Source organism: Homo sapiens, chromosome 1 (genome assembly GCF_000001405.40).
Source record: "Homo sapiens chromosome 1, GRCh38.p14 Primary Assembly".
Lineage (NCBI taxonomy): Eukaryota > Metazoa > Chordata > Mammalia > Primates > Hominidae > Homo > Homo sapiens.
In genome coordinates, this window is record NC_000001.11 from 84718917 (window position 1) to 85224216 (window position 505300).

General features: G+C 40.3%; 5 protein-coding genes, 2 long non-coding RNA genes and 1 other non-coding gene across 30 annotated transcripts, besides 25 other annotated features; 2 read left to right on the plus strand and 6 right to left on the minus strand.

The window, feature by feature from the left end:
* Positions 34729–34778: a silencer, noted in NCBI's record as "silent region_1025". NCBI's record gives its function as "represses an Ori minimal core promoter by ATAC-STARR-seq in GM12878 lymphoblastoid cells {active_cell/tissue: GM12878}" and the evidence as "EXISTENCE:reporter gene assay evidence [ECO:0000049][PMID:35858748]".
* Positions 37721–38292: an enhancer, noted in NCBI's record as "OCT4-NANOG hESC enhancer chr1:85222320-85222891 (GRCh37/hg19 assembly coordinates)". NCBI's record gives its function as "activates a minimal SCP1, AML or CMV promoter by ChIP-STARR-seq in primed H9 embryonic stem cells {active_cell/tissue: H9 hESC(primed)}" and the evidence as "EXISTENCE:reporter gene assay evidence [ECO:0000049][PMID:30033119]".
* Positions 55944–56443: an enhancer, noted in NCBI's record as "H3K4me1 hESC enhancer chr1:85240543-85241042 (GRCh37/hg19 assembly coordinates)". NCBI's record gives its function as "activates a minimal SCP1, AML or CMV promoter by ChIP-STARR-seq in primed H9 embryonic stem cells {active_cell/tissue: H9 hESC(primed)}" and the evidence as "EXISTENCE:reporter gene assay evidence [ECO:0000049][PMID:30033119]".
* LOC102724892 (uncharacterized) lies at positions 62090–78762 on the minus strand. Of its 3 annotated transcripts, XR_426717.3 has the most exons (3): positions 78315–78762; positions 77349–77597; positions 62090–63961 (listed from the first exon to the last, which is right to left on the minus strand). It is a non-coding gene; the product is annotated as an uncharacterized LOC102724892 (long non-coding RNA). The 3 variants fall into 3 exon arrangements; XR_007066198.1 differs by lacking the exon at positions 62090–63961 and having other exon boundaries at positions 76669–77597; positions 78402–78762; XR_007066197.1 differs by lacking the exon at positions 62090–63961 and having other exon boundaries at positions 76669–77597.
* Positions 63431–63520: an enhancer, noted in NCBI's record as "active region_1256". NCBI's record gives its function as "activates an Ori minimal core promoter by ATAC-STARR-seq in GM12878 lymphoblastoid cells {active_cell/tissue: GM12878}" and the evidence as "EXISTENCE:reporter gene assay evidence [ECO:0000049][PMID:35858748]".
* Positions 63561–63640: an enhancer, noted in NCBI's record as "active region_1257". NCBI's record gives its function as "activates an Ori minimal core promoter by ATAC-STARR-seq in GM12878 lymphoblastoid cells {active_cell/tissue: GM12878}" and the evidence as "EXISTENCE:reporter gene assay evidence [ECO:0000049][PMID:35858748]".
* Positions 63831–63880: an enhancer, noted in NCBI's record as "active region_1258". NCBI's record gives its function as "activates an Ori minimal core promoter by ATAC-STARR-seq in GM12878 lymphoblastoid cells {active_cell/tissue: GM12878}" and the evidence as "EXISTENCE:reporter gene assay evidence [ECO:0000049][PMID:35858748]".
* Positions 78763–92685: 13923 nt separating the features above from the next.
* On the minus strand, positions 92686–174290 carry LPAR3 (lysophosphatidic acid receptor 3). The gene is made up of 3 exons (NM_012152.3): positions 174100–174290; positions 146469–147222; positions 92686–95255 (listed from the first exon to the last, which is right to left on the minus strand). The coding sequence occupies exons 2-3, from the start codon at positions 147202–147204 to the stop codon at positions 94930–94932; spliced, it is 1062 nt and encodes a 353-aa protein (NP_036284.1). The 5' UTR covers positions 147205–147222; positions 174100–174290; the 3' UTR covers positions 92686–94929.
* Positions 135507–135756: an enhancer, noted in NCBI's record as "active region_1259". NCBI's record gives its function as "activates an Ori minimal core promoter by ATAC-STARR-seq in GM12878 lymphoblastoid cells {active_cell/tissue: GM12878}" and the evidence as "EXISTENCE:reporter gene assay evidence [ECO:0000049][PMID:35858748]".
* A 32376-nt stretch (positions 174291–206666) lies between the features above and the next one.
* Positions 206667–278197, minus strand: MCOLN2 (mucolipin TRP cation channel 2). Of its 8 annotated transcripts, NM_001330647.2 has the most exons (15): positions 277880–278197; positions 253020–253118; positions 246633–246792; positions 239613–239786; positions 237515–237668; positions 233530–233614; positions 233327–233423; positions 228117–228216; positions 221963–222075; positions 220637–220786; positions 219065–219166; positions 218839–218961; positions 212446–212652; positions 210642–210763; positions 206667–207805 (listed from the first exon to the last, which is right to left on the minus strand). In NM_001330647.2, exons 3-15 carry the CDS (start codon positions 246783–246785, stop codon positions 207769–207771), a joined length of 1617 nt encoding a protein of 538 aa, NP_001317576.1. In that variant the 5' UTR covers positions 246786–246792; positions 253020–253118; positions 277880–278197; the 3' UTR covers positions 206667–207768. The 8 variants fall into 8 exon arrangements, with proteins under 8 accessions (NP_001317576.1, XP_005270776.1, NP_694991.2 ...); XM_005270719.4 differs by lacking the exon at positions 253020–253118 and having other exon boundaries at positions 278092–278197; NM_153259.4 differs by lacking the exon at positions 253020–253118.
* Positions 226050–226344: an enhancer, noted in NCBI's record as "tiled region #13288; HepG2 Activating non-DNase unmatched - State 4:PromP". NCBI's record gives its function as "activates a minimal TATA promoter and a strong SV40 promoter by Sharpr-MPRA in HepG2 cells {active_cell/tissue: HepG2}" and the evidence as "EXISTENCE:reporter gene assay evidence [ECO:0000049][PMID:27701403]".
* Positions 229114–229163: a silencer, noted in NCBI's record as "silent region_1026". NCBI's record gives its function as "represses an Ori minimal core promoter by ATAC-STARR-seq in GM12878 lymphoblastoid cells {active_cell/tissue: GM12878}" and the evidence as "EXISTENCE:reporter gene assay evidence [ECO:0000049][PMID:35858748]".
* Positions 229234–229433: an enhancer, noted in NCBI's record as "active region_1260". NCBI's record gives its function as "activates an Ori minimal core promoter by ATAC-STARR-seq in GM12878 lymphoblastoid cells {active_cell/tissue: GM12878}" and the evidence as "EXISTENCE:reporter gene assay evidence [ECO:0000049][PMID:35858748]".
* Positions 250936–251015: an enhancer, noted in NCBI's record as "active region_1261". NCBI's record gives its function as "activates an Ori minimal core promoter by ATAC-STARR-seq in GM12878 lymphoblastoid cells {active_cell/tissue: GM12878}" and the evidence as "EXISTENCE:reporter gene assay evidence [ECO:0000049][PMID:35858748]".
* Positions 266393–266472: an enhancer, noted in NCBI's record as "active region_1262". NCBI's record gives its function as "activates an Ori minimal core promoter by ATAC-STARR-seq in GM12878 lymphoblastoid cells {active_cell/tissue: GM12878}" and the evidence as "EXISTENCE:reporter gene assay evidence [ECO:0000049][PMID:35858748]".
* Positions 272721–272800: an enhancer, noted in NCBI's record as "active region_1263". NCBI's record gives its function as "activates an Ori minimal core promoter by ATAC-STARR-seq in GM12878 lymphoblastoid cells {active_cell/tissue: GM12878}" and the evidence as "EXISTENCE:reporter gene assay evidence [ECO:0000049][PMID:35858748]".
* Positions 276680–276739: an enhancer, noted in NCBI's record as "active region_1264". NCBI's record gives its function as "activates an Ori minimal core promoter by ATAC-STARR-seq in GM12878 lymphoblastoid cells {active_cell/tissue: GM12878}" and the evidence as "EXISTENCE:reporter gene assay evidence [ECO:0000049][PMID:35858748]".
* Positions 277540–277589: a silencer, noted in NCBI's record as "silent region_1027". NCBI's record gives its function as "represses an Ori minimal core promoter by ATAC-STARR-seq in GM12878 lymphoblastoid cells {active_cell/tissue: GM12878}" and the evidence as "EXISTENCE:reporter gene assay evidence [ECO:0000049][PMID:35858748]".
* Positions 278200–278489: a silencer, noted in NCBI's record as "silent region_1028". NCBI's record gives its function as "represses an Ori minimal core promoter by ATAC-STARR-seq in GM12878 lymphoblastoid cells {active_cell/tissue: GM12878}" and the evidence as "EXISTENCE:reporter gene assay evidence [ECO:0000049][PMID:35858748]".
* Positions 279060–279931: an enhancer, noted in NCBI's record as "H3K4me1 hESC enhancer chr1:85463659-85464530 (GRCh37/hg19 assembly coordinates)". NCBI's record gives its function as "activates a minimal SCP1, AML or CMV promoter by ChIP-STARR-seq in naive and primed H9 embryonic stem cells {active_cell/tissue: H9 hESC(naive and primed)}" and the evidence as "EXISTENCE:reporter gene assay evidence [ECO:0000049][PMID:30033119]".
* MCOLN3 (mucolipin TRP cation channel 3) lies at positions 299166–329584 on the minus strand. 8 transcript variants are annotated; one of them, XM_005271003.2, is made up of 14 exons: positions 329480–329584; positions 328659–328693; positions 326217–326446; positions 322094–322261; positions 315182–315335; positions 313956–314040; positions 313780–313876; positions 310190–310289; positions 307256–307368; positions 307023–307172; positions 303383–303484; positions 303154–303276; positions 302154–302360; positions 299166–300341 (listed from the first exon to the last, which is right to left on the minus strand). In XM_005271003.2, the coding sequence occupies exons 3-14, from the start codon at positions 326442–326444 to the stop codon at positions 300207–300209; spliced, it is 1662 nt and encodes a 553-aa protein (XP_005271060.1). In that variant the 5' UTR covers positions 326445–326446; positions 328659–328693; positions 329480–329584; the 3' UTR covers positions 299166–300206. The 8 variants fall into 8 exon arrangements, with proteins under 8 accessions (XP_005271060.1, NP_060768.8, XP_011540041.3 ...); NM_018298.11 differs by lacking the exon at positions 328659–328693; XM_011541739.3 differs by lacking the exons at positions 328659–328693; positions 329480–329584 and adding an exon at positions 329272–329342.
* Positions 308683–308992: an enhancer, noted in NCBI's record as "active region_1265". NCBI's record gives its function as "activates an Ori minimal core promoter by ATAC-STARR-seq in GM12878 lymphoblastoid cells {active_cell/tissue: GM12878}" and the evidence as "EXISTENCE:reporter gene assay evidence [ECO:0000049][PMID:35858748]".
* Positions 329066–329815: a silencer, noted in NCBI's record as "silent region_1029". NCBI's record gives its function as "represses an Ori minimal core promoter by ATAC-STARR-seq in GM12878 lymphoblastoid cells {active_cell/tissue: GM12878}" and the evidence as "EXISTENCE:reporter gene assay evidence [ECO:0000049][PMID:35858748]".
* Positions 329846–329985: a silencer, noted in NCBI's record as "silent region_1030". NCBI's record gives its function as "represses an Ori minimal core promoter by ATAC-STARR-seq in GM12878 lymphoblastoid cells {active_cell/tissue: GM12878}" and the evidence as "EXISTENCE:reporter gene assay evidence [ECO:0000049][PMID:35858748]".
* Positions 343046–343546: an enhancer, noted in NCBI's record as "H3K4me1 hESC enhancer chr1:85527645-85528145 (GRCh37/hg19 assembly coordinates)". NCBI's record gives its function as "activates a minimal SCP1, AML or CMV promoter by ChIP-STARR-seq in primed H9 embryonic stem cells {active_cell/tissue: H9 hESC(primed)}" and the evidence as "EXISTENCE:reporter gene assay evidence [ECO:0000049][PMID:30033119]".
* On the plus strand, positions 343411–414222 carry DNAI3 (dynein axonemal intermediate chain 3). 3 transcript variants are annotated; one of them, NM_145172.5, is made up of 23 exons: positions 343411–343570; positions 353012–353089; positions 354138–354176; positions 362318–362499; positions 363384–363488; positions 365630–365779; positions 366915–367114; positions 371200–371316; positions 374542–374732; positions 375515–375639; positions 377015–377104; positions 378653–378739; positions 379614–379742; positions 385608–385681; positions 389117–389261; positions 391132–391219; positions 398813–398943; positions 402835–402898; positions 405205–405335; positions 407595–407799; positions 409792–409883; positions 411074–411196; positions 413939–414222. In NM_145172.5, exons 2-23 carry the CDS (start codon positions 353026–353028, stop codon positions 414080–414082), a joined length of 2676 nt encoding a protein of 891 aa, NP_660155.2. In that variant the 5' UTR covers positions 343411–343570; positions 353012–353025; the 3' UTR covers positions 414083–414222. The 3 variants fall into 3 exon arrangements, with proteins under 3 accessions (NP_660155.2, NP_001275492.1, XP_047300697.1); NM_001288563.2 differs by lacking the exon at positions 371200–371316; XM_047444741.1 differs by lacking the exons at positions 405205–405335; positions 407595–407799; positions 409792–409883; positions 411074–411196; positions 413939–414222 and adding an exon at positions 403634–403815.
* A 655-nt stretch (positions 414223–414877) lies between these two features.
* On the plus strand, positions 414878–414957 carry MIR4423 (microRNA 4423). The gene has a single exon (NR_039619.1). It is a non-coding gene; the product is annotated as a microRNA 4423 (primary transcript).
* Positions 429910–430039: an enhancer, noted in NCBI's record as "active region_1266". NCBI's record gives its function as "activates an Ori minimal core promoter by ATAC-STARR-seq in GM12878 lymphoblastoid cells {active_cell/tissue: GM12878}" and the evidence as "EXISTENCE:reporter gene assay evidence [ECO:0000049][PMID:35858748]".
* SYDE2 (synapse defective Rho GTPase homolog 2) lies at positions 433575–482100 on the minus strand. 5 transcript variants are annotated; one of them, XM_017002484.3, is made up of 8 exons: positions 481336–482100; positions 471141–471836; positions 463182–464284; positions 459230–459356; positions 450128–450309; positions 445610–445841; positions 440908–440951; positions 437973–440333 (listed from the first exon to the last, which is right to left on the minus strand). In XM_017002484.3, the coding sequence occupies exons 1-7, from the start codon at positions 482078–482080 to the stop codon at positions 440941–440943; spliced, it is 3096 nt and encodes a 1031-aa protein (XP_016857973.2). In that variant the 5' UTR covers positions 482081–482100; the 3' UTR covers positions 437973–440333; positions 440908–440940. The 5 variants fall into 5 exon arrangements, with proteins under 5 accessions (XP_016857972.2, XP_016857973.2, NP_115560.1 ...); XM_017002483.2 differs by lacking the exon at positions 440908–440951 and having other exon boundaries at positions 433575–440328; NM_032184.2 differs by lacking the exon at positions 440908–440951.
* Positions 433914–434415: an enhancer, noted in NCBI's record as "NANOG hESC enhancer chr1:85618513-85619014 (GRCh37/hg19 assembly coordinates)". NCBI's record gives its function as "activates a minimal SCP1, AML or CMV promoter by ChIP-STARR-seq in naive H9 embryonic stem cells {active_cell/tissue: H9 hESC(naive)}" and the evidence as "EXISTENCE:reporter gene assay evidence [ECO:0000049][PMID:30033119]".
* On the minus strand, positions 478720–481326 carry LOC124904207 (uncharacterized). Its single transcript, XR_007066199.1, has 2 exons — positions 481235–481326; positions 478720–481123 (listed from the first exon to the last, which is right to left on the minus strand). It is a non-coding gene; the product is annotated as an uncharacterized LOC124904207 (long non-coding RNA).
* Positions 481215–481826: an enhancer, noted in NCBI's record as "H3K27ac hESC enhancer chr1:85665814-85666425 (GRCh37/hg19 assembly coordinates)". NCBI's record gives its function as "activates a minimal SCP1, AML or CMV promoter by ChIP-STARR-seq in primed H9 embryonic stem cells {active_cell/tissue: H9 hESC(primed)}" and the evidence as "EXISTENCE:reporter gene assay evidence [ECO:0000049][PMID:30033119]".
* Positions 481839–482988: a silencer, noted in NCBI's record as "silent region_1031". NCBI's record gives its function as "represses an Ori minimal core promoter by ATAC-STARR-seq in GM12878 lymphoblastoid cells {active_cell/tissue: GM12878}" and the evidence as "EXISTENCE:reporter gene assay evidence [ECO:0000049][PMID:35858748]".

Sequence of the window (505300 nt, forward strand, 5' to 3'; positions counted from 1 at the left end):
GGACTTGGAGGTATGCGGGGAAGTCTATCTGATCCTCAAAGTCTTCTGTTCGCATTTGCCATCTGCTGAGACATCCGTTGTCCCATATGACCCACTCACCTGCGTGTTCTCCCTTTCCCCCATCTTTGGGTTGGATGGGTCTCTAATCTACTTCTAGGCCAATCTCTGGCCCTGGGGAGTCTTCTGCTCCTGTCACAGTGATGCTTCCATGAGATACTCCAGGGTCATTTCTTCTCTGCGTTTTCCCCACTCTCTGAGGCTCCATCTGGGAAACAAGACACTGATTTCTACTTCTTTTGAACCTCACAAACATAGGCTAGATTTTGCCCTTTTGTTTCCCTCCACTGCTTCCAGTCCAGGCTGAGCCCAGAGAACTGGAGCAGGGCCTCCTTTCTTTCAGACCCAACAACAATGATTTCTCACGTACCTTCCATTTCCCTTCAACACTACGTTCTCTTCCAACCTGGGAAGCCCTTGTTCTTATTCAGCTGTTTTCCCTCACCTATTTTTCTGAGCCCTTTAAAAACCCAAACACCAGGAAAAAGGTGCCTTTTTCTCTGCTTTCTCTTATTATAGCCTGTCTTCAAGGCAATGATTAGAAAAAGAGTAGCCGACTACCAGAGGAAAGGAACTGATGGGGGAATATGTCCTTAAAATATTTCAATTATTCCTTCTTCCATTCCAACAATGCATGAGTGGAAAAAAGTACACAGCTGAGTTACTTAACCTTATTCAAACTCCCATAATTAGTTTAGACAGCCTGGCTATGTTTCAGAACGTCCGGAATGAAGATCATATTGAATGTCTCCCCTCGCTTAGCCCCTGAAAGAACAGATAAAATCTCCATTGTAGGTTTACAGCTACAAAGATTTCCACTTCAAAATTTTCCAAAAACACATGAATTCGATTCCAGTAGAACTCATAAAAGCTAGCAAGCTTAGACCAAGAAAAATGTGGCCAGATAACATTCACCAGCTGCTGCACTTTGAGTTTTAGTTGAAGCGTTCAAGTTTTCAGTAAAGTCCCCCCTCCCTCCATTCGTGCCTTTTTAAAAGACGAAATAGAAGCTAGTGAAAGTAAATTTTAATGCGTTTAGTTCTGGATTGTCCCATCCTGCTGCACATTTGGATCTCATGTCATGCTAGGAGTTGCATTCATTTTTCCATTCATGCATTCACTAAATATTTAGTGAGTGTGTGTTAGGACTGTGCTGAGAACTCACAGTCACAACTAAGCATGTGGCAGTTTGCTTCTTCTTAAATATATTTTGGGCTTGTTTCCCAATCCAACTTGACCAGTCTATGGAAACAAATTTGAAAAACCATTAAACTATTAAATGCTCTGGCCAGAAACATTAATTATTACGGGCTAAGAAATGTGTCATCAGAAAACATGTGATTAAGAAAAAAAAGCATTAATAGTGGCTTTCAGCCGAACAGGCAGAGAGTGGAATGAAAAGGCCTTTTATTAATGTGTAACTGTGCGAATGAAGCACGGTGGTGAGAGTGCTTTGTGCCATCTGAGTATCAGGTTAAATGCCACTGCATTATTACTGGTCTAATGAATTTTAAAAGTATCATTCTAAAGCAAATCTAGTGAGCAACAAAGATAAGGAAATTCTGCTGCCACAGCTGAAAACATTGCCACCACCAAGGCACTTTCTAAACCAGCATATGCTCAGAATGGATTACACTTTGCACCCATTGGAAACTCCCTCCTCAAAACAAACATCTCTTTGAACTTGCAGTTCTTAACCCAAGTTAAAGACTAAGAAAAAAAGCACTAATTGTAATCTAACAGTTCAGGGACCAAAAGGCCAGGTGTTCGCCTTAGTTCACAGTGTCATGCATAGTTCACTGAAAGTTAACTATTCGATGTTACATTTTTTTCTTACATATCCTGTATTTTTTCCTCCAAAATCAAAAGCTGAAACTCTCTTTGTTAAATTTCTATTAATTAGTAATAATTATGGGGCCTACTGCCAGCTGAATCAGATCATTGGCTAAAAAGAAAGGTTCCCTTATAGAAGTTGCTGGGTTGTTTTATTATTTATAGAATAGTTAAGGGGTCAAAGCTATTTCCATATGAAATCTAAATAAAGTGGGTGTTCAGATGAGATCCCATCTGGAGATTAGTGACTTTGAAAACGCAATATATAAAAGAGAAATAAGAAGAAATATCCTTTCTCAAATACTTAACCAGCAGTTACAGTATAAGGATGAACACTTCTATTTAAATCACATTTTGTGATAAAAGCCATGTCTGTGCAAATCTACATGGGAAGTGGTAAAAATGAAGACAGAAACAGTTTCTTCAACTAAGAGCCATAAAATACCTCACTATGGTATTTGTAAGTTATCAGGAACCATGACTCAGTCTGCACCAATAGAAACCAGACTTTCTGATAGAAGAGAGGTTTGCTGACTCAGAGTCTTCTTGTCTCCCTCAAATTAGGCCCTCTGCCTCAAAGTCCCAGGGCTTCATCTACAGATCAAACTGGTAATTCTTAGGTAACACTGAACAAAGGCTTAGTAATAAAGGGTGAGCTAATTATAGCCTCAAATCCAATGCACGTTATTTGACAAAGGATATTGAAGGATAGTAGGTAGCGCAGAGGGTCAGTAGTGGAGGCTATCCTTGTAGAGTCAGAAGCAAGGCTCAAACCACATGATAGGGGCTACTCTGGAGAAGACCTCATAGCTCATACTAATAGGGATAGGACTAGATGCCAAGAACTCTGCCGTGACTGCTCTTTAAACATGGGATGTTTCCAACCCCACCTTCACCAATAGATCCTTTCTTCACTGTACCTACATTTCATTTTACTCACTTCTAAATAAGAGGTATGCACAGTGTGAACCCCAAATATCTGAGGTAGGTCTCAGTCAATTTTAGGAAGTTTATTTACCAAGGTTCAGAATGCGCCCATGACACAGCCTCAGGAGATCCTGACAACATGTGCCCAAGGTCGGGGCACAGCTTGGTTTTACACATTTTAGGGAGACATGAGACATCAATCAATATATGTAAGATGTACATTGGTTCAGACCAGAAAGGTGGGAAAATCGAAGTGGGGAGGGGGCTTCCAGGTCATAGGTAGATAAGAGACAAATGGTTGCATTCTTTTGAGTTTCTGATTAGCCTCTTCAAAGGAAGCAATCAGATATGTGTTTATCTCAGTGAGCAGAAGGGATGACTTTTGAGTTCTGTCTGTCTTTTGTCAGCAAGGAAGTTCCTTGTGAACTAATTGTGAGGGAGGTCTGTAGCTTTTTTATCTTAGTAGCTATCTTTATTAGGGTTAGAATGGGAGGCAGGTTTGCCCTAAGCAGTTCCAGCTTGACTCTTCCCTTTGGCTTAGTGATTTTGGGGTCCCAAGATTTATTTTCCTTTCATAGCAGATAGGGCTGAATCAGGGTCACATGCCTGTACCCTAGCTGCAAGGAAGAATAATTTGAGGAAGAGGAAATCAGTATGGAAATTCTACAAACAGTGAGTGAAAGGATGCTAGGTGATCACAAACCTGAATAATGCTGACTTTAGTCTACCCCTTGACTGTTCAAAGGTAATATTCAGCTCTCCTTCTATACCAGCATTTCCCAACTCTTCATTTTAAGAGCCAAGAACATGCTCCTCTTCTTTATGTCATACCCTTTTCCTAGCAAGAGTCAGGATTTGATCACAATTACTTCCCCCAATTCATACTCCATTATCCCCTCTTCTCTTGCCACCATTAAATAACCACATGGCTCTCTGTTTTTGTGGGGTTGATAATTCCTCATTGAAACAGTGGTTATTTATTGTTTTGATTGTTACTATATTAAGCTTTGGGAGGGATCGGGTGTGACGGTTAATTTTGTCAGCTTGGATAAGATATGGTGGCTAATTTTCTGGTCAAATACCAATCTAGATGTTGTTACGAAAGTATTTTTTTTAGATGTGGTTAACATTTAAACCAGTAGACTTTGAGTAAAGCAGCTTGCTCCATAATGTGGTGAGCCTCATCTAATCACTTGAAGGCTTTGAAGAGAAATGACAGAAGTCCCTCGAGGAAAAAGAAATTCTGCTTCCAGATTGCCTTCAGACTCAAGATTGCAACATCAACTCTTCCCTGGGTCTTCATCCTGCTGGCCTACAGGATGAAATCTGGCCAACATTCATGATTGTGTGAGGCAATTCCTTAAAATAAATGTCTCTCTCTTTTCAGCTCATTGGTTCTGTTTCTCTGGAGAACGCTAATACAAGGGAGAAGGGAGGTTGAAGGAGATATTAATAAGTTCCTGGCAGGGAAGTTTCAAGACATAATTTAAAAATATATATTTTTAAGTGTCCTTTTGTATTTTTTCACTTTAGCCATTCTATTGTTCAGCTTTTCTTTAAAAGTTTGGCTAAAAAGTTTGATATATCTCTTTCCCTATGCATACCCTTTGTTGGAAGGAAGGGCTGGGTTGTAATTCAAGATTGTAGCCACTGGCTTGAATCTCTCCCAAAGTTTCTTGCGCTCTAGGCTTCCTCGGGGTTCAGTGACCTACTAGAAAATTATTCTCTCTCTCAGGAAATAAATCTAACAGTCTCCACTTTTCTTCTTATGTCGAGGGTGACTCACTAGAATGTAAGAGACGACCAGATACATTATCATTCATTTATTCCTTTTGTTCCTTCATTTCTTACTGTGCAAGAAATGTAAAGAAGAAATGTAAGAAGTGTAAGGCTTGTAAACCCAGAGGTTAATACGGCTCAGTATCCTAACAGCCGCGTGTTCAAGAAGCACAGCCAGGGGGAATTCTACTGTTTTTGGAATTTCTCTAAGAACCTTAAATGGACCCTAACATACATTAACACTTCTTCAAGCCACTTCCCACTACTCCCACCCCACCATGGCTCCAGTGGCTCTCTCCTCAAACTGACCCTCAAAAGGCTTCTATCCTGTAGCACAACATTATCTCTATGCTTTTAAGCTCTTACTCCAGCACTCATCATTTATTACTATGCAAATATATGACAAGAGGTGGGGCAACTCCCAGAGAGATCTAGGCTTGGCCAAGGAATCAGCATTGAGTTCCCAGAGGATTCTGATAGGGAGGTGGGGACAGTCCATGAAGAGTGGAGGGAATTGCACTTAAGACAAGTACCAGCGAAGCACCAATAAATCAAGCTCCCTCCCCTTCTCACCTACTAGCTAATCTCTCGATTTCATCCCTCTCTTACTATTTTCCACCAAAAAAGTCCAAAGAACAAGTTCATCAACAACAGAAATCCCCTCAGTGGGTGGAGAGAGTGGAGAAAGAAAAGGCAGAAATCAAATTCACTATAGCAGGAAGAAAAGAAGTTAAGCATGCAAAAACCTGGGGTATGGGCTGGTAGATGGTGCGAAAATTCAAATAGTAAGCATTTTTGTCTGGTCTCAATTCATTCATTTGTTCATTCTTTTTGCTTTCTTGAAAAAAAAAAATTAAGATGCTGTCGTGTTCCAAGGCAGTGGCCTAAGTATTGAGAATTCAGGAATAAATTAAGAGCACAGTCCAAGCCCTCATTAACCTCCCTGTGGTTTCCCTGCCACCCACCCTGGCTGTACCTACTGCGCTTGGGGTGTTTAGCTCAGAATCGCAGAATTGCGCCCCCTGGCTGTTCCCTTTTGCAACAGCGGACGTTGGGAGCAGATGACGCTCCCAGCAGAGCTCTGTTAATGGTAGCAGGTTCCCAAATTCCCGGTCCCAGGGCCTGTTCCTGTCAGCAGTTCTCTTACGGCACCTGTTGACTCTGCACTTTGAGAAATCAATTCCTCTTTAGCGTCAGGGCTGGGCGTTTCGGCATCACCTCCTAGGACACTGCTCACAGTATGTGCTGCCAAAAGGCAACAGCAATGCACATCAGATCCTTTCCAAACGTCCTTGCTTAAAGACACTGGAACCGGTTGCTCAACTTCGGTACTGTGCAGACGCTTTTACATCCCCTACAACCCCCAGGAGCGTGCCTGCAAAATCCAAGCGAGAGATACTTTAAGTAACCCCTAAATCGATTAAAGTATGCATCAAGTGGCTATTATGGGAAAAGAGAAGTTTTATTTATATACAGTACATAAAATAATTTCCTTTTACATTACTATTAAAATGAAGATAGAAAAAAATGTGGAGAGTTCAAGGGTCCCCCAGAATGACCCTATATTGACCCTATATTCGAGGAGGTGAACCTCACTCCACTCTACAGCATTTCACTCCTAGCAATCTCCTGCTGGGCACTCCTGAAGCAAAAGGTGGAGAACTCATGCAATGATGGCTTAGAGCAAGCTTGTCCAACTCATTGCCCGTGAGCCACAGGAGGCCCAGGATGGCTTTGAATGTGGCCCAACACAAATTCGTAAACTTTCTTAAAACATTATGAGACTTTTTTGTGACTTTTTTAAAGCTAATCGGCTATTGTTAGTGTTATTTTATGTGTTCTACAAATGTAGAACAGGGAAGCCAAGAAACCGGACACCTCTGGTTTAGAGTGAACTTTCATGCCCCAAAAGAGTCCTCTCAGGACTGACGTGTGCAAAGGTAGGTAACCAGAGAATTGGCAAAAGTGGAGCTTTTCTTTTTTGCTAATTCCCTTCCCCCATCCTCAGAGGGCACAAGGACACCAGACAAATCAAGTCCGAGAAACTATCTCATCGTTCTCCAGCTTATGAGTGGCAGACACTGCTAGCAGCCTACCTAGTAGGCTCTATAGATACCTAGTAGTATCTTTTATTCATTACTAAGAGATTCTCCATTTTGTTCAAGGTAACAATGTACTCAACTACATTTCCCTTGTAGCTAAGGCTGACTATGGTACAGGGTTTTAGCCTTAGTCTAGGGTTACAAGCAGTGCTGCTGATCAGGGCTTCTGGAAAGCTCTTTAAAGGGCTTAGGTTTAGGAAGTTTTTGCCCTTCACCCTACTCCTTCTTTGGCATGTGGAGGCCATATGATATGGTTTGGATTTGTGTCCCGCCCAAATCTCATTGAATTGTAATCCCCAGTGTTGGAGGAGGGGCCTGGTGGCAGGTGATTGGATCACGGGGATGGACTTCCCCCTTGCTGTTCTTGTGACAGTGAGAGAGTTCTCATGAGATCTGGTTGTTTAAAAGTGTGTAGCACCTTCACCTTTCCCTTCTGTCTCTCTTCCTCCTTCTCCAGCCATGTAGGATGTGCCTGCTTCCCCTTCACCTTCTGCCATGATTGTAAGTTTCCTGAGGCCTCCTCAGCCATGCTTCTTGTACAATCTGCATAACTGTGAACCAATTAAACTTCTTTTCTTTATAAATTGCCCAGTCTCAGGTAGTTCTTTATAGCAATGCAAAAACTGCCTAATACACTATAGTAGAAGTGGAACTGCTGTCACTTACCAGGGTGTGGCTGTGAGCCTGAAAGCCACATGCTGAGGGTGGTAGGGCACTGAGCCCGAGTCCTTGGTACTATATGGATCCTTTGTACTGGCCCCAGTTGAAATAAGCTATTTCAACAAAACTTGCATGTTATCCTCACAGTGGTATTTCAAGTAATATTTCTGTGAGATGATTCTGAAGCATGTTGAGTTTTCCCTCCTTTGAGACTTACAAGTATTTGGGGCAAATTTGTTATTTTTCTTCTCTATCAAAATGAAAAACGGATCCATATTTCCTGTATCTTACAGTTTTGTTGACATAAAGTAGAATTGATAGTCTAATATATCTAAAGTGGATCATACTGCTTTGTTTTTGTTTATGGGTTTGGATTAGTCAGGACTCTCCAGAGAAACAGAACAAATAGAATGTGGATTTATATAGGAGATTTATTATAAAGAATTGGCTCTTGCAATTATGGAGGCTGGCAAGTCTAAACTCTACACTGTGGGCCAGCAGGGTGGAGACCCGGAAAAGCCAATGTTGCAGTTCCAGGAGCCTAGAGAATTTCCTCTTGGTTGAGGTGGCTGGTCTTTTAATTCTACTCAGGCCCTCATCTGACTGGATGAGGCCCACCCACATTATGGAGGGTGCTCTGCTTATTCAAAGTTCACTGATTTAAATGTTAATCTTATCCAAAAACACCTTCTGAGTTGATACATAAAATTAACTATCTTTGTTTATTTTTTAGGGCAGACTGACTCAGGGATAAATGGAATGTACATTTGCAGCCTTGCCAAATCCCTGGAATTATTTATTTTTCCTCTTTAAGAATGAAAACAATATCTAAAACTCATAGCTACCTCTTAGTAATAATTATATCACTCTTCGCTTTAAAGAAAGTTAACAGAGATTTCTGAAAGTGCCAGTAAAAACTGCATTTATTGAAATTCCCCACTCACCTCAAACCTTGCCAAAATTTCCCTAAATTCCAGAAAGACCAGAGTTTTAAATTGTTACAAACTAACAGTAAGAACATTCACTATGAAATACAGCAGGGTGCTCCAAGATTTAATTCTGTGCCAGAGCCTGACATTCTAACTGTGGAATTCAGTAACCCACCTCCATTTTCCTTCTCAAAATAATACCTTAAATTACCATACAGTTTTCTGCCTCTGAGCTCTCAAGTATCCTGGGGGTTTTTGTCATTAGTATATGATCTGGCTAGTCTACCCAAAGAAGCATAATCATGTATTCAAACATCTTTCAAATCCCACCTATTCTACAAAGGATTTGGGACATCTTACAAAAATATTTATGATATGAAAAAAATTTTAAATAGGACACTTTTTTTTAAACTTCTGTTTTGGTTCAGGAGTACACATGCAGATCTGTTATATAGGTAAATTGCGTGTTGCAGGGGTTTGGTGTATAGACTATTTCGTTAACCAGGTAATAAGCATGGTACCCAATAGGTAATTTTCCAGTCCTCATCCTCCTTCCACTCTCCATCCGTAAGTAAGCCCCAGTGTCTATTGTTCTCTTCTTTGTGTACATAAATACTTGATGTTTAGCTCCCACTTACAAGTAAGAACATGTGGTATTTGGTTTTCTGTTCCTGTGTTAGTTTGCTTAGGATAATAGCCTCCAGCTTCATCCATGTTGCTACAAACAACATGATCTCATTCTTTTTTTTGGCAATGAAGTATTCCATGGTGTATTTGGACCACATTTTCTTTATCCAGTCTACTGTTGATGGGCATTTAGATTGATTCCATGTCTTTGCTATTGTGAATAGTGCTGCTATGAACACATGCTTGCAAGTGTCTTTATGGTAGAATTATTTATATTCCTTTGTGTATATATTCCATAATGGGATTGCTGGGTCAAATGGTAACTCTGTTTTAAGTTCTGTCAGAAATCACCAAACTGTTTTTCACAATGGCTGAACAAATTTACATTCCCACTAGAAGTGTATAAGCTTCCCCTTTTCTCCACAGCCTTGCCAGCATCCGTTATTTTTTGGCTTTTTAATAGTAGCCATTCTGATTGGTGTGAGATGGCATCTCAGTGTGGTTTTGATTTGCATTTCTCTAATGATTAGTGATGGTGAGCATTTTTTTCATATGCTTGCTGGCTGCATGTATGTTTTCTTTTGAAAAGTGTTTGTTCATGTCCTTTGCCCACTTTTAATGGGGTCTTGTTTTTCTTGTAAATTTAAATTCCTTATAGATGCTGGATATTAGACCTTTGTCAGATAGATAGTTTGTAAACATTTTCTCCCATTCTGTAGGTTGTTTGTTTACTTTGTTGATAGTTTCTTTTACCGCGCAGAAGCTCTTATGTTTAATTAGATCCCATTTGTCAATTTTTGCTTTTGTTGCATTTGCTTTTGGCATCTTTGTCATGAAATCTTTGCCTGTTCCTATGACCAGAATGATATTGCCTGGGTTGCTTTCCAGGGTTTTTACAGTTTGGGGTTTTATATTTAAGTCTTTACTCCATCTTGAGTTAATTTTTGTATATTGTGTAAGGAAGGGGTCCAGTTTCAATCTTTTGCATATGGCTAGCCAGTTATCCCAGAACCATTTATTGAACAGGAAGTCCTTTCCTTATTGTTTGTTTTTATCAGCTTTGCTGAAGATTAGATGGTTGGAGGTGTGCAGCGTTATTTCTGTGCTCTCATGTTCAATTGGCCTATGCATCTATTTTTGTACCAGTACCACACTGTTTTGGTTACTAGCCTTGTAGTATAGTTTTAAGTCAGGTAATGTGATGCCTCCAGCTCTGTTCTTTTTGCTTAGGATTGCCCTGTCTATTCAGGCTCTTCTTTTGGTTCCACATGGAGTTTAGGATAGTTTCTTTCTAATTATGTGAAGAATGTCATTGGTATTTTGATAGGAATAGCATTGAATCTATAAGTTGCTTTGGGCAGTATTGCCATTTTAACAATGTTATTCTTATTCAGGAGCATGGAATGTTTTTTCATTTGTTTTGTATCTCTTGTTTCTTTGAGCAGTATTTTGTAATTCTCATTGTAGAGGTCTTTCACCTCCCTGGTTAGCTGTATTCCTAGGTATTTTATTCTTTTTGTGGCTATCATGAATGAGATTGCATTTTTTATTTGGCTCTCAGCTTGGATGTTGGTGTATGGGAGTGCTACTGATTTTTGTACATTGATTTTGTATCCTGAAATTTTGCTGAAGTTGTTTATCAGATCAAGGAGCTTTGGGGCAGAGACTATGGGGTTTTCTAGGTATAGAATCGTATCATCTGCAAACAGGAATAGTTTGATTTACTCTCTTCCTATTCAAATGGCTTTTATTTCTTTTTCTTGCCTGATTTCTCTGGCCAGGACTTCCAGTACTATATTGAATAGGACTGGTGAGAGAGGGCATCCTTGTCTTGTTCTGGCTTTCAAGGGGAATGCTTCCAGCTTTTGCCCATTCAATATTATGTTGACTATGGGTTTGTCATATGTAGTTATTATTTTGAGGTATGTTCCTTCAATGCCTAGTTTGTTGAGCGTTTTTAACATGAAGGGATGTTGAATTTTCTCAAAAGTCTTTTCTGCATGTATTGAGATAATCATGTAATTTTTGTTTTTAGTTCTGTATATGTGATGCTTCACATTTATTGATTTGTATATGTTGAACCAACCTTGCATTGCAGGGATAAAGCCTACTTGATTGTAGTGGATTAGCTTTTTAGTGTGCTGCTGGATTTAGTTTTCACAACCTCTGTCCCCTAGGTTCAAGCAATTCTCCTGCCTCAGCCTCCTGAGTAGCTGGGATTATACGCATCCGCCACCACGCCCAGCTAATTTTTGTATTTTTAGTAGAGACAGGGTTCACCATGTTGGCCAGGCTGGTCTCAAACTCCTGACTTCAGGTGATCCACCTGCCTCAGCCTCCCAAAGTGCTAGGATTACAGGCATGAACAACCCGCTTCCAGCCTGGATTTGGTTTTCTAGTATTTTGTTTTATTGTGTCTCTGCCAGGTTTTGGTATCAGGATGATGCTGGCCTCATATAATTAGTTAGGGAGGAGTCCTTCTTTTTCAATTTTTTGAAATAGTTTCAGTAGGATTGGTACCAGCTCCTCTTTATACATCTGGTAGTGTTTGGCTGTGAATCTGTCTGGTCCTGTGCTTTCTTTGGTTGGCAGGCTTTTTATTACTGATTCCATTTTGGAACCCATTATTGGTCTCTTCAGGGATTCAATGTCTTCCTGGTTCAGTCTTGGGAGGTTTTATGTGTCCAGGAATTTATTCATTTCTTCTAGGTTTTCTAGCTTGTGTGCAGAAGTGTTCATAGTAGTCTCTGAAGGTTTTTTGTATTTCTGTTGGGTCAGTGGTAACATCCTCTTTGTCATTTCTGTTTGTTTTTATTTGAGTCTTCTCTCCTTTTTTTCTTTATTAGTCTAGCTGGTAGTCTATATATTTTATTAAATTTTTCAAAAAAAAAAACCTCCTAGATTTGTTGATGTTCTGAATGGTTTTTCACATCTCAATTTCCTTTAGTTCAGCTTTGATTTTGGTTATTTCTTTTCTTCTTCTAGCTTTGGGGTTGGTTTGTTCTTGTTTCTCTAGTTCCTCTAGTCCTCTCTAGTTCATCTAGTGATGTTAGGCTGTTAATTTGAGATCTTTCTAACTTTTTGATGTAGGCATTTGTGCTACAAACTTCCCTCTTAACACTGCCTTGCTGTGTCCCAGAGATTCTGGTACGTTGTATCTTTGTACTCATTAGTTTCAAAGAATTTCTTGATTCCTGCCTTCATTTCATTATTTACCCAAAAGCCATTCAGGAGCAGGTTGTTTAATTTCCATGGAATATGGTTTTGAGTTATTTTCTTAGTATCAATTTCCATTTTTATTGCACGGTGGTCTGAGAGTGTGGTTGGTGTGATTTTTTTGTTTTGTTTTGTTTTTTTAATTTGCTGAGGATTGTTTTATGTCTGATTGTGTGGTCAATTTTAGAGCATATGCCATGTACAGATATGAAGAATGTATATTCTGTTGTCTTTAGGTGGAGTGTTCTGTGGATATGTATTAGATCCATTTGGTCAAGTGTTGAGTTCAGATCCTGAATATCTTTGTTAGTTTTCTGTCTTGATGATCTGTCAGTGGGGTATTGGAGTCTCCCACTATTACCATGTGGTTATCTAAGTCTCTTTGTAGATCTCTAAGAACTTGCTTTATGAATCTGGGTGCTCCTGTGTTGGATGCATATATATTTAGGACAGTTAGTTCTTGTTGAATTGAGCCTTTTACCACTATGAAATGCTCTTGTTTGTCTTTTTTTTAATCTTTGTTAGCTTAAAGTATGCTCTGTCTAAAATTAGAATAACAACCCCTACTTTTTTCTGTTTTTCATTTTCTTGGTAAATCTTTCTCCATCCCTTTACTTCAAGCCTATCTCACTGCAAGTGAGATGGGTCTCTTAAAGACAGCATAACATTGGGTCTTGCTTCTTTATCCAACTTGCCTCTCTGTGCCTTTTATTTGGAGATATTTAGCCCATTTACATGCAAGGTTGTTATTGATATGTGTGGATTTGTTCCTGTCATATGTTGTTAGCTGGTTATTATGAAGACATGTCTGTGTGGTTGCTTTATAGTATCACTGGTCTATGTACTTAAATGTGTTTTTGTAGTGGCTGGTGTTTAGCATTCCCTTCAGGACCTCTTGTAAGGCAGGTCTAGTGGTAACACAATCTTCTAGCATTTGCTTATCTGAAAATGATCTTATTTCTCTTTTATTTATGAAGCTTAGTTTAGCTGGATATGAAATCTTTGCTGGAAATTTCTTTTTTTTTTTCTTTTTTTTTTTTTGAGACAGAGTCTCACTCTGTCACCCAGGCTGGAGTGCAGTGGCACGATCTTGGCTCACTGCAAGCTCCACCTCCCAGGTTCACACTATTCTCCTGCCTCAGCCTCCCAAGTAGCTGGGACTACAGGTGCCCAACACCATGCCTGGCTAATTTTTTTTTTATATTTTTAGTAGAGACGGGGTTTTACCATGTTAGCCAGGATGGTCTTGATCTCCTGACCTTGTGATCCGCTCATCTCGGCCTCCCAAAGTGCTGGGATTACAGGCGTGAGCCACTGTGCCCAGCTGGAAATTCTTTTTTTTAAGAATGCTGAATATTTTTCCCCAATCTCTTCTGGCTTATAAGGTTTCTGCTGAAAGATCTTCTGTTAGCCTAGTGGGGTTCCCTTTGTAGGTAACTTAATCCTCCTCTCTAGCTGCCTTTAACATTTTTCTTTCATTTGAACCATGGAGAATCTGATAACTATGTGTCTTGGGGATGGTCTTTTTGTATAGTATTTCACAGGGGTTCCCTACTAAAAAATAGGACACGCTTAAGGGTAGGGGGAAAATAAAATCAGAGGGAAGATTAGCAAACAAAATGAAACTCACATCATTTTATATGTTTGCTAGAGGTGACCACAATTTTGGCTCCAATATTTCTGTTTGTTTTTTGTTTTGGCTTTGGTTCCAATACTTCTAGTGGTCAAAGGAAAGTGAGAAACCCAATCAGTCACAGGATTCAGAATTTTCCATAAGATTAAGTAAAAGGGAACGGAAATGTTCTACAGAAGAACAGTTTTACTTGATTTTGAGTTTCCTAAAGATATGAAATGTTATGGATAATATACTTCATAATGTTCCTACTGAAATATGCACATTTATGATTTTCACACCACTGCTTATGATAGGGTATCTTAAAGTGGGCCAATTCTGTAGAAAAATATTCTACAAGGGAGCAAAATATATGTCACTCTCTAACGCTTAATCTAGGGGCAAAATTTGACTCTAGAATTGTGGTTTTTTTAATTGTACATCTTGGAAACTCTTGAATTTCAGAAGATGCTTCTAGGGCTGCCCTGGTTTTGGGAGCAGGGCTGAGCCTGAGGAATCTAGGCTGTTGTTATCATCTGTTATCCCATTAATACATTTCTAGATTCAATTTGCTAATATTTTTTGTTGAGGATTTTTTCATCTATACTTATCAGGGATTTTTTTTTTTTTGATGGAGTCTCACTCTGTTGCCCAGGCTGGAGTGCAGTGGCACAATCTCAGCTCACTGCAACCTCCACCTTCTGGGTTCAAGAGATTCTCCCACCTCAGCCTCCCAAGGAGCTGGGAGTACAGGCATGTACCACTACACCCGGCTAATTTTTGTATTTTTAGTAGAGATAGGGTTTTGCCATGTTGGCCAGGCTAGTCTCAAACTGGTGGACTCAAGTGATCTGCCCACCTCGGCCTCCCAAAGTGCTTGGATTACAGTTGGGAGCCACCACACCTGGCCTTATCAGGGATATTGGTCCATAAATGTCTTTGCTTGGAATGTCTTTGCCTGGATGATGCTGACTTTATACAATGAGTTGGGAAATATTCCTTCCTCTTGCATTTTCTGGACAAGATTGTGTGAAGTGACTATTATTTCTTCCTTAAATATTTGATAGAATGCCTCATATTTCTCCCTTTTATATCCAAGTCTCACCTGGGTAGGGTTGCCAGATAAAATAAAGAATTTTCAGTTAAAATTGAATTTTAGATAAACAACAAATAGTTTAAAATATAGTTGTCCTATGCAGTAGTTTAGATGTACTTATACTAATAAGTACATCTTGTTATTAATATTATGAATGAAATATTATTCATTGTTTATCTGAAATTAAAATTTAACGTAACCACAAGAATAAAAAGCACGTGTTCACACAAAAACTTGTACATGAGTGTTCATAGTAGTGTTATTCATAATAGCCAAAAGGTGGAAACAATCCAAATGTCTGTCAACTGAGGAATGGATAAACAAAATGCGTTCTACCCATAGTATTAGTCAGGGTTTTCCAGAGAAACAGAACCAATAGACATAAAATGTATATGCATATGCAGACTTATTATGAAGAATAATTAACTCATGTAATTAAGGAGGCTGAGAGATCCCACGATCTGCCATCTACAAGCTGGAGCCCAGGAAAGCTGGGCATACAATTCAGTCCAAGTCCAAAGGCCTGAAAACTAGGGGAGCCAATAATGTATATTTTAGTCCAAGGGCAGGAGAAGATGAGATGAGATGTTCCAGCTCAAGCAATAAGGCAGAAAAAAGGAGGAAATTCCTCCTTCCTCCACCTTTTTGTTCTATTCAGGCCTCAATGGATTAGATGATGCCCACTCACATTAGGGAGGGCCATCTCCTTTACTGAGTCCACAGACCCAAATGCTAAACTCATCTGGAAATATCCCCACAGACATACCCAGCAATATCGGGCCATCCTCTAATCTAGTCACATTGACACATAAAAATTGTCCTATGATAAAATGGAATATTATCAGCCGTAGGAAACAACGAAGTACTGATTCCTACGATAACATGAGTGAACCTTGAAAACGTTATACTAAGTGAAAGAAGCCAGACGTAAAAGGTCACGTATAGAATGATTTCATTTATATGAAATGTACAGAATAGGCAAATTCATGAAGACAGAAAATAGCTTAGTGTGGTCAGGGGCTGGAGGAAGGAGAGAATGAGGTATAGAGGGTAGGGGGTATATGGTTTCTTTTTGGGGTGATAAAGTATTTTGGAATTAGATAATAGTGATGGCCGCACAACTTTGTAAGTATACTGAAAACCACTGCATGGTACACTTTAAATGGGTGAATTTTATAGTATGTGAATTATAAATCGATTAAAAATATGTATGTAATAAAATATTTTTCTTCCTATATTATTATCTAAACCTGGGTGCATCTGATTGGTGAAAGCCATTACGTATCTCCGCATTCTAGCTGCAAAGGAGTCTGGGAAATGTTGCTGCTGGACTCCCAATGTGGAAAACTTTTGAAATGTGGAGAGACTGTATAAAATGTGTTCAGCCTGTAATCTCAGCACTTTGGGAGGCTGAGGTGGATTGCTTGAAGCCAAGAGTTCAAGACTAGCCTGGGCAACAAAGTGAGACCCCATCTCTACAAAAAACAAGCAAAAATTAGCTGGATGTGGTGGTGTGTGTCTGTAGTCCTAGCTACTGGGGAGCGTGAAGCAGGAGAATCACTTGTGCCCAGGAGTTGGAGGCTGCAGTGAGCTATTGTGGTGTCACTGCACTCCAACCTGTGCCACAGAATAAGACCTTGTCTCTGAAAATAAATAAATAAATAAAATGTGTTGAACATCCTCAAATGGTGGATATTTACTCCAGATTCTGGAGTTGAATACCTAGATTTGAATGCTGTCTCCATCACTTAGCAGTTGGAGAGCTAGAGAAGGTGATTTAACCATCTGCCTCAGTTCTCTCATGTATAAAATCTGTCAGTACAGGTACTGTAATTGTTTCCTAACCCATCTCCCTGTTTCCTTCTGTCTTCTTTCCTGCATTCTTTGTTCAACAGAGAGGCCAGAGTGATCCTTTTAAGGCATAAGTTAGATTGTATCACTTCTTTGGTTAAAATTCTTCAGTGGTTTCTCAGATTACTCAGAGTAAATGGACAGGGACTCAAACTGAGGAGAAATTTTAGGGAGTGGAATCAAACAGGAGCAAGACAGGAACAATACAGATAAAGGAAAGTTAGCTACAAATAAAAGCGTGGCAGGAAACAGAGCTAAGAAATCTCAGGAAGCAAACCATCATGTTTTCTAAACTCTACATGAAAAAACAAACACACAAACAGAAGAAGCAGCTCTGTGATGTTAGAAAAGCTCTCTTAACTTATTTCAAATAAAAATGAGCAATAGAAAGGAATCAAGATCAAACACCATACAGTTATTATAAATACAAAGACAGTAAGTAACAGAATTACACCTGCAGTCAATAAAGCAGACAAGAAAGATAGTGCCTTTAAAATAAATCAAAGCTGTTATTTCAAAACAAGCTAAAATACATTAAGAAAATAATATAAAACGTGAGAGAGCAAGATAAACCAGAATTAGCAAAACACAGAAATGAGATGACAGAACTCAAGAACTCAGTACAAGGAATACAAGAAAAAATTATTTTAGATATGAAGTTTATAGGAAGGACATCAGCAAATAAACACAATAAATAATGTCTTAAAAGAAGCAGAAGGTGAGAAAGAGAAAAATGTTAAAAATCAAAAGCTATAAAGGAAAGTACAAATACTACTGATGAGAGGCAGAAACAGATCTGTACATATAATGGGAGCCAATGAAGAAGAAAACCAATGCAAGAGAAGAGAACAAATAACAAAAACTGTAATTCAAGAAAAAGTATTGAAATAAGAAATGATTTAAAAGTATATAATGAAAAAGCACACCATTTACCTGACAATATCAATCCAAGATGACCAACATGTCATGCTCCAGTAAAATTACTGGACTTTAAAGTAAAAGAAAAAAATCCTTTAGACATCCAAGCAAAAAAGAGGAAGTGCCTTATAAAGGAAAGGAAATTTGATTATTTTCAGACCTTTCAATACCAACACTTCATACCATAAGAAAATTGAGTAACATATTTAAGGTATAAAAAGAAAGAAATGTAAGCCAAGAATTTAATATTCACCAAAACAAATTTCAGTATAAAAGGCACAAGCTGTTATGAACATACAAAAATCCCAGAGAACACTGTTCCCCTGAGCTCTTACTGAGGAATTAACTCGATGTGTGTGAGACAGCCTAAATGATCTGAGAAGTATCAACATATGACCGGTGGTGAGCACTGAAGGTGTAGAATTAAGACTAAAGAAGAGCTAAGAGGGAGAGAGCATTGTATGTCATGGCTGTATTCTCTGATAGTGTAGATACAGAACAACTTTATATAATATAAAGAAAGAAAGAAGAATAGGGATAACAGATATAAAAAAAGTTTAACTGTTTTCAGTAATCATAATGAGTAGCGATAGTGTTCGTACTGTCATTCTGAGCCCGCTGTGTATGTAATGTGGAATAAAGCAAATGAGTAAGCATGGCATTTTCTAATTCTATCATCCTTGAGAACCAGAAATCTTACCAGGGAAGAAAGGAGGTTTGAAATCTGTAGTCTTGGTATTTAAATGGAAAATATCTGTATGAATACTAAAGTATTTTATTTTTAGGAAACAATGTATGTGTGTATATGTAAACACTGAAAAGTTTTGGGCACAATGAACTACCCAGATACCCACGAACACCCCTAATGCCCAGATTGAGAGCTTGAAATATTATTACCTCCTTAAAAAAAAAACCTAGGGCTTCTTGTTTTTGTAGAACTGGATGATTTCAGGAATGGGGCAGGCAATGTCCAAAATGAGCCTGAAACAACTCATGATTGCAGATGGCAAGAAAGCTGTCAAAGACTGTAGGGTCATGTCAGAAAGACTCGGAGCCAACTTGCAAAGGTTCCCACTAGTCAAAAACAAAGATAGTGTGAGATTTAGTGATGATGATAACTACAATGGGAGAAGGAGGAAGTTCTTACTATTTTTAAGTCACAGCATGTGGAGGGATTTGTAGAGCTGTTGACAAAGTTCTTTTCCCTAGATCGGGGTGGTGATTACAACGGCGTTTGGCTGAAAATACTTCACTAAGCTATATAGTTATTTTGTGTGGTCTTCTGTGTTTTTGTTTTATTTCACAATAAAAAGTTATTAAAAGTTACTGTTGATTGAATGACATGATTTAAAACTTCCGGGCTTTGTTTCTTTGCCTGGGCAATGAAGAAATAGCTTCTTATGTTCACTCTGGAACTTTACTTTATATTTCAAATAATGTTGTTCATCTAGTAGTGATTTGTCCTGGTTATGGGAAATGACTGCGTGCATTTCAGTTCTCCAGGCCAGTGCTTAAATCGTGTTTAGGGAGTGGAGGCAATAGAGAGGACTGGCTTAATTTTGACAATAATTGCCTCTATGCTTTCCTTTTCTCTTTACAACTGTCTAAGAAACACACTCTCTCACCAGGACCCCATCAAGGAAGAGGTGGAAGGTATAAGGGCGGGCTTCTCTGAGGCCGTAAAATATCCTTGCTCTACCTCTTCCTTTCTCTCAGGAGGATGTATATTTACAATCACCAATCACACTATCCTGCTTAAGCTGAAATCGTCACACAGCCAAAATCTGCTGAGAAATCTCATGGGATTCAAGGTTCAACAATACTTTCAGCCCAAATAAAGGAGAGCTGCGGCTAGTGATGATGCGTGGCAAGGTCCGGGCCCACCGATCGCGGAGCCGTTGTGGATGCGGAAAGCTCAGCAGAAGGGCCAGGGCCGCACGGGAGACTGGAGAGCCACAGTGGACTGGCTTTGCCCTGGCTGATGATAGTCTGCTGTGTCCCTAAGTCGTGGCTTAGAACGTAGACAAAAGAAATTACAAAGGGAATTATGAGGGAGCTTGAAACCACTCACCTGGTTTAGGAACATTTACATCCCTTATTTCTCTTCCTTCTTCTTTTAAATGCATATTTATTCCTCTCATATATAAAATTTTAGTCTCTTTATTATTTATTTATAATATTTTATGGCTTTCTTAACCATAATATTTTAATATATTAAAATATATTTAAATTATATTTTATTTTTAATATTTTATTTTTAATATATTAAAATATATCTTAAAATATATTATAAAACATATTTATCTTAAAATATGTTATAAAACGTATTTATCTTAAAATATATTATAAAATGTATTTATCTTAAAATATATTATAAAACGTATTTATCTTAAAATATATTATAAAACGTATTTATCTTAAAATATATTATAAAATATATTTATTTTAATATATTAAAATCTATTTTAATATGTTGTTAAAATATATTTCTTTTTAATGTGTTAAAATATATGCTTAAGATATATTCATATTTAAATATAAAAGGAGGAAAGAAATTTTAAATTTAATTTTCATTTTAATTTTTATTGCATTTTACATATGTATCAGTGACTGAAATTAAAAAAAAAAGTGTTTATCAAAGATAGTTTGAGAAGCACTGAACTAGACTACATTAAAATTAAGAGATTGTATTCATTATAAGCCTCTTAAAGAGTGAAAAAGCAAGCCACAAAATGGGAGAAAATATTTGCAACACAAAACAAAGGACTAGTATGTAAAATACTTGAATAATTCATTGAAATTAATTTTAAAATGGGCAAAAAAAGAAAACCTTGAATGGTCACTGCACATAAGAGGAAGTCCCAATGGTCAATGAGCACTTGAAAGAGTTTAATTCATCAAGGAAATAAAAATTAAAAGCACAGTGAAAAACCTCACACTCAGATCAGCAAAAATTTAAGCCTGACAATTCCAAATGTTGGTTGAGGGCACAGAAGCTCTCATATATTGCTCCTAATAGTTTTTAAATCAGTGAAAAAAATCGCTTTAGAAAACTCTCTGACATATGCATCTATGAAAGCTTAATATACCTATGCCTTATGAGCTAGCAACTCCACTCCCAGACATGCCACAGGTATTTGACATGGTAAGTCAAATGGCAGGTGCAAAAATTCTCAGAGCAGCATTATTTTTAATAGCTCCAGATTGAAACAACTCAAACGTACTATCACCTGAAGAACGAATGAATTGTAGTATATTCACAACATGGAGCACTAAACAGGAATGAAAATGAACAGCTTTGCATGACAACACAGAAACTCAGTTGTCATAGGAATTCATCATGGTTCTACCAGAGAAGCAGCAGGATGTTTCAGTGCACAGACTGGTTTATAAATTCAGATATATCTTGCTGCCGGAATGTTCTCGTTCAGAGACTCAGCTTCATCTTGGAGCTAAGGTGTTATGAAGAGGAGGTGCATGTTGAAGTCACCGATGAATTCTGGGGCTGGGGGAGATCTCAGATTCTGACTTAGAGTGTATGGCATGAAAGTCAGAGGTAAAGACCAGAACTAAAACCACCAGACCCCTCTGCTGGAGTTCTTGCACTGACACTGATAGGACTGAGAGTGGATGAGACAGAAAGTCTTCCTGCTGTTAGAACTCCCAAGGGGCTAGGCAGAGGGGAGCTGCAGGAACCTAAGGCCCTGGGACAATAGGATTGGCAGAAGCAGATCATGTGCCCAACATCACTTCCCAAAGGTGCCATCTCCTAATGTCAGTGCACTGGGGATGAGGGTGCAGCATGTGAATCTGGAGGACATAAACATTCAGTCTATAGCAATATGAGACTAATTTATAAAGTTGGGAAATTTACCCATGTTTCACCCTTCTCTGTCAGCACAAATAATGAAGAGTTAGCAAAGCTGGCTCAGAAATGAAAGCTTTTGTCATTCACACAGTTACTGCTTTCCTGCCCTCGGAATCACTACCTATTTTACTGTAAGAGGCATAGAACTCACATTCCGACAGAAAGCCTCTCCTGCTGGGCCCCACTATAGAGGAAAAAGCTTCAAATTTTGCTTAAAAACTGTATGTGGGAAAAAGGTTCTGTTTGGCAACCATATGAAACAAAATGCAAAATGTTATATTTAATTACAAAAGTGAGAATTAACTTTCAGTTGTATCCTCTGTGTTTCTCCGAGGGTTGCAGCTTGCTGCTTTTTGTAGCTCATGTCTATGTGTGATTCACTATTGAGAATAAGCATCTCTCTAACTCAGAAACAGAATGGTCTGCTGTAAATCCTGTTGGTTCACAGTTTGAAAGCTTGTTTTGTGCAGATGTTAATACTAATTTGTGGCTTTAAAAAACTTCTTCCACTACACCAATTTTCCAGTCCAATATCCCCCATGGAGGGCTTTGTCTATTATATTACTCACCCCCTTAATACCAAGCCTTACCTGACAGCAAGAAACACAGTCCACCTTTGAATATGCTAGAATGCAAGAGGAAAGCAGTCTCTCTTCTGAGTTAGAAAAAGGAAGCTACGCTTTTGAAGAGGAAAATGTATATATATCTCTATTTATAAATAATTGATTTTTACACTGTATTTTTTTTTAGACGAAGTCTCACTCTGTCACTCAGGCTGGGGTGCAATGGTGTCATAGTGACTCACTGCAGTCTCAACCTCCTGGGCTCAAGTGATCCTCCTGCCTCAGCCTCCCACGTAGCTGGGACCACAGGTGTGCACCAGCACACCCTGCTAATCTTTTGATTTTTTGTGGAGACGGGATCTTACTTTGTTGCCCAGGCTGGTCTTGAATTCCTGGTCTCAAGTGATTCTCCCCCCTCAGCCTCCCAAAGTGCTGGGATTATAGGTGTGAGCCATCATGCCTGGCCTACACTGTATCTACTAATTTTATCAATCAAAATGAATTAAGAATCTGTTTAGTACAGATACCATGCTAGGGTGTTGGAGACATGAACAAAATATGGCCCCCAACTTCAAAGTTCTAAATTGTCTGGCGAGGGTGAGTACTTGGCTACTGTGCAGTGATGCGATATAGAACTTTTTACTCATCTTTTCAAATTCCACATTTGTATCTAGACCCATCACTCATGTAAGCATCAGTCTCTTCTTTTAGATTATGAGAAAGGAAAGCATGAACTTAAATTTCCATCCTCTTGCTGCAGCCAGCTATATCCATGAAACATTTTCCTGAGGTATGTTTGTCTAAAGAAGAGCAAATGCAGAAAAGTGGCACCCATTTGGTAGTGGCCACATGTTCGTGGGCAAGTCGGCATGTGGCCATTTGACTACAAGGAAGGAAAGCATTGGGATTTACAGCCATAATCACTTTCTAAGGAGGATGGGGCTTGTTACATGAAAGGTCTTTTCAGCAGAGCTCTTTCCTGGGAGCTGAGTTTAGACACAGGAGCTGCAGTAAGCTTAATTAATTTGCATAACAGACTGAGAAGAATTAGGAATTCTCTGTGCAAAATTGTGGGGGATAAGATGAAGAGGCAAGTAGAGAGGCCAAGGAGGAAGGAGTTGGAGGATGGGGAAGAGAAGTAAAAAGGCTCAGATGCTACACAGGGTGAAATGGCCAGGAAACCACCCTCAGTGGTGGAATGGCCAAAAGGTTGCTGTCTGAGAGTCCGTTTGAAGTAGTTGTGTGGTGCAATGAAGGACCCCTCCTTCCCGAAATCTTCCCCGCCCTGCAGTAAAGTCTGCTACTCATACCCATGACTTGGGTGAATGGGTATTGGAGTGCGTGGTAGACAGAATAATAGCTCCCAAATGTGTCCTAAGCCCTGGAACCGGTGATTATGTTAGATGGCTTTGCAGGTGTGATTAAATTAAGGATCGTGAAGTGGGGAGATTACCCTGGGTTACCTGGGTGGGCCCGATGTCATCATAAGGGTCCTCGAAAGTGGAAGGGGAGGCCGAATAAAAGCATTTGAGGGAGATGTGACTTCAGAAGAAAGGCACAGAGAGATGCAACGTTGCTGGCTTTGAGGATGGAGGAAGGGTGGGGGGCAACTACAGCCCTGGGAAAAGGCAAGGAAACAGATTCTCCCATGGACCCCGCAGAAGGGAAAGCAGCCCTGTGACACTTAAATTTTAGCCCTGAGAGGCTTCCATTGGACTTTTGACCTCCAGAACTGTAAGCTAATAAATCTGTGTTTTAAAGCCACTGTTTTTATGGTAATTTGTTACAGCAGCAGTAGAAAACTAATACACAGTGTAAATCAGGGAGAAGAGCTGAGTGCAAAGACAGGAAAATCTAAGTATGATTTAGGGACAGTCATTCGGCCAGAGGGTGGCTGTGGGGAGCATAATAGAATTTAAAGTCAGGAAGGTCAGTTTGAGTCAGACTGTGGGGAGCCTTACATGAAAGATGAATGAGTTGAGTCACTATCTTTGGGCCATGGAAAGCCACTGAAAAGTTCAAGGGTGGAGTGACATAAGAAACAGAATTTCAGAAAGGAAGACCAGGGGCACTCTCTGTAAGGATGCCCATGGCTGCCTGGGGAGACAGAGTAATGTCCCCCAAAGCTGTCCTAAGCCCTGAAATCTGTGATTATGTTAGATGACTTTGCAGGCATGACTGAATTAAGGATGTTGAAGTGGGGAGATTAGCTTGGGTTACCTGAGTGGGACTGATGTCATCATAAGGGTCCTTAAAAGTGGAAGAGGGGCTCAAAAAAAGCATTTGAGGGAGATGTGACCACAGAAGAAAGGCACAGAGAGATGCAACATTCTGGCTTTGAAGATGGAGAAAGGGGGCCAACTCCAGCTCTGGAAAAGGCAAGGAAACAGATTCTCCCATGGACCCGACAGATATGGCTGAGTCACGGCAAGTAAACAGGCCCTGGGACTCTCATCCTCACTTCCCCTAGACCCCGGCCTTGTTACCTGTTTCATGTTCAGGGCTTCCACTTCAGGTTTCATTTGAATAAGGCATTTTGTATTTAAGATAAAATGAAAACAACAAATGAGCACAGCTCGGTGCACAGAGAAGTTCAGTATCTTGTTCCAGCTCACCCAGCTATACAGTGAGAGGACAGGGACTTATTCCCTAGGAATCCTGACTCCCAGTCCTAGACTATTCCGGTGGAGGGCCAGGGGGACTGGAAAGGGGAATAAATAAGGCCATCTGTTAGGTGATCCAGGTATTAATTCCTGGACTATGGAATCTTTGAGCAGGAAAGGAAGGGCCTAGATAGGAAGGACAAGTCCCATGAATCAACATGCCTGGGAGAGCCAATGGACCCAAGAGCACCAGTGCTTCATCCTGAGGCCAGCAGGTACTAGTGAGAAACACTACACTGACCCCCTCTCAAGTCCAGTAATCTATAGATGGAAGGAACTGGACACTTTAGAGCTCCAGCATGAAGGAGAATCATATTAGCAGACCCCAAAGAGGGCATACTAAAAGATGCAGGGAATGCTTTCGAGGGAGGGTCCAGTCTTGGGTTAATAAAGCAAGAAAATGAATGAAATGATAGAGCAGGAAGTGGAGACCTGGACTTGGGCTTCTGCCAATGATCCCAGAAGAAACACATACAGCCCAATCTATTAACTTCCTCATGACCTCACTTCCAGGAAACTGGGAGAACTACAAACCAATAAGCTCTGTGAGGGCTCAAAGTGAATGTTTAGGGCCTGGTGGTTCTCTAAGCACATCTTTCGATTGTCAGGGTATTACTAATTAAACAAGAACGCTATAATTACTTGTGCATTATTACAATACACAAAGTGATTTAAGCAGTAAAAAGGGCTTTGATGAATTAGTAGTTCTTTTGATTCCTGTAGTTTTGTGGCTCATGTTCAAAGACATCTTTTAAAAGTATTCAGATTCATGGGAAAGCTGCAATATCTCTTACCCAGGCTTTTTTTTCCTGACTTCAAGTCTGCATGCGTTACTGCTTTCTGGACACGCTACTCACGAGCCCCATCCCACCCTCCTACTTGACTTGTTCAAAATCGAAACTCAGCCCCTTTCATTCCCAGCTTGCTCTTCTTCCTCTATTTTGTACCTGGGTAAATTGCCTTTCCACCCATTCAGCAAAATTTGGGGAGTTATCCTCATTCTTTTCTTTCTTGTCCTGTCTCCTATACCATCATTCTTCACATCTATGTAACATCCACCACCATGACAATAAATAATAGTGGCAACACTTTTTTGAGTGCCTATTACATTCTAAGCATCTTAGATATATTATTGTGAACCCTTACAAATCCTGCAAAATTTGTACTATTATCCTCATTTTATAAGTCAAAGAGCCTGAGGTTCAGAGATATTATTTCCTCAAAGTTCATCTGCAGGTAGGTGGCAGTTGGGGTCAGGATTCAAACCCACATTTCTCTGATTCTAAAGCATATACATTTTATATCACACAGGGCTGCATCCCATAGAGCACCAACAGTTCTGCCAAATTTGCCCAAGTCTTGACTAAAATCCACCTACTTCCTTCCCTCCGTAGGCTATTTGCTACCTTAGTGTATGCTGTCATTAGTTCTCACCTGGACTGATGGCATAAGCTTTCTCACTTGTCTCTCTACCTCCAACCTTGCTGTATTCTCTAGTGGTATGTCTGTTAGCTGACTGATCATAAGCAAGTTCCTGTGTGCTCACCCTGAACCTACTAAATCACAATCCCCAAGCCTTCATGTCAGTCTTAGTAATAAGCACCTCCTGTTGATTCTTATGAGGAGCGAGTATAGCCAAAGGCAGTTCTAAAAAGAAAACTCCAGGCTCAAAGCCTTCAGTGGCTCCCGTTCACCTACATGATAAATTGAATATTCTTTAATCTGACATTTAAGGGCCTTTTATGGTCTGGGTAAAACTCGTCCTTTCTAATCATGCTGGCACAAAGAAGTCACTCAGCAAACGGACGCATAGTATGGCAGGCAGAATAATGGGCCCCCAAGATGTCTGTGTCCTAATCCCCAAAACCAGAGAATATGTTACCTTACATGGCAAAAGAGACTTTGCAGATGTGATTGAGTGATGGACCCAGAGAAAGGGAGATTATCTTGGGTTATTCAGGTGGTACCAATCTAATCACAAGTCATTAAAAGAAGAAAATCATTTCTGGTTGTGATCAGTGAGAGATAACATCATGAGAGAAGGGTTAGAGAGATAGAATGTAGAACGATTTGACCTTCATAGCTGATTTTGATAATGGAGGAAGAGGACCATGAGCCAAGGATGTGGTGGCCTCTGGAAGCTGAAAAAGGCAAAGAAATAGATTCTTCCCTATAGTTTCTAGAAAGTAGTGCAGCCCTGCCAATACCCTGATTTTAGCTCATGTTGGGCTTTTGACCTAAAGGGCTGTAAGATAATAAATTTGTATTATTTTATGGTATTAAATTTATGGTAATTTTCTATAGCAGCGATAGAAAACAAATTCACACAGTTTTTTTTATGGCGACTTGCTTATCTATACTTTCTACATGTATCATTTTCTCTGCCTGGAGTGCTCTGTTTGGTTCACTTGGAAAACTCCTATTCATCCTTCAAAACCCAGCTCAAAATGGCTGATTCAGACAGGAATTTATACATGGTCCTTCAACTCCAAGAGCACCCAATATTTATTCATGATAAATGTTAATGTTATTTTGCTTTGTATTTACTTATAAACTTACCTACATCTCTCACCTCCTTAGAGAGCTTGTCTTGCTCATTTTATATTCTTATCCTGGCATAGTGTCCATAGTGTCTAGCATATGGTTGGTGCTCAAAAAATATCTTCTGGGTAATAACTACAGAGACATTGAAGGAATTGTATTATAGAAGCACCTCATGTAAGTCAATCAATGTTGGATTATATGAATTCTTATCATTAGAATACGATGGTTTTAAATATCAAAAATAATGATTCCAAAAAAGATAATAATTCCAAAAATGAGTCTCTTTGAGATTGACAGTTAATGTTTATTACTTATACTTAATTACTTTCTTTCTTTTTTTTTTTTAGACAGAGTCTCACTCTGTCCCCCAAGATGGAGTGTAGTGGCATGATCTTGGCTCATTGCAAGGTCTGCCTCCCGGGTTCACGCCATTCTCCTGCCTCAGCCTCCCGAGTACCTGGGACTACAGGCGCCCGCCACCACACCCGGCTAATTTTTTATATTTTTTAGTAGAGACGGGGTTTCATCTCGTTACCCAGGATGGCCTTGATTTCCTGACCTTGTGATCCTCCTGCCTCGGCCTGCCAAAGTGCTGGGATTACAGGCATGAGCCACCGCACCCGGCCAATTACTTTCTTTTGAGATCAAATGATTTTTCTTTTCCTTATATGAAAACCATTTATTTCTACTTTACTCCAGGCAGGAAAGGCAGAAGAAAAAATTACGTCAATTAAAAGCAAATCCTGGGCAGGGAGAGATAGTTCACGCCTGTAATCCTAGCACTTTGGGAGGCTGAGATGGAAGGATGGCTTGAAGCCAGGAGTCAGACCAGCCGGGGCTACATATAGTGAGACCTCATCTCTACAAAAAAATTAAAAAAAAAATTAAAAAAATAGCCAGCCATGGTGGTTCATGCCTGTGGTCCCAGCTACTCTGGAGGCTGAGGTGGGAGGATTGCTTGAGCCCAGGATGTCAAGGCTGCAGCCAGCTACGATTGTGCCACAGCACTCCAGCCTAGATGACAGCACAAGACCCTGTCTCTCTCTCTCTCTCTAAAAAAAAAAAAGGTAAATTCTGTATCCCAGTGTCATTATCTAGGCTGAGTTTACACATCTTCCCGGTCATTAATGCTCACTGGTGCCCTCGCTCTACAGGCATATGAAGTTAAGAGGCTTGTCAGGTTTCCTCTATCACAGGTAAGAAAGCCCGCAGGAGCTGGGAAAGCCCTAGCCAGACTAAGTAAGAAGTGAGACACTCTTGAAAGGAATCTTATGCTTATATCCTGCAATCCCTGGTTTGGCTCCACTTAACATCCAAAGGAGCCCAGGGCCTGCCTCAGGGCACAGGAGAGGTCCTAGGACAGGACCTTAAGATGCCACACAGACTTATTCCCTAAGGGACCTGGAAAACTGTTATTAAGTTTGTTTTAATGAGTCGCTTGGTTCTCAGCCTTGGCTGCAAATTAGAATCACCTGGAGGAGAGCTATTCTGATGTGACCAAAGGAATTTTTTTTTTTTTTTTGATGGAGTCTCGCTCTTGTCACCCAGGCCAGAGTGCAATGGCGTGATCTTGGCTCACTGCAACCTCCACCTCCTGGGTTCAAGCAATTCCCCTGCCTCAGCCTTCCGAGTAGCTGGGATTACAGGTGCCCACCACCACACCCAGCTAATTTTTGTATTTTTAGTAGAGACGGGGCTTCATCATGTTGGCCAGGCTGGTTTTGAACTCGTGACCTCAGGTGATCTACCAGCCTTGGCCTCCCAAAGTGCTGGGATTACAGGCGTGAGCTACCATGCCCAGCCCTAGGAATTGGTCTGTGAGAGGTGTTTTTCAAAGTTCCCCAAATGATTTGGATGTGCACTCGGTTGCAGTTCGCACTAGGCAATGTTTTTGAAATTTCCTTTGGAATAAGAATCACTGGGGTTGAGCATTAGGCACCAGAAGGCAGGCACCCACTGGCCGCGCCCTTGAACTGCCCTTTCCCTCAGATTCCAGTCAGCAAATCTGCAGTGGAACCTGGAATCTGCTGGTCTGATGTGCAACTCTAGTGAGTCCAATTCGGGTAGGTGGTACCCCCCTCCGCCCCCTGCAGCCTGCCCTAGGGAGCACTGATACCATCAGTAGCTGCCCTCTGTAGGCACCTGGACCTATGGGGAAGGACTCTTGACTAGGGCCTCTGAAACAAAGGCTGCAGATCCTCTTTGCCTATACAGTGCTGACAATGTGAAGAGGAGAGAAAAAGATGAGAGTGTGCTCACAGCGCTTATACAGAAAACACCCCTCCTTTCACACCAGGTGGTAAAAGCTAAGCAAGCCTTTAGAAAGTGCCCTAACTACCACCAATGCCTGAAATCTCAGTGCTGCCCTGGCCCCACCCTTTCCCATAGCCAGTGGGTCCTTTGATAACATATTAACATCTTACATTCCAATGATAGATTTTAAAGGCTGAATTTCAAAGAAGAGTTGAAGTGAACACCCACACGTTAACTCCCACCACGCATTGCAAAATCCAGTTGCTTTAGATTTATCCAGCTTTTCATCAGCTTAAATTTTGTGACAAAAATGTTTGGACTTTACTGATGTAAGTATAATGGAAATTTTGTGAGTTGGTCACACTCATGGATAAGGCTGTTGTCAGGCAGGTCGGCTCTACTTGGTAATCTATGGTTTCACTCTGGAATATTTACACTGGCAATCCTACTCATTACAGACAAGCAAATCTTTACTTACATGAGGCGGGAGAATGCAGACTTCCTCACCTCTCACAATCACCTTTCCTATCCTATTGGTTCAATTCAGGATGGTGTCAGGTCGCCTTATCTTCTGGGAACAGTGGGCTTCTAATACACCCTGTGGATATGCATCTGGAATGATCCCGACAGAGACTTAAGGCAGTGATACCAGAGTGGGTCATCTCCAGTTTGGCTCTGCTCCTGAGGACTCTGGGGACAGTGAGCAGTTGGGTCAGGGACTTTTTTATGACCAAGCTCAGTGATGCCAGCATTTGCTAAGATTTCAGTGTTTAAAATAAATTGTTCTTTGAATCTTCCACAGAAAGATTCAGGGGTCTTGGAACAGAGGAAGCCTTGGTTGGTGACAGGGTCACAGTCTTCAAGATAGGTTGACACAGGCTGGCATCTATGGATCTTCCCAGCCCTCAAGCACTGGACATGACCACAATCCTCGAGGTTCACTCCCTCTAGTTACATGAGGTCACACTTTCCCCTTCTCCAGGAAAGGCTGTCAAACAAGAACTATAGCATTAGAAAATTATCACTGGTATATCTGGAATCAGCAAAATTTCTAAGAAATTGTGAAAGTCTGAAGAAGTGAGTAATTGTTAACCTGAATGCACTTACCAGCTTGTTAGTTGCCACTTCATGACAGCCGATACTGAAAGCATCAAGATGAATGTTGACTCCTTCCCTTTAGAATCTTACTGGCCGCAGGTTGCCTGCAATTTGTGTGAACAACATGAGAACTACAGGGAGAAGAGGCACTTGAAGCCATTTCTGCACACCCTTGCCTGAGCCTCACCTGCATTCCAAGTTCTCCTAACATGTTCAGACAGCATATGTGTGCTTTTGCTTAATTCTTGAGATTGGTTTGGATCTTGTGTAAAGGAGGGCAACCACTTTATAATAGCCACAGATCACTTGCACTGCTGCTGTGATACAATCATTCAAATATCTTCATTTGTTTAGAAATGGTTGAGGATCATTCTTTTTTCCCAAATGTATTATTCTCCATAATTCCATCCCCAAAAGCAAAAATGTCACAATGACTTGCTGAATGCTCAGTGTGATTTGAGCTTACTGATAGCAGAGACCATGCTTGTCTATCATTGGATCCCCAGCAGCTACCAACATTCTTTGCACTTACTGGGCGCTTGTAAATGTTCATTGAATGAAAGAATTAATCAATGAATGACAAGCTGGGCATTACTTGGTTCTATCAAATTTAATCATGCTTCCACGGTTTCACAATCTACCTTTGGAAGTGAAAATGTGCGGCATGCCTCACATTCCATCAATAATGCAAAGGCTTCTATGAGACACTAGGGAAGTAGAAAACAGTGGTTTATTGAATCAGACTAAAATCTGTTAGTGGCAGAAGTACATATTTGCAAACAACTCTAATAAAATGACCTGGAGGGACTTTAAAAGGCTCCACAGCTTTGTGAGGCTCTGGGTGACTCCCTGGCAGAAACATTCCGTGGCACTTTGACTTGTATTTTCCTGCCCGATGAGGCACATTACTCAGAGAGTTGACATAAACTTCCTTTGGCCAGCCATGGGAGGACGTGTGCACACACGCATAATGGGATGGAGAATTGAGAATGTGTTAGTGCCACTCCAAAAAAGACATCTGCTTTCAAAAATGTTTATGTTTAGCACAAAAATGTATTCCATGGAATTATGGCATGCATTTACATATTCATGGGCCTTAGAGGATATCCAAGTTTAAATTAGGAGCTTTCTCTTCAATTCTATCAAAGCTTGGAATTGCCATGGGAGTATGGCACCAATACTCTGGCAAGGAAGTTTGTCCCCTGAAGCCTCTCAGAGAAGGATCACCCAGCAGGGCTGCCACTATTCACACATAATGCTTGACCTATAAAAGCTTTCCCTTATTATGCAATGCACCTTAATTATTTCCATTCTATTCTAGTCCATTTCTTTAAAATGCTGGTCACATTCACTATATTGATTACCTGACCCACTAATGGACTGTGATCTGTAGTTGGAAAAATACTGCAGTAGAAAAATGAAGAGTGACCCCAAACTAAAGACTCTAACAGGAAGCCACAAAGACTGCTTGGAAGGTTTGGGAATGTTGTAGTCAAATCCATACCCAGAATGTGCTTATCAAGTGTGGCTTGCAGCTCGTGATCTGGGATGCCAGGCTGTCTGGATGCACTATGGCGGCAGTATCATGGGCTCACAAAATGGGGAGAAGGGATGGGAGATGGCTTTGAATTCTTTCTCCTTTAGCGTGGTGTTCAGGAACAAGCCACCTCTCTTAGCTTGGAGGGGAGGCTCATAGAGCTCTGTCATCCACAAGGAAATCTCCCATCCTTTGAGAGGAAATGCAAATGTCATCATCCCTTTCCTTGATGGGTCCTGTAAGGGTCTACTTTCCTTGACCCTTACAGTTGAAAGTCCTCTTTTTTCTTAACCCCTAGGGCACATAATTTATTTCTCACTTTGAGTACCTAACACTTTCTAAACTATGCTTTCAGCTTTTTTCCTTTATTGACTGTATGTAGCATCAGGACTATGATGATGTCCTACTCATTTTGTATCCCTGTGTCTAGTATGTGCCTTGCACATATCAGGTGCTCAATCAGCATTTAGGACATACACAAAGAGGCCAGAGAAATGCTTTGTCTTATAACATTATCCCTCTGTATCCATGGAGAATTGGTCCCAGGAACCGCCCTCCTCCCCACCACCACCCTGCAGACATCCAAATCCTCAGATGCTCAAGTCCCTTATATAAAACGGTCTAGTAAAATAATGTGTGCACATGGATACAGAGAGGGGAATATTAGATATTGAAGACTCTGAGGGGTGGGAGGGTGGGAGGACATGAAGGATGAGGATTTACTTAATGGGTACAATGTCGCTAAAAACCCAGACTTCACCACTATACAACATATTCATGTAACAAAATGGCATTTATAACCCTTAAATATATAAAAACAAAATAAAATGGTGTCATATTTGCATATAACCTATACATATCCTTCCATATACTTTAAATCATCTCTAGATTACTGTATACCAAATATAATGTAAATGCTATATAAATAGTGGATGTACTGTATTGGTTTTTTATTTGTATATTTTTTATTGTTGTATGGTTATTTTTTATTTTATTCTCAAGAATATTTTTGACCCAAAATTCATGGATGTGGAGCCCATGGATAAGAAGTGCCACCTGTTCTCAGAACTTGAGAATGATTTATCTTTGAGATGATGTCACTAGGATTCTGCAGGAGGCTCACTTATCAGCATTGGTATTCCCACATATCTTACCTTCTTACTCTTCTCCTTCTCCCTCCTTCTCCTTCTCCTTCTTGCTCCTTCTCCTTCTTTTTTAGAGAAGAGTCTATGTTGCCCAGGCTGATCTCAAATTCCTGGCCTCAAGTGACCCTCCCACCTCAGCCCCCCAAAGTGCTGGGATTACAGGCATGAGCCACCTCTTACCCTGAGCCTGCCCATTTTCCCATGCATCCATCCTCCCATCCAGCTCTTATTGAGAACCTGCTGTGTTCCTGTGCTAATCGTGGTGGTTACTAAGGTGGGTAGGGCAGTGCCTGCCTCTAGATCCCAAGTCTAGTGAGGCAGAAGAGAAGTGAGGGGGTAATGACCACAATGTGAGAAGCGCTATAAGGGGGGCAGTGGCCCACGTCTCCCAACTCATGTCACAGTGCAGTGCTCTCTCACCATATGCTTTTTGACTGCTTCTCTCAGACTTCTTTTTTTTTTCTTTTTTTTTTTAGATGGAGTCTCTCCCTGTCGCCCAGGCTGGAGTACAGTGGTGTGATCTCGGCTCACTGCAACCTCCACCTCCTGGGTTCAAGCGACTCTCTCCCTCAGCCTCCCAAGTAGCTGGAATTACAGGCGCCTACCACCACGCCTGGCTAATTTTTGTATTGTTAGTAGAGACGGGGTTTCATCATGCTGGCCAAGCTGGTCTTGAACTCCTGACCTCATGATCCACCTGTCTTGGCCTCCCAAAGTGCTGGGATTACAGGCGTGAGCCAGCGTGCCTGGCCTCTCAGATTTCTTAAACTCTGCCCCACCAGCAAAGATTTTGTTAAGCTTTATATCCCATAGTTTGTATTAGGAAAACAATAGCTGTGTTAAAAAATTAAATTGTTATAATATTGAATATGCATTTTCTAAGTGTTCACGTGTCTAAAGCAACAGGTGATACAGTGGGAACTGCAATACGGTGTGAAAAGGAAATTATTTAAACAAATAATAATAATCGAATTATCTTCAAGACATTTCCTTTGGCCAGGAATAACATCTGAACAGAAGCGTGACCCTGGCCTAAAGGTTTCTGCATGATCCGGTCCCTACCTGCTCATCCCTGGCCACAACCTCTTCCCTCATTGTGCAGCAGCCCTGGTGGGCTTCGCTGTCCCTCTTCTTCGTACACTCTTCACCTATCCCTTCCAGGTCCACGGCCCTTCTTATCCTTCAGGTCTCAGCCTAATAAGTCATCAGACAGGTCTTCTCTGACGACTTTGCAAAAAAGCTGTTGCCCACCTTAGTCTCCATCCTAGGAGTCTGATCTTTTCCTTCATAGACCTAATCACAAAGTGTAATTATTTCATTTGTTTGGTTGTCTCTCTTGCTAGACTGTGAACTCCACAAACTGTTCACCAGCCTATCCCCAGAGACTCGCATGGTTTCTGGCACATGGCAGACACTATAAATACATTTTGAATAAATGCATGTTAGGGCGGCTCACAGAAAGCATCTACTTGAAAGGGAGGACATCTCACCAGCGGGGGACAGCGCTGCAGAACCCAGCAGCGGAACAACAGCGACACCAAGTGGCCAGTCCGCATTACCCACAGCAGCTGTTCCTTGCCAGAAATCTCAGGCCTTGGAAGGCTGATGCTTGTAATTTAATGTGGATACTAATCCATTAAGCTTGTTTATTCATTTCCTTAATTTAAAAAAAATCTAGAAACTGCCCTCAAATATCTCCCACTATAGAGTAGGACACTTGAAAGCATGTGGCCACTAGCTAGACAGACTTTAGGAGTTGCTATGGTAACTTTTCCCTTTTTTGCTAACCATTTGGAAACCTTACATTTTTCAAATCTGCATGCTTTGAAAAGGCCTGCTTGATTCTACTTTGTTTTTCAAGCTTTGCTTTGATTTACTGTATTTAATTTGCTTCACCTTCTAATTTGTTAAATGACATGTTATTAAAATTCCCCAGGGGGCCAGCAGGAATCTGTGCCGCTGAGAGACAGCATGCATTCTGGAAGTCGGTGATTCACATCTGAGCACTCAGAGGAGATTTTGGAAACCCATTAGGTTAGCAGAGCCGCTCTGGGCAGAATCAGCGCTGGCAGGGACGCTGCATTTGACAACTCAAGTCTTTAGGTGATGCTGAAAAGCCTGCCCTAGCTTCTCATTTCCTCCGTCCCCCAGCGAATCGTTCTTTGCTGCTGCTGTCCTCGGTGTGAAAAGGTGACCCCCCCACTGCCCATCGCACCTGCTTGCTATCTCTCGTCGGTCACCCCCTACAAGACCGGAAAACAGGTCTAAAAAAGCCAGAGCGTTCCGCGCTCAATTACAATGACGCTAAAATGCATCCTGAGGCCTGTCCATCGCGGATTTGAGAAGAGCCGCAGCAGCAGAACACGCCATTAGGCGATAATGGCCCGGGCCCGCTTCAGTCATAGGGCCGGGAAATGAGGGTGATTTAGTGACGCTGCCAATGCCCGACACCATCGCCGCGGTAGGCAAATGGCAGCAAATGGAGGTGTTAAGTAAAGGAAGTGCAGACAAACCATGGTTGCAGAAAGGCTCCTAATATTGATAGAGCTAACCCAGGAGGAAAGCTGGGGTAAAATTTCTTTACATTGCGAGAAAAAATAGATCCCAGCGCTCTCCTAAACATTATTATTTGCTTTAGGGTCCATCTTGTCCTTCATATGAAAATGGAGACAATTTCTCTCAGCGAAGACCGAAGCCCCGGTGCCCATTTTGCTAGCGGCATGTGCTTCCACTCCACTCCGCACCCCGCTCATTTTATTTTTAAAAAATAATAAATATGTGTTCATTGTTTAATCAGATGCATGTCCCTTATGTAAGAAAAAAGGTCATATGACAGGGAACTGTGAAAGTATGAAAGTGAAAGTCGTGTGTGTGTGTGAAATACACATACACATTTATAAATATATGTGTATATATACATCTGTACACATACATGTATACAATTTAGGCGTAAAATTCCACTTAATGATGCAATTATCTCGTGCTATTTCTGGAGTGCAGTCTTGACTGTTCTTTCGACTTTGGTCCAGTTTGAGTCTCAGGCACACAACTTTTTGGTCTGTACCGCTTTGGCCTGTCCCAGAATCTGACCTCCTCCCACCCCCGCAGCACCTTCCGCTGGCCTCCCTACACCTCATCCCCTGGGCTCTGCCTGTTGGATCTGTGCATCGCGAATGGGCTGTCTGGATTTTCTTCATTCCTGCCGCCCTTTGGTTTTCTTGAAAAGCACAGCTTTGACAGTGACCACATGCTCCCAAAATCATTTCACCCGAGGAAAATCCACCCCTTCTTTTACCCCACCCACTGTCACAAAAGTCTCCAGCAGCTTCCATGATGTCTCCTTATCTTTGGGTGGGACACAAAATTCCTAGTGTGTCTTCCACCCGCAAACTCTTTTGGCCAAGCTTCTTGTCATCTTGCTGCCTTAACACTTGGGCTTGGCTCTTCCAGCCCTAGGGTTTCACAAATTTGGTTAAGTCCAGAGCACATTCATGTGTACGTATGCAATCTATCTGGTTGGCGTTTTGTGTTTATTACATGACGATGGTCATTTTCCTCGAGAATAAGGAAGAAATGGACCATCGTTGCAAAGCTTGCACAGTAGCTTCACAATGAAATTATTTTGCCATTTGCTTCTAAGTAGAATTGTAATGTTGGCTTCTAGGTGCACCTCCCACTTCCTCCTTCATTTTTACCTATAATTTCTTTAGCATCGATTGAGAAAGTGTTTATTCAGGGCATAACCCTGTGATAGGTACTGTGAGCGATATGAAAAAAGCCATGGGGCCAACTCTTTTAAAAAGGTGTTAATTGGATTTTTCCCATATAAAACCCCCCATAGCATTTTATTTCCTAACTCTGCTTCTCACCGTCAACTTCATTTGCCTATTTAATGCAATTTGCTTCTCATGATAAGATTCTATTAAGTGATTATTAAGACATTCTGAGTTACCTCAGCCAAGTACATCTATAATCATTACCTACCTCCTGGGGGTGATTTGAGGTGTAATTAGTTAAAGCTCACTGTTACCTCCCAACATCTGAACGACAAACAGAGACCACTTCTACACAGCCAGTCTGTGAGCCTGGTGCAGCCTGTTCACATTTACATAAATCCCATAGATCCAGGTTTCACGAGAGCCCATGTTGGGTCTGTAGAAATAGAGAGCATACTGAAAATTGCCTACCTCTATTTATATCAAATTGTACCCCTGAGGGTTAATTTCTTTTGGTTTCTAAGTGATATTATTTAATAGCCCTAACGTTAGTGTTAATAAAACAAACACAATAAACCTCCACTAAAAATTGAGATATGCTGGAACAAATCAGCCTAGCACGACCCTCAAACCTCTTATTCTTTCAGTCCTTCAGAACCATTTATTGAACTTCTACTGTATGTGAAGCATTGGACTAGGCTCTAAGGCTGTGAAATTCAGAAAGAAAGTCACTTGTCCTCAAGGAATTTATAGTCAGCAAATTTCACAGATGGTGATAATGACTTTTAGAAAACTTTCACATTTACTCAAAAGCCTATCTAGTATTGAGGGGGTGAGGGGGGGTGAGAGAGAGGGTGAGAGGGGGGGAGGGGGGAGAGAGAGAGAAGGGGAGAGAGAGAAGAGAGCGAGCAGGAGGCTCCAAGTGGTTTAAATACTTTATTGATGAAAGTTCTCAAGTCAAATACCAAAGGCCCCAGGGCTCCTGGGATCTTTTCTCATGGAGAGCTACTTTTAGCCCATGGAAGATTAGAGACATTTAATTAGGAGGAGGAGGTGAACTGTTTCAGTAGGCACACAGACAAGAAGAAGGAGAGACATGGATAGCATCCTTGTAATAAGTAATCAGGTAGAAAAACTGAAAGAAAAAAAGAAACAAGAATTCATGGAGCATTGCAGTGTGGAGATATTTAGTATAAAGGCAAATAGCTTTGTAAACCCCAATGGTCTTGAGGGTTTCAATTTGCATTACAGCACAGTACAATAATTTATTTTCATAATGACTGGAACACACGAAGGCAACTTTAGAACATGGCTACTAGGCAGTAGAATAGGGAATAGAGAATGATTTCCATCAAAAACTATTTCTAGAAATTTAAATCAGTCTTAAAATGATTTAAATCAGTTCTTAAAGTAATGCTTCAGTTATAAGATACAGTAGGCAAATTCTAATTCAATATAAAAAAGTGCTTTCTAGCCATTTTAGCCTCCTTTAAAGCGGATTTATTGACCTTGGGAGGTGGTGAGCTTTCTGTGGCTTAGAGGAACGTAAGCTAAGTGCAGACAGCCACCTATGAGAACGCTGCAGAGGGACTTTGAAAGTCCACCTGCTGGTCAAATCCAGACTGCCGCAAATTTTGTACAGCCTGAGAGCTAAGAATAGTCTTTACATTTTAAACTGAAATTGTAAAATTAAAAAAAGCCTTTTAGTGAGAATAGTTGTTCAATTTTGCCTCCACCCACAAAGCCTAAAATGCCAACTATCTGCTCCTTTACAGAAAAACTTTGCCAACCCCTACTCTAAGGAGTTGCTCTTTCCCAACTCTGAGGCTCCGGGAGCTGAAGCACACCTCATTTTCTCATGAAGGCTCAATGAAAATGACTCGATATTAAAACTGCTTTACTCTGGCCAGGGTAGAGCATCCTTTTAGATACTGACAGTCTCTGGAAATCGGCCTTGATCTAGTGTTAGGTAACGCTTGCTGGGATATACAAATATCAGATTTCGTACTTCTCAGTCTTACAAATTAAATTTTATACTTTCAGATTTTATTCACTGGCTAGGGAGAAAGACAACTCCATGCGCTTCACTGAGTAAATAGCAGAAACAGGGCGTATTTCAAAGCCACCCAGACCTCCCCTTATGTCAATGCCACAAACAAGGCCCAGTGAGCTCTGGGCCATTCTTAGGGGTTCCACCAGGGAAGATGGTAGAGGTGAGGTCATCGTCTCTTGATGGTAGATGCACAGGCCAGGGACCATTATATTATTTTTACCCTAAAAGAGAAATGCCCTTAGGAAACAAAAGTGTTCATAGTTTTCTCAAATTTTTTCTCCTATGTTTTTCCCTCTAAGTCTGGGAGTAAAAAACTCTTAGCTTAGAGAAATGCCATCTCCACCTATTCTGCCTTTGCTGAGAGATTAGCAACCCTTGAAAGGCTTTGGTCTCCAGGCATGCCGGGGGCAGGAAGAAAATGTCTGGTCTTGTGACTCTCCCAGGTGTGAAGTGATGGTTTCAGTAATGTCAGTGTGATTCCTGGGTCTTAGAAAGAAAAATAAAGCAGAAGAAAACCCTGGCATAACCCAGTGAATGGTAGCTTAATGTCATAAATTCCATGGCTCAAGTCAGAACAACAGTCTTTGGAGGATTTCATTCTCTCCAAGGACAAATACGTGTTTCCAGTTGGTTTTATAAATGTGTATCTATGTGTGTTTGCATCTTTCCTGTGGCAGAGTGCCTAGACACGGGCAAGTCATCTGTGGATAACAGCATGCAGCATGTGACATGAAAAATCACACATTGTATGTTTAATTGCTTCAAGGCATTACACACACACACACACACACACACACACACCCCAGCTTAGTGCTGTGTGACTTCTGCCACTGCCTCCTACCCTATTTGTCAGATTACAGGGACACAGAGCAAAGTTTACTGCACACAAAAAAGCCAAACTAATGCTACGAGCCATGCATGGATTCTCCCTGTCTTCCATTTAGAAATCCCCGAGTAAAAAAGGATTATGGTCCTATCACATTTTACTAAACATTCATTCTGTGACCCAAATAGCTCCTGAAGACACAGTTATCACCCACTGTGGGTGCTTTCTTTGTGACTATTTTCAAAGGCATCTGCGGGATAGGCTAGAAATATCAAAATATCATTTGGAGATAAACTGTGGTCAGGACCTATAAATAGCTGCTTCCCTTTAGTGTCTCCGCCCCCCTGTTCCCTGGTCCCCCCTTCGCTCCATACTGCTGCCCTTCACCTTCTTTTTTTCTCACACACAGGATCACATGCTCCTCCCGGGGAATGGACTTGGACCACGTGCATAAGAAATGGCAATCTGGACGGGCACATTTCCTCTGTCACAGAACTGTGTCTTGTATCCCAGCATCCTCCCCACCTCCTTCCCGTGGCCCTGTTTCACAATTAGAATGCAGCTCGGAGTGGAAAGAACTGGCACCCAGCAGATGGCTGCAGGCAGTACCTTCACGCAGCCCCGACGCCCACTCCTCGGCAGCAAGAACTGGGGAGCGCCATATGTCAGAGCTGCCGCCGATGCCAGCAGAAGGGAGGCTTTGTTCTTTTGATGGGTTTGTTTTGAAAGGGGAACATAAATAATACACACCCACCTCTCCTTCCCCAGCAATCTGGGCAGAGCTTGCCGGCAGTCCTTGTGGCTCAAAGTGCCCCAATTGTTCCCTGAACATGGCTGAGTATGAGGGCTGGTCTTGGCCACCAGATGGATTAAGTCTGATTAATTTTCAACCGTAAATAATGCTTTTCTCATATTTAATCAGTGAATACTTAATCAGCTTTTCCCTGGGAAAAAAAAATCATGTTTCCCTAAAAAATTAAGATATTTGTTTTCACACAATCCAAAAAGCTTCTTGCAAAGTCTATTGGAGCGATGGATGGCCCACCCCCTTGACTAATGTGTGTGTGTGCAGGCGTGGAGGGGAAGGCTGAGGCCGGAGTGTGTGCAGAAGGGAGAGGAGCGGGGTCAGAATGACCTCGTGGCTCTTGAGGAAAACAGTCCAGTGAAGGAGCGTCCAGGTCTGTCCTGCCACCAGCTGGCCAGGTTTGTTTCTCCTCCAGAAATCCTGCATGTTCTCAAAGTCACTCACTTCAAGCTGTGAAGAGCGTCCCTAAGCCCCGAGAAGGCAGCACAACCTTGCTCACCACTTATTCAGGCCGGGCAGTGCTGGGCACATCATAAATCCTCAGTAATTTCGGTTGGATAAGTGAATTGTGGTTAAATGAATGACTGCTTCTTGGGTTAAATTCTTGATAGCTTAAAATGTGTTTTGGGAACACATGGTTGTGTGTGTGTGTGTGTGTGTGTGTTTGAGTGTATATAAGTATACAAAAAGGAGCTAAAATAATCCATCTATAGAATGTACAGCACCAAGAGTGAACTGCAATGTAGACTATAGACTCTGGGTGATAATGATGTCTCAGTGTAGGTTCACTGATTGTAACACATGCACCCTTCTGAGGAGGAGGTTGATAATGGGGAAGCTGTGCATGCATCGTGCAGGAGGTATTTGGGAATTTTCTATACCTTCTGCTTTAATTTTGCTGTGAACCTAAAACTGCTCTAAAAAACAAGTTATATTAATTTAATAAAATAATCTATTCAAGGTATTAATCATGTTTAATATTATTTATTGCTAGTCTCTATTTTCTGTTTTTCATGTATTGTTTTTATTATTAGAAAAAAATTAGCTTTATTTGGAAAAGGAAGCAAACATGTAACATTTGTCTTACGAGTCTCAGGGCTGAAGAGTATGCTGGTAAGAAGGAAAAATAAACCAAAGCAATATCAATCATCATCATCACAGTAGTTGCAATTTATAAAGAAACTAGAGTGGATGCCCTGTGGAAGACACTGTTTTATTTTACATGCATGAACTCATGTAATCCTTATGACCGCACTATGAAATAGTAACTGTTATTAACGCTTTCCACAGAAAGAAAATCCATTAATGCAAACAATTTATGTTTTTAAACAGTGTGCATAGTGCAAAAATAAATGAATAAACACAAAATACAATTTTGCAACACTAGCATGTAACTGACAACCAGGCTCTGAGGTACTAGCAGCATCAGGAAGTCCACCTGAGGGACAACACCTGCCTTGTTGGTTTTGAGAGGAATAAATAACATATAGAAGTTTCAGGCACTGTCCCTGGCTTTGAGCTGGGACTTAATGAATGGTGGCTGTTTCCTAAAACCAGTGGTCCAGTCTTTCCCACAGTTTCTCTGGGATTTTTTAGGGGATGAATTGGTAACATCTTAGGCTTCAACTGCAGCATCTGGAAATACCAACAACAACAATAACAACAACAATAAAATGACCACTTTTGAGACTTAAGTGTGGGTCAACCCTGTGGTAGGTTTTATAGCTGTTACCTCAGTCATTTCTGTCTACTAACTGTGCTGGTCCAGTAGCAACCTGTATTAATTCCATGTGCCAGACACAGTGATATCAACTGGGCTTTCTGTAAACACCATGAGATTGCCAAATGCCTTCTGAAGAACCACCACTTCCTAAAATTCATGTTCCATGCCATTGCAGTGTAAAATTGATTTTCTTTGAAAAATGTTACCTCTTTCAAAGTCAGTAATCTGTACAGAGTTGTCACGTCCACTAATTCAACTATTTGCTGAAAGTTCACAGATCATGCACTCAACGAATAGAATGGGCAGCTGTGAGATTCTGTAGAGGGTAGAGAGCACTCAAGTTCAGAAGACCCAGTATTAATTCTGACTCTGCTGCTCACAAGTTGGGTAACATAGGGCTTCAGTTTTCCCTACCATCCATTTGCTTCCAGCTAGGACATTTCATGAGTCTGAGCTAACAGAGCCTTTAGGGGAAAATTAGGCAGCAAACCTTTCCTCTAAGACAGGGGCATTATGTAGGCCCAAATCCCATAGGTTCATGAAGCCTGTGCTCTGGCATGATGGCTTGGTCTGCCTGTCATCAGAAACCCTACGCTTATTAACTCAACAAACTTCTGTGGGTGCCTGCTGTGTGGCAGGCATGGGACAGTACTAGAATGACAGAAGATCTGGTCCCTGCCCTCAGGGAGCTTGCAACCTAGTGCTCAGTCTAGATTGGGCCAGGTCACTGGAGGGCTCAACATCCCCTGACTTTTGGGAAATGGAGCAGAAGAGGGATCTTACAACTCAGAAAAAGGTATCTCAGACAATTTAAAGATTACCAGCCCAGAAATGAACGGATCAAGCAGCTCTGCAATGTTGCAGGAGGAAGGGAGATGAAGGAATTACATCTTTCTTTTAAGATATTTGATTCCTTTCTCCAGGCCCCTTTGTGCAAACCCCCCTGCAAGCTCTGACAGAGTTACTGTTCTAAAACGTTGATAGCTTTGGGTTGCTCTTCAACAACAAATCATTGGCTCTCCATTCGCCATAGGAAAGTCCCAGCACAGCATTCACGGCCCCCTACACAATGACTTCAGCCTATCTTTCTAGCCTCATGCCCCTTCTCATCCTTTTGTATCCCAGAATATCTCAGAAGTGTAGCGGGGTTTTTTTTGTTTGTTTTTTGTTTGTTGTTTTCTTGAAACCAAGCCTTCCTCTGTTACCCAAGCTGGAGTGCAGTGGCACAATTGGGGTTCACTGCAACGTCTGCCTCCCGGGTTCAAGCGATTCTCGTGGCTCAACCTCTCAAGTAGCTGGGATTACAGATATGTGCCACCATGCCCAGCTAATTTTTTTTTGTATTTTTAGTAAAGACAGGGTTTTACCATGTTGGCCAGGCTGACCTCGAACTCCTGACCTCAAGTGATCCGCCCGCCTCAGACTCCCAAAGTTCTGAGATTACAGGCGAGAGTCCCAGAGGTGTACTCTCATCCTGTTGGTTGTTTCTCATTTCCTGAAGGTCTGTACTCCCTCTTCTCCTCATAGGTCCAATTCAAATATTATCTTTCTTGATAAGATTACCCCTAACTTACACACACATTTGTTCCGCTTAGCTCAACAAAACATTCACTGTGTTCCTTTTCTTCCAGTACCTAGCACATTGCCTTAGACATGCAGGCATCCTCATGAGGCAAATCCTCAGATCATGAAGTGATTTTGAATGAAATCACTAATAGATGACTCTAATTTGCAGACCAGAGTTTTATCTTGCATGCCAAACCCTGTCAATTGATAGCAGCTTGCTGGAGCACAGTGCAAAGAAGGATTTTAATGCAACATTTTGGTATACCAGGAAAAGCATGGTGATTGATTCATGATGTCTATTGCAGTCACAGGAGGGAAGGAGGGAACGACAACATGCATGCCATTTTCTATCCTTTCACTGGATACTTCCAAAGGGCACATACCTTTTTGTGGTTGTTAATATAATCTTAATCGTTTATTTTCTTTTATTTTTTAGAGACAGGGATTTTGCTCTGTCACCCAGGCTGGAGTACAGTGGTAAGATCATAGCTCACTGCAGCCTTGAACTCCTGGGCTCAAGCGATCCTCCCACTTCAGCCTCCTGAGTAGCTAGGACCACAGGTGCACACTATTGTGCCCAGCTAATTTTTTAAAAATTTTTTGTAGGGACAGGGTCTTGCTATGTTGCCAAGGTTGGTCTTGAACTCCTGGACTCAAGCAATCTTCTTGTCCCGGCCTCCCAAAACACTGGATTACAAGTGTGAACCACTGTGCCCAGCTTGTTTATGATTTTTTTTTTCTGTCAGTATAATATGCTGTTGGTTGCTACAGTTATTCTTCTGTGTGTTGTTCTCATTGACTTCATCCACATTTGGCCTATAGATGCTTGCAGGCTTGCACTTCTATAAAAGTTCCTGTCATCCATAGCTCGGGCTAAATAATAAGCAAAAATAAATCTTTTAAAAAGCAGCTGTATTAATACCTTCCATTGATATTTGGAATGATTAAGGTATAATTACTTGGAATTTTTGTTTTCAATGCTCTGAGCCTCGAATGCTGCTGATTGCATAACTAATCCTGCCTAATGCGTCTCTACACTCAATTAATAACATGTTCTGGATGCCTAACAATGAAGCACAGTCTGATTTTCATACAGCTATTTGGAGAGCAAAATGCTCTTGCAAAAGACTAAATATACCTCTTCCCATCCTTATTTGGGTGCCCACAACAGAGAAATTCATGCCTGAAGCTCAAGCCAGGGCCCCTGACTCTGTAGAGGTGATTCGCAATGAGGTTTCTTTCTAATGCAAGTCAGGTGGCCACGCAGTGTCCTGTGATCAAAGTCAACTCAAGTAAAAGAAGGAAACCTCCCGAGTTGAGGCTAAAAGCAGGTTTTATTCCCTCTGTGTTTTTTGTTTTGTTTTGTTTTGTTTGTTTTTGATTTTTTTTCCACTTTCTCCGTAGGCTCTGAAAGTGATTATCTTCCCAATCAGGGAACAACCACTGCAAAGGAATGCAATCCTTGTAAAGCCCCGGGGCACACAGGTTTCTCTAACCAGCAGCATGCTTCCCAGTGTGAGGGGCTGCCTGGGATGTCTCCACTGCCAAGGGACGAGGGAGGGAACAGAACACAGCTCGGATGCCAATGCTCCGCTGGAGGGGAGGCGGCTGCCATTTGAATTGATGCTTTTTAAAATCTCCTGCTGGGGAGAAATGGGGAAGTGCTAATGGACCTAATGAACCAAGCCTCCCAAGGAAGCGAGAGAGAGCGGTCCCATCAGCCGGATCATTTAAAACTAGAGCAAGGAAAGCACTTCGGAACAATATAGTATGGGCAGGAACACAACATAGGCAGGAACTCAGAAATTGAGGAACTGGCCATCAGCCCTTTAGCCCTGAAACAAGTTATGTAGTGTATTTCCAGCACAGAGACTGCTTGTGGGTGATTAGTTGCAAACAGGGGTCTCCACGTGCCTTGGGAAGGCAAGGAGAGTTCGCAACTCTAGCCTGCAGTACAGGGGGATGAGGGAGGGCGCAGGGCAGCTGGGGCTGTGTCCTCACCCAGACAGCCCCCTCCCTGAGTGCACGTCCCCTGACCATCTCAGCCTTGTCTGTGGGCATCAACGGGGCACCTGCCTCCCCCTTGGCCCCTTGAATTAGTTTCCTATGCTGCTGTAACAAACTTCAATACACTGAGTGGCTTAAAACAAAGCACATTTATTCTCTCACAGTTCTGGAGGTCAGAAGTCCAAAATGGGTCTCATTTGGTTAAAATCAAGGTTGTTGACAGGGTTTCGTCCATTCAGGAGACTCTAAGAGACAACTCATTACCTTGACTTTTCCAGCTCCTAGACACCACCTACATTCCTTGGCTCATGGCTCCTTCCTCCATCTTCAAAGTCAATAACGTAGCATCTTCAAACCTCTCTCTGACCTTCCTGCCTCCCTTTTGCTTTTATAAAGACCCCTGTGATTACATTGAGCCCACCTGGACAATTTCCGTATCTTAAAATCCTTAAGCGCATCAGTAAAGCCCCTTTTGTCATGTAAGGTAACATATTCGCTGAATCCAGGGTTTAGGACATGGACATCTTTGGGGGCCATGATTCTGTCCACCCCATCTCCCTACAGTCTCAGCAGCCAGGGTGTCAGAAGCACTAGGCTGTCCCAGGGTTGGAGCTCCAGAGCCACAGTGAGGGTGAGTCAGATAGGACCAGGGATGGCATGGCTAGCATTTCTTTACCAGATGGATGGTGTGGCTGGCATTTACTTGAGCTTGCCACTTCATCCACTGATCCTGTCTGGCTCAAATACTGCAACTCCTGGGACAGCCTCACACTTCTGCCACCTTCTAGATGGACAATTCACCAGGAGTGTAGACCCCCTCTGCCCATACCCATGAGTTTGGGCCCCCTCAGGCATAACTCTTCCCTGCTATGCCTCAAGTTTGCCTTCTCCCTAGGGCTTGGCAGATGTAGAGAATTAATAAACTATTTTCCCTGCCCTCTCTTCCTCATCCACTTGCTAGAAGCAGTCCTTGAATCTCTGTGACACAAGGCGTGCTTGAGTCCGGGCATACCCTGTCAGAAATTAAAATACACTTTCCAATAAAAACAGCATTAATAATCACAAAGAGAAATCACTAAAATTGTACTGTGCTCAAGGTCCATTATGTGCTAAACGGATTTGTTGGGTGGCTGAGACATGCCCTTCACCTTCACCTTCATTTCTACGGCAAAAGTGCTGCTGAGCAGCAGACATGCATCGGCTGGCCTCATCTGAATGGTGGTTTTCCAGCGACTGTGATGAACTTACTATTTCACTGCATCGCCTGGCCCACACTCATCCCTCTATTACTGCTCTGCTAAATCACTCCCTTCCTAGGGGTTTTATTATTTCAATGGTCACTTCAGTTACCTCACTATGTTGTAGAGACACGGCACGTGCCTCTTTGCCTTACAGAAAGAATTTACAACATTGGGACCTCAATCTAAGGTTAATGGAAAGAGCAGGGAAGTACAATTAATGGGCAAGCTGTTAAGCTCCATGTAGCCTTGTACAGCGGATGAGAAAAGTATCTGGTGGTGATTGAATCTGGGCTCAAGTCAGACTTTCCTGAAGGTTAATCCTAATTCTGCCATTTCCAAGTATGTGACTTGGGGAAACAGAAATAGAACCTCTCCATGTCTCAGCCTCCTTGTCTGTAAAAGGGAGATAACAATATAAATGCAGCAGAAGGCAAGTGGTTGCCTACCCAACAGCTGTGCCCAAAGCCTCTTCCTTGCCTTGAATGCAGCAGACACACACTCTTTGGTGTGTCTTCTCCCTTGCAGCTAGGGGCAGCCATGCCACTTAGTTCTAACCAAGGGGCTGAAAGTGGACATCTGCTGGGGACCCTGGGGAAATCGTTTCCTCCATAATCATAGGCATAGGAGGAGATTCCTCTTTCTCTTACTTTTCTCTCCCCCGCTTTGGAGGGTGTCAAGAGAGAATGTGATATTTGGGGCTTCCATAACCATGTCACCATGAAGACAAAGCCAAGAGAGTGTAGAGATGCCCAACTCATGTCCTGGTTGCTAAATTACCCTGGAACTGCTCACCTCTTTGTTAGGGGAGAAGATTAAATGACTCTACGATTTAGGCCACTGTCGGCTGAGTGTTCAGATTCTTGAGTCTTAATGCATTCTAACCAATATAAATTCCGATCTCAGAAGAAACAGGAACTCAGATCATGCATATCAAGTGCCTGGCACAAAGCTATTATTCCAATAAATGATAACCTATAATTCTCATTATTAATACCTGGGGAAAATTAAGATATACTGTTATTTGCTTTTTTTCTTTTGAGACAGGTCTCATTCTGTCACCCAAGTTGGAGTGCAGTGGCACAATCATAGTTCACTGAAGCCTTGACCTCCCAGGCTCATAATTGCCTATTTTATTTTATCTTTTTTTTTTTTTAAACACAGTCTCACTCTGTTGCCCAGGCTGGAGTGCAGTGGTGCCATCTCTGCTCACTGTAACCTCCCCCTCCCAGGTTCAAGCAATTCTGTGCCTCAGCCTCCCTAGTAGCTGGGATTACAGGCGCCCGCCACCACTCCCAGCTAAATTTTTTGTATTTTTAGTAGAGACGGAGTTTCAGCATCTTGGCCAGGCTGGTCTTGAACTCCTGACCTTGTGATCCACCCACCTCGACCTACCAAAGTGTTGGGATTACAGGCGTGAGCCACTGCGCCTGGCCTATTTTATTTTTTAGAGACAGGGTTTTTGCTCTGTCACCCAGGCTGGAATACAGTGGTAAGATCATGGCTTACTACAGCCTTGAACTCTTGGGCTCAAGTGATCCTCGCACCTCAGTCTCCTGAGTAGCTGGGACCACAGGCATGCATAACCACACCCAGCTAATTGTTGTATTTTTTTGTAGAGGTGGAGTCTCACTATGTTGCTCAGGCTGGTCTTGAACTCCTGGGCTCAAGTGATTCTCCTGTCTCAGCCTCCCAAATTGCTGGGATTATAGTATTATTTGCTGGTTAACTTCCCACTTTTCAACCTCACTAGCTCACCAATTTATGCTTGTGCTGAAAAATGAGTTGAAGTCTCACAGGTTCAACTGCACTTGTTGAATAGTTATATCCTTGTTTGGGTTTCCAGAACAGGAATTTCTCAAGGCCAGACACTGAGTCTTACGAATCAATGAACTCTGTGCCTCGCTCACAGAGTGCCCTCCATTGGTGTTCTTGGTGGGTGATTTGGTGAATGGATGAATGGGTGGGACAGACGGACAAGTGAACTAACTCCAGAGCCAGCTGCAGAATCCCTTCTTACCTAGTGTCACGCCTGGTACCCTCTTGTTCTCTTGTTCTATATAACACACACACGATGAAATGCAAAGTCAGACTTCTATGGGAATCTGGCACTTCTGACCTTGAAACCCTAACCAATGATGTTTTATAGTCTACCAAGGGAGATTCCTATCTGGGCAGAGAATATAATCCAGTGTTCTCCCAGCCCAGCATGAGCCAGTTGTCTATTACTTTGATGAAATGTCTAAATATGCTGTAAGGCTTTTATATAATGCGACTTTCTTTTTCCAAGAGGAAGCAGATGACTTGCACAGAGGAGTTTTAAGAAAAGTGCTTACTGCAAAGAAAAAGTGATAATGTTTTCATTATACTATCAGGGCCACACACAAAAAAATTGTTCCCAATAACCAACTTCTGTTGAGGTTTCTGCTAGATGAGATAATCCAATTTCCAAGTGACTATAGTTATTCTCTCATTTGCAAATGCTAAATTTGGGGATAGATGTTGAATCAAGGGTTGAGGATCAATGCAAATACTTATAACATGCTTTGAAGCTACTGATCAATTAGCTCAGGCAATAGCACTTGTTTTTTTCCTGTATAGCCTGATATCCCTCATCTTTGCAAATGAGCCATGGGGTGTGTGTGTGTGTGTGTGTGTGTATGTGTCTGTGTATGTGTGTGTATGCATGTATGTGTGTGTGAGTGTGTGTATATGTGTATGTGTGTATATGTATGTGTGTGTGTATTTGTGTGTGTGTGTGGGTGTGTGTATGTGTGTATTTGTGTGTGTGTGTATGTGTGTATGTGTATGTGTGTATGTTTTCAGTCCATTCTTACCTCCAAGGTTTCTTTCTTCCTTATGCATAGAAATTTTACAGTTCAAGATAAAGAGATTTACACTGGGATGATCAGCATCAGTCATCAAAATTCACTCTGTCATATCTTTCCATACTCCTGTATCAGTTAGGAATCTCTATTGGCTGCTAATAACAGACTGAAAAAAAATGTGCAATAAGTATATAGTGTGGAGGTAGATTGCATAGATTTGGCAGTTCCACAGTGTCATCAGGAACTCAAGTGCTTCGATCTCGCTCTTTTGGCATATGATTTCCATCCTCAAACCAGCCTCAGTCTCAAATATGGCTACAATAACTCCAGTCATTAAACCTGCTTTACAGATAGGGAGCAAAAAAACAGAGGGAGGGGAAAGAAGAGAAAAAGATCATATTTCAACTATTTTTCCCTCTTTCAAGAGTCTTCCTGGAAGTCCCACTCAGCAACATCCATTTATATTTCATTGGCCCAAATTTAGTCTATGGGAACTACATGCAAGGGAAGCTGGTTGTGGTGTCACCATGCATAACTGTAGCTCATTATTAAGGAAGCCTGGGAGAATAAATATTCCATCGAAACAACAGGCACGTGCCTCACCCCAGCTTTACTCTGCTTGCCCTGTTTCACCACCAAGACCCATCTAAGTTGTGACTTTAGATCTGTTTGGGTTTGAGTTCTTCCTTAAATCAGTGTTTTGTTTTTAATGTTTATTATTTATTCTCTGTATGGATTGGCCATTTGTGGCTAGTGATGCTCTTCAACCAGACAGACTGAGCAACTCCACCCAATGAGGCTGTAGTCTTAACTTAAACAGAAGTCTAATGCCTCCAGGGTCGCCTGCTGTTAATCTGCCAACACCATCAAAGATGCTAATGCAGAAAGAGGCAAACAACCTGTTAATTGAGCCTTTATTGTGCCTTGTTTAATCCTTCCAACCAACATCTCTATGAGGTTAATCCCCATTTTATAGGTGAGGAAACCAAAGATCAGAGAGATTAAGTAAGTTGTCCAAGATCACAGCTGACAGTGAAATTTAAGCCTTGATATGTTTTATTCTAGAGTTTTCCCTATTATCCTGTATTTCAGCCATCTCTGAAAAATTGGAGCCCACAAGATGTGAGCTATGCCCAGAACTCACCAGCTCTAGCCTGGTTGGAGTCACTAATTTCAGAGGCTACTCTTGGCCCTTTGCCAATCTGCAAGATGGAAGCAGGAGGGGGAGTGGATAGTTTTCTGTCGTCTGGTTCTCAACCTTGGTGCTGTTCAACTTCTTTCCCATTGTGGCATATGTTAAAAGTGATAATCTTCATGCAGCCTGGGGGTAGCGGAGGCTGGCTGATCTGGGCTCCCTCCTGCCAGAGGCTGAAGGGTCCACATCTTGGCGGACTCCATGGTCTTTTTCTCTTGCTATCCCCTCTTCCAGGAAAACTAATGTCTTTTTCTCTTGCTATCCCCTCTTCCAGGAAAACTAATGTCTTTTTCTCCCCCAAGGTCTAATCCAGGATCCCACACTGCATTTTCCTGTGATATCTCCTGTCTTCTCCAATCTGTGACATCCTCAGTCTTTCCTAGTCTTTCATGACATTGACACTTTTCTTGAAGAGTATTGCTAGGTATTTTTGTAGAATGTCTCTTACATTGGGTTTGTCTGATGTTTTCTCATGATTAGATTGAGATCATGCATTTTTGGCAGGAATGCCATGAAAGTGATGCACTCAGCTCATCGTGGCAGGCGTACATGAGGGCAATATGTCTTATTATGGTGATGTTGACCCTGAGCAGTGGGTTAAGGTGCTGCCTGCTGGTTTTCCCACTGTTAAGTCATTACTTTTTCCCTTTATAATTAGTAAGTGTCTTAGGAGAGATACTTTGAGGCTATTCAAATATTCTATTTCCCTTCAAACTTCTGCCCACTAATATTAGCATCCATCTGTGGATCTTGCTTATGGTACTCTAAAGGTGATTTTATACGATTTGCATTCCTTTTTAGTTGTAATTCTTCAGAAAGGAAGATTTGTCTTTTCTCTATTTTATTATATTGTTTATTTATACAATTATTGATTCATAGATATTAATTTTACTCTATAAATTATAATCCAATGCTATGGTTATTTATTTTGCTGCATAAATTGTTCCCATTCTGGCCACTCTTTCAGGTAAGTTCCCATGCTTGTCCAAGATGCCATCAACCTTTTTGGGGTACTTCCTTACTTTCTGGTACCACCACAGTCTCCAGGCTCGTCTTGGATATTTCCTGTCTCAGTCCTTATCCAAAAAAGCCCTGGTTTCTTCTGTTGAAGAATATATTAGAAAATAAGACCTAGGTTCTATGTGGCATTATTTATCATTATAAGGTAATTTGGAATCAAAATAAATTTCAGTTTGAGGATGAAAAGTGTGGAGATTAGTGAGGGTACCCGATTGCCCAACATTACACAGCTCAGAACTGGCAGACAAAAAGCTCAAACCAGGGCAGATTCTGTACTCTTAACCTCTCCACTAGCGTAAATGCCTCATTTATTATAAATATGAATTACTACTTGGCAGAAAACGTGCAGATGTGCCAGATAAATGTGATTTCTGGTTGATGGAGTGTCCGATAAAGTAGACTTGTCTATAAAAACAAACTTGGCATCCGATAAATATTTTTAGATAGATTTTGTTGAAAGAATCATCATTATCCTCAGACATTTCTTGGTATCTATGAAATTTCTGTAGAGTTCAGTTGTACTTAATTCCTTTATGGAACATGGTAGAACATATATAAAATAATAATGAATATAGAAATATGAAATAGAACAAAAATAACTGCAGGTTCACTTTCTGGATCCCCATGGCCTTTGGCTGGAAACTTGATGGTGGGGTTCACTCTCTCTTTGCCTGTTGCTTTAGTAAACCAAGGAACCAAGGCCTAGGGACATGAGCAACTTGCATTTGGCCAGTGGTGGGCAGAGTGGAGCTGGAATCAAGATTTCCTGGCTGGATCCCCAAACATTTTTGACCCTCATGATCTGACCAAGTAAATCTCAGGGCAGGACAACAGCATCCCCAGAGACTAAGCCCAGATGGGCAGGGCCACACACCCTGTATCATCTAAGAGGCCCCATATCATCTAAGAGGCCACCTTGTGGCCCACGCCCGTGTATCATCTAAGAGGCCCTGTCCACACTGCTGGGAAGTAGTCCTGGCAACTTCACTCCCTTTCTGTGTTTAACTCTCAACACCAAACCCAACTCCTGCATCAAATGCAGTTAAGAATCCAAGACAAATATGCCTAAAGAGGGGAAAACCTGGTGGCTGGATGGAATGAGATTGACTGGGAGGAGGAGACTGGTTTCTAGTCCTGGCTGGAGTACTAGAGTTTTGCACTTAACCAGTTGTTTATGCCAGGCAAGATCTTTCATCTCTCTGAGCTCTACTTTCCTGGCTTAAAATGATACGGTTGGATTAGATGACCTCTAAGGCCCTATTCTGCTTTGAAATTTTTGGAAGCTTCAAATTCCTTTGCAGAATTTCCCTGAGAGGTCCTTGGACCAGTCAGTCTCACCGGTAGAGCTCTTGCGCCACCTAGTGGTGGACTCAGAGGCCTTTTTCTCCCTTCTGCGTTCAGGTCCCGCCTCAACTGGAACAAGAGAACAAAGCCATTTCAGCCCTTTGCAGGACTGTGGCAAACTGCCAGACCTGGGAGGAACACATGTTTAATACATGTCCTAGAAAGATATGCTGTGTGAACACACTGCCACTCCTTATGGCAAAGGCCTTAGTGCGGTGGGCATGTGGTTACAAAGCCAGGTTCCTGATGTCAAGAACACCCAGCAAGGTGCCCTGATAAATACCACCCAGAAGAGATGTGTTTGGGGTACTCTCTCTGTATGCTGATCTGTTACACACTGATCCTTAACGCTTTCAGCTGCTCCCTGGTTAACAGTCATTAGGCAGGCATGCAGCACTGTCATCCTGGGCCTCAGCCCTGCTGTCAGAACCCTCCTCCAGATACCTGAAGCAAAAAGAGGCAGGGGACCCCTTAGGTGTACTGCTGATTTGGAGAAATCCTTCATCCGACGGAAGGTCTTTCTAGGTTCCTCCCCTGACACTCCTATCTAAATAAAAACTACTTCTGAAGCCTGCATGACCCTTAGAGTTGGAATCATCTGAGCTGTGGAGCACTTACCCAACATATCCTGGGATTTGTCAAATGTTGCCGGTGATTCCAGAATTGCAGCTGACTACCTAATAGCAGACATCATGTCACTCCGCTCATGGTGACTGCTGTTAATCTGGATCTGGAAGTTCCATGTCGTTTGCTTTTGGCTTCTATGTCCTGGCGAGGCAAGTACAGGCAGCACTGTTGGTGCCCATTGTACGGGCAAGAAAACCAAGGTTTGAAAACAGGTTCGGTGACTCCCCACATAACCAAAGGGAGTGGTGGAGTTACAATAACATGAAGGAACTCTGACTCCCTTGTCCAATCACGCAGGGTTTAGTCATTTGTTTTTATGATCTCAATGAGGGGCCTTTGGCTCATAGTTCATTAATTTTCATCACAAACACTATTGAAAACCATTAATTGCCTGTGCTTTAAATAGCAGTGTGGAGTTTTTTCCTTGCCTAGCAAGACAATGGGTGTCAGTGGGTAGAAGGAGCACTGGGCTGGGGACCAAAAATCCTGGACTCTTGTTTGACAAGGTCACCACCAAACTGAGGGGCCTGGGAAGTCACAACCACTGAGGCCTCCCTCTCCCCATCTAGGAAGCGAAGAGGGCAGGAGTAAGGTACCTTCCCTCCCAGAACTCCATATGTGAAAGAAAGGGCATTTCTGATTTAGGGTATGTTTCACTTTCTCTAACCTTGGATCTGTCCCAGTAAAATGATTAAGCGAGGATATCTGTCTTTGCCAAAGTATGACTTACCTGGTCAGTCCAGATTGTTCAGGTGGGCTTATTGCTTTCTTGATTTGTAACCTTTTGTTTTCCAGTGACCTGGACTGTTTTTGGTATAGAATTTCATTCCCAGGTGATAAATTCCTTTAGGGAAGTGATAGCAAACAGGTTTAATCTTGAGGGCCCTTCAAATCAGTGAGCAGTGGCTGTCGGGAGCTCTGTGTTAATGTCTCTGAGGCCATGCTGTAAGGCGCCATGGGAACATGATTGATTAGCCATGTCTGCTGTGGGCAGGGGCTGGGGAATGCAGAGGGGAAGGGCTGTATCTGGGATAGCACTGTGGAATTGGAGCAAGGGAAGCCATGCCGAGTGAAAAGGCACAGAGCTGCTTAGAAGCAGAGCAGGGATAGGAATCCACACCTCCTCCCTTCCAATTCAGTGGCCTCCCACACAAGACTTCCTCTTTATTTGGTGTGATGGGCAATCAGGTGCTTAGAAGATACTTTCCGATGATGAGGATGAAACTGATGGTCTGGCAGCAGCTTTCTGCCTGCTCTCTCAGCAATGTGTAAACCCACACATGTGTTTTTCCCTTTCTGAGACACAGAAAGGCTCAACCTTTGACAAGAGATTGTCCAGGAAACATCAGTAAACACACCAAATGCCTACATTCCCATTAAAACATGCCTATCTCCTTCTAGGCAGTTCCAAGCGAGACTTCTAAGAGGTCTGCCTTGCACAACTCACAGGCAGCAGCTGTGAGGAGGAGAGGTGCACCCCAGGCTGTGGGTGGGAGGACAGAGGGAATGGGGAGGCAGGAACAATGGACCAGCCTCCTTGGCCTCACAGGAGGCGTCTGAATGAACGATGATGGCTCTTGGCCTTCCAAATGGCAAAGACACATTCCCAGAGAGGCCGGCTGTGGAGGGCTCCTGCCCAGATGGACTCGCTGTACTGTGAAGGAGCATTCTGTGTTCCCTAACTGGCAGCGGCTGCCCAGCCCATCAGCTTGCCTGACTGCACACCAAGGGCCCTGACGGCTTTCTCATGGGGCACCCCGGGGCTTCTGCCCCAAGCAGATGCTGGGCTTTATGTTCCCACAGAGAAGGCTTGCCCGTGGCGGTCCATCCATCTTCCTCTCCTTCATCTGAGAGGCAGTGTGGCCTGCCCTGAGGGTCTGCAGGGAGCGCTCTCACCAGGCCTGGGAGGATGCTGCCAGGGAGGAGAGTGCCCTGGAGCCTGAATGCCTCTTTTGTTTGCAATGAAATAAAATCTGCCCTTTTAAAAAGCATCCACGCTGCCAAAATCCCAGGTAAAGGGGGTGTGGTTGACTTGCTGCTAGGGAGGAATTCCTTAAGCTCTGCAGGCTATACACCCTCCACAGGAAAGGCCTGGGCCTGGCTGTTGATGATGATGGGATTTCTCCCCCAACACATGCACCTCCCTTGGCTGGCAGGCAACTCAGGAGTGAGGAATGACCAAAGCCAATTCCCAGAGCAGCGGAGGAGCACGGTTCACCTTCCAGTCAGTGCCTCAGGGCAAGCCCTTTCCATCCTCTCCATAGCGCCACCTCTCAGCGGGAGAAATGCTTGGTTCACACACAGGGTCCACCCTGCTCCCACCTGGCTCTTTGAGCTAACGAAGTATCACCCTTTACAGGTCCTGGTTCTGATGCACCAAGATGTCTGATAATAATAAAAAAAAAAAGCCCAGTAGTTACTCACACTCCAAGGTGCCTGGGCTTTCTTCTGGGAGGTTGCTCCCTTCTTTGCGGCCATCACCACACATTCCTCTAGTAAGGAAACCCCAAGAGGCCGGATGTCTGCAGCACATGAGCTGTGTGTATTCCCACACCATGATTATTGCCAAGAGGTTAGAAACTGAACATGATTTGGGTCCTGAGGGGCCTTAAATCACTGTCAAATGGGAATTTGCTATAAACCAGCTGAGACCAGGGACTAAGTTCCTGTCTCCAAGAACTCCACGAAGGACCCTGCAAGAGAAGAGAGCACATTCCATTGTTTAGACTAAGCTGAATCCCAACTACTCAAGGCATCCTGGCCTTTGGGATTGGATAAGGTAAGTTTTGTAAGGATTCCTGACCCAAGCTGTCATGTCAAGCTTCTTTACCCATCTGGCCATATTTCATGTTCGGATCCATCACGCAGTTCTCTGCATTTTATTGACAATGCACAGGCCGTTTCCTGTGTGTAACTCCTTGCCACCCTCAGGAGGAAGGTCCTCAGACAAATATATGAATGTTCATTCATTCAACAAGCATTTATTCAGCATCTACTATATTCCTGGCCCAGTGCCAGGCTCAGCGTCTCCTGTGGATCCTCATGGGGCCTTCAGATATGAAAAGAAAAGTACAAAATGATGCAGGTGCTATGGTAGACTTAAGTATTAGGCTCCATGGGAGCACAGAGTAAGAATAAGTCATTTCCTAGATGGGCAGTGAGTTGAACTCAGGGTGAGGGGCCAGCGAATCCTCCCAACACCTAACATCTGGAGTTGTTTTGGGGGGTAAAGTACACGCAGCTCTTATGTGTACTCTTGGATCTGCATGCCAGGCATTGTGTTGTCTGCCTGCCCATCTGGTTGGACCAGCATCTGGGGGGTGGGTCAAGTCATCCAAGCTCCAAGGAGATGGGTAGGACAAGAGATTGTCAGTATCTTACTTGTCCACAATGGGAGCTATATTTGTGCATGGGAGGGTATAACTGCCTGGACAGAGGCCACTCCTTCTGGGGCACAACCCTGCCCAGGAAACCCCAAATAGAGGTTTGCTTCAATAAGAGCTATGTTTATCTAGGAAACATTCCAAGTTGTGGAGAAAAAAAGGAGAATAAAAGAAAAAGAAGAAACCTTCCATCCACAGCTAGAGACCTGAATATTGCCCAGGAAGTCTTGCTAGGTTTGTCTAGTGAGACCAGAGACATGTGATTTTATGTGGGATGTGATTTTACGTGGGATGGCTAAGGGAAAACGCTTTTACTGCACATTCACAGGCCTACCCCGCCACGTCATCATGACAATTGTGGTTCTCTCTGTGCCCAAATCCATGATTCAGGTTTTATAGCTCTTAATAATTGCATCCTTTCATAAGACTTTTCCGCAGAGTTACTGCCAGAGTTACCTTTTATATATCACATATATTAACATGGAAATGAGATGGCATTGCTGCCCAGGATTCCTACAGCATAGATACTAATTGACAGCCGAGGACCAAAGGCAGCTCAACTTGCATTGCTGATTTCACTGCTCATGGTAGATACAGAGAAACAAAATTCTAACTTGAATTACGGCAATTGCTGGGCCATGCTACAGGTCATAGAACATGTTTTCTTTCCTTTCTGCTATTTTTTATTTTATTTTATGTATTTTTATCTCTTGCTCAATTTCTCTGATCTGTGAGGGCTTTGGGAAGCCACACATGTGCCTACTGCAACCTCTGAAAGTACTTGCAATAGCCAAGTCTTCCATTTTGGAGAAACTCCATGCCCTTCAGAAGGGCCTGTAATTCCATCTCCACTGGTGGCTCTCGGGTGCTTATGGTGCAGCTCAAATCAAACTCTATATTTTCTTCACCCTTGATCTTGATCTTAATGGAGTGTGTGAGACCAGGAGCTTTGGCAGGGCAGTGCCGGGGTGTTTAGCACTCACTGGCCCTCAGTTACTCTGGCCTTCACCAGGCAGCAGCAGTAAAGAGGCAGCTGTTTGTCTGTGGAGCTGCCTTGTCTCCATCTACCAGGTGCCGTCCATGGGGCTGTGACATGTGAGCACAGGCTGGTGCAGCTCCATGATGGCAGCCAGGTAGGGTCAGGAACAAATCTCACTTTTGCTTTTTCTTATAGAAAATCATGAAATAAGCTATGTGGTGACATTAAAAAATAAGTTCCAAAGCCAGGTGCGGTGGCTCGCAACTGTAATCCCAGCACTTTGGGAGGCCAAGGCGGGTGGATCACTTGAGGTCAGGAATTTAAGACCAGCCTGGTCAACACGGTGAAACCCCATATGTACTAAAAATAAAAAAAAAAAAAAACAAATTAGCTGGGTGTGGTAGTGGGTGCCTGTAGTCCCAGCTACTTGGGAGGCTGAGGCAGGAGAATCTCCTGAACCCAGGAGGCAGAGGTTGCAGTGAGCCAAGATTGCGCCACTGCATCTAGCCTGGAAGACAGAGTAAGACTCCATCTCAAATAATAATAATAATAACAATAATAATAATTTCCAAGTTTAAAAGCTGTAAACTATCCGCTGTCACAGGTTAGTTTTAAGACCTACTTTTTGTCCTTGAGAAAGTGGCATTACCTAATAAGGAATCCTGGAGGGAGGGTGAAGAGGCAAAGTCTGGGAAGCACACAGGGTGGGGAGCGCCTGTGTGTAGTCACTTCAGGCTGTAACTTTCCTAACAAAGAAAACTGCTGAGCCATTTCAGACCCTCTCCAGCCCGATGCAGTGATTGCTTTGCCCTTCAGGGCTGTAGGGCTTATGGAGCACAGCTCAGCATCAAGTGACCAGGCCATCTTGGTCACTATGCTGGTGGCTCTGAAGCCCAAGGCTTTCCCAGATCTGCACGAGTTTCTGTAACTGATGAACAGTTTTACGCTGTGCCATTGTAAGGACTCACAATCTATACAGGAGGAAGACCATGTATTCACATGTGTTCAATAACTATTTACTTGGTACCTTCCCTAGGCCAGGCACTTGTGTTAGTCACCAAGGATTCAGTAGTGAACACAACACAGTTGCTATCATTATGGGGCTAATGTTCTAGGGCAGAGATCCCTGACCCCCGGGTCACGGACCACTGCTGGCCCATGGCCTGTTAGGAACCAGGCGGCATAGCAGGAGTGAGTGGTGGGTGAGTGAGCAAACTTCATCAGTATTTACAGCTGTTCCTCATTGCTCGTGGTACCACCTGAGCTCCACCTCCTGTCAGATCAGCTATGGCATTAGATTCTCATAGGAGCGCAAATCCTATTGTGAACTGTGCTTGCAAGTGATCTAGGTTGTGTACTCCTTATGAGAATCTAATGCCTGATGATCTGTCACTGTCTCCCAACACCCCCAGAAGGAACCATCTAGTTGCAGGAAAAAAAACTCAGGGCTCCCACTGATTCTACATTATGGTGAGTTGTATAATTATTTCACTATATATTACAATGTAATAATAATAGAACTAAAGTGCACAATAAGTGTAATTTGCTTGAATCATCCCCAAACATCCCTCCCCACCCCCACTGGGTCCATGGAAAAATTGTCTGCCACAAAACCAGTCACTGGTGCCAAAAAGAATGGACTGCTCTTCTAGGCGAAGGAGATAGACAATAAACAAATAAACACAGTAATCTACAGCACAGCTTCCCATAGTGAAAGATGCCAAGAAACACGCAGAGTGGGGTAGAAGGATGGGAGCTGCTCTGGGTCAGGTGGTCAGGGGCAGTCTCCGGAGAGCCAACCTTTGAGCAGAGAGTCCTGACTTTAGAGGGTGCAAGCCTCGGGGTTGCCTAGGGCAGAGCATCTCAGAGGGAGCCGCGGGTCCAGTGCTTAGCAGAAGGAAGAATCTGACTGGGAGCACTGTGAACTCTAAAAAGCAGCTGCTATCTATTAAGAGCTTACTATGTATCAAGCACTTTGCACGCCTCTTATGCGCCATACAAACATGGTCTCATTTAACTATTACAACAGTCCTGTGACATAGATCCAACTGTTCCCATTTTATAGCTGATGAAACAGAGGCTGAAAGATAACCTAGCCTGCCTCAGAGCAAGCTTGTCTAACCAGTGGCCCAGGACGGCTTTGAATGCAGCCCAACACAAATTCATAAACTTTAAGACATTATGAGATTTTTTTTTGCGATTTTTTTTTAGCTCATCAGCTATCATTAGTATATTTTATGTGTGGCCCTAAACAATTCTTCTTCTTCCAAAGTGGCCCAGGGAAGCCAAAACATTGGACACTCCTGTCACAGAGTTAGGAAACGGCAGAGCTGAGACTTGAGCCTGTATCTAGTCTGTGTCCAAAACCCTCTGTTCCCAACCTCCTCCAAGACCCACAGCTCCACTCTGTTGTAGTGGGAGAGCGCTCACAGGCCCACAGCACTTCGTGCGGAGGAAAGGATACTTTTGAGACCTAGTTTGCCTGGAAGAAGCTTTGCTCATCATGAAAAGCCACTTTCTTTTCTAACTGTTTTCTCTCTCTTGCTTGGAAACATTGTCCAGCCAAAGCTGCTTCTCTGGGTGGCTTCCTCTTTGTGGCTTCATTGTTTTATGTGGTGAATGCTGTTGCTACCAGGATGCCCACAGAGTACACTTGGGTCCCCAGCTTTATTTCAGGGCTTCCTGGGGCTGCCAAAAAGTTGTGCAATTCTTTCAAGGCCCTGGCACCGGGGACTCACACTTGTAAGGCTGATTCATTCTTATGTCAGCTCTGAGACCAGAAAGGACTCTCCAAGGGTAGCCACCTAGGTGCATGCTTCATCCCCAGAACCACATGGGCACAGAGTGGTGCAGAAGAAAGAACAGCAGGTTGGAATCAGTCAGTTTACACGTTTGCAGAGTCCCATAAAAAACAAAACAAAAACAAGAAGGCAAAGTAACCAAACCGCGCAATCCTGAGCAAATAAGTCAGCAGTCCTCCAAGCCTCAGGGTCCTTATTGTAACAATAGGAGCAGTCTTGCTAACCTCTGTCCGCTGTTTTCAGCGGCGATGACACCCCCATGAGAATATGCTTCTTGCAAAGGATTTCCTTCATCTCTCCCCATAAGAAAGGAGGAAACAAGATGAAATGCATGGTGCAAAGCCCAATGCCTATCTGCTGGATGTGAAATGCCTGCATGCTATAAAATCACTCTGGGGTTTACCCACGCTCTAACAGTGGTTGTGTGTGTTGACTATTCTCTGTCCTCAGCCAGCCTACCGGAGGCAAAGTATGGTGACTGGAGGACATCTCTGCAGGCAGAAGCAGCACTGAAGGCACCTGGAATGAAGATGAGTGGAAAACATCTCAGTAAACACAGCACTATTCATGATAGCCTAGATGTGGAAACAACCTAAGTGCCCATTGATGAATGAATGGATAAATAAATTGTGATATCTATATATATTACAATATCCCTACAATGGAATACTATTCAGCCTTTAAAAAGGAGATACTGCTATTTGCTACAACATGAATGAACCTGGAGTACTTTATGCTAAAAAGTAAGACAGATACAGAAAGAAAACTACTGCATGATCTCACTTGTATGTGGAATCTAACAAAAAGTCTAATACATAGAAACAGAGTAGAACAGTGGTTACCAAGGGTGGGGAGGGGAAAGAAATGGGGAGTTTGTCAGAAGGTACAAAGTTATGTGGGAAGGATAAATTTAAAAATCCAACATACAGCAGGAGGACTATAGTTAATCATACAGTCTTGTATATTGAAAAGTTGCTAAGAGACTAGATTTTAGGTGCTCTTACTGAAAACAGGGTAACTAGAGAAGGTAGGGAAGGTGATGAATACGTTAATTTGCTTACCTGCAATAATCGTTTCACTATGTATATCAAAACATCATGTTGTATACCTTAAATATATACAATAGAAAATAAATAATAAAATAAACACAGATTAAAAAATAAAAACAACTCAAGATACAAATGTACATATGGCTGGCTGTAGATGTAGTTACTGGCTAAGGCATGGATTCTGAGCCAATCCCTTTGAGTTCAGATCATGGCTCTTCCACTTTCTCACTGTATGTTCTTCAGTGATGGCATCTTTTTTAATGGCTTAGGAATTTTTTAAAGTCCTAAATTAGGTAGTTTTAGCTGGTAGATCCGTGGATATGTCTTGTTCTTCTTCTTCACTCTTTGTAAATAGGGGATAATAATACCACCTACCCCAGGGTTATTGTGAGATTTAATAAGTAAATATGTACACACAGAGAGAGGCAAAGAAAGACAGAGCAGTTGGAACAGTCCCTGACAAGCAACTTTAAAGTGTTGGCTATTATTATAAGGGAAGGGCCAGGTAAATGCTGGTGCTTGACACTTATTTACTTAAAAAAGAGAAAAGAAAAGAAAAGAAACAAGTCATACCCAACATCTACCAGCTTAAACCACCTAATTTAGGGTAAAAAAAAATTCCAGACAATGGAAAAGATGCTGTCTCTTAATTATTCAGGGAATGGCTTTTCTCTAGGAAAGGCAATCTGAAATGTGTCCTGGCAAACCAACTCTTCGGCTAAAGACACATGGTGGCTCTTGGTTGGGCGTGGATTAAAGCGCAGCTCCTCCCGCTTTCCAAACTCAGAAAGGAGGAGGAATGTTAAGTGTGGCTGCATTGTCATTAATTAATTTCTCAAGGGCTGCAGTAATCAGGAAGCTCATTAATGTGTTTTAGCCTGCCTTTCATTTAGAGAATGAGTAGGAAATGTAAATGGAGTGCACTTAGAAACCTTAAAAATCGTTCAGTGCTGTAGTGCGGGGGGAGAAACCATGGTATGTCTCTAAGGAAAAGCAAAAACCCACAAGGGCTTCTTTAATCACATGAAAGAGAAGCAATTCTAACTCAACAGCAGCAGAGGCTCCCCGTGGCGTTTCAAAATATTATCATTTGGACTTGGTTGTTCCTCTACTCTTGTGCCATGTTTAAAGACGCCACGCTCCATCCATATTTATACTTCTCCCAGCAGGGAGCATAATTGTGAAGGGCAAATTCCAGGGGCCAGAGCTCCGCGGGGCCATTCCACAGGGTGCTGCCAGGAGCTCCCCTGGGGTATTCATTAGGAAAGGCGGCGCAGAGGAAATCAGGTCTCCACGGCTCCCCCTAGCGGAGGCTCTGCTGTTGGGCCAGGTTGGGGGCGGGGCACCAGCAGCTTCTCTAATTCTTCAAGGCCAACCTAGGGCCATACATGTTCTCCTTCATTCTGCTCTTGACCGCCCCGGAGGAGGTGCCTGAAATTGAGCTCATTCCTTCTCCTCTGTGAAGTCAGCGTGTTTCAGAGGCCTCCTCTCACAGACGTGGACCAATTCTTCCCTTGCAATTCCTGTTAAATGTATACATAAAGCACTTAGAACAGGAGGCAGTGTTCTGTCATTCTCATTGTGATTGTTAGTGCTAGCTAGTGGCAGACAGTGGGCCACCCGGTTTTGGGGGGTGTTTACCCCTCCAGTTTCCACACGGGGCTTCCTGACAATGATCACTAAACAATTCGTCACACGACCAGCCATAGAATCTTGAGTTGTGACTCAAACCTCCCTCTGTCCTATGTCCACATCCTTATCTTTGGTAGATGCAGGTCTCACTTTTACTCTCCTCTCGATGTGAGAGGGAGGGGCTGGGCCTGAGTCCACATACACCCTCTCTAGTAGGACGTGCCTCTGGTGGGCATGGACATGAGCCTACAGGAAGCCAAGTTTCTTCTGACCAGAAAAGGGAAGCCAAGTAATCTATGTCTCTCCCTGGGGAGACCAGGGAACAAATAAGCCACTTAACACTTATCCTGCCCCATCTTACCCCGCCCCCACCTCTCCCAGGGGACCTTGCATACATGACCCTCTCCTATGACCCCAACCGAACTTTCCTCTTCAGTTCAGTTCAACAAACGTCTATTGAACACCATGTGCCAAGCCCTATGCCAGGTGAGGGGATCCAAAATGAATAAGACGTGTTTCCATTCTTAAGGAACAGATTAGGGAGTAAGTCAAACCCAGAGGCATTATTCCAACAAATGGGAGTACAGAGGGGGCTGGAACTCAACCTAGGCTTCCTGGAAAGGAAGGGAGCCTGAGGTTGGCCTTGGCAGACATGTGGCAGGTTCCCCGGGACTGGAGAGTGGTGGGCATAGGACAGCGTGGCAATGTGCCTCCAAGGTGAGCACGGTACTTGGCACACAGTAGGTGGTCAGCACACGCACTGAGCTGATAGATGGAGCAGGTAGCCAGCAGTCAGTGCTACTGGTGCGTGAACGCTGGCCTGTGGGGGTTGATGGCGCTGAAGAGGGTCTGAAGCCCGAACCTGAGGAGGGCCTTGAGTGCCAGGCCCTTATCTTATAAGACCTTACCCTACAAGAGTTTGAAGCAAAAGAGTGACATAGTCAGATTTACATCTTCTTTGCTCATTATTCCACTACCCTAAGGAAGCCTCCTGAGAACTTTGAAGAGTTGCCCTCTAAGATCACAGTCTCATGTGACTGGTATTGCAAGCAGCTACTCTCCAGCCATATTATAATCGTGGTGCTCCTTCAGCCAACAAATGGGCTAACTAGATAGCTAATCTTGAGATACTCGGTCGACAGTTTATAGGGTGAAATGTTCAGTCTCTACCTTAGTTCCTAATCTGTAAACAGACCTTTTGAATTCTATTGAAAAGCTTTCTCCACAAACCTTTCCTACAAACAAGAGTTTATTCCCACCTCCTGTCCTTAACTGCTACAATGCACTCTTACCATCATGAACACACCTCTGCACATCCAAGTACCCAGTCCTATTTGTACACTTACGGACCAGTATCATAATATGACATCCTGGATCAACTTCTGAAATGCAATAAGCAACGTGTCACAGCATAGGAAAGAATCAACTTCAGGCTTGGGCACAAGGTAGGCCAAGGCTGACATTCAAAAGAGGGCTGTCTATTGTAATGTCTAGTTTTAAACCTGGATCATGCCTCACTCTCTGAGATTTCTGCTACGTTTTAACGATTTTTCTGAAGATTGAATAAAATAATGAGTAAAGTGCTTAAAAATGCCCTACCTATAGTAAGCTCTCAATAATATTGTCTATGTTCATTATGATTAACAGGATAGTTCTGCCAAACGTTCAGGTCATTTATACCTCTGAGGATAGAGAGAAATTTATCTATTGTGAGAAATGAATTTGGCAGTTTTTAACGTTAATTACTTTGGTATTGTTCCTTCATGTTTTGTGTTTATATCTTGGCCCCTAATTATACTGTTAGGACTTTGAAGGCAGGGATCTTGTTAGATTTGTATTTTTATATCCTTCAAAGAATCTAGCACTATTTCTAGTATGTCATAGATATTCAATAAATAGATCTAGATTGACTCAATGTTAGAAGGGCTCTATAAGTATTAAAGTGTTAATCACCACAATACTCGGCAAGTGATAATCTGCCCCACAGTCCTTGTCTTTGCTGCCACATCAGGAAAATGGGCAGACATAGGTTCTTGAGGTGGGTAATGAGCCCAAAGGTCTGTAGACTATACTGTCTGACTGGTTCGCACACCCCAGCTAATCACTGTATCTCTGCTTGCCACTATACACTGGCTGAGGAAACCTCATGAACTTCTCTGACCTGCAGGCTCCAGGGTCCCAGATGCAGCACCGGTTCCCCAGGCATTTCTTGTGCTAAGGTGCGTATGACTCCTCCAAAGGTCAGGAGAGGCCCTGGAGAGCTGGCCCCCTTCTTGGGTATCACTTGCAACAAGTTGGGGCAGACTACTTTGGCTTCTTCCTCCTGGTCAAATAATAGGCCATTCAGTCTTGGGGAGAGAAATGAATCAGCAACCCCAGGGCCATTCCAGTGGCCCTGAAAGCTGCCAGCTGGACAGCCCATTTCAAACAACCAATTAATATGAGCACCACAAGTTGATTTGAGCAAATCCAGGCACCTCTCTCTGCAAGTACAAGACGGGCCTGCGTGTCTGCATGGAAAATGAAGTTGTTTCACCTTCCATGGCATTGTTCCACTCAAAGAAACAAGCTTTATTTATCTCAAAACTTGGCTTCTGTTGACTTGCCAGATGAAAAATGATGTGAAGTTACTGAAATCATCTGCTAAGGGAAATGAATCCAAGCACGGTGAAAGATGTTTTGCTGCTTTTTCAAAGCACATCAGTCAGCTTGTCTTACAAGCACAATATAATTTTCTACCAGGTAAAGACAGTAATTATTTCAATTAGCAATTGAATTAGATGTAGAAGATAATGAGGAATAAAGATGCTGAACTAAGTTCAATAACTCACCACATATGCTTCTCTTTCTTGTTCTAGCTAAAGTAGCAGTAAACAGAGTGAATTCAGCTGTGGGATGATAGGGGCCTTTCCCCGCAAGTGGACTGAGTCTCAATTCATCATTCACTGCCTGATGAAGAGGCAGTATAGCAGACATGAGATGCCAACAGTACTCAGCCTATGCTCAGTCCAGCACCATCCTTGGTGCACAGTGACCCTTGTGGAAAATGGGAAATTATGAAGTTCTATGGTAATTAGTGAAACAATAACTTAAAGATATTTTCAGTTCCACTGCTGAAATAAAATAAGGAAATTCCAAGGATCTAGAGTATTTTTATTCAGCATCTTCTGAGACCATTCCTTTGATTTCACTCATGTGCGTTTCTGGAACGGGAAGAAGGAAAAGAGAAGGGGAGAGAGTGCAAGAGCCAGGGCTTCCTTATTCTGGGAAGACTTTGACCAAACTAGGCTAATACGGCAGAAAGAAACTGACACAGCTGATGGTCTTTTTGCACGTTTAGCACATCTGAAGTTTCTGTTTTGATTAGCGCCTCTCCATGTTATCTGAAAAGTCTATCACTAAGCAAAAACTGACAGTACTTCAAGGAGTAATTGACAAATTTGTGATCAGAGTGGGAGCTTTAACATGTCTTTCTTAGTAACTGATAGATCAAACAGCCAAAAAATTCAGTAAAGTTATAAAGATTTGAACAAGACGATTAACAAGTTTGATATAAAAGACTTATATAGAGCACTGCATTCAACCACTGGGGAATATACATTCTTTTTAAAATCACATATTACCTTTGTAAAAACTAATTGTGAATTAGGGCAGAAAGCAAATATCAAATCTCAACAAATTCAAAGAATAAGTATCAAAAGACCACAACACAATTAAGTTAGAAAAAAGTGAAAATTATAATTAAAAATCTTCATACAATTAGAAATTTAAAACACATCACATAAAAATCCATAGAGACAGAAAGCAGATTGGTGGTTGCCAGGGGCTGGGAGGAGAGGGGAATTACTGCTTAATGAATAGAGTGTTTTCTTTTGGGGTGATGAAAGTGTGTTGTTACTGGATAGAGGTGGTAGTTACATAACATTGTGAATGTACTAAATGCCACTAAAGTGTGAATTGTATACTTTCATACGGTTAGCTTTATGCTATGTAAATTTCACCTCAACAACAAAAAAAAAGTGCTCATATCTCTGTGTTTTAATTCTTTTTTTTTTTTTTTAGATGGAGTCTCGCTCTGTCACCCAGGCTGGAGTGCAGTGGCACGATCTCGGCTCACTGAAACCTCCGCCTCCTGGGTTCAAGTGATTCTCCTGCCTCAGCCTCCCGAGTAGCTGGGATTACAGGTGTACACCACCACATCTGGCTAATTTTTGTATTTTTAGTAGGGACGGGGTTCACCATGTTGGCCAGGCTGGTCTCAAACTCCTGACTTCATGATCCACCTGCCTCGACCTCCCAAAGTGCTGGGATTACAGGCATGAGCCACCATGCCTGACCTCTGTGTTTAAATTCTAATGTGTGGATACACAGGTGTGTATAGTTTATGAAAGTTTTTCAAACCATTCACTTATAACACGTACACTTTCTGTATTAAATGTGTATATTTACATTTTCTATATTATGCTTCAAATAAAGAGTTTTAAAATGAAAAGAAAACATATTACTTAACTCATGGGTCAAAAAGAAATTGTGCAGGAAAATATAAAAAGCTAAGAACTGTATGACAACTACACTAAAAATGTGCAGTTTGCAGTGCATTTATTCAGACCAAGGGATGCAGGTGAGAAATCAGCTGTGGGAGAGGACGGCAATGGGTTCTCTTAAGTATGTATGAATACGAATTTATAGGTTTGAATGTTTATTTGGGAAAAAATGCCACTTTAAACATAAAATTAATAAGCTAAGCATCAAACATAAGAAGGTAGAAAGAAAACAAAATTCCCAAAGAAAATAAAAAGAAGGAAATGACAACCTTAAATTAGATAATAGATACAATAAGTACAATCAACGAAGCCAAAAATTAACACTTTGAAGAGACTAACTTCTGGAAAGACTGTATAAGGAAACTAAAAAAATATATAAAGAGATAAGGCACAAATAATATTAGCAGAGAAAGTAGAATACAAACGGTCAAAAAGATAATAAAAATATAAAATGAAAAACCTTATCCAATAAGTCTGGAAATGTTCATTAAATGGACAAATTCCTAGAAAAATATAATTTGCCAAAACTGACCAAAAAAGAAATAGAAAGCCTGTATAACCAGCAGTAAAAATCTTCCCACAAAATAAATCCTAGGCTTAGAGAGTTTTATTTGTGAGTTTTACAAGGCGTTTCAATTACAGCTGAAGATTTACCAGTATGTTAAAGAAGCAGGATTCATGGGATATAATCCAGAAAGTTATTAGTTTTGTCTCCTATGGCCCCTTTAAATCTTCTCAGTGAAGGCAATCCTTCCCCTGCCATTGGATGAAAACTCAGGCAAGCCCTATATAAAATAACTATAAAATATTCACTTTTATAGTTGTTCTTGAGTAATAGAAATACCTTTATTCACTTTCAGACACAAACCCAGACTCAAATTAGTAACTTGACATAAAAAGCCAGGCTTTTTTTTTTTTTAATTATGCTTTCAGTTCTGGGATACATGTGCAGAATGTATAGGTTTGTTACATAGGTATACATGTGCCATGGTGGTTTGCTGCACCCATCAACCTGTTGTCTACATTAGGTATTTCTCCTAATGCTATCCCTCCCCTAATCCCCCATCCCCAACAGGCCCCAGTGTGTGATGTTCCCCTTCCTGTGTCCATGTGTTCTCATTGTTCAACTCCTGAAAACCCAGGCTTTCAATTTAAAAGTTAAGACTTCTCTTCACTCTACCTTCTTTTCCCCCAGCTAAGGGCTATGGCAGGGAGGCCACCTGTTTGGGGGAAAGACATAAAATCCAATCTCTTCCTTTTTTCTGTCTCACCTTGTCAATCACCCTCCCCTATACTAGTCAGGGGACAGAAAACACACCAGTTATTTGAGAAATAATTTAATATAAAGAATTATTAACTAGATATAAAGCTACTAACCAGGTAACAGAAGAGAGAAGAGAATGCTAAGGCGTCATAAGCAATCATTTGAGGAAATGGCTATCATTCCCAGGGCTGAAGAAATAAAAGGAAGAGATTGGAATTCTTGAAATCTAAAAGCTGAGACAAAGGATCCTGGTGAGCTGAAACCCTGACCCTGAGGAGGGGGAGATGATTGACTGATGGTGGTGTCTCAGCTCAGAAGAGCAGCCGGGGGAGGCTGGGGCCCGGACTCTGAACAGGGGGCACTGGTCAGCACATAGTCATGTCTCAGGTTAAAGGGGTGAATGTGACAAGTCTGGTCCTGCAAGTTTGGTAGAAATAGCGAACTGGATCAGCTGCTGCTATGGAAGGAACTACCACCAATGCAGTGAAGGTGCAGTGCTGGAGTGATACTCACAAGAACTGTGAGCAGAAAGGAAGTCCAAAGCAAGCAACTGGGAGGAGCACATTCCTTCTGCTCCTCCAGCCTTTGAGTTTCCCTCTAGCACCCCAATTGGCAGAGCCCAACAGGGAATAGCTGGCAAAGCAGAAAAATGATTTCCAGGGTTCCTGTCCAAGCACCAAAAAGCAGGGAATAAAAGGGTGGAATGAGCTGAAAGACAATTAATAACTCATACATCCCCCATCCATTTACTGCTGTTTCTGATCCTCTTCAGGTCTGGGAGATGGGGAAGGAAGACAGGCAGAAAGTCCTTACTTAACTGGTATCAGCAAGGTATTTGAAGCTGATTCTTTCTCTTATGGAATGCTTTCATGTGTACTTTGGAGAACCTATTTTCTTACCCTATCACTGCTGATTTCCTTTGATCTGAATGAATGCACAGTGTTCTGGAAGTTGCTCACTTACTACCCCTTACTGCCAAGGAAAGCAGTATCCACCTCTAGCTCATGCTGTAATGAAACCTGTTCACCTCTCCAATTGACCTGACTCTGAGTTCATCTATGATGACCCAATTCCCAGCTCTTTTGTGTATACCTAGCCAAGGAAACCATCGTACTGCTTTGTCCAGGCAAACTGGGGGATTACGAGCTGATTCAAGCCCAGCAGCATCTTTCATTCAATCCACCACCAAACCACTTAGCCTATCCTTTTCTTGCCTTCTGTGTTCTAGATGGGAGCTGGACACAAGTCTGCTGACCTGCCTAGGTGGAGAGGACGCATATGGAGCTTTCCACAGGGAAAACTTGAATCCCTTCTCAGTTGGCTCAGTTCATACTAGCAATGTTTTCCAAAGAAATCCTCTTCAAATCTCCATTAAACTCCCCTTTCTAGTCATTTATTTGCTTGAGAGGGCAAGGAGTTGTTAGTGTGAAGGAATGATTCCTGGATATTTCCTTTGGAAAGGCAATCTTGGTCTAACATTTCACTTTGAAAGTTTATATTTTTTGAATCTTGGTGCTTCAATTGAAACTTAATTTAACATCCTTTTTCACCATTCTTAAATTCTTCCTTTTCATCCTGAGATCAGTATAACATTGATCCTAAAATCAAATTAAATAGTACTAGAAAGGAAAATTATTGGCCAATCTTATTCACATGCAAATTCGCCAAAATTCTAAGCAAACTATTATCGACCAAATCCAGCAGGGTATGAAAAAAAGTCCATCACACTAAGTTGGGTTTATCCCAGGAATGCAAAGCTGGGTTAACATTATAAAATTAATTAACGCAATTCCTTATATTAACAGATTAGAGAAAGAAGACAATTTTATCATTTCTTTTCCTTTTCCTTTTTTTTTGAGATAGACTCTCACTCTGTTACCCAGGCTGGAGTGCAGTCGGATGATCTCTGCTCACTGCAACCTCTGCGTCCTGGGCTCAAGCGATTCTCCTGCCTCAGCCTCCTGAGTAGCTGGGATTACAGAGGCGCACCATCACAACAAGCTAATTTTTGTATTTTTAGTAGAGACAGGGTTTCACCATGTTGGCCAGGCTGGTCTCAAATTCCTGACCTCAGGTGATCTGCCAGCCTCAGCCTCCCAAAATGCTGGGATTACAGGCGTGAACCACCGCACCCAGCTGACAATTTTATAACTTTAATATACGGCAAAAAGCATTTGAGAAAAAGCAACCTAATTTGTGGTAGAAACACTGAAAATTATAATTAAGAAGGTAACTCGTTTAACAGGATAAAGGTCAAAAACAAAAATTTATGGCAGATAATATTCTTAATAATAAAACTTACAACTATTTCCTTTAAAATCAGGAACAAGTTGAAGATGCTCAATATTATCATTCTATTCAACATTATTCTACTGATTCTCATCAGTAAAATTTTAAAAAGGAAAATAAAAAGGTACGCAAATTGGAAAGAAAGAATAAAATAATAATTATTAGCAGATAATATGATTGCCTATGAAGTATATTTTTAAAAATCTATAGTTAAATTATTAGAGTTAAAAAGAGTTTAAGTTTTGCAAGGTAGCTGGGTATACAAAAATCAATTGCACTTCCATAAAGCAGCCGTAAAAATTGTAGTAATATAATTTTTAAAAGATACCAGTACAATAGAAATAAAACTATAATAAAATAAAAGCAAGACCTTTATGGAAAAAATGCTATTGAAAAATGTTAAAGAAGACGGAAACTAATGGAGAGATATACTGTTCCTAGGTAGAGAGATCCAATTTCATAAATATGCCAATTCTCCCTAAATACAATGCAATTCCAGTCAATATCTCAATTGTTTATCATGAAACTTATTATCTGATTTCAAAACTTACATGGAAGAGTAAAAGCCTACAAATAGTCAAGATACTTTTGAGGAATAACAACAAAGTGTGTGTGTGTGTGTGTGTGAGATGGGGTAGAGGTAGGGGTTGCCCTGCAATTTGTGGTAAATCTATGTAAATCATGTAAGTCATGATAAATCTATGTAAATAAGATAATGTGGTATTGGAAGACAGATAAACAAATAGACCAGAGGAAAGAATAGTGAGCCCCAAAATGAATCCATGAATATATGAAGACTTACCTACAGGCATTGCATAGTGGCTGAGGTGTGGGGCCGGGGTAGAAGGCATGGTAGAGAATGAACTGCTCAATAAATAGTGGGGGAACAAGAGTTTATCCATATTGGAAAAAAATGATATTGGATCCCTCCCTTATACCGTTTATAAAATAAAGTCCAGGTAAAATAAAGACTTAAATGTAAAAGGAAAAACTTTAACATGTTTAAAAGTCAATATAGAACAATAGTTATGTGACTTTGGCTAAGAGAGTACTTTCTAAACAACACTCAGAGAATACAAGCCATAAAATAAAATATTGATAAATTAAAGAAATTCAAATAAAAAATTTCTAATTTTTACCTAAAGACACCATAAAGTGAAAAGACTAGCCAAAAATCTAGAGGGCATATTTTCCATGCATATAATTAATAAAAGATTAGTATTGAGAATCCATAAAGAAGTCCTAAAAATCAGTGAGAGAAAATACAAACAACCCAATAGAAAATGGCCAATAGGAATGAAAAGATTTTTCACAGCAAAGAAAACATAAATGGCAAATCAATATACAAAATGTATCTTAATTTCATAAGTACCAAGAAAAAGAAAAATGAAATCACAATGAGAGATAGTTTTATGCCCACCAGATTGGTACAAATTAAAAATCTGACAGATTTAAGTGTTGACAAGCTGTGGTACAAATTAAAAATCTGACAGATTTAAGTGTTGACAAGCTGTGGTACAACAAGGTCTCCTAAACAGTGATAATGGGTGATGCAATCACTTTGCAAAACAATTTGATGTGATGTAAGCTAGTATAGCTGAGACTGCGCATCTCCTATGACTCCTAGGCATGTGCCCTCGGAAAACTCTTGCAAATAAGAACCAGGTAACAAGTTGGAGGCAGCATTGTACTAACAACAAACTGAACACAACCCAAGTGTTCACCAACTGGAGAATGGACAAATCAATGTGATTCTTCATAAAACAGCTATAGTGATGAAAATAAATGAATCAGCAGTGAAATGGAATGTCAGATATAGAATGTTAAGAGGAAAATTCATGAAATATGATATGTTAATAAGCTTGGAAAACAAGCAAGGAAAGCAATACTTTGTTTATTGATACATATAAATGTGTAAGGCTATCAACAACAGCAATGGAATGATAAAGCCAACTTTAGGGTAATGGTTGCCTGCCATTACCTGGAGGCCCAGGTAACTTTGAATTTAAACAATGAATACATTTTTTAGTATAAGTATGTCCCAGATATTGCATGGGACATACTTACACTAAACAATTATGCATTGTTTATCTGAAATTCAAAGTTAGTTGGGCATGTTTTCTCACTGCTGTTGTTTGTTTTTGGCTAAATCTGGCAACCCTACTCAGAGAGAGCTTCAATGATATTTATAACATTTTATTTATTATGTTGGGTGGTAGGTTCATGGCTGCTCATTGCATTATTTTATTTAAAAAGAAAACATTAAAGCAAATCTCATTGTTTATAATTCCACTTGGTGGATCCAAAGCTTTTGCTAAAAAAAAAATAAGCAGTAGCTGTAGACTAGGCTAGAGTGTCAGGAGCTGATCCTCCCTGGCCATGTGGGGATATGTCAAATGGTTTGTAGCTGGGCTTTCTTCTTCTCTCTCTCTCTCTCTCTCTGTGCTGTGTTGGTGATCAGCTCACCACACTCTAATACTCAGGAGCTGCTGATGGAATATACTCGGTCAGATACCCACCATCTACCTTTCACAATGTCTGCAAGTGTGGGGTGTTATTCATTGCAGGATCCAGTTAAAGCTCGTGTTCCAAGCCATAAAAGACCTTTTAACCATAAAACTCCCTCCTATCTTCCCAGCTCACATCCCTCAGAGAAAACATCAGAAAAGAAAACATGAACACCCAGGTGAAAGAGGCGATTAGTTACAAAATCACTTGCCAGCCCAATGGGAAGGAGCTCACTGGAGGGAGAAAAGCCTTTCTCAAAATTTACTTGATGTCAAGGCTCACGACCTAAAGAATCTTCTTGAAGCAAGTACACAAGCAAAGGATAAAGACTTTGCAGAGAATATAAGGACCCAGCAACAACAGCAAGACATTCCAGCATAGCACAAACAGCTAGCAGGGAGGGTATGGGCTGCTCAGCACATGTAGAAGAGGTTCAGACCAGATCTGTCTTTAAGCAAGCCTGAGGAGAGTGAGCAGGCCTGTTGAGCTCACTGCAGTATTCCAGGGCTTAACCCAGTGACTGGCATAGGGTTGTCCTCAATAAATCTTTGTGGGTAGAATGCATGAAGCCATAGTGAATGAGAGAAAGAGCAAATGCAGCATTGAATGTTATTATCATTATCTGATCCTTCAAACGATGGAATCAAAAAGTCATATCAGGATCTGCCGATTATCGTATATATTTCATTGTCTATAGGTATGTACATTGCTTGTTGTTCTTAACACAAGGTATGGGTTTATAAAGCCCCGAATTTAAAGAACCCTGGGTGAAATCTGCATATGTTTTTCTTTTCTTTTCTTTTTTGAGATGGAGTCTTGCTGTGTTGCCCAGGCTGGAGTGCAACGGGTCGATCTCGGCTCACTGCAACCTCTGCTCTCCAGGTTCAAGTGAGCCTCCTGAGTAGTTGGGGTTACAGGCATGCGCCATCACACCAGACTCATTTTTGTATTTTGAGTAGAGACAGGGTTTCACCATGTTGGCCAGGGTGGTCGTGAACTCCTGACCTCAAGTGATCTGCCCACCTCGGCCTCCCAAAGTGCTGGGATTACAGGTGTGAGCCACTGCACTTGGCTGAAATCCGCATATCTATTATCTATTCCAGTCAAGAACCTGGTGCCCAGAGTGGGTAGAACCAAGAAGCAGCCTCTAGCAGACACCCCCTTAATGAGGCCAGCTTCTGCCTGGGTTTGCTCAATCACCTTGGGAGGTCTGTTTTCTACATGTTTGGTTCCTTCTGGCAGACCTTGAGGGATGATAACTTCAGACACTTCTTCTTTTGACATGAGGTGTTGATGTACTGGCCTTCTGCATCAATCCTTGCATTTAATCATTTATTCAATTAATATTTATAAGGTATGTGCCAGGTACTGTGCGAAGCCCTGGAGATTTAGAGGTAGCATTTAATGAGCATTTACTTACTAAATGTCAGGCACAGTGTTAAGCTCACGACTTAAAGTGTCTAATTTATAGCCCTAAGCAGTAGGCACTATTATTATCCTATTTTGCAGATGAGAAAACTCAGAGATGAATAAGACATGGTCAGTGGCTTTAAGAGGAAAGCCTTTCCTAATGAAGAGGGCTTCATTTTCACTGCTATAGCTGTTTTATGAAGAATCACAATTGATTTGTCCATTCTCCAGTTGGTGAACACTTGGGTTGTGTTCAATTTGTTGTTAATACAATGCTGCCTCCAATTTGTTACCTGGTACCATGGGCAAGAGTTTTCCTGGGGCATATTTCTAGGAGTCACAGGAGACGAACAGTCTCACCTATACTAGCTCTTGTCAAATTGTTTTGCAAAGTGATTGCATCACCCATTATCAGTGTTTAGGAGACCCCATTGTACCACAGCATTGCCATTTGCAACACATGGTTCTGAGGATTTTCCGAGGTACCTTAGGAACATAGTGTATGTTGCCAAAATATTAATATGTATTAATTAGATAATTAAGTATTAATTATCTATTGCTGTATAACAACTTAATCAGCAGCTTAAAAGAACATGCATTTATTTCCTCACAGTTTCAGTGGATTAGGAGTCCAGGTATGTTTAGCTGGGTCCTGTGTGTCAGGGTCTCACCAGCAAGCTGCAATCAAGTGCCAGCCAGGGCTGGGTTCTCATTCCTCTGCTTGCCTGGGGAAGAACATGCTTCCAAGCTCATGTGGTTGTTGACAGCATTCAGCACCTTGTGGCCTCAGATTCTTCCTGGCTGTCAGCTGTTGGCTGCTCTCAGTTCCTTGCCACCTTTCCTCTCCGTGCTCACAATATGGCAGCCTGCTTCCTCACAGCCAGCAAGGACAGGGTCTCCCAGCAAGGTGAACATTTAAGCTCTGTAAGCTTCTGTCTTGGGTAATATAATCCAGAATGGACATCCTATCACCTTTGGCATATTGTATTAGTTGAAATTAAAGTCACAGTCTGGCCACATTCAAGACAGAAAGGGCCTGACCAATTGACCAACTTGGAAGCAAATGGAGATTTTAGGACCAGCAACCACACAGAAGGAAACCAAGGATACACGCAGCAATAAATGGGAACTAAAGTACTAAAGCCAGAAATGGTTACCACTCCAAAATAATCATTCTGTGGTTTTCTCTGTAGGAACAGAGTTGGTTCCTCAATTGAACAGAAGAAACAGAAAATCAGACACTTGCCTGGATGCCACACTTACCGTACTATCTTCGGGAGGAGAGGTAGGGATGAGCAGAAGTCAAGCTTTGATGGAATTCACGTTATCTGTTCAGTCACTAGCAGCCTTTGGACCTGATGTCCTTCACATACCGAGGAACACTTTGACTCAGAACAAAGGCACTCGCCGGCAAAGTTCATGGCCTTCCACTGTTCTGACCACAGCATAGATCACTTTCACACCATCCGGACAGTGCTTCATTTCTGCTGACCACCTCCCTTGGCCCTGTTCCTGAAGAATGGAATAATTAGAAAGTTTTTTCTATGTTGTTTCTATTATGTATGAGCTTTTTTTGGTGCCCTCGAGTGGTTTTGAGGGCAGAAAAAACTATTCAGAGGTTAATGTTGCTTTTTAAAAGTTAATATTAAATTATTAAAGTTACAGATTAATAAGCCCTATTTTTCCTAAAGCTTTTATGTTCTGCATAAAATCTTATTGTTTCTTGTATATTGCATATGGTCTGTCATATTTTCAAGAACTGTGTTAAGGGCCTTTGAATAATATGTGATCCTATTTATAAGCTTAGCTAATTTAACATCCTCAAGCATTTTAAATTGAATTTATAAATCAATATATTCTATTTATCTTTTAAAATTACTTCAATTTTCTGATTAAACTAATATAATCTTTCTGAGTACTTAACACAGAATACCTATACATCAAACTCATAAATAGGGTTAACTTTAAGTTCCTTTAAATATTTCAATGACCTATATAAACTTAGTAATATTATAACTTTAAAACTAAATCAATTATTCACACATTATAAATTGGAATCTAAAATCTGTTCATTTTAATTATTAGGCCAAATTGTCTTAAACATTACATGCATGTGAGATACCAAATACGTGCTTCTATCTCACATAAAGGATTAATATACAACAGGTTAATTTCCTTAAACACATCCATACTTGAATTGAAATCAGCCTAGGGTTGGGTGATACTTACCCACTGTACTGTATTAGTTTCTCTGGGCTGCTGTAATAAATCATCATAAACCAGGTGGCTTCAAACAACAGAAATTTATTCTCTCACCATTTTGGAGGCTGGGATTCCGAAATCAAGGTGTCAGCAGGGCCATGACCCTCTGGAGTCTCTAGAGGTGAATCCCTCCCTACCTCTTCCAGCTTTTGGTGGCTGTTGGCATTCCCGGGCTTCCTTGGCTTGTGGCCACATCACTGCTATCTCTAGCTTCATGTTCACAGCACCTTTGCCTCCACGTGTCTCCACTTTTCTTATAAGGACGGTTGTCATTGGATTTAGGTCCCAGTCAGGTATTCCAGGATAATCTTATATTAAGATTCTTAACTTCATTACATCTGCAAAGATCAATTTTCCAAATAAAGTAACATGCACAAGTTCTAGGGATTTGGAGGTAAACATATCTTTTTAGGGGCCACCATTCAACCCACTGCACCCACAAAAGAGCTACCTGTCACTCCCATGAGTCATGGTAACGCCCAGAGGTGGTGTCTGGGAAGCTAACTGCCTTGCCATCAGCAATGCTGCTGGAACATGCTTCGTTCTATTTATAGCGGCACTATCAATGCCCTTCAGATGATGTGTCTCACAGTCCATGTCCCCAAGTTCACATTCTACTTTACTGAGTTTCTTTATCTCCTCACAGAAGCCTGCAGCACCCCCACCCCACTCCCCTGGACTGCATACTTCACCCAATTATGTTTTGCATATAGATAGATAGATAGATAGATAGATAGATAGATAGATAGATAGATGTATATTTGTGTATATACATATACATATATATGTGTGTATATATATATGTATTTTTTTTCTGATTCTCTCCAAAGACATTTGAACTTGATAGATAGAATCCTGCATTCTTTCAATCTGTTAGGATAATTAATTCTTAGGGCTATTAAAATGACATCCAGTTGAATTCTGGCACCTCTCTTATGGCTTTGCCTGACTAGTTGGTCACACTTCTGAGGTCTTTCCACTGTTTCAAACAGCTGGGTAAGAATTCTTTTAGGGCTTTCGGCAACTGTTGAAAAAGGAATACCAAAGAACCAATCCTGACAATAGGTCTTTGCTTAAAGGAGGTAGAATTGTGAAGTGATAAAGAAACTCAATCCCAGCACTTTGGGAGGCCAAAACAAGATGTTTGCTTAAGGCTAGAAGTTTGAGACCAGCCTGAATAACATAGTAAGACCCCCATTTCTAAAAAAAAAAAAAAAAAAGATTAGGCATGGTGGCCCATGCCTATAGTCCTACATCCTCAGGAGGCTAAGGCAGGAGGATGGCTTGAGCCCAAGAGTTCAGGGCTGCAGTGAGCTATGATCATGCCACTGCGCTCCAGCCTGGGTGACACAGTGAGACAGAAAGAGAGAGAGAGAAAGAAAGAGAGAGAGAGGAAGAAAGGAAGGAAGGAAGGAAGGAAGGAAGGAAGGAAGGAAATAGTAAGACCCCCATTTCTAAAAAAAAAGAAAAAGATTAGTCAGGCATGGTGGCCTGCATCTGTAGTCCTACCTCCTCAGGAGGCTAAGGCAGGAAGATGGCTTGAGTCCAAGAGTTTGAGGCTGCAGTGAGTTATGATCATGCCACTGCACTCCTGCCTGGGTGATACACTGAGACCCTGGAAAGAAAAGAAAAGAAAGAAGAAAGAGAAGAGAAGAGAGGGAGGGGGAGGGAGGGGGGATAGAGAAAGAAAGAAAGAAAGAGAGAGAAGGAGGGAGAGAGAGAGAAGAAAGAAAGAAAGAAAGAGAGAGAGAAAGAAAAGAAAAGAAAGAAAGAAAAAGAAAGAGAGAGAAAGAAAGAAAGAAAGAAAGAAAGAAAGAAAGAAAGAAAGAAAGAAAGAAAGAAAGAAAAAGAAAGAGAAAGAAAGAAAGAAAGAAAGAAAAAGAAATTTATATATACCTATATATGCTGTGTGGTTTGGGAAAATCACTTAACCTTTCTGATCTGGTGTACTGGTGTACTCCTGTCTATACAACGGAGGTAACATCACTCCAAGTTACTTCATTGGGTTGTGATAATTTAAAGAAATGATGCTTGCAGAATGCTTCCCACAGTGCTCAACTTATAAGCACACGATAAGTGTTAGTGATTAGAATACTTGAATTTGGCCAGCCATAGTGGCTCACGCCTGTAATCCCAGTACTCTGGGAGGCTGAGGCAGGTAGAGCACCTGAGGTCAAGAGTTCAAGACCAGCCTAGCCAACATGGTGAAACCCCGTCTCTACTAAAAATACAAAAAACACTAGCTGGGCGAGGTGGCAGGTGCCTGTAATCCAGATTCTCAGGAGGCTGAGGCAGAAGAATCTCTTGAACCTGGGAGGCAGAGGTTGCAGTGAGCCGAGATGGCACCACTGCACTCCAGCCTAGGTGACAGAGCGAGACTCCATCTCAAAACAAAACAAAACAAAACAGAATACTTGAATTTGTGTGCCTAGAGTAGTTGTTCAGAAGAGTGTTCCCATTCTCTCTTAGGGACTATATGAACACAAATTCAATGGAAAGAGACAGTACAGTATTGCACACTTTAAAATATGTTAAGAGGATAGATCTCATGTTAAGTGTTCTTACCACACACACACACACACATGCACACACACAGACAGACAAGGAACACCAGGAAATATTTGGAGGTGATGGATATGTTTAGTGATTTGATTGTGATGATGGTATTACAGGTGTATGCATATGCCCAAGCTCATCAAATGTGTACATTAAACATGTGCAATTTTTTGTATCGATTATACCTTAGTAAAGCTTAAAAAACAAATCCAGAAGATGGAAATATTCCTTAAAAGGAGGTTCCCTCCTGTATATTATACATTCATTCTTTATTATTTATATCCAAATATTTACAGAACACCTACTATCTGCCAGGCTGTTCTAAGTGCTTGGAATAGATCACTGAACATAAGAGGCAACAGTCCCTGCCTCATGGAGCTTAGGTTCTAGTAGGGGGAGCGTTTTAGAAGATGATAAGTACTATGAAAAAAATGGAGCAGAGGAAGGGGGAAGGTCAGAACCAGGAGTGGGGTGGGTTACAATTTAGATAGGATGGTTGGGGAAAGTCTCATGTAGAAGGAGGCATTTGGGTACAGATTTGAAGGAGCTGAGGAAGTAAGCCATGTGCAGATATATGGGAGAGGAACCAAGAGCACAAGGGCCCTGAGGCAGTAGCATCCCTGGCATGTTCAAGGACAAGCAAGAGGATGATGTAATGGGAATGGTGTGAGTGAGGGGGAGAGTAGAAGGAGGAGAGGTAAAGAGGTGACGGGGTAAATCGTGAAGGTCGCTGACATCACTTTAATAAGATGGGAAGCCACTGCAAAGTTCAGAGTGGGGAGTGACATGACTTGACTTGAATTGTAAAAGGCTCACTCTGGCTGGAGTGTGGAGAATAAATGTAGGAAAGAAGGGTAGGGGCTGGAAGACCAATGAGAGGGTATGCAGGAATCCAGGCAAGAGATCAAGGTAGCGCAGACCAAGAAATAGCATGGGGGGCTGTGAGAAGTGGTCAGATTCTGGTTTTACATTAAAAAGAAACAAGGCAGTTTGTTGACATATTGGACAAAAAGTGTGAGAAAAAGAGAAGTGAAAGAGGAGTCTAAGATTTTTGACCGGAGCAATCTAAAGAATCGTGTTACCATCAACTGAGATGGGAAAGACTGAGGGTAGAGTTGTTTGGGGGCAGGAAGAAATGTATGTGAGCTGTTTAAGTGAAATTTTCTACATGAGTTTGGAGTTTGAGAGGGAGAGGTCTTGGCCATAGATAGAGATTTGGGAGTTGTCCACATATAGATGTTATTTAGAGCCATATGATTGGATCAGATTATGAAAAGAGTGAGGGTAGATAGAAAAAAGAACTGGACAAGCGGCAGTGCCCTCCAGCATTTACAAGCCAGGGAGAAGAGTAAAAACCAGTAAAAGAGACTTGGAAGGGGCAACCAAGGGAATATGGTGTCCTGGAAGCCAGTGAGCTGTGTCCTCTATGGTGCTAGAGTCTGCATTTAACTCTGTGGGAATTTCCTCCATGTGATGACAATGGAGTCAACCCCTTAGCAGTCCAGGTGACACCAGTCCTAGCACTCCCAGTTACCCTTAACACGTCCTCTCTAGCTAAACATATTTTGCCTTTCTGCATTCTTCTGTAAGGGAACCAAATGGATTTTAATAATTAAAAAATAATAATGGAAACAAAAATCATGGAGTATGCTTCAGGATAGCAATAATAATTTTTAAAGGATGTCTGTAATTCATTTATATAATCTACAGAACATGTGTATCTCATACACAAATGTCCTTGAAGTCATTGGTTCTTCGGAAAATTCTAGTTGGTTCCATAGCAATAATGAGTTTTATACCATATGCTGCAAGATGTATAAAGGCAATCCAAGTGGCACTTTTTGATAGTCATAAATCTGGTGAGAGACAGCATAGGCAATCGGTGAGTATGTTGCTCCTTTCTTGCTTCACAGTATTTTTTTTTTTTTTTTTTTTTGAGATGGAGTCTCACTCTGTTACCCAGGCTGGAATGCAGTGGCACAATCTTGGCTCACTGCAACCTCTGCCTCCTGGGTTCAAGCGATTCTCCTGCCTCGGCCTCCCGAGTAGCTGGGACTACAGGCACACACCACTACGCCCGGCTAATTTTTTGTATTTTAGTAGAGACGATGTTTCACTGTGTTGCCCAGGCTGGTCGCGGACTCCTGAGCTCAGGCAATCTGCCCACCTCGGCCTCCCAAAGTGCTGGGATTACAGGCGTGAGCCACCGTGCCCGGCCTATTGCTTCACAGTATTTACTGGAAGAGCCTTAGTCATTAATGTAAGTGCTTTTTGAGCTCAGGGTCCATTTTATTTCCCTCACTATCTTTCTCGGTTCCCAGCACACTGTTCAGCCCATGGTAGATACTTTATACAAGTTTGCTCTATAAATGGTTGAATAGTGCAAGCTGCATCAATGAGTGACTTAAACTAAAAAGACTTTCTTGGGACAGAAACTGAAACTCAGACAAGCATAACAATTACACTTAGAAGTTGCCTTTTATGTTGAATTTATTGCATACTTTCTGGTTGGGTCATTTGTAGTCCTTTTCTTTCTGTAACAACAACAACAACAAAACCCAAAAGTGAATGCTTTCTACCCAAGGACAGGCAAGATACATGCCACCTTATTTGAACCACATGTATCTCCCAAAGGAATACCTAGGCAAAGAAAGGAGAAATGCAGCTTTCTAATCAGCAGCGCTGATGAGGACAGATGCTAGTTTATTTTTCATACACCCCATTTTTTTCCATGATTTTACATTGACTGTGAGCACACATATTTTATTTTTCATGCTCTAATTCAGGAATTATGATTTTCCATATTATCAAAGCAAAAAAAAAATCTCTGTGAGAAGGCAAGCAAAGCAATGTTGTCACTGAGCACATCACACAGGTGCAGATGAGAAGCTGTATCCACAGGCCAAAGGGGCATAAAATAGAGTGACTCTGCAAACCAATCAAAAGGACCATTTCCATAAGCATCCATCTTATTAAATGTATCATCAACAATCTACCTAGGGCCTCTTTCTGTGGGAGAAGTGGGGAAGATAAAGATTCATTTTGTCAGTATATTGTAGTTTTTCTTATGATTCTTAGCTGTGTCTAGAATTTTTTTTCAGCATTCAGACAGACAGCTATAAAACTGATTGGCTTGAAAGCCAAATAAAATAAAACACAGTAGCCTACTTTATCATTTAACACTAGCTATTTATTATGAGCAGTGCTGTGTTGGGATATCGACCCTGAGATTAAAGCTGGGGAAATATAGATTCTGAGATTCTGTGGACACATAAAGCTCCCAAGCCATGGTGACAAATAATAATGAGCTTATACTCAGGGGCCATCTTTTATCTCAATGGAGCCCAACAGCTATCATTTTTTAAAAATAATGAATTGTATAAACAATGCAGGGAACATTCACTTAGCTATTCTGCAATGCAACTTCCTTGGGCCCTGAGTACATGCTCAGCCGCCCAGCCAACTGGCCATTGAAGACAGACACTCTCCTAATTCATTTATTCCTTGGTTGGTTGGTTAGATCATTCATTCTTTCATTTATTTCAACCCATTTGGCCCTGGGAGGCATCCTTCTCCCTGAATATTCCCTGAATTCCTCATGTTCTTTCTTGCCTCCAGAGCTTTTTTTCCTCTAGCTAGGAAACCCTCTTACATCTCCAAAATAAAAATTCTACTGCTCCTTTAACACACAACTGAAGTCACACATCTTCCACAAAATCTTAAGCAATAATCTTAGAGTAAATTGTTTCTGGATTCAAATCCTGGCCTTACTCCTTATTAGTTGTGGACCTGTGGGCAACTCACATCCTCATTCTCAGTCTCAGCATATTTACTCTAAAGTAGAGGTTAAAATTCTTATCTCCAACAGTTGTTTCAAGACTAAGCATATACAGTGTTTAACACAATCCCTAACCCATTGTAGGTACTCAATCAATGTTGGTTCCCCCTCCTTGGCTCCTGTTCTCTGAATTACAATAGCAGTTAAATTTATAGCTTACGCTTATGTAATTAAACATACACTGAATTTTTCACAGCTGTATTTCCTGGAGCTCAGGCTCTTCACTGTACCTTCCCTTCACCCTCTTGCTTTAATCCATGGTTCCCAACCCTGGCTGCACATGACAATCACTTTGGGTGTATCTATGGTTGGGCCCAAACCCCAGAGATTTTGATTTAATTAGTGGAGCCCAGACATTGCCTGACAAAATAATTCAACTCTGTCTACAGCATAACGACATCCAGGCAGCTAGATGGGCTGGAAAGGACATATGGCCTTTCTGAATGGTAGCACCTTAAATCTGTGCCCCCCAGCCTCACTGAGGGGGACTTGGTCTAGCAGCCCTACTAAGTCTCCTGGTCCACTCACTGCCCTACTCCTCGGGAGCGTGATTTCTTACCTTCTCATCTCCTCAAACCTCCTCCTTTACCATTACCCTCTGCTAATGATCTGGGGCACTCACTGATAAGACAGGAGAGAAAAAAGTGAACATTCTCACCCTATCTTCTAACTCCCTGCATTCATACTCTATCTTCCTCTTCTTACTATGGATGGAATGTCCCTGTTCAGGTCAAAAACCAGACTCCTCCACCTATATCCTAAAGCCCATTCCTTCCAGCAATTGTCACCGCTCACCTGAGTTATCACTTATTCCACCTGTATACGTCCCACACTGGGTCATTCCCACCAAGAGCTAATATGCTGTAATAATTCCCATCTTAAACCCCTCCCTCGACCTCATATGCCCCTTTAACTATTGCCCCATATCTCTGGTCCCTTGTCAGGAAAAAACAAACGAAAACCTCAAAAATAGCCTGTCCTCACTGTCTCCAATCCTCTCCTTTCGTTCTCCCTTGAACTCCTTCCAGTTAGGCTTTCACCCCTTTCACTCTACTGAAACAGTTTTGTCAGGGTCACCAATAACCACCAATAACCTCTCAAGCCTTGACTTGCAGTATCTGACATGGTTGTTCTCTCCTGGGTCTCCACTGACTTCTAGCTCTCTTCCTATACCACTGGCTTCTCCTTCTCAATCTCCTTACCAACTCCTCATTTCTCTGAGTTCAAACATTGGCAGCCCTCAGACCTGTTGTAATCTCTATCAACACTCACTGTTTAAGCGATTTTGTCTAATCTTATGACCTCAAACAGCATCCATATACTGGTGATTGATATCTCCTGTGTGGACCTCTTCCCTGAGCTTTGTATTTACCTGGCTGCCTTCTTGACATCTCCACCTGATTGTGTCTCTGTGACATTCAATGTCATACATCTAAAATGGAATTCCTGATTCCCACCCACTCCCAAATCTGCTGCTCCTAGCATTTTCTCTATCTCAGGAAAAAGCAATTCCACTTTTGTGGTAGTTTTAACCAAAATTTTTGAAGTCATCCTTAAAACACATCTCTTGGTACCATAGCCAATCCATCAACAAATTCTACATTATACATGTTTTTCAATATTATTCACACCTATAACTTTAAATCACTATATAGAATCCATCAATAATAATAACAGCAAATACACAGTGCCCAGCACTATTCTAAGTGCTTTACATAAAACTTAATCTCCACAAAAACTCTGAGATAGGCATGATTGCTATTCCCATTTTACAATAAGAATTGAGGCACAAAGGAACTTGCCCAAAGACACAAAGCTAGCCAGTAAAAGAGCTAAGATGAAAATCTAAGCAATTTGGTTCCAGAGTCCATGTACTTGACTACAGTGCTTTATATTTATCCTGTACTTAAATATTTAGATTGTTTAGAAGTTTCCAGTTCCTATAAATCACGTCATTTTAGCCACCTTTGTGTACAAAACCTCTTCCTAATTTAGAACAATTTCTTCAACATACATTCTCGGGAGCTGAATTACTCAAAAAGCACAAACACTCTTAATCCCTAAAATAGGCTAATTCTCAGTAAACATTGGCTCTTTGAAATCTGAATTTATATCCAGTCATTCAGAAACTAGGTTTGTTTTTTTTTTTCTGAATAGAGAAGGCCTAAAGGAGAGCTTAGAGAGCAGTTTGATCCTTGATTTAATCACTATGTATTCTGCTCATTCAATCTTCCAGTCTTTATTTTCTTCATCTGCAAAATCAAGATCATCCCTAAGTCACAACTTCCCCCACGATGCACTAATGAGACTCTTATTTCTATATTAAAATGTTGGTCTTATTTCCCACAAATCCTGAAACTTTGATCTATTATTGTTCCATCCTAAGAAGGTTTTGATCCATTGCATCTTTTAAGATCATAGAACACCGAGTCTGACTTTTAAAGTGACTTTGCATATCCAAATTTTACACCTCCCTTTGCTCATTCGTTATTGTTTCAAGACCCTATTCTACTCACCATCTGGAAAGCTAAAGGAAAGATTATGTATTGATGTATTTGCCATGGTTTTATATTAACTGTGACCACACATATTTTATTTATCATGCTCTAAACTCAATTTTGATATCACAGATTTGGATATTGAATAGCTAATGATAAGTGAAGTATGATTTTTTTTTGAGGTGGAGTCTCACTCTGTTGCCAGGCTGGAGTACAGTGGCTACATCTCAGCTCACTGCAACCTCTGCCTTCCTGGTTCAAGTGATTCTCCTCCCTCAGCCTCCTGAGTAGCTGGGATTACAAGCATGCGCCACCATGCCCTGATAATTTTTGTATTTTTAGTAGAGACGAGGTTTCACCATGTTGGCCAGGATGGTCTCCATCTCCTGGCCTCGTGATCCACCCACCTCAGCCTCCCAAAGTGCTGGGATTCCAGGTGTGAGCCACCGCGCCTGGCCTGATGTTATATTCTTTTTAGGCTTTTTTCCGTTCAGCCTTTGGATGATCCCTATACTACAATGTGGAACTCCTATGTTATATGTACCAATATATTATTATTATTATTATTATCATTATTATTATTATTTATTTTTTTGAGATGGAGTCTCGCCCTGTCACCCAGGCTGGAGGGCAATGGCACAATCTCGACTCACTGCAACCTCCGCCTCCTGAGTTCAAATGATTCTCCTGCCTCAGCCTCCCGAGTAGCTGAGATTACAGGCGTCCGCCACCACGCCCAGCTAACTTTTGTATTTTTAGTAGAGATGGGGTTTCACCATGTTGGCCAGGCTGGTCTCGAACTCCTGACCTTGTGATCTGCCCGCCTCGACCTCCCAAAGTGCTGGGATTACAGGTGTGAGCCACCATGCCCGGCCCCAGCATTTTATTTTTAAGAAAATTTTCACCTTACTCTAAAACTGTTATATTATCTTCTTCCCTCAGTCATAAAAAACTAATACAATTGTTCTTAGAAAGGAGAAAGTTCCAGAAGCCAAGAAGACCCCTCTCCCCTTCATTTGTTTCCTTCTCTGTGTGCCAGCTTGTCTGCTGACAGTGAGTTTTATTGCTGTTCCTTTCTATGCTGTCCCCTGTATCTGAAAGGCTGGAAGCCTGGGAACTATATTTCCCAGAATACACACCCAGTAAATATCTCAGACAATTACTAGAGATGAGGAGGGCAGAGGGAAGCAGAACACATATTCTTCTACTAGTGGCAGATTTGAGAGTTTGGAGTGGCCTGTGGTGTCCTTCCACAACTCACAGCCTCAGGGGGCACTTTCCAGTAGTTTCTGACCTGTGTGGCAATAATTCCCTAAAAGTTAACTGCAAATCTGAGAGCTAACTATGGGCTTCCTTTGCCTTTGTTTCCTCTAGCCTTTCCAACTGTTTTATAAGCATCTGTCTGTTTTCGATACCTTCCTGCTTCAAATACCCAGAGTGGCTTCTGTTTTTCTGACTGAATACTGACTGATAAGTCCCATCTTTAAGACTTATGTAAACCTGTGGTCAGACATCCACCTAAGCAAGATAAAACAGAACAAACAAATAAGTCTAGTTTACATCATCAGTATCAGATCCCCAAATCATAAACTGTAAAATGTCTTTAACCCAAAAAGAAGCCTATTTAGCCGGATGTGGTGGCTCACACCTGTAATCCCAGCACTTTGGGAGGCTGAGGTGGGTGGGTGGATTGCTTGAGCTCAGGAGTTCACGACCAGCTTGGGCAAGATGGCAAAACTCCATCTCTACAAAAACCACAAAAATTAGCCAGGCGTGATGGCGTTCACCTGTAGTCCCAGCTACTCGGGGGGCTGAGATGGGAGGATTGCTCGAGCTTGGGAGGCGGAGGTTGAAGTGAGCTGAGATCGCGACACCAGCCTGGGTAACAGAGTGAGACTCTGTCTCAAAAAAAAGAGAAAGAAAAAAGAAAAAAAGAAGCCTGCTTATATGATTTCCTTTTATTCCTCTAGGTCTCAGATAATTATATATCAAATTACAGAGGCCCAATCTAAAAACCCCAATGCCAATAGCCAATATCACCAGTGTTCCAGTATAATGCCTTGAGGGTGGCTAAAGCAATACAAACATGTCCATCCTTCATATTTCACCTCCCTTTCACTTTAGTTCTCTTATTTGTGTACTTGTGCATATGCTTGATTTATGATTTTTGTTTTTTCTTTTAAGAGCAGGTTTTTTTGGGGGAATGGGTCTCCAGCACCTAGGAAATGTTCTAAAGATGTTGGTTAAATTAAATGTAAAATAAATGTGTGGTTTTCTATTAGGCTTGATGGAGTAAACAGCAGCTGACACATATCAAATTAAGTTCACTCAGGAAACATAAGCAAATCATCAAGCTCTTAGGTTTTCCATATGGGATGGCGGTTCCATTTTATTTTGAAAATCCTTTTTCCCCTGTATTGATGATGAATTTATGATGACATATCTCACACCTGCCTGAGGCACACAGATTTTAGGTTATCTCCCTAGGTAATTCTGATGCACACTAAAGCTTGATGCAGCAAATGAAAACAGAGCTCCTTTTCTTTGAAATCTCTATGCCAAGAGTGAAATGCACAGAATCCAAAGACTTGGGTCTCTTTTCCAGGATTCACATTTGGGAGACGAAGCACAGAAAGTGAATTTTGGAGCTGAAAAGGTCCTTATAGGTCATTTAATTTAAGCCTCTCATTTAGAAGATCAGCACTCATATCTAGAGTTTCTTTGGCATTTTAGGGCAGAACAGAATTCAGAACACAGGTATTTTGAATTTCAGTCCGATGTGTTATCTCCATGTGTCAGCTGTACTGTGGACAGGCATACGTATTAGCAGAGTTTTCTGGCTGGTAGCAGTAAAGTTTTTCCAATAGATGCAAGCATCTTGAGGAAGAGATATCATTTTTCTAATATGCACAAAGATGTAACATGGGCTTGTGGCAGGCAGCCCTCCCCCTTTTTCTTTCATATATCTTATTAATATACAGTGTGGAGGCTCTAACCTCAATAACAAAATACAATACAGATGCATTTTAAGAAAATTTGAATTATACAAAGTTGAAATTGCTGATTCAGAAAAATATTACAAAGTTTTGCTGCATAAAATTGCAACTTCCTAAACAACTGCCAAGGACTGCAAATTATAAAATGGGCTGGTGCAGTGAATTGCAAACCATGTTCATGGACTGTCATGCAGAGGCGCTGCATTGCAGTAGTAGGATGTGACCCACGCTTTTATTGACGTACACTGGAACCTGCCTGCATGTGATTCCAGTGACCGTTGTGCTATTATTTGTACAATAAACTTGTATTTAATTTAATTAATAATTAATTCATTTATTTTTGAGACAGAGTCTTACTCTGTCACCCAGGCTGGAGTGTGGCAGCACAATCTCAGCTCACTGCAACCTCCACCTCCTAGGTTCAAGCGATTCTCCTGCCTCAGCCCGACGAGTAGCTGGGATTACAGGTGTGCACCATCACACCTGGCTAATTTTTGTATTTTTAGTAGAGACAGGGTGGGTTTCTCCATGTGGCCAGGCTGGTCTTGAACTCTTGAGCTCAAGCGATCTGCCTGCCTCAGGCTCCCAAAGTGCTGGGATTACAGGCATGAGCCACCATGCTCAGCCTGCACTATAAACCTTTAACTCAGTAGTTATAGATAACATAACACTCTGAACCTCTAACAACTGCCATTAGTAGCTTACCATCTGTTAATTTAGGAGCAAGCATACACCAGAAAGCACTGAAGAGAATGGTGTAAAGATAAAATATGGCATTAGGGCCAAAAAAAGAAAATAACCCACATCAACAACATCTCCCATCGAATGTTTATTTATCTGTGAAAACTAGCCTTAAATTATGAGTATTTCAAACCATTTAATGAGTTCAGGAGGGCATCCCTCACACAAAAATTCAGCTTCCCTGACTTTAAAAACTCTTCTTTACTCCTAAGCCTGAAAGACAATGTGTAAAATTGGAAGGAGCCTAGGGGTTTCCAATTTAACACATTTCTGGTCCACAAAGGGATAAAATTCTCTGGTAAGTCTCCTAGAAGTCAGATCTGCTTTTGCCTGTTTTTAATTCCTTTTAGCATACAGTGAGATGCATCATCATGTGTTTTTACTCCAGGCTCTAACAGGGCCGGAGTTTGTCACTAAGTCACCTTCACGGCATCTTCACAGACCTCACCTTCATTAAGTCTGCTCAACCAATTAAAAAAGAGAGCCAAGTAATCTTATTGTCCCCTTCCCAGAATGATTAGAGGATTAATGAGCTAAACAAAACACTCTCAAGCTCAGGAGGAACACTGGTCTACAAACACGGAGCATGGCACGCTCTGTGGTCTCCAAGGGGTGACATCTGCAGATGAAGAGAACCGCACCCCCTGCAGCGCCTGATGCTGCTGCCGCCAACTCTGTCGGGTCCTTGGTCTTGGTCCATCCAACCGGGGCCGAGCGTGTGCTCAGTATGCTGATGAAGCTGGGACACCAGAATTTCTAAATTTTAATTAGTATGTATAAAAAGCATCAAGGGGCTGAGTGTGAGGAAAATTAGAACTTTACTGGAGGCTTACATTTATTTTAAGGTTTGGTATTGTTTTTATTTGGAATTACATGAATGGGGGCAGGGTGGTGTGATAATCATTTCCGTGCTTAGGGCTTCTCAAGGTCACAAACTGGTTCCAGGCTTACTACTCACTTGAAAAAAAATTCACCAAAAAATTCAACAATTTATTTCCACAGGATTATTTCTTTCCAAGCAAGCTGTCTTCATGAAGTACTAAATTCTTTCACCAGTACAGATTTATCAGAACATCTTGGACAGTGCTACAAATCTAAGAAGAAAATTAAATATCATTTAGCTAGGGAGTAGCCTCTGCTTTGAGTCAAGGGCTGGTCTGATGAGGTCTAGATGAAATTTTCAGGACCACCATATTGATAACTTGCAGATAAGCTTTGGATCCTAGAATCTGAGGACACACAAACACACAGAAAGGGCCAGGTCTGTCAAGGGTCCTTGGTGAGCTCTGTGACCCCTGCCACTCGTCATTTCTAAATATTCCCGACTTCCTTACTCTTGTGCCCTTGCTGAGATGTGTGTGTGCATACAAACAAAAGCTATATATTTCTACCCTGAGTTTCCACACTTTGGACCCCCTCCAGACACCATTCTGAATATGACACTCTGCTGCAGGGTACTAAAAATTGTTCTTTCCTCAAAATAAAACCTTTAAAGATCCCTTAGTAGCTATTTGGGGACTGGAATTCAATTTCAGTTCTCCACCCTTTGGCCAGCTATAGATTCAAAATGCTTACATAAAACATTGAGAGTATGTACTTCATGGCAAATTTGATTTTTCTTCTGCAATAGAAATTTATGCTGTAGTTACCACAAACTATATTTTTACTTAGAAAATACACAAAGCAATAATGCACCTCAACAAGAGAGAACAGATCTTTTAAAATTTTATTTTATAGGTAGCTTCGATAAAAGCTTCAGATAGACCCACATACTATACAGAGTTTGTGAAATCTACACTTTCAAATCATAATATTCTCTATTTTAGGCTATTATATTTAGAAGCATGACATCTCAAATCCTTTTATTACAAGTAGTTCTTGCACATAAATGTTATATCACAATAGCAAAAAAATGTAAACTTCTTTTGCAAACTACATAAATACTATAATATCTACCTTGAAGTTATTCTCATTTTAAATCAGAATACACTCTAAATGTTTTACATAGAAAACTCTCGTTGGTAGCCTGTGTGTATGAAACATCATTTTTTCTTTCTTAACTACTTGTCTTTCATGTTGCCTACTTAGGTCTCTGAAGGAGAAAAATTCAAAATAGAACCCAGATCAAAATTCAGTTCACATGTAAGCCAGGTACCAGAAGGATGCCATTAACCTTGGGAAAAATAAGAGATGGGAAATTATTCTACATGCTAAATCCAACATGCCACCAGTTGGTATGGAGGTAACTGAAGATAAGGACTGGGGTCAAGCTCATATTTCATTCTATATGGAAGGGATTCAGCCTGCTCTTCAATACAGCTTTTACTCTGATGTATAAAAACATCTGTTCTCAAATGAACACCTCTTTCTCTTTTCTTGTACAGCACAACAGATCATTGCTACAGCTCTAGTCCTAGACTGGAAAGTCTAGGTGGCCCGTGAATTGATTTCACCTTCGCTGTCCTTCGAGTTTTTAAATGCAAAGTGAAGTTGTTTAAATATACACATGTGTTCCCTGACATTCTCTAGTCTTTTTTTTTTTTTTTTTTTTTTTTTGAGACAGAGTCTTGCTCTGTCACCCAGACTAGAGTGCAGTGCTGCGATCTTGGCTCACTCTGCAACCTCCACCTCCCGGGTTCAAGTGATTCTTATGCCTCAGCTTCCCAAGTACCTGGTATTACAGGCATGTGCCACCATGCCTGGCTAGTTTTTGTATTTTTAGTAAAGATGCAATTTCACCACATTGCCCAGGCTGGTCTCATACTCCTGGCCTCAAGTGATCCACCTGCCTCAGCCTCCCAAAGTGCTGGGATTACAGGCATGAGCCAGCGTGCCTGACCTCTCTCCTTGATTCTTAACATTGTTCTTTGGTCCTCTTATTCCTCTGTCCTTTTGCTGGGTTTTCTCTACCTGCTCCTTAAACGTTGGTGTTCTCTTGGCTTCTTTTGCTCTTACTAGGCAAGATTATCAGCTGGATGTTCCATAGGCACTTCAAACTTCACATTCTCTTCTCCTTGTTTTCTGCATAAACCCTTTACTAGCTCTCCACTGTTTTTCACCATCATGAGGGAAAATGAGAACTAATGTGGACTGGCGGGAGGCAGTCTGGGGCGGTAACCCCGTATCTGAAATACTCCAGGGATCCATGTTTCTTTCAATAGTCAGATTAAGCATTCCCCAATCCAATCCCCAGATATCTTTGAACAAAATCAATAAAAATCAGTAAAAACAGGAATATATATATATATATATATATATATATATATAGACACACACACACACACACACACACATGCATATACACACACATGCATGGAGGACCATACTAAGGCCTTTTTCAGGTCAAAAAGGGTTTTCACATTGACCTTTTTTACTTTTAAGTATTTTTCCTCAGAATGTTCCTTCAGTTAAAAATCAGGTTTAATCTGGAGCTCTTACTGATTTTTCTTTGATTCCTACTGAACACCTAGCTACTGGCCATGGTTTCTTTGAGGAAAAAAACACCATTGCTGAAGCATTTCTAAACATTTTTAATGCATGCAGAAAGAACTACATAGACTCTCCAAGCAGCTATATAAGGTGGCTCAAGTAACATTATGATTTATTTTGGTCTAAGCCCTTTCATAACGTCCTTTTAAAATACAAAGAGAATGGCTACGAAATGGTGCCAGAACCCAGAAGGCCCAGCTGGACTGACAGGAGCTCTGAGCAGTTCATAGGACAAGCAGGGACCCGCCGAACCTCTCCCGTTTCTGTGCTTTCTCTAAATGCAGCAGGTCCTCTCTTTACTGCCCATGCTTTTAAACTATGAAAAAAAATTTTTTAAAGAAATCTAGCAGTGATTAATGGAGACCTCAAATAACACTGTACATGGGCTTTGTTAGAGACAGGTAATCATTCTTAACAGCTCTTTTCCCAGAGGAGGCCTGGGTGGGCCGAGAGGCATCCAGAGTTTAGGAAGTGCTTTTATTGCAGACTGCACCTTGGCTAATACTATCCTCTATGTACTGGCTGCCTGTGTCACTCCTGCTGAGGACTGTGGAGGGGATGCGAGAGGGACGCCTCTCTGGGTTCTCCTGAGAGAAGCAGCAGATCATCTTCTTCATGGTGCCATACATGTCCTCGTCCTTGTAGGAGTAGATGATGGGGTTCACGACGGAGTTGAGCAGCGCCAGCAGCAGGAACCACCTTTTCACATGCTGCACGCCACACTGCCTGCAGTTCAGGCCGTCGAGGAGCAGAACCACCAGGCCCGGGGTCCAGCATACCACAAACGCCCCTGCAAGGAGAGAAGAGGAGGCAACAGATGCTCAGACCTTAGGGGACTTATTCAGGTTTTCTTCTCTCCCAGCCTTTAGCCAGTGGCATCAAGGGGCCCTCATGATTTGTTTTGACAACTGCAAGGCAAACTTCCACCTACCATCTGAGCATTTGAGACCTACGCTTGGTACAGGCAAATAGGTGGGAACCTCCTTGACTATCAATCACATTTCATTTCACTTTCTTTTCTGCTTACCCAGGTCTTGTGATTATGAGAGACTCACATTTACATTCTGCTTAGGAGGCAGTGCACATGCATGATCTCCGTTAGTTCTCTGAACCACACTGGGAGGCTTTGTTGCACTCATTATCCACATTGGACAGATAAGAAAACCAAGGCCCAATTCTAGGGGGAGATGAGAGGAGAACTCTCTGACTCCAGGGCTCCCATACTTCACCCTACATTCTGCTGTTACAGAAATCAGATTTTCTAAATGTGCTCTTGAAAATAAGACACAATGAGTCTACGGCATTCTTCTAGTAGTTTAACCAAATCACCTGCTCATAAATTTCATTCTTCATAAATTCATGTGGATGCTTAGTAAGCACTATATTCTTTTTGACATATTCACGGGCCATCTGCATAATCATCTGCTCTACATTTAGATTTTTTGGTCAGAAATAAATCTTTCATGATGAGATAGTTAAAAATCTACTTTTCAGACTCTGCAATTGAATATGAACCGTAGTCTCTTCTGAGTCTCTAGCCACAGCATCATACTTACCTTATCTCTAAATTTCATGATATTTTTCTCCCATTAAGACATGGGTCCACTATTTCCCTACTATTATCATAACCTCAGATAGCAATAACGACTCATCTTTATACAGCACTTACTATAAGCGAGGCACTGGTGCAAACGCTTTCCTTGATTAACTCACAGGACCACACTATGACATTGGCATTATTATTATCCCCAGGAAACCGAGGCACAAGAGAAGTTAAGTAACTTGCCTATGATCAAATAACTCTTAAGAGACACGATTTTGAACAGAGGCCGTCTTTCTCCACAGGCTGTGCCCTGGGCCACTATATGACCCGCCTCTGTAGTATGATGTGGTTGCTTTCGGCGAATGTCCTTGTCATTTCTAAATGCACTTGCTTGTCCACTCATAAATATTCATCTGAAGCTAACAATGTGCCAGGAGCTGTACTAGACAGTGAGTGAGGTGAAGGCCACGCACTCAGGGAGCTAAAATACTAACAGAGAAGACGACAAACAAGCAAGTCTATAGATGATATCACCAACTACTCTACTTGTTAGAATTAGTTCTGCATAGTATTTCTCTTGTTGCTTTATCTTACTTCTAAGAGATATAATACCAAGCAGGGAAAGACAAGGATTATAAAGAGGCAGTGTAAGGCAGGGAAGAGCCACGAACTTTGGGGTCAGACATGTATGCACAGCTCAACCTATGAGTGACCCGAATTATGGGAATTACTTCACTTTTCTCAGCCTCCATTCCCTCCTTTATACAATAAAGTTAATAAACCCAACTATGTGAGGTGGTAGTTGTGAGGATCAGAGGTCATGGAAAGTGGTACCCAACACTGTGGTGGGTTCACTGAGCAGCAGTTATCATGAGGTGCTCTGTTTCCACAAAAAATATCTATATGTTTAGTAGCTAGCAGGGGGGTTGAATTCCTTATTTCATAATTACGGTTCAGCAGTGGTTCCCTTTTTTCTCCACCTTGTATTATTATTTTCGGTCTGGCTGATATATGTGAATAAAGAACTGGACTTGGAGATAAGAGATCAGAGATTTGGGTTCTAATTCTTCACTTACTGTACAACTCTGGGAGACCCATGTCATTGCGCTGGGCTCAGCTTCCTCAGCTGTAAACTGAGGACTGACTTTAGGCTAGGTCTGAGTTTTTCTAGTGGTGGGTCAGAACTTGTTAGTGGGTGTGCAATCAATGTGACAGATTCAGACTGGTTTTTTGTTTTATTCAGACTGGTTTGAAACAAGTGAAGGAACTGGATGGGCAGCCAAGTTTGCAACTACCAACTTGAGAATTCATATTAGTAAGTTTTTAGCCATACCACCCGATAATTGTGTCTGAGAAACAAACAAGTCAAATTTGTTTGAGTTTTATGGAGAGTTAAAAGCCACAGTTTCACAGAATTCGGCAGTTTCCTACTTGGAAAAGAGTTCAGAAGCCGCTTAGCCTGATCTTTCATTCATAGGAAAAAGGCCTTCCCTTTGTACATCTCAGAACAATCCAGGCAAAGGAAATGCCCTGGTCAAGGGAGGCTCTTCAACTGCTGAACAATGGTTTCTTCTCTTAAATAACTTCATTTAGGCTGGGCGTGGTGGCTCACATCTATAATTCCAGCACTTTGGGAGGCTGAGGTGGGTGGATCACCCAGGTCAGGAGTTCGAGACCAGCCTGGCCAACATGGTGAAACCCTGTCTCTACTAAAATGCAAAAAATTAGCTGGGCATGGTGGCAGGCACCTGTAGTCCCAGCTGCTTGGAAGACTGAGGCAGGAGGATTGTTTGAACCCAGGAGGCGAAGTTGCAGTGAACCGAGATTGTGCCACTGCACTCCAGCCTGGGCAATAGAGCAAGACTCCATCTCCAAAAAAGTAAAAAGCAAAAAAATATATAAATATCTTCATTTACTTGAAAAGAAGGCTTGCATCCAAACTCTGCCTGTTGTACTCTTCCATTTGTTTTGTGTGATCCTCTGCAATAGCCCAGGAAAAGTCTGTGCTTTCTCTATGTGATGCCCTTCAGGTTTTTGAAGACAGTTAACGCTTTCTGTCTTTCTTTAGCCTTTTCTCCAGGAGACACATATTGAATTTTATCTACTAGTTCCCAGATGCGTACCTCTGGACACTCATTCATATTTGTTAATGCTGAGAATTTTTTTTTTAAAGTAATCTGGGCATCACACAAACTCTTCTTTGAACCCTGCTGGTTCCCAGCAGTCATAGTCTGAGCATTGAGGCTAAATACTCAAAAGACATTCCTTTTAGTTTTTTTCTTCTGGATTTATGTAGATTGGTAGGCAACTAAGTGATAAATATTTTCCAGGATCTATCACACACACACACACACACACACACACACACCCCTCACTTTTAAGAATTAGTCCAGTTACCTGTTTGAATGTTCCTGACATCTCCACATTCTCTATGAATTCTCCAAGACTACAGAGCCTAGGGTGTGGAGGTGCGTGGGGAGGACTTATGTTTAACTGCTAACATAGAGCAAACCCCCTCAAAGTATGAACTGTTAGATAAACTGTGCATCTCTTCTGAGATGTGTTTGGAGAGAGATCTTGGCCTCCAGGTGGAGGAGGCTTGGAACAGCTGTTTCCCAGGGTCACTGCCGGGGAGCATCTGCTTAAGGCAACATCTCTGAAGTACCTGTTCTCTAGTTTAGCCACCTAGTATGTTTGTGCTGTTCTGTCGAAGAACATTTGCCTTTTGTTGTTCATTGGAAACAGCATAAAGATGAGATCAGCAGATTTTTATTTCTCTTCTGACACCACGGCCAGCCAATCAGCCAATATTTTTGTTGGATTCCTTTGGATTCCTTCCCTCCTTCCATCTCTCCCTCCCTTTCTTCCTTTCCTGGCCAAAAAAAAAAAAAAATCTTTCCTTTAACAACCAAAGAATGATGTAATTGTGATATATGTAGCTTTATGGTCAGACATGACATACTACGGAGGGGCCCTTGAAGTCCAGAGGTACCCTCCTACTCCTCCTTCACTCTCTTCAGTAGTAAGATGCTTTACGGGCCACAGCTGAGCAGCCTAGCACAAAGTCAGGAACATGGCTCTGGTGCCAGGCTGCCTGGGTTCCAATCCTGGCTCTTCCACTGATCGGCTGTGTGCCTTTGACCACATCACCTAACTTCTCTGTGCTGTAGTTACCTCAGGCTTAAAATGAGGGCAGGATTAGTACCATTCCCAAGGGTTTTTATAAAAATTAAATGGATTAATTCATATACAATGATTAAAACAGCATCTGACACAAGATCATTGCTCAATAAAAAGCTTATAAGGTTTTAATTGAATGAATTATTTTATGTAATTCAACGAAAAGGGAAACTATATAGGAATTATCGTATTATGACAAAAAGCATCAATGTGAAGACTTGTTTGGAGTGTTGGGTCACAAGATTAATTCAAAACAGAGTTTTGTGCTGGGGAGAAAACTTTCATGACAAAAAAATCACGTCATTAAAGAACAAAAAATCACATTAAAAATTCACATCTAATAATATGAGAGTGGGGCTTTAGGAAAACATTGGCAATTTATTTTTATCCTTTTTTGAGTGTGTGTGCGATGCACGCATGCCAGGGGGGTGTATTATATTATTCAAACAAAACTACAAAAAATATAGTGAACTTTAAAAAATAATGCTTAAAAGAATAAAAAAAATAAGAATACCTGTCTACTTACCACCCAACTTAAAGAACTTAAAGAAACTTCAAAGAACACTATCGTATCTTTAGAGCTTCCTGGGTGCCCACCCCAGGAGCCCTCTCTCCTGTTGAGATAAACGTATCATACATTTTGGGCTAATCATCTTCTTGCTTTTTCTCATGGTTTTCCAATATACGGATGTAATGTTAGACATCATATTGTTTAGATTGATCTGTTTTTTAACTGTACCGTGATTTGCACTGATTTTAGTTATCAATATATTGGAATTCACTTCTAGCATCTTATTTTGTTCTTTGTTTCATTTTTTTCTATGTTTCGCTTTTTTCCCCCTCTCTTTTTTCGTATTGAGATCTTTTATTTTTTCATTTCCTTTGGTTTCATTTTCCCCCTTCCACTGGTTTGGAAGTTGTAGACTCTATTAAATCTCGACTTACATGTTTAACAAAGTATAAAGTTGGCCAGTGTTTGTCCTTCCTTCCCGTCAGCATAAGGACCTTGGAACACTCCCACCTGGATTTTTTGGAATTATACAATTTCATATAGAAAGGACTCTTCACATCAAAGTTGGTAGCTATAGCTTTTGATGTCTGGCTTGTTTAGTTTTTCTCTCTTGACAACACAGTAACCCTCTCTTGAGAATAGCAGAGAGAATAAAAATGTTACTGTTATGGGAAATACAGATCACTGGAGCTGGGTGGGGCCTTAAAGATTACCAGTGTTTTTCAAACTTTTGACCAAGCCAAATGAAAATTAAAGGAACTTTTAAAATAATGCATATTCTCTGGTCCCACATCAGACCCAATAGTCAGAATCTCGGGTGGGACACAGAAATCTGCAGGACTAAAAAGTTCCCTGGGTGATCATGATGCACAGCCAGTTTTGTAACCTATTTCTCCATGCTGACCCAAAATGGTTTAATCAAGCTGACTCCATAAGCAAAATTATAGATGCCATATAGACTTAGCAAAAAGCCATGGAAAAGAGAGAGGGAGCACAGTTTTTTCAAATGAGAAAATAAGCATCTCTAGAGATGAATATCTTCAATTTGCATTTGGGAAAATGTTTGAGCACATACGCAAAAATAAATATACAAAGAGTGGCAGCAAAAGTAGTCTACAGGCAAGGCATCCACAGTCCTCCTCTGCTGCTCTTTGGCTCGCCGTGCCAGGAATGCCTTCTCACCTCCTAATCTGAGGTCTGCTTTTCTTTCTAAGCTTAGTGCATACTCTGCCTTCTCCACTGGAGCTCTCCCATCTCTTCCACCACAGTGTCCATTTCCTCCTCTCAACTCCTGTAGCACTTTCTACCTATAGCATTCACGTGGCACTGGGCACATTACCTGCTTAATTCCTCTCTAGCATTTCCTGAGAACTCTGGGTCAGGCAGTGTGCTCAGGGCTTTACATGCACTTCCCCTGTAAAACTCACAGCCTTACAAAGTTGCTACTTTTATTATTATCCTAGACTAACATACAATAAATTTGAAGTTTAGAGTAGCTCAACAGTTTGTCCTAGGTGCACAAGCCAAAAAATAGAAGTTATCATTTGAACTCAGGCCTGACTTCCCCATGCAAACTCTTGAGCATTGAGCTATACTAGAGGTAGTTTTTAATACATACGTCTTGTGTCTCAGGTGTGTTCTAAGCTCCCTAAGCAGGTATGCTGTGCCTCATGTGTTTGTATTCTTAGAACTAAGTATCTAGCCCACACTCAGTAGCACAGGAGATGAGCCAGGTGAATGTGACTGAAATTTATTAATCACTTCAGGGATTGACAGGGACAGAACCTGGACCTGACGACTCTAACTCCTGTCAATGAGGGTCTCAGTCGAAGTGACACTCAGTTGAGCTGGTGCTGAAGGGCAAGAATGACTGTGCACAGGTGAGAAATAGCGTGAAGCATCTGGGTAATTCCAAGTGGTTCAGGATGGTTTTAACCCAGGAAGATGATTGAGGAAGTAAGGTAAAGTCTGAGAGGTGAACACAGGGCTAGATTGAGAAGGGCCCTGTGTGCAATAATCAAGAGTTTGGATTTATTACAGATCAGACACTAATAAGCCTTTTTTAACCAGGAGTTCATGCAGAAAATTAAGTCTGAATGCCCTTAGGCACCCATTGTATGTAATGAACTAACTTCTCTTCTAAGCATCTAGAATGGTGTGAGTTATGTACCACCCTTGAAAAGATTAAGAAAATCTTTCTATGTTCCTTGGTTCATAAAGGAACCCCACTGAGAATTGCTAGATCAAAGTTTTTCCAGACACAGTAGCAATTCAGTGGGTTGTGAAATCAATTTAGTGAGTTGCAACCAGCGATTTTTTAAAAAAAATGAAATAGAAACAGAAAACATCAGAGTGCATCAAGTAATAGTAAGGGCATGTTCCATAAAACTTGTTTCAATTACACAGAAAAATAAGTGTGTGAACTGGGCTGTGATACAAAATGTACACTATTTCTTACTGTGGGTACTGCTTTTTTTTTTTTTTTAAAGTTTGAAATCCACTTCAATAGATCAGTGGTTTTCAAACCATTTCTTTTTTTTTTAAGTAGAGGAATACTTTTCCCAAAGGAAATATCTCGTTAAACTTCAAAATCAGAGCTGCTCTGACTAAAGAAAGAGACGGAGGAGAGGGGGTGTTAACTAAAGCCCTATGTAGCAGAATGGGCTCTCATCTTCATACTCCAAACACCCTCTCCCCATACACGTCCACACACTGAGGCCCCTCTGAGGGACTCTTGGCAACTCTACTGACCACTACTTTAAAAATACTGTTATTGAATGGTAGTTCTTCGAAGATTTTTAATCAGGGATGTGAACAAATCTTATATTTTAGAGTAAATTTTTATCTAAGTGCTCAGGACGGACTAGAGGTATTTGTGGAACTAGAAGTCAACTCCAGTCTGCATCAAAATCATCTGGGCTGCCTGCTTAATATTCTGATTTCTTAAAACCTAGTCCTGCCAAATGAGAAAGTGAGGAAGGTGTGATCTAGGCATCTCCATGTTAGCCATCTCCCTAGGGAATGCTTTTGCGTGGTAAAATTTGAGTACTGCTGGCCTGCAAAGGGAGATTCATCTGAAGACTAGCTAAAATCCAGGTGAAACTATCAGGATCTGAAAAAAGCAGTGGTTGTGGAGATGGTCAGAGAAGCTGTAAGGGGGAAGGAAATGTGAGACCTGATGAATATTTGGATCTAGGAAGTGAGGGGAGGAAAGACTCCAGGGTGAGTGGGTAGCATGTGGCTATGATAACTAAGCAGGGAGACAGGAGGGACAGGTTTAAGAGGAGACAGTGTTCAGTTTTAGGCATCAGGCACTTAGAGTGTCTGTGGCTTCTCCAGTTGGAGATGTGTAGAAGGCAGCCAGGAGCATGGGTCAGAACTCTGAGAGCTCCAAATTGAAATGCTGATTTGGGAGTCATCAGCAGTAGGTGGTAACTGAGGCAAATGTCCTTCTATTAATAAATATTTACTAAGCAATTACCTACCATGTGCTAGTGAATGCCTTTATGAGGACTCAGTTTGTATAACAAACCTATTTCCTTCTGTGGCCAAGTGACAGGTCAGTTATATTGATAAGAAGCAATTTTTTTTTATTTTAATGATGTTCTACATTCCTTCAGTACCTGTTTAAGAGACTCACTAATAGTTCAATTAGACTATAAATAAGCTTTCCTCTAGTAATTAAATAAACTAGTTTGAGAGTTGTACTCAAAAATCAATAACGTGAGTTCAATGTTAATTTTTAAAGTTAAGTGAATAGCATGCTAGAATATTCAATTACAGCACTGAGATGATATCTTAATGACTGCAATTTAAGGTAATCAGAAACATCAAATTAAGGAATGTCTAACACTTTGGAAGGTACAATTATATTGGTGACAAGCGAAGTAAAAGATCTTGCAAAGTACCTAGTCAACATTATTGTTTACATACTCGATAACAACCCCCACACCCAAATTTGGAAGTTTACAAAATACCTCAAATAGTACCTTGGTGAATACCTCATCTCCACATTATAGGAAATAAGAAGGGAGAACACCCTCCCATCTGGAGAAGCACCCTTCACTGGAACGTATTTAAGATGGTTCAGCATTCCTGGGGTTTTGGTGATGGATAAGGTCTCAGTTTACACAAGGCCTGTTCAACATTCAAACTTTTCTATTCCTTCTATTTAGACTTGCAGCCATATTTCCATCTGTTTAAAAATTCACACATGCAATTAATCAAAGAACGTTGACATATGAGTGGCACACAAATAAAACATCCATAATGATAAAAACAATCACGTAGAATACTCTCACTTTGCCACATGGACTACTAATTTCATCACAAGGGAGGATATATTTTAAATCTGTTCACTGTCTTAATCTTTGTTTTTAGTCCAGGAAAAAGCAGCAGGGCACAAGCAATAATACTAACCTAGTAAGCCGCAGGGCCATCTGATTTACTAAAATAGAAAATTATAACTCTACATAAAAGTCAGGTTTGTGGACCTCAACCTAGGGAGGCATTCTTCTTATTTGAAAAGGAATTTTTAAAGTAGAATTTCAAAGTAAGCATCTACTTTTGGTTAGAAGCATTATAATGTGTAAGTCACACATTAACAGAATATTTAAGTGAAAATGCTCTTACGACATTAAAGAATTTGTTTAACAATTTAAAAATTAACACTTTCAGATGTGGTATGCAGTCAAATTCATATTCATTTAGCATTTCAGAAGTCCAATAACTCAGAAAATAGATTGTCACCGATGTGAAAGGAATGAAAATATACACCTTTAGTAAATCTGATTTATATTTTTACTGTAGAAAAAAGGACACCAAGATGCTTCAAATAGATGATGAGCAGTTAAACATTCCATAAATGATTCATTTAACACTATCGTTACTAGTGTTGGGTATTTTGACTCTAACAACTGGTTTTAGATACTTGTTTTAAACTTGTGGCCAGCTTTCCAGCTTTGAAAAACTGAAAATCTTGATACCAAGGGCAATAAAAGATAAAATTTAAAGCAGAGGCATACCAGCTAGAACCACTGCCTAGACCTAATTCTAGTGTTTAACTACAGGCAACAGCTGGAAGTTATAAACCATGTAAGAAAACACCATCTCCACCTCCAGATTCCACTTTAAGTGTTATGTGTACTAAACAGCAATGCCTCAATACTTCACTAGCTATTATATCAAGGGCTCTGTGGCAGAGCTACAGAGAAAAGGTGTGAGATCAGCTGTGTGTACTGACAGAGTAGCAGCTATTTGCCTGGTATAATCTTAAAGAATGACAGATCCCAACTAACCTTCCCAAGGATTGGACATTCTTCCTGCTGAAGTCACTCCTTTGGATTCAGAAGTCCTCTGTTGCAACTTACCTAGAAATGCTAACATATTAGGCTGTGGGCATGTAATATTTAATCACATAAACTGTCATGAGCATAGAACAGTGCCCTGGGGGAATGTATAAGAGATGTCTCTAATGGGGTTGAAACATTTTGAAAGGACTACAGCATTGGGCATTGCACAAGAAACTTGACCTACCTAGGACACAACATTCTGGACATAACAGATGGCATAAAATATCATTCTGAGCTCAGAGGAAAGGAGTATGAATGAAGTGGCAGGCACTGGGGTAGCGGTTGAAACCATGCTGCCTTACAGAGAGATGGGCCTGGAAGAACTATAGCATGGTACAGTTCAGGAATGACATGGTCCTGACACAGGATACCACTTTCCATCCTCCACTCATGATTAAGAAACCATGACACTATTTGTTTCTGGGCTCAGATATGACCTAGAATCTCTTGCAGCACAATGCTCCAAGCAGTCTCTGGCAATCAAATAGAATCAGCCTTGAAATGAAACCTACTTATCCCCATTATAGTAAAATGAGCATAGGCTTGAAATCAAGCAGACCCTGAGTTGAAATCCTGGTTATGACTAAGGGCAAATCAGATCACCTTCCTGGGCCTCCATTTCTTAGCTATGGAAGGAGCATGATGATATGACCCAACAGGATTTTTGTGAAAATGGAATGAGATAATATGTGGAAAGTGTCCAACACAGAAAGCACTCAGAGAATATTAGTTGTGACTACCCAGATAGTGTTGGTTACTTCCTCTGCTGTCCTTCTTAGGCAACTTATAAGCAGATCTGGGAGAGTATTTCAGTTGCTGCTGTGTGCCCACACATGTGTGCGCACACAATTTCTCACACTCTGCCCTGTTTCTGTATCCATCTGGCTGTCCTGCTAGACTGACACCCTCAGGGGAGATCTCTTTTGTGCCTTATTCAACTTAGATTACCCAGTGCTTAGCCAAATGCTATACACCTAGTGGTGTTTAATAAATGTTTGCTGAATGAAGGAGCAAGGAGTCTTGATTCAAGTTCAGATCCTGGACTAGAGTGTGAGTTTTAAAAGGCCATTCTATTTCTCTGCTCCCAGTATCTCCATCTATATGTCACTGGGATTGGATGAGAATGCCCTGTAAGGGTCCTGTCTGCTGTTACATTTGATGGTTGTGGGGTTCTCTCATAGCTTCCTTTAGTCACAGCCAACATGCAGTGCTAGGAACTGAGGAGAAAGACAAACATGGATGCTCTGCATTGTGCAATGTGAGAGAATCTCGTGGTAAAATTTAAGACGCATGTCACCTGACTCCAGCAAAAACTGGGATCTTGATGGAGTACAGGAATGCTCTCAGATATTCAATATCTAACATGCAATGGGCATTTGTTAAGTGTCAGGCACTGTGGCTCATCACTGGGAATAGCAAGATAAGGAGACAGAGGAGTAAATGATTCCAGGCAAGATATACCCAAGATGATGTAAGGGCACGCTGCCTAACTGTCTTCACAAGGGCTGAATTTAATGTTCTCTGCAAGGCCACCATGTTCTGTGTTTTTAAATGGACAGGAATGTTAAGAATCTCTCTGGTTGGGCATTATAGGAGGCGATGCAAAGGGGCTCACTGAACATCCGCTCCTTCTCCAGGTCTCCAGTACTGTACTTTATCTCTCTGATCTTCTATTCTAGTCACAAATCCATGATTGCTACACTATGTTTATAAGCTCCCTCTGTTTAAAAATGCACCTCTGTTTAAAAATGTTGCCAGGTTTGATGATGACGCTGAGGTTCCTATCTCAAACAGAGAAAGGCCCAGGAGGCCGGGCCTACTATCCTGCCTTGGTCATCAGTACGGTGCGCAAACCCTGAGGATCTCAATCCCCGCTTACTGTGGGTACTCAGAAAATCTGATAATGAATAAAAGAACAAATGTATAAACAATATTCCAAAGTTACAGAGCAATCACACTAAGTAGTAATAGAACCCTTCAGGCTATTTAAGTGATGTGAAAACCAGTATAAAAACTCCATATGGACATGACTTTCCTGAGTGTAAGGTCTTGCTGGGTGTGCACTAGAGAATATAATGATAACGGTGCTTTGCGGAGTTGTGCAATGTGAAGAAACGTCACTACATCACTACTCTAGAGCTCGAGTTATTTTACATATATTTTTGAATTATGTATAATAGCAACATATAATATATACATATTATATGTATATATATACATATATAGTGCTCAACAGCTATATCTTAAAAAAAGAATAAATCTGATTTTTACAGATAGTCTGAAGAATTTCACTCATTTCATCATGCTAGTATTTGTCATTTTTGATGAAATCATATCAGAAAAATTCAACAAGAACTTTCAGCTTTTAGGTCACAAATACTCTGGGAATACTATAGGTTTTCAAGATTATTTTTCCTTTCTAGCTGACATTTTCTTTGAATGGTTGACAGAACTTATTTTTTTAATCTTAAATTTAGTAAACCATAAAATCTTTAAGTCTTTACATTTAGTAAACTCAGCTATATCTAGGAATTTTATAATGCAGCTAACACCCCTGAAAATCATGATTCATCCAAACAGTGACATACTATACAGCTATTGAAAATAATAATATTGATATGAAAGATGTTTATTATTTATTGTTTTTAACCAAAAAAAAAAACAGGTTACAAAACACTATGCATAGTATGATTCCATTCTGACTACATTAATTCACTAAATAAACTGATTGATAAATTAAGCAGGCATCTGTGCATATGTGTGCTTAAAAAAGATCCTGAAACAAATATCCCAAAATCCTAGCACATATAATCTATAGGCAACATGATTCAAATGATTTTTACCTCTTCCTTACATCTTTTATTGTTCTCTTAATTTTTTGCCATAAGCATGTCTTTCTTTTAAGTAATACATCTTCACTAAAACTACTCCTGTTGCCATTTTGGGAACAAATACCTTTGCATGCACTAGATTTCTACGGCAAGAAACACTATAAGATTGATACAAGTTAAGAAACTCTAAAGTCATGACTGACTTTCCCAATTAATCTTTTAATGGCAGTTTCACTTAATTTTATCTACAGTTTACTAAATAGAAAAATGCACCGCAATGCATTTTGTATGAGGGAGTCATTCAACGGTAAAACCACAACATAATCTTTGAAGTGGAACCAATAAAAATCAATTGTGTACAATGTGTGCCTTGTTATTGCAGTATTAATTTAAAATTTGTTCTATTAGTTGTATATTAAATCACAAAAAGCACAGGGAAACATATTGTACTATACACTGAGCCAAAAGTCACAAATGATCATTTTCCCCTTCTCTCCAAGAGCACAACTCTGGCTGGTCCCCATTGGAAAACAGGGGCTGGGGGAGATGGAAGTCACTACAGATTATGTATTATGGGGGTAGGGGTTGTTAAATTCTTTCATTTATTATCAGAGGATGAAGGTCAATGACTCCATCTTCCAGATAACCAAAGCTTAAAAACCTTTAAAATAGAAGCATACCCTCCCTTCCTTGAGAAGTGGAGCCTACTGCTCACACCTCTGTCTTTTCTTGACCAACTGTCACCACCATGAGCATGTCACCCCCAGAGTGGGCGATATGACTGGAGAGCTGCCCTTCACTTGTGCCCTCATGATGCAGCCATACCCGTGGTCCCTGTGCCCCTAACAGGCACTGCTGACCATTCAGTTTGCTAATTTACAGTTGACTTAGAAAGCAGATGACCGCATCTGGTAAGAACTGCAACTAAATAAAGTCAACAGAGCTCTGAAGAATGACATCATGAATAAAGCACATTGAAAGGCTTAGAGACAACTATTTGTGTTCAGAGGACATTTTCTACCATGGGTGTAGGTGCTAAAAGATTGTTTTATAGATTAAATAAGTCCAGGGACACCAAGAACACACAGTTCATATCCACATGGGCTAATTTTAAGAATTCATTCTTTCTCATGAAAGATGGACAATACTCCACCATTGTGACTACTGAAAATCAAACAAACAAAAAACAGCTAAACCAAAAGAAGAAGAGGGGGTGGAGGGGAGGAGGGAGAAATAATTATTTAGCAAGTATTTATAGCTCAGTTACAAAGTTTCATCTGAGATCTGGACACTACCGGGAAAACACATTCATCTCTCTCTCTCTCTCTTTTTTTTCTATTGCAGGCCCTCACTAAAAGCAGGCTAAGTGAGCGATGGACACACACACAGATGTAGAGATATGCTGCTGTGAGTGTACCCTGATAATTCTTAAATAGTCAGCTTCTCCAATACTGCATTTTGCTTTTTTATGCTTTTTGCTGCCAGGAGGGGAAAAAATTCGAATGGCAATCATTTATAGTTTTAAATTGGCAGCAGTCTGATTCAGAGCAGCATTCAAATTCTATTGAAATATCTTCCACTTGTGACTTCTGATCATATCTAACTTTTCCCTAAGCTTGTTAGAATTGGTATTTATTCTAATTTTCTTCAAAGTGATGTAATATAACACTGTCTTTGTTTTCTAAAGGCTTTTTAAAAGTTTACTTTGTAATATACAAAGCAATGTTAGTAAGAGCACAGTGCTCAATCCCAAGAATATGGCAATAATTACTTTTTACCCTTTGAACTGGCAGGTCATAAGGCCAGAGGTGCGAGCATGGACTTGTTTTCTTCCTCTCCTTGTTCCTAAGCTCCTTGGCTGTCCCATGGCCACCCCCTCCAGGCCTCTTTTCTCACATGTTCTTCTTTATACACTTTTCTTCATTTTCTCTTTTTCCTCAGGAATTCTGCTTCTTGCAGAATTTCCTCAGATATTCTGTAAATATTCTATTTGTGATAGCAACCTCTCTTAATTTAGTAACCCCTTTGAACTTCAAGAACACTCCATTGATTCCATTGTTCAGATTATGGGTACGACATTGCTGTCCAAGGACTTCATGCATAATCCAACAAGTATTTATTAAGCCCCCACCAGGAGCCAACGTTAGTGCTAATACTCAGGACACAGGTAAACAAGATGGACATGAGCTCTTCCCTAGCACCTGACTTCCTCAGCTCCTTTTCATAGTTTAGGTCTCAGCTCCAAGGGGATATCTTTGGAGAGGTTTTTCTTTGTGCCATGTAAATTAATACCCAGCCCAGCAGCCATTCCCTAAAATATTATTCTGCTTGATTTCCTTGTATCCCTCTCTGCAATTTTTTTTTTTTTTTTTTTTTTTTTTTTGCTTATTGGTTGATTGGTGGATGGATTGATTTGCTTTTTGTCATTACCCTAGTTGGAAAGTAAACTTGAAAGTGGGAACTTTGCCCATTTAATTCATCTAGAGGTAACTTCCATGTATAAGGTGCTGTCTAGTTCCCCTCTAGAGATTCTGATTCCATGAGTCTGGAATGGGGCCCAAGAATTTGAATGTCTACCAAATTCTCTGAGGGACTCCCATGCTCAGGTGAAAGTGGGAGGTGCTGGAGTTTATACAAACCCAGATCTCTAACTCATCTGCCAATCCAAAAGTTTGATGACCATATCTGCTTCCATCCCACTGTGGGATCCTTCTGCTAGGAAGGAAAAGATCTTCAACTGTGATACACTCTGGAGGCTCTTGGGAAATGTCACTTGGTAATAATGAATGGCATGGGCCTATAGGAACTTACAAAAGATCACGTCAGTCAGGCTCATGCTCAAGAAAAAAAAAATGGTAAGGCACAATTTGGTTAATAATGTACTATAATGACGAAAATATGCATCCAGAAAAAGAAAAAGAAACACTCTTTGGAAATGTTTTCTTAATTTGCACTGAGCAAACTTTCAAAGTTTGACAGAAGGAATATGAGGGAATGGGAGTAGAGTAAGGAGGAAAGCAGAAAGCGGCCAAGTAAGGCAGAGGACATAAATAGAACATGTATAAGAGACAGCAAGGGAAGGAAAGCAAGGACAGACAGGGCAAGCAGTACAGGGCGATGCCATTAAGGTATCCCATAAAAACCCGAAGAGAGAAGAAAGGCTGCTCTTTGAGTTAAGCCCTCAACCAAAGTCACCATACAGAGATATTGTAGTCCCACACCTGTAAAACCTTTACTGAAATCTGACTGAAGGCAATGACATCTCAGAAGAAAGAATGTCACCGGAGCCAGGGATGTCTAGAAGGACCCTATGCAATTCCCAGGGAGAAAAGTTCTTGGTCAAGGTCAACCTGTTCTCGTAGCTAGTTCTGCTAGTTCTCTCTCGTTCTGATTCTCTTCAAAAGGCAACCTGTTTGTAACTGGACTTGCCAAGTATTGAGTATCTGAACTCCTTGGTAATTATACTTCCTCTGTCCAAATAAACACGCCCCCATTCCAGTTAATTAGATACATAAACAGACTACCCAGAGACAGGGCAAGCCAAAGGGAGGAGGGAAAGAGGCAAATTAGCTGGGACTTCCATCCCTCATTCATATTCTTCCTCCTGCCACTGTTAATGCCTGGTGACCTCCTCCTCATTCTTTGAAAGCCAGCTCACTTGTCACCTGTGTGCGAATCTTTCCCCAGTCACTCTCCTCTAGGTTGAGTCCAACGTTTCCCATTCCACAGCACACTCTTACACACTTATTGTCAAATCAGATACCATCAGTGGATTATCCATCTGGCCAGCTAGACTGAGAGCACCTCAAGGGCAGAAACACTGCCATTTTCAGCTTGGATTTTCGACACCTGATCAGACCAGACGCTTAGTAGGTGTTCAACTTTCAGAGAGGCAGCAAAGGAAAGCTGAAATGTCAGAGAGGAAACACAGAGGTAATGGAATGGAAAATTAAATGTGCTCCCTGCCAGGATTTCATGTAGAATGGCTCACTCCATTCTACTGTTTTCAGACGGAACATTTCTCAAGCAATCAACCCTGATCACCTTTACCTTACCCCCGGGCAAATGCGAGGCTACAGCACCACAGGAGACCCACTTTATGGATTTACTCAATAGCCAATTCTGTTCCCAAGCTTTGCAAGCTGATTGTTTGGAATTCAAAAGACACTATCATGAGCACACTGATACATGTGGCTCATAGGGCACTTAGGAAAGCCTATTTCACCTATATATAGTTGATTACTTTATAGGCAATTCCAGACTTAGAACAATTTAATTTGTAGTTTAAAAAAAAATTCTTGGCCAGTTAAACCTTTTTTACCCTTGCTAATGTTTAGAAGAAGTTCCAAAAGTCTCCTCTCAAACAGTGAACCTCACCTTGTGTGAGACCCTGCCAGTTCCTGCAAGGAGTAGAACTGGTCTGTCTTTGGTTTTTTGGTTATTTCTTCAAGACCCCTCAGTCCTTCCCACCACTCCTGATATCTCTTACACCTCCGTATTTGAAAATAAGCTGGCCTGGTGCAGTGGCTCACACCGTAGTCCTAGCTACTTAGGAGGCTGAGGTGAGAGGATGGCTTGAGCCCAGGAGTTTGAAGCTGTAAGGAGCTATGATTGTGCCACTGCATTCCCATGTGGGTGACATAGCAGGACTCCATCTCTAAAAAAATAAAATAAGCCAAATTAAATCTTAAAACATATAACTACCCTCTTTACATTGCATTATATATATATCATCATATATCATATATATCATATAACAATTTACAAAATATTTATTGTTGTTTACACATTTTGACTTACTCATCTCATTTGACTACTTAAATAGTACAAGTAACTTTTTAAATAGAGGATTCTTTCAAACTATGACATAATGTGGTTTCAATATATCTGATGTATCCAAATGTGGAAACCCATGGCCTGTAAGAAGAGCCTCACACTCTTCTGTTCTAGGTTATAATAAAACGTTCAAAATTAGAGGAGAACCCCTAGCTGCCCAGCCACCTGTGATAACAGTTTCTTTGGGTAAACTGTATCATATATATATATATAATATACATATATCATACATATATGATATACATATATATATATACACACATATGCACATACACACACATACTTTAAAGATACAGGCTTGCTTTATGTTATATATAGGTAATTCAGAGTCAATAAAATAGAATATTGGTAAAAACTCCCATTAGAGAAATGTTGAACATTCCAGACTCTTGGGTGGAAACCTAGTTCCCTATTAAGACATTGCTCCTACTGAAAATTTGACCGAACTGAGTTTCTATCATTTTCTTCTGGAAAGCATGCAGCAAGCTCAAATACAAGGACCACCTGCGCTAACAGTGCTGTACTGCCGATCCACCATGATCCCCCACGAAAGGGCAGTCACAGTTACAATCTGTGTTGTCAGCCATAAACAGGCCCCCTCCCCATCTAGGAACACTGATATAAAATTCTAATGTGCATTTTCTTGTTTCTTCCTACAATCATCAACTCATTTATGAATCTCTGTAATAAGTGTCGGGAAGTCAAGATGGTTTGAAAGACAATACCTTTCCTCCAAGTGTTTGCCCTCTAGTAAGTCAAAATGGGCACACACATAGAAATAACTGTCATAGGCAATAAATGACACATATTGTATAAATGGAATAGGCGAATGAGTCAGGAACTTAGAGAAGATATCACAGGTTGAGGTAATTGAAGACGACATGATAAAGAAGATAGGGTGTAGGGGCAGGGTCATGAAGGAGTTGCAGGAATTGAACTATTAGGGAAAAGGAGTATTCTCAATTTGTCCCTCTACCCCTCTGGCCAAATATGTAACATATAAATACACCAAACACCTTCGAGATCAGGCACCATCCCTTGGTGCCGTAGTAACAACAAGCTGGGTCACCTTCCAGTGCACGTTTCACCCAAAGAAACTGTTATCACAGGTGGCTGGGCAGCTAGGGGTTCTCCTCTAATTTTGAACGTTTTATTATAACCTAGAACAGAAGAGTGTGAGGCTCTTCTTACAGGCCATGGGTTTCCACATTTGGGTACATCAGATATATTGAAACCACATTATGTCACAGTTTGAAAGAATCCTCTATTTAAAAAGTTACTTGTACTATTTTAGTAGTCAAATGAGATGAGTAAGTCAAAATGTGTAAACAAAAATAAATATTTTGTAAATTGTTAATCAGTGAAGAAACTTCTAAACCACATAAATATAAAGGCTAAGAAAGATTAACGCTTAAATGGTTCTTTCTTTGAATTAGAGATCGTCTGCTTTGGTTCAGGATACAGGAGAAATCAAACACCCTAAGTTCAGTAATGGGAACGTGGTATACCATCTCTCTTAAACTGTGGAACTAAAGATATCATGACACTCAAATAACAAAAAGCTCACATTCATGTCCTTTAGACTTTCCTGCTGCCCCCTAGGAAAAACATTAAAACTTCCTGTTTCAAAATATTCCTTTTTATTTTCCTGAAACAAATGTGTTTATTATTGTAAACAATGACTCATTTGGCATTTTTACCTAATGATATAGACAAACTGAAAGATTTACTAGTTAGGTAAACTTGGGTAATACTCCCTAAGCCTTGTTTCCTCATCTGTAAAACAGAGACAATAAATCCCCCTCCTGGGATTGGTAAGGACTGAGCGAGAGAATGGATATAAGCCCTCCAGCATTGGGTCACCGTCATGATCATTAGCTTGCTTTATTACTCCAGGAAAGGCCTCGTGGGGTCTGATATTTGAAAACCTAGAACAGCATCGGTCAGAGGGGCAAATGGCACAGTGTTTTAGCAGCGTGGCTTCTAGAGCCAGACCGCTGGATTCAAATCCCAAATCTATCACTTCCTTATAGGTAACCTTAGGCAAGGTGTATTTAACCTGTTAGCCCACCTGTACCTCATTACCTTATCTGTCACACGGGGATAATAAGAACACCCAGCTGCAGGGGTGGCTGTAAGGGCTAAATGGCTTATGATACCTAAAGTGTCCAGAACAGTGCTTGGTGCAGAGTAAGCCTCTATCTGTCAGCCATTCTTGCTGTTGACACTGCTCTCCAGCTTTAAAGATGGTCAAACTCAAACTCAAGAGTCTGGGAAGAGCTGGAAAAAATGCTTAGACACGAGAGCTAAGTGAGATGCAGAAACTAGCTATTCTTTTCTAACTAATTCTGGAGGGGTGTTGACTTTTCAAAAAATAAATTTAGTCATTTAGAACAAAGCTGTCCAGATGGAGTTAAGTGAAAAAGACCTGCGTGGTAGAAGTAGTGTGCTGAGACTGAGCCATGCAGTGTGTCTCTATTAAAGCCTAGCCATGCTGCAAATATTTTTTAAAAATTTTCATGTCCACTTTCTCAACTAGATCATATAGGTATCAGGGATTGGGACTATATATTGGTACCATTTACTTTCATACTTCCAGTATGTAGCACAGTGCCTGTCATAAGGCAGGCATTTAATCAATATTTATTAATGAGTAAATGATCAAATGAGTGCATAAATGAACAATCTGAAGATACAGGTAGCTATTTCCCCAAGTGCAAGAAGACCTTTAAATACTAATAAGAGTAGAATTTGACCCTTAGGTAACCAGGTTGGAGACGATAGCAAATGAGAAGATAGATGAGCAGAAGTGATGTTACTATACCTGGAAAATCAACTTTACTGTTCCTATGGGTCCATTTTACTGAACAGAGGTTTTATTATGAATCACCTTGTTTGCTTGGCAATTCTAGTTAGTCCAGCCAAAGCAAATGTATTTCATGGGGCCTTTGGCAAGACTGCTTTCCTTTTCTTTGTATGTGTGTACAAGATGATTCATAACACATACCCATGTAATTGAAGTATTTAATGTTTGTGCCTAGCTAAAATGAGATCAGGTCATCAGCCCATTCTTATACAAAGTCTTAGCAATAAATCTCATAAACTGTTTTTTGGTAGAATCACAGACTCTGAGACTTGCAAGAATTCTTACAGGGTGCCTATCTATCCTCCCACTCTATGAAGGAATCCCCTAAATGGCACTACACACAAGGGTCATCAACATCTACTTAACACTTCCCACAAGGACTTCACCTCACTGCACCAGGCTGCCAGGTCCACTGCAGAGGAGCTCCGATTTTTAGAAAAGTCTTTTGACAATGAGTTAAAATATTCTTTCTGTAACTTCTACTTGGTCCTAGTTTTAACTTCCAGACCTCTGAAATAAAATTCCTTTTCCAGGTAACAATTCTTAAAATGTTTTAAGAGAATTGCTATGTCATTTCTTCTCTGGTGACACTCCCCCAATTCCTTCATCTGTTCTGGATCCTTCAAAACTCCAGTTACCTTCCTACAGGTGCTTACTACACTGACTAAATTCCTCTTAAAATGTGATGGCCAGAATTGGCCTTAAGATGCACCGTGGACTGATCTGTTTCCAAAGAAAGCAAAACAATTTGTTCTCCAACTCTGGATTCTACACCTTTGATTAACGTGCCTGCAACTGCATGTCCCTTTTTGGAGAACCACGTGGGCATGATGTAATCTACCCCACAGCATTTCTGGTTCATAGAAACCCTTAAGTCTTTTGTTTTCCTTGAACATGCACTGTTATCAAGAAGGTCTTACTCATCTTTGTGGAGTTGTGATTCGCAAATGTGTGTACGTGTGTGTACGTGTGTGTACGTGTGTGTGTTTTATCTAAACAATGAGCATATCTAGTCTCTTAAAATGCTGTTCTTGCTTGTTTTGGCATAACATTTGACTCTGTTGATGGCTATTTAGATCTGGAACCTCCTACTTAACCTATTAGCTATTCTTCCCACATATTTTGCCACTTACAAGCAATTTTTAAAATATCTTCTACAAGTCCAATATTACTATTTTGCTCAAAAAATATAGACCAAGTACAAATTTCTCTGGCACTCCTTGAGATTCTTGCTAGATTGACGTCAATCTTGTCTTAATCACCAAACTTCAGGTGTAACTGTTCAGTTATTGATGAATCTCCTAACTGTTCTAGCACCCTGCCCACACTTCTTGGTCAACAGAATATTGTGTCCAATTATCAAAGGCCTTCTGGACATCCATATACTACATACTTTCTAGAGCATTTTCTTTATTTAACTAGCAACCTTATCACGAAATGTAAACTGAGTTAATTTGTTTAATTTACCTGGTGTTGTATGAATATGAATGCCCCCCCAACCCCGGCCTTTTTTTTTTTTTTTTTTTTTTTTTTTACTTAGAAACCCATTCTACATGGCTGGGTGTGGTGGCTCACACCTGTAATCCCAGCACTTTGGGAGGCCAAGGCGGGCAAACTGCTTGAGCCCAGGAGTTCAAGACCAACCTGGGCAACATGGCAAAACTCTGTCTCTACAAAAAAATATAAAAATTGGCTGGGCATGGTGGCACACGCCTGTAGTTCCAGCTACTCAGGAGGCTGAGCTGGGAGGATTGCTTGAGCCCAGGAAGTCATGGCCTCAGTGAGTCATCATCGTAACACTGCACTCCAGCCTGGGCGATACAATGAGATCCTGTCTTTAAAAAAAAAAAAAAAAAAACCCATTCTGCAATTTTGCTGAGCATCTGTCATCAATCTGTCATCAAACATTAAAATAGTTAACCAATATAAATTCATGTCTAATATAAAACCACTCATGTATAAAATATTTCCAATCTTCTGAATGTGGTTAGAAAATGAAATTTAAAGTTCTACTGTTTAAAACTGACATGTTCCTTTCTTCTCAAATATACATACACTATGTCCTGGGGAAGGATAATAACATTTCATTTTCAATCAATTAGAATAACTTATTTGGAATTTAATTTAGAAAATTAGAACAAAATCTTAAAATCATAGTTCTCTCTGAAGCTGAGATGGCCTTTCAGGAAGACCAAAACAAAACGAAATGACAGTTCTCAAATTTAACAGTTATTTCTGTCCTTTCTACTTGCCTTATTTTATAGATGAGAAGACTAAGGCTAAGTAAATATTAGCAAATAATATAATGAAAGCTACTCTTATCCTGCAAATTAAAAGCCCTATATTATTTATTTTTGTTTTAAATGGATACATTGAATTGTACACATTTACTATTTACAATTGGATGTTTTGATACATATATACATTGTATAATGATCCAATCAGTGTAGTTAGTATACCCAAAAGCCTTATATTCTTAAGAAAAAAATAATTCTATCACTAAAGGAAAAAACCTTACTTTATCAATTTTTTTTTTTTTTTTTGAGACGGAGTCTCGCTCTGTTGCCCAGGCTGAAGTGCAATGGTGCAATGGCTCACTGCAACCTCCACCTCCTGCATTCAAGTGATTCTCCTGCCTTAGCCTCCTGAGTAGCTGGGACTACAGGCACGTGCCACCACACCCAGCTAGTTTTTTGCATTTTTAGTAGAGACAGGGTTTCACCATGTTAGCCAGGGTGGTCTCGATCTCCCAACCTTGTGATCCACTCACCTCAGCCTCCCAAAGTGCTGTGATTACAGGCGTAAGCCACCGCTCCTGGCTACTTTAATTTTTAAAAACCACACTTGATATAAATATCACACTTTAACTATTTAAAGAAAGAAAATTCCCCTAGGCTAATCCCACATAGCCAGCAGGTATGCTTCCCTGCAGGTTCTGAGCCAGTCTGGCGCCAGCAAGAATTTGGAGTCTTTTCCCACTATAGAAAAAAAACAAGACAACATCACCTCTGAGAGAGTCAACAGAGGAGTGTATACACTGCCAAACTTAAGGCAGAAGTTTCTCATTATAAAACATGGAAATACAGTGCATTAGCGAAGTCTTTATTATATATGTTATTACACCTACACACAAATAATATTCGTAAGTTTGTTGACACTGAAAAGAAAGTCTGAAATGCTAATAATGGTGGTAATGAGATAAAGAAACAGAAGGGCAGTAAGGCTAGAAGAGTTTCTGCAGGTTGTAATCAAACTTCACTTTCTTTTATATACCACTTCTTTTCTGGACCACTGCAAAATCAAAGGGCATATGGTTTCCATCTCTGAAAAGAAATGTATGTTCCTATTTGCACAAAACCAGGGTATCTGTTATTTGGAGCTAGAAGAAAAATGATACAATTCAGAAATGGTATCCTTAGATTATACATAATTCATTTCTAGGACATCTACTTGTGAAACATCCTGGGGTTGTTTAACTAGATGGCTCCTATGGTTCCTACTAGTATAAGGTGATGTGATTAAAACATCTCCTTAGAACACTAGAGCTCTGCAAAACACAGTTCTAGCATGTATTGGGGCATAAAGAGCACAGGCCAGCTCCTGGAGATACAAGCTGTACTCACCTCCCACAAAAGTAGTCCTTGGGAGTTGGGGACAAGCAGGGGATCCTTGCGGCAAAAGGTATCTGACGGTGAGGATCACTGTTGCCAACAGCCCTGTGCCAATACTCTAGCCACTAGCCTCTGTGCATGAATGCTAAGAAAACTGTGCCAGCCAGCATTGACACGGGGATCCATGGTGGATTCTTTCACAGATCACCCTCTTGCATGGTATACTCCACCATCTTCTCATGGTCCCATTCTCAAAGATTACAGACTGCGCTCATATATGGGCTACATGCTTTGAGTTACAGTGAACAGTATCACTGTACACCCAGTTGTCCAGGATAGAAATTTGGGTGTCATCCTTGACTTCCCTCTCCCCATCCCAACATGTGAAAAATCAGTAAGTACCATTGACTCTGCCTCCTCAGTTATCTCCCTAATCCATCCATTTCTTTCTAACTATTCTATCCCTCTGATGGTGATTACATCAGACCACTATCATCTAGAGTCTGAATTAGTTTAATAGCCAAATGGCCTTCTTGCCTCCAGTCTCAACCTCTCTAATTCATTCTCCATAGTGTGGTCAATCGTCTTTATATTAAATATAAGGTAAGTCTGACAGGACTATCTCCTTGCTTCAAAGTCTTCCAGATAAGGGCCAAAGGACACAGCCGGACAGGCAGGTGTTCATGACTTCTCCCCGACTGACCCGCCCACCTCTCTGCTCCTCTGACTAACCTCTCTTTTAACCCCTTGTTCCTGTCTTGTCATTTGCAGTGCCCCGGACTGGCCCTGCCATCTTTCATTTCCGGGCTTTGTCCCTGCAGCTACCTTTGCCTTCAACATGCCTTACAGGTCCACAATCCAGATCCTCAGACACCACCACAGGTTTCAGTGCTCTGTTTCATGAAAATGGTAACTTACACTTATTGTGCAGGGTTCCATTCAAACCATTTTTATGCATTCTGCCATTTAACCCTCACATCAACCCTCCGAGGTAGGTATTATCATGGTCTCTTTTCATAGATTAAGAAACTGGCACCATTTAGATAGCATTTGGTGTAGAAACCAAGTGAATGATCTTCAAGTCTGGATCATATGCATCTTCTATGTGCTCCCAGAACTCCCAGTGTTTATTATAAAAGTTAGAATTATGTGTTTTCATAATGATCTGTTTTCCCAATTTTTTGCACCACAGACTGTAGGTTCTTAAGGGAAAAGACATGTCTGATTTTTTATGGTTCCCTAGATTAAGTTCAATAAGTGTTTGCTGAGTTAATAAATGTGGACTGGGTACAGTAGCTCATGGCTGTAATCCCAGCACTTTGTGAAGCCAAAGGTGGAGGATTACTTGAGGCCAGGGATTCAAGACCAGCCTGGGAAACATAATGAGACCTGTCTCTGCAAAAAGTAGAAACAATTAGTTGGGCATGGTGCACATCTGTAGTCCTAGCTACTTGAGAAGTTGAGGTGGGAGGATCACTTGAGCCCAGTAGTTCAAGGTTACAGTGAGCTAGGATCACTGCACTCCAGCCTGGATGACAGAGCAGGACCCTGTCTCTAAATAAATAAATACGTAAAATAAAATAAAATAAAATAAATGATGACAACACTGTGCAATATGATGCAAGGGTTAGGTACACATCCCAGGACCAAAGTGCACTCAAATCTTAGCTCTTCCAATTACTGTGTGACCTGGGGTAACTTATTTAACTTCTCTGCTTAGAATAGGAATGGTGATAATACATACTTCATATAAAAATTAAATAAGTAAATATCCATAGAGTGCTTATTTAAGCTCCTGGCAAATACAATTATATAAGTGCTTGCTTCTATTTTTAAACAGGGTGTCACTCTGTCGCCCAGGCTGCCCAGTGGCAAAATCACAGCTCACTGCAGCCTTGAACTCCTGGGCTCAGGCACTCCTCCCACCTCAGCCTCCCAATTAGCTGGGACCACAGGTGTGTGCCACCACACCTGGCTTATTTATTTATTTATTTGTAGAGATGGGGGTCTCACTATGTTGCCCAGCTGGTTTCAAACTCCTGGGCTCAGGCAGTTCTCCTGCCTTGGCCTCCCAAAAGTGTTGGAATTACATGTATGAGCCGCCATGCCTGACCAGTGCTTGCTTTTATTAGCATTAGTGTTAATGAAGAAACCAAAAGCACTTGTAAGACTAAATGAGTATCATTAACGCAATTTCACAGGCAAGAGGAACTGATCAAGATAAAGTGACAATTGTCAAATATGTGCTGGTCCTAGAATTAAATATCATCACCCCAAAATTTGTTACAAAGCATCAAATATCTAGCTTAAGGATTCCTTTAAAAAATCTTATAGAAGACTTTTAACAATAACAAAAACCAACAATGGCAGATGAATGAGTTGGCTCCTTGCAAACCCTGAAGAGGAAACAATCCAGAAGTATCAGTCAGAGCCCACTTACTTATACAAACAATAAACTTTTATGCATAAGGACCAAATTTATAATAAAGTTACAAGGAAATGTTTCCTCAGATTTTGAGAATGTTTAGGACCAAAGAAATGCCATTTTATGAGGAAACTTTTCTGAACAATTTAGTCATTGACATTGAAAAAAAACTGCATCCTCAGACTTTGACAGGGGATTAAGTTGTATATTCTTCAAAGTGAAGCTGATGCCTCTTTAAAACAATAATTGTGTTTAAGAAAAGATATAATCAAAGGAGCCAACATTGTGCCAGGATTTTGTAGTGTAATTAAGTATTGCATCCCTTGTCAGGGACACAGTCTTTTGCTCAAAGATTACTGGAATAGAAACCCCATTTCCTGAAAACAGTGGCCGGTTTTTACCAAAGAAGATACAGAAACACAGAAAAGTTTTATTCACTGTAGACCTTCTTCTGAGCAAGCCAAAGCCTTGATCCTCATGTCTACAACATATTGAAAGGCTCACTGGAATTTCCTTGTGAAACAGTTACCAGACCTTTTACCTCAAGTGGTAACCAGTCCTTCAGTTTTCAACAGTTATCCAGGCTTTGGCAATGAAAATAATAAGTATTCACTGAGGGATCCTTTCTTTCTAGATCACAGATCAAAAATGAATTCCCGAAACTCCATTTCCCATTTTTGTGATACATATTAAATCCTACTTAAAACACAGCATAATCATGAAAATTTGTATTTACTTAAGAGGTTTACAAGGACAACCGACGGCCCCTTATGACAATTAAGGTTTGCTTTACTCATTATTAAAAACATTTTGAAACAAAAAAACCCATTACAACTAAAAATCTGGACAGTCCCTGGATTAGGCTGTGGAGTTTGTCCTTTGGAGGAAAAGAAAAGTGAATGAAACCCCCATGAGAGTCTAGGAAATTCTCAGTGGTTCCTGTCAGTCTCCAAGCTTCTATGTCTATACTTTCAGGTCATTTAATGTTACAACTTCATGTTTTGAGATTAAAATCGACACCTTCTATTCAATGTTATACCAGAAAAACTAAAATAAATAAATAAACAAAATAGACATCTACAAGTCAAAGATTCCCTCTTCTATGGTAACTGCTTCTACCTGCACACCCCTCTCAATCAAACTCCCGTGTGTGGCTACACAAACACATATCCTCCATTCATACGGTAACACAGGTGAGGCTCCTGACAAATGTGATTTCACTCCTGACCAAAATTGTTAGCTTCAAAGCACCTGAGGCAGAGTGGTCTGCTCATAAGTCCTTCCCTGGACCCCAGCTCTGGCCAGACTTGAATGATATAAGGGTTGGCATATGATTCCAGTCTGGAGCAGCAGAGTCCATTCCCAGAAAATTTGCAAAAGAAAGAAAGAGAGACCTTGATATACACACTTAGGAGCTACTGGCTGCCATGTTCGGTACAACATAAGCAGAAGAAGCAGGACAGAAAAAAAAAAGTTTGTAGGGGAAGAATAAAATTAGCACATGGAGAGAAACTCAGATGAGAAGTGAAGAGAAAGAATTTCCTGAATAACACAGGGCTTTCCAACACCTAGTTCCAGGATGTTCCTTAGGCATGGTAATCTCCACACCCTTGGGTTGTATGAGACACTAGTGTTCCTCTCCTTTTTCACTTAAGCTGACGTGAGTTGGTTCTTGTTTTTGCAATCAGAAGTATAGTTAATACATTGAATGGACTTCTACATTTAAGTATAGGGCAAGAAATTGAAACACACAGTTCCTTCCAGATAAGTCATAACCACCACTATCGGATCAATCATTTGCTATAGTTCTAGAGTCCCAAACAAAAGAAATTCAGTCACTGGTCAAAAGCCAAAAGGTTTCCAGGGTTTGAAACAAACCTATAACGTATGGTTATGCAAGCTGAATTTTAATCATGCAAATGAATGAGCAGAAATCATTTTCCTTACATTGCCTTTAGCTCCATAAGTTATAGGTTTGAAAAGATGTTTTAAAAGAAATGCACTTAAGTAGATTAGTTTTCATTTTGATAAAATAAAAAGTATTAGTGCAAATTATAAACTTCATCAGTCTGCTTATTCATAGCACTCTTAAAAATTGTCTTCTGAAAAAATTTATCTGCTAAAGTACTTACAAGTAAGCACATTTTTTCTTTATGTAGGCAAATAAGGGTAGACTTGGGAGTTCTTTTCAGAAGTAGAAGATAATCATAACAGTCCTATGTTTGAATTTCAAGTTCAAGATCACATTTGGCATGGATTTCAAAGTCTTCCAGGGGTGCTGTTTTGTTCACAAGGAGGTTTTTCTTGTTTGAGCTCTCTTGCATAAGACTCTTGGAGGAGAGCAAAGAAGAAAAAAAAAGATTCCCTACATGTTGAGACATGGAAGAATTAGATTGCAGGAAATGAAAGCCACCCAATAAGCAGTGCTTCAGTCCCTGTAAGCATTCCGTCAAGGCAATTTCAATCCTCCCCTTAAAAGATGAGGTCTGAGAGGGGGAGGACCAAGTACTGAAGAGAAAGTGAGCTTCCGCCTTGGTCTTCATGCTGCTTAAAAGTCAATCAAGCCTGGGGTGGGGACAGGGCTGAGCCACAAGTGCAACGCCTGTGGAGGGTCTGGCCTGCAGAAAATCTAACTCCTGTCTTCACCTTCACATTTAAAACTCCATTTCTTCTTTTGTTCCTGTCCTCTTTTGCCCTCCACACAGCTATGCCTCATCTCCTGCTCTCAGGCCAATACTGGAATCCTGAGTAGGGGGTAGTAGTGTACTATTCTTAGACATCCAAGAAACTTCCCAGGCTTGGTAAGTGAAAGTTTCTCTTTGTGACCACCTTCCAACAAACCTCTTTTTTCAACTGTGATTTCTTCTCTCCAATGGTATTAAAACACATTTAATGAACTGGGTTCTTACAAGGCAAAGCAGCAGAAGAAGGACTTGCCAGTCATGAAAGTGTGTTGGTCTAGACTTTTCCAAGCTGGAGGTGCAGTGGGTCTATTCTGCACTGGTATAAGTTTCAACAAGGACAGTCTTGAGCTAGGGAGAGGGGTTGCGTGAAACGCCACACCTGCTGGGTGTTGGCAGAGACTCGCTGATGGATTTTACTGGTTAAAATACTACCCTATGCTAATAACATCACTTTTCTAAAGAGATCTAAGTGCTTCACAAGTTCATTTGCCCAAACATGGCATTCTATAAAGAAAGTAAGTAGCCCAATTATCCTCTCCGGTAAATCAAAAGTCAGTGCAGCTTTGGGGCTATTCCTGGAACCCATCAAGCTGGCTCCTTTCTCAGGCCTTTTGCATCTGCTGTTGCCAGCTCTACCTGGATGGGCTCTCCCAGGTGGCCAGTGGGCTCAGTCTACCCTGCATCTGGGTTTCTGTTTAAGAAGTCCATGACCACCCAGTCTAAAGCAGCCTCCCTACCTGCATCCTACCACCCTTATCTCTCTCCCCACTTTCTTACCAGAGGTCTTAACAATTCTTGACATTCTGTTCTAATTTATTTGTTGATGGATCACCTGCACTAGAATGTAAGCTTATGAAGCCAGGGACTTTGTCTTGCTCATCACTGTGTTCCCAGGGCCTAAACAGGGCCTGGCCCATTGCAGACCTCAGCAAATGTTATATGAATGAATGAATAAGAATGGTGGCCAAATATCTCAATTTCTAGCTTAACATGTGCTCACTGCCCTGTCAGCTTTAATTTACTCTTCTATGCTTCCTGCCCTTGGTTTGCTGACAGGCACTGACAGACAGCTAGATAGTTCTGGTCTTTTCAAATGTCTTGTGCTGCAGCAGAAATGTTTCATTTAGATGTGTGTGAATTATAAAAACCTGATGTTGATGGAAAGCATAAGGAGAAAGATTTACTGCACTGTTTGTGGGAGTGGAGATTGATGCAATCTGTTGAAGGACAATTTAGAGATAGCTTAACAAAATTTTAAACATGCATTTTCCTGACCTACTAATTCTTGAATAAATACAATTCACAAAAATAGACCCAGGAATGCTTGGAGATGTATATAAAACGACCCTCATTGCAGGGATATTTTAATGGCAAAAAATTAGAAATAGCTCATAAAATATCATCAATCAGTATGTAATACAATGTAGCCTTATATAGCCACTGAAGAGAATTAGACATATGTTTATACAGACATGAAAAAATATTCGTATGTTGTCAAGCATAAAAAGATGGGGAACTATTATGACTATTAAGAACACATTTCTGTACAAAAATCATTACTCTGTGAGTACTATACACACATACAACCCCGACCCCGCCACAGTCTTTTATTATTTGCAGGGAAAGTGTCTGCAAGCCAGCATATTAACCTGTTAACAGTGGTTCTAAAATCTCTAAAGAGAGAACTAAGGGGGACTTCCACTTTCTAAATCATATATTCTACAATGTGTACATTTTAGAAACAAGCAAATTACATCCACAATAACAAAAACAATTAAGATTTTAAACTTCATTTAAATTCTAGTGCCAAAGCACTTCAATATTTATAAAACTATTTAAATTCTGAGCTCTGGGCCCAATGTTCACATTAACAAATCTGGTAACTCCTCCAGGCTTTATTTATTCCTGATCCATAAAATGAGGCTAAAAGTGCTTTTCCTTCTACTGCTTAGGGTTATTGGATGGCTAAATAAAATCAATGGGAAGAACATTGAAAAGCATTTTTAAATCACTAAATTAATTCCAAGTGGCCATTATATACATTGTTTAAGCTTCTTGTTAGCATTCTACCTGTATTTCATTGACTCATAAGAATACACTCTAGGAGGGATTTGTGTTACGACTTTTACAGATGAGGAAACTGAGGTGTAGAGAAAACGAATTTCTTTCTTGGAAAGCAGAACTAGAATCAAACACTCAGACTTTATCCCACACTTTATTCCTCTTCCATCTCCCACACTACTCAGAGCAGGTAGGTATAAAGGCCCTGTAAACTATAAATCTGTCAAACATGAAAGGGACTAGGATTATAGTCAGGAGCAGTAATAAGCACCTTTTGAACTAGAAAAGAAAACTGCAGTGAAAAAATTGTATGTTTCTTATCCTGCACTGTGTTGGTCCATCATTACCAAAACCAATTAATCTTTTTAATTACGCTCAAACCTTTTTATGCACTCCAAATTAGAAATCAGAACAGTTTAGGAAAACCTCTCCAGAATATATATTCAAGGTTTTATAAAAAGAAAAGAAAATGCAGGCTTTGATAAACTCAACATGTATTTACTTGAGGAAAAATGAGATTTTTAGAAAAAAGTAGGGGCAAGTGAATTCACCAAGCTGTGAAAAGTATACTTTATCCACTGGGAAGTTTCTGTGAGTTTGCTTGTTACAGGAATACTAGCAATATATACAAACAAGGTACACAAACACAGCGACAGGACACGTTCCACCAATTCCACACAGCCACAATCCTAAGTCATTACTCTTAGCAAAGCCTCATATAAGAGGGCTCATTTCTAAATAAGGTGGGTAGGCTCCAATTCCCTCAGCTTCAAGTAAGCAAATTTTGGTCTGATATTACAAAATACAATCAATTTCCCGGTACCACAGGTCCAGTAAGAAAATAAATAAATTCAAGATTGTAAGTTTACTGATCATAAAATATGTCAAAAAGACTTTCCAGACAAATTCTCATGTTAAAAAAAGCCATTTTAAAGATGTTTCAGCTACATAAAGGGATAGTAGAGAACTACGAATCACATTGCTCCAATTAAGGTTAGAAATGCTCTAATTTGTGTTTCCTTGAAAGTTCCAGTCTTATTAGAGAGTCTCAAAACACAATATTGCAGAACTGCATACAATTTTTTATTTTCGTAATGCTATAGTGATAGGCTCCTGTGTCCAATTCAGATTGGTGACATGCTGCTTGAAACTAGTAAACCTTGTCATCAGGCTAATTTTACAAGTCCCTTCTCCCCTCTCATTTATAGCTACTTATATTTCTCTGCTTTTCTTTATGACTTTCCACATGAAGCATTCTCTAAAATATTTTTGGGCAAAACTTCATTCCATGCTTCCTCAAGAGTGCAGTAATATTGGAAGCACAGTTTGCAGGTCACTGTAAGAGGTCAGTGAGAAGTCTCCTGGTGTTAATAGCTTGAGTAATATTGTTTTCTCCTTTAGATCACACCATTAAATTGCTTTCATTACCCACAAAGGGGTTATTTGTGTCAGAGCAAATAAGATCTCATTCAAATTCAAACTGGATAATTTCAACCTAATAAAATAGTTTATTTCTAATAACTAGAAGAACAAGACAATGACAAAAAATTGTAAAGTCTTTTTAAGACATACAAGCAGAAGAGAAGAAATGTATTTTTTAAATAGGTCCTACAAGAGTTTTAATGTGCTATCTGGAAATTTTGGAGGGGGCTACCCTGTAGTTTATTCTCCTAGAAATGGGAGGGTATGAGGTATTTCCCAAAGGTTTTACAAGAAATTATATCTTATGTTCCCTGGGAATATCAGAGATTCCACTTTGGACTTTTCTATTTCACTGAGTTTCCTCCATTTCTGACCCACCATCTTCTTTGTTCTTTTAGTCATCCAAATTTAAAACACTGAAGCTGGATTCATCCTTTTGCTACTCCCCTCGGGCTCAATGTGTCACTACCTCCTGAAGTTTCTATCATTTTAATGTATTTTAAATCCATTCTTCCTTTTGTTTTTTCACTGCTTTCATAGTAACTCTTGCTTCTGAAATGTTTGTGCCTGGGGTAAGGGCCTTCAGAATACCTCAGTTGTTTCTTCAAAACAGGGATGTCAGGGCTGTACTAGTGGATCACTGGATTAGAAACCAGCATGTGTGTGTGGGAGTGGAGGGAGAGCTCATGCATACGCTGGGCACGTTGCCCTGGTGATGTTGACACAAAGCACCACACCACCTCCTGAAACCACATTTCTATGAAGAATTGTCTGGGCCAGCCCTGTTCTGGCAAACTTCCAAACCCAAGTGCCTGGAGCCAGTTGGAGTCCATCAACAAGCCCAGGAAGCAAGTCCAGCTCCTATCAGGGAATCTGAAGACCCCCCTGTCCTCAGCTGTGCCTGCTGATTGGGACCTGGGTGTCTGTTTTATATCCTAGCTCCACTACTTGGGGTCTCCAGGGTAGCCTGAATGGTACTCTAGCTCTGCTGATGCCAGGGTCCTCCTCAACTCCTGTCAGTCTTTCAGGGACTTACCATCACTCCAGAGGATGCATCTACCCTTCCTGATTCCCAACCTGGCCTACAGCCATGGCCAGGCCTCATTAACTGCTGCCAGGTTTCCCTGACGCTGACTTCTAACTACAGGGCCCAAAGTGGATTTAAGCACCTGATTGCTAAAGGAAGTAGCATCTGTGGTCCCCGAATCTCCTGCCTAGGTCCCACCCCTTCCTTGTTGGCTCCTGGGCACTATTCTAGGGCCCAGGTTTTTGTGGGAACTGCAGTTTTGCCCTGTCATCTAGGAGCTGCCACTTAACACTGGTCTGTCTGCAGCACTCCCTTAACACCACGTTGAACAGCAGGCATGGGCCTTTGTGAGTCTGCCCAGATCTAGCCAGTTCCTTCCCTCTACTGAACTGTCCAACAAGCCTGGCCACAGCCTGCCAGTCACCTAAGCCTTCCACCCACTGCAGAGCTCAGATAGTGGCTGTTGGAAGGGACAAGTGTTGTCCATCTGGATGTGGCCAGCCACCATCTTATATAGCTTCCTTCACCTTAAATGCAGGTCCCGCCAAGAAAGCCTTCAACTTAAGAACCCCAGAATGCCCCTGCTGGGCCCTGAGGCTGGCCACTTTCCCTCCCAAATAACAGAAGTACAGAATCCAGTGGTCGGTTCTTAGCACTGTCCCTGTGGACCACATTCACAGAGCCTCCCTGAGCCAGGAGGCCCTGTGTGATCCCTTGTCATGCAGAGGCCAGCAAAGAAGAATTGAGAAGCCAAAATATTCTCCAGGCTCACCCAAAAGCTACCCTCCCTGAGCTGCAAGTTGCCTTAGACCAGAGACACAATATTTCCTTTCCAAGTTGGAACAAATGAAGAAGGGTCCAGTTAACACCCCATAAATGAGCATTAACCTCTTGTAAGACAATCTCTATGTCCTTCTGAGAGTCCACTCCATGCAACTGAGAAGACACAGTTTTAGTTTCTAAGCTGCATGCAAACTCAGGTAGAGCCTCCAGAACAACCTGGGTCTGCTGTGTCACCTCAGCATCTTCACTAGTTCTCCCAGTCCCAGCAGAAGGCACAGAGCTCCACTGTGAGACAGCATTCGTTAAGTTTGCCACATGTCAGGAGTCACAGAGGGATGTCTAAGCAGTCACGCAGATCCTAGGAACTCTGCTACATGTTTTGCAACATATGGACCCTCAGAAGTAAACTCAGTACGTCTCTGGAGCATCTTTCAACAGAACAGTACAATGTCTAGAGATCCCTCAATAGAACATCAGGCCTAACTGTAAGATGCCCTAGAACCAAGGAGCTTGGAACATATCCTGGGGAGGAAAACACTGACCTTCCAAGGGAAGAGTTATTTAACTTGTATAAAAAGTTCTGGCTGGGCACAGTGGCTCACGCCTATAATCCTAGCACTTTGGGAGGCTGAGGCGGGCGGATCACGAGGTCAAGAGATCCAGACCATCCTGGCCAACATGGTAAAACTCCGTCTCTACTAAAAATACAAAAATTAGCCGGGCGTGGTGGTGGGCACCTGTAGTCCCAGCTACTCGGGAGGCTGAGGCAGGAGAATCGCTTGAACCTGGGAGGCAGAGGTTGCAGTAAGCCGAGATTGCGCCACTGCACTCTAGCCTGGTGACAGAGTGAGACTCATCTCAAAAAAAAAAAAAAAAAAAAAGAAAGAAAGAAAAGTCCTGAACTTTGGTCTGGGGCCTATTTATAGGATTCTGAGGCTGTAAACTGAGTCATGAGGAAGACTGTTCTGGATATAACACTTTTATCATAAGCCTTGTCATGGGCCCAGATAGGCAGACTCAGCACAGATAGAGAGCAGGAACACTGTCTCCCTGACTCATTGGTGAGTCCAGTTCTGAAAGCCCAATAATGTAGAAACTCTAAGGGGAGTCCCTGGGATCCACCAGTTGCTAAGATAACTGGAAGAAGGTCTCTGCCACGTAGCACCAGTGTCCCTCCTGCTAGTGCTCGAGCCTGGTGATAAGGAGTCTCACCCTGGGGAAAGATACCAGCCCTAGAAAAGACAAAGAGGCCTCAACGAAAATACTTCTCAAAACCAAGGAGGCTGATCAGAGGCAAGGTACACAGCTAACCCTCTAACCCTCATGATCCCAGGAGAGCTAATTTAATGACATCTAAGTCTCCTGAAGCTCCCTGGATCATAGTAGGGTTGGTCCTAGGCTAGCTAAGGCCAAGCATTCCAGGGCCGGCCTCTCGGATGGGCGGCCCTGTGTGATCACGCAGATCTGTGCTCAGAAGGGCCTGCACTTGGTTGACAGCTCTGCTGTCACGTTCTTGAAATCTTCAACAATTTTCTCTTTGAACTTGTATTTTGTAAGGGAGCCAGAGGAGCATGAGGATGAGCAGAGGAGACAGGCGGAAGAAGGGAGAGAGCTTTATATTTTAGTACCTTCAGTGGCACATCTCCCCTGCCTTTTGAACAAAAGACCCACAAATTATGTAGCAGGCTGTCAGCAGTCCTGATGGAACCCCCTCCCATGTAACCAGCCACCGCACAAAGGAGGGAGTTAAAGACTAACAATCAAGCTGGGAGCACTGGCTCACGCCTGTACCCCAGCACTTTGGGAGGCTGACGTGGGAGAATCGCTTGAGACCAGGAGACTGAGACCAGCCTGGGCAACATGGTGAAACTCTGTCTCTACAAAAAAAAAAAAAAAAAAAAAAAAGAAAAAGAAAAAGAAAAAAAATAGCTGGACATGGTGGTGTGCGCCTGTACTCCCATCTACTCAGGAGGCTGAGGTGGGAGGATCGCTTGAACCTGGTAGGGGCAAAGGTTGCAGTGAGCCGAGATTGCACTACTGCACTCCAGCCTCGGTGACAGAGCCAGATGTTGCCTTGAAAGGGAAAAAAGAAACAAAACTAACAATCACCAGGGACTCTAGAGATCCCCCAACCTCTAGTCCCAACCCTAACCAAAGAAATCTTTCATGCCTTTGGGTCACTCACAGAAGTCAATTCCAGACCCAGGCTAACTCTGTACCACAGATCCCCCCGGCTCAGGCCAAGATAACCACTGGTTAGAACCAGGACACAGGAGGCCTGCATTCCAGGAAGCAATTCATGGCTGATGCGCAGAGTTAGTAAGAGGGGTCCCAGGTGACATAGAACGAGTTCTTGTAGTTACGATCAGCACAAGGACCCAGGCTGAGCCAGTCTGGGTGGACCAGCCCAGAACCACTGTCACCCAGGCTGCCTCTCCCACCCGCTGTGGGCTGGTGAGATGGTGGCTCCCAGCACTGGGAGGAGGGTATGCCCTGGGGCAGGGGGAGCCTTTACCACAACTTGATATATGACCTGGGGCAGGTTTCCATCTCTCTGGGCCTCCATTTCCTCAGATTTAAAATAATGGCAGCATCACCTTCTAAGAGGATTAAACAGAGTATGTATAAATGCCTGGCACAAAGTGGTGGTCAATTTTTAAAAATCCCTTTTTTCTCAATAGAGTTGTTATTAGAAATGAGCTGTTATTAGAAATGAGACAATTATCCATAAAAATGCCTGACAATTCAAAGTGCTTCATAAATGTCGATTCTCTTCCACGTTCTCCTTCCCAGTCCCTCTTACCTTTGTTCTTGTGACCAGACCCTCCACTAACTGCCAGTTCCCACCCCAGGTCCCACCCAATAAGCATGTTTGTTGGCTCATTATATAAACATTTACTGAGTGCCTACTGTGTGCCAGGCACTGTACAAGTGAAAACACACACACACAGTCCTGTCCCTGAGAAGCTCACAGTCGGGTAAGAGAGGCACTTAGCAAATAAATTTTAATAGAGTGGGTTACTTTTATGAGTTAATTCTTTTAATATATAAATAGTATACTACAGAAGCACTGGATAATCAACTCTGCCTTGGGGAGTCAGAGAAAATATCATAGAGAAGGCAGACTCTTGAGTCGGATCTTGAAAGATGGACAGGAGTTTGCCATGCTACAGAAAACTTCGAGGAGCCTCAGGCAGTCACTGCACATGTGCAGGACAGTGAGAAGCTTGGCATGACAGAAGCAGGGGCTGTGTGAGGGGAGTGCATAGAAAAGGAGGCTGGGAACAGGACTGGGAAAGCAGCCTTGTAATCCCAACTAATTTGGGCTTTATCCAGTTTGGAAGAGTAGACAAGAAAAGATCAGAGCTAACTGTGCTTTTTAGGAAAATGCCTCAGCTGGTGGTGGGGGAAGGCCTGGAGCAAGAAAATGCTGGAGGAGGGAATCCAGACGGAGATGACCGTTAGCAACACACAGCAAGTCTTGGACTAAAGGCGTGTAGTAGGATCTGAGACACCACTGAAGTAGATTTGGTGACTAATTTTTTTTTTTTTTTTTTGAGTTGGAGTCTCGCTCTGTCACCAGGGTGGAATGCAGTGGTGCAATCCCAGCTCACTGCAACTTCTGCCTCCTGGGCCCAAGCGATTTTCCTGCCTCAGCCTCCCGGGCCCAAGCGATTTTCCTGCCTCAGCCTCCCGAGTAGTTGGGACTACAGGTGTGCACCACCACGCCTGGCTAATTTTTGTATTTTTAGTAGATGGGGTTTCACCATGTTGGCCAGGATGGTCTCGATCTCTTGACCTCGTGATCTGCCCTCCTCGGCCTCCCAAAGTGCTGGGATTACAGGCATGAGCCACTATACCCAGCCAATTTGGTGAATAATTTTAGATTTGGTGATTAATTGGTTATAGGTGGTGAGAGAGATGGTACTACCAAGACTTCCAGCTTGGAAGGCAAGGCAGATGAAACCCATTGCAGAGATCCTATTTAACAGGTAGAGCAGGTCTGCAGGGCAGCTGAAGCTTGTGGTGCCTCCAGGACATCCAGGTGTGCACGTGACAGCAGCTGGAAACAGAGATTGGGATCTCCTGAAAGGCTGAGGATGGAGAGGCTGCTTTGAGAGACGTTCACATGGAGGGGTTGGTTCAAGCTGCAGGAGTAAAATCACCTGGAAAGAACTTGGGGACCCAAAGGAGAAGGAACAAAGGGCATTTCAGAGATGGTCAGAAATGGGAGAGACTGGACAAGCAGCAGAGAAGGAACAGAAGGAGGAAGACACTATCAAAGGGAGCATGAAGCAAGCAGGCACATAACAGGAAGGTCAAGGTAGATCACTAAATCTGGCAACTAGGAAGACAATGGTGGCTTAATCAAACACAGTAGTATTAGAGTAGTATAGGAAGAAGCTAGCTTACTACGGTTTGAAGTATTAAGAAAAGAAAATAAACAAGAGTAAAAAAATCAGCGGGGCACACTGGCTCGTGCCTATAATCCCAGTACTTTGGGAGACTGAGGCAGAAGGATCGCTTGAGCTCAGGAGTTTGAGACCAGCCTGGGCAACATAGGGAGACCCCATCTCTAAATAAGAAAAGAAAAGAAAAAAAAAAAAAAACCAAGAACAAAAGTCTGGTAGTGAAGGGAGGGAGAGACAGAGCAGTAGTTAGAAGGGGAGTTAAGGTCAGGGCTTACATTTTTGAACGATCAAGCTCATAGGAAAGCAAGAATAAGGACAAGAGTAGGCTCGTGGATCCCCCAGCTCCTGGCTGGAAGGAATGAGCCCTAGTGAAAAGCTAGGATGGTAAGGATGTGACCTGTGCAGGTGGACTCAGATATGAAGGAAGGGAAATTAAGGGAGTTCATGCCAGATGAAGAAAGCAAAGATTGGGAGGTCAGCTGGGGAATGAGACAGGGCAAAGCTCAAAGACCTTGGGGAAAGTGGCAAGGCTTGATTAAGTGTTGCTCTTGCCTGACCCTGCCTCTGAATTTTAGTTCCCATGATGGATCCCTCTTCCTGCTTCTTCTCTCTCTGCCTCCTGCCAGATTTCCATAAGCTCACGCCCCACTGGCCTGCTTCTCTTCTCCTCCCCTGCAGCCCCGATGGGCCTTCTAGCTGCTGCTGACAAATGTGCCTTCCTACAACATCTACCATGATGGACCAGCTCTGCCTCTCTCTGGCATCTGAGCTACCTCCCATCCCCAGATCCTGGGGACTCTCCTATTGTCTCCTAAGTGATCTCTCCCTCTCCAACCCACCTCTCATCTTTCTAAAACCCTGCTTTGCATTTTGCAACTCCCACCTTCTCAACACTCAAGATCCTACATGGGCTCTTTCTTGCCAGATGAGGCAGTTCAGCTGTGGGCTGAAGACTGGCCACAGGCCTATTTAATTGGGCCTGCATGGTCTTTTAACAAAAAATGAAACTGATTGTCTTTACACAGGGCATGATCTGTCTAGTTAGCCACAGGCACCACCCCTCCCTATTTCCTTATATCCACTCCAGACCCAATTCATATACCCATGTTATCTGCCTAGTCTCTCTTAGATATCTGACAATGAAGTCCACAGGACCCTAGGATCCAAGGCCTTCCAGTCTCTGGCTCCCTTATGTCTCTCAAACCAGATTGTCATTACTATTCAAACTCCTTATTCCAGAAATCAGTCTGCCCAGTCTCCCCTTTCTACCCACGGCCCTGGCATGGCCTCCCTAGACATATGTATACCTGTCTCCCACCCTGCCTTTCCTCCTATCTGCAATGCCTTCCCCTTTCCTCTCCACCTGTTACACTGAAATCAGGCTTATATTCTACCTTCTCAAAGAGGCCTCCATGGACCATCCAAGCCCACAGCATTTTTTCAGCCTAGGCCCCCTCATTCAGCCCTTATGTATATTTCTTTGTGCCTTCAGTTATCTTTTTTGAGTACATTTCTCATTTCCTCAAATAAGCCTGGAAATAGGGTTCTCTATTAGTCACACACAGGAAAAGCCACACAGAACAGGTCTGCCTCCATGTCATCTATCTCTCATGTGACACAACCGTTGACTCATAAATCTTGGTCATTTCCTGACAACCATAAACCACTAGAGCAAGCACAGATTCACAGTGCCTTCAGGGTAGAGGCCATGTCTCATAGTTAGTACACTGCCTAAAACCTAGCAAGGTAGTCAATAAATGTTTATGATGAGAAAATATAAAATGCAGAAAAAAACATAAAGAATAAAATAGGTTCACCACTGAGCAGTAAATTCTCTGACTTGATGAAAACAACGCCTGTTGTGATTCACTGTCACTCAGGCATCCAAGGACAGGTATATTTTGCCAAGGCAAGAAGTTGGGACCCACTAGAAGAAGCAGGAACTAGAAGGTCCAGAGCTGCAGCCACAATGCTGCAGTAATTTACAAAGTGAACTTGGTCAAATCTCTCAACAGTATTGATTCTTTGAGGTAATGGGATCTTTCCGCCACATACTCTGCAGAGTTAACAACAATCTGGTGGTGAGGGAGAGCAGGTGGCTGGGCTGGAGGGACAACTGTCAGTGCAGGAGGGAAGATGACTCCTGCCAATAACTCTTGGTTCCCTTACCCCTTATCCCAGCTTCTGTGTTGATCCCTAGGTCCACGACAGGGCATAATTCCAGCAAACACCCTTTACTCCCAGTTCCCACCCAACATGTTTGCCATAGATACACAATGAACATAGTAGTCCCCAGCTGAAATTTTCGAAGTACAATGTTAACATGGAATTTGATAAAATTCTACCATTGGCCAGCACACACCATACTATTCCAGATGTTGAATTAGCCCAGTGATATGACGCCTGAGTCACAGACGATGACCACATTTCTCCTTTGGCAGAAATCAAAGCCCTAAGAGAGGGTGTTCCTGAGTTCTGGAACATGAAACCTTCCAGGAGGCTGGGTGTTGGCAGGAGGGTTGGATGTAGTTGGGTACTGGAACCTCTCCCTATACCTTCTTTTCAAAGAGGTCAAATTTGAGAAATGTTTCTCCACCTTGCACTCAGAAAATATTCAATAATTGTTTGTTTCAGCTTAAGAGGAAGGTTTCAGTTTTCTAAAAAGAAGAAAAGCCAGAAGTTCTGAAGAAGGGGGCATGAGAGGGGAATAAAAGAAGCTGAGTGCATTTGGTGTAATGGAACTGAAGGGGTCTGGACCAGAGGAAATGGAAGAAGTAAGAGGGCAGGGCAGTGGTTACATTGGAAACAAGAACACTGATTTGGGAAAAGCACTTCTAAACTGACTGCCAAGGGAGGTGTCTGAAACAGTGGCGTGGGGGGAAAAGAAAGAACCAAGAGCCAGACTTGAGGTAACAAATGGCTACATATGGCAGAGACAGAAGAAAGAAGACAGACTCCTGGAAATGTGGTGTTGGAAGAGGTGTCAAGATGGCATTTGAACAAGTGGGATGGAGTGCCATATGAGGGATTTTCTTTTTTAATTTGAAGCTGTCTTCCTTCCAGCATCAGACACTGAGGTCATCTCAGTCCCCACGTTCCCCGTCAGAACAGGAAGGGATGTGTCAAACAGCAGCGTAGGGGCAGCAACTGAGTGGCAACTGCATTTTTGCACCCACCGATTGACGGCCTGCCCTGAAAACAATGCCTCCCTCCCATAGGCCTCTGTAGCAATGCCATGAAGCACACAGGAAAATCATCTGTGACAAAGGTGCTCCTGGGACTAGCCATTTCAAGACAAAAGTACGAACACCCCCGGACTCAATGTACTGAGTACTGGTGCCTGGATGGCTTGACTCTGAAAAGAATCACCCTCCTTCTGATATGACTCTCTGCACAGCAACAAGAGAGCCCCTGTGTGCCAACAATCTGTTCATTTCACTCAGCATTTCTTAAGGCAAAGCTTTAACTGTTTTCTTTTTTTCTATTTTAACAGATATTTGATTACTAAGGCATGCAGGCAGTAAACATTGAAAGCAGGCTTCTGTGTTGCAGAAGCAACTACAAGGCCACAGAAGCTGAAAACAAATGTTTCAGAATTCCTCACGAACTTAGGCACATGTACTTTTTTTTTCTCTCTCTCTCTTTTTTAATGGAGTAAGGACAGTTCATCGATGAAGCTTATGAATAATACCAAAAGGCCTGTGTTTTGGTCCCAACTCTTTTCAGTCACAGGGCAAACTTTCCAATCCTAGCAAAGGTGATAATAGCAGCTGACGAACTAGCTACTCTCGAAGGATTTGTTAGCAAGAGGGGGACAGTTTCTTATGAGGACCATCCTATAATAGAGCTCTATACACAAGATGTTGGTGCTGTATCACAGGACTCTTGTCAAGCTAATGCTTTGTGGCCAGGGTCTCATTTATAATGTTTTATTCATAAATGTTGCAAAAGTGAAATGAATTATTAATGGAAAGATCATCTGTCAGAGACAGGAATCATTAACAGAATTTCGTAGGGGAGAGGGTGGTTTATAGGGACTAGCAATGTAAGCACAGAGCTTTTCAGTTCTGTGGTGACCATGTGTTCAGACTGTCCTGGGTCTCCAGTAACAGAGCTGGTACCATTTGCCATCTGTCAAGGCAGCCTCTGCAAAGCACACCCGGTCAGCTTCCTCTTGGCTACTTGTCCATTTTATAAAATCTGCCATCATGATGGCACCAACAGTAGGCTTCTAGTCCCTGTGTCCAGGTTACTTGGTGATAGAACTGGACATAAAAGGGCATTCTGCTTGAATACAGGGCATGGCTCTTTAGAATCAAACTAAGGTCTAAGAGTAGCTAATATTTACTTAGTACTTACTATGTACCAAACATTATGCTAGGTGCTTTATGTGTATTAACTCATTGAATCCTCAACACCTCACCATGCCAAAGATACTATTATCCCTTTCTTACAGATGAAAAAACTAAGGCACAGACAGGTGAGATGAATTGCTCAAGGTCACACAACTTGGAATTGACAAAGCTAGGATTTAAATCCAGTTCCCCCCGCCGACTCCAAAGCCCCTATTCTTACCAATGATTTTAATAAGCATAAAGTTTGAAGAGTATAGAGCTGTCATTTTCCAGGAGATGTTTTCATAGCTGTCACTAGCATGCTGCAAAACATTTGGATCAAGGGCGAGCTAAATGTTGAAAGAGCATGTGACTTTACAGAAATGAACTTTATAGAAACCAAGGGAGATACAAGTTATAAACTTCATGACTTGGGTCCAATCGTTCCAGCCCCCTCACTTCCAAGAGACTATTAACTGACTCTGAAAAGTAGAGTATGGAGCCAGTCTCCTGGGGTTGGAATCTCAGCTCTGCTACTAACCTTGAGCAAGACATTGAACCTTTTCGGGCCTCAGTTTCCTCATCTGGTAATAACAGAACTTCCCTCAAGGGTTGTCATGAATGCTAAATGAAATAAAACATATAAGTTACTCAGAACCATGTATACCCCACAATGAATATTAACTATTAATAATTTTATCAATACGGGTGTGTGGGCAAGAGGCTAAGTCCACTCGAATCTCCTTGTCTTAAAAACAGATCTGCATAGAGTTGTTATGAGGGTTAAGTGAAATAAAATCCTAAAAGCCTGGAACACGCTGACCTCATCATAAGAAGCATTCAAAAAATGCTCATTTCTTTTCTCCTTCCCAAGATAATACTATCGCTTAACCTTCAGAGACCTCGGCTTCTCATATTATAAAATTATAAGATAAAACAAGGGCCGGGCATGGTGGTTCATGCCTGCAATCCCAGCACTTTGGGAGGCCGAGATGGGCAGATCACTTGAGGCCAGGAGTTTCAGACCAGCCTGGGCAACATGGCGAAACTCTATCTCTACTAAAAACATAAGAAAAGTAGCTGGGCATGGTGCCACATGCCTATAATCCCAACTATTCAGGAGGCTGAGGCACAAGAATCACTTGAACCCAGGAGGCGGAGGTTGCAGTGAGCGGAGATCACACCACTGAAACTCCAGCCTTGGGCGACAGGGCGAGACTGTCTCAAAAAAAAAAAAAAAAAAAAACCTAAAAAACACGATTCTTACCTATTTCCCTCCCTTGTCTACCTGACAGGCATGTCTCAGCCAGAGCCCATCTAAGGCCAAGATGGAAGTGAGGAAACCTGGGTTCTGCTTTTAGCTCCAGCATTTGAAAAGCCACTTACCTTCCCCTCAGCCTCAATTTCCTCATTTATTCATTGTAGTACATCTCAACAAGTGTGTGCCAGATAGGGTGCTAGCTGAGAGTACTAGCTGTTAGATATGTAGAGACAGATAAATAAGGTACAGTCCCTGACTTCGAAGGGTGTATACTCTAGTGCAAAATAAAGGCATGTAAACAATTAAGTACGTTGATTGTTGTATGGACAAGACTGACAGGCAGCCCAAGGGAGGCAGTAATCAGATTTACTCCAGTAGGGCAAAGGAAGATTCAAAGAAGATAGACCTTTGAGTTAGGTCTTACAAGGTGAATGGGAGTTTCCCAGGCAGAACTAGGGGAAAGGTATCCCAACATCTGCAAAGGCTTAAAGAGACAAAATGGGGGAAGCGCAAATAATTCATTATAGCTTGAGTATAGGATACATCTAGGGGAGTTGCAGGAAAATCGGATAATAATACCTTAACTACTTGCTTGGCAGGATTTCCATGAGACCAAAGAGAACAGTGTATTAAAACTGAAAAAGACACAGTACTGCAGAAACATCATGTGTGATTATTATTAGTACTCTGGCAAGGCTCTTTATGGTACTTAATTTTCACCCATTTCCTCCTAGCATGAGAACTTGAGCTATCGTTTCGTTGCTTACTGCTACTTTGCCTTCTTCCTCTCTCCCCTAAGAGACAAAAGAGGATGATTTAGCATCAATCTAAGTGGAGAGGAGGGAGGAAGAAGTGAGAAGAAAAACAACCAGCTCCCTGTTTTAATTACCACAAGCCCTAAGTCCCTTAACAACGATAATGTTTCATATTTTAAAAGAGTTCAGTGCTTTCTGGCAGAAAAATAAACCTTGACCCTCAAGATCATGGTTTTTCAAACGTTCTTGACGATAACTCATGATAGGAAATACATTTTATATCACAACCCAGCACACACACAGGCACGCAAAGAAAGGTTATAAAACAATATTGATACCTGTTAAATGCAACACACTCTGACATTTTCTCTTCTTTTTATGTCATTTTAAAAAGTGTTGCTTACAATCTCATCAGTGCATCAAAACTTACAGTTTGAAAAACATCACTAAAGGACAGGAGGGTTCATGGAAGACTTCAAAAGAATGGTTTGCAAGTCCCTTCCCTCTTTCTTTTCTCTTGTATTTTAAGACACTGCAAAATAAAGCAAAGTCCAGCCCATTTTCTGGGAAATAACAAAACATTTCTGTGTGCACAGTTCACATGGTGTGTTGTTTGACAATAAATTAGACGTTTCCATGTGGGGTTTCTTGTGTGTTTGGTTGCTGTAGCTGATTAGGCTTGTTGACAAGTAAGATTTCAAAACCCTTTCTTAGGCAGGGCCTTGGTGCTCTTTGGAAAGCAGGATCGTATGTCTCCGATGTCTTTTCAATGAGAACATTCAATAAGCAACTTTTTTCACATAAAGGGCCCCATCACACATTCTAACCCAGAAGTGAGCAAGCATTTTGCCTCAGGGCTGCTGAAACGGGAACATGATGCCTTGATGCCTTTCCAATCATGCACACACAGATTGAAAACTCACATCACCATCATCACTACCACCACTACCCTCAAGGAAAGAGTCTGAATCCCCATGCTGTTAGCTTTTGTGTTCAACCAAAATCCCAAAGCTGGAAAGGAACACAAAGGTCATCTGGTCTACTCTCCTTCCAAAGAGGATAGCCAACTAAACTTTGCTGGTTCACAGGTGAGCTATTTTTCCACCGCACCACAGCAAGTATTTGTACTCTGTGGGGCCTTCCTCATGGTAATGCACAAGCTTTAAATGTTTCTATCATCACACTTCTGAGTATGCCATTTCTCCCTCTTAGAATGTGTCTTCCTCCAGCCCATGCAAATCCCACCTATCCTTCCAGATTACATCCCAGCCCATTAAGAAGCCGTCTCCACACTCAACAGCCCCTGTCCATCCTTTCCTCTTCTGAAATAAGATTAAGCTCACTGAATTCATGCAACCATGTACCTCTTAGATACTGTTTAATAGACAGTTAATATGTACTTAGAGACTGACTTTCTAATATGTAAAAGAAGAGGGTTCGTAAGAAACTTTAGGATTTAATTTTTTTTTTTTTTTTTTTTTTTTGATACGGAGTCTCACTGTCACCCAGGCTGGAGTGCGGGGGCGCCATCTTGGCTCACTGCAACCTCCACCTCCTGGGTTCAACCAATTCTCCTGCCTCAGCCTCCTGAGTAGCTGGAATTACAGGTGCCTACCATCAAACCCAGCTAATTTTTGTATTTTTAGTAGAGACGGGGTTTCACCATGTTGGCCAGGATGGTCTCAAACTCCTGACCTCAAGTGATCCGCCCGCCTCGGCCTCCCAGAGTGCTAGAATTATAGGCGTGAGCCACCACACCTGGATGGATTTAATCTTAAATGAATCTTTCCTACAAAATATGTATCAAGGAGTAAATGGAAATGTTTAGCATTTTATCATAAAGACATTTAAATCCTCCAATTATTAAAAACATGAGTATTAAGCTATTCATCTCCACATAATCAGAACCAGTGATTAGATGATGGTTAATGCCAGCACTGTTGATTTTTCTAATATACTATCATTTGGGAGATGCTTGTTTCAGGCAATTGAATTCTTACATGTAGTATGTAGGGAACTGGGGGCTTTCTCCCTAGGAAGATACTGTGGTAGGTGCTGCTGTCAAGGAAAGAGGCTCTGTGCTTGGATCCACAGAAATGTTTGGTGCTGCCCCACAAGATTCATATTCTCTCTCTCAATCTCTCTCTCCCTCTCTCTCTCTCCACTCTTCCTTTTCATTCCCACCTTTGGTTACTAACTGTCATAAAGGATAATTGAACTTTGTAACTTGTAAAGAACTTAAAGATGGTCTATGCCACCTGATGAGGGAATCTAACCAAGAAAAGATGAGCTGATGTGCTGCAGATCACCCTTGTAGAAAATGAAAGAATTGGGGGTAAAACCCAAATCTTTCTGTTATCTAGAGAAATCAGGAGCTGGAAGTCTTCAGCCTTACACCACCTAGCTCTTGAGTTTCATTTCCCTCGTCCCTGAACTTCCTGTCTTCCACCAGGTTCCTCTGTCTTACCATTAAGGAACTTCTGAGGTCCTTGACACCAAACTGTCTTTCTTCCATTAACCAATTCCCCAATGTTGTCTTATCTCAATTGCATGACTTCTCTTATCCTACTTGGAAATTTAATTGTTCATTCTGGTTTTTCTCTTAGTCAATACCACACCTGCCAAAACCTCCCAGCTCCTTTCTTTTAACCCCTTCCGTAACTGTTGCAGACAAAATTACATACAAAACTGAAGTTTGTGACCATGACTGTCTCACAAAGGGTCCTGTTCTCTCCACCTAGGATTTTGGAATCCTTGTCTCTATCATGCTGTATACTATATTATAATATGATGAGAAAAGAAAGTTTTCTTTTTAAGCAGGCGGGTAATTTCTCAAGACACATAGCCAAGCAAATGATTATGCCTACAAGTTAAGCAGGGACAGCAGCACAGTTCATTGACACTATCTGTAAATACCAAAGTTCATTCTTTATCAAAAACATCAATATCTTCTCCAGCTCGAGGGGAAATGCCGATTAATGTGAACCCTCTTTTTCTTGTTCTTGTCCATTTTCTTATCAATGTGTCAACGGTGTCAAAGCAGAAGACAGGACAAAAAGATGAGCGTAAAAAGTCCAGATAAATCACAAGTAGCCACAGAGTATGGTGGTAAATATGTGAACTCTAGAGGCCAGCTGCGCAGTGAGTCTTGGTTAACAGCTGAGTGACTGGACACACTGCTTAAACTCTCAGTTTCTCCATCTGGTAAATGGGTATAATAGTAGCACCTATCTCACAGGGTTTCCATGAGAATTAAATAAGTTAATGTTTGTAAAAACACTTAGGACAATGCTTGGCACATATTAAGCACTATATAAATATTTGTTAAATAAATCCTCAGTTTGAAATTATTTTAACAATCACACTCTGTGTCTGCTGACCCCCAAATCTTACTAGCAGTTTCAGGACCTAGAGGCATTGTGAGGGTTTCTATACCACACCACACATACTGTATCCTCCACTATGAACTGCTACCTGATAATTCATTTTATAATTCCTTCTCATAAGGAGTAGACAGAAATGTACTCCTGAATCTCTCTCAGCAACAGTCCCCATTGCTGCAGCCACACACACAGTGAGAAACGGCCTCTCTGCCTTACAAGACAAGTTCTGTGAAACCACAAAAGTTCTTGTCTGCCCACACATTACAAATTCTACCTGTAACCCAGAATTAGAACTGGGGAGGTGGGGCAATAGGCCACCTACTTCAGAGAAAATAAAACAAAGGGAAAATTCTACGAAACCACATGTCTTCTTGGTACAGGGCTCACAACCTTTCTCTCCTCCCTTTTTTTTTTTTTGGTTTTGTTTTTGTTTCTTAAGACAGGCTCTTACTCTGTTGTTCAGGCTGGAGTGCCGTGGTGTGATCACAGCTCACTCAACCTCAACCTCCCGGGTTCAAGCGGTTCTCCCACCTCAGCCACCCAAGTAGCTGGGACTACAGGTATGCACCACCATGGCCAGCTAATTTTAGTATTTTTCATAGAGATGGGGTTTCACCATGTTGCCCAGGCTCTTCCTTTCTTTCTCAATTTTACTCCAATCAGGCTCTTGGCTATACCAAATGTGATGATCTCAAGATCAGCACAAGTCCACCACTTTGGTAAGGCCAGCAACACCTGGTCTTACACCACCTCTCAGGGGTACCAACACTGCTAATGCTTCCTCTCCTCGATTGCCTTCTTCTCTTTCTTCTAGTTCCCCAGAGTCTCCTGGGTTTTCCATCCCTTCTAGGGCTCCTTTGCTGGCTGCCCCTTACCTCCTGACCTCCTTACACTGGAGGGCCTGCCCTACGGCTCCATCCTTGGTCCTCCTCTCCTTCATATCCACATTCACGTTCATGGTGAGCTCACGCAGTCCTGTGATTTAAAATACCAGTTTCCCCCCAGGACTCTCAAATGTACATCTCCAGCCCAGACCTAAATCTTGAATTCCTGAGTCAAACATCCAACTGTCCACTCAATAAAATTGCCACACCCCTTGGATGTCTAATAGGTTCCTAAATTTAGCTTGTCCAAAACCAAATCTTCCCCCAAAACCTCCTCCTCTTCAGTCTTCCTCATCTTGGTTAATGACATTCCCCACCTTCTCCTCCACCTCTCATCTTCCCCTCTACCTTACCCATCAGTAAATCCTTTAAAAAATATCTGGAATCTGGCCAGGTGCAGTGGCTCACACCTGTAATCCCAGTACTGTGGGAGGCCGAGGCAGGCGGATGGCTTCAGCTCAGGAGTTCGAGAGTAGCCTGGGCAACATGGTGAAACCCTGTCTCTAAAAAAATTACAAAAATTAGCCGGGCCTGGTGGCACAGGCCTGTAATCCCAGCTACTTGGGAGGCTGAGGTAGAAGGATCACTTGAGGCCAGGAGGTGGAGGTTGCAGTGAGCTGAGATTGCACCACTGCACTATAGCCTAGATGACAGAGCCAGGTCCTGTCTCAAAAAAAAAAAAACAAAAAACAAAAAAACAGAATCTGACCATCACCTTCAACTACCATCTGGCCATGGTGATCTCTCCCGAGTACTGAAATACTCTATTAACCCATTTATGCCAGGGGTTGCAAATTTCTTTTGTGAAAAATCAGAACTTGTCAATGACCTTGAGCAGTAGGATATAAATAACTCCCACAAGCTTAGCATTCCAATAATGGAACACTAGGCATAAATAGGTTAAACAATTTTCCTGTTTTTGCTATTGCCTCATTACAGCAGTGTCTTAAAACAGTAGCCAGAGAGATACCATTAAAATATAAGTCAGATCATGTCACTCCCCTGTTTAAAACCTTCCCATAGCTTCTCATCTCACTTGAGACTGGCCCAGCCAACATGGAGAAACCCCATCTCTACTAAAAATACAAAAATTAGCTGGGCATGGTGGTGCGCTGCCTGTAATCCCAGCAACTTGGGACGCTGAGGCAGGAGAATTGCTTGAACTCGGGAGGTGGAGGTTGCAGTGAGCTGAGACGGCACCACTGCACTCCAGCCTGGGTGACAGAGTGAGTGAGGCTCCGGCAAAAAAAGAAAAAAGAAAAAAAAATGAAAAGCTGAAGTCCTTATAACCACATGACCCTACATTATCTGAGTAGCCCATCCCCTACCCCACCAGCTCCCTGACCTCATCTTCTCCTACTCCCTCTGCTCGATCCATGCAGCCATAGTGGCTTCCTGGCTGGTCAGGGCTCCTGTGCTTACCGCTTCTCCCACCTGGAACACCCTTCCCCAGACACCAGTATGGTTCACTCCCTGACTGCCTTCACACCTCTGCTCAAAAGTCATCTTCCAGGCATCCCTCACAACACTTTTTTAAAGTGCAAACGATACCTGCTTAGCTTAGCACTCTCCAGCTCCCTTCCCTGCTTTATTTTTCCTTCCTTCCCTGATTGATTTTTCCACAGGAGACTCATCTTATTTCACTTAATTTGTTTACCCCCATTAGAATACTTATTTTATCTTTCCTTATTAGAGTGTAAGCTCCAGGTGGGTGGCGATTTATGTCCGTTCTTGTTCACTGCTGCATTCTTACTGCCTAGTAAGTGCCTGGTACACCACAGATGCTCCGTAAAGATTTGCTGAATGAATGGGAATGATGGCTTGCTTGGGTCCTCTTACCTACCTAAGACAGTCATCACCGTCTTCATTAGCTTCATGGGTGTCCTCCGGCGGCTGATGGACCCACTTGTATGCGGAGACAAGACGTTGGTTTTCCTCTTGACGTACACGTAGATCCGCAGGTACACCACAACCATGATGAGGAAGGCCATGAGGTTGGACACTGTCCAGAAAACAAGGTAACTCCTGCTGTAAATGGGGGCCAGGGAAGAGCAGGCAGAGATGTTGCAGAGGCAATTCCAGCCCAGTGTGGGGACCGCCCCCATAAAAATGGCGATGGCCCAGACAAGCAAAATGAGCAGTGTCACCCTCTTTTTGGTCAGGTTGCTATGGACCCGCATCCTCATGATTGACATGTGCCTCTCCACGGCGATAACCAGCAAGTTGGTGAGGGAAGCAGTCAAGCTACTGTCCAGAAGCCCCTGACGGAGAAACCAGCGGTTGACAGTCAAAGTTTTTGAAACTGGGCCTGTGTTAAACATCAGGAATACATAGGCAATTCCAGCGAAGAAATCGGCAGCAGCTAAATTAGCCAACAGGTAGTAGAAGGGGAAATGAAATTTTCTGTTTTTGATCACTGCCGCGATGACCAGAGAATTAGAAAAAAAAATAAACAGGCAGAAAAACGTCCCAACACACAAAACAATCACAAGCTTTGTTCCTGTCCAGTCATCGACAGTATCAGTGTTGCTCCTATTATAAAAAAAGTCCATGTGCTTGTCATAGTGACACTCATTCATTGTGGAGAAGTGAACATCCTAGAAAGAAATTTAAAGAAGAAACAAATATCATTTGTAAAATCAGTCACTAAGCCATCAATTGCTGTTTCTAAGCCCGTTCTGGCTAACTCCCATCAAGGGAGTTGAAGACCTGAAGTGTCAGGTCTCAGTGCAAATGTCCTTTGGTCCAGGACATAGCCCCTGACCTCCTACCACAGCATTTAGCGCACATTTTAATTGTTTGTTTCCCAGGCTAGGCCGCTCAGGTTAGGAGGGTGTATCTCTATTTTGTTCACCATTACAACCCTAGGATTCAGTTGCTCTGTCTGCCTCATGGTGGGTAATTATTGGTAGGTTGGCTGGCTGGCTGAATGAATGAATGAATTCTCATGGAGGCATCAACAGGGCAAATGTGCTGAGCCCTGCAATATCCACTCTGCACTGGTAACACAATGACAACACATTATGTTAATGCCTCCTCCTGGCTCCCAGTTCATTAGTTATTTATGGATATGTTCATTAATCAACGGCAGGTTGGTAATTTCAGGTACATTCTTCCCAAGATAATAGGAGTTGAATTACCATTCACATAACCAAACAGATACCCCAAGAGACCAGTTTTCTATGACTTCTGATTCCACTCCTGATCCTCCTTTTGCCATCTTTTGGTTTCAACAAACAACTCTGATATTCACATATTAGGTATATGATGCAGGGATGGAGACTTTGGTCCCAATATCTCCCTTCCTTACCTTTTGTTCACTTCTTCCTTATAGTCTCCTAACCCAAACTGTACCAATGTGAACCTGCTCACTGGATTTTCCAGCATTCCTCAACACGGCAGGTGGAGGAGGATCGGGCTTCCACAGGCAAGACTGAGATTTGGAATTGGGGCAGATCTCCAACTCAATGTGGATGTGAGAACATATCTATTAAGTGAGGGCATGTTCTTCAGACACTTGTCTGAAAGAAGACCCCAAACTGGGATATCAGGCAGACAGGGAAGACACTAATCCTCTCAGTAAAAGATCTCTTGAATCCCAAAAGCGAGGGATCTTGGCCAAGGAAGGGCTGGGCAGAAGCCCCACGGATGCCCATCTGTCTACACGTGGTGGGGAAAACCAAGTGTTCTGCCTCACAGTGGTCTGGCCACAGCCATGAACGGTCCTACGGAAGAAGATTGGGCTTAGGGTCAGGGTTCTAGCTTCTTGGAAGAATGACCATCTGCTCCCTCACTGAGAATGAGGCTGCAGCTTATTCCCTGGAGAACCAGAGATTCAGTCGGCAGAGGGACTGAGCAGCCCTCTGGGAGCTGTGACAGTAAAAGCTCAGTAAAAGCCCCCAGATTTTAAAGTTCCTGAAAATTCTGAAATCTAATACCACAACCAGAATCAAGAAGACCAGATAACTATTAAGTAGTACAAAATAGAAATGTATCTCAGTCTTTTTTTTAATTTATATTTTAATGGTATAATGATACTTTTACATGAATTAGATATTGCTTTTTGGCCATAGCAAATGGGAGGTAAATATCATTTTATATGCTTAAAAAAAACTGGGAGTAGTCTCAAGAGACAAATGGTTCCAGTATCTTTCAATTACAAGAAAGGAAGACTCAATTTTCATAATGACAAAATAAAAATTACTCTCTTTGGCAGACAGTCACCAATATTTAACTGTAAATATCAAATAAATTCATGATAATATCATATATTTACACTATATCATAATTTCCCCAAATTAAAAATACAGGTAGTATAATTTTAATAGCTTCACAATATTCTATTATATGAATAGGCCACACCTGACTTAACTAATCCTAAATACTGGACATTAGGGTTGCTTCCTGTATTTCACTTTTATAAGCAAGGCTGCATTCTTGTTCATTAATCTTTATATATCTAGCCAATTGTTTCTTTAGGAATAACCCATAGATTTCAAATTGAAGTAAAGGATATAAATCTATTTAAGGGTTTCTGATACATCTTGTGAAACTCCACTTAAGAGAGATAGCATTTTTTTTTTTCCAAGATGGAGTCTTGCTCTGTCGCCCAGGCTGGAGTGCAGTGGTGCAATCTTGGCTCACTGCAACCTCTGCCTCCTGGGTTCAAGTGATTCTCCTGTCTCAGCCTCCTGAGTAGCTGGGACCACAGGCGCATGCCAGCACGCCCGGCTAATTTTTGTGTTTTTAGTAGAGACGGGGTTTCACCATGTTGGCCAGGATGGTCTCGAACTCCTGATCTCAGGTGATCCGCCCACCTTGGCCTCCCAAAGTGCTGAGATTACAAGCATGAGCCATCACACCCAGCCTGAGAGATCATATTTTTAATTCTACCAGCAGCATATGAGAGTTAAATACAAGGTGCTAATCTAGTGATACTCAATTTAAATATTTAAAGAGAAATACAGCTTTCAACCATGTTGAAAGTATACAGAAATTCAAGACAAACAATCCGAGAATCACTTGCTATGGTCTGAATGTTTGTGTGCCTCCAAAATTCATGTTGACACCTAACCCTAACTGCAGTGATATTAATAGGTGGGGACTTTGGGAAGTGAATGGGATTAGTGCCCTTATTGAAGAGGCCTGAGAGAACTCGTGAGACCCTTTTTGCCACACTGCCATTCAAGGACACAGCATTTGCCCCCTTCTGGAAGCAGAGACCAGGCCCTCACCAGACACCAAATCTACTGATGCTTTGATCTTGGACCTCCTAGCTTCCAGAATAGTGAGCAATAAATTTCTGTTATTTATTAATTACCTAAAGTATTTTTATTATTGCAACAGGAATAGACTAAGACACCACATGGGAAAATTTAATAATACAATTATTATGTGTCTTTTCTAATTAAAAATAATGTATATATTTTACTTTGTTTCATGCTCTATACATCTAAGAGAAACATTTCTAATTTAAAAGTTATATTATCTTTGACTAATTTATTAGAAATATAAAGATGAATATGTCACAAAGACATTGGAATTAAGACACTACAAAAATACTACTCAAATTTTCCTAATTTTATTTTGAAGGATCTTAACATTTTAGTTTTATTTCTTACATGTGGTCGAATTTTTAATTATATCAAGCACTAACACCTCAATGATTTTTACTTCAAAAATCTTCAAATTCAACTGTCCCTTGTCAAAACCAAAACAGTTTAAGACATGTTTTTAGCAAAAATTGCCCTGAGACTGCAAAGCAATTTTGTCTGACAAAGTTGAGACATCACAGAAAAACTATGATTAGCCAGAACTCCCACTAAGCAGCACTGTACCCTGGTTCCAGATCCTACTTTTGAGAGAAACAGGTAATGAGAGAAAAAAAACTTCGCATAGGAAATTGGTGAAAAAGATTGCACAGGATGGAATACTATACAGTCCATGAAAAACATACTCACTATGAAGTTGCGGTAATACAAGAAAAAGCCCATGTCATTGCTTTAATATACAATACACATAACAAAAATTTATTTGTGTTGACTATATAGAAAAAGATAATGAAAAAAAATCTCAAAATGTAAATAGTTAAGAATGGTGGAACTGTGAGTCATTTTTTAAAAATTCTTTCTAATTTTTTCCATCTACCACATTTTCTGTAATAAGTAAATCAAGACTTTTAATTAGAAGCATATATTCTACTTAATGTATTCTATCTTCTACAATTATGGCTTTGAAAAATCAAAATTAATGTTCAAAGGAAAAGCCTCAAAGATTTGCATATGTTCAGTTTATTCTTACAAGCACAGCACACTTCAGGGTTTTTCAGTGACAACAAAAATAAAATAGTTTTCTACTTAATCTTCACATAACCAAAACTTGACTTGCAAAACCCTGACCACACAAGGATGTAGCTTTCACCAATTCTCCTATAAAACATTGCCTAATGCCATCACCACAGATCTCCCCAGTACACGTTATCTACAGATTATCATACTGTCTTAGCTAGAATTACCAAAAATTTTTAGCAAGCTTATAACAAATGACTGATTTATTATTATCTCTTGGCCTCCCTTAACCCTTAAAATATGATTCTGTGATTTTGAACAAATTAATCAGTTACTTCAGTCCTAGTCTCAATGTCCCCTCCACAAAGATACTTTTCTGACTAATTCAAGATAGCTCCACAGCTCTCATTCTCAGAGAGCCCTTGGTTTACCTCCATCAGAGCTACCCAGTTGCTTGTGACCCAGTATTTTCTTTTGTTGCTTAAGAATTTATTGTCCATCTCCCACCCCTAGACCGTTCCACTCCAGCAAAGCAGGGAACCTGCCTATTATGCTCATATCTACAGGATCAGTATTTGTTGAATGAATGAATGAATCTCTGTCTTACACTATCTTTTTCCATGTCTAAAATGAAAAGGTTCTGTGAAATGCCTTTGCTGACTTATACATCAATCACTAAGTATGACAAGTAGCGAGCTCTGTCACCTATTAACTAAGTGTTTTCAGGTACATTACTTAATATCTCTACTTTATTATTACTATTTTTCATTATTAATATTTGAGTGCTTATCTGTGCCAGGTGCTGAACTAAGCATTTTACATGGATTATCTCATGGTATCCTCCCAACAATGATGTAGATACTATTATTACACCCATTATGCATTTGAGAAAACTGAAGCACCCTTGCCTAAGGTTACACAGCTAGGAGTGGGAGACCCTGGATTCTATTCAGGCAGCCTCGTTCTACAGCCTGCATTCTTATCTGCAACACTATACTTTATCTCCACAGGCATGTGAAACGCCAGACAGAACCAAGGACTATATTTATACTTACAAGAGTTACAGAATTACCAAAATAGAATGATCTGATCAAATCACATTAAAAGACTGCCCCATGCTATAAAAAATAGAGGGCATTCTAAATAGCCTTTGGCCTTTTTTTTTCTTAACCCTGAGAAGACACTTTTCTGAAAATATGTTTTCAACTTTTATGGTAAGTAGGATACAATATGGTCAATTTCAGGACCAGGTTAACATTGCTCAACTTTACTTCTGTCAAATCCCAAGCTGTTTTTTGTTTGTTTGTTTTTATACTAAAGGTTTAGAGGGTCTGATAGTTCTAACCTAGAAAAAAAAGATGCTAAACTTTGGAGCAATTACCACAACTTCAAACTTCAGTAATTTAAGACTTCATAAAATGATGGTTTAGAAAGTCTATATGTGGAATCCAAATGAAAACTTCATGAGCAAAGCTTTCATTTAGACTCTTCCAAACTTGCTTCCCTGAAAAAATGTCCAGCCAGCCCAGAATGTGGAAACAATTATGAGAATTAAGACATTTGAAAACCACTCAAGCAGCTTTTATTTCTAGCTACATCTTATGAGACAAGTTGCTGCCTGGCTTTTTAGCTGGCTTTCAATAACAATCTCTCCTTCCTCCTAGAAAGAAGTATGGTACATCAAAGACATGGTCAGTCAATACTGAGCATATCTTCTTTCTCTGTGGTTCACAAATGTAGACCAGTCCTCTCCTCTTAGGAAACTCTATCCAGATGGGAGTTGGATGTTAGGTTAGTTGGTACTCTAGCAACCAATCCTGGGTCAGCAATCACGTCTGTTCACTGAATTCCTTTTAATAATTCATGTTAATGGCAAAATCAGGATAGCATGGAAGATTTAAATCCACATGAAATCCCAGAGGTTCATTTTAGCCATAGTTTCAAGGCCTTTGCACTTGCCATTCCCTCTGCCCAGAAGACTTTTCCCCAAGATACCCAGGGGGCTCATTTCTCTACCTCATTCCTGCTCAAATTCATTTCCTCAGAGATCCTTTCCCTGCCACTCTCTAAAGAGCACCCCAAGCCTCCACCCGCTGCTGCACTTAAGCCATTTACCCTGCTTTATTTTTCTCCACAGCATTTCTCCATACCTCAACTATCTACTTGGGCTACGGTCTATCTCCCCAACTTCTATTTAGTCATTATGTCTCCTTAGGCTCCTCTTGGCTGTGACAGTTTTTCAGATTTTCCTTGTTTTTGATGAAGTTATGCTTAGGAAGGCAGAGAACGTATGTTGTTATGGTGCCTGCAACAATGCCCAGCACACATTAGGCACTCAGTAAATACTTGTTAAATGTAGAATTAAATGAAGTAATGCTTGTGCACTCATGTCTACATGCTCCCTAACCTTTACCCAAATTCAGCATTATTACTTTATGCTTCTTCTGCATATTCTCTAATTTGGGTCTCACAACCCATTTATTCCTCTGGGGAGACTTGGCTCCAAGTCCTGCAAGCTGAGAGGTATAAGGAGTGGGTTCCCTACCTCCAGAAAAGCAGCTCACCTGAGCAGACCAGTCAGGGTCGTTCTGAAGGACAGTCTCACAATAGAGACCTCTCTCTATTAGTATGAACACCAGAAACAAAGATTCCTCTTTGAATAATACTTCAAAAGAGGGACCCAATGGCCAAAGCTACAACAATCCAGGCAACAAAATAAAGTAGTACTGGATTATAACCCGAAGTATAAACATCCATGAGTCCATACTGACATAAATAAATTATTGAAAAAAATAATAAATGGAAAGATGAGACAAATCTCCCAGGCAGAAGAATACCAAATAAATAACATAGATATTCCGCTGTAAAGGAGGGGGAGCATAGCTCCTTTATATGTAGGCTGTACACAGGGACCTCCTTCCAAAGAGCACAATATGGAAATGGGGCGGGCGGTGGGGGCAGTTAGTGACGTCTCAGCAGAGAAACTTGACAAACACTACTTCAGCCAGATGATCAAGGTCAACATCAACAGTGATAAGTCATATTGCTAGTCTGTAATCTTGATAAGATGTATTACTTCATGATGAAGATCAGAGAGTAAATCACAGTTTACTGTGATCTTCCTCCCAAAAACCCATAACCCCAGGCTAATCATGAGAAAAACATCAGCTAAATCGCAGTTGGGGAACATTCTACAACATTTCTGACCAGTACTCCTCAAAACTGGTACTCATCAAAAACAAAGAAAACCTGAAAAACGGTCACAGCCAAGAGGAGCCTAAGGAGACATAATGGCTAAATAGAATAAGGATCCTGGGTGGGATCCCGGAACACCGAAAGGATAGGGGTAAGAACTAAGGAAATCTAAACAAAGTACAGATTTTAGTTAACGTTAACATATCCCTATCAGTTCATTAACTGCAACAAATATACCACAGTAATGTAAGATTTAATAATAAGGGATACTGTGTGTGGGAGGGGTTATAACATAGGAACTCTCTGTACTATCCGTTCAATTTTTCTGTATATAGAAGACTGCTCTGTAAATAAACAAATATTAAAAATAACTTTTAAAGAGGAGGCATGTTGTTGACTCTACTACACTAATTTTAAAATAAATAAAGCCCCTGTCTTTCATAAGCAGTTACTTTACTCTTTGATATGGTAAAATAAACAGAGGAGTGGCAATTTGTTCAAAATTAAATTTAAACAGACATTGTAACTGAGAATGAGATGCCTCTGATATTCTTGGATAAAGCGAATATGTTTATTAGAGGGGTGCTTGTTAAGGGTAGGGTTACAATTCGGTTTCTGTATCTTCATACTCTAGATCATTTCTCTTGAGAAAGCTAAACCCTCAGTGTTGCTAAAGTTTGGGTTTGGTTACTCTGCTTCTTTTGAACAGTTTTTTTTGTTTGTTTTGCTTGTTTGTTTTTTTTTTTTGAGACGAGTCTCTGCTCTGTCACCCAGGCTGGAGTGCAGTGGCACAATCTCTGCTCACTGCAGCCTCCGCCTCCCGGGTTCAAGTGATTCTCCTGCTTCAGCCTCTGGAGTAGCTGGCATTACAGGCGCCCGCCACCATGCTCAGCTAATTCTTGTATTATTAGTAGAGACGGGGTTTCACGGTGTTGGCCAGACTGGTCTAGAACTCCTGACCTCAAGTGATCTGCCAGCCTCAGCCTCCCAAAGTGCTGGGATTACAGGCATGAGCCATGGTGCCCAGCCTCTTTAGAACAAATCTTAAACTCAGACACCTAAAATTGCTCTGATCTGGATCCTGTTTCACGTATCAACAAAGTCTCCATAATACTGGTCAGTAGAGGTTCCAAGAGGAGAAGCCACAGAGAGGCAAGCGTACAATGGGTGTGCTTGGGAAAATACTTAATACAAACGCAAAGCTTAAGCATCTCAGGTCATCTTCAGCTCAGAGATGGTGACACGCAGGGAAAACTGCAGCCTGAGCTCAGCAGAATAAACAGGTTCTTGTGTCAGTGCAAGTTTTGGAGACCTTTAGGCAGGGAGGACAGCCCATGGCACGTCAGGGGGCTCACCTACTGTTCTCTCCCAATCAAGTGGGGTTTACAGAAGGTCTTGGTATATACACACAGCTTCTACCCTAGGACTTGTTTAACAAACAACTAGAATCAAAGATATTGTTCCCCAGATGTTCCTGATGGCCAAAGACTGTCTTAAGCATATTCATTAAACAGGAAAGCAAACATGAAAACATACAGAATTGAACTAAATAAAAGAGGTGACAGATGAATTTTATGGGATCAGCAAATTCCTTGACTTAGTTTATCCAAACATAACACAAATCTTTACTTGTGTTTGCTTTATATAAAATTTTAATATTTGTCTAACTCATTAGGCTAGAAAGATGACTAATACATCTTGTCCCTTGACTCATAAAAGGACAGAAAAAGTAAAAGATGCTAATCAAAATGCTTAAAATTAATATTATTTACACATAATATAACTGGACATGGTCTATTATACAGCAAATAAGCCTTAGACCATTGTATAATCACATTTCAGTAGCTTTACTGTTTGAAGGGGTTGAGAATGTCAATTTTTTTTTTTTTTTTTTGAGATGGAGTCTAGCTCTGTCACCCAGGCTGGAGTGCAGTGGTACGATCTTGGCTCACTGCAACCTCCACCTTCCTGGTTCAAGCGATTCTCCTGCTTCAGCCTCCTGAGTGGCTGGGACTACAGGCCCAAGCCACCATGCCCGGCTAGTTTTTGTATTTTTAGTAGAGACGGGGTTTCACCATGTTGGCCAGGCTGGTCTCAAACTCCTGATCTCAGATGATCCGCCTGTGTTGGTCTCCCAAAGTGCTGAGATGACAGACGTGAGCCATCATGCTTGGCCGAGAATGTCAAATTTTAAAGTGTGAACATTCACAGCTGAAAGAGATATTCTTCTTATACAAAGTACCTTGTCATATGCAAAAATATATTTTGAGACATTTCAAAGTGCTTGTTTATACCAGTGACTTCTGCTATGGTATAATTATGCCCCCCAGAGTTCATGTGTTGGAAACTTAATCCCCAGTGCAGCAGTGCTGAGAGGTAGGACTTTTAAGAGGTGGATTAATGGATTAACACTGTTACTGAGAGAGTGGATTTGTTATCACAGGAGTGGGCTCCTGATAAAAAAGAATGAGTTTGGCCAGATTTCCTCTCTGTCTCGCATGCTCGCCTCTCCCTTCCACCCCTCCACCATGGGATGGCCCTTGCCAGATGCCAGTGCCAAGCTCTTGGACTTCCCTGTCTCCAGACTCTGAGAAATACATTTATTTTCTTTATAAATTACCCAGTCTCTGGTATTCTCTTTTATAGCATCAGAAAATGAACTAAGGCAAATTCCCATGAAAAGGAAATTCTATTTCTTTACATTGTAAAATTCACAACAGACAAAATTTTGGTTTAAAGTATCTGTCCTAATCCAACTGTGGTACCATATTCCCTTTCTCATTCCATTTTTCATAACCTGTCTCCTGTCTCCTATCTTGAGAAGGATAGTCAGGAGTCTCTTGCTCCATATGGTTTGTTCCAAATAATCCTGTTGCCAGTAACAGGTTAACAGTGACCTACAGCAACTCCTTCTTGCTTCTGGAGATCATACACACCCAGGTTAGTGCCTGTCTGAATCCTCAAACTCTACATAGGAAGGAAAATAATATTTTTAAAGCATGCAGCTGTAGCGGGAAACAGTTATTCTAATCAAGGCTTCAAAGATACTAAAGAAGAGCACTGTTACTGCTAAACAAACAAGCCAGAGGGGCTCCTCGAGAATGCTATGCCTTGGTTAGGAAGCAGCATCCATCACTGGAGAGGAAGGCTCATATCTCATACCCCTCCTCTCCTGCCTGCCTCCCTCTCCTACCCCGTGTTCTGTCTGGTAGTAAAGGTAGCCAGGTCGTGTAAATGAATATAACGCACATTTGAATGTGGTGCCTAATCTCATCACATGCATCTTCCAGCTCCCCTCCCTACCCTGTATCCTACAGGGCTGGCCCTTAGGGACTGCTTCCTTGCTTTCCAGCTTCTGCCAATGAGAGGAACAGCAAGAGATTGGAAGGCAGGGAGGATGAGGTTGAGATACTGATTTCTCCTGCCTCCTCCCCTCCAGGTTGCTGTAGGTTGGCTGGGTTAACCACTATCAGGCATCCCTCTATATAAAGGTAGCCTCCCCTCCCTCCTCTAGCTTTCAGGTTGAGAGGTGTTAACCACTCCTTGCTGCTTCTAGCTCGGGGACACTGTACCATCTCTTGTTGGTTTCTACGATCTCTGCCCTCACTCTGTAAATGGTATCCCCTCCCCGCCGCTCCGGTTACCAGGTTGACTATATCACCTCTTGCCTGTGGAACTCTACAGTTGTCTTTCAAAGTACATTGTAATAACAACAAAAACTGTTATTTGAAAAGTCATACATGTTATGGATTTTCTTAAATATTTTAGAATGATCTAGTACACTTTTCCTAATTATAACAACTCTCAGAGAAAGAAAGGGGAATATATCACATTCCCAAGGGCATGGACCAGTAGCACAATTCTTTTGATGTCCTCAATGTCCCCGCACAAATACCAAAACCCTAGTAAATTTCTCTGCAGATAGTAAGTGATTCAATAAATGAGTGATCTACCCATGGTTTACTGCATACTGGAATCTACCTCACAAATGTCCTTCAATGTCATTCAGAATCAGTTCCAACTCTAACTGTATTCCAGCCTTGTGCACCATGGAAATTTCATACATGATATGGATTTACATTTTAATTCTAAGGATTAGCCACATTTGAATTTAGACACTACAGAGAAGGAAGAAATAGACTTTTCTTATGATGTCTGGCAAGGGGTAAGGTAATGACAACCTGAGCCAAGGGGAAGCTGCAGCCAGATGCAAGGCAAAAGCAATGCAAATGTAGCTACAGAGCTGCACTTAGGTGTGCACTATGGTTCATCCTACACAGTGGTGTTTCCAGTGACTGGCCAGCCATGGGGGATGCTGGGTAAGTGTTGCTCTCAGAAAAGCTCTCTTGCCTGCAGCCTTAGTGGAACTACTATCACGGCAGATGATCTTTAGACTCTGGGGACATAAGTCAGACACAGTCCCCAAGTAGACAAAGCAGCTTGGGGGCTCAGAGCACAGAGAAGGGGGCTCAGGAATAAGCTCTTCCATATTCCACAGCCTCATCTCACTGTAGCATTCTTAACCTCTGTTCCTTCACCTACTCCTCCCAATCTGAATACAAATATGCTTGGGGAAGATCAGAGGCAATCCTCAACTTTTGAACCTCTATAATCCGTACAACTGGAATTTTTATACATGTTACATTGATGCTCCTAAAATGGATTTTTATTTACTAGATTCGGACTCTCAGTCAGGAGGTGGGGTGGGGAGTCCCCTGACATTGCACTGTATATGCATTCTTCACCTACGTGTCAGCCTTTACCACCAGACCATGAGCTTCTTAAGGAAAAGAACAGTTTCTGACTCATGATTGTGCCCCTCATGTCCAGTACAGTGGCATGTAGTAAGTAGATGCACAACAAATCTCTGGTCGATGTGTTAGTTAGTTGGTTACTTTCAGTTAGTTGGTTATAAGGGGATTTGGAAACCTGATGACAATTGTGTTGAACAATGTTAGGATGATACAGCAGAAGAAAGCAAGTATAGGGTATTCTTGAAAAAAAAAAAGGCTGAGAAATACTTGTGACCTCACATGACATTCAACATATTTTATTAAATATTTGACTTAACCTCACTTCTAAATTTGTTAGGAGCAGGGCTGGTATCCTTCTCTCTCTGATTTTTGAACCACAAACAGAATCTGACATAAATTTTTTTTAAAGTATTCAATTTGATTGAATAATTCCCAAATCTTCTGTTTACAGTCCTTATTTTCTTTGGTTTCACTGTGGAAGCTGACAATAGTTATTCCCTTCTTCAAACTCCCCTCCTGCCGCCTCAGTGACTTGACGCTCCTGTTTTTTCCCAATCTCCTCAGTATTCCTGTCTCCTGTTTTTCCACCATTCTTGAATTGCAGACACTTCCAGACTTGGTTCTCAGCCCTCTCTTCTTTTCCCTTTAAATTCTCTTCTACCAAAAATATTATTGCTTAAGTTATTTCCTCTATGTGGATGACCCCAAATAATTACCACAAGCCCCGACACCTCTCACGCCTTCTCTTTCATGCTAAGCTACCACTTGCATGTCAGGAACCCAATGTGCCTTGGAGCTAAAAGAAGAAGAAAGGCACCATGAGGGCAGCATGTATGCACTCTCAAATGAATTTTCAATCTACCTCAGCTCAGCTGTTGGAAGATAGTGGGGCCACCATAAGGAAAAAAGTTTCAACTTTAAACACCAGGATTTTAACACAGAGGATAAAATCATGGTGACTTCAGGACCCCAGGGTTGTTTGTAATGAAGCATTGGCAAGTTGGCAGGATGGTTTGGAACTGGAAAGCCTCCGTCCAAACTACACTGGCTAGGACCCTTCACTCTCCCTCTCTCTGGTGTTTTCCTTGGGCTCAGGGTAGACTGCTGAAGCCACTTTACCTGAGGCCTAGTCCTGACTACTATAGTGTTCCCTGCCTTTGAATCTGCTCCTGACCAATTACTCTGGACATAGCTTTGTGAATTCAAACTCAGCTCCAAACCTAGGAATCTGGTTTCTGAACTTTCCCACTGAGAATGCTTCTTAGCCTCTTCTCACTTGAACTTTGCATGGTTAACCTCTAGCCTCGACCCTCAGGCTACATTAAAGAAGCTGCAGAACCCCAGGCTCCATTTCTAAAAAGTCATGCAATGGGTGGTATGACACTAAACTCACAGCTGTTCTAACTCATTTGCCCATAATTGCATATTGCCCTGTGACTTCTTTTGTAATTATTTCTTTGTATTATTATTTAGCTTTATGTTCTGTAGGACAGACTGCTAAATCACATTTTCCTTTTCTTTCTTTTCTTTTCTTTTTTCTTTTTTTTTTTTTGAGATGGAATCTCGCTGTGTCGCCCAGGCTGGAGGACAGTGGCGCGATCTAGGCTCACTGCAAGCTCTGCCTCCCAGGTTCATGCCATTCTCCTGCCTCAGCCTCCCGAGTAGCTGGGACTACAGGTGCCCACCACCATGCTCAGCTACTTTTTTGTATTTTTGGTAGAGACAGGGTTTCACCGTGTTAGCCAGGATGGTCTTAATCTCCTGGCCTCGTGATCCACCCACCTCGGCCTCCCAAAGTGATGGGATTATAAGCGTGAGCCACCACGCCCAGCCCACGTTTTCCTTTTCTTACAGAGTAATGGGCTTATAGCTGGGCACCAGGACGCCCAACTGTACACTCGGTTTTCCAGCCTCCTGGTACCTCCTTGCAGCTAGGGTGGCTGCGTGACTAAGTTCTTACCACTAGAATGTAAGCATAAATGAAGTGTGCTGCTGCCAGGTCAGCCCCAAAACAATGAAGGTGCCCTCCTCCATGCTCCTTTCCCTACCTGTAAGTTGGAACATAAACAGGCCTGTGATCCACTTTGAACACCCAGCAGGGAAAAGCCTTTGGGCAGCCTAAATCCACGTAGTCCATGGACTAGTTTCTATCAACAAGAAAATAAGTATAGAAATTGAAAATAAACACTCAGAAATGTTTATAGCAATTTAATTACTCTGATCTGATCAATCTGATCACTATATAGTACATGTATCAAAACATCACAATGTGCTGGGTGTGGTGGCTCATGCCTGTAATCCCAGCACTTTGGGAGGCCAAGGTGGGAGGATTGCCTGAGGTCGGGAGTTCGAGACCAGCCTGACCAACATGGAGAAACCCCATCTCTACTAAAAAGTACAAAATTAGCTGGGCGTGGTGGCACATGCCTGTAATGCCAGCTACTCGGGAGGCTGAGGCAGGAGAACTGCTTGAACAGAACCAGAACATGAGCTTGTTTTGGCTGCTCCTTGCAGCTTTTAGCAAGCGAGACAAGAAAGAGATGAGCTCAGGCAAGACTTTTTGCAAGTACGTAAGCAAAGGTGGAAAGGAATGGACAGTGTCCAGAAACGGAGGGCCTTGGAGAATCAGAAAAGTCAATTGCCCGTGTAGCTCCAAAGAGTAGAAAATAGTATTACCACTTGCAGCCTATCTCAAAGACCTCTCAGTAAACTGTTGCAAGGGACAATGCCAGGCAGGTCTGTAGTAATGATCAGAGTATGGGTGCATCTTCCCATCCAAGTCCATGCTGCAGAGGACCTCAGAGTACACACTACTGAAGAGAGGCAGAGAGATGAGCCAAGCATGCAAGCTGGAAAATAAGTCATGCTTAAGAGCTTGACCCAGAGTGGGATTTGGATGCGGTAACTGACCTGTGGAACTGACTAGCAGTCTATCAAGTTTATAAGGAATTGTAGTACCAGGGAAGCCACAGTTTGGCCCAGAAAGGCCCACGTTCATTCTCCCCCAAGGAGTACACACTTTCCACACCCTTCAAATGTGGCCACAGAGGGTACAGAAGAAGGAAGGACTTCCCAGGGGACAAAGACAAAGTCAAGGCTTCTGGGAGGCCCCACCCAGAGAGGGGAAGCATGGACCAACCATGGAACTGACTCCACTGCCAGGGCAGGGAGGTCTTAATAATTCCTGCCCAGCAGGGTTTCGTCATTTTTAGGCCCCTGTTACTTGTCTTCAATTCTTCTGAATGGGAAGTTTTATGGTGGTTTTCTTGTTTCTACTTGTCCACTGAATAGTGGATGTTTGTCAGAACAAAGAACAGAAAGGACATTTTAGAGTGAGTATTTAAAACAGAGGTTAGAGAAGGGATAGCCAGACCTGTGGAGTTCTGGGGTCACCTGCACGCTGAAGGAAAGCATGGCAGGTTGTGAGGCATGGTAGGGGCAGGATGGTGAGGGGAGGGAAGGGGAGGGGAAGCTTCAGAATCAGCTGGACCTGGGTCAGATGCAGGCGCATCACTTTTAGCAGTGGCTCTCACCTGGCACACTGCTGATCTGGCCAGAACCTTTTCCTTCTCTAAAACTGGCATAATCATGACAACTGTGTAGGATTGTTGGATGGACTAAATTAAAGCAATTATTTCTATAGTGCTTAAGGAAATGCTTAGTACACAGGATGCACTCAATAAATGGCAGACAGCACTTCCCAAGAAGGTTAGATAACTCAAAATTTCTAAAAAGTTTGGTGAAACATACAACTGGCATTCTGGGAGATTAACTGTTCATGCTCTAACACCTCAATTTAACAAGGAATGGTGACAAAATCATCCTGTAACTACACTAAAATAACTACAGTCCAAGAAAGAATGTCCCCCTGCCTGAGTATGGGCTCAGTGCTGCAGTGACTAAGCTTAAGACAGTACCACATTCACTCTGCTGTAGCTTGAAACAAAGCAGGGAGGCAGGATTGGAAAGGGGGAAGAGGAGGGAGAGGAGAAGAGAGGCAATGCAGTACAGCAGAAGAACACAGGATTTAGGTCCAAACACTAGCAGATAAGCAGGTGAGCCGAGTATTTAAAGAGCATGGCCCCCACAGCTAACATCATACTCAATGGTGAAAAACTGAAAGCTTTTGCTCCAAGATGAGGAACAAAGCAAGGATGCCCACTCTTATCACTGCTATTCGACATAGTATTGGAAGTCCCAGCCACAGCAATTAGGCAAGAAAAATAAATAAAAGTCATACAGATTGGAAACAAAGAAGTAAAATTATCTCCGTTCATCAACAACATGATCTTATATGAAGAAATCACCAAAGATGCCACCAAAACACCCATTAGAACTAATAAACTAATTCAGTAAAGTTGCAGGATACAAAATGCACATACAAAAATCAGTTGCATTTATTTCTATGCACTAACAACAAACAATCCAAAAAAGGAAATTATGAAAACAATTAAATTCACAATAGTATTAAAAAGAATAAAACCCTGACAAATAAACTTAATCAGAAAGGCAAAAGACTTATACACTGAAAACTATAAAACACTGATAAGGAAATTTTTAAAGACACAAATAGAGGTAAATACATTTCATGTTCATGAATCAGAAGACTTAATACTGTGAAAATGTCCATACTACCCAAAGCAATCTATAGATTCAATGCAATCCCTACAAAAATCTGAATGGCATTTTTTACAGAAATATTAAAAAATCCTAAAATTCATCTGGAACTACAAAGGACCCTGAATAGCTAAAACAATCATAAGAAAGAAGAACAAAGCTGGAGGCCTCACATTTCCTGATTTTAAAACATACTACAAAGCTATGTATGGTAGTATGGTACTGGCATAAAGTCCAACATATAGACCAGTGGAAAAGACTAGAGAGCCCAAAAATAAACCCACACATACATAATCAACGGATCTTTGACAAGGGTGCCAAGAATTCACAATGGAGAAAAGATAGTCTCTTCAACAAATGGTGCTATACATATGTAACAAACCTGCACGTTGTGCACATGTACCCTAGAACTTAAAGTATAATAATAAAAAAAAATGGTGCTAGAAAAAAATAGATACTCACATGCAAAAGGGCATGGCCCTGGAGATAGCCAGACTGAGTTTAAAGCCTTGCTTACCAACAAGTTAGTTATCTTCTCTATCTTAATTTCCTCATCTACAAAACGGGGATAATAAAGGTAACTTCCTCCTAAGGCTGTTAGGAGATTTAAAGGTGCTTAGACTAGCCCCTAACAAACAGTTCTAATTTAATTATTGTTATTATCAGTGGGATCTGAGAAATGGAGCCTCGATTTCCTTTTTTGTAAAAGGGAGATAAGATCTAACTTGTCAGGTTAGTGGGACAAAGTGAATGACGTAGCAAATGTAAAGCCCCAGTCCACTTCAAGGTCTAGAGGAGTCAGAGAAAGTCCACTGAGCTCCACGGTGAGCTTGTTCCCAAAAGGCTGGGGAAAAGGGACCCCAACAGAGAATATTGGGAAGAGGAGACCAAAGGAAGAATCCTTTCCCTCACACTGGGTGGGTCACCACAATAACACCCTAAAGCCAAAGCCTTCTCTCTTCTACCAATCTAGTCAGAGAGTCACTAGCTGGTGTTTTTCATTACCTTTTAGTCCCAGAGTCCCAGATGAATGTGTACAATCAGGAAAGAGGGGTTTAGCCAGCTGGGTTGAAAACCTAATGTTTAACATTCTTACTATGTTACCATACTTCCTCTAAACCACTCCTTCAGGATCTTGGAGTAATCCACCAAAACACATTCACTGATATACTAGTGAACAAATTTCAAAGTTTACATCTCTTTCCCCATTTGATCCCACAGTGAGATGGGCAGTTCAGCATTCTCCATTTTACAGAGAAGAAATGTAGAAATTGGGGACTGATTCACCCTGACCAGCCCTCATCCTTCTGGCCCAGGGATTTTTTTGTTTTTTTTTTTTTTAAACAATACTGACCACTGGAGCCTCTTTTTGGAAGCAGTCTCTGCCACCTGACCCCCAGAGAAATGTAAGACGTAGATTTGTTCTCCATAATGACATTAATGCCTTTTGCAAACATTTACTGAATCTAGAAGAAATATAATTGCAGAAAGTAAAAAGTTTCCTCTTCAAAGTTTCCCTTCTTGTTAAATAATAAATCATAAATGTTAGAAATAATAGTTTCTTTTAAAATTTTTCTTCAAGCCTCCTTGCTTTGTGCTAATAACTCTTTGTTAAGCATGTAGCTGTTGGACATGCTCACAGGCATGTTCCAGCTCACAGCCTATGCCCCTTTCTTATTTGGAAATGTTATTACTTCTTTAAATTTTTCAAAAGCAACTTCCTCTTTTCCTTTGTTCTCCCTTGCCTTTACCTATCTAAAAAAGTTTTAGGCTCTTAGCAAATCGGGTATCAGTTTAGACTGTGAGGTTCGGCTCCAGCCAGTGGATGCAGGACACAGCAGTGAGGACAACCCAAATGTGTAAGGGATAAATATGTCTGCTTTTCCTTTGTTTGGTGTACTCTCGTGGCAAGACTGCTGGTGAGTATACCCTTTCCGCAGAAAGTAAAAATTGCCTTGCTGAGAGAATTAAATTTATGTTCAAGCGCTATTTCTTTGTGGCACCGGGGAACAAGCATTTTGCATTTCTAACATAATGATTGTGGTAAATGTCAATAAAAATCTTGAAGCACATCTCTCCTTAGAGTTTTTGGTAAGAGTTTATGGAGGAAAATCTATATAATCAAATGAAAATATCACAGTAAAACTCTAAATGCATCATAGAAATTAGCAACCATTAGTCAGTTTGCCTGTTTCAGAGAAAGCTCAGAAGAAACTCAGTTTACCTCTACAATGTTAAATGATGTTAACACCTTCTCCTAAAGCATTTTACTTTCCCCATCAACAAAACAGAGTATATCAGCTGAAATAGGCCACAGACCTCATTGTCTGTCTGTACGAAACTGGGGCAAAAATGAACTCAGAAAGACAAGTAATAACCTGGTAGCAATCCATGGAAAGTTAACCTTGCTGACATTCCTCTTCACTTCCCTCTGTTGGATGTTCCTGGAATTTGCATTTGTGGAAAGTTGCATACTTGCAGTGAACAAGTTCCACTGGTCCTGTTGTAGTGGATTCCACCTAACCTTTTATTCCTCTCATCCCTGTCCAGCTAACGTTCTCTCACTGTTCAGCATATGTACGTCAAAGACAGAAGTGCATGAAGACATGTGTAAAGATGCAAAATTCCCCCAGGAAACTCATTATCTAGAGCAGCCAGGGCCAATCCTCTCCTCCTCCCAGGGATTCCTAGCAATATCTGGAGACATCTGCATCAGTCATGACTTGGGGGAGGGGGGTACTATTGGCATCTACCGGGCAGAGGCCAGGAATGCTGCTGCACACGCTACAATGCACAGGCCAGCTCTCCACAACAGAGAAGTATCCGGTCCAAAATGTCAGTGGTGCTAAGGTTGAGAAATCCTGACCTAGAGGGTGAGATGAGACATATAATACAGGGTTAAGTGTGGCAGAGCTGTAATAGAGCTAAAACTGGAGTGCTATCAGATTGATAACATTTAAACAAGCGGCTATTACTTGCCAACAAGTGTTGGCAAGAATGTGGGGAAAATAGTACCCTCATAACATGTTGGTGAGAATGTAAACTGATAGAACTTTGGGGGAAGGCAATTTGGCAATATCTAATGAGACTTTAAAATATATACACTATTCCTCTTTGCTTTCCTTCCATTCCTATTTTCTTTCTTCCTTTCCCTTCTCTTTTCTTCCTTCCCCAGAACACAGCAATCAGCATGTAGCTGGGAATGCAACGTGAGGCTGGGGAGTTTGGGGAGGTACATAGAGACATGAGCTATGGCTGGGAAGAGCTGTGAGCTAGAGGGACTGGAGACTGATGATTAAGCTACATAGAGACACAGGCTAGCAGGCCTGGCAGCCGAGGACAAGAGGCAGTGGCAAAGGTGGTGGACACAGAGGAGGCAGGATGACCTTCACATTTGTAAGACTGGTTACTGTATGCAAATAAGCAAAAATATTGAAGATAATGAGAGTCAGGTTTTCTAACTGCCAGAGAAGATATGTACAAACATATAAAGGGGGAAGAACAGAAAGCTCTTTGGGTGTTAGATTGAAATTGTAGGTATAAGTATGAATCATGATTTTATAATACACAGCCTAATATAGAAAAATTTATAAATGTGTGTACACATATACACATATATTTCCTAGCTCTGTCCTCTGAGAGATCTAGAAGCAATAATACCCCAGTAACAATGGGCACATCAACCTCCTATGTATTGGTGTCTAAATACAATTCTCATATTGCATATTAGATCTCAAGACTTATTCATCCTACATAACTGCAACTTCGTACCTTTTAATCTACATCTTCTGTTTTTCCCTGTTTCCACTAATGTACAACACAAGGACTACAGTTACTAATACTGTATTGAGGCTGAGCATGGTAGCTCATACCTGTAATCCCAGCACCTGGGATGCCAAGGCAGGAGGATGATTCAAGGCTGGAGTTGGAGGCCAGCCTGGGCAACACAGCAAGACCCCTCCTCTAAAAAATATTTTTTAAATTAGCCGGGAATGGTGGTGAGCACCTGGAGTCCTAGCTACTTGGGAGGCTGAGATAGGAGGACTGCTCAAACCTAGGAGTTAGAGGCTGCAGTGAACTATGATCACGCCACTGCACTCCAGCCTGTAGTACAGAGCAAGACCCTGTCTCTAAAAAAATTAAAATTAATAAATATTGTATTCTGCTAATTTGCCAAGAGAGTAGATTTTAGGTACTCTTATCACAAACACAAGAAAGGTAACTATGATGGGCATGTCAATTTGCTTGACTGTAGTAATTACTTCATTACATCTATGTTTATCAAGATAAATACATGAAAATATCATGTTGTATGCCTTAAATATATAAAATATAAATAAGACAAAAGTACCATTCTCTACTAAAAGGGAGGCCTAACTAGGTCAAGGAAAGTAGAAGATGAGTCCAGATGATCTGGTGGAGCCAGAAAATAAAGAAATGCTCAATGAATAATAGGGATGTGTTAAAAGGACACAGGAGGCAGCTCCAAGGGGTCCCCATTGGCCAAATTGAGCACAATTTGAGCATTAAAATAAAAAACAATCGTGAGACTTCAACTTATTGAATACATAAGGAATCCATGAACAGTTCTTAGTAAAAACATAACAGAAAAATAAAGTTCTTCCTTATAGTAGTATGCCAACTAACAAATGTAGAAAGAGTGACGGTGATAAAGAATCATCACTTGAGGCTGGGTGCAGGGGCTCATGCCTGTAATCCCAGCACTTTGGGAGGCCAAGGCAGGTGGATCACTTGAGCTCAGGATTTCGAGACCAGCTTGGGCACCATGGTGAAACCAACTCCATCTCTACAAAAAATACAAAAAAAAAAAAATAAGCCAGGTGTGGTAGTGTGCACTTGTAGTTCCAGCAACTTGGGGGGCTGAGGCAGGAGGATCACTTGAGCCCAGGAGGTTGGGGCTGCAGTGAGCCAAGATCATGCCACTGCACTCCAGCATGGCAACAGAGTGAGACCTTGTCTTAAAAAAAAAAAAAAAGAATCACCATTTGGCAACATTCATAGAGGTGGCTGATTCAGGCAGACGTCATCAATAAATGGTAGTTTCTGTAGGTACAGGTTTAATGAGGAACAGGCTATTTGCATAACCCTAGAATAGTTCCCCACAAACACTAGTACAAAGGTGTTTTCAAACACCTTTGGGGAAACAAAGGGAAACGAAGGAAAAATGGCGAATTTAAGGTGAAGAAATCTGGCAAACACCAACATAACCAGGTGATTGAGGTCAATATCCCAGCAGTGGGATGGGTTGGCACCATGTGCCTTCTGTTGTAAGAAGCTAAGAAGAGCTGAGTTTCATTTCTGAAGGATTCCTGCCAAGAATGCATGACCTCAGTCAGGCTGTGAAGAAATACCCAATACAGCCAGGTTGGGAGTCATCCTACAGCATGTAGGACCTATACAACTGCAAACACTTTAGGAACAGGGAAAGTCTGAGGAACCGTTCCAGAAGAGACATGGTAACTAAATGTAACATGAATCCTAGATCAGACAGGTAGAAGAGACATTTGGGGGATAACTGACGAAATAGGAATGGGCTCTGTGGATTGGATGATAGTGTTTTGTATCAATGTCCATTTCCTGATTTGATGGGTGTACGCTGGTTATATAGGAGGACAGAGTGCTTGCTTTTTTTTTTATGCTGGAGTGTTTTCAAGAGTGATGGAGAATAATGTCTATGACTTCCTCTCAGAATAAAGACTGATGATGTATATTTTATATATATATATATACATACATACACACACACACACACACACACACACACAGAGAGAGGCAGAGACAGAGAGAAGGAGGGAGGGAGAGAGAGGGAGAGATTGAGATTTCAAACCTAATGCCATGGAGACATAGAAAAAGATTATACTACTTATTTTCTCTTCACCAGACCCATGTGATAGTTTTTGTCCAGAGAAAGGCCTTCCTTACCCCCATTCGACGAACTGACTTACTAAAAATCAAACAGGGCAGGAGGTAAATGATTCACTGATGTGCTCCCAATAAATTCTATACTTGATCCCTTGCTTTGGTTTTCTATAACTAGTCACTGCCAATGGCTTTGAGTCTTAACTCTGGCTTTCTACCTCCTTAGGGAGTGAATGCTGCTGATAGACTCCGCTGCCTATCTTTGAATTACATGGTCTGAGTCTGTCTGGGGGCAGCTCCAGAATTTCTACAGAGGATGTGCTTCGGGATAGCTTGGCTTAAAAGGGGAGACCAGGGGCTTGCCTTAAAGCTGCATTTATAAAGCAAATACACTGCTTTTATTTAGACCGCATGTTTGCTTGGAAGGCCTTTGGACCAAATAGTGCACTTATGGAGGGGCTAATGTGCCCTCCAACCCAGCCCTGCCACCTGCCAAGCCATCCCTTGATAACTGGTCAATCTGCACATGGGTGAGTCAAGGCCAGGGCTAGTAGAAGCTCCAGCTTAATGTCCCAGGGAACAATGTAGACACAGGACTAGCTGATGAGTAATTAGAGGGGTTGATGAACATCCTCAGGAAGGGGTGGGGCAGGCTGTGCTGGGCAGGTTGCTTTCCACAGTGACACCCAGTCTGGCCCAGCCTGAGGTGTACAAATGATTCACATCTGAAGAGGGGTGACAGAATCATGGGAGTAGGGCAGTATCAGGGGTCATGGGCAAGGGAGGAGTTCAAGGTTGTAGATACACAGGACAAGAGGCCAGCCAAGGAAGAGGAATAAAGAGGAGGACATAAGACTGGGGGTGATGAAGAGAGGGGTGGGTATAACCCAGGATGTCAGAACCTTCCCCTCAATGGTACTAAATCCCCTCCCCCACCCTCCAGCTGGCTTGCCAGGACAGGTAGAGAGCAACAAATATCTTTCAGACTGAATTAAGTAATTAGCTTAATTTGGGGGTGGGGGAGCAATGCCTTTGGTCAGTTTAGAACTTTGCAGAGTAAACTAGAGACCCAAGTCAGCAAGAAGGCACAGGGGAGTGAGGATGGTATAGGTGGACCCAATACATTGTCCAACATTGCCATCAGCACCCTCCTCCTGACCTGTGGGATGGGTGGTGGCCAGCTGTTTGTGTTTGTCCACTAAGAACTGAGATGCGCAGACAGTACAGGTAATTCCAACACGAAATTAAAGCTTCTTTGGAACTTTGCCCTATGCCTTCGATCATGTAGTGTTGGGTAACCTCAGTCCTGAAATTTAACTTCCTCTCATATTCCCCACAGAGCAGTTTCTCAACCTTTGATGCTATTTCCTCCTCGAAGTCCAGTATGATGTCAGAGGACGGGAGAGAGGAATATGGAAGAACTGCAGCAGTGCCCCCTTAGCACTCAAAACATGCTTGTGGAGATACTGCCAACCCCCAATAGCCAGAGCTGAGTGGGCCTGCCTGGGGTGGCCCACATCTGGATGTCCTGCCTCTTTAATTCCAATGTTTATGCACTCTTCACAGGGTACAAAGCTCTTTCACGTACATAAGTTAATGGAACTCATTAACAATCCATGTAGACAGGTAGAAAAGTAATTATTATCCCCACTATATAAATGAAAAAAACTTAAACATGACAATCTATTCAGGGTCACAAGAACTCACAAAAGTGGGACTAGGATTCAAAGACAGAACCCTGTGCTCCAAGTACCTCTAGTCCACCGTTTGTAAAAGCACAAAGTCTCTGCACTTATGCAGATAGCTCCCCAGCCCCATCACCACCTCTGCCATCCACAGCAGGACTGAGTTCCAGGTGACTCCTCCACAAATACAGAATCCAGGATGAGGAACAAAGGATCATCAAGGCCGGAAAGGGGGAGGCTCAGTACCTGCAGGAGGAATGACGAAGGGAGGAACAAAAGGCCCATGGCCAGGAAAAGAGAAAGCAAGTAAGAAAAGTGTGTATAACATCTCTAAGTCATCTAAGGCTTAGAAATCTTTGCACTTTTACCAGAATATACATTTGCACCCATGTTTACACAAGTGTTAATACTTAAATTTTTATCTAGGAGGAAAAGAGGGCAACCAGCATTTAAGGAGTACTTCCTGTATATGAGAGACCATGCTCAGTGCTTTCTCTTTTAATCTTGGGAGATGGATATAATCTTCATTTTTACAGATGAGGAAATTAAGACTTAGAGAGGTGAAGCTATGTGCCCAAGGTCACAAAGCTTGGACTGGAACAAAAGCTGGTCTGACTGCAAAGCCTTGGTCTTCCATTTATACTGCATTAATAATGCCTTGGGCCTGGTCTCTGCCATCTAGAATCCTGCAAACAGACTTAACCACTCTGTTGGGTATAATCACAGGCCAGAAAGCATTTGAACTAATGTATACTCCAAGGAGAATGGCTAATGGGTAATCTGAGGTACAGTAATTCCCATTTCAGTTATAGTGATTCCCCTTGCCCCAGCCCAAAGAAATAAGAGGCGGGTCTTAAGTTATCACGCACTGCTGCTCCTCAGCAGCAGGCTGAGAAACTTGGGGGAGAAGCAGCCAGCCTTAGGCATGTGTGTATAAGTGATGTTGAGAGTGTGTGTCTGGGTGCTGCCTGGCTACAATGCTGTGTGTGCATTTCTTCCACTGTGCACGTGTGTTTCTGAAAAATGAGATGGAGAGTTAACATGCTGTAGTTTCTTAAACAGATTCCGGTGAACACACATGAAAAACAATCTCATACTTTAATGTTTTAAATTCAGTCTCCATTCATAGAAAACATATGCAGGCCTGTTCTAACAAATATCTTGCAGAACAGCAAGATATCTAAAATAGGTCTGATCTGATAAAAAAAAAAAGAGTGGTAGTTGATAAATGCAATTGAAAGGTTTAGACAAGAGGAGTGTCATATGTAATTAAATCAAAACCTCAAAGTTTCAAATTCTAAAGACAAAGAAAAAATTTTTGCCAAAATGACCTATTTTCTTAGTTATATGATAGTGACAATCAATGTAAGTGTTGTCCAAATAGTTAGACGTCCAGATCTCCACAGGATAACTAGTTCCTTGCTGTCTCAAGGCACAAGAGACAACTCTGGAAGCTTATCTCAAGTACACAACTCTGACTGGCAGGGTTTGCTCGCTCGTCTTTTTAGTATAGTCCAGTTTGTTTAGACAAGCCTGGGGTTAACAGAGCCAAGGTGTGTGTTTCTAACCGTATCACTTCTGTCCCAAAAAGAGGAAAACTCTGTTTACTGGACTCAGGCCACTAAATATCAGATCCACTGCCCATGGAAAGCAGGGTTAGCAACTGTTGATGGATCAATGGAAAATCCAGCAACTCTTCTCAGCGATACAAAAGTCCATGCATTAATGAAACGTTGTGCGGTACATGGAATTTGTAAAGAGGAGATTGATTGTCTGTCTGTAATTGACATTTACTTTATTCTCTGATACAGACTAAGTTGGAACCGTGAGAAAGCCCTTTATTTCTAAACGGCATCTCAAGACCAGGTAATGCTACTTTCGGAGGAAAAGGAGGAAGAAAAGCGTTGTAATGACAATAACAAATTACGGGGGAAACATTTCGTGGAAATTACTCAGTTTAAAAAACTGACCTAGCCGGGCGCAGTGGCTCACACCTGTAATCCCAGCACTTTGGGATGCTGAGGAGGGTGGATCACGAGGTCAAGCGTTCGAGATCAGCCTGGCCAACACAGTGGAACCCCGTCTCTACTAAAAATACAAAAAATTAGCCTAGCGTGGTGGTGGGCGCCTGCAATCCCAGCTACTAGGGAGGCTGAGGCAGGAGAATCGCTCGAACCTGGGAGGCGGAGGTTGCAGTGAGCCGAGATCGCGCCACTGCACTCCAGCCCGGATGATAGTGCGAGACTGTGTCTCAAAAATAAATAAATAAATAAATAAATAAATAAATAAATAAATAAATAAAAACTAACCTACAAATGCTTTTCAGGGCCATTTTAATGATTACCTTAATAAGACTAAATTGTTTCCAATATTCACAGTCACTCCTCAAATTACATGCGTGCGGAATTTCTAAGCAATTTTGTGTAGCTGCAACTTGTTGAGGGAAAGCAATAAAGTAACTCTGCTACAGAACAAAAGCACTTTTGTCTCGTGGTGGTGAGGGGGCATACCCTGAACAAACAACCCCGACAGTGTTGCTAGTTACTAGTTCCCGAATCTCTAGAAGCCTGCACATGGTTCAAGCTGTTCCCCAGCGGACACAGCACAGTACCAGATGTAACTGGAGGCTGAAAAATGTTATATCCCTAGGCTTCACGAGAGAACCCCAGTTTCCTAATCACCATCGATGGCAATGAGACTGAGTTTGGAAAGAACCACGTGTGCAAAGGCAGACGCAACCCGTGCGGCGCTCTCCTGGCCTCTGCGCCCAGCCCGCCAGCCCTCAGCAGCGGACGCAACGCCGATTTTGCATCTAGATTGCTTTTTGCTCCTAGCGGGGAAAAAGGTGGGAAAAGAGCAAGTTGTGCCATACACCCGCCGGGAGAGTCTTGTCCCGGGGTTTGGAGTGGGTCTGGAGCCCAGGCTTGCACGCCAGGCAACCCCGAAAAGCCGCAGGCTAGAGCCCTGCAGGCGCCGCTGCGCCCCGGCCTCCCCACGACGCACGCCCTGGTGACTGCGGCTCGGGGTACCCTCCCTGCGCCCGGACCCTCACTCACCGCTCACGTTCACCCGCGCCGCCGAGCCCGGGAGCGGGGGCCCCTGCGGCTGCCGCATGCCCTCGGGGTCGAGCGCGACGGGGCGACCGGGCGCCGGGCTCCAGCCGGGCGCGGAGAAGCAGCGGAGGACGCGGCGGGCGGGCGGAGCGCCTCCTCTCCAGCGACCCCTGCGACGCGTCCAGAGCCAAAGGAAAGTTTGGCGGTGCGAGGGAGGGACCTAGGGACAGCGGCCCCTCCCTGCCCCGCCCCGCCCCGCCGGGTGCGTTCGACGTTCCCACTGGAGAGCGTCCCCAACCTGCAAGGCCGCGAGCTGCGCTCAAAGGGGCCCGTGCGAGCCGCGGGAGGGCAGCGCTCTTGCAGACGCGTTCCTGCCTGGGATCGTCCCCAGGTGGGTGGTCGGCCGGCCCCGAGAGGGAAAAGCGCCCACTAAAGGACCGCTAGTACCCACAAGCCTCACGGAGCCATACCTCGGAGCTCCGTATTAGAACGCAGTCCCTCTGCCCCTCTGTCCTCAGAGATTTGTTTGAAGTGGCTGCGGGAAGTGCAGCCCACACCCACCACCCCCGTGGGAGGCAGGCTCTACTCCAAGCCCGACCTAACGCTGGAAACCTCAACCCCAAAGCTACCCGAGGGTGCGGACAGCCCCCAGAGGCAACCAACAATATTTAAGGTTCTTGTAAGAGGTTTCTTGGCCTCCTGGGGCAAATAGTCCTGGATACTTTGTTTTTCAAAGCTGAAATATAAAACCTCCACTGACCCACCTTTAGTAAAGAAGAAAGATGCAAAGTAAAACAAATGTCATGAAGGCATTGTTCTCTCTGAATTCTGCAAAGCAATAACGAAGTCACAGAAATGTTCAAAGTTGTGCTTTCCTGGTGACCTTACAAAAAGGAAATACTGTGAGGTGAAGTCCTTCCCACTCAGACTTCAGGCCCTTAGGAAGCAATGAGAGTTGTGTGCCCAGATGTCTTCCTGTGACCCTTTGCCATCCATCCATCCGTTCATTCATTCATCTTGCATTCACCATTAATACTGCGCCCTTCTGTGTGCCAGCTAGGAACCTCATCCTTGCAAACAACCTGTTAGATAATCTGTCCCCTACCATCAAAGAGATTCTGTTTTCTCTGCAGAGGATGTTTTAATAAGGTTACGTCCCTTACTCCGTGGGTCTTATCCTATAGACCATAATAGCCTAATGTGCCTCAAACCTCCCCGGGGCTACAGCTAAGTTTTCATCAGCATGTGAAAATTATTGTTTCATCTAAGTGTTCAGAAAATTATTGCGGTGTCTTGCAGTTGAACTGTGTAGAGAGAAGTACAACTTGCGAAGCTAGGGCTAAAGAAAGATCATGTGTTTACTTTTACAAGCAGAAGCTTTGCATATGATAAAAAAGCTCGGTGGCAAACATGGTGAAAACCCGTCTCTACTAAAAATACAAAAAGCCGGGCGTGGTGGCACGCACCTGTAATCCCAGCTACTCTGGAGGCTGAGGCAGGAGAATCGTTTGAACCTGGGAGGCGGAGGTTGCAGTGAGCCGAGATCGCGCCACTGCACTCCAGCCTGGGCGACAGAGCAAGACTCCGTCTCGGAGGGGCGGGGGTCGGAAAGAGCTCTCTCTGTCAAGGGAGAGAACAGCTCAGCTCAAACATCACGGTGCTGAAGGGCAACCTGGTAAACACAGAAATACTCAACCACCAGCATTTACTGAATACTTGACGCAACAAAGGTGTAGTATGTTGAGTAAGATGTTGCAGGCTAGACTGTAAACACCACTAAGAGCCTTCTTTTGCTGGGAAAATCTGTTCTGAATCCAAACAACTTACTAACAAAGGCACTTGGGAAACACATTATGTTGCATTATGTTGTACCTTGGGAACTTCCTGAACTCGAGGTAATTGCAAAGCAGAACAGGGATCCCACAGAGTTGAATCTGAATCCTTAAAAAAGGAGGAAAGTGAAGAGGGCATGGGGAGCTGTGTTGCAAAAGGAAAGAGACTTTCCAGATAGATGGTTTTTAACAGCTAGATGGGTCAGATGTGAGGGGAAGGCCAGAAGGTGTTACAGAGAAACAGATTCAGAGAGGAAAAGCAGTGATAAACAAACAAACAAACAAACACCTATGGGGAGAAGCAGGAAAAGAAAAGACGAGGCAAACGACAACTAAAAAGAAAGATGTGGCCCCCAATTCCTAGTTTTTAGAAGGTAGCCCAGGGATTATCCACCAGAACCTCCTACAAATCCTTGTTTGGCCTGTGGTGTCTCACTTCTCTACCGAAATGTTTTTATTAGCAAAGCCAAATTAAAATTAACATCAAAATGGCAAGGATGAAGGCTGAGGGTGTATTTTGTCTTAGAGATCACTGGCTGGAAAGTCATTCAAAACTTTCAACAAACATTTGCTAGTCAGCTTCATGTATACAAGTGTTGTGTTTTGTGTTCCTGGAAACACAAAGAGTTATAACGTTGTTTCTATAAGGAGGTAAAAGGGGCATTCCACAGTGCTTGATAGAATGAAATTGTGATGGCTGAAAGAACAATTGGGGGTGGATGTGGTGGCTCACGCCTGTAATCCCAGATATTTGGGAGGCCAAGGTTGGTGGACCACTTTAAGGCCAGGAGTTCAAGACTAGCCTGGCCAACATGGTAAAATCCCATCTCTACAAAAAATACAAAAAATTAGCCAGGCATGGTGGTGTGCACCTGTAATCCCAACTACTTAGAAGGCTGAGGCCAGAGAATCGCTTGAACCCAGAAGACAGAGGTTGCAGTGAGCTGAGATCACACCACTGCTCTCCAGCCTGGGTGACAGAGTGAGACTCTGTCTCAAAAAACAAAGTAAGTTTAAAAAACACAAAACTGCCTGCCTCCTTCCACAGTGAGAAGCAATGTGGGACTCAGGCAAGGCTTCCTCCTCTCTGGATTTATGGAAAGAGGCCATGTTCCTCTGTCCCCAGCTCACCTTGGGGCTTCAATCATATGGGCAGGAATTCACAGATGTGTTGTTCTTAACTTTGGGAAGTATCTGAACTGAATCTCTGCTGAATTTTGCTCATCTATACTAATTAGCAATGAGGATGCCTACAGCAGGTGGATAGTGTGAGAAAGTGGAATGGGAGCTGTAATGTGAGAGATGAAAGTGGTACCTGAAATAACAGTTCTGAGAAAAGACTGAGCAAACAGTTAACTCCATAGAAACTACTGGCAAAGAGAGTACAAGAATGGTAGGTGGCCCTGTGGAGTATCTCTCAGTAGTATATGAGTGACTTCAATTGAAAGTCATGGAAATAGTCCATAAATAAAAAAATCAAAAATAAAAACCAACATGTTGAAAAAACAGAATCTAAGGTAAGCTCCCTGTTTTACTCGGTTTCTGGTTCATTGTAATTTCATGTACATTCACTTGAGTATTACTTTAGCATACGTGTGAGCTTGGCTAGTGTGATACTGTAGGCAAATATTGTAATTCTCAAGGGGAAGTTTCAAGCAGAAAATAGGAAGCTAGCATTGTAAATCTTTTACAAATCCTTTCTAAAGAGCATTGGAGATTATGGGATGGAAAGTGATAATCCACCACTACTACAGTAAGCATGCTTTAGAGCAGTCACTCAAGACAAAACACCCTAAAGCTCCCATCCAAGCAGGCTTTACTTTCACATCTACTTTACCTACCTTCCAGTTTTGAGGAAATTCTATCTGGAGACAATAATTGAGGTTTTCTTTTAATACCATTCCTTATTGCCCTCATGACTACTCAGCTCACTGAGGCAAGAGAATCTATTTTTTCTGAGAGCATTTATCAAGGGTGGACACAAAAACAACAAAACAACCACCAAAAAAAAACAACAAATTTTTAAAAGAAAAAACAAAGCGGACCTGGCATGCCTATAACCTCAGCATTTTGGGAGGCCAAGGTGGGCAGATCACTTGAGCCCAGGAGTTCAAGACCAGCCTGGGCAAGAAGACAAAACCCCGTCTCTACAAAAAAAATACAAAAGTTAGCCAGGCATGGTGATGTGCACCTGTGGTCCCAGCTACTCAGGAGGCTGAGGTGGGAGGATTGCTTGAGCTCAGGAGGTAGAGGCTTCAGTGAGCCATGATTGTACCACTGCACTGCAGCCTGGGTGACAGAGCAAGACCCTATCTCAAAAAAAAAAAAAAAGTAAGAAAAGAGAAAGAATAAAAGAAATCAATTCTCAGCTTGTAAATAGATTTTTTAAAATTCATAGCAGAAAAACTAATCTTAAACACCAAGGTTTGTGATTTTGCAAAAGATGGGTTTTCTGGAGCTTCAAAGGGCTAAGTGCAGAAAGAAGTGAAACATGAATGTTTTGTCCATAAACAGTCAATTAGAAGAGAACAGATGAAGAACCAGACCACCCTCCCTGGAGGTTAGATAGGGTTTCCTGACCTGGGGAGGAGAATTTGAATTGAAGAAGAGATAGCACTGAAAGCCATGAGCATGGTATTTCTGACCTCTCACCACTCCTCAGGCTAAGTTATTAGGGACACTTAGGTCTCCGCTCAAGTTTAGGAACCCAGGAATAAAGTGGTAGATTGCATTATTATTTAAAAATATATTGGCTCGGTGCGGTGGCTCATGCCTGTAATCCCAGCACTTTGGGAGGCAGGGGTGGGTGGATCACAAGGTCAGGAGATCAAGACCATCCTGGCTAACACGGTGAAACCTCATCTCTACTAAAAATACAAAAAATTAGCTGGGCATGGTGGCAGGCGCTTGTAGCCCCAGCTACTCAGGATGCTGAGGCAGGAGAATGGCATGAACCCGCAAGTCGGAGCTTGCAGTGAGCCGAGATCATGCCACTGCACTCCAGCCTGGGCGACAGAGCAAGACTCTGTCTCAAAAAATAAAAAATAAAAAATATATAAGCTGCCCCTGGCTGGAAGCAGTGGCTCACGCCTGTACTCCCAGGACTCTGGGAGGCTGAGGCGGGCAGACCACGAGGTCAGGAGATCAAGACCATCCTGGCTAACACGGTGAAACCTCATCTCTACTAAAAAAAAAAATAATTAGCCAGGCATGGTGGTGGACGCCTGTAGTCCCAGTTGGTTGGGAGGCTGAGGCAGGAGAATGGCATGAACCCGGGAGGCAGAGCTTGCAGTGAGCCAAGATTGCACCCCTGCACTCCAGCCTGGGCGACACAGCGAGACTCCATCTCAAAAAATTAAAATAAAAATAAATAAATAATATAAGCTGCCCCTTTCCAGAGGAGAATTCAACTTCTCTGCCTTATTGATGTCAGGTTTATCCATTTGACTTGCTTTAGCCAATAAAATGTGAGCTTTTCTAGCCAGCACAAGGTTCATTTTATTCTCTTTTTCCTCTACCCTGATATCAGCAATATCAGCTCCACCAGCCTGGATCTAGGAGAGCACAAGGCATGGAGAAATACCATGGCTGACCCAGGAAGGCCAGGCGAGTGAAAAATAAACCTTAGTCTTTCTAAGCCACTGAGATTTGGGGAGCATTTGTTACCACAGCATAACGCAGATGACCCTGACTGATACAAATAGAGAAGAGGTCCCCAACCTTTTTGGCACCAGGGACCGGTTTTGTGGAAGACAATTTTTCCATGGACAGGGGTGGGGGATGGTTTCAGGATGATTCAAGCACATTGCATTTATTATGCACTTTATTTCTATTATTATTACCTTGTAATATATAATGAAATAATTATACATCTCACCATAATGTAGAATCAGTGGGAGCCCTGAGCTTCTTTTCCTGCAACTAGACAGTCCTATCTGGGGGTGATGAGAGACTGTGACAGATCATCAGGCATTAGATTCTCATAAGGAGCCGCACCTAGATCCCTCGCACGTGCAGTTCACAATAGGGTTTGTGCTCCTATGAGACTCTATAATAATGTCACTGGTAAATCTCACAGGAGGTGGAGCTCAGGCAATAATTCAAGTGATGAGGAGTGGCTGTTAATACAGATGGCGCTTTACTCACTGGCCCACTGCTCACCTCCTGCTGTGTGGTCCTGTACCTAACAGGCCAAGGACTGGTACTGGTCTGTGGCCCCAGGGTTAGGGACCCCTGAAATATTGTACTGTGCCCTGCTTTCCATCTGAGACTTGGATAGAAAATATTAATGGAAGTGCTTCATACCAACCTGATATGGGGAGCAGCAGTACTGAAGTGGTGACATGGCAGAAATAGACACAGGAGGGACTGAATCCACAGTTTCCTGTGAGCCCCAGAGTGATGGAGAATAGCACTCAAGTCAGTTCTTTGCTGCTAAATACCTAAAAGGAAACCTGGGTGGTGAATGCAGCAGGGACAGAGGCCAGCATCCAAAGATTAGGAGGGAGAATCACCCCCAAAGGAATGTAGTGAGCCAGGTGTTTACCACCCACCCACTCTACCCCAACACCTGAACACCTTAAAATCTCTTTAGAACCTAGATGCCACACGGAGAAAATGAGAGGGGCAGAAGCCTAAATATAAACTTAAAATGACTGAGACTGTTGCATTTGCCCAAGTTTACCTGGAAAGCCATACGACTAAATTATTCAGTCAGTGATAAAAATAGTGGGTTCAGCCGGGCACGGTGGCTCATGCCTGTAATTCTAGCACTTTGGGAGGCCAAGGCAGGCGGATCACGAGGTCAAGAGGTCAAGAGATCGAGACCATCCTGGCCAACATGGTGAAACCCCGTCTCTATTAAAAATACAAAAATTAGCTGGGCGTGATGGCAGGTGCCTGTAGTCCCAGCTACTTGGGAGGCTGAGGCAGGAGAATTGCTTGAAGCTGGGAGGCAGAGGTTGCAGTGAGCCGCGGTCGCATCACTGGACTCCAGCCTGGCAACAGAGTGAGACTCGGTCTTGGAAAAAAAAGAAAGAAAGAAATAGGAGGTTCAAGATAGAATTCAGATCCGCTTTTACAAAAATAGTTGTATGTTTGTCTGCCTAAGTTTGCAGCCTGAGATATGTATACACACTTCACCAAGATAAGAGAACATTATGGAGACTCCATGAGTTCAACAACTGTGGAATGCTGAGGGTCCACCTAGGCAAAGATGAAGTCATGTGTGGACAATGATAGCAGCTTGTATAGTAGACTACCTTCCCCCAAGCCTGATGTCCATGCTATGCCTAGATATTGGCTTTGCTAAGGCAGCCATCAAGGATCTGCTTCTAGCAACACATTCAGCTGCACAAATATTTATTCTAGTAAACCTGAAAAAGGAAATAGTTGTAAATAAATCCTGCCAGAATTTTCTTCATTCTATGCACTAAACTTTTTTCCTTGTTTTGCAAAAGAAAGCTGTAATATGACACTAACATTCTCATCTCCGGGATTGATTTTTTTTCAATTGGATTTGAGGGGCACTGGCCAGATTAATATTTAATGTTTTTGTGTAATTTGAATACTAACACAGTAGACTAAGATAATGTGAATGCACTATAAAAAAAAATCAGAGCTTTAACCTTTAGTTCCTCTGAAATAGAGGGCTGATGCCTTTAAAATGGAAGATCAAGGGCTAAGAAGTTTTCAGGCTTTGATGTCATACAGTTTGAAATAAAAAATATATACGATTAAATAGGATTCTATAATATTATGACAGAAACATATTAAAACAAGTAAATCACACAATTTTATACTTCACTTTGAAAGAATTTAGTTATTACTTACCAGCAAGAAAATATGTCATGATAAATGATCTTGCTATAATAGATTTTCTAGGAGGTTCAATATTAGGTTTTTTAATTACTTGGACATGGCTTACTTTCATTATGCTGTGTTGTGATAGAACTAGTATAGCAAAGGCGAATAACAATGACGGGTACAAAGTATAAATATGAGTGAGGAAAATAATGACCAATGTGTGTAGAAATAAGCATATAAGTAAAAAGTTGTGAAAAACAAAAGAATAAAACTGAAACATGTTATAGGACTTAATTAAAGTGCCCATGACTTCTAAGATTCGCTGTCAAGTTTGAAAACTTTTTTTTTTGAGACGGAGTCTCGCTCTGCCACCAGGCTGGAGTCCAGTGGCACAATCTCGGCTCACTGCAACCTCCACCTCCCGGCTTCAAGCGATTCTCCTGCCTCAGTCTCCTGAGTAGCTAGGACTACAGGCGTGCACCACCACACCCAGCTAATTTGTGTATTTTTAGTAGCGATGGGGTTTCACCATGTTGGCCAGGATGGTCTCGATCTCTTGATCTCATGATCCACCCACCTCAGCCTCCCAAAGTGCTGGGATTGCAGGCCTGAGCCACCGCACCCAGCCTTCAAGTTTGAAAACTTTTATACGTTCTACCATATTTACTAGTTAAAAACCTTGGCCAATTTCACTCAGTCTCTACAATTATAAATGGAGTAATAGTACCTACCACCAAATGCAGTGGAAATTAAAAAGATAAAATATATTGTGGTAATTTTTTAAATGTGCTTATTACCTGGAAAAAAACAATTATTTCATGATGATAAAATGATCAACTCATCAAATAATGAACCTTCAAACTATATGAAATAAAAATTATCAGAGCCAAAGGGAGAAATAGACAAATCCCTAATTATAGTTGGAGATTCTAACACTTCTCAATAGTTGATAGGACAGGTAGACAAAAAAATAAGGTTATAGAAGATTTGAACAACCCCATCAACTAACTTACCTGATTGGTGTTTATAAACGTTAACACCCATCAACTACACAATATGTGTTTTCAAGTACACATGTAATATTCACCAAGATAGGCTATGTATTTTTTAAATTTTTTATTTCCATAGTTTTTGGGGAACAGGTGGTATTTGGTTGCATGAGTAAGTTCTTGAGTGGTGATTTGTGAGATTTTGGTGCACCTTTCTCTCGAGCAGTATGCACTGAACCCAATTTCTAGTCTTTTATCCCTCACCCCCTTCCCACCCTTTCCCCTTGAGTCCCCCAAAGATAGACCATATTTTGAATCATAAAACAAGTTTCAATAAATCTAAAATAATTGAAATTATTCTCTGGCCAAAATGATAGTAAATTAGATGCCAACAACAAAAAGATATCTTTAAAATCCACAAATATTTGGAAATTAGGTGACACACATATAAATAACCCATGGATCAAAGAAGGAATCACAAGAGAATTTAGAAATTTTGAACAGAATAATAATGAAAACATTACATATCAAAATTTATGTGTTGCAGCCAAAGCAGTACTTAAAAAGATGTTTATAGTTTTAATTGGTTATACAGATGCTTCTCTACTTATGATGAGGTTATGTACAGATAGACCAATTTTAAAGTAAAAAAAAAAATCATAAGTCAAGCCATAGGTGCCACCTGTATTAGAAAAAAATAAAGTGAAAAAATTAACGATGTAAACATCTGCCTTAAAAGGCTAGAAAAAAGAAGAGCAAAATCAACCCAAAGAAAGTAGAAAATGGAAATAAAAGAACAAGAATGGAAAGCAATTAAAGAGAAAACAAACAGTAGGGAAAACCAAGAGTTGTTCTGTTGAAGAGATTGATAAAACTGATATTCTCATAGTAGATTGGTCAAGATAAGGAAGAAAACCCCACAAATTGTCAAATCAGTAATGAAAGGGGAACATCACTATTGTTCCTACACACATCAAAAAGTTCAAAAATAATATTAGATAAATTTGACAAGTTGATGAAAAGGACAAATTCCTTTAAAAACATTGAGAGGTGAAGCCAGCTGAGCTTCTGGGTCAGGTGAAGACTTGGAAAACTTTCGTGTCTAGCTAAAGGATTGTAAATGCACCAATCAGCACTCTGTGTCTAGCTAAAGGATTGTAAACACACCAATCAGCACTCTGTAAAAACGCACCAATCAGTGTTCTGTGTCTAGCTAAAGGATTGTGAATGCACCAATCAGCACTCTGTAAAAACGCACTAATCAACACTCTGTAAAATGGACCAATGAGCACTCTGTAAAATGGACCAATCAGTGCACTGTAAAATGGACCAATCAGCAGGATGTGGGCGGGGCCAAATAAGGGAATAAAAGCTGACCACCCCAGCTAGCAGCGGCAACCTGCTCACGTCACCTTCCACGCTGTGGGAGCTTTGTTCTTTTGCTCTTTGCAATAAGTCTTGCTGTTGCTCACTCTTTGGGTCTGCAGTACCTTTATGAGCTATAACACTCACCGCAAGGGTGTGCAGTTTCATTCCTGAAGTCAGCAAGACGATGAACCCACCATGAGGAACAAACAACTCCAGACTAAAGAGGTGTGACACTCACTGCGAAGGTATGCGGCTTCACTCCTGAAGTCAGTGAGACCACAAACCCACTGGAAGGAAGAAACTCTGGACACATCTGAACATGTGAAGGAAGAAACTCCGGACACACCATCTTTAACAGCTGTAACATTCACTGCGAGGGTCCACCGCTTCATTCTTGAAGTGAGACCAAGAACCCACTGGAAGGAATAAATTCCAGACACAACATGACTTACCAAAACTGATAGAAAAAGCAATAAGATGTCTGGCTAGCATTATGCTTATCAAAGAAATTGAATACGTAATGGAAAACCTCATGAACAGAACTCTAGGTCCAGAAGGCTTCGCTCATGAATTGTATCAAATATTTAAGAAGAAAATAATAATTATCTTATAAAAACTTTCTGAGGAAATATAGGAAGGAAAATTTCTCTACCTATTTCATGAGGCCCGCATAGCTTTAATAGCAAAACCTGACAAGAAGATTATGAAAGAGGAAAATTATAGAGTAATACCATTTATGAAGATAGAATACAAATTCTCCAAAAAATTAGCAAATAAAATGTAGCAACATATGCAGATAATATAGCATGACTGAGATTTAACTCATTAATGTATGGTTGTTTCAACATTTTAAAAATCAAAGTTCAGTAATTCACCAGATTAATAAAATAAGCATTAAAATTATATCATAATTTCAATTTATGACAAAATACAGTTGGCAAAAGCTAGCACCTGTGGATTATTGTTTTTTGATTTGTTTTGTTTTGTTTTGGTTTTTGAGACTGAGTCTGACTGTGTCACCCACAATGGAGTGCAACGGCAGATCTTGGCTCACTGCAACCTGTGCCTCCCAGGCTCAAGTGATTCTCTGCCTCAGCCTCCTGAGTAGCTGGGATGACAGGCGCCCACCACTATGTGTGGCTAATTTTTGTATTTTTAGTAGAGACGGGGTTTCACCATGTTGGCCAGGCTTGTCCTGAACTCCTGACCTCAGGTGATCCACCTGCCTCAGCCTCCCAAAGTGCTGGGATTACAGGCGTGAGCCACCTCACCTGGCCCCATTTTTTGATTTAAAAAAAAAAATACCAGCAGGACATGGTAGCTCACACCTATAATCCCAACACTCTGGGAGGCTGAGGTGGTGAATTGCTTGAGTCCAGATGTTCAAGACCAGCCTGGGCAATGTGGCAAGACCCCATCTCTACAAAACATACAGAAAATTAGCAGGGTGTGGTGTGGTGGCACATGCCTATAGTCCCAGCTACTCAGGAGGGTAAGGTAGGAGGATCACTTGGGTTGAGGAAGTGGAGGTTGCAGTGAGCCAAGATCACGCCACTGCATTCCAGCTTGGGCAACTGAGCAAGACCCTGTCTCAAAAAAGTAAAAAATAAAACTTAGCAAAGTAGAAGTAGAAGGAAATTTTTCTCAGTTTGATAAAAGGCATCTATGAAAGACCTACTGCTAACAGCATGGCTAATGGCAAAATATTGAACACTTTATATGTAAGATCAGGAACAAAGCCAAGATGTTTATTTTCACTCCTCCTATTTGACATTCTACAGGAAATTCTACCTGTGTAAAAAAGCAGTTAAATGAAATAAAAAGTCATCCAGATTGGCAATACATAAAGAGCTACACCATGTTGATGGGTTAAGATTTTAATTCTCCCCAATTCAATCTGTAGAATCAACGCTATCTAATCAGAACTCCACCAGGCCTTTTTGCAGAAATTGACAAACCGATTCTAATTTTATATAAGAAAGCAAAGGACCTTTTGGATGAAGCTGGAAACCATCATCCTCAGCAAACTAACACAAGAACAGAAAACCAAACACCTCATGTTCTCACTCATAAGTGGGAGTTGAACCATGAGAACACATGGACACAGGGAGGGGAACATCACACACAGGGGCCTGTTGGGGGTTAGGGGAAGAGGAGGGAGAGCATTAGGACAAATACCTAATGCACGTGGGGGTTAAAACCTAGATGACAGGTTGATAGGTTCAGCAAACCACAATGGCACATGTATACCTATGTAACAAACCTGTACATTCAGCACATTTATCCCAGAACTTAAAGTAAAATTTAAAAATAATAAGTTTAAATAAAATAATTTTTAAAAAGCTTCTTTATTCCATGGTTTTCTCTCGAAAGGAAGGAAGAGAGAGAGAGGGAGAGAGAGAGAAAGAAAGAAAGAAAGAAAAAGAAAGGAAGGAAAGGACCTAAAATGACCAAAAAAATTTTGAAAAAGAAATCAAAGTTGGAGGATTTATACTACTTGATTTCAAGGCCATAAAATTACAGTAATCAAGACAGTGTGATATTGAGGCAGGGTTAGTTAAGTAGATCGCTGGGACAGAATAGAGTCCAAGAATAGTCTTCCACATATATAGTCAATTGATTTTCAACAAAGGAGCCAAGGTAATTCAATAGCGAAAGCATAGTCTTTCAACAAATGGTACCAAAACAACTAGGTATCTATGTGGAAAAATTAGATGAACCTCCACCTCAATTTCATACCAAAAATTAATTAGAGATAAATCATAGACCTATGCATAAAATGTAAAATTATAAAATTTCTAGAAGAAAGGTTATAGGACACTATAATGAGAGAGGCAAAAATTTATGAGACAAGAAACAACACTAAAAGAAAAAAATTAATAAATCAGACTTCAAAATTATAAACGTCTGGTCTTCAAAAGATACCATCAAAAAAATGAAAATGCAATCCATAGACTGGGAAAAAATATTTCTTCTACACGTGTTTGATAAAGGATTTGTATCTGGAATACACAGAGATCTCCTAAAAATTAATAATAAAAAGATAACCCAATTTAAAAGTGAGCAAAATACTTGAACTGGCACTTTGCAAAAAGAATGTAAATGAATGGCTAATAGACCCACAGAAAGATTATCAAAAGGCACCAGGGAAATAAAAATTAAAACTTCCATGAGATATCACTTTGCATATACTATAATGACTAAAATTGAAAAGACTAAAAATGTCAAATGTTGGTGAAAAGTAAACCAACTAGGAGTCTCATACATTGTCAATGGGAGTAAAAAATGGTACAACCATTTTGAAAACCTATTTGGCAGTTTCTTACAAATTTAACCTACTAAGTCCTACTCTATGACTTAGTAACTCTACTCATAATTGTTTACTCAAGGGAAATGAAAACACATGTTCATAAAAAGACTTGTATAGTAACATTCATAGCAGCTCTATTTGTAATAGGTAAAAACTGGAAACAACACAAATGTCCATCAACAGGGGAACGGATAAATAAATTATACATCTACACAATGGAATGCTACTCTATTAAAAAAGAAGCAATGGACTATGGATACCACAATAGCTGGGACAAGTATCAAAAGCATTAGGATGAATAAAAGAAGACAGACATAAAAGAGTGCATAGTGTGTTATTCTATTATATGAAGTTCTAGAACAAACAAAACTAAAGTATAGTGAGAGAAATCAGAGTAACGGATTCACTGAAAAGAGTCACAAGACAACTTCTGGGGGTGATGGAAATGTTCTATATTATGATTTTTTTTCAAAATCATTGATCTTCCCACTAAAAATTGGTATTTGTTATGATTCTCTCTACTTTGGGGTATATTTTTCATTTCTGTAATAACATTTTATGGAAATTATAAAATATAAAATGATTCTAGTTAGTGATTTTAATGGCTTTTTTTCCATTTATATTGTGGATGAAGTCCCAAAGGCCTAGAATAAAATAGATAGCAGGATTCTGTATTCTTAAATGACCTGATAGACCCCACTTGTGCAAGTATAATAAATGATTGTAAAACTATTTCTTTCAGCACTGGCAATCTGTCCCCTCCAGTCTATAAAAGAATGCAAGTGGAAGAGGTCAAGCAAGGGGATTTCTTTGAAAAATATAAATGAAATAGGTGCTTTATCTCCCCCACTCCCAAGCAAAAGAGAAGTGTGTGTGCTTCCCCTAGATCTCAAGCAAATGAGAACAACATAACATTCAATAAACCTGACATATATGCTCCAGAGCCTTGCTACTCAAAGCGTGGTGCATGGAGCAGCAGCATAGGCATCACCTAGTTGCTTGTTAGAAATGCAGAATCTCAGTCCCCAACCTAGACTTGCTGAATCAGAATCTGCATTTTAACAATATTCCCCAGGTGACTGGTATAGGCATTAAAGTTCGAGAGGCACTGCCCTAGAGTTTAGGTGAGCATAAGGATCAGAATGAGGAGCTGTGCCAAGTTGCCCTGAGCTGGCTGAGCAGAGAGGAGAAAAAGGCCACATTGGGAGCAAGCCGCACTTTCATTCATGGCAGCACAGAGGCTGTTCGTGTTTTCATGAGCCAAAAGGTATTCACACAGTGTGCCATCAGCCTGAGGCTGGATTTAAGGGGAATTTGCTGCAGAGGCCTCCTTGAGAGCAACGTGATTCATAGGGGGAAATACAAGAGGCTAGGGTCAAGACTGGAGAAGTGTGGAACTAACTACAAGTAAGGCATTTCTGACTCATGGGAATTTATTCTAATTGTCGGGGGAGGGAAGGAGTGTTATCTCTGAGAAACCCAGAAAAGCATCCTATGAGAAAAAGAGACAGCAATTGAGTCCCTGTACCGACGGACAGTATCAGCCTTAGAATATGCCCTTTTTCCTGTTCCTCTAACTACCTGGGTTAGAACATGGAGAGATTCGAAACTAAGGCTACTGACTAGAGGGACACAGACAAGGAGAAGAAAATGAAAGACAACCAGACTCCCCTCTTCCATTTCAGTTTCTTGACTTGAAAAACGCAAACCTTGGAAGGAGAGAAGGTTTAATTTTGAATGAAATTCAGAAATTTAATTATTATACCAGGTAGGTCATTATAGTTACTGAAACAAGACTGTTCTTTGTCTGAAAATAATCACAAGATGCCTAGTTATCTAATAACAATTAGAATATTTATGAGACCTGTCCAAGATTTCACCCAAAAGATAGGTAAAAGGCTAGACTATATATTAGGTTTAAATGGGTAATTTGGGAAATACTGTATTTATCTTCTGTTCACATGTGAGTTCATCCTGTTAAAAAAAAAAAAACTAAAAATATAGGAAGACACTTTAAAAAGAAAATATGTCAGTATAAAAACAGAACTCCTATTCAGTAAATGGCACTGGGAAAACTGGCTAGCCATATGCAGAAAACTGAAACTGGACCCCTTCTTTACACCTTACACAAAACTTAACTCAAGATGGATTAAAGACTTAAGTGTAAAACCCAAAACCATAAAAACCCTAGAAGAAAACCTAGGCAATACCATCCAGGATATAGGCATGGGCAAAGACTTCAAGACAAAAACGCCAAAAGCGATTGCAACAAAAGCCAAAATTGACAAATGGGATCTAATTAAACTAAAGAGCTTCTGCACAGCAAAAGAAACTATCGTCACAGTGAACAGGCAACCTACAGAATGGGAGAAAAGTTTTGCAATCTACCCACCTGACAAAGGTCTAATATCCAGAATTTACAAGGAACTTAAACACATTTACAAGAAAAATACAAACAACCCCATCAAGAAGTGGGGAAAGGATATGAACAGACAAGTCACAAAGGAAGACATTTATGCAGCCAACGAACATATTTTAAAAAGCTCAATATCACTCCTCATCAGAGAAATGCAAATCAAAACCACAATGAAATACCATCTCATGCCAGTCAGAAAGGCAATTATTAAAAAGTCAAGAAACAATAGTTGCTGGTGAGGCTGCAAAGAAATAGGAATGCTCTTACACTCTTGGTGGGAATGTAAATAAGTTCAACTACTGTGGAAGACAATATGGTGATTCCTCAAGGATCTAGAGCCAGAAATACCATTTGACCCAGCAATCCCATTACTGGCTATATACCCAAAGGAATATAAATCATTCTGCTATAAAGACACATGCACACGTATGTTTATTGCAGGACTGTTTATGATAGCAAAGTCATGGAACCAACCCAAATGTCCATCAATGATGGACTGGATATAGAAAATGTGGTACATATATACCATGGAATACTATGCAGCCACAAAAAGGAATGAGATCATGTTCTTTGCAGGGACATGGATGAAGCTGGAAGCCATCATCCTCAGCAAACTAACACAGGAACAGAAAACCAAACACCGCATGTTCTCACTCATAAGTGGGAGTTGAACATTAATAACACATGGACACAGAGAGGGGAACAACACACACCAGGGCCTGTCGAGGGGTTGGGGGGTGAGGGGAGGGAACTTAGAGGACAGGTCAGTAGATGCAGCAAATCACCATGGCACACGTATACCTGTGTAACAAACTTGCACGTTCTGTTCATGTATCCCATTTTTTTAGAAGAAGTAAAGAAAACAAAAAGAAATGAAAAGAACTAGAAATAAAAAATTGAGTAACTGAAATTTTTTAAAAAACTTAAAACTTTAAAAACAGCCAAAACAGAGAGTTAATGAACTGAAATATAAATCTAAAGAAATTCATGTGACTGGAGAGAAAAAGGGATGAAAAATGTGAAAGAGAGATGAAGAGATATGGAAAAGATAAAGAGAAGGTCAACATGTTTCAGAAAGGGAGACAAGAGAGAATGGGCCAAAAGAAATATTTTTCTGAAACAAATGACTCGGTATTTTTCCGAATTGAAGAAAGACATGAATGTTTAGATTCAAGAAGCACAACTACAGTATCTCAAACTATTAAATTTAACACACACATACACTGAAGAATAAGTAAGCCTTCAAAGCAACCAGTAAGAAAAGGCAAATTACTTAGACTCATAACAGACTTCTCAAGAGAGACCAGGTAGAATATGGAATATCATTACCAAAGAGTTGAAGGAAAATATTGGGGAAACTAGAACTTAATTTTCAGCTAAAGAATTATTGAAAACTGAAGGTTAAGTGAGGATTTTGAGATGAAGACTAAGCCTCAAAGAGCTACTAAAGAAAGAATAACATCAAACCCAAAAAGAAATAGTGTGTGCAAAAAGCATTTTTCCTCTTGCAAATGGTACCAACATGAGTAAATTAAGGTTTTAAAATTTTCGCTTTTATAAGCTATAAAAGACGTAAATTCGAATAATCATTGTCTATACCAGACAATAAGTAAAAATAACAATTAATCAGGGAAGAACATGAAAAAAGGAACTAAAATACTAGGCAAGAAAAACATAAAGAGAGAGTGAACAGAGATTGGGGATGGGCTAAGGCATAAAGTCTAGAGTTCCTATGTTATTGAAGAGTAGCATAGAGACTTTTTATTAATTCTGGATTTTTCTAAGTCAGGTAAAAAGTAAAGAGGTTAAGAGTAAATACCAAATAAAAAGGAATAGAAGGAAATAAACTCCATTAATCCAATAGAAGGAAAGGACGGGGGAAAACAAATAAGAAAAACAGCATGGTTTATGCAAAACACAAATTAGGATTATAGAAATAAATCCAAATATATCAGTAATCACAATAAATGTAAGCAAAATAAACAATTGGGTTCAAATAGAGATATTGCAATTAAACCAACAAATCCAGCTACATGCTACTTGAATGAGATACGTTTAGATCATCATAATAAAAAAAATATACTGAAAAAATACTAACTAAAAGAAAGCCTGTGTAACTCTATTAATATCCATCAAAAGAGGCCTTAAGAAAAAATGTGTTATTTGGACAAAGAGGGTCACCACAAATAGAATAATTCTTCAAAAAGTTACTTTGCTAAAAAGCAAGATTTTGTCCATAAAACCATTTTCTCACAACTTTCATTGCAACCTTTAGACAAGTGTTTTTACTAGGGAAAAAAATAACAACACCTTCTTATCCCACCTCCCAAGTAAATCATATCTAAAATTACTAAGTTTTGTTCTCGTCTTTCTTTTTAAATTAACCCCATGGCAATCTAAAAGCTGCTTAAAATGTTCAGTAATGTCAAAGGAAAAGGATTCATATTCAGTACTTGTGTTATTTTATTTATTAAATCCTGATTGCAAAGAGCAGCAAAAGGAATTACAGATTTAAGTGAGGGTTCTCTGTAGGTTGAGAACACTGATTCTCGTGTATTAGCAATTACATTAAATATTATAAAAGAAAAATGTCCAGGCTTAAGAGTAGGTAGTTTCAGAAACAGAGTAGGTAGTTTCAGAAACAGAGTAGGTATTTCTTATGCCAGATTTCAAATACGTATTTTATAATCCACAGGCATTTCGATTAGCTTTCTTTCTTTCTTTACTTTTTCTGTTTGTGAAATAATATGATTGTGCCATACATAAAGTAGGGATAACAATACCTGCTCTACCTAGCATGGGGCTATTGTGAGGATAAAACTAAATAATATACGTGAAAGCCCTTCACACACCTTTTAGTACTATGTAAACATATGGTGTTATTCTTATTTTGAACCCATGCTCCTATGGTGGATTGTTAGTATTAAAAGTTTTACCCGCCACTTCTTAAACATGCCTGTAATATCTCACTTATCTGTTATTGTACACTTTGTCTAACCTTTAAGAGTAAAACTACCATCATTTATACATTTACATAAGTAAATGGTAACGGTAAAAGAGTTCACACCATTCACCTTTCTATCACTGAACATGCTACATATATATCCAAAATGAAGAAAAACTAGTGTTAAGTGTTTAGTGTAAAAAATGATTTTTCTTAGTAATGGGTTTTGGAGCTCTTGCAAGCATGAGACCAGAATGTCTTGCCATGCCTTGCTATGGTTTTAGACAGGGTCTCATTCTGTTGCCCAGGCTGGAGTGCAGTGGCGCAATCTCAGCTCACTGCAGCCTCTACTTCCCCGGCTCAAGCCATCCTAGCACCTCAGCCCCCAGGTAGCTGGGACTACAGGCATGCATCACCACAGTTGGCTAATTTTTGTATTTTTAATAGAGACGGGGTTTTGCCCTGTTGCCCAGGCTCGTCTAAAACCCCAGAGCTCAAGCAATCCTCCCACCTCAGCCTCCCAAAGTTCTGGGATTACAGGCATGAGCCACTGCACCGGGCCTTATTCTGAATTCTTGAGATGGCTGACATGAGTTAGAAAATACAAAACAAACAAAAAATAATAATAAAAGAAAGTAATTGGGACACTAATAGAGTCATTGGCCAGAAGTCAGTGGGAAGCGTGGTCCCCATGCAGATGGAGTCTGAGTGCATCAGCCAGGACAGCGTATCAATTATGCTCCTCACAACAGGAGATCAGGGCGGTGCATTTCTATAACCACCACAGCAATGGAGAAGCCGGACAACACCGTGACTGGGATGAAAATAAATGTCACTAATGAGAGGCAGACCAATGCGTGGATCTCTGGATATAATATGACACCACACTGCTTCTGTGGTATTCCTGCCGAAAATGCATACCCTGAATCTAATAATGAGGAAACACCAATCCAGATTAAGGGGCTATCCGTAAAATAATGACCAGTATTCTTCCAAAATCTCAGTCATGAAAGACAAAGAAAGGCTGAGGGACTGTTCCAGATTAAAGGAAACAAGAGGTGCGACAACTAAATTCAACAGTGACCCTGGATTGGATCCTGTGTGAGAGGGGAAAGAATGCTATAAAGAGAATTGTTGGGACAATTGATGAGCTGGATTATGGACTGCAGATTTGATGAAAGCATTGCATCAATATTAAAGTTCCTGAATTTGAACACTGTGTTGTGATTACATAAGAGATTATTCTTGTTCTTAGGAAATATGCACTGAAGTTGCATATTTATGCAACTTTTATGCCCTTTATGCCTTATAATATTTGTATTATACCCCTTTCATAATAGTATATGCAATCTTCTCTTGAATAGTTTAGTAAAATAAATTCTGTAAATCAGAGAGAGAATATGAAGGGCATCTTCTGAAAGGTACAGTAATTGAGATGCATGTCCAACTGCTGATTTCACCAATGATCAAATACTGCATCAAGGCATGAAAAGTACATGAGTGGTATTAAAACACATTATTAACACGGACTCTCTTGGCTTCTAGCCAGTGAAATGAAAGAGGTGCTGAGTCCAGATTTTATGAGGTAACTATCTTTTAAAAATCATGATTTGGTGATTCATTATTGCACATGCCAGAAACTCCACCCCAGTGGATGCAATTATCTTTTTTTAAAAAAGCTAGTTAGATAAGATTATAATTGTGGGCAAGCTGACTTGGATTCATTAACCAATACTGCCACACTGGTTTACTGTAAAGGGGGCAGAAAGGAGGGGATAATCGGCTACTAGTGTATATTTTCAGCTATAGAAATTTAAAAATAGATAGTAGGTCAAGAAGAACACACCAAGACATTTGAGATGTTCATATCAAACTAATTTTCATAATTCTTGCACAAAAAACAGGCTTATTACTTTAAGTTTTCTCTCCATTCACCCAATGTGTCCAGTTTATCCTTTTCAAAGCTTGTTCACGTTCATTTACTCCTAGATATTACATCAGCCTTGTGAACTACCCAGCTGTAAAGACAAGCTGCCCACTCAGGCGGTTACTACTGTGTAACCTTGGACAAATTACGTAACCTTTCTGCACTCTCAGTTTTATTATCCCTGTATTACAGATAAGGATTCTGAGACTTGGAGCAGCTTAACAACTTGTCTAAATCACTAAGCAATTTAGTGTTAGAGCTGGGAACTTCTATGGGGCTTTCGACTCCCCCACCAAGGTAAAAATTATTTTCCATTGAACACCAGCATTATTTGAGTTCAAGGAATGTTGCTTAACAAGGTGTTGTTTGAAAATAGAAGTCACATTTCTCATTAAGTAGGCTAAACATTTTTTTCTGCCATTCAATTCTATTCAATAAGCATTCATTTGGAAGGCAGGCAGCGGAAAGGGAAAAATGGAGAAGGCTTTGGAGTCAGAAGCTTTGGATTTGAATCCAGGTTCTCTACTTACTCTGTGTTCAATTTTCTTTTTGGTAAAATGGAGATCCTGTTATGTAATCTGTATGTTTGCTGAGATGAGTGGCAACAATAGATGGACATAGTGTGCATTCAACCAAATATAGCTTTTTAAAAATATGTTATTTGTTGATAGCCTGCTATTCACCAGGAACTTTACTAGGCACATGAAACACAGAGACAGAAAACAGTCCTTATGGAGGGGGCTCCAAGAATTAGTAACGGTTCTTTCTTTTTTTCTTTTTTTCAAGACAGAGTCTTGCTCTGTCACCTAGGCTGGAGTGCAGTGGCACGATCTCGGCTCACTGCAACCTCCACCTCCCAGGTTCAAGCAATTCTCCTGCCTCAGCCTCCCAAGTAGCTGAGATTACAGGTGTCCACCACCACACCCGGCTAATTGTTATATTTTTAGTAGAGAAGGGGTTTCACCATGTTGGCCAGGCTGGTCTCGAACTCCTGACCTCGTGATCTGCCCGCCTCGGCCTCCCAAACTCTGGGATTACAGGCGTGAGCCACCGTGTTTGGCCTAGTAATACAGTAAGCATACTAAGCCAGCCATATATGCTGCAATGGTTTTTTCCTTGGTGTGCTTTTTGGTTGTATGTATGTATTTATTTTAAGAGACGAAATCTCACCCTGTCACCCAGGCTGGAGTTCAGTGGCACGGTCACAGTTCTCAGTAGCTGAGATTACAGGTGTGGGCCACAATGCCTGGCTAATTTCTATTTTATTTTTTGTAGAGAAGGGGCCTCACCATCTCGCCCAGGGTGGTCTCGAACTCATGAGTTCAAGTGATCCTCCTGCCTCAGCCTCCCAAAGTGCTAGGATTACAGGCATGAAATACTATACCCAGCCTCTCAATGTGCTTTTTAAATTGTGTTTACGTTCTTACTTTTCTAAAATGTTTTGTTTTTATATAATAAAATATATTTGGTTATTTTATGGTTTTGTGCAGCTTTTTTTTTTTTTTTTTTTTTGGAGATGGAGTCTCCCCCATCCCCCAGGCTGGAGTGCAGTGGAGAGATCTCGGCTCACTGCAACCTCTGCCTCCCTGGTTCATGCAATTCTCCTGCCTCACCGTCCCGAGTATCTGGGATTATAGGCTCCCGCCATCATGCCCAGCTAACTTTTTTGTATTTTTAGTAGAGACAGGGTTTCGCCATGTTGGCCAGGCTGGTCTCGAACTCTTGACCTCAGGTGATCCACCTGCCTCAGCCTCCCAAAGTGCTGGGATTACAGGCATGAGCCACCATGTCCAGCCTGTGCAGCTTTAAACTCAGAAAGTCCTTCTTGACTTCTGAAATCACATCAATATTTATTTGTATTTTTTCCTAGTCCTTTTATAGGCTTAATTTTTCACATTTAAATCTGTAATCTATCCAGAATTTATTTGGCTACATGGTCATAAGGTGCTGAATAGTTATGTGGATGACACTGGTTGATGTTACTGTTTCAGTTGGCTTTTACCCATTTTTGTCCCAATAACTTGACCTTCTAAGCTGCCTGCTGTGAAAATTGATTGCCATTTTTGAAAAGGCCAATGGGGAAGAAATATATATCTGTGAGTTTTATCCCATTTAGTTGCTTCAGTTTTAATGTAGGATAATAAATGTTGGCTCTTGTCTCAATCACATAAATGTGGAAACTTTGACAAGAGTATTTTGCGTAAAGGCTAAAGGTCAGAACCTCCCTCATCCTGGAGAAAAGTGGGAGGAGGGTGGAGTCATGTCGTTGCCTGTTAACTCCCCACCTCCAAACTTATCTGCCCATCACCTAGGTTAAAACCCTATCTGCCTCTGCCATCTCTTCTCCTTACACTTACCTTTTCCAGGTGGACCATGGGGCCATTTATGCAAGGGAGATAAAAGTCTAGTAGAAGGATCATCACTGATCCACTCACCCCTTCCTCCAACTGTTACTATGGTTCCTTAAAAGCTGTTCAAGAAACTTGGCTGTCAAGGGATAAGATACAGGAAGCAGTCTTTATGTTATTCTGGCTTGAGGTTGAAATGCATTTTCCCCAGAGATCAAACCAGGACTTTGTGGCTCATTGTTCAGAAATGACTTTGGACAATGTTGATATCCCCTCATAGTGCCTCACTGGTCGTGCAGGGTCACTGTGCTGGAGTGGATCACCTTAAGGCTGTGGCTTAGCCCTCTGAGCACACTGTCAAGAGCTGAACCTTACGGGGTCTATGCCAGTCTGCCTTTTGTGCCCCTCAGGGCTGGAGATGGGTGTCCTGCTTCATAGTAAGCCTGCAGGGTGGCGAGAGTTCTCCCTCAACGCCAACGTCCAGCCTGGCTCCCCTGACCTGGCTTGGAGAAATGAGGAAATTCCTGATGGGTTTTTTCTGTCCTTGCACCCCATATGTTCCGTACATTAAACCTACTTATGCCTAGTGTTCCATTATTGGAACACTAAGTATGTGGGAGTTATTTATATCCTACTGTTCAAGGTCATTGCCAAGGTCTGATTTTTCACTCATGCAAAAATTCAAAAAGTTGCAACCTCCGGCATACATGGGTTTTAATTAAGGAAATGTTAGGAGCTTACCACCTGTAATCCTCATGGGGTGCAGTCGCTGGGGCTGGGAGAGTCGGAAGGAGCATCACTGGGACTGGTCTCAACACAAACTGCTGACCATCTCTGCAGGGTCTGGATGGAAAAAGGCAGATCAGTACCACATGCACTCAGGCATTTTTACAACTTCATTTTTTCTTCTTGTGAGATGGGGGCCATGCCACTCTCCTTGCTCTGTTCCCCCAGTCTCAGGCTACCTTGGTCCAGAAACATTCCTCCAACATGACTGTATTTACTACCACCTTCCAAATGAAGGCAGTCGTAGGAGTGGGCACAAAGCAATCCTGTCTCAGCGTCCCTCCCATCAGTTCACTCTCCCTTCCCCTCCCCTTCAGTCTTCTCACGCCCACCCCCACACACCGCCCTAGCCTAAGGGAAGCAGAGGCAAAGCACCTCCTGGCATTTACTTGCAAGACCCTCCTTTCCCAGGCAGCCTCATTAGGCTCTAAACCTTTGTGATCCCACTCCCAAATCTTGATTGTGGTCACAGGTGGGAGGCTGAGGGTAGGATGGAGTCCTTATAAAGTCCCTATGCAGTTTGTAAGCATCAGAATACAGAATACAGATTTTATTAGTGGTTACACCAAGTCTTGACACCTTAATAGACACAAAACTGCTGCTGGCCAAGGTCAGAGCATCTCAGAGTGTGTGGGTATAGGGGTAATGGGGAAGGGATGATGCAGAAACGGAAAGTCTTGGATATGCTTCTTTTCTTAAAATTGTGAGAAGAGGCAATATGCATGTGATGGAAATATGCATTCAACCCATTCATCCTAACAAATGTATATTTCTCAATAATAGAAGCTATGAAAGGAGACCCTCCCCTCCAAATGCATAGTTCAAAAGCATTAGCCCTTAAGAAAATGACAGGGTAATTAGCAGAAAAGTCTTGTGAGAAACAAAAATATACAGTTGAGAAACAAAAATATACAGTTGATCCTCCAGATCCATGGGTTCCTTATCTGTGGATTCACCCAACAGAAGAAATGTATGGTTGCATCTCTACCAAACATGTACAGACTTTTTTTCCTTGTCATTAGTCCCTGAATACAGTATAACAACTATTTACTTAGCATTTACATTATATTAGGTATTATAAGTCATCTAGAGATGGTTTAAAGTATATGAGAAAATATGTGTAGGTTAGGTGCAAATATTTTACATTAGGGACTTAAATATTCATGGATTTTGGTTTCCACAGGGGTCCTGGAATCAATCCTCCATGGATATCAGGGGATAACAGTATATACAGATAGATAAAACATATATGTATATACACACACACACGTATATATACACACACATATACAATACATACACATATGTTATATAATACATATTTTATATATATATATACATGCACACACGCCAATCTAGTGTATTTCTGAGAGATAATTTTAAGGCAAATTTCTCGTTATGTTTGTGATTGTGTTTAATTACAGGGTAATGGCATTTCTCTCTCTCTCTTTAATCTGGATGGCTGCAGCAGCTTTGTGACTGATTTCCCTGCTTGCCTCCCTCCACCTCAACCCATCCTCCACAGTTCTGCCCTCTCTGGTCATGCAGTTCTCAGGTCTAAAGCCCTCCCTCTCATGGCATACATACTCCTGTGGCCTTGCCTTGTCCCTTCTCTAGTCCTGTCTTCTGTCATTTTCCCTGTATACAGCCTATACGCTGACCACGCCAAAGCATCGTTTTCCTAACTGACCAGGTTCTCTCTCTGATGTCCAGGCCTTTGCCATTGTTACCCTCATCCATCCCACGCCATGGCCATCCCATGCCATGGCCATCCCACGCCATGGCCATCCCACGCCATGGCCATCTGGTCAAATACAACATATTCTTCAAATCTAAGCTCCAGCATTGTCTAGTCTCCTCAACAGGCAGGCAGAAGCTATCTCCATTCTGCTCTCATGTAGTACCTTGGGCTGACCTTGTATTATCTTTGTTTTTTTCTGTGATTCTCTCTCCCACTGGACACCAAACTTGGTGAGGGCAGGAATCTTCTCACTCATTCCTTGCATCCTTAGTACTTATCACAGTAGTGGAAATCAACAAAAATATGCTGAGTTAATGGTCTTTGATAGCATCATCATTCTCCTTCTACATATCATGTAGTTACCTAGTGTTTCCCAAAACTAATGATGCTTATCACTTCCCTTGTTTAACTTGTCACCTAGGAAACTTCCATGCTTATTAGCTAAGTCTATCTTTCAAACCATGCCTCCCTGCCCCCCAACCAGCCAGACGAAATTAATTATTGATAGCAGCACTCTGATTTTCCCCCAAAGGCAAACCAAGAGCTAAGACTCAACCCACTGTCCTGCTATCATAAATAACACATGTAGGAGGGCACAAACACAGTGCTATGTCCGAAAGGCGTGATTAATACCTGCTCCCTCTGTAGACCTAGCATAGTGGGCTCACAAGTGAGGATGTAAATTCACTTTTTCAGAGCAAATGTTCCTCTTGGGGGACATCCACTCAACCTCGAGGACAGAGTAATGACCACAGCCCATAGGCCGTGGGAGATGAGTAATTTACTGCTGCTAGGCAATTAGTGGTGCTAGAAAAAAAATTACTTTCATTTAAAATTCTCTTTAAGCCATATGTATCATGGCTCATGGGATAATTTATGTATCATTAGAAACTAAGAAACATACATCACCCTAATAAATTGTCTCCCCCATTCACCATAGCCAGTAGCTCCAGATGTCTTTAAGAAGTCAAAGTTTTGCTGTCCTTGTTGTGTAAGGTGGTGTGGAAATGCTTGTCTGTAACTCGTTTAGCTTCATATTCACTCCCTGGTTCTCTGGCAGAGACAGATGGCAAGAGAAGCATTTGCCATCTTTTTCATGCACTGGTTTGCAGTAGCACTTGCTGTAAATGAGCCCATAGTAAAACAATCACGAGTTGTATTGTTTTTCCTAACAAGGCTGGAGGTCATATGGCAACTGGGCAAACATGCTTGAGTTCAGAATGTGAATCACTCTAAACCAAGTCTCAGTTAAGGGTAAAACATTAAATGGAAAGACAGAAAATGAGGCTTTTCACTGATGGAGGGTGGGGCATGGGACAAAGGAAAGCAGCTCGGCACCCAGCCTGCAGGCACAATGTGGGAACCTTGATCAATATCACCAAACACAGAAGTCTGATCTCCATCTTTGTAAGGCAAAAAGTGGCGCCACAGCCACTTATTTGTGAGGACAGAGGAAAATGGTGTACCCAAATGCCTGTTAAAAAGCAAATCCATGAAAAGACGTGGCAGAAACTTAAATGTATATCACTAAGTGAAAGAAGCCACTCTGGAGAGGCGACATACTATAGGATTTCAACCTTATGACATTCTGGAAAAGGAAAAACTATGGGGACAGTAAAAAGACCAGTGGTTGCCAGGAGTTCAGGTATGGGGTGGTGGTGAGGGAGGAATGGCTAGGCAGAGGAGAGGATTTTTAGGGCAGTGAAGCTACTCTCTATGACACGATAATGGTGGATACATGTTATACATTTGTCCAAATCCAGAGTGTGCAACACCAAGAATGACCACAATGTAAACTATGGACTTTGGGTGGTAATGATGTGCCAGTGCAGCATTCATTGGTTGGATTGTAGCTAATATACCACTCTGGTGTGGGATGTTGATAATGGCAGAGGCTGTGCACATGTGTGGGCAGGAGGGATATGAGAACTCTCTGTACCTGCCTCTCAATTTTGCTGTAAATCAAAAATTGCTCTAAAAAAAGTCTGTTTTTTAAAAAAGCAATGCCAACTCAGATTCATGCTTTTCTTTTATTAAATTTATTAAATTTAAAAGTACATTCCTGGGTTCCTAGGCTTTTCTTTAAAAACCATGCTTTAATCACTGAGTTATATAATCCTATCATCAAGATTCACTGCATAACTTGTAGGGCCCACTGAAAAATGAAAATGTGGGGTCCCTTGTTCAAGAAATATTAAGAATTTCAAGACTGATGGAGGACCATTAAGCCAAGCACAAGGTTCTTTGAGAATGCACGGATTACGCAGCCACAAAGCTGGCCCTGCATGTCAGCAGTATTCAGAGCCTGGAACATCTCAACTGTAGGAAGGAAAAGCAGAGGTGCTCAGTCAGCACCTGCATCAAGACACAGGACCAGCAGTTTCTTGTTCCTGTGCCTATTGTCCTTCCTCAAGTGCCTGATACCAGAATGCTGTGTTTAGGGTTTAGCCTGTAAGGTCCTCATTACTCTTCATGCAAGAGCTACTTCATGCATGCTTTACAAACTGTGTGAAATTCTAGATATTTGGTAGAGAAAGACTCAACCTCATTGCAATATAGTAGGCTACCCTTATGCACTTTCTGTGGTTTCAGTTACTAGAGATCAACCGTGGTCTGAAAATATTGAATGGAAAATTCCAGAAATAAATACTTGATAAGCTTTAAATTGCTTGCCATTCGGAGTGGTGTGATGAAATCTCCTGCTGTCCCATCCCATCCATCCTGGCACGTGCATCCTCCCTTTGCCCAATGTGTCCATGCTGAGATGCTCCTCATCCATTAGTCATCAACATCGTCTGCTCCTGACATCTAACCATTGACATCACCATGGCTCAATGATCTGGGACCCCCTTCTGATGTATCATTGGAAGGTCAGTAGTGGCCTATCGTTACGTCACAATGCCTGTGTCACTCACCTCACTTCATCACATACACATTTTATCATTTCACATCATAAGAAGGGTGAATACAGTATAGTAAGATATTTTGTGAGACCACATCCTTATAACTTTTATTACAGTATAGTGTTATAATTGTTCTATTTTATTAATATAGTATATTGTTATTATAATTGTTCTATTTTATTATCATTGTTAATACAGTATGTTATTGTAATTGTTCTATTTTTTGTTATTGTTGTTAATCTCTTACTGTGCCTAATTTATAAATTACACTTTATCATAGGTATGTATGTATAGGAAAAAACATAATATATAAAGGTTGAGTATCCCTTATCCAAAATGCTTGGGAACAGAAGTGTTTCAGCTTTTGGATTTTTTCAGCTTTTGGAATATTAACATATACATAATGAGATATCTTGGGGGTGGGATCCCAGTCTAAACATGAAATTCATTTATGTTTCATATATACCTTATATACATAGCTTAAAGGTAATTTCATACAATATTTTAAATAATTTTGTGTATGAAACAAAGTTTTGACTGTGACCCATCACATGAGGTCAGCTGTGAAGCTTTCCACTTGTGGAGTCATGTCAGCAAAAGTTTCAGATTTTGGAGCATTTCAGCTTTTGGATTTTCGAATTAGGGTTGCTCAACCTGTATGGGATTCAGTACTGTTTAGGGTTTCAGGCCTGTACTGGGGGTCCTGAAACATATTCTCTGTGAACAAGGAGGGACTACATGGTTAAAATGTTCAAACTTCAAGTGAAGCAAAGCAAAAATAAAATTTGCCCAAGTTACAAGAAAATAAAAATGGAGCTGATTAGCAGTAAAATGAGGTCTATTCGTCTAATGTTACTGCAATATGTGGCTGTCACAAGTGAATTGTTCAGGTATCTGGAATCGTACCTGTAAGCATCACAGCTCTTGATATTGTCAAGAAACAACTCTGTGGCCAAGACCATGGTGGCAGTTTATTGAATATACGTTTCCAATGACTTTAGAAAGGCCCCTGAACATCAATACAGTGCTGGGCTATATATACATATGTGTGTGTGTGTATATATATATATATATATATATATTTTTTTTTTTTTTTTTTTTTTTTTTTTTTGAGATGGAGTCTTGCTCTGTCACCCAGGCTGGAGTGTAGTGGCACGATCTCGGCTCACTGCAAGCTCCGCCTCCTGGGTTCACACCATTCTCCTGCTTCAGCCTCCCGAGTAGCTGGGACTACAGGTGCCCACCACCACGCCCGGCTAATTTTTTTGTATTTTTAGTAGAGACGGGGTTTCACTGTGTTAGCCAGGATAGTCTCGATCTCCTGACCTTGTGATCCATGCGCCTCGGCCTCCCAAAGTGCTGGGATTACAGGCGTGAGCCACCACACCCGGCCAGTGCTGGGCCATTTTTACATGAAGGTCCACAGGGACAAGAGGGCGACTGGCTACCCCTAGATCAAAAGGCTGGGCTATTGTGCTTTTCATAAACCCATGATTCCAAGCGTGGTCTTCCACTGGATCAGTGTACCCTTTTTACAATTGTTGGAGTGTAGGTCCTCAGCAGGAGTGGGGGACAGTGCCTCGAATCGCACGAAGAGCTTTTCCTAACTACCCTCTCTCACTCTTTTGCATTCACCACTTTGAGTCAGCAATGGGTTGAGAAGGAAGTGGGCCTGAATTTTATACATTCTGACAAGTTTGGTTAAGGGGGTAGTCCTAGTAGAGGACTGAGGGTCTCACCCAGGGTGAAGGACTGAGGCTTTGTGACAGCTTGTGCACCTCCTGGACCTTTTCTCTTCCATCAGGACTGACAGCTGTGCCCCAGCCATTTAGGCTGCTTCTCCTTGCTGCTCCTCTATGGCTAGGTGTGAGCTTCTTAGGGCTGAACTGATCATTGCCTCCAGGACAGGACTGGATGGGGGACTTTTGCACACTTAAAGTTCTAACTAGAACAAAGTCCACCAGAAGTGTGTGGTGAGTGCATTATAAAATAAAAATCTTCCTGGCTGGCCCAGATGAACAGATTTGTACATTTGTAGACCATGTTAGTAAGACATGTTTTTTGAAGAGCTAATAGTCATTGAGCACTTAGGAGTCACGCCCTATTCTATGCACTTTACGTTTGACTCATTCAATCCTCATAATCCCATTTTATGGATGAGGAAATCTATGCATGGCATGACCTGTCCAAGGAGACTCAGGTAGCAGTAGGAAGAGGACAGCTGAGGCAGACAGGTTGCAGAAGCAAAGTCGTGTCTGCATTATTCCATGGTCCCATGGAAACTATTGCAAACATGTTAGAGAATCAAAGGGAAATAACAGCTCAGGAATGAATTCAATACCAGGCTCTGCATAAATTATGTGACTTAAGTGCCAGTCTTGGTTGAGGTTTATCATCACTTAGAGGAAGAAAGTAACTTGTTCAGGGCCTTAAAGTTAGGTTAAGCTGGAATTTTAACTCAAGTCTGTCTAGATGGCTCTTATGCCCACACTCTCTCCTACCAGCTCAAGTGAAAAAGCTTTAAGATGTTGTATATGGTTTTGACTGTGTCACCACAAGCCAAGGAGTTAAATTCAAGGGTTGGAGATCCCAGAATGAAACCAGCAGGCAGAAAGAATGTGTCTCCTAACTTTCACAGGGAACCCTCTAAGTGGAGGCCTATGATAAGAGAGAAAATGATTTATCCCAGATGCATCTATTAGCAGAATTATGAGACAACATTGTTCAATAAAATCCAAATAACAATACAGTTGATAAAGTGACAATTGTTTAACATTATTAAAAAGGGAGAAAACAATGTTTCTATAGATGTGAGCTAACCCTGAAAAACATTTTTCTTTCTAAAACTGTTTTGTCCAGCTGGAGGGAAAATAAATAAAAGAAAACATGAAAGCCAATAGAAGAATAATATGAGCATGAAAACCCATCATTAATCTTCTATTCAAATGGCAGTCACAGCTGCAGAACAAATGAAAGCTTTTTTTTTTTTTTTTTTTTGAGATGGAGTCTCACTTTGTCACCCAGACTAGAGTGCAGTGGCCGGATCTTGGCTCGCTGCAACCTCCGCCTCCCGGATTCAAGCGATTCTCCTGCCTCAGCCTCCTGAGTATCTGGGACTACAGGCGCCTGCCACCACACCCAGCTAATTTTTGTATTTTTAGTAGATACAGGGTTTCACCATGTTAATAGCAATTCTTGGGTTGGGCGTGGTGGCTCACGCCTATAATCCCAACACTTTGGCAGGCCAAGGCGGGCGTACACGAGGTCAGGAGATCAAGACCATCCTGGCCAATATGGTGAAACCCTATCTCTACTAAAAAAATACAAAAAATTAGCCAGGTGTGGCGGTGCATGTCTGTAGTCCCAGCTACTCAGGAGGCTGAGGCAGGGGACTCGCTTGAACCTGGGGGGCAAAGGATGCAGTGAGCCAAGATCATGACACTGCACTCTAGCCTGGCAACAGGGCAAGACTCTGTTTAAAAAAAAAAAAAAAGAGAGAAAGAAAAAAAATAGCAGTTCTTTTCAGAGACAAAACTAAGTATATGACAATATACTCAGAAGTTAACAAGTGGTCCAATTACGTATCTGATTCTTGGGTCAGGCAAATGACCCCAGAACCACCAGTTTAATGGTGTCTTAGTTTAAAAATCAAACATAACTCTTCACATATCTTGTAAAAAAGAAAGTTTAAAATAATTTTAGCAAAGTACTCTGTGTGTAGACATGAGTCATCTACTCTCTTATATACTTTAATGGTATTAACTGCATGATTTTCCCTGCCTATAGTTGGTGCAGGCATATGAAGATGGGGTCAGAGCAAGGAGGGGGAAGGTGACATGAGAAGGAAAATTGGGTAGGGGCTTGTGGGGAGGGCGACTGAGGCCAAGGAGAAAGAGGAAGAGCCCTGGAAGGAGGGTCCTGCTTAATTCAAATTCTCCTCTTCACCAATAACTTTAAATAGTTGGCCACTGAGATAGCTCAGGTATGAAATAAGTCTATGCATGAAGTGATCTTCATCTCTCAAGCTATCATCATAAATATTTATTGAATAACTTCTATATCTTAGCCCCTGTATATCCTTCACTGCTTTTAAGAAATTGGGAAATCCCTTTTGGAGACCAAGTGGTTAAGAGAGATGTGATCTGAATGTTTCATTAGGTAGTTGTTTAGAGACAATGCATAAAATAGTAAGAATGCCATATGGAATGATGAAAATAAATTTATTTAGAGAAAATATATCATATTTCTTTTCTAGACAAAGGTAAATACCCAACCCAGCAGAGTTCAATTGTTAAAATGAGTGACCGCTGCTACAGGTCACTTCCACATGTCATGTGTGTACAACTGACCATTAGCACAAGTGACGAGGCAGCCAAATGATTCCATTTCTTATTTATCCCACTGGCTATGCCAACAGTTGCTTCATATCATGCTGAAGAAAACCCACAGGAAAACAGGCCAAGAAATGTCCACTGCATGAGCATGAGGTCTTTTTGTTGATTTAAGGGTGATTTTTTTTTTTTTTTGAGACAGGATCTCACTCTGTCACCCAGGCTGGAGTGTAGTGGCACGATCATGGCTCATGGCAGCCTCCACCTCCAGAGCTCAGGTGATCCTCCCACTTCAGCTTCCCAAGTAGCTGGGACTACAGATGCCTGCCATCACGCCCGACTAATTTTTGTACTTTTTGTAGAGGTGGGTTTTTGCCATGTTGCCCAGGCTGGTCTCAAGCTCCTGAGCTCAGTCTGCCTGCCTAGGCCTCCCAAAGTGCTGGGATTACAGGTGTGAACCACTGTGCCAGGCCAAGGGTGATCTTTAAACAGCTTAATAGTTCACCAGCTTGGACTCTCTAGATTGGTATTGCAACCAGCTTCATTTCTGTACAGACCATGAATTAACAAATGTCTTCAAACCCAAGAATCACCTTTAAAACAAATCCTTATTTGACAATAAACACACATATTTAATTACATGGTTAAAGACTATTATTTCGCACACTCTGAAATGATCTTTTTCCATTCCGAGATCATGTCATAAATTAACAGACTAATAGAGAATTTTATTATCGCTGTTATATTGCACTAATGCCCAGTAGTAGCCCATGGTCTATTCTTTATCATTCAAGTTTATAAAAAGTAAAGCTGGAACTTCAGTCATGGTCAGCTGGCTAACTGTGAGTCCTCTTTCCCACTCCACAATTAAATAAGAGAGTCATTTTGGAACTGCTTGTCCAAGTCATTTGGGGTTCCTCTGCTCAGCCGCTGGATAAGGATGCCTGAACTTTAATCATCTTTAGCAGAACTTTAGCTAATAGGTATCAAGTGATCATCACTTCTTTTCCTGTAACAGAAAGGGAAAGAAGAAAAGAGGAAAGATACAATACTTTAACATCTTTGAGGAGCAATAGGAATACTCTATATTCTAGGCCCGTAGATTATAGACATGTTGAGTGAAACATAGAAGAGGAAGAAAAATTAAGACAGGCAAGGTATTCTGATTATTTACCAACATTCAGAAAAAATAAGTAAATAAATAAATAAAGGCAATGTACACTGTTTGAGGTTTGAGCAGATGCTTTTGGAAACACTGTGAGGAGTCACCTGTCTCTTAAGAACCTCCATGCCCCCAGGGAGGGGAACATCGCACACGGGGAAATGTTGGGGGGTAGGGGGAAAGGGGAGGGAGAGCATTAGGACAAATACTTAATGCATGCAGAGCTGAACCTAGATGATGCGTTGATAGGTGCAGCAAACCACCATGGCGCATGTGTACCTATGTAACCTGCACGTTCAGCACATGTATCCCAGAATTTAAAGTAAAATTAAAAAAAAAAAAAGAAAAATATATGTTACATTTAGGTTTTACTCAATAAATACATTGGTTTGTTTCTGGAAAAAAAAAAAGAATCTCTGTGTCCCTTCGCTAACAAGGCCTTATAAATTACTAGAACAGCCAATTTTCCTCCTTCACTGCAATAGAGGAAGGTAAAGGTTAACTCTGCATCTGTTCAACCAAGCATCTCTCTCCAAAGAACCACATCGCTTTAGAACTGGAAGAGGTTTCAGAGGTCATCTGGTCCATCTAAGAGGTTTAGGAGAGGTCACAGGACACACTTGGTTAATGGCAGTGTCCAAAATGAAAACCCAGGTGTTCTGATGCTCAGGCTAGAGGCTCTGTCAAAAACTCAAAGGAGAATCAAATGTGTGCTGGTTGTTGGACTGCTTTGTTGAAGAGTGACCACAGCCGTGCTCTGCAGGAAGCAGCACTGGGATAGCAGGTGTCATCTGTCATGGTCACCAGACAGGGGGCACAAAAACCAATCTTTGCAGAGATGAATCTTTATGTTCATCTTTAGCCTCCATTCACAGCCTTCCTCAATTTTAGTCCATTCTTCTGTCCCTAGCTTTTATTTTATTTTTTAAGAGGCGGGGTCTCACTACATTGCCCACGCTGATCTCAAAATCCTGGGCTCAAGCAATCCTTCTGCCCTGGCCTCCCAAAGTGCTGGGATTACAGGCACGAGCCACCATAACCAGCCCCATTCCTAGCTTTTAAACACATCAAGCTATACTTAATTTTAGATGGAGTCAAAGCCATCACTTGTTCTCAAGGCCCCATTACAATCCATTTCCTTCCATCACAGCCTAGGCCCTTCATTCACTCTGCAGGGTCCATGCAAGCCCCCTGGGATCTAGGCTTTGGTCTGATGATTCCACTGAAATTGCTATAGCTGACTTCACTCAGGACCATCGTTTGGCCAAACATAGTTACAGCTACCTGTCTTTGTTTTTTGATATCCTCTTTTTCAAAACTTTCATCATCCTAGTTCTTCAGTTGATCTCCTTGGTGGGCTCTCTTGTTCCCTCAAATTCTTTCACTCTTCATGAGGGGCAGACCCTCCGTCTCACCATGCATCTTCTCAACAACCCTCAGCACACTTTAGGGCAAATGGTCTGCTGCTGTTGCTCCTTGCGTCTCACCACTCAGACCCAATCTTACCCAAACGTCTTGGGGTCCACGCCTTAAATCTTTCACTTGTTCCATAGGGCTGCATGACAAAACATTTAACAACCTCCCAGGACTTTGTGTGGCACAAACCAAGGTCCAAACACCAAAGACCTATCGTTTACTTTTTAGAATTCATGACTACATTTTTCAATGAAGTTTATCCCCCTTATAGTAAAAAAGAGATTTTGAGAGACTTTCCTTATACAAGGTACCTCTTAGGAGGCAGCTGCCTATTAAGAAAATTAATTTCCTTTATCCCAGCTTTCACAGCAACAATTTAATGCTCTGAGAAAAAAAGGTGTGATTCTGAAAACAACTCTTCTCAGATCTCATTTTCTATTTACCAGACATTCTCTGGATCTGCTCAGTCATATCATTGTAAGTCCCAAGATGCTGTATGAATTGATTAACAGAAAAATGCATCCTGTGGTTTTAAATAGCAATTATGTTCTCATAGCTTCCTTCAGGAATTTGGGTTACAGAGTCCTTCCAAAAAGAAAAAACATATGTAGGGTATACTTTTAGTTACAAACTGGCACCCCTGACTTCAGATGAAAGCAAACATAGGCACATTAAAAAAAAAATTGTCTTCACCTGACCCCATTCTAGTCCACAAATCACTATGTAATATGCTTTGTCCACTGAGGTCTAGACCATTTCTCTACATGTCCTGACGAACAACAGGCAAAGCACAGCTAGGCAAGGAAGAGCTACTGGTGTGCACGGATAAGCAAGCACTTGGACAGCCTCTTCGCAAGGAAGTTTCCTGCTCTCATCAAGAAAGATTGCTTGTACCACATACTGTGAAAAGGGAAAACACCTCTGACACTCCCAGAGTTTCACCTCTAAAAATAAGAGCTTTGACCTCTTACTTGGGCCACTTAAGAGTTCAGCCTCTTGACTTTAAGGACATAATTTATGCCTTCTCTTAAGAGTCTTATAGTATTTCTAAGAGATTCCAATCACATCGTGTAGCTTTCTACATAACCCTGTTTTAGAAGAAATAATTCATTTCTAAAGCCAATTTCAGTGGGAGGAAAGAAAAGAAAGGTGAATTATTTCCCATGATAAGCTGGTCTCTGAATGTAATGGTAATCTTGGAGGGGCTCTTTCTTAAGACAACAGAACAGCCCATCTCAGGAGCATGGAGAATAAACATGATACTGACCTCCTCCGACAGCAGATGCAGGACAGGAAGGCTGAGGACTCTTTCTGATACTCTTCTTTGCTACTGCATTCCTTCAGGAATTCCTGCAAATCCGTTTCAGGAAACCCATTCTGTTGGAATTTCTTTAGAAAGTACACAATGTTGTTACCTTATTTATAAGGCATGAGAAATTGCTCTTTTGTCAACAAACCAAGCCCACCTTTGCTAAAATAAAACTCTCCCACATTGCTAGCTCAGATCCAAGAACTGATATTTACAATGATGAATCAATCTGTCAGTCCCAGAACACCAAGGCAGGGCCACTGTGGGAACAGAGAACAATCCAAAGAAAAACTTCAGAAAGAAAGCAGAGAAGAGCCAGGGAGAGGTTTTTTTTAAAAAAAAAAAAGGTAATGAAGGAAATAATCAAAAGTCAAATGTCTAGTCTGGGTATGATGGCTCATGCCTGTAATCCCAGCACTTTGGGAGGCCAAGAAGGGAGGATCGCTTGAGCCCAGGAGTTTGAGACTGGCCTGGGCAAGATGGTGAGACCCCATCTCTACAAAAAATACAAAAATTTTCTGGCCATGGTGGTGTGCACCTGTAGTCCCAGCTACTCTGGAGGCTGAGGCAGGAGGATCGACTGAGCCCTGGAGTTGGAGGCTATAATGAGGTAGGATTATACCACTGTCCTCCAGCCTGGGAAACAGAGCAAGACCCTCTCTCTTTTTTTAAAAAAAAAAAAAGTCTAAACTTTTAATGCTAACAGCAAGACTAGATGAGACCTCCCACTCCACACACACATTGGCAATGTAGACTCTGCTTGGAAAGTAATCATTATTTCCTCTACTTTTATGGAAGTTGGTCGCTTAGTGGAACAGAAGAGAGATTTTTTTCCAAGCAGACACAAAGACTCCCTCCCCTCATGCTTAATGAGATAACCTACTTCAACACTGAGGCTTGGCCCCCACCACGCAGAGACATTGCCACATCAAAGACATGAATCTCTGTGGCAGGAGTGTGCACCTCTTCCTTCTCCATGCAAACCCTGATGCGAGAGGCAACTACCATTCCCACCTGAACACTTACTTATCTTCCCACACACTCAAAAGGTAGCGGACTGGGTTTCTTCTGCATTATTCTGAGAAAGTGGTTAAGCAGAAAACAGCCCTGACAAAGGCACTGGCATGGCACCCCTGGTTTTTCAGTCACTGACCCTGAAGCAGGGTTTTCTAAGCATGACCATCTGCTGTGAATAAGGTACCAGCACCCAAGGAAGTGAAATTCCTTCAAGCCACAAATCAGTTAAATGGCCTAGTCTGAAAGGATACAGAACCCATCAGGTAGCTTAAGAAAGCAGGAAGCTAAACAGTCACAAAAGCCTTAGTTTTCATAATTTAAAGGAAGCCTGCACCATGCCAGTAGCTGTATTATCCAGTGTGAGTTGTAGCAATATCTGAGAGTTGTCAGGGTGCCGGTCACCTCTCATCCCTGAAACTTATGACTCAATCCTAAGTTCCAGGCAGCCACACTGGCAGGTATATCTGTCAGGGCTAAGACCAGCAGCCTGACTACCTGACTTACCCCATTCAACCCATGCTTACCCCATTTCCCTTTTCTTTCCCACCACCCCTCCAAACCAATCCACCCTGCTGTGGGTAACAGGGACAATGCCCTAAAATTCATCTCCAGCGTCTAAAAAGTTTGTCCACAAAACCTCAAAATCTGAACTGTAATATTTTAAGTTTTTAAAATGTGGTATTTTCCTATAATCTATATAGAATTTGCAGTGATTTTTTGGCAGCAAATTTTGATAATTACTTACCTTAATGGTGTCATAAGAATCTGTAATAAGTGCAATAAAAAGACTGAGAATCATATATATAAAAAGGCTGATGAAGGAATATAAATACAGACGACTGAACAGCCACACCAAGATGCTCTTCTGCTGGATTTGGGCAAAGGTTGCAAACATGTCATCACCGTTGACCAGAGAAAACAGACACTCAGCAACTGTGTTCAGATTTTCAAACTGTAGGGGGAAATAAAAACTAGTTTCTGAAATAGAGTATTCTAAAAAGCAGAGGATATCTAGTTAGCTTGTTTTGTTAACATTGTTTTTGTCATTGTAGTAGTGGTAACTTACTTATTTTAAGATGCTAGAACACCATAAGAAGTAGGAAAACATTATTCAAAAACCCCCTCTGGGCCAGGCACAGTGGCTCATCCCTACAATCCCAGCACTTTGGGAGGCCAAGGTTGGAGGATCACTTGAGCCCAGGAGTTTGAGACCAGCCTGGGAAAGATTACAAGACCCCATCTCTACAAAAAGTACAAAAATTATCTGGGCATGGTGATATGCCTGTAGTCCCAGCTATTCAGGAGGCTGGGGTGGGAGAATCTCTTGCATCCAGGAGGTTCAGGGTACAGTGAGCCAAGCTTCTGCCACTGCACTGCAGCCTGGGGGACACAGCGAGACCCTGTCTCTTTAAAACACACACACACACACACACACACCCCTCCATACTCTCAAAGTTAATCTCTTAACAATTCCCACAGTTTTTCCCTATGTACTTTTTATATATCTAAAACCAGGATCTAACAAGTTTAGATCCTGGTTTTTCTCCTAATTAACATAAGCATCTTCTTATGTTTTCTACACTTAGAGAGCATTTGTAGGTTTTGTTTGTTTGTTTGAGACAGAGTCTTACTCTGCCACCCAGGCTGGAGTGCAGTGCAATCCCAGCTCACTGCAACCTCTGCCTCCAGTGTTCAAGCGATTCTCATGTGTCGGCCTCCCAAATAGATGGGATTACAGGTGCCTGCCACCAAGCCCGGCTAATTTTTGTATTTTTTTGTAGAGATGGGGTTTCACCATGTTGGCCAGGCTGGTCTCGAACTCCTGGCCTCAGGTGATCCGCCCACCTCAGCCTCCCAAAGTGCTTGGATTACAGGCATGAGCCACTGTGCTCAGCTGGCATTTGTTATATAACAGACCATTCCTTGAAAATGCCAACAAAACAAAACTTTTCACCACCCTAACCAGAAAAATGAACTTTTTTTTCTAAATTGCCCTATTTCTGTCAGTGATTCCAATCTCCTACCAAAGAAACATTTACTCTGAAATAATTAAGTCCTTAAAACTCTGTGTTGAATTGATTACTCTTCCCCGCTTTCAGTCTTCTAAGGCCTGTCTGTTCCTATCACATGTTTCTCCAATCCACCCTTACTACTCTACTGTGATGTCAACACAAATTTCTGAATTATTAAAGAAACTTCCAAGGAAGTCTCTTTTACTCCAATCTCTTTACCCTCCCCAGTCAAAGCTGCAGTAAAACCTGTACTTTAAGAAGAAGGCTTTCAGGTCATTTCTCCCTTGTGAGATTATACAAAGTTTGGATGCAAAATAAAAATCTAAACCAAGAAGGTTGTGATAAGTTCCTCCTTTATGCAGCCTCATCACATCTCCTCCTTGACAGTATTAATATGCTGTGCTTATCTTCTCCTCCAACACCAGGCCCATCCCTACATTTTTCCCTCATGGAATTTATTCTCCTCACCTGCTCTATTCTTCTTTCTCTTCTCTGTGTCCAATTAAGCCAATGTTCAAGGGTCATTTCAGAGTGTACTTCAAGACCAAGTGCCCTGGTAGTTCTAGTCCTTTCTCTGCACTCCGTATCGGTAAGAATCACAGAATGAACTATGGTCTTCTAATTGTTTTTATACACACTTCCCTGTACTCCAACTAGATACAAACACCGTGCCTTACACTACCAGCCACGTGGCTGGACCAGGCAAGGTAAAGTTGGTGGCCAAGGGAGAAGGTCTACAAACGCACCCCAAACAAGGATCCCACCCATGGCTTTGCTGCATCAGCAAAAACTCTGATGAACTAAAGTCCTCCTCCAAAAAGACCTAGAGGAAATATCCAAATGAACAGATCACTTAACAATATGTAGATTATTTAACAGTAAAACAGGCGATTGCCAGAGTAAATATTTTCCATACGCTACACAAGCCTTAAAACATTGAAGTTAAAGCTGAAAACATTGACATTAAAGTTGGTTTCTATGGATGTCAACTACAACTCTGACAGCACCATTAATAATTCACATTTCTTAGTTTCTTTTGGAATCCAGTCAACTCCTTTCTCTAGTTTCAAGAACCCCTAACTCCAAGCACAACTGTCTGTGCTTCAGGTTTCAACTGCAAATAGCTAGTTTGTCAGTACATGTCACATTCATTTTTTAATTTTCTGTTTAGTTACTTACCAGGCTACACACAATATCTGTCTCAACATTAACATTATTCATAACCATTTTACCTCCCCCTCCTCTTGTGAACATGAGAATTATTTTAACACACCAAAGAGTTAAAACAGAGACCCAGTCAATTTTAGGTGTTTGGTAACACCCTGCCATTTTGTACAAGAAGTGGCTGTGAACCAGAGTCTATTTCAGTGGCCAAATTCCATAGTAGAAGTGAGCTTAAAAATACTCAAGGTCCTAATGTGCTTCCAGTCTAGAAGGACCACATTTGTAAGGCATTCCTTTGGATCTTGAGTGATCATAAGCCCCTGGAAAGCAGGTACTACTCTCTCTCTGCTTCTTGTTTGTTCAAAACAAACTTTTTGGGCACCTACCATGGTCTATGTGCTGTGCTGGACACTGGGAATGTAAAGAGGAACAAACTACAGTTCCTTCCCTCCAAGAACTTGGTCTACAAGAACCTAGCAATGTTGGGTGCACAGTAGATATTTAATACGTATTAAATGGGTATTTCCATAAAGAGTCCCCATAGGTTCTCTGGGCCCACGATGAGAACTCAACCATTCATTTCACAAATGATAAGTTTGCAGTTGGGCCAAAAACCTTTAATTTCAATGAAACCATAACCTGCAATGGCTTATGTCAGAGAACAACATAAATATTTGCTTTAAGAGCTGGTGCCAAGAATCTCATGCAAACTTTAGGCAAAATGTTTTAGCTGAGGGGTACTTGGCTAAAACCAGAGGGCTTGGAAGGAGGAAAATGTAATGCAGAGTCTGCTGAACTTTGACCCATGGCATCAGTGAAGTCCAACAACTTTTCAAGTCTTGGTCTTCTCATTTGTAAAATGGGGACAATGCAAGGCTATGATTTATTCCTCACAGGAAAAAAAGTCCTCTGGAAATGTAAAAGCCGCATTAGAGTAATGTTTAATAATTCAAGATGAGGTCTGGAAGAACATCAACAGTCTCTCACCCTCTGTGCCCAGGCATTTTGAAAGGGCACTGTGCCAAAGTCCATTAGTGCTGGGAATACACATCAGCAGGAAGCCTTTTGCATCTTGACTCCCTTTCCATTGAGCCCCTGAAATCAGATGCCTAACAGGAAGATAGGAAGCTGAAGTGTTATGGGACCCCAGCTATCAGTCAAACGGTTTTCCTAATGTCTCCTTTTTAGTTGTTTTGTTTTAAAGAAAGAATTAGCTTTCACAATCAAGGTTGCTGTGATTCTAAAAATCCCACAAAAATGCCCGCTTGGAATGCCTAGCTTTTCAAGGCTTCAGGTAACCTGAAAGTCCTCTGATTCAGATACTGGCAGAACCTGAACATGCTGACAGCTTGGATTAATTTGGGGGAAAGGATGCAAGGGGCAATAAAATATTCTAACTTCAGATTCAAAGAGGCAGCAATATGGTGAAGAAAAGCACAAAGTTCCAAAACCAGACTGACGTTCTCTCCCCCAACTGACTTGTACATTCAGTGAATTAACTCAGCTGTGTATTTCCCCAATATATCAGCCTGGTGAGAGATGCCATAAACAGACCTGCAGGCAACCCTACAGACATCCCTTATCCCTCCCCTCCTCCAGGGGTATAAAGGAAAGCTAACATTAAGTGAAAGACATAAGTCTAGAGCTGCAATGTCCATAGTGGTAGTCACCAGGAATGTGTGAATAGCCAGCATCCAATAGATAGCTAGTCCAAATTGAGACGTGCTATGTGGATAAAATATCCACCAGATCAAAAAGACTAGTATGGAGGAATGTAAAATATTTCAATATTTTATACTGAATACATGCTGAAATAATATTTTGGGTATATTAGGCTTAAAATATATAATTAAAAATAATTTCATCTGTTTTTTTATTTCTTCATGTAGCTACTAGAAAATTTTACAGTATAGGCAAGGCTCTCAATTGTAGCCCAAACTGTATTTTTCTTGGACAGTGCTGGCTCAGAGCATCCCAGTTTCACCTGGATCCTTTGAAAGGACAAATTGAACATATGGAAATGCAGTCAGGCTCACAAAACAAATAACCTCATTTTCCATGAGGTGACCTTGACACCATTGAAAGAATGAAGCCGATTACATGGCTGTCCTCTCACAGTTGATCTCCAAGTACAAGACTGTTTCTTGTCAGGCTAAATGCTCTCTTGCAATGATCTGTTTTAGATAATACCAAGAAAAGCTCTACAGGGTATGGGTCAAAGCACAGGTACTGGAGTCAGGCCGACCTGGGTTTGAATCCCATCTCTGCCACTTTCTAGCTGGGTAATCTCAGGAATATTATTTAATATATTAAGGTGCCTATTCTCTGTAACAGGACAATCAGATTTCTTCACAGAGAAGGGGAGGGAAGGGTTAACACAGCAAGGGAGATGAAGAATCTTGGGCACCATGCCTAACAGACAGCACTTGAGAATGGTAGCCATCTAGTAAAATTCTAGCAATCTTATCTGAGCACCTTCCAGAATAATGATGAGGTAGGGGAGACGGGGATGGGGTGCAAAGGAGATGGGACCACTTGTCCACAGACCTTGGAGTCAGTGAATTAAAGCCGAATCCTCAGGAACGGTATTTATTCCACACAGTGCAACACTGCCCTCTAGTGACAAAGAGGTGGAAAAGCTTTCAGAGCATGAGGCAAGCAAGGAAGAAAAATACATTTTTCCAGGCTCTAAGACAGTAAGTTCTCCAAATCAGAGAGATCATATCAAAGAATAATTTTTTCTCATGAGTCACCTTTAAAGCAGTGACATGGAGTATGAAGAGCAATATTATCAAGATTTACTACCAACCCAGAGGTTGTCACTTTGTTAATTATATAATATCTCAAATAGGAAAAACAGTAATTCTCTCTAGACATATTAAATGTGACACCTAAAAAGAAGAAAGTCTGAGTGTTCCAGGTTACTCGACATTATTCTGGTAGGACAGCACGGAGGTTTAAGATTCATGTATAACAGTTTGTAAACCAGATTTGATCACAGATTTGGTTAATGCAACTAACAAGGTCAAAACTTAAGGCTGAACTGGTATACAAACTTGGAAGGAATACTTACCATTTTTAACCTCTTTTCTCCTTGCAGAGCACCTAAGTGAGGCTAACAGTACCCTGGGTTGTTGTGGGGAGTAAATAAGAAAGAACACCGAAATGCCCAGCAGAGTGTCTAACACACAAGCAGTAAGTGTTAGCTGCTGCTATTTTTGTTGTTTCTGTTGTTCCAACTGCCACAGGCCCAAATGGAGGAAAAGCCATAAGATAAAATAACTCCTTTTACTTTTTTGGGTTAAAACCAAGGCTTACCTAGTTTCATTTCCTGATGCATCTACCAATCAAATGTATCATTTTATAACAAGAACATCTTAGCACAACTTTGATGTCCCTGAGATTATAATGCTAACTGAAGTTTGGTAATAGTTTAGAATTCAGATACTGATCTTTAATAAGGCAGAAAGATGATGCTGTAATCAAAACCGTCTGCAGAGACAAGACGTGTCACCATTTCTATCGTAAACCTACTATGGTCGTTTTAGGCAGTCTCTGCCCATCTTCATTCTTCTCAATTAACTTGGATGAAAAACATAATACTTTAAATTGGAAATTTTTTATAATAATTTTCCTCACTTAATTTTCATTTTTAATATAGTGATCTCACGTCCAAACATTTCCCATTTGATGATCACCGGGTAACCATGTGACCCCTTAAGCCAGTCCCAGACAACTATAATACATGCTTTCTAGTATTGTACAGTTCTTGTTTCAATATCCTGTAGTCACTTCTATATCCTGAAAAGGAAAAAAAGAAAAAGAAAACTGATACAAAGATATGTGATTACTGATGTCAAGGGTACATGCTAGAGAAGACCAGGAAGCAAGTAAGTGCTAGAAACCCACGTTCAAGGGTCCCACGTGCCCCATCTGCAGAAGGAAGAATGTGAGCTACACACCTTGTCATGGTATGGTCCTAAGACAATCCAGCCACAGAATGTGTAACCCAGATAAATCATACCAGCACAAGCACAAAACCGAAGAACTTTTGGCAGTGAGGCCTGCATTGTTAAAATCAGCACCTGAAAAAAAGAACAGAATGGGTGAAATGAAAAAGTAGCTATTAGAACCCAAAGAATAAATGAGTCTCAACTGCAGTGGCACTACCCGGTGCCGCATCCTTACATTATATGCCTGGAAATAACCCAGGTATCTGATGACTCCAACCCAAACCAAGAGCGTAGAGGTTCCAAGAAAAATGCTGCAGAGATCATAGTTTGTGAGATTCTAAGGAATGAAAAAAAAGAAAGAGAGAAATGAGTAAAATATTTGACTCCACTTAGCTTATTAGCCTTACATTAAACCAATTAATAAAAAAAGAACTATCTGCCTCCCTATAGGTGATAGAGTTTTTTTTTGAAGAAAAAAAAGAAGAAAAACAGATATAATTCCAAATATTTGTGTTTCTCATTTTCTTTTAGTATTTCAATTGGTTGAACTAAATTTTTTTCCAAATAATACTCTGAAATAGAAATTGTATTTAGGTTGAACTAAATTTTTTTCCAAATAATACTCTCAAATAGAAATTGCATTTATCACTGACCTAGGCATTCGAGGATACAAATTAATGGTGTTTGTTAAGTACCAAACAATACAATTCAGCTGCTTTTGAAAGAAAACTCCAGCATGATTTCCTAACACAGCTGCAGCTCTGAGGAAATTCTAGGGCTAGTTGAAAAGACAAACACACAAACATGATTCTCATATAATACGCTAAATGCAGTGAAAGACACAATGCCTAGCTCATCACAGAGGGACACCACAGACACGACCCCAGAGCAAAGACAGGCCTGCAGGACAGGCTGGGAGGAAGCACCACAGGTAAGTGGACAAAAGCTGAACAAAGGCACAATGCTGACAAGACGTCCTAGAGGGGCAGGGTCAGAGCAGGGGCAGGAGCAAGAGGCAGAGCTGGATGATGATGACCCCAGGGGCCATGCTGCTGAGGGAGGCCACTTCATCCCAAAGTAGGCCCCAAGAGGTAGAAAGGATGGTAACAGCTGGATAGACACTTCCAGAAAAGTCCCTCTGACAGCTGTGTGAATGGATCTCAGGGGTATGAAGTAGAAGACGGGAAAGCTGGTGAGGAGGCTGCTGTCACAGTTGGCCAGAAAGGAAGAAGCCTGAAGAAAGCCAGAGGGAGCCGGGATGGGAGAGAATTAGGCATGTCAGGGTTAGGAGGTGTGGCTGGAGGGACCTCTGACCAACAGCAGAGAATGGACGGGAGAATAGTGCGGTGAAGGAGGAGTTGAGGCTTAGTTAGGAGATCAAATCAACTAAGTTATACAAAGGGTCAGGCTTTAGCGGGCAGTCTGACATTCCTGCCCTCACCCCATCCGTCGGAGCACCCAATGGTCACAGATCCTCCCCACAAGCTCTTGACATGCAGGTTCAGGGAAGGGACTGGTTTATGGATAAGCTGCTCCTTTGGCAACTTAAAAAGAAAAATGAGGCCCAAATAACCAATCTTTTCAAGCTTAGTCACTATTCTGGAGCTGTTGCCAAGTTTCGTTCCATGGAACATCGGCTTCCTTTCCCTTCACGAGGAACCAAGCCAGGGGAGGCCTCACTTGTGCTGGTGTGAGAAAAGGGAAGACACGAGAATCAAAGTGGTCTCCAAAGGATGGTACGTCTTAAGATGCCTGTGGCCATCCAGGAGAAGATGAAGAACAGAGACTTTAAATGGGCTTCCCTCACCTTTGCTTTGATTTCCATTTTTAATATGGAGCCAATGATTGTCATTAGGTCGCTGATAATCACCAGGACATACCAGCCGTTGATGAACTCCCACTGGTCGGTGTCACACACAGGCCGCTTGTACTTCTCCAGGAAGAAATTTAGAAATCTCTATGGCAAACATTTAAAGAAGCGTTTCTTACAAACCACACTGCCCTCTGGAAGAAGAAGGCAAGTGCAAAACAGTGCTCTCACCTGTAAAAGGACATGGCATTGCCTTTCCAATTTGCCAGATCCACCTCGAAAGTGGAGGTTACGGCACACACTTTCCCCTATAATCTGAGTAAGCATTCAATTGTCTGTGAAGTTACCTCAAATATGAAATACGTACGCGGTAACTCCAGCAGGTTCTTGTCATAGCTAACACACAGTACATTCCAAATACTTTTCATATTACCAACACATCCATTCCGATAACAACCCAATGAAGCAGGTACGAGCAGGTCTATCACCCAGAGAAGGGAACTGAGGCACCGAGAGGCTAAGCCAGGATCCGTGTCCAGGCAGGCCGGCTCCAGAGTGCGTGCTCCAAATATGAGCCCCCTCACCTTGGCAGGGAAAGGACCTTAACTTTGCATTCAGAATATCAAGGGGATTGGGGAGCATGTAAGAAAGGTGGATATTTACAAAGGACATTGACAAAGGTCAGGATTAGGCAAAATCAAATGCAGACTACGTCCCTGCTCCACAAATGGTACTCTGTGGACTTCCAATTTCCCCTGACCCCAGTGTGCATTTGTACACACGCCACAGCCAGAATAAGATATGTGGGGAGCGGAAGTATATATTCATAAGAGCCCTGAGGGTAAAAAGGCAAAATGAAACTCAGGGGAGAATTTTAAAACTATTTTAAAAACAGAATAAAGTATTTTATGCTTCATTATAATCCATTTACCATGCCTCCCTGTCAAAATGAACTCTGATTTGAAGACAAAAGATGAAACCCACACATGCTATTACTCTGTTCTTCAGATCACTCCTGAATTGAAGAGGGATTTGTTATTCTGGAAACATTCAAAAGCCTGAGAGTTCACCACTGTGCATCTGTACATATCAGCTCAGTTTTAAGCAGGATAATTATCTGATCCCACTTGACATACTCAGAGCCTTTACTCACTTCCTACACCTCAGGCTGATGAATGCCTCATAGCGGGCAACTACTCAAAGGAATCTGATTTAGTCAAAGGTCTCCAAAAAAGGCAGGTGCACAATATCGGTGGTCCACTGCTTGGGCAAACTGAGGGCGCAGGCCAAGAGGGCAGGAAGAGAATGCGAACACACTCTTACCTTCCGTAACCTTAGAGCAAGAACAATGGATCTTGTACACAGAATAAGAGATGCCAAGCAAATCACAATGACAAATGCATCAAACACCAGGACATACTGAGCATTTTTCTGAGCTGAGGAATAAAACAGAATTCAAATGTTAAACACACCTTACCGGAGAATAATTTCCAAACAAAATGGCAGTGTGAAAAGAAGTTCAAACAATAAATGTTTTGTCTATTGTTAAAACAAAATGGTAAATATCAGAAACAAATCACACCGCATTCATTCAGAAGTACATATGTAAGGCAAAACATTCCCTGATATAAAGCTATACATTTAAAAACATGTGAGCTGGGCCAGGCACGGTGGCTCACGCCTGTAATCCCAGCACTTTGGGAGGCTGAGGTGGGCGGATCACGAGGTCAGGAGATCAAGACCATCCTGGCTAACACGGTGAAACCCCGTCTGTACTAAAAATACAAAAAAATTAGCCAGGTGTGGTGGCAGGCGCCTGTAGTCCCAGCTACTTGGGAGGCTGAGGCAGAAGAATGGCATGAAGCCGGGAGGCAGAGTTTGCAGTGAGCCGAGATCGTGCCACTGCGCTCCAGCCTGGGCAACAGAGCGAGATTCTGTCTCAAAACAAAAAACAAAAAACAAAAACAAAAGCAAAAACTATGTGAGCTGCTAATAAATTCACTCAAATTTATATATAAATATTTACTGTAGAATAGAATTCAACAGAAAGTGATCCATTTGGGCTCCATTCAAAAAAAGGCAAAACTGCTGACCTACTCTGAGTTCTTTCACATAAAAGCAGAGACATCAAGTTCACCATTAATAAGAGAACAAACAAATTAAAACACCACCACTCAGAATCCCCACTTCTGCTTCTCAACCTCACTGTGCACTTTCCCAGGACATAGTGCCAATCTTATAAGCCTTCTCTGTATGTAGAGAAAATTACTTCTTGGAACAGAAGCAAGGAGGGGAGTGGTAATCAGATTTTTGGTTTGGAGCACACAGCAGCAAGAAGAATGTATGGGAAGGAGATGAATCTAACCTTAGTTTCTCTCAGACTTCACGGTAGTGTCTCCAATCCCAGCCCAGCTCTCTTCTGCCTGACCCCCACCTTCTTCACCCTACAGCCACACTGATCTTCCTTCTTTCCTGCTCTCACCTCAGGGACTTTGCACATGCTGATCTGTCTGCCTGGAACAGCACTTCTCCCACATGCATGGCTCAGCTTATTTATTTTCAGCCTCAAGTTCCAAATGAAAAATCTCCCATCTCAGAAAAGAATTCCTTAAATTCTCATCTCTATTAGCCCTCTCCTATATACTTTCATGGTTCTTGGTTACTACACACACCCAGAGCTCCTTTACTTTCCTCTGCACAACAGACACTGACCTTTCATTACATCTGCAAAGGCAGCACAGCATGGAGCACAGAGACAGTGTAGAATGGGAAAGAACATGGTCTCTGGAGCCCGACAGCCTGGCTCTGAATCTCAGCTCTGTACTCAGAAGCTGTAGAGCCTTGAGGAAGTTGCTTAACCCCTGTGCCTCAGTTTCCTCCTCTGAAAAGTGGGTAGAATTAAAAAATACCTACATCATAGGGCTATTGTGAAAATTATGCAAGTTCATATACAAAGAGCCCATGAAACAGCCCCAGGAAAATAATAATAGCAAACACTTACAGTGGTTACTATTTTATCATTAAGTGTCCATCTTCCCCATCAAGTGACAGGCTCTCTGAAGCAGGGCCCATAGGTAGTTGCTACGGTTTGAGTTACTTGTCTCCTCCAAAACTCATTTGAAATTTAATCCCCAATGTGACAGTATTGAGAGGGAGGGCCTTTAAAAGGTGATTGGGTCATGAGGTCTCTGCCCTCATAAATGGATTAATCCACTCATAGATTTATGGGTTATCAAGGGAATGGCTCTAGTGGCTTTTTAAGAAGAGGAAGAGAGACTTGAGCTAGTATGCTCACCCCCCTTACCATGTGATGCCCTGCACTGCCTTGGGACTCCACAGAGACTCCCAACCAGCAAGAAGGTCCTCACCAGAAGTGGGGCTCCGACTTTGGACTTCTCAGTTTCCAGAACTGAAAGAATGCATTTCTTTTCTTTATAAATTAGCTAGTTTCAGGCATTCTGTTACAAGTAACAGAAAACGGACTAAGACAGTAGTGTTGAATACAGCACCTGTGCTTAGTATAATGCTTCAGTATACTTTCAAATTAATGAAGAGAATCAAGCAGAACATAAGACCACTGAATAATCTAAGTTAGAACTTATGTTGGTCTGAGCTAAGTTGCGGCAGAGTGAAAGAGGGCACAGAATCGTAAGAGATGGAGAGAGTCATGGCCTGGTCTCTAACTGGACTTGGGGAATAAGGAAGAAGGACAACCAAGAATGATTCCTGGTTCCCTGTCTTGGGCAAACTGAGTTTACTCTGGATATTCATGACAAGAGAAGACTATTCAGTGGCAGTTAAAGCCATGGGAGTGACGGCCCCTCAGAGAGACCACTGGGAAGGACAGCGTCGGGGATGGGGAGCAATGTTTGAGAATTAGAAAAGGAGATGAGCTCAGGAATGGGATGGAGCAGAAAGGCCAGAGGAGAAGCAAACAGAACCAGGGACAGGCGACCCTCAGAGAACAGACTGCGGTCAGAGTCTTCCACAGCAACACCTCTGCAGAGACAGCATTGAAGAGAAATGCCAGAGTGTCTATGGACTTAGTAATGCAAAGATGTGGGTGACACTGGCATGAGTGTCTGAGGGCAAAGCAGCTCCTACAATGGGTGGCGAGCAGAGACAGCCAGCTGGTAAATGCAACTCTCTGAGCAAATGATTTCATCTTACTAAGCTTCAGATGTCCCACCTACAAAATGGGGAGGGCAAGCGTACTGGTTCCTGAGGCTGCCATGAGAATCAGGTGGAACAGTCTGTGTGAAGTGCTTGTTACAGTAGTGCCCAGTGCCTAGCACTTACATTTACCCTTAGCCATTTACACTCAAGAAAGTTATCTTGAGGTATCATCTAATGGGTAGGTAAGAAAACAACTTAGCTCTATCATAATGCAAGATTTTTTTTCCCCTTGGATCCATGGAATGGGGCAGAGGAAACAGAGGCAGCTCTTGGGAAGATAAGACTGAAAATCTTATGAAATGCAAGGACAGCATCTAGTACCTTCCTTTCTGACATAAAACTAGAACACAAATCTCTAAGACAGTTTGCATTGGACCTTGTTTACAGATGGGAAAACAAGCAGGCTTAGAAACAGAAACCAGTCCTCCTAACAGAATCCAGTATAGGATTCTGTTTTTCTTTGAATTACTGAGAAGACTAGTTCTATGGTATGCTAAAAATATGTATTTTATGAACATCTTGGCCAGGCGCGGTGGCTCACGCCTGTAATCCCAGCACTTTGGGAGGCCGAGGCGGGCAGATCATGAGGTCAGGAGTTCAAGACCAGCCTGGCCAATATGATGAAACTCTGTCTCTACTAAAAATACAAAAAATAGTCGGGCGTGGTGGGGTGTGCTTGTAGTCCCAGCTACTTGAGAGGCTAAGGCAGAAGAATTGCTTGAACCCAGGAGGTGGAGGTTGCAGTGAGCAAGATCGTGCCACTGCACTCCAGCCTGGGAGACAGAGCGAGACTCTGTCTCAAAAAGAAAGAAAGAAAGAAAGAAAAAAAACATCTATATCACCCATCACTGGGGAATCCCGCCAAGAAGGAGTCCCCCAATTCCTCCCCAAGCCCCTCATCTCCAAATTCCTATATTTATGAAACCAAGTTAAATGAAGACATGGCACATTTAGAGAGGGGACTTCGGAGTCACAAAAGGCAGCATGAGGTTTGTATGTGAAAATGGACATTCACCTGCATTTGCTTCAATATGGGTAATGACAAAGGAGAGAGGAGCCTGGGGGTAAGCGTGTGGGTGTGAATGAGCCTCTGAACTGTTAGAAATAGTGTAAGTGTCCCACCAGATGTCGCCCTTGTCCTTGCCCACTTCCCCCAAAGCCAAGGCAATCTCAATCCACCAGACAGCTTCATATAGGGGAAAAAGTCCATTTCCTAAGATGGTTTCCAAACATAAGTTTTTTAAGGCTTTCACATCACATCATCTTATTTTAAATTCACATTCTCCTAGTGATAGAACCTGGTTTCTTAAGACACAGCTCTAGGAGAATATGTAAATCTTAAAAGAGCTTTTACCCAGTGGTCTAGGAGGCTTGTGTTTCTCCTCATTGGCCACAGGAGGGGGCTAGAGATACTCTCTTCTGAGCACAAGCAAGGAAAACCCCTAACGTTGCAAGGAGGGCAGCAGGCGGAAGGAAAAACTCACTGTTCTGGAAATGCATTTGACTGACTAGCTTGGAAATTTCCATCATTTTGATCTTTATAATGATATTCCAAATCACATATTTGACAAAGGTTAGTTTCTTTTCACAGAAAATTGGCAACCTATACTTGGACTTAGAAAATATGCCCCTGATCTCTGCGTATCTGTAAGAGAGTGGTGTATGCTGGGGAATAGTAACCACTTTTTAACAGAAACTGAAACTATAATCGGTGGCTTAAGTCAGTCAGTGAAATTATTGAAACCAAAACTTCAATCGTCAGGACATATTATACATCTGAAAAGCAGCAGGCCACAAATCAAATATACTTTAAAACAAATATAAAACAGAAGCCACAGGTATTTTACATTTTATTTCATTCTGATAACCTGGTCAAAAGGAAAGTCATTTAAACAAAATCTGCAAAATAAAAAACACTGAGCATCCATCATTAACATCATCCTAATTCTTTACTGAGCAAACAGAACAGGTTCCATAGGTAGCCCATGATATTTTATTTTATTTTAATTTTTTTATTTATTTTACTTATTTTTGAGACAAAGTCTCACTCTGTTGCCCAGGCTGGAGTGCAGTGGCATGATCTCGGTTCACTGCAGCCTCTGCCTCTCAGGTTCAAGCAATTCTCCTGCCTCAGCCTCCCAAGTAGCTGGGATTACAGGTGCATGTGCCACCATGCCCGGCTAATTTTTGTGTTTTTAGTAGAGACGCGGTTTTGTCATGTTGACCAGGCTGATCTTGAACTCCTGACATCAAGTGATCCACCCGCGTAGGCCTCCCAAAGTGCTGGGATTACAGGTGTGAGCCACTGTGCTCAGCAGTAGCCCATTTTAAACATGTGGATTAAGAGATGTTTTTTGAGCAATGACTGAGTAAATGACTCAGCATTTGCAGCGGTTGCTGTCTGGGCTCTGAAGGCCCTGATCCTTCCCCACTGTCCAAGGCTCAGATCAAAGCATACCTTCTCCAAGAATCATTTCTTTTCCTACTCTGCCCCACTCAAACTTATTACCTTTGCTTTTTTTCTCCTCATACTTTTTGTATGTATACCCTTATTTCTCTCCATAACACATCACAGATTTTATAAGCACGTCAGTCTCTCTCACTAAGGCATTTTCTTCCTTTTCCCATAATGCCTAGCAATTAATATGTGCCAACTCTTGTGTTCAGTGCTTTGCTTTATATACTAATTCATTTAATATTCAATATCCTGGAAGGTAAGTTTAGGCTGAGTATGCCCTATCCAGAATGATTTGGGACCAAAAGTATTTCAGATTTCTTTTGATTTTGGAATACTTGCATTATACTTACAGGTTGAGCATCCGAAATCCAAAAATTCAGAATCCAAAATGCTCCAATAAGCATTTCCTTTGAGCTTTGGTCATGTCAGTGCTCAAATGTTTCAAATTTTAGAGCATTTTGATTTCAGATTTTTCCGATTTGGGATGTTCAACCTATACTATTACTCTCATTTTACATAGAAAGATACTGAGACAGACAGGTTAAGTAACTTGTACAAGATCACAGGCACAGTAAACAGAACTGGGACCGAAACCCAGGCAATCTGGCTCCAGAGCTAAGCTCCTAACCACTGAGTCATGCTACCTCTTCTAAGAGGCATATAATAAACATTTGCTGAATTAAACAAAAATACAAGGCTTTGGGATATTCTTTACAGGATCTAATGCTCGAGGCGGTTTTCTTCCTATTATCATGCAAACAAACCATTTAAATACCCCAAGCCACAAAATAAAGTGTTAAAAATCATCTATAATTCCCATGGGCAAGTATATAGCATACTTACTAGATCCAAATATGTTCAAGTCTTTACATTCTTCAATTTTGGCATCACTGTCAAAATAGATTTTGATTTTGCCACTGTGAGCTTTATTGTCAAAGATAATCTGGAGACACAAATGTATAGCGAGATTACAACACAGAAGAAAGTATAACATGTTAGATCAAATCTGCTTAAAAAAAAAATCACTGGCATCCAGTGTGCTGATCCAAAGAGAATTACACAGGCCAGCAAAATGGCTGACTAGAATTACTTGACACTCATTTCCTGCACCCCCCACCACACACACACACACACACACACGGGACCAAAATAATGAATAAACAACTATATTTTGACTGAAATCACTAAAGAAGTACACTGGAGAGCACCAGGGTAGCAGGAAAATCCTGTGGAGCATGAAAGCCCAGGACAGCAACATAGGAAGGGGAGCAAGGCACCCTGCCTCTGCCACACTGTCTCCCCAGCCAGGATCAGCTTAGAGCCAGGGGAATCTCTTTGGATAGGAAAACGTTAGGCTAGAGACTCTGGTGGTCCTCATTATGGCCACAGAATGCCAGCAGTCCTTGCTACAGGAGAGCCCTCCAGTCCTCACAGGCTTTGAATCCAGTTTGGAGAGGTGCCGGGAGTTCATACAGCCATGCTGCCCCAGAGTGGAAGCACACATTGCGCACTCTTCACCTCTGTGACCTAAGCTGCTATGGCATGACACCATTTAGAGACCAGATGCTAACAGAGTGTGTTCTGCCCTGGGGGCCAGTACTCTTTGTGTCTCTCCATCCCTGAAGTCCTGCCATTATTCTACCATGTTCACAAAGGTGCCTGCAACACCATGACACTGGCTGCCTAGAGCCTAGACCTGATGGAACATCTGAGACCCTGACATCTGAATCCATGCAGCACCCCTTCCTGCCCCTGCCCCTGGGAACAGGCAGAAGTGCACAGCAGGAAGCTGCCAAACAGCTGGCTGGTGTGCTGTGCTTGTGCACACTTGGGCCACACAGTTGGCTGTCTCTCCACACCCACACAGGCCTGACAGCCAGTTCAGCTGTAACTTCGCATCTCTAAAGAGCCTGCCTCACAGCCTACTGGCCCCACCACAACCATGCACACCTGGCCTGACAACCAGCTGGGCAGCAATTGCCCCTACCCAGTTGAAGAGCCTGCCACACAGCCTGCTGCTTATCATGTATGCACATGTCCAGCCCGACAACAAGTCTGGCATCCCTGCCTCCAGCAAAACTGTGTCATTGCTGTTAAAAACTCCCTCAGCTTAGGCCACTGAGCCAATCACAGACATCACTGACAAGGAGTACAACTGAACAAACTGCATGGACACCATACTACTGAGTCTGCCCAGAACCAAAGCCACTATAACCAACCAACACCCTAGGGCCCATCTACAGGAAAAAGTCTATCCCTGTGAAAGCTATTCCATAAAATTGGAAAAAGCAACTATTTCACTAGATGCATAGATAACAATGTAGGGACACAAGAAACATGAAAAGGCAAGAAAACATGGCACCCAAAAGAACATAATAATTCTCAAGTAGCAGACCCCAAAGAAAAGGATATTCATTAAATGCCTGAAAAATTCAAAATAATGATCTTAAGAAAGCTCAGTGAGATATAAAAGAATACAAACAATTCAATGAAACCAGGAACATAATTTATGATTTGATTGAGAAATTCAACAGAGAGACATAGCATAAAAAAGAACCAAACAAAAATCTTGGAGCTGAATTATTCAATGAGTGAAATTAAAAAATTACAATTGAGAGCTTCAACAACAGACTACATCAAGCAAAGAAAAATGAATTTCTGGCCGGGTGCAGTGGCCTGCCTGTAATCCCAGCACTTTGGAAGGCCAAGGCAGGTGGATCATTTTAGGTCAGGAGGTTGAGACCAGCCTGGCCAACATGGTGAAACCCCATCTCTAATAGAAAATACAAAATTAGCTGGGTGCGGTGGCAGGTGCCTGCAATCCCAGCCACTGGGGAGGCTGAGGCATGAGAATCACTTGAATCTAGGAGGCGGAGGCTGCACTGAGCTGAGATCACACCACTGCACTCCAGCCTAGGCAATAGATTGAGACTCTGTCTCGATAAAAATAAAGTAAAATAAAATGAAAAGAATTTCTGAACTTGAAGACAGGTCTTTTCAAATAACCCAGTTGAAATCTTCTCAAGTCTTGGGAGAGATATGGACATCCAGATCTAGGAAGCTCAAAGATCCCCAATTAGATTCACCCCAAAAAGATTCTCTCCAAGGCCCATTATAATCAATCTGTCAAAAGTCAAAGACAGAGGCAATTCTAAAAGCTGCAAATAGGCCGGGCGCGGTGGCTCACGCCTGTAATCCCAACACTTTGGGAGGCTAAGGCAGACAGATCACGAGGTCAGGAGATCAAGACCATCCTAGCTAACACGGTGAAACCTCGTCTCTACTAAAAATACAAAAAAAAATTAGCTGGGCGTGGTGGCAGGTGCCTGTAGTCCCAGCTACTCAGGAGGCTGAGGCAGGAGAATGGCGTGAACCTGGGAGGCAGAGCTTGCAGTGAGCGGAGATTGTGCCACTGCATGCACTCCAGCCTGGGCAACAGAGCAAGACTCCGTCTCAAAAAATAAAAATAAAAAAATACTGCAAGAGAAAAACATCAAGTCACACATAACAGAATCTCCATTAGACTATCAGAACATTTCTCAGCAGAAACCAGGCAGGCCAGGAGAGAATGAGATGATATATTCAAAGGGTTTAAAGAAAAAAAAAAACAACAAAACTGTCAGTCAAGAATACTATATCCAGCAAAGCCATCCTTCAGAAATGAAGAAGAAATAAAGACCTCCCCAGACAAGCAAAAGCTGAGGGAATTTTCACCACTAGACCAGCCTTTCAAGAAATGCTTGAGGGAGCACTAAAACTGGAAATGAACAATAATTATCATGAAAACATGTGAAAGCATAAAACTCAACAGTAGAGGTAAGTTTATAATCAAATTCAGAATACCCCAGTATTGGAATGGTGCTATATAAATCTCTTAGTCCTCTAGTATGAAGGTTTTAAGTCAAAATTGTAAAAAACAAACACAAGTACAATTAGAGGCTAAGGAACTCACAATAAAGACATAAATTAAGGCAACAAAGAGAATTATGCCAATGAAAATGTTCACATCACAAGATTTCTTCACAACTTTCTGTTATTAGTGAAACAAATATGATTGAAAGGGCTAATATGTGAAGTTTTACTAAATACAGGATATCAGATATCTGGTTCAGAGAAATCCTAGAGAAAAACAGACAACCAGTCCTAGGAATAAAAACCAAAATTAACTAACCTTTGAAAGAACACAAATGATCTCATTTATTATTCTGAATTGAATTTAAAAGCATTTCCTTCAATTTAGTTCTTTGGGTATGAAATTCTAGTTTTTGTTAGGCTAGAAATTATTTTTCTATTTGTTTCAAGAGCTACATATAATGTTTTCAGAAAGAACAAAGATTGCTCCAAGACTGCAGGCTGAACTTAAGATGTCCAAATGCCCTCAATCTTCTACCTTATGAAATTTAAATCAATCATTTAAATCATTTACAGTTTATAAGTGATATATGCCAAGTACTTATTAGGGTGAACACATTAAGAAAACCAAAAAGTTCACTGGCAGAGCTTGGAGAGCCGGATATGTAGGTGATCAAATCCACATGCACCTGCCTGTCTCTGAACACAAGCCAGGTTTGCCCAAGATCACACACTCAAACCAAAGGTTTGAGAATTAAACCATACCATCCTCATTTCTATACCTGTAAGTTATGATTAAACCTCCATTAGCACTGGCACTCAAGATCTCTGTTTCCCCCAGGAGAGCCCCTAAAATGCTTTTCTCAAAGCAGACAGAAGTCCAAAGAACAAAATAAAAATGAAAAGCCAATATTTTTAAACCCACACTTCCGACCATATCATGACAAAGTCATCAATGACCTCATCCTTGCAGACCAAACTCCATGCTCCTCTCCTGCCTTTCTCCTCATCCCTGCAGATGCTCCCAGTGCTCCTCTGGCCCACCCACCCCAGAGAGCTTGCAGCTGGAGACATTCTTCCTTACCACATATCACAACCTGTAGTTACTTTTATTTCGTTTACTTGTTTTTCTGTTTCCCCTACTAGGCTGTAAGCTTTCCTGAGGGCCACTGTGCCTCTAGGGCATAGCAAAATGCCTGGTGCATAGTATGGACTCATTAAGTATTTATTGATAGTTGAATGAAACACTCTTCTGAATTGCTAAAGGACAGTATATACAACTTTCAGCTAGGCATTCAGTTTAGTCCCTTAATGAACAGGGAAGGCAGGGAGGGAGAAAAAGAAGGAAGGCGAGAAGGACAGAGAAAGTCTATGAAAATGAGAAGGCAGCTTACTTCCCCATAAAAGTGAACTGTCTCTTCTACTATACATGCCCCCTCCCAAAATAAAAAGAGAAACAACTGCTCCTTTGCAGACTGGTCTTCACATCAGTGGAGCAGTTTATGCCTCGAGGTTTGAAAATATTTGCTATAACATTTGCAAAGACCTTCCTCTAAAGCTGGGAAGAACACTATAGACATGTAAAACACCTTCATAAACATTTTAAAAAATGTATTAGGAGAGTAGAAAGTCAAAGCCAATTTTTTAAACTCTTCTTTTCAATGTAGAAACTTGGTTTTTAAAAGTTGAAAAGGGTTTGCTTCATCTTCAGAAGTAATGGTCTCTGGATCAACAATAATACCATAATGAGGCTGGGCATGGTGGCTCATGCCTGTAATCCCAGCATTTTGGGAGGCCGAGGCAGGCAGATCACTTGAGGCCAGGAGTTCGAGACCAGCCTGGCCAACATGGCAAAACCCTGTCTTGTCTTTACTATTAATAAAAACACAAAAAAGTTAAGCTGGGTGTGGTGGCACATGCCTGTAATCCCACCTACTTGGGAGGCTGAGGCATGAGAATCGTTTGAATCTGGGAGGCAGAGATTGCAGTGAGCTGAGATCACGCCACTGCACTCCAGCCTGGGTGACAGAGCGAGACTATGTATTAGAAAAAAAGAAAAGAGTATCATATTGTATCACTAAATCTGTTTTAAACATGACTGCATTTAACACATCTGTAGGCTGCTGTGTTTTATACTCTGCATCAACAAAAAGTGTAGGAAAAAAATAAAAGGAAGTAGCTAGTAAAACAAAGATACTTGCCGTATTCTGAAAGACATAACAGTCTGGTAACTCACGGGAATGAATTGTCTGTAGGTCAATGCCTTTAAGATGAAAGGAGATTTCAACCTGTAAGAGCCTGAATAAAATATATTGAAAGGTATAAATTGTCATAATCTTACTATATACTATTCTCCTTCTCCCACCCTCATCTCTTAGGGAATAACACTTTAAAATGTATTTACCGATAAAATTCCAGTCTGAAGAATGATGAGTTCTTCCAGTCCGGAGGCTTCTTGGAGAGGTCCTGAAGGTCTAATTGAACACAATCTAGGGCAATGAAAGAACAAGAAATGGTTGTTTCAGGCAAGAATTAGGTGCTAAAACTAATGGGTGAAAGTGTGACAAGAAGCAGGTTACTTACGGAGTTTCAAAGTATCTCCCTAGAAAATACTTAGCAATTATTCAGGAAAAATGATAGTAACCTCACAGACACCTGTCAAGTGAACCTGGCAGACACCACACTAACCAAGTGATCAGTTACATCACAGTAATGAGATAAACAGACATGTACCTCCTGATACAATGAACTGAGAAGCATATGACATCACTTGTGTGGTATTCCTGCCAAAAAATGTATAACTTCAATCTAGTCATGAAGAAACAGAAAAACCCAACGTGAGAGACATTCTACTCTTTAAATGTATCAAGATCATAAAAGTTAAACAAACAAAAACCAAGAAACTTTAGACTGAAAAGACATAACATGACAACTAAATGCCAGATGTTATCCTGAATAGGATCTTGGAGTTGGGTGCAGTTTTCATTTTATGATAAAGAACATTAGGAAAATTTATGAAATGTGAATAGGGTTTGTAGAATATAGTATTGTATCAATGATAACTCATTATTTTGAGCACTGTATAGTGGTTGTGTAGGAGAATGTTCTTGTTTTGGGGAAATGCACACTGAAGTATTTAGGGGCAAAGGAATAGCATGTCTGCACCTCCAGGAGAAATATTTATGCATAGAAAGAATGATCAAGCAAATGTGATAAAATGTTAGTATTGGCCAGGCACGGTGGCTCACACCTGTAATCCCCGCTCTTTAGGAGGCCAAGGTGGGCGGATCATGAGGTTAGGAGTTCAAAACCAGTCTGACCAACATGGTGAAACGCCGTCTCTACTAAAAATACAAAATTTAGCCGGGCGTGGTGGCGTGCGCCTGTAATCCCAGCTACTCAGGAAGCTGAGGCAGGAGAATTGCTTGAACCCGGGAGGCAGAGGTTTCAGTGAGCCAAGATTGCGCCACTGCACTCCAGCCTGGGCGACAAGAACGAAACTCTATCTCAAAAAAAAAAAAAAAAAATGTTAGTATTGGGGAAATCTGGATGAAGGCTATACAGGAAATATTTGTGCTATTTTGTAACTTTTCTGGTAAGTCTGGCACTTTTTCAAAGTAAAAAAATAGAAAGAAAAAGAACACAGGTTGTATTCAAGTAAAAACAGATTATGAGCTGTAAATGATAGAAGAAAGATTCCAAGAACCTCACATAAAAATTAGTCTCATTATTGTGTAGGCTAACACCCTTGTTTTACAGGGCAGGAAACAAGGAGCTCTAAAGACAAGCACCTTTCAGGGTCACAGAAACCTAGTGACAGAACTGGTATGAAACCAGCATGGGTGACCCTTGCCCAGGCTGTTGCTGCCCCTTCCATGCTGACTTTGAAATGGAAAAGTTGGGGCCTTGTGCAGTGCCTGGCACCTAGTAGGTGTTCATGAATCTTGGAAAACTCACTGGCTGATTCTTCAAAAGTGTTATTCCACAACTGCAACTCTTCATTTGCTTATTTATCCTTCCAACTAGAGTATAAGGTCTTTGAGATCAAGAGCACAACTTTATTGCACCTTGCTAAACGCCCATTGCCTAGCATGTAGCTGGCACTCAAAATATGTCCTGATACACGGGATACACTTACGTTTAATGAAAATTAGATGTCCTGAGCCAGAAACAGGGCCCAGAGCTAAACAGACAACTCAATAGACACAATATTTTTAAAAGATAGTTGCAGAGAGTGTGTCTCCCTGTGTTTGGCAGATGGAGTATTACACAACTCAATACTGGTTTTCCTGACTAGACCTTAATTAGTACAGTGAGGGAAGTTGGTCAAAAGAAACTTGTTTCTGGCAGGAAAAGACTGATGATAGAAATAGCAAAAACATATTGGCACTTAACTCCATACCAGACACTGTGCTGGACTTTATATATTCTCTCAATTAATGCATCATCTCATTTAATCTTCAAAGCAACCTTGTGAGATAGGCACTATTAGTGCCATTTCACAAATGAACAAACCAAGGCCCAGAGAGGCCAAGAAACTTCCTCAAGGTCACACAGGTAGCTACTAGGTATCCAAAAGTTAATTCGACTTGTGCTTGGTTCTAGAGCCTGAGCTCAACCAGTGCACTGAGGAGGTTGACCTCTGAGCACATATTTTAGAAGAACATCAAAGACCCAGGCTCCATACCCAACTCATTCGTTTATTCAGTAAATATTTGCTGAAAGCCAGGCACTGTGCTAGGCACTGAAGGTAAAGCAATGAACAAGACAGACATGGTTACCATCTTCATGGAGCTCACATTCTAGTGGGGGAGATAACAGTAAGTAAAAATATATACAAGGTAATTTCACAGTGTGAGAAGTACTATGAAGATAAAGTGAACAAGAATAACTAAGAGGGTGATATGGTTTGTCTGTGTCCCCAACCAAATCTCATCTTGAATTGTAGTTTCCATAATCCCCACATGTTGTGAGAGGGACCCAGTAGGAGGTAATTAAATCATGGGGGCAGTTACCCCCATGCTGCTGTTCTTGTGATAATGGGTGAGTTCTCATGAGATCTGATGGTTTTATAGGAGGCTTTTCTCACTTTGCTCTGCACTTCTCCTTCCTGCCACCATGTAAAGAAGGATGTGTTTGCTTCCCCTTCCACCATGATTGTAAGTTTCCTGAGGCCTCCACAGCCCTGCAGAACTGTAAGTCAATTAAACCTCTTTCCTTTATAAATTATTGCGTATGTCTTTATTAGCAGCATGAGAACAGACTAATACAGAGGGGGAGTCCACCTTAGGAAAGATAGTTAGGGAATGGCTTTCACGGTGCGAAACATGTTTGAACTGAAACCTTTTTCCTGAAAGGAAAAAGAACCAGCTATGCATAGATCCAAACAGGAAAAAAATCAAGCACTAAGACCTCCAAGCAAGAAAGAGCCTGGCTTGCTCAGCAAACAGAAAGGATGTTACAACAGAGAAATGAGGACAGGGGTCTGGAGAGGCAGGCAGGGGGCTAGTTTCTATAAGGACTTGTGGATTTTATTCTAAATGGGATGGGAAGCCACTAATGATTTTTAAGCCTGGAAGAGATATGACCTGATTTACCACTGCGGTTTCTGCAGGGCAGGGCAGGGGCTCGTAGAGGCAAGACCAGAAGCAGGGAGACCACAAGTAGTGGCTTGGATGACAGTGGTGGCAGTGAAAATGGGGAAATTGGCAACTTCAAGTACGGGGCTTGAATAACTGGGATTATTACAGTATGATATGAAAACATGATGACTACACACCAGAGGTTTGTTGAGTGAACAACAAAACAATAAAATAATGAAACATTATTTTAAAAAACAAAAAGTCTTAAGCCAAACACCTCGTATTTACATACAGTATGCTCTTAAATTCTTAACAAAATAGCACAAAACAATTCGACTTGATTAGCCATTAACTTGTTGCCAAGGGATCTCCTAAGAGAGAAAGTGAGTTGTTAATCACAATTCACCTTTGAAGAGCATTTCTATATTTTACAAATAATAAAAACAAGTGTACAAAACATCTTTATGTATATTATTTCATTTAACACATACAGACCGTTTTTTCAGAAAGCCTAATCACCCCTTCATAGGGAAAAAAAAACAAAAAACAGGACCTGTGAATATACCCCCAAACCAACAATCTTGAGTTGCTCCAAACAGATCCACAAATGCTGTCCCTGTCCCATCGCCACAACCCCACAGTTTCCTGAGCCAAAGCCCCTCTGCAGGCCAGTGTTGGAGTGTCAGCCCCTAACAGGTTAGCTCTCACCAAAGCAAAGTTTTTCCATCTGGGTTGCTAGCACATGAGGGCATTTCTGCTCTTACCAGAAGACGATAAAGGTACATCATGAAATTATCACTGCATTACCGAGCTCAACGTCGTTGTCAATATTCAGTGTCTCATTAGAAGGAAACATGGTCCCTTTCTTGTAATGCTGCTTACAGACTTTTAAGCCAATTCTATTGTCTTCATTTTCTCCATAACCAAGGGTCCCCAGGGTAATGTCCTTTAGCTGATGATACTATTAAAAAATAGTCAAGTAAAAACCACATATGACCTTTTATAACTTTGATCAGAGGTTATAGCATATAGAATGTACTTTCAGTTACTTTGTATTGTTTACATCATGGCTCTCAATAGAACTTCCCAATTTAAAATACTACAAAGAAATCTTCTCAGTTTGTTCAGCAAGACACTGCCTCACAGAACTCGAAACAAAACAAGGTGATGGACAGCTCCCACCTCACTCAGCCAAAGCCAAGGTCCTGCCTTATCTCTAGGACCTCATCTACTCCAGTCCCTTGGCTCCAACCTGCAAAGCTGCACTGCCCTCCAGGCAGTTCCTGGAGCTCACACGCATATTTTTGCCTCTGGCCTTTGCTGTTCCCTCTGCCTGGAGACCCACGTACATACCCGCTCGGTTTACTCACTCCTTCAGCTCTCAATTCCGCACCTCAATGAGGCCTTCCCTCCCCAAGCCAAGGAAAATTGCAAACATATATCAAAACATCACATTGTACCCCATAACTATATACTGTGTGCAATTATGCCCTGTCAAATAAAAATAAAATAAATGCAGTAAAAAAGAAAGAAAGAAAGAAAATCACAAACATCCATCACTGCACCCAGGTACTTCCCATCTCCTTCCCTGCTTTACTCCTTAGCAGTTATTACTTTCTAATATCTACTGAGGACATGAGCCATCCACACTCCACAGCTTACATCAATGACTAACATGAACCAACATTAGCTTACCTCAGCTTACATTAACATGGCTTTACTGTTGGCTATCTGCACTAATAGGGCTTTACTAGCTCTGTCTTCATTAATACGACTTTACTATTCCTGAAAATTTTTGCCCTGGACCATAAAATTCCCTCTATTATTTCAGGAACATCCAAAAAATTCATTGAAATAGATAACAATTGGAAGATTTTGTCTGAAAACAACTCCAAGATTCTTTGAAACTGCCTTCCCAATCCTCACCTTGCCATGTCCATCAGTCCTAAATTATTATATCATCATCCTTACCTAATTCTAATCAAGCTCCCCTCACATTAAAGAACTCCCTCCTCACCCAAGGCAAGATGGCCTCTGATCAATATAGCATCTCCCTTACCACTCTAAGTAATAAGCTCAGCTTTGCTCATCAACATGTTTTTTGTGTGGTATTCTCAGGGAGCTAGCATTTGATATTACACATTTCACTTCTTTTTGTCTAGCTCTTCGTTCCAGAATTAAGCTCTATAAAGGAAGGCGCTTTGTCTGTTTTATTCACTGATGCATCCTCAATGACTGGAATAACACCTGCTACATATTAGATACTTCAATATTTATTGAGTGAATGAAAAAGAGCAGGAACAGTTTCTCTTTCCTAAATTATTTCTTCAAGTCTACTAATCTGCTTTCTCATACCTGTCTAGATACAACTATTTTATATTCCATATTCTTAAGATTCAGCTAGGGTTATTAATGCTAAAACATCACAATTAAGGCCACAGAATCCCTGATTTTTTTATTTATTTACTTATTTATTTTGTAGAGATGGGGTTTCACAATGCTGCCCAGACTGGACTCAAAGGATCAACCCACTTTAGCCTCCCAGAGTGCCTGGATTACAGGCATGAGTCACTACGCCAGGCTGGAATCTTTGATTTTATATTAAGCTTTCATCAAGCCTTCTGAGATTAAAAATCTACTCTTGCTATTTGATCTGGGGTAATTTTCCAAAAGCAGTAGGTATGAAGTGATAAATTAAAAAGATAAATATTTTTTAAAAAGTCAAAATAGGCAAACTCTTTTGTGTAGAAATGTAGCTTCAGAAATAGCAATAAACATTTTTTGGCAGACTGCAAAACTTACATTAGAATATTTTAACATGTGTATAATTTTTGTTTGTTGGCTAAGACAAGGCCAAGTATCAATACATTGTTAAAGTATAGGTCATTCACAACAAAACACTTGCCTGATTAATAGCAAAAAAGATGCTCTCATAGGCATCCTCTTGAGTATATACACTGCAGCTGTAGTCATCTTCATCTGTACCAGAATATCCTTTCAAAAACAAGTGCTTAAAAGCAACAGTGTTATCTTCTTTGAAAGCAACCACCAGCTGGTTACTTAAACCAAAACGAACAAGCTAAAAAATAAAATAAAATAGAAACACATGAATTACACCATTTATCAGGGGAGGCAAATGTCTTCTCACTATCATCAACCATTACCTATAAACATCAGAAAATAATATCAATTTTTTTTGGTTTATACTAATAGCATCAATGTCAAAATACAAGTCCCACAGAAGAATAACCTCATCAAGCTACATCAGCAATTCAAAGTAGCATAAAATTAGAAGAGATTACTGCTCCCAATGACTACTGACTCTACTGGCCTTTAAGAAAGAAAGAAAGAATCCAAATCAGCTAAGTCTCAATCCATTTTTCTTATATTTGGATTTCAAGTTAATTGTTTTCAAAATCAATTACTTAGTAAAGCAGTAACTCATTGTATTGATTTAAGATTTAGAAATTGTAGTATTTTTTAAAATCACAACTATGTTTTACATATGGCTTTTAAAAGTGTTTTTTGAAAAGTAGCCTACATAAAAACTTACTCCAGCTAGGAGGTAATAGTTGTCAAAAGAATTCAATTAATTCAGCTCTGCAAGAATTCTGTATAAAATTTACACCTGAGAGTTTCCCTCACCAAATTCTACAGTATCAAAGCACATGAAAGAATAACAGAGCATGCTTTACTTGTATGATGTCAAACCCATTCATTGTCACCAAGCATCCACCTACTGAAAAAATGCCCACTTATTCTCCCTTTCACTGTATTCTGGCAGAATTTAGGCACCCAAGGGCTCTCTTCACCAGAAGTGAAAGTTTTCTTCTTGGAACCCAATAAATGGAGGAAATTAGTCAGCACCAAAAGTTTACACAAAACCTAGGAAACTACACACACAGCTACACACATACCTCATCACACACGCACTCTCACACGCACATTCACACTCTCTCACGTGCGTCCTCTCTGTCTCTCTCACATACATACACAGGCAGTGACGGTAGTCAAATCTCTATAAGCCCTGTCCCACACACCTTTCCCCACCTCCCTAAGTGATTTCTTCAGCTGCCTTATAAAACAATGAGACTAGAAAGTTTGCTCCAAGTCCTCACTCAACTAAGCCACCAAATTTTGGGACTGTTTTCTTCCTATGTAAAATTAGCAAGTGTAACTAGATGACCCTGACAGTTCTGTTATTTGTTGTCATTCCATGGTTCAATATGATACATCTGAACAATAATATACAAGATACAATTCTGAACAATTCAGATAAAACTAATGTTAATTTAGCTGGGTGAGGTGGCCTGTGGCTGTAGTCCCAGCTGCTTGGGAGGCCGAGGTGGGAGGATCACTTAAGCCCAGGAGTTCAAGGCTAGCCTTGGCAATATAGCAAAACCTGTCTCTAAAAAAATAAAGTAAAATAGCTAATATTAATTTGCATATGCAAACAACATACAGGCATACGGTTTTTTCATGGTTTACATTTTTTAGCTTTTATATTTTGTTGTTTTAAAAAATACTAAAGAATTAGGAAAAATAATCACCATTTTCAGCAATTATTATATGCCAGGTACTGTGCTAACTGCTTTACATGCAGTGCCTCATTTACCCCAAGCGGACTATGAAAATGTTACTACTGTTATTCCATTTTACATACGTGCAACCTGAGATTTAGCCTCATTAAATTGCCCAAGTCACCAGAATGGAAGCCAAGTCTAATTCCAAAGTCATCTGTGTTATGCTATAAAAACAACTTCCTTCTGCTGAAAAAGTTCTTTAGGATGCTTCTTATAATGAACTTAAGTGCTAGCTTTTCAAAATTAGGAAAGGCAACTATCGCTTGAGAAGGTACACAGATGCTACTGTTCAGCATTTGAGTCTCACCATGTCACATTCCTCAAATGCCATGTCAAAGGATTGTGCAACTGCTAAAACTCAGCTATTCTAAGGAAAACATCAGATAAGAAGTCCCACATCATCCAGCTTGTGCTGAAAATTAAGCAACAGAAGGTTATAAGTTCTTCTAAGCATGTGATGTCTGTCAATGGTGCCTGTAGGAGAAGCCAGAAAAGGTCATGTTGCTCTTGAAAGCTAAAATGTAAACCAGGGAAGCAACACATACATGATTGCTTCAAAGTTTTATTAAAACTACTGACACATATGAAAAAACTGGTACACACACCACACATGAATGAAGTTCTTCAATCAAAGTTTGCTGAGTGCTTACTCTAAGCCAAGCTGGTATACAACGTGGAAAAGAACACTGCATGGTACGGAATAACAACTCTTATCTGTTGAGAACCAGGCATTGTGCTAAAATTTATAATTATTATTTCTCATTTAATTCTCAACACCCTATTATTACACTGGGCTCTGCAAGGACAGGAATGTTTTTCCTTTTTCCCTGCTATTATATACTCAGGAAATGAAATAATGCCCATCACAATGTCAAACACTGAATCAGCTGATGAATATAATCCCATTTGATACATATGCAATCTGAAGTCAAGTAATTTATCCAGGTTGGAATATCCAGAAAATGTTAGAGTAAGGATCTGGACCCAGGTCTGATTGATTCTAGAGTCTGTTTGTTCTCTCAACCTCTTGGCCCCACAGCCTCTTAAACTGAAATGCTGCCAATTTAACTCTAGAGGCAGGGATATTAGACCCATTCCTCCCACATTAATAGTGAAGCTAAAGAAATAAAAAAAAATGTAAACTAGGGAATGAAAAAACTGACCATGAAAGTGGTATATAGTTTGCTGATATTTGAAGCCATAACCTTAAACTCAAAGCTCATCAAAACTCAGCTTTGGGGATGAGAGGACTCTGTTGTAATCTCTGCTTGGAACCTCCCCTATCTGGCATCAGGAGCAAGAAATTTCCTCCATTCTATTCATAGAACAAGCCAAGATAAAAATGTATGGCCCAGCATTGGGGAAGGTTGGGAGGAAACTGCGAAGTCCCTTTCTTGTTATGACAGAACCAAACACTCCCTGCAGAGTAAGAGTAAGGGAAGATGGTATTGGCCAAATGACTGGGTTTTTTTTAAAGGCATTGACAGCAAAATGCATCCTAGTCCCACTAATTAGACATTAAGATTTGCTGAGAGTATGATACAAGACAGAAAAATAATTACTTATAAGTGTAGTCTGGCAAAGATTGTGAATTTAAGACCTCATTATGAAATCAATGTAGGATAAAATATTCTGTACCAGGTAAAAACAAGATACTGCTCTAATTATGTACAAAGGATATGGGAGAGAAAGAGTAGAACTAGCAAAAGAATGTAGACACCTCTCTCAAGATTATAAATTACTGCACAATTCAGAGCAGGAATTTTAAAAAAATTTTCTTTCTCATCAGTCCTCATACCCATCCCATTAGACTTGAGGATGAAACACAAAAAGACAGAAAAAGAGAGGGAGGGAAAAGTGAGATATTATGCAAGGAAAGGTGATCAAGAAATCTGCTCCAATTAGATATCACCCAAATAGCAAAATTTGTTAGAATGATCCTATATGGAAACAAAAGTTTAATCCTTCCCAATTTTATTAGGGGAAACAGGGTATGCCCACATGAAAAGTAAACTACAGTTCCCAGAAATATTTTGTTATTTAAAGTAAAATTAGTAGGCTGGGCACAGTGGCTCATGCCTGTAATCCCAGCCCTTTGGGAGGCCAAGGTGAGAGGACTGTTTGAAGCCACAAGTTCAAATCAAGTCTGGGCAACAAAGCAAGACCCCATCTCTACAAAAATAAAATAAAAAGCCAGGTGCAGTGGCATGTGCCTTTAGTCAGCTGTTTAAGAGGCTGAGGTGGGAAGATCTCTTGAGCCCAGGAGTTCAAGGTTGCAGTAAGCTATGATTGTGCCACTGCACTCCAGCCTGGGTGACACAGAGAGACCTCATCTTGAAAAAATAATAAAAAATAAAATTAGTCATGTAGACAGGAAGAAGTACCAAAGAAAACCATGTGCTGGATGGTCAGGCAAGGCCCAGTGGGGGAGATGGGACTTCAAATAGTACCTGAAAGGTGAGGGAGAAAAAGAATCACCCCGGACTTGGACGAACAAACAAGATGTGGAAGAGAATCATTGGGTTGGCCTGTCTGGCTGGGATTTGGGTAGGAAATAGTAGATGAAAACTTGTTGGAAAGACAAGTTGAAGGAGACTGGAACTCTTTGAATTCCTGGCTAGAGAGGTGAAATTTTCTTCTTGGGAAGTAGGGTTTTATAGGAGTTTCTGAACAGGAGAGTGACACAATAAAGTCTATTCTACGAAAAATTAAGCTGATATTAGCATCGAATGTATATGGATAAGAAAGGTAGGCATAAGACAAAGCTAGAAGCTGCCTAATTAACTTATCTATATTCCAACACTGCAAACTCTGAGGACAGGACCTATATCTAGAATAGAAACAGTCTGAGAAGAGTACAGACTCCAGAGCCAGACTGCCCAAGCACAAATCCCAGTTCTGTCACTTACTAACTGAAGGATTGTAAGCAAATTACTTAACTCCCTTTGCTCCAGTTTCTTCATCCATAAAAAGGGGATTATAATTGAACCTACCTCACAGGATTGCAATGAGGATGAAATGAGTTGAAGTACATAAAACATTTATTGTGCCTAGGACATGGCAAACACTAAGCTAACTGTTAGCTGTCAGCAGCACTGGTAATACAGTCACAGTTGTATTCCCAACAGAAGGCCCACAATATGAGATGCTTCACATTTATTTTTCATTAACTAAAGAGTCTGTGCTAGAGAGAAGATAGTGAGTATGGGAAAACATAAATAGATGCAGTTTTGAAGGAAGAATCAATAAGATTTAGTAGGTATCAGGAAAAAGAAGGTAAATCCAAGATGGTGATATGGTTTATATTTGTGTCCCTGGCCAAATCTCAAGTCGAATTGTAATCCCCAATGTTGCAGGAGGGGCCTCCTGGTGACAGGTGACTAGATCATGGGGGTAGAACTCCCCCTTGCTGTTCTCATGATAGTGAGTGAGTTCTCATGAGATCTGGTTGTTTAAAAGTGTGTATCACCTTCCCCTTTGCTCTCTCTCATGCTCTGCCATACGAAGATGTGCCTGCTTCCTCCTCGCCTTCCCCCATGATTGTAAGTTTCCTGAGGCCTCACCAGCCATGCTTCTTGTACAGCCTGCAGAACTAAGTCAATTAAATATCTTTTCTTCATAAATTACCCAGTCTCAAGTAGTTCTTTATAGCAATGGGAGAACACACTAATACAGATGGCAATGATATTTTATGCCTGGGTAAATTAGAATTTTAGTAACGTTAATAGATCAAATAATTGAAGGAAGTTGGTTTAGCAAGAAAAGATTTTGGGAAACAATTAAAATTAACCAACTGAAAAAAGGGGACATTATTTCTTCTCCTTCCAAGTAATACTAACAATGTATCAATGTATCTATTTTATTGGTTGCCAAGACCAAAACTTCAAAACAAAGAATGAAATAAGCTAACAATAAGCATACACATTTAACAATGTCTCTGCATCTCAACCTTGTTGTTTCTTTTGAAGTAACTTGCTTTCCCTAAACTTGAGCTGGTACACATGGCATGTCATATACTGAAAACCTCTTTATGAACACAGAATAAAGAAGCAACTCTAGTTATGGCAGGGACCGTCTCCCATTTCTAAAACTAAAGGTATTTTTAAGTATTTATTTTTATGTTCCAGAAATAACATCTTTACACACCTCTACACTGATAACAGAATGATTATTTGCCAATAGAGCCAAATATCCCCAATCAGTTTAAAAGGGCGTGTGTTTCAAATATGGTTAACTACAGCAATGATCCCCAACCTTGTTGGCACCAGGGACTGGTTTTGTAGAAGACAATTTTTCCAGGGACTGGAGTGGGGCAGGAGTGGGGGGGGGTGGGTAATGGTTTCAGGATGATTCAAGTGCATTACACTAGTTGTGCATTTTATTTCTATTATTACCACATTATAATATATAATGAAACAATTATACAACTCACCATAATGTAGAATTAGTGGGGGCCCTGAGCTTGTTTTCCTGCAACTAGAAGGTCCCATCTAGGGGTGGTGGGAGACAGTGACAGATCATCAGGCATTAGATTCTCATAAGGAGCCGCACCTAGATCCTTCGCATGTGCAGTTAACAATTGGGTTTGCGTTCCTATGAGAATCTAATGCCACCACTGATCTGACAGGAGGCGGAGCTCAGGCAGTACTGCAAGCCATGGGGAGCAGCTAAAAAAACAGATAAAGCTTTGCTCCCTTGCCTACCACTCACCTCCTGCTGTGCAGCCTGGTTCCTAACAGGTCCGTGGCCCAGGGGTTAGGGATCCCTGACCTACAGAGAAGCCTCCCCAATACTGGTTCAGCAATACAGGCCCCAAAACTAGAGGAAAACTCTGATGGCTGTTTTGATCATGGTAATAAAGAGCTCAATAATACGAACTTGAACAAAAGGTCTAAATGTAGCTTTTGTATAATCCTGATAGCGCCTGGGATCAGTATTTACTTAGATAGAGCACACTGTTATGATAAAAGGAAAACTTAGGATTCTATAAGTCTGAAGACAAAAAAATGCAGATTTTGGAAGTATATTTGAATAAGCTGTGTTTAATAGAGAGTTCCAGAACACAAATGTGTGTCACTCAGATATAGAAACCCCTCCCCACAGATCTGCATTTATTCAGCATTTATAGAATCTGTACAGAGAGGCCCTCAGGATCTCTTACTATGACAAGGTTGTCTTCTAAACAGAACTTCAACCTAGCCTCTGCTCTCCAGAGTCAATATAATTTTAGTTTTATGAACTTGAGTGTGGGCTTTTCAGAACAAAAGTCAAGTACAGAACACATGAAAAGAGTTTTGTCTTGTGGTAAGGGAAAAACCAAATGAAATAATAAGATAGGTTACCTGTGTGGTGACCATGACTATCTTCAAAATCTGCAAACCCAGTTTCCACGGAATCTGGCGTCTGGCTCGGTATTTTTCACAAGGGCTCATGAAGTAAAACTTCAGGTCTTCCCTTAGACATTCTTCTTTCATCTCAGAATCACGATGTGCCATTGCATTTCTGCCACAGAAGATTAATTTTAAATATCCAGGAAAGCCTCTCCCTCAGTTCCTTTTGAAGTAACTTGCTTTCCCTAAACTTGAGTTGGTACATATGGCATGTCATATACTGAAAAGCCTCTTTATGAACACAAAATAAAAAAGCAACTCTAGTTATGGCAGGGAGGTTCTCCCATTTCTAAAACTACATGAAAAATTATTCCAGACCTTCTACCTCCTACCTTTCCACACAGCCACCCATCTTGTTCAAAATGGCCAATCTCGGCCAGACGTGGTGGCTCACACCTGTAATCCCAGCACTTTGGGAGACCGAGGCGGGTGGATCATTTGAGGTCATGAGTTCGAGACCAGACTGACCAACATGGTGAAACCCCATCTCTACTAAAATACAAAAATTAGCTGGGTATGGTGGCGGGCACCTGTAATCTCAGTTTCTCGGGAGGCTGAGGCAGGAGAATTGCTTGAACCCAGGAGATGGAGGTTGCAGTGAGCCAAGGTCACGCCACTGTACTCCAGCCTGGGTGACAGAGCGAGACTCCCTCTCAAAAAAATTAAAATTTAAAAACAAAATAAAAAAAACAAAATGGTCAATCTCAAGAATTATAAAAATTGGATTTTACTTACAAGACTCATCAATTCCTACATCTTAACATAGAGCATTCATCTGTCACTACAGAAAGTATGTATGTTTATGTTTGTGTGAGTGTGTGTGTATGAATTGTAAGTGAGTGAGTATATGAACAAAAACCAGACAGGACATTTTCATGATACTCCAGGTATGACATTACAGAAAATTAGTATAAACAAACGGAATTAGATTGTTATGGAAGAAGAGAATCTTTGTTCTGTAACTCTGTACTGAGAGAAGGACTATGACTCCTTTTTTGGATAAAATATCAGTGATTATATGATTCCAGAATATAAATAGCTTCAAAAAGATAAATAGCATCTCTCTATTTAAGCCTACTCAGATATTTGTCACTTTATATTAATAAAATTTTGCTTTTACTATTTCAAGGACTCTGGACTCAGGAATGGGCACATGACTCAAGGTAGGCCAAAAAGAACCAATGAGACATGGTTCACAGGACTGTTATTGTAGTCCCCAAAGTGGAGTGCCGAAAACAATCCATTGGGAGTATAAAAAATATTAGTATTTCTATTTTATTATTTATATTAAAAACTAAAAATTGAACTCCATAATTAGTACAACATAGAATATACATACAACACAGCAATATAACTTACAGCATATGTACACCATAACAAAGAATATACATTATATAACACATAAAAGTAGTATCCAGTAGCATATCATATATAAAGAAATATATACACATTGGGACTATTATGCTCAACTTTTACTGTTGGGTACATAATCAACAAAGTTTGGAGATCAGTGACTTCAAGCATAGACTGTGAGTCCGGAGTTCCTAAAATCCATCTCACCACCAAAGGAGAGCTTGTCAGAGACTGAAGGTCAGGTAGACAGGCACTATGCCTAATGACAATATTTGAATTCCTGGATCCAGCTATTCCTGAAGTAATCCATCCCAAGTCTTTCCATTTGAGTCAACAAATACCCTTCATGGCTTAAGCCAGTTTGAGTTTGACTTCTTGCCTTAGGAAGTATCTTGATGGTAAGGGTAAAGAATAAATTCTAGTAAGTTAGGCTAATCATTCAAGTTACTCATTTCTTGGAAAGGTTTTATACTTGTGGGTCATTTTTTAAGGTTCTGTTTACTGGAAATATGTAAGTGACATATTTTTATACTGACTGATGATCTATGTTATCTGCCTTGACTGACGAATCTAAAAGAATCCTAAAAGGGGATGCCCATTTTAAAGCTTATTGTCAGTTGTTAATAATTTACTATTTCTAAATAGATTTTTAAATCTCCTGTTTCTAGTATTAGTGGGCTAAGTTATTCAGAACTATCATGCTGGAAAGGAAGGAAAAGAGGAAAGAAAGAGAGAAAGCAAGGAAAGAGGGAGAGAAGAAGAGAAGGGAAGGAAGGAGGGAAGGAGAGAGGGAGGGAGGGAGGGAAGGAGAAAAAGGAGAGAGGGAGGGAGGGAAGGAGAAAAAGGAGAGAGGGAGGGAGGAGAGAGAAAGTAGTGGAGGGAGGGAAGGAAGAAGGGAGAGAGGGAGGGAAGGAAGGAAGAAGGGAGAGAAGGAGAGAGGGAGGGAGGGAAGGAAGGAAAAGAAAAATCCTAGATACAATACATTCTTCTTGAGGAGGGTGAAGAAGTACCTTTAAAAGATTGAAGAGTTAAGGAGAGCAAGAACTCCTGGGTCAATCTTGGGGGATACCTACACGAGTAACAGCCAGTTGCCACCATTCAAGTACACTCAGCTTCCGTTCTGTGGCCTCAGGAAACGGGAACAAGAGAGCCAAGATTCTAGGCCCAAAGGCATCAAAACTGCCTGTCCTCAAATTTATAGGACTACAGAGAAGGCCAGAGTGGTTCCAAATCAAAGAAAAGAAAAAGGAAATTTAAAAATAGACCCATCCTGATAAAGAATGCCCATAAACCAGGCCATGATTAAATAAGGCTCATAAACCTTTGAGCCTTACACCTGGGTGAGCCAGGGAACTTCAAACTGTGGGCCTGCTTGGTTCTGGAGGACCCAGACTGGAACTGTTCTTCATATCCCCGGAAACACCCACAGAACTCTGTGTCTTAGGTTCATCCTAAGACTTGGCACTCTAATAAATAACTTATAAAACACAATGACAAACAGGTAGTTAAATATAACTAAGCACATGAGGAAACCAAGTGACATAAAACAGACTAAAAACAGAAACAGGACTAAGCATATTGGAAATTAGACACATTAGAAAATAACCATGCTTACCATCTGTGATATTATGACATACATACATGTTGGTTTTTGTCCGCAGCTCCTAGCTCATAACTCCCATAGCTTTTGTTATACTGTTGAGGCGCCTTAAGGCCTCATGAGCAGGCCTCAGAAAACATAATCTCTCTGACCTTCTCCTGATCTCCTTTAACCTGCTCCTTCTTGTCCCAAAGACAGGCATCTTCCCCACCTTGCTGTGTAGGAGCCAGCCATAAAAAAATTCTCTGACCTACCCTGTCTGATTGTAGGTCACAAGACTCCCATTTCAGAAGGGGTCCTGCCCCAAACCCTGGAAGAAGGAAGGCTGCACAGAGAGGCCAGAAGGATCTGAACAGACAGGCCTTGCTGGGTTTCCCTCATGCAGTCTATTAGTGTTTGTTCATACCCTTTTTGTCCAGTCACATTTCTACATGGTTGTCAATCATACCTATCCAATAAAGTCTCCATAAAAGGCCCAAGAGGACAGGGTTGGGAGAGCTTCCGGAACACATGGCAGTTCCTGGAGGGTGTTGTACCCGGGGAGGGCACGGAAGCTCTACACTCCTTCCCCATAGCTTACCTCATGTATTCTTCACTGTATCCCTTGTAACAACCTTTACAATAAACCAGTAAATGTGTTTCCCTGAGTTCTGTGAGCCTCCCTAGCAAATCATTCAAACCCAAAGAGGGAGTCATGGGAACCCTAACTTGAAGTTGGACAGTCAGAAGTTCCAGAGGTGGCTGGGCACGGTGGCTCACGCCTATAATCCCAGCACTTTGGGAGGCAGAGGCGGGTGGATCACCTGAGGTCAGGAGTTTGAGACCAGCCTGACCAACACAGTGAAACCCCATTTCTATTAAAAATACAAAAATTAGCCAGGTGTGGTGGCACATGCCTGTAATCCCAGCTACTTCGGAGGCTGAGGCAAGAGAATTGTTTGAACCTGGGAGGCAGAGGTTGCAGTAAGCCAATATGGCACCACTGCACTCCAGTCTGGATGACAGAGTAAGACTCTGCCTCAAAAAAAAAAAAAAAAAAGAAATGAAAAAGCAATCACCACAATGAGTCTCATTCAAAAGAATGTGAAGGCCTTAAACATGTGTTTGTCCTGAGCCTGACACACTCACCTCTTGACTCAACTTGACCAACTTAATGAGCACTTAGTCCGCGGAGCAAGCACTGTGCTGGGTACACAAGGCTGAATAACCCTGAACTGCACATGCTTAGTGTCCAGTAGAAGAGAAAGACTTGTCAATGCATAATTATTAAAGAGTTCCGTGAATGCTGTAAAATAAGTAAATATTACGGAAGCAGAGTTCTGACTCTGGAGAGAGGGGTGAGAGAGCTGGTGGGAAAGCCCATAAGAGTCATAATAGACGATGTGGTAAGTGCTACGGGGGCATGTGACTGGGCGCATTGAGGGAGGCATTTCCAAGAAAAAGGTGCATCTTAACTGTGCCTGAGAGCAACATCCTCAAACATGAACTTTCAGATCTCCTGAGAACATGCCTGTAAGAAGCCCCTGTGGGCATGTTTCAGCAATACTGAATTTAGTGTTAATTGCTATCACTGTAGTGGATCAGTGTTGCTAAAGCATCCCTCCTGATGACTCAAAATATGCTTTTTCATTTAATAAAAAGAGTATATGAAATGGTGTACACTGAATTCTCAGGCCCTTGAGAATAAAGCCATAGAAACTACCCCCCAACTCCCCCCACCCCCCAACACACACACACACAGCCTCTGGGTGAGAAACACTGAACTGAAGGACGAAGAAGTTGTTTTCTCGAAACAGTGGTGCAAAACAAGGCATTTAATCAAATACTTAAAGAATACTGGCCAGGCATGGTGGCTCATGCCTGTAATCCCAGTACTTTGGGAGGGTGAGGTGGGTGGATCACTTGAGGCCAGGAGTTTGAGATCAGCCTGGACAACACGGTGAAACCCCATCTCTACTAAAAATACAAAAAAAAAAAAAAAATAACAGGCATGTGTGGTGGCACACGCCTGCAATCCCAACTACTCAGGCAGCTGAGACACGAGAATAGCTTGATCTCAGGAGGCAGAGGTTGCAGTGAGCCAAGATTGCACCACTGCACTTCAGCCTGGGCAACAGAGCAAGACTCAGTCTCATAAATAAATAAATATAAATAAAAGAATACCTTGTGAGCCATGCTCTGCTGGAGACATTTTCCTGCCTTCCAGGAGCAAATGTGAATAGATAAAAGAATGATACAATGAGTTAAGAGTTATACTGGAAATATTCACTGAGTGCCCTGGAAACAGAGAGTGCTTGATGCAGCCCAATTGCTTCAAGAGGCTTCAAATAATTCTTCTGACTGCTGGGTTCCTTTGACTGAGTGGCCATTAAGTGTTCAAGAAATGATAACTGATGTTAGCATTGCCCTAAGAAACTTTATTAAGAAGTCTCAGGCAAAAAGAAAAGAAAAAGGTCAAAGTAGCAGATAATGACTGTGAGATCACTCATTGTGTTACACTATTTATACTATCTATCCTTCCATAATTGTTTCATTTGGGTATTTACAGAGCAGTTGTAATACTTTTAGCAATATGAAAGATGAAAAATGAAAAAACTAGCAGGAAAAACATTTCCCTCAAGAGTACATGAGCCAACTAGTGAAATACAAGCTAGTACTAGTCAACTGATGAAAAAATGATAGACATGTAGGGGGAAAGAGTTGATAATGAATAATAAAGGTGCATGATGAGATAGCTGTTTTTTAATAAACCTAAGTTTTAAAATAATATGTACATTTGGGAGGAAAAGATAATGAAATTTAAAAATTTAAAAATTTAAAAATTCTGATATTTCAAGGAAAATATAAATGTATAAACTTTCTAAACTTTACTTTTCTGAGGGCTCTTTATTGCCTCCCTCTTCCCCATTTGTAGGTTTGTCCTGGTAGATGAAGGGTATTAAACAGACATACACACACACACACACACACACACACACACACACACACACACACACGATATCTTATTGCTATAACAAAAATAAAATGGTATAAAAATGGTGCAAAGTAAAGAGGGAAAAAAATTTTAAAACAGAGAAAGAGAGAGACAACACAATATCATAGAAATAAAACACTCTTTTATTTAACACATATTTACCCTATATACCTTGCAATGCTGAACACCTGGCTGGGGGTTTTACAGGAGTCTTAAATTACAACCAGGCTTCATAACCAAGAATTAGGTCAGCAGAGGCTGGGCATGGTGGCTCATGCCCGTAATCCCAGCACTTTCGGAGGCCAGGGCAGGCAGATCACTTGAGGACAGGAGTTCAAGACCAGCCTGGCCAACACGGCGAAACCCTGTCTTTACCAAAAATACAAAATTAGCTGGGCATGGTAGCACAAACCTGTAACCCCAGCTACTCGGGAGGCTGAGGCACAAGAATCACTTGGAACCCAGGAGGCAGAGGTTGCAGTGAGCTGAGAATGTGCCACTGGACTCCAACCTGGGGGACAAAAACAAACAACAACAAAAACAAACAAACAAAAAAATTAAGTCAGCAGACGGCAGAAATACTGCAACTTCCATCACAAATGAAAATCACCAACAGTTTAAGAAAAGCATACAGCTGCTAACTTGTGGTAACATAAGTCAGGAGAATGAAAGTAACTGTACCGTAAAACCACTTAAGGAACAGAAATCAATGAAGATCTAAATTACACAGACCCATCAGCTACAGGGCTGTCATGCAATTGAAATTGCATGAAATAAATAAGAGCAATCACAGCTTTTATGAATTATTTATGTTTCATTAACCCATAGGAAATGCATGATCTGGATTTTTATAAGCTTAATAATGGCAGCACTAAAGAACAAAATATCAAAGAAAAAAAGCATAGTATTTGAAGGCATAAAAATAAGATCTGAAATAGAATAGAAAGCCACCCATACAGTGGGTTAAATAAAAGCCAGAGATGCTGGAATAGAAAATGAAAGAAAAGAAGGCTGAGACTGGTACTGTGGTAAGAAACCAGGAGGAAGGCACAACAAAGCTACTGTCAGGTATTAAGAAAACCTACTGTCTCCACAGATAATCAGGACTATGAGGTTGGCATTAAGAAAACCTACTCTCTCCACAAATAATCAGGACTGTGTGACATTGGCTAAGTTTAAGGCTATCATATGATCAAGGGCAATTTCAGCTTTATCAAAACAATGACTAAGAGTCTAACGGAAGCCTGAAGTTTTGAAACAAAACAAGATGTCAGTGATTCTTAACCTTATTGGGGTTATAAACCCCTATGAGAACAGAAAAAGGCTCTTGACCTTTGCCCCAGGAAAATGAATACACCAGTTTCAGTGATGGTATTTTGTCAGCAAATAAGCTAACCAGCCCAGGATGCTATTGCCTTTGGCTTATGTGATCCCCCTACTTGACAAGGGGCCTGAAAGTTGTTTTTATCCCCTGCTGCAGTTGTCTCCAAAGTGGGGTCCTTGTGCACAAGGACGTATGCAAGACCATTCACTGGTATGTGAGAAGAAACTATTAGGGCTTCTAATTGTGTTAATTTAGAAAATAGAGAAGTAAAGAATTCCCAAGATTTAATATATGAATTGTTACCTATCACACCTAAGGTGCCCTCACTCGGTCAGTAACATCTGATGGGACTGACACAGTGGCTCATGTCTGTAATCTCAACACTTTGGGAGACTGAGGCAGGAGGATCACTTGAGGCCAAGAGTTCAAGACCAGCCTGGACAATATAGTGAGACTCTGTCTCCACAAAAACTTTTTAAAATCAGCCCAGTGTGGTGGTGGATGCCTATAGTCCCAGCTACTCGGGAGGCAGAGGTAGTAGATTCGCTTAAGCATAGGAGTTCAAGGCTGCAGTGAGCTATGATTTTGCCACTGCACTCCAGCCTGGACAACAGAAGGAGATCCTGTCTCAAGTAAATAAAACAAAACAAAACATCAGGTGCCTGTGTTTCACTTAGGTATGTGAGACATCCTGGGGAAATTGTCAAGTTTCCCAAATTAGGGGGTTCATGGTGGTACCCCCATTGATTTTCAGCATATTCCCACCAGTTATGTTTTATGTGGGCCCACTTAAGCATTTTTAGAATGTATCATCTAGTTTCCGTGGAAATAACCCTTGCGAAATAGGCAAAGGACATAAAGATTCTTGCAAAAGCCCAGAAGGTGGAGCAAGATGGCAGAAGAGAAGCCTCCACTGATCATCCTCTCACAAGAGGACATCAATTTAACAACTATCTATGTAAGCAAAGCACTTTCATAAGAACCAAAAATCAGGTGAGCACTTGCACTACCTGCTTTTAACTTTGTATTGCTAAAAGAGGCACTGAAGAGGTAGAAAAAACAGTCCTGAAGCACTGATACCACCCTTCCCCCAGCCCCAGCAGTGGCCACCTGGTGCGCAGAGTGCCTCTGCATGCTGTGGGAGGGAGAGCACAGCAATTGTGAGGCAGTAAACGGTTCTGCCCGGTTAGAGCAGAAAGGAAAACTGGACCAAATTCAGCTGATGCCCACCCACGGAGGGAACATTTAAACCAGCCCTAGCCAGAGGGGAATCACAGGTCCTTGTGGTTGGAACTTGAGTTCCCACAAACTTCACCACTGCAGGCTAAAGTGCTCTGGGTGTCTAAGTGAATTTGAAAGGCAATTTAGGCCACAAGGACTGCAACTCTAGGCGAGTCCTAGTGCTGAACTGGGCCCAGAAACAGTGGACTAGAGGGGCATGCAATCTACCAAACTACCAGGGTGGCTAAAGGAGTGGTGACATCACCTCTCCCCTAACCCCAGGCTGCACAACTAGTGGCTCCAAAAAAGATCCCTTCCTTCTGCTTGAGGAGAGGAGAAAGAAGAGTGGGGAGGACTTTGTCTTGCATCTTGGATACCGGCTCAGCCACAGCATGATAGGGTCAGAGTCATAATGCCTCTGTTCCAGGCCCTAGCTCCTGGGCAACACTTCTAGGCACACCCTGGGCCAGAAGGGAACCTACTGCCTTGAAGGGAAGAACCCATTCCTGGCAGCATTCATCACCTGCTAACTGAAGAGCCCTTGGGCACTGAATAATCAGCAGCGATACCCAGGTACTACATCTAGGGCCTTGGGTGAGCCTCTGAGACTTGCTGGCTTCAGGTTCATCTCGGCTATTGGGGGGTGGAGCAACAAGTGGGCTCCTGGAGTCCCCAGTTCTAAGAGCTGACTCTTGGATGGCATTTCTGGACCTTCCGTGGGCCAGAAGGGAGCCCACTGCCCTGAAGGATGAGTCTCAGGCCAGACAACCTTCATGACAAGCTGACTTAAGAGACCTTGGGCCTTAAGAGAACATAGTGGTAGTCTGGCAGTACTGCCCATGGGCTTCTGGTGGTGATGACCATGGGGAAGGTCTCCTCTGCTTTTGGAGGAGGGGAGGGAAGAGTGGGAAGAACTGCATCTTGTAATTTGAGTGCCAGCTCAGGCACGATACAATAGAACACTAGGTAGACTTCTAAGGTTTTTTATTGTAGTCCCTGACTCCTGGACAGCACCTCTGGACCCAGGAGGGTCCTGGGGGAGCTCAGCATCCTGGAGGGAAGAACACAGGCCTGGTTGGCTTTGCCGCCTGCTAACTATAGAGCCCCAGAGCCATAAGCAGACACAGGAAGTAGCCAGGGAGTAGTTACAGCCGGCCTTGGGCAACACCCAGTGCTGTGCTGACTTCAGGTCTGACCCAGTGTAGTCACAGAGGTAGTAGCCACAGGGGTGCTTGTGTCACTCCATCCCTAGCTTTAGATGGCTCAGGACTGAGAGAGAGACTCCATTTGTTAGGGAGACAAAAAGGGTAGAGAACAAGAGTCTCTGCCTGGTAATCCAAAGAATTCTTCTAGATCTTGTTCAAGGTGGTAACTCCATGAGTCTATAAGAACCACAGCATTACTAGGCTTGGGGTGCCCTCCAAAGCAGATAGAACTTAGATCACAATGCCCAAGTCCTTTCAAATATCTGGAAAGCCTTCTGAAGAAGGACAGATAATAAAAGCCCAGACAGTGAAGACTACAATAAATTCCTAACTTTTCAATGCCCAGACACAGATGAACATCTACAAGTATCAAGATAATCCAGGAAAACATGGCCTCATCAAATGAATTAATAAGGCACTAGGGACCCAATCTTGGAGAAACAGAGACAGGTGACCTTTCAGACAGATAATTCAAAATAGCTCTTTTAAGGAAACTCAAAGAAATTCAAGATAAGACAGAAAATTCAAAATTCTATCAGATAAATTTAACAGAGATTGACATAATTAAAAAGAATCTAAAAGAAATTCTGGAGCTGAAAAATGCAATTGGCATAAGGAAGAATGTATCAGAGTCTCTTAATGGCAGAAATGATCAAGCAGAAGAAAGAATTAGTGAGCTCCAAGACAGGCTATTTAAAAATACACAGTCAGAGAAGACAAAAGAATAAAGAATAAAAAACAATGAAGCATGCCTACAGGATCCAGGAAATAGCCTCAAAATGGCAAATTTAAGAGTAATTTGCCTTAAGAAGGAGGAAGAAAAAGAGACAGGAGTAGAAAGTTATTCAAAGGGAAATAACAAAGAACTTCCCAAGCTTAGAGAAAGATATCAATATCCAAATACAAGAAGGTTATATAGGACACCAAGCAGATTTAATCCAAAGAAGACTACCTCAAGGCATTTAATAATCAGACTCCTAAAGATCAAGGTTAAAGAATGGATCCTAAAAGCAGCAAGATAAAAAAACAAATAACATACAATGAAGCATCAATACATCTGGCAGTAGACTTTTCAGTGGAAACCTTAAAGGCCAAGAGTGAGGGGCATGACATATTGAAAGTGCTGAAGGAGAAAAACTTTTATTCTAGAATAGTATGTCTGGTGAAAACATTCTTCAAACATGAAAAAGAAATAAAGATTTTCCCAGACAAGGTCGGGTGCAGTGGCTCACACCTGTAATCCCAGCATTTTGGGAGGCCGAGGTGGGTGGATCACGATGTCAGGAGTTCGAGACCAGTCTGACCAACATGATGAAACCCCGTCTCTACTAAAAATATAAAAATTAGCCAGGCATGGTGGCGCAGGCCTGTAATCCCAGCTACTGGGGAGGCTGAGGCAGGAGAATTGCTTGAACTCAGGAGGTGGAGGTTGCAGTGAGCAGAGATCATGCCACTGCACTCCAGCCTGGGTGACAGACCAAGACTCCATCTCAAAAAAAAGATTTTCCCAGACAAACAAAAGCTGAGGGATTTCATCAACACCAGACCTGTCCTACAAAAAATGCTGAAGAGAGTACTTCAATCAGAAAGAAAAGGACATTAATGAGCAATAAGTAATCACCTGAAGGTACAAAACTCACTGGTATCAGAAAGTACACAGAAAAACAAAAAATATTATAACCCTGTAACTTCCTTGTGTAAACTACTCTTATCCTAAGTAGAAAAATTAAATGGCAAACCAATAAAAAATAATAACTACAACAACTTTTCAAGACATAGACAGTACAATAAGATATAAACAACAAAAAGTTTAATAGTTGGGGAGACGATGTTAAGGCATAGAGTTTTTATTAGTTATTTTTTTTGCTTGTTTGTTTATGCAAATAGGGTTAGGTTGTTATCAGCTCAAAATAATGGTTTATAAGATAGTATTTACAAGCCTCATGGTAACCTCAAACCAAAAAATATACAACAGATACACAAAAAGTAGAGCAAGAAACTAAATCATATCACCAGAGAAAATCACCTTCATTAAAGGAAGACAAGAAAGAAGGAGAGAAAGAAGACCACAAAACAATCAGAAAATAAATAAAGTGGCAAGAGTAGGTCCTTAATTATCAATAATAACATTGATGTAAATGGACTAAACTCTCCAATCAAAAGACATAGACTGGCTAAATGGATGAAAAAAAAACCCACTGATCTGTTGCCTACAAAAAATACACTTCACCTATAAAGACACACATAGACTGAAAATAAAGGGATGGAGAAAGAAATTCCATGCCAATGGAAACCAAAAAAGAGCAGGAGTAGCTATGCTTTTGTCAGACAAAACAGATTTTAAGACAACAACTATAAGAAGAGACAAAAAAGTTCACTATATAATGATAAAGGGGTCAATTCAGCAAGAGGATATAAGAATTTTAAATATATATGTACCCAACATTGGAGCACCCAGATATAGAAAGCAAATATTATTAGAGCTAATAAGAGAGATAGGCCCCAATAAAATAACAGCTGGAGACTTAAACACCCCACTTTCAGCATTAGATAGATCTTCCATACAGAAAATCAACAAAGAAATACTGGACTTAATCTGCACTATAGACTGCATGGATCTAATACATATTTACAGGACACTTCATCCAATGGCTACAGAATACACATTCTTTTCCTCAGCACATGGATCATTCTCAAGGACAGACCATATATTAAGTCACAAGACAAGTCTTAAAACATTAACAAAATTGAAATAATATCAAGTATCTTTTCTAACCACAACAGAATAAAACTACAAATAACAAAAGGAATTTTGGAAACTATACAAATGTATGGAAATTAAATAAAATGCTCCTGAATGACCAGTGGGTCAAGAAAGAAATTAAGAAAGAAATTTAAAAATTTCTTGAAACAAATGATAATGGAAACACAACCTACCAAAATCTAAGAGATACAGCAAAAGCAGTACTAAAAGAGAATTTTATAGCTTTAACTGCCTACTTCAAAAAAAAAGGAAAAACTTCAAATAAACAATCTAATGATACATCTTATAGAACTAGAAAAGCAAGAGCAAACGAAACCCAAAATTAGTAGAAACATAAATAAAGATCAGAGCAGAAATAAATGAAACTGAAATAAAGAAAATAATACAAAAGATCAATGAAAAAGTTGGTTTTTCAAAAAGCTAAAAAAAATTGACAAAACTTTAGCCAGAGAGAAGATCCAATAAATAAAATCAGAAATGAAAAAGGAGACATTACAACTGATACTACAGAAATTCACATCATTATTGGATACTATGAGCAACTATATACCAATAAATTGGAAAATATAGAAGAAATGGACACACACAACCTACCAAGATTGAACCAGGATGAAATCCAAAACCTGAATAGACCAATAACAAGTAATGAGATCGAAGCTGTAACAGGAAGTCTCCCAGCATAGAAAAGCCCAGGACCTGATGGTTTCTGTATTAGTCAGGTTCTCTAGAGGGACAGAACTAATGGAATGTATATGTGTATAAATATATATATACACACACACACATATACATATATACATATATAATACATATATTAAGTATTAACTCACATGATCACAAGGTCCCACAATAAGCCATCTGCAGGTTGAGGAGCAAGGAGAGCCAGTCCGAGTTCTAAAACTGAAGAACTTGGAGTCTGATGTTTGAGGGCTGCAAGCATCCAGCATGGGAGAAAGACATAGGGTGGAAGACTAGGCCAGTCTCTCTTTTCACATTTTTCTGCCTGCTTATTCTAGCCCAGCTGGCAGCTGATTAGATTGTGTCCACCCAGAATAAGGGTGGGTCTGCCTTTCCCAGCCCACTGACTCAAATGTTAATCTCCTTAACACCCTCACAGACACACCCAGGATCAATACTTTGTATCCTTCAATCCAATCAAGTTGACACTCATATTAACCATCACAGCTTCACTGTTGAATTCTACCAAATGTTTAAAGAAGAACTAATACCAATCCTACTCAAACTTTTCTGAAAAATAGAAGAGGAAACAATGCTTCCAAACTCATCCTATGAGGCCAGTATTACCCTGATATCAAAACCAGACAAAGACACATAAAAAAAATTACAGGCCAATATCTCTAATGAATATTAATGCAAAACTCCTCAACTAAAATACTAGCAAACCAAATTCAACAACACATTAGAAAGATCATTCATCATGACCAAGTGGGATTTATCCCTGGGATGCAAGGATGGTTCAACATATGCAAATCAATCAATGTGATGCATCATATTAACAGAATGAAAAATAAAAACAATATGATCATTTCAATTGATGCTGAAAAAGCATTTGATAAAATTCAACATTGCTTCATGATAAAAACCCTTAATAAACTGGATATAGAAGGAATATACCTCAACATAATAAGAACCATATACAGCATACCCACAGCTAGTATCATACTGAATGGGGAAAAACTGAAAGCCTTTCCTCTCAGATCTGGAACACAACAAAGATGCCTACTGTCACCACTGTTATTCAACATAGTACTGGAAGTTCTAGCTAGAGCAATCAGATAAGAGAAAGATATAAAGGGTATCCAAATTGGAAAGGAAGAAGTCATATTATCCTTGTTTGTAGATGAGATGATCTTATATTTGGAAAAAAACTAAAGACTCCACTAAAAAACAGTTAGAACTGATAAACAATTTTAGTAAAGTTGCAGGACACAATATCAACATACAAAAATCAGTAGCATTTCTATGTGCAAGAGTAAGCAATCTGAAAAAGAAAATTAAAAAGTACTCCCATTTACAATAGCCACAAATAAAATACCTAGAAATTAACTCATCCAAAGAAGTGAAAGATCTCTATAATGAAAACTGTAAAACACTGATGAAAGAAATTGAAGAGGACACCAAAAATGGAGAAATTTCATGTTCATAAATTGGAAGAATCAATAGTGTTAAAACGTCCACACTCCAAAGGAATCTACAGACTCAATGCAATCCCTATCAAAATATCCACGACATTCTTCATAGAAATAGAAAAAAACCCTAAAATTGATATGGAACCACAAAGAACCCAGAATAGTCAAAGCTATCCTCAGCAAAAAGAACACAACTGGAGGAATCACATTATCTGACTTCAAAATATACCACATAGCTTTACTAACCAAAACAGCATGGTATTACACAGATACAAAACACAAAAACAGATACACAGACCAATGGAATGGAATAGAGAACCCAGAAACAAATCCACACACCTACAGTGAACTCATTTTTGACAAAGGTGACAAGAACATAAACTGGGGAAAAGGCAGTCTCTTAAATAAATGGTGTTGGGGAAACTGGATATCCATATGCAAAAGAATGAAACTAAACCCCTATCTATCACCATATACAAAAATCAAATCAAAATGGATTAAAGACTTTAAGACCTCAAACTATGAAACTACTACAAGAAAACACTGGGGAAAATCTCCAGGACAAAAATTTACTGAGCAATACCCCACAAGCACAGATCCAAAGCAAACATGAACGAATGGGACCAAATCAAGTTTAAAAGCTTCTGCACAGCAAAGGAAACAATCAACAAAGTGAAAAGACAACCCATAGAAAGGGAGAAGATATTTGCAAACTGGAGATTAACAGCCAGAACATATAAGGAGTTCAAACAATTCTATAAAAAATAACCTAATAATCTGGTTATGGCAAAATGGGCAAAAGACTTGAATAGACTCGTTATGTCTCAAAAGAAGACATACAAATCACAAACAGGGATATGAAAAGGTGCTCAACATCACTGATCACTAGAGAAACGCAAATCAAAACTACAATGAGATATCATCTCACCCCAGTTAAAATGGCTTTTATCCAAAAGACAGGCAATAACAAACACTGGTGAGGATGTTGAGAAAAGGGAACCCTCATACACTGTTGGTGGGACTGTAAATTAGTACAACCACTATGGAGAACAGTTTGGAGGTTCCTCAAAAAACTAAAAATAGAGCTACCATATGATCTAGCAATCCCACTGCTGGGTATATGCCAAAAATAAAGGAAATCAGTAATATCGAAGAGATATCTGCACTCTCATGTTTGTTGCAGACCAGATCACAATAGCTAAGATTTGGAAGCAATCTGTATGTCCATCAGCAGAAGAATGGATAAAGAAAATGTGGTACATACACACAATGGAGTACTATTCAGCCATAAAAAATGAGATCCTGTCATTTGCAACAACATGGATGGAACTGGCGATCATTATGTTAAGTAAAATAAGCCAGGCACAGAAAGGCAAATACCGTATGTTCTCACTTATTTGTGTGATCTAAAAATCAAAACAATTAAATTCATGGACAGAGAGAGTAGAAGGATGGTTACCAGCGGCTGGGAAGAATAGTGTGGCAGAGAGGTGGGGGATAAAGGGGCAGTAGGGATGGGTTAATGGGTACAAAGAGAAAGAATGAATAAGACCTAGTATTTGATAGCACTCCAAGGTGACTACAGTGAATAATAATTGTACATTTAAAAATAATTAAAGAGTATAATTGGACTGTCTGTAACACAAAGGATAAATGCTTGAGGGAATGAATACCCCATTTTCCATGATGTGATTATAATGCATTACATGCCTGTATCAAAACATCTGATGTATCCCATAAATATTACATCTACAATGTACCCACAAAAATTAAAAATAAAAGATAAAAAATTATTGCAAAAAATTACGTTTATTGTAAAACTAATGTAAGCCTAAATTAATATCAAAAAATAGGAGAGCTAACACTCTAAATGTTGTTAGCCATGGGTTTTTTTTTTTTTAAAAAAAAGATGAAAAGTGTATCTGATTTGAAAAGAAGCTGGGGTGGGGGGAAGCAGATTTATCAAGAAAACAATTTAAAATATTGGTTAAATCTACTACTGCTAAATGAGGTGCATGGCTCTAAATATATAGTACCATAAGATATTTGCTAATGACACTATGAAGTCATAACATAAAGTTGCTGCATTTGGCAATTCATTTTTTTATTTTAATTTTTTAAAATAAAAAAATAGAGATGGGGTCTCACTATGTTGGCCAGGTTGGTCTTGAACTCCTGGCCTCAAGCAAGCCTCCGGCCTTGGCCTCCCAAAATGCTAGGATTACAGGCAATGAGCCACCATGTCCAGCCTGGCAATTCATTTTTAATATCCTCATCTATCCCATGCCTTAAAATGTTCATTTTATCTGTTTCATAATATACATATGGTTCAGCATATGATATGTAAATGAATACGTATTTAGAGAGGGTAAATGTTCTTTCAACTGTTGGGAACAAGTTATAAAAAATATTTGGAACTACTTCCTTATTGTTTCAGAGCTCCAACCACCCCTTAGCTGTGGTTGTTCTTTGTTGTCCTAACTGCTATTATAAACTTGTTAGCTTTAAAGAAATTTATGTTTGTTCCCCTGACCCCAACAAACAAACAGAAAATACAGAAAATGGAGTACAGTGGTGCGATCTTGACTCACTGCAACCTCCACCTTGCAGGTTCAAGCAATTATCCTGCCTCAGCCTCCAGAGTAGCTGGGACTACAGGCACCTGCTACCATGCCCGGCTAATTTTTTATTATTATTATTTTTTATTTTTAGTAGTGACAGGGTTTCACTGCGTTGGCCAGGCTGGTCTCGAACTCCTGACTTCAGGTGATCCACCCACCCTGGCCTCCCAAAGTGTTGGGATTACAGGGGTGAGCCACTGAGTCCGGAAGAATTTTTTTTTTTTAATTCACAAGTATATCTTACCAGTCTCAGGGGATGGGGCAGGGTAGGCAGGGCAAATCACTTCCCAAATCTATCCTTCATTTTTATCCTCATCACAGTGAGTGGTAAGCCAGCCTCCCAGGTCTCCACACCAGCAACCCAAATCTGTGTGGCTCTGCACAATCTGGTCTCACCTAACTCCCCACCACCTTTATTTCCCCCAAATTTAATAATGTACACAACTGTATTTTTGTTTTTCTTTTCTTTTTCTTTTTTTGAGATAGGATCTCACTCTGTCACCCAGGTGGGATTGCAGTGATGCAATCATGGCTCATTGCAGCCTTAACATCCTGAGCTCAAGCAATCCTTCTGCCTCACTTCCAGAGTAGCTGGGACCATAGGTGTATGCTGCCATGCCCAGCTTATTTTTTATTTTTTTGTAGAGATAGGGTCTTGCCACGTTGCCCAGACTGGTCTCAAACTCCTGGATGCAGATGATCCTTCCCCCTGGCCTCCCAAAGTGCTAGGATTACAGGTGTGTGAGACACTGCGCCTGGTCTGTACATAATTTTAAATGAATTATTAATAAACCCCACCTCCGATTTCTGTTCCTTAGGTGCAACTACTTTTATCTGTCTTTTTAAAAGTCATTTACTTTAAAATTTCTTTTTTTTTTTTTTTTTTGAGACAGAGTCTTGCCCTGTCACCCAGGCTGGAGTGCAATGGTGCGATCTCGGCTCACTGCAACCTCCGCCTCCCGGGTTCAAGCAGTTCTCCTGCCTCAGCCTCCCGAGTAGCTGGGATTACAGGCGCACGCCTCCACGCTCAGCTAATTTTTGTATTTTTAGTAGAGACAGGGTTTCACCATGTTGGCCAAGCTGGTCTCGATCTCCTGACCTTATGTCCACCCACCTCGGCCTCCCAAAGTGCTGGGATTACAGGCGTGAGCCACTGCGCCCAGCCCTACTTTAAAATTTCTAAATAATACTTATGCCACTATTTTTTCATTTTAGGTATTATCAATTTGAATCCTCCCTTGGAAAATATGGATTTAGCTCTTATATCTGCTCCCCAACATACATTTCACCTCCCTACTCATCTTCCCAACCAAGTTTTAATGCAAATTTTGGATAAATTAACATTAGATTTTATGAAGTGAATATGTAAAAATTCTTCAGAGTTGAGCTATTAACATACTGTAATGTTATATTCTTCATCATTCCAACTATTTTCCTGGAATTAACTGCCCTTTTCCCCATTTGTTTAGTTTTCTGCATACCAACTATAACTTTATCACCAAACTCTGGCTGAATCTGACAGCACCCTTAAATACACACAAGCCAGGTACCCTGTCAATTCCTTTCTTCCACAGAGAGACATCAATGCTTTTGCACAATCCTTTTGCTCAAATCTACCTGGTTGCTTTCTAATCACTTTTCAAGGCCATAACTTTGGGAACTCCTTCACCACCTTCCTAAATTGGAATCCCCATCTCTTGGATCCCATGTCTGCTTCTTTCTTTACTCTCTCATTTTGTGGAGAATATTCTTCAATCCCTTCCTGGGAAAGGAAGCCTGAAAAGTAAATTGTTAAGACTTCCTGTGACAGACACTACTAGTTGCCTGCGCAGTATCCATTCCTCTCTTCCTGTTTTGTTGAAAGCAAGCAATATATTAATACCAAAGGATAAAATAACTCAATATGGCCAAATGTGGTGGTTCTTGCCTGTAATCCTAGCACTTTGGGAGGCCAAGGCGGTGGATCACTTGAGCTCAGGAGTTTGAGAACAGCCTGGGCAACATGGCAAAACCCGTCTGTACTAAAAATACAAAAAGTTTGCTGGGCATGCTGGCTCGTGCCTGTAGTCCCAGCTACTTGGGAGGCTGAGGTGGGAGGATTGCTCAAGTCCAGGGAGGTCGAGGCTGCAGTGAGCTGTGATCACACCAGTGTACTCCAGTCTGCAACAGAGCAAGACCCTGTCTCAAAGAAAAATTGAAATAAAATTAAAAATGTGTGACATTTTGGCAAACAGCCATCCTAGTCCATACATTCAAGAAACTTCTACATGGTCATATTATCAAAATGAGGAAAAAAAAAAAAGTAAAGCCATCTGATGGAACGAACCCAGCATTTACCTCCTCAAGCTGACTTTGTGGTACAGATTCTCTAGAACAAACACTGGGTTCCCATTTCTATTACTCCATTAAAATGCTCAGGGTAAACCATTTCTTGCTATAGATTCTAATAAACACTTTTCAGGCTTATTGGCTCAGCAGCATTTGATACAGCTGACCACTACCTCCTTGGGACAACCTCTTCTGTCAGTTTCCAGGACACCCCCCTCCTCTTGATGTCAGAGTGCCTTGGGGCACAGTATGGGTTCTTCTAGTCTCCATCTTCTGTTCTAAAACAGCTTGTCCAATCCTATGACTTTAAATACTCTCTACATGATGTGGGTTTCCATATTTGCATCTCCAGCAAATCTCTCTCTTGAGCAGACTTCCTTATCCAACCCTTTTTATGAAACTCCACCCACAGGTCTAATTGGTCTCTCAAACCTGCCCTCCACCTGCTCCTCCACCCATCTGCTCAAAGCAGTGATCTGTACACACTTATTCAAATGCTTCAGCTGCTGACCAAGCTGAGAATCAAATAAAGAACTCAACCCCTTTCACAACAGCTGCAAAAAAAACCAAAATTTAAAATTAGGAATACACTTAACCAAGGAGGTGAAAGACCTCTACAAGGAAACCTACCAAACACTGCTAAAAGAAATCATAGATGACACAAACAAATGGAAACACATCCCACGCTCATGGATGGGTAGAATCAATATTGTGAAAATGACCATACTGCCAAAAGCAATCTACAAGTCCAATGCAATTCCCATCAAAATACCACCACCATTCTTCACAGAACTAGGAAAAAAAATCCTAAAATTCATATGGAACCAAAAAAGAGCCTGCATAGCTGAAGCAAGACTAAGCAAAAAGAACAAATCTGGAGGCATCACATTACCTGACTTCAAACTATACTCTAAGGCCACAGTCACCAAAACAGCATGGTACTGATATAAAAACAGGCATACAAACCAATGGAACAGAATAGAGAACCCAGAAATAAAGCCAAATACTTACAGCCAACTAATCTTCGACAAAGCAAACAAAACCATAAAGTGGGGAAAGGATACCCTATTCAACAAATGGTGCTGGAATAATTGGCAGGCCACATGTAGAAGAATAAAACTGGGCCGGGCGTGGTAGTTCACGCCTATAATCCCATCATTTTGGGAGACCGAGGTGGGCAGATCACCTGAGGTTGGGAGTTCAAGACCAGCCTGACCAACATGGAGAAACCCTGTCTTTACTAAAAATACAAAATTAGCCAGGCATGGTGGTGGCGCATGCCTATAATCCCAGCTACTAGGGAGGCTGAGGCAGGAGAATCACTTGAACCCAGGAGGCGGAGGTTGCAAAGAGCCAAGATAGTGCCATTGCGCTCCAGCCTGGGTAACAAGATCAAAACTCCATCTCAAAAAAAAAAAAAAAAAAGCTTCTGCACAGCAAAAGAAACAATCAGCAGAATAGACAACCCAATGAGTGAGAGAAAATCTCACAATCTATACATCTGACAAAGGACTAATATCCAGAATCTACAAGGAACTCAAATCAGCAAGAAAAAAAAATAATCCCATCAAAACGTGGGCTAAAGACATGAATAGACAATTCTCAAAAGAAGATATACAAATAGCCAACAGACATACGAAAAAATGCTCAACATCACTAATGATGAGGGAAATGCAAATCAAAACCACAATGTGATACCACCTCACTCCTGCAAGAATAACCATAATCAAAAAATCAAAAAATAGATGTTGGCGGGGATGGGGTGAAAAGGCAACACTTTTAAACTGCTGATGGGAATGTAAACTCATACAACCACTGAAAACAATGTGGAGATTCCTTAAAGGACTAAAAGTAGAACTACTATTTGATCCAGCAAGCCCACTACTGGGTATCTACCCAGAAGAAAAGAAGTCGTTATATGAAAAAGATACTTGTACACGCATGTTTATAGCAGCACAATTTGTAACTGCAAAAATATAAAACCAGCCCAGATGCTCATCAATCAATGAATGGATAAAGAAAAGGTGATATATATAGGCATATCTATCTATCTATCTATCTATCTATCTATCTATATATATGGCATATATATACAGCTATATAGATATGTATATAGATATACATATAGATGTATATATATATCTATATACATATGCCATGTAGATACATATACATCTATATGTATATAGATATATAGATATATGTATATAGATATATGTAGATATATATCCATATATTTATATAGATATATACATATGTATATAGATATATTTATATATGTATATACCTATATACGTATATAGATATATACATATATACATATATGTATATATAGATATATATACATATATACATATGTATACATAGATGTATACATATGTATATATGTATACATCTATGTATACATAGATGTATACATCTATGTATACATAGATGTATACATAGATATATACATATGTATATAGATGTATATCAATCTATATATACATATGTATATATGTATATAGAAATATATACATACATATGTATATATGTATATAGATATATAGATGTATAGATGTATATAGATTATATATACACCATTGAATGCTACTCAGCTATAAAAAGGAACAAAATAATGGCATTTGCAGCAACCTGGATGGATCTGGAGACCATTATTCTAAGTGAAGTAACTCAGGAATGGAAAAACAAACATCATATATTCTCACTTATAGGTGTGAGCTAAGCTGTGAGGATGCAAAGGCATAAGAATGATACAATGGACTTTGGCGACTCGGGAAAGGGTTGGAATGGCGTAAAAGATAAAAGAATACAGACTGGGTACAGTGTACACTGCTTGGGTGATGGGTGCACAAAAATTTCAGAAATCACCACTAAAGAACTTATTCATGTAACCAAATGCCACCTGTTCCCTAAAAACTACTGAAATAATTTTTTTAAAAGAAATGCATTGCTATTAGTATTTTTAAAAAATGCTTCAGTTGGAATCCTTAGTGCAATCAGTGGCCCAGCTGCAATCCTTAGTCCATTCTCCATCTTGGGTGCACAGCAGAATCATCTGAGGATTTTTTTTTAATTTTAATTTTTGCTTTTTTAAATGGAGACAGGTTTTGCTATGTTGCACAGGCTGGTCTTGAACTCTTGGACTCAAGCAATCCTCCCACCTCGGCCTCCCAAAGTGCTGTGATTACAGGTGTGAGCCACTGTGTCCAGCCCACCTGAGGATTTTTAAAATATTTCAGCGCTTGCCTCTCAGCCCCAAGACATTCTGATTTAATTAGTAGGATGACTGAACTGGGCATCAAGATTTTTATAAGTTACTCAGGTGATTCTAATGTGTAGCAAAGTATACTTTGCTCTAAAGTATACTGCTCTAAAGTATACTTTGAGTTCCCTTTGTATTCAATTCTCACATTCAATTTATCAAGTTTTCCTTCAAAACCACAAGGAGTGGTCCCCATCACTGTCTATGCACTGCAGCCTCCCTGGTCCAAGCACTGTCATCTCTTACCCAACTGCAATAGCCTCCCAATTCTTCACATAGTGGCCAGAGGGGTAATTTTAAAAGCATAAGTCAGATATCACTTCTTTGTTGAAAACCCTTTAGGGGCTTTCCCCTTCTCTCAGAGTAAAATCCAAACCTCCTACAACTGCTAAAAGACTCCTGCCCACTCCTCCCATACCCTCTTCCCCTTCCTCACTACACAATGACTTCCTTCCTGGGTGTGGACAGTCCCCGCTCTGCACATTTCACTCACCATTTCATCCACCCTACTGCTGTTCCCCCAGCTCTTTGTGTGTCTGGTTTCTTCCTGTCACCCTTCATCTCTCAGCACAAATGACACCTCGGTAGAGAGGGCTCTCTGGCCACTCTATTAATGTGGCCTTCCCCACTGCCTCTATCATCACTTTATTTCCTTCATAATTGCAATCACAATCTTTATTGGTCTCCCCTACAATGGACTTCATGAAGGGTGGGTCTTGTTTATAACCATATAGCCCAGCATACAGCATAGTATCTAACACATAATAGGTGTTCAATGAAAATCTGTTGGAAAAAACAAATGAATCAATAATGAGACATCAATCTTGACTACACGAACTTTTCCTTGGTTAATATCTTTTGTGATCAAATAATAATAACAACAATATTAATAACATGATAAAAATAATAGAAAGTCTAAAATATTAGTATTAAAAAGTGAATTAAAAATATATTTAAAAGTAAGTCTTACTTAGTCAAGATACATTAGCAAGTTGTAGGTAATTTAGTTGCCTGGTTTGCTGATGATAGAAACCCTACTTTGTTTTACTCATTATTCCTAGTCTTTCCAAAGAATAAATTATTCAATGAGTTGTTATTAAAATAATTTGCTATCCATTTGGGAAAGAGAAAGAGTATTCTCTCAAACTGAGTGCAAAAATAAAATTTAGACATATTTTTAAAACAAAATTGATAGTAGTATAATATATAGGATTTTTAAAATAATTTAACATGCCTTTTTAAGTACAAAAAAATTTAGAAGATGTAAAAATGACTGAAAGATCTTAACATAAAAATTTAAGACTTCAAAAAGTTAAAAGACAAAGAGATTTGGAGAAAAATGTGCAATATATTTACACAGGCAAAAGTTAACTATCTATTGTGATCTGTAAAGAGCTCCAGACTATTAAGAAAAAGACAATCCAATGTAATAGGCAATGAATCTGAACAAGCCAGTGAACATTGAACAATAAAAATTTACTAACAATCAGGTTGGTAAAAACCTATCTTAATTTTTATTTATGAGGAATGATTTTCAAACTATTAAAAGAAATGTAAATTTGGATTGGCACTTGGGCAGTATCTATAAAAGTGACTTAAGAATCAAACTTCTGGGCCGGGCGTGGTGGCTCACACCTGTAATCCCAGCACTTTGGGAGGCCAAGGCAGGCGGATCACGAGGTCAGGAGTTTGAGGCAAGTCTGGCCAACATAGTGAAACCCCATCTCTACTAAAAACACAAAAAAAATTAGCCGGGCATGGTGGTGTGCTCCTGTAATCCCAGCTGCTTGGGAGGCTGAGGCAGGAGAATCGCTTGAACCTGGGAGGCGGAGGTTGCAGTGAGCTGAGATCGCGCCACTGCACTCCAGCCTGGGCAACAGAATGAGACTCCATCTCAAAAAAAAAAAAAAAAAAAAAAAAAAAAAATACCTAATGCTAAATGACGAGTTAATGGGTGCAGCACACCAGCATGGCACATGTATACATATGTAACTAACTTGCACATTGTGCACATGTACCCTAAAACTTAAAGTATAATAATAATTAAAAAAAAGAATCAAACTTCTATGGATTTATAATACAAATTTTAAAATAATGAGTTAGTTATAGAAATGTTAATTGCGGCCCTATTCGTACCTTTGCACTGACTTGAAGATGTCTATAACATATTGTAATTTTTTTAAAGTTACAGAATAGATATAGTGAGATCTCATTTTTCAAAAAATGTCAGCATAAGCTGGGCATGGTGGCTTAGGCCTGTAATCCCAGAGCTTTGGGAAGCTGAGGCAGGAGGATCCCTTGGGCCCAGGAGTTTGAGACCAGTCTGAGCAACATAGGGAGACCCCCATCTCTAGAAATAATAATAATAATTAATAATAATAAGCTAGCCAGGAGTGGTGGCAGGCACCTGTAGTCCCAATTACTTGGGGGGGCTGAGGCAGGAGGATCGCTTGAGCCTTGAAGTTTGAGGCTGCAGTAAGCTGTCATTGTGCCACTGCACTCCAGCCTGGGTGACAGAACACGACCCAGGCTGGAAAAAAAAAAGCTAGCATTTATATGTGTATATAGACATTTTAAAGTCTAGAAGCATGTGAGCCAGCCAAAAAAGCCTCCATATTTTTATAATCTCTGTGAAGTAGTATTATAGGTAATCTTAATTTTCTTCATTAAGTTTTCCATATTTTTTTCATTTTTGGTGGTTAACGTATGAATTCTTGAGTTATTATTATGAGTTAAAATGGGCCATTTCAAAAAGAAAGAGTCTGGTATGTATCAGCTAGTCAGGTATTTCCCTGCCTTAGTTTGTGCACGACTGGTTTGGGGTAGAGGGTGGAAGAAGTGATAGATACGGAGACTAAAATTCAATGTTTCTACAGTAATGACTGTGTTGGCCCCAGGATAATACCAGGGGCAGTTCAACAGATAAAATGCTTTAGACCATTCCTAACAACTCGCACGTCATTTTTTCACTCCAATTCCTACGATGAACAAATTTTCTCGTGATCTGCTAGTCTCACAAGAGAGGAAGAAAGAAAAATATCTAGCCAACTGAGGTTTTGAGGTAGCTGAGTAGGGCAGGCAGATGTCAATTAAGTGAAGTTGAGGGGAAAAAAGGCAAAGAAGAAAACTTTGGTTCCCTTCTCAGCACAGCTCTCAGAACATAAATGACATGGTCATTCTAACCCTAAGAAGCCCCCTGAAGAAAGGCCATAGGGGCTTTTCATTTTCCATTAGAGCCACTCATGAAAGATGAACATGCTAACCCTTCAGGAGTTTTCCTACAGACAACCGTGCCACCAAGTTCCTAAAAATCACCTCTGATCACCACTTTGCTGCCTCTGAACACCAGGAAAGCAGAACTAGGGCTGCATACTTTTAAAGTGCTTCTTCTAAACAAGCCACACTCCTTTGGAAACTAGAAGAAACAGTTCTCTGAGGAAGAGATAAAGAAAGGGAAACTCCATTTCTCAGCAATAAAGGATTCCACATGCAGTTAAAACTGAGGAAGATGACTGGAATTATGACATTTCCTAACATTTTTCTTTCTCCAATATTTTCAGTAAGAGCCCAACTTAATAGAGTCATGCTGATGACTCTCCCTAAGGAAAAGAAATTATAAAGAAATAATCATTTTTTCCTCAAAGCATTGAGGTTACCTTAATTTTGGACAAGCCCAACTCAGTTTCATGTTGGTGAATCCCTACATTCTAGCTATCTCTAGAAAATCCCTGTAGTTGGCATAAGTAGTACAATTTTTTAAGGCCACCATTTAAATTGTGGGTCTTCTAGAATTACACCAAAGACTATTTTCAAGAATCTTCTGCCTCATGAGTTATCAATTATTGCCTCGCAGATGTTTTAGGCTGAAATTACAGAGATGTATTCAAGGGGAGAAAACAAAACACAACCTTCAAAAGAGAAGAAAGGAAACAGCCCACCCAGCTGAGGGAAAAGGAATATGGACAACATTCGCTGGACACAGTCTCTCATACCAGGAAAAAAGGGGCTGAGGCCCAAGCTCAAAACAGAGTAGAAAGCTCAGCTATAGGCAGGCTGAGAAGAACGGGAAGAAAAAAAAATTCAGATGATTGCCAAAGCAAACAAATAAACAAACCAAAAACATGGCTGTAAACATTTAATACTGAACAGAACATTGTAGTTTGATAAGATGAAGTCTGGAAATAAAATTACAGGCACACCTCAGAGATATTGCAAGTTTGGTTCCAGATCACCACAATAAAGCAAATACTGCAGTAAAGCAAGTCACACAAATTTTTTGGTTTTCCAGTGCATATAAAAGTTATGTTTACACTATACCATAGTCTATTAAGTCTGCAATAGCATTATGTCTAAAAAAACCACCTTAATTTAAAAGTACTTCATACTAAAAAATGCTAACAATCATCTGAACCTTCAGCAAGCTGTAATCTTTTTGCTGGTGGAGGGTCTTGCCTCCTTGTTGATGGCTGCTGACTGATCAGGGTGGTGGTTGCTGAAGGCTGGGGTGGTTAGGGCAATTTCTTAAAAGAAGACAACAATGAAGTCTGATATATCAATTAACTCTTCCTGTCACAAAATATTTCTCTGTTGCATGCAACGCTGTTTGATTGCATTTTACCTACAGTAGAACTTCTTTCAAAATTGGAGTCAGTCCTCTCAAACCTTGCTGCTGTTTTATCAACTATGTTTACGGAATATGCTAAATTATGTGTTGTCATTTCAACAATGTTCATAGCATCTTCACCAAGAGTAGATTCCATCTCAAGAAACCACTTTCGTTGCTCATCCATAACAAACAACTCCTCATCCATTCTAGTTTGATCATGAGATTGCAGCAATTCTGTCACATCTTCAGGCTTCTCTTCTAGTTTTCTGGGTATTTCCACCACATCTGTGGTTAGCAGATCGCTGCAAAAGTAATTGTGTTTTTTTGCCATTAAAAGTAAGGACAAAACCCACAATTACTTTTTCACTGACCTAATACTTCCTCTACTGAAATCTGGACCCCTTCAAAGTCATCCATGAGGGATAAAATCAACTTCTTCCAAACTCCTGTTAATGTTAATATTTTGACCTATTCCCATGAATCATGAATATTCTTAATGGCATCCATGATGATGAATCCTTTCCAGAAGGGTTTACTTTGTCCAGATTCATCAGAGGAATAATTTTCGATGGCAACCTATAATGTTACAAAATGTAGTTCTTAAATAATGTCTTTTTTTTTTTTTTTTTTTTTTGAGACGGAGTCTCGCTCTGTCGCCCAGGCCGGACTGCGGACTGCAGTGGCGCAATCTCGGCTCACTGCAAGCTCCGCCTCCCGGGTTCACGCCATTCTCCTGCCTCAGCCTCCCGAGTAGCTGGGACTACAGGCGCCCGCCACCACGCCCGGCTAATTTTTTGTATTTTTAGTAGAGACGGGGTTTCACCTTGTTAGCCAGGATGGTCTCGATCTCCTGACCTCATGATCCACCCGCCTCGGCCTCCCAAAGTGCTGGGATTACAGGTGTGAGCCACCGCGCCCGGCCAAATAATAAGTCTTGAAAGTTGAAATTACTCCTTGATCCATGGGCTGCAGAATGGATGTTGTGTTAACATATATGAAAACAACATTCATCTCCTTGTACATCTCCATCAGAACTTTTCAATGATCAGAGGTATTATCAATGAGCAGTAATATTTTGAAAGAAATCTTTTTTTCTGAGCAGTAGGTCTCAACCATGAGCTTAAAATATTCAGTAAATCATGCTGTAAACAAGTGTACTGTCATCTAGGCTTTGTTGTTCCATTTACAAAGCAGAGGCAGAGTAGATTAACATAATTCTTAAGTGCCCTAGGATTTTTGGAATGGTAAATGAGCACTGGCTTCAACTTAAAAGTCACCAGCTGTACTAGTTCCTAACTAGAGAGTCATCCTGTCCTTTGCACCTTTGAAATCAGATGCTGGCTTGTCCTCTCTACTAGGAAAGTCCTAGATGGCATCTCCTGCCAATAGAAGGCTGTTTTGTCTACATTGAAAATCTGTTGTTTAGAGTAGCCTCCTTCATCAATGATCTTAGCTACATCTTCCAACTAACTTGCTGCAGCTTCTATATCAGCACTTTCTGCTTCGCCTTGCACTTACATGTTATAGAGATGGCTTCCTTTCTTAAAGCTCATGAACCAACCTCTGCTAGCTTGAAACTTTTCTTCTGCAGCTTCATTACCTCTCTCAGCCTTCACAGAATTGAAGAGAGTTTGGGCCTGCTCTAGATTATGCTTTAGCTTTAGTGAATGTTGGTGCTGGTTTGATCTTCTATCCAGACCACAAAAACTTTCTCCATAACAGCAATAAGGCTGTTTTGCTTCCTTATCATTTGTATTTTCACTGGAGTAGCACTTATAATTTCCTTCAAGAACATCTCATATGCATTCAAAACTTGGCTAAATGGCACAAAATGCCTAGCTTTTGGTCTGTCTCAGCTTTCAACATACCTTCCTCACTAAGCTTAATCACTCCTACCTTTAAAGTAAGAGACCTGTGATTGTCCCTTGCACTCAAACACTTAGAGACCACTGTAGGGTTATTAGTTGGGCTAATTTCAATATTGTGGTGTCTCAGGGAATAGAGAGGGTTGGGGAGAGGAAAAGAGATAGAAGAATGGCTGGTCGGTGGAGTAGTCAGAACACATACAACATTTATTAATTGAGTTCCCTGTCTTATATGGGCACAGTTCATGGCACCCCAAAACAATTACAGTAGTCACATCAAAGATCAGTGGTCACAGATCACCATAACAGATATAATAATAATGATGAAAAAGTTTGAAATATTGAGAGAATTGCCACAATGTGACATAGAGACACAAAGTGAGCACATGCTGTTGGAAAAATGGCACCAATAGACTTGCTGGACACAGGGTTGCCACAAACCTTCAATTTGTAAAATAAAATAAAATTGAATTAAATGCAGTATCTACAAAGTGCAATAAAGCAAAGAACAATAAAACAAGGTATGCCTGCACTTTTTTCTATGAACCCCTTAACATGTGACACAAGAGCTCACTAAAGAGTGATTTAATTCTTCAGAACTGACACACGGAACTTAGACCCTAGGCCTTAAAGAAAACAGCCCAGCTTCAGGAAAGTCCACTTTTACTTTTACAGCCAGAAGAGTTTTCTTTGGCCACTACTTTTACTTTGAAAGCTATAGTCACAAGAAGCCATCTCTTTTTCCGCCGGTTTTAAAATTGTCTTGTTCTAGGTTTCACTTCACTGACAGAGACATAGCCAAAGAGATCAGCTTGTGAATATGATCATTCTTGACTTTCAGTTCTGTATTTCGTGCCCCTTTGCTCAAACTATGTCTCTCAGTTCTTCTCACTTGCTTCATTAAAATATTTTATATCTATTACTCTATTTTTTTAAAAAAAAACACTTTTGATATGTTCCTCCTTCACAGAAAAGAATGTGGCTACCTCAAACACTTTATTAGGATTCACTCATTTTTTATTACAGGAGGTTAAATAAAATTGGTATTATGATGGCCTCTGTATGGAAAATGTGTCGTTTTTAGAGTTCCGGCCACAGAAACTGACCTATGAACGGTTTTCTAAAGGAGAAGGGTGTGCCTGTGGAAAGTTCACGGCAACGGGAGTTTGACTCCTCTTAAGGTATGAAGAGGAAGACAGGCTAAAGTCTCAAGAAACTTCTGACTCAATAGGGGAAAGCTATCAAATTTCCCAAAAGTTGTGCGATTTTGGTTAGCACATCACAAAGGTGATGAGCAGCTCCTGAGAGTGAAACCCACATCCCATTTCTGGGGAGAACTACGTAGTTGGTTCCCTCTACATAAAATATCAGAGTCTACATCCTGACACCCATAAGAAACCTCTCCCACCTTTCTCTTACTAACCTTTTCTTCCATTCTCAGTTTACAATGACACACAATTTTGTTTCCCACAAGTACCGTTCAACCAGAGACACACACACTTACACATACGTATATATTTCATATATATATATATATATATATATATATATATATATATGTTTGGAGAGCAGGAAACGGGGGAGCCAAGGTCTGTTTGTACTCACAACTTTGGCTCAACTGTGCTGGGGTGGCTGGAGGTTTGACCACGGAGGAGGGGCCCGCTGGCAGCGCCAACCGGCTGAACTGTGCGCCTTTTCATAAAGGCCGAGGAACTGGGGTTAGCCACACTACAACCCTCCCACCTGAGGGAAAGGCCTGTTTGTTCTGGAAGGCACAGCCTAGCCTTATTTAACTAACTGCAAGCAGTTAATATAAGCATTCCCAAGGCAGCAAGCAAGCTCTAGTCTACGAAAGTAAAGCCATCGACTTTAGGAAGATTTCTCCAGTCCAGCATCCTGAAAGATGAAGCCCAGACTCCTCACCTGACGGTTAACCTGAAAACACCTGATCCTCTCTCCGGAATCCTTGCCTGGGGAAAACGATAAGGCTGCCGGGCCATGCCTCCTCCTTCAAAACTTTCCAGGGCTCTCGGGATTCGGAACAGGAAACACCGTTCACGGCCGACTCATTTCGCCCTCGCCGTAACGCGTCCGCCGAAGTTGGAGCCCTGCAAAGCGGGGTTCCCTTCTCTTACCCTTTCTGCCGGCCGCGTGGTGCGCGCAGACCCCGGCCCGAGAGCAGGCGCCGCAGTCGTGGAGTGCGGCGGGCAGTTCTCGGGCGGCTGAAAGGCGGCTCTGTGTGCACCCTGCAGGATGCGGCGCGTGGCCAGGCGCTCCCGCCCCGCCCCCAAGGGGCTGCCCCGCCCCGCCCCGCCCCGCCGCCTCCTACCGGGGACCGGAGCTTCCCCAGTTGGGGTCCTAGGGGACTTATTCCACGCTTCAGCGGACCAGCCTCCCCGCGCTCCCGGAGAAGGGGGTCGGCGACGCGGAGGCGGGGTGGGGGCCGTAGGGGATGGAACCGAGGCGCGCGCGAGAAGAGCCGAGGAAGTAAGCAGTCCCAAAAGGGGGCGGCGGTGGGGCCCCCAGGGAGGCGTGGGGCACGCCAAGGGCGCCGTGGGGCACTGACCTGTGGTGCGGCCCCCAGGACAGGCCCGAGGCGCGGTTGCACACCGGCAGGTCCAGCACCTCCATGCCTCGAGGCATGGCGCGGCCAGGGAGCGGCAGGAGGACACCTAGCGTGGGACGGCTACACCTGTCTGGGCGCAGGCCCGCCGCCCTTGCACTCTCCACCCAAGTGCCCAACGCTGCGGTACGGCCCGCTTTGGCTCGGGGTGTCTGCCGGAGAAGCGCCTTACAGAGGGACCCGGGCGGTGGGCCCTGCGGCAAAGTGGCCCACGCACCCTCCACACCGCTCCCGGGCGGCCGCACCTGGCACTCCCGGCCCTCTGGGGTTCCTGCCTTTTTCGGGGGGGTGGTGGTGAGACCGGGTCTCACTCTGTCGCCTGACCTGCGATCACTGCTGACTGCAGTCTTGAACTCCTGGACCCAAGCGATTCTCCTGCCTCCGCCTCCCAAAGTGCTAGGATTACAGGTGTAAGCCGCTGCGCCTGGCCCCTTCTTTTCTTCACTCTCTCATGCATTCATTTCTTGTTTCCACATGCATTAATTTGTCCGTTGCTTTGGTCATTCCTGTTTTGATGCTTAGGGAAACACTCACTGAGAGCCAAGCCGACCGTTGGGTACTGTGGTCTCTGGGATGACAAAGACATGGTCCTTTCCCTTGAGGACTTCACATTAAACTGACAAGTTCATTCATTCTGGCTTTTCTCTAAAGTGCACGATCATGAAAGTCTGTGACAAGGGCCATATTTCTGAGATGTTAGAAAGTGCGACCGGCGCGCAAGGAATAGGAAAAGCGAGTTGCCCTGCGCCCGCGTCGGGATGAAAGGCAGGGAGCCGGGAGGGAGCGTCAGCGTGGCCCGGCGGGCGCGGAGGGAGGGCGCACGGCCCCAGGGCTGGACTCGTAACCCCAGCGCCCTGCTGCAGCCGCCGTTGCTTTTCCCTCTTGGTGCACGAAAGGAAGACGCCTGTGGGAAATCGAACAGACAATCGGTCGCCGTTCGTGAATCTTAGAGATGAGAGTCGTCAGTACATGACCAAAAGCCGTGTTCGGCTCCTAGTGATGTTAGCTTGGTAGTTTGGACGTGGCCGACAGCCTCCTAGAGCTCGTACCCCTCCTTTTCACGAGGTAGCAGCAGCAAAGTCCGCAGTGCCAGGCTCTGTGAGTCTGCAAGCGTTTAAAAGATCTCCGGGTTTAGCTCAGGCAAAGAATATTCTGCCAGGTAATTATTTTAATATGCGTGTCCAGGCAGAAGCAGTTGGACAGACGATGTATATAAAAGCACACATAATTGACCCTCTTTTAAGGCACTTCCAAGGGGTTATTAGGCAGAAATGCCTTGGTTTTGAGCCCCTTTCATCGGAGGTGCGCAATCATCCAGCTTTGTGAATAGTAACTGCACTCCAGCCTGGGCAACATAGTAAGACCCCAACCTTTTGGCACCAGGGACTGGTTCCATGGAAGATGATATTTTCCACGGACAGGTGGGGGGATGAGGGGAGGATGTTTTCGGGATGAAACTGTTGCACCTTAGATCAGTAGGCATTAGAGTCTTATAAGGAGCACACAACCTGCAACTTAGATCCATCGCATGCGCAGTTCACAGTAGGGCTTCTGCCCCTATGAGAATCGAGTGGAACCGCTGCTCTCTTGCTCAATGTTCACTTCCTGCAGCGCGGCTTGGTTCTTAACAGGCCACAGACCTGTACCAGTCTGGAGCCCGGGGTTTGGGGACCCCTGCAGACGGAGAAATAGTTTCAAAAGGGAGATCTGAGGATCTCAAACATTAATGTGCATATGAGTCACCAGAGTTTTTATTGAAGCAGACTGATTCAGTAGGACCTGAGGTTTTGCATTTCTAGCAAGAAGATGCTCCTGCTGCTGCTGCTGCTGCTGGTCCCACTCTGTAAGTAGCAAGGTTCTAAGAAATATTTAATCTGAGTGTGTGCGGGAATTAAGGGGGGAGAAGAGTAAGAGTGGAAAATTACTGGAGTCAGATGGCTGAAGGATTTATTATAAATATAACACATACTAAAGTTTTCAGCCATTGAATCTAATCATTCTCAATTAGTAAATTTAATTCTCAGTAGGCATTAAGTTTTTAACTTTCAAAAAGTCACTTGTTTGTGGTAAAGATCATGGCTCATTTTTCAGTGTGTAGTAATAGACATTGTTTTGTGCTATGTTAATCCTTTCAAGCATTTGTGTTCTGTTCTGAATATCATAGCACAAAAAGCTTTGTGTCCTGACTCAAATTTGTAATGACCAATAACCAAATAACACAAGAATCTTTTGCTCAACAGTGTTTTATAATATGACATTTTAATTTTACAACCTAAAGTTCTTAAATTTCTCTAGCAGTTTGTCTTCATGTGGAAGTTTCACTGATTTAGTGTTAAAAGGGAAATTTTAGAAAGTAGTCTAAAAAATGTGAGATAGGCCGGACACAGTGGCTTGCACCTGTAATCCCAGCACTTTGGGAGGCCAAGGAGGGTGGATTGCTGGAGCCCAGGAGTGCAAGAATAGCATGGGCAACATAGCGATACCCTGTCTCTACCAAAAATACAAAAATTAGCTGGACATAGTGGCCCACGCCTGTGGTTCCAGCTTGCTTGGGAGGCTGAGGTGGAAGGCTTGCCTGAGCCTGGGAGGTCGAGGTTGCAGTGAGCCAAGATTGTGCCACTGCACTCCAGCCTGGGCAACAGAGACCGAGTCTAAGAAAAGGAAAAGAAAAAAAGAAAAGAAAAGAAAATGTGAGTCAGGCTAGTAGAAATGCAACAATTTAAATTTTCTAGGTTGGGCAGACAAAAAATATTTATTGTGAAGAATATGGGGAGGGAGAATAGAATAAAATAAGAGAAAAACGATGCTCTTTATTTACTTTCACATTCTTTCAAAAATTTTTTGATGTGCAAGTAGTGTTCTGTATATTGTAGATATTAATTCCTTGCCAGTTCTAAACATTATAAGTATTTTCTTCCAGTCGTCATCTATCTTTTTGTCCATGGTGTTCTTCCTTGGATGAAAGTCTTTAATTTTGGTATAGGAAATCAAAATTAAGGATATTAATCCTTATAGTTTGTGCTTTTATGATCTTTTTAAAGAAGTTGTTCTCTACCCTTAATTCACCATTCTTCTGCATTTTCTGTAATAGTTTTATCCTTCATATCAAATTCCATTGTACTTCAACTTTGCATGTGGTGGGAGATATTAATGCACCTTGATTTTTCGACATCAAGTAAGCCAGTTTCCAACAAGCTATCTTATAATTCAGGGTTGGCTAATTTTTTTTCTGTAAAAGGTCAGATACAAATATGTAGGCTTTGCGGATTGTACTTTCTCCTTTACAAATATTTAACTATCTAGTGTAAAGATAATCATACACAATATGTAAAAAAGAGAGTGGCTGTGTTCCATGTATTACAAAATATTTATTCTTATTTTAATTTTTTAAAAATAGACTCTTTTTAGAGCAGTTTTAGGTTTATTGCAAAATTTAACAGAAAGTACAAAGTTCCTATATATTCCCTGCTCCCACATACGCATAGCCTCTCCCACACTATTAACATCCTACACCAGAGTAGTACATTTGTTATAATCAATGAATATACATTGACAAATTATCACTCAAAGTCCATACTTTAGGGTTCACTTGTGTGCAGGCTCTAAGTTTTGACAAATGTATAATGACATGTATCTACCACTATAGTATCATACAGAATAGTTTCACTGCCTGCTGTGGACTGAATGTTTGTCCCCACTTTACCAATCCCCCTCCCCCACCAAAATTTATATGTTGCAACCTAAATCCCCAATGTGATGACATTTGGAGACGGGGCATTTGGGAGGTAATTAGGTCTTGAGGGTCGAACCCTCGTGAATGCAATTAGTGCCCTAGTAACCATATAAGAAAAAACAGGAGAGAGATATATCTCTTTCTCCACCATATGAGGATATAACAAGATGATGGCTGTCTGCAAACCAGGAAGAGCACCCTCAGCAGACACCAGGTGTGCTAGCACCTTGATCTTGGATTCTGTGGCCTCTAGAACTATGAGAAATCAATTTCTGTTGTTTAAGCCACCCGGTCTGTAGTATTCTGTAATAGCAGCACAAACTGATTAAAACACTACCCTAATAATCCTCTGTGCTCCTTCTATTCATCCCTCCCTCCAACCCCTGGCAACCACTCATCTTTTTACTTTCACAATAGTTTTTCCTTTTCAGATAGTTGGAATCATATGGTATTAGCCTTTTCAGATTGACTTTTTTCATTTAAGCATTTGGCATTTTTGCATTTAAGCTTCTTCTTTGTCTTCACATGGCTTGATAGCTCAATTCTTTTCAGCACTGAATAATGTTCCATTGAATTAATACATCACAGTATATTTGTTCATTCACCTACTAAAGGACATTTTGTTTTTTTCCAAGTTTTGGCAATTACAGATAAAGCTGTTATCAACATCTGTGTGCAGGTTTTTATGAACACAAGTTTTCAGTTCCTTTTTTTAAATACCAAGGAGTACAATAGCTGGATTGTATGGTAAAAGCATAGCTTTGTAAGAAACTGCCTATCTTCCAAAGTGGCTGTATTATTTTACATTTGCACCAGCAATGAATGAGAGTTCCTATTGCTCCACATACTTGCCAGTATTTGGAATTTTCAGTGTTTTGGCCATTCTAATAGGTGTGTAGTGGTATCTTGTTTTAATTTGCAATTCCCTAATGACGTATGATGTTGAGTATGTTTTCATATACTTATTTTTCATCTGTATGTCTTCTTTACTGAGGTATCTCTTCAGGTCTTTTGCTTAATTTTTAATGGGATTGTTTATTTTCCTATTGTTGAGTTTTAAGAGTTCTTTAGGCTGGGCACAGTGGCTCATGCCAGTAATCTCAACAGTTTGGGAGGCTGAGGTGGGAGGATTGCTTGAGGCCAGGAGTTCAACACCAGCCTGGGCAAAAAAGAGAGATCCTGTCTCTATGAAAGAAATTTTTTTTTAATTAGCTGGGTTTGGTGGTATGCACCTGTGGTCCTAGCTACTCGGGAGGCTGAGGCAGGAGGATTGCTTGAACCTAGGAGTTCAAGGCTGCAGTCCAGCCTGAGCAATAGAACAAAAACCTCATCTCAAAAAGAAAAATATATGAATTTTTTATATATTTTGAATAACAATACTTTTTTCAGATAAGTCTCTTGCAAGTATTTTTCTCCTAGTTTGCAGCTTGTCTTCTCTTTCTCTTGATGATATCTTTCATAGAGTAGAAGTTTTTAATTATAATAAAGACTAATTTATCAATTATTTATTTCATGGATCATGCTTTCAGTGTTGTATTTAAAAAGTCAGCCTCCAGGAAAAAAAAATGGCAGATAGGAGGCAGGACTAACTTGCATCTCCCACTCAGATGAACAGAACAGCATGTGGAGACTGACATCATGAGCTTTTGCTCCAAGAACTACCACAGGAACATACCAGGAACACTGAAAGGATTCACAGACTCTTTGAAAAAGTGGCTTGTGGCTGCAAACTCTGTGAGGCAGCTGAAAAATTGTGAGTGCCCAAAATGTGAAGGGGGAAAGCCTACCTCCGAACACACATCCTCACTGGGGAACCTGAAAATCCAGATCACGGGAGAAGGATTTAACCTTACCTAGAGCTGAAATGAATTTAGAGAGCTGAGAAAAATATAAAAGTAGAAGCAGCACTGGGAAGAGCCCTCTAGGTGCTCCCAGTCACCAGGGAAGCCATTTCTGACTTTATCTCACTGGGGTCCTTGGGGAGGGCTGCCAATGGAATTGGGGAAGGACCATAGGGAGAAGGAAACTTCCAGTTGAGCTTTGTAATAATTTTGACCAAGTGTGAATTTTCCTAGGCAGAATCCAGGAGTGGGAGATGGACGGGAAGTGCAGATAGGACCACAGAAGCAGTGGCAAGCTGGGAGAGGTAGGGCCTGAAAGCCCTGCTGGCTTTTTCAGTGGAGAGGCTTGTAGCCTGGGGCAATTAGTGCCCTAGCACCCATATAAGAAAAGACAAGAGAAAGCATTTGAGAAAACCAGTGTACTAAACAAAACTACAACCAAGGACCCTCACAGAGTCCACTTCACTCATATGCTACCTCTACTGGAGCAAGTGCTGGTATCCATGGCTGAGAGACCTGAAGACAGATCACATCACAGGACTCTTTGCAGACACTCCCCAGTACCAGCCCGGAGCCCAAGCTCCATTAGGTGGCTAGACCCACAACAGCAATAACAATCACTGTCTAGCTCTCAGGAAGCCCCATCCCTAGAGGAAGGGTGAGAGTACCACATCAAGGGATCACCCCATGGCACAAAATAATCTGAACAGCAGCCCTTGAGTCCCAGATCTTTCTTCTGACATAGTCTACCCAAATGAGAAGGAACCAGAAAAACAATTCTGGTAACATGACAAAGCAAGGTTCTTCAACACTCTCAAAAGATCACACTAGCTCACCAGCAATGGATCCAAACCAAGAAGAGATCTCTGAATTTCCAAAGAAAGAATTCAGAAGGTCAATTGTTAAGCTACTCAAGGAGGCACCAGAAAAATGTGAAAGCCAATTTAAAGAAATTTAAACAATCATACAGGATATGGACAAAAAATCTCCAGAAAAATAACACAAATAAAATACAATCAACTTCTGGAAATGAAAGACAGACTTAGAGAAATGCAAGCTACCTGGAAAGTTTCAAAAATAGAATCAAATACATAGAAGAAAGAACTTCAGAGCTTGAAAACAAGGCTTTTGAATTAACCCAATCTGACAAAGACAAAGAAAAAATAATTAAAAAATGAACAAAGCCTCCAAGAAGTTTGGGATTATGTTAAACAACCAAACCTAAGAATAATTGGTGTTTCTGAGAAAGAAGATTCGAGGCAATAATTAAGGGAAACTTTCCTGGCCTTGCTAGAGATCTAGACATCCAAATACAAGAAGCTCAAAGAACACCCGAGAAATTCATCACAAAAAGATCATCAACTAGGCACATAGTCATCAGGTTATTGAAAGTCAGGATGAATGAAGGAATCTTAAGAGCTATGAGGCAAAAGCATCAAGAAACCTATAAAGGAAAACATGTTAGATTAACCCCAGATTTCTTAGCAGAAACCCTACAAGTTAGAAGGGATTGGGGTCCTATTTTTAGCCTCCTCTAACAAAACAATTATCAGCCAAGAATTTTGTATCCAGCAAAACTAAGCTTCATAAATGAAGGAAACATAAAGTCTTTGTCAGACAAACAAATGCTGAGAGAATTAACCACTACCAAGTCAGCACTCCAAGAACTGCTAAAAGAAGTTCTAAATCTTGAAGCAAAACCTCAGAATACACCAAAATAGAATCTCCTTAAAGCATAAATCTCAAAAGACCTATAAAACAATAACACAATGAAAAGAAAAGGTATTTAGGCAACAACTAGCACGATGAATAGAATAGTACCTCACATTTCAATAACGTTGACTGTAAATGGCCTAACCACTCCGCTTAAAAGATACAGAATGGCTGAATGGATAAGAATTCACCAACCAAGTATCTGCTGTCTTCAAGAGATTCACCTAACACATAAGGACTCACATAAACTTAAGGTAAAGGGGTAGAAAAGGATATATCATGCAAATGGAAACCAAAAGTAAGCAGGACTAGTTATTCTTATATCAGACAAAACAGACTTTAAAGCAACAACACTTAAAAAAGAGGGATATTATATAATGATAAAAGGTCTAGTCCAACGGGAAAATGTCACAATCCTAAATATGTATGCACCTAATGCTGGAGCTCCCAAATTTATAAAACAATTACTACTGGACCTAAGAAATGAGATAGACAGCAACACAATAATAGTGGGGGACTTCAATACTCCACTCACAGCACTAGGCAGATCATTAAGACAGAAAGCCAACAAAGAAAAAATGGATGTAAACTATACCCTAGAACAAATGGACTTAACAGATATTACAAAACATTCTACCCAACAATTGCAGAATATACATTTTCATCAGCATATGGAACATTCTCCAAGATAGACCATATGATAGACCACAAAACAAGTCTCAATAAATTTAAGAAAATCAAAATTCTATCACGTACCCTCTCAGACCACATTGGAATAAAATTGGAAATCAACTCCAAAAGGAACTCACAAAACCATGCAAATACATGGAAATTATATAATCTGTGCCTAAATGATTGTTGAGTTGAAATCAAGGTGGAAATTAAAATATTATTTGAACTGAGCAATAATAGTGACACAACCTATCAAAACCTCTGGGATACAGCAAAAGCAGTGCTAAGAGGAAAGTTCATAGCATTAAATGCCTAAATCAAGAAGTCTGAAAAAACACAGACGATCTAAGGTCTCACCTCAAGGAAGTAGAGAAACAAGAACAAACCAAACCCAAACCCAGCAGAGGAAAGGAAATAACAAAGATCAGAGCAGAACTAGATGAAATTGAAACAAAAAAAAAATACAAAAGGTAAATGAAACAAAAAGCTGATTCTTTCAAAAGATAAAATTGATAGACCATTAGTGAGATTAACCAAGAAAAGAAGAGAGAAGATTCAAATAAGCTCAATTAGAAATGAAATGGAAGATATTACAACTGATACCACAGAAGTACAAAAGAACATTCAAGGCACAAACTAGAAAACCTAGAGGAGATGGATAAATTCCTAGAAATATACAACCCTCCTAGAAGGGCCAGGCACAGTGGCTTATGCCTGTAATCCCTGCACTTTGAGAGGCCAATGCGGGTGGATCACTTGAGGTCAGGAGTTCAAGACCAGCATAACCAACATAGTGAAATCTCATCTCTACTAAAAATACAAAAATTAGCTGGGCATCGTGGTGTGCACCTGTAATCCTAGCTACTCAGGAGGCTGAGGCAGGAGAATTGCTTGAATCCGGGAGGCAGAGGTTGCAGTGAACCAAGATCATGCCACTGCACTCCAGCCTGGGCAACAGAGTGAGACTCTGCCTCAAAGAAAAAAAAAAAAAAATATATATATATATATATATAATATATATATTTTATATGTGTGTGTGTGTGTATATGCATATGTACATATACATACATATATGTGTGTGTATATATGCATATGTACATATACATACATATATGTATGTGTATGTATATGTATGTATATGTGTATATGTACATATACATATATATACACACACACACACATATACACATATACAAACATACAAAACCATCCTAGATTAAACCAGGAAGAAATAGAAACTGAAAAGATCAATACAGACAGCGAGATTGAAATGGTAATTTTAAAATTGCCAACAAAAAAAAGTCAAGGACCAAATGGATTCACAGCTGAATTCTATCAGATATTCGAAGAATTTATATCAATCTTATTTAAACTATTTCAAAAAATAGAGAGAGGAAATCCTCCCTAATTATTCTATGAAGCAAGTATCATCCTAATACCAAAACCAAGAAAGGACATAGCAAAAAAAGGAAACTACAGACCAGCATCCCTGATGAACATAGATGTAAAAATCCTCAAAATACTAACTGAATCTAGCAGTGTATTAGTCCATTTTCACACTGCTGATAAAGACATAACCGAGACTGGGCAATTTACAAAAGAACAAGGTTCAGTGCGCTTACAGTTCCATGTGGTTGGGGAAGCCTCACAATCGTGGCAGAAGGCAAGGAGGAACAAGTCATATCTTACATGGATGGCAGCAGGAAAAGAGAGAGCTTCTGCAGGGAAACTCTCCATTATAAAACCATCAGATCTAGTGAGACTTATTCACTATCATGAGAAGAACATGGGAAAGACCTGCGCCGTGATTCAACTGTCCCCCACTGGGACCCTCCCACAACACCTGGGAATTCAAGATGAGATTTGGGTGGGGACACAGCCAAACCATATCATTCCACCCCTGGTCCCTCACAAATCTCATGTCCTCACATTTCAAAACCAGTCATGCCTTTCCAACAGTCCCCTAAAGTCTTAACTCATTTCAGCATTTACTCAAAAGTCCATAGTCCAAAGTCTCATCTGAGACAACGCAAGTCCCTTTCGTCTATGAGCCTGTAAAATCGAAGGCAAAGTAGATATTTCCTAGATATGGTGGGGGTACAGGCATTGGGTAAATACAGCCATTCCAAATGGGAGAAATTGGCCAAAACAAAGGGGCTACAGGCCCCATTCAAGTCCAGTGGGCAGTCAAATCTTAAAGCTCAAAAATGATCTCCTCTGACTCCATGTCTCACATCCAGGTCACACTGATGCAAGAGGTGGGTTCCCATGGTCTTGGGCAGCTCTGCCCCTGTGGCTTTGCAGGGTACAGCCTCCCTCCCAGCTGCTTTCACAGGCTGGCGTTGAGTGTCTGTGGCTTTTCCAGGTACACGGTGCAAGCTGTCAGTGGATCTACCATTCTGGGGTCTGGAGGATGATGGCCCTCTTCTCACAGCTCCATTAGGAGGTGCCCCAGTAGGGACTCTGTGTGGGGTTTCCGACGCCACACTTCCCTTCCACACTGCCCTCACAGAGATTCTCCATGAGGGCCCCATCCTGGCAGCAAAGATCTGCCTGGCATCCAGGCATTTCCATACATCCTCTGAAATCTAGACGGAGGTTCCCAAGCCTCAATTCTTAACTTCTGTGCACCCGCAGGCTGAATAGCATGTGGAAGCTGCCAAGACTTGGGGCTTCCACCCTCTGAAGCAACAGCCCGAACTGTTTCTTGGCCCCTTTAAACCATGCTAGAGCAGCTGGGATGCAGGACACCAAGTCTCTAGACTGCACACAGCAGAGGAACCCTGGGCCCAGCCCACAAAACCACTTTTTCCCCTAGGTCTCCGGGCCTGTGATGGGAGGGGCTGCCTCAAAGGCCTCTGACTTGCCCTGGAGACATTTTCCCCATTGTCTTGGGGATTGATATTTGGCTCCTTGTTACTTATGCAAATTTCTGCAGCCAGATTGAATTTCTCCTCAGAAAATGGGATTTTCTTTTCTATCACGTTGTCAGGCTGCACATTTTCCAAACTTTTATGTCTGTTTCCCTATAAAAACTGAATGCCTTTAACAGCACCCAGGTCACCTCTTGAATGCTTTGCTGCTTAGAAATTCCTTCCACTAGATACCCTAAATCATCTCTCTCAAGTTCAAAGTTTCACAAACCTCTAGTGCAGGGCAAAATGCCACCAGTCTCTTTGCTAAAACATAACAAGAGTCACCTTTGCTCCAGTTCCCAACAAGTTCCTCATCTCCCTCTGAGATCACCTCAGCCTGGATTTCATTGTTCATATCATTATCAGCATTTTGGTCAAAACCATTCAACAAGTCTCTAGGGAGTTCCAAACTTTCCCATATTTTCTTGTCTTCTTCTTAGCCCTCCAAACTGTTCCAGCCTCTGCCTGTTATCCAGTTCCAAAGTTGCTTCCACATTTTCTGGTATCTGTTCATCGGTGTCCCACTCTACTGGTACCAATTTACTGTATTAGTCTGTTTTCATGCTGCTGACAAAGACATAACTGAGACTGGGCAATTTACAAAAGGAAGAGGTTTAATGGGCCAGACATAGTGGCTCACGCCTGTAATTCCAACACTTTTGGAGGCCAAGGCAGGTGGATCACCTGAGGTTAGGAGTTTTAGACCAGCCTGGCCAACATGGTGAAACCCCATCTCTACTATAAAGAAAAAATACAAAAAATTAGCCAGGCATAGTGGTGGGTGCCTGTAACCCCAGCTACCTGGGAGGCTGAAGCAGGAGAATCACTTGAACCCAGGAGGCAGAGGTTGTGGTGAGCCAAGATCACTGCATTCCAGCCTGAGTGACAAGAGTGAAACTCTGTCTCAAAAAAAAAAAAAAAAAAAAGAGGTTTAATGGACTTACAGTTCCATGTGGCTGGGGAAGCCTTAAAATCATGGCAGAAGGCAAGGAGAAGCAAGTCCCATCTTACATGGATGGCACCAGGCACAGAGACAGCTTGTGCAGGGAAACTTCCCCTTATAAATGTGTCCGACCTCATGAGACTTATTTACTATCACCAGAACAGCATGGGAAAGACCTGCCCCCATGATTCAACTACCCCCAACCAGGTCCCTCCCACAACACATGGGAATTCAAGATGAGATTTGGTTGGGGACACAGTTAAACCATATCAAATAGCATATCAAAATATAATCCACCATCATCAAGTGGGTTTCATACCAGGGATGCAGGGATGGTTTAACATACGCAAGTCAATAAATGTGATACACCACATAAACAGAATTAAAAACAAAAATCAAATGATCATCTCAATAGATAAAGAAAAAGCATTTGACAAAATCCAGCATCCCTTTAGGATTAAAACCCTCAGCAGAATCAGCATACAAGGGACAAACCTTAAGCTTATAAAAACCATGTATGACAAACCCACAGCCAACATTATACTGAATGGGGAAAGTTGACAGAACTGGAGCAATACAAGGATGCCCACTTTCACCATTTCTATTCAACATAGTTCTGGAATTCCTGACCAGAGCAGTCAGACAAGAGAAAGAAATAAAGGGCATCCAAATCGGTAAAGAGGAAGTCAAACTGTCACTGTTCACTGATGATATGATCATATACTTAGAAAACCCTAAAGACTCATCCAAAAAGCTCCAAGATCTAATAAATGAATTCAGTAAAGTTTCAGGATACAAAATCAATGTACACAAATCAGTAGCCCTGCTATACAACAGTGACCATGCTGAGAATCAAATCAAGAACTCAACCTCTTTTACAATAGCTGCAAAAAATTTTTTAAAATTAGGAATATACTTAACCAAGAAGGTGAAAGACCTCTACAAGGAAAACTACAAAACACTGCTGAAAGAAATCATAGATGACACAAACAAATGGAACCACATCCCATGCTCATGGATGGGTAGAATCAATATTGTGAAAATGACCATACTGCCAAAAGCAATCTACAGATTCAATGTTATTCCCGTCAAAATACCAGCATCATTCTTCACAGAACTAGAAAAAAAATCCTAAAATTAATATGGAACCAAAAAAGATCCTACATAGCCAAAGCAAGACTAAGCAAAAAGAACAAATCTGAAAGCATCTTATTACCCGACTTCAAACTATACTATAAGGCTATAGTCACCAAAACAACATGGTACTGGTATAAAAATAGGTACATAGACTAATGGAACAGAATAGAGAACCCCGAAATAAAGCCAAATAGTTATAGCCAGCTGATCTTCAACAAAGCAAACAAAACCATAAAGTGAGGAAAGAATACTCTACTCAACAAATAGTGCTGGGATAATTGGCAAGCCACATGTAAAAGAATGAAACTGGATTCTCATCTCTCACCTTATACAAAAAATCAACTCAAGGTGGATCAAAGGCTTAAATCTAAGACTTGAAACCGTAAAAATTACAGAAGATAACATTGGAAAAATGCTACTAGACATTGGCTTAGGCAAAGACTTCATGACCAAGAACCCAAAACAAAAGCAACAAAAACAAAGATAAATAGATGGGACTTAATTAAACTAAAAAGTTTCTGCACAGTGAAAGAAACAATCAGCAGAGCAAACAGACAACCCACAGAGTGGGAGAAAATCTTTGCAATCTGTGCATCTGACAAAGGACTAATACCCAGACTCTACAAGAAACTCAAACAGATCAGCAAGAAGAAAACAAATAATCCTGTCAAAAATTGGGCTAAGGACATGAACAGACAATTCTCAAAAGAAGATATACAAATGGCCAACAAACATATGAAAAAATGCTGAACATCACGAATGATTAGGGAAATACAAATCAAAACCACAATGCAATACCACCTTATTCCTGCAAAAATGGCCATAATAAAAAAATAATAGATGTTGGCGTGGATTTGGTGAAAAGGGAACACTTTTACACTGCTGGTGCTGAATGTAAACTAGTACAACCACTATGGAAAAACAGTATGGGGATTCCTTTTTTTTTTTTTTTTTTCTTTTCTGAGACAGGGTCTTGCTCTGCCACCCAGGCTGCAGTGCAGTAGTGTGATCTCAGCTCACTGCAACCTCTGCTTCCCAGTTTCAAGCTATTCTTCCACCTCAGCCTCCCAAGTAGCTGGATTTACAGGCACATGCCACCATGCCCCGCTATTTTTTTTTTTTTTTTGTATTTTTAGTAGAGATGGGGTTCTGCCATTTTGACCAGGCTGGTCTTGAACTCCTGACCTCAAGTGATCCACCCACCTCAGCCTCCCAAAGTGTGTGAGTCACTGCACCCAGTCTGAATTCCTTAAAGAACTAAAAGTAGATCTACCATTTGATTCAGCAATCCCATTACTGGGTATCTAACCAGAGGAAAAGAAGTCATTATACGAAAAAGGCACTTGTACATGCATGTTTATAGCAGAACAATTCACAATTGCAAAAATATGGAACCAGCTCAAATGCCCATCAATCAACGAGTGGATAAAAAAATGTGATATATATACAATAGAATACTACTCAGCCATAAAAAGGAAAGAAATAATGGCATTTCCAGCAACCTGGATGGAGTTGGAGACCATTATTCTAAGTGAAGTAACTCAGGAATGGAAAACAGAACGTTGTATGTTCTCTCTCATAAGTGGGAGCTAAGCTATGAGGGCACAAAGGCATAAGAATGATACAATGGGTTTGGGGACTCAGGAGAAAGGGTGGGAGGTGGTGAGGGATGAAAGACTACACATTGGGTACAGTGTACACTGCTCGAGTGGTGGGTGCACCCAATCTCAGAAATCACCACTAAAGAAATTATCCATGTAACCAAACACTATCTGTTCCCCAAAAGCCTATTGAAATATTAAAAGGTGAAAAAAAAGAAATATTCAAATAGTGGCTTGAATAAACTGTTTTTAAGAAAAAAAAAAAGGTGGGGGCTGGGCGCGGTGGCTCATGCCTGTAATCCCAGCACTTTGGGAGGCCAAGGCAGACAGATCACGAGGTCAGGAGATCAAGACCATCCTGGCTAACACGGTGAAACCCTGTCTCTACTAAAAATACAAAAAAAAAAAAATTAGCTGGGCGTGGTGACAGGCACCTGTAGTCCCAGCTACTCGGGAGGCTGAGGCAGGAGAATGGCATGAATCCGGGAGGCAGAGCTTGCAGTGAACCAAGATTGCGCCACTGCACTCCAGCCTGGGTGACAGAGCAAGACTCCGTCTCAAAAAAAAAAGAAAAAGAAAAAAAAGGTAATTGCCAAACCCAAGGTCATATAGATTTCCTCCTGTGTTATTATCTAGGAGTTTTTACTTTCCAACTTTCATTTACATCTATGATTTATTTTGACTTAATATTTGTAAAGAGTGAAAGGTCTGTGTCTAGGTTCGTGTTTTTACGTGTGGATGTCCAGTTATTACCATACTATTTATTAAACAGACTATCTTCTCCATTGTATTCTCTTTACTCCTTTGTCAAAGATCAGTGGACTATATTAATGTGGGTATATTTCTGGGCCCTCTATTCTTGTTTTAAAAACAGGATCTCACTCTGATGCCCAGGCTGGAGGCTGGAGTGCAGTGGCATGACCTCGACTCACTGCAGCCTGGATCTCCTGGGCTCAAGCAACCCTCCCACCTCAACCTCTCAAGTAGCTGGGACTACAAGCACACACCACCACACCCGGCTAATTTTTGTATTTTTTATAGAGATGAGGTTTTGCCATGTTGCCCAGACTGGTCTCAAACTCCTGGGCTCAAAGCAATCCACCCACCTTGGCATCCCAAAGTGTTGGGATTACAGGCATGGGCCACTGCGCTGGCCCCTGGGTTCTCTATTCTGTTGCATTGATCTTCTTATCTATTCTTTCACCAATACCTTGATTAGTGTAGTTGTTTGTTTGTTTGTTTTTTTGAGATGGAGTTTCACTCTTGTCACCTAGACTGGAGAGCAATGGCACGATCTCAGCTCACTGCAACCTCTGCCTCCCAGGTTCAAGTGATTCTCCTGTCTCAGCCTCCCGAGTAGCTGGGATTATAAGCACCTGCCACCATGCCCAGCTAATTTTTTTTGTATTTTTAGTAGAGACAAAATGGGTTATGGGTTTCACCATGTTGGCCAGGTTGGTCTCGAACTCCTGACCTCAGGTGATCCACCCACCTCGGCCTCCCAAAGTCCTGGGATTACAGGCGTGAGCCACTGTGCCCAGCCGATTACTGTAGTTTTATAGTAAGTCTTCACATCAGGCAGTGTTTTTTTGGTTTTTTTGTTTGTTTTTTGTTTTGTTCCTCTCCTTCAAAATTGTGTTGTCTATTCTGGTCTTTTGACTCTCCATATAAACTTTAAAATCAGTTTTTTTATATCCACAGAATAACTCCCTTGGGTCTTCATGGGGGTCGTGTTGATTTATAGATCAAGTTTGGAAGAACTGACATCTTGACAATATTGAGCCTTCTTATTCATAAACATGAAATATCTCTCCACCTATTTAGTTCTTTGATTTCTTTCATCAGAGTTTTACAGTTTTCTTCATATAGAATTTCTACATATTGTTAGATTTATAGCCAAGTGTTTCATTTTGGGGGATATTTCTACAAATGGTATTGTGTTTTTAATTTCAAATTATAATTGTTCATTGCTGATATACAAGAAAGTGATTGACTTTTGTGTATTAACCTTGTATCCTATAATCTTGTTATACTTATTAGTTCCAGGAGTTTTTAATTCTCTCAGATTTCCTACATAGACAATCATGTCATCTCAAAGACAGTTTTATTTCTTCTTTCCCAACCTGAACACCTTTTATTTCCTTTTTGTATTTTATTGCATTAGCTAGAACTTCTAGTATGATGTTGAAAAGGAGTGTTAAGAGGGGACATCCTTGCCTTGTCGCTGATCTTAGCATAAAAACTTCTAAGTTTCTCATCATTAAGTGTGATGTTAACTCTAGGTTTTTTTTGTAGATGTTCTTTATGAAGTTGAAGATGTTCCCCCTTTTTCCTAGTTTGCTGAGGGCTTTTTCATGAATGGATGTTAGATTTTTTTTAAATGCTTTTTGTGTATGTATTGACATGATCATGTGATATTTTTTCTTCAGCCTGTTGATGTGAGGGATTACATTAATTCAGGTTTGAATGTTGAATCAGCCTTGCTACCTAGAATAAATCCCACTTGCTTGTAGTATATAATTTTTTTCATACATTGTTGAATTTGATTTGCTAATATTTTTGTTGAGGATTTTTGCATCTATGTTCATAAGAGATCAACATCTTTAGTTTTCTTTTCTTATAATCTCTCTCTGGTTTTGATATTAAGTTAATGCTGGTCTCACAGAATGATTAGGATGTATTCTAATTCTGTCTTCTGGAAGAAATTATACAGAATTGGTATTTGTTCCTTAAATGTTTAGTAGAATTCACCCGTAAAACCATCTGGGCCCAGTGCTGTTTTGGAAGGTTATTCATTATTGATTCCATTTATTTACTAGAATCTTATTCAGATTGTTTGTTTATTCTTGTGTTAGTTTTGTCAATTGGCAATTGTGTCTTTGAAGGAATTGGTCCATATCATCCAGGTTTTCAAATTTGCAGGCATAGATTTGTTCATATATTCTTTTATTATCCATTGAATGCCCATGGGATAGGTAGTGATGCTCCCTCTTTCATGTCTAGTATTAGTCATTTGCATCTTCCCTCTTTTTTCTTAGTTAGCTTGGCTATAGGCTTACTGATTTTATCTGTCTTTTCAAAGAACCAGCTTTTGGTTTTGTTGATTTTCTCCACTGATTTCCTGTTTTCAATTTCATTAATTTCTGCTATAATTTTTATTTTTTTCTACTTCCTTTGGATTTAACTTGCTCTTCTTTGTCCATTTTCTAAGGTAGAAGCTTAGGAGATTGATTTTTACATCTTTCTTCTTTTCTAATATATGCATTCAATGCTATAAATTTTCCTCTAGGCACTGCTTTTACTGTTTCCCATAATTCTTGATCATTTGTGTTTGCATTTGTATTTAGTTCAAAATAATTTTTAATTTCTCAAGATTTCTTTCTTTCTTTTTTTGAGACAAGGTCTCACTCTGTTGCTCAGGCCAGAGTGCAGTGGCACAATCATGGCTTACTGCAGCCTCGACTTCCTGGGCTCAAGTGATCCTCCTGCCTCAGCCTCTGGATATTTCTTCTTTGACCCATGTGTTTTTTAGATTCTATTAGACTTTCTATGTAGATTATAATATCTGCAAATAATGAGTTTTACCTTTTTTGTTCTAATCCATACACCTATTTGTATGTATTAATTTAATTTGAAAATAGTGTGGTGGGATAAAAAAATTAAAACTCAATATGTATTAGATAATTTAAAACTTTATTGAGTGAAAAAAGAAAATGGCATCTGAATTGTTTAAAAAAATGTAACAGCAAAATCAATGTCTGCACAAAAATGATTTTTACAGACACAAATACTAAAATATCCACGTTGATATCTATAAGCCCATTTTCTTGGTGTTTCTCTCTTGACTACTGTGGTTTCTCTCTTGAGTGATAGAAGACCATTCTGAATACTGAGACTTATAAACAACTTATTTGTAGCCCAACAAAGGGATTTATCTGTTCCTGGTTGAGCTCTGGGCCCTGCAGCCACCACAAACCACTTGTGTCAGAATCACTTTGTGTGCTGGCTAAAAATGGCAGATTCCTGGCCTCCCCCAGGACATGATGAATAAGAATCTGTGCTTAGGCTTTGATAAAGAGAAAGACAAAAAGAGAAAGAGAAAGATAAAGAAAAGAGAGAAAGAAAGAAAGAAAGAGGAGAGAGAGAGAATATGAATATCTCTGCTGGTATTACCTGTACATTCATGATTTTAACAAGATCCCCCAGTGGGCCGGGCATGGTGGCTCACACCTATAATTCCAGCACTTTGGGAGGCTGATGTGGGCAGATCACTTGAGGACAGGAGTTCAAGACCAGCCTGGCCCACATAGCGAAACCCTGTCTCTACTAAAAATACAAAAAAAATAGCCAGGCATGGTGGTGTGTGCTTGTAGTTTCAGCTACTCTGGAGGCTAAGGCACAAGAATCGCTTGAACCTGGGAGGCGGAGGTTGAAGTGAGGTGAGATTGCTCCACTATACTCCAGCCTCCAGCCTGGGAAACACAGCAAGACTCTATCTCAAGAAAAAAAAAAAAAAATCCCCTTATGCTTACAACCCTGAAAATCATTATGGCAGGAGGAGGGGACAGAGAATCTGACTTCCAGAAAAAGGGGGTATCATCGACAAAAATCCAGCCCTGATTTCCTGGGATAAGAAGACTAGAAGCCTGGAAGAAAAGTGACTTCCATTCTATGTTCTTTCTTACAACTGCCTTGACATTCTCTATGATACATATATACATGTAAGGAGAGCTCTAAAATGGCCCATAATTTATCTGCCTACCCAGATCAAGCCATTGTACTGGTTTGAGGACAGTTCAAAAAAGTCAGTCAGTGCTATTTCTTTCAGTAGACAGAAGAGCTATTCTCTCATGGACATCATTACTAAAAATTAAGCCTTGGAATTTATCAGGGACTCCTGCCACAATAAGAGAGCCTGGAGAAATAGGAGAGAGATGTGAAGGCAGCAAGTCATTGGCTGTGATTCTACAGAAGAAATATAATGACTTCAGAGCAAAGCAAAACTCCAGGCCCAACACTGCGTCAGTGTTTTCATGTTTCCATTGAAGTACTGTTAGTCTAAAAATCTCAAAAGATGTAAAGAAAAGGACTTATCAGATAATAAACATGATTTCAAAACTCACATAGAATTCTAGTAATTTCTAAAAGTGATAGTATTATAAATATTAGAACTGCCCCCAAAATAGTCACTTAGATATTTAGATTTTTTTTTTAAAGCCTCAGGTACTTCAGAAACAGCTTATACCTGTTATAAAACCTCCCATTTCAACACCTGGAGTCATTATTATGACTGTCATTATAATTAAATAATAAAAATCTCAGTAAAACAAAATTAGAAATTTAAAAATCAGTTTTTTTAAAAAAAGTTTGCTTTGAGAAGATCTTTACTGCACATAACTGAATTCACTTCTATTTGAATAAATAGTAAACACAATAAATATTCATGTGTTGAAAGTCCCTGCAATTCTCAATTAGCAGTCTATAAGGGGTAGAGACTATTATGTCTTTTTACAGCACACATTTATCTTATCTTAAAATTTTAAGCATAATTATTTTCACATATATATATGTGTGTACATATTTGAGACAGAGTCTCACTCTGTCACCCAGGCCAGAGTGCAGTGGCATGATCACAGCTCACTGCTGTTGACTTCCTGGGCTCAAGCAATCCTCCTGCCTTAGCCTCCCAAGTAGCTGCGACTATAGGCGTGTACCACCACGCCCGGTTAGTTTTTTCTGTTTTTTTTGTAGATATGAGTCTCACTATGTTGCCTAGGCTGGTCTCAAACTCCTGGGCTCTCGCAATCCTCCTGCCTTGGCCTCCCAAAGTGAGGTATTACAGGCATGAGCCACTGTGCATAGCCCCGAAATATTTTTAATGTGAGTTATAGAACCTTGCCCCATAAAACCACAGCCTCTCACCCCAAAACACTTCGCTGTGAGACATAATGTGCCTATGAAAGGTATAGTACATCACTAGTTTTAACAGGCTGCTCAAGTACTAATAAAATAATAATTACTTCATCAAAAATGCATTTGGTATATGCTTTAATTTCATGCATGTATAAGATACTCTTTTTACTTTCTACTTTAACACTGAAGGAGGATAGAAAACTTGTAAATGAGTATTTAAAAGCCTGATCCTCTTAAGAACTAAAAGCAGAATCAAGTAACAGTTGGCTTTCATAACCAAATACAGTCATATGCTGGATAACGATGTTTTGGTCAATGATGTACCGCATATACAATGGTGGTCCCAGAAGATTATAAAACCATATTTTTACTGTCCCTTTTCTATGTTTAGATACTTACCATTGTGTTACAATTGCCTACTGTATTCAATACAGTAACATGTTGTACAGATTTGTACCCCAGGACCAACAGGCTATACCAAATAGCCTAGGTGTGTAGTAGGCTATACCATCTAGGTTTGTGGAAGTACATGCTATGATGTTTAATGACAAAATCGCCTAATGACACATTTCTCAGAACATATCTCCATCCTTAAGTGACATATGGCCGTATCACATTGTTAGCTGGTGCGCTCTTATTCTGGTGCGCTCTTATTCTGGTGCACTCTTATTCTTCCTTTCAAGAGAAGATTTTAAAATGCAATGATTACTGTATAAATGATAACTACACCCACTCTCTCAAGGATGGACTCCTGAGAGTGGTCCAAGCCAGGGTTACTGAGTTGTCCAAAGTCACAGTCAGACCAAGGATTGTTTTCCACTAATTACACAGTCTGCACAATCAGAATAGCAGGAGCAACAGTATCAGAGCAAAAGAGAGGCATACAGAATACATTCTAAAGCCATGGCAAAATAAACAAGAAATAATAATAATCCAATAGCTTTCCTCATTAAAGTTTTTTTAAAAACAATCCCAGCATAAAGTTGCAAAGACATTAAATATTGCTTTTAAAAATATAAACAGTTATTGGTGAATTATAGGTCTCAATTAGCTCAAAATAACAGTCTTCAAACATACTACATCTGATCTCAGAATATCCACAGTGTTCCAACTCAGCTACACATTATATTTTCCTCTAAAGTACAGATAAACCTGATAGCTACTTTTTACAACAGCAGAATAAAGATACTGGAGGGTCATCTTCTAATCTGTATTTTCCAGAGTTGGGTAGATCTTTGCATTCTGATATAAATGTACGAAGTTCAGTCTCTGGGAAGCCATCTTGTTGGTATTGCTAAACAGAAGAATGTTAAAAAGCTTTTATTAATAAGCTCCTTGAAAACAGCTTCATTCCAAATTCAAAATGGATCATTTGGCAAGGGAGGGGGTTTTCTAGAGAGATAGTATCGTTACTCCTGAGTACCTGCAAAGGAGATGTAGCCTCTAGAGTCACTCAGGTTTGGCGGAGGTAAAGTGGGCCTGGGATTCTGCAGCTGCCTACCTGAGCTCTCTTTCTGGGTCCACTGAAACCCAAATGGGCACACTGAGTCGAAGTCTGAGTCGTCCTTCCAGGGAGAATTGAGCTAGCCCCATCCCAAGTCCGAGAACCTCTGTCACTACTCTGCCCTGCAGGCCTGTGACTTCCAGACCAGTGTGATGCAGGCATTTTTGAAGGAACATGGTTCAGGCCACAAGAAGCCCAGTGGATCTAAATTAACAAGGTTTTCTAGTAGGCCAAGGGATGGAAATCCCTGGCCTTGCCCAGAACACCTCAGCACAGTCTTGGACTCTCTCGAGTTGGCCCAAGTGTCTGGACAAAGGTCTGAATGCTGTAAGGGACCTTTCCAATCTGCACACCCTTTTGGAGTCAGTCTTCCAGCCAGGCAAGTTTGTTTAAGGGCCTCATATTTATATCGGTTTGGGACCTAAAATTTCTAGGACATGCCATGATTAGAAAGGATCAGAAGTAACTTAGCTTGCCCATTTGGCAAGTGCTCTGAGCCCACGGAAAGAGGTTAGCGTCTAAAATACGAGTTTCAGGCTTATGTCATCAAAGGTGAAAACCCATGTTATCCTTAGAGCTCTCAGATGTCACCCTCGAATAACACACAGTTCTCTGCATGCAGAGTTGGAGGCAGTGAACTTTTAGAGCACCATTTGGAGGGATCTGAAGTTACAACTACATTCTTTCCCAGTTGCCTTGGTGATCCTAAGGACACATCTGCTAAGCAGATGAGAGCAAAGAGGACATTCGGTCCCTGAAATCTTGTTCAGTGAGGATGAAGTCACAGCCCTGGCTTCATGAGCAAAGTATTCATCATTATCAGCTTCAAACCAAGGCGTTCTCTTTATCCCTAGGGCCAATCACATGGCTTCATGTTTCTTTATCCCTCTCATACCCAGAAAGAAAAGTCCCCAAGTGGAAGTGTCTATGCCACAAATACACCTAACAGTATAAGTTATGGAAATTGAAACATATATGGATATTTATTCTGCCTTTCCATATTTCAACAGGCTCAAATTGATTTTTAAAAGATTTTATATGAATGACAATAGCTTTTCAGTTCAGGTATCTGACTGTATAAAGCTACATGCTAGTACTGGACCCATTAATCCTTTTGCTATTCTGGAGGCTGGGCCCCTGGGCTTGTGCCCTGCAGGGCCTTGCAAAGAAAATGGGCTCAGTTACAGTACACTCAAAACAAAGGGGTCAATTTTTCTTTATGAAAATTGGAGTTTTTATGTTCCCCACAATATTTTGGCTTTCTGAAATGCCATATGTTTTATTCACACAATATCTACTAACCCTTATAATTCTTTATTTAGTTTTTTACTCTTTGCCCCCCAGACTTCTAATGACCCTTATAATTCTAATAAAAGGTTAGAAAGCTTGTGTGAGAAAGTATAACTACTTAGAGACTAAGACTTTCAACATTCAATTTTTCCACTAGTTCTATTTATCAATTTCTAAAAATAAGGTCCTTTTTCTCTATCCTGAAGAAATTAACATTCCATCAACTTTTCTTCTACCATTAGGTACTGAATTTTACTGCTACTCTACAAGTTATAGGACAATGCTACTACTTATGGCTCTTGATAAACCTACCTTAATTGTTTCGTATGTATCAGTGATCAGTGCAATGAAAAGACTTAAAATCATATATATAAAGAGGCTGATGAATGAGTAGAGGTAAATTCTACTAAACAGCCAGACTAAGTAACTTTTTTGCTGCATTTTTGCAAACGTGGCAAACATATCATCTCCATTTATCAGAGAGAAAAGGCACTCAGAGACCATGTTCAGAGAACGAAACTGGAAAAAGAAAAGAGAAAAGTTCACTTTATTCCATGTTCCTTCCCATTGGAGACCTTTGTTCATGACATTGTATTAAACATAAAGGGACCAGATAACCCAAGCTACCATTTTCAAACAAATAACCTGAGGTAACCACACACATTTGCTTTGTGATGCATATAACATAAATAAGCCTACTATTTTTTCCTGAGACAAGCAGCTTTCTCTTAAACTAGCCTAAATCAAATGTAGGAGCTGCTCTGCACCCTCAGTGCTTTTTTGAATCAAGCCTTGCATCTGCCCTTTACCTTAAAGAGACCTTGAAATGCCTGTGCAGAGATACCCAGGTCCCAACCATGCATGCTCATACATCTCATTTTAAAGTTCATTTCATTTAAGATAAGAGCATAATATTCCAGACTATAGCTCTAGTAATAAAATTTTCAAATATTTCTACAAGTTTCCCCCTATGCTACTTTTTAAATAATGTCACATTTTGAGAAGGCTTATCTGAAGAGACTGCTTTTGGATATATCGATGAATCAAATTGACTAAACTTGACTTCACTGGTGGTAAACGGGACTTAATTACCTGATATATTGCAAGAAAGAATGTGAGACAGTTGAGTACATCAAATATTCTCTCAAGCTGGTCACACCCTTTCACTTTATAAATATGGCACTAGATATACTACCTTCAACATTTTAAGGCTGAATCACAAAATAAAAGGAGTTCATTGAAAAAGGATAACAAGCCACTGGCACTATGCTAAAAGCTTAATAGTAACAGGAAAAAAGTTGTTTATCAGTACCTTGTCATGGTAAGGCCCCAGCACGATCCATCCACAGAAGCAGTAACCTAAGTAAATCATAGCTGCACAGCAGCAGAACCTGATGACATTGGGCAGCGCTGCCTGAAGGGTCAAAATGAGGAGCTGGGAAAGTAAGAGAGGCCATTAGAATGGTTTTGTCCTTTAGCCAAAGCAGTGCAATAACTTTGAGAGAAATACCAACAGCATGGAGATCCGTGGAATTCCTTACGTTGTACTTTGCAAAGAAACCGAGGTATCGGATGACTCCAAGCCACACGAGCATGGTAGAAGTCCCAAGAAGTATGCTACAGACATCATAACTAGTTAGACTCTAAGAGAGAGTGGAAAAATATAATCAGATTATAAAGCAGAAATTCATTTGGCAATAAATATTGAGGTAAGTATGAGTAAGGCACTGTTTTAGGTGCTAAGGATAAAGCAGTGAACAAACAAAAGTCTCTGCTCTCATAAAGCTTACATTCTAGTGGAGGGAAGAAAGAGACAACAGAAATAAGTTAATAGAAACTTTGGGACACTTGCTGCTGATAATTGCTGAAGAGAAAATTCAGAGGAGGGGATAAGGAATGGGTATGGGTTTGTCATTTTACATACACTAAAAAGAAGGCATTTGAGCAAAGATCTGAAGGGAGGGAGGGAGAAGTCATGCAAAAATCTAGGGGAGAAGCCTTCCAGGCACAGGGACTGGCAAGTGCAAAGGCCCTGAGACAGGAGGGTGCTTGGCAAGGATATTGCATCTGGCTGGAGTGAGCAATAGAAAGGGTATACAGTTATAGAGATAAGGTGGCACTCACCAAGTTTGTCTTTTACTGTAACTCAATTGGGGAGATTTGAGAACCACAAACAGAAGTGATATGATCAGATGTTGGCTGCTGTGGTTGACAGCAGGTTGTTGGAGGAGTGAGGATGCTATTGCAATAATATAAATGAGAGATAGTAGCTTGGACCAGGCTGGTAATAGTGGAGTTGACCAGGTGATTTTTATTCTTTTTTTTTTTTTTTTTTTTTTGGAAACAGGGGTCTCACTCTGTCACCCAGGCTGGAGTGCCGTGGCACAATTGTGGCTCAATGCAGCCTCGACTTCCTGTGCTCAAGAAATCCTCCCACCTTAGCCTCCCAAGTAGCTTGGATTACAGACACATGCCACCTTGACTGCTAATTTTTTTAATTTTTTGTAGAGATGGGGTCTCACTATGTTTCCCAGGCTGGTCTGGAACTCCTGGGCTCAAGCCATCCTCCCGCCTCAGCCTCCCAATGTGCTGGGATTATATGAGTCACAGTGCCTGGCCAATGAAGGTAGAACAATAGGATTTCCTCTTGGATTAGATGTGGGAAAGAAGAGATTAGTGAAAGAGAGGAGTCTGTGATGAATCCAAGATTTTTGGCTTGAGTAACTGATGAGAGTTACCATTAACCGAAATTTGAAAGGCTATGGGAAAAGCAGGTTTTGACTGCAGAGGTGGGGGCTTTAGATGTTCTGTTTTAGGTGTGTTAAATTTGAGAGGAAAAGCAGACATCCAAGTGGAGATATAGACTAAATGGTGGATATGCGAATCTGGAGTTCAGGGAAGAATTCTAAGTGGGGGTATAGATTTGGGAATCATTGGCATATAGATACTAAGCTGTGGGACAGGATGAGATTACCAAGACAGTGGCAGAAAAGAGAAGATGTCCAAGCACTATGCCTTGAAGCATTATCACCTTAATAGGTTGGTGAGATGTGAGGGAACCAGCAAAGTCAGAAGACCAGCCAGTGACTTAGGAGGAAAACCAGGTGATAGTCCATTGAAAGCATGTCAACAAAAAGGGAGTGCTTGGCAGTATTCAAAGCTGCTGCTAGGTCAGCATGAGGGTACATAGTTGGTTATTGGACTTATCAGCATGAGAGGACACTGAAAAGAACACTTTCCTTGGAGTGGCAGGGCAGCCTGATTGGAACAGACACCGAAAGAATGAGATTTTGGGGGGCTGTGAGGTGGGAGGATTGCTTGAGCCCGGGAGTTTGAGGCTGCAGTGAGCTATAATCGCGCCACTGCACTCCAGCCTGGGCAATAGAGTGAAATCCTGTCTCTTAAAAAAAACAGGTGGGGGAGGGGAGGAGCAGAATCAGAAACAACAAGATTAACTACTTTTTTGAGATATTTTACTAAATAAATGATGGTAGTAAGTTAGCGGGAGGAATTAGGGTTGAGATATTATCTCTTAAGAAAAGCGGCAAAAACATGCTAATGGGAATGACCTGGTAGACAGAAGGAAACTGATGATCCCCAAGAGAAGGAAAACTACCTGGAGCTGTGCCCTTGAATAAACAAGTGGTGATGGCCTCTAGTAGGCAGGTGGAGGGGTTGGCCCTGAATAGTGGCCTAAATAATGTATCCACAGAAGAAAAGCACAGTATATTGGCACTGATGGCAGGAGGCAGATAAATTAGGTGGGGGTTTGTGGAAATTCTGTTTTTTTTTTCTATTATTTTTGTGAAATAGGAAGTAAGGTCATCAGCTTAGAATGAGGATAGGACAAGGGTATTAGAGGTTTCAGAAGAGAAGAAAACATGATATGATCATCTATGAGGCAGAGACGGTGAATGGTCTAGAAAGATATTTTGTTGGATACCATTTAGGGTTCACTGAAATTAATGATAGTTGAGGTTGGTAAAAATAAAGATTTGCTGCAAATCTCTCCCCTTACTCCTTTTTTTGTTTTGGTTTTTTATTTGTCCCTAAAGTTAAACATCTATTCCAATGATACATACTATAGCCACATATAGTGGCAGCTGCTAAGTGTCAACCTAAACCCATTCTCCCCTTCCTAGGCACATGCCTGGGCTGTGTTCCCTGGCTCCCTCTGCAGTTAGGATTGACTAAATTCTATCCAGTGGGATATGTACAGAAATAAAGTCGGCCACTCTTGAGCCAAGCCATCAGTCTATGGGAGAGCTTCTACCATACCGTGTTTTTGCTTCCCATAAGCTGCAACCTGTTTGAGGCAACACGGCAATAATCATGCAGTCAGGGCAAGTCCTTAAGGGGTGGCAGAGAAACAAAATGGGAGGAACATGGGTGCCTGAATGACTGTGAGATGTTGAGCTACTCACCAGTCTGTAAAACCCATTCTGACTATTGCATAAGACAGAAATAAGCTCCTATCTTCTCTGAGCCATTGCATTTGGGGTCTCTGCCCAGGTTTATAACCAACTCCCCAGGTGACTCAATCAGTTGCATCAAGACTAGGGAAACATAAGTTTGAGCAAGATTAGTCTGAACACTATTAGTTTTTTTAATGTGATTTTTATTTTGTGGGGACAGTTGATTTTTAGGCTAGGTTAGTCTTAAAATAAATAAGCTTGTAGCACATCAATGGTAAAGTAAGAAAATGGGAGCATTCTCACTTTGAATGGACGGAGGAAACAAATGCAAGCATGCACACCATAGTGCCTTGACCTCACTTTCCCCTATAGCCCCACTCATTTTTGTTAAAGATTCGAGCATTTCTTGTAAGATTAAAAAAAAAAAAAAAACTCTTACCTTAGTTACCTTGGTTGTGTATGAATTTTGGTGTGTGTAAGAATTCACAGGCCCCGCCGAAGAGTCTGAATTCAGTAGGTCTAACATGGTACACTTTACCAGGCACCCAATGATTCTGATGCAATGGTTTGTGGATCACACTTTGAAAAACTCTGCCTAAGAGACCTCCTGACTAGATTTAAGAAAATTACCATTACCAATTTCAAGTCTACTTGATATACAGTTTGGAAGAAACAATTCATTCTGAAAATTCTTACATTCTGGAAAAATACATTACCATTAGTGCAAATCTGACACTAACAATAGCATGATTAGGAAAAAAATTACCTTAGCTTGGATTTCCATTTTTAGAATTGATCCAATGATTGTCAATATGTCACTAATAATAATCATAATGTACCATCCATTGACAAATTCCATTTGATCAGAAACAGAAACTTCCTTCTTATAATGGAGGAGGAAAAAATTGACAAACTCCTTTAGGGAAAAGAGGGGAGGCACAGTGAATGTCTCTGTCAATCAAAATGTCAGTAGCATTCCTAGAAAGCAACGTTCCCTACCTGCTGAAGCTGAAGTCCTCTAATCACAGATCTAATGCAGAGGATTAATGAAACCAAGCAAGTCAGAATGACAAAGGCATCAAAGATCATCATGTAATGAGTGTTCTTCTGAACTGAAAGCAAAGAGGATTACATAGTGCTTATGTAGTGGGACATTAATATGGTGACATCTTCTTTTTAGAATCATTTAAATAATTCAAGCATTCTTTCTGGTAAGACAACAAAGAAGCCCTGATAAACGGTCTTCCAATTAGTATTTGAAGAAGGGCAAAAGTCTTTCTTTTAAAAAATCACCACAACTGAGGCTGGGTGTGGTGGCTCATGCCTGTAATCCCAGCACTTTGGGAGGCCGAGGCAGGCGGATCACAAGGTCAGGAGATCAAGACCATCCTGGCCAATGCGGTGAAACCCTGTCTCTACTAAAAATACAAAAAAATTAGCCGGGCATGGTGGTGAGCGCCTGTAGTCCCAGCTACTTGGGAGGCTGAGGCAGCAGAATGGCGTGGACCTGGAAGGTGGAGTTTGCAGTGAGCCAAGATCATGCCACTGTACTCCAGGCTGGGTGACAGAGCGAGACTCCATCTCAAAAAAAAAAAAAAGAAAAATCACCACAACTATCATTCCAAGATCTTTAATTATAAGCCTGTAGTCTTTTGTTCTTAATACAATTACCTCCCTGCATATTCTTTTTTTTTTTCCTCAGCCTCCCTCGTAGCTGGAACTATAGGTATGCCACCATACCGGGCTAATTTTTAATTTTTTTGTAGAGACAGGGTTTCACTTTGTTGCCATGGTTGGTCTTGAACTCCTGGTCTCAAGTGATCCTCTCACCTCAGCCTCCCAAAGTGCTGAGATTACAGACATGAGCCACCATGCCCAGGCCCATCTCCCTGCATATTCTATTAAAATGTACTTATCTAGGTATAAAATATTTATTATGCATTCACTATGTGTCAGGCATTTTTCTAGATGTTAGGATACAGTGGTGAACAAGATAGACAAGGCCCTTGATCTGTGGAACTTCTATTCTACTACAAAGAAGTAAACAAACACATAACAAAATACTTTCAGATAGGAGTAAGTAATAGAAAGAAGATAAATCACAATAGCTAACATGTATTGAGCACATTTCTTGCCAAACATAGCTCTAAACACTTTATATGTGTTAACCTATTTGATCTTCACAGCAACTCCAATGAGGTAAGCATGATTATCCCCACTTTGCAGGCGAGAAACCTGAAGCACAGAGAGGTCACATGATTTCCCCACAGTTGCAGGGCTAGTCAGTGAAAGAGCTGGGGGAAAATCTGTGCAGTTTGTTTCCAGTGTCCATCACTCTATGTCAGTGGTTCTTGGCATTTTTTGGGAGCTTGTTAGAGATGCACATTCTCAGGTCCTACTCCAGACCCACTGAATCAGAAACTGGGTTTCTGCAAGCCCTCCAGGTGATGCTAAAGTTTGAGACCTACTGCTCTATATGAGGGAGGTTAGTGTCGGGCAATGTGGAAGCAGAGAGGTTGATTTATATTGCATAGTAAAGGAAGGCCTCACTGAGGGAGCAGGGGGTTTTAGCTGAAACCTGAGTGATAAGAAAGAGCCACCCTTATGGAGATTTTGGAGAATCGAAAGTGCGAAGTCCTGGCCACCATGCGTGGAGCCAATGGAGAGAGGTGGGCAGAGGTGTCAGCCATTGTACACTGCCACAGAGCTTGTCTCTATTTAACAAGTTAGACTGCTCTCTGCTGACAAAAAAAAGAAAGTACTTAAAACTAGCTCTGTGATGAAGCATCCCATTAGTATCTGCCAAGGAGCATAATTACTACATAAATGTCTAAATTGACTTTAGAGAAACTTACAAATTAAGAAACAAACATTTGAGAGAATGCCTAGGTGCCAGACACTTGTGTATGCTGTCATTTTCCTCATTCTGGTGTTTGTGGAGAATGATTATAAAGTATACAGATGACAAAACAGGCTTATGTTTCAAATGTGACTCAAGAGCCTCATATATTTGAAGTTACCTATTAGTGAAAAAAATACTATCATGGCAAAATTTCATTTTATTTACTCTATCTCATTATTACGTCTGAACTTGGCAAATCAATTAGTAAGAAACTTTAGAACTGTGATTATCCAAGTATAGTCTGAGTAAGGACTATTTACACATTTCTAGGCCCCACCCCAGACCTACTGGCTTGCATAGAGCTGGGGAAACTGCATCATAGCAGGTACCCAGGATGATTCTTCTGCTGATTAGAATCTGAGAACTCCTCATCTAGCGACCATTAAGTCCAGTACGATGTACCATTATGTCACTTATGAGAGACTAGAAAATTAGATAAATTCTTTCCAGGCAATTCTCTCCAGTTCAGCTCCAAAATTCTTGACAGTATTTGGTCTACACCTGAATTTTTGTCCATATTTCTAAGAGTAGATCCTTTCCTCTTTCAGTACACTTTTAAATGGACTGAAGACAATCATAATATGTGGGATGCTGCAGGGTCACATCCTACCTGACTTGCCCCTGGCTTCTGAGCCTTAGTTTCTTCATCTGTAAAAATAAGGATTCTCCCTATCTTAAGGGCATTTAAAAATATTAAAATGAAGAAAACTAAGGTGGAAGTAGGTACACAGCATGCACTCGGTAAGTGTTGGTCTGGGAAGATGTATGTAGGGTTTTGGTGGCGGGGGACTGTGAGTACATTCTTGGTCAGGAGTGGGCAAGTGAGGGCACAAGGAGAGGAAGGCCATTTCAGTTATTCATGACTCACATATTGCCTGAAACATCAGAGTTGATCTACTTGTAGAGGTTTAGGGACTTGAAAATGGTCTAATCTTCTATTTGTTGTTCTAGATATCCAGAGGGTGCTATTTTAATAACCATTTTACATTATTTAATAACCATTCTGAAAACTAGTAATGCGCATCACTTACTTGATCCAGATACATGCCAGTCTTTACATTCTCTGATGGAAATGTCATTATCTAAACTTATTTTAATTCTTCCACTATGGGCCTTGTTGTCAAATGTTATCTGTGAAGACAGGAAAACAGTCAAAAACATACTTATAGTTTTGGAGCCAAGAAACCTCTACACATTAATTAGGAAACAATTCTTTCAAGGGGACAGGAGACCCAGATTCTCAACTCTGATCTGTTGCTAATTCTGTTCAACCATGGGAAGTTCTCTTCATTTCTCTGTGAAATGAGAACGATGAACTAGATCTTCTACAGAGACCCTGTAGTCTCTAAAACATTATATGTCTAGGGCAGCATTTCCACTCCAAAGAACTTATATAACAAGAGCACTTCCTCTTGCTCTCTGTTCTAAGTACCTCCAGATACCTTCTTCATGTGAGCAAGAACTGGTACAACTGTGCTTTCTCCCAAATTCCGGCAGGACCTCAGTTAGGGGTAGATTTTTAGTGCTGCTATAATTCTTACTAATACAAAGGCTCATTATTTCTGCTTTGAGACATTTCAAGTGGAGCTTTTTTGATTTTTATTCTGGGCCTAGATTTCTTAGTCACGTTGGCACTACATGTATTATAAAGGGTTTGGTGACAGGGAGTCAACAGTCACATCTTGCTTCAAGAATAACCACTTCAGGACACCAGGGGCCAAGCAGGACAAAGCTAGGCCAGAACACCTTCCATAGTTTTCCTACTGTCTTCCTTATGCAAGGACAGGGAAGGCAAGGCAAGAAAATCAATCCGTTTCATTTCTGCCTCTTCTCTTTCTCTCAAGTCCTGAAGAAAAAAAGTTCTTTGAAAACTTTGTCATTTAAATAAATTGTATTGAAGCTTCTCCATATGGGGTAATCAGAAACACTTCAAATATAAGATTTCAAATGACTTTTAAAAGTTCAACCACTGTATTTCTCCTCATGAGGGATTGTAAGCTTCTTTCTTTGACAAGCAACTGAGGGCACAGTCAGTGTCTGCCCATATCCCTAACGGCTGCAAGACCCAGCCTATGGCCTCGTGCAAGGAGGACGCTCAGTGTTACTTGATTGAGTCAGAAATCCTTGCTACGGAGAAGCCATGCTTTTCCTACACAAAGGGCCTCCAACTTGTACAAATAATAGGTGCTCACTAAATATCTATTGAGTAAAAAACTGGGACTTAATGTCAATCACATCTCAGTAAACTGAATCCCAAAGAAAGAAGAAAAATAATGGATGGGATTAGAAAACATTAGATAGCACAGAAGAAAAAACAGTGAATTTGAAAATATAGCAACAGAAAATATCCAAAATGAAACACACTGAAAAAAACTGAGACATAAAACAAACAGATCATTACTGAACTATGGGACAACTCCAAGTAACCAAATACAGACGTTTTTGTCTCTGAATCTCTGAAAAGGTGGGGGGAAGTGACAAATATATTTTAAGAAAATCATGCTGAATAAATATCAAATATAATGACAACTATAAACCTACAGATCCAAGATGCTCAATGAACCTTAAACACAGGAAACATTAAGAAAACACCATCAAAGCATTTCACAATCAAATTGTTTTAAAGTAAGAGATAAAGGAAAAATTTAAAAGCCAACAGATGGGAAATAACATCCCATAGATAAGAACAAAGATAAAGATGACAGCAGATTTCTCATTAGAAATAATGCAAGCTAGAAGCAACATCTTTAAAGTGCTAAAGAAAAAAACAGTCAACCTACAATTCTATAGCCAAGGAAACTACCTTTAGCAAAGGAAGGCTTGGAATAGAATAATGGTTACCAGAGGCTAGAAAGGGTATTGGGGAGGCGTGGGGGATAAATAAGAGTTCGTTAATAGGTATAGAGATACAGTGAGGGCCGGGCACGGTGGCTCATGCCTGTAATTCCAGCACTTTGGGAGGCCGAGGTGGGTGGATCACGAGGTCAAGAGATCAAGACCATCCTGGCCAACATGGTGAAACCCCATCTCTACTAAAAATACAAAAACTAGCTGGGCGTGGTAACGTGTGCCTGTAGTCCCAGCTACTCCGGAGGCTGAGGCAGGAGAATCGCTTGAACCCGGGAGGCAGAGGTTGCAGTGAGCCAAGATCACACCACTGCACTCCAGCCTGGCAATGGAGCGAGAATCCATCTCAAAAAAAAAAAAAAAAATACAGTGAGATGGGAGAAATAAGATCTAGTGTTTAGTAGCACAATATGGCAACTATAGTTAATAATTTATTTTATATTTCAATATAAATAGAGGAGTAGATTTAGAATATTCTCAACATAAAAAAGTGGTAAATATTTGAGGTGGTGAATGTTGTCCCAATTACCCTTATTTCATCATTACACACTGAATGCTGGCATCAAAATATCACCTGTACCCCATAAATACGTATTCGTAAAATTTTTATTTAAAAGATGCTAATAAGAACTTTAAAAAGGAAGGCAAAATACTTTTTTAAACATACAAAAGCTGAAAGTGCAGACCTGCACTGTAAGAAATGTTGCAGGAAGCCCTTCAGGCAGAAGGAAAATAATACCAGATACAAACTGGGAGCTACACACAGAATGAAGCACACTGGAAATGGTAGCTACATGGGCAAATAAAAAAATGTTTTTATTATTATTTAAATCACTTTAAAAGATAATTGACTGTTTAAAGAAAAAATAGGCTGGGCACGGTGGCTCACGCCTGTAATCCCAGCACTTCGGGAGGCTGAGGCAGGTGGATCACGAAGTCAGAAGATCGAGACCATCCTGGCTAACGCGGTGAAACCCCGTCTCTGCTAAAAAAAAATACAAAAAATTAGCCGGGCATGGTGGCGGACGCCTGTGGTCCCAGCTACTCAGGAGGCTGAGGCAGGAGAATGGCGTGAACCCGGGAGGCGGAGCTTGCAGTGAGCCGAGATCGCGCCACTGCACTCCAGCCTAGGTGACAGAGCGAGACTCTGTCTCAAAAAAAGAAGAGAGAGAGAGAGAGAGAGATTAATAACATATATTGTGGGTTTATAACACATGTAGAAATACATTATATGGCCACAATAGCATGAGGGCCAAGATGGGAGAAATGGAAGTACATTGTCGTAAGGTTCTTACACTGTGTGCAGTGGTATAACTTGAAGGTAGACTGTAATAAGTTAAAGATGTATACTACAAACCCCAAACATGGAAACATCCATGGTGAAGACACTAAGTAACAAGAACCCTTGGCAGTAACCTTTAGCTGACAGCCAGCCATAGATTGCTGAGAGCCAACCACACAGAACCTAAAAACACCTATTCCTTTTGGGTTTGAAAATCTATACCAGGCACTGTTCGTGGTACTGGAAATAGTAGTGAACAAAACAAGGTCCCTGCTTTTCTAGAACTTATACAGAGGTGTAGAAGACATAACTAACAAGTAAACTTGTTATTATAGCAAAATAGAGCTAGATGTATCAATGCTTCCCTTATGCACATTCAAGTGAAAACATCCTATATTTTTTTATCACACCGTAATCCAAGGATATGAAACATTACCAGATAAAACAATTTTTCTCCAGACTGGAACCAAATTCAGCCTGGCCCACACTTACAGTCAGAGTAAAGTCATAACAGTCAGGGAGTTCTTGATGACGAACTGTCTGCAGATTAATGGCTTTCAGTTTAAACTGAAGCTCCACTGTTAGGAGTCTAGAAAACAGAGGTGATTTTAGTTCTGTGGCAATATATACGTGCAAACGTAAGTTACACTCCTGTCTGCTCCCCTCACCTGTGGAAGTCCAGTGTTAAGTTCAGTTTATTTTCTGCTGGTGTCCCAATGTGAAAAGGTTCATCTGGCTCCACAAAGAAACACTCTGCCATAGAAAGGAACAAAAACATGATACAGTACTTAAATAAGACTGCATTTTGAAAGGCTGATACATTTAAGACCAGTTATTCAGATTCTATTATTTTTCAGATTCTATTATTTTTCTGAATTAAAATTTTAAAAGCTAAATAAACATTGATACCACATGGTTACCGTGACTCATGTGTTTTTAAGACCTAAGTGGCTACATTTCTGGAGTGGATGGAGGCTAGACAAAGATCTGAACTCTATTTCATTAATGTTATATAAATGCTGTCTTCGTTTTTAAGCCTAGATAAACTTTGAGTCCCTCCCCCTTTTTGTATCCTAAGCATAGGATTTGAAGCACTTGCAGTAATTACAGTAATATTTTCTAAGCAGTTTGAGGGATCTATTTTTAAAATATTATGCACTAACAATGTTTCTTCAATAGACATCCCACACACACACCAAAAAAGGAAGACAGCATTTTAGAAAGTTTTCCCTTTCAGTACTGTTATCAGTATTATCTCTAGAAAAAAAAATCCTAGTGGCTGTTGTTAAAAGTATTTCAATACTTATTTTTTAACTCAATGACCTAAGCTAATATTTTAGGCATAATTGCAAATAGAACTTTGCTAAGAAGAATACGCCATGCTATTCCATGTTCTGATTTTCATTCCTCCCCTTCAATCTACCCCCAAAGATGCATGATAGTGAAGTGGTATTGGGGCAGGAGAGTTTTATATATACCAAGAGTTTGCAAGCATAATGTTTTACAAACATTATATCTATCTATTAATACTTCACTGGCATATCCTGCACAAGAGATGGTGGAATACGATAGCTAAGAACACAAACAGCCTGAGCCCAATTTCAGCACTGCCTCTTCTAGCTCCATCTTTGGCAGATCATTTAACTCTCTGAGCCATAATTTAGTCTTCTATAAAAGGGGATAATAATAATCCTTGACTTGCTGGGTTTCCTTGAGGATTCTTGAGTTATAGTAAAGGGCTCAGAACAGTACCTGACACATAATAACTCGTATATCATTCTTACTATGTCCTAATATCACAGACCAAATCAATGTTTTCAAAGATGAAATTACTAATTTTAAATATAAATTGAGGTGTTAAAAATTGAGGTTCTAGGTTATAGAAGAACATCACCAGTTTCAATTTCTGGATCGATGTCAAAGGTATCATTTCCAGGGTAGATGTTTCCTCGCTTGTAGAAGTGCTGACAGATTGCCATAGCAGATTGCTTGGTACCTTTGTTCTCATAAGCATGATTCCCAACGGAGACATTGTATAGCTGCAAGTACTTCAACCAAAATGAGAAACAGAAAATGGGAATGCCAGCCAGGGCAGGAGTGAAGCCATAACTCCCCTCCCTCCCCACCTCTGATCCTGGCAGGTTCCCTTGGGATAGAGACATTCACTTTGATAAACAGGGTAAGTGACTTGCTGCTGTGCACTAGGAAGGCAAAGGGCACTCACAAATTAGAGTTCTAGATTCAAGCCTCATTTCTGTGACAAACTTTCTGACCTTCTAGTTCCTGATCTGTAAAATTAAAGTCTGAAGCCACATACTCTTTGCATTTCTTTCCTCCCTTAAAGAATTATGTTTAATTCAGGTGATATTCAATGTAAATACATATTTATCTTTAAACTATCTCCTGTAAGGTCAGAGTTCTACTTTAACACTGTAGTATAAGAAGTGGGATACAATTATTATAGGCTAGCCAGCAAAACCTTTTTTAAAGAAAGTATTGGTTTAACCTTTATCTTTGCAAGATTATAATTTAATCACCTTTATACCAATATTGCCTATCCTAGTGGGTCCTCTACATTTAAAAAAATTACTTTTACAAGTAAGAATCTTACGGTGCCTTGGAATAACTGTCATCTTAAATTCTTAATGGATGTCTGCAGACATGTTTCCAAAACAAAGTGTTTTTGGAGCAATATGTCTGGTACAGTTGGTCATTCTGTCACTCTTGAAATGAACAACTTTGTGTGATCGACACATAGAAAATAATTCTGCTAAAAGATATGAGTGAAGCATGCTATGACAAATGAATAAAATAATTTCTAATATGGGATGGATTTTGAGTTGGACCTTGTCAAGGTCACTAATGAGCAGTGTATTACCAAATCTGATGCCTAGTTCTCAGTCCTCCTATAACTTGACATCTCCATGGTATTTGATGCAGTTGAATGCTCCTCCTACACGGAATACTTTCTTTACTTGACTTCTGGGACACTGATTGTTTCTTCTTGGTCTCCTTTGCTGAAATCCTCCCACTGCCAACCTCTATATTTTGGCCTATCTTTGGGTTCAGGCCTTGACCTCTATCCACATTCTCTCCACAGCTGACTTCAACCAGTCCCATATTTCAAATACCACCTCTATGCTGACAGCTTCCAAATTTGCATCTTCAGCTCTGACCTTTCCACTGAATACCACACATGGATGACAATCTGCCTACATGATGCCTATGGTGTCTAAGAGGAATCTCTAGTAAATGGGCAAACAGAAACACCTGCTTCTTCCATAGTAATTCCCTTCTCAATAAATTATTCTGTAAGTCAGTCAGTTGTTCAGGCCAAAACTTAGGAAAGATCCTTTTGTCAATTCCTCTTATACTCCACTTCCAGTCCATCTGAAAGTCATGCATGACTTTCAAATTATCTCTGCAAAAGAATCACTTAAAAATCTGAGCCTCTTCACCACAAATAGGACTGTCTCTCATCACCTTCACTGATATGGCCTCAGTCCAAACCACCATCCTCTCTCCCCTAAAAAATTAAGCCTCTGCCTCTCCAATCCTCCCTCTCACCTTAGTCTAGTCTCCATCTAGAACTCATAGGATTGCTATAAAGAGTGAATGAATTCATGCATGTACAGCTCTTAGAACAGTGATATCCAAAATACACCTGCTCAAGACTCTTGTTTTTACTGTTCTTCCTATCTGGAAGGTTCTTCCTTGAGATAGACACAGGCTGCATGCTCTCTCTTTAGTCTGCTGTCTGCTTACATGTCACCTTGTCAGAGAGACCTTCTCCAACCACCTCCAGCTATTCACTTTGCTGGCTTTGTTTTGTATTTCACAGTACTTATAACAAACTGACAGATGATGCTCTTCTATACTTATTTACTACCTGGCTCTTCCAATGAGAATATGACCTCCTTGACTTTATTTGTTCACTGCAGTACCCTTGCACACACAAAAAGTGCCTGATACATAATAGATACTATTTTTGTTTGTTTTTGTTTTTGAGAGGGAGTCTCGCTCTGTCACCCAGGCTGGAGTGCAGTGGCATGATCTCGGCTCACTGCAACCTCTGCCTCCTGGGTTCAAGCAATTCTCCTGCCTCAGCCTCCTGAGTAGCTGGGAGTACAGGCTCATGCTACCACACCCGGCTAATTTTTTTGTAGAAGTAGAGACAGGGTTTCACCATGTTAGCCAGGAAGTTCTCGATCTCCTGACCTCGTGATCTGCCCACCTCAACCTCCCAAAGTGCTGGGATTACAGGCATGAGCCACCGTACCCAACCAATAGATACTATTTAATAAATATTTGAGTGAATACATGTTAGATTTTGCTTATGTATATTATCATTGTCTCTCCCCTATCAAAAGCCCTTCCATGGCTTCCTGTCTCTCTCAGAATAACATTCAAGGCTCCTTTCCATGTCCTGAGAGACCTGGCCCCCAGCTCCCCTGGCCCTAACTCTGCCCCCTCATACTTGCCTCCCTCGCATTTTCTCAAACATACCAAACGCTTTCCAGCTTCAGGGCCTTCTGTTGCCACGCCTTCAGCTTGAAATATTCTCCCCAAGATTTCAAGTCTTCAGAAAGGCATTTTCTGACCACTCCGAGACTACTGTTATTGCCTTATGCTAGTTTATTTTTCTTCATAGCACTTATCATTACCCTAAACCAAAAGATTTTAGTTAAACTTGTTTAAAATCTATCTCCCCCATTAGAATGCAAGTTCCACAGGACAGGGAATTTATCAATTCACTGCTCTAACACCAGCCCTGCAGGCACACAGTAGGTGCTCAAATATTTGTCAGATTAATGGTGAGGTGAAAAATTATAATAATGCGATGGAGCTCTTCATTACTAGAGCTAATCTGTGCACAGTGAGTTGGTAAACTGTTAGGATAAGATAGGTGATTATGGCACCAAGCTTTCTGTTAGCATTAGGATTGGGAAAGTGAGCCAGAAATCTATGGTAACAGAAGCAAGCTTCCTAAGCTAGTAAACAACATTATGCTTGGCATATAGGGATAAAGTAGAATAATGCTGGAGATACTCAGTTTTGAGATTTTTGTTTTCCATTTAAGGTACCCAGTAGACCAGTGTGCCTAGAACATATGATGTGTAATGGGAGGTAAACTGGGAAAGGCAAGCAGGGGTCACGACGCACAGTCATAGCTGTGATGGGGCCTACAACTCTCCCAGAGTCCAGGTGTAATTGTGGGGCAGTCCCCACAAGAATCACCTAAAGGTCTGAACCTCCTGACCACAGAATCTTGTGTCTTAAACCTTTTAAGTTCTTGAACTGTGAAAGATCTGAGACCCACGGCTGCAGGTACCTGTTCACATTATACCTACATACACCACATAGTTACGTTATATAATATATACATTAACTATATACGCTATAGCCAGACTTCCTTGAGCTCTTCATATGGCTCTTTGTGCAGGTCTGAGCATCTGGCAAGAACTGGGTAATCTAGGGAAGCAGCAGGGCTGTGTCCAGCTAGAGGGCAGCTCTAGAGCCCAAGACAGAGGGTTACGGGACAGAAATGTGGTATGAGATGATGGTTGGAACTAACTGGTGGAACTAACAATGGTGAGACGGCACAGAGCAGCCAAGTGGCTGAGGCCTTGGAGGAGCTTTAATTAGTCTGGGCATCCGTCCCTCCTGGTCTCTGCAGCTCTGCCTTGAGAGAAGGAGTTTTCAGTCAGATTCATGGGTCCCAGGTCAGCCTTTGAGTGGTAATATAAAAACACATTAAATGTCCTTAGCTAAATGCTGTGGCACCAAAAGCAAGAGGTGGTAGGGCAGGGTGGGTAGGAAAGAAAGGAAGCCATCCAGAAACAGGAATTTATAAACTATGTTTGAGCTGCAAGAATAAATGATTCCCGGAAGACCCTGAGGCCTTTCAACCTAAGCCAGAAGACCAGAAGGAAGAAACAGCCTAGGGAGTGGGTGGGAGGAGAATATGAAGCTGCTCTTGGATGGGCAGTTCTGAGGTGCTTGTGAGGTAGGTGTCTGGCAGTGTGGGCAACTGCTTAGGAGTCCCTTCATCATACTGATGGCTGAGGCTGGGTAGTGGAGGACATTTCTGTAGGAAAACGACCAAGCTTTGAGGACTGCTCAAATTTAAGAGGCAGATGAAAGAAAAGGAGCCAATAAAGCTGACCCAAAAATTATTAAAGAAATAAGAGGAAAGCCAGGAGACAGCCTAAAAAGAAAATAAGGTCTCTCACATTCAAATATAGAAACATATATAATAAACAGTAGTGCTGTTATAATCACAGTATTGGATCAGAATGAGCCCTGGAGATTATCCAGTAGGATGACATCTTGGGGCTAAACCCTTGGGGATAACTAATAGTCATGGATATGCTTCTAAGAACTGAGATGCCACTGCCCTATTTGTCAGTTCCTCTCAGTAACAATCACCTCAACTATTAAGTAAAGAAATGCTTTCTTCACAGAAAACAAAGATCCTTCCTGTTTTAATAACAATTTACATTTTGGCCAGGTGCAGTGGCTCACACCTGTAATTCCAGCACTTTGGGAGGCCAAGGCGGGCAGATCACTTGAGGTCAGGAGTTCAAGACCAGTCTGGCTAATATGGCGAAACCCTGCTTCTACTAAAAATACAAAAAAAAATTAGCTGGGGGTAGTGACGGGAGCCTGTAATCCCAGCTACTCAGGAGGCTGAGATGGGAGAATTGCTTGAGCGCAGGAGGCAGAGGTTGCAGTGAGCCAAGATTGCGCCACTGCACTTCAGCCTGGGTGACATGGTGAGACCCTGTCTCAAAAATAAAAAATAAAATAAAAAATAAAAAATATTAACTCACATTTTTTCTATTCATTTCTCAGAAGCCTGAAAGAGAACTGACCTCATTAGACCTCATTAACACTCAAAACCCTACTTATTCATAAAAATTTTGATCAAGACACTTTTTATCTTCAGCTAAAAGTACCTACTGGTGCTTAGAAAAACAGTAAATCATCTTAGAAAACAGTAGGGAATCAACAGTAGGGAGTCATACATGGAATGTATGTGTCCCTCCAAAGTTCTTATGGTGGAAATTAAACCCCAATATGATAGTCTTAAGAGGTGGAGTCTTTAGGAGGTCAACAATCATGAATAGGACTACTGGCCTTATAAAAGGCTGGGAGAAATTAGCCAGGCCATTTTGTCCTTCTGCCTTCCATCATGTAAGAATACAGCAAGAAGGTGCAAGCCATTACCAGTGGTAAGGTAAGTGATCTTGGACTTCCCCGGCTCCGGAATTATTAGGCAGAAATTTCTGTTGTTTGTCTGTTATCTAGTCTCAGGTATTTTGTTGCAGCAGAAGGAACAGACCAAGACAACTAGAATAAAGCAGGTACCTGCATTTCCAGAAGGAATGTGGAAATCTGAAAAAGCAGAATGGCCTAAGTGCCAAATACTACATTTTGAAGACTGAGTCTAGGTCTACGAATAAAGGTTAAGATGATTTATAAGGAATTTAATGCACTTTGGGAGGCTGAGATGGGAGGATCACTTGAGGCCAGGAGTTTGAGCAACCTGGGCAACATAGGGAGACCCTGTCTCTATAAAAAAAATTTTTTTTTAATTAGCCAAGCATGGTGGTGCATGCCTGTGGCCCCAGCTGCTTGGGAGGCTAAGGTGGGAAGATCACTTGTGCCCAGGAGGTTGAGTCTGCAGAGAGCTGTGACTGCACCACTGCACTGCAGCCTGGGTGACAGAGTGAGATCCTGTCTCAAAAAAAAAAAAATTTAATGAACTGTTTACCTCTTGCCTCTATCCCACTCCCCGCCACCCCTCGAAAAACACCAAACTACCAGTTTAGATCAGACTAGCTTTAGAGAAACGTAATATACTTAAAATTCTAAAAACGGAGTATCTCCATCATTATGCCTTCTTCCCCCTACAAGCTGTAGGACATAGTTCTGTTGAACAGTTTATGTAACTTATTTCTATTACTTTAGATTTCTGGCTCATTTTCCCAACCCCAGTGCTAACAGAAAGACTTCATGCCATAAATATGTATTTTATCCTAGCAGTTTACATCTTACTGTGCATAGACTGTCTCTAGAAAATGAATAGCCATGATTATACGATAATAATTTTCTGAAGAAAAATTGTAATAATTTTGAAATGTGTCCTTCAAACTAACCCAGTCTGGGAATGCTGACTTCAAGGACGCTTTCAATGACACCTAGAGATTTAAAAATTTGGGGTCTTGAGAAAAATATATTATTTCTGGCAAAAATATATATTACAAACTCAGAATAAAATACAGCATTCATCTATATGAAAAACAAGCTTGTTTTTTGTTTGGCAGTTAGTCAATGTCACAATAAAATCATTGTCATGTATGACATAAAGGCCTTACTTTCAAGTGAATTTTTAGGTCTTGGTTGCTGTACAAACTATGAAAAGTTAATATTCTCATTATTTGTTAAGAGGCCCTGAAAGTATACTTTCAGCTCTGAGGACTTAATGACTACTTATACCCAGGGTCATAGTTAGTAATTTCAATCTTTGAGACTCCCATGCCAAGCCCTAACTCTGATTCTTTTAATTAAATCTTCAAAGTTTCTGCCTTTCTGTTACTAAACAAAAGCTTTTCTCAACTTCTGGTTTTATAAAAATTTGTTGACAATATTTTTAAAAAATTAAAAATAATTTTGTATGTGTCATTTCCAAGCAGAAATGTTCACCCTTCTCCACTTGAATGTCAGTTTCTATTATGTACATTGCCACCATTTTTCCAGTCTGTTCTTTTTCCCAAGTAAATAATGCACACACTTGATTTACCTGGTTTACTGCGAAGATTAACTGATCATACACGTCACTTTGTGTGTACACTGCATATGTGTCATCCATTCGGTCCATATATCCTTTTAGGAAAAGGTGTTTGAATGCTATAGTATTCTCTTCCTTGAAAGCTACCACCATCTGGTTACTTAGCCCAAATAAGACCAGCTTAAAAGAAAAAAAAGAAAAGGTAAGAGGGTGGAAAATGTGGGCAGAAAAAGCAGAGCAGAAGGTACAGGGGCTTGAACAACAAATAGAAGAGTTTAAAATGAATTCTCTGGGACATCAAGAAGGTTTTGCAGCAGGTGGATAATAAATTAAGAAAGTCCAAGTCCTATGACCAAACTATATTCCTAGGTCTAATCACCAAAACCATGACAGGAAGACCAAAAATAGAAAATACCCTTTCAACTCATGTTTAAATTAAAGTATATTAACATAATGTGTCCTTAATAGTCACGCAGGATTGACCTCAGCATTTTACGTGAAACTCAGTTGTTGACACACACAAAAGGTTTCACTGCACTGTTGTCATATTAACCTAAGGCCTTTCAATTATACCTAAAAGCTTACTATACAGCCGGGCGTGGTGGTTCACGCCTGTAATCCCAGCACTTTGGGAGGCCAAGGCAGGTGGATTACCTTAGGTCAGGAGTTTGAGACCAGCCTGACCAACATGGTGAAACCCCATCTCTACTACAAATAAAAAAGTTAGCCAGGCATGGTGGCGCATGCCTGTAATCCCAGCTACTCAGGAGGCTGAGGCAGGAGAATTGCTTGAACCCGGGAGGCAGAGGTTGCTATGAGCTGAGATTGTGCCATTGTACTCCAGCCTGGGCAATAAGAGCGAAACTACGTCTCAAAAAAAAAAAAAAAAAAAAAGCTTACCATACTCTTAAGTCTCTCTTTTGTCTTCTCTTCCCTCTCATCCAAACCTCTCTCTCTCTCTCACACACACAAATGCACACACAGCACACACAGGCACACACACACACACACACCACATGCTGTACATGCTGTAAATTGAGAAACTACACCCTTACTTAAATCCCAGAGTGAGGCAGAGTATATTTTATATGGAAGGCGGGAACAATGTTGAGCACCTATGTGCCATACACTATTCCAGGAACTTTCCTCATACTAATCCTGCGGTGTATTCCTCATACACCAATTTTAGAGATGAGGCTCAGAGAAGTTACATAGTTTTTTCAAGTCACATCACTAGCCAGTGTTGATACAGTGAAAACTGAAACCCATGTCTGACACACTAAATCTAGGTTCTATCCACCCTGTCATGCTACACAAAGTAATCCAGGGTTTGATCAGAAAAAATACAGCAGACAAATCTTTTCCCCTCTCCCTTCCACATATGATATATGGTCTGCACCCCACACATATCATCACTCTGCACCTAACTCTCTTTTCTGCAGAGCTTCTTTAATTGTCCTCAATAAGATGACATCTTGATATTCTAGGGATTTTGCATCTGTTGAAGCTGATGACCAAACAGCCCCAAAGAATTCCCAAAGATATTCTTACCAGTCATTCAAATACATGAGTACCTCTCCTGTGTCAGCAGTGAGCTAGGGACTGAGGATACAATGAGAAGACAATTGGTCCCTGCCCTCAAAGGTTTAGTGGCAGACAGGAATAACAATGGCTGAGAGAAAACTGCTGTAATTCAGAGAGTAAGCCAGGTAGTGGGAAAAGAGAAATTTTTAGTAGGGTGTCTATCATTGTAAACATCTTTCTTTTGCTGCTGCAGACACAAAATCTCCAGTTTAACAGAAGGACCACCTCATTTTCCCTGAGATAATCTGTCACCATTTGCTCACTTCATTTGCTCAATTACAAAGCTGTCTTTATCTAATATTTGTTTGATTGCTCTGATATAAATTAAGGAAACATCACAATTAAGAAACCCTCAGTTCCTTTTAAAAACTTACCTAAACACCTTTTACATGCTTATTACTAGCAGCCTTAATATCTTAAACCATTGTTCAGTTTTCCCTTGACCACCTTAGTAAACATAGGAAGGTAGATGAGCTCCCTAAAAATTAAGAAGTAATTACGAACATAAATCTTAGAGAAAATAAATCTGAGTTTGAATATCAGTTCTACTCTTCTAGTTTCCTGACTATGACAGGGTCCTTTTCCTTACCAAGACCCTCATTGTTCTCCTCTGTGAAATGAGGATACCACTACCTACCCTCCAACTTGTTTTAAGAATTGAGTATGGGCCGGGCACTGTAGCTCACGCCTGTAATCCCAGCACTTTGGGAGGCCTAGGTGGATGGATCACCTGAGGTCAGAAGTTCAAGAGCAGCCTGGCCAACATGGTGAAACCCCATCTCCACTGAAAATACAAAAATTAGCCGGGCATGGTGGTGTGTGCCTGTAATCCCAGCTACTGAGGAGGCTGAGGCAGGAGAATCGCTTGAACCCGGGAGGCGGAGGTTGCAGTGAGCTGAGATGGCGCCACTGTACTCTAGCCTGGGTGACAGAGTGGGACTCCATCTCAAAAAAAAAAAAAGAATTGAACATGATGACATCTATAAAATGTTTAGCCTGGTATACAGCAAACACTCAAGTGGTACCTATTATTATTCTAAGTAGAAAATATTCATGTTCAATTGATACAGGCTTTTCTCCTTTATAAGAAACTAAACTTTTCACTATTGAGACACACCATATTATCACTCAGAAGTTAAGAATTTCAATTTCAACTTGCCAAGTATTTGGCTGAGAACTGAACATCCATTTTCAGGGTAATATAATAGAGAGAATGCCTGCCTTCAAAGTCTTGATATTGCCACTGACTAGCCATGTGACTTTTTTTTTTTTTTTGAGACAAGGTGTCGCTCTGTCACCCAGGCTGGAGTGCAGTGGTGTGATCACCACACCTGGCTTATTTTTGTATGTTTTACAGAAACAGGTTTTCACCATGTTACCCAGGCTGGTCTGGAACTCTTGAGCTCAAGCAATCCACCCACCTCAGCATCCCAAAGTGCTGGAATTACAGGCATGAGCCACCCTGCCTGGCCAAGCCATGTGACTTTAAAAGAGCTCTACAAACATCAGTTTCCTCTTCTGTAAAATGAGCCAGTAAGAATGTTAGAATTAAATGAAATAATGTACTGGAACAGGGTAGTCACTAAATGTTTGTTTCCCTTGATACAACACCTAGCATTAGAAACAAGCAAGAATTCTACCAACTTCATATGATTGTAAAAATTGCCTTGGTTCCCTAACAATCATAAGTGTTTGTTCTCAATAAGCAGTTAAAATTAGTAATATCCTGTTTTTTTTAATCTCTCCTTCAATACCAATTGTTTATTTACTTAGGCATTTTTCACCAACTTAGGAAGAGTAAGTAATAATAAAAATAAACCTATCACATCTATTTTTCTCACTAAAATCTGCTTCTATTTTGCCCTTTGCTTTTAGCAAGAGATAATTTGACCAACAGGAAAACATATTTTCATAAGAATAAATCACAACCAGTATATATTAAGAATCACAAAATATGGTTCCCCCTTTCCCCCAAAAAAATATTAAAAGCAGCCAAGGAAATGTGATTTAAAAGCTCCCTTTGAACTAAAAAGAGGTCCTGTGTTTCACTAGCTCCTGCCACTCCTCTTCTGTTAGTTAACTTCACATTCTTCCATTGCATGGTTCTCATGATCACAGGGTTGTGAGAATCTAAGAATTTGCCTGTAGCAGGAACCCTTTAAGTTTCTGAAGAGAGAAATTCCCAGGAAACTAACTAGGAAGGAAAAGAAAGTCCTAATGTTGGACAACACTAGTTTCCATGGCTTATTTAGAAACCAGCTGAACCTCTTCATTGGAAGCCAAATATTAGTTTTCTTTTCCTGAAAATTAATTAGATTATGTGACTAAAATTATAACTTAGCGAACGATACAAGAAAAAAACTAAGAAAAAAGAAGACAAACTCTTTCACAAATGTTGAAGACAGAAGGGTCTAAGATTGTATGTTTTCTTATCTGTTACTCTTCAACATTTTGCATATAGTTAAAAGTTATTTAAAAAAAAAACCACTGTCCATAGTTATCTTTGTAATTAAAAGAGGCTTTCACCAAACTCATGATCTGAGATGCTTACCTGGATAGTCACCATTGCAATTTTTAGAATTTGTATGGCAAGTTTCCATGGTTTTCTACCTCGAGCCCAGAACTTCTCACAGGGATTCATGAAAAAAAATTTGAGTTTTCGCCTCATCTGGTCTTCTAATAGAAGCTCCTCAGATGGAGATGTTTGCTGGTTAAAATTGCAGCGATTTTCCTCTTCATGAGAGCTGCAGCTACTCACAACTACCTCAGGATCTGCCATCTCTAGAGGAAAAAAACAACAACAACAACAACCAACATTTCCATTTAGTGAGTAAAGACACAAGTCCATATTCTTTAATATTGCAAGGAGAAGCCCATACAGAAGTCCTGGTTTCAAATAAGCACCATTGCTCTAAACTGCATTTTAGATGTTTACAGAATCAGTTCCAATGTAGGACGTCACTTTTTTATTTGTTTTAATTACAAAGTGAATTTTCACCTAGTTCAAAGTTACCAAATTCAAGGGCTGCTCCCATTAGTAAAAGATTATATGTACATATATATAGGATGTATATGTTTTCTGCCTCACTCAGTATAGTTAGAGGATCAGAGACCTGAGGACCTGGGGGAAGGACTTCAGAGGGTAGGTGGGCCTTGAAGTTATATGAAAACTTTCATATATGTGGCTGTGGACACTTTTTCCTGGGAGGTAACTAAAACTTTCACAGATTATCAAAAAATGTTTAAAACCACCGAGTTAAAGATAGCAGGGTGTAGTGTAAAGAACAAGATTCAGTTTGGTTTCTAATCCTGGTTCCATGACTTGACGTTTCTGCAATCTCAGGGAAATCACTTAGCCCTTCTGAGCCTCAGTTTCCTCTCCAGCAAAATGGGAATAACTACACCTACCCTTCTATGATTGTAGCCAGAATTAAATAGTTATGAGTGTAGAGAGCATTAAATAAAACAGTAAACAAAGCCTTTGCATAGGGTCTAGCGCTAAGCAGACTCACCTACCTAACACCCACAGCAGACAGGGTGGCTTCCTAGAAAGCCAGTAAGGTTCTTAAGGGGCAGTATGAGCCTCAGGAAACATAACTGTTGTACAAAGGGGAAAATGGGCCCTCAATTTAAGCCTAATTCCCAGTCTGTGGCATCGCTTGTAATGACTTTTTATTGAAGGCCTTATATTTATAGCATATTTTCAAAGTACTTCATATCTATTTGGGGGGGGGGGCAGGTACGTTTGAAAAGGGTTGGGTCGGGCTGGTTTTATTGTCTTCAGAATCAGTTTTTTCAAAGTGACGGAGAAGTCACTCTAGAGACTGGGATGGATCTTGGATTTTCCCTCAGACTAAGATTGATATTATACTATGGAAACCTGTTCAAAGTAAAATACCCCAAACAATGAGTAGCGTCCTTCCATACGGAATAGAAAGGCAGGCTTTATTTGACATTTTAATAATAACTTGTACTCAGCAATGAAGAAGGAAAATTGTAACCTGCATTCATACAATATCTTACAAGTCACTGGTTAGATACCATGCTGCTTTCCAAGTCTAGAACCCCACTTTTGATTCCAATTCAAGCATTCTTAGGAAGCCCAACATCTCCGAACAATAGATACTGGCTATAAAGAATAGCATGGGGAAGGTTCTTAAACTCTTGTTAATGAAAAGATTAATAAGGATACTGCTGGATGAATAAACCATAAAACATATTTACTGTATGGCAAATGCAGTACCTTCAAAATGAAATAATTATTATATAACTCATTAAAGTGTGGCTCCTGTGTGCGTGTTAAAATGCCTGTCAAAGCATAAATGCAGTAATTCTTAGGTAAAGGCATAAAGGAAAGAAAAAGTTATTAATAAATTAGGATTTTCACTTAACAGTTTTACTTCCTTCAAAAAGGCAGGATATTTTAACCAGCATTTAAGGAGACTTTATCTATAGGACTTAAAACGCAGATGATTTCATGTTGACCAAAGCTCGCATATGAACACCAACATAATGATGAAGCTGTTAATAAGCATGTTGGTGAGTTGTATATTGACACTAAGCGCTTTCCACTTTGATACAGGGAAAATTAAATTTTAAACAAACTAGCCACACACCATGTACAGTAATCCACAGGAACAAAGAGAAAACAAGCCAACCAGCATATATTCAGCACATCACAACGAGTTGTCCCGGTAGACATTTCATTCACCAGGACCAGATGCTGACCTTGGAAAAGTCAGGTTTACCCAGTCTGAAAAGCCCTTCCGAGGGTGCACTTTTAAAAACTGCAAACTGTCGGGAACCCCAGCAGCTGAAGGAGGTATTCGCAGCCAGCCACCCTTGACATTCACCCGGAGCGCCGGCGCGGGAGGCAGGGTGGGCGAAGGACCCCATCAGGAGAGGCTACCCGACGAAGGGGCCATCCGGAGAGGCTACCGAAGTATCTATCAGGCATGCTCTTAGAAGGAGCAAACGGACACACACAGGTTACCTGTTCCTGGCGGGCAGAGGCTTGATTGGAGTAAGCTGTAGAAAATTGGAGAAAGCCCGGGAGTGTATAAATAGCAAAGGCCTCCCAGTTGGCGACAAAGTTATGCAACCTCGTTTTTTCAGAAGCGCTTTCCCACTTCACCAGACACAAAACTTTAGTCTCTCCAGTCTTCTTTTTTTTTCAAACAAACAAACAACAAGGGTTGACACTTTTGTTGGGTAGTGTGTGCGAGAAAGATCTGCAGGGTTGCAGCGATGTCCCAGAGCGGTCGCTGCCATCCCCGGGCACTGCCGTGGAGCTCAGACGGCCGCAGCCCGGCTGGCGGCTGCTTTCAGCCAGCGCAGCGACCCGGGCCTGAGCCCCCACTTCCAGCCGCCCCCACCTCTAACAGGGGGACAGTCCGCCTTGAAAGGGGCCAGCCGAGCCGCGTCAAGGCCATCTGGAGCCCCGGCCGGCATCCAAGCCTTCCAGCCCAGGGGCTCCGGGCGGGGGTGGCTTCCAGCCCTCTGAGCCCTGGCCACAGGTGGGCGGCGGCCTGGAGGGGGACCGAGGAGCAGAGCACCCCCACCCGCCCAGCCCCGGGCAGGCCCGGCAGGCGCGCTCCTCCACTGACCTGCGGGCGGCTTGGGGGCGGCGCGGAACAGCTGCATCTCGCGCCCAGCTCCAGCCCGCCTGCCCTCCATGGCGCCGACTGCCCGGCCCGGCCTTCCCGCGGCGTCCCCGACAGCTCGCTGCCTCCCGGCCTCCCCGGCCCTCCCTGTGCGCCGCGGGCGCCGTTCCCGCGACACCCGACGCCCCGGGGCAGCGCCCCGCGGGCTCACCTGGGGGACAGCGGGGAGCGGCCGCAGCTCCGGTGTCCGCGGCGAGGGCGCAGGGCGAGTCAGCGAGCGACTCCAGCAGCCTCGAGCCCCGCTCCGCCCAGAGTCAGACGGGAGGAGAGCGCCCCGTCCGCCGCCCGCGCATCCTCCCGCCCCCGCCGCTTTAACTCGTGACCCTACTCCCGGCTCGGGTTCCCGCCGCGCCCTGTCGGGGGCCGCTTTTCAGGAGCACAGGTGGGACGCAGGAGGCCGTCCGGAGGAAGCCGGCGTTGTGCCCGTTCCCTGCCACCCCCACCCTATCACTCCCTTCATTTTCTCCCTGAGCAACCCGCACCGCCCTGCTCGGGTTTGCCAGGTTTGCTCCGGAGCTGCCGCCGGCGCCGGGGGGCCACCCCCTCCTGGCCAAGGCCCCTCAGGTGGTTGCCGGGCTCCGCGGGTGCGGGATCTATAGCGCCTAGCTCCGGTGAGTGTGAGGCCCCGCTGCAGCCTCCCATTCTGATTTTTGCATACAAGGTGAAATCTTGAATGTCTTAGCGTTTCAAGCCTGAACCTTGTTCCCTCCCTGGGTCTTCTAGTTTCAGACAAGTGCTGTGAAATGAGTGGACAGTCGACTAGACTCTTCTGTAGATTGGCGGCTGGGGCAGAAAGAGCCCTGGGAAACTTTTCCAAGAAATGTAAATAGAAATACCTGAAGTAGACTTTGAACCGTAATCTTTTTCTTCATAAATTATCTGTAAATATTAAACCTAATACCCCTTATCAGGATTGGATCAGGAACTTTGGTTAATTTTAATTATAATTACTTTGGATGTGTTCTGATTTTTAATTTTTACTTATTTTTTTTTTTTGGCCACGGGTAAATTTGTAAAGGTCACTGAATTTCCCTACTAGGGTATTCCTGAAATTAGATCGATACCTAGCAAACCTTTTATAAAACCTGTTTTCAAATCCTAAACCAGTATGCATGGATTACTAATAAATTTTTGCAACAGGGTACAAGAATTTTATGCTGTTCCTCAACCTGGATCCCACATACTGTGAACAAGGTAGATACCCAGAAAGGATATAATTGGCACAGTCAATTCTCAAGTGCAATTTGGAAAATATAATGTAATCTTTAATCCCCATATGCCTACACACGATGTAACGCTATCTCCTTACTTGATGGTAAGAGTTTGAAATGCTTGATTGTTCAGGAACAATCTGAACTTTGAAGAGGTTCACAGTCATAAATGATGGCACTTGCTTAACCCTCGTTTTAGCTGAGTTATAAGGACCGGTGAATAGATAAAGCCAGGTTTTGGAGTCAGACAGATGAGGGCCCAAATTCCCTTCTGTGCCACTTATTGGTCTCTAGGGAGTTACTTACCTTCTCTGAACCCCTTTTCTTTTTTATGTGCAATCTGTGAAGTTAGCCGAGAGAAAGGACGAGAGAGAGAGAGAGAGAGGGAGAGAGAGACCGAGAGAGACCGAGACCCAAGTTCAGGCAAGCCTTTATTCAACCTGCCGGCTGCTCCATTACAGACAGAGGAGGCAGCCCTGAGCTTACAAAATGAGGGTTTTATGTGGGGGAGAGAGACCCTGGAGTTGTTTGTTGGTTAACTCTGCCACATATCACCTTGTGACGTTTATGGTACCGGAGGGTGTAGGTAAAGTTTGTTTATACTTCCCACGACCTCCCACTGTGCAGTCCGGATGGTTTGTAATTGGGTTTGCTTTATAGCAGCAAGACCTGATAGGTAAAAGTCTCCTGGCTTCACCGCGGTGCCTAGATAGGGGCTTAGAAATGTAAAAAGGTTTGGGGGAAGAGGAGGGGTGGTACGGAGAGGTTTGCGGGGGTGGGGGGCGGGGGTGTTGGCAGTACCAAGAAGCTTTTTTGGGGTAGCTTGTCCCTAACACAATCTAGCTAATAAAAGGAATGGTGATTTTTAATTAATATGATACATGTAAAGCACCCATTACTATATGAGGCATATGTGATGTGCTTATAAATGCTGATTCCCCCTTTTATTTGGAAAACTTAATGAAAATATCAACCATGTTCATAAATTACAAGACTCAGTATTATTAAGATGTCAGTTTTCACCAAGTTCATTTATAGATTCAACCCAATCTCAATGAAAATTCTAGCAAACTGTTTTGTAGAAATTGACAACCTGATTCTAAAATTCCTATGGAAGCAAATGCAAAGAATCCAGAATAACCAAAGCAATTTTTTAAAAGAAAGATAAAACTGGAGGATTTATCCTACCTATATCTATAAAGCTATTTAAGCTAAACAACTTGGTACTGGTGAAGACAGACATATAGACTACACATAGGCAATGGAACAAAATAGAATCCAGAAATAGATTCACACATATATGGTCAATTGATTTCTGACAAAGATGTTAAAACAATGTAAAGGGGAATATTAAACCTTAACAATCAACATAATGATGTTACTGGCTTAAAGGAATATATTGAAACCAAATCAAAAGAAAGACAGGAAACGCTGACATCAAAGGTTTACATAAACATTCCTGGAAAGCAAGAGAGGAGTGCATAAAAGAGAAGCGGTAAAGATCTTATCAGTCAATCTTGCTTTTAACTTTTACAATGTTATAAGTTTGTGTTTCTGGACTTGTCAGTGAGTCATTCTTGTAAATAAACATCAATACATTTATAGTCATAGAATACATTTGTTTTTGTTTTTGTTTTTTGAAACAGGGTCTAGCTCTATTGCCCAGGCTGGAGTACAGTTGCTCGATCTCAGCTCACTGCAACCTCTGCGTCCCGGGCTCAAGTGATTCTCCTGCCTCAGCCTCCCGAGTAGCTGGGATTACAGGCACATGCCACCATGCCCACCTAATTTTTGTATTTTTAGTAGAGATGCAGTTTCACCATGTTGGCCAGGCTGGTCTTGAACTCCTGACCTTAGGTGATCCACCCACGTCGGCCTCCCGAAGTGCTGGGATTATAGGCATGAGCCACCCCACCTGGCCTCAACATATGTTTCTATGTAATGCTTTTGTTGTTGCTAGAATATCCAAATGGTATCTTACTATTATAACACATTTTGGTGGACGACTGACTACGTATACAACACTTCTCATAAGATTATAACAGAGTTGAAAAACTCCTATCACCTAGTGATGTAATAATGTCACCGCAATAACGTTGTAGAGCAATGCGTTATCCACCTATTTGTGGGGATGCTGGTGTAAATAAACTACTACTGCACTGCCAGTCTATAAAAGTGTAGAACATACAGTTATGTGCAGTACATAATACTTGACAATGATAATAAGCAACCATGTGATTGGCTTACATATTTACTATACTATTATCATTATTTTAGAGTATACTTCTGCTTGAAAAAAAAAAGCCAGCTGTCAAATAGCCTCAGGATGATTTCCAGAAGAAGATTGTGTTATCATAGGAGATGACACTTCCATGCCTGTTATTACCCCTGGACATCTTCCAGTGAGATAAGATGTGGAGGTAGAAGACAGTGATATTGTTAATCCTGACCTTGTGTAAGCCTATGCTAATGTCTGTGTTTTTGTCTTAGTTTTTAACAAAAAAAAGTTTTAAAACATTGAAAAATAGAAAGAAGCTTGTAGAATAAGGATATAAATAAAATATTTTTGTATAGCTGTACAATATGTTTGTGTTTTAAGCTGTGTTATTACAAAAGAAAGTTTACTCATTTTAAAAGTTTGGCCAGGCACGGTGGCTCACGCCTGTAATCCCAGCACTTTGGGAGGCCAAGGTGGGTGGATCACAAGGTCAGGAGTTCAAGACCAGCCTGGCCAATATGGCGAAACCCTGTCTCTACTAAAAATACAAAAATTAGCCGGGCTTGGTGGTGGGTGCCTGTAGTTCCAGCTACTCTGGAGGCTGAGGCAGGAGAATCACTTGAACCCAGGAGGCGGAGGTTGCAGTGAGCCAAGATTGCACCACTGTACTCCAACCTGGGTGACAGAGGGAGACTCCGTCTCAAACAAAAATAAAATAAAAATAAAATAAATAAAAGTTCATACCATTTCCATTGTGCAATGAAAAATAAATAAATGAATAAATAATTTAAAATTTTAGGCCAGGAGAGGTGGCTTATCCCTGTTTATCCCAGCACTTGAGAGGCCAAGGTGGGAGGCCTGCTTGAGTCCAGGAGATCGAGACCAGCCTGAGCAACATTGGGAGACCCCATCTCTACAAAAATTTTTAAAAATATCCAAGGATGATGGCATGTGCCTGTAGTCCCAGCTACTCTGGAGGCTGAGGTGGGAGAATCACTGTGTCCAGGAGGTCGAGGCTGCAGTGAGCCATGATTGTGCCACTGCACTCTAGCCTGGGCGACAGAGCAAGACCCTGTCTCAAAAATAAAAAGTTTATAAAGTAAAAAACTTACAGTAAGCTAACATTAATTTATTATTAAAGGAAGAAAAATGTTTAAAATAAATTTAGTGTAGTCTAAGTGTACATGTTTATAATTTATGGTAGTGTACAGTAATGACCTAGGCCTTCACGTTCACTCACTGCTTACCTACTGACTCACCCAGAGCAACTTCCACTCCTGCAAGCTTCATTCATGGTAAGTCTCCTATACAGGTGTACCATTTTTAATCTTTTTTTTTTTTTTTTTGAGACAGAGTCTCGCTCTGTTGCCCACGCTGGAGTGCAGTGGCACGATCTCAGCTCTGCAAGCTCCGCCTCCCAGGTTCACGCCATTCTCCTGCCTCAGCCTCCCAAGTAGCTGGGATTACAGCCACCTGCCACCACGCCTGGCTAATTTTTTGTATTTTTAGTAGAGACGGGGTTTCACCGTGTTAGCCAGGATGGTCTTGATCTCCTGACCTTGTGATCCACCCGTCTCAGCCTCCCAAAGTGCTGGGATTACAGGCGTGAGCCACCGCGCCCGGCCCCCATTTTTAATCTTTTATATCATATTTTGACTGTACCTTTTCTATATTTAGATATGTTTACATACACAAATACTAAACACTGTGTTCCAGATGCCTACAGTATTCAGTAAGGTAGCATGCTGTACAGGTTTGTAGCCTGGGAATAATAGGCTACGCTATATAGCCTCGGTGTATAGAAAGCTATCCCATCTACGTTTGTGTAAGTACACTCTATGATGTTCATACAACGACAAAATTACCTAACAATGCACTTGTTACGACATATCCCCATCATTAAGCTATGCATAACTGTATTTGAATACCCAATCTTGTTTTCTGCATTTTCCATAGTTTGAATATTCACTGAAGGGTTTAGTTCTTTGTAAAACAAAATATTTTTTTTGTTAAAAAAGTAAACGAGCTTATATAAAGCAACAGATACCCCAACGTCCAATCTGATAATACTTTGGAAGCACGTTTAACAAGTGAACTGACATGAAGTGCAAAATGAGAGAAATTTTCTCTCATCTGGAATATCTGTCACAAAGCAAAGATGAAATCTATCAGATAAGGAAATTGTTTTATGTGTTTTAAATTGTCACTTGAAGAATTATTTTTTAATTAAAATTTAGAATTTTTTATTTAGAATTTATTTTGCATTGATGCTTCCTTCCTTTAATGATTTTTACTATGAAATATCTATGACAGGTAGTGATCATTATCATATATAATCAAATATATACTGTTCTTCAGTATGTTGGCTGATAATAATAATCATGCTTTTATTATCTTTTTTAAACCAAAATAAACCTCTGAAACTTTTAGTATAATCCTAGCACAGAAAAGATTCAGTTTATTGTTATGGTTACTCATTATGTTTTTAAAACATGTAAAGTGTTATGAAAACTACAAAATAACTTATGATTTCAAGAATTCCAATTTTTTGCTCCTGAATCTCAAGCCAATAGATCTCTATGACATTCTTCATATCTGCTGGGTGAAAGGGAGCTTTTTTCACTCCTTATCTTCGCATTCAAAATTCCTATCTGTTTTAGAATAACAGCTCAGCTGAAAATGTCAGGTAGCCTGGGTATTAAATCACACATTTGTAAACCCAAAATACTTTTTACGTTTCTGTCTTCTTACATCCGTACCATTCATCTTTCTCCCCTTAATTTCTTCTTTTTCTCTCAACAAAATTTTTATTTATTTAACACATACATATTTAGCGAGTATTTATTGAGGACTCCTATTTTTCAGTAATGGTATTAGATACTGCCAATGAAAATATTAATAAAATATAGTTGCTGTTCTTAAGGATCTTACAGTCTAGAAGATGATTTTTTAATTTTGAGAAAATTTCAAATACAGAAAAGTACAAAAATAACAATACATTAATGCCATTCAATACCCACAACCCCCCAAATTGAACAAATTTTATATTTTCTTTTGTTTTTGGCCTTCCTAATTTATGAGGAATAAAGCATTATAAAGTTAACCAACTGATACGGTTTGGCTGTGTCTCCACCCAGATCTCATCTTGAATTGTAATCCCCATAATCCCCACATGTCAACGGAGAGACCCTGTGGGAGGTGATTGGACCATGTGGGCGGTTTCCCCCAGGCTGTTCTCATGATAGTGAGTGAGTTCTCAGGAGATCTGATGTTTTTATAAGTTTTTGACAGTTCCTCCTTCACACACTCACACTCTCCTGCCGCCTTGTGAAGAAGATGCCTGCTTCTTCTGCCATGATTATAAGTTTCCTGAGGCCTCCCCAGCTATGTGAAACTGTGAGTCAATTAAACTTACTTTGTTTATAAATTACCCAGTCTCAGGTAGTATCTTTGTAGCAGTGTGAGAATGGACTAATACACCAACCCTCTGCAAGTGCAACCTTCTATCATGAATTGGTGTGAATCATTTCAGTCCATTTGTAATACTTTTCTTGAATATATGTTCCCATTATATATAGGAATCATTCATGCATGTTTTTGTTTACAAAGATAGCATTGCTCTGTACCTAATCTTTATCACTTACCTTACCAGTTTGTCTTAAGCTATATCCATCCAAGTTTATTTTAGCAGCTGTATGCCATTTTATTGATTATACCATATCATTCTATGCATTTTACTGCTGATGGACATTTAGGTTTCTGCCATCTTTTGCCATTACAAAAAACAAAAAAAATTCAGCAGTGAACATCCATGAATCATTTCCTTATGCACGTGTGTAAAATTTTCTCTAGGGTAAATATCCAGAAGTAGAATTGCTAGATTATAGGAGGTATTCATTTTTAGTTAATATATACTGCCAAATTACTCTCCAAGGTGGTTGTTCCAAATCCTTTAATGAACATTTGTGGCATACCTTCTATATGCCAACATAGACTTAGACACTGGGACAGGAGGAGTAAGCACGGCAAAAATCCCTGCCCTTGTAGAGTTCACATTTTAGTGGACAAAAACAGTCAAACATAAGTACATAGTGTGTTAGAAGGTGATAAATATTATGAGTAAAAATAAAACGGAGAAAGGAGAATGAGGAAGGCTGAGAAGTTGGCATTTTAAAAAGAGTGGAGAGTAGGCCTCACTGAGAAGTTAACATCTTAGCAAAAACTTGAAGGATATCTTGTTTAAGTTCTCCAGGCAGAGGGAACAGCCAATGCAAAAGAGGAGATGCCTACCTAGTGTGTTTGAGTAACCTCAAGGACACCAGTGTGTCTGCAGTGGTGTGAGCTGCAGGGAGTAATGGTAGGAAATGAAGCTTGTAACAGGAACCAGGTTATGCTGGACCTTGGCCATTGTGAGGACCTTGGCTTTTAAATGGAATGAAATTGGAGCTGTTGGAGGGTATTGAGCAGAAGACTGACATGATATGACTTGTTTTAAAAGTGCATCCCTCTGACTGCAATGTTGAAAATATATCCTAAAAGTATGAAGGATGGAAGAAGAGGTGTGAAGTATGACTCTTAAGTTTGTGCAAAGTGACCCTGAAGATGAAATTGCCATCAGCTAAGATGAAAAAGATGGCAGGAGGAGCAGGTATCTGGGGAGAACCAGCAGTTCAGTTTTTAGTGTGTTTTTGAGATGTCTGTAAAGTGCTTCTCAGACTATCTGTTAAAGGGTTAGTTGACTTGGTTTTGTTTTCATTTCTTTCACAGACTAATAATTCTGTAAAATTACAACATAAATAAATTGCTAAAAGAATGAAATAAGGACGTTTGTAATACGAATCTCAATTTTGTTCATACATAACATAAAGTTACTGTGTCAATTTGCTAAAAAGTTTTTAAACACCCAATTTCAGTACTACTTTTATTGCAGCTGGGTAACAATTATTTCATAAACTAGTGGTCTAGTAGCAAATATTTCCTGGCTGGCATTGAAGGAAAGGCCAGGCTTTAGATAACTATGTATTAAACATCCAAGTGGAAATGTCTCGTAGACAGTTGGATACTCAAATCTACTTTTAATAGTCACCAAAGGACAGAAGTAATGTCTATACATTCATTTTGAACAGAATTTTGATTAATTCTGGTTCCACAGCTATTCATTGAGAATATGCCACATTTGAAGCACTATCTGGTTTTTCATGGCAATGCTATGAGGAAGGGACAGATTAAAATCTGTGGGCAATCTGGACAGGCTAGTAATTTGGTATCTGTTCATACTAATACCCCTTAAAAATGTGTTCACTGTTTTTCTAGTGGAAATAGGGAAAAACTGATTTTTGTTAATAAACATATATATTCTTTCTTTACATTTGAAACAACTTATTAAAAACACACTTTTCCAAACTAGACAACTTTTGGGGAGAGTGCTGAACTATTCAAAATATAAGTATCAGGCCGGGCACAGTGGCTCATGCCCATAATCCCATCACTTTGGGAAGCCAAGCCAGGCAGATCACTTGAGGTCAGGAGTTCAAGACCAGGCTGGCCAAAATGGTGAAACCCCATCTCTACTAAAAATACAAAAAAATTAGCTGGACGTGGTGGCACACACCTATAATCCCAGCTACTCAGGAGGCTGAGGCACAAGAATCGCTTGAACTTGGGAGGCTGAGGTTGCAGTGAGCCAAGATCATGCCACTGCTCTCCAGCCTGGGTGACAAAGCAAGACTCCATCTTGAAAAAATTAAATCAAAATGTAGGTATCAACGCAGGCTGAACTCAGGAATGGGAGTATTGCCTTTTGGTTGACCCTCATGATTGGTACTTTTACATGGCAAAATTTTTCAACATAGATTTTATTTCATATCTGAAGCTATTTGGTTGAGAGAAGAATACATTTATGTCTCTCCTGGCATGTAAAAATTTCCCTATGGAAACCCAAACTAACTGACAACCTATTCACAATTCACTACAGGGAAGTTTGGTATCTTTTGAAGAATGCCCCTTAGGGCAGCATTGGTTGCCCTCACCCTTAGTTGTTCAATGTGGTTGCTCTTGCCCTTTATCTGGCCTGGCTCTGATGAAAGCATTATCATCTCAAATTTTGCAGATGAGATTTAGAGAGTTTAATAACTTGTCTAATGCCACCTATGCAGAAAGTGACAAATTTAGGCTTCAACATAATTTCCTTACTTTAAATACAATATTTGAGTGACTTCACTTTAAAAAATATTTAAGTGCTCTAATGACAATAAAAATTATACATGTAGAACTGATATTCACTGGCTTTTAATGCTTTATGATATTGTAGGACTGTCACTACCATACAATGATTCTCCCACCACCAACTATTTCTGGGTGTAGAGAGTTAAGTCTCAGCCATACTGACAAGTAAGTCCACTCTGCTACCACATGGCCCTGTTTTTACCTCCACAGCTCTTGCTTTGGCCCTTCTGGAGATATCTACTGCCTGAAGACTGCAGATGAGTGCTAGAGCCCTGCCTTCTCTTATGGGAAGGACCAGCAATTCTGGAGCCACATGGGGCCTGTGTCCTCCTTAGTCCCCAGTAGACTCAAGCTATTCTGTGCAGTTAAGAATGCCTTTCTCCTGACTTTAATGTTGTATAGATCCTAATTTCTCATTGATGTTCTAGTCCATTTTTTTTTCTAGAATTGCCAAAATTGGCCCTTTCTTCCAACAGCTAAATCTTTGTCCCAGGGTCAGGCTTTTTTGTCTCTTTTTCTCCTTTCTGAAGCTGAGTACTCTTCAGATGATTCTCACTTCCTCATGCAATAGGTTGTGGTAGTTTCCCCAAGTGCTTGGAAAATATGTAGTAATCCCAGCAGTTTAGGGCTCAAACAAGAACATTTCTCCCTTCCAGACATAAAATAGGGTCCTCCACGCCTAGTTTCTGAGCTAACTTTTTAAAAAAATCCATAAAAAGAATGAGTCACTCACCAAAATAACTAGTAAAAATCTACCTCATATCAATTTATCAGATTGTCCTTTTGTAAACCCAATCTGAAACTTATCAAGATGTCCTTAAAGAATCAGAGAAATATTTTCAATTATGACTTCTTGACTCTTTAGATGTTCACTCAATCAATAAAACTAAAACTAATTTTTACATATCTTCAAGTTTCAGGGAAATTCAATTCAACCTCCCCTGGAAAAGCATGGACACATTCACTAGCTACCATGATGATATTTCATTTCTGACCACTCCCATGAAAGAACAGATGGTCAATCAATCATGAATTTGTAACATGAAGAAATTTCTAAACATTTCCAATTTAACTTTTAACTTTCTTGGTATTGTGACTTATGACTCATTCCATCAAATGGACATCCTCTTGGCATGTCTCTAAAGAAAAGATGACAGAAGGCCTTGGTGTCTCAGCCAGATCACAAGGTTATATAATTCTTACTTCCTTAAATCTGACCGTGAAGGATTATAATTTTTTTTAAGGAAAGCAAATTATTTGGAAAAATACAAAGAAGCTTCTGTTAGAGTTTCTTTTAGATTTACTTCCAAGAATAGTAAATCAATTACATAATTAAATATATGTTTTATTAAATACCTATGTCCAGCCGGCCATGGCGGCTCACATCTGTAATCCCAGCACTTTGGGACACCAAGGCTTGGGCCCAGAAGTTCAAGACCAGCCTGGGCAACATAGTGAGATCCCCACTCTAAACAACAATAACAAACCAAAATCTATGTTTGACATTATATCACAGTGTGATATAAAGGATATAAAGGAAATATAAAGTAATGAGACACCATCCCTGCCTTAAAGTCTAGAGGGGGAGACATCTATCTAAACAAGCTATTGCAACACAATGTAATACTTGCTATAATGGAAAAATAGAGGAAAGAGTGTCTAATTCTACCGAGTGCCTGTATGGCTGGACAGAGAAGGTGACATTTGAGTTGGGTCTTGAAAAATAAATAGTCATTTACCAAGTAATGAGGATGAAGAAAGGCATTACAGATGGAGGCAGAGGTAGAAGTGGTGGCACCTGGATGAGCAGACACACAGTTGTAACCCAGCACAGCACAGGGGACCAGTCAGGAGCTGTGTAACCAGAGCTCTGGCTCTCAACCTGAGACCCACACACTCCTGGACCTGCACAGCAGTATGTCAGGGGCTGTGCAAAACCACAGGATGAGCATGTCACAGTTGCCTAAGGTTTCTTTGTGTTTATTCAGTTTTCTGTCAATTTTAGTTAATAGTGGCTTTAGACATTTTTTTAAAAATTGAAACAAACACGAATCCATTGCAAAGCCAAATGCAAAAACTTCATAAATTCTTTATATGAAACAAATATGTCTCAGTTGCAGAAGTCTATTTCATGTTATAAACCTTCTTTCCATCAACCTACTACTCACTCCTGGCCCCTGTGATTTCCTGCTCCTTGGCTGTTAAGGGTCTTCAGTTAAGAAGCACTGGACTAAAATGTGGGTTGGGCTGGGGACAGAGGCAGGAAATGAGGTTAGAAAAATAACTAATTACCTTCCAGATTTATTTCCAGTGTCTTTCAGAACCCTGTTTATACAGGGTTTCATATGCCAGATTGAGCATATTTAAGCAGGGTGACGTCAGGATTCAAACTATGGAAAATTATGTGGCAACTTGGCAAATAAATTAGAGGGAAAGAGATAGAACAAGTCAAAAGACTATTGCTACCGTCTAGGTGAGAGATAAGGCATATCTGAAATAAGGCAGAGGCAGAGGATGGCTAAGAGAAAATGGATTATTTGAGAGACAATTAAGAAAGAAAAATGACAGAACTTAAATGATATGTTGACTGTGGGCAGTAGAAGAGGAGTCAAGGATGACTTTCAGATTTCGTTTTGCAACTGATGGACAATGATACTATTACCTAGGGTAGAAAATAAAGAAGGAAAAAAAGTTTCTGAAAGATAATGAGTTGACTTTGGCTCTGCTAAGTTGTGGTGCTATGGTCATTCATTCATTCACTACATTTAATCTTTATTTAGCATCTATTAAACAACATGAACTGAACTACACAGGTAGTTGGAAATGTCCAGTAGCTAGAGGAAATTCAGGTATGGAATTTAAGAGATATGTTAGGCTGAGAATGTAGAAATGGAAGTCCAGTGTGTTTAGTGGTGATGGCTGAAGCTAAGGGGAATATATGATGCCGACGCCACCAGGAGAGTGCGAAGAGTGACAAAAGAAGACTCAAGACTGAGCCCAGGGGAAAACGAATCTTCCACTTCCTGGGAGTGGACAAGCTGGAAAAAAGTTGTCAGAATGTTTAGATAATACCTCTTTTTTAGTTTTTTTCCTTCATAATTTGTATTGTAAAATTCATTTGAATTTTGTGAACACAAATTCTTCAGAAATTTGAAAGAATCTATATAATCTTTCTGCACATAACGTAAAAATCTTCATTCAGGATCCTTAAAGTCTCATATGTTATAAATGATTAGCCTCTTCTCAATTAAAGATTTTATTTAAATTGGGTGTAAAAATTAATTTAGACCAATTACAGAAGTCAATTACATTGCTTTATTAAATTCTGCCAGTTTACAAATTAGGAAGTTATTATTATTATTATTTTTTAAGACGGACCCTCGCTCTGTCGCCCAGGCTGGAGTGCAGTGGTGCGATCTTGGCTCCCAGGTTCAAGCGATTCTCCTGCCTCAGCCTTCTGAGTCGCTGGGACTTACAGGTGCACGCCACCACGCCTGGCTAATTTTTTTGTATTTTTAGTAGAGACGGGGTTTCACCGTGTTAGCCAGGATAGTCTCGATCTCCTGACCTCGTGATCTGCCTTCCTCAGCCTCCCAAAGTGCTGGGATTACAGGCATGAGCCACCGCAGCAGCCCCCTGAACTCTCATATGTTATAAATGATCAGCCTTTTCTCAATTAAAGATTTTATTTAAATTAGGTGTGAAAATTTATTTACACCAATTACAGCAGTCAATTACATTACTTTATTAAATTCTGCCACTTTACAAATTAGACAGTTATAATTATTTTTTAAGGGAAAGGAGGAGAACAGTGTTCAGAGAGTTGAGCGTCACTGTATGAATCCCACCGGACTCCTAATCACAGATAAAATGAACCTTGGGTTACTCACGGATTCAAGTTTCTTCCCCGGAGACTCATATTTACAGCTTGAGTCAAATTCTAAACAAAAGTTATTCTGGCAAGAAGGAAATGTAACCCATTAGGGTTCTGGGGCGCCCACGACAACCAGTGGGGCGCAGCTTCCTCTCCACTCCCTAGGAGGGCCCAGCTCGCTGCAGGGGGTGGGCAGGAAAGCTGCCCGAAAGGATTCTGAGCGGGCAGCCTCCTTAACATTTTCTCTCCTGGTTCCTAGGGTCCACACCCCAGAAAGATTCTTCTCTGGCTGAGATTGCGGTGGGTGTGAGGCATGGACCGAGCCTGTTAGACCTGGGGTCAGGCCGGGCCACTGTCATTAATATACTTAAGACACAAAACTCTTTCCTTGGTAGTGGAAAGCTGCTGGCCTCACCCGGTTCGCGTTGAGTGACGTCACATAGTGGCAACCAATCACAAGTCTGCTTTGAAAGATACTGTTAGGGAGCGGACACTGTATTGGTAGAGATGCTCTGTCAGTCTCGCAGAGGACTCGCCTCTTTTCTCTTAGCGACAGATGCGTCCTGGCAACAGTCGGCAGAGTTGCTGCGGTTTGTGCCCTTGCGATTTCTTTTTCTGAGAGAGGAGAGTCAAACTCCCACCTCCAGCTCTCGAAGGAGCTTTTCCTGAGGGCACTGCAAAGAGGCTCCTTTTCTTTCAGATCAGCAGTATCAGGTAAGAGAAGCTCTGAATGGGAAAGGCGGCTTGGAAAACAAGTATTTTACTCACTCTTTCAAGGGTATTTGAACACTCGCTGTGTCAGCAATGTGCTAGGCTAGTGGCAGTGAAGACTACAAAAAACACAAGTCTTTCCCTGCTTTCAAAGAGCTTCCAGCCTCGTGAGGGAAACAAAAATAGCAACGAGAGAGCAGTTAACGACACTCTAAGAACTTTAAGGGCATGTACTGTCTTGTTCCCATGTTATATATACCCAGTGACTATCATATTGCCTAGTACATAGTAGGAACTCAATAAACCATGAATGAGTCAGTTAATGAATGAATGAATGAATGAATGAATGAATGAATGCCAAAACAGCATGATTCTGATTATCCGTCTAGGGGCGGGGGTCAAACAATAAAAGATTAATGTGGGCTGAAATAGATTACTTCAGGACTGTTTAGAAAGGGCTAGAGTAGATAAACAGTGAGGAAGATGAACAGGGAACACAAACTCTTTGAAAGTAAGGACATTGTCTTATTCCCCTAGTGACTAGTTTACCCAGTACCTAATTGCTGCGCAATACTTTCTCCTTCTTCTTGTGTATGGTGAATGCTAAATGAATTCACAGCAATCTTTTAGGAAGCTCAGAGTTTGAAGCCCTCTGCCTTTGCAGAGGCCTGACATAAGTAATTACACATAGTATGACTGGAAAGTGTCAGGGAGAACAAGATTGTTTCAGCCTGAGTGAGGAAGTCAGGGAGGCTTTCGGCTTTGGGGGAAAAGTTCATAATTGCCTTGAATGATGAGAAAGATTGAAGCAAGCAGAGAGATGCCTGCATGGTGTGGACCAGGAGCAGCAGGAGGGGTGGGAGGGAAGGGGATTCTCCAGAGAGGGAGGTGGGAAAGTCCTCGACTGTTTGGGAATGAATGGAAACCGTGTGAGGCTGGAATAGAACTGGAAAGGTTGACGCAGTGAGGCACACTGTGAAAGTACTGAAGGCCATACTTATGTGAGTTCAGACTCTATTTTGTTTTGCAAAATCTGGTGTATAGACCACCAGTGCAAGACTGTCTCACAATGCTTTTAAAAATGCGGAGTCCCAGGCTCAACCCAGACCAGCAAAATCAAAGGAGGTCCAGGAAATTTGCATTTCAAATGAGCTCCATTTCTACAATCTGGAAGAGAATGCTACTGTGAATGATAGGGACCCATAAAAAGTCATTATACAGGGAAGAGACTTGATAAGAGATGCATTTTTGGAGAGCTCTGAGGTTGGCCTCTTGAGTAGTTGTTCTGGTTAGAACAGAGGCAGAGAGGCCAGTTAAGTGTCCATGATCTAGGGCAGAGGATTCAGGGAGGAGAATCTGTGGATTTTTTTAATTACATATTTATTTTCACTAACCACCAATTGAAATGTATTCAATTGGTAACAAACCACAGTAGTACTCACAGGCCTGTGACTTTGTTAGTAACTCTTTTCATATTACATTAAAGAGATTGTAAATATATTATTTATACTCATCATTACCTCACAATTAAGGTAGTTATTAGAACCACAGCTAGATTTTGTTATTTAACGTGTTAATAAAGTACAAATTATTTTATCATAATTTAAAAAATATTTTAATAACTATATTTCCATATAATCTGTCTTCTTTGTAATCCCATGTTTTTATTTGATGCATGGGCTTCACCAGGCTGCCAAAGGTTCATGGCACAAAACAGGGTTGGAGCTCCAGTTTTGGAGGACATGTTAAAGACCTGAACCAGAGGAGGCTGTGGGAGAGAAGGGCTTGGAATTCAGAAGATATTTGGAAGGGAGAAGTAATAGGATAGCATCTACTCAAATAAGTGAATATCCAATCTTGGAAAGAAGTGGAAATAGGTATGGAAGGAAGGAAACAAGAGTATAGACTAATAGACATTGTAGGAATAGTTGTCTCTAGGGGTGGATGTTGTATACTTGCCAAAATATGGCTGAAGGACCCAGGAGAATCTTGAAGTTTAATCAGGGTCTTAGTGAAGATTTACTGAGAATCAATAGTTCTTGCAGACGCATTTACCAGAGGCCCAAGATGTTAGTCTTGGGTTTTATTCTAAATCAATGTTTGTTTGTTTGTTTGTTTGTTTGTTTTAAAGATATCCCTGGAGAGGTACCTCACGTCTATAATTCCAGCATTTTGGGAGGCCGAGGCAGGAGGATTGCTTGAGGCCAGGAGTTCTAGACCAGCCTGGGCAACGAAGCCAGACCTCACCTCTTAAAAATAAAATAAAAAGCTGGGTGCAGTGACTCACGCCTGTAATCCCAGCACTTTGGGAGGCCGAGGCAGGCAGATCACCTGAGGTCAGGAGTTCAAGACCAGCCTGGCCAACATGGCAAAACCCCATCTCTACTAAAAAATAAAAAATTAGCTGGGCATGTTGGTGGACACCTGTAATCCCAGCTACTTGGGAGGCTGAGGCAGGAGAATCGCTTGAACCCGGGAGGCGGAGGTTGCAATGAGCTGAGATTACGCCATTGCACTCCAGCCTGGGTGACAGAGCAAGACTCTGTCTCAATTTAAATAAATAAATAAATGTAGAAAGATGGAAACAAGCATTATGAGCTTATAAATTATTTGGGAAGAGGAAAGAGGATGATGACCACCTAGATGAGGTCAGCTAATTGAAGAAGACCTGGGAAGATAAGACTTTCGTAAGGAAGAACCCAGTTAAAGAGAAGGTGCCAGTGCTACAAGTCCTTTCATAATCAAGATCTCTTGGCTGGGAATAAGCCACACATACACACAGGCAACAAATGAGAGCATGTAAACAGGTGTGTGCTATCAACCTAGATAGCAAGCAGAGAGGGGGACTCTCTAAAATAAAATGTTTATTTGAGAATAGGCATTAACAATGGGAAGATGCATGCGGTAGTAAACTATATGTATATTCAGGGAGATAAAAGGACACAAACGTTTTTAAAGGAAAAATGAGGAGGATTATGTCATTGTCTTCAGATAGTTATCCTTGGCTACAGAATCAGTGACAAGGGTGGCACCAGTCTGAGGTTGGACAGGCAGTTCCTGGGCAGATATCCTTGCAGAAGTATTTGTGTGTGTGTGTGTAGAGTGGCAATGGCCTTTATGCAAGTTTGTGATTCTGTATAGTCTTTTGTGATAGTTCTTGTTATCAGGCATTTGTGACATATACTCCCTTCATGGCCTTCCCTAGCTGTGTTTGTCTGAGTTTTTAACACAAGTGGCTCCATGCTGATTCTGACAACTTTCACAATGCATTGCATGAATAAAGTGAAGAGAGGAGATTAATAGCTGTTTAAATCACTGTATTATGACAATTTAATTTATGTTACTTATGCCTTCATCTATAGTAGTTCACCTCCTGAATAATAGAAGCATCATAAAAGGATATAGTCATGGGCAAGTTGGAGAGTTAGTTTGGAAGCAGATCGTAGACAGCTGTGAATGCAGGGTTCCTCGTAATCAAGTGGTGCACCATCACAGGTTTTGATCTGTTATGCAGGGGACTTACCCAATACACACTTTTGTCAACCTCTAATGTCTCTTGTTGTTAACGTAGAATCTAGAAAATGTGACCTTTGTGCATTGATGGCAAAAGGTGTTCTGAAATGGGTAAATTAATTTACAAAGAAAATAAGTAGTTTAAATATCAAGAATATTTTTAATAAAAATGCTTAAACATTTCTAAGTGTTACCTTCCAAAATTTCTATTTTGAAATACACTCAGCTCTAGTGGTTTGAAAACCAGTCAAAACACAAGCCACTGGGTTAGGCACAACATTGATTTTAGGAGTAGACGAATTATCTCTTCTGCTACTCTTTTTTTTTTTTTTTTTTTTTTTTTTGAGATGGAGTCTTGCTCTGTTGCCCAGGCTGGAGTGCAGTGGCATGACCTCGGCTCACTGCAAGCTCCGTCTGCCTCCTGAGTTCACACCATTCTCCTGTCTCAGCCTCCCGAGTAGCTGAGACTACAGGCGCCTGCCACCACGCCTGGATAATTTTTTTGTATTTTTAATAGAGACGGGGGTTTCACTGTGTTAGCCAGGATGGTCTTGATCTCCTGACCTCATGATCTGCCCGCCTCGGCCTCCCAAAGTTTTGGGATTACAGGCGTGAGCCACTGCACCTGGCCTCTTCTGCGACTCTTAATAATTACAAATTGATTTCAGCTGGGAACAGAAAAAATGTTATGCATATTTCAAAGTAAACTTAGACTAAAGTAGGATTGGATATTGAAAATTTTTTCATAAGCTTTTAATATGCAACTTAATAGAAAAAAGTTTGTTAAATATAACACATTTATGAAATATTCAATTAATTTTATGAAAAAAACTTCAGTAAGCCCTGCTATAATTTGAAAGTAATATCTTTGTTGGGGATTTGTTTTTAAAAAGAAAGATCTACATAAAAAATAAACCTTGAATAAATGTGTTTATTGAAATTATAAAAAGTGTATTATTCATTTGGTTTCGATACCCCCAATTAAAAGTTATTTATTTTCTAGACATAATGTTGGTAGGATTTTCATTATTTACAATTACTAAAATAAACTGCAAAATTTTGCCTGAAACTGAAATACAATATAAGGTGGCTACTCCCAAAGTAATCATTTTCCTTTCAGTTTAGACTATATTCACCGGGCTCTCTTCAGCTTATAAATGTTTCTATCGATGGTGCCTAGAAATGTAGATATTATGCTTTTTAGTGAAGAAGAATTAAGACCCCTAAAAGCCTTTAGAACAACCTGGTCACTAGTACCTGGTCACTAGTCACTCTGCCCTTAGTCACTAGTCAGTAATTTAGACAGAAGTCAATTAACATTTGTGAAAGTAGTAAATGAGCTGTTCAGGTAAGGCAGCTTGCATTAATGCACATTCCAATTTTGGTGCCTAATTTATTGCCAAAAATTTGACTTTGTTTTTCCCTGAAAACTGGAAACTCAAATTATCTACAGAGTATTTAATAGCAGCGTTTGAAAAGAACAGGACACTTGTTTACTTTGATTGTTTGGGGGATGATTGTAAACTGATACCTGTATTCAAGTTTAATTCTACGGCAGCACTTCTTAATTCCTGGAACCTGTGGATATGTTACCATATATGGCAAAGAAGTAAAGTCACAGATGAAATTAAGATCAGCGGAACTTAACATAGGGAGATTATCCTGGATTATCTAGGTAGGCCCAGTGTAGTCACAAGGGTCCTTAAAAGTGAAAGACAAAGAAGAGGTTAGAGTATGCTATGTGAGACTTAACTCTCCCTTCTGACTTTGAAGTTGGAGGTTGGGGGCCACAAACCAAGAAGTGCTGGTGGGCTCTAGAGATTGGAAAAGGCAAGAAAGCAGATTCTCTCTTAGAGGCTCTGGAAAGAAAGGAATGCAGCCCCACTGACTCTGGTTTAAGTCCAGTGAGACCTGTGTCAGATATCTGAACTACAAAGCTGTAAGATAATAGATTTGTGTAGTTTTAAGTCACAAAATTTGTGGTAATTTGTTACAGCATTAAGAGAAAACTAATACAGCATGACTATAGAGTATTCCACAGACCATTAGGTAGAAGCCTTTTGTTTAGACTGGAAATTCATAGGCTAAGCATGGCAGAAGGGAAGGAGGACCAAGGAGTTATTAATCTAACTTTTTTTTTTTTTTAGTATGTTCACTGTGCTAGTTACAGGGATTACAAAAATTGGAAAGAAAATACAATCCCCATGCTCACAGAGTTTATAGTCTAGTTTGCAGTCTAACTTCATATACCTTCAGTTGAACTCCTGAACTTCTCTTTCAAATCTGCTGTTCCCATGGGATCTCCATCTCAATAAATAGCAACTCCATGCTTTCAATTTCTTAGGCAAAATTCATTGATGTTATCCTTCTCATAAGCGATATGTTCAAGTCACCAGTGAATCTTATTGGGTCTACTTAACAAAAATACCCAGAATCCAGTCACTTTTCCCATATCACTTTCACCTGCCTGATCTAAGCACCCTCATCTCTCCCATGGATTTTTAAATGTCTCGCAGCTGGATTTCCTGCTTCAGCCTTTTCCTTGCTGCAGTCTTTTCTCAACACAGCAGTCATATTGATCCTTAAATTGTGGGACAGATGGAGTAAAGTAACTTCTCAGCTCAAAACCATCCAATAGCTCTCCACCTCATTCAGAGTGAAAGCCAAGGTCCTAATACACGACCTAGCCCCCCTTGTGGTATATTATATAGCTGTTTCCAATTATATCATTCCCAGCCACTACCTCCCGTACCTGTAAGAGGATCATACATTCCCACCTTCTGCCAATCAGGCAGAGAATCCCTCCCCCATTATCAGGATTGACTTACTTGCTTAGGCCAATAGAATGTGAACAGGAGGCACAACATGTCAGTGCCAAGGAGAAAGTTAGGAAGCATTATGTAGTTCCATTAGCTCTCTTGCTTTTTTCTCTGCTGTGAAAGTGGTATGTGTGAAATAAGGCCTGCTTCTTCAGCCTGGATCCCGGAATAAGAAGACTTGCAGCAGCTCATCCACACCACAGTGCATAGCATGAGAAGAAATAAATGTTTGTTACCGTATGTCACTGAGATGTAGGGGTCATTTGTTACTGCAGCAAAGCTGACTAATATATCCCTGTCACCTTTCTGACCAGCTTTGCCTGTAGTCTTTCCCTGACTCTGCTCCAGCCATCATGACCTTCTTGCTGTTTTCTTAAATATGCCAGGCATGATCCTTCCCCAGAACCTTTAAACATACTGTTCCCTCCACCTGAAAATACTCTTCCTCTCCCAGATATCTGTGTTTCTTGCTTTCTCCTTTTTCAGATCTTTGTTCCAATGTCCAGTTCCTTTTCTTACCTTATTTTTCTCCTTAGTAGTTCTTAAAATACTAGTTATATTTTCCTCCTTTATTTGTTTATTTGTTCTGTCTTCCCCTAGAATGTGAGCTTGCACAAGGGGTTTTGCCTATTTTGTTCACTGCTGTATCCCTAACACCTAGGATAGCATCTGGTGCAGCATAGTCACTCAATATATATATGTGGAATAAATAGTGGTGGTGGTGATGGTGTGTGCGTGGGGTGAGGCTAAGTGGTGTGAAGAGTTTTTCACCATGTTGGCCAGGTTGATCTCGAACTCCTGACCTCGCGATCCACCCACCTCGGCCTCCCAAAATGCTGGGATTACAGCCATGAGCGTGCCACATACTCCAGCCTGGGCGACAGAGCAAGACTCTGTCTTGGGGAAAAAAAGAAAGTTTTTCAAGTATTTTACATCAAACTAAAATGCAGCTGGGATAGCATATGGAGAAGGGGTACATTGATAAGGAATCTTCTGAAAAAAAGGAATAGATGAAAGATTTGAAATTATGCTAAGACTGGGAAGTGATATGGAGGACATTTGACAGTCTAAAGAGTTGAGTCAGATCCATTCATTGCAGAATATCTTAAAAATAGAAATTGTCAGAATCATAAAATATTGATTAGATAATAAAATCCTGCTTTTTAGCTGGGCGCGGTGGCTCATGCCTGTAATCCCAGCACTTTGGGAGGCCGAGGCGGGTGGATCACCAGGTCAGGAGTTCGAGACCAGCCTGGCCAATATGGTGAAGCCCCGTCTCTACTAAAAATACAAAAATTAGCCGGGCGTGCTGGCGTGCACCTGTAGTCCCAGCTACTTGGGAGGCTGAGGCAGGAGAATCGCTTGAACCTGGGAAGCGGAGGTTGCGGTGAGCTGAGACCGCGCCACTGCACTCCAGCCTGGGCAACAGAGTGAAACTCTGTCTCAAAAAAAATAAAATAAAATAAAAATTCCTGCCTTCCTAGGTAAAGTCAATGATTTAAAATAGTTTCATTTGCAATGAAACACAGCAGTTATCATTGAAATCCAAGGGATCATCTAGTACAGAGGTTAAGAATGTGGCTATTGGAGCCAGGCTGCTTGGGCTCACAGCCTGACACCACTGCCTATTGCGCTCTGTGTCCCTTCAGGAGAGTCACCTGAACCTCTTGGGGCCTCGTTTTTCTCATTATAAAATGGAGATGAAGATAATAGTAATAATAAAATGTGGTTATCTAGTATTCAATAGTACAGTAGGAAAATTATAGTTAACCATAATCCATTGCATATTTCAAAATGCTAGAAGAATTGTAATGTTCCCAACACAAAGATAAATGTTTCAGATGATGGATAATCCCAGTTATGCTGATTTGACCATTATACATTGTATACATGTATCAAAGTATCACATGTACCCCCAAATATGCACAACTATTATATGTCAATAAAAATGTTTTAATGTGGTTAAGATTAAATTAAAAACACAAGTAAAGTACTTGGAACTGTGCTTGGCACATAGTAAGCACTTCACAAATGTGAGCTATTATTTTTATCATTTAAAAAAAATTCATATGAGAAAATCTAAAGGGAAGATGTTTACACAGGAACACAGACACACTCACATCCACACTTTGGACAAGATTTTGTGATCCAGCATCTAGGAATAAAATAAAACTTGTGATATTTTGACCATGGGCTATGAAATAATAGTCTGTGTTGATTTGTTAAAGTGACGCAAACCAGTCAGAGATGATTGAGTTGATTGATGACACTTTATTTCATTAAGTCTTCACAATCACCTTGTGGGGTAGATTTTATTATTATCCCCATTAAATAGATGAATAAACTGAGACTTAGAGAAGGTAAGTAATTTGCCCAAGGTTACTCAGCTGGAAGAAGTAGAGCCTGTTTAAAAACTCTGCTGGCCAGGCTCCTGCAGTCACACTCCTAACCATTTAAACAGAATGGGACAAAGGTGAGCATGGCGGAGATGACAAGGATTTGATGTCATGGTGATGACCTTGGCCAGTGTTCTGTCCTGTCAAAATTGATAAGCAGTTCCATGGAAAACTTTTGGAGGCATTCTCTCTGATAGGCCAAATAAGGCCTTAGTGGTTTTGTGTTCACATGCTGAGATAAAAGTATGAGCTCAATTACGTTAATTTAAAAATTATATATGCATATGCACACTGTGGGCCTGTCACTCCCAGTGGCCTATCTTGTCTTTGTAGCTGGGCTACCTGTTGGGAAGCCCAGCAAAAGGCAGCACAGAGCAGCTACCTGGCATGGGAACTTCAGTGAGAGGCGGGGAAGCCAAGTCCTCTGTCGTGCTTCCATGGCAGGACCTATGGCTGAGACTTTGTTCTGGCAGGTCACCACGGTGCGCTTCAGCTAAATGGCTCCACCAGAACAGTAAGATCTCATCAGTAAGATTGTTGTTGCAATAAGCCTTTGTCACAGAACACCCGTTCTATGAAGATACAGGTTGATTTAGCCCAGGGTAAATCTTAGAAAACATATTCTTATGTTTATTAAATGATAATGTTTAGTATTTGAAATTGTAAGTTGTTTGCAAATTGTAACAATTTACTAATAATATCATCTCTTTATGCAGCCCAAGTCAGAACCATGGCTCCAAAACAAAAGAAAAAGACATCACGTGGCAAAAAAAGACTAAAACCAGTATTAGCTGGTAGGAATATTTCTTCATTGAATGGGATTTTTTGTGGAGTATTTGTGTATATATTAGCAGCAAAATGATTATGGTTTTACATATCAAATGAAATAAAATATTTCTGTGACATAAAGTCAAATGTATGAGGAATAAGATATATGGAGATTCATTCTTACTTTTGACTAATTTCATTATGATACCAATTAGATGCGATATAATGAATGCTGTAGTAAACATGTCACTAAGAGATAACAGTGTGAAAGACAATTATTCAGATTTTCTCTGTTTAATTATTCACAAGATAGTTTAAGTCTTCATTGTATATTTGCACTTATATTTTGTGTTTTGAGGTTTGGTAAAGATTATAGTAAACTGGCTGGGCGCGGTGGTTCACGCCTGTAATCCCAGCACTTTGGGAGGCCGAGGCGGTTGGATCACGAGGTCAGGAGTTCGAGACCAGCCTGACCAACATGGTGAAACCCCGTCTCTACTAAAAATACACAAATTAGCCAGGCGTGGTGGCACGCGCCTGTAATCCCAGCTACTCAGGAGGCTGAGGCAGGAGAATCACTTGAACCCGGGAGGCAGAGGTTGCAATGAGCAGAGATCGCGCCACTGCACTCCAGCCTGGGCAACAGACTGAGACTCCATCTCAAAAAAAAAAAAAGAAAAATAAAAAAAAGATTGGCCGGGCACAGTGGCTCACGCCTGTAATCCCAGCACTTTGGGAGGCCAAGGTGGACGGATCACAAGGTCAGGAGATGGAGACCATCCTGGTTGACACGGTGAAACCCCGTCTCTACTAAAAATACAAAAAATTAGCCGGGTGTGGTGGCGGGCGCCTCTAGTCCCAGCTACTCGGGAGGCTGAGGCAGGAGAATGGCGTGAACCCAGGATGTGGTGCTTGCAGTGAGCTGAGATAGCGCCACTGCCCTCCAGCCTGGGCGACAGAGCAAGACTCCGTCTCAAAAAAAAAAAAAAAAAAAAGAAGAAATAAAAGATTATAATAAATTGAGATGTATTTGATTCAAAAATGTAAATTTGACTTCCTTTTATTATATTCTAGCTAGTGAAGACATGGAACCAGTAAATATGGAGAGCATGGGTAAGTGGAAATATAATTTACAACTTACATCCTCAGTTTTATAATATTTTAATAATGCAATAAGCAAGCAGGAATACTACAAACTGAAGTGATCAATCAAAATGTACATGGGCTAAAATTATACCATTCCATTTAGAATATAAAATGAAAAATTTTTAAAAGAAAAAATAGAAGTAGAGAATTTCAAACTGAGAAATAAACTTCAACCAAGCAGTTAGTTAAAAATGCATTATATGATTATTGAAAGGCCTTTTATAACTATAAAGTGTTATAAGCCTGCAACTTATGACTTTTATCAGATAAGTATTTTTTCAAACTTTTGCTCATAGGTAATATTTATCTGTACTTCACGCTAAGATGCCACTATTTCAAGGAAAGAGGCTGGTTTTTAAGCAAATAACTAGAACTTAGACAACTAAACTAATGTTGTTCCTACATGTAAAGGCTAAATAATCTTACAACAAGACTTCTTTTGGTGGGATGGAGGGGGAACCTCTCCCTTAGAGTTGACTTAGATGACACGCTTCACTTTTAGAAACAGAAAGGAGACAATGAGGGGGGCAAGGAGGAAGACCTAAAAGCCCTGTAGGCCACTGTAAAGATTTTGTCTTTTAATCGTATGGAATGAGGAAATATTGGTAGTATTTAAGCAAAGGGTGACTCCATCTGACATGTTTTTAAAGGGTCAGGTCATCCTGGCTACTGTGTAGCAAATTGCAGGAGCAAGGACTGAAGCAGAGAGACTAGTTAGGAAGTTTTTCCAACAATCCAGGGGAAAGATGGTGATGACCTGGGCCAGGGCAGTAGAGGGGGCAGAGGTGTGGAGTGTGGAGGTGGGGAGAAAGTGGGAGAATGTCAGCTAATGTAAGTGGCTCTGTTATCAGCACCCAGCACAGTGCCTGCAGCAGGATATGCTGCCCAATAAATATTTATTGAGTTAGTGAAACCTGGGAGTCATCTTTAATTTCTTTCTTTCTCTCCCTCCACACCTCCCTACCCCTTTCAAACCACCCCAACTTATGTGAATTCCACCTGTTTTAAAATATATCTCAAACCCATCTGCTTCATATTATCTTCCCACCTGCAACCTTAGTCCAAACCTCCGCACTCCTCACATCGGTTAGTTCCCAAGGCTCCTATTTGATATCACTGCTTCCACTCAGCCTCCTTCTGTCCATTTGGCGCACAGCAGCCCAACCATGCTTAAACTCCTCTTTCTTGCTTAAACTCCCCCATAGTCTTTCTTTGCCATTGGGCACAACTTGCAGTGGTCCTGGCTCCTGTGCTCAAGTGGTCCTGACCTTGTTTCCTCCTCCTCTTCGCCAACCTACAGCCCATCAGCCTTGCTTAGCACAGAATGTTCCAAATTTATTCCAGCCTCAGGGCCATTGCTTTTGCTGTCCCTGATGCATAGATAGATCTTCCCTTTATGCAACTTTCTCTTTCTTATCATTGAGATCTAGACTACCATCTCACTTCCTCAAGAGACTTTCCTTGACCTCTGTGTCACCTATTACCTTGTTTAATTGCTTTCATAGCACTTAAAATCCTGAAGTTAAAGTACAGTCAATTCTCGTTCGTGTATTCTATACAGTCCCTTTGAATACTGAATTAGCCAATACTGGACTATTGCTCCTAGGGGAAACACAGGGTTAGGTTCCTGTGAGCTTCTGTTCACATTTTCATTAACTAGTCAATACATAACCTTGTTTTATGTGTATTTCTGTTTAAAGACTCCTTATTTAATGTATATTGTTGATTCCTTAACACTGAACTCATGGCCAAATCATGGCAAACAGCACTATAACTCATTACTGAATAAATAAATGAGTGAATGAGTTGTGTTCCCTCTTGCTCCTATCTAAATAGACCACCACAGCTACCCTTCTTAGTTCCATCTCTCATCCTGTTTTCTCCCAGATAGCACTTATCACAATTTGTATTTACTTATTTTTGTTTTTTATTTATTTTCTTCTTTTTTTGTAGAGATGGGTTCTTGTTATGTTGCCCAGGCTGTCTTGAACTCCTGGGCTCAAGGGATCCTCTTGCCTTGGCCTCCCAAAGTGCTGGGATTACAGGTGTGAGCTACCATGCCCAGCCCAGTTTGTATCTATGAGTGTACTTCATTGTTTATTATCTGTCTCTCTGTCTAGATTGGATACCCTGGCACTAGCATCATGCTTTTCACATAGTGGGTGCTCAGTAAATATTTCTTAACTAAATGAATTGACTGGTAAGAAAATCTATGAACCTGATAAAGGGGCACAGTTTGAGATGTATTCATTGAAAGTAAATGAACTGAAAAATAGGAATATGTTTGCTTAAGGGAAAGAAAAAACCAACCTCAGAACATTATGGTGAGACAAGTGTAGGTTTTGAGTTAGCATCCCCTTCTCCTCAAGCCTCTTTCTACCCCCAGACTCCCCTCAGGTAGCATCAGGACCCCTCTGACTTCCTCATGGTGGGCCCTGACCTTGCCAACTGTTAATCAGGGCTGATGGCTGTCATGCTCCAAGAAACTGAGATCCCTTTTTCTAACAAGGAGCCAAGGTATCAATAGGCTAACTAAAAAACTGTCAGTCCTAAGGGCCTAACAAGGCAATGCCCAGAGGTTTCTGGAGAATAAATATAATTTTTACACATAGCTAATATTTGTGGAGCAATGACTTTCTGCCAGGCCCACTCTTCTTATTGCCTTAGCTCTATAAAGTAGGCATTATCAAGGCCATTACAGACATGAAGGTGCTGTGACTCCCGAATGTTAAATAATTTACCCAAATTATAATACGAGTTAGTGGTATATGAGTTGCCTATTGCTGCTGTAACAAATTGCCACAAACTTAGTGGCTTAAACAATATAAATGTATCATTTAACAGTTCTGGAAATCAGGAGTCTGAAATTACTTTCACCAGGCTAATGTCAAGGTGTCAGCAGGGCTGATTATCGCTGGAGGCCCTGAGAGGTGAATATGTTTCCTTGCCTTTTTCAGCTTCTAGAGGCCACTGTATTTATTGACTCCTGGCCCCTTCCTTCCTCTTCACAGCCAGCAGCATAGCATCTTTGAGTCATTCTCTATGACCTCTGTTTCCCTTGTCACATCTCCTTCCTTGACTTTGATCCTCCTGTCACCATCTTATAAGGCCCCTTGGGATTACACTGGGCCAATGTCAAAGGCCCAGTCATCTCCCCACCTCAAAATCCTTAACCTTCAGTATCTGGGATAAATGTTTTAAAAAATGAAAAATAAATAAATAAATAAAAAGAACATAAAAACAAAAACAACAAAAAGTAGAGATCCGTAACATAATTATATCCACAAATCCCTTTTCTTATGTAAGGTAACAATACAGAAGTGCATTAGTCTGTTCACATGCTTCTAATAAAGACATACCTGAGACTGGATAATTTATTTGAAAAAAGAGGTTTAATTGACTCACAGTTCTACATGGCTGGGGAGGCTTCACAATCACAGTGGAAGGTGAATGAGGAGCAAAGTCACATCTTACACGGCAGCAGGCAAGAGAGCGTGTGTAGGAAAACTTCCCTTTATAAAACCATCAGGTCTCATGAGACTTATTCACTATCATGAGAACAGCACGGGAAAGACCTGCCCCCATGATTCAATTACCTCCCACTACACATGGGAGTTATTCAAGATGAGATTTGGGTGGGGACACAGCAAAACCATATTAACAAGTTTCAGGAATTAGGACATGAACATATTAGGGGGACATTATTCTGTTTGCCAGAAGTGGTTAATAGCACAGGCTTTGGAATTAGGCAGACCTGGTTTAAGTCATAAACTTATGACTTAAAGTCATTTAGTGACTGTGTGGCCACAGATGACTTCACCTTCCTGAGCCTCTGCTTCTTCATCTGAAAAGCAAGATAGACTATCTACCTCATAAGACTGATGTGGAAATTAAATTAGTAGTACATGCACATTTCCTTACATAGGGCTGTCACAAAGTAGGTTCATGTTAACTCTTTTTACTATAAAAAGATACTATAAAGACAGATAAGTAGATCAATGCATGAGAATAGAGTCCAAAAATAGACCACATGTGCATGGTCAATTGATTTTCATCAAAGATGCAAAGATAATTCAGTGGAGAAGGGATAGTCTTTTCAACAAATGATGCTGGAACAGTTAGATAGCTGTAAGTAAGAAAGTGAACTCAATCCATACCTCACACCATACACAAAAATTAACTCAAAAGGAATCATAGACCTAAAGGTAAAACCAAATATTCTAAAACTTCTAGAAGAAAACAGGAGAAAATCTTTGTGACCTTGGAGTTGGCAAAGATTTCCCAGATATGACACCCACAGCCAAAATCCCAAGAAATCTTAAAGCTTTCTTAAGATTTTCTTTTTTAAAATCTTAAAGATTTTTTTCTTTTATGGAATACTTGCCAGCAATGGAATGAACCATTGCTACGTTCAACAATATGAATGAATCTCAAAATAGTTATGCTAAGAAGATAAACAAAAAGAGTACATTTATAAATATTCCAGAAAAAAGCAAACTAATCTATAGTGACAAGAAAACAGCTTAGTGGTTACTTGGGGTTACTTAGGGATGAAGGAGGTGTATTGGAAGGCAGGGGCAGGAGGAAACATTTGGGTCTTATGGGTATGTACTTTATCTTGATTGTGGTAATGGCTTCATGGGGTATGTGCATATATTTATCAACTTGTACATATTGTATGCAGTTTATCGTTTGTCAATTATAACTCAGCAAAGCTGTTTTTAAAAAACTAGATAGCAACCAAAATGTTAAAAAAAAAAAAGAATGTACAATTGAAATGTATGAGAGTTGTTTTAAACAACGCTCATTATGTAGGATAATATATGTGTAACCTATGATTTATATTGCATAGCCTTCTATTGTGTGCACATAGTAAGATTCTGAGGCATGAATTGTGTAGAGCTTGAGTCTGCCTTTGGTTCCTGCTAGGTGAATAACTGCCATTCACTGGATCCTATGGAACATCATCTCTGTTCCCTCCTTGTCTATGTGTAGAGAAGCAGGACCCTCTCCATGGATCTTCTGTGTCCACTCATTAGAGAGAAAGCATAGCATAGTTGAGTTCAGGGATCTTGGTTTTGATCCCAGTACCACCACTTTCAACTTCCAGAGGCTGACCTTGGACATGTTATTGAACTCTGTGGTCCTCAGTTTTCTCAGCTAAAAAATGGAGACAAATATAGTAACCACCTCTGAATGTTGTTGTGAAGACTAAATGAGTTAATAATACACATAAAGTGCTTAAAACTGTGCCTGGAGCAGTAGGTGCACCATGGAAGTGCCCTCGCAGACATTGTCCTTGTGATTGGCACTCCTGACTTCAGTCAGCTTCAGAAGGCCCTGAAGGCCTCCTCCTCTGCACCAACACTTGTTTTACACTCCTTGGAGCAACCAGCCTCCCACTCTGCTGGAGGCTCCAGGGAGCCCATCTCATTGCTGATCACAGTGGCCTCATTGCTGTAGCCTATGGTGCTGTTCTCAGTGTGTGCCTCAAAGCCTACCCAATAGCAGTTGTTTTACAGTATTTGGCTGGTGACCCTTTGGGGTGGCCAGAAGCATCAGGCCTTGCCCTGGTTAGTTTAGTTCTCATGGCAATGGAGCATGATGGTACTGGACTATAGCAGTTTTGTGTGATCTGTTGGCTGCCAGTTATCTGCAGTTATCACTGTTTGCCAACTCGAAGCAGAAACAGTCCACTAGTTTTACTGACTTCTAGATAAAGGAATGTTAGATCCTATATTAGAGTTGCCTTGAAAAAGTCCAATTAGTGTGAAAGGATCATTTTTTGTGTGTGAAAAATATCAAGCCAGTAGAATTCGAAGTGTGTGTTTAGTAGGGGCAGATAACATAGAAAACAATCTTTGATGCTGTCTTTCCAGTGTCAAGGATGATAAAAAGCTTTCTGGTCTTCTGAATGCCTCTGTTTTATTAGGGACAGCTGCCTTCTTTTCGGCACTAGCACAGTGTGAGTCTCACAGTCCCACCTAGTGGTTTTCTCAGACAAAACTACAGAACTTTTGTTACCCATTCAACACTACAAATGCAGTCTGTTTGCAGAGGAGTACTTGATTCGAATCAAGTCAACAGTTACTTATTGAGCATCTTATAAGTGCCAGGTGTTATGGTTAGTCTTTTGAGGGAGATAAAAGTGTATAATTTGTCCTTCACTCATGAACAACTTGAATTCCCAATGTTATGCCAACTGACTGCAGTTTGAAATATGCTTCTGCATATAATCAGTGTTATGCATACAGTTATTTAAAACCTCCAAATTACCTGAATTATTGTATCATAGAGCCCCTGGGGTGGGGGAAAATATTTCTATTGGAAAATAAGCTCAAAATTCCAACATGAGAGGCCACATACACTTTCCCCCTTGCTGGCACATCTATTGAGAAGTTGGAGGGAGGATGGCCTGACATCCAGGGGCGTGGGTGCTAGAGGAGATGGGAGTGGACCCTGGGAGTTGGGGAGAGAGTCCTGGGGACAGATGCAGAGCTGAGACTGTTGTGGCTGATGATAGTGATATGAAGGATAAAAAAACAGGAAGAAGGCTTGAGAGAGGGGAGGGCAGCAGGCAAAATTCTCCTTTGTCCTCTAGCGTCCACCCTCCCAGGGCATGCTGCTGCTGAGGACTGGCCTGAGGCGCAAAGAAGGGATGGGAAGACCAGGGATGGAAGCCTCTTGAACCTCTCCTCTCTCCTGAGAGCAATACTGGGACTGGCAGCCAGATGGGAGGAAAGGGATTCCCTACCCACTTTCCTGTGTCCAAGGGTTTATTAATACAACCAACTGAGAAGCCACTATTTGAAAAATGTGAGGAATTGAGTAACAGTAAGTTTGACTGTGAAAAAGAGAAGCCCTAAAGAGCAGAGATCCCTATATAGGCTCAAGGGAAAGTTTCTTTTCTTTTTCTTTTTCTTTTTTTTTTTTTTTTTTTTTTTGAGACAGAGTCTCCCTCTGTTGTCCAGGCTGGGGTGCAGTGGTGTGATCTCTGCTCACTGCAACCTCCACCTCCCAGGTTAACACCATTCTCCTGCCTCAGCCTCCCGAGTAGCTGGGACTACAGGCGCGTGCCACCATGCCTGGCTAATTTTTTGTATTTTTAGTAGAGATGGGGTTTCACTGTATTAGCCAGGATGGTCTCGATCTCCTGACCTCGTGATCCGCCTGCCTCGAGCAGGTGTCAGCCACCGCGCCCAGCTTTAAGGGAAGGTTTCTTTAAAATGAGAGACCATTGAGCAAATCTGCATGCTGAGGGAAAGCAGCATGGAAGAAAGAAAAGCTGAAAGGAAAGGAATAGTTGAATGGATGCTGGTGGCTGAGGAGGGCAGGTCCTCTGAGTGCATAAGGGCAGAAAGGTGGTGCCCATTTTGATTAGCAGGTGGGCAGGGCTGCAGGACCTGGCAGGATTCTGTGCTATTCAGACCCTGTTTTCTCTGTGAAATAAAAAGCCAGTCACCTGGTAAGAGAGAGCAGCAGGGGAGAGGGTGAGGTTGGGGTGTTTTAGAAAAGTAATACAGGCTGAAAGCCTAAACAAGTGGTCATACCTTCCAACAAATAATTTCACTTTTTAAATCTATCCCAAGAAAATAATTTGAAATGCAATAAAAATTTATAACTAGATATTTGTTTGTAGGATTATTTACAATAATTGGAAACAAGCAAGAAAAGAAATTAGAATGCTTACCAATACGAGAATGGTTTAAAATTATGCTATAGAATTCAATTCATCTAAAATTATGTTTTAGACAGATACTTAGTGTCATTGTAAAATACTTGTGACATAATGGTAAATATTAAAAGCAGTATTTAGAAGTTCATATGAGGTATATATGGAATGACTAGAAGAAAATAAAACAAAATATTAATAGAGGTTTTTCTTCTTGAGAGGTAGTATTATGGGCCATTGTTATTTTCTTCTTTTTTAAAAATGTTTTTGGCATTTAAAAAATAATGGATATATTTACTTTAAATACAGGAATAATAATTTTAAAGTCTTAAAATTTAACCAAGATAATTATTAAAACCAAGCGATTGCATGTTTTCTAATGCTAATATTTTAAGTGGTCATATTTAATGTCCAAATTCCACTTTGTCTTTCCTAGGTCATCCAGAAATTTATCCTTTAGTATTAACCACCAAGACCCAAGAAATATTTAACTGCCGAATAGATGAAGATGTCACAGATGAACAACCTTATAAGCTTATCAATAAAGAAGACATTTTTGAGGACCTGCGCAACAGAGCTGCAGTATCTGATTTCCACCCAGTCAAAAAAATTGTCCAGGTAAGCACAATATCCCTATTTATTTTCAGTCCTACCTCAAGAAGTTCCTGGTACATAATAACAAAAGTTGGAGAGGTTGTTGGTTCAAATCTGGCCCCATTGCTTTGGGCAAGTGCTAGCTTGCCCACCCCTCCTTGGGAATCCTGTTTGATGATCCTCTGTGAAAAGCAAAGTTCCATCAATGACTTGTTATCTAATCCCACACCCAGAAAAGCTCATCCTTGCCCAGTTTTTGTTTTGTTTTGTTTTGTTTTTTGAGGCAGGGTTTCACTCCTGTCTCCCAGGCTAGAGACGCAATCATGGCGCACTGCAACCTCCGCCTCCCAGGTTCAAGCAATCCTCCCGTTTCAGCCTCCTGAGTAACTGGGACCACAGGCACAGGCATGCCCAACTGATTTTTGTTTTTATAGAGACAGGGTTTTGCCATGTTGCTCAAGCTGGTCTCAAACTCCTGAGCTCAAGTGATCTTCCCGCCTTGGCCTTCCAAAATGCTGGGATTGCAGGCATCAGCCACCGTGCTCCGCCTTTGCCCAGTTTTAACTAGAATATGAATCTATCCTTATTTTCTGCTTTAATTGTTTAATTCATAATTTTGGTTCTGATTTATCTCTATGCATGCTACAGAGCACAATACCAAACAAAAACTGCTTCTTTTTTCCTGTTAGAAGTAAAAGTGCATGTACATTTCCCTGGATGCATTATGTTTTTAAGAGCTTTTTAAAGTTAATAAAATAATTTTGCAATTTGGTGTTATCAGCCATAGATTAGCACAATGGTTATCTTCTATAATTGGTTGATTAGCGAAATGTGAATTTTGTGTTGGCATCAAAATAAACTGAATGACCATTGAACATTAACTTCCTATCTCAATTATATTCTTGTAGGAATATCCTGGAAATGAGCTTCTGCTTGTTTATGACAAAGACTTCAAATATGGACTTAACTTTTATCTTATTGCAACTGAAGAGGGCAAAGAAAACTATTTAAATGTGAGCAAACCCCAAGCCCTTGTAATTTGTTTGTTTTTGTTGTGGTTGTGGTTGTTTTTGAGATAGGCTCTTGCTCTGTCACCCAGGCTAGAGTGCAGTGGCACAATCATGGTCACTGCAACGTCAATCTCCCAGGCCCAAGTGATCCTCCCACCTCAGCCCCCCAAGTAGCTGAGACTACAGGCGTGCACCACCACGTCAAGCTAATTTTGTTTATTTTTTGTGGAGATGAGGTCTCATATGTTGCCCAGGCTGGGCAATTTGTTGATTAGCAGAAGGAAGCAGAAGCGGTACCTCTGCGGGGATCCCTATACATAGTGATGATTATTCTTGTTCAGCTCTGTTTCTTTGGGACCCAGATCGGGTTCTGGCACCTAGAATATGTAAGCAGTAAATGGGGGATGAACTAAATCAAGTATCTCAGGGTAGCAGATTTGCCCTTCGTTGACCTCGTGAGAGAGGAAACAGTGAATCTGGAGTACCGCTTTCCTTGTTCTCTTCTTGCCGTCTCCACAACTTTGAGTAAGTTACTGAGCCTCTCATTGGTAAAATGGTGGCACCATTATTGCACATTTCCAGGGCTTTCATGAGGATTCATATAGGTAAAGCCCTTTGTTCAAGGTGGGTAAGAAAGGTAACAGATGTATGAGACTCTCTTTCCAATCTTCCATTCCTGTTTGGTAAAATTGAAGGAAGCAATTTGGGAGGTTTGTTTAAATTGTTTGAGGATGACAGAGAGGTTTGTGTGGCTGTCCAATAAGCAATAAGAATAAAGGGAAACCATATAATTAAAAAAATATCTAGGCTGGGCACAGTGGCTCATGCCTGTAATCCCAGCACTTCGGGAGGCTGAGGCGGGATCACTTGAGGCCAGAAGTTCCAGATGAGCCTGGGTAACATGGCAAGACCCTGCCACCGCAAAAAATAAAAATATTAGCCAGGCATGGTAGCACGTGCCTGTAGTCCCAGCTACTTGGGAGGCTGAGATGGGTGGATCACTTGGGCCGGAAAGGTGGAGGTTGCAGTGAGCCATGATCATGCCCCTGCACTCCAGCCTGGGTGACAGAGTGAGACCCTGTCTCAAAAAGAAAAAAAAATAAAATAAAAGCTAACAGTTTATAATTAAAAATCATCTTTCATTTAGCCTTAACATTTTCAATTTTATTTTTATGATTGTTGTTCTGTTTTTAATTTTTTATTGTAATGAAATATTTTAAATGTTTAGAAAAAACTACAGAGTAGTATAACAAATATCTACACTTAATTATCCAGAATTTTAAAATATTAATTTTTATTATATTTACTTTAAAACTTTTTTAACAAAAGAAATAAATATTACAGACAATATTCCACTCCCTCTCGTATCCTCCCTAATTCCATTTTCTTTACTCCTCCCTATAAGGAACCATTATTCTAAATTGTTACATATTGTTCTTGTCTGTGGTTTTACACTTTACCATATATTTATGTTCTACAATAATGGATCTTATAGTCTTATTAACTTAACATTCACATAAAAATTGTGTCATTTTTATACTCAGTCTGCAACTTCATTTTTCACCAAATTATAAAATTCTAGGATCTATCAATATCAGTACATTTAGATACCATATATATGTAGGTCAAATTTGTTCATTATAACTGCTCTATGGAATTTTATTTTATGGTTTTACCACACTGTCATCAATCCATTCCTCTATTGATATTCATTTGGTTGATTTTTTTTTTTTTACTATTACAAATAAAGCAGCAGTGTGTGTATATATATATGTGTGTGTGTGTGTATATATACACATCTATATGTAGAGATGTGTATATATATGTGTATATATATATCAGCAGTGTGTATATATATATATATATATATATATATACACATCCATATGTAGAGATGTGTATATATATCTTTTCTTGTCTACTGTCTTTTTCTTCTTTCTATATGCTTGATACCTCTTTTTTCTTTTTCCCTTTTTTGCTTTGTTTCCTTTTCATAATTCAAAAGTGTGAATTGACAAAAAAAAGTAAAAAGGTGCTTAATGAATTTATATAAAAGTAAAGTTTGTTGCAAAATATATATATATATATAAAGCTATAACCTAAACTTGGGCATACATTGTAGAATGCTATTTATTTTACTTTAGCCCCCAGAAGTACCAGAAGAACAAGAAGAATATAAAGAACATATTCCTGAAGATGTGTATATTTATAAACCACCTGTCTCTAAACCATGGGTTTCTTTGGGCAGTGAAAAAGAAATTGAGGAAGAATCAGTTACGGAATCTACAAAGCAGGTTAGAGGGTTATATATGATCTGTAATCATTACCTCCCTGTAGCTGAACAACACTTATTCCTGAGGGATTCATAAGGTTTACTGTGTTTGCTATGGAGGCATAGTTTTTGGTGTGTTGTTTTGGTTTGCTTTTATAGAAGAATGGTCATTGTCTTAAGTGGGTGTTATGAGTTGAATTTTGTCTCCAAAAAATGGTATGTTGAACTTCTAACCTCCAGCACCTCAGAATGTGATTCTATCTGAAAATAGGGTCATTGCAGGTATAGCTATTTAAGATGAGGTCATACTGGAGTAGGGTAGGTCCCTAATCCAATACAACTGGTGTCCTTGTGATAAGATGGCCATGGGATGACAAAGAGACACAGGGAGAATGGCATGTAAAGAAGCAGGCAGAGACTGGAAAGATGGATACACAAACCAAGGAACACAAGGATTGCTGGCTGTCACCAGAAGTCAGGACAGAAACAGGGAACAGATTCTCCCTCAGAGCCTTCAGAAGGAAACAACCCTCAAACACATCAATTTCAAACTTCTAGCCTCCACAACTGTAAGAGAATAAGTTTCTGTTGTTTTAGGCCACCCCATTTGTAGTACTTGGTTATGGCAGCTGTAGGAAGCTAATATAGTGGCATTCCCTCTCAAAGGAACTCCTGTGAGGGGGAATTGTGTATGAGTGGTTTATTAGGAAAGTGCCCCAGAAGAGAACATGACAAGCGCTGAACAGGGATATGGAGGAAGGCCTGCCAGGCTGCACTCTCAGGCAAAAGTCTGCAGAGGGAAGGCTTCAGCCAAACCCAAAGAGGTACTCTGAGTGTAAATTATACCTCAGAGTTGTCCCACACAGAAGCCAAGGAGAGGGGTTTATGTATCCCTCCTGCCAGTCCACCATTAGTCAAGATGAAACTGCCAGTTACTTCCTGTTCTTTGCACCTGCTGGCAAAGTGGTCCCAATAGCCCTAGAGCAGCCCTCCAAAGAGGAGGAGCGGGTGCTGCTCATGTGAATGGAAAGCATGCAGAGCTGGAGGTGCTCACAGAAAGTGCACAAAGGGCTCTGAGTGGATCTGAGCAGAGTACCAACATTGCCTACACATCAGGGACTTCATTATGTTACCTTTACTGTTTACATGTGTTACAGATTACATATATGATTTCTCGAAAACGAAGTGAATTTGGTGCACCAATTAAGTTCAGTGACCAGAATGCTTCCAGTGTAAAAGATGCCTATATTGAATGTACAGCCTACCCAGATAAAAATTTTACCCTTAAACAACTTGAAAAAGATGTTGGCATGCAAGTAATCCCCCAAATAAAGGACATAAGCACTCAGACAAAATGGTAAGTATGTGATGGGTGTATGTAATTTTATAGCCAGTTACAGTAAAATCTAGTAACTTCCATTATTATTTTGAGAGCTCTTTATAATAAATAGAAATGGATTAATGATGATGACACATAGATCTCCACAGAGTAATTCAATTCAGGAAGATCTAATTATATTCAATAATGCCTTTAAAAATCATAACAGGAAAATGAGATAGAAGTATGGAAGATTGTAAAGACTGGAGTGGGAAAATGAGTGATGCTGTTTATCATGACAGTGCTGGTCATCTCTCATCTGGCATATTACCATGCCCCTCATTGCTCTGTTCTACTACCTAAGTCATCATTCTTAAACATCAAATCAGATGGTGTTACTTCATTGTCTAGGTTTCTTCTTTGGCTTTCATCACTTAAAAAATACATCCATCCAGAGCCCTTAGGATGGCATATGAGGTTCTCCTTCCTCTATGACGAGGAACTGTCTGCCTCTCCAGTCCCATCATCCCTTGTTCCTAAACAAGCTCTCTGTGTGCCAGCCCTATGAGTTGCTTCCAGTTCCCAGAATACCTGCGGTTCCACCTCCTCCTGCCATTGCCCATGCTGAATCTTCCTCCTCTCAGTAAGTGGTAATGATATTGTTCTAATTACTCAGACCAAAAGCCTTGGATTTTGTTGGGTCTATCTTCAAAATTTACCCACTGCTATTACCTTAGACCATTCATCATCATCTCCTGCTTGGATTACTGTAATTCCTTCTAAGTGGGCTTCCTCTAGCCATCCTTTCTCTCCTGCATTCAGTTCTCCATAGAGAAGCCCTGGTAATCCTATTAAAATGCAAGTCAGATCATGTCACTGATCAAAACCTTCCAATGGCCTGTCATCCCAAATGAACCTACAAGGCTTCATATGATCTAGATCCCTTTACCCCTCTGCCCTAATCTCCCACAGTTCTCCCTGCTCATCCATCCAGCCACACTGGCTTCCTCATTCCTTGATTCACCACGCATACTCATACCTGATGTGTTTAAGCTTACGAGTCCTTTACATAGAATGCTCTTCCCTTGTGCTTATCCCCTCCTTCATTCAGATCTCTGCTCAAATGAGGTGTTCCCTGACACTCCTATATAAAAGCAACAACTTGGCCGGGCACCGTGACTCACGCCTTTAATCCCAGCACTTTGGGAGGCTGAGGTGGGCTGATCACGAGGTCAAGAGATCGAGACCATCCTGGCCAACACGGTGAAACCCCGTCTTTACTAAAAATACGCAAATTAGCCAGGCGTGGTGACGTGTGCCTGTAATCCCAGCTACTTGGGAGGCTGAGACAGGAGAATTGCTTGAACCCGCGAGGTAGAGGTTGCAGTGAGCCAAGATAGTGCCACTGCACTCCAGCCTGGTGATAGAGCTAGACTCCATCTCAAAAAAAAAAAAAAAAAAAAAAAAAGAAAGAAAGAAAAAAAAAGGCAACAACTCCATTACCATCTATCCCCTTACTCTATTTTTCTCCACTGTGCCATAATCACTTGATTTGTGTTTTTCGTCATCTCTCTTCTCTTCACTCTGCCCTTGGAATTTAAGCTCTATGAGATAAAAACTTTGTATATTTTGTTTACTGCTATGTTCCCAACTCCTAGGACAGTTCCTGGCATATATTTATTAAATGGAGGGGAAAAAAGAATGGAGGAGGGAAAACAGGAAGAAAAGGATGTAGGTAAGGAAGAATGTGCAGAATGATGACAGACTTGAATTCAGTGTTAAGTGAAGAGCTATGAAATACACAGTGAGACAAGTCATGACCAGGAGAATCAGGGCTCAGCACCATGGAATGCAATACAGAAGATACTTTTCAGATCTATGTGAACTAACAGGTTAAAAACCATGAAAGTGCAATGTTAAAGTCAGGGCATATATATATATGGACTCCAAAAGTTGGGCCAAGAAATGAGTCAGAAACAAGAGAAGAAGATGAACAGACAGGCCAAAACAAGAGGCGGTAAAGAGAAAGGCAAGAATTGGTGGTCAAGTCCTGGCAGGGAAGGAGGACATCAGACATCCATAAATATCAAGAAGTGAGGGCAAGAGAGGAAGGAGAGAGGTGATATATTAGTACCAAATGAACTTGAATTTTGAGACAAATTTCTAAGTCAAGCCAGCCAGAGATTTATTTTATGTTCCTACTAGGGTACAGACAAGTACCAAGAATGAGTCAGCCAGGGTAGACTCAGTAGGTAGACTCAGAATACAGACTAATAATAATAATATTGGCAGTGTTCCTACATAGAGGGAGTAAACAGATGAGAAATAAGGGCAGGTCTTGACCCACAAAATGAAAAAACAATTTTTTCAAAGAATTAAAAGGAACTCAAGTGGTTTAAACCTAGGTGACTGGGAGAATGCTGGTACCATGCATTACAAGCAGGAAATTGGGAAGGGTAGCTGGTATGAGGTAGAGAAAGTAGGATATGTGATTATATTGGAGGGAGTCAAGAAAAATCAAAGATGAAGTTCAAAGAATAATGACAGTGAAAGCAAATGCCTAGTGTTCCCACCACATACCAGGCATTCTTCTAAGTGCTTTACACACATCAATTCAATCCTCACAAGTGCTCTCTGAGGTAGGCACTATCCCCATTTTACAAATAGAGAAACTGAAGCAAAGAGAGGTTAAAAATGAAAGCCCAATGTTTCGGGCATAATTTAAACTTGAAGCAATAATGAATGGTTTTGCTGAAAAACAACAAAACAAATCATATTTCGAAAGTAAGAGTGACTCTTAGGCATGTTGCTACTTTGATAAAACCACCAAGCAATATATCATTTTGTTTTTTTTTTACTTAACCCTGTCTAGAGAGCAGAAATTAAAAGGTGAAGCTGAGAATTGAACCCAAGTCTCTCTGGTTCCAATACTAATATTATTTCTTTCTACCACTCTGCCTTCTGCTATGGATACTGACCTAAACAAGGAAAAAAAATGAATTATTCTAAAAACTCCCTTTACCCCTTTGTCTGATTACTCTCCATTTAATATATTACCTCTCACAGAGACATTCTGCATTGTGCTGACATTTGTTCAACAAACACAAATACTACATAATATTTTGTTGATCATTTAAAATGTGCTAGGCACTGTTTTTAAAGTTTTGCATGTATCAACACATTCAATCCTTACAATGACACTATGAACTAGCTACTTGAATAATTTCATTTAGAGATGAGAACACAGGCACAGAAGGTTAGATAATTGGCTCAGGGGTCATATAGCTAGTAAATGATAGAACCAGGCTTCAAAGCCAGGCAGCCAATCACCAGAATCCACACTCTTAATGATTGTGCCCTGTGACTTTTCCAAGCTCTACATGCCAAGATCAAGGGCTCACCCAGTCTAATACTTGAGATTGATAAAGCCCAGAGGTACAATGCCATATGAGGTGTTCACATACAGAGGCCACTAAGAGCATACTAGATGGAGCAAGACTTCCTGCCACCATCACTGCTGAAATGTATCTTATTCCTAGTTTTGTATGTTTAGAGCAGAGTTTCTCAACTTCAACAAATTGACATTTGGGGCTGGATAATTCTCTTTGAGGGAAGGCTGTCTTGTGCTTTGTAGGGTTTTTAACAGCATCCCTGGGATCTATTCACTAGACACCAGTAGCATGTCTAGGTTGTGACAACCAAAAATGTTTCTAGACATTGCCAAATGTCCCATGAGGGGGTGAGGTGGACACTGACTTAGTGAAATGAAGAGAGAGAGAAAACAATAAAGATGGCAAAATGTTAATAATTGACGAATCTGGGTGAAGGGTGTGTGGGAATTCCTTATACCCTTCTTATAACTTTTCTATAAGTTTGAAATGATTTCTAGGTAAAAATTTTACAAAAATAAGATTTTTTTGATTATGTTGGAGAGAAATTCATGTAGCCTTTGAATAGTGGTCAATATCAGTTGTCTAGGATAAAGAAAATTCAATGTATATAATTTAAATATAAAATAATATCCTAACATCATTGTCACAGAGACACACTTTTGACCTGTTGTGGCCCATATTTGCTCTTCTTTGACCTAATCTTTAGTATTGAATTTTCTTTTAATATATTAGGACATATCCTAAAAATGCTACTACGCAATATTATCCAAGAGAATTCTCAGAAGAGGAAAAAGAGACACTCAAACAATCAAAGCCTTTGGTTGATTTTCTTAACAATGCATCCATAAGGTAAAAAATTGCATATTAAATTTTAAAAATAAAACATAAAATGTATATGTTTACATAGAATAACAGGTCTAAATAAACAATTCCATATAGGGTATCTAGATAAAAAGTATGAAGACAGTTGTCAGTGTGACACATTCTACAGATTCTCAATATTTATTTCCTTTCTATTGCTAAGCAACATCTTAGCCCTATCAAGCTAAGGCCACATCAAACTGTGTGAGGAGTTGAGTGTGTGAGGATGTTTTCCTAATTGCAGATTAACATTTACTTGTATTTACCATGGTTACTTTTACGTAATTCTTTTTCTCCACTCCTCACTCCTCTTCCTCATTAACTTTTTATAGGATGAGGAGAATGCTGTGGCCATTATTATGATGATAAGTATTTGCAAAAATATCTTTGTAGATGAGAACCTGAATTTAATTCAAATGTCTTTTTGGACATTTCACTCTTATCACCAATTCCTGTGTTCCTGCACTCTTACTGGCTTTGAAAGAGAAGCATCTTCAAAATGCCCCCTAAGCTGTTAGTAGGACCCTGGGTAGAGTTCTGGGGCTTCTAAACCAGAGAAACAGCTTGACAAGTTCTCACCAAGCTGATACTAGAGTTTAGAGAAGTGGATCCACTGGAGGACAAGTCTGCCAGTTATACTCAATAGGCTGGTTTCTATTTCTTTCTAAAATTAAAAACTTGGTGGTCAAGTTCATATATAGCCCAAGTTAAACTTTTTTATTTTTAAGAAATGTCGTTGGTTCTTTCATACTGGATTAAATATCCTAAAAATTCCAACAACTCTCAAACTTGTTACTTATGCCTAGGGAGACTCTGGCTCAAAAATTCAGTTAATGATTCAGAGAGAACATTATTTGCCACTCGCAGGAAGGATGCTATAATTTTTGCTATACGGGCAATGAGATAGAAACAAGAAAACCTGAGTTTCACCCTCCCCTTATCAAAATTTAGTAGTCATTACAATTTTTCCTGTAAGAATATTCAAAATGAGAAGTTTGTTTACATATAATCAATATCCAGAGAAAACTAGATCTTGAGGGAATAAAAAAATGTTCAAAATAAATCCACATTGTATATTATCTTTAGACCTGGGCTTTTATTCTTCCCTCTGAATTTCCATGCTTATAAAGAAAAGAATAGTGGACAGCTTTATGATTCCATCCCTGAGATGTGGGAAGGAGAAGCCAGATCTATAAGAAGAAAGAGGAAAATTGGCACAGGAATTATAATAGCACTGGCCCAGAGTGGATAAGAAACCCATGTTTATATCACTGCAAACATAACTTCCAGCTTTAAAACTGCTTAAGCTTTATTCAATAGTTTTTAATTAAGGTAAGCCTGATTTTGTTCTGGAAGAAAGCCCTTTTAGAAATGGGAAATTTCTTTCTCATAGAATTTTATCTAAAACAAACTTAAGGGAAGCATTATTTGCAAAAGAAGGCAATGACATGAGATGAGAGAGAGGAACTTCAGGGGGATTCACAAAACAACTAAGAAACCTTCCTTTCGGGGTTAAAATTCCTAGACAACAGTTTTGCTAGCCTCCAATTTGTTACTCTCGGGAGCTACATGGTTCCAGGAAAGCAAGAAACCGGAAACCAGAAGAAAGATGTGTTTTCACTTCTTCCGTTTGAATTACTTCCCCGTTCTGGCTAAGGAGGTAGAATCAGGAAACCAGAGCGGAAGCCACGTCTTTAACTTTTCTCTTGAGAATTCCCTTCTCATTTGGGCTTAACCAGAAAGAAATATGATTTGGAAAATGCTTACTAATGCTTCTACTGGAAACTGTTTAAGCCTCGAGAGTCCGCTACACAGGGTTATTCAATGTTCAGTGTGCTTATGAATCACCTGAGGACTCTTGTTAAAATGCAGGTTCTGACTCAGTAAGTCGGGTGGAGCCTGCGACTCTGCATTTCTAACAGCCCCAGGTCATGTTGGTGGTCACTGGATCACACTTTAAGTGGCCAGGTCTTAGGAAAGGGGTCTATTTTGAAAGATGAAATACAAGAAGAATTTAACCAAGGGAGGACTCAATTAGGCAATGACTGGTAGTGTAATGATCAATGACAGGGGTATCAAACGGTGCCCTTTTTTATATTTTAGGAGTATCTGTTTTTACTGTTTATATTGAACTATCTAAAGGATTTTTTCTTATTTTAAGAAATTCACAATTGAGAACCACTTTTTCAACTTACCACACCTATATAAAACCAAGAAGTTTACAGTTTTGATCAGTAGGGTAAAACCTTGGGTGGCATTCTAATTGTGGGAGGGCTCTTAGCAACTTTGGGAGTATGCAGAGCTTTCAGATCTAAGCATAAAAAGGGACAATAACTATCATAGTAACTACTTTAAGACAGGAGCCTGTCAAACCAAGGTCCCTAGACTATTAGCAAATGATCCTAGCACTCAGATGGTATCTTAAAGGAGCAATGTTAGTATTTTTAGCAGGATAATTTTTCATTTTGGGGACTGTCTCATGCATTGCAGGAGGTTTGGTAATGGAATTAAACACAGTAGCACCTCCCAGGCATTGTGACAACTAAAACTACACACACACACACACACACACACACACACACACACACACACTTCTAAACTCCAATTCTTCCCTTGTTCAGAATCTCTTATTTGTTGTTTTGAATTACATATGTATTGGGGCTATCCTGTTAAGGATAAGTGATCATTTAGTACAGAATATGCCTAAGAAAACTGCCATTTGTGACAGTTGGGGCTTTCCAGGAAGCAAATGACATCAAGTTAGAGGCAGACGTTTACTGAGGATTACACTGTGAAAAATAAAGGAGGAGGAGACAGGACCGGGAAGGTAGAGCATCAGACAAATTCTCAGCCTACTCAGCAGGAGCTCCAGAGCAAAGATGCCTGCTGTGGGAGTGCTGCACAAGGAGGACTGGCCAGGCCCAGCCATCCCTGCAGCTGCATGCTCAGGCATTGGCCTGGAGAGAGTACAGCCTTGGCTTGGAAACTGAGGCAGATCATGAAGTTGCTCGAGGTTCTGAGTAACATGCCACCATGATGTTTTTTTCTCTTAAGTCATTTATTTCACATGAGGTTAATCATTATCACCAAATATAATTGAGAATTATTATTTTTTGTTCAGTATAAATGAAGGAGGAGGAGTTGCTAAGATAGTCACATTATTGGATACTAAAAACCAATATCTTAATTGCTTTTTTTATTTTTACAAATTAGTGTTGAAATAGCCCTGCAGCAAAATGAAATCATGAACACATTTATTGATGACTGGAAATACCTCGCAGAAGAAGAAGGCACCTTTGGGGACAAGACCGATACCCACCTGAAAGAGTACCAGTCCTTTACCGACCTTCATAGCCCAACGGAGAAAATGATTACCTGTGTCTCATGGCATCCAACTATCTATGGTGAGATGGAAATGATGGGGATTCCCTTTTGTGATAACATTGAAATTGTCTGTTGCTTTCATATGTAAAATTGCAAACTAGTTCAATGTCAATAAGACACCTTCCATTTGCTCTGTACTCACTAGGTACCTGCCATGTGCTTTCCACGCCCTCACTGTCATGTGTCCTCCCAACAACCCTGTAGGATACACACCTGTCATTATCTCTGTTTCACAACAAAAGGACCCAAGCTCAACTCAGGGAAGTGACTCGCCCAGGTCACCCAGATGGCATAAGGCAGAGTCTGGGTTGGGCTTGGGCCTGTTGCTCTCCCAAGGCTAAATTTCTTCCTCCTAACACTGCCTTTCTGATTACTAGACAAGAGAGGAAATGTGCCTCCTTTAAAGAGCTCAGCAGCCAAGGGAGGTAGGTAGGGATGTGCAAAGATGGAAACATGGAAAGAGAGAGGTATTTGTCCTCTTTCTTCCTCCTTTCACCCTACACTGGCCCTTTTCTCACAAAAAAGAAACAAAACAAGATTTTCTTTTCTTCCAAAATCTTCTGAGTCCCCTGTATATTTTATACTAACAGTACATGTCAGTTTGGACCAGCCAGATTTCAAGTGCTAAATAAGTAGCATGTAACTAGTGGCAACCACATTAGCCAGCAGAGCTCTAAGAAAACTCTTGCTCTCCTGTGGACAAAGTGTAAATGAAGAGTGGCTGTGTAGAAAAGCAAAAGCTAGAGACATCTCTCCATGTATAGTTGCTGCCAACTTTAATTTCTACATGTGTTTCCATCAGGGCTAATAGCTGTGTCGGTAGCCGTGCGACTTTCTTTTGAAGACAGAGTTCACTTTTCTGGTAAATTATTGCTGCAGCCATCACTGATTCTTTTCTGGAGCTTCTCTGATCCTATACATCCTCAGGTAATTAGGGAGAGTTGCCTACATAGCCTAAATTTTCAAATACTACTTTCATGTATACCTTTAGCAGTTTTTATTGCAAAGTACTTTATAATCATGTAATGTTGTAAACATTTATAAAGTTAGGCTTTCTTCAATGCAGAACTTGTCATCATTCAATTTGAGCAAAACTAAAGTTTACAATTTGTTTATTGAACAAATCAACATGCTATTTTTTTCAAAGATTGTAAGAGGAATGTTTAAACTATTTTTAAAACAAACTCTTTTATGGACTTTACTTGAATACTAATTGGTCAAATGCAAATAGATTTTAGTTTCACATGAGTTTCCTCAATTCCAAGGATCACTGGGTAATAAATAAAGGTGAATGTGTGGGAGAGCACTGGGGAGTGGTAGGGACTGCGGCCTTGGAGAGTGCATTATCCATCTCTAGGCTGGCTGCCCTCTTGTTGCCAGGTGGTCCCATTGTCAAGAGAATTGAGAAATTTGGAATTTTGTATGAAATCGCCCAATTTTAAATAGCTCAACTAAAACCAAGCCAAAACACACAAAAACCCCACTCAAACCAACCAAAACACATAGCAATTCAAATAAAATGAGGCTGAAGGCTGGGTTTGCTACACAGGGTTCTAGTTTTCATGGTCTGCTCAATAAGAGATCTGCCTAGTGGGTGGGTGGTGTATAGTGTTAGATTAAGTTATTTCAATGTTTTAAATATAATAATATTTTGTTTCTAAAAAGTATTCATAATTAAGACTTTCCCTAAAAAACCCTAGCCTCCCCTTCTTCCTTTCCCCAATTCATTTGAATTAAGGTAGTTTTACTGTAATAGATTCTAGATACTTTAATGATTATAGACCCAGAGATCAAATTGAAAGATCTCTAGCCCTTTCTTGTCAGCCACAAAAACAGAGCCACTCTCTCACTAGAGTTTTCTAACCTTTCTACCCTGTAGATCTCCTCTCCACTCCAGGAGTGCCTGGCTCAGTATTCAGCAAGCAACAAAACAGACACAGATCCTGTCCTCACAGAGCTTCCCTTCCATGGTTTTCAGGAACACTAATTTCATAGTCTTTTTGTTATAAACATTGTAACATGCTCCCAAAATAACTACAATTTGTTTCCACTGAGGGGTGGGTTGGGGAATACCTGGGTCCCCTTGAGAACATACTCACTGTCACTCGTATGGCCAATGTGCACAATAAAATTAAGCAAAAGCAGCTTTTAGTCCAGAGGCAGAACTCTGAGAATAGACTCTCTACGCACCTTGCTTATAGATAGCTATAAAATTAGACTTTTAACTGTCTTAATATTATTTTCTCGCCATGATCTTAATCTCTTTTCTCATTCTTTCATGAATTTGCTGGGTTTACTTTAGTTAATGCTGGAGAGCCCAGATGACATCTTCTGCTTCAAGTTCTGTCCGAGTGATCCTAATATCATTGCTGGAGGCTGTATCAATGGGCAGGTACTTAACAGAATTTTTTTCAGCTATGTATTAATGTAGACAACCTTTGGTAATAAGTTTTGACTTGGCAGTTCCTTGGACTTAAGGATTCAATTCAGCAGAAGGAAGGCATGCCAATTGTGTGCCAGACACCACACCAGGAAGCAGGGTATAGAGACGTGTTACACACGGTATCAGCTCCTGAGGTGTTCACGGGGTAACCCAGCTTCAAAACTGAAACAGAATTGGGTGAAATCTATTTGTGTTGCTGGGACTGAACCACATATTGTATAAGATTCCATGGAAGAACAAAAGCTACAAGCATTACTACCTCTTGGAAAAAAAGGCCTCTTCTGAAATTTCCTTGGGAGTAGGAGTTAGGGGATGATCCAGAACTTAAACAGAAATTCACTAGAAAGCATACACACATCACTGAATTTATAGGCAGATATATGTGTGTATATATATATATAGATAGATTATATATATATATAAAGATTATATATAAAGATTATATATAAAGATTATATATATATATATGTATCTCAATACCGTTTGCTTTTATCTTCTTTTTAAGTTATCTAATATCAAATTTAGATCCTATCCTCCAATATCCTGTTTCTCTAGTGAAGCAAAACAATCATAAAGCTGTTTTATGGTCAAGGTTTAAATTCATTGTGATTCAGTGGGTTTGACCATCAAAAGGGTATATGATTTTTGTGTGTGTGGTTTGAAAAACTTCCTTGTGGTTAAAATGTAAATGTCTGCAGCTTCCATGTCCATTTATCCAGAACCAAAATAACCAGGAAAACAATTTTTTCTCCCTCAGTTTTGTTCAACAATAACTGAGGGTCATAATGACTCAAAGCCCATCCTCCAAGCCCTGCAAATCCCGAAATGCCTTTTTCACTCATTACAAAGGTAATGTGACTTTATTTTAGAATATTTCAGAAAAGCACATGATGAAAATAAAATCACTTACAATTCTGTACTCCTGACATTTTGTTAAAACTTTAGTGTACTGAAATACCTTTTAGTCTTTGGAAACCTAATTTAGTGTTATATATCTACCTTATCCTGACTTGTTTTTAAAAAATGGCCTTCTAGATACATAAGAATTCAGAGTTGGCTGTAATAGTCAATTAAATAGAAATAATCACTTCCCAGCCTTCTTTGGACAGTCGGGTGTTTGTACTCAATTCTGGAGTATGGGCTGTTTTTTCCTGGGTCCAAAGCAACTGTCCCTACAATCATAGCACACCTCCAAAAACAGGAAGAACTTTTCCTAAAGCAAAGGGAATTGCATGACATTTATTTTGGATTTTTTAAAAATACTGGCCTTTATTAATGTAAGCACAAAAATGAAAGTGCTAAAGATACTTTTACAGAGAAGAAAACATTCTTTTTATATTAGCTTTAAAAATTGCTGACTTACTTAAGATATAAGCTACATTTGATTATCCCCTAAGGTGATTGACTTATCAGGCTACAAACCAATAGTTAAAAGAAAATTAAGACTCAATTAGATATTTTCTGAAAAGGTTATGATAACATTTATTTCCATTTTAGATTGTCATGTGGGATATCACCGCACATGCAGATCGCATAGAAAACATTAAGGCAGGTGGTAGTAGAAGTAAAAGAGCCACACTGAAGGTAAGCTTTTTACAACATTTCACTTGCAAGTTTTTTCCATTGAAGAGTTTATGGAAAAGTACATAATATAGTTGCCAAGGCTAATAAAAACTCAAGAGAAAAAAGGAAAAAAAAAAAGAATGTTATTTCCCAAGCCTTCACCTGTGCTTGTGAACATGTTCTGAATCACTTTTATGTGGGCCCTTGATTAAAACACAATGAATCAAGTTGCACCATCTACCCAAGGATATGAAGTTCTGTCTGGTTGTTATTGTTAAATGAAATGAAGGGACCAAGTGACTTGCCTAAAGTGAGGTGATTGAAAGAGCACTGGACAGAAGAGCGGATACCCAGGCTGTGGACCGTAGTCCTGTGAGTTTGGACATGCCACCTCACCTCAGCACGATAGCTTTTCTCATGTATAAAATGAAGGGGTTACATCATATTTGATGATAATATACCATGATTTTGTGGGGCTATGGATTCTGTTAAGAGGGTTGAGAAGATTACTCCATACCTACCCACCATATTATGCATCTACTCCAGCCCAGTTCTTCAGCCTTAACATCAACAAGTCTCTTACCAAAGAATGGTGAGATGCAGCCTTCTATAGGCACAAAGAAATACTCCTTCTAAAATGAGATGTCTCATTGATTCTTTATGGAGTAGGTCAATAATACTTGTTAAGTTTAGAGAAATAGTCTTAGACCAAACTGAAGGGAAAAGTAGATAATCCTATTACCTAAATATATGATATAGAGAAACACTAATTTATGTTTTTCCTTGAACTGGTATATCTCTAAATTGTTCATTTTAATTGAGATGATGAGTAAAGTATGAGTTCATTCATCAGCCCTCTGAAATTAGCACTTAACTTTCTTTTAATATTTTTCAGCCTATGTTTCTCCTTGAACCGGAGAGTAATAAAGAAGCAATGTATATCAGACACTGTGCAGTCTCTTCAATAGAAAATGGACATAAGAAAGTAATTACAGATATACACTGGTTGTCTGACACATTTGAGGTGAGACTTGATGGCCTTATACTTTTCTCCTGCTGAATTACACATTTTCAGATTTTATGCAAAGAAGATGTTTCAAGTCAACAATTCATTTACACTTAAATTGTGAAATAACCAGGAACTAAGCATCAAAAAATGGGGTTACTGTTGCCAGACCAGTATCTGAGTTGGAGTAAGAATAAGGCCAATCTTTCAACTCAGTTGGCTTCTAACTAAAAAATGTGGGTGGTGTCAACACTGGTATAATACAATAGTGGAGAAGATGAGGGCTTGATGTGTAAAAATGAACTGCAAATATTTTACACCCTTAGCATGTATGAATTTAAGATTTATGATCTCAGATATCTGGGGGAAGGGAACCCTAAAGATCTGTGGCATACCATGTAATTTTGCTGGGCACAATCTGGAATTGAGTGTGCTGAGAGGCTGGTGGGTGAAAACTAGTTGTGCAGTCTGTGAGCCCAGCTGACTGCCCAGCTTCTGCACTGGTGTTTGTCTTTATGGTTGTACACTTACTTGACTATAACCTCACAAAGCATGGGATCTATAAATTTGGAAACTGGCAAGTTCCCCACATGTTTTCCTCAAGGGCATTAAAGATCTACTATGTACTTTGAATAATTAACAGGTGAAATATCAAGAATATTCTGAGAAAATCACAAGCATTCTATACACCAATAACAGACAGAGAGCCAAATCATGAGTGAACTCCCATTCACAATTGCTTCAAAGAGAATAAAATACCTAGGAATCCAACTTACAAGGGAAGTGAAGGACCTCTTCAAGGAGAACTACAAACCACTGCCCAATGAAATAAAAGAGGATACAAACAAATGGAAGAACATTCCATGCTCATGGATAGGAAGAATCAATATCGTGAAAATGGCCATACTGCCCAAGGTAATTTATAGATTCAATGCCATCCCCATCAGGCTACCAATGACTTTCTTCACAGAATTGGAAAAAACTAAAGTTCATATGGAACCAAAAAAGAGCCCGCATTGCCAAGTCAATCCTAAGCCAAAAGAACAAAGCCGGAGGCATCACGCTACCTGACTTCAAACTATACTACAAGGCTATAGTAACCAAAACAGCATGGTACTGGTGCCAAAACAGAGATATAGATCAATGGAACAGAACAGAGCCCTTAGAAATAATGCCGCATATCTACAACCATCTGATCTTTGACAAACCTGAGAAAAACAAGCAATGGGGAAAGGATTCCCTATTTAATAAATGGTGCTGGGAAAACTGGCTAGCCATATGTAGAAAGCTGAAACTGGATCCCTTCCTTACACCTTATACAAAAATTAATTCAAGATGGATTAAAGACTTGCATGTTAGACCTAAAACCATGAAAACCCTAGAAGAAAACCTAGGCAATACCACTCAGGACATAGGCATGGGCAAGGACTTCATGCCCAAAATACCAAAAGCAATGGCAACAAAAGCCAAAATTGACAAATGGGATCTAATTAAACTAAAGAGCTTCTGCAAAGCAAAAGAAACTACCATCAGAGTGAACAGGCAACCTACAAAATGGGAGAAAATTTTTGCAACCTACTCATCTGACAAAGGGCTACTATCCAGAATCTACAATGAACTCAAACAAATTTACAAGAAAAAAACAAACAACCCCATCAAAAAGTGGACGAAGGATATGAACAGACACTTCTCAAAAGAAGACATTTATGCAGCCAAAAAACACATGAGAAAATGCTCATCATCACGGGCCATCAGAAAAATGCAAATCAAAACCACAATGAGATACCATCTCACACCAGTTAGAATGGCGATCATTAAAAAGTCAGGAAACAACAGATGCTGGAGAGGATGTGGAGAAATAGGAACACTTTTACACTGTTGGTGGGACTGTAAACTAGTTCAACCATTGTGGAAGACAGTGTGGCGATTCCTCAAGGATCTAGAACTAGAAATACCATTTGACCCAGCCATCCCATTACTGGGTATATACCCAAAGGATTATAAATCATGCTGCTATAAAGACACATGCACACGTATGTTTATTGCGGCACTATTCACAATAGCAAAGACTTGGAACCAACTCAAATGTCCAACAATGATAGACTGGATTAAGAAAATGTGGCACATATACACCATGGAATACTATGCAGGCATAAAAAATGATGAGTTCATGTCCTTTGTAGGGACATGGATGAAACTGGAAACCATCGTTCTCAGCAAACTATGGCAAGGACAAAAAACCAAACACCGCATGTTCTCACCCATAGGTGGGAATTGAACAATGAGAACACATGGACACAGGAAGGGGAACATCACACTCTGGGGACTGTTGTGGGGTGGGGGGAGGAGGGGGGATAGCATTAGGAGATATACCTAATGCTAAATGACGAGTGAATGGGTGCAGCACACCAACATGGCACATGTATACATATGTAACAAACCTGCACATTGTGCACATGTACCCTAAAACTTAAAGTATAATAATAATAAAATTAAAAAAAAAGAAATAGCACTTGAACATAAAAAAAAGAATATTCTGAGAAATTAGAGTTGTAAGAGGTGATTATCATTATACCAGTTTTAAGAGGTATTCAAATGGATGATGCAAAGCAATGATACTTTTAAAAGTCATAATGAACCAAAATAAATAGCCCACGTATAGTTTCTGTGATATGTTAAAAGTTTACATATAATAATGGGAGTTGTAATACAAGTAAAGGAACTTCATATCACTTCCATTTCAACACACACCATGCATGCAATTTAACTGAGATGATTTTAAATTTAAATGAAAATAACAGGCTGGGCGCAGTGGCTCACACGCCTGTAATCCCAGCACTTTGGGAGGCCGAGGCGGGCAGATCACGAGGTCAGGAGATGGAGACCATCCTGGCTAACATGGTGAAAGCCCGTCTCTACTAAAATTACAAAAACAAAATTAGCCGGGCGTGGTGGCGGGCGCCTGTAGTCCCAGCTACTCCAGAGGCTGAGGCGGGAGAATGGTGTGAACCGGAGAGGCGGAGCTTGCAGTGAGCCGAGATCGCGCCACTGCACTCCAGCCTGGGCGACAGAGCGAGACTCCATCTCAAAAAAAAAAAAAAAAAAAAAAAAAGGAAAATAACAAATCATACAAAAATACAATAAAATCAAAATAGAGTATCAGACTCTGGAATGAAGATAGTTTTCAAAGATGATTAATGTTGAAAGAAATCAGAAAGGAATGATTGACAGATTCAAAATATACACATATAAATTTCTAAATTAAGAAATAATGAGAGGCCAGGCATGGTGGCTCATTCATACCTATAATTCCAACACTAGGAGGCTGAGGCAGGAGGATGACTTGGAGTTTAAGACCAGCCTGGGCAACATGGCGAAACCCCGTATCTATGTAAAAACAAACAAACAAAAAATTAAATAATGAGAGGGATAAAGAGAGGTTAATTAATGGGTACAAATATACAGTTAGATAGAAGAAATAAGACCCAGTGTTTGACAGATTAGTAGGGTGACTATAATTAACAATAATCTATTATATATTACAAAATAGCTAGAAGAGAATAATTTGACTGTTCCTAGTATAAAGAAAATAAATATTATTACTTAAGGTAATGGATAGCCCAAATACCCTGATTTCATCTTTAAACATTATATGAATGTATCAGTATATCACATATACCCCCCAAATATGTCCATCGGCTATGCATCAATAAAAAATAAAAAGTAAAGAAGAAATAACAAAATGGAGGAAAATATTTGTACCAAATATGGTAAATATAAAAATTTTTCATAAATAAGCAAAAGACATATAAAATAAAACAGTAAATCAACATGAAAATCATTCAGCCTTTCTAATATCAAAGAAATTAATAGTAAGGCAACAATAATGTGCCATTTTGGATTTATTTAATTTTTAAATGAAAAATGTGATTAATATGTTAAAAAGAATAAAGTGGTGAAACCAGAACACATTGCTGATTTCAACATAAAACTTTTGGAATGCAGTTAGTCAAGGTGGTTCTTAAGTCATCCAGATTTTCAAACTGTTTGACCAGTAATTCCAATTTTAGAGAATTCATACTAAGAAATGATCCAATTTGTATCTCTAGATACAAAATTATATGCATACCTTGAAAAATCATGTCACAGTGTTTCCATGAAAGAAGACTGGAAGAGAATATACGGGAGAATTATATATGATTCTAAAATATTCTGTTTTCCAAACTTCTATAATACTGTTATGTTTTTGGATTTTTAGTCATTAAAACATAAAACCTCAGAGCAAGCACATCTCTGGGGTCTCTGACTTCATTATAGCAGAAAAGCCTCAGTAGAGAGAGAGGTAACACCATGCAGGTTCTGGAATGAGTGGAAGTTGGTAGTTCAGGCCACAGAGATGTCCATCAGGTTTGTGATTGTTTGGCTTCTGGATGCCTGCAGACATGACCCAGGTGCCACCTATACCTTCCCCACCCCTGTTTTCACCTAACTTCATTTGCTGCTAGAAGCCCCACCTCTGTTTATTATTTTGCTCATCAGTTCTTTCAGGAGGTTAGAGAATTGAGGAAAGTCATGCGTTTCCCTCTCAGTTCCAGAGTGGCATCTTCACAGGTTGCCTCAAAGCCTGCTGCCTGCTTTGAGAGCTAGTGGGTTGGAATTTTGGACCTTCTAGGACCTGAGGAACCATAAACCCTCCTGTGAATCCTCTGTGTGCATGCAGACTTATGCCCGTGATTACAAAAAGGTCAGGTCTTACAACAGTCATGGCACACTTTTATTTGGCGTCTCATTTAACACTTAGCCTCTTTCCCATTGATCTTACCTGCTTAGCAACCTCATAAAAGCCTCTATGTTCGACTGCACAATTCAGTGAAAAACTGACAGAGCCTACATTTCTAATAATAATGGGTAATGAAATGGTGGTATATCATCCGTATATTATAAAAGGATTAAAATAATTTATGAGGCCGGGCGCATGGCTCATGCCTCTAATCCCAGCATTTTCAGAGGCCGAGGTGGGTGGATCACTTGAGGCCAGGGGTTCCAAACTAGCCTGGCCAACATAGCGAAACCCCGTCTCTACTAAAAATACAAAAATTGGCTGGGCATGGTGGCACATGCCTGTAATCCCAGCTACTCAGGAGGCTGACCCAGGAGAATCACTTGAACCTGGGAGGCTGAGGTTGCAGTGAGCTGAGATTGTGCCACTGTACTCCAACCTGGGGCACAGAATGAGATGCCTTCTCAAAATAATAATAATAATAATAATAATAATAATAATAATAATAATAATTTATGAATATATAGGTAAATGTTCAAATTATGTGGAGGGAAAAATCTCAGTATAAAAATGTATATGCATTCTAATTACTACTATGTAAAAATGTTTCTGTGACAAAAGACTAGACAAGAATATGTTGCAGAATTGTATTTAATTTTAAACCTTCTGTTTCACAAACTTCTGAGATAGTGGTATGTCCTTTTTTTTTTTTTTTTTTGGGCTGGAGTCTCGCTCTGTCGCCCAGGCTGGAGTGCGATGGCACCATCTCGGCTCACTGCATGCTCCACCTCCCGGGTTCACGCCGTTCTCCCGCCTCAGCCTCTGGACTAGCTGGGACTACAGGCGCCCACCACCACGCCCGGCTAATTTTTTGTATTTTTAGTAGAGACAGGCTTTCACCGTGTTAGCCAGAATGGTCTCTAGCTCCTGACCTCGTGATCCTCCCTGCCTCAGCCTATCAGAATGCTGGGATTACAGGCGTGAGCCACTGCCCCCGGCCGGTATGTTCTTTTATTAACATTTAAAACAAAGAAGAAAAGAATTTAAAAGGTAAATAGCTATGAGAAAAACAATTTTATTTCTCTTTCATTTTTGAAAAATAGATTAACAGAATGGGCTCCGTCTTTGAGAATCGAAGTGGAATATGCTGTCAACTTGTCACATGTTCAGCAGATTGGTAAGTCTTGTTTCAAACATTTCCTAATGTGTTTTCATACATGGTGTTTTTTCTTCGATGCTCCTAAAATCAGTGTCTTCTTCTCCTTAATATTTATGGTAGCAATTAAATCTAATATAACTAAATGAAAGAATGTTATGGATTGTTGCTAGCTTAAAAATTGTTTTATAGAGTTAAATGTTATGTAAAGAAGAATTAACTAAGCTTTGTGGTTGATAACGTTGTATAGCATTATCCATAGTTCTTCTTCACATTCTCATATTTGTAAATTTGTAATATATGTTATTTATATTCAGTTTTATCTAAGAATTTTGAAGATTACAACATTTAATTGGGAAAGCCTCTTTTTAAAAGTAGAAGAGTTTTTACATTTTTATTGTATATTTATAAAAAGTGTTTTTATAAACAACTCGGTAGCTACTTTGAAGAAGATTTACTTAAATAAAATTACATCTCCCAGTTTATAGAACTAAGAATTCGTAATGAAACAGGAAATATGAAGAGTAATATCATTATCTAGCATCCAAATGTTGGACAAACTTTCCCATTCCAAATCCTTTGACCCCAGTGGAAACAATGACACCATACGCCACAGAAAAAGGTGTGGAGTGGCAGAAGAAGGCACAAGTGATGTTAGTAGCAGCCATGGGCCAGGGATGAGGGAGACATGATTAATCCTGTGAGCATGTGTTGGGGAAGATTCTGTGACTACAGGCAATGAGAATTGACTGTGGCTAACTTAAGGGAAAGAAATAAGCTTATTGGAAATAAATGTATTGGATATTTATGCCAATACTCTACTGAGTGCTTTAATGGGTTAACTATTTTTATATTTGCAACAACCCTGAAAAATATTTACAGATAGAAAATATGAGGTGCGAGATTGCGCCATTGCACTCTAGCCTGGGCAACAAGAGTGAAACTCTGTCTCAAAAAAAAAAAAAGAAAAAGAAAAAGAAAGAAAGAAAAGAAAATATGAGGCTCTGAAGGCAAATTCATATTCCACCTATAGCTGACTAAATATAGAGTGAGTTATATGTAACACTACTGAATGTCCTATATTGTAGCTAGTAAGTAATGACATTCCTGAATCAAAGGAAGAGCTGACTTGGGCCTTGGAAACAGCCCCAGAGATTTGGGTAGCAGGAACAAATGGCCAGCCCCTTTTCTCTGAATGAATCAGTGCCAATCATTGTGTCCCGCTGCTCAAGATTCAAATTAACTGGAAGGGGTGTGCCTGGCTCCTACTGTATCATGAACCCATCCCTTTAGCCAGGAAAGAAATGACAGAGCACCTTGAGTGACGATCCCAACCTGACTGCATGTAATGGAGAACGGGGTGGTTCCCCAAAGAACCACTAGAATGCCCCGTCTCTACTAAAAATACAAAAAATTAGCTGGGCATGGTGGCACATGCCTGTAGTCCCAGCTACTCAGGAGACTGAGGCAGGAGAATCACTTGAACCCAGGAGGCGGAGGTTTCAGTGAGCCGAGATCATGCCACTGCACTCCAGCCTGGGTACTTCTTGTCTTGTTGGGTGCCTACTGTGTACAAAGCACATTATATCCAACTCTGTGTATGTTATTTTCACTATATCACTTTTAAGATTATGTAACTTTGATGAAACACCAAAAGTGCAAGCAATGAAAGAAAAAAATAGATAAATTGGACTTCATCAAAATTAAAACTTTTTGAGCTTCCAAAGTTACTACCAATAAAGTGCAAAGACAACCACAGAATAGGAAAAAATATTTACAAATCATATATCTGATAAAAGACTTGTATCCAGAATATATAAAAGAACTCTTACCATGCAACAATAAAAACCCAAATGACCCAATTAAAAAGTGAACAAAGGTTCTCAGTAGATATTTCCCCAAAGAAGATACACAAATGGTCAATAAGCACATAAAAAGATGCTCAATATCATTAGCTGTCAGGGGAAGGCAAATAATGAGACCTAGAATAGCCAAAACAATCTTGTCAAGGAAGAAAAAAGTTGGAGGACTCACACTTCCAAATTTCTAAACTGTCTACAAAGCTATAGTAATAGAGACAGATGTACTAGAACTAGCATAACAATAGATACATAGATCAATGAAATAGACCTGAGAGTCCAGAAATGAACCCATACATCTTTGGCCAACTGATTTTCAACAAGGATGCCAAGACAATTCAATGGATAAAGAATAATCTTTTCAACAAATGGTGCTGGGACAACTGGATATCCACGTGCAAAATATAACGTTGGATTCCTATCTCACCCTATATACAAACGTTTAAAATGGAATAATGACCTAAATGTAAGAGCTAAAACTAGAAAACTCTTAGAAGAAAACATAGTCACGTATCTTCATGACTTTGAATTGAGGGGTGATTTCTTAGACATTACAACAAAAGCACAAATGCAACCCAAAACTACTTTTGATGAAATACAACTTTATACCCACTACAATGGCTATAATCAAAAGACAAAAAGCAACAAGTGTTGGTGAACGTGCAGAGATTTGGATAAATTGTAGTGATTACACATTGCTGATAGAATGTAAAAATGGTGCAGTTGCTTTGGAAAACAATCTGGCAGTTCCTCAAAAGATTAAACACAGAGTTACCATTTAACCCAGCAATTCCAGTCCTAGATACACCCAAGAGAAATGCAAACATATACAAATGTTCACTGGCAGCATTTATAATAGTGAAAAAGCTGTGGTGGGGAGGTGCAGAATTCAAATTTATTTATCAAATGTACTGATGAGTGGATACATAAAATGTAGTATACCCACACAATGGAATATTCATCAGTAAGGAGTAACGAAGTCCTGATACGTGCCAGCCACAACACAAATGAGCCTTAAAAACATGCTAAGAGAAAAATGGCAGTTACAAAAGACCATATATGATTCATTTTATTAAATGTCCAGCATAGTAAAATCTATAGAGCTAAGAAGCAGATCAGTAGTTGTCTAGGGCTGGTGGGATGGCTTGGGAAAAACTGCTAATAGGAAGCAACTGCTAATCTGCATGAGGTTTTTTGGTGAGGTGGGAGAGTGTGATGAAAATCTTCTAAAATTGATTGTGGTGATGGCTTCCCAACTCTGTGACTATATTGAAAACCATTGAGTTATACACTTTAATTGGATGAATGTTGTAGTATATGATTTATATCTAAATAAAACTTACATTTTTAAAAGATTGCATCAAACTCAATTCTCATATGTTATTAGTCCCAAGATGAGGGAGGCTGTTAACTCAATAAACAGTTTAATTCTCTAAAATATAAAGTACAAAGCTGTCTTGTTTCATAAAAATCTTAGTTTCAGATACATTAAAATATAGCCATGGTCACAATGCTAATATGTAGCAGCATTAATGGTAGTCCTGAGGCTGCACCTCTTGTTTGTACTTAATAAAAAATATATATAAATTTTTTTTAGCACAATATGTTTTTGGGATATTAGACCACAGAAACCTTTAACCCCCCAAACAACAGAGAAAAAGAAGGAGGAAAGTATTGAAATTCCTTTTGATGTACCATCTACTTTTTTGCATCTGGATCTCTCCTGGAAACCTCTCACTAAGGTAAGTAATGTGGGGTTTTTAGTCCATCCTGCTTGCATAATACACTATTTACTTTGCATGCATAGACATACATATACACACACTCTCTAAAAGTAGAGCAGCTCAGATTAACACAAGACTGTACAATTTGTGTTTATTCAACCAATAAATTCCTTGATTGGGAGGATTTTTAGTTTTATTTTATTTTTAATTGATACATGTTATTGTATATATTTACACAGATTTACTTTGTGTAATCTGTGTAATACACACATACACTGTGTATGATTTACACAGATTTACTTTGGAAAGCTGACAATGAAGAAGTATATGGTTGCTGATGTAGCTGATGTTTGCAATATACAGAAAAAGGGAGCAGAAAAACATTTCAGTCATTCTAACTGTGCCAATAACAATGATAAGTTTCAGAGTTCCTGGGAGAGCTTCAAGCTCTCATTATTTTTTAATTATTATTTTTGGATTCAGGGGGTACATGTGCAGGTTTGTCCCATGGTTATATTGTATAATTTTGGGGTTTGGGCTTCTGCTGAACCCATCACCCAGGTAGTGAACATAGTACCCAATAGGTGGTTTTTCAACCTTTGCCTCCCTTCTTTCCTTCCCCCTTACAAGTTATTTTGATGCCTCTTTAGATCCAGGTAGAAATCAAAATCATCATGAATTCAAGATTGATATTTCATGTATAAACAAGCCACAATTTCCAAATGGTGTGTGTAATAATTATCCAATAGCATGTCAGTTGCCTGAAAATTGGTTGGTGCTCAAGTTAGTCCAGAAAAGCTAATTTTCCTCCCTACTGTAGCCAAAATTCTGCCTATCAAAATTTTGCCTATCAATAGAAGGAACTGGTATTGTTCCTTCTGTACGTTTTTTGGGATATTAGACCACGGAAAGCTTGATAATACCTATGACCAAACAGAACTGAAAATTAACTGAATGAGAAGTTGTTTGTATTTATCTCACATAGCAGAGCTTGAAGAAAAGCAGTTTTAATTTGAGAAAAATATGGCTATGGACAAGATATGTGTGGAAAATATAAATGGACTTCAAACTTGATGGCTCTCTTTCTTTAGAATGTCTAGTTTTAAGTTTAACTTAATACTTTTCTTCTGATTTATAAATATCACAAGAATTATATTATTTTGTATTTGCTCCCAATGGAAGAGAGAACATGGAGGAATAAGAATATTGCTGAGATAACTGGGAAATAATTGGAAAGAGAAGATTATAAATTTGGGGGACTGGGGGTAGGATCTACTGAGCTATGAATAGTTCAAACAAACAACCCCAAACTCATCTAAGAATAATTGCATAGCATGTGGACAAACATCCTGAAGGAGAAAGGGCTGAGGGAGCTGTGAGGGAAAACTGTGAAGTGTGACAGTTTCTCTTTCCAGCCACCAGGATGCAGTGCAGGCCCAGGGCCTTCTGGAACTCCAGTGCATGTGTTCCTGAGAGGACTTGGAGGTGGCCAAGCAGATGCAAGGTCCCTGCACAACTTTCTGGGGTCTCATTTAACTGAATGATTTAGGGAACAGGGTAACAAGTAATTATTTTATATTAAAACTCTTAAGGATGTATTATGGAATACAATACAAGGCATTTTTCAGAAAGAAAATGACACATGAGAATTTGGGATGTGGAAATGTGTCCTCAGACAAGCTCCTTTCTGTAGCTGGGTTTAGAAATGTGGTTTAGGTGCTTTCCATGGAGGAAAGAAACTAGAAATTTGAGGGAGGAAAGGGAAGGAAGAAAAAAAAGGAGGTGGGTTTCCTTCAATATGGGAGCAGAAGGGAAAGGCAAGAATAAATTACCCAAGGATAATTTCAGGATATGTGGAAATAATCTTTGCTATATGTTCTCCCAAAAGGTAAGGCTGTCCAAGGGTGAAACAAGTTTAGACCACTGTCCAACCAAGATAAGCCTGAATGAAGACCATCTTCTTTGCAAAACACAAGGTAACTGCCTTTGCTTATTTAAAAAAAAAAAAAAGGCCGGGCGCGGTGGCTCACGCCTGTAATCCCAGCACTTCGGGAGGCTGAGGCGGGCGGATCACGAGGTCAGCAGATCGAGATCATCCTGGCTAACACGGTGAAACCCCGTCTCTACTAAAACTACAAAAAATTAGCCGGGCTTAGTGGCGGGCGCCTGTAGTCCCAGCTATCCCGGAGGCTGAGGCAGGAGAATGGCGTGAACCCGGGAGGCAGAGCTTGCAGTGAGCCGAGATCGTGCCACTGTACTCCAGTCCGGGCAACAGAGCGAGACTCCATCTCAAATAAATAAATAAATAAATAAATAAATAAATACATTTACTAATTTGAGTGTTAGTAGCTGATTATGACTAACGTGAGTTACTCACTAGGATAGTCTAATTTGTAAAAAGAATACAGAAAATCAAACCCTCCAATGTGGAACTTTATAATGGCAATAATAGCTATTGCCAACGCATTAAAATTGCCTATACACAAAAAAGATTCAGTTCATTTCAGCTTCTCAAAATATTTATTGAGCACATTTATGTGTCTTCAAAAACTCATTACATTAAAATAAAATGAAGCCCACTTAATGAATGTTACATGCTCAAAGAATAATGCTATAGGATGGAACACATCTGAAGTCTAGTAAAATAAGTTATGAAGTATCAAGAAACAAATTACCATTCTCAATTAGAATATAATTTTTAAAAATAATATTTATATGGCACCAAGATAAAACTGAATAAAGAAAGAAAACTGACTTTTAAATCTATCTCAACTCAACCCACACATCTTTGCTGAAATAATTGAAGGGGGCACATATAAGCTGTCAAAACTATTAAGATAAAGGTATGCATGAATATCCCACCTGGAGAGCAATGCATAATGAAAATGTTCGAGAATAACTAGCAATTGAAATATTTCCCAAACATTCGCCTTATCAAAAGGATTTCCATTTATGAATTTTTCAATGTTAAATGATAGAATATCTAAGAAAAACACATACCTAATACCCAGCTTGAGCAAAATTTCACTTTGAAGCCATGTGTTTTATTGATATAACCCAAAACCTCATGCTAAAAAATACTGATTCACTAAACTTTTATAGACATTGTCAAAGCATTATTAAAACATTGCATGCTGTTTCTCTATTAGGGCCTGCTTCATTCTAGAGGGAATCTAACGGGAGTTTTCTCCTTCTCCACCTCTCCTCCTCTTCCTTCTTTTCCTCCTCTTTTGTATTTGATCATTGGTTATAATGTATCACATTCCAGCCATGGTTCAGGTACGGTGCTACTATTGCACATACTTTCATTCATTTAACAGATATTTGTAATTTGCTTACTTTGTGCTAGGCCCCAGGGGTACGATGGTGAGCAAAAACAGATGCTAATGATCACAACAATCTGCAAGCTGGGAATTTCCATTACCATTTTATAATTAAGAAAACCAAGGCTGAGAGAGGTTAATATAACTTGTAAAAAGGTAACTTTATTAAATGTCCTAGTATTATTTTTTAACCTAATGAAAACAGGTGGCCAGGAGGATGAGACTACCTTTATCCAGTTTATAGGAAGGATATCAGTATCTCTTTTAAAGTGTGAGGGGTTTTTATTCATTTTTAACAACCACACTGAGGTATAATTGACATACAATGAACTGCATATTGTCAAAGTGTTTAATTTGATATGCTTTGACATATGTACACACCCATGAAACCATCAACATAATCAAGATAATGAACATATTCACCACTCCCAAAAGTTTATTCATAGAGGAATTCCCTTTGGGACACTTCCCTCCAGCACCTCCCTCACTCCCAGGCCACAACGGATCTACTTTCTGTCACTATACATTAGTTTTCATTATCTAGAATTTTATGTAAATCATACAGTATATACTCTTTTTTTTTTTAAGAGATGGGGGCTCACTCTGTCACCCAGGCTGGCATGGAGGGGCATGATCATAGTTCACTGCAGCGTCTAACTCCTGGGCTCAAGCAATCCTCCTGTCTTAGCCTCCTGAGTAGCCAGGACTACAAGCATGCGCCACCACATGCAGCAATCTGGCTTCTTTTAATCAGCATGATTATTTTAGAATTAATTCATGTTGTCTGAATGAATCCTTTTTATTACAGAGTGGCATTTCATTGTATGGATACACAACAGTGGTTTATCCATTCACCTGTTGATAAACATTTGGATTTTTAGCGTAGACCTATTACAAATAAAGCTTTTATGAACATTCATGTACAAGTCTTTGTATAGACATATGCCTTCATATTTTCCTGGGTACATCCCTAGGAATAGAATGGTTGTATTATATGGCAGGTGTATGTTTTACTTTTTCAGAAACTGCCAAAGCATTTTCCAGTTTTACCAGTTTACATTCCCACTAGCAGTGTATGGAGAGTTCCATTTTCTCCACATCCTTGCCAACAGTTGATATGGTTAATCCTTTTAATTTAACCATTCTAAAATATACAGTCGGATCTCATTTACACTTACCTAATGACTTAAGTTGTCAAGCAAATTTTCGCATGTTTTTTGCCACCTGTATATCTTCCCTGGTTAAGTGTCTGTTCAAATCTTTTGCCCATTTATCAGTTGGGTTGTTTGTTTTATTTTTATTTTTGAGACAGAGTCTCGCTCTGCTGGCCAGACTGGAGTGCAGTAGCATGGTCTCGGCACACTGCAACCTCTGCCTCTGGGTTCAAGTGATTCTCATGCCTCAGCCAACCGAGTACCTGGGATTATAGGCATGTGCCACCAAGCCCAGCTAATTTTCATATTTTTAGTAGAGACAGGGTTTTGCCATGTTGGCCAGGCTGGTCTCGAACTCCTGTCCTCAAGCAATCTGCCCAAATCGGCCTCCCAAAGTTCCAGGATTATGGATGTGAGCCACCACATCTGGCCTGTTTGTTTTCTTATTATTGAATTCTGAGAGTTCTTAATATATCTTATATACTAGTTCTTTCTCAGGACTAGTGATATGTGATTTTTAAATATTTTCTCCTAGTCTGTGATTTGTTGTCTCATCTCTTAGCAGTCTTTTGAAAATCAGAAGTTTTTAATTTTGAGGAAGTCCAGCTTATCAATTTATTCTTTTGTGGATCATGGTTTTGGTGTTGAATTTAAGAAATGTTTGCCTAGCCCACAGTTGCCAATGTTTTTTCCTAATTTTTCTAGTTTTATGGTTTTACATTTAGGGCTATGATTTCTTTTGAGTTAATTTTTGTAATTGGTATATGTTATGGATCAAAGTTCATTTTTTTGTGTATGGTATTCCCACACCATTTGTTGAATACACCATCCTCTTTCTACTGAACTGCTTTGCACCTTTGTCAAAAAACACTTGTCCATATATATGTGAGTCTATTTCTAAACTCTATTCTGTTCCATTGACCTATCTTTAGAGCAATACGACACTGTTTTGATTATGCTAGCTTTATAATTAGTCTTGAAATTAGATAGTGTTAGTTTTCCAACCTTTTTTTTTTCAAAGTAGTTTTTGACTGTTGTAAGTTTTTTGCTTTTCCATGTGAATTTTAGGAACAGCTTGTTATGCATAAAAAGCTAGCTGTGATTTTGACTGAGATTGTATTGAATCTGTAGGTCAGTATTATGAGAATTAGCGTCTAACAAAATGAGTCTTCTAACCCATAAACACAGTATATCTGTTCGTTTATTTAGGTCGTTAATTTCTCAGATATGTTTTGTATTTTACAGTGTACAGGTCTTTCACCTCTTTTGACAGGTTTATTTCTATATTCTTCATATTTTTTGGTGCTCTTGTTAACGGTACTTAAATTTTTTTAATTTCCAATTGTTCACTGCCAGTGTATAAAAATACAATTTGTATCTTTTTTTTTTTTTTTTGAGAAGGAGTCTTGCTCTGTCGCCCAGGCTAGAGTGCAGTGGTATGACCTTGGCTCACTGCACCTCCATCTCCTGAGTTCAGGTGATTCTCCTGCCTCAGCCTCCCGAGTAGCTGGGACCACAGGCATGTACCACCACACCAGGCTAATTTTTGTATTTTTAGTAGAGATGGGGTTTCACCATGTTGGCCAGGCTGGTCTCGAACTCTTGACCTCAGGTAATCCACCTGCCTTGGCCTCCCAAAGTGCTGGGATTACAGGTATGAGCCACCACGCCTGGCCTACAATTTATCTTTGAATATTAATTTTGTATCCTGAAATCTTGCTAAAATCTCTTACTAGTTATAGTGGCTTCTTTTAGACATACTGAGTTTTCTATATAGATAATAATGTCATTTGCAAATAGAGACAGTTTTACTTCTTTTCCAATCTGGATGATTATTTTTTTCTTACCTGATTGCACTGTGTAGAGCCTCCAGAATGTTAAATGAAGTGTGAGAGTGGACATCCCTGTTTTGTTCCTGATCTTTGGAGGAAGGTCACTCTATGGCCATGATCTGCCTCCTGTGTGAATGGCCAGCTTTCAAGACTTTGAGATCAACTATGGTATTTCAGATTTCCTTTGGTCACACTGCCGACTATCCGCCCATTCTGACCAGACTTGGCCCTGTTAACTAGAATATACTCATAAGGTTCTTGATCACATTTTGATTCTTGATCCTGTACTGGTTTCTCCTTTGACTGTATCACAAGTCCTCGCTATCCCACCATTTTCTCTTGAGGCCTGTTGAGACTTAGTGTCAGTGTCTGGTACTCTGTCACTATCTAATGGCCAGGGACCACCCACCCTTTGTCTGCCATTTTAGGTCCATGACAACCCATGCTCTTCTAAGTGGTCACTTTAAGAAATTCTGTATTTATTCTGATAAGGAAACCCTTGCTCTAAATGCTTTTGGAATTCCTCTGTTGGAATAGCCTTTAGAGCCTGACATATATTCTTCTAAGCAATGTGGCATAGCAGCTATGACGGTAGATTCTGGAGTTGATGGTCTGGGTTTAAATCCCAAAGCCACAATGTATTATTTGACCAAGTTAAATTACTTTACCTCTCTGTACCTTAGTTGTTTTTTTGCTTTTAAATCCATTTGAAAATAGAGTGAGGAAGATGAGGGGAGTAAATAATAAAGAGAACTACCTCATAGGGTGTTGTGAAGATGAAATGAGTTATACACGAAGCTCTCAGAATAGCACATAGTCAACACACAGCAAATGTTAACTACCATGTGTGAGACCTTGCATAAATTACTTAATCTCTCTAAGCCTCAGTTTACTCATCCTTGGAGGAGGATGAATGCATAACCACCTGGAAGTTCTTGTGAGGACTGAATGAAATGGTTCCTATAAAGCACACACTTTAGTGCCTGGCATGTAGTAAGCATTCAATAAATGTCAGATGCTGTTATTATTACTATCTCAAAGGATGGGAAATCCATGACCTATGAGGATGATTTTGAATCTAAGTATCCAAAGTTATTCCCGTCAACTCTGAATAAACATAGTTAATAACGTTTTTCCCTAGCCTCACCTTCTTTGACTCTATCATAGCCTTCCCCAACCTTTTTTGCACCAGGGACCAGTTTTGTGGAAGATAATTTCTCCACTGGGTGGCAGGGGGAGGTGGGGGCAGGGGGGCAGGCATTAGATTCCCATAAGGAGCGTGCAACCTAGATCCCTTGAATGTCCAGTTCACAATAGTGTTCACGCTTCTGTGAGAATGTAATGCTGCTGCTGTCTGACAGGACATACTGCTCAGGCAGTAATGCTCTTTCGCCCACCTGCTGCTTGTCTCCTGCTGTGCTGACCAGTTCCTACCAGGCCACGAACCAGTATCTGTGGCCCAGGGGCTGCAGACCCCTGCTCTACCACATTAAATGCTATTAACTCAGCCTATTTTCTTGGAGCGCACACTTCTCTTAGCATCTGTGATTTTCCTATCCTGCTACTTCTTCCGTTATTCCTCCTCTATCTCCTTTCCTGGCTCCATTTCACCTTGCTGCCATCTACTCATGAATGTACCTTGAACTTTAGCTTCAGCTGTGTACTTTCCTCATTGGTAACACAGTCTACCTGCATGGCTCTAACTTTTATCTCTGCTGAGAATTCTCCATCTGACTCTTGCTGTCTCCTGGGTTTAAACCCAATCTACCCTATCCAAGTCAATGTGTCCAGAACAGGATTGATAACTTGAGTCATTCCTGATTCTCTCTTCAGGCCTCCACTTCCAGTCTCTCACTCAAGTTAATCATGTTTTCCTTTACATTTATCGCACCTTTGCCTCTTCCTTTTCATTATCAGTTGTAACCCTATAGATCAGGGTCTTGTCTCCCCTTGTGAGACCAGAAGTCTCCACACTTTTAATCTTATAGCCCCTTGTTTAACATTTCTGAGTTCAGATTCTCAATGTATGTATATGTATTTACAAATTATATACATATTCTACTTCTCTAATATATTTGTGTACATGATTTAAAAAGAGAGGAACAGACATTGAAATGTGAGTGAAGAATTTGAAATAAATATTTTAATGATTTTAATTGTATACATTAAATGGGTACAAAATGCCTTTTTGCTCTTCCTACATGTATTATAAATAATATCTTTTAATGAGAATAATGTGATTGAATATGCCCAGTCATGTTTGAAATGTTGGTTTACACTTTGTAATACAGCTATTTAAAGATCTAGTTCGATGTTTGGTTCATTTTGATACTCGTTTTTGATGTCTTACTTAGTGGGAAAAGATACGTCTCAAAACATGTAGATCCAAAACAAAGAGAGTATTGGTTGACTATACCAACTAAATCATGATAATCATTTTTAAGTTTTGTCCAGAATTATGCTAAAGTTTTTTTTAAATGTAATATGTCTTTTTAGTATAGCTGAAGTTTTATTCTCCTGTTTTAGTTTTCACTTGTCTGTTTGTTGGTTGGTTTTATGGCTTTTTGTTTCCTCTTGGGTAATATGACTCAGAGGACATATTGAGGAAGTGTGGTAGAGGAGGGTTTTATGAGCATATATTTCTCTACCATCTTTCCCAGGAATTGAATATCATATTTTCAAAAATCTAGTAAGTTACCTGGAAAAATGTTTAGGACATAGCTTTAAGAGAATAGAAAAGCAGCATATAAAACTAAAATAGGATATTATCCAGTTTTTTAAAAAAAAGTGAATTTACAAGAAAAGTCACAATATTTTAATATTATCTCTGGGAGACATGATAATGGATGATTTTCGTTCTTTTACTCATGCTTTTCTTTATTCTCCAAGGCTTAAATAAATAACATTTATTAATTTTAGATTACAAAAAGACTTTTAAAACAAGGTGACATCAAATACTTTTAAAAAGAAACAGGTTGCCGATGATGTTTGTGTTTCAGCCCCCGAATTACCTATGCTCTTACACTATGTGCAGGTATAGCTAGAGCTATAATATAGCACAGTCATTGATGTTTGGTTTGGAACAAAAGAGGGTTCTTTTGCTAAATTAGAAATCTAAAAATGCTTGGACTTATGCTCACTACATTGGGAAGGGAATGGGGCAAATGCAGGTGGCAAGGGGCAGAAAATGTAAACTGTCTATATTTTAAAAGATGTTTCCCTGTAAATATGTACTTCTTCTACCCACACTCCTCTGAAAGACAAAATGTTAGCACAGAGCAAAACAGAGAAGGCAGAAGAAATGAACCCGTATCATAATCTGGAAAGTGGGATGGCCAATCTTCTCAAGCCAATAGATGACTTCTGCACAAAGTTCTTTGTGGGAACAGAGGTAAATTGGGATTATCTGCTTTTAAAATTAATACTTATTTATACTAAAATATGTTATTACAATATCTACTGTACATTTTTGCTGTGTAAAGACATAAAAGTTATACCATTTTCATATTTTAGTATGCTTGTTTGCATTAAACATTTTTAACTCTGATACCTCATAGTTTCACCTTTAAAATGTTCCTGAACGTATGTGGACAAATCTGTAAAATTGCATACTTTTTAACTAATAATATATTGTTCAATCTACAAATATTCATCAAATACCTTTATCATTTGGAAGAAACCATACTAAGTGTTAGAGATTTACTAAGAAACTATAGTGTTTTGTTGGGCTAACACAATCTAGTAGAAGAGACAGAAAAAACTCACTCATTTCAAAAGATAAATAACAATTGGATATAATAATGATAATGGCTGCCATTTTCTAAGGACATACTGTAATAATAACCAAAGCGAGTTCACATTTACTGGACATTTTCTATGTATCAGTGTCTGTGCCAAGTTATTTTCCAAATTATATCCCATTTAATCCCAGTAATCCTGTAAGGTTGGTATTATTATTGCCATTTTATAAATGAAGAAATGAGGCTCAGAACTTTATCTACAGTCATACAGAGGCAGAGATGCTCTTTTCACTCATGACTCTCATTCCCTGAAATACAGAGTATTTTTCCCAGGCCAAGTCACCATGAGAAGAGGCCATAGCTCAGTCTCACCAGAATGCAATCTTCATCCACACTTTGGTATGAAGAGGAAAGCAATCAATTCCACAAGCTCTGGAGAACATGACTGTGTCTCAGGCACAGCACTGGGTGCTGGGATCAGAAGTGAATAGCATGGTCCCTCTCTCCTCAAGGCACTTTCTGCCTAGTCGAGGAGCAGACACATGATAAACACCAACACCAGTCCAGAGGCCATTCCGATAGGAAGAAGGAGGTTGGGGAAGGTGACCCACAGGCTGCTTGGATGTTGGAGGTTGAGAAGGAATCTCAAAGGTCAGGTTGAGAGTAGAATTCCAAGCAGAAGTAACAGCCTGAACAATATTTGGAGTTATGAAAGCCCAGTATTTGTCTGGAGTTAGTGAAATAGTTTGGTGTAAGAGGGAAAGGTATGTCTAGAATGCCTGGTTGGAATCCAATACTGAAGAGCCTTTCCTGCTGTGTTAGGTAATTTGAGTTTCATTTAGTAAGCAATGCAACACTACCAAATAAATATGTGCTTTATAACTTGGGTTTCACAGCAAAGTTTAAAAAATTTTTTTAATTGTGGTAAAATATATGTAACATAAAATTAATCATCTTAGCCATTTTTAAATGTACAATTCAGTGGTATTAAGAAACTCCTTTCCCAAAGGAGTTCAATAATCTGTTGGAAAAGTACATTCATATTGTACAACCATCACCACCATCCATGTCCAGAACTTTTCCTCATCCCAAACTGGGCGTCTGTACGCACTAAACACTAACTCCCTCTTCCTTTCTTTCCCTACCCACTTGTAACCACCATCTACTTTCTGTATCTACGAATGTGACTATTCTAGATACCTCACGTAAGTGGAATTATACAATATTTGTCCTTTTGTGCACCAAAGTTTATAAAGCAGGGGAATGACACCATCAGACCAGATTTAGAAAAATCAGTGACTGCAAGATCTTAAAGCAGAAATTAAAGCATGACACCCCCTGCTCAAACTCTTCAGTGACAACTCAGTACAACATGAATAAAATCCAGACTCTTCACACCATGGCCTATAAGATTCGTCCCCTGCCTATCTCTCTGCCTTATCTGCACCAACCTCCCTCTCACTCTGGCAGCTCTGTTTTTTCCTTTTTTCTTTTTTCTTTTTTTTTTGAGATGGAATCTCATTCTGTCACCCAGGCTGGAGTGTAGTGGCACGATCTCGGCTTATTGCAACCTCCACCTCCCAGGTTCAAGCAATTCCCCTGCCTCAGCCTCCTGAGTAGCTGGAATTACAGGCGTGTGCCACCATGCCCAGCTAATTTTTTTGTATTTTTAGTAAAGACAGTGTTTCACCATGTTAGCCAGGCTGGTCTTGAACTCCTGACCTCAGGTGATCCGCTCGCCTTGGACTCCCAAAGTGCTGGGATTACAGGCGTGAGCCACTGTGCCCGGCCTTTTTTCTCATCCTCCTAATACAAACTCTTGCCTGCCTTTGGAGGCCTTGCCCTACTTGGAATTTCTTTACTCATCCCTCAACAGATACTCACTGCACATTTAATATATGCCAGGCATTGCTCTTGGCCCTGTAGATATAGCACTGAACAAACAGACAAAATTCCCTGGCCTCATGGTGTTGGCAGTCCATTGGAAGGTTCTACCAACTTGTGACACAGCTGATCCATCTACTTTGGATAGAGATGTTCAGGGAGGCATCACTGGGATCTCGACTGGCTGGCGTGGGCTGAGGGAAGGGAGTGGAACCCTGGAGGGAGAGAAGACAGGCAGGCGGTGATTTCAGGTGGGCCAGCCCAGAAATGAAAAGGGCCTGAGCAGTGGGGCCAAGAATGTCAACACAGGGGTCAGAGAAGTGGAGTTGGGTAACAGAATTACAGAAGTGGCTAGAGAAGGGTATAGAGGTTTCCAGCTAGGTGACTGATGATACGATGAGCCTTCAACACACATTTATTAGATTGGTTCCAACTAGTCCTCGTTGACTTGGTTCAATTTCATTGTTTCATGTACTGGCTATGAGACCCAGGAGATATTAATAACTCTCTTACAGGACTTTGGTGAGGGCTAAGGGTCACATCCATAAAACTCCTAAGAACGCTGGCAAGGACTGAGTGCTCAAGAAGTGGTATCCGTGAGGGTGATGTGCAACATGGCCATAGATTAGCAAAACATGTACCCATCTGTCTGCTTCCTTAGACTGTGAGGATCGTGAGTAGAGAGAGGGCTTGTCCTTGGATTTGGAATTTCCAGCACCAAATACAGTCCTTGTTTGTTAAATGAATTAACACAGATGAATAAAAGCTCAGGTGGGTGAATGAGTGACCTTGTCCCCAGTGAGTTTATCCTTCCCTTTGCATAAATCAAATGTGCTCTTATCTCCCCTTCCTGGCTACAGATCCCAATCCATCCCCATTTTATACAAACTCCTGTGTTTTTCTCTTCTCATCCAGTGAAGAAACAATGGAATTAGGAGATCGCATGGGGTGATCTAGAGCAAGTCATTTAACCTCTCTCAGTTTTCTCATCCATCCAATGACAGCGAGGGACTAATTATTTTCTGTAAACTTCTCCCACCTCTGTAATTCATCGGTTCTCTCTGTCTTTCCCCTTTGCATGACTGTTTCTTCCTCTTCTTACATCAGGTCCATTTGCCTTCCCCTCTCCTTAAAACGGCCATAAGACAGAATAAGAATACATATCGCTTGCTATTTTATTTAGATTGAACTTTATGTTTCCTGTTCTCAACCTGAAAAGTAGTAATTACTACCATGTATGCATTCATAGTCCCTCATTCTTGCTTATTCCACAAATATTTATTAACAATTGACTTTCTAATGGGCTGAAAAGTAATCACTGAATAAGATGGCCTGATCCCTCCCTTTACGGATCAACAACAAAAACTTTGGATGCCCAGCGGTTGGGACTATTGTCCCAGATGGAGTATCTGCAGAACTATCATGTTCTCCACATCATTATATGTGGATAAAAACACAACAAACTCATTGTTTCTTCAATATAAAATTGAGTACTCATTTTGAGGCTTTCCCTCTCCCCCACTGGATCAAATTACTTGATTAAATTGACTTGTTGTTTTGCATTTGTTTTGCTTAACAGTCAATCTTAGCACATGAGTGTGAAGTCTTTTGTCTCTTAAGTTGTCATTGTACTCATCAGGAACCTGTAATATTTTTAGGAAGGCGAAGTGATATACACAGATTGGAAAATGGAAAAAGACCCTGAAACTGGCCGACTTATGTGTAAGTTTTGTGATTGCCCTGTTATTAATAAGATGTTCCTTTTAATTTAAACTACCCAAAGGAATCTCATGCAGTACAGAGTCACCCTGGTCTTGCTAATGGGAGGGAAGGCTCCTAAGGTACTGACTAATAAAGTGAAGGCCTTGAATAAGCAGCATAGTCATCACCTGGGAACTTGCTGAAAATACACATAAAAATCTTAGATCCTACGCCAGGCCTTCTGAATTGGAATCTGGATTTTAATAACATTTTCCAGGGTATTTGTTTTCACACCAAAATTTGAGGAGCACTGACCTATATGTTGCTTAAATGACGGAGAAACTTGAGTGATTTAATTTAAAAATAAAATACTGTTTCAATAATTCAATAACCTGGTAGTTCATCTATGTGGAAAATCTGAGTCAATGTGAGATTATAAGCAAAATGTAAGATAATCTAGAAGACCCCAGCAGAGTATGGGAAAAGGGACTGCAGGACCCTCCTTTGGGGCTAGGACAGGTCGTGTCTTTATGTCTGCTGCTCCCAGGACCTGGGCCTCTGGAAAGCTGAGCAGAAGCATGTGGGTCACATCCAGGCGGGAGAAGGAACTGCAGTCAGGAATACAGGCACCCCAATAAGCAAAGCTCCCTATCTCTAGCAGGCTCAGAGCCTTGGGGTTCACTACAATTATAACTGCTCATTTTAAACCTTTGAATTTTGTCATAGTGTGAAAATATATTTTAATGCATTTCACAGTTTGGGATAACCATAAGCAAACGAAGAGGCAGCTCCTGGGACTGCTAGGCCCACAAAGGCTTGCAAGAAGTCTTCAGAACACCATGAGGGAGCAGTGTGGTAGAGCAGCTGGATTCTTTGCAGAAGGGTATCTAGTCAATCATGCGAGTGGAAGTGTGAGTGACTGACAGGGGAGCAGGGCCCTCTAAGAACATAGCAATTAATATGATAAAATTCAGAAAACATTAGTATAAAGTGGCTGGACATTGTGGTGTGGCCTTGACAGCCATATGTTTTTGTGGTCATGCCTGGGGCATAGGGTTGTGGGCAACAAGAAATTAGGAGGATTCAGTTCTGCAGCCAACTCTCAGGGAGAGGAAACCCAAGCAGAATCCTCCTGTTACCTGAGTAAAGAGACCAGAGAAGCAGGAAGACCCTGGGACCTGGGGCAGAGGCTAAAGTGAACTCTTGATCTTAGCATTAGAACCTGTAAGGCTTCCCACTGGCAACAAATGGAAGGACTGTGGCTCTTGTCAGAAACCTGGCTGTCATTCTCAGCATTTCATCTCTGTCTTCCTATTCAAGTTGTCTCCAAGTCCTGTCAATTCTAGCTCACAAATATTTCTTGATTATCCCTTCTTCTCCCTTGCATCTTAGACCACGCCACCATCCTCTCTCACCAGAACTGCCACTGCAGCCTCCTCTGCTTTTACCTTCCCCTAATCCATTCTCCCCACAACAGCCAGAGACTCTTTCAGAAATGTCAATCAAATTGTCTCACTTGGAGACCTAAAGGACTCATTACAACACACAACACTTAGAGTGTAATCTGAACTCCTTTCTTACAAGGCCCAGCATGGCCTAGACCCTCCTAGTCCCCATTTGTTTCATGTCTCACTCTAAAATGACCAGATTGCTGTCGGGGGTGCCTTCCTCAAGTGTGTAAAAGCACTAAACACTTCTCTCCTTAGGACTTTGGTGTGTGTTGTTTCCACTGTCTGGAATGTTCCTTCACACCAAAATCTTCCCATGTTGAGCTGCTATTCAGGCCTACATGATGCATCTCCACAGAAGCCTTTCCTGACCCTTCAGTCTAAATTACAAATCCTCTTGTTATTCTTACTTGTAATATTTTTTCCTTCACAACACTTTTCACAATTTTTACATTGTATACTTTGGGATGTGTTTATTGAAATTCTATCTTTCCCACTGGACTGTAAGCTCCTTGGGGGCAAAATCATGTTTATTTACTAACCATTGTCTACCCAGCCAGCTACAGTACCTGCTATTACATATTGGCAATCTATAAATATTTATTGACTAATTGAGTGAATTAATGAATGAGTAAATGAATAACACAAAGTATTCATTTAAGCTTGAAAAATGGCCTTGATGGGATGTTCCCTGGACATTCCATAATAACAGAAGGAGCCATCCCTTGACAGATCTATTCATCCCAGCTAGCCTCTGGTTCTCCACTCCCCGACCCCATTCATGGGGCCCTGTCTGTCCATTGGAGGTCTGTCCATTCCTCACTGCAGGAATGCAAACAGTGTTATTAAAGATGAGATGGTCTTCTTTCACTCCAATAGCAAAGAAGCCAGTGAGCCACCACACCATTCACGACGGAACTGTCCACACTATTCAGAGATCACCTTTCTACAACGACATTATTCTCACGGTTGGAGGTTGGAACGTGGCCATATGGAAAGAAGGTGTTATGGTAAGTTGCCTGCAAAATGGAAGCATGAGTGTGTGATCTTTTGTTATTCAGAAAGACAAGAGGAACTGTTATGTTCTGACATAATAGTGCCTTTGGGACACTTTTTAGAGAAATTAGAACAGATGGCAGGGACACCAGCTTGTCAGCAGAACCACTGTAATCCTTTTGAAAACACATTCATTTGTTTTTCCTTCCTGAGGGGAGAAAACAGTTTACAAGTTCCTTGTTCTCTGAAACTTAACAGTCTTGGAATATCTACTGTGGGCAGTTGACTTCACTGGCATTTTTTGGGGGTGGGGGCCAAGGTCTCACTGTGTGGTCCAGGCTGGAATGCAGTGGCGTGATCTCTGCTCACTGCAGCCTCGACTTCCCAGGCTCAGTTGATTCTCCCATCTCAGCCTCCTGAGTAGCTGGGACGACAGGTGTACGCCACCAAGCCCAGCTTTTTTGTGTGTGTTTTTTGTAGAAATGGGGATTTCACCATGTTGCCCAGGCTGGTCTCAAACTTCTGGGCTCAAGTGATTCACCTGCCTCGGCCTCCCGAAGTGCTGGGATTACAGGTGTGACACCACACCTGAACTTGACTTGCATTTTTCCTCCCTTGGAAATACAAGATGGGATGCCTAATTCTGATTGAAGTGCAAGGAGAAACACTGGGTTTGTCATCTTTCCCTCTGCACCAGGAATATCTTGGCAGGTGCAGAAAGTGGGAGTGAATAAGCTGAGGGTATGTCAGCAGGCAGACCCTTGCCTGTCCAGGGACATACAGTAGTTAAAGGGAGGCAGCAAGAGTGTGGTCAGGATTAGGAGAGGGGCTGGATCTAGGCAGATAGGAGCTAAACTGCCAAAAACTAGAATGATTGATAAAATCCAGTGAAGCAAGGGTGTGGGGGAATCAGTACTTTTGGTGGGATTGTAAGTTGACATGTCTCTTTGATGAGCAATTTGAGATTATCAAAGCCTGAAACTATATATATATGTGTATATGCATATAATATATATGTATATATGCATATGTGTATACCAACTTTGAAATACATGTGTGTATGTACATAGGCATATAATGTGGATATATATACACACACATATATATATTTCAAAGTTGGTATACATATATACATATATAAATGTATATATATTTAACCTAACAGTTCCACTTCTGAAACTCTAACATATACAAATACTCAAAAACTGTATATTTATCATTGAAAATAATTTAGAAACTACTTAAATGGTCATCAACAAAGAACTCTGCTTTATGCCAATGTACTTCTGTATGTTTGATTTTTTTTTTTTTTACAATTAGCAAGTTTTGTAGTTAAAGAAAAAGAAAAAGGAAATTCAGGCATGATTGTCCAAAGACTATGCCAGGGTCAGGAATTTGGTTATAGAAACTCAAGGTGCTGGGAGAAGTAGACAAGGAGAACAAGTTTGAAATGTCACCTCCACAGAGTCCATGAATCTGCGACATGCTTTCTTCACAGGAAAATCTCTTATGCATATATTGGAGGGTGGGAGACAGCTCCATGATTTAGTTTAGTCCCTGCAGATGTAAGTAGGCGAAGGAGCACCCCTGGTCAGTAGATGAAGCCTGAAGTGGGTAGAAAGCACATTCTATTCTTACTTTTGAAAACCTCCCAAAGAAGGCAGACTACCCCATGGTAGAGAAAAGAGAAGATGATTGCATGATGCTTTGATGGTCTAAAATCTCTTCCTAGTGTATTTATAGGTGATCAACTGCTTCCAGCTGAAGTCACTTTATATGAGAATTTGCCAATTCTGATGTTGATTTTCAACATGCAGTACACAGCTGGAACTGGCAGACTTTTCATTTGTTTTACTCTCTACTGTTTACTGAGCTGTTTCCATGGGAAGCAGATATCTGATAGCAAAATAAAGGCATAAGCAGAATGTCCTTATAATCTTTACTTGTCTAATGTCCACCAATTTCCACAGAAATAGTCGTAAGGTTAGAAGCAGTAGTGGGTTTAGAAGTTGGATTATTAGAAACTTCAACAACTTAATTGGAATGTTTAATATTTTCTGAAAAGCAACTAAAAATGGCTTATGAAAACAAGAAAGAAAAGCTGGTGTTATATAAAAACCCTACAACAAAGAGAAGTAAGACTTCCTGTGGGCATAATTTTGTTGTTATATGATCATAGCTAGCTTGAGTTGTACTTAATGAACAGCATGGTGAATTTCCCTCAGATAATAACAAAATCTTCTTTATTTGTCTTTTTAAAAATTTGTTTAAAGACTGGACCGCTCCTTCAGTCATGCTGTGCACCAAAAAGGTACACCTCAGGCCACTGGTCCCTGACTCGGCCCGGAGTTTTCTACATCGGCCGAGAAGATGGATACATTGATATCTGGGACCTTCTGGAGAAAACCCATGAACCAGCCCAGTCTCAAAACATTTGCATAACTATGATCACCTACATCAAACCCTGGATCTTTTCTTGTATGTTAATTCTAACTAAATAAGCTAAGTCATTTTGGGTAACTCGGGAACATCTTGACATTCATCTGAAAAGCCTCCAATGTTTATTTCTTAGTTTTTTGTTTTTCTTCCTGCTCATCCCTTCTTATCCCTTCCCTTCTCTTCCTTTCCTTTTCATTCTTCTCTCTTCCCTTTCCTTCCCATCTTTCCTCTTCCTTTTCCTTCTCTCTTGGTCTCAAACTTTGGACACAACCTGAGCTCTTCTCACTGTTGCCTCATCAAGAATGATTTCTGAGACACGTGTCAGGCAGAGGCTGGTTTTGAACTGCACGATGGGAACATCCTTCTCTTCTCCGGGTCAGACAGGATGACCCGGATCTTTGTTATCTTTTGCTGATTTTTTTTCCCAGATAGAATAAATTTTGTTTCTTTAATTTTCATTACAAATCATATTTTTAAATATTATATCACTTTTGTGGTTCTCCCCTGGCTAATATCAAGCAATTCTCTTCATAAGATAAAATGATTATCTGGAGTTATATATGTATTTAAGCTTTAACCTTTGAACCAACTATGAGGAAAAACTACTATATAACAAAACAAGCATAAATTCAATGATGTGTCTATAGAAACATGATGTATGTCCTTTGTCTCCATTTTTTTTCTGTTTCGCCCAAGTAGTAATTTCTATGTAAATCCAGTATGTTTGCCTTTTTTTATTTTATTTTTTTGCAGTGACGTCTTGCTCTGTTGCCCAGGCTGAAGTGCAGTGGTGTGATCAATCCTCCTGCTTCAGCCTCCCAAAGTTCTGGGATTATAGGGGTGAACCACTGTAACCCACCTGCCTTTTTTAAAAGAAGAAGTTTCCCTTTGTTTCCAAAGGTGTACAGCATGAAATTCTCTTTCTATCCATTTCTCAGAAACATTAGATTTGGAAACTCAGTCTTCAGCATCTTGAGTGTCACAGTCAGACTACTGCTTAGCCATATGTGCCACCCAAGTATCTTTTCCCACTTTGGTGTAAAACATTGCTTTGTACGCCTACAGGGATTATGAATCCAGGATTTTGCAATTTGAAGCAGACCTACTAAAAAGGAAAAGAACACACACACAGTGAGATAGAAAATTACAATTCTCAGGCCGGGCATGGTGGCTTACACCTCTAATCCCAGCACTTTGGGAGGCTGAGTGAGGTGGGGAGATCACTTGAGTCCAGGAGTTCAAGGCCAACCTGAGCAACATGGCCAAGACCCTGTCTCTACAAAAAATACAAAACAAAAATTAGCCGGGCATGGTGCTATGTGCCTGTAGTCCCAGCTACTCAGGAAGCTGAGGTGGGATGATTGATTCAGCCTGGGAGGTTGAGGCTGCAGTGAGCCATGATCATACCACTGCATTCTAGCCTGGGCCACAGCGGGGAGACCCTGTCTCAAAAAAAAAAAAAAAAAAAAAAAAAGAAGAAGAAGAAGGAGAAGAAAAAGATTAAAAATCTCAAATACTTTGCATATTATACCCATTTTAAATGTTCAAAGGCAGCTACTTGTTTTTACAATAAGACCTGTGATTCTGGCTACATCTTTGAAATTCTTCTGGATGATGGTACCCTTTAGCCCTTTCTGTGTTCAGTGAAAATGAACTTCATAACTTTTCTTTGAAAATCTTTCCATGTGTTCTCCTTGCTTTCTTCTCAAGTATGCCCAGTGGGCCCAGCCACAGAGAGAGTCAACTTCAGCCAGGAGCCACATTCCTTATACAGTCACCAGAAATACAAGTTTTGAGGCAGCAGGGGAACCGACAAAGGCTCAGTCTTAGCTTTCATTTCATCAGCTGGAAAAAATGACTTGTACATGTTTACATGGTCCAGCCATGAACATCTGATGAAAATGCCAAGATCACTGGAACCACAGCAGGTCCTTTGGGAGAACACAAAACAAAAACATACTTCATGTTTAACTGCTTAAGATGGTTTTCTGTTTGCTGATTTTTTCCTCCCATTTATTTTAAAATTTTCAGCTAAACAGCAATTTATAGCCACAGCTGATTATTATGGAACACTGCATATATTAGAAATTCCTTGGACATTAAGTCGCCCTTCCACCAATGAGGTTAGTAACTAACTTATGACTTTGAGAATTAATGTGACCAGATATTGCTGAGATATGTCTTTAAAAAAATGTTAGAAATGACAGCATTTTTGCTCTGTAAGGGAACAAAAGACTCATACAGTAAATAAGAGGATGTATTTCTGTTGTATGAGTTAAATAGTTTGAAGCTTTAAAAAAAAGCCCCAAACATGACATGGGAGGGAAACCAAGTCAATGAAGTCCAGATTCTGAGAGAATAATGACTTGGGGATTCATAATCAGAAAATGTCATTTTTCCCATTGTAACCGAAGTGTGGGGTGCTGATTTCAGTGATACCCTTCCCTGAGGGCCCAGTTGACATGTTCATGCATCTCTCCATCACCCACCCCCTCCGGCTCCCAACCCAACTTGGAGTATAGCAGGCAGCACAGCTGAACTGGCGGTATTCTGCACCCCCCACACTGTACCCACCACCCAAGTGTTTCAAACAATGTTAATAATGAGGCTTTAAAAAGATCAATGAATAGAAATATATAAATGTATATACAATGAACATTAAACATATAGATTGCAGTCTGCTGCAAGTCCAAACATCAGCCTAGTTACTGGCAGGCAAAAGGCTGTCTCTGCCCTGGTTGCCTTCCCCAAGGTCTCTGCTGACTTTCCTGCTTCTATTCTATGCCTACACTCGAAGCCCTCCAGGGACCAGGAATTCAGCTCTGCTTCCAGTCCCTCTAGGATCTACATTGATACTCTCATCTGGGTTTTCTAAGTTTGATTGATGATATGAAACTTCCCCCAGATTTAGAAGGAAGAAGGAAGAAATGGGGAAAAAGCAACCCCTGAATATTTCTACTACAAAATTGCACATTTTTGCAGCTCTCTCCTTCCAACCCTACTTTGGAAACCTCCAAGTCACAGAGCCCTAAATGTTAGCACAGTAGCCCCTGAATTGTACCAGCTCCTCTGGTAGTGGGCCTGTGAATACAATTTCCAAATTATATTCACCTAAAAGATTTAAAGTATCACAAAATAGATAATCTACATAATGATTAGGTAGATGATCATTAGATAATGATCAAGTAGATTAGGGAGGTAGATTAGGTAGGTCGTCTACCTAATTACAAGCAGCAGAAATTCTAACAGAGCCTTGTAAAGGTCATGGGGGCTTCCTGCCTGTCACCCTCTCATGGACTTCTGTTTCTAACAGATGGCAAGTGTCAACCACTATTTTGAAAGAGAAGTCAAGCATCTGGAATACGTAGAACAGCGCAAAAAAATTCGTGAGCAAGAAAAGAAAGAAATGGAACTAGAAATGGCAAAGAAAAAAGTTGTAAGTTAAATTTCAGAAATGAAAGATGTTTTCCTCGAACACCAGTGGAAATATATTTGTTTGGCTTAATCCACAGTTTCCATAGAAAAGTTATACTTTTTCACATTCTTCTCTTGTTCTCATGAGAGTCAAGAGGGCATTCCTTTGATTTCCTAGCTCACTGCCAGTTAGACACGTAGTGAGATTCTGTCCAATTTAAGTTTCTGAAATTTTCTATAATTTCAAAGTCCTTTAGTACAGATACCTTAATTCAAAATTTGAATGCTTTCATTATAGAATTTTAATATCTGGTGAATAATGCATTAAAGAAGGTGGTGCAAAAAGAGTTGAATATGGAATCAAGACACGTGGGCTCAAATCCCAACTCTGCCACTGACTAGCTGTGAGATTTGGAGCAAGGCTGTCACCTTTGCTGAGCTTCAGGTCTCTTATCTTGAAAATGGGAATACTAATAACTAGGATTACTGTAAGGCTGTCAGTTAAAGAAAGTGACAAATAGACTTTCAGTAAATAGTGCTATTATAATTATAATGATAGATGATAGATTAGATAGATGATAGATAGATAGATAGATAGATAGATAGATAGATAGATAGATAGATAGATAAATAGATATGAGGGGGTAGAGAGAAAGAGGTGAATTTTACTGTATATGATATGCTGAAGATATGAAACTTGAAATAGAGGAGAATTTGGTACAGGGCACATCCATCTTAAACTCTGCCAAAAAAGAACCTAAGCTCTAAAGCACCCCATGCTCCCTTTCTCAGCTTCTCCCTGTTTGATACGAATTCTGTGACTCTGCTGGTCTTCCCTTGCCCACTGGAATTTTGGGCTTCTAAATACTTTGTGAATTAGGCTTTTCTCTCTTTCTCACTTGAGATCACCTCAGTCTCAATTTCTGTTTCCCTCTTGCTCCCTCTCTCCTTTGCTCTTTTGTTACCAGCATTTCATCATTGATCTCATCTGTAGGTTCCGTATAGCCAAATACATACATCCTCAAACACAGTTACTCACATGAGGCCTTCAGTCTCAAAAGCATTAGCATGTGGCACTGGGCGCCGTGGCTCACACCTGTAATCCCAGCACTTTGAGAGGCTGAGGCAGGCAGATCACGAGGTCAGGAGTTCGAGACCAGCTTGACCCACATGGAGAAACCCTGTCTCTACTAAAAATACAAAATAAGCCGGGCATGGTGGCACATACCTGTAATCCCAGCTACTCGGGAGGCTGAGGCAGGAGAATCACTTGAACCTGGGAGGCGGAGGTTATGGTGAGCCGAGATTGTGCCATTGCACTCCATCCTGGGCAACAAGAGCGAAACTCCATCTCAAAAAAAAAAAAAAAAAAATAAAGCATTAGCATGTGGAAATATTGTAATGTGCTGCATTAGCAAATAAATTAACATTATCACTCATTGATAAATACTAATTAGTGCAATAAAAGCAGAGGATCTCATTTCAAAACATGTTTGGTGACAAAGTGTAAAAGAATGCCAATTAATTAAACTTTCATTGCATTCCACTGCTACAAACAAATTGATCTTAGTTTTGTTCTTTTGCACTTAACAAATGTTGATTTGTTGAGATTCTATTGTGGGAGAGAATCTGCCACCCTTCCCCTTCCCCAGCAATTATCCACGATTATTATGAGTGTTTAAATACCATAGCAACAGCTCCTAATTATCTACATCAGTGGGAGCGAGTAGAATTGTGGATAATCCAAAAATAATTTGCATGTGAAATACTTTTTAAACACCTGAATATTATAATAATAATATCTTAAATTGTATTATACTTTTCAATTTCCAAAACGTTCCCAACTTCTTGTAACTTTATTTCCATTTGATATGGTGCCCTCTTTTAAGTAAAGCCACCACTTCTCAAATTTTCTCTGCAACTATGAATAGATTGTGGGTATGTGAATGAATTTGAAAGGGTTCCTCTGTTACATTGAGAACATAAAAAAAGTCACTAAGGAAAAACAACTAATGTTAGTCAGAAATGTCTCCTTCTAAGCAACGGCTGATAAAGGGGGAAATGGCAACAGTAACAACCTCAGAAGATTGCAATGGAGCTTAAATGAGTTAAAATATTTACAGCACTTAGCCAATAACTGGCACATAGAAAGTGTTCACATGTTCGTCCAGCAAGGCTGGCCTGTGTGAGTGCTCACCAGGTGCCAGGTTGAGGCTGTACAGTTCAACACAGATTTCAGGAAAATCATGCACCTGTCTCTTTGCAAACATAAAATCTGGAAACAGCTCACTCCTCAATGGACAATAATAATCACTGCTCTAGTTGCATATGAAATGGGAATTTTCCTAACCAGAATTTCAGCTGGAGACTCAGCCTGGGACAGTAGTCATTGCCGTGTGATCCACAAGCTATGCCATCCATATGGACTCAGAAGAGGGGGATTTCAAAAGAATTCTGCAACCTCTAGGCTATTAGTCACCCTCCAGTCTACATAAGGGAAACAAGAGTTATAGGGAAGAAGGCCGGAAAAAGGGACTTTTTTTTGAGAGACAGTGGTTGGGGACCATGTTTCCCCCCACTCCCTCCTTTCCCAGCACATCTGACTGCCTCCTGCCCACCTGCCCTCCTGCCTTCCTGCCCTCCATCCAGCCCTTTCCAGAAAACAGCAGCCAGGTCAACTATTCACAAACAGCCCCTTCTCATCCTTTGGTATTTTTAGATATCAGTGTTTTATAGGGATGTCTTGTTTTTCTTCCCCCCCCAGAAAACATATCAGAAGTCAAAAGAACAAATGCAGGCTGAATTAAAAATGGACTATGAGAGTTATCTGGAACTGGAAAAGACTGTTCTTATCAACCTTGGCCTAATCAAAGTCACAGAGAAGGGGTCATACATGGAGGTGATGTAAAAAAGCTTCCTGAAGGGGTGTTTTGGGGACTTCTTCCCTCTATTTATTTTTATGTCAGGTGAACTGGCATGCTGAACATATATATATATAGGCTCATTTATAGACTTTTATTTCCCTGCTATTAAAACTTTTGAATTTTAGCAATGAGATCTATTTCAGTTTTTGTACCATGTATGTACCAAATTTTGTACTGAATATGAAAGTGTTCTTTTTTAATGAATGTTTTCAATAACAAAATTTGTATTTTCCTATAATAATAGAGAACTTTGGATGTCCCTTCCATCCCAATCCTTGCTGTCCACACAGAGGCCCTCATTCCAGGCAGAAGGGGAAATCAAACTGCTCCTACTTATCAGCTTGCTTTTGGCCACCTTTCCAAAAAAAGTGCTTCCCCTTGGCCACTGTACAAACTGTAGGGCCATGTGCTAAACAAAATATTAGCAAATCAAATCCAGAAATATATATATATATATATTTTAAAGAGGTTAACACATGAAGACAAAGTTGGGTTTATCCAAGGAAGATAAGGTTAATTTAAGAGTAGAAAATAAATCAGTGATTAATCAAAAGAGAGAAATTATGATGCCAAGTCGATGCAGAAAAACATTTCATAAAAGTTGACATCAATTCATGATAATAATGATACATTCTTGGCATCTACAGAAAGAATTCCTGTAATGTGATGAAGGGCGTGTAAAACAATACTACACCAAACATGGTACTTCATGGTGACAAGCAGAAAGCTTTCCCCTGAGATGTGGAACAAGACACAGCTCACACCATCAGGTGCCTGACATCATGTACTGCAGTTGCCTTTTTGTTCCCATGCTGTTTAAGCCTAGCATAGGCACCAAAAAGCAACAACAGTATGTGAAACTGAGACACAAAAGAGCTTGGAGCCAGATTGTGAAGGCTCCTGTTTACCAAGCTAAGGAGCTGGATTAGAATTTATGGGGAATGAATGGAAGGTCTAAACAGGAAGTTGACCCAATCAGCTTTATTTTTAGGAAACAAGGAATGAACTAGAGCAGGGGAGAGTCTCATGGCAAGAAATCCTATTAGGAGGCAGGAGGAATTGTTCAGGGCAAAGGATTAGGATGCCCTGTACTAAAGCTTAATGTGAAGATAGAAATCAAAGGCTGGTTGGATGGGGAAGGGAAGACAAAGGATAATACCAAGGTTTATAAGTTAGATTGCTAGAGGAAAGAAAACTTTGTCGGATAGATTTTAGCTCTTAACCACCTGTGTGCCCTTGAACAGATGACCCAGCTCTGTGAAACAGATTCCCCTTCCATCAAGTCAGGTTGAGAGAACTTAACTTGCAGCATTTATGTAAGGGGCAAATGAGCCCCTGCAGATAAGGGGCCTGTGCCTGGCACATATTATTGTCATCATGATTGAAATATCCCAGGGCTCATCCTTACACTTGAACTTCTTTTATTCTTTCTTTTTTCTGCACTCACTTTCTAGGTGCATGCATCCACTCTCAAGGCTTTAGATACTACCTCTGTCCCTGACCTGGCCTTCTCTCTAAAATCAAGAGATGTGTATCTATTTGACCTTTTGTATCTCCACTTGGATGTTTAATAGGCATCTCAAACTTAAACATGTCCAAAATTGAGTGCTTGATGTTTCCCTTCAAAAACCATTCCTCCAGCAGTCCTCCCAGCCATGATGCTGCTTGGGGCAAAAGCCTTAAGGTCATCCTTCATCTCCTTTCTTTCACAATCCACATCCAATCTGTCAGCAAGTCCTGTTGACTACACGTTCAGTATGCATGTGAAACCTGATCGCTTCTCTTCTCCCTCACTGCTACCACCATGGTCCAAGCTGCATCATCATCAGCTTGGATTTTGCAGCAGCCTCCTGTTCTCCCTGTTTCTATGTTGTCATTTTCAGTCACTTTCAGCCACAGCCAGATGGTAGTTTTAAATGGATGCTGTCAGATGCTGTCATCCTTCTGCCCAGAATCCTTCCTCAACCTCATAGTATGATCACTCAGAGTATGTTCCCAATGCCTGTCTGTGCCCTGCAAGCCCTTGTACAGGCAGGCCTTCCACTGTCACCTGGTCCCATCCCTCCTTCCTCTCCCCTCCATCACACCCATCCCAGTCATGCTGGCCTCCTGTTCACCAAACATGCCAGGCATCTTCCTCTCCCTGGGCATCTGTGCTTGCTGTTCAGTACTTTCTCCAGAGATTTTTCTAATTTTATTTTCACGAGTTCACTCTAAAAAATGGTTTGTTTGTTTTTAAAGACAGGGCCTCACTCAGTTGCACAGGCTGGAGTGCAGTGATGCAATCATAGCTCACTGCAGCCTCAAGCTGTTGGGCTTAAGCAATCCTCTTGCCTCAGGCTCCTGAGTAGCTAGGACTACAGACACATACCACCACACCTGACTTTAAAAAAATATATTGAATGCCTTCTATGTGCCAGGGTCTACCATTTTAAACAGGATGGTCAGGGAAGGTGACACTTGAACAAGGCCTGAAAGAGGTGAGGGGTTTCACCTGTAGTCTTCTAGAAGTGTGTTCCATAACCCAGTCTCCCTCTCTTCAATGAAAAGAAGCTGGGACTACAGAGAACAGGTGTGTCATAACTGAGTGTCATAAACCATGACTGGAGGCTGAGCACATTGTTGTCTCAAATAAAAGCAGGGTGTTGTTAGCATAAAGGACTGGAGTAATGGATATTGAATAAGTGTCTGCCTTAGGGTTAGCAAATATAAAGCTTAGTATAGTGGCTAGCATACGGCAAGCAGTAAATATGTTTTGCCTGATTTACAAATACAAAATGGTTGTAACATTCTTGCTATAGAAACTAAACATGGGGCTCCTTATGGTTATGATAGCAGTTATTATTAGTTCAGTGTGATTTTTGTCTTTATTCTTTTTCTTTTTTCTTTTTTTTTTTTTTTTTTGAGATAGAGTCTCACTCTGTTGCCCAGGCTGGAGTGCAGTGGCTCGTTGTTGGCTCACTGCAACCTCTACCTCCCAGGTTCAAGTGATTCCCCTGCCTCAGCCTCCTGAGTAGCTGGTATTACAGGCATGTGCCACTATTCCCAGCTAATTTTTGTATTTTTAGCAGAGACAGGGTTTCACATGTTGGCCAGGCAGATCTTGAACTCCTGACCTCAAGTGATCCACCTGCCTCGGCTTCCCAAAGTGCTGGGATTACAGGCATGAGCTACTGCTCCCAGACCTGGTGTGGTGTTTTCATTGTGTGTTTATAACCTCAGTTTTCCTGAGTCTCATCACCTGTGGCCACCGAGAGGACACATAAGCAGCCATAGCCCAGGTTTCATGGGACCTTGGCCCACTTGCTTCTCAGGTATGCTAGCCTTCTGCAGAGTGCCCCCAAGTGTGTCCAGTGGCCACTGGGATGAAGATGGAGTCACATATGTTCAAGCCCACAACCACCAGGCACTCAGGGATCCCTTCTCTCAAAATGCTAGAGCTGCCTAATGGCCTGTAACGTGGGGGAAGGTGCTGGGACAATGCTTCTGGGTTAGTTCAAGTTCAGCGAGAAGCAAACACCAAGGCAGTAGCAGAGGTGCAAGAAGCAAGGCAGAGCCTTCAGAGCTCATGCAGGTCTGGTACCTATGGAAGAAAAGAGGAAAGGACAGAAGATGATACGATTCATCTCAGACCACTCAGCGTGGTTTAATTATTCATGATACCTCTCTTGGACACTAAGACTTTGAAACAGACAAACTCATAGTGATGTCTCTTCCTTCTCTGGGATGAGTTTTCTCTGAGGCTCTTCAACCCCTTAAGCTAAGGTCCTTTTGTTTGGCCCAGAACTTCCATTTGGCAGACAAGGCCAGGCATGCTGAATCCCAGTAAAGAACACAGCTGAGCCTCAAGCGAGGATGCTAACCACCTGTACTGAAGATGTAGGAATATCAGGTGTGAATGCAAATAGAATTAACTGGTATGCCTCCTTCCAATCCCCACAGCTCCAACCCTTTCCCCTACCACCCATTGTGAGTCGATCTGATCTTCTGACCTTAAGTCATTTGGTCTGGTCTACAGTGTAGTGAAAAGACAGGGGTCTTTAGGTCCTGGCAGACCTGAGTCCAAATCCCATCTTCATCACCTTGGGCAAACTGCACTATCCCCTAAGTCTTAGATGCCTTGTCTGTAAATGGGGATAATAATAATACCTAGCCTACCCCATACAAAGACAATGTATATAAAGCACCTGGAATATAGTTGGCGCTTAATGAATGTTGTTGCCTGTTCTTGCTTGGTCACAGGTGTATGTGCACACACAGACACACACACACACACACACCAGAGAAACGTAGTGTTTCCTCTTTGTTCTATGTAGTAATCTCTGATTTTAACTTTTTGTTGCCACTAATAATAACAGGAATGTTTCCCAGACTCAAATGCAACTTAAGCAGTGACTGTCCATGCCTGGTTTAATATTAGCCTTTGATCATCTTAATATGAGACCACAAGTGTTGGACATACTATTTAACATAAAATTTAAATAAATTTGAACAGCTTTCCTTTTTGCAGAACTGATAATGCTACTCAGAAAATTGATCATTCTAATATTTGATTAATTTCAATTAAATTTAATGATCATTCAGCTTTACAAATTGCTTTTTATCCGCCAAGAAACATGTAATTAAACCAGCATATTTTCAGGTCCTCAGATAAGCACATCGTGTGTGTGCACTTCAGATGAAAAGGCAATTAACTCCAGTTGGATGGTGGCCTAGGTGCTCTTCACGGCTTCACTAATCCAGCACTGTAAATAATTAACATCTCCCTGCACCCTTCTACCTTGGAGTGCTGCCCAGGGTCGGCGCTGCTCCACCGGGTTGCTAAGTTGCCATTGCCAGGGCAGATCTGTGCAACTGAGCAAGGTCCTCACAACGGAAATTAAATATCTCAGTGAAGGGCTGATGAACCCCTGTGTGGTCAATTTCCTCCTGCCATGGCTGATCAGCTCTCTGCGGGCACGGGCTCATGTGAAACAGCACACACTGTCAGAGCAGAACCCTGCACACCAGCAAAACCAGCCTTGGGAGCTTATTGGGAAACGATGGATTTTTAAAAGTTGTGTAATTGCTTTTAAATGCTTTCTTGTTAACAAATATGACATAAAAAGCATAGACGGTGAGTATGACAGATAATATAGGTTGTGTTTTTCTACAATGCCAATGCTCCAAACTTAAAAAGACAGAAAATAAGCTTTCCCAAACTCATCTGTATATGTGATATTCTGAGATGTTTTTATTCTTTTTTTTCTTAAGAAAAGGAAGAAAGTTGTAAAATAGAAGATTTCACATTCTTCCCTGTCAACTAGAGATGCATTTTCCAGTACTTTTTAGGAACCATATTTTTAAGAATAATAATTCCCTTTAGAGAAAAAAAAAACTTTAGAAAATAATGCTAAGTAAAATCTAAAATACAGAAAGTGTCTGCTTTGGCTGAGAATGGTGGCTCACACCTATAATCCCAGCACGTTGGGAAGCCGAGGCAGGTGGATCACCTGAGGTCAGGAGTTCAAGACCAGCCTGCCCAATATGGTGAAACCCTGTCTCTACTAAAAATACAAAAAATTAGCTGGGCCTGGTGGTGAGCACCTGTAATCTCAGCTACTCAGGAAGCTGAGGCAGGAGAATCACTTGAACCTGGGAGGCGGAGGTTGGAGTGGGCCGAGATTGCACCACTGCATTCCAGCCTAGGCGATGAGAGCAAAACTCTGTCTCAAAAAAAAAAAAAAAAAAAAAAAAGAAAAGAAAGTGTCTACTTTATTTCAGCCTTTGTAAAAAAGCTAAATTAACAATTGAATTGATACCAATTGTTCATTTATAGTGAAGTTTGTATGGATCTAAATATAACAAATATAAAACAGAGGCCAGTCATGGTTGCTCACTCCTGTAACCCCAAGACTAGCCCAGGCAACTTGGCAAAAGCCCATCTCTACTAAAAATACAAAAAAATTAGCCAGGTGTGGTGGTGTGTGCCTGTAATCCCATCTACTCCGGAGGCTGAGGCACAAGAGTCGCTTGAACCAGAGAAGGAGAGGTTGCAGTGAGCTGAGATCGTGCCACTGTACTTCAGCCTGGATGACAGAGTGAGACTGTCTCAAAAACAAAACAAAACAGAATAAACTCCCAATTATCCAGAATCCTAACAACCAATAGCTAGAACTTCATTATTTTCTAGTTCTGCAATGAACATTTATGACAACAAAAGACAAATAAGCAACTTTTTATTAAGGAGTTATCATCATGTGTAGAACCAAATTCAAGGTCCATCCAAATGTCAGAATTCATGTCTGCAGGACTGACAGTAATGACTGATGGTCATCAGTATAAAGACAGCTCATCTCAAGCTTTGTAATGTTGGGTAAATAACCTTTCTGATTCATTTCTTCATCCAACAAATGGGGATAATAACTCCCACTGCATGGAATTATAAAGATTAAATAAGATAAAACATATGAAAGCACTTTGTAAAGTCTAAGTGGTTTAAAAAAATATGTAAAATATATATTAAAATATTTTACATAGATGCTGAACTCCTTTGGGATTCTGAGGTCACTTTTGAATTATCAAAGGAAGTTTAATTATATTTATTGTAGTATATTTTTATTACATTGTAATTCCTGATAGTGTTTAATTAACAGTCAGCTTGGCCTGGCTTGGTGGCTCATGCCTGTAATCCCAGCACTTTGGGTGGCCGAGGCAGGCAGATCACCTGAAGTCAGGAGTTCAACACTAGCCTGGCCAACATGGTGAAAACTTGTACCTACTAAAAAAACAGCTAACCAAGATATCCATTCTCTTACCCTACTAGATGAATAATTTACATGTATTTGTAGCTAATTAGTTTAATAGTTATGTGGGTCCTCTCAGCAGATGAGAATAGGAAAAAAATAAAAAATAAAAACAAATGGATCTTAAAGTCTGAAACTTAGAAAAAGGGAAAAATATTAGACCTGGTCGTATGAAAGCCACTTGTTTAAAAGGCAGGATGACATTCTGTATGTTCCTTTCAACCCATCCATGTCAAGTAGGGAACCATGTAGCCATTACTCAATCATACATTTTATTTTTTAAGACTGTTGGAATTTTGTCTGCATTTCTCTAACAGGCACCTTAGCATCAGGAGAGGGCAAACTCCAGAAAAACACCTGGGCTATAAGTAGGGAGTACTTGTGAGGTGTCTAGTTCTCAGAAATGATATGCTGTAGACAGAATTTGAAATTAAAAAACTGCATCAGTTCATTATGAGAATCTCAATTTTAATTGATTGAGAGTAACAGAAAATCTGGACAGGGAGGAAGATGGCAGAAACCACTTGTGCTGGTCAAATATCCACGTGTACCTCTGCATTTACCAGCCTCCTTTGCAGTCAGATTGGAGCCTTTAACCGAATCCTAGCCAACAGGATGTAGGTGGAAGTGACGGAAGCCACTCCAGGCCTGACTTTAACTCATCTCATGAAACCTTCCAACTTCATCTCCCCATGCTATGTGTTCCAGAGGCCATAATTTACAAAGTAGAGAAAAGTTTCTCATTCTGTATCAGACTTTTCACAAGCAGGTGATAACCCTTTATCATATTAAACCACCGAGACTTCAGGGTTTATTTGTTATGCCATTAGCTAAGCCCATCCTGATGAACCCGGGCAGACTAGAGAGCACGCCGTCTTACTAGAACAGGTGTGCCCAACTCTCAGTTGGAACCCAGGATTTGAACTTAAATCTATGCACTGTTAATAAGACACCAGGAAAATTAAAAAGCCAAAGACATCAAAAGGAAAAAAACCTTTCCTGAATTGAAAATACCTGCGTCTACAGATTGAACGAGCATAAAATATTCTAAGCAAATTCCAAATTATGCAGTAAGTGGGTGAATTGAGATTTACATATCACTCCAAATCCTATGCTTTTAAATTCTCAGCACTGAAGCCGAAGTGGTCATTTAAAAATCAGGCCTGAAATCCTTCACTTCCCTGCTCACAACATTTCAATGGCTCCTCCTTGCCTCGGGGATTGGGTCTAATCTCTTTGCCTTCCTGTGGCATGGCCCTACTTGCTTGTAAACTCATCTCTTACAGCCTTGCTCTCCCCTACTTCTGCTCTAGCCATTTCACTCCATGCTGTTCTCCACACATGCTATATCCTCTCACCTCTGCTTCCTTGAAAATGATATTCCCTTTCCCTGGATAAAAAGCTACCAAAAATTCAAAAATGGTCTATGAATTAGTATGTTATGCAGCACAACAGCATCTATACACATTTGAAAAAGTATTCACATATAGTCCTCCTATGGAAAAATGAACAGTGCTCCAGGCAACCAAAGTAAATATAGACTAAATGGGATTACATCAAGCTAAAAAGCTTCACAGAGCGAAGGAAGCAGTCAGCAAAGTGAAGAGACAACCCACAGAATGGGAGAAAATATTTGCAAATTACCAATCTGACAAAAGATTAATAACCAGCATATATAAGGAGCTCAAACTACTGAATAGCAAAAGAACAATCGGATTAAAAAATGGGCAAAATATCTGAATAGGCATTTCTCAAAAGATGACAAATCCAACAGGTATATGAAAAAATGATCAACATCACTAATCATCAGAGTAATGCAAATCAAAACCACAATGAAATAGCATTTCACCCCAGTTAATGTGGCTTTTATCAAAAAGACAGGCAATAATGAATGCTGGCAAAGATGTAGAGAAAGAAGAACTACGCTGCTGGTGGGAATGTAAATTAGTACAACCACTGTGGAGAACAGTTTGGAGGTTCCTCAAAAGACTGAAAATAGAACTACCATATGATCCAGCAATTCCACCACTGGGTAGATCCTGAAAAGGAAGGAAATCAATATATCAAAGAGACATCTGCACTCCCATGTTTATTGCAGCCGTATTCACAACAGCCAAAACATGGAATCAACCTAAGTGCCTATCGACAGATGACTGGATAAAGAAAATGTGGTACACACAGTGGAATATTATTTAGCCATAAAAGAGAATGAAATCTTGCCACTTGCATCAACATGGATGGAACTTGAGGTTATGTTAAATGAAATAAAACAAGCACAGAAAAATATCACATGTACTAGTTCATTTGTGGGGGCTAAAAACGTGGATCTCATGAAGATGGAGAACAGATTGGTTGTTACCAGAGTCCAGGAAGGTGAGGGGGTGGTATGGGTGAAGAGAAGTTGATTAATGGGTACAAATATATGGTTTGATAGAAAAAATAAGACCTAGTGTTCAATAGATTAGTGGGGTGACTATAGTCAATAAAATCTATCGTAGATTTCAAAATAGCTGGAAGAGAATAATGTTTCTGGCATAAAGAAAAGACAAATATTTAAGGTGATGGATATTCCACGTGTACTGATTAATCTTTACAAACTACATAAATGTATTAAATGATCATATGTACCCTGAAACTACGTACATCTATGTGCATCAGTAGAAATTTTTGTTTAAAAATAATAAAGAGTGCTTATAAGAATTTGTTTAGAGATTATAAAAGGAATTGATCATGTGATATTAATAGCTTTAAAAGTCACATAGAGAAATATCTGAATCATAGTCTGGGCTTTGGAGTCAGAATTTTGAGCACTCAGCCACTTACAGCTTCAATCATTTAACCATGATGAGCTTCTGCTGCAGCAGAAGGAATTCTCAAAAGTGGAGCAATATTTCCCATTCCACCGGTTCTTGCCACATCCCATCAAGAGACAGACTCCATTTCCCCTCCTCTAGAAACTGGGTGGCACTTTGTGATTTCCTCGAACAACAGAATGCTGTGGAAATGACACTGCATCTCACCTGAAGCCAGGTCATCAAGGGTGAGACAGCTTCCACCTGGCTCTCTCTCACTGGGCACTCACCCTGGGAACCCAGCCACCATTGTGAGGCAGCTCACGGAGAGGGAGCATGGAGGTGTTCCAGTCAACAGCTCCAAATAAGGTTTCGGCCCATGGCCAGTGTCAGCCACCAGGCATGTGAGTGAATGAACCTTCAGATGATTCCAACCCTGAGCCTTCGAGCTACCCCAGCTGACGCAGAGCAGAGCAGAGATGAGCTTTCCCTGCCTTGACCTGTCCAAATGCACATTGGTGAGTAAAGCAAATGCTGTCATTTATTATTATTATTATTATTATTATTATTTTCGAACTGGAGCCTTGCTCTGTCACCCAGGCTGGAGTGCAGCAGCGTGATCTCGGCTCACTGCAACCTCTGCCTCCTGGGTTCAAGTGATTCTCCTGCCTCAGCCTCCTGAGTAGCTGGGATTATAGGCTCCCGCCACCACACCCGGCTAATTTTTGTATTTTTTGCATTCTTTTTTTTTTTTTTTTTTTCAGTAGAGACAGGCTTTCACCATGTTGGGCAGGCTGGTCTCAAAGTCCTGACCTCAGGTTATCTGCCCACCTCAGCCTCCCAAAGTGCTGGGATTATAAGCGTGAGCCACAGCACCCGGCCAATGCTGTCATCATTTTAAGCCACTAGGTTTTGGGACGGTTTATTATGTAGCAGTGGATAACTGGAAAAACCACTTCACATGGCTCTTGTGAGGATAAACTGAGACAGAATATATAAAATGCCCATTACATCGTCTGAAACATAGTAGATCCTCAGTAAATATTAGTTATTATACCTATAATGTGTCAATAACCGCTTCCATCTGCACATTGCCTTTTCCTCTTCTATAGTCAAATCTCCATTTGCCTCTCTTTCAGCAGAATCCCTGTGACTAAATTTAGGGCTCATCTAGATAATCCGGGACAATCTCCCCCTCAATATCCTTAGCTTAATTAAATCTATCAAATCCTTTTTGCTCTATAAGGTAACATTCACAGGTTCCAGAGATTAGGGCATGAATCTCTTTGGGGCCATTATTTGGGAAATTACCTCCCAAATAGTCGGTTTATTTCTTTCTACTTTGTTCCAGGAAAGATGATAAGGAAGTATAGTGTATCCTTGCCTTTAATACATACAATCCAGTAGACACAATAAGCTGTGTACTCAAATACCTAGAACAGAAAACAGGAAATAAGTGCTATGTGTCTTAAAAATTGATAAAGGTGAAAAAAAAAAAAGCCTATAAATAGCAGAAACCTCTAGAGAGTGGGATTGCAGATTCAGGACCGTATCAAAGCAAGGCCCTAGGAGTTTGGTGCAGCTAGAGTGCCGGCGGGGAGGGCAAAAAGCAGGTGAGTTGAGTTAAACCAGCCCCTACTTATATAATGAAAGGCTATTAGAAACTCATTGTTTATCACCAGTTTTACATATATAACTTTGTTTTGATGTCTGCAAACTACTGGGAAGAAAAGCAATTAAAAAGAACAATAACAAGCAACAAATTGAAAAAAAAAAAGCAAAATTAATTACAGAACATTGTGAATAGAGCTCTGTATTCATTTCCTGACAGACTACCATGAACTCTGTACCTTAAAACAAGAGAAATTTGTTCTCTCACAGTTCTAGAGACCAGAAGTTTGAAACCAGCAAAACCAGCAGGGCTAGTTCCATCTGGAAGCTCCAATGGAGAGAGACCCCTTCCTTGCCTCCTCCAACTTACTGTGGGCATTTGCTGGCTCGTAGCTGCATCACTCTAATCTCTGCTTCCACCTACACATTGCCTTCTCCTCTTCTTTAGTCAAATCTCCCCTTGCCTCCCTTTCAGAAGAACTCCTGTGACTACATTTAGGCCCCATCTAGATAATCCAGGAAAATCTCCCCATCTCAAAATCCTTAACTTAATCTGTCAAATCCTTTTTGCCGCATAAGGTAACATTCACAGGTTCCAGGGATTAGGGCATGGACGGCTTTGGGACCATTATTCAGGCTCCTACAACCTCATAAAAAGATTCCAAAGTTGGAGAGAAATTCTAATAAAGATTTTACTTACTAGTTTATTACTTTATGTGGAAAATAAAGGACAAAACATTAATAACGGGACACATAAAGGTCTGCCTCCAAGGGAATTGTGTGACTTAGTAAACAGAAAAGAAAAAATGTTGAGTTTGTGGATTAAAAAGCAAACTTGAAAGTGTGCCTCCTTCACTTTCTGCTGGCAAGGAAAAAAAAAAAAGAGAAAAGAAAGAACAAGAAAAAAATAAGGTTTTAAAGAAAAGAATTTAAAAAAAAAGAATTTAAAAAACACTTGACATACTTTCTCAGGAAAGCAAAAGCAGCCTGCACTGTGACTTAAACATAACAGTAGTAGAAATTCACTTTCATTGTTATTTCTCTCTCTATTTTTTGGCCTATAAAGGTCAGGCTCATAGAATAAGGAATTCATTGGTCTTCAGAGCATTCAAGGAATCAGTGGGTGGGGAGTGCTAACCGAGAAGCTGACAAAAGTGTTGACTTCTGGTACTAAAGAGAGAAAATAGATAAATGAAAAATGAAGCAGATGATAAAAAAAGAAATAGAAAAAAGAGAGAGAAAATATTGGCCAGAACAAAATTGTAATGTGCGGAAGGGATCTACATGTCCATCGGTAGGAAAATGGCAAAATATGTTCATCAGACAAGGACCCTTCAGCTGTGATGAGGAACATTCTTCATTCCAACAAGAAAGGAAGTTTACAAATTATCAAGGGAAAAATCAAGTTGCAAAACAATGTATCCAATATGACCCCACTTGTGTAAAACTGTGTATGTGTATTTGTACTAACATTCACATTTCTCTGTATGTATAGAAAAGTCTGGAAGTGTAGCCATCAATGTGTTCATTATGTTTACTTCTGAGGGATGGAATGGGAGAAGGGACAAGTGTGCAAGGCAAAGAGGGGACTTTTACCAGCCCCAGCGTTTATAAAGATCAGTACATGACTAATCTTTAACCTACACTCCTCACTCCATATTATTTTGAAGCAAAGATAAAAATTTTAATAGATCTCTGTTGCTTGAATATTTTTATAATAGGTCTTTATTATTTGATAATGGTTGTGTTTACTGCTGGAAACTGTTAATAGATGCCGTACTCCTAATAGCAATAGCTGTCATTTCCTATTACAGTGTGAGGCACTGTTCTTTTTTTAAATTCATGTCTTACTTAGATTTTGTAGGTATGTTTAATAAATTTAATACCCATTAAATTTAAATAGATGCATCTAGATAATATACTTTTTTTTTCTTTTTCTTATTATACTTTAAGTTCTGGGATACATGTGCAGAACATGCAGGTTTGTTACATAGGTATATGCGTGTCCTGGTGGTTTGCTGCACCCATCAACCCGTCATCTACGTTAGGTATTTCTGCTAATGCTATCTGTCCCCTTAGCCCCCAGGCCCCTGGCAGGCCCTGGTGTATAATGCTCCCCTCCCTGTGTCCATGTGTTCTCATTGTTCAACTCCTACTTATGAGTGAGAACAGGCAGTGTTTGGTTTTCTGTTCCTGTGTTAGTTTGCTGAGAATGATGGTTTCCAGCTTCATGTCCTTGCAAAGACATGAACCCCTCCTTTTTTATGGCTGCGCAGTATTCCATGGTGTATATGTGCCACATTTTCTTTACCCAGTCTATGGGCATTTGGGTTGGTTCCAAGTCTGCTATTGTGAATAGTGCTGCAATAAACATACATGTGCATGTGTCTTTATAGTAGAATGATTTATAATCCTTTGGGTATATACCCAGTAATGGAATTGCTGGGTCAACTGGTATTTCTGGTTCTAGATCCTTGAGGAATTGCTACACTGTCTTTCACAGTGGTTGAACTAATTTACATTCCCACCAACAGTGTAAAAGCGTTCCTATTTCTCCACGTCCTCTCCAGCATCTGTTGTTTCCTCACCTTTTAATGATCGCCATTCTAACTGGTGTGAGATGGTATCTCATTGTGGTTTTGATTTGCATTTCTCTGACGACCAGTGATGATGATGAGCTTTTTTTCATGTTTGTTGGCTGCATAGATGTCTTCTTTTGAGGAGTGTCTGTTCATATCCTTTGCCCACTTTTCGATGGGGTTGTTTTTTTTCTTGTAAAATTGTTTAAATTCCTTGTGGATTCTGGATATTAGACCTTTGTCAGATGAGTATCTTGCTATTACAAATTAGTCTGCTATGATAACTTCTGTACAAGTTTTCCTTACAGACATATGCATTCATTTCTTTTGGATAAATATCTAGGAATGGAATGTCTGGATTCTGTGGTATGTATATGTTGACTTTTTAAAGATAATACTAAATAAAAGTGGTTGTGCCATTTTACATTCCCACCTGCAGTATATGAGAGTCTCATTTCTTCCACATTCTTGCCAGTAGGGTCACTGTTTTCAAATTTAGCCATTCTAATTGCTGTGTGGTGGTATCTTTTTGTGGTTTTAATTTGCATTTCCTAATGACTAATGATAGTGGTTAATTTTCATGTCTTCATTTGCCATTCATATATACTCTTTCATGAAGTGTTTGTTCATGTATTTTGCTCATTGCAGGGAGCAAGGGGAGTGTTTTTTTAATTATTATTGAGGTTTTGGAATTTTTTATACATCCCAGATGCCAGCCATTATCAGATATATGCAAATATATACTCCCAATGTGGTTCATCTTCTTATTCTCTCAACAGGGTCTTTCAAAGTGCAGAAGTTTGTAAATTTGATGAAGTTCAGTTTATTAAAAAAAAAAAATTTTATGTATCATGTTTTTGGTGACCAATCTGAGAAATCTGTGCATAATCCAAGGTTTTCTTCTAGAAGTTTTATACTTTTAGGCTTTACATTTAGGTCTATTATGTATTTTGAGTTCACTTTTACATATGGTATGAGATGTGGATCAAAGCATTTTTTTCATGCAAATATTTTATTGTTGCAGCACCATTTGTTGAAAAGACTATTCTTTCTTCACTGAATTGTCTCATCAAAAATCAGTTGTCCGTATATGTATGAATCTATTTCTGAACTTTTATTCTATTGATTTGTCTATTTTGATGCCATTACTATACCATCTTGATTACTGTCACTTTATAAGTCACCTTAAAATCAGATAATGTTGGTCCTCCAACTCTGTTCTTTTTCAAAGTTGTTTTGGTTAGTCCTTCGTATGTGTATGTATATTTTAAAAATTTACATATGCAATTCTGACTTTCATAAAATTTCCACTAGGTGATTTGTTAGAAGCCCAACAACCTCCTTGTGACCTAGGCCCTGTTTAAATGCATTAAGGATATGGCTGATAATGGCTTAAGTACTGTTCCCTACTGGCTGAAGCTGAAAGTAGACCTGAGAAGTTGAGATGGCTAATACAAAAGCCAACAGTCTTTCAGAAGTGAACATAACATGGAACTGTAGCAGGAGCATCGAGGGACCCCACAGTTAGCAAAAAGAACCAACAGAACCTAAGGAATACTTCCAGTACTTTCTTAGGCATAGTTTAATATGCTCCCATTTTAAAATAAAGTACAAATAAACCCTATCCATCATTAACACTTTAGCATTTGAATCAGGTGATGAGAGCACATTCTTCCAGGCAAGATTGTAAAACCAAATGGAAGGCAAGATTTCCCTGGAGGTAGAGAAGGAGGAGACAGATTCTGTTGGGCACAGGAAGGAAAGGCAAGACTGCTTGGGATATCTGAGGCCCAAGGCAGCCAGAGGTGGCACATGGCCACTGGGGCCTGAGGGGAAAGGATTTACCAAAAGAGGTGAGAATATGCTGCTTTGACCACTTTGCAAATTAACTGGGTGCCCCATGGCAGCAATTGCCTAGTGATTACCTGGAAAATCTTTATGTGTGTGTGTGGTTTTTTTTTTTTTTTTTTGACTGCCTATGTGCAGTTCAGCATTTCCACTTCCTGCTCCATTTACAAAAGGGTCCCAAAGTTTATCTTGTGACATTTGGTCCTTTATTAAGAGGAAGCAATAGGTGGTCATTTTTAGAGGATAACATCCTGTGCTTTTACCATTTCCATAAAAGGGAGGGGATTTAGCTACTTCTCAAGAGAAAAGAGTATGAGAGAATCACTTCCAGCTTCTCTTTAAACCCCTAATTTACTGTTCCCCAAGTCACAAAGAATGACTCATCTGAGTAGTGAATTGAGAAGAACTTGAGCATGCTTGGCTAGGGGCCTTCTGCATTCTCTCACCACACACCAGCCTGTTGGTAATACATACTTTTATGGTGCTGACAGCCTCTGCCCATGCCAGGAGAGGTCTTTTTTCATTAACTCCACCAGTGACTAGGTGGGGATGATCAGATCACAGAGGATATATGAAGAAGCCCACTTGGCCATAGACCCAAGTCATATTCTCCAGCTTACCTTTGTCAAAAGTAAATTTGGTATTTTGATCTCTATGTCTGGCTCCTATGCCCTGGTTCTAATCTTAGGAAGGAAAGATACATTTTTGGTGGTTTCCTACCAACCCTATGTTGGTAGTTCAGGCGAAAATATGCTGGTAGGAAAGGGTTAAAAGTGTGAGAGGAAACAAAATGAAAAAAAAAAAAATGTGTTCAGGGAAACAGCACTGAGAAGTCCTCAAGGCAGAAATGCAGGCTGTAAGAATTGGGCTTTAGCTCTGTTCCTGCCAGTGTGGAACCTACAGGGTTCATGAAGAATGGGCCCCATTTGGGACACAATCTCAGACTGCAGACAGACCCTCCCCAACCCTGCTATAGGAGACCTTTCACTCTCTCTATCGCCAGCTCCGGGTGGGAATTAGTCAAGTGTCTTACCTAGACATGGTGCTTTTGTTCCTTAAAAAGAAAACAGACTGGTGTTATCTGTGTGTTCAACTTTCAATGCAGCTTTGACTTTTCTTGTGTCCCAACATTTGTGATAGAAAAGATGGAGATTGTCTTAGTCCACTTTGTGTTGCTATAAAGGAAAACCTGAGGCTAAGCAATTTATAAAGGAAAAAGGTTTATTTGACTCATGATTCTGGTGGCCAGAAAGTTCAAGATTGGGTGAGGGCTGCTGGCTGCTTCCATTCACAGGAGAAGGTGAAGGAGAGACAGTGTATGCACAGGTCACGTGGCGAGGAAGGGGTGGTGGTGGAGGGAGAGTGTGCAAGGAAGTGCTAGGCTATTTTTAACAACTGGCTGTATTGGAATGAATACAGTGAGAATTCACTCCTTACTCCACCTCCCAGGGAGGGCATTAATCTATTCATGAGGAATCTGCCTCCATGACCCAAACAACTTTCACCTCCCAAGACACCACACTGAGGACTAAATTTTGACAAGAGATTTGGTGGAGACAAACAAACCATATCCAGACCATAGCAGAGACTAAACTCAGTATTTCCCAAAGTGTGGTATGCATGTTAAGGTGTACATAACTGTACATAGAGCTCACACCTTAATTATCTCAATAGTTGTGAATTCATTTTAGTGTATAGAAAAAACTGTTTAACTCGTTAATGACAAGTGATACTGGTTTTCCATATATGGCAGCAGTGTGAAGTTTTACATTTCAATTTTTTTCAATTGAAAAAATAATTTTAGATAAAATAAAGTAATATTACACACAGTATTTAAATATGGTAGAAATTGTGCAGGTTGTCTGTGAATGATGGGAGTCTAGGATAGCTAAAAGTAATTTGGTAAGAATTACAAGATATACCTAAGGTCAGGAGTTCACGACCAGTCTGGCCGACATGGTGAAACCCCAGCTGTACTAAAAATACAAAAATTAGCTGGGTGTGGTGGCACGTGCCTGTAATCCCAGCTACTCAGGAGGCTGAGACAGAATTGCTTGAACCCGGGAAGCAGAGGTTGCAGTGAGCCGAGATCACACCGCTACACTCCAGCCTGGGTGACAGAACAGGACTCCATCTCAAAAAAAAGAAATAATTACAAGATATTCATTACTTGTATACAAATGAATACAAAATATTCATTACTTTTTAGAAGCTATTAATAGCAATGTTGGTTCTAACAGTGATGAATTCTAAGATTTGTGATGAACTAATACCACAAATCTTTTAGAGGTTAATTATAATCACACAAAGTTCACCAACAATTGAATCTTTTTTTTTGGCTTCCAAAATGACACTTACTGTGAAATATCCTGATTTACCCACCCACTGACTTGTAGTCACTAATTTTCCCAAGACCACTTTAACTATAAAAAAAAGACAAGTCGTTTTTTAAAAAGAGATAAAACATTACTCTCTTAACCACAAATAATTACTCAGGAGTGAATATTTTTAAAATTATGTAGACATTGCGATTATAGTACTTAGTCTTTTCCTAATGTCCTGATGCCTGCAACTTACTTTGAAATGCACAAAAAAATATGACAAATAATGGATAGATATGTGATTGAGCAAATATAACAAAAAGCTTATAAATTATAGAATCTGGATGCTAGATATATGGGTATTCACCATAAAATTTTCAATTTTTCTATAAAGTTGAAAGTGTTCATAAACGTTGAGGGAAAAGACACTGGTATGGCTTCTTTTATGTATATTTCCTTGGCTTTATAGGTGAATTTGATATAGAGTACAGATCAAATGTAGATTTATAACCTTGGACAGATGGCACTTTATGCTCTGACATTTCTTATCTACCAGCCTAGACAAGTAGTTTTCACTTACCTAACGATTCAAACTTGCTCTTAGGTTAAAGAGTGGGTTTTACAATGGCCACAGGGGGAGAAAAGGCAAAAACAGACGCAAACAGGCTGGCAACCTGCATCTCGTTTCTTGAACAAAGGTCAAGAACAAGGGGTCACCGTTCAATATCTGCAGCTGTGAAAAAAATGTGAGCTGCAGGCATGCTGTTTCATAACTTTCACACAAAAAAGTCTTGAATGTGAGGGGCTTTCCTGTTTCTTCATTAAATGTGTACTGCACTTTTCTAAAGTTGAAATTTTAAACTCTCTTTGGAAAATTATTTTGAAGAGTGGAATTTCCAAAGTATATAGAATATAGAGGGCAACACCAAGTTTCTACTACATCTATACCTCCATTAAGCAAGAAAGCCAGATTAACCCAAATAACTTAAAAGCATGTCAAGTGGCCTTATGAAACAAATAAGAATGAAGTTAACCCAACCCAAGGGCAATGTTTACGCATTTTCTCATTGCTTAAAACAAGCACTTGACATTGAGGAAAATAAAAACATTAAATGTAGTGCCTGTCCCTCAAAGTGGTTTCTCTGCTATTTTTTCTAATAAGGAAGAGTTCTACTTATAGGGTTCATTCAAGTTTATGAAAATGTTTTAACAAAATGAAAAATAGTTTTTTCCAGTTCTAGAGAAAGTGCATATGAAGTAAATTAGGTCAAAATTAAGAGGATATATTTTGCTCTTTATGATTTCTATAAAGAAATGATGCATTTTAACAAAATATTTCTTAAAGATGTTTCTTTGTCATGGTGAGATGTGCATTTTCATACACATATCACATAAATAATTGTTTCGACTGTGTTCTGCAGCAAAGAAATGCTACAAAAAATCACCCCAAATTTACCCACCGACTTGTAGTCATTAATTTTCCCAAGACCACTTTAACTATAAAAAAGACAAGCCATTTTTAAAAAAGAGATAACATTACTCTCTTAACCACAAATAATTTATTACTCAGGAGTGAATATTTTTAAAATTATGTAGACATTGCGATTATAGTACTTAGTCTTTTCCTAACAAAAAGACAACCATTCTCAAGTATCTTATTACAGTTATTCATTGATTAACAATTAATTGAACAGCTTCTATGTTATAGTCCCTAGGCATATGGCAATGAACTAGATTGTTATACAAAGTCCCTGCTGCCATGGAGATTACATTCTACAGGAGTGGACATAGACAATAAATGAATAAACAAATAAATAAATGAGATAATTTCAGATAATGATAAAGCCTTGAAGCCCAGGTGATAGACAAAAAGTGACAATGGATGTGGGTGTAGTTTTTTAAACATTTTTCTTCTTAAATTTGGTTTAAATGTAAACATTTACCAAAGTGATAAATATCTGCAGTTTAGTCAGATAGTACCATAAGTATTTATTAATAGCATTTATTACAAAAAAACCCAGAAATCTCCATCTGCTTCTTCCCCTTATTCTCAGAGCAGGCTGTTCAGAAGCAGGCTCTTTGAAGTGACATTTGAGCAGAGAAGCGAATGACAAAAAGGAACTGCTTAAGTAACATCTGGATAAAGAGCTTTCCAGACAGGGGCAATGGCAAGAGCAGAGAGCCTCAGACAGCAATGAGGGTCCCCAGTGTTGCTAGAGCCAGGGAGCAAGGGAGAAGGCCTAGGAAATGATGCAGTATATCTTTTTCATAGTAGCTTCCATGAATAGACTGGATCGTGGGTGTAGAGAGGGGAGAGTGATAGCAGAGAGGAAATATGAGATTGAGGGATGATGGTGGCTTGGACTAGGGTATTAGCAGTGACAAACTCCAATGCAGTTTAAGACACACAGCACTTAGACCTGTTGATGGCTGGGATATACAGGGGGGACAGGGTAAGAAAGACTCCAATTTTGGAGCAACAGGGTTCAGATGATTAGGAAAGTGTTGTGTATATTTGTCACTGTTTTGCCTGCTCGGCATCCAAATCTCCTTCTGCGATCATAGAATCTACTTACTATGTAAATTCTAAGAAAGGATGCAAGCTAATTCCTCTCTGCCTCCTGGAAGCTGGAGTACAATCTCATGCTTCTGTCTGGGACTGTGAATCAGGAGTAATGGAGAATGAGGATGTTTTCTAACTAACTCCAGTGGGGAGTACATGAGGCTGCTTAGTGACAGTGACAGCAACAGCAGTGTCATAACCAGGTATGGCCTTGATTGCTGTCATTCTGACGACCTAGCCTCTCTTAGTTTCTGTTTCTTTTCCAAGTCTATTTCTCAAGCTTGCCCATTAAAAAAAATTTAAAAAGAGGTATGACATATAAAGGGCACAAATCTTAAGTATGCAACCTGATATGTAAACACCTATGAAACCACCACCTAGACCAAAATATAAAAGACTTTCAGCACCCTCAAAGTCTTCCCTTTGATACACTATTTTCTCAACAAATTCAATTTCTGCCTGAGTTAGCAAGTCCATTTCAGGCTGAGGCAGAATGCAATCAAGAAATCTGACTTGTGGCACTTCAGTGTTTATCACATATGACCCTTTTGCATTCAGAGTGAAAATTGGTCAGGAAAAACAGCAAAAGAGCATTTTTGTACCAAAGTCCTCAAGTGAGTAAGCCTCAAATTAAGACTTGTTATTATTAATCATAATACAACTTTATCATACCAAAGTACCTAAAAATTGATATATTTAATTTATAAAATCTTAACCATCAAACTCAATCTGTGGTCTGGAAACTAAATTCTTTTCAGGGACCCTACCAGTACTCAACCTTGTTTCTTTAGGGTCCCTAACATGTAAAGCTACATAATCTAAAATTTTCCAGACAGTTATTTATTTTTCATTTTTTATTTTTTGAGACGGAGTCTCGCTCTGTCGCCCAGGCTGGAGTGCAGTGGCGCAATCTCGGCTCACTGCAACCTCTTCTGGCCTTCTTATTCTAGTAGTAACTCTATGAGCACCATCACCAAGTACAGAGGCATTAGTACTAATCGTTAACAGGACATTATAAGACATTTTAATAACTACTATATTAACAACACCAACGTCCAATAGAAGGAACTCACTGAAAAAACATGGAGTCATTTCAATCTCATTTGATGGCGCTCCATCATTCAGCTGCTCAGGCCCTACTCCTTTCATAGTCCACTGGCAGATTCTTTTAGCTCCTGCTTCAAAATATATCCAGAATCCAACCATATCTCACCATCTCTATTGTTTCTATCCTTGTCCGAATCTTTCTAGCCTGGACTACTGCAAAACTGGATGCTTGAAGGTAATAGTGAAATGTCTTCAAAATTCTAAAGAAAAATGAGTTTGAACATAGAACTGCAGGCCCAATAAAAATAAAGTGTGAGGAAAAAATAAAGGCCTTGTCAAACACACAAGGACTCCTAGTTTCTCTCCCATGCACCCTTTCTGGGGGAAAAAAAGGCACCTGTAAATATACTTCAGCAAACAGAAAAGACAAATTCAAGAAAGAATGCAGCAAAAAAAAAAAAAAAAGAAAAGAAAAAGAAAAAAGAAAAGAAAGAAAAGAAAGAAAAAAAAAATAGGAGTACAAAGAAAATACATCCCAAGATGATAGCTAAAAATCACTTTGTCCTAATTTGATGAAGCTGATTAAGAAGCATAAAATGATCTCGGGGTTAGAGTGAAGAACATACTTCCTTCCTTCCTGTCAATTCTGTCAAAGAAAAATAAAGACAAGAATATAGTTCCAGAATCCCAAGATGAGAGCTAAAAGCACTCTGAACAAATCTGGTAATTCAATAGTATGATTAAAAGAAGAGCTACAGTAAAGCAAGTGTTTTTCTTCTGTCGAGAAATAAAAGCAGGCTGGAAGCAGTGGCTCATACTGTAATCCCAGCACTTTGGGAGACTGAGGCGGAAAGGATCGCTTGAGCCTACAAATTTGAGACCAGTCCTGGCAACATAACAATACCCCGTCTCTATTGAAAGATTTTTTTTAAAAAAAAAGAAATAAAAGCAATTACTTACTCCAGGAACCATTAAAGTATGCAAAAGCCATGACCCAATTACGTAGCAAATGACACATGGCATGATTTGGGGAAGTTGACGACTGGCTATAAAAGAATCCATTTGGCCTTTATGTATGAAGCATTCTGCTTAAATCAGCACAGACTTAAGGATATAAGATAGATACATAGAAGGAGATAAATCACCTGGTTTACCTGTGCATACTTTTGCATAGTGTGACTGCTAGTTACTGATTTGCAGTGTTTAGAATAAATATACAGTATACAGTATATACAATATACAAATAAATATACAGTATAAAGGGAAAACTATACATCTATTAAAACTGATTATATAAACTAATAGTATAACTTAAGAGAAGTTAGGAGGTAAAGGACAGTAATGGAAGGGAAGTACAAGGTTGGTCATTTCCTCAATGTTATGGAAATATATTTAAAGTCAATGGATCAAAAAAATTATTAACTACAGTTATAAAGGAGAACAAATGAACTAAAAACATAACAAAAATGGTGAGAAGGAATGAAGTGAGATAAACTGTTTATCATTCATAGAATAACAAATTTGGCTTAAATGATAAGAAACAGCAGCAAGAAACGTGCTGTTAACCTCTAAGAGGTGAAATTGGTGTGGATGGCAGACAGAAACACTTGTACTTTTATTTTCTATCCATCTGAATTGTTTAGAATTTTTATTCAGGTACATGCTCTAAAATTAAAATTGTTTTTAATCCTAAAAAACATTAGGGGCTGGGCATAGTGGCTCACGCCTGTAATCCTTGCACTTTGGGAGGCTGAGGCGGGTGGATCGCTTGAGCCCAGGAATTTGAGACCAGCCTGGGCAATATACTGAGATCTTGTCTCTATTAAAAAAAAAAAAGAAAAGAAAAAGAAAAATTAAAGCTGGCAGCCTCAGAAAGGAGCAACAGTTGACACTACAGAAAGATCCTAGGAAATTATAAAAAGCAGGTATAAAAACTCGCAAAAAATATTTGAAGTAAAATGCCATTTAAAGTAAAGACATCTAAACTTATCCAACACTTCTGGTACAGCAGAGTCAATAAAAGCAGTTTATAGCTATAACTCGGTGATGAGACAACAAAAAAATGATAGAATTCTCTAAGAGGGCAGAGATCAACTTTAAAACTATTCTCATCCAAAATAATATAGTAATATAGTAATACAAGCATGGCCCTTAAAAGTATTTCAGATTCTGGAAAATTCTGGACAAATAAATGTTATTTACATATATTGATGGATAATACATGATGGTCCAAAATTTTAACACCTTTGCTTAAAAAGAATATTAAAATAAGTGATCCTTAAAACCATTATAATAGCATAACACGAAGATTATAATATTTTAATAAAATTTTTACATTTCTAGAGCAATTTATTCAATTCATACATGATATAGCAACAAAAGGAAGGAAACTGAGACAGCTTTCCTATAAAACATTCAAGAGTACTTTCCTTTGACTGTTTACTCAATATATATGTTCTCTTGGTATTCTTCTGAATTGTTAACACAAAGTTTTAAAAAATGAAAATTTCATATAAAAATATTTATCTTTTTTAACAATGGGTTTTCAAATTAAATAATGTCTGTTTATCAATATTTATTGCATAGAAATATTTTAAGTACTTTAATATTTAGAAAAACATCAGGAAGCCAGTTTTTCAATGGCTGCCATGTCTTAAAAGTTGGTAACTTAAAGTCTATTTATAATTTTAAAATTACATATTCTGTAGATATAAAAGTTAAAAAAATACATTTTGATTTAATACAAAAGCCTTCTAAATTTACATTTTCAAACATTACTGTGATTCTATAACATTGTATATATACTTAGCCAAAATAAGTTAATTTTTAAAAATCAGTAACATGTAATATGCTGGCAAGACTATTTAGAAACAAATGGGGGTAATTATAAAGTCAATGTTATAAATGTACTACTACAAATAAATAATTAAAACAAAGCAGAATATAAAAATGCATAGAACAGGAGCAGATTTATTAAATCTAAGTCACCAGTGCAGAAATCTGGGTACTTAATCCCTTAAGGAGTTAGAGGATTTCAAATTTAAAAGATGACTTTTCCCAGGGGACATTGTGACTTTCTGTGAATAAAGGAAAGAAAGTCTATTATTTCTATTCAGATGCTTCTAGAGTATTATTGTTCAAGTGTTTTTATGTAATTCCTCCTTTAATTTAAATGTTCTTTCCCTGAAAAAAATACTTTAAGATAATAATTTTGGCCTCATGACATATATACTTTAAAAATACATGTGATTCTACAATAACCCCTCCCCCATCCTGATATCTATACATATATGCATTTATAAATATATACAGTTTCAGGATTATAAAAATATTTAATTTTTATAAGCTTAAATAATTACTGTTAATACAGAAAACATTAATACTTGTATAATTTCACTTTTATTTATAAAAAGATTTTCTTATAGCAGCATTTGCATTACAAATAAAATTTGACCAAAGGATGTTGCAGTGTACCAGGACCAGTACTGCAAATCAGACTGAGCAGCTGTGATGTTCCTCTAAAAGAACATCTAGAGGCCAGGCGCAGTGGCTCACGCCTGTAATCCCAGCACTTTGGGAGGCCAAGGTGGGCGGATCATCTGAGATCAGGAGTTCGAGACCAGCCTGGCCAACATGGTGAAACCCCATCTTTACTAAAAATACAATAATTAGCTGGGCATGGTGGTGGGCCCCGTCATCACAGCTACTCGGGAGGCTGTGGCAGGAGAATCACTTGAACCAGGGAGGTGGAGGTTGCAGTGACCTGAGATCGCACCAGTGCACTCCAGCCTGGGCGACAGAGTGAGACTCTGTCTCAAAAAACAACAAAAAAAAGGACATCTGTCTCAGCTACAGAAGAGTGGTTCCCATAAAGCAGAAAAACCTTGAGGGGCTAATAACTTATGTGAACCTTCTTAAGTGCATTTGAAAGTTATCTCCATAGAGTTGGCAAGATTTAGTAAAATATCCCAAGAAGTCCAAGTTTTATTGATCCCCAGAAAAGTTTTCTAGTGAGATAAGTAAAAATTGTATTAATGAATAGTGTTTTTAATTGAATCAGATAAACTTATTAAAAATTAATTAAAGATTTCAAGAGTAAAAAAATGAAAACATCGCTGTGGGTGGTATAAGAAAATAAAACAAAAACAGATTTGAAACTTTAAGACATTACAAAAAAAAACCCTCAATCTCAAAAACTCATATTAAGCTTGTTTTTGTTGAGCTCACGTTCCAGATTTCCAATCAAAGTATCAATACTTTCTTGTAGATCTTTGAGATTGTTTTTTCGATCCACTGTAGACTCAACTGTCTGCATTGTCAAATATGTCTGAAATGTACACTCTTTGGACATGGGAATTGGCTGTTCAATCATTACTTCTGGCCCATCCATTTTGCTATAATTTTCTCCGATTTTTCTATCTTCTGAAGGGACATCATCATAATCCACATCATTTAAATTTTCTTTTGTATTTAAAAAGTAGTTTTCCCCACAGCTGCTCCAGTCTCCTGCATAACGATTGCTAAGTGGACTGTCTAATCGGTTTTGCCTTGGCCTAAGTACTCCTGATGAATCAGTACCACTCAAATTTAACATATGAGGTCGTTCTTTCTTCTGCCTCAGATAATTCAGAGAAGACTTCTGCTCTGGGAATAAATTGTCTGTTGATTTTTTGACAGTTAAACGCTGCACTAGAAACAAACAATAATTTTGCTTTAGTGACAGTAATCCAACTGAACTTAAAAAAAAAACAGAGCTAAAGATAAGCCATTTAATCATCAACTACAAACATGCATTAAAACAAAAACATGCACTCTGTCAAAAGAAAGCATTCCATAATTATTTTTTATTACCAGAAATAATCTAGATTAAGGATAGAAGCAGTATAACGTTCCATGGTGCTAATTCATGCTACATCATAACGTCCCCAAACAAATCACATTTCCAATGTCGATTAATTTTCTATGCAACTTTATTATTATCTAGCTATAATTCAAACAATAGCTAAGCTGGTAGCTTCTCCTAAATTAAAAGCTACAGCAAAAAGCAGGCAAGGCATATTGGTGTACAAACAAAATATAACAAGAAGTTCCTTTGTCTGCAAACATCTAAATGAGGCAAAGGCATCTAAAGTGATCAGCCTAGTAAGTTCCGACCCTTGTGGGCTTTTCTGCAATTCTATTAGCATCAGAGTCATAGTTTACTAAGCAGATCAAATTTCACTTTGATAAAATGTACAAATACTAGATTTGACCACTTTGTTACCTGAGTTTGATTATACAGCATTATCTACTATCTTCATTTATTGCCTGGAAATAGTACAGATATTTTATTTTCTCATTCTGGTTAGGTATTTAACAATCCCAAATAACATTTTCCACATTAAGACTAGTTTATTCTGAGAGTATGCATTGTGCTAGCCATATAGACGATTACCACAGAGACACACATTACTTCATTACAAACCAAGGTTTACTCTTGTGTGTTGAACAAAATATTTAAGGCTATTCTGTATATAAAATAGACAATTTAAAATGCTGACACATAGCTATTAAAGATTACCCATAATATCTTTCTCTTTCTGCATGAATAAGTGCCCCTTCCTATTTCCCTGCACTAAGATAAAGCAACATAAATCAGTGATAACACACCAACTTTATACTCTCCAATATATAATGAATGCTTGTTTGCTGTTGTATAAAATAAGACAACTGAAAAACTATAAAAACATATATATGGTTCTAGTTTTCCAGACTTAAAGTGATATTCATAACATTTTTCATAGATCTCACACTTTTTTAAATTTAGATTTTATTGAAATATTTGATAACTGTACACAGGTATGTTTTTAACATTTCTATTGCATTTTAAAGATGGTTATTATGTATCACTATAGATAGCCAAAATTTCTTGATCTAAAATTTTCTAGAAAATAAAAGCTATTTACTTTAAATTGATCTTTAATGTTAGTATTAATATAGAATGGTCCATACCATCAACTGATGTAAGTGCAGAATGGATAACTGATTTTTCCACTGTGTAATTATTCATATTCTTTTTCTTCCTCTAGCTGCTTATCACCACTATCTCCTTGCTTTTCCCCCCTCATTCTTTGTGCTATTCCTTTTCTTTTTAGTGCTTAACTGTCATGCCTGTTGTTTTCACCAACCAATTACAATATTCTGCTAGCCTTGAGGTTATCTGGTCTGATCTAACCATGTATTTTTGCTTTATGTCTTAAAATTGTCCTATTGTGCCTGCATTTTCAGACATTTGCCTGCAAAATCCAGATTCATTTTGTTGCCAGTCGCTTAGAGTTACTCACCTAAGACCCTACTGAAACATTGTTTCTGTGTATTATCTTGGAAAATATTAAGAAACCAATTAAACTGATATTTTATATCTTTTAGACTAAAAATTTCAATTTCTGAAAAACCAACATCACTGACTTTTTAGACTACTGATGTCAGAGTGGTTTACAACTAAATATACGGTGAAAATGGCTAATTTTAACCTCAAAAGTTCTGGTTTTCCCATCACTGTTGACTACCCACCTTCAGTAGAACAAAATTAAAAATGCAGTCTATAAGGTTGCTGAAAAAGAATTCAAAATGTAATAAGTACTAAGAAACTTAATTTTTCCTTATCTTGTTTTCTACCAGTAGATTTGTTTCTAATTAGTACTTTATTATCCTTTTATCTATAATTACCTTATTTAACCCAAATACTCTGCTAGGACCTGGGAATATAAAGTTAAAAAGAATCCCCAATGTCACCAAACTTAAAATCTTGTAAGAAAGATGAAATAAAAAGAAATAAGAGGAAAACTGATACCTTTTCCAAAAAACTTGCCCCAAATATATTTATCATAGAAAATGTGGTATAGTGGCCAGGTGGTGGCTCACGCCTGTAATCCCAGCACTTTGGGAGGCCAAGGCAGGCAGATCACTTGAAGTCAGGAGTTCGAGATTGGCCTGGCCAATATGGTGAAACCCCATCTCTACTAAAAATACAAAAATTAGCTGGGCGCAGTGGTACACGCCTGTAATCCCAGCCACTCAAGAGGCTGAGGTAGGAGAACTGCTTGAACCTGAGAGGCAAAGGTTTCAGTGAGTCAAGATTGCGCCAGTGCACTCCAACCTGGGCGACACAGTGAGACTCCATCTCAAAAAAAAAAAAAAAAAGAAAGAAAATGTGGTATAGCAAGGATCTAGGAATTATACTCTCTCTAAATTGATTTATCCATCTTTAAAGTGATAGGGGGGCCAGGAGTATTATTTTCAGTATTCTTAAAACAGAAAATGAATATCTAAAAGAAACATTTTTGTGAAAACTCAATACATAAAACAGATAAAAAAGAAGGCTGTTCTGGTCAACGGGAAGTGTGTTTCCATTTTGTTCCCCCATCCCTTGCTGATCTGGCTTCTAAGCTGCTTCCAAAGAACCCTAGAGCTTAGTAGAAGACAATCTAAAAAAGTATTGGCAGGACGACTTTTACCTTCTAATGCTGATACGCTGAAGTTCTAACCAATTACTTTGAAGACAGGATTTTTCAAATATAAATCTCAAAGCAAATTATCTTCTTGCCCAAAAATAAAAAACAAAAAATAACATGAAACAAAACAAAAAGTTTAGAAAATAAAAAATAAGGGGGCGACTCTTTTTAACTCTGGAGTTGGAGAATTTCCAAATGGAAAAATAAGATATGCATATCAAGGAAAGCTAAAACCTTCTATTGAATGCATGGAGATAGGATAGGCATTCACTGAGTTAATATGCTGTGGCCTACTAGTCTTTGCCACATTCTCTATGTCACCATCAACTTTCTCAGGCCAAGTAAATGCACCTCGTCTACTTGATTTCTGCCTTTTCTTGAATTCAACAGCAGGTGATTGACAGGGTAAAACTGTTGTTTCTTCTCAACTTTCTGCCCTGTTTTTTGTCTGAGGTACTACAACTAAAGAAAAATAACAGGTTATAGAAAAAGGAGCAGTTATTTTTAAAACCACCAACACAAATCTTTGGAATAAGGTGCTGTACACTAGGAATAGTTGTTTAAGGCTGTCTTTAGAATACGGTGAATTTGAAATCTGAACCTGCTTTTTCTATAACACAAGATATACATTAAGTTTCTTCTCTCAAACCCAAAACTAAGGTGGCTACTATTACAAAATAATAAAATGACCTTAACCTCTGGCACAGAATAATTAATAATCATAACAAACTCAGGCACTGACAGTAAACTTAATGGTATCTCCAGGGAAGCAAGTTTTCATTTGTGGTAATGACAAGATGGCTTTCTCCCAAATTCTTGGTGTTTATTAGAATTAAAGCTGTTCTAGAAAAAGGAGACACAGTTGACACTCTGAAAGATCCCTTATGTTGGGCATCAAATGCTGAAATTAGCTCAATTACCCTGAGAATCTTGATTCAGGGTTTTAAAATAGTTAAAATAACATTCTAATTCAGTTAAAACATGAATTAGAATAATTTTTAAGCCGGCATTTAAAAGAAAGTAAAAGCTTTAACTTTCCAAATTTTAAAGTTGAATTTTTTTTTTTTTTTTGAGACGGAGTCTCACGCTGTCCCCCAGGCTAGAGTGCACTTCCGCAATCTCGGCTCACTGCAACCTCCGCCTCCCTAGTTCAAGCGATTCTCTTGCCTCAGCCTCCCAAGTAGCTGGGACTACAGGTGCCCGCCACCATGCCCAGCTAAATTTTTGTATTTTTAATGGAGGCGGGGTTTCACTATGTTGGCCAGGCTGGTCTCAAACTCCTGACCTTGTGATCCACCTGCCTCGGTCTCCCAAAGTGCTGGAAAATTTTTATTAACTTAATTTTTAATTCACTTTAAACGATGAAATCAAGCATTCTCTTGTACTTTAATCTATATATATATATATATATATATATATATATATATAACAAAAGAGTAACCAAAGACATTGACTGAGTGCTCACTTTGTGCTAAACATTTTGCTCATTGCCTTAGATGCTTTATCTCAATCTTTACAACAACCCTGAGGCAGGCATGATTTAGAGAGGAGCAAACTGGGAGTTGAAGAGGTTAAAGTTTTTGTCGTAGCCCATCCTGCTGGCAAGTGCCACCATCCAGATCTGAACCCAAACCTGACCCCGGGGCCAAGCACGGTTACTAGTGTGCTCTACACTAAACACCAAAGTACTTCACACTTGGTCCCATGCAGTGTGGGGTGAGAGTAGCAGGGGTTACTAAAATCTAAGAAAATTTTGAAATTTAAATGCAGTGTCCTTTATAGAATGTCAAATTAAACACATATTTCTTTTAACTCTGAAATTACATCAGAGATAATTAGGAAAATATTTGTCAGTCTTTAGTTATTGATTGAAATAAGGATTGGATAAGAAAGATGGAAAGGTCAAGGGTAATTCCCAATTTAAGCTGAGATAATTTGACTAATGACCATGAATGCAGTTAAAGACGTAAAGAAGAATTGATTTAAGGGGAAAAATGAATTCTGCTTTATACCGGTTGAACTAAAAATGAGAAGAGTAAATAAATTAGTGTTTATTGAGTCTCTATTACATGTCAAGAGCTACACTGAGCACATTACATACACAATTTTTAAAAATCCTAATAAAAATCTATAAACATATTATTAAATCCATATGACAAAAGATGATACAAGGCTCTAAGACGTTAAGAAACCAACCCAAGGTCAGATTGCTAATAAGTGGTACAACCAGGATTTAAATCTAGATCTGACCAAGTCTAACATGTGCACATTAATCTACATGCCTACAATGTCATCAGCAAAGGCAGAAAACATTTAAATGAAAAAAATCTAAAGGGCAGGTATCAATTCACAACATTTTGAAAAAGCAAAATCTAGAAGAGTTTCTTCAATCATATATGAGCATATTTAATGATTAGTTAATTCAAATACCCTATCATTGAAAGTGAAAAACATTTCCATAGAATCATTTACCTGGCCAGAGTTGGAGTAAGTAATGAAGAACTTCAATGTGTTTTTTAAAATCCAAAGCACTTGCAAGTTCTTCTGAATCAGTAAAGACTCTGTTGTTATGGGTGGAAGGCTCTTGCCTCTGACTTAATAATACTGGTCCAAAGCACACAGCCAAATTCTGGCACGTCATCTTATTCACTTCATGATAGGAAGCCACCAATTTCAAATGATCCAACAACATCTTTAGGGTTGCCTAAATTAAATTAAATTTCAATTAATATAGTCATAAAGAGGCAAATTCAAGGACACAATTTATAGCAGGAAATACAGATAAGCATCTTGTCACTTTTAAAAGGATTTTTTTTAAAGATTTGCGTATAAATTGGATGTTTGGAACCTAGAACATAGTTTCTAATAGAAACATTATATGGGGCCTAAATTATGTTCCAGCCGGGCACAGTGGCTCATGCCTGTAATCCTAGCACTCTGGGAGGCTGAGGCAGGAGGATCACCTGAGGTCAGGAATTCAAGACCAGCCTGGCCAACATGGTGAAACCTCATCTCTACTAAAATAGAAAAATTAGCCGGGCATGATGGCGGGTGCCTACGATCCCGGCTACTCGGGAGGCTGAGATGGGAGAATCGCTGGAACCCAGGAGATGGTGGTTGCAGTCAGCTGAGACTATACCCCTGCACTCCAGCCTGGGTGGCTGAACGAGACCCTGTCAAAAAAAAATTATGTTCCAACAACACAATTTAATCCATTAAATGGTTAAAATATACATTCTTTATAAAATACTTATGAATGCATTCCAAATTTCAGCTGGAATCCCTGGGAAAATGCGTCCATTACCTCTTTCTCTTCTAACATGGCAACAGCAAAGGCTGTGATGAAAAGGGGATTAGGGTAAGAATGTTCATTTTTAAGTACAGATAAGTCCTGTAGTTGTAAGTTGTAATCACTATCATGCTTAAATCTAGGAAGCTAACCATTCCGGAACATGGCCAGGTTCTATAATGATTTGGATTATGAAAGACATGTTTAAAAGGCCAATATGCTTCTTAACTAATATACATATAAATAAATAAATAAATATATATATGTGGTAAATAAACCTTAAAAAGAAGAATAGTACAGTTAGAAATGAAAGAAAAAAATTACCAAAAAAAATATTTTTTAATCCTTAAAGAAACTAGTAAGGGGAGTTGGCTCAAAAAGTGGAATGGTTATTTAGGTTTCAACAGTTATGGAAAGAAATGATGTTTTTTGATGTAGTGGCATAGGATCAATCATTTAACAAAATGAGTAATTTTTTCTTCAAAACTGTATTGAAGACATTGATGCCAATTAAAAACTTTAATTTTTTTTTTTTTTTTTTTTTTTTTGGAGACAGGGTCTCACTCTGTTGCCGAGGCTGGAGTACAGTAGCATGATCACAGCTCACTGCAGCACCGACCTTCCTGGCTCAAGCAATCTTTCCACCCCAGCCTCCCAAGTAGCTCGGGCTACAGGCATGCGACACCATACCCACTAATTTTTAAAAATTTTTTTGTAGGCCAGGCATGTGGCTCTTGCCTGTAATCCCAGCACTTTGGGAGGCCAAGGCAGGTGAATCATCTGAGGTCAGAAGTTCAAGACCAGCCTGGTCAACATGGGAAACCCCGACTCTACTGAAAATACAAAAAAATAGCTGGTGTGGTGGTGCACACCTGTAATCCCAGCTACTCAGGAAGCTGAGGCAGAAGGATCACTTATTCTGGGAGGCAGAGGTTTCAGTGAGCCAAGATTGTGCCACTGTACTCCAGCGTGGGTGACAGAGCAAGACTCCGTCTCAAAAAAAAAAAAAATTTTTTTTTTTTTGTAGAGACAGGGTCTTGCTATGTTGTCTAAGCTGGTAAAAATCTTATTTAAAGAAAAATCAAAATAACATTATTTCTGGAGCCAAAAGCGACAAATGGATTTGCTGGTCAGAAGGCCATTTAATAGCTGTGGCAAGAACAAGTCCAGCAAGATGAGGTAGGAAGCCAGATTACAATGTGCTGAGTAGTAAATGAGTGATGAAGAAGTGATAACAGCTGGAATAAATAGCCCTTCAATGTTTGGCTATGAAGGGAAGGAATGAAGAGAGAATGAAAACTAGAGAAGAATATGGCATTTTAAATCAAAACAAGTCAAATATATGAATCATATTTCTTTTTTAAATTCATAATTATTTCCTAACACAACTCCATATACATTGGCCTCTTAAGGGTATTTCCAGCAATAATTGTGATCATACACACACACAGACACAAACAACACACTACACCTGGTTAAATATATGTTCAATCTCAATAGCAAGCAAAGGAATGCAAATTTTTTTTGACTACTAAATAAGATAAGCCAAAAAATGTAATTGTCATGTTCCTTTTGAAAATTAGTCTGGCTGGGCGTGGTGGTTCATGCCTATAATCCCAGCACTTTGGGAGGTCGAGGCGGGTAGATTGCTTGAGCTCAGGAGTTCGAGACTAGCCTGGGCAACACGGTGAAACCCAGTGTCTACAAAACATACAAAAAAAATTAGTTGAGGGTGACGGCACATGCCTGAAGTCCCAGCTACTTGGGGGGCTGAGGCAGGAGGATGGCGTGAGCCGGGGAGGTTGAGGCTGCAGTGAGCTGTGTTTGCACCACCGCACTCCAGCCTGAGAGACAAAGTGAGACCCTGTCTCAAAAAAAAAAAAAAAAACCAGAAAAAAAAAGAAGAAAATTAGTATGCAAACATATAAGGGCCTTAAAATGTTCATATTATTTAAATAAGCAATTCCACTTCTGAGACTCTATTCTAAATAATTCTAAATTAAAAATAAATCTGTGTACAAATATTTACAAATCACTCAAAATCTAAATATACAAAAGGGAATACTGATAAATTATGTTGTCAAATCCACTCAATGGTATATCACACAGTTATTGACTGATTGACTGACTGAGACAAAGTCTGGCTCTATTGCCCAGGCTGGAATGCAGTGGCATGATCTCGGCTCACTGTAGCCCTCCCTGGGCTCAAGCCATCCTTTTACCTCAGCCTCCCAAGTAGCTGGGACCCTAGGCACGTGCCACCATGCCCGGCTAATTTTTGTAATTTTTGTAGAGACGGTTTCGCCATACAGCCCAGGCTTACTCAGTCTTTTTAGAAAGGATGGTAATAGCATGGGCCTTAGAGTCAGAAAGACTTATAGTGTGATAGACTATTTAATATTCACAGAAGTATGTAACTTTCGGCAAGTGATTTAAATTCCCTAACAGGCAGTTCTTCACTTATAAGTGGCACTTATAATTTTACCTAGTGCTGGGCATGGTGGCTCACACCTGTAATCACAGTACTTTGAGAGGCCAAGGTGGGCAGATCACTGGAGGTCAGGAGTTTGGGACCAGCCTGGCCAACATGGTGAAACCCCGTCTCTACTGAAAATACAAAAATAAGTCGGGCATGGTGGCGCCCACCTGTAGTCTCAGCTACTCAGGAGGCTGAGGTAGGAGAATTGCTTGAACCTGTAAAGGTGGAGGTTGCAGTGAGCTGAGATCGCACCACTGCACTCAAGCCCGGGCAACAGAGTGAGACTCCTTCTTCAAAAAAAAAAAAAAAATTTTACCTAGTGTTGGGAAACCAGTATCTCTACTTTTTCCACCCACCCCCTTAAACTTCACCCCACCCTTGTGCTTCTGCACTCTTTAGCTGTTCCCTTCCCCTAATCCAAAGGAGGAGTAACTGTTAATCCAACTGGACAGAGCACAGGACATTCAGGGGACCACAGTAAACTCGCAAGTCAAGTTACTGGACTTACAGTTTCTACCCACTAATTCTTGCTCTTTCTGCCCCAACATGATAAAAAATGTAGGCAAATTTAGCCTCATCTAGACAAGCCCAGTCATACATTTCTCCTATTTTCCCTTCTATTCTAAGGAACAACAGATAAAGTTAGGCTAAGGCTGGTTCTGAAGACCTACCTATCCTTCTCTCTCTCTCCTACAGGCATAGCTGAGGATGCTGGTCTGAAGATTTTGGAGAGGGGGTGAATGGAAAGGATAAGGAGGAAAAAACGAGGGGAGGGGCTTTTGTTTGTCTTAAAGTTAAGCCATGTACACCAACACAGTTGTTGTATCTAAAAAATACTAAAAGGAGACACACCAAAATGTTAATTATAGCTGCCTCTGGATATTGATGATTGCAATTTTATATTCTTCTTTTCTGTATCTTTTCAATATTTCTATAATGAACAAATATTATTGTAATAATATTTTAACAATACAATTAAAAAAACTTCAGTGAGTATTCATGCTTGGGCTAAAATCACATATAGAAAAGATAAAACTGTTTTCTAGATTTATTCTGTTTAAGAAGCTTTTACAGACTTAGGCTGTTTAAAGGCAGTAATGGCAGAGCTTTTAAATCCATGAGTGCCACAAATGTCAAATATCTAAAATTATTTGTAGCTCTGGAGGTAGGTATACAGTTCATTAACTGGCTTTCAGGAAAAATGTATACTGGTAATGCTTACCTTCTCAATCTCTGGCAGACAATCCAGCAGGTCAACAGTGTACTTAGAGTCACCTGGGTCATTCTCACAACCATTTGATGACATTTTCAAAGGACTTTTTGCCATTGCATCTAATACAGCCTCATAAAGCTGCTTTGTTATCAGAGGAGAAGGGAGTTCTCTTAAATAATCCTTAAGAACACCTTTAAAAAACAAACCGCAGACAGTTGGTGATTGGACTGCAGAGTGAAATAAAGAACTATGGTCAATTTTTTAAAATTTAAGTATTATAGCCAACTTTCAACATTTTGAAAACAATAAAGGCAACAACATAAAAAGAATTATAAAATACTAGCATTTTGTATTCTTTTAAGTTGCCTTGGTAATTGACTTGTTTTGAAAGCATGCTAAAAATGTACACATAATTTTCAGTTACCACACGTTAGGTTTGTTAATCATAAAGTAAGCTATTCTTGATACATATACCCTTATTGATTCTGCCCCCTATAAAAAGCTTCTCTAAATGCATGTGAAACAGAAGTTAAGAAAGCAAGGCATATTTATGTTAATTATGAATTATTCCAATTACACAAATTTTGAGTTTCTAGACTTTAAATTGATAATGAAAGAGTACCAATTGTCTGAAACCCTTGGAAATAAATACATTTCCTCTTTAACACTGGAGAAATGTCTTAAACCGATATATTGGATGGCTGGATAATTGCTAATGCTACACTATCATATGCAAGAAAAAATCATTCCTAAAACCAAACAAATAAAACCAAAAGCTAAGAACAGAAAACATCAGACGTGTCACTATAATGGGAATGAGGAAAGTCAATTGCAAACATTCCACACGTAGTTTTGAACTAAGAAATATTACTTATAGTAGAGGAAACTGGAAAGAATAGTGGTTGTTATATATAAGTAAGGTAGGTAAGATACAAGCTAAAGGCTGGCATGTGATCACAAAGGAAAACAGGAGATACTCCTAACACCAAAACCTAAATATATACAATATTGATCCAGAACATGCTCTCAGCCTTGCTTAGTTTGAACTTAAACATGATTCTATACGAAGCTTCCCATCTCTTTTTTTTTTTTTTTTTTAATTGTGACAGGGTCTCGCTCCATCACCCAGGCTGGAGTACACTGGTAACCTCAAACTCCTAGGCTCAAGCAATCCTCCCACCTCAGCCTCTTAAGCAGCTAGGACTACAGGTGGTTGCCCCCACACCTGGCTAATTTTCTTATTTTTTGTAGATCAGTGTCTCACTATACTTCCCAGGTTAGACTTGAATTGCTGGCCTCAAGTGATCCTCCCACCTTATTCTCCCAGAGTACCTGGCATGAGACACTGTGCCTGGCCCCAAGTTTTAAATATTTAATAGTAACATGATTCATTAGTTTCTTATGCATCCTTCTAATGTTTATGCAAATATAAATATGATTTGTCTCCCTCATTGAGAGTTGAGTATCCTTAGTTTAAAAATCCAAAATGCTCTAAAATCCAAAACTTTTAAAATGCCAACATGATGCTCAAAGGAATGCTCATTAGAGCATTCTGGATTTTTGATTTTTGGATTAGGCATGCTAAACTGGTACACATAATGCAAATATTCCAAAACCCAAAGAAATCAGAAATAAGAAACCTGCATATGCTATTTTGTTTCTTGCTTTTTCATTTAACATCATATCCTTGAGATCTTTTCAGGCCATAGAGAGCTTCCTTAATCACTTTTATAGCCACATTATAGTAGTTCAATGTAAGGATGTCCCATAGTCTTATCTATTCAGTCTCTTACAGATGGATACTAGAATTGTTTCTTATCTTTTGTTTTTCCAAAACATGCTACAATTAATAACCTTGCACACAATCACTTTGTATATATGCAGGTATGTCTGTAGGATAAATTCTTAAAACAGGACTGCTAAGTAAAAAATGCATTTGCAATTTTGAGGAAAAAAGAGGAATAAGAATGTTTCTTTCCTAGGCTTGGAACTTGAGTATCTAGGTGGATACTAGTGACACTATTTCAAATAGAGAACGCAGGAGGAAAATCATGTTTTAGGGGGTAAAGAGAAGAGTTTCATTTTGAACATATGGAGCTTAAGGTATCTATGGGGCATTCAAGGCTGCTGGATATAAAAATCTGAGATGAAAGAGATGACTGGAGACACAGATTTAAGAATGATCAACTTAAAGATAACTGGATCTTGGGAATGATTATCAGGGAGACATACAGAGTGATTAAGAGAAGGCTCAGAAAATAACCCTGAAGAACATCAACTTTCCAGGGGTCATCAGGGAAGAGGATCTTCCAGTTGTGACTAAGGAAGAATGGCAAAAGATGTATGTATGGTGAGAGGAGGTGGGGATGGGGCGAGAGGAGAGTGGCAAAAGTGAGGCCAAGTCGAGGAAAAATGTTTCAAGAAAGAGTCTATGATATCTAATGATACCCAAACAATAGTTGGGTTAGATAAGAATAGTGTTAAATATTGCAGAGAACAGTGTTTTTTCAAAATTGGCTGCACACTGAGGCTTTAAAAAAAATTAGATTCTGGAGCCCCATGCCAGCCATACTAAATCATAATGTACAGAGGTCAGAGCTCCTGTCCCAGTATTTTTAACAAATTTGTCTTATGTTTAGACAATGGGGTTTTGTAACCAGGTATAGAAAATAATGATCTAGAGACAATTTAAGAACCCAAAAATGTCCACCAGAAAAGGAAGTCAGCAACCTTGGCAAGCACAGTTTCAGGAAAATAAAGGACACTGAACTCAAGTTGCAGTTGGTTAGGAAGTAAATGGGCATTAAAGAAATAGACAAAGAAATGCACACAACCTGTTCAAGAAATCTGGCTTTGAGAAAAGTAGATAACCACAGAGAAGAGGGGAGGGCGGGGGAGAAACAAGATCAAAGTGGAGATTTTTCTTTAAAAACAGGAGACACCTAAACATTTCAATGGTAATGTAAAGGAGATAGTAAAAAAGGTTTTCAAGGTTCAGGAGAGAGGAAATATGATCAATTGAGCAAAGTCCCTAAGAAGAAAGAAGAAACTTCTGAGTACACATGAAGGAATTAGAATTTGTCCAAGATGTAAGGAAGATCATTTCTCTATTATTACAGAAAGGAAGTGGAAAGAATGTATGCCAAAGAAGGCACATTGATAGGCTGGGTCACAAGAAGTAGAGCAAGTTCCCATCTGATGGCTTCTGTTTTCTCTGTGAAGTTAGGAGGCAAGGTCGTCTGCTAAGAGTGACATGGGTGAAATGAGGTTTGAGGGGAGTGAGAAGATATTAAGTAGACACTCCAGAGTATAAGAGAGCTGATAGGAAAACATACAATTATTAGGCACCATTCACAGCCTTCTAATGACTTTGAAGTACATGGATTAATACTGATACCAAATAATATTGATTTTTTTTTTCTCATTGCAATCAGTAACCCAGATACAGGCTAGAAAGGCAGACCAGTGTTTCTAGGCAAGATGGAGCAATAGGGACTAGATTTACCTTCCTGCTTGCAACAACTGAAAATGCCAGACAAAATATCTGACAATACTATGTCTAAGACATTGGACATCAGGCAAAGGACAAGGATCCCTGAGAGATGGGAACCAAATGAAGTGTGCCCACAACAACCACAGCTTATTGCCTGGAGAGACTTTGCAGGTCGCAGTAAGGAAATGAAAACCCAGGTAAAGCCCGACAGTTGAAGGGGAGCTAGAAATTCAAGGAGGCTAAAGCTGCTAGACCTTGCAGGACAGAGCACTTGAGAGTAAAGGGCTGCCTAGACATGACTCAGGAAATCAGCAAGGAGTCCCAAGTGTTCATCTGAGTACTAATCAGCACACGCAGGTGGGGCAACTCCCCAAGGCTGGAGAAAGAACCAGCCAAACAGATTAGAGAGAACAATTCTTGGAGTTTTCATAGTGTGGGCAATCACTCTCGTTCCATGCAGCCAGAGTGGAAAACTTCATAATTCATGGGATATGGGTACAGCACTATGTTGAATTGTGGCCCCCACCCCCAACCAAAAATAAAACATGTTGAAGTCTGAACTCCTAGTACCTCAGAATAGGACCTTATTTGGAAAGAGTCTTTACAGAGGTAATCAAGTTAAATGAGGTCACTAGGGTGGGCCCTACTCCAATATGACATGTTCTTATAAAATGGGGGACACAGAGAGAGAGCAGATGATATGAAGAAACACAGGGAGAATGCCATGTGAAGATAGAGTATTGGAGTTATGCATCTACAGGCAAAGAAAGGGCTGTCAAAGGTTGCCAGCAAACCACCAGAACTAGGAAGATGCAAGGAAGGATTCCCCTGCAGGTATCAGGGGGAGCAGGGCCCTGCTAATGCTGATTCTGAACTTCCAGCCTCCAGAACTGTGAGAAAATACATTTCTGTTGTTTTAGCCACCAAGTTTGTGGTACTTTGTTATGGCAGCCATAGAAAGCTAATATAAGTACACAGTATATAGCAGAGTTTTGCTTCAGTAGAGAATCAAAGAAATAGACAAAGAAGAGCCTTATTTAAAAGCAGTTCACATTCTGCCTAATAAAGCTTAAAAGCAAGACTAAAAAAACTCTTTGCAAGTAACGTACTTGCATACCAAACAACAGAAATATCCAGCACCCAAGAAGGTAAAATTTACATTTGATGTCCAGTAAAAAATTACGAGGCATATAAAGGAGGAGGCAAATATAACCTATAATGAGGAGTAAAATCAATGGAAACCAACCCAGAAAAGACATACACAATAGAATTAGTAGACAAGAACATGAAAACACTTATTATAACTGTATTTCATATGTTCAAGAAGCTAGAATAAAGACTGAACATATTAAGTAGAGACATGGAAAATACTGAAAAACCCATATCGAACTTCTAGTAGTGAAAATTAGGGTGTCTGAAACTAAAAATGCAATGAATGAAATTAATATCAGAAGACAAGACTAATATAACTTGAAGATACAGCAATAGAAACAATCTAAAATGAAACGAAGTATGGAAAAAGCTGAAAAAAAAATACATTATCAGTGAGCTGTCACATAACGTAAAATGGCCTAAGACATGCTTAATTGTAATCTTCAAAGGCAAAGTAGTGGCAGTGGGTAGGTGGGGTGGAAACAAAAACAGTTTGAAGAAAAAATAGAGAAAAACTACAATTATAGTTGAAGATTTCAACACGCCTCTCAGTGAGTAGAAAGAAAACAAAGATGTAGAAGACAGGGACATTATTAATTAACTTGACTTTATTGATAGTTACAGCACAATTTATTAATTAACTTGACTTTATTGATAGTTACAGCACAATCTGTCCAAAACCACCAGAATATACATTCTTTTCAAGAGCTCAAATGGAACATTTACCACAAAAGACCATATTCTGGGCTTCAAAATAAGCCTAAATAAATACAAAAGCATTTAGGACCTATGAATCAGAAGACTGAATATGCACATATACAAAATGAGAATCATTCTCTCACATACAAAACTTATATAGGTAGTAAAGATACAGTTGATTAGGTAGATTTGAATGTTGAATCACTGACATTTCCTGAAGGTAGAGCTACAAATTACTTTTTTAAATCCACTAACCCACCCCCACCTTACCTCACTTACTCTTTTTGGCCTTACCACCTACTTTAGTCATACCCTATACATGTTACTCAGACCAAATGGCTCTCATAAACAATCTCAGTATATGTGGGTTGCTAAGTCTATGACCATTCCTCAACATTTAGCATTCCTTGGTGCTTGCACAGTTTTGACATCTACATGCAATCTAGGTAAAGGAAAACGGAAACAATTTGTGAGTTAATGTTCCAGAGGTCAGAGAACATATAATATGTATGGTAAGAAAATGTATAGTATGTACAAAAAAGATAAATATTAATGTTTTCAAGATCATTTACTTATATTCTGATAAAGTTTTCCGTGAATGGCAAATAGGACAAAAATGACTATGGTAGGATTAAAATCATAAAAAGGCATGGTCAAATGAACTTTCAGGTACTGAACCTAGATACTGATTATGTAGCACTGACATGAAATCTATTTTACAGTAGTTAGATACATGTAATCCTCATCAGAAGACTTATTTTTAATAATCACTAAACAATAGATGACTTTTAAAAAGCCTTCTGTTCTTTGGTAATAAGCCCTATAAAGAATTATGAATAGGCTGGGCGCAGTGGCTCACGCCTGTAATCCCAGCACTTTGGGAGGCTGAGACGGGAGGATCTCCTGAGTTCAGGAATTCGAGACCACCCTGGGCAACACGGTGAAACCCTGTTTCTACTAAAATACAAAAAACTAGCTGGGCGTAGTGGCGTGTGCCTGTAGTCCCAGCTATTCGGGAGGCTGAGGCACAAGAATTGCTTGAGCCCCAGAGGTGGAGGTTGCACCACTGCACTCCAGCTTGGGCTACAGAGTGAGACTCTTTCTCAAAAAGCAAACAAACAAAAAAGAATTACGAATGGATTTTATACCTAAAATTTTGCACTTGATTTAAAAAAAAACTGGTTCGTCTGGAGTATTTCATTCCATGCTCCAGACAAACCAACTACTAAAAACACATTAAACTGTGAACAAAATCTGTCACTCATTTCATTAATTTCTCATTTTTTAGACCTACTGAACTATTAATCATATTTCAAAGTTTACTCAGAAATGTGAGTTCATGAGGAACAAACACATTAAGCATCACTGTCACTGGCTAACTCCTCAAATCAACAATACCCTTTATTTTTAGCCATGAAAACCTTGTGTCATGCAATTATTTTGCAGACAAATCTTAAATCATTTCATTGCCTTTTTATCAAGAAAAAAATAGTTCTAAATTCTTCTGAAAAACAGCTTTACCCAAATGGAATAGTACAAAGAATTGAGCCAAGAAATATCCAATTTATAAATTACAGAAACTCTCAATTTTAGGAAAGAATGCTGTAAATCCAATATTCATTGACCTATTGTTCATATCTTCTGCATATGCTGCCAATTTCCAAAACTAGGAACCCTTTCTTCACTTCATATTTTAAAATTATACATGTTTAACATAATTTTTATTTATAAGACAAAGCTTCACCAAGACCAAATCTATTTTTATTTATAGAGTGTACTTGCTGGAAATTTGTATTTATAAAACTTCTCTTTCATGGATTCATAAAATGAGTCTTTTGCTGATTTTGTTAATTACACATTAACAAGGAAAGAACATTCTTCAGGTATCTCAATTTTTTGTAGAAATATGCCTCTTCCTATATAAAAATTAAAAGGAACCATTATTTCTGATTTGTTAAAATATGTAAGAAAAAAGTGACAGTTTGTTTTATCTTACTAAAATGCTTGGAATCAAAGTTTTGATTATCCAAGAGTTATATATTAAATACTTGATGAAAATACAGTCATTCAGCACTCAAAGGGTGGGAAGCTCAATTATTCAGAAAGCCTCAATCCTAAAAGTAAGCTTTAAGGATTTTCACCAACAAAATTCTCTTAAATACGTACAAGATGAACCTTCCTCAAATTTTAACCCAAACAATTAATTTTGAGTAAAAATAAGAAAGCAAGTTATAAGAGAAAAATTAACACATTACAGCAAGAAAAAAATGGCAGTTGTCAGTAGAGAGGAGAAAGAACTACCAAAATACACAGAAGATCTGGAGATACACACTGAAGCATCTATAAATGAAAGGATACGTCTGAGATTTTCTCAAAATAATCAAGGGTTGAGAAGAAGCAAATGGGGGGATGAATGAGACAAGTCTGTTCATGTGTTGATATTATGGAAACCAGGTGACAGAGAGGATTTTTCATAGTATTCTCTCTACTTTCGCATATGCTTGAAAATTTCAATAATTAAAAAATTAAAACGACAAAAACAAATATGGAATTATTATAAACCAGTAGCTCCTGAAGGTTACCAATAAGGTTATGAGCCATTTCTTAATGGCCAAATTCAAAGGCCCTTTTCTTTTCTCATATAATCTCTCCATAGAATGACTGTATCACACCTTTGCTTAATCTCTGTTGTCTCTTATTTCCCAAACATTCTGACTCCTTTCCTCTCAATCTCTTTAGGTGTTTCTTCTTTCTTTGCCAGCCTCCAAAGTTTGGAGACCCCCAAAGTTCTTTCTTTTCAAACTTTATGGACAATTGCAACACTTTACTACACATATATGCCAATGACTCTCTTTCCACTCTTATCTTTCAGGGGTAATAGAAGTATATTTCCAATGCCATACATTGAATTACAGTCACCACTTGGGTAAATAAGAGATCCCTCAAATTCTACTGCATCCTCTTCTTAGCTGCAGATGAGCAGTTTCAACTTTGCTTGATCTACCCATTTAGATCTCCTACTAGCACTTCAAATTCTATATATCCAAAGCCCAATTCATAATCTTTCTTGACACTTCCCCACCAAAAGCAGTAGCTCTCCCTGAAGCTCTCTTTTTCTGCTAATGGTACCCAATCAACCATGTCTCAAAGTCATATCTGTCTGGGCTCCTTCTTTCTCCACCTCCTTTCAATTCTACTTCTTCCTATTTCTACTGCTACAAGCCCCTTTAGCTCTTACTACCTCTTTGCCTGGACTACGGCCAAGGCTTTCTAATTGGTTTTCCTTCCTCTGGTCTCTTCTAATTTCAATCCATCACATAGAGTTGCCAGATTAATATTCCTGAAAATAATCTCTATGATATCACTCCCCCACTCAAAAAATCTTAATGGATCCCCTCTGGCTAGTAAATAAATTTAAATTCTCTAACCAGATAGTCAATACGCTCTATATCACCTAAGTACCAGTCAAACTCAACTTCCAAAGCATTTTATTTATCCCTCTATGAAGGTACCTTTTTCTTTCTGCTAGCTACTATAGCTAACTTAAAGTAGGTCTTACTTCCCTTCATCATGTCAGCTGTTTGTGGGCAAGGGACCATAGCTTAATACCTTCCCATAGAAAATAACACAGTAAGTAATGTTTGTGAAGGAAGAAAAGACTTCAGAATAAAAACAAATTAAATTTCAGCTACAAACGTATTTCAGTTATCTTTCTTGCAGATGTAGTCTTTCCAGAAAGAGTACATAAAATAAAATCTATTTATTACCTGTTATTACATTTATATCTGGGTACTGGTTTTCACACAGACCAACAGCTTTGCTATCTCTCTCAAAAGCCTCTCGCAGTTCTTTCTTGACTGCTGCCGAACCACATAATCGATACAGGCCTACTACCTAGGAATAAAATTATGGCCACATTACAGTAAATTTGATAAAGGGAAAATATAATTGCATTATAGATCACATGAACTTTGCAATCAAATATGTTCTGATGTCATTTAATTTTAAATACCTCAAATATAGCTTTTGAAGTCTCATTATATACTATGTTGATTAGTTTAATAAAAATATCCTATTCTTTCATTTAAATTCAAACAATACACTATCAGTTCGGTAATGCTGGCTACCTATCTTAAGCAAAACACAATCCCTTCTTTTCAGTTTTATATGCTCAATAAAGATCTCCATGCCCCAGGAATGTGCGCCCTTTCACATCTTTTGTTCTAGACTGAAGTAGTACAGCACAGACACTGAACAAGGGTTTTGGAGTCATAAAGCCCCACTGCTTGCTTCATGAATTTGGGCAAGTTATTTAATCTCTTTAAAACTCAGTTTCTTTTATCCTTAAAATAAGTATATAGTTGAAATAAGGTTCTAGTATACTATATAAAACTTTTTAAGAAAAAAGATTCTCAGGAAGACCCAGAAGCAAACCTAGGGTGTTTTTTTTTTAAGTTGTCAAATTAATTGATTATAAAGTGATGGAGGAAATTTAAAATAATATATTAAAGGTAAAATAAAACCTCTATTTCAAAATTTATATAAGATGCACAGACACTACCCATCCCACCAACCTACATTGAAAAGATTTGTCTTTAAACACTGTCATACAGGTTCTAAAATATTAAGTCTTAAGTTATTCACTATAAATTTACTTAGAATAAACATGATCTCTGTAAAGAGAAAACACGCCTGATTAAGCTATCAAAGTTCTTTGAAAGAATAAAACTTCAAAAAAACTTGAGGAGAGAATAAGTGATTGTCAGCCATACTTCCACATCTAAGACTATTTAGAAAGCTCAGTCACTTTGAACTGAAGGAAAAATTTTGGAGAAATAAACTATTTAAAGACAGAAATAAAGTAAAAGTAATCTTCCAGGATTTGAATTAGGAATCACTGTAAAATGCAATAAATGATCTAGAGGAAGAAGTATACAAATGAAATTTCCAGGGTTACTTATGATACTAATCTCTTCTGACTCATTAAAAAACTGATAGAATACACTATAAGGTGGGTCTCAATATGAGAAAGTGTCAATAGATACAGGGAAATATTATCTAAAATATTTGAGATGATAAGCTATAGGTATTAATTGAAAGATAGTAAAGAACCTAAAACTATTTCCAAGAGGTGATAATGCAAGGTGCTGCTACATTCAAAAGGATCAAGATAATATGGGAAACCAAGAAATAGGAAAAAAATTCAAATTTCCTACCCTGATCCACATTCATGATGCATTCACATTGAGAATGGAATGAGTTATGCTGATCACATCATCTCAAGAAAGACACAGTAGAAATGTAGACAGTTCAGAAAATGAAACTAAAATATTAAACAGGATCAAAGGAAATGCTACCACAACAGAAGAAACGAACTTGATTATAGCCCTGCTGGTGTGAGCACATTTAAGTGTCATAAAGTACCATACAAACGATGTATCCCCTTAAACTTGAGAAGAAGATGAGCCTAGAACAACTTAAAGGAAGTACTACTTAACTAGTACACAATAAATTAATGGGATATTTTACCCCCAAAAGTTGAAATCACAAATATAATTTTTTAAAAGATGAAATAAAGGAAGGAAGATCTACTACAGGTACTTCAAGGAAAAGATATTTTAGGATATATCCCTACTTTCTGATGATGATATCTTGAATCAAACCCTTGAAGTACATGCTCGATGCCTCTATGAAAGACAGACCATAAGTATGATCTCCATAGCAATTTTTCCCGTTTTAAGCAGGAGATGGGTGGTAGTAGCACTCAAAGCATTTGGAAGATGCAAAGACCCATGCCACAAACTCTTTGTATATGACTATCAAAGCCTATTTTCATGTTTACAATAAAAACCCAATAATACAAGAATAATTCCTGACTAAAAGGGTAAACAAAATTTAAGCAGTATGCCAGTCTGTAAAATACAAGCACAATAAGCCTCTCTCTACTGGGGGTGGGGAAGAGGGGAGGGCAAGTGAGGGAGAAAGAAGCAGGGGAAACAAAACAAAAATGTCTTTAAAAAGTACAGTTCTAGGCCGGACGCGGTGGCTCACACCTGTAATCCCAGCACTTTGGGAGGCCGAGGCAGGCGGATCACAAGGTCAGGAGCTGGAGACTAGCCTGGCTAACATGGTGAAACCCTGTCTCTACTAAAAAAAATACAAAAATTAGCCAGGCATGATGGCGTGCACCTGTAATCCCAGCTAATTGGGAGGCTGAGGCAGAATTGCTTGAACCCAGGAGGCGGAGGCTGCAGTGAGCTGAGACTGCGCCATTGCACTCCAGCCTGGGCGACAGAGCAAGAATCCGTCTCAAAAAAAAAAAAAAATACAGTTCTACATAAAAATGAAAAGCATTGCTAAAAATGTTTTCTTGGCACTTAAAGTGGTAACAGTCTATATATACCTGCTCTTTCTAAATATTTCAGAAAATAGACTGTAAAAATATAGTGCCATTTGAGTTACTTAATATTCAACTATAAAAGTTTGTTTAATAATTAGCTTTTAAGTCTGCATAATTTCTGAACTCTACCCTCACTGCCTGAAAAAAGATAAAAGAAAAAAACAGAATCTTAAGAAAGAAAAATAATTAACCAAAAGTTGGATTGGAAAAGTAAAGGCCTCACTCACACAAAGACAACACAAACTGGAGACAGAATGATGTATCTGAGTTAGAAGTTTCATCCAACCCCACTGGGGGGCCTGAAGAGGGGAAGTTTCAATAGTTGAGATGTGTTATCTCTTAGCTTCAGGAAGCTACTCCATTTTTTTTTTTTTTTTTTTTTTTTTTTTTTGCAACGGAGTCTCACTCTATCGCCCAGGCTAGAATGCAGTGGCACAATCTGGGCTCACTGTAATGTCCACCTCCTGGGTTCAAACAATTCTCCTGCATCAGCCTCCTAAGTAGCTGGGATTACAGGCATGCGCCACCATGTCGGGCTAATTTTTGTATTTTTAGTAGAGACAGTTTTCACTATGTTGGCCAGGCTGGTCTTGAACTCCTGACCTCAGGTGATCTGCCCGCCTTGGCCTCCCAAAGTGCTGGGATTACAGGTGTGAGCCCCCATGCCCAGCCACTCCATCTATTTTTATAGATACAAGCAAGTAAGACCCACAGAGATTAAGTGACTTGCCCAACATGACACAGCTAAGTAATAATGGAGGAGAAACCAGAATCCAGGTATTCTGTATCTTAATGCAAAATTCCATTAACTTAGGCTGTTTCTATAGTTTCCATGTTAAGCTTAAGTTTATTAAATAAATATTTCAGATTTTATAATATTTACTCATTGTCTTTTAACTTAACTTTTCAACCAATATTATAAATTCAGATAGTACTAAAGCAGAAATAACTCAACGTAATTTTTAGTCTTAATATGTATCACAAAAATTAGTATAAAGAATCAATATCCTTTGCCTATGTTATCAGCTCTGACTTTTCCTTTTAATGCCATTTTGAAGCAATCCTGATTTCTAATTATAAGACCCATGAAGCTCTGTGTTGCAATATAAATTTGTGGAATCATCTAGCATGCTCTCAATAATGGACAACATGAGTCAAGTTAAAAATTATACCCTAAACAGTAATGGAATAAAAATAAAGAATAGGAATGGTAAAATATCTAAATTTGATTTTTTTACATTACCTTGAATTTCTTCCCCCAAGACTTACAATTAATCAATCAATAAAGGAAGTAGTAGGGAACCATAGTAAGATAATACCTGACAGCCTCTCTTTTCAATTTCCATAATACATTTCTGTATCAGAAGGGGCACCATCAGTCCTATATTTTCTTTCTCTACAACTTTTTGAATATCAACTCCAAATATTATTGGTTCTTGGTTTATATCTAGTCCATGAAGAGAATTCTCCCACTGTTCCATAAGAGTCACTTTCACATAAATAAGACCTCTAGGTTCAAGTTTGACAGCCAACTGATGAGTCTTTGTCACTCTAAATAAGGTGGGAAGAACAACAGTTCCATGACAACAAACTCGATTTTTTCTTGGAGTGGGTTCCCAACTGAATACTACTAGTTTCAAATGTTGTGCATTTTCAATTTCTATGTTGAAAGTGTGATCCATGTCTAAAAATGTTGTTCGGCATGTGAGCAAAGCTGTTCTTGCTTTGTTTACTGAATCTACCTGAATTGCACAAAAGACGTCTTTTGAATCTATCCGAGGTGGTTTTAAATCCTCAGCACCATAGAAATGTACACTCATGAGCCCAGATATGTACTGTGAACACTTAGGTTGATCAGAAAAGCTATAATGCCTAAAAGCATCAATGTCTATTTCATTCTTGCTACAACTATTTGAAATTATTTCTTTTCCTTTTCCAAATTTGTTTTCAGATCCATGTTTGCTAGCTTTAGTTGTAAGTTCAGGTGAGTCTCCATCACTAAGGTAACCACCTTTGCAGGAATACTTAGAACTCATAGAGTTTTTCTTCTGGTAGCTCTGCTGGGAGGATACACTGGTATCAAGATGGTATCGGCTTATAACATTCCTCTTAGCAGCGGTGGTTGTGTTCCCAGAGGGCAGAATATCAGTATGATGAACTTCTCGGCAGTTATATTTAGACAAAGAAGGAGTATTATCTGGACTGTTTATATAATTCAATGTTCCCTTAACGCTTAGCTTTCGGCTAAATTCTGGCAACTTTTTCATTTTCATGGAAAGTTTCCTCACAGTTCGTGGAGATTTTATTTTATCTGGCAATGACCAATTAATTGAACTGCCTTTTTTCACAGGGCTAGGATTTGGAGAAGATGGTTCCATAATTCCCAATTCAGTACTATTTGTAGCAGCCAGGATCCCAGAACCTTAAAAGAAAGAAAGAAAAATACGTTATAAAGCAATATGTTTTGATTTCTTTTATTCTTATTTTATAAACCATCAACTAAACAGGCTTTCACATAGGCAGAAATTCTTCTCTTATTTCATCTCAATGGGGAGATTTCATTAGAAGTTCAGGTCAACTTCCATCATGATATTCAAGCAGAATACTGCATTATCCCAATTATTTAAAATTTAATTTAATTTTTCATACTTTATTCCTTATAGAGAAAGATCTAATAACCTCACATCAAAAGCTAATGTATGTAACACAACATTTCACAATTAAAATGAGAAAAAGTGTTTATTCATTTTAAAAAACAACAAATGACCTTTCTTTAAAAAGTATTAATATTCTCCCTCCACCCCATGTGTCCTAATGACAAATAAGTAGTTTCTTTATAGAGAAAAAAACTATTTTAAGTATGCCTACAGGGCTTTTCTATTAAGAAGATAATAGAAAATGGAGTGTTTGATAAACTGGATAAAGCATCCCCTTGTACTAAAATTATAGTACAATTCTACTGGCTTACTAGTTTGAAACATTCTAGAGTTAATCGGGGTCCTGCTTCAGTCTATAAACATCAATCTGTCTATTTTATCACAGCCTAGAAAAGCTATCCAGTATATTAAATTGCTTTAGATTAAATACATTATCACATAAAAAAACTGACTCTTTTTACATACTGTAAGTAAATAATTTCTACTGAAGTCCTTAACTAATTATTAAAATGAAATACTGTACATGATAGCAACTTCTACTGCAGATAAAACTGAATTTATTAAAGCCAAAATGCTTTGTTTTTATAAAACCCAAGAGTCAAAATATTACCAAATTCCACAGTCGCTTAAAATTAAACTACAACTATACTAATCAAATCACATACTATCTTTAAAAAGAAGGTACAAAATAAAAATCTTTAAATATAAATTTATGAACTAGGCTAGAGTCGAGTGAAACTGGCACACTCCTTCAGCACCTAGAACAGTAACTGGTACATAGCAGGAACTCAATATTTAGTGAATAAATGAATAACCAATTGTTAGTTGCCTTGTAAACTGGCAAACTTTGTAGAAAATGCAACATAGAAATTAACAATAATAATTACCAGGCATAAACACCAAGTAATGATACTGGTAATTGATCTGAGTGAAGTAAAAAACATTATGAAGATCACTGCAATAGCACTGGAAACAATCTATCAACACCTAACATTAAGGAAACAGTCAAATAGATTAGGGCACATCAACGCAGTTAAATACTGTACTACAATGCTTGAGAAACAATACTACCCTACATGTAACAATGCAAGATGAAGATACCAAGTAAAAACAGCAAAAATCAAAAATAAAGTCCACTATGATTACAACTAGATAAAAGATACATATATATCATGGTGGCTCACTGTTATCCCATTACTTTGGGAGGCTGAGGCAGATAGGAGTTCAAGACCAGCCTGGACAACATGGCAAAACCCCATGTCTACAAAAGATACAAAAAAATTAGCAGGTGTGGTGGTGTGCTATAGTCCCAGCTACTAGGGAAACCGAGGTGGGAAGACTGCTTGAGCTGGGAAGGTCGAGTGTTTCTCAGGCTGGGAGGCTACAGTGAGCCGTGATTGTGCCACTTGCACTCCACCCTGGGAAACACAGAGATACCCCGTCTTAAAAAAAAAAAAAAAGATACATATGTATCTGGGAGTTAATGAGGAAAAAACAAGTCATAATTGCATTAGGATGAATTAGCTTTCCAATTCTCTGATCAAAAATTATTTTGAAATTCAACCATTTTCTTTGCCAATTTCTCAACAGCTTTCTGCCAATACTGCTAAGAAATAGATCACTTTAGGTAACGGTTTTTCCACCAAAATAAAACAACAAAAAAAGATGACTTATAAATAAACTGTCTAAATATTTCCTTTGGTCAATTTAGGATTTTTGACCAAAAAATATTTTAATTATATATTATCATATATTTTACAATATTAAATGTAAATATTTAATATTTATAATATATATTTATATTATTTTATAATTATAAATATATTTTAATTATATATTTATGAGAAGAATGACAGTAAAAAAGGAGATAGTAAAAAAAGCAGATATAGCATACTTTTAAGTTGTGTTTTTAAAAAAATGTCTGTTAGTCTTTCCAGGTTCACAATTTGCCACAAACATTAAAAAAAAAAGTTTACGATATTGATTCTTCCTACCCATGAGCATGGAATGTTCTTCCATTTCTTTGTATCCTCTTTTATTTCATTGAGCAGTGGTTTGTAGTTCTCCTTGAAGAGGTCCTTCACATCCCTTGTAAGTTGGATTCCTAGGTATTTTATTCTCTTTGAGGCAATTGTGAATGGGAGTTCACTCATGATTTGGCTGTTTGTCTGTTATTGGTGTATAAGAATGCTTGTGATTCTGTACATTGATTTTGTATCCTGAGACTTTGCTGAAGTTGCTTATCAGCTTAAGGAGATTTTGGGCTGAGACAATGGGGTTTTCTAGATATACAATCATGTCGTCTGCAAACAGGGACAATTTGACTTCCTCTTTTCCTAATTGAATACCCTTTATTTCCTTCTCCTGCCTAATTGCCCTGGCCAGAACTTCCAACACTGTTGAATAGGAGTGGTGAGAGAGGGCATCCCTGTCTTGTGCCAGTTTTCAAAGGGAATGCTTCCAGTTTTTGCCCATTCAGTATGATATTGGCTGTGGGTTTGTCATAGAGCTCTTATTATTTTGAGATACGTCCCATCAATACCTAATTTATTGAGAGTTTTTAGCATGAAGGGTTGTTGAATTTTGTCAAAGGCCTTTTCTGCATCTATTGAGATAATCATGTGGTTTTTGTCTTTGGTTCTGTTTATATGCTGGATTACATTTATTGATTTGCGTATATTGAACCAGCCTTGCATCCCAGGGATGAAGCCCACTTGATCTTGGTGGATAAGCTTTTTGATGTGCTGCTGGATTCGGTTTGCCAGTATTTTATTGAGCATTTTTGCATCAATGTTCATCAAGGATATTGGTCTAAAATTCTCTTTTTTGGTTGTGTCTCTGCCTGGCTTTGGTATCAGGATGATGCTGGTCTCATAAAATGAGTTAGGGAGGATTCCCTCTTTTTCTATTGATTGGAATAGTTTCAGAAGGAATGGTACCAGTTCCTCCTTGTACCTCTGGTAGAATCTGGCTGTGAATCCATCGTGAAAATGGCCATACTGCCCAAGGTAATTAATAGATTCAATGCCATCCCCATCAAGCTACCAATGACTTTCTTCATGGAATTGGAAAAAACTACTTTAAAGTTCATATGGAACCAAAAAAGAGCCCGCATCGCCAAGTTAATCCTAAGCCAAAAGAACAAAGCTGGAGGCATCACGCTACCTGACTTCAAACTATACTACAAGGCTACAGTAACCAAAACAGCATGGTACTGGTACCAAAACAGAGATATAGATCAATGGAACAGAACAGAGCCCTCAGAAATAATGCCACATATCTACAACTATCTGATCTTTGACAAACCTGAGAAAAACAAGCAATGGGGAAAGGATTCCCTATTTAATAAATGGTGCTGGGAAAACTGGCTAGCCATATGTAGAAAGCTGAAACTGGATCCCTTCCTTATACCTTCTACAAAAATTAATTCAAGATGGATTAAAGACTTAAACGTTAGACCTAAAACCATAAAAACCCTAGAAGAAAACCTAGGTATTACCATTCAGGACACAGGCATGGGCAAGGACTTCATGTCTAAAACACCAAAAGCAATGGCAACAAAAGCCAAAATTGACAAATGGGATCTAATTAAACTCAAGAGCTTCTGCACAGCAAAAGAAACTACCATCAGAGTGAACAGGCAACCTACAAAATGGGAGAAAATTTTCGCAACCTACTCATCTGACAAAGGGCTGATATCCAGAATCTACAATGAACTCAAACAAATTTACAAGAAAAAAACAAACAACCCCACCAAAAAGTGGGCGAAGGACATGAACAGACAATTCTCAAAAGAAGACATTTATGCAGCCAAAAAACACATGAAAAAATGCTCACCATCACTGGCCATCAGAGAAATGCAAATCAAAACCACAATGAGATACCATCTCATACCAGTTCGAATGGCAATCATTAAAAAGTCAGGAAACAACAGGTGCTGGAGAGGATGTGGAGAAATAGGAACACTTTTACACTGCTGGTGGGACTGTAAACTAGTTCAACCATTGTGGAAGTCAGTGTGGTGATTCCTCAGGGATCTAGAACTAGAAATACCATTTGACCCAGCCATCCCATTACTGGGTATATACCCAAAGGACTATAAATCATGCTGCTATAAAGACACATGCACACGTATGTTTATTGCGGCACTATTCACAATAGCAAAGACTTGGAACCAACCCAAATGTCCAACAATGATAGACTGGATTAAGAAAATGTGGCACATATACACCATGGAATACTATGCAGCCATAAAAAAGGATGAGTTCATTTCCTTTGTAGGGACATGGATGAAATTGGAAATCATCATTCTCAGTAAACTATCTCAAGGACAAAAAACCAAACACCGCATGTTCTCACTCATAGGTGGGAATTGAACAATGAGAACACATGGACACAGGAAGGGGAACATCACACTCTGGGGACTGTTGTGGGGTGGGGGAGGGGGGAGGGATAGCATTAGGAGATATAGCTAATGCTAAATGATGAGTGAATGGGTGCAGCACATCAGCATGGCACAAGTATACATATGTAACCTGTACATTGTGCACATGTACCCTAAAACTTAAAGTATAATAATAATTAAATTAAATTAAAAAAAAAGTTTAAGGATAGTCACTTAAATCAAGGTGTGTGTCACTTCATGAACACCAACTTTCTATCTTTGCTCTTATCCTTACACTCTCTTGCCTTCTCTGAACTATTCTATATCCGTCGCTATCTGTGATACTATAGCCTTCCCTATCACTCCACCCTGATCACAATCTGCATTCCAAATTACTATTCTATATAGTATTTATTTCTTTCCCCATCCAGATTACAAAAGCAGCACACATTTGCTCTGGAGAATTAGCCTATAATTAGAAATGCACAAAGAAAAAAATTTAATTACCTTCAATCTCAACACCCAGAAAAAAATAAAAACAAATAAAAAAACACAACATTTCCAGGACATCTTTCAGCTTTTCTTTCAAAATTGCCATCATACAGTACACATTGTTTTGGAACTTCCTTTTTCTCTTAATATACATTTACTCCACCTTCCTATGTCCCTGAGAAAAGGTTTGTCCCTGAGAAAAGGTTTTAAATGTAAGTAGTTTATTTGCAAAGTACAGAAACATCAGCGAGGGAGCTGAGAAAATTCAGGGGAAAATTCAAGCTGAATTATCAAGCCTGCTATCACTACGGGCAACTGGAGCTTGACCTCATGAGAAAACTCTGGGAAACAACATAGAATATAAACTCAGAATTATTCTGCCCAAGGGTTGAGGGAGATGACGTAGTTCTATACCAGCTCTTGTGAGTCACTGGTTGAGAGGCACGCCGAGGCTGCCCTGCAGAGATTCTCTAAGACTTCAGAGAAAGTCCTTAAGCAGAGGTGAAGATGTTGGTGGCTGGAAATAGGCTTCTCCCATTTAAATAGTAATAAAACCCAGGGGATATAAGACAAAGCACTGACAGCATCTCCTATACCCCACATCTTTAAATATTCTGCATCATTTGAAATTCTGTAAATTAAAATGACTTGATATAAAACAGAACTGCTTTCTATTCTACATTTGATATTTGCAAGCAAATGTGCCTTATGTTCTGTTTCCTGGGTAGTGTGTCTGGGACTAAAAGAAGCACATCAGAAAATTAAAGGCAATTTTTGTACATCAAAAACTTTTGAATATTCACAATTTCAAATGGGTCAACCTAATATACATAAAACTTCAATTATTTCATTTTTAGGTTCCATAACTACTGTAGCACTTATTTTCAAATGGGTCAACCTAATCTACATAAAACTTCAATTACTTCATTTTTCAGTTCCATAACTACTGTAGCACGTATTTGCAAGGGACTTACTTCTACTTCTCATTTCTTTCTCTCTTCTTTCTTTTGCTCATGAGGAAACTTACACATAAAAAACACAAACTAATGACCACTGGTACACTAAAAACAAAACTTTTCAGCTGTGGCCAGGCCAGGTGTGAATGAATGAATGAATGAAGCAAAATAAGACTTACTTTTTCTTCAACTCCCTATGATTTCTTGCTTCCAACTAATAGGCAAGCAATTACTGTCTCAAAGGATTGACATATTAAAGCACACCAGATTATAAAGTCAAGTCTGTGGCCAGGCACAATGGCTCACACTTATAATCCCAGCACTTTGGGAGGCCAAAGTAGGCAGATGGTTTGAGGTCAGGAGTTCAAGACCAGCCTGGTCAACAAAGCAAAACCCTGTCTCTACAAAAAATACAAAAATTGGCTGGGCATGGTGGCACGCACCTGTAGTCCTAGCTACTCAGGAAGCTATGGTGGGAGGATCACCTGAGCCTGGAGGTCAAGGCTGCGGTGCGCCATGATTGTGCCACTGCACTCTAGCCTGGGTGACAGAGTGAGACCCTTTCTCAAAAAAATAAAATAAAAATCAAGTCTGTGATAGTAATAATTAAACCAGCGTGTACGTTAAAATGTTTATAAAACTTTTTGAGTTTTATTTTCATGAAAATATATTCACTTCACAAGAAAAAGTACATGAATATAACAAACATCTTTTATATTTAGTTTTAGCTATTATCAAATAATTCAAAAATGGAAGAAGAAAGAAAGACACATATATGATCATTTTTACCTGCAAAAGGAGATTTCAACATGGGACTGTCCTCCACCATTATACCTTCTTGTGTCTTGTGTCCTAGCTTTTGCTTGTACTGCTGCACAAATTCTGTGGAATGGGCAGGATGTATAGGATTCATTCCATTTGACCGTGTGGTCTGAATATCACCTGCATGTTCGGAAGAGCACAGTGAGTCTTCAGTATGCCGCTCTGCTTTCATCAGGTCACTGCCAGACAACATGCTCAAATTGACAGCAGGGAGCTTCAGAACAGCAGAGTCGGCCTCACCAAAACTCAAGGCACTTGATATACCAAGGTCATCATCCTCAGGAATGGGATTGTACCATATTTCTCCTTCATCATCTGCATCATTTTCCTCATTAAAATCTAAAGCACAGTTTTTCGATAATGAAGAGTTTGTAGCGTTACATACCACATATGTACAGTACTCTTTAGATGATTTGAGGAAAGACTGTGATAGCTGATGTTTAGGTAGAGACACAGGTGAGATGGATAAATGACTTCTATCTTGGCATTTCTTATTTTCTTCTTCCAGATTAAGAGGCCTCAGAGTACTCTGATATAGCCAATTGCGTTTCTTTGAAACAGTGATGCTGTTAAGTGGCTTATGACCTCTGAATTCAATATTATCCTTCAGCTCTTCAAGTTCTCTTCCCTTCATTGAAGACCCATAGGCATTTTCAAATAAATCTGTTGCAAAGATAGAATAGAAGGTAGAATATAATGGCTGGTATATCAGAAAGACATGTCACTTCAGACCAGTTATTTAAAAAAATTTTTTTAAACAAAAAGTAACAACAATCACATTCAGAGACTAAAATTGAACTAGAAAAAATTTGAATTTTACATATAAATATGATTTATATTATTTAGAAATCAAACTGCTAGTACAAGTGTCAAAGAATTCTAAGAAAAAGGATATACAAACTCTGAGCCTGCCTTTATAAAAACTATAGTGCTAACAAAGCCTTACCCTAAGCAAAACATACCTTATAAAAAGTTTATCTAGAATGCTTTATTCATAGTATACCTCTAATCAATATTTGAATAAGTTTCAATTCATTATTACAAGGACCAGAAGTCCTTAGAAATATAATATTCCTCCTACCCTTTTCACACAAAGATTAACTTTCAAACCTAACAAGAAACTATGCCTTACTAATATTAAAATGTCAACATAACATTGGCTTCCTATCCACATAACACAATGGCACCTTATGTAGGGTTTAAGTTCTAAATATCTAGGGCAGAACTAAAAACAAAAATCCCTTCAGAAGGCCCCAGATTAGAAGCAGGTATGCTGTCTCACAGTATGCACTACACAGCTATTATTTTTTTTGGCCAGGCACAAACTTAAGCAGCAGAGAAATAAGAATGAACAAAACAATCCCTTCCCTTAAGAAATTCATAGTCCAGGCCCTGCGCAGTGGCTAATGCCTGTAATCCCAGCACTTTGGGAGGCCGAGGCAGGAGGATCACGAGGTCAGGAGTTTGAGACCAGCCTGGCCAACATAGTGAAACCCCGTCTCTATTAAAAATACAAAAATTAGCCGGGCATGGTGGCACGTGCCTGCAGTCCCAGCTATTCAGGAGGCTGAGGCAGGTGAATAGCTTGAACCCAGGAGGTGGAGGTTGTGGTGAGCCGAGATCGTGCCACTGCACTCCAGCCTGGGTAACAGAGCGAGATTCCGTCTCAAAAAAAAAAAAAAAAAATTAATAGTCCAATGGGAGACCTCAAATGCTTAGATATATGCACATCTTAATATAAGTAAGACTCTACAAATGTATACATAACATTAATTTCATCTAAAGAGGAAAATATTTTGTGTTTCCAGAGTTGTAAAGCAGGCTTCAATGACAGTCCATAAGCTAAGTATATAACTATCATTATAATAAAAATTCACCGTACATAATTAAAACCACATTTTAAAAATCTAAGATCATCTCAGGTTTCTAAATTATGGAATTATATGGTCAACTCATCTTATTGGCACAGCAAGTAAAAAATAATGGTCTAAAAATAGAGTGATAAAACACACTAAGCCACAAGGAGCTTAAAACAACCAAAAAATCAGATTTATGCAGAATCAAGGTTTTCAGTAACCTCCCTTCTACTGAAAAGAAAATCCTTTAAAAAATCCAAATGTCCAGCCTGGGCAACATGGCAAGACCCTATCTCTACAAAAAATTTAAAAATTAGCCAGGTGTGGTGGCACACACCTGTCATCCTAGCTACTTTGTAGGCTAAGCTGGGAAGATTGCCTGAGCCCAGGAATGTGAGGCTGCAGTGAGCTATGATTGTGCCACTGCACTCTAGCCTGGGCAACAGAGTGAGACCCTGTCTCTTAAAAATAAATGAATAAATATATTTTTCCTTTTACAAAATCCTAAACATGTACCCAACCAAGCAGATTAATAATAAATAAATAAATAAACAAACCTTAAACACAAATTGCAAGTCACATTCAATTCCAGATGCAGGAATTAGACTAGAAATCAGAAGGCAAGGAAGCTCCCATGAATACCTACTATGCCAGGCATTTATTTACTCCACAAATGAGTGACTATTATGTGGCAGGCATGAGAGATAAAGAAGTAAGGAGGCCCCCAACCTCATTTAACCTCTAGAACAATCCTATGAAACAGGTATGATTACCATCATGAGCCTCAAAGAGTTTGAGAAATATGGTCAAGTCGCTAGCCCTAGGATTCAAATTTAAGCCTGTCTAACCTTAAAACCCATGCTCTACTCACCATGCTACCCACAAACCACACGATGCTACCCATACCATGCTACTCACAAACAGTACAGAAGTAGGCAACCCTTTCTGAACATGGGGATATTCATCCCAATTTATCTTATAAATTAAAGTGGCTGCTGGTAAGAACTAAGTGAAATAATGTTCAAAATACTTGAAAAACTATTAAGTTCTACTCAAAAACGCCAAGTAACTTGTTCAAGAGTACCTTGTTGGTAAATGGAAAAGGCAGCACTCAAACTTATTCTGACTCCAAAGTTTGTGGTGATATATCTAGGCTACTATAAGGGAAATTCAAAAGTCTTTCTCTGGTTCTATCTCCATTACACTTAAAATTAACAACTGAAAATTAAAACATACTCAGCAATCACTGGGGTTTCTGGGTTTTCAGTGATCACATGATTTTGCCAGGTGCACTGAAGTCTAAATCTATTTCACATTTAAGTTCAAATCCAGTATTACTTAACAGTATTTCAGACCTTCACAGGATATTATAGTTTGACCCAATTTAAATTTGAAGCAAACAGTATAAAATTACATTACTCATGATGGCTATGAGCCACATCTTATTTTATCTTTTTCTCAGACATCTCTTAGAAATTCCAAATTTTTATATAGCTAGACACATTCATTATTTTAAATCTTTTTGGAGTTTTCTGACATACACTATAAATGAGTCTTTGAACATGTTTCTACTACATTGCAAGGAACTACAGTGAGAAAAATAAAGCTACCAGTATCCCATATTTAAGCAAGTTGATACTTCCATTGATATAATCATTTAATGAAAGTATAATATTAAAAGGAATTTTTTTTTACTAGATAGGGTCTCACTCTTGTCACCCAGGCTGGAGCACAGTGGCACCATTATGGCTCACGGCAACCTCAACCTCCCAGGCGCAAGTGATCCTCCCGCCTCAGTCTCCCAAGAAGCTAGGACTACAGGCTTGCACCACCACACCTGGCTAATTTCTTTTTTTTCTTTTGGTAGAGACAGGGTCTCACTATGTTGCCTAGGCTGGTCTGGAACTCCCAGGCTTAAGTGATCTTCCTGTTTCCCCCTCCCAAAGTGCTGGAATTACGGTGTGAGCCACCATGTCTAGCCACTATTTTCAATGAAATTACAAACTACAAAAGCTTGAATCCATTCACTCTGATTGCTATTGCCGAATATTTTAAAATACATGATGCTGAACTTTAAACTTATAGATAAATGGCACATTATTATAATTTATATTGTGTATTATAAATATATAATATTACAAAGGCCAAATTTATTTATTAAACTGAATTAATCAACACATTATTCAAGATAATAAACTTGAGCAATTATTTATAATTAAAACATTTTTATCTCACTTAAATTAAATGGATCCACATGAATGTAAATTCATAGATATGGAAAGCTATTTGCAATCTGCCCTCCCATTTAATGCAACAATGTTTAACCATATTAGCATAAATTTAAGAGTTTTAGCTTCATATATATGAAATATGTTATTCATAAATTATAAATATTTTTGTAGAGAAAGGGTCTCATTGTTGCCTATATATTGCCTATAAATTATAAATTTTTTTGTAGAGACAGGGTCTCACTGTTGCCTATATATTAAATTATATATTATATATAAAAATACATACAATATATAATAAAATATATTTCATATATAATATAAAAATATGTTATATATACACACACACATATTGAAAGAAGGTCCAACTAAAAATATAAAAATAAGTATGCAAAGTTACAAGGCAAAAAAAGTCCTTAGTCTCTTGCAACTATACATGTTATGGGATAATTTTCAGATTCTAATTAAAGTAATTTTACTTTGAATCTGTAAGAGAAGAAAGAAATGGCAATTAAAAGTTTTTCACTCAGAAAAATATTCCACACAGTGGTGAACTACCCAAGTCAATTCTGTTTTCTCAACTATTATTTCATAATAAATCTAGATTACTTACTGAACATTTAACTAGTGCCCCCAGCTCAAATGCCATCAGCAAATTTTCCAAGAAATTATATATTTCAACCCTCATTGAAAATCTGTAGTACCGGCTGGGCGCGGTGGCTCACGCCTGTAATCCCAGCACTTTGGGAGGCCAAGGCGGGCGGATCACGAGGTCAGGAGATCGAGACCATCCTGGCTAACACGGTGAAACCCTGTCTCTACTAAAAATCCAAAAAATTAGCCGAGCATGGTGGCGGGCGCCTGTAGTCCCAGCTACTCGGGAGGCTGAGGCAGGAGAATGGCGTGAACCCGCGAGGCAGAGCTTGCATTGAGCCGAGATCACGCCACTGCACTCCAGGCTGGGCAACAGAGCTAGACTCCATCTAAAAAAAAAAAAAAATGTGTAGTATCTAGAGAGACATCTTTTCATCATTTTAAAAATTCTGCAGAAATAAACTCTCTTGCTTTTCCTTACTTCTCTTTAAAAATCCCAAATAAAAGTATCTTATGAACACTGTATTAGATGTTTAAATCTGTTTTAAAAGCATTAAACATTTTAATATTTATTAAAATCCTGTTTCTAAATAAGTACAAGTATCCCCTGCTTAGAGTCAAACTTGGCAGTCCAGATGAAATTACTAGAATAAACTTAAGTCTTAAGTTTCTGTGTGTGTATATGTGTGTGTGTATCTTTATCTTTCCTAGACAAATCTAAAAGGAGGAGAGGGATGGAATGAAAAGGAAAGAAGCACCTTTTTTATTTTCATTCCCTTGTGGCTAGCAATAAAAACCCTAAAGAAAAAAAAAAGCTGTGTGTTAGCTTTTGAGACGGGAAAGTAGAGAAGAAAACTCTGAGACCGTTTTCAGTTCCACAAAAGTAACAGGGAGCAGCAAAAGAAAGGAGCACAAAAGATGAGCAGAATAAATAAATACCCCAAAAAGGTGTCCTCTAGCTCAATTCCCAGTGCTCCTCAAGGCAGTACTCCTCAACTTCGACCTTTTCACTCTCCATCTAGAATCCTAATGATCTGAGGCAAAGCAGTATTCTCACAAAGCCTGCTTGCCTTCCCCTTGATAATAACAAGTAAGTGCTAGGCACAGCACCAAATGGATTATCTCTTTTCATCCTCACAGCAACCTGAGGACTGAGGCTACACAAGGTTGAGTAACTTATCCAAGGTCACAAGCCTGGTAAGTGGTAGAGTCTGACCAGAAACCCAGAATCTCTATTCTGTTAACCATTGTCCTATACGGCCTCCTCTCTTGCATTTCCAAAATCTCACTAATACTTGTTAGTTAAGCAAGATGAGGCCAATATAGAGGGAACTGCTCAAATGTGTAATATATAAGTAGTAAGTATATTAATTCATATACATAAAACTGAAGCAAAAAGAGCCCAAGTGCTTTGCTCTAATAGGGGTAGTTTAAGTACCAAGTATCAGAATAAGGTAGAATTTTTTGTAAAACTTCGGGGATGTGAGAGCTCTAGAAGCTTACTATTCAAAAGTACGGTACACCAGACAGCAGCATCTACACTGGGAGCAGAATCTCAGGTCCCACCCCACACCTATAGAATCTGCATTTCAACAAAATTTCCAGGGAATTCATATGGACATTAAGTTTGAAAAGCACTGCTCTAAAACATTGAACCACATTTTGAGTGGCAAAGGTCTAGCAAACAGCCTTCTTAAACACAGCATTTCTTGGGAGCCACTGGTCTAGAAATGTAGGACTTTCAAATCAACACAACACTGTTTTCTGCTGAATTTGTAATTCTTGAAGTTTTCCAGCCACCAGCAACTCCAATGTTCCATGACACTCTTCCAGAAAAAGAAAAAAAAAAAAAGCAACTGCACTTGCTTTCTAGCACCACAATAGCAGAATCTCTCAGGAAGAGATTTAAAATTAGAAGACTGTCAAAAACTATATAACTATTGCTACTCACCTTGAAAAGGGCAAATACAGAAAAAAATTGTTGGAAAAATTCATAAAGATTATGCAATTCATAAAGATAAAAAATCAGAGTTACAAATACTTGAGAAAAGTAGATGGGAATCAAGTCATAGTGTCAACTTCACTTTAAGATGGTTAAAGATCATACCAAACTAATTAATACTACCTTAAAATAATTGTCTAAAAATTTTAGACAAAATACTAAGTTATACAGTCTAAAGTTTTTTCTTTCCCAGACCATGTAGCAGGAAAAGTGGAGTCAAAGTAGGCTAATTATTTTTTAAAGCAATAAAAGGTGCTTTTGAATTTGTTTCTGAAAACTATATGCTAATTAAAACTTATTTATAAAGATTTATAATGATGTATAGTTGGCAAACACATTAAGATTCCTTTGTAATCTTAAGGCTTGCAGAAACTTGACAATTTTTATTATGTGTAATGACTTTAGATTTCTGAAATAATCATCTCAATTAGGAACAATTCGGCCAATCTGCGAACACTACATACTTAACTGCATCAAATCATTTGTCATTATAATACTATCAAAAGTTCTTAGTAGGAGCCAGAAATCAAAATAGAAAATCATTTGTGTTTCCATTTGTCATATAGTCTCAAAAATTTTCACAATACCTATATGAAGTATCTCCATTCCACTGAATAATTATTCTGTATTACAAATTCTAAATGTAATTTTGACAAAATATCTTATGAATAATACTGTACAGAAAAATGTGCTATAAACCTTTTAGGATATTTAACATCTTTACATAAACAAGAATGTACTGGTTCATCTAGACCGCTCCAAATAAGTTTTGCAGAAAACATGATTTAAAAGTAGAAGTCAAGTGACATCAATTTCAAGTAAGTAAATATTTAAAGGTAAAAGTTTAAAATGAATACAGCAAATGCTTTTTTAAATTTTATTTATTTATTTATTTATTTTTTTGAGACGGAGTCTCACTCTGTCTCCCAGGCTAGAGTGCAGTGACACGATCTTGGCTCACTGCAAGCTCCGCCTCCCAGGTTCACGCCATTCTCCTGCCTCAGCCTCCCGAGTAGCTGGGACTACAGGCACCCACCACCACGCCCGGCTAATTTTTTGTATTCTTAGTAGAGACGGGGTTTCACAGTATTAGCCAGGATGGTCTCGATCTCCTGACCTCGTGATCCGCCCGCCTCGGCCTCCCAAAGTGCTGGGATTACAGGCATGAGCCACTGCGCCCGGCCCAGCAATTACTTTTTAAAATGTCTTTAAACCCGGCCTAAGATTCTCCCATCTTCTTTGCAACTTTGAGGAAGTTACTTACCCCGCTATGCCTTGTTGAAATTCACCCATATCCTCAATCCAAGCAATTTAATAGAATTAATTGGATCAGACCTTTAAAGAACTCTAGAGTCTCTGATCTTATGTAAACAGGGGCTTTTTTCAAACTCATGACGCCTTGGGTTTGAATCCACATAGTAGTTTGAATCCATACACAGGTACCAACTGAGTGATCTTGGGCAAACTGCTTAATCCCTCTGTTCTTTTTCTTGTAGCTGTTGTTAAATGACAGCATATCTCCATTTTGGGGGCTATAAAAATTGTATGAGAACCACCTAATGTATCCAGAATGGACTTAGTAAGACCAACTAAACTTCATGAAAAATAATTTTTTTAAAAAGCTCTCCAAATCTATACTAGATATGTAAACACTGCACAAATTATTTTCATCTCTCCTGAAAAATGAATTAGTGGTTTAAAAGGAAGTAACATCTGAGAGTTGTTTAAACCAGAGATTATGGTAGCTTTGGCTTAGATTTCTCATAAAATATCTAAAATATTATCACATAATAATTGTTTCATTTTAATTTCTAAGTTAGCAGTTTCATTTAATTAGTTGCTTAATGCAAAAATCAAATTCATTCTTAAAGGAACTATATTTATTACTTTAAAAATCCTTGAATGTTTACTACTGAGGGCATTAAAAGCCATCACATGGTAAGTGTTTTAGCTCTGTGACAAAAGGGTGAAAAATATTTGACTATTTTTTGTTATGGCTGAAATTCAACTATGGTACCAAGAGTTAAAACTAAGCCAAAGGGGGGGAGGTAAAAATATTGTGGCAATAAAATATAATAAATGATTACAAATTACTCCTGGAAATGCATGTTTAATATGAACTTAGTATAAAGTACACCTCTCAACAAAGAATTTACATTCTATTATCCTTTTGTTCAAGTGAAATGGAATATTTAACCTTGAGAATAAAATTTGACAGGTGTGTATTAGAGCCGTATAGACAGGAAAAAACTTTGCAAGTTGGCACACACTTTGAATGAATCATTTGATTTGTCTTCATTGTTTGATAAGAAGTTTTGTGAACTTTGTTTCTCCCCACTGTTGTGTGTTTATTGGTTAAACAAAGTTAATGTGTATAAATCCAGTCCTGTAGGATTTATAATTACTACCAGAGAAACCGCCAAGTACTGTGAATACCTTTTACATTTCAGGATTTAATGTTTTCCAAATTATTCCTGACTTATAAGTCTTTATGATCACTAAAAATTTTTATATGTAAGAGTATTCAAAAGACCATGTTGTTTTGGCTCACTTTGAAGATATTATACTCCTTTCAGGAAAGATATTTTGATATTTACAACATAATTGACTGGTTTCTAGAATTGATAACCTAAACCTTCAGTGATAGTTAAAAATCATGCACATACAAAATAGGGAGCTTAATCCTATTATAAGGATCAATATACTTTTTAAAAAACTAATTTACTTCTCTTATAAATAGGATTTAAGTTTGCAAATGACTGCTTTAAAAACAAAACTACCTGAGGAACATTTTTCTTTTGATTAAAATGTTAGTGTCCTTGATTTTTCACAATAAAAAGATTACTTTGTTGAGGTTTCTTTGTCGGGGGGAGGCAGGTGGAGAGATGGTGTATGTGAAATACTACCTGACTAAAAAATTCTACTTATGGTAGGGTTTTTTTTGTTTGATTTGTTTGGGTTTTTGGTTGTGTGTATGTATGCATGTGTGTGCGTGCCTGGGAGAGGCAAAAAAAAAAAGTTGTAATGAGTAAAATGACAGTTTATGAAGCCTATAAAATCTACCTTGAATCAAATTCAAATTTACAAACTCCACAAAAGTCTACGGATTTGCCTAGAGCTACAAAGAATAAAAATCAAGACAGTGCCGCCCATCTGTAAACCTACTAAAAGTGTGTTATACTTAACCTTTACTCCTTTAGGTAATACTTAGGGAATAGACACACTGGTTTTTCGAGAAGAAATCACAACCTCAATTCTTCATGCCATTGTCTGATTAAAAAGAAAAAAAAAAGCAAAACGAGTAAATGCATTACATTAAGTAACCCCGAAATTACTTTAAGCTGCCACTTACATGACACTTACTTTCGCCCGGTAACGTACCTGTCGCAAAAACATAACTTTTTCTTGGCTCTTAAGACAGAAGCCCAGTCGGTAAACAGTAAGGCTCGCGGTGCTAGCATTTTCATCGCAAAGTATCCTACCTGTCAGCGTAATTCTTTGGTCTGGAGGCACCGACAGGACACGGTTTTCACGCACTTTCAAAGCGCCCACATTTGGGGAGGCTGCCTGCGTTCCTGTGACTTTGGGAGCCGTCCCACGGGCACGACCCTTCATTCCCAGGGACAGCAGACGCCCTTTGTACATCCACTTCTGCAGCTTCTTGACTGTCACTGCCGGCGGCCTGAGGAAGGAGGGGCCTTCCTGGCGGTCTCCTTTGCCACTGCGTATCACAGAGGACCCCGCTGGATCCCTGAAAGGGCTTCCCGAGGAGCAGCCGTGGTCCTTGCAGCCTGGAGGCTGGAGGCCGGTGGGTGCAGCCGCCCGGGCGCGGTCCCCACTCCAGCCGTCCATCCTGCCTCCACGTGGCGGGGGCTCGTCCCAGTCCCGGTGCGCGCCGCACCTGATCCAGCTGTCGCTCGGCCACCGCTGGAAGGGAGGCGGCTTGGCACCCACCCGGAGGCTCTCGAGGCTTCTGCTGCAGGACGGCCGCATCCGAGGAGTCCGCAGCTGGCCTCCCCGCGGCTCCCTCTGAGGCGACCGGGGCGGGGACACCTGCTGCCGAGGGCGTCCGCCGCCTCCCCGCTCCCCGTCCCGGGGGCAGGCTCGGCGGTACGCGGCGCCGCGGGAAGGCGGCTGGCCCGGAGCCCGGGCTCCCGCGGGGAAGCTGTGATCCGCCAAGCCCCTGCCGCCCCGCCGCGCGCCCGAGTCAGGGGGCAGGTCGTGCATGGCCTGGATCAGCAGATAATAGGCCTCTCGCAACTGGGTCCGCAGCCTGCCTGTCTCCAGGCGGCCGCCCTCCGCCCCCAGGGAGGAGCCCGCCGCTGGGGGAGGCGGGGGACGCCGTTCCGCCTCCGCCCCCTCAGGCTCGGGCGCAGACTGCGAGCCGCCGGGCAGGTTTTCGTAGTAGTCGGCGTCGTAGTCGTCTTCGTCCTTGTCGTCTTCCTCCTCCTCTCCGCTGTCCTCGGAGCCCTCCGGGGAGTGCGGAGGGGCGTGAGCGAGCCCATGGCTCTGGGGGGCGGCCTCCTGCCCGCCGCGCGGCCGAGGCCCGAGCGCCCCCAACTGCTCCGGGTGCCCTCCGGGGACCCGCGCCCCGGGACCCCACGCCTCAGGTGACGGCGAGGGCTGCTGTAGGCTCCGCCCGTGTCCCCCGGCGTGCTCACGTGGGAGGGTGTCTGCGGCACCCCAGGCGTCTCCCGCGGCTGCCGAAGAGGCCGCCACCGCAGCTGCGGCTGCCGCCCGGAGCCCTAGCCCCCCGGTGCCGCGGGGACCCCGCCTTCCCCGGAGCCTGGACAGCGTCCTCCTCAGAGGGTCCGCCATCCCCTCTGCCTTAGCCGCGAGGCTCACCCCCGCCAGGGGGAGAGGTCGGAGCCCCGCTGGGGAGAAAACCGCGCTCGCGGAGGCGGAGGCGGAGGCGGCGGCGGCTCCCCATGACCGGCGCTGGCCCTCGCCGGCTCCTCACATACTTGGCATAACTCTGCCGCGGGAAGGCGTGGGGGAGGGCGGTGGCGCCGCAACGCGCATGCCCCGGAGCCCCGGGCCGCGACGGGGCGCGCGGGCCGGGGGCGGCAGAGGTGGGTTCTCGGGGTGGGCGAGTGGTGCAGGTGGAGGCGGAGGGCGCGGGCCGGTAGGTTGAGTAGTAGGTCGGCTGAAGCTGACCGACGGAAGCAGGGGTGGGCGCACAGAGCGCGAAGGGTGCGGGGAGAGTTGAGGCAGGGGAAAGAAGAACGAGCAGGAACGTGAGTTTGGGCTGGTGGCTGCAAAGTTTTGGTTAGGGAGCCCGAGAAAGGGAAAGTGCCCTCCTGGCTGTCACCCCAGCACCTTCACCGCCACCGCTGCACGAGGTGTGTCTTAGGCACAGCAAGTCCTAGCTTGAGAGAAAACAAAGATTGTTTTGACGGACAAAGTACGAGTGCAGGTGTATCTCGGTGCATGTGTTCTAGAAATGTATCAATCATTTTAATCGCCCAGAGAGCTAGCTAGCTAAAAGAAATTTGCAGCGATTCCTTTTCTATAAGAGTTCTTTTATCAAAAACAAAACAAAACCCACCCACCGATGTCTCTTTTAAGTCTGTTTTTCCTTCTTTATTTCAGTTAATGCATGCTAACAAAATTATTACATCAGCCAAAACTTGTAAAATGGAGCCACAAATATTATGTCCCTCATCACCCTACCTACAAGATTATCATACAGGTTTGCAGCTTTCTAATATAAAAAAGTTAACACTTCATTTTAATTTAAATAGTGAGTTGAGAAGCAATTGAATTGAAGTTGAGACACAGTGTAATCTAGAAATACCGGCTGTCTCCCAAAAACGTTAAATTCCAGGTTCTGGGCAGCAGTTGCAAACTCAAGTACCCCTCGTTGCCAGAGATTAATTGATTCAGTGACTGATAAGAATCAGTCGTGCTATCATCCCTGATTTGAGTTACTTTTTTTAGTGTTTACATAGTAGAAAGGGCCTTTTTCTGAGTTACTCATAAATATGCTGACACCTAGCACAGTGCGTGCACTTAGTAGATACTCAAATACTTAAGAAAATATTTGTTGAATAAATAAATGTTTGCATTACTGAATAAAATGAAATAATTTTGCCCTAATTTACCTTATTTGCAACTGCAGTATATTTTCCTATGTCAGTTGTTTTCTTGTTGTCCAGTGGCTCCAATCTCTGAATGTGCTTTGACTATACTACCTTTATTAGTACCTAGTCTCTGCTTTCTGGAATAATTGTTACCTGCATCTGAGATTTGCAGATAAGAGAGAATATTTGCAGAAATCTTACCCACTCTCTAAAACTCTGCTCTAGGCCAGGCGGGGTGGCTCATGCCTGTAATCTTAGCACTTTGAGAGGCTGAGATGGGCAGATTGCTTGAGCCCAGGAGTTCAAGACCAGCCTGGACAACATGGCACAACCTGGTCTCTACGAGGAACAAAAACAAACAAAAAAAAAAACACAAAAAAAATTGGCTAGATGTGGTGGTGTGCACCTGTAGTCCTAGCTACTCTAGAGGCCGCGGTGGGAGGATCACTTGAGCCTGTGAGGCTGAAGCTGCAATGAACCGAGATCATGACACTTCATTCCAACCTGGATGACTGAGGGAGATTCTGTCTCAAAATAATAAGAATAAAATAATAAAACTCAGCTCAACTGCCTTCTTGTTTATGAAGTCATCTCTGATCTCCCAGACGGGAACTCAAGTTCTAAACTTCAATATTACTTTATTCCCACCCATAGTATAGTTACTGTTTTTTGTTTTATACAGTTTGTATACATGTCCTTTCTCCTTTACAAGAAAATTCATAAACTCCCTAAGGGCAGAAACTGTTTATAATTGACCTTTATATTCTCCACAGGAGTATAACTTTAGCATCTTATATATTGTGCATGATGAATAAACATTTTTGAATTAATATCAATTTTAATTTAGAGAGAACAAGTGGCTTTAATTCCAGTCTATTGCCTAACTCTCCACTAGACCATGCTATATTAGTGTTGTTTTAAAATTCTTTCTGCGATGAGTAAGAGACACAGTTTGTTAAATAATCTTAATTCGTATCTAAGAAAATGCAATGAAATGTGATGAAATATTACACTATAATTTGCATATATTGATATTTGTAGTTCTACAATATTTTCATTCCATGGGCCCCAGGCTATTTAATGAATAGTCAAGGCATAAAACTATGTCCCAGTGAAATATTCCCACAGGAAATGACTGATAGCAAAGTTGCCAATAATGGTTCTATAAACACAATTTGATCTCTATCTCAGAAATTGTTTCCATTCCAACTCTGTTGCAAAATCTTTTTATGCTTTGTAGTTAACATAGCTGTTAAGAACACTATAAGCTGCATATATATCTATATGCAGATAGATATATATGAGTAGAAAAATATAACCTTGAAGATCTGGATTGAACTTCATCCCGAATTCAGTTTATCCACTTGTTCAGGAGTTATAAAACATTGGTTATTGGCCAATATAAAATACTATGCATTGTTCTAGGCGTTACTCAGAACTAAGTTTGATGCAGCATACCACGACTGAACTTAATGCTTCTTTAAAGTTGAGAATGTTCTAACTCATGAATTCACAATTTTAATCATTTTGTGTCACAACAGAAATTAATAAGGCAGTCATGGCCATATGACACTATTTAAAGACCTTAATAATGTAAATTCCACTTTTCTGTATGTGCATTACACATCAATAAAAAGTTGGTAAAAATGTAATTCTAAAGAGACAATGCCCACAAAACTTATATTATGCCTAATATAATTAAGATAATGACAAGATATGAACATAAACTATACTTTGTAAAATCTTTTTTTACAATTTGTATCCTATTCCCTCACTTATCTCAATTTTCATATCTTTCTAATCCATAGATTCCCATGAAAATTAGGGGATGGGAATCATTTTTCAGTGTTTATACTTGTTTCTCAGTGACTGGGAAATAATTTTGATGCCCCATCTATTACTAACTATGTGTTGGCACTGTCACAAAAGATATAACAACTACGGGATAACAGGGCTCCAGTAAGGCAGGGATCCAAACTAGGGATGGAGTAGCACTGACTCAATCTGGGAGGAGGGGGAGAAAAGCAGGGCAAGTTGAGGCAGAGGGCTAGGTTTAACAGTAATAGAAGGGAAGTGTTTAGGTATGTTATGGTTATTTTCTAGTCAATTTAGAGTGCATTTCTGTCTCACTGATGTTCAGTCTTCCATTATACTCTTAGTGGAACCAAAGGCAAATTTAGCTCTACCATTTGTCCAGTATTGTCTCCCTAAACTGCCTTACAGGGATGTCCTGGAGTAGACCTCCCTCGTCTGCCATGCAACTCCGTTAGTATGGAGTAAAATATACTTCAGCCTAAAGCTGACCACGCTAACACTGCACTGAGAATCAAAGATGGCATATTCTCAGTACAGCAATTTGTACTATTTCATAATTAATATCTGGCAATTTGCAATATTGCTTAACCCATCCCCACCCCCATCAAAGTAATAAAAAAGATAGGCTGGGCCTGGTGACTCACGCCTGTAATCCCAGCACTTTGGGAGGCTAAGGTGGGCAGATCACTTGAAGCTGGGGGTTCAAGACCATCCGGGCCAACATAGAAACTGTATCTCTACTACAAATACAAAAATTAGCTGGGTGTGATGGCTCACGCCTGTAATCCCAGCTACTTGGGAGGCTGAGGCATGAGATTCACTTGAGCCCAGGAAGTAGAGGTTGCAGTGAGCCTAGATGGTGCCACTGCACTGCAGCCTGGGTGACAGAACAACACTCTGCCTCAAAATGCAAACAAAGGCCGGGTGCAGCGGCTCACGCCTGTAATTCCAGCACTTTGGGAGGCCCAGGCGGGCGGATCACGAGGTCAGGAGATCGAGACCATCCTGGTTAATACGGTGAAACCCTGTCTTTACTAAAAATACAAAAACAATTAGCTGAGCATGGTGGCGGGTGCCTGTAGTCCCAGCTAGTTGGGAGGCTGAGGCAGGAGAATGGCGTGAACCTGGGAGGCAGAGTTTGCAGCCGAGATCGTGCCACTGCACTCCAGCCTGGGTGACAGAGCGAGACTCTGTCTCAACAAAAAAAAAAAAAAAAAAGGGAAACAAAAACAAAGTAGTAAAAAAGAACTTTTGTTAAGTGCATGTGTATTTTGTGATGTTTTAGAAATGTATGCTTTAGAATAGTCACTGATATTTCAGAATCTCTTATTATATTAATATACTTGGGATATATAGAACAACTTGCCCAAGCTCAGCGTAATAAGAAGAATTCAAATCCCATCTGTCTGATTCCATAGGCACTACACTCCTGTGTTATTTCTTTGAATAGAAAAAGAGACTAGACAGTTGATGTAATAATCCTTGCACTGGCTTGAACCTTTGTTTTTATAAATTATTTAGTTGGTCACCTTTCAGAAAAGAGTTTAATAGTTTATGAACTTTTGTGAAATGCATCTGAACGTTGGGAAGCTGCTTGTTAAACATTTGAATGCTTCTCAGTACAGTCCAACTCAAGGGTGTTAGAACTAAATCCTATATTTCCATTTAGTGATAAATCTATTCATATTACACCACAATGCAAAAGTGCATCCTGAAATGTACTCTGGTTTCAAACGTAGGACGAGCTTTAAATACATAAAAGACAAAATATACACTCAGATAAGCCTGTTTCAAAAGTAAATAGGCAGTGAGAAAAGGGAAAGTGTAGGCTGCCTTTCCTAAACCACATCATTGGACTTCAGGGTCACAAATTAGTTCATGAAGGGAACTTGCTCTGTTTCAAAGTTGTCAATCTAATAAATGAAGAAAAATTGATACAATGTTGCCATTTTGAAATAATGGATCTAGGCAAAAATCACCAGTGGCTTCTAACATCAGTGACAGACAAACGGACCTACAGCCTCTGATCAAGTATACACCACCACCTATGATTTTATTCATGTTAGAGTTCTTAGAAAAATAAAACCTGTGTCTGACCAGCCTCAAGATTTGATTGCCAATTTCCAGGAATTATAGAAAACAAAGAAGCATGTTAAATAACACCATGGGGATGCAATCAACAAAATCCAGACTGTGGGAAGCTACAGGACAAAGGCCCCAGTTTCTTCAACATATTAGCCAATTGTAGTGAATGGACTTTATTTGGAGTCTGATCTGAACAAACATCTGTTTAAAAAAAATAATGAGCCAATCAGGAAGATTTGAACACTGACTAGATATTTGATGATATTGAAGAATTATTGTAATTTTAGATGCGATTTTTTGACAAATAGCGCTTTATCTCTTAGAGGTAAATATTGAAATATGGATGACAAGATGTAAAGCCAGGGATTTTTCTCAAAGTAATTGCAGAGGAAAGAGACTGAGGATGTGGAAGAATGAGGATGAGTTTTGGGCTGGTAAGTGTTGAAATTGGGTGATGGCTACATGGGGGATTGTTAGACTAGTATCTCTGTTTCTGTACATGTTTGAAATTTTCCAGAATATATTTTTAAAATCTTAACATGAATCAGACTTTTATAATAGATCCTGGCAACTGTTTAAAGCAACACAACTTTGAGGGCAGCCAAATGCAGAGGTGGTAAGAGAATATTGAAATCTAGGTCCAAGAACTATAATTCCAATCCAGACCTGAGGTGGTATAATGGAAATGACTGGAAATCAGACAGAACTAGTTTAAATCCTAACTTTATCAGTCATATACCCCAAAACCACTGATCATGGAAGTGAACTCTTGTTCATCTTTGCTAATTCCAGACCATTATTCCCCCTTTCTAAAAATCTGCGGCTCTTTTGAAATATATGACATTAAATGATACTACTGCTTTTTGCTGTTTATAGTCATCTGCTTTTTGTAGTTATCCACTAACTTCCCTCCATTCATTCTAGTGTCTCCCTCATTATTTCCTTTTCTTCACCATTTTTCTTGTCATCCTCTTGGTGATTTCATTATTCACAAAAAGGGTCCATCCAATACCCTGGTCTCTTATTTTCTTGAGTTTCTCTTTAATAATCTTAACCTCCACCCACCTCAGCCACACAGTCCTAGAGTCTTACATTACACTTTGTCATAACCAATAACTACAAACTCTCAAAATATCACTTCCTATTTTCCAGCTCACTCCCTCTGGCAGTCAGACTCCATTAACTCCATCCCACTAACCTACAGTCTCTATCATTCCCCCTTCTGTCCTTTCCTCCCTGCTTTCTCTGTTGAGATTGTATGGTCCTTGTAGAATCACTCCCTTGCACATATCACCATGCTCTGTTGTCCCTCTTGATATAAGTCTTTGTTTTGTCTTTTTTGTAGAGATGGGGTCTCACTATATATCCCAGGTTGGTCTCGAACTTCTGGCCTCAAGTGATCCTCTTCTGCCTCCCAAAGTGCTGGAATTACAGGCGTGAGCCACTGCACCCAGCCTATTGTCTCTCTTTCCCATTGTCCTCCTTACTTGGCAAAACCTCAGCCCTGGTTGAAACTGATTTTCCTTCATACTCTGCATTGGCACTTGGAAGGCTTAATGTGGCTGGAGAAAATCACATCACAGAGAGTCCCCAGGTGTTGCTAGATAACTTCACCAAAATATCCCTGGTCCATTCACTCTCTTCTCCACTTTCTGACACCATCAACCTCTCCTCACTCTCAGTTATCACTTTTCTTCTTGTTACACTGAGATAACAAACACTCAGGAGTTTCCTCATCCTTCCACTACCGGCTATACCAGCCTGTTTTATCTGTACTCTGATACTCTGCCATGTGCCCGCTGCCCTGTTACAATAGGGTTGCCCCTGCCCCTAACTGAGGCCAAATCTCTTGCCTCCTCTACCTCTGTCCTCACCCCCCTCCTCTCACTACCATCCATTCATGCTGGCTACCTTGTTGCACACTAAATGCACTCCTGCCTCAGGACCTTTGCATCTGCTCTTTCCTCTGCCTGAAATGATTTCTTCATGACCTCCTCCCTCCTTTCATTCAGGTCTCACTTCAAATGTTATCTCCTCAGAGAGACCTTCCCTGACTCCCCCACCATCTAAAATAATACCCTCTGCATTTCCTATCCACTTAATTTTTCTTTATTTTTCTTTATTATACTTACTACTATTTACCATTATATTGGATGTCCATTTATTTGTGGTATCACCACCTTCTAAATGCCAGAACCTCACTTTGCAGAAGATTTCTGTCAGGCATAGGTGCCCCATACATGTTTGTTGAATGAAAGTGTGATTGTTGTGCCCAAGAGCAAGTTAATATATGTTTCCATTTCCTCCATGGTAAAATTGGTTTGCCATTGTTTCACAGGGCGTTGTTAAGAGAATTAAAAGAGTAACAGTCAAGGTAGATGAACCTTGAAAACATTATGTTCCAGCCGAGCCTGGTGGCTCATGCCTGTAATCTCAGCATTTTTCGAGGCCAAGGCAAGTGAAGTTCGAGACCAGCCTTGGCAACACAGTGAGATTCTGTCTCTATAAAAAATACAAAGAATTAGCTAGAGATAATGGCCTGTGCCTGTAGTCCCAGCTACTCGGGAGGCTGAGGTGGGAGGATCACTTGAGTCCCGGTGGTTGAGGCTGCAGTGAGGCTAGATTGCGCCACTGCACTCCAGCCTGGATGACAGAGCAAGACCCTGTCTCAAAAAAATAAAAAACAAAAAACAACATTACACTAAGTGAAAGAGGCCAGACACAAAAGATCTCATAGTATGATTCCATTTATATGAACTGTCCAGATAGGCACATCCATAGAGGCAGAAAGTAGATTAGTAGCTGCTCGAGGCTGGGGGAAGAAGGAAATAAATGAATGATTTCTAAAGGACATATGTTTTCTTCCTAGCATGATGAAAATGCTCTGGAACTACATTGTGATAATGATTGCACAAACTTGTCAATATACTAGACTTTAACATGGTGAATTTTATAGTATGCAAATTTTATCTCAATTTTTAAAAAGAGGACTCTTTTCTCTCCTTATTTTTATTATTATTATTATTTTTTTTTTGAGATGGAGTCTCGCTCTCTTACCCAAGCTGGAGTGCAGTGGCACAATGTCAGCTCACTGCAACCTCTGCCTCTGGGATTCAAGAAACTCCCCTGCTTCAACCTCTTGCGTAGCTGGGACTACAGGCGCCTGCCACCACGCCCAGCCGATTTTTGTATTTTTCTAGTAGAGACGGGGTTTCGCCACATTGGCCAGGCTGGTCTTGAACTCCCTGCCTTTTTATCATTAGCTATCCTCCCAACTAATATTCATGGAAAATCTTAAAAGAAAACGTTTTATTGGAACTTTTAAGAAAGGATTGGAGATACAAATAGCTTGAAAGCTACTTCATTGGGTAATTGTTGTCAGAAATACTGTCACATTCCCAAATGCTAGTTTTTCAATAAAACCTTTGATTCTATAGAGTTTTCATTCACTACCCTCAGTGGATTGGTTCTAGAATCCCGCTCAGATACCAAAATTCACAGATGCTCAAGTCCCTTATATAAAATGGCATAGCAATTGCATGTAACCTAGGCACATCCTCCTGTCTACTGTAAATCATTTCCAGATTCCTTATAATACCTAATACAATGCCTACATATCATTTCATTCAAGTGGATTCAACACAGTACTCAGTGGATGGCAAAATCAAGTTTTGCTTTTTGGAACTTTGTGGAATTTTTTTTTCAAAATATTTTTAATCTGAGGTTGGTTGAATTCATGGATGCAGAACCCACAGACATGGAAGACCAACTGTCTACTCAACAAATAAATACAAATGGCTTCTTAAAGTTCACTTTTCTCTATCAACTACCAAAGAACTCAAATACAGAACTACAAAATTAAACAAGACTTCTGGCCCCCTCAATCTCTCACTTCCACCAAGAAAACAAAAACATTTTCCAGCATTTAGAAATAACAGCCTACTTTCATTTCCTGCTGGAAAGTCATGGTTCTTTCATGTAAACAAAACCAAAGGACATTACCCTTATAGCAAAAAAACTACCTGGAAAAACCATAATTACACTGAAAAAGATAGGTAAGTAAACATATCTTTAGCCTTTTGTATTCTTTTACTGGATAATTTTCTCTAAGGTAGAGGGTGAGGAGCTATATATTATGTAACATTTTAGAAATAGCAGAAAACCAATTAGGGGGAAGAACACAAACCAAAACTACCCGATAACTTCTTTCCTGATTAAAATTATCTTCCAACAATTCAATTATATGTAAAGAGGGAACCGTGGCTACACACGTATTTATTAACTGTTTCTGGCGGTCCAGAGGAAGCTGGATTATTTTTACCATAACAAAATCAGTTATTTTCAGCCGGGCGCGGTGGCTCAAGCCTGTAATCCCAGCACTTTGGGAGGCCGAGGCAGGCGGATCACGAGGTCAGGAGATGGAGACCATCCTGGCTAACACGGTGAAACCCCGTGTCTTCTAAAAATACAAAAAAATTCTCCGGGCGTGATGGCGGGCGCCTGTAGTCCCAGCTACTCGGGAGAGTGAGGCAGGAGAATGGCGGGAACCCGGGAGGCAGAGCTTGCAGTGAGCCGAGATCGCGCCACTGCACTCCAGCCTGGGCGACAGAGCGAGACTCCGTCTCAAAAATAAATAAATAATAAAAATCAGTTATTTTCCTCCCAGCCTCATTTTCATAAGCGCACATACAACTATTAATGACTCTTTAATTTTACTGTTTAATTTTAATTTTACTGTTTAATTTTACTGTTTAATTGAGGTGTTTAGAAACACCTCAATTTTATCTCAGTTGCTGTTTTTTGCGTTTTTTTGTTTTTGTTTTTGTTTTTGTTTTCAGACGGAGTCTGGCTCTGTAGCCCAGGCTGGTGTGCAGTGGCTCAATCTCGGCTCACTGCAAGCTGGTTCACACCATTCTCCTGCCTCAGCCTCCCAAGCAGCTGGGACTACGGGCGCCCGCCACCACGCCCAGCTAATTTTCTGTATTTTTAGTAGAGACAGGGTTTCACCGTGTTAGGCAGGTCTTGACCTCCTGACCTCGTGATCGGCCCGCCTCAGCCTCCCAAAGTGCTGGGGTCACAGGTGTGAGCCACCGCGTCCGGCCCTCAGTTGCTGTTTTAAAGGGTGGTGCATGCATGCAATTATGGCACACACAAGAAAGTGAGACATAGTATATATAAGGCCAGATATGTCCATTCAGTGTAGAAATGATACGTTCCAAGAAACATATTTCAAGTGAATTCTTAGGTCAGGAGTTCAAGACCAGCCTGGCTAACCTGGTGAAACCCCGTCTCTATTAAAAATACAAAAAAATTAGCTGGGCTGGTGGCAGGCACCTGTAATCCCAGCTACTTGGGAGGCTGAGGCAAGAGAATCACTTGAACCCAGGAGGCAGAGTTTGCAGTGAGTCAGAATTGTGCCATTGCACTCCAGCCTGGGTGACAGAGCGAGACTCTGTCTCAAAAAAAAAAAAAAAAAAAAGAAAGTATATTCTTTCAAAACAAGAAAGTTTTTAAAGTAACATGTTTTTAAAAGGTTATCAAAGCAGTGAAAGATTTTGCTTTTTTGTATATTTGAGATAAATACTGATAAATCACATCAGGAATTTAGGATAGTTTCTTTGCTCTGAAGAGTTCTCTCTCCAATTATTCATCACAAGACAAGATAGTAATTGTCAAAGAAATTCTTTTCTGCATTATTATACTTTCCTTGAAGGCTGAGATCATATGTTATTTATTGAATCCATTGGGCCCAGCACTGCACGCCTCTACCTATCTTCTGAAGTCTGGACATCAGTCTCAAGTCACATTCCTGTCACCTTCTCAGCATTTTTACTACACAAGTCATCCAAGAGTTAACAAAGTTATTTCACACACTAACACTGAACCCAAGATGAAGAATAGAACTATCTATTTTGTCATCAGAGTAGACAAAATCACCATCTCTGACTCATTTAAGATGAAGCATAGCCCAGGTACAGTGGCTTATGCCTGTAATCCCAGCACTTTGGGAGGCCAAGGCAGGACAGCTTGAGACCAGGAGTTCAAGACCAGCCTGGGCAACATGGCAAGACTCTGTCTTTACACAACATTAAAAAAAAAAAAATTAGCCGGGCATTGTGGTGTGCACCTGCAGTCCCAGCTACTTGGGAGGCTGCGGCTGGAGGATCACTACTTGAGCCCAGGTGTTCTTGGATGCACTGGCACCACTGCACTCCAGCCTGGGCAACAGAGCAAGACTCTGTCTCAAGGAAAAAAAAAAAGAAAGAAACATGACAATTTTCCAAGAGAAGAGCAGCTTGAAAGCTATGTTTCATTGCATAATCACTGTCAGAAATGCTTTCACATACTATATTCTAGTTTTTTGATAGAGTCCTGAAGTCTACATATTAAACAAATAAATACAGTGGCTTCTTATTTTTTTTTTTTTTTTTTTTTTTTGAGGCGGAGTCTCGCTCTGTCGCCCAGGCTGGAGTGCAGTGGTGCATCTCGGCTCACTGCAAGCTCCGCCTCCCAGGTTCACGCCATTCTCCTGCCTCAGCCTCCCAAGTAGCTGGGACTACAGGCGCCCGCCACCACGCCTGGCTAATTTTTTGTATTTTTAGTAGAGACGGGATTTCACCATGTTAGCCAGGATGGTCTTGATCTCCTGACCTTGTGATCCGCCAGCCTCGGCCTCCCAAAATGCTGGGATTACAGGCGTGAGCCACCGTGCCCTGCCACAAATAAATAAAATACAGTGGCTTCTTAATTAAAAGACAAGAGGAGACTACAGAGTCATCAGCAACACTGTGATGGTCACTGGAGAGGTCAGTACCCTATGGAAGCTCAGTAATTGCTCTGAAAATAAAAACCTAACGTAGAATTCATGCAAAGACAACTTGATTTTACACATCTACAACAGGATTCTAAACTCAGTGCCTACTGGGGCCAGGCAGGTCCTGTCAATGAGTGTTCAAGTCCAAACATAACCAGAGGACTTAGTAAAAAAAAGTACGTTCTCAGCTGAAAGAATGGAGAACTACAAAGAATCATTCCCTCACCCTTTTCCCATGTTCCTTTCTTCCACCCTTTGGCTAAGGAAGTGAGTTTCACATTTTAAAATATACTACATAGGCTAACTCTGGGTGGGTCAACCAAATACATGTGCTAGTTGCTAGTTTTTGACCTCTGATCTTCAGGGAACAACACACAAAAATTTTTTCCAGAAGAAAGGAATGCATAATATCATAATTTTAAATAATTTACCATTAGCCTCATGACTGAAAGGGTTAAGGTCTATGGTAATGATAAAAATTCCCTCTCTTGCCTTATTTTTCATCATTATAATCTCAGTATCAGCAGGAGCCTCATAATTGCACAGAATTTATGAGTAGTAAACTGTTTTTACTTTACCTCTTAGTCTGATTCTCACCAAAAACCTTTGGGAATAAATAAGCAGAACAGAGATGATTGTAACCACATTCAGATGAGATAGCTGAGACCCAGAAGGGACAAGCCATTTAATCACGCTTATTCAGGTTTGAGGATGATGCATCCCTAGTTTTCCAAGCTTCTAGTACAAGTATCCTCATTTGTAAAGCATGTTTAATCTGATGAAAGTGATGCTTTCTTTAAAATCATAGATAGCTTAAAAACATGGAAAAGCAAAGATAAACAAAAAGAAAAATCTCATGTAACCACTCCCACAGTCATAATTATTAAAATGGAATTCAGTTTTCAACTTCACGTGAAGAGTAGTTGCTGGAAACCGTGTTTTTCAATATTTCAACCTCATAAGTAGTACTAAAGTAATATTCTGGTAATACAGAACAATTATCTTAGAGTGTGATATTTTATTGTAAACAGCATTGGTACTTGCTAGTATATTGGATGCAACATGTGTGAGGAAGGAAAAAGTTAAAAACTTATTTTACAATGAGAACATCAAATTACCCAGTAGGAATGTCATTTCTACCAGGATCTCTGTGAAATTGCTTTGGTGGTAAATGTTTTTCTTTAAATGTAGAAGAGGTTCACTAACCTGAAAACTTTTTTTTTTCACCATGCACGCCAGTCAGCAACCTCATAATTAAGTGCCTGAAGATTGTTCAAATAAAAAGGGAACAAAGCTCGCAACAGAGTTCAATGCCTAAGTCAAGACTGCCCTGAGGCATGAGAAGTTTTATGTCTCTGTTTACCCTAGAAGTAAATTAAATAAATGCGTATTTAATATATGAATCACAGTTATATTTGGTTCACATATTATAGACAAGGAGAAACGAGAATTCTTTTTCAGATAAAATTTCTTAATAAAAAGCGAACGTACACCCACGAGTCTGGATACTTCTCCCCAGAATGCAGTCATAACAAATGCAGTATAAAATAACTGCAAAGCCGAAAAGCAAACCAGCGTTTTGGGTGTTCTGGTTTTGGGTTTCGAGTGTTACATTTCTAATTATAAAATGTGGACAGAATGCACATGCAGCACCACACCTATTTGAAGACTCTGAAAGTGAATAGTAGAAGGTGGATTGTGGAAGATCAGCATTCAATGGATGACCAAAATCATGATGAGTTTACTTTTTTTTTTCTTTTTCTTCCAGTATCTCTTGACCTGAATGCAATGCAGCCTTAAACCTGGAAGTGGGCACTGGGGCCCAAAAAGGGAGAGCTCCAGGAGAAACCCTCTAGGTTTCTGTTACAGAGCTGGGTAGGAACTCCTAACGCTCAGAGAAAGTACAGAAGTCCTCAGAGTTTTTTCTTCTCTCTGCTGTCTTGGATTCCAACTCTCAAGCAGTCTCGTAGGGGTGATGGTGGGGACCACAATAGGAACCTGCAGGAGCCAACACTCTGTGAGAAGGAAACTTTCTCTCTGAATGGTGGAACTGTGGCCCCAAGAGAGTGGGGCAAGCCCCCATTGCCTTTTTCTCTCTCTCTCCATCCTTCTGCTACTTGGCCCTGTATGCAAGCACAGTTATAGAAGGGTGCAGCAGAGATGGGTAACTAAAGCCTCAGCTTGGTAGCCGAAGAACAAAAACAGGGAGCACCAGGGGACTGGAAAGAACTATAGAAACTGGGGAGATGGATTATGAACTCCTGAACTCATCAGTGAGCTCTGCATACATGAATCTGATTCTAATCAGCACACCAAAGACTTTGAAAACCAAACTAACAAATGTGCCACCATCCAGGGCCCAAAATGGCCACCAGATGACCTATATATGGGACAGATCTGAATAGCACAACAGAGGCTTAAAAAGCTGAGCTGACGTTAGAACCACAGCTCACAGAAAGTGGGTTGAAACTTGCAGCCTTAACCTAACCGGGTCAACTGTCTGCTGAAAAAACAAACCAAAAAAATCAACATTCACTGTAGAATGTAAATAAGACCCAGAGTTTCAGAATATGATATTCAATATGTCCAAGAGACAATCCAGAATTACTTGGAGGTAGTCAGGCATGATGGCTTATGCCTGTAATCCCAGCACTTTGGAAGACTTAAGTGGGAGGATCACTTGAGGTCAGGAGTTCAAGACCAGCCTGGGCACCGTAGCAAGACCTCATCTCTACAAATAATAGTAATTTAAAATTTACTTGGTGTACAAGGAACCAGGAAAATCTTAGCTTGCCTAGGAAATGATAACAGACACTAATACAAACTTAACACAGATGTTGGAATTATCTGACAAAGACTTTAAAACAGCTATTATATAAATGCTTTACCAAACACTTGCAAACACTCTTAAAACAAATGGAAAAATAGAAAGTCTCAGAAAAAAAGAAGATATGAAGAAGAACCAAATGAAAATATTAGAATTGAAAAATACAATGGCCAAAAAAAACCACTTTTACTCAATAGGCTCAAAAAAAAGATGGAGATGACAGAGGAAAGAATCAATGAACTTAAAGATATGTCAATATAAATTTTCCAATCTGGGCCAGGCACAGTGGCTCACATCTGTAATTCCAGCACTTTGGAAGACTGAAGTGGGAGGCTCATTTAAGCTCAGGAGCTTGAGACCATCCTGGGCAACATAATGAGAACTTTGTCAAAAAAAAAAAAAAAAAAAGAATGAGAAAAGAAAGGAAAAGAAAGAGAGAAAGAAAGAAAGACAGAGAAAGAAAAAGAAAAGAAGGAAAGCTTTTAATCTGAAAAACAGAGAAAAAAAATTCCTTTTAGAAAATGAATGCAGTGTTAGGGGCCTGTGAGTTACTAACAAAAAGTATAACTTTCCCAGCCTGGGCAACATGGAAAAACCTCATCTCTAGAAAAATTACAAATATTTGCTAGATATAGTGGTGTATGCCTGTAGTCCCAGCTGTTCAGGAGGCAGGAGGACCACTTGAGCCTGGGAGGTTGAGGCTGCAGTGAGCTGTGATCATACCACTGTACTCCAGCCTGAGTGACAGAATGAGAACCTGTCTCAAAAAACAACAACAGCAACAACAACAAAACAAAAAACAAAGGCTAACTTATGTAATTAGAGTTCCAGAAGGAAAAAGAGTATGGTGCTGGAAAAATATTTGAAGATGTAATGACTGAAAACTTCACAAGTGTAGCAAAAGACATAAACATAGAGATTTTTAAAAATTCAGTGAACTCTGAAGAAAATAAAGCCAAAGAAATCCATGCCCAGAAATTATAATCAACCTCCTAAAAACTAAAGACAAAGAAAAATAATCTTAAAAGCAGCTAGAGAAAAATGATGCATACCTATAAGAGGGACAGTGATTTCAATGACTGCAGATTTGAGCCTTGCAGATCAGAAGGAAATGTTGAAAGAAAAGAGCTAGAAACTCAGAATTATATACCCCCATAGCACTCTTTCAGGAATAAAGTGAAATAAAAATAGTCTCAGAGGAAGGAAAACTAAGATAATTCATTGCCAGTAGACCAGCTCTAAAATAATTTTAAATAAAGTTCTTCAGATAAAAGAGAAATGACACTAGAAATAAATTTGATTGGAGTGTTCAATCTGCAAAAATTTAGTAAAATTATTGATATGTTTCAGCTAGGGTAGTGGCTCACGCCTGTAATTCCAACACTTTGAGAGACAGAGGCAGGTGGATCACTTGAGCCCAGGAGTTTGAGACCAGCGTGGGCAACATGGTGAAACTCTGTCTCTACAAAAAATACAAAACTTAGCTGGGTGTTGTGGCATGTGCCTGTTGCCCCAGTTACTCAGGAGGCTGAGGTGGGAGGATCACTTCAGCCCAGGAGGCAGAGGCTGCAGTGAGCTGTGATCACGCCACTGCACTCCAGCCTGGGCAGCAGAGCAAGATTCTGTCTCAAAAAAAATAAAAAATGAAAATTATTCATATGTTTGGATTTAGGTCCACCCTTTTATTATTTGTTTTCTGTGTGTTCTCTCTGTTATTGTTTCCCATTTTCTCTATTCTTTGGGGTTTTTGAATAATTTTTCATACTCCATTTTGATGTATGGCAATTTGGACTCTATCTCTTTGTATAGTTTTTTTTTTTAATTAGTTCATCTGGGGAATAATATACACACTTAACTTTCCACAGTCCACTTAAAATCAATATTTTACCACTTCAAGTGGAATATAGAAACCTCCCAACATACAGGTCCTCTTGCCCTCCCTGCTTTATAATAGTCTTATCTCTTATATCTACATATGTTGAAACCCCATCAGAGAATGTTAAAATTTTGCTTTATTTTTATTTTTATTTTTTTATTTTTTGAGGTGGAGCTTCTCTCTTGCTGCCCAGGCTGGAGTGCAATGGCACATTCTCAGCTCACTGCAACCTCCACCTCCTGGGTTCAAGTGATTCTCCTGCCTCAGCCTCCCGAGTACCTGGGATTACAGGCGCCCACCATCACCCCAGCTAATTTTTGTATTTTTAGTAGAGATTGGGTTTCACCATGTTGGCCAGGCAGGTCTCGAACTCCTGACTTCAGGTGATCTGCCCGCCTCGGCCTCCCAAAGTGCTGGGATTACAGGCATGAGCCACCGCACCCAGCCTCAAAAGTTTTCCTTTCAACCATCAAATATATTTTGAAGAACTTAAAAGGTAAATACTAGTCTACTATGTTAACCTAAATATTTACCACTTCCATTGCTCCTCCTTCATTTCTTCAATGAAATTATTTGGTAGAATGAAGTGCATGTTTTTCTTCTTAACAAGACTGACCTGGTTAACAACTGCTGAGAGTCTAATCTGCCATCAGCCTAGTCCACACTGAGTCTGTAGAACAGCAACCTTCATCTGGAGGAGCCTAGCACCTTGGTAGCAGGCTGATGGTGCTGGATCCCTTCCAACATGGAGAGAATTTGTTCTCCCTGGACTAGAAACATATTCATAATATAAATTTGCATTTCCTTCCTACAACACATCTGCCAGTACCATCATCTGTGGACTTTACAGAATGCCTTATTCTCTGTCATAACTTTGATTCTGTTCAAGGAGTTCAATAAAAGACAGATAGCATAGGATACGTGCTCAGATTTCATGGTCTTAACACTTATCCCATCACCCAGAAGCAGATAACCTACTAGAAATGGTGGAAAGTACCTGGGTGCAGTGGTGTGCGCCTGTGGTCCCAGCTACTCGGGAGGCTGGGGAGGAAGGATCACTTAAGCCTGGGAGGCAGAGGCTGCAGTGAGCCAAGATTGCTCCACTGCACTCCAGCCTGGGTAACAGCGCGAGACCTTGTCTCAAAAGAAAAAAAGAGAAAGAAAGAAATGGTTGAATGACCTCCTGAAGGCTTAGTTTTGGTGCCAACTGGGAGACAACCTCCTGTGAAAGGGTGATGTTCTTTCTATTTTACAAAATGGAGTATGTGCTTTGTATCAGCAACCAATATAGGATATTGTTTATACCGTAGTAACAATATAGGAGTCCCAGAATCAAAGCGTAGCAGGAGGGGGTAGAGGTTCTTCTCACTATTATGTCTCAACTCTCTCACAGAATTTGTGCTTCCTGTCCCTGAAACTTTGTGCTCTGTTGGCTTAGAGGCCTTAGTCCCCGTGAAAGGAATGCATCCATCAAGGGACACAAAAATATCTCATTGAATTGTAATTCAGGTGTAATTCAGGTGTAAACTATCACCTGGTAATTTTGGGCTCCTCATGCCATTGAACTAACAGATAAGAAGAGAGGTGAATTAGCTATTGGTGCAATAATAACGGTATAATAAAAACAACCACAAAATATAAGGGGCATACAACAATGAATATTTACTTTTGGCTGATGGGTCTGCAGATCAGTTGGGGCAGCTCTGCTATCAGACTACAGGTCAGCTTGGCTACACATGCCTCACTCTGCTGCCTGGCTGAAGGAGCAGTGGCTACCTGTGGCATGCCTCTAAAGGCATAGGCTTGGAACTGACATGTCATTTCTGCTGCCTTCTATTGGCCAATGAAAGCCACAATACCAAGGCTAAGGATACACATATTCAACTTTTCTAATCCCTGTGCTTTGAATTTCTAACTAGTTCCTATGGGCTGACTTTAGTCTTCTGCAAACCTACTATTTATACTTGATACTACCTGGCATCCCACTTCTTTGGATAGCTGCAGACTGGGGTCCCTCCCTGATCTCTTCCCATATAGAATCTAGTGAGGCAAAACTAACATTTCTGGAGATCCAAACCCGTGACAAGCACTAAGTCATATATCATCTCATTTATCCTCATAACTCTGAGAAATAGGACTTGCTATCTCAACTTCACAGGCTCAGGGAGGGAAAGTAAGTCATCCAGGGTCACAGAAGTGGTAACTGACTTTTAGAATTCACATGAAAAAAAAAATCTGATTTGAAAGCTAAAGCTTTCCTTCTATATCTTACTAATTCCCCAAATACCTAGTTCTTTTACCCCCCACTCTAGCCACAGGCTTATCCCTTTGTTTACTGAATCTTGAGTTCTAGCTGTTGTCTTCGGAAAATCTGATCAGGTCATTTCATAGTCTTAGGAAAAATGCTCATTGAGAAATCAAACAAAGACTTTTGATTAAAGGGTTCCAAAAAGATTCAGTGAAGGAGGCACGACCCAGATGTTGGCTGGTAGAGATGAGTGGGAAGGTATCCACCCTTGTGGAACAGCATGAACAAAGGCAGAGAGGTGGGAAAGTACACCGTGTACTTGGGAATAGCAAGGGGTCTGCTTCAAAAGAACGTGAGATCAACTCCTAAGTAAGACTTGGAAGAGGGAGAGGTTTAACATCCCATTCGGGGAAATGACTGCGGTGAGGTCGTGTGTGAAAGAGGAGTGAGTGCTTTTTCCCCAAAAGGAAATCACAATGAAGTAGCAGTTACTGCCAAGACCTGTCAAGGCTGAAGGAAAGCAAGGATTTCATTCCATAGCATTATGTTAACAAATGAATAAGCCAAACTATAAACTAATTCTCCATGTAAACATTCCAGAACTACTGCTGGAGAAACACAGAGTATTTGGTATGCTAAAGAAAACGCGTGAATGAGGTCAATTACAGGCCAAGACAGAAAGGCAAAGAGGGACCAGAAAGATTAGTTATAACTGGAAAGCTTATCAATGGAAGAGCCTGCCAGAAATCTCCCTTTGGGAAGACATGGAGAAGATGGCCATCAGTATAAGCAAGAAATGCAAAGGCTGAAATTGAATTCATAATTTAATGAAAGGTTTTTTAGAAACTCATAATGGATTTCTGCCCAAACACAAACATCCTATTAATATAAAATTCCATCCTGTTAATGTAATTCTTATTCATGGAAATAGACACTTTCACCATAAATGATCTCCCTGCACCCTTTAGAGAGGCAGTGATTTCTGAACCAATAAAAATAAGAATCACCAATGATTTCTAATTACCTATGGCCAGAGAAAAGGAAGGAGAAAATGATACTGTTCTGTGTCCTTTGAAAGACAACCAGTGGGTCAAAGTTGCTCACTTAGTTCATTTAATGTGTCCTCAGAACATGATAAATCCATTTAGAAAACATGCTTAATTTCACTGGCATAGTGAAATGTTCTAAAGCTTTGGACTTTAGGGGCTGTCATTTAACTTTTGACTACTGACAAAATTTTAGTGCAGAAAACTGCTCAAGTTAGTTACCATATCCATTTCCATTCAAAATTCTAAACAAGGAGCTCTTTCCTAAATTTTAACAATTTTTCCATAGTTTTTATTTCTTTCTCTTTTTAGAGATAGGGTCTTGCTCTGTCACCCAGGCTGGAGTGCAGTGGTGTGATCTTGGCTCACTGCAGCCTTAACCTCGGGCTCAAGCAGTACTCCTGCCCCAGCCTCACGAGTAGCTGAGACTACAGCTGTGTGCCACCATGTGTGACTAAATTTTATCCTATTTTTTTAACAGTGAGGTCTCACTATATTGCCCAGGCTGGTCTCAAACTTCTGGGCTCAAGCGATCCTCCTGCCTTGGTCTTCCAAAGTGCTGGGATTACAGGTGTGAGCCACCACTCCCAGCCATGCTTTTTCATATCTCCACATTTTTGCATGTGACACACTTGATCCTGAACACTTGTCCCCTTCACATCCCCAACTCTCTGCTGCTTAAGCCCTTCAGGGCCTTATTGCTTATAGAATACATTCCAAACCCCCTTCCTCAGCCTACGAGGGCCTGCACAATGCGGCTTCTACCTGCCTTTGTATCTTCAGTGTCTTAGTCTGTTCCAGCTGCTACAACAAAATACCATAAACTGGTGGCATATAAACAACAGAAATTTATTTATTACAGTTCTGGAGGCTGGGCAGTCCAACATCAAGGTGGTAGTAGATTTGGTGTCTGGTGAAGGCCCACTTTCTGGTTCATAGATGGCACCTTCTCACTGTGTCCTCACATGGTAGATGGGGCAAGAGACCTCTCTTGGGCCTCCTTTATAAGGGCACTAATCCCATTCAAAGGTCTCACCTCTTAATACCATCACTTCGGGAGTTAGGATTTCAACATATGGTGGGTTGGCAGTGGACACAAATATTCAAATCATAGTATTCACTTCATACCACTCTCCCCCTCCCCCTCCCACTACGCTGGTCACCTTTTTGTTTCCCAAACCTGCCAAAGATTTCCTGCTCAGGGACTTTGCACAATAGTTCCTTTTTGCAGATAATTCATGGCTCTTGTTCAGCCCTCTGGTCTAAGCTTAAATGTCCTTGTAACAAAGAGTTTCTGGTCATAACATATATCACAAACTGTAATTATCTTCTTTGTTGATATATTTTACTTATTTACTGTCTGTCTCTCCCACTAGGATGTAAACTCCATGAGGGCAGAAAACAAGCACAGGTACAACCCAACTTATCCTTCAAGTGTCAGCTCAAATATTGTTCTTCATATACGTAGGGCCTGGCACATAGTAGTTGGTGGATAGATGAATGAATGAATGAATGAATGAATGAATGAATGAATGGAAAAGGAGTGAGGCAAAAGGCAGCGGCCTTAAAACAGACATATAAATCAGACTGAGGTTGTGCAAAAAAAGTATTTCTGAAACTGAGATACTCCACAAAATCCATGGTGTCAATAATATAGTATCATTTATAGACCTTGTAATTATTTGTTTTAGGTTAAATAAACAGTGTCAATTTGATACTAGCGGGATAGGTGAGGTCCTGAAATGCTGGTGGGACCTCGACCCTGGCCAGTGTCCAGGTTCTTGACAACATGGTAAGAAGGAATTCAACGATGAATCAGAAAGTAGTGAAAGTACGAAGATTTACTGCAAAGCAAAAAATACACACTCAAGAAAAGGGAGTGCAGGCGTACATAAGAGAGAGTCACGTGCATGGGGGTTTGAGGTAGCTACCTTTAGGGTTTTCTTTAACTAAGGGGTGGAATATTCATGAAAATTCCTAGAAAAAGGTAGAGATTTCTCAGAACTGTTGTGTCAACCATTAACTATGGGTGTCCCTGGAACTGTCATGGCACTGATGGGTGATTTAGCATGTTAATGAGTATATAATAAGGTCCTAGGTGAAACTTAGATCAAATCTAGCACCATGTTGGGTCCAGTTGGGTCTTAGCCAGCGTGATCTACATCCTGGTTTTGGGGATCTTATAAGCCCCTAGCTTCTGTGGGTATTTCAACAGTTTCCTTTTCCTAGTCATGTGAAACTGCTGCCTGGAATTTTCTATTCTCCTGCAGCCACCCCTGTATTATTTCTGTCTCACATTAGTTCAGGTTGTTACAAAATAAATTGCCTCAAAGTTGTTCATTTAATATCAAAATTGTGGCAATATTTTAAATTGGAAAACCTGGCAATTCTTGTCACTTTCATATCACAGAGCTAATTATGGAAGCAAATAAAGTTGAAAAGTTCTTCAGACTTGAATATATGCTACAAAATGATACCTTCAAAATGACTGTCCTAACTAAAAAAGAAAAGGTAAAATAAGTCATTGTTTAACATTGGCTATTTAACTATTGTCTACCACCATGGAGCCAGTTCTATTAAAGTATATCTCTCAAGAAAAGAGTACCTTGCCATATATATTAAATGCTAAATATGCTTTAAATAACTGGTAGTT

Excerpts from the sequence above, each read along its gene's own strand:
- SYDE2 (NM_032184.2), bottom strand. The coding sequence starts at position 482,080 with ATGCACGACCTGCCCCCTGACTCGGGCGCGCGGCGGGGCGGCAGGGGC. Across the intron at positions 464,285-471,140 it reads GTTGAAATCTCCTTTTGCAG|GTTCTGGGATCCTGGCTGCT; the intron begins GTAAAAATGATC and ends CTTTCTTTTAAG. Across the intron at positions 459,357-463,181 it reads TTGAAAAGAGAGGCTGTCAG|GTAGTAGGCCTGTATCGATT; the intron begins GTATTATCTTAC and ends TTTTATTCCTAG.
- LPAR3 (NM_012152.3), bottom strand. The coding sequence starts at position 147,204 with ATGAATGAGTGTCACTATGACAAGCACATGGACTTTTTTTATAATAGG. Across the intron at positions 95,256-146,468 it reads GACGGTGATGACTGTCTTAG|GGGCGTTTGTGGTATGCTGG; the intron begins GTAGGTAAGAGG and ends CTCTCCTTGCAG.
- MCOLN3 (XM_011541739.3), bottom strand. The coding sequence starts at position 329,341 with ATGGAGGGCAGGCGGGCTGGAGCTGGGCGCGAGATGCAGCTGTTCCGC. Across the intron at positions 307,173-307,255 it reads GAGGACTTCAGCTTCAGCAG|GAGTTTGTCAATTTTTTCCT; the intron begins GTAGGGAACGTT and ends TTTTCCCTAAAG. Across the intron at positions 300,342-302,153 it reads ATACATACGAAACAATTAAG|CAATACCAACAAGATGGCTT; the intron begins GTAGGTTTATCA and ends TCTTCTGTTTAG.
- MCOLN2 (NM_153259.4), bottom strand. The coding sequence starts at position 277,956 with ATGGCCCGGCAGCCTTATCGTTTTCCCCAGGCAAGGATTCCGGAGAGA. Across the intron at positions 239,787-246,632 it reads TAGTCATGGTCACCACACAG|CTTGTTCGTTTTGGTTTAAG; the intron begins GTAACCTATCTT and ends TTTATTTTTTAG. Across the intron at positions 210,764-212,445 it reads ATTCTTATGACACCATTAAG|AAATTCCAACAGAATGGGTT; the intron begins GTAAGTAATTAT and ends TACTTTCTAAAG.
- DNAI3 (NM_145172.5), top strand. The coding sequence starts at position 353,026 with ATGGCTCCAAAACAAAAGAAAAAGACATCACGTGGCAAAAAAAGACTA. Across the intron at positions 377,105-378,652 it reads GAGGCTGTATCAATGGGCAG|ATTGTCATGTGGGATATCAC; the intron begins GTACTTAACAGA and ends TTTCCATTTTAG. Across the intron at positions 402,899-405,204 it reads TGAAACTGGCCGACTTATGT|CAAAGAAGCCAGTGAGCCAC; the intron begins GTAAGTTTTGTG and ends TCACTCCAATAG.